The sequence below is a fragment of the Pleurodeles waltl genome, chromosome 10 (assembly GCF_031143425.1).
Source record: "Pleurodeles waltl isolate 20211129_DDA chromosome 10, aPleWal1.hap1.20221129, whole genome shotgun sequence".
Taxonomy (NCBI): Eukaryota; Metazoa; Chordata; class Amphibia; order Caudata; family Salamandridae; genus Pleurodeles; species Pleurodeles waltl.
The window spans coordinates 505,395,208-505,856,753 of NC_090449.1; the positions used below are offsets into that span (position 1 = coordinate 505,395,208).

General features: G+C 44.6%; 2 protein-coding genes and 1 pseudogene across 8 annotated transcripts; 2 read left to right on the forward strand and 1 right to left on the reverse strand.

Annotated features, from left to right (window-relative positions):
* Positions 1-11,735: 11,735 nt before the first annotated feature.
* ANAPC15 (anaphase promoting complex subunit 15) lies at positions 11,736-63,730 on the reverse strand. 2 transcript variants are annotated; one of them, XM_069210907.1, is made up of 5 exons: positions 63,583-63,730; positions 38,292-38,414; positions 19,955-20,014; positions 16,159-16,296; positions 11,736-12,220 (listed from the first exon to the last, which is right to left on the reverse strand). In XM_069210907.1, the coding sequence occupies exons 2-5, from the start codon at positions 38,409-38,411 to the stop codon at positions 12,173-12,175; spliced, it is 366 nt and encodes a 121-aa protein (XP_069067008.1). In that variant the 5' UTR covers positions 38,412-38,414; positions 63,583-63,730; the 3' UTR covers positions 11,736-12,172. The 2 variants fall into 2 exon arrangements, with proteins under 2 accessions (XP_069067008.1, XP_069067007.1); XM_069210906.1 differs by lacking the exon at positions 63,583-63,730 and adding an exon at positions 63,446-63,534.
* LOC138261670 (lysosomal cobalamin transport escort protein LMBD1-like) lies at positions 14,948-16,153 on the forward strand (annotated as a pseudogene).
* A 221-nt stretch (positions 63,731-63,951) lies between the features above and the next one.
* CCM2 (CCM2 scaffold protein) lies at positions 63,952-390,010 on the forward strand. Of its 6 annotated transcripts, none has more exons than XM_069210899.1 (12): positions 64,405-64,454; positions 65,670-65,715; positions 112,227-112,384; positions 235,649-235,825; positions 275,363-275,446; positions 283,496-283,679; positions 322,092-322,228; positions 359,447-359,582; positions 361,421-361,478; positions 371,334-371,472; positions 372,285-372,423; positions 387,638-390,010. In XM_069210899.1, exons 3-12 carry the CDS (start codon positions 112,355-112,357, stop codon positions 387,916-387,918), a joined length of 1,365 nt encoding a protein of 454 aa, XP_069067000.1. In that variant the 5' UTR covers positions 64,405-64,454; positions 65,670-65,715; positions 112,227-112,354; the 3' UTR covers positions 387,919-390,010. The 6 variants fall into 6 exon arrangements, with proteins under 6 accessions (XP_069067005.1, XP_069067001.1, XP_069067000.1 ...); XM_069210902.1 differs by having other exon boundaries at positions 64,434-64,473; XM_069210903.1 differs by lacking the exon at positions 64,405-64,454 and adding an exon at positions 64,575-64,790.
* The last annotated feature ends 71,536 nt before the right edge of the window (positions 390,011-461,546 follow it).

Genomic DNA, 461,546 nt, shown 5'->3' on the forward strand with positions numbered 1-461,546 from the left:
GCTCAAAATGGGCTCTGTGACGCAAGCTTTCCTCTTAAAGAAAGATGTATTTAAATTGGAGCTATTTTTGGACAAAACTGAGCCACACATAGCAAGAAAGCTTTTTCTTCAATTCAGGTATGGGACCCTCCCCCTTCACTCGAATACCACTAGGTGGGACCGGTTGGGAAAACCAACAAATAGTTACTGTCCATCTTGTAACATGTGGCGGGAAAACACTGAGCATGTTTTATTCTCTTGTCAAATGTACTATAGCCTAAGGATGAAGTGGATTGTTCTTTTATGTCGCAATCTTCGGTTGAAAGAACACAAAAAAAGCCTTGAGAATTTTCCAGTCAGACACCAGGCAAATTATTGTTTTCGCTGTTTTGAGTTACTTGATGTCAATCTGGAGGATTAGGATGAGAGTGACTGAATGACTTTCTTGGTCATTGTATCACATGGTCCATTTTTTAATTCAATATATATTGGTTTTTTTATAAAATATGTTGTTTATTTTTATGTGGTTTTATTACTTTTTTTGGTATGCATAATAATTTTCCTTCTTTCTTAAATTATATGATGTTTTATTTCTGTTTTATTTATTGTGTATGTACTTGTTTGATATTTTTGATTTTGATGGCGAGATTCGACGATTAAAGATAAAGAGAAAAAAAGTTTGTGGATTTATCAAACACAGTTAATGGCTAAAATAAAGTTTTGAAAAGTTACCTGTGGGTGAGTGACATGGTGACTAGGATACTGGGTGACATTACAGTTCTTGGGCGCATAAGTGAGTTAAGCGCATTGATGTTTATTCATTTTGGTACCAGGAATAGGGGTGTGGCTAGTGTGAGACTGGGAGCTAGATTATGTCACATGCTGCAGTAATGCACAGAGAGAGAGAGTGGTTAAATGTTGTAATGTCTGCAGGAACCAGTGTGTTACGGAAATCAGAATCTAGGACATGCAAGAGGAGAGGACAGGTCCGGATTGAGTTAATTGGTAACGTGGGAAGTGAAGGGCTTCAATGCTTACCCTACGATGCATAGAATACGTTCATTTATTTTTCCTCCAAAACCAAGTGTGTCTCCAGCAAAATAGTGATTACAGTGTTGCAGGGGAAACTCTTGGCCAAGGAGGAAATCGAAAAGGTGAGCAAGAAGTGTTTAGGGCAAATTTAGGCAGTGGCCCATTCTAGATGCAAAGGAAGGGTTTTGATTTGGGTAGCTGAAGACGTTTGATTTCAAGTGCATGAAGTTAAGTGGATCAACAGAAGATGCACACCGATCTATGGGTTGTACGCACCACATGTTGATGACAAGTAATATTTTTGAGAAATACTCCAGATCATATTTCATTATATATATATTTTTTTAAAACACTCATATAGGGGTTTTATATGTTTGGTAGTTATGTAGATTACAACGTGGAAACAGGACCAAGCCATCCTCTTGTAAAGGTATGTTTGACAGATGTATCCATGCTTGAGCAAAATGTGCTTGTGGGCTCACACACAGTGTCTATTGTGGATAACCCTAGGTAGAAAGAAATATTAAATAAAATGTGCATTCGCTGTGTTAAGGACAATCTTAGTTAAGAGCTGCTTTTCAACTCAATGATAACGATCCAGGGAGCCTGCTTACGACAACTCGTCAAGAGCTTTCATTAAATAGACTATAGAAGAAGAAAATACAATGAAAAGTGAGGTAAGATGGCAAGCGGACACAGGACGTAGCTTATGGAACTCCGATGCTCCAATGCTTAGCCTACCCTTGGAACACTGGACTGCAATAAACTGGGGTGGACAGCATTGACGCTATTCACAGGGTATGGGGTACCATGGTAGATGGGAATATTGTGAGGTTTGAGAGTCCAGTCTGCCTGATAGGATTAAAACAAGATGAGAACTAGTGGAATCCATAAGCAGAGCCTGATTAGATTGGATGCCAGGAGGAGACTGGACCTTTTATGGTGGTCTTCTCACAACTGTTTGAGTGATGCTGTTTGAGGGGGCGGTAAGGGGGGGGGGGTTGTGCAGGCCTGCTTTGGTTCATTCTGCCTCTGAGTGTCATTGAAGTCTTTGGATTCTATTCTTATTGCACCTTTTGCTGCTGCTCTTGTCGGTTTTGCTGCGTTTTGTGACTCTTTCGAATTATTCTGACATTAATGTAAACATTTAAATAAAAAACGGTTCAATTAGTCCCCGAGAGAAATTACTTATGTCATTGTTATTACTGTGTGATATGTAGGGGTGTGGACACTTGGGTTTGTGTACATTTCTCACAGAAGGTAGAAGGAGGAGGTACTCTGTACAACTTTGAGGTTTGTCTTCCCCATTGATTGGATTTAGAGAGTCTTGCACATTTCTTTGCCCACACCCAATAAATTATATCTATTCTTTCATTCCCTCCATGTGGCTTGGCCTCTGTTTAACCTCTAAGTCAAACCATTCCTGGCCCAACATTTCTAATACCTAGGCAAAAATGTTATATCTGATTTCCTCCCTGGGTTCATGTTTTTCATCATTGGGGACATTATTGAATATGCTTATGCAGTGATAATGTCAGACAGCTTCATGAAAAGCTCTTTCTGATGGATATCAAACACAGGATAAGAACCTGCAGTGAACAGCAGATGGCCAAGGAGGTGAGAGGGACAGCAAGAAGACATTGTGGTCAAAATAGGAATAGCAAAGTTCGTTATAGCCGCACTTTGGTTAGTTCAAAGAGAAAGTTATGAACTGGAAGCTCGGAAGATTCATTTGATTTTGTTGTTTTGCAACGCATATTAGCTGCCTAGTAAAGCTGTTATTCTGGACTTTTCGGGAGAATAAAGGCCTCCGTAGTTTTCACCCATAGGTGATGTAGATTGGGTCAAGATTGCCTAAGTAACACACTTCATTATGGGAGTTTTTTGATGGGGGAATTCATCCTTTCGTGCTGGTCATCCTAGAGTTGTGTATGTCTTTTGGGCCTTCACAAAACTTGCATTTCCTTATAGGACAGACACACTGAAACAGCTACAACACATCTGGTTTTAACTATCACTGAAACTCATGTATGGGTGAAGAAGGTATTGACTACCACTAGAACTTCATTGCAAACTGTCCCCACCACCACCAACTTGTCTATTGCTAATGGCACTGATAAACGTTCAGCTGTCTTGTGCTATATTTCCAGGTTGAGTATAGCTGTATTCAACAGCTACATTTTAGTTCTGGCATGCAAGCTGTCACTTGACTGTATTTGGTCGGCAGAAAAAGAACTTCAATAAACCTTACTGAGTGAGCAGCGTAGGCTCCAACATCTGCTTTTGATAATGTACAAGGTTTGGTAGCCCACATACTAAGTAGTTCCACTGTCTCTGTTATACCATTGGGAAACACTGCACACGCGTCGAAAATATGCGCAATAAAGAAGTGATTACACTGGCGCCTCCCATTGTTTCCTCCTTGGGCTGAGGTTCTCTCCCGCCGCCTGGGTCTCCGAGAGAGCAGGAGCACCTTGTGGAGTTTACGCACACAGTACTCTGTAACACGCTAAGAACAGAACCCACAAAGAAAAGCGGCCCCTGCTCCCGGTCACACTGCTGTTGTGAATGGGGCGGACAGAGCCATTTACCAGCCCCGCCTTCTGCGTGACAGGTTCCTCGCCTTCCCTGACTGGACTACATAGAGCAAGTGCCTCTGTCTGAAGACCACAGTCCCATGGGCAAGGGTTATTTGTGCATCGTTCACATGCTCCAGAGTGCTGCGGGTAGTGTTTGCTGGGATCTACACGCGTTTCCTACTGGAGCAGCTGGGTGCTGAGGGCTCCTTGGCTCGGCTATACAGTGCCATCTGAACACTGGCGCGCGTCTCATGGGAAGATTATGTAAATAATATAGTACTGGAAAGGAGCCTTACATTGCAGGGTGAACTGGAAAGAAAACGTGCAAACCCAGGCTGCTGCCTGTCTCTCCTTGCCTGGTGGGCCTTCAAGTCCCAGGCTCCACTGTGCTGCCACCTCTGGGCTCTAAGGTACGATATTGACCCCTCCCTGCCCTGTGATTGTTAAAGTGATATCTTGTGTGCTGAATACCTTTTTCAAACAGCCAAGCTGCTAGATCAGTCCGTGGTGGTGTCAGGTTTTTTACCAAGTGACTGAGGTTGGATAAGTTACATTATTCCCCTTATAAAAAATAAATAAAAAAAAATAAAAAAAATAAGGGGGGAAAAAGAAACAAGTGTGCTGGGCAATTTTCATTACTTCTGAATTTCGTGACTTGTTTACTGTCAGCACTTAGGAATGGGAAAACGTAAAGCTGTGGATGTACCAGCCCGCCAGAATGGCACTAAGAAAAAAATAAAAATAAAACTTACTAAAAACTCATTGAGCCCCACAACCAGTAAAGGAACTAATCCCTTGGATGAAATTGATTTGTTATTCAAGCAGGTTGACGAAATATTGAACAGCAATTCTTACCCACCCACAAAAAAGAGCGAAACCCTAGGGGCGGGGAAAATACCAGACATTTCTGCCAGGAAGAGCAAGACATTAACCACACATCCCTCACATTTGATTTCTCAAAGTGAGGCTTCTCTTGCCCCAAGGGCAAGTCTATGCATATGACAGTAGCAATTCCTTGCAGCACCCCTGATGTTCCACTCAGTCATTTGGATTCTCTTTCCATGGGTATCACGGCTACCTCCCTCCCCCCACTAAGCCCAGAGATCGTGGTGATTCCTAATATTCCGTGCACGAATTGATTTGGGCCATTGGTGGAAGAGGGAGGTTCGCCTGCCTGTGTAGTACATGTCCAGCATGGAGATGCCATTGAGAGTAACGTTCAACGAAATAATGATTACGTTTCTGATGGTGTGCAAATTCCTCATGAGAACGTTCATTTAGCCCTTGTTTTACAAAAGGTGGATGAAGTTAAGACCTTGGTTGTATCTTTAATGGGGTTGCTGAGAGAGAATCTGGTGCCAAAATATGATTGTAGCTGCCAGACAACAAATAAAAAGGTGGGAATGGGTGGGGGAACAACAGCTGTGCCCAAGCTAGGATCACAATCAGTTATTCCTCCCCCCAAAGGCTGTTATGAATCCCTTTCCACTTGATTCACTCTTGACCCATGTTGAGAGCAACCAGCCAGAAGTTGCTAGGTCACAGCAGAAGCACACTGGAGTTTCCAATATAAGGGGTGCTCGGGGGGGGGGTGGGAGTTCACATTGTGACACGACCTTGCTCCGTGGAAGGTATACTCGAGGGGGCCGCCACATCCCGAGGTTCTGGTGGAGCATCAGGCCCTCATGGGATCCCCATTGGAGTAGGTATGCTCCTGACTGACATTTCACGGCAGGCACAACAGACACGACACTCGGACCAAACAAGTAGAGATGGTACTGTTTTCATGATTAATGTTCCCAAATTGCCACCTGGCTCCCCCCGAGGATCATGAGTCTTTGACCAATAAGGTCATCCATTGGCTACGATTTAAATGCAATTGCCTCTCGGTTATCCGCTCTGATATCCTTGCGGTAGGTAGACAGTCAACTAGGGCTAAATCATGATTATATCTCTGTTTGTTTCATTAAAAAAAAGCTATGGCGGACCAATTTATGGGTTTTGTAATCCGAACTTGTGATTTGCGGGCTAAGAGAAGGGTTGGTATTAACCTCTCTACAAAACCACTGTGCACTTGTACAGAAAAGAATATTAGCGAGTCAGCCCCAGCACTGGGATGTGAACCCTCTGTGGATCATAACTCTTCTCACTCCCTGGATGCTATTGATTGACTAAATAGCAATCGGGAAGTGCGGCTTGGTGATACCACTGGGGACAATTGCCTGGAAGAGGGACTTAGCTCCGCTCACAGCAACAATATAGTTAACCCCGAGCTTTTAATTTTAACATGGAATGTAGCTGGACTTGGCAAGAAGCTGGGGGATTCGGAGTGGGCTACCTTCATTAATAATTTTCACATTTGTTTGTTTCAAGAGACCTGGGCTGTTGGGCAAATTTATATTGATGGTTTTTTTTTTCTTATAACATTCCCGCTTAGTTTTCAGAGAAGGGCCAAGGCTGTGCCAAAGGGGGTCTGTTAATGCTCATTAACAAGGATTTGCAATGTGAACATCTCTTGCTAAAAACAGATTCAGTGGATTTAATGGGAGTTCAATTTACTTTTCATTGGGAATTCAAAATTATTGTCATTAATGTATACGCTAGAACTGTTCAATGGTAGTGAGACTCAAATTTTGACGCAGCTGACAGAACTTCTTGACTGTTTATGTCCCCCGTTTTATTTAATAATAGCAGGAGATTTAAACTGTACCTTTGAACCCTCCCATATGATTACTGGATTAACAGATGAGGAAGATGAAATGTGGGGAATCCCACAGCTAATGAACAATCACCCATGTATCCGATCTCGCGTAGCCCTTCAGCTATCTTCGCTATGCTTAAGGCATGGACTTAGGGCTTTTAATGGACGCACACCTTCAGATTTAAATATGGCACCTACCTTTAAACGAGGGATGTCCTCAAGTGTAATAGATTATTTTCTACTTGATGTTAGATTGTGTCCTCTATTAAAGGACATGAAGGTAGAATCTCGATGCGAAAGTGACCACAACCCCTTGCTACTATCCATGGACAGGGATGTTTTAGGAGAACTCTGAATACACAACGTACAGTGGTTCCCTCCCCATTGTTGAATAACAATTACACTAGGGTCTCCTGGCCCAAGGTTCTGTCCAGTTTGTTTTCGATAACTGGGATCTATAAACTGTTTATGGATAAAGTTGGCAATCTATGAAGTTGATAACATCCCTATTTTGGATATTCACCAAGAAATGCTGAAGGGATTGCAGAGGTTCTTCTATAAAAAGTCTTGTGCTAAATTAGGTGTTGACCTTCCCAAGGGTGATAGAGGGTGGTTTAATGAGGACTGTAGTAGGGCCAAATCCGAATTAAAAGATGCTATTAAGACAGGCTCCCTAGCAGAGATTCGACCAGCTAGGCAATCATATAAGAAGGCTCAAATGTTAGCAAAAAAGTTATGGGAAGACTCGATATGGCAGGGCTTGATCCTTGCTACGGAAAACAATAATAATGTGATGTTTTGGGAATTATTGTCCAGGGGGCAGGAGGTTTATTAGGAATCATATTCAACCTGAGACTTGGGTAGACCATTTCACCCAACTCCATGCTGCCCCTCATAACCCCTCGGCTGGACATCTTCCAGCATATGATTCAACTACCCCATGGCTGGTTAGCCTGGGTGATTGTTTTGAACCACTTGTCTTCTCCATAGAGGAAACTAAAACTGCAATCAATTCCTTAAAATCAGGAAAAGCACCCGGGCCTGCTAAGATACCAGGCGATTTATATAAATCAGAATTACCTATTTGGTCTTGGTATATCAATTTGATTTCAAATAGAAAGGCCTCTGGTGGTGCAATCTCTAGTACCTGGAAGGGAGCAGAAATAATTTCCATCTTTAAAAAGGGCAACGCAAATTCCCCTGCCAACTACAGACCCATTAGTTTGATTGACAATCTGCAGAAATTTGTTGCCAAACAACTGCTAGAGATGTTAACTAGTTGGGTTCAAGACCATCGAGCCCTTTCTACGCTGCAAGCGGGCTTTCGTTCTAAAACTAGCACGATAGACCAGGTTTTTAGACTGACTCTTCTGTACTAGAAATATGTGGTTCTCGCCAAACAACCTTTATATGTTGTTTTTGTGGACCTCAGATCTGCTTTTGATCTGGTTTCCAGAGAAAAGCTTTGGGAAGCACTACTTCAGGTGGGCATTCCCATTAATCTAGTTTTTCTTCTACAGCGGTTACATGCTAATACGTATGCACAAGTGAGGTGGGGTGCCCAAGGAGAACTGACAGACAAAATCCCTATACGGAGGGGAGTTCACCGGGGTTGCGTCTTGGCTCCTAAACTATTCACTTTATTCATTAACAAAGTGGTACAAATTTTGTCCTCATGTTCTAATGACGCTCCCACTCTGAACGAGCAGAAGATCCCAATCCTATTGTTTGCTGATGACTCGCTTCTTATCTCCAAGACCCCTATGGGCCTTCAAATCCTTGTGGATAGATTCAAGTCTTTCTGTGATGATCATGGTTTGGAACTGAATGCTAATAGAATAAAACTGATGGTGTTTACCCCCGGGTTTTGTCGGAGATGCACCATCAACTTGGATGGGGCCCTATTAAGTAGAGTCAAGACCATAGACTACTTGGGAGTGCGGTTATCAAACAATTTGCATTGGGAGGAACAAATTAGTAAAAGCTTGGGGCTTAATCAGCACAGAGTGGCTGCTATCCTGCACTTTTATAAGAATTCCTTATCTAAAGCTGTAGCGCCAGCTATTAAAATCTACCTGGCAAAGGCGCAGAATGCCGCCGCCTACAGTGCTGAAATATGGGGGATATTCTGAGAGTAAAAGACTAACAGTAGGAGAAAACAACTCTGCTAGGGCTTTACTAGCATGCCCCCCTATGTTTTTGGACCTAGGCTTCAACCGCATAGCCGAATTGATAGCTTTAAGACCTCTGCTATACTGGGTAAGGATTTGGACTGTCTCAGAACTTATTGTATATAGAGATTCAGCACTTGATATACTAAGAATGCCGGAAGCGGCTACTATTCCATGGGTCAAGCACGTATCCAACTGGTTCCGTACTCTGGGACTACGAAGGTTTTGGGAAGAGCCACACAATCTGGAGAGATCAGATAAGACTCTTTTGAAGACAGTATATTGGTCCTATGTAAAAAGTAACCTGGTCCAGTGTACATCTTATGGCCTGTTGACCAATTCATTTATTGATTTTAAGTGGTATCCCCAGTATGAACAATATCTTGATCTGATTCCCGACTTATTGGGGAAGGGTCTCTATGCACGCTTCCGTTTTGGAAGCCTCCCATTGTTATCTTTAACCAAAAGCTGGGGTACCACTTCACCTATTGATCTCTGCCCAGCTTGTCTTGGTTGCACTGAAACTATTGAACATTTTATGTTTTTTGCCCCGCCTATACTGTCCCAAGATCAAAATGGATTTGTGCAAAGTGTCGAAATCTGGGCTTGAGCCAGTGTTCTATAGCTATTAGGATCTTAAAGAGTGATACTTCAAAATTTGTAATCCTCGCGGTTAGCAAGTTCCTTGTGACAGCTTGGCATATACGACATCGTTCACTGAAACAAATCTTTTAGTTTTTGTTATTAACTGCCTATTTGAAGGTATGAAGGCAAAGGGATGTATTTTTTTCTTGTTATATTTTAATCATTGTATATATAAAGATATTAAGCCAGTTTGTATTTTCTTATCTTATGTTTTTAATTCTGCTATGCATGTATTTTTCATGCTTTGATGGCCTTTTAGACATAATAAAGCTATTGCTACTACCATTGGGTGGTACGTCTCATCCTGCTGGGGCTCAAACAAGGGAGATCCCAGGACCATTCGTTATTGCAGCAGAGGCTAAAGCTAACAGCTGCACTAACCGATAACTGAGGATATTTTTCTGACTCAAGATGTCCACACCATGAAGTGTGACGAACAAGGCGCATCGGCTTATTGCTTTTCTTCCACCTTGCACAGGGTATATTGGGCTGCAACAGTGGCTGATATCTGGCATCCTAAGCCACAGAGCTATGAATCTGCATACCTTTCCTGGGCATCACAGGCAGCCTGAGCAAAAAATACTGTTGTGTGACTATTCCCTACCATAAACACAATTAAAGCAATATGTACTGTTGCAAGAATTTTTGAAACAATAGTATCGTACTTGAAGATGTGACAAAAGAAGCTCAGTTCAAGATATTTGGGGGTTACTTAACTATGCAAAATATCAATTCGGTCTCTGAGGGGGTGATCAGAAGCCACAGATATAAATTTGTCGACAAGTATCTGTTTGGGGCCAGCAAGGTCTGTATGGAATGCATCTGTACTGCCCAATAATAATGTTCTACTTCCAGTGGGATCACGTCTGCTTCCTCAAATCTGCAAATCAACTTTTTTCCCTCGAAATTAATGACGCCTTCTTTTGCCACAGGAAAGAACCCTTACTTGATTGAAACTTACAAACTCGAAGCTTGGAATATGCACGTGGTGAGACAAACAGACAACAGATTGGAGAGAATGATCATCTTTACATAATTGACCAAGGGATGGGCAGATTTTGGTTTAGATCTCATCATTTCTCAGTGTCTACATATTTACTCGTGTGTTTTTGTAAAAATACATTATTCAATTTTTCCAGGGATAATAACTTCAAGGTATTTCACTCGTTCTGATAGTTTAGTCTCTGATGGCACCGGGAGATTCCAAGTTCTTGTTTCAGTTTTGCACCACTAATTCCATATCCTTTTTTGAGTGTGTAATTTGCACTTGCGCATAAGCCTGATTGCAAGGATCAAGCAATTATTTATCTACTGTTTATTTTGTTATTCACTGATATGATTTGAAAAATACTTTTACCTCGATTGGCTCAAACAGAATACAGCCCAAGGTTTGCTAAAGTAACAATTCAAAATAAATAAAAAAAAACACAAGTGGGCATCTCTGCCCAGCTCTTCTCGTCATCGACATTTGGCTGGTTTGTTAATTGTTCAGATTATTGCATAAGAGTGATGATCAAATGCCTTTCCTCTTCAACCAGGAACGCTATGAGCATGTAAATGCAAAAACAAAACATTCTGCCTAATCCAAATTGTTCTTCTCCAGCAGTCTCACTGCTAAGAAATTCTGTTGACACACTTGTGTCAAGGTTGGCAACAACTTCTGTAAAACTGCTGTAAGATTTGAGAAAAAGTTTCCATTCAAATCCTCAGAGCCATCTTTCTGGTTGTGAATCAGCAAACAATCACACCATTTCAGAAGGCCCTTCACGGCACAAGCTCATCTATTCCCCACAATATACAGTACATTAGAATAAATACAAAGCAAAACACAACCCAACCCTGCCTTCTTTTGGCAGCTCTCTTGCACGCCTTTTATCATTGCATAAGGACCTTATCATTTATTCACAGGCATCAGAACAGATGCAGAAAAACAGGACAACCTTGCTGAGGCGGTTACTCTTCCTGTCCCACACAAGAGAATCTGGAGCCATTTAAGTCGTAGGCCAATCTAAACAGCCACTATTATTAACTGTGCTAAGAGACAAGTTAGAAATGTAACGACAATAGTTGTTTTGCATTTATAGTGCAAGGGCAGAGAGACCAGGGGATTCAATAGAGTTCAGTGTTGCAGTGGTCACGGAAGTAGGAAGATAGATGGGTCTGGTGGGCATTATCCAATTAGTGATTATTTAAATATAAATGAATGTATATACAATTGTTTCCTTAAAAACTAACAAATCGTCATTTGGATCAGTTTTACGAATGTGCTGTTTTTATCCATTACTTCTGCCTTCAACCTCTGCCTAGTAAATAATACCGTCTTTTCTGACAAACACATTGAACACATACAAAGTGAGACATCCGATGAGTGGAGGAAAAATAAAAAGTACATGATTTGCATCTGGCAATGGCATATATGTGGCCTAGTAGGCTCTCCTCAGCCTGGCCTAAAACGACCAATGAAATGTGGGAGCGCATATAAAGCCAGTGAAAATGTACAGTGTGCCATAGCTGGAAATAGAGTGGACTTTGTTGGTCTGGCAGGCCTTCTTAGTAAACTGTTCCAACTTTTTAAAGGCAGCGTCGTCTTTGCTTGGGATTACCCTGACAAGTTATAAGAATACTGGAAACAAAAAAAAGTAATTTTTATTGCAAAGAGTTTGCGTGAACGGAAAAATAAAAACAATTGGGGATAACAGCACTGTCTATTGCACCTGCACGGTTGCTGTCCATGAAATTTCATGCACTACAAAGGGCGCATTTTGAGTCCAACTTCTATGAAAAATGTTTGCTTTCAGGCTTTAAGCTCCCCACTGCAGCTACAAAATGCAAACAGGTTAAGAAACAACTAAAAATAACTGAGAATGGGAATCAGGAGCTCGACCCCACTCTCCTGTATGACACTAGATAATTCCTCCCTCCCCCCACCTCACCCACAAAAAATGGGTTATTCACTGTTAAAAAAAAAAAAATAATGGCATGTCAGCAAAACACCCTGCCTCCATAATACCACAACAGCAAAGTTTTGTAGCAATTCTTGATACTGAGGTGCTCTGAAATGTCCACTAGATCATCCACTGGTCCTGGTCTTGCTCTGCTCCCTCCATGTCAACCTGCAAAGAACAACATAGAAGCTTTAATTGCTGCATTAACAAGAAGTTTCTCCAGCAGTTTTTAATTTTGAAAGAAGAATACCTGAAGGGGCCTGAAATCCTTCTGAGGACTTGCTAAAGGCATTCCAAATACCAGGGTCTCTGCATACCAAGGCTCCCAAGTCTTGATTCCACCTCATGCCTTTTTCTTCCACTGCCCTATACTTCATTTATCTAGCTCCAGTAAGTTCTTTTACATCTCTGCTTTTGTTGTTACTGTTTTCTTCACATTTTCTTCCTCCTAATTCTCCCTTTCCTGCTTTCTCTCACGTGCTTGGGGGCAAAGTCATAGACTCCCAAAATGAGTGACAGTGCCCACCACTTGCAACCACTTACACTTAAGAACTGGGACCATGGAGGCTGTGAATCTCCTCCGTCTATATAAATGATTGTATTTTTCACTCGTGGTTTACATTTTGTGGATTACATTAATTAATGTCCAGCACCTAGGAACTTTGTGTCTGCCATTGCTGTGCTTCACAAATAAATTACCCAAACTCATGTTCCCTCCATGCGTGCAAAAAAATGATGTTTACTTCATGGAGAAATTGATTAAAGAGTGACAACAGGTAACAGATTTATTAACAAGCAAACGGGCCGCTGTTGCTTTAGCCACCGTCCATTAATAAATCTAGGAAAATCAAGGGCACATCAAGATGCACAGAGTCAGCATGCAGTCCTACTTAAGGGAGTAGGTATGTGAAGCCCATGGCTAGTGGACTGAACCACATACAAGTGCTCATCCAACGCCAAAGGGAGCACAACAATATGGCATGTAGGAGGGGGGCGTGGGAAACAGTATGAAGGATGGCTGCTCAAATTGGGGGGTGCGGAGGGGTGCTTTTAGTGCCTCGTTAGCCTTCATTTGAAAACAAATATGCTTTTTATTGCACTTTGTACCTAAATTCTGCAGTTTCTATGAGCTGTAACAGGCTGTACCCGTACCAATTTATTTTTACTTTATTTGTAATGGCCTTCCAAAAGGTGAAGGCAGAGTTGGCCTTGACAGGATTCAAACTTCCTATCAGTGCACTTGCCTGTGGCGAGCTTATAACTCACAGATATATACTGAAGGCTTTAAGTGGCCTTTCTCCCATTCAAAGGGGACGGGAAGGTTATGCCCTAGGGATGCACAAGCTCTTTCAAGACCCATCTCACAACAGTACCAACGATGAATGAGAGCCTTTGTAAAAAATTTGTTTTGGCAGACCTCAGCAACCATTGTGGCACAGAGCAATACATTATTTTTTTAAATATTCAGACTGTGATTTGCCATACAAAATCATCATGGTGCTTCAACCCTGTTGCATCCAGTACATCATGAATTCTTGTTACATTCAGTGATTTTCTCTATGCTTACTACTGTACGAATAAACATTTGTGCATCTTTCTGCTGACACTATTGGGTGAAAAATAATTAAATGGTATTTATAGCTATAAAACAGGAATGGTCAATGTAGATACAGGACTATCAAATCTGGGCCAGATTTGTAGGATAATTCGTACAATAAGTGGACATTCAAAGAAATTAAAAGAATTCATTTTACATAGTGCACTGTTTTGAACATTTGGCAGAGACCCTGCTCTTCTGTACGTACACCAAACACTCCTACTGTATGAGACTCGACCAAAACCATGGTTGCCTGCATTTCTACAATTAGACTCTAGAAGACTAAACATGACCACATCCAGGTGAACTAGATGAGTGGTTTCTGGATAATCTGTCGCTGTTTAGAAATATCACTGGTGTGATGCAAATACTAAGGAGATTGCTAGAAAGTTGTGACACAAATACACGACTCAGAAAACAGTGTCAATGCAGCTTGTAACAAGAGAGACTAACCCTTGAGGAAAATCACCCAGATTATTCTGCATAAATTGGAAAATGTTCTGAGAGTTACTGGTAGAAATCTGCAAGCAAACCGTTCCATATTTGAAGAGAGCCAACTCAGTTTTTCATCCTTGTGGTAGAAATGCGAGTACCACTAAGCTGGGTAGTAGTCATGTGCTGTTTATAGCGTTACAACACTGCAAGATGGTGAAAGAAAGACCACACTACTATTGTACTCTTGTCATGATTACTATACCTCCATGAAAAAGTCAAATCTCTTTAGGGACAAAACGTTTTGAAGATCAAATTATAACTATTGATACTGTGGAAGAAACAGAAACACAGCTAAAATATTTGATTAAAGATGTGTGCCTATAACACACATCAAAAATAATTTGCTGATATGAAGTGCAGTCAAACTATTATATGTACTGTTTAATCATGCTAGGCTATCCCTTGATAGTTGAATGTGGGGATGCTTAGGAACTGGTTTTGTTGCTTGGGATTTGCTGCAACACTTGCGCTTACTTATAATGGGAGAAGAATCTGGTTTGCTGGGTCACTACCATAGCTGCTGTTTCTAACTTGGTCATAGCCCTTTAGATCAAGTGTGCTCACCCACTGAGATACCTTGTCAGGAAGTGAGTGAAGATGGTGGCGGTGATAGAGGCGGGCATTGTGCCCTACACCCAAGTTGTGATCGGCTGGTTTATCTTTGGGCTGCTTTTGCTGGCTATGCTAGCTTTCTGTTGGGTATATATTCACAAGTAACAAAGTCGACAAGAAAGTGAAGTTGTTTCTGCTAATACATCAATTTCTGCTCTGGCAGTTGCACTCATCACCTTCCAGTAGACAGATTTCTAGTTTTGTTTATGAAAAACCAAAATGGCACATTTAAGAATTGGAAAGAAATTAAATCAAACTAAACCTTGGTGGAAAGTACATGGAAACAGGACTTTAACTCAACAATCATATTTTACCCATTGAGAGACAACACCTTGTCTATTAGTCCACTGACTAAGATGTGGTGTAGTGAGAAAGGACTAGGCTGAAAACAGTCTTACAAGAATTCACATTAAGAACACAGTTTTGTATAGCTATTACACGCTATATTCTATCATCTTATTTTGTGGATTCCTTTTGTCTAATTTTTCTATGAAAAGAAGGATGAGAATAATAGTAACAATTACTCTCAAATTGAAAATGCACTGAACTACAAATTTAGATTCATGGTGGTCTGTTCGGGTCTACTTGTGATATGTGCATTTGTGCTATTAGCTATTCCCAAAAATGTAAAAGCTACTGAATGGGACAAAGTGAAGTATGTATTTCAGGAACATTGACGTAGTCACGGTTTGGCAGCGTTGTCATTTTCCATTAGTTCGCTGGCCTTAATAGGAATGTTGAAAGCTATCACATACACGGCTTATGCCATGGCAGCAAGGCCTTCAAATCTATTTCAAAATACCAGGAGTGCAGCATATGAACGCTTGGAGAATACGGACGATATTGAGAAAGTGAATAGCAGATGGAAACAAGTAAGTCAAAGAGCGAACATGGCCGTCGGCTACCATCAAAAGAACGGCATTCTCTTCAGCATCTGGAAGAAAAGCTCAGGACGCTTCGAAGAAGAGAAAGGCACCTAGAACATTTGAAACAGAGTTGTTGGACATCATTAGGAAGTGTTATGAGAATCGTGAAAATGATTTGGGGCATATTTTTTTTATCCCCGTGGCACTACTTTCATAGTTTCTCTCTTCCTGTCAACCTTGATAAAGCCCTTCCTGCATCTGGCATAAATTCTGGCTTTCTGATTCTTGGAAATAATCTGACCAACCCACTGAACATGCCTTTACTAGTTCTTCAGGCAGTAACTGGTTTTTCGACTTGATATCTTCTCAGCGTGTTACTTTAAAGGTTCTGGCTTGCACTGTGCTAAAAGACCTTCCACTCAAATTGCACAATCAAGCTTTACATGAACCTTACATTCCTTGCTTTGACGAGTATAACAAACCCATCAAAGCTGGAATTATTAAGCACAGAAAAAAATAAGGTTTCCTGAAACTACCTCGTTAATTTCCCCATCATCTGGAGACTCGTTGTAGTCATTCATTTCATCTATGTCCTGCATGTCCTCATCATCCTCTGAGTCTTCCTCACTGTCTTCGTCATCCTCATCGTCCTCCTCCTCATCTTCGTCATAATGCTGCACAAAGGGAGGGAAAAAAAATGGAAAAGAAGTTGTTACTAGGCAATATCACGGAAAGGTTTTTAAATATGGTATGTAAGTGTCAGAATTACAAAAACATTGCATTAAACTGCTACATGAAGCCCATCAGTTTTCCACCTCATCTTCCTCACAGAGGTTACTGTAGCACAAGGGTGAGAAAGGACTGCTAAAGAACCTTAGATTGCGATAGATTAGGAAACCAAAGCCGAGAGATAGAAAAATGCTTTTTTTCTTCAAATATGAAAGGAGGACCACAAAAAACAAAAACACAAAAAAAACACAACCCAATGTGCGAAAGTGGGTTGACACTCATGCTGAATGAAGTGGATGGTTGTTATTTGCTGTTAAGTTTGATTTACATAAAGGAATTGCAGCATAAAGTTTTGAAGAAGTTGAAATTCTGCGAACTCAAATCACAGAAAAGCAGGCTTCATCCTTGGTGAAAGATGGAGAATTCCCATGCCAATAAAACAAATGCCACCACCATGGCAGTAATGGTGGAATCTATAACTGATGCACAAGATATCCTCTTCGTTCAGACTTCCTCATATGACTTAGAATGCCCTCAGCCTTGACACTCACTGCCACATTCTTGTAGCAAAACCAATATTACCTCAGATCTCATACTGTTATGCAGTTACTTTGTTAGTTCTCATCAATTAGGAAGTGGCTAACACTTGCCTCAACTTCTTGTAAAGGTCAAAGTGGCAGCAGGCGTCCCTACAGAACCTATTAGGGACAAATGCACTATGAAATCAAGTGCTGAAAACAATAAGAATGAATCACAGGAGGTGTGGCAAACCTTTGAGCTGACAGCACATTAAAAGCCCGAGCTCTGTTGAAAAGCATGGAATGAAATAGTTTGAATGGTGGAAGTTGGAGGGGATTCAAAGTATTTGGCAGCGGTGGAAACTGTGTATGGGGCCATCTGGCACTGCTATAGAAGGAGCATCACCCCAAAAATTCTGTGATCCAAGAGGACTTGTCCTTGTGTAGGGACTCCATCAAGGGCAAGATAAAAGAAACATGTCTCAAACACACTGCCTTAAAATGCGCTGGGAAGCCACCGTCGCTGCTGGATGGAATGGCAAAGAAAAATTAAGCAAACTACAGGCTCCCTAGACATGAAGCTGACCAAACTAAGCGACTACGGTGAGTCGTATGTGGAAGGCACACGCTCTGTGTGTGTCAAACAATGATGGGCAACTACAAAGTATAACTGAGGCTAAATATCTTCTGCAAATCAGTGACATGAGTGGGTGAAATTAAAGTAGAAAGCTTCAAAGGTATGTGTCCTGAGGACTCCTGAAGGATTTGAAAAAGACAACCTTGCTGCTTTTAATTAACAGAAAATCGGGATCTGACCCACGGGAACCAAATGTGAAAATATGTTTTTTTTTTATTAGAACTCGACGTTTCCAGGATGAAAACTCATGAGGTCATCACAAATCAGTCCAAGAGGAGCAGCTCAGTGCTAATCATTGTGATCTTTAAACAAGAAAGTATGTACTTCAGTACCAGAACAGAAATGTGCATCCCAGACTCATCGATCCATTATTTTATGATGTGTCCAGTGACAGAAACCAAGACGTGAAGAAATGCTTTCAGAAGTGAGGGTGAAATAATGAGGTCTATCCCGGCCACACTCCCAGGACTGTTTTTACTTAAACAGTACAATTTCTGCATTTGAGAAGACTTGAAGTAGCTATTGGAGTTACTGAATACCTTACAAATAGGTTGGTGAACAGAAATAAAGATTATAGAGCCTTGGGACCATTTAGCATAACCTATGAGACAGCGAGATACTCTGTACTGCTACTTGAATTGTCCACGGGAGAGAATCAAGCAGAAAGAGACAAATGACAATCCACCCCTCATCCTGAAGTTCCCTTTTTGGGTCACAATTCTTCCATTTCTGTATTCCCCATGCCTTCACTGGTTCTAAAACCTTTGATATCATGTTCCTGCACAACTTTTCCATTATCTTCTGCATCATCATACCCCCATTCACCTCGTATTGAGACCACCAATTGCACGACTAAACTTTACACATCCCCACATTCTCTTATCACTAGATCAAACACCATCCTATGTTTATCCGTTTCTGTTCCTTTCACTACCATTTACCGCCACCCTCACACATTATTTCTTAGCCTACACAAGGTAGGTGCCTCCCAATAGAGCGCCCACTGGACATCCATCTATTTTCTGCTTATTTTGCAGAACACTAATTCTCTGAGTGGGTAGTGTAGTAACGGCATATAATGCAAACTACTGAGCAGAGAATTTGTTTAAGGAAGAACTAAGTCACTATGAGAAAACGAAATTTATTGTTTTTAAAGATTTGTTGTGTGAAAAGCAAAGAAAAAATAATGCATCCCTATATCAAAACCATCAGAAAGCAAACCTGTGAACGTGAACTCAAAGATGCCTAACAAAGGGACATTTAATTGGCATTTGAAAGGTGACATTTTATTGCAAATAATTTGGAGTACATTCGTGCTATGTTCGTGTCATCTAGGAGTACTGGGAGCTGTTCAAACATTTTCAAAGAGATATATGAACACTGTTAATCTTAAAACAGGGTGGAAAACGCATAACGTGTTTACTACACGTGTATACATGTGAGCAATCCTATTAATATATTTTGTCTGTTAAAGGTGCTACCATGTAGACTATAAGGCATCTTAAAAATGTTCAATTTTGCTACCTTGGATAGGGTGCTGTAATAAATATTTGTTTTCGGGAAAGACATAGTTTAGTGGCTGTGAGACCAACAGCTGTGAGGTGAAGATGCCAGACCTCTAATCCTGGCTTTGGTAAGAGAACAATCTGAGGAAACCTGCATGACTTTGCCAATGTACATCAAACTATAGCAGTGGCACGAAGTCATGCTCCACAAGTCTACATTATTTTTATTACACATTTGGCCAGCTGCCTAGAAATGAAATATTATATGTGAAAAAATAATAAAATGTAACATTTTCTTTATCTAACTTTGACCAACATTTTGCAAAACAATGACCAGTCACTGAAAGAAATAGAAAAACATAATATGCAACGAAAGCAGAATGGCCTACCAGCTCAGGAAATGAAGTGGACTTTTAGGTAGTTATACACCTGCACATAAGCTAAATGCCTTCAGTCACAGTGAAGAGAGCTAATGACTTAAGGGGGTTAGACTTACTGCCCCATGCTGTGGTAGAAGAAGCAACATGTGATCGACACAACAACAGATACATGCATGAAGTGGGATGATCGAAAGCCCTCATATGTATGTGAACACACATGCACCCCAAGAAGATGTTATAATGTTTGGCTGATATGGTCAGATCTGGAGCATCAATCATGGCACAAGTAAGTGCTGTTCTATTACTGCTACCTGGTTTGAAGAGGTTATTCAGGAGAAAATACATTCAGAATGAATAGCTTAAAAAAGAAAATGTGACGTTTTTTTGCTTAAAATACCAAATTCCGAAATAAGAAATCTTTAACAAGGTGATTATCTTCCAGTATATAAAAGTAGGAGTTTCATTTCTGATTTTAGGTCCTTGGGCATAAGTCAAAAGTCATGTAAAATGCACATTCATGTTAACTGTGACTCACTAATGAGTGAAGGATTCTTGGAACTTACCTCGGAGGCAGGTTTACCTATCGGCACCAAAATATTGTCTTTTTCAGCTATACTCTGGAGCTGAAAAGGCAAGAAACCAAAACTATACGTTAAAAGAAACAACCACAGTATAACTGAGTATAAAACATCGAAATGATCAAATAAGAAACTAAATGACTTTGTGTCAGCATTCGCCTGAGAGATTCATGTCAAAATTGAAGTAAATTAATAGTTTCATTACACGTCCTAACTATGGACTGGTGGCAAAGTCAGTGACATGGGCAGGTGGAAAGACTATTTTCTAACGTCACAGTCATGCAATACGAATTCAGTGGTAAAGAACGAGTTACTGTTGCATGTGTTCTAGTGCTCCCAATTAAGAACGGCCACCACACTCCATAAAGGGGTATGAGGAGTGCTTCTGTTCCTTGTGACTAACTGCTTCGAGCGAAGAGGCTGCTCTAATACAACACTAGAGTTTCCAACTTCCTCAAAATTCACATATGATTCAGTGAGCACCGAAGATAAACTAGCAATGCACGGGCAAATCAGGTCATTGTTTCCGTTTCCTGTTTTCACTCTGATCTTATGACTTAAGCAATATTTTCTGTCAGTACCTAGCAACTGCTATACAACAGCTGTTTAGCTAACGTTCATTTAACCATTTCCTCTCTGGGGTGTGCCATCTGGCTGCCCTCGCAATGGCTAAAAGAAGATGGCGCACAAAGGTGTTCCTCAAATCCCCCCCCAGAGTATCATAGTACAGATCAGGCTTCTCTAACAAGTAGCTCATGAGCTACCAGTAGATCTCTAGCTACCCATAATTAGCTTTCCTGTGTGTAGCACAGCTTATTCAATCATATGCTTTTGATCAGTTGTGATTATATATATATATATATATATATATATATACACACATACATACATACACACACACACACACATTAAAAGGGATGGAGAAGGAAGAGAGAAAGATTGTTATTGCAATACATTCAAAGAGTCAGACTAGCAAGGTTTTTGGTAAGAATGTTATAGTTCGTTTGGATGCAGAGCAGAACAGTCACTTCTGGGCTAATGGTCAAGGTCTTGTGCAGTCACTCAGTAGGCTAAAGGTTCAAATCCTAGTATCGCTTGGTAGTGTGTTTATTTTCTAGTGTTTTCACTGTTAAACATTCCTCAAGATGGAACATTGATGCCGTTTCCCCCTCAAAATCAGTGGGTTGAATGTCATAGCTAAGTCTGGCCACTACATAGTAAGGAGTCATCTTTGGCCTAGTGGTTAAGGTCTCAGACATGCACACTAAAGGTAAAGGATTCTAGTCTAGGCAAGTCTCTAGTCAATTCTTGCTTTATTTTCTTCTCAACTGTAAATATTTAAATTACCTACTAAAAGGCGATCTCACTCTTTAATTGACAAAAACATTTCTTTTTAATTTGTCTGGAAGGATCTCATTCTAACTATATAATTAATCAAAGCCTAAATCCCTCTATCTCTCCCAGGATTGGGTGGTTGGCCACAGGGAGTGGCGGTGCGGCCAACCCCACCATGCACGGCTGGGTGGTTAGAGAAGGCAGGCCACAGGACCTGGCGGCAGGCCGTGCGTGGCAGTGGTTGGAATAATGTATAGTAATGAAAATTACTATAGGTTCAAAAAAACATAGAAATTCACTGAAAAAAAAAAAGGAAAAAAAAAAAAAGTTACAGGGATTTTATAGTTAGGAAATAGAATTTAAAAAAAAGAAATTTACTTAAAAAACGAAAGGTTACAGGGACGTTATAGTTAGGCTAACATTTTAAACATACAAACCCATAGAAATGAATCTGTTACAGAGTTATCTCAAGTAATTATAACTCGCTCCTTCGCCATGCACTGCTAACTGCCCCACAAATTACGGCACTGATTACATCTTTAATAACACCATTGATAATATCAATGAAATACTTACAGCAAAAAATTTCTAAAAAAACTGTGCTTGGCAGGGGTGTTAGTTATAGTTACCTTAGCACACAAGTTATAGTTACTCGACATAACTAACTATAACAGATGAATTTCTATGGTTTTGTATATTGAAAATGTAAGCCTAACTATCCTGTTCCTGTAACCTTTGTTTAAGGGAATTACTATGTTTTTAAAAAATTGCATTTTCTAACTATAATGTCCCTGTAACCTCTGTTTTTTATATATATGGAAAATGTCACTTACCCAGTGTACATCTGTTCGTGGCATTAGTCGCTGCAGATTCACATGCTGTGCACATCCCGCCATCTGGTGTTGGGCTCGGAGTGTTACAAGTTGTTTTTCTTCGAAGAAGTCTTTGAGTCACGAGACCGAGGGACTCCTCCCATTTCGACTCCATTGCGCATGGGCGTCGACTCCATCTTAGATTGTTTTGCCCGCAGAGGGTGAGGTAGGAGTTGTGTATGCTAGTAATAGTGCCCATGCAATGGAGTGAATGCGTATGTACATAATAAAGTTTTAAGTAATATATTTTCAAATGTACAAATGTTTAAGATTTACTTCTAAACGGCTACAGGCTCCCGGGCAGGCGGGTGGGCGCATGTGAATCTGCAGCGACTAATGCCACAAACAGATGTACATAGGTAAGTGACATTTTCCGTTCGATGGCATGTGTAGCTGCAGATACACATGCTGTGCATAGACTACAAAGCAGTTATCTCCCCAAAAAGCGGTGGATCAGCCTGTAGGAGTTGAAGTAGTTTGAAATAATGTTCTTAATACAGCCTGTCCTACTGTGGCTTGTTGTGTTGCTAACACGTCTACACAGTAATGTTTAGTGAATGTATGAGGCGTAGACCAGGTGGCTGCCTTACAAATTTCTGTCATTGGTATATTTCCAAGAAAAGCCATTGTGCCGCCTTTCTTTCTAGTGGCATGTGCCCTTGGTGTAATGGGTAATTCCATTCACTCATGTGCATATGACAGTGCCATGTGCTAAAGTGCAAATGCATTGGGCGTTCTTCAGCTACTCATTCCGATGGTTCAATTATTATTTCCAGCTGTTCAGCAACAGCATCATCCTCATTCTATCATACACTTGTGTATGTGTTAAAGTGACACGTGCTAAAGTGCAAATGCGTTATATTATTCCCAGCTGCTCATTCCAACAGTGCAAATGTTATTCCTAGCTACTTCAAGACATTATCGTATATATATATATATATATATATATATATATATATATATATATATATATATATTAATTAGTGTCATGTGCCAAAAGATGGTGCAGTTATTATTTCTAGCTACTCAGCAACGGCATCCTCCTCATAGTTTCAAAAACTCGTTCGTATATGTATTAAAATATTACATGCCAAAATACAAATATGTGGTGGTATTCCCAACTATTCATTCCAGCCATTCAAATGTTGATTCTAGCTACTCAGCCACATCTTCATCCCCTATAATCTCATACATTGCTACATATGTAAAGTGACACATACAAAAATGCAAATGCATTGCGTTGTTTCCAATTAAATCTTTCAGTGGTTCAATTGAAACAACATATACTTCAATTTAAAAACTTAAATTCATCCAACTACCGTGGTTCAATCCTCCACTGGAGCAATTGTGAATGATTCATACTAAAGTGCAATTACATTGTAATTTTTCAGTCACTCGTTTCTGCTACATGATACCATAATATTTTTTTTTTAAAGTACCTCTAAAGGATTAAATCTAATCCCTCAAGTCATCCAAATACACATCATTAGCCCAGTAAATCCTGTCACATTAGGGCTCGTATCCAATCATCTCATTGTTCTTTGTAAGACCCCGAAGTAGTGGTCGTTAATGTGCACATGTTGTATAAGTGTGAAGGGGGGTGTTCTTCTTTAAGCCATACAATTAGCTCTCATGCTCTACCTATCTATATATATATATATATATATATATATATGTTCAATGGCGTGTGTAGCTGCAGATACACATGCTGTGCACTGTTCCTGCCATCTAGTGTTGGGCTCGGAGTGTTACAAGTTGTTTTTCTTCGAAGAAGTCTTTTCGAGTCACAGGACCGAGTGACTCCTCCCTTTCGGCTCCATTGCGCATGGGAGTCGACTCCATCTTATATTGTCTTCCCCACAAAGGGTGGGGTAGGAGTTGTGAGTATACTAGAGGTGCCCATGCAATGGAGTAGTAATGTATGTACATAGTGTGTATTAAAATAATATTTATTTACATATTTACAATTTTCATGCAACTTAAAACGGCTACAGGCTCCCGGGGAGGTGGGAGGGCGCATGTGAATCTGCAGCGTCTCATGCCACAAACAGATGTACACTGGGTAAGTGACATTTTCCATTCGATGGCATGTGTAGCTGCAGATACACATGCTGTGCATAGACTACAAAGCAGTAATCTCCCCAAAAGCGGTGGTTAGCCTGTAGGAGTTGAAGTTGTCTGAAATAATGTTCTTAATACAGCCTGTCCTACTGTGGCTTGTTGTGTTGCTAACACGTCTACACAGTAATGCTTAGTAAATGTATGAGGCGTAGACCAGGTGGCTGCCTTACAAATTTCTTTCATTGGTATATTTCCAAGAAAAGCCATTGTGGCGCCTTTCTTTCTATTGGAATGTGCCCTTGGTGTAATGGGTAATTCTCTAATTAGCGTTAAGGTAACAGTTTTGAATGCATTTAACTATCCATCTGGCAAATGACTTGTTTGGATATAGGGTTACCTGCGTGAGGTTTCTGGAATGCTACGAACAATTGTTTTGTTTTACTAAATTGTTTTGTTCTGTCAATGCACTACATTAGTGCTCTTTTTGTGTCTAATGTATGCAAGGCCCTTTCAGCTACTGAGTCTGGTTGTGGAATGAAGACTGGGAGTTCCACAGTCTGGTTTAGATGGAATGGTGATATGACCTTTTGTAAGAATTTTGGATTCGTACGGTGAACCACTTTATGTTTATGTATTTGTATAAAGGGTTCTTGAATAGTAAATGCTTGTATTTCACTCACTCTTCTAAGTGATTGTGATGGCTATTAGAAAGGCTACTTTCCAGGTCAGAAATTGGATTTGACAAGAATGCATGGGTTCCAATGGTGGGCCCATGAGTCGTGTTAATATAATATTTAGGTTCCACGAAGGTACTGGTGGTGTCCTTGGGGGTATGATTCTTTTTAGTCCTTCCATAAATGCTTTAATAACTGGGATTCAAATAAGCGATGTTGTATGTGTAATCTGCAGATAGGCAGATATTGCAGTGAGATGGAAGAGAAAACTAGATTAGACTTTTGTAAGTGTAATAAATTACTTACAATGTCTTGTGTGGAGGCTTTTAGTGGCATAATTTGATTAGTGTGACAGTAGCAAACAAATCTTTTCCATCTGTTTGCGTAACAATGTCTTGTTGGTTTAATGACCTCCATACACTCTTGTGAAAGGTTTAAATGTCCGAATTCTAAGACTTCGGGAGCCAGATTGCTAGATTGAGTGATGCTGGATTCTGTTGTCTGATCTGTTTGTGTTGTGTTAACAGATCTGGTCTGTTTGGTAGTTTGATGTGGGGTACTACTGATAAGTCCAACAGTGCTGTGTACCACAGTTGGCGAGCCCAGGTTGGTGCAATGAGTATTAGTTTGAGTTTGTTTTGAATCAGTTTGTTGACCAGATAAGGAATGAGCGGGAAAGGGGGAAAAGCTTAAGCAAATATCCCTGACCAGCTGATCCACAGAGCATTGCCCTTGGACTGAGGGTGTGGGTACCTGGACGCAAAGTTTTGGCATTTTGCGTTTTCTTTTGTTGCAAATAGGTCTATGTTTGGTGTTCCCCAGCGGTGGAAGTGATCCTGTAGGATCTAGGGATGTATTTTCCATTCGTGAGTTTGCTGTTGATCTCGACTGAGATTGTCAGCTAACTGATTCTGAATGCCTGGTAAGTATTGTGCTATTAGGCGAATGTTGTTGTGAACTGCCCAATGCCAAATCCTTTGTGCTAAGAGACACAGTTGTGACGAGTGTGCCCCCCCCCTGTTTGCTGAGATAATACATTGTTGTCATATTGTCTGTCTTGACAAGAATGTGTTTGTGGGATATTAGTGGTTGAAACGCTTTTAATGCTAGAAATACCACTTTTATGTGAAGTATTTTTTGTTGTTTGTCCCATTGACCTTGTATGCTGTTATTGTTGAGGTGTGCTCCCCACCCAACCATGGAAGCATCTGTTGTGATAATAGCGTGAGGCACTGGGTCTTGGAATGGCCGCCCTTTGTTTAAATTTATAGGGTTCCACCATTGAAGCGAAGAGTGTGTTTGGCGGTCTGTCAACACTAGATCTTGTAGTTGACCCTGTGCTTGCGTCCATTGTTTTGCTAGGCACTGTTGTAAGGGCTGCATGTGTAGTCTTGCGTTTGGGACAATGGCTATGCATGAGGACATCATGCCTAGTAGTTTCATTACAAACTTTACCGTGTAGTGTTGGTTTGGTTGTATGCTTGATCTTTCATTTTGGAACGATTGGACTCTTTGTGGACTTGGAGTGGCAATTGCCTTTTGTGTGTTGAGTGTTGCTCCCAAGTATTGTTGTATTTGGGATGGTTGCCGATGTGATTTTTGGTAGTTTATAGAAAACTCTAGTTTGTGTGGAGTTTCTATGACTTATTGCGTGTGAAATTGAGATTGTTGTTGAGTGTTGGCTTTTATTAGCCAGTCGTCCAAATATGGGATTACTTGCATGTGCGGTCTCCTTATGTGAGCTGCTACTACTGCTAGGCATTTTGTAAATACTCTGGGGGCTGTTATTATCCGGAACTGTAGCACTTTGAATTGATAATGTTTGCTTTGAATTACAAACCGTAGGTATTTTCTGTGAGAAGGATGGATGGGTATGTGGAAATACGCATTCTTGAGATCCAGTCTTGTCATGTATTCCCCCTTTTTTAGTAAGGGAACTACGTCTTGAAGCGTTACCATGTGGAAATGATTTTATTTGATGGAGAGATTCAGTGTTCCGAGATCTAAGATAGGCCTTAACGTTTTGTCCTTTTTTGGGATGAGGAAATATAGTGAGTAAACGCCTGTTCCTCTTTGGTGATTGGGTACGAGCTCTATTGCTTGTTTTTGTAACAGTGCTTGGACCTCTATATGTAGTAGGTCTAAGTGTTGTTGAGACAGTCTGTGGGTTTTTGGTGGCACATCTGGAGGTAATGTTGTGAATTCTATGCAATAACCATGTTGGATAATTGATAGGACCCATGTGTCTGTGGTAATATGTGTCCAATTGTGGTAGTATTTGTCCCCCCCCTGGTCTGGTGACAAGTGTTGGGGTGTTGTGACAATTAAGTCACTGCTTGCTAGGGCTTGGTTTGGCGGGCTGGAATTTTCCCCTTCCTCTTTGGAATTGTCCTCTATAGGAACCACGAACCCCCCCCTCTGGTATTGTGATTGATAGGTGGGTTTTGTTTGGGAGGTGGAAGGTTCAGATGTTTGTTGCTGAACCCCCCCCCCCCTTAAATTGTGGTTTCCTAAAAGTGCCTCTGAATTGTGGGGAATAGAGTGCACCCATGGATTTGTCCGTGTCCGTGTCTTTTTTCAATGGCAGTATCGACTTCCGGCCCAAACAACTGTTGTTGGTTAAACGGCATATTTAATACTGCTTGTTGAATTTCTGGTTGGAATCCAGAACTCCGCAGCCATGCATGCCTGCGAATGGTTACAGCCGTGTTGACAGTCCGTGCTGCTGTATCTGCAGAGTCTAATAAGGACCTTATGTGATTGTTCGATATGGCCTATCCCTCTTCAACTACTTGCTGGGCACTTTTTTTGGTGTTCTTTGTGCAAGTGCTGTATGATGTCTTGCATCTCGTCCCAGTATGCCCTGTCGTAGCGTGCAAGTAGGGCTTGCGAATTTGCAATTTGCCATTGACAGGCTGCTTGTGATGCCACTCGCTTGCCTGCTGCGTCGAATTTTCGACTTTCTTTGTCAGGTGGTGGAGCATCCCCTGACGATTGAGAGTTCGCTCTTTTCCTTGCTGCCCCTACAACCACTGAGTCTGGTGCGAGCTGCTGCGTTATAAACACTGGGTCTGTTGGAGGTGGTTTGTATTTCTTTTCGACCCTAGGCGTGATATCTCTTCCCTTTACAAGCTCTTGGAAGACCTGCTGTGCGTGCTTGAGCATGCCTGGTAGCATTGTCAGGCTTTGATAGGATGCGTGGGTGGATGCCAGAGTGTTAAAAAGGAAGTCATCCCCCACTGGTTCAGTGTGCATCCCTACGTTGTGGAAAGTAGCTGCCCTGGCTAGTACCTGTGTACATGCTGTGCTGTCTTCGGGTGGTGACGGCTTGGTTGGATAACACTCTGGGCTGTTATCCGATATTGGTGGATCATATAAATCCCATGCATCAGCATCATCTTGGGTCATCCCAGTATGTGTGGGTGACTGCATTATTGGTTTTCCCACTGGTGACAACTGTGGTAAGTGCAGTGGGGATGGTTGTGGCGAGACCTGTGGTGTTGGTGACTTGTCTCTAACCACTTTGGCCTTTGGTTGCATTTCTGTTTCTTGAAATGCAAGTTTTCTTTTAGATTTGAGTGGAGGTAAAGTCTGAATTTTGCCAGTATCCTTTTGGATATGTAACCTCTGTTGTCTTTGGTCAGGTTCCTCTATATCCAACTCTTGCTCAAATCTATGTCTTTCCGTGAGTTACATGGAAAGCCCTTGCTCCTCAGTGTATTTGGTTCTTTTCGCTCAGAGGCCGCTTTTTTCTGTACCAAAGTTTCTGATGATATACACTTTTTCGGTTCAGATGAGCTTTTACGGAGTTTGCTCGATTCGCTCACTCGATGTCGAAATCTTTTGGTGCCGGAATCTCGACTGGAGTCGGAAGTCTTCTGCAACTCTTTGGCCTTTTTCGGTGCCGATGTCTGGTCACCTTCCTTTCGGTGGGTTAAGCCATGGCCTGCTGGCGGTGGCGTCCCCATGGCCTTACGGTTTTTGGTGTGACCCTGAGTTTGGGACAGGGCAGGTTTACTCATGGTTTGTTGCACCGTCGAGGGTCGTTCATTGTTGGATTCATCCAAGTCCATCTTTTGGATGGGGATTCTTTCCTCCTCCTCCACATCAAGCTGTTCTTTCGGTTTCAACGCCATTTTCATTCTTCTTGCGCGTCGATCTCTCAAGGTTTTCTTCTAAACGCTTGGCAAGCTTCACAAGTATCCTCTTTGTGTTCGGGTGACAAACACAGATTACAGACCCGGTGCTGGTCTGTATAAGGATACTTTGCGTGACACTTAGGACAGAAACGGAAGGGGGTCCGGTCCATTAGTCTCGGACGACTGGTGTGGTCGGGCCGACCAGGCCTTGGTGAAGAGTGGAAGCCCTGTAGGGCCGCCGAAGCGGTCTTGATGTCTGTGCCGATACCCTAACACTAAACCGGTACTGAACTATAAAAATACCGTCAAATTTGATACTTTAGCTAACTTTCCCGATTCGAAATACGGAGCGAAGAGGAACACGTCCGAACCCAATGGCGGAAAGAAAACAACCTAAGATGGAGTCGGCGCCCATGCGCAATGGAGCCGAAAGGGAGGAGTCACTCGGTCCCATGATCCGAAAAGACTTCTTCGAAGAAAAACAACTTGTAACACTCCGAGCCCAACACTAGATGGCAGGAACAGTGCACAGCATGTGTATCTGCAGCTACACGCCATCGAACATATATATATAGATAGGTAGAGCATGAGAGCTAATTGTATGGGTTAAAGAAGAACACCCCCCTTCACACTTATACAACATGTGCACATTAACGACCACTACTTCAGGGTCTTACAAAGAACAATGAGATGATTGGATACGAGCCCTAATGTGACAGGATTTACTGGGCTAATGATGTGTATTTGGATGACTTGAGGGATTAGATTTAATCCTCTAGAGGTACTTTAAAAAATATATTATGGTATCATGTAGCAGAAACGAGTGACTGAAAAATTACAATGTAATTGCACTTTAGTATGAATCAGTCACAATTGCTCCAGTGGAGGATTGAACCACGGTAGTTGGATGAATTTAAGTTTTTAAATTGAAGTATATGTTGTTTCAATTGAACCACTGAAAGATTTAATTGGAAACAACGCAATGCATTTTTGTATGTGTCACTTTACATAAGTAGCAATGTATGAGATTATAGGGGATGAAGATGTGGCTGAGTAGCTAGAATCAACATTTGAATGGCTGGAATGAATAGTTGGGAATACCACCACATATTTGCATTTTGGCATGTAATATTTTAATACATATACGAACGAGTGTGTGAAACTATGAGGAGGATGCCGTTGCTGAGTAGCTAGAAATAATAACTGCACCATCTTGTGGCACATGACACTAATATATATATATATATATATATATATATATATATATATATATATATATATATATATATATATATATGCAATAATGTCTTGAAGTAGCTAGGAATAACATTTGCACTGTTGGAATGAGCAGCTGGGAATAATATAACGCATTTGCACTTTAGCACGTGTCACTTTAACACATACACAAGTGTATGATAGAATGAGGATGATGCTGTTGCTGAACAGCTGGAAATAATAATTGAACCATCGGAATGAGTAGCTGAGGAACGCCCAATGCATTTGCACTTTAGCACATGGCACTTTCATATGCACATGAGTGAATGGAATTATATGAGATGACATTGTTGCTGAAAAGCTAGAAATAATGTCATGAATCTACATTTTGGCATTTCATTTTCATAGACTAGCAATGTATGAATTTATAGGATATTGTTTTGTTGGAACATTTGAATTAAATGGAAAAGTAACATGAATACGGAGCTGCCCATGCACCACAACATGTCTCATGTTAATTTGACATGAGAGGTACATATGCACGTAAGTATTTATGGTCAACGAGGGTGTGTGATATATGGAATGTAACAGTGATGATAGGACGTATGTTAAGGAGGTAAAGCATTAAGTGAATACCTTATGGAAAAAAATTAAACAATGTTAGTGAATGTATATGCATACACGGAACATGATACATATTTTTAAATCTTATAAGGCACAGCCACAACAAAAATGTTATGATTAGAGTTGAAGCAAAATTGCTATGATCCCCGTTTACAATGTGAAGAAAAACGACTGCACCAACAAGTAATGAAAATGTGAACTGTAATGGTGGGGAGATTAGGACACCGTGATATGGAGTTAACGGTGTCTGACTTGGTAATGAAATGGGGGGAAGGACAATAGGAATAAAGGCAAACATTGAATTACATAATGGTTGTTTGGCCCATTAGCCGCGACACGCTGAAATGCATCTGCCGCTAAAAATTACTTTTGTACCTGGGCACATTTCTTATATTGAGTTTTATTTGCTGCAATAAATTGATTTGACTGCACGAGCATGACAGCTCTGGATTTGTCCTTGGATGCCTGGTGCTGCTGCACATCGTAATTAAAAAGTAGCGATGCGTGGAAGCATGTATATCAACACTGAAAAGTGGAAAATGTCTATTTTCAGAATCCTAAGCTGATCTTTTCAAAGTTTATTTACAGCTGATATTTGAATCATGAGGCTTTAAAGAGGTGTATTACCAATATTCTTCAAACTCATTTTAACATTACTGCTGGCAATCGTGTTGGATGCACTAAAGTGATAACTGCATAAAGTGGTCACAAATGTAATGTGTGTGGTCTGGTCACTATTACAACACTTATACTATTAGTCAATCGGGATAATTTTCATTGAACATAAGTACCTCTTATCACATAAGTTTGGCGGCCCCTTTGGTACAAATAATGACAGAACATAGCAGAGAAATTAGCAAGAAGGTGCAGTAAAGCTGATCAATATTTGAAAGCAGTTCCTCAGGGCGAATATTACATGGCCTTAAAAAACTTCTCACCCATGCCAAATGCCTTGAGCCATTGCTAGCAAAAAACAAAACAAAAAAAAGAAGAAAAATAAAACTGAAAGAGGGGAACATAACCTAAATATGTGATTTGAATCAGGGTCAACCTCAGACCAATAACATCACGCTTTGCAGATTATGACTTCAGGGCTTTTTATGATAAATGTATAATTAGGTCCTTGACTCGCACTTTCATGCTCTATATGGGTATTGTAATTGCAATCCAGACAATGTAATGTTTGTGCACAAAATTCCTTGATTTTCTGATCCAATCAGAGTAAGCAGCACAAAATGTGATCTCAGAAATCTTTAATATATTTAAAAAATTCAGTCTTGAGTATTAAACAAAAATTCTCTCAAACTAAATTGCTCAAAAACTCAGCCTATTATTAGGGATGCAAAAACCTGAACAACCCCCTCCCTTGTTTTCTAAACTCGCTCCCTGTTTTCGTCCCTCAAGCAGAAAGTAAGAAACATTGGGGCAGTTCTAAAAGGCCATTATGATTTTAGACAGAGGAATCCAGCTCTAAATCCAGATTCCATTAAGGCAAATTTGTAGCTCAAGTAGAGATGTGGCTTAATGGCCATAACTGCCAACTTTGGAATGGGGAAAAGCAGGTTTGAGACCGGCACCGGCTCAACATCTTTTGATTCTGGGCAAATCACTTTTTTTTAAATATTTTTATTAAATTTTCAATACAAATCTAATTTCCAAAATTTTGCATTGGCAGGATTTGGTTGATCTGATATAAGATATACATTCAAACAAACAATAAAAACATAACTTAGGTCTTATTATAATGCTCAGAAAGTATTTGTCTGCTGTATCTGGGTGGTGGGTCTTGCAGTGTGGTGTTAGTTGCCATGCAATTAGCTGCCTGGTTATACTATTCCCTGCTGGTTCATGCTTTGTTTGTGGTGGTGGGGGGGTACCGGTCTGATGTCTATTTGTAGCGTATGGATCAGTAGTACTTATTGTTCATATTCTAATTGTTTACTCATCTCTTGTTAGCCGCTGTGGATAGCAGCGATTTGAGGGTGTGGGAGTGAGAGCACTCTCAACCAGTATGATATATCTCGCCCGGTTTGCTTGGTTATGTTAGAGGTGGTCGGGTGCAATCCAACTTATCTCCAGAGCTGTCACTTTGTCAGGTTCATGGCCGTCTCTCATCGTTCTTGGCCTCTAATCTGTTTAATAATGTTTCCCAGGCTTCACATCCTGTGTGTTGTTGGCCCTCCCTTGCTAATTTCCGTACCAGCGCAATGTCAGAATGTGCCAGGTTTTTACGTCTGGAGCTATGGACGCTTTCCAATTCATAGCTATCAATCTTTTGTACATCAAGTATGCTAGGTCTGCAAACTTATGTAGGTGCCTATGTTTCTTTTCTCTCATTCTCAACCCTAACAGACAGGATTTAGGATCAACTGCGAACACCAGACCCGTCAACTCTGAAACCACTTCTACCACTCCACTCCCTGTTCACCTGAGCACATTCCCATAACATATGATAGAAATGTGCCAGTGGGGCATTACATCTAGGGCAAGTTGGGTTCGATCCGGGGAACATGTGTTTAATCCTAGCTGGTGAAAGGTCCGTTTGGTGTGTGTAGTTAAATTGTGTGTAGTGAAATCTGGGATTTCTCACTACCCCAGTGTGTGGTATAAAATTCGGCCAGTCCTCTTGCGGTATCGGGTTTGGCAGAACTGTATTCCATCTATCCCTTACATTCTCCAAATTAGGTTCGGAGAATTTATTCAGGATTTTATATAAGTTCGACACTACTTTTATTTGATTGTCATATTGCAGCATGTGATGCAGTGTAGAGGAGATCACTGGTTCCAGCCTCCCATGCCTTCTTAATTAAGTGACTTTTGGCATAGTATGCTATAAATTGCCCTGGATTCACTGCTGTGAGGGCTTGTATGGATTCAAATGTCATCAGTTTCCCCTCTTTAAAGCAGTCTCCTATTGACAATATGCCAGTCTCCGTCCAGGTTGTGAGCAAGTGCGTCCTAGCCGCGTTGGTCCATCCAGGAATCAGTCCCAGTGGGATGAGCGGCGAACAGGGGAGCACTCTGTGACCGTTTTGTATATATCTCTTCCAACATGAATGTGCCACTAGCATTAACGGATTGTCAGACGCCTCTTTCGGTGTTTTATTTGTTAGCCATGTGATCAGAGGTTCTCCGTGTAGTCGCGCCAACACCCAAGTGGATTCTACCAGTGTGGGTCTGTGTATCCAATTCAGTATCCACTGTAACTGTGCAGCGGCGTAATAGAGTTCGAAGTTGGGGGCGCCCAGGCCACCCGCGCTTTTAATGGGCGCTGCAGTGTGGTGAGTGTGACGCGCGCTCTGCCCCCTCCCCATGTAAGCTGCGGCAGGATTGCATTCAAGTCTCGGAAGAAGCTCTTGGGGACCGTGAGTGGCAGTGCCGCGAAATAATATAACAGCCGGGGCAATAACAGCATGTTTGCTACCGCTACTCTGCCCAGAGGTGATAATGGCAGTTTACTCCAGAAACGCAGCGACCCCTTCATAGAAGCCAGTGCTCTCCCCAGGTTCCCATCTCTAAGATCCTCAGTTCTATGATATATGTGGACCCCCAAATATTTGAACGTGTCAAAACACCATTTCAGGTGTCCTGCTGGGGCCTTTTCTTTTCTCGACGGGGACCATATAGTTAGTGGGAACACACGATTTTTCCCAATTTACCACCAAGCCTGATATCTCCCCGTATTCAGTCAAGAGTGAGATTACTAAGGGTATCGTCTCACTTCCTTTCCGCACGTACATTACTGCGTCATCTGCATATAATGATATAACGTGGTGTAGCCCACTCCTGATTATTCCCCCTCTATCTTCCATGGCCCGTATCGAGTCGCTAGTAGTTCCATCGCTATAGCGAACAACAAGGGAGATAGGGGGCATCCTTGCCTGGTGCCTCTGGTGATCGGGAAGCTATCGGATATAACCCCTCCTGTTTTCACCCTAGCTTGTGGGTTGGCGTACAGTGTCTGTACCCACTGTATATAGTTAGGGCCGATTCCCATATTCCGCATAGTGGCAAATAAAAAGTCCCACCCTAGTGTATCGAATGCTTTCTCAATATCTAACGAAAGTACCATTTCATCATATGCATCTGAGGGGGGGCGTGGGGGGTGAGGGTGTCGGATGGCGCCCATTACACTCAGCAATCTATGGATATTTAAAAAGGTATTACGTTTTGGTATAAATCCATTTTGGTCATCGTGTATCAAAGTGTGTATGATGGGAGCTAACCTGTTAGCCTATATTTTGCCTAGGATTTTACAATCGAGATTTAGGAGTGAGAGTGGTCTATAGGATTTAACGTCTGTGGGATCGCGACCTTGCTTAGGAAGAACCACTATCATGGCCTCTCTGTGTGGGGGCAATATCTTACGGATCCATGCCTCCTCGAACACTTTCAGCAGGTGAGGCTTTAAGTGTTTCGAATACGTAGAGTAGTATTTTATTGGGCGGTCGTCTATGCCTGGCGCTTTGTTCCTGGGCATCTGTGCTAAAGCTAAGTCCAGTTCCTCCACTCTCAGAGGGGCCTCCAGCATCTCCCTATCTGCCTGCAACAGTTGTGCCAAGGGTGATCCTGCAAGAAAGGATTCAAGTTGTTCGGCTGTGCATACTGTGCGTTTGGTATAAAGGTTTGTGTAATATTCCCTAAACGCCCCATTGAGCTCTTCTTGCGTGGTGGTCATTTTACCTTCATCTAACTTTATAGTCCCAAAGGGAGACTGCTGACGGTTCTCGCGAAGGAGCCAAGCCAGCAGCCTTCCCGACCTATCTCCCTCCGTTTGTAGGCGCATTCGATGATATTTGTGGTCGTGTCGGCGGAGACGAGAATCTGCTTCATTATATTTTGTGCGCGGCTCTTTTAGCACTGTGTAAGGTGTCTCATTTTGTGCCACTGCTGTTTCCATTGTTCTCCGATCCTTTTCCAATTTACTAATCTCCGCGTGAAGGGCGCGTCTCACTCCCCAAGTGGACGAGATACAATGTCCTCTGACTACCGCCTTGTGTACCTCCCACTCTACTGCTCTTATGTCTGTGGAATCTTTATGAATTTCCCAGTACTGTCTCAGTGTTGTGTTCAGTCCCTCTGCGAACGCCTGGTCCTGGAGAGCTTCCACTTGTAATCGCCAAGTAGGGATTACCGAGCATCTCCTGCCCCAGTTTAGTGTCAATCTAAGCGGCAAATGATCCAACAGTGTCTTGGCCAGGTATTCTGTCCCGTTGATCAGTGCGCATATGTCCAGGGTCCCCCATATTATATCTATGCTAGTGTGCACTTTATGAGGTATTGAGTAAAATGAGTATTCCCTCTGTTTGGGATGTTTCCTGCGCCATTGGTCATAGAGTCTCATATCACCCGCCCATGTCAGCAAGGGGCACCTGGCATTTCTATTTATTGATGCTTTCAGGGGGTGTTTGATCTGTCTAACACTGCGTTCGGTGTGCTGTTGAAATTGCACCCCCTCCCCCCCAGAGATGGCCGGGGCTGCAGGGTTTACCAATAATGGGGTAAGCATGCCCAGGAATTCTGCTATCGCACTGTTTGGGGCATAGATCCCAATTATCGATTCTGGGCAAATCACTTAAACCTGTGATTAAAAAACAAAAACTGCTGACTATGTATAATGTAATCTTGTGCTCATGTAAAGCATTCTGGTGTCTGTGGGCCAGGTTTGTGAAATAAACCTTACCTTTGTCTGAAAAATACAGTGGTTGGGCACCTGCATGATAAAAAAGCCTATATATGCACTGTCCATATTTCCCTATGGTGATAGCATCTGTGGTCCTTTTTTATAATTTCTTTAAAAAAAAGCCACTCATTAAATGCATGTTGTCTTCTCCTTCCTACAGGGTCCTGTGATGTCTTGGCTGCAGTCCAGAAGACAGAAACTTCATTTGCACAGAAAACCAAATCATTTAAAAGATCATTACAAAAATAATAGAAAAGGCTTAAGAAGCCATAACAAGTTAGCTGACACTGCTACATGGGGAAACCCAGAGCTTCATAATTTGAATAATATGAAAGCTAGTTCTAAAGTGCTATCAAGGCCTCATCTCACTGGTAGCTGCATTAAGGTGGATCCTAAACTTAGGTCTTGAAGTAGCCATCGACTTGGATCTATCTTATTGCGTTGCATGGTCCTACCCAGAATCACTCCAAAGCCTACTCAAAAGTGCTGACAACACCTCCTTTATTCACTTGGACCTTATATTCTCAGCCAGTCACATCTAGCCGTGAGGTGTCTGAGTCCAGGAATGGCAAGGTTTCTACCAAGGTACTGAAAACACAAGGTTCAAAATTAGACAATCCAAGTTTTGGAGCCTGTTCCTCCTTGAGGCACTACCCTAATGAAACAATGCAGATCAAGACTTGTAGTTTCTGATTTATGGCACAAGTGGTGCCAGCAAAGTTAAGAGTGGAATGGCGAATTCCACCTTTGAACCATTAATCGTCTCTTAAGACCAGTGAAAGACCTGTTTCATTGTTTTGATCAATTTTCTGCATGTGCTTGCATATCAGGGGTAAGACATAAGGAGACTGACATAAGGAGACTAATATAAGGAGACTATTCTATCTCCTAAAAGCATAAAAATACCAAGACGCTTTCATTCATACAACAGCGTCAAGCAGTACCAATAGCCAGATGGCCATGGTCAGTGTACTGAAATTCTTCATCCGGTCTCCAGTGGACTGGACATGTGGCAAATTTCCCCTCATGCAAGAGTAACAACATGACTCCCCAAGATACTTCGGGCAGCGTTTCAAATATTTCTGTATCCTTATTTAGAATCCTTCTAGAGGTCCCCTCTGCAATGGCATCTCTTATAGGTTTCAATTAGTGTAGTGAAAATGAACTACATAAATCATCATCAATCATGTAGGAAGAGCTCAGCAACAACTCAATGTACACATATTTTGTTTTTAGCCCAAAATCAAAGCGACAAACTCCCTTTTACAACTCTTCATGTAATATGCTAATGAATTTGCTGACAGACAGGGGCCTAAAGACATACACAACCACTGAGAGATGTTGAAGATTCTCCGTTGGGGAACATGCATCTGTAGATTTACTATGGATGGTGCATCTTCTTCAATCCCAGTACTTATAGTCACTGATTAAGACAGCTCCCTCGCTTTCCTTCTGTTACGCGCAGGAGCTTGTCAGGACAGAGGAGTACTTAGAAGGAATCTGATTCTCAAATGTATACCACACAAACGCACCATCTTGATATAAAAACCATACTATTTCAAGAATGAGTTATTTTCATTAATTGCAATTTAAACGTTAACACTGTGCTATTCAGAAGACACTAACTAATACATAACATATATAATACTATGATAGTGACTTCATTGCACATACGTGGTCAGGGAAAACAAATGGGGCTTTTCCATAATTCATAGTTACCCAGGCCTGGTGCTGCTGTTCCTGCTGCTGAAGCTCATTCTCATCAACGCATGGTCGGTCAAGGTTAAACCAAAGGGACTCAGTAACTTGTGGAAAAAGTGAAGGGAACAGCGTAGACATCCTCTTTGTAGACAAAAAAAGAAAAGAAAAAAAATAATAATAAGAGGAAAACTAGTAAAAGCAACAAAAAAAGAAATACTTGAAAAAATCATTTGTATATTTTTGCTACAGTAAGAACTGACATTTCTAGGTTTCAATGGACTACGCATCCTGAAAGCAACAGCATGGCAGGGGCACCAATGACACTAGTACCAGGAAGAGACCTACAGCCTGGCTACTAACCAAACCTCAACGCTCTACTGTAAAGCTCACTTGACAGCCTTTCCAAACTTCTTCTCCTTTATTTTCTGAAGAGAGGTCATGAGTGCTCCAGAATGTTGCCCCAAAAAGAACAGAATTCGAGCCCTTAAGTGGTCATTTTATTTTCTAATTCGTTTTATTAAAGGGTGACCAGCATATATTGCACATTACAGGTGTTCTTGGCACAGACAAATATCAACAGGACACAATCTTAGCAACTATTACCATTCCCTTGAGACCCCTGCCCAACTCCCAGTCAGAAGTTTTCTTCTGTGGCACTCTGTCCATTCTAGGCAGGCGTGATGCATGATTGCGGGAGGGGTAGGGCACACAGTCCTCCCCTGTATTCATTACATTTCCCCTACACCTTCCCCTTTTCAATGGACATCCCCGACTTGTGTAGTTAGCCTTCTCTGTGGCCGTACACCAGTCCATGTCTCTCTTCCAATCTTGCAAATCTGGTGTTTCGCCACGCCCCATAGTCTGGGAATATTTCTCTTAGTGACCACCATGAGTAGCATTACCAGCAGTCTCTCTGACCTTCACAGATCTGTGGGACCCCCATATGTTCAGCAAGCATCTCTTCATTGATAAAGACAGCTCCTCTGCTAGGAGACAACCAGGGAACGCCAGCTCCAAGGACCAGTACTGTCTAATTTCTTGACATTTCCAAAGTATATGTATGAAGGACCCCTCTGTCCCGCTTCCCCTGGGACAGGCCGCCTGGGGTCCTGCTCATTCTGAATCTAAGTCTACATGATAAGTATGTTTGATGGAGTATTTTCAGATGAATCAGATGAACTCTGGAATGAATTCCCATCTCCCTTGGGGACACCAGTCCCTCCTCCCACTCCCCCTTTTCCAGCTCTCCCAGTTCCCGCTCCCACTGTTGCCTGAGGTGCTGAAGCATATCTTGTGAGTTGTTGAGTATGGTTTTGTAGGTGAGGGAGATAGCTTTTTTGCATAATAGTTCTACTAGCAACCTACGCTCTAAGAGAGAGGCTTTGGGGATTTCCGTCCCCTTAGGGATGGCTGAGTATATGTCAGGCCGTACCTATAGGTAATGAAAGTATTCTTCCTGCAGTTCACTGAAGGGCCAAATGGCATTGCGTGCCCAGAGGTCACTCGTTTTTGATATGCCAATAAGATCCCACTTAGCGAACGGGGTTGGGGGAGTGGGGGTGACACCCAAAGTGGACAGCACTGCAGAATCCCAGAGGGGCGGCTTGGGTTAATCTTCCTCCCCATCCCACTGCTTTGTGTGCGGCATGCCAATAGCTAATGGTCACTGACATGGGCCCAAGATTACTCGATAGTCAGGGGGAGGCGTACAGGGCCCTCAGGTAACGCCCAAGATGTATGAGCCGTCTATCCATCCGGAAGGTGGTCTTGTCGTGCAGTGCATGCATCCAGTGGTTGATCGATGTCAACTGCGCAGCCCAATGGTATTTCTGGATGCTGGGGAGAGAGATACCCCCATCGTACCACCGCCTAGTCAGCCTAAGCAAGGATATTCTGGCCTGGCTCCCGTACATAAAAAGGGCCCATAGTTCACAATCTACTGCTCTGTAGTAGTGTGGGGGAACCGTGTAAGGGGTATTATTGAGGACAATGTAGAAGCTTGGCAATGCCATCATTTTGAGGAGAGCAGGTGTTCCCAGCAGTGATGTTGGTAATGTTCTCCAGTGTTGTATATCCAGTTTGTCGCCCGAGCAGGGGGAGGGGCGGGGGCAAGTTGTGGGAGTAGGGAGGTTGGCGGGGACTCTAGTTACATAAATTCCCAAGTATTTAAAACTGTCGTGTTTTGTTTCCATGGGGCACCCCCGGGGTAGGCGCAGGCGTCCCTCCTCAGGATATAAAGGACCTAGCCCAGCTGATTGCGTACCCGGAGTATTTCCCGAACAGGGTTCTGATGTGTAGTATGCGATCCAGGGAGGCGGCGGGCTTCATGATGTACAGTAGAATACCGGCAGCGTATAACGATATTCCACCCTCCCACTGGTCAGCCAAGGTGCTCCCTGTAACTAGGGGGTCCATCCGCACCCACACCCCCAGCAGCTTAAGGACCAGTGCTAACAGCAAGGGTGAGAGCAGACACCCCTGCAGGGTGCCGCGGCATAAGGTGAACGCATTTTACCGCACTCCGTTCACCACTACTTGAGCCAGTGGGGAGAAATAGAGGAGCTGTACCCATGCCCTGAAGCGGGGGCCTAAGCCCATTCACTCCAGTATGTTGAATAGGTATGGCCATTCGAATGAGTCGAAGGCCATCTGGATGTCCAGAGAAAGAATCACAGCGTCCTCCCAAAGGTAGTCGGCCTGGGCAAGCACATCATGTACTCTCCTAAGATTTAACTTTGTATTCCATCATGTCATGAAGCCCGACTGATTGGGTTGGATCAGTGTGGATATGATCAGGACAAAGCAGGAGACCAGTATTTTGGCTAAGATCTTGACCTCAGCGTTAAGCTGAGAGATTGGACAGTACAAGTCGTAATCCTCCACCGGCTTCCCTTCCTTCCAGATGACAACTATTGAGGCCAGTCATTGGTCTGGGGGAAGTTCCCCTTTCGCCAAGCTCTCCTCATACTTTTGTTTGAGGTGGGGTGCAAGTGAAGTGGCTGTTACTTAATATAGCGCAATAGGGATCCTGCTGGGGCCCGTAGCCTTCCCGACCTCAAGTCACAGATGTCACCTATCTCCTCTGGCATAAGCTCACCATCTAAGAGCTCTCCGTCGTCTGGTGCACAGGTAGTAGGAGGAATATCCACTAGTAGGTTACGCGAGTCATCCTCTGTGGCAGACGTTCCCTGGGAATAGACCTCATCACAGTAACTCCCAAAGGCACTTGCAATTCCCTCGCTGTCATTAGCAAGGAGGCCGTATTTAGTACAAATAGTGCCCATCACGCGTCGTGCCATATATCGGCTGTCAAGCTAGACCAGCAGCTTTCTGGCCTTGTCTCTCACGTCGTATAGTCTCTGCTGGGTCACCTTGTATTGAGCTCTGGCTTCTTCATATGCTACGTCATGATACTCACCCTGATAAGCACTAGATTGTGGGCCGCGTCAGACTTTCATTGGTCAGGGGTAGTAAGTTCTAGTGCCAGGATCACCCTCTCCAGGACTTCTATCTGCGCCTATTTTTCTCTTTTTGTCCAGCCATCTCAGAAAGACCCACACGGTTAATCACTGCTTTATATGTTTCCCACACTGTTTGTTCAGTATTTTCTTCAAAGTAGTATTTAGTTGCTGTCAACAGGGCCGTCTTAACTTTTCGGCACCTTAAGGTATCATAGATGTATTACGATCTGTCTTCGGCTCTTAGACTGGCAAGGGCCATAGAGCATCCATAGGGGGGCGTGGTCTGATATGCCACACACTAGCTGGTAAATTTCATGCACTCGCGGCATGTTATGGGCTGGCATTAGTGGAAAGTCTATGCAGGAGAGATTGCTATGGACTGTAGAGTAGAATAAAAATTGTTGCTCATTTGGATGGTAAACACGCCACATGTCTATCAGGCCCTGTGTGGCTAGGAAGTCAACTGAGGGTTGCTTAGTGGGAGTTGTCTGTCTGGGGGATTGCCGGTTGGTGGCATCATTGAGGATAGCATTGAGGCCCCCTCCCAAAATGAGTATCCCTGGGGGGATCCCCAGTAAGAGTATTCTGCACTGTGGATGTGCCCTCGTGAACCCATGGTGGAATGTATACTGACAGCATGTTGATTACTGTACCCTACCAGGTCCCGGACAGTATACACCACATTTGAGACTACAAACCTTTGTTTCCGAAAAAGTCACCTTTGCACAGCCTTTCAATCACTTGTCAAAAAGGGTTCTCCTGATGGTATAGTTCACCCTCGGGTGGACAAACAAGAAACTAAGCTCAGTGCATGTGCTATACTAACAGAACACACTGAGCTTAATTTTGCTTATTAACTATACCATGCATAGGGCAGGAAACATCAGATTTGATCTTTGATGCCAGTAGCAGGATTGCAACTACTGTACCAACAATCAAATGAGCAAGTCATTTCCTCTCTTGTGATGGCCATCAATACCCAATCACTCCTCTTCAGCCTGCACTTCATTTTATCTAATGCTTTTAATGCGTTCCTGCAGCTGTGACATAAAAAGCCTGATTACAAAGTACTCAATTAATTGATCAACCTAAAACTAATCAACTGACAAATGATCAGTTAAAACGTAGAGCACCAGTAGAAAAGACTAAGCATTTGGGCTCTTCTGCATGATTGCTATGCAAGGCTACACCGAAGCAGTACAAAGGAAAAAATGAACTCTACATCACATCCCAAATCAGGGTGGCTTGCATCCAAAAGGAGAAATGTTTAATTTGTTGTATTCATATTTTTTAATATTGAAGTCCTCTTCCGTCCAGCAAAAGTCTGGTCACTACTGGACTACTGATTTCCAGTCACAGCTAAACCAGCAGTCCCCTTCCGGCGATAGCTCTCCTTCTGGGTGACCAAACTGCACTCCAACGACTCACTGGGTTCCAGCAAACTTTGGTGCATCTTTTGGGAGTCTGGACTTGGGCTTCTAGGCTACACTGCAGCAAGTGGCAGTGATCTGGGCAAACAACTCACCCAAGCAGTCTTCCTCAGCTTTTGTGGCCTTGTGCTGTGAGCAGGAAGTCAGCCAACTGACTTTCGGGTTCTCTGCTTCTAGCCAGGCTTGAGGGATGACTTCAACAGCAGGACACTACAGGCACAGTCCTCTCTCTGCTAGCCCAAGGATCAGCAGATGTTGCCCAGTGTCAGTGCAGCCTCTCTTTGCTGCGTCTTCGGTCAGTAGGACAGTCTTTCTTCAGTCCTTTTCTCCAAACCAGTAGAGACTGGCGTTCCAAAGGCCAGGGGTGCCCCTTTTATGCCACAAAGAGCACTTAGGTGAGGTCGCAGTCAAAGCCAATGGATTGGTCGCTTTGCTCTGGCCTGATGACAATGTCCTGTGAAATGTGGCATCTAGCTATCCCGGAGTGCTCTATTATGCCCACTCCCAAAATATCTGAACACTTTTCCTGGGGTATGGAGCTTGGTAACCCACCCTAGAGGTGTGGCTACCCGACAGCTACACGCCTACAGAAAAAACAGCTTGCCAGTGTATTCCCATCACTGTCCCCAAAGCTAACCTGTCTACACAGGCAAAAGAGTGGCCTCTCTTGTGGGATGTTCACCATTTGCCCTAAAAAGGCAACTTTCCTTTTGAAACTTGCCTTTAAAGCTGACATCCCATGCACCTTTTGCGCTGACAACCCATGTGGCTTCCTGTGAGGAGGTACCACAACCTACAGCAGCAGGCCTCTATCGTTACTGGTCCTGGGAGTAGGTCACATGTATCTGCAGATGGGCAGAGGGATGTCTCGTGGCCAGCATGTGCAAACTGCCATGAGGGCAAGAGTGGTGACTTTCAAAAAGTTTAATGTAGCAAAAAGCTACATTAAATTTGACTCTGGCTTAATGTAATGGAGTTGTTTGATACACTAAGTACCAATTTTAGTAGTCCCATTCAGACGTCAGCGGAGCTGCCAGTGTGTAACCTTATACTCACCAATTGGGCTACTAGGCTCTCACTGTAAACATGACAACTGCAAGTTTTTACTGTCAGAACATGTGTTTTATATGTACTACTTTTCAATAAGCTGCACACTGCCTTAGGCTTGACAGGCCTGCTGCAGGGCTGGCATATACTTTGCCATTTCTCTAAATGGCAAAGTCGAGTTAGCAGTTTTAAACTGCTCTACTAGGCTGCAGAGGTGGGCTGGGAGACATGTTTTCATTTGTCATACTCTGAGTGGCATAGAAAGGGATGCAGGTCCTGAGGGACACTAACTTACAGGTCCTGAATACTTTTAGTACCATATACTAAGGACCACTAAGTAAGTTAAGTTGTGCCAATGACGTATAATTAAGTTAAACGTATACTTTTAAAAGTCAGAGCACTGGCACCGAGGTCTGGTTAGCAGGCCTCAGTACACTATTAAGAGTTGAAAAACAAGCAGCATATGTTCAAAACTTTGGGGGTGGCCATGCAAAAAGAAGCATTTAACACTACGGATAAGCAATCTTTGGGTCTCAAAGACTGCATGTTCGATCAGAACCAACAATGGCCATTTATTTGAAAGTCCTGCTTCATTCCTCAAAGATTCCATCCACACCTTTACCCCAGATAACATAACTCCTTAATCTCTTTAATGATTTTACATGCAGCCTTTAGGATGTATGAGAATGCTTACTGGTAGAAATGCAGGTAGCAAGAAGTGTGGTAGTATAATCACAGGCGTCGCCGTCTTTGGGAGCAAGGAAATAATGCTCTTCATCAAGGGCAACAAGATTTTATGTTTACTTTGTCCTTGGGACAAGTAGACCCAACCCTCTGCAGCACAAACCCTTTGGCTGCCTGTTTACAGAGAGTGGAACTCTCTGCAGTTGAGGTAATGTGTTTCCAAGAGATAATGCTGTTCGAACTTGTATTTATGGTTCATTATTTGAAAACCTTCATTATTAGGGTGAGTGCTGTAAATAAATGTTTTAATGTCACACTTCACTACTGATGTTGGTTCCAGTACAAAAAAAAAAAAAACGTGTATACACATGTTTGAAAAGTTTAGGCTATGAGGCTAAGTATAATGCTCCCAGAATGCTCTCTGATTATATGCAAATGAAGTGTCATTTAGTAAAATGTTTTGATGCATGCTAGTATTTCACAAAAATATTTCTAATGGAAAATCAGTGTAACCATTTTCAACACGATTATGGGAAGCATGAAAATAAACAAACACTGACAAAGCCAACTGATCTGACATATTTTTATAAGTCTTTTAGTTTCATCAATGCGTGTCTTGTTTTGACATGGCTTTTGTAACACTTTATTGTTGTGAGAGCTACCAGGTCCTCAACATTGTAACAAACACTGGCAAAAAAAAAAAAAAACGTTTTTGAACTCTAAAAGCACATGTTGCCACCAGTGGCATAACAAAGGCCCCGCAGCCGCCCTCCAGGGGGCCCCTTCAGCACAGCACCTGCCCTGAGTGAGTCTGGAGAGGGGGCCCCTCCATGTTCTTTGCAAAGGGGCACCCTCCAGTTTCATTACGTCACTGATTGCCACTGTAGTTCCTGACACTGAACAAAACTACTTTGTGTGCCAATATGCTCCTTGTGGAAGAGAAGAATGCGATCACTCACAGTAAAGCCAGCCGAAAGAGAGAGAAATAGAAGTTTAATAAAAACTAAATGTCTTTGTTAGCACCAGACCTAATTACGGACCAAGACCCACATGTAGGTAGCTTTTTGCATGTCGCAAACAGCGACTTTCGCTGTTTGCGACGTGCAAAAAGCACATTGCGATGCACAAACCCAGTTTTGCGATTCGGTAACCAGACTCGCAATTAGGAAGGGGTGTTCCCTTCCTAATTGCGACTCGCAGTGCAATGTAGGATTGTTTTGCGAATGCGGGCGCAAACCAATCTCAGTTTGCACCCATTTCAAATGGGTGCTAACACTTTCACAAAAGGGAAGGGGTCCCTCTGGGACACCTTTCCCATTGTGAATGTCACTGTAAACATTTTTGCAGAGCAGGCAGTGGTCCTGCGGACCACTGCCTGCTCTGAAAAAATGAAACGAAAACGTTTCATTTTTCGTTTTTGTAATGCATCTCATTTTCCTTTAAGGAAAACGGGCTGCATTACAAAAAAAAAAAAAGCAGTCACAGACATGGTGGTCTGCTGTCTCCAGCAGGCCACCATCCCTGTGAGGCCGCCATTCGCAAGGGGGTCGCAAATTGCGACCCACCTCATGATTATTCATGAGGTGAGCATTTGCGAAGCCCTTGCGAATCCCAGATGGTGTCAGGGACACCATCCTACATTCGGATTTGCGACTCGCAATTTGCGGGTCACAAATCTGAACCTACCTACATGTGGCCCCAAATTCTTAAAGAAAGTCACAAAAGTGCACCCATGGTATATGTCGTACCCCTATAAAATATTTGTGAACTGTATTTTAGCATGGGTAAATACCCATGTGTAGATTTGCTCATGTGAAAATCTATTGAGCATTTGCAAGTTCATTTTCCCTCCAGCCACTTTCTTCCCAACCCTGGAAGAAGTTCTAATTCTGCCATTGTCAGGAGTAAATGTCCAACCTTTCTTATTATGGGAAAATATTAGAGAGAAGCTGGTGAAAATCTTTAAAACATGCAGATTAGTAGGTTTGGAGACTCAAAGGCATTCCAGCCCTGGAACTATTGCTTACTGCTTCCTCCAGCCCCAGTATGCAGATCTGCAGAAAGGTGGAAAAATAAGGAAATTGCTACAGTAGGGATTGAAACTGCTAGTATTCAAGCCCTACTATGGTAGTAGCCCTGGCATAATCAGAGAGGCTATTATCAGAGCTCTTACATAATGAGATTGCTGCTATAATTTGGCGCCACACTACATGGCACCAAAGGGACAAGTAGATCTTTTTACAGGACAAGTAGATTTGAGAAGCAACCTGTCCCGTGGACAAGTAGATATTTTAATAAATTCCACACCCCTGACATCATTTATGTCCTAAGGTGTACATTTTGCCTTTCTATCGATGTAAAAAGAACAACACTCTGCGACAAACACAAACAGAGCATATCAATACAAACATGCTGCCGCCTCTTCTGAAGAGCAAAAATAGAAGAAAATCGGAGTGCTGGTTCAGCTTCTAGAATGACAGCACCTTTTCAAAGAGGTCTTTCCTCATACATACATGTAATAGAGCCATCAAATAACCAAATAACATGCGAGACACCATGTGCCATGGCTGAGTTTTAGCAAACAGTACACAGTATAAGTGACGTGCAGTTTGCAATCAAAATATGGGCCCAAAAATTATATCATACAAATAGCTGGTGCCTAAAAATCCAGGACTGTATGAACGAGTCACATGATACAGAGGCTCTCGAAACTGATGTAACATGAGCCATTTCTAGGCTCATGAGGCACCTGACCCTTTGTTCAAAAACATTACTTTTTACCCGATAAGTGATAACATGGGCCACAGAAATTGTGCAAATCTGCAGTCAAAGCATTTTCCGCATAACATGGATTTTCCACACTTGCAACCTAATCCACGTTCGGCACCATAATTGTCAGATTCAAACCCCAAAATTCAACCGATTCTAGGTCAAATGAGCTACACATTTCTTTAAAAAAACAAAACATACTTGGAGTAGTGCAGTGGCAGACCCTTTATAAAGGTTAACAGAGGACCCTTCATTGTCTGACTGTTGTGTTAAACTGGCAATTATGAGCTGTCTTTTTTGACCAGGCAGCACTAAACAGAGCTTACAAGCTTCCCAGGTCCATGCCAGAGTAGCACATCCAGTACAGGATTTTTCTTTGCATTCTTTGACGTGGTATCCAGATTTAAAATGGAATAAACATTGAAAGTACAAGAATGTAAAGGGAACCTGGACTAGATTGATTATTTATGCATAGACATGGGAAACGTGAAGGTTCTGGGTAAAATGAGGAGCAAAATAACTCTGCCACAGACTTGTCACATTATTCCACACACTGGCACTCCTTGTGGTGCAGAACCTGCAGCACATGTTGCAAGTGTTGAATTGAGTGCACTTAGATGCAGCAAAAGAAGTAGACCACTCCTTAAACTGAACCTGGGCCCAGAAATATGGACGCCAGTACACTGTTTTTCGTTCCTTGTTTCTTCAGATATGCTAATTCTGCCTTCTTCGGGGGTGCTTCAATCGAATGACGACAGGAAAAGTGGGAGGTGTTATGTTTAAGTCCCTAACCCATGTGGATTCATTGTTCTGGGCAACAAAGTCTTTCTAGCATGTCAGCTTCTGTGGTTTTAGGTGAGTGTTAAAATGTCCTCATCAGAAGTCTGATGCCAACACCTGCAAAGGAAAGGCCATGTCTGCCCCTTTCACCCACAGGACCAATGAACCCTGAACTGATTCCATGGAAAAACAAGCATTTGCAATGCAACGGGTCTCGCGTTTGCTCATGTTAGAGCTGATAGCGTTGTAAACTCCTAACGCAACTTTTCACTGATCGGCAAAAGTGCATTTATGTACGTAACCCGAAAAAGTGCAATTAACTATGTAAAGCGCTCGACTTCTGCCAAGCGAAATCGTGCCAGTAAATTAGAGAAAAAGTAGTCCACGAGCCGGACAGAAAACAGCGAGCCTCGCATGTTTTCTGTACTTGGTCGAAGTGCTCGAGGAGGGCTAGCCACCGGAAAAGGCATGACGTATGCATGCCTTCGACTAATGAAAGCAAGCAGATTTTATTAGTCAAGCCCACGAACCAATGAAAAACACTGATGTGACGTCGACAAGGCTCCGAGCCCTTTTCGAAACCCTAAAGCATCGTGCTGCAATACTCATGCAACGCAGGCTCGACCCTAAAAAGAGAATCCCTAAATTATATTTTACTTTAAACAAGTCTGTAGAGTGGCTCAGTGACAAGTGATACCATTGGGTTTTTCAGTTTAAGCAAATTGATTTCTGTTTTTTTGTACTTTTGCTTTTAAACACGGTCTTTAGGAGCTCAAAAATCCCAAAATACAAAGTAATCGTAGGTAAAAAGCCAGTTCTTGATGAAAGTGAGTTATTTTCACATGCAAAGCCAAAAGTAAACACTGCTCACATAGGTTGAAGGTTCACTCTTCAAGCATTAAAACAAGCATCTGCAATGCCAATCATTTTGGTTTCTGTATGGTGAAAAAGTTAATTACAAGCTGCACTGAAGCACAACAAGGGTACAGCATGGACAGCAGCAGTACAACTTTCCCCAACAAAAACAATTGCACGAGAGGTGGGAAGCTGCAAGAGCAAAGAAGGTTCTTACTTACTCACACGTGCACACAACAGATTTAACACAGGTACCAACAGTTAAAGCTGTAGTTCCTTGCAGCAAAGGTACAACTCGGACCTCGACGGTGCAAACTTCGCTCAGACACATAACCTGAACAGATGCGGAAACATTCAGAGACAAGGCACATGCAGAGCCGCTTAAGGACAGCTCGGGTAGCAACAGGTCAAACTCCCTTCCATCACATGACAGGTACATCTTGGGCGGCAGCAGTGTTAGCTTTCCATCCTCACAAAACACCTAAAAAATGGCAAAGGCAAAAACAAACTTTCCTTCCTCACAGAGGCCAACTGCAGGGAAAGATAATTCCCTCCACACCAGACAGAGCACAGCAGCAGTAGTGCAAGCTAACAACGCTCACAACAAATGTATAGTTGAGTCATGAGTCGCATGAAAGTTATGCACCTTACCCCCAACACTGAGAAATCAAGTGGACTAGAACCAGTTCAAGAAATACCTTAAAACACTTCTGGCCAAAGAGTTAAAACTCTTCTGGTCAAAGAGGCTTGCAACTTAGCCACTATCTGAACTATGTCTCTTTTTCACATTAACCTCACCCCTTGGCTTCCTGGCCTAATCGGAAAGAAATGTGCCCTTATATTTCTCTATGCCATTTGATTTGCATCTTTTTTCATCCCACAGGCTCCTCTCGCCTGTTTTCATGTAACAGTTATCTTCACCATCTTTAGTGTTTTGAAGCAGCCATTTAGGCAATATGTGTAAGGAAATGCCTCCTTGGCATGGTTGCCCCCTGACTTTTTGCCTTTGCTGATGCTATGTTTACAATTGAAAGTGTGCTGAGGCCTGCTAACCAGGCCCCAGCACCAGTGTTCTTTCCCTAACCTGTACTTTTGTATCCACAATTGGCAGACCCTGGCATCCAGATAAGTCCCTTGTAACTGGTACTTCTAGTACCAAGGGCCCTGATGCCAAGGAAGGTCTCTAAGGGCTGCAGCATGTCTTATGCCACCCTGGAGACCCCTCACTCAGCACAGACACCCTGCTTGCCAGCTTGTGTGTGCTAGTGAGGACAAAACGAGTAAGTCGACATGGCACTCCCCTCAGGGTGCCATGCCAGCCTCTCACTGCCTATGCAGTATAGGTAAGACACCCCTCTAGCAGGCCTTACAGCCCTAAGGCAGGGTGCACTATACCATAGGTGAGGGTACCAGTGCATGAGCATGGTACCCCTACAGTGTCTAAACAAAACCTTAGACATTGTAAGTGCAGGGTAGCCATAAGAGTATATGGTCTGGGAGTCTGTCAAACACGAACTCCACAGCACCATAATGGCTACACTGAAAACTGGGAAGTTTGGTATCAAACTTCTCAGCACAATAAATGCACACTGATGCCAGTGTACATTTTATTGTAAAATACACCACAGAGGGCACCTTAGAGGTGCCCCCTGAAACTTAACCGACTATCTGTGTAGGCTGACTAGTTTTAGCAGCCTGCCACAAACCGAGACATGTTGCTGGCCCCATGGGGAGAGTGCCTTTGTCACTCTGAGGCCAGTAACAAAGCCTGCACTGGGTGGAGATGCTAACACCTCTCCCAGGCAGGAATTGTCACACCTGGCGGTGAGCCTCAAAGGCTCACCTCCTTTGTGCCAACCCAGCAGGACACTCCAGCTAGTGGAGTTGCCCGCCCCCTCCGGCCAGGCCCCACTTTTGGCGGCAAGGCCGGAGAAAATAATGAGAATAACAAGGAGGAGTCACTGGCCAGTCAGGACAGCCCCTAAGGTGTCCTGAGCTGAGGTGACTCTAACTTTTAGAAATCCTCCATCTTGCAGATGGAGGATTCCCCCAATAGGATTAGGGATGTGACCCCCTCCCCTTGGGAGGAGGCACAAAGAGGGTGTACCCACCCTCAGGGCTAGTAGCCATTGGCTACTAACCCCCCAGACCTAAACACGCCCTTAAATTTAGTATTTAAGGGCTACCCTGAACCCTAGAAAATTAGATTCCTGCAACTACAAGAAGAAGGACTGCCTAGCTGAAAAACCCCTGCAGAGGAAGACCAGAAGACGACAACTGCCTTGGCTCCAGAAACTCACCGGCCTGTCTCCTGCCTTCCAAAGATCCTGCTCCAGCGACGCCTTCCAAAGGGACCAGCGACCTCGACATCCTCTGAGGACTGCCCCTGCTTCGAAAAGACAAGAAACTCCCGAGGACAGCGGACCTGCTCCAAGAAAAGCTGCAACTTTGTTTCCAGCAGCTTTAAAGAACCCTGCAAGCTCCCCGCAAGAAGCGTGAGACTTGCAACACTGCACCCGGCGACCCCGACTCGGCTGGTGGCGATCCAACACCTCAGGAGGGACCCCAGGACTACTCTGATACGGTGAGTACCAAAACCTGTCCCCCCTGAGCCCCCACAGCGCCGCCTGCAGAGGGAATCCCGAGGCTTCCCCTGACCGCGACTCTTTGAACCTAAAGTCCCGACGCCTGGGAGAGACCCTGCACCCGCAGCCCCCAGGACCTGAAGGACCGGACTTTCACTGGAGAAGTGACCCCCAGGAGTCCCTCTCCCTTGCCCAAGTGGAGGTTTCCCCGAGGAATCCCCCCCTTGCCTGCCTGCAGCGCTGAAGAGATCCCGAGATCTCTCATAGACTAACATTGCGAACCCGACGCTTGTTTCTACACTGCACCCGGCCGCCCCCGCGCCGCTGAGGGTGAAATTTCTGTGTGGACTTGTGTCCCCCCCCGGTGCCCTACAAAACCCCCCTGGTCTGCCCTCCGAAGACGCGGGTACTTACCTGCAAGCAGACCGGAACCGGGGCACCCCCTTCTCTCCATTCTAGCCTATGTGTTTTGGGCACCACTTTGAACTCTGCACCTGACCGGCCCTGAGCTGCTGGTGTGGTGACTTTGGGGTTGCTCTGAACCCCCAACGGTGGGCTACCTTGGACCAAGAACTAAGCCCTGTAAGTGTCTTACTTACCTGGTTAACCTAACAAATACTTACCTCCCCTAGGAACTGTGAAAATTGCACTAAGTGTCCACTTTTAAAACAGCTATTTGTGAATAACTTGAAAAGTATACATGCAATTTTGATGATTTGAAGTTCCTAAAGTACTTACCTGCAATACCTTTCGAATGAGATATTACATGTAGAATTTGAACCTGTGGTTCTTAAAATAAACTAAGAAAAGATATTTTTCTATATAAAAACCTATTGGCTGGATTTGTCTCTGAGTGTGTGTACCTCATTTATTGTCTATGTGTATGTACAACAAATGCTTAACACTACTCCTTGGATAAGCCTACTGCTCGACCACACTACCACAAAATAGAGCATTAGTATTATCTATTTTTACCACTATTTTACCTCTAAGGGGAACCCTTGGACTCTGTGCATGCTATTCCTTACTTTGAAATAGCACATACAGAGCCAACTTCCTACAATATGTAAGCACTTTGGAAAACTTCTTAAATAAATAAATGTGTGGTCAGCATAAATCTTTGAAGCAGGTGCTTGGCACTGCGGTGAGTACGTAGATGGATGTGGAAGTAAATATGAGTGCTACCAACATTTTCACTTGGTGTAATTCTCCATCAGCATACTTGCTGTCACACATCCTGCTTTCTCTTGTGATGCAGTCAGTACATTTCTGCCATATTTTGAAAGTTCTGCGAAGTTCCATCTGACTCCTGATGTCATTGTAGTAACTTCTGTTGCTGCATTTTCCTGTGAATTTGGGATTGATAATTACTTTAAATACTTCTGCTCCCTTGCACAAAGTGGTGCCCAAAATGTATTTCTGCACAGTTCTCTTGCCAGTATCTCGTATGAAAACTTAACACAAGGGCCTACCTTGTCTTCTCAAGTCAAGCGATTTAATAGCAGAAGATTGGTATGGGTCAGAAAATGTCTTGAAATACATTTTCTTTTAACAAGTCTTGTATCCCAAAGGCAAGAAGTATACAAAAGCGTACACCAGCGAAATCTTGGTAAATTATACACAATTTCCGAAGGTGGAGGGGAAAATAGAACAACATCGCCCAGATATTCAATATACCTTACTACTCAGTCTCGAGTACTTGCTTCACCTAAACCAACATTCCCTATTCGTGGCGAGGAAAGGAGTGGAAGGGAGACCCCGAATTACAGTATGTCAGTATAAAAACAAAATGTGAAAAACAAAACAAAACGGAATACCTACGCTGCACTTTTGCTCTCCCTTCCCTATTTCCTCTGGTTTTCTATATTGACCCATCCCTCTATAGATAGTCCTCTCTTTTTCTCTTTATTCTACACCCCTATCCTTTCGCTGCCCTTTTCCTCTCACTCTGCCTCCTTTTGTCACGTTTATATCTTCAGGTTTCAGTACTATCGCTTCTCGTCTTCCTTTTGTTTCACTTTCATTCCTCTTTCTACCCTCACCTGCCTCTCAAACTCCTCTCCAAACCTACGCTTACACACGGTGTCACACTCATGTTCCCTAGTCTCTCTTACTTCCCCCTACGTATATGCTCTACTCCACCGCCTGGGGGCAGTACGACGAATTTTGCTACGCAGGTGAAGGCACATTTTTTTCTGCGCTACACACTCTAGTAAGGATACCACATGTCCTGTTTGTACTAGTAATATGACATACCCTACTTATGGCAGGCTTGGCATCGGCCTCATTTTGCCTTCCCCAGAAAGTTTGCCTCTCCTGTGTCTCAACACCCTCATCTCTTTCTCATGCTCCTCTGTTATGTTGCGAGGGTTTTCCCCCCTAGTGTTTTAGGTTTTGTCCCCTGCTCCAGACAGGGCCATGGTACGCTCCGGAAGTAAAGGGTGTGAATAAATGGCCCTCTGGTTTTGCGCCAAGGGGTTAATGCACCACACTGGGTCCTGTGTGTGCTTGATATCGCTGCGGTTATTGCTGTCGCCCTGGACATTACACACAAACTCTTTATCATTCCTCCTTCCCCTTTTCTTAAATGCGCTCACTGAAAAGTCCCATTTCCTACCTCACAAACCCTCGTCTCCGAGTACATCTCATGCTTTTCATTAGCATGCCTCGCCTTTCCTCTGGCACCCTTCTCTCGTTCCTCTAGTTTATCTCACACGCCCCATCTCTCTTCCCACCTTCATCTCCGGATCCCCTCCCGACTTCCCTTCTTCTGACATCCTTTCAGAGATATTCCTCTATCCCATTCTTGACAACCTCAAATACACCCTCTCACAAAAACACTCTCAACACTCACTCATTCATGCACACACACAGCCCGTCTTACATCTTGCTTTATCTCACAAACTCCTGTAACTTGACCTTCTGTCACTCTCCTTCTCAATCCACCCCCTTGCCTTACGCAACTTTACACTTTGGGCTGGATTTCAAGTGTCCCAGAAAATTCTGCCCCCCGTGCAAACCACTTTTGCAGAGCAGGTGGAATTAGGAATTGTTATTAACATACAGGTATTATTACCATGTGCAATACAGCACACAACCCTGTTACATTTTTGCAGTTCAAACCTGCTACAATTTTATGAGTGAAACGGGTTTGGTAATTACCAGGACGTGGGGACTTTGGTGCACTAAGAGAAATCTGCATGCTATTCGCCAATAATGGCAAACAGTACTCAGAATAGGTGATATGTATTGCGCCAGATAAGCTCCAAACCTAAGTGTGTCAGAGTCTACATTGGTCAATAAATACCAACAATCTCTAGTTAATCAGGCCATCTGCCTTCTCTCTTTCACGTTCCTCTCTTTCTCACCTTCTGTTTCTCATACACATGTATTACTCTCACACACAAGACACATGTGCCAAGGTGGCTGCATTTTTATGTCCCCTATCATCAGTGCAACTGTTGAATAATCATTTTTCAAAAATATACGGCTGAAAACAAAGTAGCATTCCACAGATAGGCAGTAAAAACTAAGAGGCCCTGCTGACAAGGTCTCTTAGGAAACTCCTCAGCAGAGTTAAAGCCCTAACTCAAGACAGTTATGATTTCAAGATGAATTATGGCTGTTTAGTAGTGGAACAGCATCGATATAAAGATATGGGCCATTTTAAAAACTAGCCAACTCTGACCAAATTTTTAATGATTTTACCGATATAAAAATCAGGCACTGGAATTATGCAGCTGGGGGAAAAAGAATTATGCAGCAGCATGGACCAAATTGTGCAGCAGCATCAACTAAATTATGCGACAAGAAGAGGCAAATGTGGCATAATAAGACATTTTTTGATAATATTACTTTCTAATGTTGTCATATTTATATAGGTTAACACTATCTTGTCAAATGCTTCACCTCATTAGTACCAGAGCAGCACCATAAAGGGAATCAGTCAACTTTCTGAAATGGTCTTCCACTGCGTGGCAACATATCATTGCGTCTTAGTAACTTTTGATCCGTCTGAGTACAAAAAACTTTTTTTTTTTTTTAATCTGCAGACTATTCAGTAAATGGAGGATTATGTGGCAAGGGCAGCAAATCCACAATTTTTGAGCCTCAGCATCTTCCCTGTGTCCTAATACAGCCCTAATACACAGAGTGAAACACTGACTCTCTGTGTTTCAGGCAGCTTGGCCTCTTTTAAAGTGGTGTTTTTTTTTAATTTGTTTTTGCTGTGACGGTGTGAATTGCCTTGATAGTTTGTGGCACACAACCCCCCCATTTTTTCCTTCTAAGTAAAAAGGCTACATACATCTTGCAGAGTGCGTTTTTAGGATACTGTTTTAATCTGTTTCTGTGATTTAAATTGTGTTTAGAAACTGTCTGCCCCCCAGTGTGTTTTGCCTTTAAAAAAGCCCGATTTCAGAGTGCGCGTCCAGCAGTATTCCAGTGTTTGTTTTTTTAAACAATCTCTCCCTTACCTGGAAAGTAGACTCTGCTAGCTTGGAAGTGTGAATTCAGTCTGTCTGTATCCAAGGAGCTTCTGAATAGAGCAGCAGCTGCCTCCTCCCAGCCCACAGGTACTGGTCTTCAGTTAACTTGCTCCTTATATAAGTTCCTATCGGTTGTTGCATATGTTGTTGTGATAGGTTGTTGGGAGCTGGTCTTTCCATTGGTTGCTGGCCCCAGGGCTGGGGTTATGATTTGTGGATAGTGCTGAGAATCTGATTGGATGTTGGTTCTAGGGCTGAGATTCTGATTGGCTGTTGGTTCTAGGGCTGAGATTGGTGGATAGGGCTGAGATTCTAATTGGCTGTTGGTTCTAGGGCTGTGATTGGTGGATAGGGCTGGGATTCTGATTGGCTGTTGGTTCTAGGGCTGTGATTGGTGGATAGGGCTGTGATTGGTGGATAGGGCTGGGATTCTGATTGGCTGCTGGTTTTAGGGCTGGGACTGTGATTGGTGGTCAGGAACCATTATTGGTTGAATCAGGGCTAGAAATTGGATTGGCTAGGGTTAGGGCCAGCTTCTTATTGGCCAGTAGGGCTACTTAAGCCTAGGACTCAGGGCGTCTCAGCCAAGGGCGGAGAGGACAATAGCAGTTGCCTGTTTGGGCCTGTTCAAGACAGGTTGGGACTAGTGCCAGAAAGGCTGCCCAATTCTCAATTGACCGGGAATGGTTTCAGCTCCTACACCTCCGTCAACATGCAAACACATATTCTGCAAAGACATCCAACTCATGCATCACAAACTGACCACAGACAGATTGCAATGTCCCATCACCCAACACAATACCCTTTATACAACACATATCCTCCACAACTACAACAGTCAAACACCTTCATTCTCACAGCAAACACCACTCTGTCCACTAACATAACCTGCCATCACCCACACAACACAAAACTACAGTATACATTCGTCTCAGCCTTCCAGATACACACTCTCTACTCATACTAACCAACAACACTATCCGCTGTTTGCTCCACACAGACCACCTGTCATCATAACAATGCTCAAACCCAGCCTTCAAACACACAATCTACAAACACTCTTCCCCCTCTCCACCAATTACACACAACTATACAATCCCCACATTTCACTCCACCACACATATTACCTCTTTCAGTCATTACAACTAACACTAACTCCCCTGACACACATCCATCACTTCGTCCATTTATCTCCAAAACACATCAACACCCCATCTAACACTCAAATTCCACTCACCAGCACTAACTCACATACAAATCCTTCACCAAAAACAACTAGACCAATATCCCCTCTCACTATTCCACAAAAACAATACAGACCACACACATCAGCACATCAAAGCAACACAAACTTACATTACACTTATCGTCATACCCACTCCCACCCTCAGGACTACACAAAGAATACAAATTCCATCCTATCTTCACCCCTACTTTCTCACTCTTCACAAACACCTACCACAAGCACCCAAACTCAGCAACTTCCATTCACTCGCCTCTCCTCCATTGCCCAATTTAGAGCCTTACATCATGATCCACATGCTTCTCCACCACCCCTAACCCATACTCCATCCACACTAAACAAACTCAAACAAAATAAAAAACATTCCACTCTTAGCAACCTCGCATCCCCTTGTCTATTACATAATACGACTACCCTACAAAAAACAGTACACTCTTCATGGCTCTCTCAGCCACCAAGTCCACCACCCACACAACCAGACACAGCAAAATGCCTCCTTAACCTGCTGGAAGAGGAACACTATATTGAAAAGCAAGACTATTGTGAGCCTCAAACAGTTATCATAACTAGCAACACTCCTGCTTCAAGCTCATATTATACTACTTACCCTTCTCCTAAACAAAACAACACTACCACTAACACACCTTTTCTAAACTGCCAGCTCATAAATGCTCGATCACTCTCAAGACCAGCACCACATCTACGACCTGCTCACAGACACACAACCTGACTCACTATTCATAACTGAATCCTGGTTGGGAGATGACATGGCCCCAGTGTTTCACAAAGCAGTTCCTCCGGGCTATTAAATCATCACACAAAACCGTATAGGCAAGACAGGAGGTGGACTAGCTATTATATTCAAACAGGCAATGAACCTCAGTAAAACAGAGAACATCTCCATAGAAGGTTGTTATGCCCTCCTTACCAGATGCCACCCTACTCCAACTTCCTCCTGTAACTTTCTCCTCCTTTACAGACCTCCACCTAACAACTCCACATCCCCAGATGCTTTTCTAGACACAGTCTCAAACCTTATTACACTATACTCCAACCTAGGCATTCTTGGGGATCTAAACATTTGGTTTGACAAAACCAATATGCCCCATCCAAAAGCTATCACCACTGGCCTAGTCGCATTGAACCTACATCAGATTGTACACAATCCCACACACATCTCTGGATACATCCTAGATTTAATTTTTGCTAAGCCTGAACTAGTTACCATTCATAGCATCACACCAATCACTTGGTCAGACCACCATTTAATAACTTTCCGACATACAACTCCACAAATCAACACACCCCACAACTACTTACATACATGCACCTATCTACCATGGAGCAAACTCAATTTGGATGACTTAGAAACACAACTAACAGCCAACACAGATCTAGATACAATTAATTCTGTGCCAAAACCTTACGAGTGGCTACAGGAAGCTTTTGATATCCTAATACCACTCAGAAAAACTAAACACGACAAAAGAAAACCAACACCTTGGAGAAACACAGAACTTAAAAAGATAAAGCAACAAATCAGTTGCAGCGAACCTGGCTCAAAACAAACAGCAGTCAAGACAAACTGCAGCTACACAAACTTAACAGAATATACAAATCATCAATTAAAAAAGCTAAAAAAAGGTACTACTCAGACAGAATTGAAAATGCTCAATCTACAACCAAGGAATTTTATAAAATTCTAAATGAATTTTGAAAACCTACATGCATGGAAGGAAGTCATCCCACTACTCAAGATTTCACAAACAAATTGGCAACTCACTACACAACCAAGGCAGACACATTGGACTCCTATTTAAAACAGAAGAAAACCATCAGCACCAACCCCTTTCCTAAAATACCCTCTAAGAATAAACCAACCCAACCTCTACAGTCCTTCCAACAAATATCCCAAGGTGAATTTGTGGATTTGGTCGAAGCAAGCAGACCTTCTGGTTGCCCTTCTGACCCTTGCCCACAACAAATCATCAAGAACATTCTTCTATCTACTTCTGCTGCCACACCTGTAAGAAGAATCATCAACAACTCTTTAACTACAGGAACTTTTCCTGTAGACCTGAAAAAGGCATACATACAACCGTTATTAAAGAAAACAAACCTAGACCCACAAGATCCCAACAACTACAGACCAATCACAAATGGACCTTTCCTGGGCAAATTGATAGAAAGAGCAGCATTCGCCCAGATGTCACAGTTCATTGCAGACAATTCGATACTTTCAGACTCCCAAAAGGGATTCCGCCCAGGAAGAAGCACTGAATCGGCACTCATAGCAATCTGGGATGATCTTAAAAACACAGTCGACCGCAATGGAGTTGCTGCACTACTTCTCTTGGACCTCTCGGCTGCCTTTGATACTGTTGACCCTGACACCTTAATTCAAAGACTCCACGAAGCCGGCATACAAGGGATTGCTCTCGACTGGATTACTTCCTATCTTCAAAAAAGATCTAATAGCATCCACTCGCCCCCCTTCTCGTCCGAACCCTACCTCACAAAAGCAGGGGAACCCCAAGGATCAATCATCTCACCTTTGCTTTTCAACATCTACATGATATCTTTACCAGAAGTGATCAATGATTTGCATCTCACATGCTACAACTATGCAGATGACACACAAATACTACTGAAATTAGAATGCCCCACAAACATTGAAAACTCACAAATCTTCAGTTGCCTCAGAGCCGTTGATCAGTGGGTGACCTGGAGCCATCTCAAACTAAATATCTCCAAAACAGAAATACTCATATGTGGTGACTGGAAACGTTATGACCCCCTCTACGTCTCACCTAACGACCTCGGACCACCTCCTCAATTCTCCAAGGAAGGTAAAAAAACTTGGAATCACCATGGATTCCAAGTTAACTATGAATGCCCAAGTGGACAAATAAGCACGAACAAGCTTCATCACCTTGAAGACTTTACGACGCATCTTCCCCCACCTCGGATTTCCACACAAGGTGCAAGCTACTATCTTGCTTGTACTATCCAAACTGGATTATGCCAATGGCCTCTACCATGGATCATCTCTATCTATTATGAAAAAACTACAACGTATCTAGAATTCTGCAGCCAGGCTACTATTACATATGAAGCCGCAAGCCCACATCTCCCCTGCCTTGAGAGCACTACACTGTTTACCCGTTGTCAGAAGATGCACTTTCAAGCTGCTTTGTATCACCCACAAAGCTATACATGGAACAGGACCACTTTTTATCAGAAACAAAATAACCAAAAACATCCAACAAAGAAACCTCCGCTCAAGATTGGCACCCCGCCTTAGAACACCACCATACAAGAAAAAGACTATAGGTGGTACATCCTTCTCCGTTCCAGCAGCCAAACTATGGAATTCATTACCCCCAACTATAAGAGCCACAGATAACTTTCTTGTCTTCAGAAAACTACTCAAGAGTTGGCTCTTTCCTTCATAACCACCATATTCAAACAACTATGCACTGCACTTGCCTATGTTGATAAATATTTTTTCTCATTGTGTCTATTTCTAGTTATGTATAGTTCTTTAGAAAATATGTATCGCTACTATGTCATAACAATAAAATACACACACACACTCTTTAAACCTGTTTGACTAAGTATATTTACCCATGGTTCTAATTATGTATTGTATGTACATATATGTGTGTGTATTCATGTGCGTTTGTATGTGTGTATGTGTGTGTACGCACACACACATATATATATATATACAAACTCCAAATACTCGAGGTAAACTCATGTGGCCCAAGAGGGGTGGTGCGAAAACCGGCACGAGCAAGCCATTACATTATATCTGGATTTTAATAACTGGTGGAATCTATACCAGTACACACAATTGTCAAATATATAAATAAATAAATATACAGATATATAATTATGCAACCATGTGACCATATAAAGTAAATATGTAAAGGGATAAAATGTCATAATGTAATGTTATATAAGGTTGTACTTTTGGGTTCTTATCTTGTACCTTGTATCTGTTGTTTGTCTTATTTTTAGGTCTATGAATTAATGGTATTTAGCAATGGTTGATTGGTGGTGAATATCACGTGACCAAGGCTGCTGTGTCAGCCGAAACGCGTTGTGCTTTGATTAAACATGGTTTTCACTTGCCCTGAATCCTGAGCGTGCGATTTTTACTTTTTTCTTTCTTGTTTTGGTGAATATATATATATATATATATATATATATATATATATACACACACACACATATATATATGTATGTATGTATGTATGTGTATATGTTTGTTTCTGTGCCTGGCATGTTCGTGGGTCATTGCATGGCTCATGGGTGAGTTGTTATACTAGATATCTATGAATCCCTGCTCTCATCTTATCACACTTATCTACCCATCATATGTCATGTCTCTATCAAACTATCCTCCATTCCCACTCTGACTCATCCCAATTCCTTTCTACTACTTTCATCTCCTAAATAACTCTGCCTAAGCTCTTCCCTCTGCTTCCACATCTAACTCACCAAACCAAACCTCACTCTACTACCATGACCTCCCACACAACCCTACTAAATTCTCCCTCATTTATCTCACCCTGCTACTATGATCTCCCTAACCCTTCCACAGACTCTTCCCTCCTCCATCCCCATTTACTTATCCCAAGCCTTTGGGTTGATTAAAGGAGGGATATACTCCCAATTAACACTTCTGGATTTCTTTCCTCCTCCACCCCTCCATTACTCCAGTCAATCTAACTAACAAACTCTCATATCTGCGGCTCAAATTAACTCATAATACTAAAACTGTACTTATATTTCCCGATACTAATCCATCACTAATTCTTGTTGGGTTCCAGATTAGCGTGCTACTCACCGAAAAGCACTTAGACGCCTCGTCAGGGGTAGTAAGCGCTATATAAATACTATTACCATACAATACAATTATGTGGAAAACGTTGCATATGCAAAATCATGCATTTGCAGTAGCCCCGTGTATAATCTATGAGGGCAGTGTTATATGCAGAAGCACAGCCACCATGAAAAAAACCTAAGCTCAAATCAAGTACACGTGACTCCCGGATTTGATTGTGCACACACCGCAGGTGCCTTCCAGCCCAAATGTCGCTGTGACACCTGCTCAGATTGTTGACAGCCGCCAAAATTGTACAGGATTTGGTCCACCATTTTCACAAAATTGAAGCACCCATAGTTGAAATCATCTGCTTGATTTATCGTTGGCATAATATCTGGTGGAATTACAATCAACATGTTACCGCTTTTGAACCTCCAGCTCGACCATTCGAATATTGCCGGATGCAGTTTGGTTTGGTCCGGGCAGCCTCCGTATTTCAACACATAACCCACCCCATGTTTAAAGATGTTAAAGGGGTTTCAGTCTTTCGAGACGATGCTCTGGTTTATATCTCTGAACTTGCCAAAAATAATAAGTCCTTGGAGAGAGTATTGTGCACATTACAAGGGAATCAAATTTTGCTATATAAGGAAAACCGTTAATTTCTGAAGCAGAAAGTGGAATGACCTACAAATGTAATTTCCGCACGTATTCACCTCGTTTGGTTCCAACTCTTGTTGGTGTAGCACAGCCAACGACAAGAGGGACTTTTGTCGGCTTGTGATAATGTTTTTCATTTGAATCAAAAATGTCAAGACATTTCAAAAGGTCAGAAATGTCAAGTCACATTTCAATGGGTCAAAGGCCAAAAAGTTCAGGCTAAAGCTGTCATCGAACTGTTGAAAGCTTATCTATTCTAACCCACTTAAAGAAAAAACGTTTGTCTATACGCAGTTTGTTTGGATTACGACAGCATACTGTAAGCAGTGCCACTCACCATGCATGTATCATTCCCTATACTCTCCTGTTCTCCAACACTGAGCTCAATATTTTAACCCCACTCAAGTCTTCTTGACTTCCCGTACACTACCCCTTGGAGTCTCTTCACAATAACGCCCCCCTCTTTTTACCTACCTTGACCCTATCCTTTGATAAAGACGGCCAAAGGCCGTCACTTCAGACCACAGCGATCCGTTCTGCAACTTGCCAGCCAGTTACCGGCGGCAAAATATCACTGACAATGAAGCAGGACTAACCAGTCAGTCTCCCATCAGCTGCGGCGGCCATCTTGAAGGGGAATCTTGAGGGGACTGCGTCTAGTTTACTAGGGATGGTGTCTGATTATGACCGTCAAGCAGATCCCCGTACCCACATGGTTGTACCGTTGGGAACAGCTGTTTGGTGATTTCCGGTACCAGCGTATTTATTACAAGCTGCAACCTCTTTGCCAGGAGCGGCTTTGCGGGTCTGTTGATATTATTGACTGGTGATAAGTTCTCCATTGAAAGATGGCCGTAGGCAAAAGCGTTGACTTTACAGCTTAGCGAGAATTCAATTTGCCCATGCATAACAGAAAATAGTTCCCTTGACGATGGAGATGAGACCACCTTGAATAGGTGGTATGCCGCCTTACTAAGATATGACAAAAATGTTTAATAAACGCCCGATTTAAAAGTCCTTTAGGAAATCTTCGAATATTGTTATATTTTTATAAGGTACCAATTTACAATTTTAGTAACATGCTTTTTCTTAAAATAGAAAGGTGATTTGTGTATTTTTGCAGTGCTTACATTATTTCACATTCTATATTTTTGCACTAAGGTGCTTTAATTCAGTTGAAGTACACCCGGCAATTGCTGAACACTTTTTCAAACCACTTTCTTGGGCTCTCTATCATACTCTTTGCTGCTCTATGACCATCTGCATGACGTAAGTCCTCCGGCTGCCTCGCACGGCACCCCTCCTCGCGCGGGGCATGCTGGGGGCGTTTACACCCAAGATGGAAGGTAGCCGCCCTAGTGACTGGTAACGGGCGCTGTTGGGCGGGGATCTTGGGTTCAGAAATTACGGGGCAAAAGTTGTCGCGGGCGGGGGGTGTAGAGGGGTCCACCTGATGATCAGTGGTTGAGAGATAAGCAGTTAGGGATGTTGTTGACACAGTTAGTAAAGTTATGCAGTGATGTCACAGGCGTGAAAGTGTAAAGTGACGCCATAATCGTTTGTGAGAGTGTCAGTTATATAGTGGTAATCTTGATTGGCTACCGTGGCAGGTCTGCTTAGAATTCATGCTATTTACCATACCAGTAATGCTTACTGGGCGGGAAGGTGTACGTTTTATTCCGGTAGGAGCTAGTACCACGTTACATACTTGACAGGCTTGTTTTGCCGATGGGTGCTTGGGTTTTGCCATGTCGTTAGCCTGAGTGGCTGGACTGACAGCGTTGCTAAATGTATACTTCTAAGTTTTTAGCGGAGACGTGGTGATGCCGTTGAATAATGTGGACTGGAGTACATTGACTCAGTTTCTGTTTATTCTCATTAAGTAGTGATGAGCATGAGTACTTTGGAATGTGACCTCATTTTTTAAGTTTCTTTGTGTCACATTTTCAATGCCCGAGTAACGTCTTCTATGTACATTGTATGTTCTTTCCCGGCATGCGTGTGCTTCCCCACTGCACTGTTTAGCTTGTAAATAAATGTGTCGATTTTTACATCTTGAATTTGTAAATTGTACATAGACTCCATTTGGTTTCTATTGTTATCTGTTGTTTATTGTTTCAATTTATAGTAGTGAATAATGTGGCGGCAGTGATTGAAGTCGTTTGGGACGGAGAATTTGTTTTGATTATAAGTTGTGGGCGGTTCGGAAATATTGAGAGCGAGCAAAGCAGTAACTTTTTTTTCCAATTGAGAGCAAGGGTTATTGTTGGGTTTCATTTACTTCAAAGTTCCACGTGCCACCTCTCAGTTTGAGTGATAATTGTGGCATTCGTATGTGTACTGTGGCGAGTGTGAAAGCGGCATTTAAATTGATTTTAAGTTGCGTTAGGTAGGTAACAGATAAATTATTGCTCTTCTTGGTGAGTCCTACAGCTATCCTGAATGAACATGCCACCTGTGCTGATGCATGCTTATCTTGACCCTATATGTTATGGTGGGTTACTGTGTATGTGTACAGCTGAACATTTAGAAATTACTTGACCTCTTTGATCTTTATGCAGACTACGGCCATCAGTTTGTGATTCATCCATCAGAGGTTGTCCACAGGTATGTAATCCCCGAGTTGCATTTGGTGTGGAGTTTCAGTTTGGAAGGCTTGGGTTATTCTCTAAGGGGCTTTAGATAATGCGGGTTATGTTTTGCAACTTAACCTGTGAATGTGGAGGATGAGAATAGATTGAGCTGTTTTGTTTGCTGGATTGCAGATGGCTTTCAGAAGCTGAGGCCATCGATGTAATCTGTGGCGGTGATTGCCTGATTTAAAATGGGCTCCGATGGATTGAAGATTATACTCCTTCAATGACCGTGTGGCAAGATCGAGAAACCGTATTATTGTGTTTGTTCAACAAGATCTTCTAGGTTAGGAAGTAAATTCCTGCTGTGGCGATTAGCTTCTAAGCATTCCAGGTGATTCTAGGAGAAAGGGTAGTGATGCTGACCATGCTTTCTAGCCCCTTCCTGTGGAGAGGAGGAGGAGGTTAGGTTCCAATCCAGCTCTGCCTGTTCCCAATGACATCCAGAGTTACGTCCTTTGGTACTTTGTCTACCCGTGGAGATGGAGTATGGATTCTTGACTGAAGTCCAGTTTTGTCACTGCAATGTGAACACATCTTTTAACTGGCAGCGCTATCAAGTAAATTCGTACATGTGTTGTACGGAGGCTTAAATGGACTGGAGGCACTGAAAATGAAGATAAAGATACAAATTGCAGTTTCTCCAGCATGTCCCCTTTCAACGGACGTCATTAAGGGAAGTCCATGGCCTGATTGGTACAGATTGAAATAACTTTACATGCAGTCTGCAGTTAATAGAAATTGATGACAGACTGGATCTTTGGATGTCTAATGGCAACATGTATCGAAGAAAAGAACTACTGGCAAAATGTATGGCCTGGCAGAATATGTCTTTTGAGTATTAATATCTCCCTTGCTGTGTTTGCAACGAACACCGTATCTGGTAGTCCAAGTTGGTTGCATCAAATGCACAATGCATAATGCATTGAATGTTTTAAGCTCAGTCTTTCAGCAATGGCAATTAATTACGGACTAGTTTGCAGGTTTGAGCTGTCAGCAACTTTTTTTTTTTTTTACATTGTGTTGATAGCATGGTGACTCTCTGAAGTTCTGTATTCAGGTATTGTTTGTACAAAAACAAGCTTCGGTTTATGAACTGTCAGTATGAATTTCCTTTGCTTGTATTATATCGAATCACTGGAAACTATCTATTAACTTGTGACATGTACATCGTTGCACAGGTAAGCACGATGTGTTGTATCATTCTGTTCCAGTTTTTTAGGTTGTAGTGTACCAAACTGTGCAGCTGTCTGGTTTGTTAGAGGCGTCTTGGGGGCATTCAGAAAACTGACCTAGGAATGCATTCTCCCCTTTGCTTGCCATTGGCTTTGTGGTTTTTAACTCACATTTTCCTGCTTTCCATTTGCTGGCTTTATTTTTTTTAGTCCGTCCAGCTTGAGTAGGTGCCATCCCTTGCTCAACCTTATTTACAAAACCTTGCAGTGTGCTCCCTTTCTACAAAAATACCAGTAAATCTTGTTCTTATCTTCTCACATTTGAGGTTCATTCAAAGACATAGGCCAAATGTGATGCACTGTCTTCCAAGGGCGCTTGTTTACTTATCTTTCAAAGTTATCTTGCTGGATGCTGGAGGGTAGGTAAAAGTTTTTTTTTTTTTTTTGTAGTACACAATATTTAAGTGCACTGTGTAAGTATTTCAGACTATATCTGAATTAGCAACACAAATGAAACACATTTTTTGTTATTTCTAAAGTGTGTTGGAAACAAATACTTTATTGTGATCAAAACAAATCATTACACTAGGTGATGACATTTTGAATTTTCTTCTGTACACTGTATAGTTTTATTAGTAAAACTGTATGTCTGTGCATATTTAATGGTTATTTCAATTGAAAATGTGTTGTCTGTAATTGCATTGTAGTACCACACCATGAATAGTCCACTCTACACCACTTCACTCTATTTTGTGCCACTCCACTTAACACCTCTCTGCACCACTGCACTCTACGCCACTTCACGCTACGCCTTTATATAATCTATCCTGTACAACTCTACTCCATGCCAATGCTCTCCTTGCCACGCTACACCACTGCACTCTTCGCCACTGCACTCTTTGCCACTGAATTCTACACTACTTCACTCAAAGCCACTGACCTCTACGCCGCTCTTTGCCAATGCACTCGACGCCAGTACACTCTACGCCAATGCACTTTATTCTGTAACACTCTGCTCTGTGCTCATCACTCCACTCTGACACTTGACTCTGAAACAATGTACTCCAAGCCACTGCACTCTGCCACTCTACTCCACTTTGCACCACTCCGCTGTATGCCACTCTACTTTCAACAACTGCACTCTATGCCAGTTCACTATACACAACTGCATTCTGTCATTGCTCTCTATGCCACTGCACTCTACTCTGCATCACTGCACTCTACACCACTGGTCCACTCTACACCACTCGGCCCGCATGTCTGAAAACACATTCAGGGGGGAACGTTATCCAACCAAATGTTCCAAATCTTGTGATATTTACTCCCACATCCTCCTGCCCAGGAGATGGAACGTTCCATTTGAGCACACCAATCCACCCCCCTCCTCCACTGCTGCAGTGATTGGAGGATTTGCAAATGACCAACTTCTGGCAATGTCCCTTTTGGCTATAAGCAGAGCAGTGCCCCCTAGTGTGGGGGTTGCCCGAGAGCTCCCCACTCCCTCTATCACCCCCAGGGGGGCCACTTTAGGAGAGGTGGCCAAGTCAAGACCCAATAGTGCGGACAGCTCACCAAGGACCCCCTCCCAGTACCGTTGGATCCTAGGACGCGACCAAACCATATGGAAAAAATCAGCTGGTGAATGGGAGCATCTACCACATCAGGGGTCAGGTCTGAGGCCAGCACGGAACAATCGGGCCGGTGTCAGATAAGCACAGTGCAAAAAATACATCTGAACCATTTGGAGCCTCGCGGATATTGCCAGAGTGCACAGTGCCATCAATGCATCCCCGCCAATCCTCCTCCTCCTCTAAGGTACCAGTCCTCCCAGCGGGCCCGCAGGGCCAGGAGGGACAAAGAGGCGTTCAGCACCAGGGAGCGGTAAATCTGTGACACACCACCCCACCCAGCGTTCCCATCATTGTCTTTGCCTCCATGGGACTAAAGTCTGGGATTGGGTGCCGTGTCTGATGTGGGCATGCCAAAGCTGTTGGAATTTATGGAATTGTCTGGTTCAGGGTTTGTGTCTCCTGGAGTCGCTGAAAGGACATCATGTTCGTACCCTCCCAGACATCTCCTACTACTGTGATGCCTATGTCGTCCTAAAGCCCTCAAGAGAAGCAACCTCTGGCATCCCCGCCAGAGCTGAGTGGGCCGGGTGACTCGACCCCACCATCCCGTCAACTTCTGGGCTGCGCGCCGCCCATATAGAACCTGGCTGGTAATTTCAGGTGTATCCCTGGGGATAGAGGAGCCATACAACAAATCCATAAGTCGTAGGAATCCCATCTTGGCCAGCTCTAATCGATAGGCTGGATCATCCCACCCCCCCAGTGAGCCATTCATTAATAGTGAGTATCTGTACAGCCAGGTAGTAAAGATATAAATTCGACATGGCCAGACCACCCTCGAAGACTCCACATTGACAGGAGTCCCAAGAGAGGTGGCACTGGCCTCCCCGCCACACAAAGGAACAGGCCACCGCCTCCATCTCCCGAAACCAGTGCCGGGGGATCTGGATGGGGAGATTATGGAGGATATATAGAAAACTGGGTAGGATCAACATTTTGTACAGTGCTATGTGTCCCATAACGTTAAGCGGCAGATGCTGCCAACGGCACAGATCCGCTTTCACTCTTCGCGAGAGCGGGTTGAGGTTAAAGGCCCAGGTCATGTCGGGATCAAGTGCGATTTGAATACCAATGTATGCACAGCTTAATTGCCGGATAGGGATGGTTGTCTGCCAATCTACTAATGCTAGAGATTCAGAAAGTGGACCTAGCAGAGACTTCTTAGCATTCATTTTGAGGCCAGACGCCTCACTGAAAATATGGATCAATTGAAGACACCGGGGGCCACCTATTTCCAGGTGCGACAAGTAGAGCATCCTGGCGTATCATCTGAGCGAGGGGTTCTATGGCTAGCGTGAAGAGGAGGGGGTGCAGGGGGCACCCCTGTCTACCCCTCTCGATCTGTATGACCTCCGACTGCCAACCGTTCACAAGGACCCGGGCCGATGGCGCCTGATATAATAAGTGAACCATTTGTCGAACAGGAGCTCCCAGTCCGCCCTCCGGAGAACCAGATCCAGGTAGCCCCAATCCACCATGTCAAATGCCTTCTCAAAATCAATTAGGAGGAGGGCCAGGGGGGCACGCAGTGTGTGCCTATGCGCTAGGGCTACATGAAGCCTTCGTAGGCAATGCCTAGTACTGCGGGTGGCCATGAAGCCACACTGATTCGAATGGATCAGGTGTCGCAGCACCGGCTGCAGGCGGCTGGCTAATATATTGGCGTAAATCTTGAGCTCTGTATTGATTAGGGATATTGGCTGATAGTCCGCGCAGCATCGAGAGGGTGGCCTAGGTTTAGGCAGCACAACAATGGTGGCCCGGTCCAGTTCAGCAGGGAAGGTGCCTCCCTCCAGTGCCTCCGTATAGAGGCCGTGGAGATCAGGCGCCAGGAGGTCGCGAAACCTGGAGTAATATTCTGCTGGATAGCCATCTGGGCCCAGGGTCCTTCCGGAGCGAAGATTCAAAACGGCCTCCCCTATTGCTCCTAGGGTTATGGGGTCATCGAGACCTCTGCTAACCGAGGCCGAGAGGGTTGGCAGGGTTATCTCATTTAATAGTGGCATCTGTTGTTCGACAAGAGGTCTAGGCACCGCTTTGTATAGTACAGCGTAATAGTGGGCGAAGATCTCCGCTATGTCCTGAGGGGTTGTATGTATCTGCCCAGACTCATCCTGTATCTCGGGGATCACTCGCCCCTTTTGGGGTCCAGTGGCCAGCCAATACAGGACCCTACTATTTTTATCCCCCAACCATAGACCAGAGCCTGTGTCACCCGCCAGATCTGTTTTGCCTCCTCCAAGGAGTGGGCTCAAATTTCTTGCCTCACCAGCTCCAGAGCCTGCCCCTGGTCCCCACCACCCCAGGGATCAAGTGCCTCACGCTCCAGAAGGAGCGCCCAGGCCTCGGGGGATGTGATATGGGCTTGTGTCTCCCTCTCTTTACCTCGCAGGAGGCCTTTCGCATGGCCGCGGATTGTGGCTTTACCCGCTACCCAGAGAGTGATTCGAGATGGGACCAAGCTGGTATTTTCGCTAAAGTAAAGTGTAATCTCTTTGTGGAGGTCCGCAGAGTAAGTCTCGTCTTGGAGAAACCAAGTGTTGAGACTCCTCCGGTGTTGCTCCGGGTGGTCAGTAACCATCAAGATTGGGGCATGATCAGAGAGGCTCGAGCGTGGATCTGGACCTGTTCGACCAGAGAAAGATCAGTGGCCCATGTAAAGACCATGTCTGTACGAGCCTGGGTATGGTGTGCCGCCGAAGTGTGTGTGCATTGCTGGTGACAGGGGTGCCACACTCGCCAGGCATCACCAAGTCCCGTTTTCATTATCGATTGGGCCAACTCGCGCCCACGACCGTGTCTCAGACAGGGGCCCCGTAATGTCCAGAGTTGGGTCCAGGACAGCGTTTGTCACCTCCCACTGTCGTTAACCCCACAGGCATTTGGGTGAAGAGGGCAGTGAGGGCGCCGGAGAACCCCTCAAGCCCAGCAGGCGGGGCATAGATGCTAAGTAAGTTTATAGTGCGGCCATCCAGCCTTCCCGTTAGGGCCACATATCTCCCCTGTGAGTCCCCCCATGTTTGCTGCACCGTCAAGGGGTAACCCCGGTGGAGTAGTATCGCCACGCCCCTTGCCTGTACCCCGAGTGGTATGCCTGGTCAAAGCCATAACGGGTCAAAAACGGGCACGTGGACCCCCAAAAATGTATCTCCTGTAAGAGAAGAACAGAAGTGCTGAGACGTAGCACAAACGTAGCGACAGGCACACACAGCATCAGGGCCCCCCAGCCCGCTCCACGGAAGCCAGCGATCTCTACGAACCAGCCTATGGGGTGCACCGTCCAGCTCCACTACAGTCCCATCTCAGGCCAGGGTGGCCAACCTGACCGGACTGGCCCTCCTCGTGTAGCGTGGGCCACTCTCCCCCTCGCAGATCCAGGCACGGCTCCAGAGCCCACAGCCACCGACTGCCCCCAAGGCACCCCCAGGAAGGATCAGGCACTGGGGGGGCCCAAACAGTCTCTCTCGCGGCCAGACAGCCACGGGGGGGCCCCGGCTAATTGCGTCTCCTGTGTCCCCTCACCAGCGCACTATCCTCCAGTGCTCAGCGACGTCCAGGGGTGCCATCTCTCCGCGGCCCGTCACTGCCCCACCAGTCAGCCAGGGCAACGCCACCTCATTTCTTCGCTGTCCCGCGCGGGCCACAAGCCGGCCACCGCCGTGGGCGCCCGTCTCCCAGGTGCCCGTGCCTCCTGTTCTGGGGCCACGGCCACCCGAATACTGCCGAGGCCCAAGGCGGCAGCTACAGCCGGCCAGCAACCCGGCCCCAGGCCGCACCACGTCGCGGCCCGTCTCACGGGCGATCTCGTCACCGCCGGTTTCACCGGGCACCAGTCTCCTGGGTGTCCCTCCAAATTATCTGGGGGCCCTTGGCAGCATGGGGTTGTCTCCACAAGTTGTGGCGCTCGGCGGGCCCGCCAACGCGCCAAGCTCAGCGGGATCCTCGCAGTCCCGCTCACCGGGTCGTCGGCGATCCGATGGCTCTGTTGCACTCCCAGAGTCAGCAGGCTTCAGCCAAGCCCCAGGGGCTCAAGAAACGGCCCTGGCACGGCGTGGATAGCGGCAGATGATGGAGGTGTCTGGAGCACTCTCAAGGAGAGGGACAGTCCACCCCTGGCCCTCTCAACCCTGACCCCCCTAGACAACACTACTCAACCACCACACCCCACTCCCTCAACCCAGGGCTGCTCCCCGTCTGCGCCCAAGCCCACACAGGGACCCTTCACCTGCTATGCTTGCCGGTTCTCCTGCACCCCCACAAACACCAGAACACCCCCACGCCAACCCCACACCACCACCACGCACCACATCAACCCCAAAAACTCCCACACAATCCTCACCAACCCCACCACACCATACTCCAACACCAACACGCCCGCAACCCTAGCACACTCTACAACAACACTACCACAACCCACAGCAACACCAACACTCCCCACAACAACTCCACCATGCACCAAAACACCAATCCCAAACACACCTACACAATCCTCACCAACCCCAACACGCCCGCAACGCTACCATGCTCTGCAGCAACACTAACACCCCCCACACCAACACCATCACGCACCACAACAACCCCCGCAACCACCTAAACTGTATACTCCTAAACACCCGCCCCGTACACAAGCATGCCATTGAACTCTGGGACTTTATCACATCACACTCACCGGATATTGCCTTCCTCACGGAAACTTGGCTGAATCCCTCGTCTGAGCCCGACATAGCCACAGCCATCCCAGAGGGCTACAAAATCCATCGTAGAGATCGTCTAAACAAACCAGGAGGTGGCATCGCCATTATACATAAAAACACCATAAAGGCCACCACCAACACACGACACCCTAGACAGAGCAGAACACATGCACTTCCTAATTCACATAAACGCCAACACCACCCTCAGAAGAACCCTCATTTACAGACCACCAGGACTTGCGCTGACTCACTCGCTCCTCTTAGAAGAAACATCACCACCCGCAACATCAAGAACGCCCCCTGGTTCACCACGGAACTCCAAGTTTCCAAGCGTGAATGCTGCAAAACAGAGAAAGCTTGGCGCCAGGAACCCTCAACCACCAACTTCTCCACCCTCAAAACCACCATACGCAAACATCACCATCTCATTCACACCACCATAAGGGCATACTACAAGGAACGCATAGACAGTAACTCACACAACAGCAAAGAACTCTTTACCATCATCAAAGAGCTCTCCAAACCCAAACCCAGCAACATCAACCCCACTCTCACACACAACCTCTGCGAATCCCTCACCAACCACTTCCACCACAAAATCTTAAACATACACAACAGCTTCACACCACCAGCACTCATCACCTCCACCACCGACACGACCAACAACAACTCACTCCCCCCCCCCCCTCCCCAACGTACTACACACCAGGGCCCCTACCATTGACGAAGAAACAGAAAAAACGATGAATCCCATCCACTCAGGCTCCCCCTCGGACCCCTGCCCCCACCACATTTTCAGCAAGGCCAGCCAAACCATTGCTCCCAAGCTTCGTGCTGTAATCAACAGGTCTTTCGACGACACCACCTTCCCAGACTCCTGGAAGCACGGACAAGTAACCGCACTCCTGAAAAAGCCCAAAGCAGACCCTGGTGACCTTACCAACTACCGCCCAATTTCTCTTCTCCCTTTGACCGCCAAGGTCACCGAGAAGTTAGTAAACACACGCCTGACTCACTTCCTAGAGGAAAACAACACATTCGACACCTCCCAGTCTGGATTCCGCAAGAACCACAGCACTGATACTGCCCTCATCGCCTGTACTGACGACATCAGAACCAGAGTCGACAAGGGCGAGACCGTCGCACTCATCCTCCTGGAACTCTCCGTAGCCATTGACACTGTCTGCCACCAGATACTCCGCACTCGCCTTTACGACACAGGAATTCGACACAAGGCCCTGGACTGGCCCACCTCCTTCCTCATCGAAAGAACCCAGAAAGTCCGCCTCCCTCCTTTCCACTCCCCAGCCACCAAGATCTGCGGAGTCTCCCCCAAGGGTCCTCCATCTGCCCCACCCTTTTCAACATTTACATGGCTCCGCCTGCCAACATCCTCCGGCCACACGGAATCACCATCCTATCCTACGCAGACGACACCCAGCTCGTCATCTCCCTCACCAGAAACCCTACCACCGCCAAAACCAACCTCCACGCCGGACTCCTTGATACCGCCAAATGGATGACAGCAAGCCACCTCAAACTAAACTCCAACAAAACTGAAATCATCATCTTCGGCCCCAACAAAACAATATGGGACGACACCTGGTGGCCCACCGCCTTAGGATTACCCCCTACACCCACCACCCATGCACGCAACCTCGGCATCATCTTAGATTCTTCTCACTCCATGACTCAGCAAATCAACGCCATCACCTCCTCCTGTTTCAACGCCCTCCGCATGCTGCAAAAAACCTTCAAATGGATTCCCAGAGATCAGAAAGACCGTCACCCATGCACTCATCAGCAGCAGGCTAGACTACAGAAACGCCCTCTACGCTGGCGCCACAGTCAAGCTTAAGCGAAAACTCCAGAGGATCCAGAACACAGCCGCCCACCTCATCCTGGACCTCCCTCACCATGAACACATCTCCTCCCACCTCAGATCCCTTCACTGGCTCCCGATCGACAAAAGGATCATCTTCAAAGTCCTCTTCCATGCACACAAATCCCTCTACAACACTGGACTAGCCTACCTCAACGAAAGAGTGAACTCCCACTCGCCACCTCCGCTCCGCCGCCCTCGCCACAGTCCTCCGCATCCAACGCGCCACCACCGGAGGCAGATCCTTCTCCTACCTCGCCCCCAAAACATGGAATTCCCTCCCCAGCAACCTCTGCAAGACTCAGGAGCTCCTGTCTTTCAGAAAACACCTCAACACATGGCTTTTCGAACAGTAATCGGCAACCCCCCACCTCCTTTTCTCCCCCACAGGGCTTCAGACCCTTACGGGTGAGTAGCATGCTCCTATAAAAAATTTTGGTTCGATTGATTGAAGGTGCTGCTGCTATCTTGGCGCCCAAGCCATGCCCCTCAAGCTCAGTGGAATTTAAAGCAAGTTTTAGGGGAGCTGTTTGCATGCAATGTGTGATGAAGTTCAGGTTGATATATATTTTAAACATGGCTTTCACTTACAAGCCGACATTATCTTAGAATGGGCGATTTGTGTGTGTTTATTTTTTTATTTAATTTTTTTACAGCAATAGACTATGTGATTGAGGGAGCTTATACTTCTTTACACTTCAAACATTTGTCTGGTCTGATGACACCAAACTTACTTTAACAGTTTTAGCTGGTGTTCAAGACACCTACTGGGGTGAGGACAACTTATATTAGGTTAATGATGAAATTGTTATTTTTGCTTGTGTTGTTGCAAATGGCTATCCAAGCCCTTTTAGTGGCATGGAGTTGTTCTTTCCATTTGGTGAGCCATTTGGGGGCTGTTATTGCTATATCAATTAATAATTTTGTTATTTTTGGATGCCAAGTACCCCAATCTATTTAGCTTTATAATAAGTAGGTTGGGTAAGTCAGGACTTGTCAGGCACTGAGTTTAGATATTTCTAGCTTTTAGCTGGAGGTATTTGTAGAATTCAGTATTGGAAAGTGTATGCATAGTTTGTAATACTGGTAAGCAGATGAGGTTGTGAACGTTTTATAAATCTTTAAACGGTGAAATACCCCTCTTTAACCGAACTTGCAAACAGATAGTTTTATTAGTGAACCTAATTTTTTTGTTATGCCAAAAAGCATGTTTGAATTAGAAATAGTTTTTTCTGCTTTTTAAGGTTGAACCTGTGAGAGCTTGCTCATGCGTCTTGTGTGCAAGACAGTATTGTTTACAAAAAGATTTTGAAGCCCGCCTATTGCTTACCATTTGTGTGATTCAGCGTCACTCTTCTTTGCAGCATCCCTAACTGGCTAGTCCAGTCGAAACATCACTTCTGATGTTTGCTGTGGAGCATGGACCAAGCACAGATTGAGTCAAATTAATCAGTGCCCATCCGCTGCTCCCAAGGTGATGGAGATATTTCTTCTCCCCTCCCTCACCTGCTGCCTTCTGCTCTCCCAATACGTTTTTTTTCTTGTTTTTTCTTGTCATCAGTTTCTCCTCATACTTTTTTTTTATTTTTTTTTATTAAGCATTTTACATTATAGTAAATACAACAAACAAACTTGCCAGTTATCATCGTTAGTGTGTACATATAATATGCAATTAGGTGTCCTATAAAAAGAAACATATTACCATAGTCAACATGTCATATCCATTGAGATTGTAAGCACCTAAACTGGGCACAGGGGCTCAAAAGGGTCATAACATTCTACTTTAGTGCCTAGAGAGGGCGGCTGCAAAATAAAACAGGGGTATCGGTTAGGGTCATGCTAGTGTTAAAGTCATTTCCTCCATTATGTGATAAGCGAGGAGTGTGATATAGCCCCATCGACACCCCCTTCCAGGGAACATTCGCTCATGGTATCTCCTTCTTATTCCCGACTCTGTTGTTCCCGGGCCCAGCTCACAAACGGATCCCAGATGTCGCGGGGTCTAGATGCAGCTGGCATTAACCCCAGAATGTGGTTAGCTGTGTATGCCCGTAAGTTACATCCGCCAGCCAATCCCTCACCGCGGGCACCCTCGGCCTACCCCAATGGATCGCCACCCGTCTCTTAGCAAACAGCAAAAGTAATGCATGCAGCCTGCGCATTTCTGGCGGAGTGTCTCTGACATATCCTAGTAGCCCAAGCAGAGGGGAAGGGACATCCGAGCGGCCCACTATCTGGTTTACCGATACAAAAACCTGAGACCAATAATCCTTCAACTTCGGGCAGGACCACGCTATATGTAAAAAAAGAGGCCAAGGCCGACCCACATCGCCAGCATTCGTCCGTCTCTCTAAGCCTCATTCTTTTCAGGCTGATGGGGGTGCTGTAGAACCTATGTAGGTATTTAAAATGTATTAAACGCAGCTTGTAATTTGGCGAAAGCTCAGCAAGCTGCCCACAGCAGAACTCCCACTGCTCCCCAGAAATCTCAGGCTGCAGCTCCTCGTTCCAATGCAGCATAGATTTAGGCGCTACCTCTGGTGTCATGTTTTGCATATGGCGATAAATTCGAGTTACTAGTTTACGGGGAGAAGGGGAACCCACCACCGCCTCCAAAGCTGTAAAGATCGGCTGCGAGTCAGGGAACCCCTCGCACAGTGTCCGGCACGCCATATGTAGTCTATGGTACAGGAATAATTCGGAAAAGGGCACCTCACCCCCCTCCTCCGGCGCAGGGGGGGGCATAAACTTGCCATTGGGAAAAAGGTTAGCAAAGGTGCGGAGATTCATCTTGTCAATCAGGTGGCCAGCTGTTCCATCAGCCCCGCAAGGCAGCATCGGGTTATGCAGCAGAGGCAGCGATGGAGCATACAACAGCGGGACTCCGGCCCTCCTTCGCAACTCCTCCCATACCCACTGCAGCATCCTAGCCGTATCTACATCTCCTCTAGGGCGCCTTGCTTTAGCGCATATCGCCACTCCAAGTGGAATGGGCGCCACCATATCACGCTCCACCGCCACGTGAGGCTGGACAGGGACAGGGACGGTCCAAAAATGTAGGAACTGAGCCTGAGCACAGAGAGCATACAGTTTTATATCTGGGGCCCCCAAACCTCCCTGCCGCAGTGGCAGCGCCAATGTGTCCCACGCTACCCTGGCCTGTCCACCCGCCCACACCAGCTCAAGCAGGCACGACCTCAGAGTGGCAAAGAAGTGTGCTGTAAGCGGTATAGGTATATTTACGAATAGATAAAGGAATTTGGGTAACACTACCATCTTTGTCAACGCGATTTGCCCAGTTAGTGATAGGGGCAGGGGGGCCCATGATTTCACTTTCTCGCTCAGCCACACCATAGCCCTGCCAAAGTTGAGGCCCCAAATCTCCTGAAGGTCCCGGCTTATCCAAATCCCCAGATATTTGACTTTTTCCGCCTCCCAGCGCAGGGGGTATTCAGTGCGCACCTCCGCAGTGCCATCCGTGAGGGGAAAGATTACCGATTTAGACCAGTTGATGGAGATGCCCGCGAACCCCTCAAAGCGAACAAATTCCCGCAGGATGGGATCCAAGTTGTCCGTAGGATTTGTAAGATAGAGGGTCACATCGTCCGCGTATAATGATAGAAGGTTTCTAGAGCTGAACCCTATACCTCTTGCAGTATGATGTTGCCTAATCCTCGCTGCCAGCGGCTCCATAGCTATGGCAAATAGCAGCGGGAGAGAGGACAACCCTGCCTAGTACCGCGCAAGACAGGGAACGGTGCAGATACCAGACCATTCACCCGCACTCTGGCTGTAGGCAAAGTGTAAAGCAGACAAATTTTTCTAAGCAGCAGCGCACTGAAACCCATCCTTTTTAGTATATGGAATAAATATGGCCATTCAATAGTGTCAAAGGCCTTAGTTGCATCTAAAAATACCGCGGCAGCTTTAACTTCGGGGTGCAGGTAATGTAATGTAGCGAAGATTGTTCGCAGGTTGTGGGAGGTCGCCCTTCCTGGTATAAAACTGGATTGGTCTGGGAGTGCGACCATCGACAGCATTGGCTGCACTCGATTCGCAAGTAGTTTGGCCAAGATTTTCACATCTACATTAATCAGAGATAAGGGCCTATATGAGTTTAGATCGTCAGCAGGTTTATCCGGCTTCAACAGTGTGATAATCATTGCTTCGCGCATAGTGGCAGGTAACACCCCTCTCTCCAGGGCCTCCTCGTACACAGCCAGCAACCGGGGAGACAGCTCATCTACGTACGCCTTATAAAAGGCTGTTGTAAGCCCATCAGGTCCCGGCGCCTTATCAGGCGGCAGGCTCCTGATAACTTGTGCCACATCGCCGGCGTCTATTGGAAGGTCCATATATTCTCTGTGGTTATTATTGAGCCATACCAATGCAATGGAATCTAGATAGGATATAAGCCCTTCCGGACATTCATCTTGAGTGTTAGTGTATAAACGAGAATAGAACTTGGAGAATGCTCCTACAATGTTCTCCTTGTCATGAAGCAGTTCGCCATCAGTTGTGCGCAGCTCATGAATATATGTCGCGTGACGCGGCGGTCTAACCATATTTGCTAGTACCCTCCCCGGTCTCCCTCCTTCGCCGTAGCGCCTCGCCTCAGCATATTTCCCCAGAAACTTGACCTCCCTCAATGCTTCCTCTTCATATTCCAGTAATTTAGCTTTCAACAGCCCCGCCGCCTCTGACTCCCCATCCTCCAAGAAAGTGCGTTCGAGTTGTTTTATATCGGCTTCAAGTTCTACCAGAGTACTCCGTATTGCCTTCAATACCCCCACCTGCCGGGCTATACATTGGCCTCTAATAACGACCTTGAAGGCCTCCCACAGAGTCGCCTCCGTGTCCACCGACCCCGCATTACGCTCAAAGTAGTCCGCAATGTCGGTCCGTATCTCCTCCCTGAATGCAACATCAAGTAGTGCCTGGGGTGGGAGTCGCCAAGAGAATGCCGGGGAAGGACCCCCAGGGAGCAGCAACCTCAACATACAGGGCGCATGGTCAGACAGTGTACGAGGCATGTGCTCTACCTGCGACGTCCACAGTGCAACATCTCGCGACACAAGCCAGAAGTCAAGACGGGACCACGCGCCTCTATAGGACGATATACAGGTGCCCTCCCTCAGGTCCTCGTGTCTACCTCGCCATACATCAACCAGCGCGCCATCCAGCATTATCTCTCGTAGGGCGGAACCCGCCAACGGATTCAATGTGCGAGCTGCCCCCTTTCTATCTACATTGTCATCAAGAACAGCATTGAAATCACCTCCCCATACAATTGTATCGCATCCAGTGGTTTTCACCTACCCCCAGAGCTTATGGAAGAACCATGGATTATTTGCGTTAGGCCCATACACAGCCACAAATACAACCGAAACACCGCACACAATACCCTGAACCCAAACATATCTCCCCTCTGGGTCACATTGAACTGCACCCTCACGCCAGTCCAACCCGCGTCTTATGAGTATCGCCACCCCTCGGGCATAGTTGGAGTAAATAGCCGAATAAACATGACCCCATCTAGTGTGACGCAGTCTTTGGGCAGGGGCGGTGTTCAAGTGTGTTTCCTGCAATAGGCAGACATCCACCTTATGCCGCACCAAATATGCATGTACCAACCTAGCCTTCCTGTGGTCGTTGAGCCCCCTAACATTCCAGGTGAGACAGTTCAGGGTTTTATCCGTTCTTGGCATTTCTCACAAACATCTTGTAACATTTAGTAAGACATGTTGACAATAACCAGGCTTTACGTTCAGGACACCGCACAGGTAGCATATAATAGATATTGGCAATAAACAACAAGCTAACAGCCCCAACCAGCCTCCCCCTCCCACTCCAACCCCCCAACCGGGTCGTAGATTAACTTTCCCATTCCTATCCCCAAAGAGACATTTTAATAAGCAAGGGAACATTCCCGAGGTGGTGTGGCAATGCCGGCTTCTCCCCCGTATGAAACGGGGTGGCCGGAAGATCTGCAGGGGATCCTCCCCGCACAAAACCTAGTAATCAAATCTATCTAGTATAGCAGATGACAAAATTAAACAACAAGCAACACAAGTGCGTCTCCATCTCTAGCGAGTAGAAGTCACTTTTAACTAGGAGCAGTTCCCCACAGGGGATATTAAGTAGGATCGACGTTTACTCATTGTCGCAGAGCCTGCTGTCCTCCAACCTCAGTGTCCCTGGAGCGTTGTGCGGATTTGCGCCCCACATGTTTAGCGAATTTCAACGCCTCTTTTGCATCAGTGAATATGTGGGCAGACCCCTCGAAGGACACTTTCAATTTAGCCGGGTAGAGGAGAGAGTACGGGACCTGCGCCTGCAGAAGAAGCCACTTTGCAGGCAGAAATTCTCGGCGGGCAGCCTGGACTGCTGGGGTATAGTCAGGGTAGAAGGAGATGTTATTTCCTTTGTGTGTGATGGATCCTCTCTCTCTTGCCATCTTAAGGATCAAATCCCGGTCTTGGTAGTTCAGGATTCTCGCAATTATGGGTCAGGGCGGCGCACCCACGGGGGGGCTTCTGACCCAATGATCTATGCGCCCTCTCCACCGCAAACACCGCCGAGAGGTTGGGGTCAAACAGTTCGCGTAGGAAACAGTGGTATATGTCTCCATTTTATTTATGGCAGTGGTCTCCGGAATTCCTGTGATGCGTAGATTGTTGCGCCGGGACCGTGCCTCCAAGTCCTCATTCTTTGCATGGATTATTCCTAATAATTTATCCATGTGCAGGAGCTGGTCCCTTGTTTCTACTTGGAACTCATGACAGTCTGACTGGTGGGTCTCAAGCGTGTCCAACCTCGTCTCGTGTGTGGCCACCTGGGTTTTTACATAGTCTAACTGACTGGCGAGATTGTCTAGTTTAGTATCTATATTACGGAGGCTGGAGCGCATCTCAAGCATCAACGTGTGCAAATCTTCGCCCTGGTCGTCTGCGGTTAAGTCGCGCTCCTCTGTCGCCTGGGGCCCCTGCACCAACTCTCCCTGGCGCGTGGAGCGCTTATGATCAAAGTTCAGCTTCGGCTGTTTAGCGTCGTGCTTTCCCATGGCAGCGAGGGATCCACCCAATACTGCCACTAGTTTTTAGCTGAGTCTCACAGCCACCTCCGTTCCCTCGCATCCACAGTCAGGCACTCCTGCCTCCTTGCCCGCGCTGACCGATTTTGTTTTAACAAGTCACTGTGTCGCCGCTTGTACCTCTGCTGGGTTCCTTTAAATTGACTCTCCGCAACTAACCCAAACTGTTGCCAGGGTGCAAGCCAATGTCCATTATGCCGTTCACTAGCGCAGGTCGATGGAGTGGGGACCCCACGTTCGCACCACCGCACACCCGAGGCAATCGGACAGGTCCTCGCAGCCCCTGTCTCTTCTAACAACTTTCCACTTTTGCCCAGTTGTGTCTGCTCACATGCCCCCAGGCGCCTCACCTCTGCATCTTCGGAGCGCTCTATTCATGGCTCAGGGTAGCTCAAACACTTCCACCTTTTCAAACGCTCCCAACTCCTCCACAGGGCGCCCTCGGCATTTACGGGATTCCGTGCCGGTGTTCAGCTCCTCTCCAGTCCCCGCGCCACCTCATTCTGTTTTCGGCACTTTGGGCCCCAAAATGGCGGTCGCCACCCCCAATGTCTGCCTCACCGATCCCCTCCGCAGGCCCAGCGTCTCCGCTCGTCGGGGCGCAGTCCAAATTTCACCCCTCTTGCCGCCGTCTGGGGTCCTTAATCTTGTAGGTGTCGTCTGCACTCTCTAGCTGCGTCCCGCGCCTAGAGCCATCGCCAGCAGCGCGGCTCCGCGAGCCTACCTCCCAGGCAGCCCGGGGCCGCTCCAGCTCCACAGCTCCGGCGAGATCCCCGGGCAGCCCGACAATGCCGGGACCTTCCGCGCCCCGGCTTCGCCACCGCTCTGGTCCCACCGCCGGCACACGCTCCCAGCTCAAGCCCAGGCTCCTCCACCAGAAGCTCCGTCAGACGATGCCGCCGGCTCCGCTTTCAGGCCGCACTATCCCCCAAGTCCACGCAGACAATAAAATAAAGCAATTCACATGTCGCCATCTGCAGCGCATCATCCTTCACACATTAATTCAGGTTTTGCCAGTTTGGGCTCGCCCCGATGTTAAGGATCATTAAAGGATTTCAATCCGGCCGGCGGAGCACACTCAAAGAGCGGCCATCTTGCTGCTCAGCAGGCCACGCCCCCAGTTTCTCCTCATACTTGCTTGCTCTTGTGCCCCTTGCTTGCACCCATCCCTCTCGCCTAGTATTTTTAAAGCTATAATTGAATTACTTGGATAGGAATTAAAGTGAAATGTGAGCTGGAGCCTAGAGGTGCGGCTGTGGCTGTCCCAGGCACACAGACTCATCACTTTCTGCACACATCCCTGTTTGTCCTGGACATCCATGTTTCTCTTCCCCACCCCTGCACACTTTCTGCCTTTGTTTACCCGTTTCCCTGCCTGAACACCACCTCTGTTACTCCTTTCTTTCCTATTTCTTTTCCTCTTAGTCTTCACACTTCCTGAACACCCCCGCCTGTTGTCGTTTTCTTCCTATTTCTCCCTAACTTCACCTCTTCCTACCTGTGCCTCCTTTGTATCTCTTTGCCACCCGAACATTGCTTGTGCCTTTCCCCCACAGTTCCCCCATTTCTGTACTCTTCTCTTCCTCCTTTCATAGAGCCTACAATCTAGCTCCTACTGCCCTTAATGCTCTGTGACCCTCCTGCCCCAGTCTGCCCACCACCACCTTTTCCCTTCCCTGTGTCTGCTCACTGATTGTGGCCATCGTACCCTTGACTGTCCTCTGCTTGTGCCTTCTCCCATCTCTTCTCCCTTTTTTATACATACTGGCTACCCCACAGCCTCTGTACATGGCCTGCTCCATGGCTCCCTCAAAACGTATGCTTTCGCTCTTTTTCCATACTGGCCTACTTCCAGCCACTCTGCTGTGCTTCCTGCCTTCCCTGCTGGCTGTGCCCACTCTCGTCCCGTCCTACCTGCTCTTCATGCTGTCAGTGCCCTCCCTCACTTTTTTTTGTCCTCTATGTCCCCCTCTTAGCCTCTGTTATCGCACCCTGCTTAGCTGTCCTCCTCTTATGCCTATCCTCTTGAATGCCCTCCATGCCTGGTGACCTTGCCTGTCCACTGCTTGACTGGCTCAGTGGATCACCATCCTCCATGCCAGCCTTTGTCCCTCCTGTTTTCCACAGCAGTCTTTGTCTGTGGCCTTTCTCAAAGCCTGGCATTTTTGTTTCTTGTCCCTCTGCAGTCGGCATTGTTCTTTTGCAGTTTGCTCTAGTTGGCATCTTTCTCAGAATGGAGTTTAAGCCTTTCTTCTTAGTACCTGTCTGGCAGACCAGTGCTTCCCCCTCCAGCTATAGTTGTGAAAGCCTCCCGCCTGCTTTATGCGGGAGTACTGCCCTTCGTCCTGCAAACACATGCCTCTCCTGCAGGGTTTAGCTTATATGCGCATTTTCCATGCTTGTGAATGCATACTTCCGTCTGGCATGCTACTGGTTTACAGGCATCCTTTCTGCATGCCATGCAAATGTGTATGTCTCTCCTGCACTGCATGCTATTGGTGTGCTGTGCTCCCTACAGGATGTGTGCAAACTTTCATCATATAGATGTGCAGTCTTCCCTTCTGCTTTCTATGCACGTGGAGCCCTCCTTTATGCAGGCCATAGGAGTGCAATTAAATAGTTTTAAATCCCTTTTTCTGCAAACACTACATGGCTTTTGTGCTGTGTTCACGTTTCCAAGTGGGAATTTCCCAGAACCTTCCTATTTATTCCCATATGGACTCTTAGGCGGTGTGGGCGTTGACAATACTTTGCAATAGTTCCTTATTTTATAAAAAAGCGCTTTGTTGCATTTGTTCTAACTACATAAAGACTTCTCATTAGTATGGACTGTCGCCCATCTCTAATTAGCTTTTTAAAGTTATTCCCACATTTGCTTCTCTCTGTGATAATGTGATTTTACAGAGCAGAGAGCAGTACACATTGCTTTACTACTGTCTCAGCAAGAGTAGGTTCCACCAATGCCTGCATCACACTGGAGCCCAGAGAAGTTCAGATTTGGCAACTGGTCTCAAGTGAACCTAGGCAACATTTATTACATAATTATTCAGAAGCGTTACATAGCTTTAGTATTTTGAATCTTAGTTTATTTTTTTTTAAAGCAATGTTTTAAAAAACAGTATTGGCAAAGTCAATAGCTTATCACTTACTTCATCAAAGGCGAGACTCATTGGTTTAGCCAGTGCTTGTTTGTCTATCAGGAGAAGGACAGAAGCAGTGCCAAGCAGAACGTGTCTAGCAGATCTTTAATTTTAGCCTGCGTCTTTTCCTGGTTATGTTTTGCATATTCAGATTGATCGCTAGCGAACCATTAACCTACTGTTTTAATTAATTTAGGTAGCCAGTGTGGACCAAACATTTTATTTGAATCAGAGAGACTTACTATGTTATTTCGTAAGGACTTCTGTTTTGTTGCCATGTTACACAGCAGCCTGAAGCTTCTCAATACTAGAGAGTTATGTATAAAAGAAGCAGGATGGATTTATCAGCATTGGCTTAGAAAACAAAAATATCAATGTAAATTACGGTAGTGATCACTAGGGCCTAAAATGTATTCCGATAATGCCAGGATGGTTAATGACCTACTGTTGGAGAGAATCTATAGACAGCAGAAGCAGTAGAGGTAAAAGAGGCAACACGGGTTTGTTCATTGGATTAGGTGGAATGTTTCAGAGATATGCCTTTAGTTGTAACTCTTGCTGCAGGACAATTACCAAATTCCTTTACTATTTTTATAAAGTGTCCCTCTAATGCTAAGCAGTGATGTGTAGTGATTAGATAAGGCTCATGGACCATTTCTGCATCTAACTAAATGGCCTATATTAGTGACAAGATTTCGTAAATGTCATCAGTTAGTTCTCTGGCCCTCGTTCTTTACCATATGGAATGGAAGAGATAGCTTTAAGTATTTTTTCCCCCTTTTTTTGCTTTCTTATTTAGCAAATCTAGGTCTTCCTCCTGGAGTTTGTTGGTCTTACGTTTTTTTGAGGAACTGATGGTTATTTTATTGTTTGTAGCAGATGTTGGCATAGTATTCTGTGATTATGCTTATTCTCTTTGATATTTGAGTGAAGGATGCCTGACATATGTTTAATTGCAAAGATTGAGAGGTACTTTTTAAAATGTTGAATAGGACACAAGCATTTCCACTTCTTTATTGAAATGGCACAATTTCTTCTTTTTCTGCTCTTAAATCAAGGTGTGAGTCCTATTAAATTCATACTTTAGATTCTTTAGTGAGTCAAGAAGGATCAACGTTGTGGATTGCTAGTGTTGGAACTCAAGTGTTTTTAATTTCTTCTGTATGGATTTTGTGTCTTTAGTTAATCACATTATTTTTAATGACTATACTTTTTATCATATTATATTGTAGTGTGACTTTTAAAAGGTTGCCGTAAGATCACTGGAGAGTTGCAAGAGTGCAAATTCTCCTTTAGGATTAGCTGAATGGTCTGTCCAGAATCTTTGATTCTTTTTTTTATGTAGCAGCTCTAGTTTCATTCTCAAGCTGTTGTTTTTCAGTGATTGAGAGTCATGACCGTTGAAATACCTACTGGGGGTGAAATAGTAATTGGCTGGATCTTTGGCTTAGAGATATTATGTCAGCATCAATGAGAAGATAACAGATATGTGAATAACTCAGATGTGGAAAGGAGAAAAATGTGAATTCCCTTTCAGTGGAATTACGGAGTCGCCAAACATCCTTTAATTTAGGAGCTTTACAAAGATTACTCATTTTCTATGGGATCTCGAGGGGCGTATATTACATGAGGAGTTTCTGTCAGTTTTCCTAGGTAATTTTGCTAGTTTTTTTGTTCAGAAAAAGCCCAAACTCTTGCAAATCTGAATTAGATCCATAGATATTTATTATGTAAATGTGTAAATGATTGTACTGATGTCTGTTAATTAACCATCTGCCCTAAATATTCACTTCAGACATAATCACTGAAGGGCCTGAACGTATAAAGTGATGACCTGTGTTTTTGTTTCTTATGGCTGCTGACCATGTACATTTGTACATTTATTCGTTTTATGATGCCAATTTTGGTTTTCTGTAAAAATATGACGCCACCTTTTAAGTTTTTGGCAATCAATTAATCAGTCATTTGTAAAGTGCGCTACATACCCGTGAGGGTCTCAAGGCACTGGGAGGGGGCTGCTACTGCTCGAAGAGCCAGTTCTTGAGGAGTCTTCTGAAGGAAAGAAGGTCCTGGGTCTGTCTTAGGTCAGACGGGAGGGTGTTCCAGGTCTTGGCGGCGAGGTACGAGAATGATCTGCCACCGGAGGATTTGCGCCGGATGTGGGGGATGAGGGCGAGGTTGGCGGAGCGGAGTTGCCAGGTGGGGGTGTAGAAGCTGAGTCTGTTGTTCAGGTATGTTGGTCCAGTGTTGTGGAGTGCTTTGTGTGTGTGGGTGAGGAGCTTGAAGGTGATCCTCTTGTTGACGGGGAACCAGTGAAGGTCTCTTTGGTGGGGGGTGATGTGGCTGTGGCGAGGGATGTTGAGGATGAGTCGGGCGGAGGCGTGTTGGAGGCGTTGTAGAAGTTTGGATGGGATACCAGCATAGAGGGCGTTGCCGTAGTCGAGTCTGCTGCTGGGGGCCTGGGTTACTGTTTTTCTTGTTTCTGGTGGGATCCATTTGTAGACTCTGCGGAGGTTGTTGTAGCAGGAGGAGGGGATGGCGCTGACCTGCTTTGACATGGAGAGTGAAGAGTCGAGGGTGAAGCCGAGGTTTCGTGCGCTGTTGGTGGGTGTCGGTGGGGGACCCAGTGTGGTCGGCCACCATGAGTTGTCCCAGGCGGAGGGGGTGGGCCCAAGGATGAGGACCTCTGTTTTGTCTAAGTTCAGTTTTAGCCGTCTGTCTCTCATCCAGTCGGCAATGGATTTTAGTCCCTCGTGGAGGTTGGTTTTGGCGGTGTGTGGGTCCTTGGTGAGGGAAAGGATGAGTTGGGTGTCGTCGGCGTAGAAGATGATGTTGAGGTTGTGCTGCCGGGCCACTTGTGCGAGGGGGGGACATGTAGATGTTGAAAAGCGCCGGGCTGAGGGATGAGCCCTGGGGTACGCCGCAGATGATGTTGAAGGCTTTGGATTGGTACGGGGGGAGGCGGACTCTTTGGGTTCTGCCGGCGAGGAAGGATGCGGTCCATTCGAGGGCCTGGTCCTGGATTCCTGCTGCGCGGAGGCGGTTTTTTTAGAGTGTGGTGACAGACGGTGTCAAAGGCGGCTGATAGGTCTAGGAGGATGAGGGCTGATGTTTCTCCATTGACGAGGTGGCTTCTGATGTCTGTGGCGGCGAGGAGGGCGGTTTCGTTGCTGTGGTTGCGTCTGATGCCGGACTGGGAGGGGTCGAGGATGTTGTTGTCTTCGAGGTACCGAGTGAGCTGAGTGTTGATGATTTTCCCAATGACATTTGCCGGGAAAGGGAGCAGGGAGATGGGACGGAAGATTTTTCAGGTCCTTGAGGTCCGCCTTTGGTTTCTTGAGAAGGGCGTTGATTTTGGCGTGCTTCCAGCTTCCCCGGAATCTTGCAGTTTCGAAGGAGATGTTGATGGCTTTCCGTGGGTGTGGTGCAATGGCTGTGTCTGCTTTGTTAAAGATGTGGTGTGGGCAGGGGTCTGATGGTGATCTGGAGTGGATGGAGTTCATGGTCTTGCGGGTTTAGTCGTCACTGATGCTGGTCCAGGAGGTCTGTCTGTCTGTTGGAGCAGGTGGAGTTTGTGGAGGATCCGAGGTATAAGGGGAGTTGAAGCTGTCGTGGATGTCCGTGATTTTTCAGTGGAAGGCGGTTGCTAGGGCGTCGTATAGTTCTTGGGAGGGGGCGATGTCGTTGACGGTGGCGCTTGGGTTGGAGAGTTCTTTTACGATGCTGAAAAGTTCTTTGCAGTCGTGGGCGTTGTTTTCTAGGCAGGTTTTGAAGGAGGATCTTTTTGCTAGCCTGATGAGTTGGTGGTGTTTGCATGTGCCGTGTGGTTGTTTGGAGTGCGTTCGAGTAGCCATATTTGCTTGAGTTTCCGGCATTGGCGTTTGGAGGCTTGGAGGTCGTCGGTGAACCAGGTGGCTTTTTTGTTGACGTGGTTGTTGGAGGGTTTTCTGAGTGGGGCAAGGTGGTCAGCGCAGTCGTTGATCAATAGCTTGAGGTTGTGCGCGGCCATGTCAGGGCCTGTGGGGTTGGTGGGCAGTTTCTGGGCTAGGGCGTTGGTTAGTTGATCTTCGGTGACTTTGCCCCATCGTCGGCGGGCTGGTTGTTCCAATACAGTTCGGTGGTACGGTTGAAGGTGATGTGGTTGCTTGTGGAGAAGATGGGGTCAAGAGTGTGACCGGCTGTGTGGGTGGGTGTGTTGACGAGCTGTGTGAAGCCGAGGTTGGCGAGGTTTTCGGTCAGGGTGGTGGAGTTGGTGTCATTGTTGTTTTCGAGATGAAAGTTCAGGTCCCCAAGGAGGATGTAGTCCGTGGAGGCGAGTGCGTGGGTGCGGGCCAGGTCGGCGATGGCGTTGCTGAACAGTGCCCTGGGTCCTGGGGGTCTAGAGATGAGTGTTCCTCTGAGCGTGGTGTTGGGGTCGGTGCAGACTTGGAAGTGAAGGAGTTTAGCAGCGCTGAAGGAGTCATCCAGGGTGGTCTTGACTTCGAGGGTGGCCTTGTGGACGATGGCTATACCTCCTCCGGTTCTGGTGGTGTGGTCTTGGCGAGAGACTTTGTATCCATTCGGGATGGCTATGGCGATGTCAAGTGCTGAGGAGTTGTTCCACCAGGTTTCGGTTAGAAAGGCCACGTCCGGGGCGGTGGAGTCGAGCAGGTTCCAGAGCTCGATGGCGTGCTTGCGTGCTGAGCGGGTGTTGAGGAGTATGCAACGGAGGTGGTTGGTCTTGGTCCTAAGAGGTTTGTGGGCTCTGGTGCAGGTGAAGCTGCAGTTGTGGCAGGAGAAAGGTCCGTGCGTGCTCTTTGGAAAGGCCTGGAAGCAGGTGGTACGTGGAATGCGGAACCAATCAAACATTCACCCCCAGTCACAGGTCTGGGTTTAATCCATCCATTATTTTGCTCACCATGCCACCCCAGTTTGAACCCAGCCATATGCAAATCAGTCTTGACCCTGTTCCTCATGGGAACAGTCCAGCCCGAACTGCCAGGCCAGGTTCTCCCCGGACCGGAAACAAGCATCCTGGGACCGGTTTCGGGGTTTCACCCCTCATCAGCCAGGCTAGCTTGAATCCAGTGGCACAGTGAGCCCGGGACCCACGTCTGGGCATACCCAGCGCACTTAGGGCGGCAAAAGCAAAGCAAAACACAACGCTGTGGGATAGCATAACTGGATGGACGGAATGCGGAACCAATCAAACATTCACGCCCAGTCACAGATCTGGGTTTAATCCATCCATAATTTTGCTCACCATGCCACCCCAGTTTGAACCCAGCCATATGCAAATCAGTCTTGACCCTGTTCCTCATGGGAACAGTCCAGCCCGAACTGCCAGGCCAGGTTCTCCCTGGACCGGAAACAAGCATCCTGGGACCGGTTTCGGGGTTTCACCCCTCATCAGCCAGGCTAGCTTGAATCCAGTGGCACAGTGAGCCCGGGACCCACGTCTGGGCATACCCGGCGCACTTAGGGCGGCAAAAGCAAAGCAAAACACAACGCAGTGGGATAGCGTAACTGGATGGACAGAATGCGGAACCAATCAAACATTCACCCCCAGTCACAGATCTGGGTTTAATCCATCCATTATTTTGCTCACCATGCCACCCCAGTTTGAACCCAGCCATATGCAAATCAGTCTTGACCCTGTTCCTCATGGGAACAGTCCAGCCCAGCCAGTGTCTCGGCTGGTGTTGAATGCGCGGAGGGTGTCGGCGTTGTAGCGAATGCTGATGGGGTGGCTGTTGCCGGGGTCAGGGGTTCTGGCGCTGGGTGCGGTCCAGGCACGGACGGGCGCAGACGGGCTTGCCTCTGGTGCGCCCGCCATTAAGACAGGTGGGGGGAGGGAGGAGCAGCTGGGAGGCGGGAGGAGTGGGCGAATGGGGGTGCGGGGGCAGGGGGAGCAGGGAAAAGGAGCGGGAAACGGCACAAGCAAGGAAATGGGAAAAAGGCAAAAGAGTGAAAAGAGTAGAAAGGTCGGAAAAGGCAGAAAAAGTGGCAAAAGGAGTCAAAGGCTTGAGAGGAAAGAGAGAGTCAAGGATGACTGAAGGAAAAAAAAGTGTAGGCTGAAGGGGCAGAGAGACACTCTAGTGGATCGGGTCCCGAGGGGCCTCAATCCCTAGACGCAGCGAGGGCGGGGAGGGGGAGACACGGGCACGGCTTGGTGGTGCTGTGCGCGTGGGGAGTGTGCTACCTGGCCAAATAGGTCAGTAGACACTTGTCCTAGCGCGCAGCGACTGTCCTTAAGAAGGGCGGGGGAGGGAGGAGCAGCTGGGAGGCGGGAGGAGTGCCCGAAAGGGGGAGCGGGGAAAGGAGCGGGAAACAGCACAAGCAAGGAAATGGGAAAAAGGCAAAAGAGTGAAAAGAGTAAAAAGGTCGGGAAAGGCAGAAAAAGTGGCAAAAGGAGTCAAAGGCTAGAGAGGAAAGAGAGAGAGTGTCAAGGATGACTGAAGAAAAAAGAGTGAAGGCTGAAGGGGCAGAGAGACACACTAGTGGATCGGGTCCCGAGGGGCCTCGATCCCTAGACGCAGCGAGGGCGGGGAGGTGGGGGGGCATGGTTTAGTGGTGCTGTGCGCGTGGGGAGTGTGTTACCTGGCCAAATAAGTCAGTAGACACTCCCACTGAGCACTTTCTTCCCTTTGACCGCATGCTTGAGTCATTTGGTGTTTAGTGATGGGATTTTAAAGTCTGAAATAGTGGAGATGATGGAATTGTCTTGAGTGGTTTAGGTACAGGAGCTTGTGGTAGATAGGGCTATTGGCAAATCATCTCATTGTCAGAGCAGTTAGTGAATAGGGATCTCTCAACAGATCTTTTGGCGAGAAGTTGGCACGCGAACCAGAAGCAGTAGACGCTTTGTCACAGAAATAAAAGGGACAAGAGGAGAGAACAAAAGAGACTCCGGATTGATACATAGAAAAACAAATCCCCCTCCCAGCACACCTTATTCACCCCAAATTGATCCCATTTTATAGTATTGTGAAATGGAGCACATAGAGGCTGTGCTGTGAGGGGTCCCCAACTCGAGCATTCTTGAACTTATAACTGTTAATAACAATATGCCAGAGCATTTGTAGCTCATTGTTAAGGTTGATATGGATATGCCTTTTGTTCTATATAATATATATGTGTGTGTGTGTGTGTTCTGTCATTATGCATAGTATTTGTGCAATATTTTGGGTTTAATGTTTTTTAACTTGCAAACATTTCTGATTGGTCTTGTCTTACATTCTGCCACATCTTGTTTCAACCTCATTAACCCAGATAGTCATGTCCTTGAATTCTTTCCTGGTGCCGTCAGTTCCTACTTACAGAACATCCATGATTGTTTTGGTACTTTGTGTAGTGTTGTGTACCTCATTTAAATTTTGAATATGCTGTCCAGTGTTGGGTTTTGTTCCACTTTAACTTTTATTAGCAAGTTTGGTATGTGTAAGGCCATATTTGGGTTCTTTTTCCCTAAGTTCTTTAATGTCAGCCATTCTGAACAATCTGAGAATTTAGTTTTCCAAGGTATGTGCAGTAGGTTGACTCTCTGATTTGAATGGCTACTGGTTTGATTGTCCCTCACCGCTTGAGTAATATGTCAAATGTGAATGTAAATTTCGCACTTGTATAGCGCACTACTAACCCGTTAGGGTCTCAAGGCGCCTTACGCATACCGCTGTGGAACCCCTCCTGGCCTTAGCGGAGTCCTTACTTAGCCTGCTTATTTACTAGAATGTCCCAGGGGTGTGGACTTTAATAAAATATCTGCTTGTCCATGAGACAGGTTGCTTCTTAAATCTACTTGCCCCTTTGGTGCCATGTAGTGCGGCGACAAATTATGGCAGCAATCTCATTATGTAAGAGCTCTGATAATAGCCTCTCAGATTATACCGGGGCTACTACTATTGGATACTTGCAATTTCAATCCCTACTAAAGCAATTTCCTTATTTTGCCACATTTGCGCAGATCTATATACGAGGTCTGGAGGAAGCAGCAAGCAATAGTTATAGGGATAGAATGCCCTTAAGTCTGCAAGCCTACTAACTTGCATGTTTTAAGGATTTTCACTAGCTCTTCCTTAATCTTTTCCCTTAATGAGAAAGGTTGGAAATTTACTTCTGACAAGGGCAGAAGTAGAAGTGCTTCCTGGGTTGGGGAAAAAAAGTGGTTGGAGGGAAAGTGAACTTGTAAATGCTCAACATATTTTCACATGAGCAATCTCTACACATGCATATTTGCTCATTCTAAAATAAAATGCACAAATATTTTCTAGGATTATGATTTCCTGATCTTCTTCTGTAAGTTATTGTGAATTAATGAAAATCACTAATTCAAAGACATATACCATGGGTGCACTTTAGTGACTTTCTTTAAGAATTGGGTCTCTAATTAAGTTTGGTGTTAACAAAGACATTTTGTTTTCATTGAACTTCTATTTCTCTCTCTACCTATCGGGTGGCTTTACTGTGAATGATTGCATTCTGCTATTCCACAAGGATCATATTGGCACACAAAGTAGTTTTGTTCAATGGCAGGAAGTAGTGTGGCATTCAGTGGCGTAACGAAACTGGAGGAGCCCCCCCTGCAAAGGACATTGGGGGGGGTACCCCCTCCTGACTCACTCAGGGTAGCTGCTGTGCTTAGGGCGCCCCCCTGGAGGGGGGCTGTGTGGACTTTGTTACGACACTAGTAGCAATGTGTGCTTTTTGAGATCAAAACCTTTTATTCTATTTGCCAGTGTTTGTTAGAATAGTGAGGGCCTGGCAGCTCCCACAGCAACAAAGTGTTACAAAAGTCATGTTGTCAGATCGGTGGGCTTTGCCAGTGCATGTCTGTTTTCATGCTTACCATAATCTTGTTGAAAATGGTTACACTGATTTTCCATTAGGAATATTTTTTGGGAAATTCTAACATGCATCAACACATTTCACTAAATGACTCTTTGAAGAAATAGCGCCTAGAGTTTCATAGTAGCAAAACCTTTTTTTCTTTGCATTTTTTTCTGAACATTTTATTTTGAAAGCAAGGAATCGCCACTCTTGCTTACAAGCGTCTGCACACATTTGCATCTAATCAGAGAGCATTCTGCGAGCATTATACTTAGTCTCATATTGGTAAACTTTTCAAACATGCACTTTTAAAATTTTTACTGGAACCACTGTCAGTAATGCAATGATTATTTATATTGCTCACCCTAATAATGAAGGCTTTTCAATAATGAACCATAAATACAAGTTCAAACAGCATTGACATATGGACACTCATATTACCTCAACTGCAAACAATTCCCTTCTCTGTAAACTTGAAGCCAAAGGGTTTGTGCTGCAGGGGGTTGGCCCTACTTGTCCCAAGGACAAAATAAACATGATAACGTGTTGCCCTTGACCCCCAAACAATATGTGCCGGGTGTCTGGCCATAGGAATTCCACATCCCTGTGTTCAACCGTTAGTGTTTTAATTGTTAGTGTTTTAATTGTTAGTGTTTTAATTGTTAGTGTTTTAATTGTTAGTGTTTTAATTGTTAGTGTTTTAATTGTAGGTAGGGTTGAGCAGCAGACGGTGATCACAAGGGCCCTATGTGTGACAACAGCATAATTGTTTGTGTGGCCTGCCACTAACTTTCGTCAAGGGACTATCTGTCGCGGGATCCTTTGTTGGTGTAGGGGGTAGAAGGAGGAAGGCCCCTTGTAATGCTATAGCACCATAAAACTCCATCTTACAATCATTGCTTGGCAAACATGGCGGACGCATCTGGGCAAATAAATACTAAATTTTGAAGGTATTGGGTATTTCCAGTTGCCCCAAGTGAACCTCTAAGCGCCCTTCTAAGTTAAAGGCGAAGAAAAAAAATTGCAAAAATTGAACTGACCTGAGCATAGTTGAAAGGAAATTGCACAGTTTACGCCACCATACCGATGAGCTAGCGGTATTATATATTTTGTGCATCATGAGACTAATGTCCCTGTAGCTAATCCTCAAAGAGCCATGATATCCACTGAGCTTTTTATTCAGACTGAAATAGATACTGAAGTAATCTATGAAAATAGATTTGCACCCTAATGGCCAGTGTGCCTCTTGATCATTTACATATTGTTAGAAATAAATGGGGTGTCTAGTTGTCAGTGGTTTGCACCCTGTCCAAGCAGGGGCCCTCATCCTAGCCAGGGTAAGGGAGTCGCACAGCTAAGATAACCCCTGCTCACCCCCTTGCTAGATTGACACAAGCAGTCAGGCTTACACACACTCTCTCCCCCCTTCTCTCTCTCTCTCTCTCCCCTCTCTCTCTCTCCCCTCTCTCTCTCTCTCCCCTCTCTCTCTCTCTCCCCTCTCTCTCAAATCAAATCAAATCATTAACATTTATAAAGCGCGCTACTCACCCGTGCGGGTCTCAAGGCGCTAGGGGGAGGGGGGGTTACTGCTGCTCGAAGAGCCAGGTCTTGAGGAGTCTCCAGAATATGGAGTGGTCCTGGGTGGTCCTGAGGCTGGTGGGGAGGGTGTTCCAAGTCTTGGCCGCCAGGTAGGAGAAGGACCTCCCACCCGCTGTGGAGCGGCGGATGCGCGGGACGGCGGCGAGAGCGAGGCTGGTGGACCGGAGGAGACGGGTGGGGGCGTAGAAGCTGACGCGTCGGTTGAGGTATTCTGGTCCCTTGTTGTGGGGGGCTTTGTGTGCGTGGGTGAGAAGTCGGAAGGTGATCCTTTTGCTGACTGGGAGCCAATGCAGGTGTCTCAGGTGGGCGGAGATGTGGCTGTTGCGGGGTATGTCGAGGATGAGGCGGGCGGAGGCGTTTTGAATACGTTGCAGACGTTTTTGGAGTTTTGCGGTGGTCCCAGCATAGAGGGTGTTGCCATAATCCAGGCGGCTAGTGACGAGGGCGTGGGTCACGGTTTTTCTGGTGTCGGCAGGGATGCAGTGGAAGATCTTGCAGAGCATGTGGAGGGTGAGGAAGCAGGAGGAGGACACGCGTTGACTTGTTTGGTCATGGTGAGAAGAGGGTCCAAGAAGAAGCCGAGGTTGCGGGCGTAGTCTAAGGGGGTCGGTGCGGTGCCAAGGGCCGTGGGCCACCAGGAGTCGTCCCATGCGGTCGGGGTGTTGCCGAGGATGAGGATTTCCGTTTTGTCTGAGTTCAGTTTCAGACGGCTGAGCCTCATCCAATCTGCGACGTCCTTCATACCATCTTGCAGGTTGGTCTTTGCGCTGGTGGGGTCCTTGGTGAGGGAGAGTATAAGTTGAGCGTCGTCGGCGTAGGAGGTGATGATGATGCTGTGCTTGCGTACGATGTTGGCGAGGGGGCTCATGTAGACATTGAAGAGTGTCGGGCTGAGCGAGGAGCCTTGAGGGACGCCGCAGATAATCTCGGTGAGGTCTGAGCGAAAAGGTGGGAGGTAGACTCTTTGAGAGCGGTTGGAGAGGAAGGAGGCGATCCAGTCCAGGGCCTGGCCTTGGATCCCGGTGGAGCAGAGGCGGGTTATTAGGGTGCAGTGACAGATGGTGTCGAAGGCAGCCGAGAGGTCGAGGAGGATGAGGGTGACTGTTTCACCGTTGTCCATCAGGGTTCTGATGTCGTCTGTGACTGAGATGAGGGCGGTTTCAGTGCTGTGGTTGGCTCGGAATCCAGATTGTGAGGGGTCGAGAAGGTTGTTGTCTTCAAGGAAGTTGGTAAGCTGTTTGTTGACGGTCTTCTCTATTACTTAGGCAGGGAAGGGGAGGAGCGAGATGGGGCGGAAGTTCTTCAGGTCGCTTGGGTCAGCCATAGGTTTCTTTAGTAGGGCGTTGACTTCGGCGTGTTTCCAGCTTTCGGGGAAGGTAGCAGATGAAAAAGAGGAGTTGATGATGGTCTGGAGGTGCGGGGCGATGATGTCGTCGGCTTTATTGAAGATGAAGTGTGTGCAGGGGTCCAAGGGGGCGCCGGAGTGGATAGAGTTCATGGTGGTTTTGGTCTCTTCAGTGTTGATGTGGGTCCAGGCGTTGAGGGTGATGGCTGGGGGTGTGGGTTCAGAATTGATCGGCAGGGTCTGGTGTCCGAAGCTGTCGTGGAGGTCGGTGATCTTGCGATGGAAGAAGGTGGCGAGGGAGTTGCACAGGTCTTGTGAGGGCGTGATGGGGTTGGAGAACTCTTTAACGATGCTGAAGAGTTCTCTGCTGTTGTGGCTGTTTTTGTCCAGTCTATCAGTGAAGAAATTCCTTTTGGCTGCGCGGATTAGGTGGTGGTGTTCGCGGGTAGCGTTCTTGAGGGCAGTCATGTTGTCAGCGGTGTGGTCCTTACGCCAGGCTTTCTCGAGGGCGCAACAGGTTTTCTTTGATTCCTTAAGGGTGTCAGAGAACCAGAGCGTTTTTTTTGGTGTTGGCCTGTCTTGGAGGGCGTCTGAGGGGAGCAAGGTTGTCTGCGCAGTTGGTGATCCAGTTCGTGAGGCTGAGGGCTGCGTCGTTGGGGTCGGTGGTGAAGGTAGGTTGGTTGTCGATGAGCGTGGAGAAGAGCTGTTATTCGGGGATTTTGTTCCACTGTCGACGAGGGATGGGTTGAGTGCGGAGGTGGCGGGTCTCGTGTCGGAAGTTGAAGTGGACACAGCTGTGGTCGGTCCAGTGTAGAGCGGAGGCGTGGCTGAAGGAAACGTGTTTGCTGGCGGAGAAGATGGGGTCAAGCGTGTGTCCGGCGATGGGGGTGTTCACCAGTTGCTTGAGGCCGAGGTTGGCGAGGTTGTCGAGCAGGGTGGTGGTGTTGGGGTCGTTGTTCTGTTCTAGATGGAAGTTGAGGTCGCCGAGGAGGATGTAGTCTGGCGAGGGCGTGCGGGGAGATGAAGTCGGTGATGGAGTCGCTGAAAAGGGTGCGCAGTCCGGGGGGGGCGGTAGATGAGTGATCCTCTGAGGGTGGTCCTGGGGTCGGTGCGAATCTGGAAGTGCAGGTGTTCTGCGGCGAGGGGGGTGTCTTCGGTGGAGGTGGTGACGCTGATGGAGTCTTTGAAGACGATGGCGATTCCTCCTCCTACTTGGTTGGTGCGGTCTTTCCTGGAAATCTTGTAGCCTTCGGCGATGGCTATGGCGATGTCTGGGGCCGAGGAGGCGTTCATCCAGGTCTCCGTGATGAAGGCGACGTCCGGTGCTGTGGAGTCCAGGAGGTCCCAGAGTTCAACGGCGTGCTTGTGGACGGATCGAGCGTTAACCAGGATGCATTTGAGGTGGTTGATGGCGCGTGGGCTGGTGGTCGTGGTAGTTTCGTGGTGGAAGATACGTTTGCAGGTGTGACATGCGAAAGGTCCATGGGTACGTTTCGGGTTAGCTTGGAAGCAGATGCTGGAGCGCCCTGGGTTGAGGGCGTGGAGGGTGGTGGGATCGTAGCGGAGCAGCGGGGTTTGGGAGCCCTAAAGGACCAGGGGTCGTGGCGCTGGGCGCGGGCCAGGCGCAGACAGGCTTGCCTTTGGCGCGCTCGCTGCGCAGTCTCTGTGTGTGTCTGTGTCTCTCTCTCTCTCTCTCTCTCTCTCTCTCTCTCTCTCTCTCTCTCTCTCTCTCTCTCTCTCTCTCTCTCTCCTCTCCTCTCTCTCTCTCTCTCTCTCTCTCTCTCTTCTCTCTCTCTCCTTCCTCTCTCTCTCTCTCTTCTCTCTCTCTCTCTCTCCTCTCTCTCTCTCTCCTCTCTCTCTCTCTCTCTCTCTCTCTCTCTCTCTCTCTCTCTCTCTCTCTCTCCTCTCTCTCTCTCTCTCTCTCTCCTCTCTCTCTCTCTCTCCCCCACTCTCTCTCCCCCTCCTCCCCTTCTCTCTCTTCCCTCTCTCCCCTCTCTTCAGGCCAAAATTACAAAAATCCACCATACACAATTAAAGATACACATTTTTAAAGATTAATTCTTAGTTAAGTGCTTAGAAACACAATAGCTCCAACTGGGGCTATCACAGCATGTTGGCGGAGTGGTTCTCGACAGTCTGATGCCACTCACAAGGGGGTGCGGGCCTGTCACGGAGTCACACAGACCCCAGGTACAGAACCTTGGAAAACGATGAGGAAACAAAGACGTTGCACGGAGTTGGGAAGGTGAGGCAACACTGGAGCTGGTGCAGCGTCTGTTCCTTACTGCTACTGGGGAGGTGAGGTGTAGCTTCCTTACTGCTAGGCAGGGGAGGTGAGGCATCAGTTCAGTGCAGGGGAGGTGGTGTTGCATTAGTTTCTTAAAACAAGGCGGGGTTGATGAATCCAGCAGGTCAAGATGCAAGGCATTGTCTTTGTGGTGTCGCGATCACACCACAGGGGGTGCAGCAGAGTCTGGTGTCTTGGACGTCAGTGACTTGGCACTCGGGACTCACGCTGTGGCTGGACTTTAGAGGCACTGCAGCGGCATTAGTGGGTGCGGTCGTTGCACTCAGTGGGGACCACGGCTCCAGGGCAGGCAGCAGTGCAGAGAGAGACAGCAGTGTGGTTTCTGAAATCGCTGTGGAGTCGATGTGCTTGGTTTCTTCTTGTTTACACCAGAGCTCACTTTCTAGGGTCTGAATTTGCCACCACTTGACAAGTCAGGGCGATAGCAAGAGAGCCCAGGCGTGCTGGCAGGTGAGGTCTTGGATGGCTCTGAGACTTTCAAACAAGAGGCAAGCTAGGTCAACTCCTTGGAGAACCCTGGGAAGCAGGATGTAGAAAGCAAAGTCCAGTCCTTTCACTCCCATACAGAAGCAACAAGCAGCAGGCCAGCACAACCAATCAACAGGCAGAGTGGCGCTACTTCCTACAGCATCCAGCTCTTCTTCCTGGCAGAATGTCTTCAGTCCATAAGTGTTCTAACTATGTGGTGTCAAAGGCCCATTATTTATACCAATTTCTGTCTTTGAAGTAGGCAAACTTCAAAGAGAAGTCTTTGTAGTGCACAAGACCCTGCCATTCCCTGTCCTAGTCCAAGTCATATTCCAGGGAGTTGGAGAGTTTTGTGTGAGGACAGGCACTACCCTATTCAGATGCAAGTGTCAGCTCTTCTTACCACCCTAGCCTAGGAAGACCCATCGGGAAGTGCAGGGCACACCTCATCTCCCTTTGTGTGACTGTCTAGAGTGAATTCACAGCCCAAGTGTCATCCTGACCCAGACGTGTATTTTACAGACAGACAGAGGCACAGAATGGTTAAGCAAGAAAATGCTAAAAGTGGCATTTTCAAACTTACAGTTCAAAAAAACAACTTTACACAAAAATGTATTATTAAATTGTGAGTTCAGAGACCCCAAACTCCATATCTCTATCTGCTCCCAATGGGATATTACACTTAAGATATTTCAAGGCAATCCCCATGTTACACTTTAGGAGAGATAGGCCTTTCAATAGTGAAAAACAAATTTAGCAGTATTTCACTACGAGGACATGTAAAAGTGACTAGTACATGTTCTACCTTTTACATACACTGCACCCTGTTCATGGGGCTTCCTTGGGCTCACCTTATGGGTGACTTACAGGTAATAAAAGGCCAGGTTTGAGCCTGACTAGTGGGTGCACATGCCAGGTTGAAATGGCAGTTTAAAAATGCACAGACAGGCACTGCAATGCCAGGCACGAGACATGTTTGCAGGGCTACTCGTGGGTAGCAGAGTCAGTGTTATATTTGATTTACAGGCCCTGGGCACACATAGTGCACTTTACTAGGATGATCAAGATGGGGAGCACTTTAGCACTGTTCAGCAGTGGTAATGTGCCCAAAGTCCTAAAACCATCAAAAACAGAATTCAGCACACAGTCAAAAACGGGACGTCAGAGACATAATGTTTGGGGATAACCCTGCAAAAAAAACAACAAAAAAAAAACATTTCCAACACATATGAATTATAATATGCCTGTCAATTATATTGTCACAGCATTTGCCAATCTCTACTGATGGTTGATGGCAGTAATAATCAGTTTGGTTTAATACATTCACTGCTGTGGAGTTCATCAATTAAAGGAAATAGTGCTGGCACTAATTATCAAAATTGATGACCTAATACAAGGAGGGGTTGCCAAGACGAGAGCTGTACTTGTGTAGGGAAGACTCTACACACAAGGCAGCAGAACGGGTGTGTGTATGCACAGGCTGACACTGTCAACCACCTTGTTACAAAGAGGAAAGTAAAATTGGGTCCGGTGTTGGATGATGGCGTAGAGTTAACAGATCACACAAGACACAAAACCTTGCTGATCACTGCTCAATTCATCCATATTCATTGGGCTTTAAGGTGAAATTCACACCAACTACCTTTAATGTTCCTAGTTACCCTCGACTGCATAATTATAAGAGCGGATGCATAAAGGGGAGCAGAGGAAGCAAATTGCAGATTAAGCTCTGTACCGCATAGAAATAAGCAGCTAAACATATGGTAGAGGCACCTAAATTGGCATCTAAAGCATAGAGGGTAATGCCTCATTGAAGAATAAAGCGATATTCTGTATAAATCAGAGTTGTCAACGTTTCTCCATAATATGCTCATACATCTTTTGTTTGGCACAATTCCCTCCATACTAAGCTACATGATTACTTCGCACTGGGCCTGACTTGTGATGAGCTAGAAAGTTTGGTGGTTCTCGATCAGCATACTACTCCCTCCAGTGGTTCTGTGATTTGGTTCAAGCTGAACACACTGCCTTGATCAAGTAGACCTCTTTTTTTTCCAGCTGATTCTATTAGAGATATTAGACCCTAGTCTGAATTCTGGTTTGACTGAGATAAATTGACATGATCGTATCCAATGTTCTACAGATGGCTGCTCACTTGTACTATGGGGAAACACCAGGCACCGTAGTGGTGTTCCCAAATGAAAATATCCCAGTAATTCCTAGTGCATGAGGTGTAGGGAAAGGTACTGTCCATTTGAGGTGTAAGCCACATGATGTCCCACTCTTCGGCTGTTATCATGGACTGTGGCAGGTTACAAAGCTAATCTTGATGATTCAACATGGGGTGTTTTTATTGTCAATTTTCATATGTGTCTTTTTCTATAAACCTGAGCATTATCACCAACCCATACATCAGAATATTTAAATTCTAGTATTGATGCAAGACCATCAGCCACTGGTTGTCTGTCCAGCAGATTAGCTGGATGGCTAAAATCATCCTTGGCTTGTAAAGTCCGTCTTCAGTTATAAGGACTCCTGATTTTATGGGGCTTCTTCTTTCCTCTGCCATTGCCTCTTACCTTAAAATAAGCAATGTTTTTAACCAAAGCTTCATACAAAATATAGAATCTCCTATTTTTTGTTTAGGGGATTATTATTTGGGAATGAGTGTTCAAAGTGTCCCCTTCCTTTGGCAGGCGATTATAATGCAACCTTTGAGCCCCTAAACATACCAGTTTTGCTTATGAGTGATTGGGGTGTGGCCAGAGGTATTTATGCTCTTCACCTAAAAATGTGGCCTGTTCCCGCGCTACAGAAAGCATCATTTACCTTGACGTATGCTTTGTGGTCTTGTAGTGGGCATTCTAACTAATATCAGGAAGTGGGAAGAACACTAGAAAACTAGATTAAATTCTACTAGATTTACAGCTTTGGTCTAGCTTTCATGCAATGGTAGTGGTGGATAGGAATGATAGTGATTACAATGTACTGATTCTCTTTATGAATAATTCTCCTTTCGCTGATCTATTTGCACCTACTAATGCACCCTTTGTTTCTGCTTTTTATGCATTTAATGGGAGATGTTTGAAATGCCTTTCAGTAGAAGCAAGACCAAAAGTGCTTGCCAGCATATATAACACTGTCTCTGACATCCTTGAAACCTATACAAAGTCTTTGACCAAGGATATTCCAATAATAGAAATTTATCATACTCTCTTTACAGCACTTGGATATTATTTTCTTAGGAGCACAACCCGCACCTCAAATCGAGAGTTACATTGTGCTTTGATTGTAGCTATAGGGAAGCAAAACCTTATTTACTATTGGCAATTAAAGGAGGCATTAGGGCTGAGATAATAGAACATAGGAAAAACTATAAGTCAGTTCTGATCCCAAGTAAAAACATAAATAGGTGGCTAGAGGTGTTCTGGTGAGCATTGGTCATGACCTTTAAAGCTAAGGAAACTAGATCCTTCTGGCATCTTTTACACATGGCAGTGCAAAAACTACTAGAGAGGTAGATTTTAATATCCAACCACAGACACCAATATTTCTCCGACTTTTATTCTTCCCTAATAGAACAAGCATTGGCAAAGCCAATAGGACTAGCCTATGCAAGAGCTATCGCTTTGCTAGTGTATTTTAGCCTCCTCGTACACCAGCATGGTTGAAAGTTAGTGGCGTGGGGTGATGTAGACTGGAATGGCAAATTGTGGCAGCAATCTCGTTATATATGCAATAAGTGATTTGACGCCTCATCAGGGGTAGTAAGCGCTATGTAAATACACTTACAATGCAATACAGTACAAGATAGGAGCTCTGATAATAGCCTCTCTAATTATGCCAGGCTAATACCATAGTATGACTTGAATGCTAGCAGCTTTCTTATTTAGCCACCTTTCCGCAGAGCAACATACACGGGACGAACCTAGTGGTAAGCAATAGTTCCAGTGTTGGAATGCTCTTTTGAGTCTGTTCAAACCTACTAGCTTGCATGTTTTAAGGGGTTTTCCCAGCTCTTCTCTAATTATTACCCATATTGAGAAAGGTTAGACATGTACTCCTGACAAGGGCCAGAAGTAAAACTTCTTCCAGGGTTGGGGAAAAAGTGGTTAAAGGGAAGGTAAACTTGTAAACACTCAACCGATTTTCGCATGAGCAAATCTATACCTGCAGATTTGCTTGTTCAAAAATATTTTCTAGGACAGGGTTTGAAAAATCTACTTGACCACTCACTATGGTGAGTCATATTTGATCCGGTTGAGCTATTTTTAGGACTTACTCGCCCCTTCTGGTGAGTTGACACTGAATAGGTGTTCTGTTCAGTCAGAAAGTGGAGGGGCCATAAAAGATGCCTTTAATTCTTGTATGTCACGTTTGCTCTGTAATCACAGACGGCCAAAAGTCAGTTTGTTTTAGAATTAATTTTCCTTCTGACTTGCTATTTAGAGTGAGAAATAGAAGGCTATAGGGTGTCAGGGTTTTCCTAGCACACAACATTTAAATGACTAAGTCATCCGTACAAACATTTCAAAATATATATCAGTAGCTGTGAAAGGCAATTTTTTGTATTTCTGTGTGTTGAAAAATATATTTTAATAGGATGAAAACAAATAAGAATACTTAACGTGTTGCTGTGCAAGGGATATGTTTTCTGAAACAGTTTTCACAGATTGTTAATATACTATATAGTTTTATCAGTAAAGCAAGTTAGTGGAAAGGTTTTTGGACATTTCTTGGAAATTTACTGTGTGTAGATGACAGTATGCTACCACATCATGGTTTAGTAATACATTTTTTTAAAGTGAGTGTTTAAACAAACTGAGAAACACTTCTGCCCTGATGATGATGCTATTGGTAAACTAAAAGCAAGTCATGGGTTATGTGCCTCTTTACATGTAGGCTTGATTCTTGTTGTACATGCAGCAAACTTTAGTGTTCTTAATTAAACAAAAGAGGTTTTTTTTGTACTGCAGAAATGCTGAACTAACATATTTAAAGGCCTGTTAATAGAAAGTGAGTTTGTGGAAGTACACGGTTTTGGCGACGGCAGGGACAAACCGAGCCAGGAGAGCCTAAAGCAAATAAAGCCAGCTAATGGAAAACCAAAAATGTGAGAGTTGCAAACCACAAAGCCAATGGTACATAACAAGGGGAAGGCATTCGTAGGTCAACTTTGTGAAAGTTCCTGAGATGTCTTTAGCAAACCAGACAGCTGCGCTGTTTGGTAGGCTGTGCCCTTAAAAATAAATTCTACTGTGGAACTTGGCAGTAAGAGTGTTGTTGAACTTGGGACTACACTATTTTTCCCATTAGATGAAACAGTTGTTGTGATTGAGGTCAGTTAAAGCTGATAAAGCACCAAGATAGGATCCCAGGGGACCTTTCTTGATCTGAACCTGCTGGTTGTGGACCATATTTGAATGTCCTCTCCAATGCAGTTTTAGCTGATCCGAGTATTCCTTTGTCCTGAGGAGGGACCAAGATTATTTTGGTCTATAAAAACAAAAATAGCGATAACACAGGGACCTATGGGCCAATTAGTTTAATTGATAATGTACAGGAAGCAATTAGTATTCAACTGTTGGTTGGCTTCTATCAATGAATTAATGAGTCCGGTTTTATTGCATCTCCAGGCGGGGTTTAGATTACATACTATCATCATCGATTGGGTATTTTGCGTTATTTTATTGCTTTAGAAAAGTGTTGAACCAGTTATTAATGTGCGGTATTTGCAGACCTAAGGGCAACTTTAGACTTGATATTGCAGTCCAACCTCTGGGTGGAATGTAGGAATTTGAGAATGCTAGAGAATCTATTAGAACCAATAATAAGTCTATGCACTGATAACTGTGCATGTGTCAAGTGGGGGAAGAAGGGAGTATTGACTGATTAGTTTAACATCTGGCCTCAAGTTCTCCAGGAATGTGTGTTGGCACAACCTTTTTAACATTATATATAGGGTTCCGGTTTTGTGGTATTTTTTTTTTTTTACCTTTCTGTCTGTATTTATCCATAATTATTTTTTTTAGCCATTGTATTTATATTTCTCCATAATTATTTTTTGTTTTGAATATAAATGTAGTTGTACAATGGTATGTTTCCTCATTTATTTAACTGATAAACATGCACTCCTACTTATCTACCTGTCACATTTTAGCAAATTAAGCAGTCACATATAACGAAACATTACGCCCACAAGTATATATCGGCTTTATCATACAAATATATGTGAACATGCCTGTACTTAGTGAAATCTCAACCTGTTTTTTGGGGTTTTTCACACCCCCCCCCCCAACTTCCCATGCTATCTGCTCAGATGTTGTCCTGGAAATCGCAAAAGACCGCTTGGAAAGTCACCCACAAGAAGCACGATTTTCCTTATTTTTCCACTTTTAAAAACAAATACAGACAGGAAACACATTGTTTTCTATCTGTATTTATCCGTAAAAACTGAAATCTGGGAGCCGTAATTATATATAAATGACATTATTGAAATTGCTCTAAGATTGTGAAAGGATTCCCCTAAATTATTTGATCAGAAAATACCAGCCTTACTCTTTGCAGAAGACACCCTACCTGTCTCTAAGGCCCTTATGGGCAATTAAATCCTGCTTAGTAGGTTTTCAAACTTTTGCTCACAGCATGGATTAGAAATTAACCCCAGAACAAATAATTTGTGGCATTCAATCTACATAGGTCCGTTAGAAGCAATATAAAATTGGGTGACACCTTTTTGGAAAGAGTAATGGATTTCAACTATTTAGGGGCATGTTTGGCCAATTCAATGTCATGACCACCACAGATTACAAAAAGCTACCTGGCCCTTCATCACAAAGTTGCCACTGTAATAGAACTACGTGAATCTACTATATATTACCAAATATCATCTGTTTTGGAAATATACCACGCCAAAAGCCTGGGCGATCCCTGTATGGTGCTAAATTATGGGGTAATTTCAATTGGAATAATCGTGTCTGTATGGAAAACAGATTTCTGAGTGTACTTTTTAATTTCCCTCAAAGTGTAATACAGATGCCTGTACACTTCGGTCAGTTTGGAGTTTAAAAGTGTAGTGGGTCTAGTTAATTTTAGACCTCTGTTGTACATTCTTAGATTGTGGTTCAATAAATCATTAGGAGTATACAAGGAAGCACTCGCAGAATTGAGAGATACGGACAAAGAATGTAAATTAGCATGCTTAGTTTGCACTAAGTTCTGGTTTTATAAGCTGGACCTACATTACATTTGGGATACTCCTCAGCCCACTTCCAGGGAAACAGCTGCTGTTGTTCGAACTAGATATTGGGTCTGTTTAAAGGAAAGTGGGTTATTTGAGTTATTTGACAGAGGTTTTTAGTCTTTAAAAACGTAATAATGTGTAAACAGTTTTTAGATCAAATAGAACCAACCTAAGTGCAAACGCTATTTATTAAATTTCAAGTTGAAATGCTATCAGTTAATTGTTTCCATATCAAATGGCAAGCAAATACTGATTGCTTGGAAATGTATTCTTCCTGTAAGATGTAGTCTGAATTTATTGTCTGCTTTCTTTTTTTTTGCTCACTATACCATAATATCAGAAGGAAATGGCCAATTTCCTTCTGCAGGGATATGGCTATAAGAGTTTGAAAAAGCTTTAAGGTTCCTAAGAACTGACAGTAATATGTGAATGGTTGCTGCTGTGTCTAAATATTTACATTCAGTTTGGTGCTTGAGATCCAGTTAGAGTACTTGTATATCTGTTTTTTTTATGGATTATATTGTATTAATGGATTTCTGATTTTAACTTTTTAATTACATTTTACTAACATATTAGAAGTAGGTTTTATCTCATGCAATAATGTTGTTTCCTGTAGTTGTTTATATATGCTTGATTTGGGTTTTCCCCGAAATAAGCATTACTATTACTAAAATGTCATAGGTAAAGGGTTCCGAAAAGCTTTAGATCCAGTCCCAAGTTTGTTCAAGTTCAGAATCTGGTCCTCAGAGCTGTAGTTCGATTTGGTATTGGCTCTCAGTTGTTGTTTAATTCAGAAACAGCCCGTCGACAGGCCTCGCCGTGAGCCCTATGTTAAGGCATAGTTGTAAGGCACAGTGGTCTCTCAAGGCTTGCCACCAGCCCGTGGTGTCACAGCACCAAGAGCCACCAAGCCAGTATGAACAAACCAAAGAGACACTGCGATCAGCTGCATTACTGATGAGGCTCCAGCTACGCTCTTTCCATCACCTTTGACCTTATTGATCTTTTTCTCACAGTTTCAGACTACCACTGGCAGTTGTATGTAAATAAGCAGCTTGGAAGGAAAGTGGTGCTGTCTCTCTTGATTAAAGTGATGAGGATGAGATGTTTCACCCTGCAAGTCGTGGCACAGTCTTCGGTTAATGCTTCCGATATTGGGATTGCCGTGAGGTGGTCCATCCCAACAGCCCTCTGGGTTGTCATGCTGGTTATAGAACAGCTAAATGGCACTTACTTGATGCATAAATTACCAGAATATGAGTTGGCAGTGCAGAAGCTCTAAAAGGGCTAAGGCCCCTGCCCCCCCCCCCCCCCCCCAATCCTGCGTCAGCCCTTAATATCCCAGGTACCCTTTTGATGCTTTTGTGGGCCCTTCTCGTCCCAGAGAGACCTGAATGCTTGGACCCTTTACAAACTTACATCAAATCTGGTTGTCTTACTGGAAGCCTAACGTCCTGATTTCGTAACCGTCTAAGACATATTTCTAGCCTTTGCAGTTTCAGTGATATAATCATTTTAAGTAGCATTTGGTCTCTAACCTTAATTCACACGTTCTAAGGGAAATTTGTGAAGTCTTTGGGCCATGTGGGTGGCTCTATCATTGGGAATGTGACAGCAGCTTGTATTTTCTAAAATAATGTCCCGTAAAGATAGGTATTCCTGTGGGTAGAGGCTTCATGACTCCAATACTACACCTGTCCCCATTGCAATGGTCTTTGAAAACCTTAAACTCTGTTGTGCCTGGATAAGTTATCATACCCTGGCATAATCAACTGGGATACAAGACTCTTAACAGCCTAAAAGCATTGGCGGTAAGGATTTTGCTATTCTTATGCTACCAGATCAGCAAATGGGGCTTTAGACCATTGACTGGACCATTGTTGAAGCCAAAGACAATTTTAAATCGAAGGCCAGACCTGCAGAGATTGGTGCACTGTCGTCTGTTTGTCTAGTCCTTTAACCTAATATCTTATACCTTGTTAGTCAACGTTTTGTGTAAAACCAAGATATCCTGAAGTAGCCCGACTTGAGGACTGCTTCATAAAATAAAACTGGTCATACGGTCCGTGTTTTAAAAAACCTAATGCGTAAAACCAATAAAACACGATTGGGGTCACATCATGGCCCTAAGAGGTTTTAGCACCATCTAGTTTTCGATGTATATCTTAACTGCGTGTATTACTTATCTGCAAATAAAAGGCCAATTAATTTTGTAAGCTAGATCAGTGGTAGGATATTATGTTGAGTATTGTTTTCTGTCATGCTTTATATGCGCATCTATCCCCATTGCTTCATAGTGTTATTCTTGCTTGCTTGTCTTCACTATCTCTGGAGAGTTAAGCGCCCAAAGGCAGTAACGTGGTTGTCCCATAAGTGCAGTAGCATTAGTGGCCCTGGTACCAGAGTAGTTGCTAGCAGATCTCAAACAGAATATTGCTTGATAATCACTTACCTACTATCCCAAGAAAATACATCACGTCGCATATGCCATGTATTTTTCTCTGAACAAGTTCCATTTATATCAGCGTTTGATGTCAATAAGGCACTGAACATGTGAGACTTCTCGTTAGTCCACAGTTCTACTTGTAGCAGAGTTTTGAATATACTACTGTTCTGATTCTGCTGTGGCCCCCGTTTTTACCCAAGATTCGGAGGAAGGGTCTTGTGACTTGTTCTGGCAGAGGGACATACTTACTGTAATACATTGTTCATTTTTCGAAACGATTCTGTGAGTAAACATATACTGCTTATAGTCCAGGGACTGAATTGGTAATCGAGGATCAAGGAAACAGACTACAGTTTGAGATTCTCTGCTTTGCCAAATGGTGTGATCTTAGCCAAATCTATTGTTTTCACCTGACATTCAGTTCCCTTGTTTGACCATACTAGGAGCTTTTATCAGTAACTGAACATTTACATTTTAAAGCGTCATTACGAAACTATTTTTAAAGTTGTGTTTAAAAAATACATGCTAGTTTAGTAAAAATGTCTTCGTCCATGTCAGGTTTGAGCATTTTTTTCCTGTGTCTGTTAAGTAGTGACAGCATGCCAACTTTAAAAACACTTTGCTAATTACACATGCAGCAGAAAACAGGCCTCAGATTTTATCGGTCTTTTGGCAAGATATCAAGGCACTTGCATTAAATGCAATATCCTGTTAACCTGGGTATTAAAGAACATATATTGCAGATAAAGAGCAGAACCCCAAATATACTACTTAGCAAGAACCGGCCCAGGCCCGAAATATTTCGGCACCTTCGAAAAGACGGTGTGAAGATTGGCCCTGATGGCGCTGCAAGGCCATACTAACAGCTGGATGTGTTTTGTGTAAATGCATTGAAAACCGATGACCAGAACAGGCCCCCTTTTGATCAGCGTATGGGCGCTGCTAGTTAGAGAGGCATGGTCAATAGGATTTTTTTAAGGTCTGAATTGGGAGGCAGGAGATTAGACTTGTATCACCAGAAGCAGGTAGTTACTTGTTTAATTCCGTATAATGAAGATATGTTAAGGGATTATTTGCTTTAGCCATATTATCCATAACAAGAGCCTCCTGGTTTGAGGTTAAATTTACTTCTGCATCTTGGAAAAGTTACATGAAAACTTGTTCTCTCTGACCACGAAAAAATGTGCTCTTTGCTTCAGGTTAAAGGAATTTCACAACCGCAGTGGCATATGCATACAGGTGTATTTAAGTATTTCCTAGGCAGAAGGGTGAAGTAACTAGAGGGGATAGAGTGCCATTAGTGCCCAAGGCTGGCAGACATTGGCCAAAAAAAACACAGTAATATTACTGGCTAGAGGAGATGACATTATATTGATTTAATGTATTTGGTGAAGAAGTAGATCTTATTAGCCTGACAATGTGCGTGAAGTTTGTCACATTAATTCCCAAGGTGTAATTGGCTAAGAGGAAAAGGGGGTGTTACTGCAGTGGCTAAGTAAATGGCAATGAAACCATTTGATTAAAAGTTTACAGCGCTCTGTCCATGTGGCGTATGCTTTAGGAAGCTATTTTGTCTGTAATGGGTCGCAGCATAATCAAAAGCAGTGCAATTGGTCTGAGGTTACAGCGACCTGCAGAAGGTATAAGAGTTCTGGGGATAGAAAGGTAACATGTTGGGATCTTCTCTGCTTCTAGTCATCACTGGGGGTGGGGCAACGGTTTTGAGATTAGAATTATAAAGTGGATGTCCTGGTGTTAAAATGACAAGGGAAGGTGGGGATTCTGGACATACTTAAACTCGTGAGTTCAGGACTTCAGTGACATTGACGTGGTTTATTTATGTCACTACAGTGATGTCACTGTCATAGGTAATGTTACTGAAATCATTTGAAAGACGAGTCGTGGTGTTACTAAAATCGTGGGTATGATTATTCTGGTGTTCCAATGATATGACTATGGTGAGGGTGCTGGGGTGACTTTTACCACTGATATGATAAAGATTATTGCAATTGAGGACAGGGTGAACATTTTGAGTTTTAAGTGCATTCATGGTCATGGCAAGTGTTCTGGGATCACACCGACATCAAAGGCAAGGATTTACTGCTAAGATGATCTACAACAAGGTTTCCGTATTAGAGTGCCACAACAGGCGGGGCAAGCATTTAGGGGTTTCTGTGAAGCTACGGATGTAATGCAGGTAATGGCAGTCGATTCTTGGTATAGGCATGCCAAGACTTCTGAGGTTGCCATCATGGACAGGCAAAGAGCCCCGGTGTTGCCGCAGCACTGTAGTTCAGATTAAAGCTCTGAGGTTACAATAATTCTCCATATAAATTGGTGTTCTTTACATATGGAGGATTCTGAGGTTGCTGCACCGTCTTTGTGAGGAGTGCCACGGTTGTATCGACCTTGATAGATCTGGGTTTTTGGTTGATAGCAATATAACAATCAGGGTGGTGTTTCAGTCACATCATTGATAAGACGGAGTTTCTAGACGGCATCATTTAGTAGAGGATTGACTTTACTGGAAAGTTTAATTGATTAGTCATTTAAAGATCAAGAATAGATGCAGGGTAAACAATGAATAGCACTAGCACTTGAGTGATGGGTTGCTGTGGTGTCATTCGTGACCAACTGCTATGGTGATTTTGTTTAGGTCTCGAGGAGTTGCAGTGATGTCATCAGAAGTGACACAGTGACAGCACAGTTGCAGGGATGTCCTCTGGAGTAGCGGAGGCGCCTGCTCTTTCAGAGATCCTGGGGAGGGGACGGCAGAGGTGAGACATGGAAGATGACTCAAAGAAAGCAAAAAAGGTGAGTTTAAGTGTTTATTCTGTAAAAAAAAAAAAAAAAAAGAAAAAAAAAAAAAGTTTGGGAAAAGTCCTTTGGTCTGAGAGGGGTTCTTGAAACAAAAAAATTAGAACATACAGCCAAACTTTGAAACTGCTGATTGCCGACATCTAGAATTTTACGTGAAAAGAGCTCTGCTAGTTTTGTGCTTTCTTGATGTGATTGATGTCTTTTTTTGGTGTGTTGCTAATGGATTGAAGATGGTGTGTTTACTATTACATAAGTGTATTATGTTTAAGCTGCAGTGGTCTGCCTGTTACCTGAATTCTGGAGACAATACTGTGCTGTTTGTAGAGTAAATTGCATTTTTTTTTTCCAGAAACTTTTTGTCCCTTGTACAAGTTAGTCAGTCGTCATACTCTATTTGCAGCATTTCAGCAGCATAAAAGCACATTAATAAATAAAACACAAGAATATAAATTTAAAAAAGTAAACGTAACATGCAAAAGATCTAATATTACAAAATAAATCAATTATGAAATACATATTATTATAAAATCAAGATTAACACCAGGAAGTCCACATATGTAGGTTATAATGTCATGGGATAAGTGCCACAGGACCAGGAGAGGTCAAATTAATCTGTACGCCACCTGACAACATTTTTTTCCAACATTGTGACACTCCAGGGGAGACTGTAGCTGTTGAAGAAATAGCAGTGCTGGTTTACATGGCTGAAAAGTCAGAGACTTAAGCAGTGGGCACAACAACTTTTTCTTCGCTGTACAGTAAAAGGGGCAAAAGAACATAATATGAATAGTGAACTGCACAGAATTACCCTCACATGAACAGGGATCTAGGTCTGCCTGGGAATTGCACTTGGATGGAAATCCCACCATTGAAGGGATGTAATTAAATCGAAATCTTGTGAGGATAAAAAGATGCTACCTATTCTAAATATCAGACAAATAAGATTGGACTACTTCCTGATGAGGTATTTGCTTGTACAGCCAGACAGATGATTTGTGCTGATTGGCCGCCACTCTGGTGGACCTCCTCGCCCCCCCAAGTACTTCTCTTTCAGCGTGCATTTAGAGAAGGAACTACATGTACTTGAACTAGAAAACAACTCTCTGAGCTCATTCTTCTCAAACATCAATTTAACATAGGCCAGCCAAGGGATACCTAAGGCCCCAACCATGGCTAAACAGTCATTTAATAACCAAGTGATTCAGTGGGGCAGATTCCCTTGCCCAAATGGCTCGCCACAGCAATAACAAAACAAGCTTTATTTTATCCTCAATATATGGCATGCCAAGCTCCTCGTGACACAAAAATGTAGAAAACCCACCCAGGACTGCTAGCATGCTCCTACGGAAGGTTTTCATCTTTTGAACCACACCTGTGTTCACAATACCCCAAATACCTGCCCCATAAGAATCCACAGACCCTGATTTAAATTCATATACAGACCAAAGCTCTATTACAGAGGTGATGCCCAATTTCTTGCTGAAGCCCTGCACCCTAGCACTGACTTTTCCAACAGAACCACTCTATTTCCCACCATCGGCTTCCATGTGAATTTACTATCAAATAATACCCCCAGATAAGAGAAAGTAAACGTCTCTTCAATTCTCGTATTCTTAATTTAAAAGTGTGGGGTTCTCTTAGGAAACTTCCCACACCTCCATTATAAATGTTTTCTTGGCATTAACCTGAAGATCAAAGTGTTTCATGAAGCTAACATAATCACCGATTAAGCCCTGTAGAACTTGCCCTGTCCTTGCAATTAAGACTGTGAAGTCCGTGTATAATAAAATCCGCAGATGGTGTGCCCCCACATGGGGAATATCTCGGGGCTGTGAGGTGAGGACTGCCTCAATTCTATTCTTATACAAAGAAAATAGAAAGGGAAAAAGTACGCACCCTTGCCTCACCACGCCGGATGCCAAATGTATCTGTACACTTCTTGTCTCTGCCATAACGCACAGATGCTTTGGTCCCTAAATACAAGTGCCTAATAAAGGTTGTGATCTATTTCCCTGTGCCCATCTCAGACATAAAGGACCAGAGCTTTGAGTGGGTAACACAGTCAAAGGCGTCTGATAGTTCCACAAAAGCCATGAACACTGTGCCTTTCTTAATCCGAGCATATTTAGAAATAGCCAAACTAAGATTCAGGCATTAGTCAATTGAGCCAATTCCCTTCTTAAAACCATATTAAGTGTCAACAAGAACGCTTTTGCTTGTGCCCACTCCTCTAACCTCTGCAGCAGGATATGGCCCATAATGTTTGCTGTAGAGTCCAAGAGGGATATGGGCCTATAGTTTACTGGAAAGGATCTATCCCTTTTTTTATTTACTTTTTTATTATAAACGGGGACAATAACAGTTTATGCCATGTCACAGGCAACCCAGCTTTAGCAAATGTATTAAAAACATTAGTTAGAAGTGTGGCCCACACCTCCTGACAATCTGGGAAGAGATCAACAGGGACTTCATCATGCCCAGGTGCTTTTTTCCTATAAGACCCCTCAGGGCAGTTTTTACTTCTTTCAGGTAAAAGGCCACAGACAAAGGCATGGGCGAGTTACAGAATCCTTCCGCACTCTTGTCACCCCCTTGCAAATCTGAGTACAGACAAGAAAAATGCTCCACCCACTGCATAGCCCGCACATGGACGTCTATAGAATAGTCAGGCCTCTCTTTGAAATAGGAAGAGTTCACTACCCTCCAAAATGTAGCACTGTCTCGTTTCACTTGCCCTCCTAAGATCTTCCCACACCTTCTCCCTAATCTCTCTGGCACAGACCTTCCTCGCTAACCGATATTCAACCCTGGTCTGGTTTATCAGAAATCAGTTTCTCGGCACAACATGCAAATCGGTGGGGAGTCTGGCAAGGGCTTTAGTACATACGGAATTTGACCGCCCCCAGCTTCGTCCCTCTTTATATTGGCGAGTCTCATGAGTGCTGTTCTAATAGCCTTTGTAATTTCCCGAAATGCTTCCTTAATCATGTCAGGATCCGCTTCTTCATCTAAACATATGGAAAATGCCTGGTGGCTGTCCCGAAAAAGAGAGGGCAGGAATTTGGCATTATCCACCCTTGCCCATTTAATGGTAAAGCATTTTTCTTCCCCCAAAGTGGGCTGATACCCGTTTCTGGTACAGGGCTTCATTGTCCCCAACCCCTTTAAACTACAAAACAGGAGAGCATGATCACTGAAGCCAGTAAAAATAGCCTGGAAATCCCCAGGAATTCCCCTACCAGTTCTGGGCTAAGCATATAATTAGTTGTAGTGGGTCGAATTCCTCCTAAAAAAGTTGGGATCCGAGCATTAACCATAAGCATTGTGCTTAAAGTGGGTAAGAGGATATTTTCTAGATTCAGTAAGCCCACAATTTGATGTCAAGGAGACTGTGCAGGAATGTACATTAAAATCCGTTACCCATACAATTTCCACCGGGTTCTGGAGGAAGCCCTTAAGGGGACTAACACTATTCTCCAGTGCTTCAATCACTGAATGGGCAGAGCCATCAAAGATGTTGGTATAGAAATTAACAAAAGCTCCCAGTCTAAATTTAAATCAAATAGTGTATATTGGAAGTGGGAAGAGTTGCTAAACTGCTTAATTTCCCCTACAAAGGTATTCGCTATAAATGTAGCCAGCTCTCTCTTAACCCTGCCTTGAGAAAACAGGCAGAAGTGAAGTATGACTGGTACCCATCAATATCAAATGTGTCAATTGCCCATGTCTCCTGAAGGAATAAAAGTTGGTAGCTTGAAACCATTTCCAACCATACGGGTTTGCTTATCTTCTTCCTCAGCCACGCAATGTTCCACTTTAAAATCTTCACCGCTTCAGCTGGGGGGGGGGAGGGGGATGAGCCATTATACTTGGCCCACCACGGGGCCGTACCCTACTCATAATGAGAGGGCAGGGCTCAATAGGAAGCCTAACATGAAGTCAGTTGCATCCCTCCAACCCCCACAGTGGCTGAAATCTGTTTGTTAGATGAAGCCCAGGAGGATAGCCAACAGTCCCCTTCTGACTAGTTTTACCCAGATTTCCTCTACTTCGACCTCCACACTGCATTAACAGGCATCAGGGTTTATAATCTAAGCCTAGTAAGAAGGCAGTAATCGTGGATGACCGATTACCTGGGGACAATAAAATCTTTAAGAAATTGACCACCTACCCTGGGGAACTAAAATTGACAAGTATTCAGTCCCCTTGAATCGACTTGGATGCTGCACCCACTCAGTCTACCCTCCTAGCCATCAAAATGTATGGTAATACGTCTTACCCCCGGGTGGTGTTCAGAGACAACCAGTGCACAGCCTTGGCGATCAGCTGCTCAGTAGTTTCATGCTTGAATGGCCTAATACATGAAACGTTTGCCAAAACAATCACATATGGGGTGGACGCTGGGGATAGCTGGAGTCTTGTCTGCTCATAGCCCTCCCTCTGAACTAGATCTTCAATAGACACATTAACCTTACACACAGAACAATATGACCTATTCCCCTGGCTGCCCTGCTCCTGTGAGACGCCCCTGCTTGCATAGGTGAGTGTGCCCTGAGGATTGGGGTGTGCAATAGTTACAGCTGGTGTCATGGTCTACAATGCCCTGATCTGCCGGGGCTCAGTTGCCTTCTTTGGAGCCACAGGCTTATCCCCTTTCTTTCTGAAATGGGGTACTAGGGATTGGAGTAAGCACATGTGCCCCTTACTGCCTGAATACTGGTATTGTCACCTCGTCATAGTTGATCCCCCTGAAAAGTCAGAGGAACGCCTCCCGTAGTGGTTAGCCACCATGGACGGTAGTTTGACCTCAATTTTGTCCATCCTGTCCTGCAAGGGTTTTAAAAGGAGTTTCATCATTAATTCGACCCTCGCGCAAAACGCATCAGTAATACTAGGATTCCGCCCCTGCCAATGCTGCGTTTCTCCCCCCATAGACCCTGAGGTTCTGTTACAGTAGCAGACCATTTCTGCAATGCCCCCCCCTTCCTTTTTTACTGGAGGTTCATTAGACAGCAGTGTATCCTGCTGTTGGCAACAAGTCCCGATGTTTTTTGGGGGAAATAGATGTCCCTGAGTCAAGGGACAGTCCCCCTGGGGCATGCCCACTGGTTACACACTTGTTGCAGGGGATGTCTGGGCCTAACTCCCATGAAAGATGCCGCTCAGTTAACTTGACCTCCTTAGACAAGACTCAAGCGGCTAGTATCAGACAGAAAGGAGTCTAAAGTTGTAATAGTCTCCCCCGCAAAAGCAACAGCCGCGGCCTTCCTTTTCCCCATTGTCTACCTACCCACTAACGGAACAGGGAGATGCCTTAATGGTTCTGTGTAAGCAGGGTCCGCGGGCCAAGAGGGGTGGCTCGGCCTTTGGCGGCTGTGGACAGGTGCCCCTCATGACACGGGGGCCTTGATGCGCTAGTAAGCGCCAACACAGTACTTGCCCCTCTTCTTCCTTGTCTGCAGCTGGGCTGCGATGAGATGGACCCTGCAGGATGAAGTCCCACCCCAGGGATCTGCCACTGCGGTGCTGGGATCGGTAACAGCAGCACAATGAAGCCTGCTTGAGCCTTGATGCGCTGTTAACTTTCAACACAGTCCTTGCCCCTCCTCCTCCTTGTCTGCAGTTGGGCTGAGGTGAGATGGACCCTGGGTGAGAAGTTCCACCCCAGGGATCTGCCGCTGCGGTGCTTGGATCAGTAAAAGCACCACAATGAAGCCCCAATTTAGTTTGTCAAAAATTGAAATAAAATTTGCTTTCCTTAAATTATGGCTAGATTGCTGACATCATGGTACTACAAGTCCAATATGAAGATCAGTTGTGAGACAAGGCTTCTAAGTATCCGTTTGGACCCTAGTGGTATGACCATTTGGAAATAGCTCAACATGTCACTTTACACCTGCATACACAGATTCTAAGGAGACTCTGTACTGCTCCCATCTTGTTCTCTTTGTTCTAACTTGGCTTGGGGCCGGGCCGTCAACTGCAGGTTTTGTTGCATCCTCTTTCTGTAACTCTGTTCTTGCCCCACTGAGTTGAAATTCTGTATTGTGTTATGCTTTGCTGAGACATGAAATAAATAAAAGGCCACTTTAGATGTACAAAAAGAGAAACGAATCTAAGGGGTTCTAAGGCCAGAATATATTTCTAACTTCATCTTGATATAATGGGGTGAGGCAAACGTTGAAAGCAACGATCTAGAGGTACAGCCAGAAAACCTCCCTAACTAAAATAAAATCAGTTGGGTAATGTAAACTTCTTACTGTTGATGAGCAGAGCACCATAGCGTTTGGAAATCGTCAGAAGACCCAACAAAACCCAACGGACATAATGAGATTAAAAGTGCATTGTATATATTATCCTACAATGCTTTGAATGATTAAGAAGATTCACTCTTGCTAGCCTATGTGTAATGATACAAAGTTGAAGGCATTATCCAAAAGTGAACATGCACCACAGTGAAAATTCCATGGCACCTTCTATCAGCAGGCGAGTAGATTCTGGAAATGTGGACCTGTGTGCTCCTTATTTTATTTATGTCCAATGCCTGTCTTATTGTCCAGGCAACCACATCTTGTCACCCAAAGGAATCCAGCACTTCACTCTCCTTGTAGCTAGAATGCGTTTTGCCCCAGATATGGTATGAAATGTAACTACTCCTCTTGTAACTTGTGCATGAGCTGTTTTGTTATAATGCTGCATTAGTTTCTGTTGTATGTAATTTTTCAGTACTGTATATTAAATAACTTCATTTTGCTGTCTATTAATTTGTCACTGAAAACTAAATTCGCCCTAGAAGTGAGATACCATATGCATGACTGTACTGCATTATATAAATGTGATGTGTAACATTTGTGATTGAAAGTGAAGCTTACCTCATTTACTTTGTCTCATGGACCGGGTAATTTTAATTTGTGGGAGTTGATTTAATCCCAAAACTCCCCAGAGCCAAACGTAATCCACCTGGAGCTACCCTTCATGTATAGTGATCTCACCAGGATTCAAGATGGGAGGGACGTTTTTTTACTCTTCCTTTATTAGGCATTTTTTAAAAGCAATCTGAGAGGACAAACATAGATCATTTGCAGCACTATGCTAGAACTTTAGAAGGGCAGATTCTGTGAAACCTTCATGGTGATCAAGGTCGATAAGAGTTTCTAATCGGATTCCCTCAAATCAGACACTGCACTTTTGCCAAAACCTGTGATTTTAGAATATTCTGATAAATTGGAACCTTCTTCTCGGGTAAGAGTTTTCTGCTTCCCAGATCCTGAACTGAGATTATTAGCAGTGGCTACTAATATGGGATGAGATATTTCATTTGTGCTGTTCTGATAAACTAAACTAGCAGATGATCTGTAACGTGTTTTTAAAAGCGACAGCTTTACGAGACACCTGTGTGTGCACAGAGGAACTTTCTATCTTGTTCCTAAATACGGACGATAAATTGCAGTTTTAATCCATGTTGTGCTTCCCACATGTTCATGCTTCAACAGTAATTGTTGCTGGTCCTTTGAAAGCAATTTACACTGGTTTCCAACCTGAAATATTTTTACACCTTCTGCATAGAATGTGTAAAGGCAGATTAATTTTCTTGCTGGTCATCCTCTCAGCAGTAGAATTGGGCTGCAGATAGACTATGCTTTCTTTTTCTTTACTCTAAGTGTGGATATTATCCAGATTCTTAATTTGTATGTTTTGAGTGTTTAAATTTCCACTGAAGTCTGTCTTTAAATTCTGTGCATGCGTTTGTTGAGACGGAACATGCTGGAACAGCTACAAGCTGCAGAGGGTCTGTAATGTTACCACAAAATGTTGAAGCAGGAATTTACTGCAAACTGTGTGTCAAAATGTTTTTGAGATTTGGGATCGAACTGAACACTGGAAGGAGCTAAGGAGCTGCACCCCATGTATCAGGAAGAACCTTCATCTCAGGTGGCTCGCGGGTAGCGTTTAAGTTATAGGAACATACCCAAGACATCTGATCTTAGTTCCTGGTAGGGTTCCCATGTTCCCTAACCGTTAATCAGATTTAGTTGGACCAAACCATTACATTAATGTGGCATGGTGAGGTGCGGGACCATGATCAGCAGCATCACTTGTGAGCCTCAAGGTTTTGAACTGAAGCAACATTAATTGGTAAAATGTGGCACAGTCTGTAAGATGAGGCAGCAGGTAGAACTCTATGAATGTGTGGGTCAATAGGTGTAACCTGTCTTTTTTTGTTGAACATGAAGCCCTTACTAGCTTCTGTTTAGAAATGATGGTTGGCCACCATTTCCTCAGTTGATCCTACTTGTGAAATTCTTCTACATACAAGCTACATGACTTTCATCTGACGCCTGTTTTGGGCCTTTATTTACAATCCCTTATCCAGCCACTAAGCAATCCATTAACAAATATTAAAAGGCACATCAGCAGAAGTGAGTCTTTCTTCTCAATTCTGACAATAGCATATCACAAAAGAGAGCAGCATAGGTGAATATTGTTTCTTCTCTTTATCAGTGAATCTTTGTGACTGTTCTCATCAGTAAGCATGAGATCGATCTATTTAAGAAGATAATTATAATAAAGCACACACAACCCTAAAAAAAGATCCCGTAGCCATATATAGATTGAACCTGGGGTCGTAATAATGAGCACTTCCCTGGATTTACTTGTCAGTCAACCAGCTGTTAATTAAGATTTTTCTGCAAGCTTATATCGTTAGACCTGCTCTTAGAGCTGCAGAGGTGGGAATGCCGAAGCCTGCAGCCTTGTATGCTAAATGACATACCACCTGCTTTCACGATTTCTGTGCCCTATTGTTCATGTATTTATGATAACAGTGACCTCTGTTTAACCCGATTCAGTACATGTTTTAGTACCTTTCCACTTTGCACCTGTGTGATAAATTGTCAGAAAGATGCAATGCGTGGATTTTTCACTGAAGTTCTAGGATGGTAGATAATTACTGGTTTGCATTCCTGGACACCTTACGTATGTCATTTCATAATGCATGTGTTGCAGTAATGGTTCTTTTATGTTGAGTATTTCAATTTGCTTAGGTATTTAACAGATTGTCGTTTAGTGCATAATTGGTTACATATCATATTCCAGAAAAATTATTCTAAAATCCACTTTTTATCAGAGTGTTTATAATGTCAGTTAAAGTACAATTTCAACCCTCTTCTGACTTCTCCCGCTTGTAGGAAACCTAGATCTTCACCTTTTACATTTTTTCTGGATGCCGTCTTGGGCTGTGAGTCTTGACAATGGACACATTCAAAGCTTTAGGGCAATTATGGCCATCCAGACCTAGGACCCATTTAGTTTTGAACATTTCCCTCCCCATCATTAATAGTGGAGATCTCACAAGATTTCCTCTGTGTCCCAACAGTGACCTTGCCATCCTTCCTAGTCTTCTCATTTTGGAAGAATGTAGTGCCCACAGAAAGACACTGGTTTGCCGCAAAATCCCTTCTACAGTTTGCAGGAGAAAGGTCTGAGAGAGGACAAAAAGGCTGATCCCTAAATAGAATATCAGTTAACTGGAAAGATCTCCTATCAGAGACCTAGAAGAAAAAAATCCCTGGAACGTTTTCTTCTAGTTCCTATGTGTTTATCCTTATGGATGAGACTACCTCTTTAAGCACCCTCAAACAGCATGGAATATTTTTAACTGCTTTTCTTTGTTATGAAGAAGCCTGGACATAAAAGGGACTGGAACTTTATCTGGAGAAGGGATAGAGGGAGGAGGATGAGATATAGTACAAGCAGGTGCTGAAGGAGCCAAAGTTATTGATTATACTCTATAGGCTAGTATTTAAATATGAACGGATTCTCTGAAAAACATACTCTAGTTGTGAAGCTGAAAGCAATATTATTGCACCTCTTTGTAACTGTTTCAAGCTACAGCTTTTGCAAGGTTATGTTGGGAGTGGACTGTGCAGCTGCTGCCTCTTCCAGAAAAGTGTCAGCAAAGTTTTTCAGTAAGGAAACTAACCATTGTCAAGCTACTAGAAGCTAAAAACAGGTACCTTAATCGAGCCATTAGTAAGATGTACAAAGATAGCCTCTCCTGCTATTTTTCAAGTCCTAAAATTTACAGCTTAATGGTTTAGCAAGGCTGATTCAACAGCTCATCTTTAGCATGACAGTAAAAGGAATCTTGTTGAGTTTGAATCCGCTGGTGCCTATCACTGAATAATGCAAAACAAAACGGTACATTTCCCCATGGTTTTCTTAGGAGCCCGCTGCCAGTTCTGCCAAATTTCAAGGCCGCCTAGTCTTAATTGTACTTCATGCCTATGTCTTCCACTACAAAACGCTTCCTGTCTCTATCTCACTTGTGAAAGTTCCTTTTCATCTTTCCTTTGTTGGGTTGCCAAAAACTTACTGTGTTTCTTCTCTATTTTCTGCTTTTCGGTCTCTTGTTTTGCCTCAATGATGAGGAAATAATAAATCCTGGTCCCAAAATTGAGTTTCAGTGCATACGACCTGCACTCATTCCCAGAGACAGTTGGGTATATAGGCTGTGCTAAAAGCAACCGAGATCAAACATACTTTCAGTGCTTTAAAGCTGCTCAAAAACAGCATGTGCGTTAGTCAAGCAACTAAGAAAATGTGTGTGTGTGTGTGTGTGTGTGTGTGTGTGTATACATACATAAATAAATATATTCACTGGGGGGAAAAAAAAAAAAGTTAAAATGAGCTTACAGTTAGCTTTGCTATTAATTCCTTAACATACGTTTTTAAAAAAAACCACGAAATTCACCTAAAAACAAAAAAACACAGTTAAAGTGCTAGTATGGTTATGTATTAAAGATGAAAAAACATTGATGTTCACAAGTTATGGTTAGGACCACAAACATGTCTCTTTAAGCGGCCATGCAAATCGTAGCTTATTTAGCAAATATGCTCATATGCCACATCTGTGAGCTCCCTGAACCCACTCCTCTGTGGGTGTCCAACCTCTGCTGCACAGGCAAGTGCAGCTGCAGGGAGTTGCCTACTCTTGCCAGGCACTCTGTGCTTCTGGTGAAGGTTATGTGAAGTGGGGTTGGCCAGAGAGTATGGCCTGCTCAACACTCTACAGATCAACCCACACTATGCAGAGCCTTCGCTGGGCCACGTCTTGTGCCATGCGCTGCTAATCCCACTATGGGCAGCCAACCCACTGATGCAGCAGAGGTTGGCCACGGGGTCTGGCTTCTGGCCATGCCCTCTGCTCAACCATTCACAGTCATCTTCCACATAGAGCCTGTGACCAACCCGTTATCGAGCCGCCCCCCACTTTTGCATGCCATGAGAAATGGGAGTTGGCAGCAGGTTGTGGTCTGTGGGCATATCCCACATTTTTTCCGAAGGCTTTTGTTGTTGATCCATGCAAGTGTCACCTGCCAGGCCCGGAACCACATCTCTGCTTCCAGATGCACCAATTAAAGCTTGCATGGGTTGTAACTCCAGCCAGTAAAGCTGCCCTTAGTCTACCAATCTTTTTTTGGGAAACTTAGACCCGGGGGAACTCGCTAATGTCTGCAGATACAGCCACTGTATTCTTGGATCCTGAGACCAAACAAAAAGATTTGTTTTTATATTTTAAACACAGATGTTCTTTGCTCTCACCCTGGGGTTTAAGGTATACTTACCCTGTCTTTCCTCACTTTTGTTTTTTCAGGACATGAAGACACAGCCCCTACAACTTCTGTAATGTCAGCTGAAGCATCAGCATTTTAGCCTGATGTTATGCTCAGGCAGTGTTGGAAATGGCCCTTTCTGCAGGGTTATCCCCAAACCTTTTGCCTTCCTCTTCCTATTTCTTTAACTTCTTTTTGTATTCTTAGGGACTCTGGGCAGTTTACCACTGCTAAATAGTGCTAGAGTTCATATGCTCGCTCCCCTAAAACTTTGTATGATTGGCGTACACCTATTCAGCATATTTAATTTAGCTGTAAGTCCTTGTAAAATGGTATACCACACACCCAGGGCCTGTAAATTAAATGCTACTAGCAGGCCTGCAGCGCTGATTGCGCCACCCACAGAAGTAGGCTTCCAAACCTTTCTCAGGTCTGCCACTGCAGGGCCTCATGCACAGTTTACTGTCACATTGACTTGGCATTTCAAAGCACTTGCTATGGCTAAACTCTCCTTTTAGTACCCCTAAGTCACCCCTAAGGTAGGCCCTAGGTAGCCCTATGGGCAGGGTGCTGTGCATGTAGAGGGTAGGACATATTTTACATGTCCTAGTAGGTACAAGCAGCCTAATTCGTTTTTCACTACTGTGATGGCTGCCCCTTTCATAGGTTAGCATTGGGAAATCCTGCTTACTGATGTAGTTGGATTTTACATTACTGTTCCATGAAATGACACTTTTAGAAAGTGGGCATTTCACTGTGCTAATAACTCTGTCTTAGATGTGGATTGGAATCAGGCTGCAAAGCACAGAGTGACAGCTACAATTTGTGCATACTTTCCAGACAGCCACAACATAGGAGGGGCTGGGTGCATCTGTATAATAATAGTGTTCCTGGGCTGGGAGAGGGAGGGGGGATCCTTTACATTTGTATAGGCTGTGTCCTGCCCTCACATAAAGGGCTCATATACCCCCCTACTTGGCTGGGTCAGAAAAGGGTCGTGTTACACTTGAAAGGGTCCCTTTGAAGTCACTCTTTGAACAAAGGCATTTTTGAGTAAAAGTACAGGGGCTCGGACTCAATGATTTTAGAGCAGAAGGACTTCTGCGCTGTCCCAAAGGACTCAATTGGACGTCTTCATTTCTTTTTTTTTTTTAAAGAAACTTTATTTGCATTTTTATTGCGTACCTTTATCATGGTACATCAGTAGATAGATCGAATAATGAGCATTGATTACTTATGACGTCCAATTTCAGAAGGAAAATGAAAAACGACGAATAAACATTACAGTAACGTGTTTCTTAATGAACTCTTGCAATTGTAAACGTTCCCACCTCCTCCCTCCCCCTTGTCATCTACTTGTCATTTTTGGAGTGTTTGTACGTGCATAGGCTATTTCTGGTATTGGTTTGAAATAGTATGGTGAGCTAATATGTGGGCCTCTCTTCTCTTTTGGATACACTTGTACTCCAATCTTGAGTCCAGTAATCTATTTCACCTGACGAGGAAAGGGGGTAGTGAGCGACACATAGAGAGGGTCGATGGGCAGAAGCCAGTTGGTGGGGTCGCCGAGCATGGTGCATGTTGGCATTATGGCCATTATGAACTGTTATCGCTCATCATCATCCTCAGATCTCACCTGAAACAACTACAGAAGGGCATCTCATTGCATTGAGATCGGTTGTTTACGTAACCTCCTATATTCTTCACGTTTGAGTGCAACGCTCTCTGCGAGGCCCCAGTGTGACACCTCTTTGTGCCATCCGATGACTGGGGGAAACTCATGGGGATTTTCAATGTCTGGTCAGTAATCGTTTAACTGGACTGCTCTTCTGTTTTTGACCTGCTACCTGCAGCTGCTTGGTGGCATAACAGACTCACTGGATCGGCTTTCTGTTTGTTGCCCGATTGCCAGCTGCTCCCTGACTGTGGTGTCCCTAGGTTCTGCTGGGCTGCCGGGAGGAACCACCATTTTGGAAAACTTGCTTTTTTGTGCAAACCTGCTGCTGGCTTAATTACTGGAGGGACTGTCACTCTGACAAGTGACTCTTATGTGCTGGCCTGCCAGCTGCCCCTGAGAACTTCCCAGTTGCTTTCTAGGGACTGGGTGGCTTGCTCTCTCCCTGTTTGGCTATCACTTTGCTTCCAGTGGGTTGCGTGGCAAGCCCTGTTAGCTGCTTCTTGGCTTTGCCTGCGATCTGTACGTGGAGTGCTTTTGCTTTTCACTTCCTGCCCCACAGTGCATTGGTGAGTGTGTCACCTTATGCCCTCAGGAACTGCGATTTAAATGTGTCCTGAAGTGACCTGTACCGAGCATCAGGAGAGATGAGCGTGACTCCTGAGCTGGTGTGCTCAGCACCATTGCACCCGCTCTTCAGTCCATGAGCCCCCATACCTCTCGGTCCTCTTAGAGCGTCCACTCTCCCCTGGAGAGAGCCTGGGCCCAGGGACATCGCAGGAAGAACCAGCCCGCTCCTGAGGCCCACCAACACTTTGCCAGCAGGCTCCCGCCCACCGCCGCATTTGGCAAGGATCGGCACCGCACCAGGCGAAGCCTCTGCTTTGCTGGAGCCAGAAGGTTACCTGGCAACAAGAGAGAACCACAGATGTCTGACCGGCCTGGCTATGCCCCTGGGAGATTTCAGAGCCTCAAGCCCCGCCAATGCAGAAGTGTCAGCCTGATTACTGAAATAATGAGTACCCCTGAATGAGCCGGGCTCCTGGGGAGGTTGTGGCCACCCCGCTCTCCATCTCATGGCCGGCCCAACGGAAGAAGGGAAATTGTACTGGTGCAAGCAGCAGAGCCACGCGTTGGCTGACAGCAGCATCTTTTTTGTTTGTTTTTTAAATAAATAAAAAATAGGCTTGTCCAGGGAAAAGTCGCAGAGTACGTGCCCCACCATGATTAAGGCCATACCTTAAATTCTTGCTTCACAGCCTATTGTCGAAGACCGGTGTCCCACAGAGAAAATGTTTGTGCTACCCTGCTTTCTGCATGTTAAGGCCCTGACCATTACTGCTGTCGTTTTGGGACGTCTTAAGCCCAAGACAGCAAGTAGTCTTGCAGTAGATATATAATGTGCACAGTACTTCTGGTTCTTAAGCACTAGTAGTGTCTGATGTGATGCTATCATATCTAATGTAGGGGTGTTCTTCTGCTTCAGAATACCAAGAACTAACTCAGTTTTGGTATATATGCATAACATTTCATAATGATGATGCCTCTGTCTGTTATAAGTACAAATATATATATATATATATATATATATATATATATATATATATATATATATATATATATATATTTTTTTTTTTTTTTCATGGTGCATTTACTGTGTCACTGGTGTGAGTGTATTGCGCAAACACTTAACACATGATCTCTGGGGTAAGCCTGACTGATCTGTGCAGAGCTACTAGGGGGTGAGCACAGGTTATCTTTGGTGTGTAACTTACTTGCCCTGACTAAAGTGGTGGGTTATGCCTGGCTAAGGTGCTAACCCTAGCCAACTAGAAACCGCAATTTCTAACAGGCAGTCAAATCCTTTGAGATCACCAGGCCTATGATGGCCAACGGGAGGAAAAGCTCCCTCTACCAATCAGTTAGAGTATTTCTTTTTAATTGTGGGGTTTGCTGAGATTCACTGATCTTGCCTCCTCACCAGTACATCTCTGCAGGCAGGGAAAGAGATGAAACCTCTTCTTCCATCAGGCAATATCACTTTGACAGCTCGCCCCTGCATACTATTGAATTTAAGCCCCAGGAAGGTGGTGGTTTCTGGGATAAACAAGCCCACGAGGTGGGGGAGGGCCTTTGTGCCCCACTCCTTTATTCATTTTTTTTGTATGTCCCCGGGACCTGCCCCACCTGGGGGCTTCACTAAAACAAGCACAAGAAGCTTTTTTTTTTTTTTTTTTAAAGTTTTGCCATAAATTTGTGAGATCGTTGCGAATTTGCAGCAACATGTTTCTTAAAAAGTGCTTGCTCTTTAGCCCTGGCAGTGTCCTTCTGGGACCCCAGCACGCGAGCTAAGGGGTCTGGGTGTCCCTAACCTGCCCCCTTTTTCTTTTCTTTATACATTTTTTATGGGGCTCAAATGCCTAGTCCCAAGACCGCTGTCACCACTTCCTGGTTGAAGTGTTGGCAGCCAATCAGATCTCTACACGAGATCAGGAGTATTTGCAAAGTCTTCGCGCCTCCACAGATCTATATTTAGCCTTCTTTTTAGTATTTAAAAACCTACTGAACCTATTTACACCAAATAACAAAAAGCCTCTTTCTGGACCAAGAGCTATGTTCCTGCCAAATTTGGTGTAATTCCATCTAGTTGATCGGGCTGTAGTTGTGTCTGACAACCCTTTGGGAATTAAAATGGAAAATGATTTTTTTTTTTTTTTACCCCTTTCTACACCCATTTTGTCTCGGCCCCCGCTTGAGAGATCACCCTGAAACTTTCCATTCACAACAAGAATTACAGGGCACACTTTTTTGGGAAAATTTTGTGAAGATCCGTCAAACAGTGGCAAAGATATAGGCGAGTCAAAAAACGCTTTTCCTATGGAAACATGGTCCTAACTATAACTACCTACTAGCGAACGCCAGTAGGTAATGTATATTTGTATGATAATATAGATTCTGGATAACAGGCTGATGAAATATCTAAAGCTGCGTTTCAGCCAGACCTAAAACGTTATCAATTGAAAGCAGAAGTAAATAAGGTTAAAATAGTTGTACTAAAGAATTGATGAGAGCCAAAAGGCGACTGAAAGCTGCTCGGTCTGTGCAATTTCCTGGTTGTTGATGTATCTAAAGTGTATCAGAATATCTCTTCATGAAGATGTTACTTGATTGTGTATAGTGGTTTTCTGTTATGGATGAGTGCAGCCTGGTGAGTTCCTGGGCTCTCTTTTGAAAGGGAGTGCCCCAACTCCCAGGCTGAATGACAACAGAACAACTAAGTCTATTAATAAATTAGCTGTAATTGTAGTTGTGCACCCAAGCTACTTCCTGTTGTTGTTGAACTTTAGATGGACTGTCTCACTGCTTAACTATAATTTCTCTAACCTCAAGGAAAGTGCAGGTCACAAGGGGAATGATCTGAGCACACTGAGAACCATCAGAGCACCCAGGAAGGTTTTTGTTGTTTCTGGTTGATGGAAGTCTCTTGTTCACATTTGTGTATGACCTGCTGCTCACACTTCTTGTGGAGTTCTGGCTTGCATTCAATCTGTGTTATGTATTATCTTTAGGTTTTGGTTCGAATCTAACAGTTTGAAAAAAATGCAAATGTATGTATGTTACAGGAGAAGGCATACCAGTTAAAGTTGCTTAGAACAGAACAGTTATTTGAAAGGTAACAGAATGGTATATCTTCCTGAAGAGTATGGCTACCTATTTGTTGGCATGCACATGCACACCCACACCTGTGCTATTTATTTTGGGGGTTTTCATGGTGCAACATAGCACCGAAAGTGCAGGGCTCCTTTTCATGGTGATAGCATGAGGGATAGAAACAAATGACAAGACAGACGCATCTAAGCAACCACATTTTTAGACTTTTCTTGAATAGCAGAAGGTCCTGCATGTTGCAACAGTATTACAGAAGCAAGTTCGACCAGACTGCGTCATAGATTCTTAATTTATGGCATCTAAACTTAAAATGGGGAGGATGAATTATCTTAAGCCGTTTCTGAATGTGTGAGACTCCGTTTTTCCTATTTTTGCCTTAATTGCCTTTAGATTAACCTAGTTTCTCACTCATAACATTTAATTGCTAATCTGGCCTTATGTAAAGTTCTCTATCACTCTCTGGGTTTTGTTTGGATTATAGAAAACTACTTATAAATGTATAAACCTCACACATTATTACAGCGGACAAGAAGCAAATTGTGTTGGCTGCCCTTCTTTGGACCATAGAAGCTGACAAAGAGCAGTTGATTGTCGACCCGAGGATCTGTCATCAGCAAAATTCTCAAGCTCAGTTTTGTCTTTGAATCAAGGCAGAGGAGCCTCTCTTCCTCCTTCCAGGTAAGTGATAGGCTGAAAAATGTAGGCATGGTGATTGATTGACCAACTTGAAAGGGTGTCACTACCTTAGGGAAACAATTCCCCAGGGTCCTTAAAACCCCAACTTCTCTGGGAAGATGATAATGAAAAGCGGCTGTACCACCAGCACCTGCAGGTCACTCACACAGCCGACCAATGTGATGGTAAAAAGAAAAACAGTGTTCGATGGCATCTGTCGCTGTAGATACACATGTTGTGCATAGCCCGCCATCTGGTGTTGGGTCGGAGTGTTACAAGTTGTTTTTCTTCGAAGAAGTCTTTCGAGTCACTGGACCGAGGGACTCCTCCTCTTTGTCTCCATTGCGCATGGGCGTCGACTCCATCTTCGATTGTTTTCTTTCCGCCATCGGGTTCGGACGTGTTCCTTTCGCTACGGGTTTCGGAACGGAAAGTTAGCTGAATATCGGAAAATTACGTCGGTATTGTTGTGTTCGGGATCGGCTTAGTTAGAATCAACACCGACTCGAAGAGTGAAGAGCTCCGGTACCCTTCGGGGTAGTTTTCGATCCCCCGTCGGGGCCTTGTCGGCCCGACCGCGTGTGAAACAACGCTGATGGAACGGACCCCGTTCCGTTTCTGTCCTAAATGCCACAACAAATACCCGTATACAGACCAACATTTGGTCTGTAACCTGTGCCTGTCGCCTGAGCACAGTGAAGAGACTTGCGAGGCCTGTCGTGCGTTCCGGTCCTGAAAAACACTCCGTGACCGTCGAGCCAGAAGACTGCAGATGGCGTCCACGCCGACAGCTCACCGAGAGTTCGAGGAACAAGAGGAAGAAGGAACCTTCTTGATCCATGACTCGGACTCCGAGGAATTCGACGAACAAAAAACTGTGAGTAAGACGTCGAAGCCAGCACACAAGAAAAGTGACAAGGCCCAGGGGACGCCACTGCCACCAGGCCATGGCTCGACCCATAAATTCGGTGACCGACCATCGGCACCGAAAAAGGCCGAAATGGTGCTGAGATCGTCCGACTCCGGTCGAGACACCGGCACGCAGCCTTCTCGGGACCGAGAAAGTGCTGCTGAAAAACGTCGACGCCGAGATAGCGGAGCCGAAACTGCTCGACGCAGAGACAGCGGCACCGAGGAAGATCGACGCCGAGAGGGTTCGACTCCGAAAAAGAAGGTCACCTCGGAGCCGAAAAAGAGTACAGACAGGGTTTCGGTGCCAAAACGACCCGCAACCGACCCAACTACCGGTTCCTATTCAGAGGAGCAATCACTGTCCTCTCAGCTGCGAAAGCATAGATTTGAGGAAGAGTTGCAATCCACCGAAGTGGACCACACTCAGAAACGTATTTTTATACAGGAAGGAACAGGGAAAATAAGCACCCTTCCCCCTATTAGGAGAAAAAGGAGACTGGAGTTTCAGTCAGACCAAGCACCACAAACAAAAATGGTGAAAAGGGTAACTCCGCCACCCTCTCCTCCACCTGTAACTAACGTTTCACCGGCACAAACTCCATCACATTCCCCGGCTCACACCACCATGAGCCAAGGTGACCAGGACCAAGACGCTTGGGACTTATACGACGCCCCAGTGTCGGACAACAGTCCAGAGGCGTATCCTACAAAGCCCTCACCACCGGAAGATAGCACAGCATACTCACAAGTGGTGGCTAGAGCAGCAGAGTTCCACAACGTGTCCCTACACTCGGAACCAGTCGAGGATGATTTCTTATTCAACACCCTCTCCTCCACCCATAGCTCCTACCAAAGCCTGCCTATGCTCCCAGGAATGCTTCGGCACGCAAAGGAAATCTTCAAGGAGCCGGTCAAGAGTAGAGCAATAACACCAAGAGTGGATAAGAAATATAAAGCACCTCCCACAGACCCTGTTTTCATCACCTCACAGCTGCCACCAGATTCCGTTGTAGTAGGAGCAGCTCGCAAGAGAGCCAACTCCCACACATCTGGGGATGCACCACTCCCAGATAAAGAGAGCCGCAAGTTCGATGCAGCCGGAAAGAGAGTCGCAGTACAAGCTGCAAACCAGTGGCGCATCGCTAACTCTCAAGCACTACTTGCGCGCTATGACAGCGCCCATTGGGACGAGATGCAACACCTCATTGAGCATCTACCCAAAGAGCTACAAAAAAGGGCGAAACAAGTGGTTGAGGAAGGACAGAACATATCTAATAATCAGATACGCTCCTCTATGGATGCAGCGGACACAGCTGCAAGAACAATTAACACATCTGTGACTATAAGAAGGCACGCATGGCTACGAACGTCTGGTTTTAAACCGGAGATACAGCAGGCAGTGCTCAATATGCCATTCAATGAGAAACAACTGTTCGGACCAGAAGTGGACACGGCAATTGAGAAACTCAAAAAGGACACTGACACTGCTAAAGCCATGGGCGCACTCTACTCCCCGCAGAGCAGAGGCACTTACAGCACCTTCCTCAAAACAACCTTTAGAGGGGGGTTTCGGGGTCAGGCCACACAAGCCAGCACCTCACAGGCAACACCGTCCAGCTACCAGGGACAGTACCAAAGGGGAGGCTTTCAGGGTCAATACAGAGGACAATTCCCTAGGAATAGGGGAAAATTTCAAAGCCCCAAAACCCCTACAACCAAACAGTGACTCACATGTCACTCATCCCTTCCACACAACACCAGTGGGGGGAAGAATAGGTCAGTATTACCAAGCATGGGAAGAAATAACTACAGACGCTTGGGTCTTAGCAATTATCCAACATGGTTATTGCATAGAATTTCTACAAATCCCTCCAAACATACCACCAAAAGCACAGAATTTATCAAAACAACATTCAGGCCTTCTGGAAATAGAAGTTCAAGCATTATTGCAAAAGAACGCAATAGAACTAGTACCAAAGACACAAATAAACACAGGAGTTTATTCACTGTACTTCCTAATACCAAAAAAGGACAAAACACTGAGACCAATCCTAGACCTCAGAACACTAAACACCTACATCAAATCAGAACACTTTCACATGGTCACGCTACAAGAAGTGTTACCATTGCTAAAGCAACAGGACTACATGACAACCTTAGATCTCAAAGACGCGTATTTCCACATACCAATACAACCGTCGCACAGGAAATACCTAAGGTTCGTATTCAAAGGAATACATTACCAATTCAAAGTATTGCCCTTCGGTTTAACAACTGCACCAAGAGTCTTCACAAAGTGCCTAGCAGTAGTGGCTGCACACATCAGAAGGCAGCAAATACACGTATTCCCGTATCTAGACGACTGGCTAATCAAGACCGACTCACTGACAAGGTGCTCACACCACACAGATCAGGTCATACAAACCCTCTACAAACTCGGTTTCACCATCAACTATGCAAAATCACACATTGTGCCGTGCAAGGTACAACAATACCTAGGAGCCACAATAGATACAACAAAGGGAATAGCCACTCCAAGTCCACAAAGGGTTCAAAATTTCCAAAAGATTATACAACGCATGTATCCAACACAAAAAATACATGCGAAGATGATATTACAACTACTAGGCATGATGTCCTCATGCATAGCCATTGTCCCACACGCACGGTTGCACATGCGGCCCTTACAACAGTGCCTAGCATCACAATGGTCTCAAGCACAGGGTCAGCTTCTAGATCTGGTGTTGATAGACCGCCTAACATACCTCTCGCTTCTATGGTGGAACAACATAAATTTAAACAAAGGGCGGCCTTTCCAAGACCCAGTGCCACAATACGTGATAACAGATGCTTCCATGACAGGGTGGGGAGCACACCTCAATCACCACAGCATACAAGGACAATGGGAAGTACATCAAAGAAAGCTGCATATAAATCACCTCGAACTACTAGCAGTTTTCCAAGCATTAAAAGCATTTCAACCAATCATAACTCACAAATACATTCTCGTCAAAACAGACAACATGACAACAATGTATTATCTAAACAAACAGGGGGGACACACTCGACACAGCTGTGCCTGCTGGCACAAAAAATATGGCAATGGGCAATTCACAACCACATTCGCCTAATAGCACAGTTTATTCCAGGGATCCAGAATCAACTTGCAGACAATCTCTCTCGAGATCACCAACAGGTCCACGAATGGGAAATTCACCCCCAAATTCTAAACACTTACTTCAAACGTTGGGGAACACCTCAAATAGACTTATTTGCAACAAAGGAGAACGCAAAATGCCAAAACTTCGCATCCAGATACCCACACAGGCAGTCTCAAGGCAATGCCCTATGGATGAACTGGTCAGGGATATTTGCGTACGCTTTTCCCCCTCTCCCTCTCCTTCCATATCTAGTAAACAAATTGAGTTAAAACAAACTCAAACTCATACTGATAGCACCAACGTGGGCAAGGCAACCATGGTACACAACACTGCTAGACCTATCAGTAGTACCCCACGTCAAGTTGCCCAACAGGCCAGATCTGTTAACGCAACACAAACAGATCAGGCATCCAAACCCAGCATCGCTGAATCTAGCAATCTGGCTCCTGAAATCCTAGAATTCGGACACTTAAACCTCACACAAGAATGTATGGAAGTCATAAAGCAAGCCAGAAGACCATCCACTAGACACTGCTAAGCAAGCAAATGGAAAAGATTTGTTTGCTACTGCCATCATAATCAAATTCAACCGTTACACGCATCTCCAAAAGATGTGGTGGGTTACTTACTACACTTACAAAAATCGAACCTGGCCTTCTCTTCCATTAAGATACACCTAGCAGCAATATCTGCATACCTGCAGATTACCCATTCAACTTCACTATTTAGGATACCTGTCATTAAAGCGTTTATGGAAGGCCTCAAAAGAATTATACCACCAAGGACACCACCCGTTCCTTCATGGAACCTCAACATCGTCTTAACAAGACTCATGGGTCCACCCTTTGAACCTATGCACTCTTGCGCAATACAATTCCTAACATGGAAAGTTGCATTTCTCATCGCCATCACATCTCTAAGAAGAGTAAGTGAAATTCAGGCGTTTACAATACAAGAACCTTTTATCCAACTACACAAAAATAAAGTAGTCCTAAGGACCAATCCTAAATTTTTGCCAAAGGTTATTTCACCGTTCCACCTAAATCAAACGGTAGAGCTACCAGTGTTCTTCCCACAGCCAGATTCCATAGCTGAAAGGGCACTACATACATTAGACGTCAAAAGAGCACTAATGTACTACATCGACAGAACTAAAAACATCAGGAAAACTAAACAACTGTTTATTGCATTTCAAAAACCTCACGCAGGAAACCCAATATCGAAACAGGGTATAGCCAGATGGATAGTTAAGTGCATCCAAATCTGCTACCTTAAAGCAAAAAGACAACTGCCCATTACACCAAGGGCACACTCAACCAGAAAGAAAGGCGCTACCATGGCCTTCCTAGGGAATATTCCAATGCACGAAATATGTAAGGCAGCCACATGGTCTACGCCTCACACATTTACCAAGCACTACTGTGTAGACGTGCTATCAGCACAACAAGCCACAGTAGGTCAGGCCGTACTAAGAACCTTATTTCAGACTACTTCCACTCCTACAGGCTGAGCCACCGCTTTTGGGGAGATAACTGCTTACTAGTCTATGCACAACATGTGTATCTACAGCGACAGATGCCATCGAACTGAAAATGTCACTTACCCAGTGTACATCTGTTCGTGGCATCAGTCGCTGAAGATTCACATGTGCCCACCCACCTCCCCGGGAGCCTGTAGCCGTTTGGAAGTTAGCTTCAACTTTGTACATTTGTAAATATATAAAATCTTAGATACGTACATACTTATTCACTCCATTGCATGGGCACTATTACTAACAAACAACTCCTACCTCACCCTCTGCGGGGAAAACAATCGAAGATGGAGTCGACGCCCATGCGCAATGGAGACAAAGAGGAGGAGTCCCCCGTTCCCGTGACTCGAAAGACTTCTTCGAAGAAAAACAACTTGTAACACTCCGACCCAACACCAGATGGCGGGCTATGCACAACATGTGAATCTTCAGCGACTGATGCCACGAACAGATGTACACTGGGTAAGTGACATTTTCATTTCAAGGTCAAAAGTCTTAGGGAGCAGCTCCACAAAGGTTTGAAAGGCATGCTTATAAGGATTGTCAAAACCAGGTTAATGTCCTTAAAGGGCATCACAGATTGTTTAGGGGGAACAAGGATGTTTGGTCAAGTGAACAAAGAAAAGCTGAAAGGGTTGATGGGTAACCTTTCACTATGGCCACTGCAAGGCCTTGCTGGATGAAGGACAGATCAAACTAGTCAACACTGGAAGTTTGGCTTGTAAGAGGATGATTTCCCAGGCAACACATTTGTCTCATCACCCATCATAGATGGACCTCCAGCAGCAGCAAGGATAGCATCTACCACCTCAGTCGGCAATTTGGATGCATTGAACTGCTGCCATTTAATCTTCAACATGGATATATAAGTGGAGGAGATTCTGACAGGATCCTGCTGTGCTGCGGAGACAGGTCTTATCGCAGCAGAAGCCTGATTGGAGGGCAAATACTCAGGCTCAGAAGCTGTAGGCACCAGACTGTCCTGGCCCATTCCGGGTCAATAAAGATGACTTTGGTAGTAGAATTCTTGATAACCTGAGGCAGGAAGGTATTGGTGGGGAAAGGTGTACAGGAGTCCCTTGCCTCATTCCACTTGTAACAAACGCCTTGGAGCAAAGTGTTCTCTGTACATGTTTCCAGCAGTTGCAACTTTGTATAGTTAGGGTGTTCGCTGCTGATCAGACACCCTTCATCACCTTGGGATACAAGTACCCCTTGTGATCTGCCAGACGTGTGCCTAGCTCCTCTGCTCTGACATTCAAAAACCCTTACTGGTGGTTGGCGACCAGGATGGTGATCTGTTGGGCCAACTACCCCCAGAGAACTCTGAACTCCACTCTGCTCTGCTTGTTGCAGTATCAAAAGTCAATAATTATCGAGAACCTGCACTTGGTTCCTCTGATGGACAGCAGGAAGGTTTTGAAGGCCAAGTGGATCGCCCGTGACTACAGTAGAGTGATGTGGAGAGGGCTCTCCACCACTAACTAGAGGTCTCCAATTTCCACTTCCGTAAATAGTCTCACATTCCCAGACCCAGCAGTAATGTCTGTCACATCCAGGAGCTGTGGCTTAGGAGGGGACAGCAGCTTGCCACTGCAGATCCGTAACCATCTCCCTTGAGAACTGGATGATGTCGGAATGGTATCCTCAGTGCTGGGCATACTGGGATTTGAGGTTCCTTTGTAGGGATGATGTACCACCTGGCATTGTGAATGAGGAAGAGGATGCACAAGACCAAGAGGCCTTGGAGCCATCCTCATGGAGAACCAGGACAGTTCTGAAACATTGGTATCATGCCATGAACATCCAGGATTCATTGCAGTAGAGGAAAGACCTTGAATGCCGCTGTTCCCAGAATCTCCTCAATGAATGTAAGTCTCTTTGTGTGACTTAAATGGAACTTTGACACATTGATGTCGAAAACGAGTTAAGTCAAGAGTTTAGCTGTCATCAGAAGGTGGTCCTTAAACGATTGTGGTGAGTCCACCCTCTGCAGCCAGTAATCAAGGTATGGGAATACATGTACTCCTGACCACTGAAAATGGGCTGTGACCACTGCCATCACTTTCGCGAACACCTCGGGCTCAGTTAAGGCCAAAGGAGAGCACAGTGAATTGAAAATGTTCCTGGCCCACCTTTAATGATAGGCAACACCTGTAGGGCTGCAGGACGGGTATATGGAAATACATATCCTGCAAGTCCAGGGACACCATCCAGCCTCCTGTGTCGAGGGTGAAATAATACATCCAATCTGAGCCAGTGTAAGCATTTTGAATTTGCCCTGTCTCAGAAAGGAATTCACCAGGCAAAAGTCCAGGATAGATCAGAAACCCCTGTACTTTTTTGGGACAAGAAAGTAGTATGACTAGCATCCTTGGCCTTTCTCAGAGTATGATACATGGCTGATGGGGGAAGAATTGTTGAATCATGTCTCACTGGCCTGACATGAGCTGTATTGGACAAACACTTTGTGTCTGTTGCAGCAGGGAAGAGAAATTGGAGGACTGACTCTGCTGCTGTATGCTGTGCCTACCGATGTCACAGCCTTTGCCCTGAAAGGAATGGACTGTCTTGTTTCAACAGTTGAGAAGGCTGGTGTTGCCTGTAGGCTAGCCTGTGAACTAGCTGCTTAATTTATTAAATTAGTGGATGTATAGATTTGTTGCTATTAGAAGGCTTAGAGAGCATGCAGTGGCTCAGTTATCTTTAAATCCCTCTACTGCCAAGTCTGCTTCCCCCCAAAGAATCAACCCATTCAAGGGTTTATCCGTTAGAGATACTTACATAACGCCAGAAGATCCAGTCAACGTCATCCATGTGTGCCTTTTAAGAAGAAGACTGCTGTCAAAAGCCCTGGGAAAACAATCAGTGGTAGTATTCAGGCCTTCACGGATTATGTTCTTTCCTGCTTCCTGTTCATCTTGTATAGTCTGAGCTAGAGAAGCTCTGTGGTCCACCAAGACTGCTGGCAAGATCTCAGTGACCATTTCTCACAGAAGATTTGTGTTCCTGCCTGTAGGAAGCTGGCTTGCTGTGTGGTGGGTACCTATGGTTCTTGCACATTATACCAGGTTCAGGGTTCCCTATTAGTGTAGTGCAGGCAGTGTCTAGAAGCCAGGCTCTCTAAAGGTAGCTATGGATTAGGTGCCAAGGCTTATCTAGGAGACATGCAAAGATCAACCAATACCACTGTAGTCACACAAGCACTTACACACATAAAAGAAAACAGTTTTACAAAAATAAAGGCGCTTTTATTTTAGTGACCTAATTATCAAAAATACTAGATAGGCAGTTACCCCAACAGGAGGTAAGTAAACACACTAAATATGTACAACAGTGATCAGAAATAGGCATAAATAGCAATAGAAAACAGTGCAATAGAAAAAGGCAATAGTGACCCTAGGGAAGCCCAAAACCATGTACTAAAAAAATGGACTGCGAATTTAGGACCCCCACCTATGTAAGTGGAATCTGTAGAGGGGAGCTGGGGGGACTAGGAAACCCCCGAGGTAAGTACCACAGTGCCCCCCAGTGACCAGGAAGAAGGGAGTAAGTTACTGGGTTTTCCCAAAACCCCCAGAAGGACTAAAAAAAGGATAATGGAACACCCAGACAAGACTGCAAGAAACAAGCGGTGGATTCCTGAAGACGAAGACCTGAAAAAGAAGGGGACCAAGTGCAGAAGTTGCAGAAGTGTCCGGTGGTGGCAGGAGGCACTACCTACCCGTCTGTGGTTGCAGGAGTTGATGAACGGTAGGACGAAGGTGGTCGGCAGTGCAGCCCTTGAGTTGGTAAAGAATTCCTGGCGGATGCAGTCGACGTCTCATGCCGGATGAAAGTTTGCAGTCTGTCTGTGGCGTGGAAAAGCCACCAACAAGCCTTTGGAAAGGCAAGAGTCCCAGTAAAAGAAAAGTGGAGCTGCTGGGGACCCGTAAGGTCCAGGTGGAGTCAACCCAAGCGGGGTAGGGAGGGTCTCAGGGGACCCTAAGCAAGGCTGAGTATCCACAGAAGAAAAGGCAGCCCCCACAGGAGACCCACTGGAAGATGACCCAGGATTCTCAGATGAGCCCACGCAGCACAACTGAAGAAGGGTCCCACACTGCAGGAGAAGCACACACAGGGCTGTGCATCGTAGGGACAAGTGCTGAGGGCTGTGGCTACACGGACCTGAATATCCCTTGGAGAAGATACCAGCAAACCTTGGTAGTTGCAAGAGATGCTGTGCACAGAGGCACTGTCCTGTGTGGGATGGCAAGGGCTTACCTCCACCAAAGTTGGACAGCTGGCAGGGAGGACCACTCCAGGCCACTACCCGTGATGCAGGCTCCACGCAGCTCAGGATGAGAGGAGATCTTTGCAGCCGGTCGTCGTTGCAGTTGGTGCCTGCAGATGCAGGAGAGTGACTCCTTCACTCCAAGGGAGATTCCTTCTTGTGTAGACTGGAGACTTGCTGCCCTGAGAGGATGCACAGCTGGGGAAATGTTGCAGAAGCTGGAAGGAGCCGTGGAAACATTGTTGTAAGCAGAGTCTTCGTCGTGGATACAGATTGGTGGTTCCTGGAGTCCAGTTGTAGTTCCAGTGGCCAGAAGTCGAAATAGAGGCTGCAGAGGAGGCCTTCTGGATTCTTGCATGCCGAATCTGAGGACCCACCCAAGAGAGAGACCCTGAAAAGCCCTGGAAGGGGAATTCGTCACCTAGCGAGGTGACCACCTATCAGGAGGGGGCTCTGATGTAACCTGCCTGACCTGGCCACTCAGATGCTCCCAGAGGCCTCTGTCCACCTTGGATTCAAGATGGCAGAATCAAGGTACCCTCTAGAGGTGCTCTGGGCACCACCCCTGGGGTGGCGATGGACAGGGGAGTGGCCACTCCCCTTTGCATTGTCCAGTTTCGCTCCAGAGAAGGGACTGGAGATCCGTTAACCAGTGCAGACTGGTTTTATGCATGGAGGGCACCAAATGTGCTCTTAAAGCATCCTAGTGGCTTGGGGAGGCTACCACTCCCAAGCCATGTAACATCTATTTCCAAAGGGTGAGGGTGTTATCCCCCTGTCTCAAAGGAATTCCTTTGTTCTGCCATCCTGAGCTTGAGCTGATCAAACCGCAGGAGGGCAGAAACCTGTCTGAGATATGACAGCAGCTTGGGCTGCCCAGAAAACCCCAGAAAGCTGTTAGGAGCAGTACTTGGGGTCTAAGGAGCTCCAACAGGGCAAGGAATCATACTTCCAATACTGGCAACAGTATTTGGGTATGATTCTGACATGTTTGATACCAAACATGCCTAGATTCGGATTTACCATTATGTAGCTTGATATAGGTAGTGACCTTTATCCAGTACATGCGTAAAATGGCATCCCCACACTCATGAACTCCATGAAAATGGAGCTGGAGTTCATTGGGGCACCTTTGCTCATGCAGGGGTGTCCTCACACACAGGTACCCGCATCCTGCCCTCTGGGTTAGGAAGGTCTACCATAGGGGTGACTTACAGTAACCTGGTGCAGTGACCTGTAGTGAAAAGGGTGCATGCACCCTTTCACGCAGGCTGCAATGGCAAGCCTGCAGATACACTTTGCATGGTCTCCCTATGGGTGACATACTACATGCTGCCCATGGGGGGACCCTTTATGCTTCAATGCCCTGGGTACCATATACTAAGGACTTAAAAGGGGGCACCAGTATGGCAACTGTGGGTTGTGTGTGGTCCAAGCAACCAGATTTAAAGGGAGAGAGCATAGTCACTGGAGTCCTGGTTAGCAGGATCCCAGTGAACACAGTCAAAGCATACTGACAAAAGGCAAAAAGTGAGGTTAACCAGGCTAAAAAAAAAAAAAGATGCTACTTTCCTACACTGCTTAGTAAACAAACAGAATTTATGGACTTAAGGGTCCGATTTGCAGAAGAAAATAGTCCCTTACCAAAAGTGTCAATCTTTTTCAATTCCCTATTTGGAGGAGTTGTCAGGAAGGAATTAGAAATGACCTTGCTAGTTGAGGTCTCATAACAAAGCTCTTGGGTGGCAGGTGCCTAGTTAGGAAGTCAGGATTACAGGGCACAGGTCCGTCACCGGGCTGTTGGCCAGCTGACTTGCCGGCAAGAATAAGGCTTTGATGATCTAGCCATCAAAGCATCAGTGAGCATCACTAAGTGATGGCAAGAGCTCCCGTGACGACAGCCTTGGTTCAAAATGTGTTTTCGAAATTATGTCTCAATAGAGGGCAACTGCTGATCTTGTACTTTAGGTACTCCCTCGACCACCGCCGCAAACAAATCACTTTCTTCCATTGGTGGCCCATGTTGTGCGTCAAGTTCAGTTTCAGGGAAGGATTCTAGCCCGCTAGCATTTTGTAAATCCAAGAATAATGCATTATCAGTATAGTGAGGAGAGAGCCAGCCATCAGCCTCCGATTCATCATTCGTGTTCAGAGGGACCCTTTGTGCCTTTTGTATAGGGTCTGAGTCAAAGCCAGAAAGAGAATGGAGCCTCTGCTGAGTGAGAGTGAACGGATGGTGTCAAGTTGCACTCTGTTTTTTGTGTTTCCATTTGGACTTTAACTTCCCCCCTCAAAGGCTTCAGGTAAGTCAGTTGTTTGTGGGAACTGACACATGACTGGAACCAAGACTGGTCCTTCAACTTCAAGCGAGATCTGAGATCAACAGTGGTCTCTTGTGTTTAGCGATGTAAAGTTTTGTATTCAGGTCCCAGATCACATTTGGGCGCATGAATGCCACATTAATTGGTCTGTGACTGACTTCGGCTTACTACACTCTCAGCACAGTTTGAATCCTGAAGTTTCTGGAGGGGAAATAATTCCATTGCACGCTTGTCAAACCGTTTGGACCTTGTTTTAGCAATGACAAAAGCTGGGACTAGAGCTTCGAAGTGGCGTCTGAAGGTGCAGAATGAAAGGAACTGAAGTCAGCGTGCAGCAGGGGCACTTACATGCGACTCTACTCAGTCACTTCTGAGGCAGTATGGAGACAACGTGGAGCGACAAAACACCACCTGCTGACACTCTGGAGCACTGCTTGTTGATGTTCTCTGGATCCACTCTGGCACCTGGGGATACTCTAAAAGTGAAGAATTTGCAGTTAGAAGTATCCACCAGAATGTAATACTGAATTTGAGCTACTGGAACGCTGATAAGCCAGCTGCTACCCATGTTTCGAGCTCTGTCCTCTTTAGAGCAACCAAACTTCAATGAAACGGAACAGATTATTCTGTTTCTAGCTGAGCAGGTTTCTGGCTGCAAATTTCATATAAAAAGCAGAGTTTGCTGAGAGGGGATGGTAAAGAAATGCTAGATGCCAACATGCACTTTGATTCCACAAAATGGCAGGGAGAATAGAAGCAACGTGAAACATCCTTTGACCTCAGTGACATCACCAGTAATGACTTGAGCTTTGGCCCCGTATCTTCCCAGGAAGTGACTTTAACCCAGATGACATTATTTGACATGGCTCAAGTTTAATAATAACTATATGATTAATAATATGACAACATAAATCAGTGTATTTTCAATAGTACCTATATTCCCATATCTGTGCAGTAGGAATTGATTAAAAACTTGGAAATTATGTAATGTACCAAGGAATCTCCATAGAAAACTTTGCCAGCACGACTGTCCATGCAGATTCCAATCAGAATTTGTGAATTACAAAAAGTAGTGAAAATACATTTGTACTTTGATTTAAAAAATCTGTATAGTTTAAATACTTTTTTGTGAATTGGCCACCACAAAGTTAATATGAACTATACTATTGACTTAAAGTATACCTTTATTGCTAATCCATTTTGATTTAGGATATTTTTTTAGCACACTAGTGAGAAGCACAGAAGGGAAGATTGTGTTCAGGCATATCACTTTGTATGCACTGGGGACAAATTATTCACAAAGAAATTTCTTTTTTTACTTGTTTCTTTTTTCTTTGTTTTAACTGGGTCTCACCTACCTGGCAGTGGAAGCTGTCTGGCTACAAAAGATCTATTGTGAAATTAGAGTGGGCTTGCAGGTCTGCCTATTTCTTAATATTAGTTGACTGTTACTCTCATTTGCTCACATGTTCTTCAGTGGAATGCCTTCCACTTCTTGTTTCTGCCCCCCTTCTCTCCCCCTTGGAACTTATCCTCTATACTGTTCTTTTGATTAGCTCACTTATATCCGTCCACTGCTTACTTTTGGGCAACTACTTTTTTCTTTTGGTTAAGCACTCCATGAGCGTGCATATGTTTCCAGCTGTCTCCCTCATCTGCCTCTCTGCCACATACCCAACTCCCATTATCTGTGTATCTCTGTCCCTCATGAGGTTTCCCTCCCCCTATGTTGCTGTCTACCTCTGGTGCTGCTTGCTGACTCTATTTTGTAGTTCTCTTCATAAAACTACCAATCCCTCCTGTATTCTCTCCTTTGTATGTGTATCTCGCTGCCTCCCGTGTAGTACCCTCCTTCCTGTGCTCCTTATCTCCTCAACCTGGTCCTCTTTTGACTCATTCCCCCATCCCCGCCACCCCCCCACCGCCACTCCAATGGTCATATTTTAATTTTATTTTGTGTTTTGATGCTAAAAGAAAAGAAAAGTACTTATCCTAATGCTGTTCACCATCTTAATATGTAAATTAAAAAAAGACAAAATGGTGCTTGCTTATTCTGTAGGAACGCTCATTCGTGGAGATGTATGTGTGCTGCTACAGAATGACATGACCTGCAATAGTAAGTTTGCCATCATGCCTTTTTTTGGCAGATGCTGCACAGCCCTATTGGTTTTAACAATGTTTGTTTAATTGGAAGCATTGCTTTGCTCTCTTGAATTGATATATTTTACCCAACTGCAAGTGTATTTTCCCAGCAGGTTCTGCTGAAAGTAAACCATGCTTATCAGAACACTGTATTTTGATCTTGGCACTGCTTTTGGTTGCTCTGAGGCCATTGTTTGCAAAGGCAATGCCAGGGTTGGCAAGGTGCAAGCCAGGAATGGCTGCTGCAAATACAAGTGACTTCTGGCCATAAGCTCCGACCACTTTCTTGAGGATATGACTTTCAAATGGGCACGACTCTCCAGGAAGGAGGATGCCCGTGCACACACTTCAAGATCTACTAGAAAACTAATGACTGTTCATGGCGAGGACCCACACCCCTGCCCAGGAATCCATAACATTCCTTTGCCTTCGTGACTGGGATGCTTCAACCCACTCTTGTAATACAGAACGTTTTGTGGTCTTCGATTGAGCTTGCTTGCTGGTGTTATTCTTTTACTCTGAAGGTGAACTCTCTCTCTTCTAAGCACGGTGTTATGTTCACATGATATGGTACTGCATTATCCCCTAACCTTTATTTTGTTGTTTCCTTTCCCCCTTTTTGTTTTCTTCCCTATGGTTTTTCCAGTCTTGTGCGTAGAATGCGAGGTGGCCTCAAATTCTAAAGATTACAGTTAAGGATCTTTCTGTGGAGTTAAGTTGTATTATGGTTGTATAAAGTGTTCTTGCCTGCATAATACCTGTTTGGAGTCATTTGTTCCCCCATACAACATTGTGTTCGGCGACAAGGAGGAGATGCACTACATATGCCTGTCATACCAGTGTACCTGCGGCGGTGCTGTATGAAAGTTGAAGGTATGGAGTAATTGTCTATTTCATTTTGTCACAGCACAGCTCCATGCTGCTCTCACTGCTGCTGCTGGAGTGTGCATGATCGAAGCTTTGCTTCACCGTACATGGGTGATTTGATCGTCTGGAGCCTCTACCTGCAAGGTACGCCTTCATGAGTGGAGTCCTGGGGTGGAAAGGCTTATATAGGCACTAAAGATTTTCCGGTGGTGCAAGCCTCGTTTTGAAGTTGCCACCGCTTTGCCCTGTTGCCATCCATGCAAATTTTGGCGTTCCAGCTGATATAAGCAGGCATTTTTTGTGAATTAGTTCAGAGCATATGTTCGATGATTGTGGAACCAAGAATTTGAACTCTTACTCTTAAGAAGTACATGTGATTACAAATATTACTCCACAGTTGGTAATCTCAAACAGTGATATTTACTTTTAATTACCCAAGGAGTTTGTGATAGTAGTCATACAACAACATGCAACTAGATCCACCATTCATTTTTACCTACGAAAGGAGAGCCACCCATTCCTTACGGGAAATAGAAAGAGAAGTTTTGCACTTATTTGAAGGCAGTTTCTGCTGATAAAATGCCTTCAGAAAGAAGGAAGTGTATTTTATTACATTTTCTCAGCTCAAAAGTGCCAGATGTTTTTAAGGCCTTGCCGTACACTGAAGTCACAGAAGGTGAAGATGAACTTGATGAATTCCATAAGGCAATTTTGAGATTGGATGTCATGTTTAAACTACTGTTAGTACCACTTTAGAGAGGTATCATTTTTATATGTGGAGATAAAAGAGGAGGAAACATTTGATGAATTCCACACAACCCTCAAATCCTTGTCTAATACATCTAGTTTTCATAATACAACCAAGAAATTATATGTGACCAATAATGGTGAACACAAAAACACTTAAAGGAAAGGTTATGGATAATGGGGGATCCTACATTGAATGGAGTGGTCACCTCAACTAAAGCAATTGAACGGTCCATGAATTGGGCAAAGGAAGAAAATGAGTCGCTCACTGGTAAAAATCAAGAAAGTGAAGTATGTTAATTTAAGAGCAGACTTAATAAGGTTGATTCCTCAATAAACAGGCACAAGGAGAGTAAAATACTTTTGTGTGGTGATCTTTCGGATTTGGCATCCTGCAGTAAGTAAGGAGTGCAATATGTGTGGCGAAAAAGGACATTTTGCTAAAATGTGCTGGGAGGCTAAGAAACAACTCAAGCCCTGTGTTTCTCAAGTAGTAGAAGAACCATCCATGGATGATGGTGATTTAGTGGTGGAAGATAGTATGAAGAAAAATATGGTACTGATTTTTAAAGAAGATGGAAGGTAAAATTCTGGTGAAGTTGTTAAACCCCTGATGTCTTCTATGCATGTACACAATAGTATCCTGGTCTTAATGGCTGATCCAGTTGATCCCTTCACAATAATCACAAAATCTTATTTTGAGAAACAACTTGGTAGCATTATAAAGCAACTGTTTCCACCAGATATTCAAGCTGTCAAGTTTGATGATCATCGCATCCAGTTCCAAGGGCACTTGAGTGCTGTTGTAAAATTAAAGGATAGATCAGCTCATTTAAAAGTTTGTGGCATAAAAAGGTGCCATAGTCCTAGGACTGAAGGATCAGAAAAGATTTTTAAAAAATCAAGGTAAATCCTAGTGCTGATGATCCTGTGTTGTTAGTAAAGGTACTAAAGGAAATAGCTATGAAGAGACAAATCATATCAGCCTTACTTAAAGTTTTCTGCCAAAGACAGGGAAAATTACAAGGTTTTGAAAAGGAAATAAAACTACGACAAATGCTGAGCCAGTTAGACAAAAAGTGAGAAGAGTGCCATTTAGCATGAGGAAGGTGGTGCAGGAACTTTTAGATCATGGTTACTCATAAACAATTTCCCATGAGCCAAAAAGTTTGCTCTGTGGTGTGGCCGAGGACTGCACTGATGCTAGCAGTTGGTGGCGGGGAAAGGGAAGGTGAAGAGGGCATAGGGTAAGGGGCACATGTACTAGTGGCTGAATTGCACTATGTGGAATCTCGAAATACATGGCTTCAGAATGTGGGCTGTACAAAATCTTCTCAAAGGTTTGAGTTAATAAACTAGAATTTATACATGTATAATAGCAACCCTGGCCAGCCAGAAGGTGCACATAACAGCTGACGGGTCTCTTAGTTCACTAATGGCATCCCTATCGTGGTAGGGGGAGGCATGAATGTTTCTGCATGAATGTTTCTACATTCATGTTAGGAAACTTTAAAAAAAAATCTCAATGCACTAATGTAATGAAGGTGAAACGCTTCTGCGTATTAATGAACTACACTTTTTGAATTTTGAAGAGCCTTTATATTTTTATATATTTGTTTCAAGAGGTCTATAAAACTGACCATTCTTAAAATTAACAGTGGTGCTTGTAGTTTATTCAGCATCTTTATGAATGTTAGTTCTCTGTAAAGCAAGCAGCAGACCAGTGCTGCTATTCACCATGGGCTACATGGAAAGTTCAGTAGGGCCGGAAGCAGCCCCTGGGCCGAAATGTGACTATCACGGCTTTAGATCAATTGATAAGTAATGTAATTGAAGAAACAGAAGCATCTGAGCAAATTTCTTTTGTGGTCCTAGCAAATACAGGGGGGGGATCCGCCGGCTTTGTGTTGCTTGAGGGTCCTCAATCATAACATAGTTGTGGACTAGCTGCCCTTATTCAAAATGAATGATCTCCTTGCAATTGTAAATGGTATTTCCATTTTCACCGTGCTAGACCTGCATAATGCTTGCCATCAGGTGAAGTTTTCCACAGTTTCCAGACCTTTAACAGTTGTTATCATGCCATGTACTGTTTCAGTTCAAAGGGATGTTCTTTGGTGTAGTGTCTGCTTCTGCAGTGTACCTGAAGCTAATGTTCCACATATTCAGAGATATAGAAGAGCACGTAAGACACTTACAGGACAACATACTGGTATTTTCCAAAAATGAATGGGCTCAACATGAGATCTTAATAGAGGTGTGCAGAAGACTGCCCAAAAAGTGATTCTTTTTGAGTGAAGAAAAGTAAAAGCTGTTTGAATCCCAAGTCAACTATTTAGATCATACAATATCTACAAAGGGGGTAATGCCAAAGGAAGGTCTGGCTGATCCCATCAAGAGTGCACCAGTGCCTGATGACAAGAATAAACTCATGTCATGCATTGGTTTGTGTGACTGTTATGGAAGCTTTGTTGCAAAACTTTGCATCAGTTATGCAACCATTGAGGAAATTACTACAAACAGGAGATGGATTTGTCTGGGAACCCGAACACTAGCAAGCCTTTAAATTCATTGAAGCACAAATCATAATCACTCCTGCCTAGCATCCAGTTGTCAATGGAAGGAAATGTGTCATTTCTATCAATCCATGTGCTTTGTGTCATTTCTGTAGATGCAAGTGCCTATCATTTTGGAGCAGTGTTAACTCAAAAGTCTTGGCATTCCGAATGGGGGGTGACCTTTGTATCTAAGACTTTAAATTAAACTCAGCATTGATCTTACTCCATTATTAAACAGGAACCTTTAGCTCATGTTTGGGCCACTGATCATTTCTGACACTTTATGTGGGGTAGCAGAATTTGTCATTCAAATGGATCATAAGCCATGGATTCCTATTTTATCTTTGAGAGTTGGGAGGAATGCAACCCCTTGCATTGCAAGATTAAGTCCTAAACTTCAAGAGCAAAATTTTGACATTACGTTTGTTCCTGGTTGCAGAAACCAAACTGCTGATTCTCTTTCTATGTTACCTTGCCACAAGGAAGGAGAAGGTGGATTTGGGAAATGTGTGGTAAATGGTGATGGATTTGATAAAGGTCTGTGGATGTCCTAATATTGGAAGAATAACTAATTGAAGGTCTCAAAAAAATATCTAATTGAAGGATGGCCTCAAAGTAAATGTTTGGAGGGTTCCCTTCATTCCTTTGCACAAATAGCATCTGTTAATGGGAAATTTCTATTTCGCAATGACAAGTGCGTGCCACCTGTAGGACCATGCAGTCAACTGCTTGAGCTATGTCATGAAGGGCACATGGGTATTTCTGTCTTAAAGAATCTGATAAGCCTATTTTTGTGGCATGGAATGGATGCTGAAGTGGATCCCTTGGTTTGCATGTGTGATGTATCTGCAACTGCTGAGAAGAAGTACAGAACACACATTCTCCCCCATGCAATTCACACAATGACCTAAATGTGGATGGCAAAAAGTGGGTTTCAATATAGCGGGCTATTTTAGTTCTTACTTTGCAATCTACAGTTTTCCAAAGTGGCCAGAAGTGAGTTTTGCAGAACGTGACAATGAGTGTAGTGCTTAAACTTCCCATGAAGGTTTAAAGTAGAGAAGGATTTCAGGGACAGTTGGTCACGGATAATAGTGTTCTGTTTTGTTAGAAATGGGATCTCAGGTTGGCAGTGGGTTTGCACCTGTCCAAGTAGGGACCATCACTCTAGCCAGGACAAGGGAGATACCCGCTCAGGTAACCACTGCTCACCCCCTTGGTAGCTTGGCATGAGCAGTCAGGCTTATCTCAGAAGCAATGTGTAAAGCATTTGCACATAACACACAGTAATAAATGAAAACACTACCAAAGAACACCACACCAGTTTTAGAAAAATAGCCAATATTTATCTTTTCAAAACAAGACCAAAACGATAAAAATCCAACATACAGTGTTAAAGATATGAATTTTGCAAGATTTACTCAAAATACAGTTCCTTGAAGTCGATAGCTCCACCTGGGGCTATCACAGCGTCGTGATCAACAAAACCAACAGTTCAGGCCAGCCGTGGCGTTGCGGGCCAGCTGCGGTGTCGGGACGACCCGCATACAGTCCCTAGGATTTGCAGGGTGCCGTGATCCTCACGGTGAGCTCCGGAGAGCTGTGTTGCGGTGTCGGTTCTGGAGTCTGTGCAGGAGTCGTCGGGCCCTTGAGGCCACACGAGTTGCGGATCGAACTCCGGGCTGATGAAGTCAGGAGCACTGGCATCAGGGCTGCGGTGCAAAGCGAGACAATGCGATGTGCAGTGCCCGCAGGAAGCGGTGCAGCCAGCGGCTCGTGACGGCGTCCAGCGGCCTCGGTGAGATCAGGGCTGCGGTGCCACGTGCAATATCTACAGATCATGGTGCAGGCAGCGGCGTCATCGTTGCTGAAGCGCCGTCGTTGGTAGACCCAAGAAAGCGGTGGGGAATGGGACGGTACTTCTTGACCCTCACAAGCAGTGTCCACAGGCCACGGTGCAGGGAGGGATGCCTGGTGACGACACTGGAGTTGATGGTGCTGGCGTCGGAGGACAGGGGCTGCGGTGCGGGACCGGAAGGTGCTTCGTGTACCTCACGAGCGGAGTCCACAGGCCACAGTGCAGGCAGCGGCGCCGGTGTCAGCTGGAGCGTTGTCGTCTGGGAGGCCCAGGCTGTGGTGTGAGCAGGCGATGCCGGAGTGTAGGGTCCACAGGTCGCAGTGCAAGCAGCGGCTCGGTGAAGTTGTCCTATGACTGCATCGTTGAGACCAGGGTTGCGGTGCGAAGCGGGGCAATGCGACTCCGCGGCATTGGCAAGACGGTGTCGTTGGCGGCGTCACAGTGGTTTCTCCTCTTGAGCAGCACAAATCACACAGTTCCCAGTGCTGGAGGTCGAGGAAACTGAATTCTTCGGTGTCCCTGAGACTTCCATCAGGAGGCAAGCTCTACTCCAAGCCCTTGGAAAACTTTCTCAAGTAGGACACGCAGCAAAGTTCACCCTTTGCACTCTTTTAAGGCAGAAGCAGCAACTGCAGGCCAGTCCAGCAAAGCAACACAGCAAAGGGACAGTACTCCTCCTCCTCCGCTCTTCAGCTCTTCTCCTCGGCAGAGGTTCCCCCTTGATTCCAGAAAGATTCTAAAGTCTGGGGTTTTGAGTCTTCTTCTTACACCGTTTTGCCTTTGAAGTTGGCAAACTTCAAAACAAAGTCATAACTGTTTGCAAGATCCTTTCTTGGCCTGGCCAGGCCCCACATACACACAAGGGTGTCGGAGACTGCATTGTGTGAGGACAGACAGTCCTTTCAGGTGTTAACGACCACTCCTCCCTTCCCTCTAGCTCAGATGGCTCATCAGGATATGGAGGCTACACCCCGCCCCCTTCTTTGTCACTGTCTAGAGAGGTTCAAAACAGCCCAACTTTCAAACTGACCCAGACCGACAATCCACAAACAGGCAGTCTCAGAATGGTTTAAGAAAGAAAATGCCTACTTTCTAAAAGTGGCATTTAAAGAAAGAAAATTTAAAAACTAACTCCACTAAAAGATGTATTTTTAAATTGTGAGTTCGGAGATCCTAAATCCACATTTTTATCTGCTCTCAAAGGGAATCTGCGCTTTAAGGATATTAAAAGGCAGCCCGCATGTTAACCTATGAGAGAGATAGGCCTTGCACAGTGAAAACCGAATTTAGCAGTATTTCACTGTTAAGACATATAAAACGCACTGGTATATGTCCTATCTTAGACATACACTGCACCCTGCCCCTGGGGTTACCTACGGCCTACCTTAGGGGTGCCTGACATATAGTAAAATGGAAGGTTTAGGCCTGGCAAGTGGGTACACTTGCTAAGTCGAATTAGCAGTTTAAAACTGCACACACAGACACTGCCGTGGCAGGTCTGAGACATGTTTACAGGGCTACTAATGTGGGTGACACAACCAGTGCTGCAGGCCCACTAGTAGCTTTTGATTTACAGGCCCTTGGCACCTCTGGTGCACTTTACCATGGACTTACCAGTAAATCAAATATGCCAATCATGGACAAACCAATTAACAGTACAGTTTACACAGAGAGCATATCCACTTTAGTACTGTTTAGCTGTGGTAAAGTGCCAGAGTCCTAAAGCCAACAGAAACTGGTCCGAAAAATTAGGAGGAAGGAGGCAAAAAGATTGGGGATGACCCTGCAAAAAGGGCCAGGTGCACCAAGTTTCCGTGATGATAATCACAAATGTCCCACGGGAAACTTTCTTCTTTGGTGGTACCTACACAAAATAAGGTTATCTTGACTGGAGCAATCTAATCAATCTTAGTAACTAATACAGTATTCATTCCTTTACTGTAGAGATGCAATACTTTTGTATATATTTTTATGTTACATGTTGTAGACAAAAACATACATAAATTGTGTAATGTTACAAAGTCCAGACAACATAATGAAGGTGAGATCAATCAGGGGGATTTGTAAGGCGCACTACTCGCCCGTGAGGGTCTCAAGGCACTGAGGAGAGGAGGGGGAGAAGGTGGAGGGGGGAGGTGCTGCTGCTGCTCGAACAGCGAGGTCTTGAGAAGATTCCTAAGGTAAAGAGGTCTTTGGTCTGGCGCAGGTGGGTGGGAAGAGTGTTCCACGTTTTGGTGGCGAGGTGTGAAAATGATCTACCGCCGGTTGTAGTTCTGCAGACGCGTGGGACGGATGCACATGTGATTATATACAGTTAAAAAGCAACATTAAACAGTTGGTCCCCTGGTCGTCTTTATATACAAATACCACCCTGTTTCCAATCACCGTTCTTTTAGATACAAATCTCATAGATTTCAGACACTCGGATCCATTGCTGACATTTCAACCCTTGGGCTATTTGAAAGGTATCGCTACGACCAGTCGTCTTGGGAACGTGCAGCCTATGGGAGAGAACATAGGGGCCAGTCAAAATAATGTGTATTCTGCACTTTATATTTGTAAGTGTAGGAAGTTGGCTCTGTATGCACTATTTCAAAGTAAGGAATAGTATGCACAGAGTCCAAGGGTTCCCCTTAGAGGTAAGATAGTGGCAAAAAGAGATAATACTAATGCTCTATTTTGTGCTAGTGTGGTCGAGCAGTAGGCTTATCAAAGGAGTAGTGTAAAGCATTTGTTGTACACACACAGGCAATAAATGAGGAACACACACTCAAAGACAATTCCAGGCCAATAGGTTTTTGTATAGAAAAATATATTTTCTTAGTTTATATTAAGAACCACAGGTTCAAATTGTACATGTAATACTTCAAATGAAAGGTATTGCAGGTAGGTACTTTAGGAACTTTGAATTATCAAAATAGCATATACACTTTTCACATAAATCACATATAGCTATTTTAAAACTAGACAGTGCAGTTTTCAACAGTTTCTGGGGGAGGTAAGTGTTTGTTAGTTTTTGCAGGTAAGTAAACCACCTACGGGGTTCAAGTTTGGGTCCAAGGTAGCCCACCGTTGGGGGTTCAGAGCAACCCCAAAGTTACCACACCAGCAGCTCAGGGCCGGTCAGGTGAAGAGTTCAAAGTGGTGCCCAAAACGCGTAGGCTTCAATGGAGAAGGGGGTGCCCCGGTTCCAGTCTGCCAGCAGGTAAGTACCCGCGTCTTCGGAGGGCAGACCAGGGGGGTTTTGTAGGGCACCGGGGGGGACACAAGTTAGCACAGAAAGTACACCCTCAGCAGCACGGGGCGGCTGGGTGCAGTGTGCAAACGCACGTCGGGTTTCCAATGGAAATCAATGGGAGACCAAGGGGTCTCTTCAGTGATGCGGGGGGGGGCTCCTCGGGGTAGCCACCACCTGGGCAAGGGAGAGGGCCTCCTGGGGGTCACTCCTGCACTGGAGTTCTGATCTTTCAGGTCCTGGGGGTTGTGGGTGCAGAGTCTTTACCTGGCGTCGGGATCTGGGAGTCAGGCAGTCGCGGTCAGGGGGAGCCTCGGGATTCCCTCTGCAGGCGTCGCTGTGGACGCTCAGGGGGGACAACTCTGGCTACTCACGGTCTCGCAGTCGCCGGGTAGTCCTCCCTGAAGTGTTGTTTCTCCACAAGTCGAGCCGGGGGTGTCGGATGCAGAGTAGCAAGTCTCACGCTTCCGGCGGGAAACACAGTTGTTTTAAAGTTGCTCCTTTGGAAACAAAGTTGCAGTCTTGGGTGAACAGGGCCGCTGTCCTCGGGAGTTTCTTGGTCCTTCTAGAGCAGGGCAGTCCTCTGAGGATTCAGAGGTCACTGGTCCCTGGGGAAAGCGTCACTGGAGCAGTGTCTTTAGAAGGGAGGGAGACAGGCCAGTAGAGCTGGGGCCAAAGCAGTTGGTGTCTCAGTCTTCTCTGCAGGGTTTTTCAGCTTAGCAGTCCTCTTCTTCTTAGGTTGCAGGAATCTGAGTTCCTATGTTCAGGGGAGCCCCTAAATACAGAATTTAGGGGGGTGTTTAGGTCTGGGAGGGCAGTAGCCAATGGCTACTAGCCCTGAGGGTGGCTACACCTTCTTTGTGGCACCTCCCAAGGGGAGGGGGTCACATTCCTATCCCTATTGGGGGAATCCTCCATCCGCAAGATGGAGGATTTCTAAAAGTCAGAGTCACTTCAGCTCAGGTTGCCTTATGGGCTGTCCTGACTGACCAGTGACTCCTCCTTGTTTTTCTCATTATCTCCTCCGGCCTTGCCGCTAAAAGTGGGGCCGTGGCCGGAGGGGGCGGGCAACTCCACTAGCTGGAATGCCCTGGGGTGCTGTAACAAAGGGGGTGAGCCTTTGAGGCTCACCGCCAGGTGTTACAGTTCCTGGAAGGGGGAGGTGATAAGCATCTCCACCCAGTACAGGCTTTGTTACTAGCCACAGAGTGACAAAGGCACTCTCCCCATGTGGCCAGCAACATGTCTCGAGTGTGGCAGGCTGCTAAAACCAGTCAGCCTACACGGGTAGTTGGTTAAGGTTTCAGGGGGCACCTCTAAGGTGCCCTCTGGGGTGTATGTTACAATAAAATGTACACTGGCATCAGTGTGCATTTATTGTGCTGAGAAGTTTGATACCAAACTTCCCAGTTTTCAGTGTAGCCATTATGGTGCTGTGGAGTTCGTGTTTGACAGACTCCCAGACCATATACTCTTATGGCTACCCTGCACTTACAATGTCTAAGGTTTGGCTTAGACACTGTAGGGGCACAGTGCTCATGCACTGGTGCCCTCACCTATGGTATAGTGCACCCTGCCTTAGGGCTGTAAGGCCTGCTAGAGCGGTGACTTATCTATACTGCATAGGCAGTGTGAGGTTGGCATGGCACCCTGAGGGGAGTGCCATGTCGACTTACTAGTTTTGTCCTCACCAGCACACACAAGCTGGCAAGTAGTGTGTCTGTGATGAGTGAGGGGTCCCCAGGGTGGCATAAGATATGCTGCAGCCCTTAGAGACCTTCCCTGGCATCAAGGCCCTTGGTACCAAGGGTACCAGTTACAAGGGACTTACCTGGATGCCAGGGTGTGCCAATTGTGGAAACAAAAGTACAGGTTAGGGAAAGAACACTGGTGCTGGGGCCTGGTTAGCAGGCCTCAGCACACTTTCAAATCAAAACTTAGCATCAGCAAAGGCAAAAAGTCAGGGGGTAACCATGCCAAGGAGGCATTTCCTTACAGTAAGTAATTGAAAAATACACTCATAATTGGTCTTGATGAGCCCCTTTTTAGGTCAAGCTTAAGCATACAGCCTCTTGTATACCACAAGAAGTATTACAAATGCTTGTTTAGTGTAGGTACCACTATAGAAAAAGAGACCCATGGGACAGTTTTCATTATCATCATAGTTGTACCTTGATTCTTGTGGGCTTATAGGGTTAGTCACAGTGACTGTATCAGTTTAATTTCTATCAGCAGGTATGACTGGATGTTTGCAAACACACAATATAAAAAAGCATAACAACAGCCTTAAACGATCCCTAATGCAGTGGGTTAGTGTGAGGATTGATTCAACAGGTATTTGAAAGAAAACAACCTTATGGCTTTTTGTTTGTTGTGGCTGTAAGAAAAAGATTGTGGTAATACAGGATTACTCCACACACCTTTTTGGGGTTTCGCCTAATTCTCTGATGAAAATGCGACAGCCCCCATTATTGATATTTCCCTGGTGATTTAAAGTAAAATTCATGGTTGACCATGCTGTGAATGGAATGGATTTAGAAGCAGTCCTAACCAGAGCCTCAACTGATCAGGAAAATACCTAAAAACAAGAATATTATGTATATAGGGTGCCTCCTTGTGAGGTGTCTGTGCTCGGTCTGGTCAGAATGTCTTTGGGCATGCATGTGGTGAAGTGTATAAGCAAATTCTTTAAATCTATCAGAGGGGTCAAAGTAAACATAGGTAGTTTCATCAACAGTGGTAAATGTTGGAGTTTTAGAATAATATCTAAATGTAATGTTGATATAGAGAATGGTAAATCCTTATGAGCCGAAAGTGATATCTACCAGTATCACACTGATGTAAGTGCTTATTCACCCTTTGATGGATTAATTGAAAGACAGGCTGACATGAGGTGGAACTTAACTGAGGTTTACAATGATCATGCTAATGTCAAGTATGCACCAAGATCTAGGATACCTTCTACAAAAGTTTTCTTTGATCAATGTTATAATGTTGCTATAAAATAATAGAGATGTCCTGTTTTCATTCAGTGGTATTGCATTATCCTCTTTTCCTTATTTTGTTCCCCCTTGCCTCCCACACTTCACTTGTTTTTTCTTCCTTCACCTATGGTTGTGCCAGTCTTAAAATATGAGGAGGTTAGAGAGTCTAAAGATGACGGTTTAGGATCTTTCTGTGGAGTTGAGTTAAAATTTGGTTTCATAAGTGTTCCTGTGCGTAATACCGGTTTTGAGTCATCTGTTCCCCTCTACAGCAGAAGGCTTTTCTGTGTCATGCTGTCCTCATTCTCTCCCTTCCACATTCAGGTAAACAGGGTTCATGTAGAATCGTACTGCAGCTTTGCCATTGCACGTTCCTTCATCTTGTTGAGTTCTTAAAGCTCTTTCCAGACCATCAGGTCAATAGTGATAACTTCTGAAGTGCATGAATGAGAAAAGGTGTTGTTGAGATGTTTATCGGTGATGAGGGTTGGTGTGATGCCTGAGGCCGAAAGAGTTTGCTCCAGTCTTGATTCTGTGCTGTTTGAGTGCTTCTTATGTATGTAGTGCAACACGATAAAAGTGTAAGAGAATGTTCGACAGCTGCATATACAATCCAGAGTAGTGTCCCTAAGGCCACGGAATTTTGGGAAAGTAAGGATTTATTTTCTTAATTCTCAGCTGTTTTTAGATGCGCTTATTTTGTGTATGTGTATTGCATCGCTTGTACATCTGTCCTGAGAAGTAGCGACTTCCCATGAAGTTTTGTTAGCCATTCTAGACGCAAGGTATATCCTGTTGATTGTGTTGAATTAGTATGGCCTTAAACAATGTAAACTTGTTCGTAGTATAACAGCATGACGAATCACCGAGGTAAGGAAGTACAGTGCCATTCTCCTAACCTTATACTTGGTCCGCTAACTGTACATGAAGTCACACTTAGCCTTCAAATACCTCCGCCATATTCACAGAGTGGCAGAGAAAACAGCCTTTATAAAAGAAAGATAAATCCACCATACTGGAGCAAGAATTGTTGCCTAAATCAGAAAGAAATGTATTCGTAACAGCCATCCTTTACAATATCTATTGCCAAATTATGTATTTACAAAATTTGCCAAGTAGTCCACCATCTGCTGCAAAATTTGTAGATTTCAGCAAAAAAAGACTTCTACCTTCAGTGTATCAAGAGTTACTAAAAGTGCCATACATTGTTGTAATCGGGTAAAAATGTTTTCTAAACTGTATTAATGCATCCTAAGATGACAAAATAGTGAAATACTACCACAGAGCATGCATTAAGATGCGGCATAATTTTCCTTTTCTTGCCTTCGTCATCATTAAGTTCTCCACTGTCCCATTATTCCATTGGCTATGAATATAAAACCACACACTATCGGTCTCCACGTCAAAGCTCAAAGCACCTTCTTTTGGCGCCGAGGTGTGGGGAATGTGCTGGCTCGCAGCAATTAGCTACTGCAGAAACTAATTTTGTAAGGTCACTTCTCTTAGTCCCTGCCAGTACCCCTTATTCCTCTTTTTTTTTTAGTGTTGAGATCACAAATCGGTGTGTCCCTGGTGTAATCTCTCTATGGGCTTTTAGCTGTGCCCATGTCATGCCCACCACTGTGGTTGGTTCGTGGGCCTGCCTTTTAAAATGCGCTTGATTTCATTAGTGAAGGCATGCACACGTCATGCCTTTTCTGGGTTTTAGCCCTCTTCAAGCGCACCGGCCAACTACTGAAAACATACGAGGCTCGATGTTTTCCGTATGGTTTCTGGACTACTTTTTCTTTTTATTTCGTAGGCAGCGCGATCTGTCTGGGTGGTAATCGAGCACTTTGCATGACATCGACCCCGTTACATGATAATTGCACTTTTGCTGGTTACATGGATAATTGCACTTTTGCCAATACATTTCACTGCGAAAAAACTTCTGTTTCCTTTTGTGTGTCTGCTTCCCGCTCATGGCGGTCGTCAGCTCGCTTATGTGAAACTGTTTTTCTTTTAGGTTAATGTGGCAAGAAAAGTCTGGTTAGGAGTTTAAAACGCTAATGGCTCTAACTCGAGCAAATGCGAGACCCGTTGCATTACAAGTGCTTGTTTTATATTGGCATTAAAAGAATCTCAGATATGGTTGCTTCAAATCCCTTGGTATATTGGGCAAGCCTTTGGTGTACACCGGAGCCAAGTTGAATACAGGCATTCCCTTAGAGAAGTAATGAATTTGAGTAATGCCGTGCAGGTTTCCTGGCCCAAGTTTCTATTCAATTGGCTCCTAAAGCTAGGACTGCAGAAACTGTGGTAGGACCCCAGAATTATTTGTAAAGCAGAGATTAATGGACTTAAGTCTCACCATTGGGCCTTTGAACAGTACATTGTGAATGGCTCAAGTGGGTACTTGACTAACTTGTTTCTCGAACTCAAGCGCTCACCATACTTTGAACCGTTTTTGGATATTATTACACCACCACTGACCAAGAGCTTGTATGTACGCTTCCAGGTAGGTACTTTACCACGGAAATCTGTTACAAGCAGGTAGAAGAATGATCTGGACTCTAATTTGTGTTCTGCCTGTGGTCTGGTACCTAAAACAGAGGAACATGTCTTGTTCTCCTGCCCAGAATCTTGGTTCCCGACAGAAATGGATTTGGCCAGGGTGTTTGAACATGGGGATGCCTCGTTATTTAACTGCCCTCAGGATCCTGAAAAGTGACACCTCTGCTTCTGTTGTGCTTGCTGTGAGCCACTACCTGACCAATGTATGGTACAAGCATACATACTTCTTATCCCATCCAGCTTTCTGATTAATGAAACTGTCTATAACCTTGTAAACTATGGACTGTTTATGATCTGGAACTGGTTACCTCATTGATAGGTGATATTAGGTTTGTTTTGCAATTTTTTGCTATTACAAGGATTGTCTTTGCACTTAGATTATCTTGCATAATAGCCAACTGGATGAATTATGATGATTGCACTCCCTGGCATTGCATCTAGTGCTCTTTATATGTACTTTACATTGATGTTTTTGCACTTAACTTCTTTGGTCTAGTGAGACTGATTCATAATGCAATGCAAAACTTTTATTTGTCTGTCCTATATGAAGGAGAGTTGTCCTTCAACTTGTTTTTATTGTTTTAAGTTTTTTTTTATTTTTTATTCTATTACGTGATCATTTATAATGTGATATACATGTTTTTATTTTTGTGTGCTTTGTTGGTTATGACAACCGAATATAGTACTTTGAAATTGACACAACACACTGCTCTCTTACACATCTTGTGGAACTGGCCGACACCATCACTCCTTGGAATAGTGAATTATTCTAACATGAAAAAAATAAATCATCTTGATTTTGTGTATTTTCAGGACTGTACCTCATCAACGTCTGACATTTTAGTAGGGAGGCCTTATCACAGTTCAGCACGGCTGTTGTACATATTATCAGTCATTAGATTTGTGGAGCGCTCCTCGTCACCCGTGAGGGTATCCAGGTGCCGGAATGGTCCAGTTGATTAGCTGAATGGCCTGGACTTCAGGGACTTTAGGAACTCTGGAAGAAACATGGAGGTCCGGTGATGAAAGGGTAGCTCCTTCCATGTCTTCGCTGCTAGGTAGGAGGAGCGACCTATGCATCTGCTATGCCGGATGTGAGGGGTGAACGTTGAAGAAAGTGAAGCTGTGGATTCAAATAGATGGGTCCACAGTTGTGTAGGACCTTGTATGCATGGGTCACGAGCTTGAACCAGCATCTTTTCTGTTCAGGGACCCAGTGGAGTTCGCTCCGGTAGGGGTTGATGTGTGTTCATCAAGGGAGATCCAGGATGAGACTGGCTACAGCCTTCTGTATGGTCTGTAGTTGTCGGAGGTGAGCTCTGTTTCCATAGTCCAGTCGACTGAAAATGAGGGCCTGTGTAATGGTGCGTCTTGAGCTTTGAATATCTTACGAAGCATGCAGAGGCTGAAGAAGCAGGAGGAGGAGATGGATTTGACCAGAGTCATTATGGTTAGCTTTGTGTCCAGAATGATGCCTATCTTCCTAGCGTGGTCAGTAGGGGAAGGTCTGAGTTCTAATGGTCACCAGGATGCGCCCGTGTGAATTTTTGTTTCCGAAGATCAGTACCTCTGTCGTGTCAGTGTTGAGCTTCAAACAGTTGTCCTTCGTCCAGTTGGCGACATCTATCATTCAGTTGTGAAGTTGGTCTTGGTGTGGCAGTGTCTTCTGAGAGGGAGAGGGTGGGTTGTGTGTCGCCAGTGTGGGATATTGTTGGAAATGGCCCTTTTTGCAGGGTCTTCCCCCCCGTATTTTTGCCTCGTTCCTCCTATTTATTCTGACCTGTTTTTGATGGCTTTAGGACTCGGGCACTTTACAACTGCTAACCAGTGCTAAAGTGCATATGCTCTCTGTGTAAAGTGTACTGTTGATTGGTTTATCCATGATTGGCATATTTGATTTACTGGTAAGTTGCTAGTAAAGTGCACTAGAGGTGCCCATGGCCTGCAAATCAAATACCAATAGTGGGCCTGCAGCACTGGTTGTGCCACCCACATTATTAGCTCTGTAAAAATGGTTCAGATCTGCCACTGCAGTGTCTGTGTGTGCAGTTTTAAACTGCCAATTCAACTTGGCAAGTGTACCCACTTGCCAGTCCCTTCTACTACATGTCCGGCACCCCTAAGGTAGGCCCTAGGTAGCCCCAGGGGCAGGGTGCAGTGTATGTTTAAGGTAGGACATTACTAGTGTGTTTTGTGTGTCTTAACAGTGAAATACTGCCAAATTCGGTTTTCACTGTGCAAGGCGTATCTCTCTCATAGGTTAACATAGGGGCCGCCTTTTAATATCCGCAGCGCAGATTCCCTTTGAGAGCAGATAAAAATGTGGAGTTTAGGGTCTCTGCTCTCACAATTTAAAAATACATCTTTTAGTGAAGTTTGGTTTTTAGATATTTTGAAAATGCCACTCTTGCAGAAAATAGGCATTTTCTTGCTTAACCCATTCTGTGACTCTGCCTGTTTGTGGATTCCCCGTCTGGATCAGTTTGACAGTTGGGCTGTTCACACCTCTCCTCTAGACAGTGGCACAAAGGGGGCTGGGGTTTAGCCTGCACATCTTGATTAGCCATCTGTGCTGAAGGGGAGGGGGGGGAATGGTCACTCACACCTGAAAGGACTGTGCCTGCCCTCACACAATGCCGTCTCCTAACCCCCTGGTGAGTGTCTAGGGCCTGGCCTGGACAAGGAAGGATCTTGCAAACACTTGAGACTTTGCTTTGAAGTTTGCCAACTTCAAAGGCAGTACAGGATATAAGAAGACCCAAAACCCCATACTTTTAGAATCTTTCTGGAATCAAGTGGAACCTCTGCCCAGGAGAAGAGTTGAAGGAGGAATACTGTCCCTTTGCTGTGTTGCTTTGCTGGACTGCAGTTGCTGCTTCTGCCTTAAAAGAGCACAAAGGGTGAACTTTGCTGTGTGTCCTTCTTGAGAAAATTCTACAAGGGTTTGGAGTAGAGCTTGCCTCCTGTTGAAAGTCTCAGGGACACCAAAGACTTCAGTTTTCTCGACCTGCAGCACTGGGAACTGTGTGTTTTGTGCTGTTCAAGAGAAGAAACTACTGCGACGCCGCCAACAATGCCGCTGGCCTGCACCGTGACCTGCTGAAGCCACACGGAGTCGCATTGTCCCGCTTCGCACCACGACCCTGGTCTCCCCGACGCGGTGATTGGACTAATTCACCGAGCCGCTGCTTGCACTGCGACCTGTGGGCCCCGCACTCCGACATCGCCTGCTCACACCGCAACCTGGGCATCCCCGACAACGACGCTCCTGCTGACACCGGCGCCCCTGCCTGCACCATGGCCTGTGGACACCACTCGTGAGGTACACAAAGCACCGTCCCGTCCCACACCGCAGCCCTGGTCTACCAACGCCAGCACCATCGACTCCTGTGTCTTCATCAGGCATCCTGCCTGCACCGTGGCCTGTGGACACAGCCCGTGAGGGTCACAAAGCACCGCTCGCATCGCTGGCTTGGGCCTACCAACGACAGCGCTTCAGCAACGGCCACGAAGCTGCCTGCACCGTGACCTGTGGACACCGCACCACCCACTTCACACTGCAGCCCTGGCCTCACCGATGCCGCTCGACTCCTTTACTGAGCCGCTGCCTGCAGCGTGACATGTGGGCACCGTACGTCGCATCGTCCTACTTCGCACCGCAGCCCCAACGCCATCCACGCTGGTGCACCTGACTTCATCAGCCAGGAGTTCGATCCGCAACGCGTGTGAACTGCAAGGGCCCAACAACTCCAGCACCAACTCTGGAACCGACACCGTGACGTCAGCGACGCTGCTCTCCGGAGCTCACTGCAAGGATCACAACGCCCTGCAAATCCAAGGTACTTTTTGCGGGTCTTCCTGACACTGTAGCTGGCCCGCGACACTGCGGCCAGCCTGAACTGTTGGTTTGTTACTCACGACGCTGTGATAGCCCCAGGTGGAACTACTGACTTCAAGGAACTGTATTTTTGAGTAAATCTTGTAGAATTCATATTTTTGTTACTGTATGTGCGTTTTTATCGTATTTGGTCTTGTTCTTAATAGATAAATATTGGCTATTTTTCTAAAACTGGTGTGGTGTCCTTTTGTAGTGTTTTCACTGTTACTGTGTGTTATGTGCAAATGCTTTACACATTGCTTAGGAGATAAGCCTGACTGCTCGTGCCAAGCTACCAAGAGGGTGAGCAGGGGTCATCCGAGCAGGTATCTCACTTATCCTGACTAGAGTGAGGTCCCTACTTGGACCGACTGCCAACTAGAGACTATAAAGATATGCTATTGAGTCCTTTGGTCTTGGCGATGCGGGCCAGAGTTGTCATATAAGTGTTGAAGAGGGTGGGGCTGAGCGAGGATCTTTGGGGTACTCAACAGATGATATCTCTGGGTTCAGAGGTGAAGACAGACTATTTGTGTTCTTCTGATGAGGAAAGAGGCTATTCAAATATAAAGTGGTACACTGTTCCGGATGAGAGAAAAGAAAAGGAGTCCTGAATTTCAGGAGCAATGGTCCTCACACACCTTAGTTGGTGTCATGCTTCATCATCGGACAGCTCCTCGTCAGACCGGCGCTGCAATGTCTGACGGGCACCCCCCGAAGGGGGGCTCTTTGCCGGAGATCTTTTTGTATATTTGATGATGCCGTGGAACCTAATATGGATCCGAGAAAGGACAAATCCACAAGAGAGAGACAGATCAAGATAAAATTGGCTCAGATCCCTCACTCAATGATTTATTGCTTGCTATTGGGAAATGGTCAAGATTAAAAGAATGTAGGGAGTGGAATCAGAGGTAATGCTCGGACACTCACACAAAACATTTACAAAGAGAGGATGGTGGAGATAATCCACTCCTCATTAGTATGCGGTCAACATGTTTCGCGTCTATGATGGTCCCACAGGATCCAGTGACGCTTCTTCAGGACCTACTAAATCAAAAAATCACTCTCAAAATATCAATATACCTATACTCCTGCTGACTACCGTTCACAGTCAAGGTGTCATCAGTCACTTACTGAGGTCAAACCGGACTGGCTTCTCTTTCCTACTAGTCACCCTAAACCAGGGGAAAAAAGGCTCAAATTAGCACTGTAAAAATTCACTCCATCAATACTAGAGAGTGATAGATTTGTGATGAAGAAAGCAATCGTGACAAACTGTGCAACACTCAGTGATCAGGTGGGTGCGAAGCAAGCCATGCTAATAACACATCGGAAATGGAAATGCACCCGGGACTGGCTGGTTCTTATCATCAATACTTCTAGACGATTAGCGGAATCCTTAGCCATACAGATTACCCTTATGGAAAACACACTCAAAACCACCATCTCCATAACAGCATTCAAAAGCCGATTAGCAGAAATTACCGCTGATCTTAACGATACCAAAGAGTTCCTAACACAACAGAAGATCACTAAGCTACAGAAAGACATTAATAGATTCAATAGAGAGAAGGTCTACCCCTATATCAAAGAAGATTACACGGGTGATATACCTTCCGTTTCATCAGATGATTCCTCTACATCTGGTCGAAAACCTCGCAAATATAGCCATAGCTCATCCTCTGATGGATGGAGCACGGAAGACGAGAGACCCCAACCTTATTACAACTTCCCACAATACCACCAGGGTCCCCCGATGGCATGGCAACAGCCCTTCCCTTTTTACCAACCCCGACCAATGCCACCTTTTGCGCCTTTTTTAGGCCAAGGCAGGGGCAGATGAAGAGGCAGAAGACGAGGAAGAGGAAGACGAGTCCATTGGTCACAGGAGGAACCACAGATGGTCACACGGAGCCAGGGCAAAACCCCTCCAGCAAAGATCTAGTGGTAAATCTGTCCTCTAGGCCTCTGTCCTCCGATGAAACTAAGGTACTGAACAAAGGATTGGGATATGTTCCCACTCCGAAGGAGGATCCTTTTCGCTTACAATGCGAACTTTCTCGGTTCTTTAGAAAAATACGCTTGCAATTCTTCTTTAAAGACAGACCTACCATTGATTCCCCTGAGGACTCCGGCCTTAGAAAACCTTCCAAGTTCATACCCCCACATACATCAATGACTTGCGAGGTCCTGGCTTTCGAGAAAGCAGTCACCTCCGACATATTAAATATACGTCCACAACGTAGATTTACTAACCTGTCTAAAATTGAGAATGAGGCACTCCGAACTCTGGCAGCTGAAACCAATATCACTATTAAACCAGCAGACAAGGGAGGTGCCATAGTTGTTTTGAACACAGAGGAGTACAGACAAGAGTGCCTTCGCCTCCTTGACGACGCCACCTATTATGCCCAAATTGATCAGGACCCTACGGCCTGTTTGCAAACTGAGATACGGGGCATGTCAGAAGAAGCTGTCAACAATACTTGGATATCACAAAAAGAAGCGGATTTTTTGAATACGGAAGATTCCCGCATTCCTTATTTTTATTGTCTTCCCAAAATTCACAAGGGTATTCTACCTCCACCAGGACGCCCGATAGTTTCTGGTATTGGCTCTGTTCTTGAACCACTTTCTGTATTTTGTGACCACTTTTTACGACCTCTTGTACAACGGTCCTCTACTTACCTTAGAGACACTAAAGACGTCCTCAATCTGATAACAACCATAAACTCATCAGTGTTTGTTGATGCCCTGATCACCCTTGATGTTGAGGCTTTATACACCAACATCCCGCAAGCAGCCACACTGGACGTAGTTGAGTCAGCTCTTACATCTACTAGCCTAGAATCAACGACACCTGTTCACTTTATCATGCACTGTGCCAGTTTGGCCCTGACTAGGAATTTTTTCCAGTTCGAAGATAAACTCTTCCACCAGATTCATGGCACCTCGATGGGCAGTACATTCGCCCCTAGCCTAGCATGTCTGTACATGTACGATTTTTAAAAACGCTTTATTTTGCTAGAGTCTAATCCATTCTTCACAAATATTAAGCTATGGCGTCGCTACATAGACGACATCCTTGTCATCTGGCACGGGCCTTTAGCTTTGGTAGACTCTTTCTCTACATGGATAAATAATTTGGATCCTTTCCTCAAATTTACCTCCTCTGTCTCTACCACTGAGGTTCCTTTCTTAGATTTGCTAATCAGCATTGAGGAAGGTCAATTAGAGACCCGCACTTTTCAAAAAGCTACAGATCGGAATAGCCTACTATTATATGATAGTCACCATCCTAAGGCACTTAGACAAAACTTACCATTTGGACAATTCCTACGCCTTCGACGGAACTGCAGCAATTTACGACTATACAATACCCAAGCTGCTGATCTACAGATCAAACTACATGACCCTCATTATCCAGAGAGAATTATCAATACAGCTTATAAACGAGCTAAGTACAGTGATAGAGAGTCATTGTTACAACTAACTCCAAAATCCACAGACCACAAACTCACCTGTGTATCAACGTTCACTCCCTTCTCAAATACGGTGAAGAAGATAATCAATAAGAGATGGTCAGTCCTCTGCAGTGGTGGTGAAAATATTCCTAAACTGGTGTTTGCGTTCAAGAGGACTACCAACATAAAAGACATGTTGGTACATACCCGACCCAAACCTACCATCACCCCTTCTAGACAGTGGACTTTATGGGACCTTCCCCCAGTCATGGGCCATTTTCCGTGTGGAAATTGCAACATCTGTTCACTCACCAAACGTACAGACACCTTACACCTTGAACCCTTCCTTACTTGGCAATTGAGGAAACACACTAATTGCAATACTCGGAATTGTGTGTATTTGATTACTTGCCCTTGTGAGCTACGATACGTAGGGATGACTACACGACCTGTGAAAATCAGGATAAATGAACACCGGAGTAATATCCGATGTGGACGTGCCACTACCAAACTCAGCATCCATTTCACCGAACTCAAACATACACCAGATGACATGTGGTGGGTAGTGCTACAGACTTGTGACTCGACAGGCACACATTCACTTTTTGAATTGGAACAACGTTGGGTGTATCGTTTGAATACCCACCGTCAGGGACTCAATGATGACATCCCTTGGTTCCACCTATCAAAATAGGCAGTAGTATGTTTATTCTGACCATGTAATCCCCATATAAATACCCATTTGTTTTGGATAAATTCCCTATGACGACACCTTTCATGTCAGTCTCCAACACTGTTACCCCCTTTTTTTCACCATACAATGTACAAAGTGACCAGACTGTGTCATTTTAGAAATACCAAGATCCATATCATTGGCATTACTAATGATCTGTCCCAGGTCTGGTCAATCACTTCATACGAGGCTCATTATTGACTCTTTTTGGCCATTCACCATTTTAAGATGGCCGACACGGACGAGGGGTTCCCACCACCTCGTTTTTATAGTCCATCGTTTGTTTCCATATATGGTTGCAACTCACGAGGGGGTTGCTAGGATACCGATCCCCAAATTAAGACATACGCGCCTAGTACGCGTTATATTTAAACCCGCCGGTCCCTGGGCTACGATCACATCCGGGACCGCGGACCCCAGGGTAGGTGCTACGGAGGACCTCGGCTACTTGAAAAGTAAGTGCCCCGACTCAGCCTCTCTTGATAGATTCTTTCCAGTGTCTTTGAAGACGTACTCAATCCTGATAGACGGTGCCTGTATCCACCAGTCTATGGGACGTTTTCTTTTTAGGCGAGTGATATAAAAAAGAGCAACTTGTTTCCCTCGTACCCGGATCTGTTGTGTATTCTATTTTTGGCCGAGTGAGACTCCTTACTTTCAAGAGGGGACATTCAGAATGGTTATACCATTATTGGATATATCATTGTTGGAACTTCCTTCTCCTCGCATTTGCGAATTACTTTTGCGAATTACTTTTGATGTGTGCCACACCGCATAACTTATTAGAGCAAACGATCATTTTGATCTACCTAAATGTGGTTGTACTGAACACCCTACTTCATATTCGATTCCGAGGGTGACGTACCAATACTAAACTGTGCACTATCTTCTTTGCTTTGTGGATTATGTTATTGGTGTGTGTTTATGAGATACCTACACAGCTGTGAAGTATTACTTTTTGTTTTTCGTTTTTCGTTTCCACGCCATGGTTTACTGATATCCAGCTACTCTGCTGAATATCCCATAGACTAATGTTGGACTATAACATGTGGTCCTCCTCTTGGTATATGTTTTCTTACCAACCAGATTTTTCGGTGAGCCAGGCAAGAGGCCAACGTGATCCCATGGAGCCTGTTCTTTTAGTAAAGAGGGTAAGCCTTCCGATGTGTTATTAGCATGGCTTGCTTCGCACCCACCTGATCACTGAGTGTTGCACAGTTTGTCACGATTGCTTTCTTAATCACAAATCTATCACTCTCTAGTATTGATGGAGTGAATTTTTACAGTGCTAATTTGAGCCTTTTTTCCCCTGGTTTAGGGTGACTAGTAGGAAAGAGAAGTCAGTCCGGTTTGACCTCAGTAAGTGACTGATGACGCCTTGACTGTGAACGGTAGTCAGCAGGAGTATAGGTATATTGATATTTTGAGAGTGATTATTTGATTTAGTAGGTCCTGAAGAAGTGTCACTGGATCCTGTGGGACCATCATAGACGCGAAACATGTCGACCGCATACTAATGAGGAGTGGATTATCTCCACCATCCTCTCTTTGTAAATGTTTTGTGTGAGTGTCCGAGCATTACCTCTGATTCCACTCCCTACATTCTTTTAATCTTGACCATTTCCCAATAGCAAGCAATAAATCATTGAGTGAGGGATCGGAGCCAATTTTATCTTGATCTTTCTCTCTTGTGGATTTGTCCTTTCTCGGATCCATATTAGGTTCCACGGCATCATCAAATATACAAAAAGATCTCCGGCAAAGAGCCCCCCTTCGGGGGGTGCCCGTCAGACATTGCAGCGCCGGTCTGACGAGGAGCTGTCCGATGAAGCATGACACCAACTAAGGTGTGTGAGGACCATTGCTCCTGAAATTCAGGACTCCTTTTCTTTTCTCTCATCCGGAACAGTGTACCACTTTATATTTGCATATTATTGGGAGAACGTACACTGGACCGCCCAATTCTCCCTTTTTCCCCCCCTTGTGTTCTGAAAGAGGCTATTCACCTGAATGCAGCTCCTTGGGTGCCTACTTTGTAAAGCCTTGTGATGAGTGTGTAGTGCAATACCATATTGAATGCTGCCAAGAGGGCTAGGAGGATCAGAGTGGCAGTCTCTCTTCGGCCGAGTAGGGCTCTGATGTCATCAGTAGCCTCAGTGAGCGCTGTCTTATTGCTGTGGTTGCTGCGTTATCTGGATGTGGTTGCTGCGGAATCTGGATGTGGTTGCTGCGGATAGGAGGAGAGTTGTTGTTTGATGTCTTTTTCTAATACTTGGAATGGAATGGGAGTAGGGAGGTCAGTCAATAGTAGTTGAGTTTCCTGCGGTCTACAGTAGTTTCTTTAGTAGGGCGTGGACTCCTGTGTTTTTCCAGTCCTCAGGGAAAGTGGCTGTGGTAATTGAGGTGTTGAACAAGATGGTGAGTACAGGGCTGATTCTGTCTTCAGCTAGATTGAAGATGTGGTAAGGGTAGGAGCATGGGTCTGTGGGGCCCCTAAGTGCCCCCAGTTCATGATGGAGCGGTATCCTGTGGGGCAAGCTGGCTCCATTCAGTTAGTAGGATGTCCGTGATGGTAGTGGGGGATCCTTGTTTTGCCTGAAGAAGTCAGCAGACTTGGGCAGGGGTTAGAAGTTTTTGTAGATGTTGACGATCTTGTTGTGGAAGAAGTTTGCAAGGTTGTGCAGAGTTCCTTTGAGGGGATACTGTTTGTTGCTGCTGAAGGGTAGGAGAATTCATTGACCATATTATAGAGTTTGTTGCTGTTATTGGCAGCTGGGATATGCCTGGCATAGATTCTAACCGAATTTCACAGAATAGAGTTTGATTTCCCTGTCGGCCGTGCTTCCAAAAATGGCCATGATTCATGCAGGGAGAGAGGACTTCCTCTCTGAGTCATATGACCTCTGAGTGCCAGGTGTTGGTCGAAGCTGCACTTAGCTGCAGCTCTGCAGCTCTGCAGATACATTGGTGCCGGTGATGTCCACATTGTTTCCAGCCAATTCAGAGAGGTCAGCACACGCTCCCAGCCAAGTTTTTGCAGCTGTGTATTCTATCCCAGAGATATTGAAGTTACAAAGGCCTTAAAAGCTCGAAACTTCTGTGCGTAGTTGCGTATATGTAGCCCCTGCCACATGGTTATCAAGTCATATGAGACAGTAAGTAAGCACTGCAATGCTATACACTGACCAGAAAACTTATGTTTATGTGGAGAAATGTAATACAAAGTTTCGATTTGATATTTATCATGGAGAAGGCATTGTAAATCCTGGTCTTAAAAACAAGTTTTGATGTAGAGCAGGGTTTGGTTTGGGGAACCACTGGAGGTCCGTGACAGTTTAGAAAGTTAAATATTAACAGATTAAGAAAGCGTATACAACTAAAGAAGCAAAATATAAAAATGCAACAAAGTTCTGAAAATGTAAACAAATTTGAAATTGGAGGCTAAAAATGAAGTGTCCTCTGATTTCTGGGAGCAGTGCAAGTGCATCAAACGGAATATAGTATGGACTCAAGGTCACCTCAATTAAATTTGACAAACTCCAACCTTCCCATTAATTTTGTGTTTTTTTTTTTTTATATATATTTGTGAATGTTTCTTCCTTTGTGTAATTTTTTTGATGAATGCTTGTTTCTGTATTTTTAGTGTAGGGGTGTGGAATTCCTATAGTCCAAAGCCAAGGACGTATTGTTTGGGGTCAAGGACAATAAGTTTTCTTATTTATTTTGTTCTTTGGGACAAGTAGGCCCAACCCCCTGCAGCACAAACCCTTAGGCTGCCATTTCACAGGAAAGGGAACTCTGCAGTTGAGGTAATATTTGTGTCCATATGTTAATACAGTTCGGACTTGTATTCATGGTTCATTAATGTGAAGCCTTTATTATTAGGGTGAGCACTCTAAACATACATTGTAAGGTCACACTGCACTACTGGCAAGACTGGCAGTGGAAGTTAAAAAAAAAAAAAGTACACACTTGTTTGAAAAGTTTAACAATATAATACTATTTATAATGCTCCCAGAATGCTTTCTGATTAGATGCAAATGTTTGCAGAAGCTTGTAAGCGATTTTGATGATTCTTTGCTTTCAAAATAAAATGCAAAAAAAAAAAAAATGCAAATAGGAAAAAAATGTTTTGCTAAAATACTGTGAAGTTTTAGGCACTATTTCTTTGAAGCATCATTTAGTAAAATGTGCTGATGCATGCTAGTATTTCCACAAAATATTCGTAGTGGAAAATCAGTGTAACTATTTTCAACCAGATTATGGGAAACATGAAAATAAACTAGCACTGGCAAAGCCAACTGATGCAACATTGGTTGTCAGTCTTTTATCAGTGTGTGTCTTGTTTTGAAATGGCTTTTGTAACACTTTATTGTTGTGGGAGCTGGCAGGCCCTCACCATTGTAACAAACATTGGCAAAAACAAAAAAGCTTTTTGGTCACGAAAAGCACACATTGCCACAGGAGGTCTCCGCACTGAACAAAACTACTTTGTGTGCCAGTATGGTTCTTGTGGAAGAACAGAATGCTATCACTTATAGTAACGCCAGCTGAAAGATAGAGAAATAGAATTTCAATAAAAATAAAATGTCTTGGTTAACACTAGACATAATTGGGGGCCTGATTATTAAAGTCACAAAAGTGAACCTATAGTATATGGCTTTGCATTAGTAACTTTCATGAATTTACAAGTGTTTACAGAAGGAGACCAGGAGATATTTGTGAACTGTATTTTAGCACAAGCAAATATGCATGTGTAAATTTGCTAATCCCAACCTTGGAAGAACTTCTACTTCTGCCATTGTCAGGAATAAATGTCCAACCTTTTTCAGTATGGAAAAATATTAAAGAAAAGCTGTTGACAATCCTTAAAACATGCAAGTTAGTAGGTTTGCACAGACTCAAAGGCATTCCAGCCCTGGCACTATTGCTTACTTCTTCCTCCAGCCCCCCATACCTAGACTTGTAGGTCTGTGGAAAGGTGGCAAAATAAGGAAATTGCTGTATTGGGCTTGAAATTGCCAGTAGTCGAGCCCTACTGTAGTACTAGCCCTGGCATAATCAGAGAGGCTTTTATTAGAGCTCTTACATAGTGAGTTTGCTGCCATATTTTGTTGCCGCATTACATGGCACCAAAGGGACAAGTATATTTAAGAAGTCCCATGGTCAAGTAGATTTTTTATATTAAATTCCACACCCCTGTTAGTATATTGTTTTACAATTCAAATCATCGAAAATGCATAGATCTGGGCCCCTGGCTTTCAGTAAGACTCACTGGTGGTCCCTGGATTCCATCGGTGAGTCAGTGGGGTCCCCGGCCTTCAGTAATGATTAAGTGGGGGGTTCACAGAAGTAAAAAGGTTAAGAGCCACTGACATAGAGAATATAGTAACAATGACATCATAGGATAGCATTTTGAAGTGGAACAATCAACACGTCAGAAGTTTGGGAATTAAAGCAAGTTTTTTCTTTTTCCTATATTGGGGAGTTTAAAATAACTAGTAATTCTGATGGGGTTATTATTCTATAAAACATTTTAATTTGAAAACAAACATGGGAATTTTATGTTTTATGTCTTGGAACTCCTTGGGTCAGTTAATAAAATACTGCACACACCTTTGTGACACCTGGTAGGAATGGCAGTAATTGAGACATTCCTTAATTCTTTTGTTGGCATATTGTTATTCCCCTGTTTTTGTTTGGGGTATGGTGATACCCTACTTATGTGGAGAACTGTTATCAACTCTAGATTTTAATTTTAAAATCTTGTTATTAAGGTTTTCAAACATAAGAAAAAACAAACAAGACAATAACGAAACGAAGCAGGCCCTCTTCATGGAATAGTAGGTAGTGCAGCCTTTTATAAGGTTACTTTGGGGCTGTCGGTAAAGAATGCTCAAGGGGCTGCATCCCAACATCAAAGGGGCCCTGAAGACAGGTGTGGGGGTTTTGGGCAGGTCAAGGTCGGCGGCCCAACAGTGGCCACATCATTTGAATTTTTGCGGGTTTCGTGTGCGCGGCAACTATTGGTTGCATTGGTGGGGGGGGGGGCGGGGTCACCTGGGCAGTCAACAGTGGTGGCAGTACAGGTTAAAAAGGGGCAAACTTTCCCATCAGACAAATTGCTGCCTGTCTGCCCCAGAGGACTGCCAACACACCTGGCCTCTGATTTCTAAAGAGTTTATTTTGCCCACCTGCCCTTCCCTTTAGCTGGAATAGTGTTGGTGTTGCGGCTAAAGAGTCATGTTTGACAACAAAACCTGTTGACGGTGTTGGGCATCAAAGATCTAAGTGCAGATGAATTCAAGCTGCAATTGGTTCTTTAAATATTTTGAATTAACCTAGGGCACCTCTGCACAGTCAGTAGAGAAGGGATGGTGACATCCGCTACTGGGATTGTCCATAGCCCTATAGGGTAGTACTCCATATATGCCCCTAAGGATATGGGACGATGGTGGCTGCACCAGGGGACCAAGGTATGGCCCAGTTTCCCAGGCTCGTCCCCTGTTTAGATGGCAAGGCGTATCCCTTTATTGGGTTGCTCTGGCATGGTTCTTTTGTTGGGGGGTGGGGGCTGGGGGGAGGGCAGCTGCTATGTTGGCCCCAGCTCCCTCTATTCTGAGTAAGTGGAGAGTGTGCCTTGTAAGCTACACTTTGTTGAGGGATCCAAAAACAATTACCCAAGTCATTTCTGGCCCAAGGCAATTTAATTAAGCGATGCCACAAGGACCTGAGCGGTGGTCTGTTAGAATGTGAAAATATGTTGGTAGGAGATTTTTTGTATTAGTCAAAAAAATGAACACATTAATTTTTGTACATACTGTAAAAATTACTTTTGATTAAGTTATGTTGTGTTTATGAAGTGTAATAAATACGATCGGAGAATTTGAACATTCTCTAATGCAAGAATGGTGGCTGTTACTGCATCATTTAGTGGAATACTACTTCGCTTTTGGTTTTTGGAGTACAGTGTTTGTTCCCAGCCGACCGGTCTCACTACGGTTCCTCACCTGTGAAGTGACACTCCATGCAGTATGGTAGCTGTAAGGCTGAAACCCCAGACCCAAGCCGACTTTGTAATATTTTTGTAGACAACACTCAGCAGCAAATTAGATTTAAGTCACTTCGCTCAGTTATTGCTATCAGCCTCCGTAATAGGCGCCACAGATCCGGGGCAGGCATCTGTCTCTTTTTCCAGCCATGTAATCTGCCAACTATAGATAAGACTATTATAAACACAGCCACTGGCTTTATGCAGCAATGAAGTACTAGATTATGCGGCAGGGGTGACTAAATTATGCAGCAAAGGCAATTTGTGCAGCACAATGCAGCCCATTCCGTAGCTATATTATAGGTGTATTTGTCATGTAAGCACACATTAGTATTGCCTGGACAAAGGTTTTCAGAGCAAGCAACAACTAAAAGTTGACCAATTAAACTTTGCCAAGTATCTGCCACTGTATGATACCAAATGCAGTGTTTTTTTTTCTATGTAACGTTTCATCCGTATGAGACAGATTTTTTTTTTCATTGCAATATTAATATTATGGACCATATGGTGAATTTTTGGCATGTGTGTTAAATCCTTAATTGTGTGGAAAATAACACATCTACAGAATCATATAATCCCAGTGGCCCATATAATAAGTGACTGACGAAAGAGGAAGATGTAGAGCTCTAAAAAAAGAATGTGTTTAAAAATGCTCCTGGTGGAGTACATTAGTTTGTACAACAGCACAATGATCACGTTATTCTGCTTTTTAAGGAAGGATAAAGTGCCTCCAAGTTAGGGTAAACATTGCCTGGCTTAAGGGCTGTGTTTTGTTTTGGACAGTCTAGTTAGGTACAAATTGATACATACCCAGGTTTCTTTTATTCAGATTCTAGAATTGTTCATTTATAATCCAGTGGGCCGACAGAACAGCACTGCACATGTTGGCAGTCAGTTCGATTTTATGAGCTGCATAGCGACATGGTGGGAAATTGTGGTGAGAAACTGGGAATCGGAATTAGATTTGAAGACGCCTGAAAGTCTTTTGTTTTTCATTCTACTTATAAGAGCGACATATTGAATTGGCACACCCGCTGTATGACATGCAAATAACTGGTGATAAAACTAGAAATGATGGGTTTTTTGGTAGTCGTTAGTTTGTGTGTGCATAATGTAACAGTTGGTTTTAAAGTGGTGAAACATTATACTATTGATCCTTTATGTACGTACACCACACACAGAATTATCTTTTGGGGTTGAGCTAGGAAGAATGAAAAGCTGAGTTGTCTCTGCTGGAAGTGAACCCTCTGACCAGCAGGCGCCTGGTGCTGTTTCATTTTGCCTTTCCCTAAGGCCTCGTTTCGTCTGGAATGTCTGCCAAGTGCAGGCTTTCTACATCCTGTCTGCTTGCTCTGTCAGACCGTACCCTACCTCATTCCCAGGAGGGGAAGGTCCACAAAGCTAGGATGTAACGAACAGTAAAGTTCATCTGGTCCTTTTTGTAAGGGGTCCTCTACAGTTCGCTGGTGCTTGCTGATCCAAGTAAGACCAGCAGGCCGAACCGGCATAAATGCTTAGACCTTGACAGTGAAAAGCGAAAACGTTTTGTTTCTTTAAAAAACAAAAAAATAGCAAGTGACTTTTGTTCCAGCTACGGTATTTACCAGAGGCTCCGACTGATTAGAAGCGAATCTTTCCTACTCCCTAAACACATTTCCTTCCTTCTTTCCTCTCTAACCATAGTCTGAAATTTGTGAGAATAGAGACATTAAAGGCAACAGTTCAAAAGTGAATAACAACATGAAATTATTTATTTTTCTGTTTGTTTTATTGACTGCTTAAAAAAGCATGCATTTATGGCAGTTGCTTTCAATACCAAGCGTCATAATTGTACAGATAATAGATGTTGTAATATTACAGAAACAAAGTTTAGTTCTGTATGATTTTATACATTAGGTTTTCATCAACTTTTAGTATGGCTGTATGGTTCATGTGTAATTTTCCCATAAAGGCATTTGGGTTTGTGCCTCACTTCTAACGATGGTGAAACGTTGCCACCTCTGAGGTCCGTTTCTATTTCGTGATATATAATTAATTATGGTTAACAAAAAATGTATTAGGTGGCTGCAAAGGCTACCAGATATTACAGTCCAGAAATAATTTCTAGAATAAAGCTAGGTGCCCTCTTTTCAGGCTGTTTATACTTTTTCCGGCGCATAGAAGGGTTACCTGCCCAGTAGTGGGCACGCAGCGGGAGTTCAGAATAATCCAGTCAGCCCCTAGTCCCTTTTATCTTGCAGTGTACAAATGGCTTATTTGTTCTTGGCAGGTGTCCAGCAGTATTTCAGAAAAAATGATGAAAATGTGAGGTATTCTAAAATGCATACACTGGACTCTAATTTGAATTAGCGTAAAGATACCATGTCAATTATTTTTATATTGATAGCCGCAATACCTGTGTGTTCAGGGCACAGTCGTGAATTTAATAGAGGAAACTTTCAAAAATTAGTTTTCAATCCTTAGAGAAGATTGTGCTTACTGGCTGCCCTCTCCAAGTTGAGGTAGCTATACTTGTTTTAGGAGTGCATCGTGGCTGGAAAATGTGAAATTCGCATGGCTGTATTTTCGTTTTTTCTGCTGCAAAATCTTTAAATGCATGCAATGCCTAACACAACTGGCCTGCTGCACCAGCGGTCTGTTGCTGTTCTTCATTTCACCTGCCATAGGCTGCGTGAGTTGTACGGCTAACGTTACCCGGAATAGTAGCTTCAATGTATATGGTGGCTGCAGTGTGTGTTTTTCTCGAGGATTTGAAGTACAGTTCTATTTCAGCCCTTTATATCACACTCTCCTCTCATATTCTTGAAGATCACCCGGATAGTGGTTTTAATGTTAGCAAATAATTCATTTGTTTATTGATCGAAAAGGGGGAAATAAAGTTTCCCAGTCTGTACAGAGCGACTGATTGTATTGTAACCTCAAAAATATCAAGCGTGAAATCTCGCAATATTATGAACCAGAGTCTCTTAAAAAAAAATTGAGACCTTCACCAGCTGGTTTCTACCAGTGGTATATTTTTTCCACTGGTGTACTAGTAGCCGATAGCTTCATCTTAGCGACATTCCTCCACCAGGAGGACAACTCGTCTCAGGTTGTGGAGACATGGTGGGATCTGTAAAACGTGCAGTGAAAGTTAAATAAAATTACCTCTTATTGTAGGTAAGTGCTGTTTATTGAAACCGGGATAAGGTAACATTAAAAACAGTGTCATGAGAACAATCGCATCAAATGATCGACCTGTTTCAGTCTACTTGCGCCTGGTCAGGACATTGGTTTTCCTCAGGACTTCTGTAATCCGGATCCCAACTCTTCCAAGTGGGGCACTACCCACTGGAACCTCTTTTGTGCAAATGCATTGATTTACTGAATCTTGAAAGTTAGGTGCTATTCTTTCCAGTAGCTACTCTTCCTGGTGGAAGAAAGATTACTGGTATAAACTAGCCGGTGAGGGTTTCAAATTTAGTTTGAGACTGATTCGTAATATGGTGAGGTTTCACTGTACTTGATAGTTTTGGTACAACTACTGGAAGCATAGCGAACCCCTATCTTTTCTTCCTTGCATCTTACTACTCCCTGTTGATTATTTGAGTCTTTTGTAACATCCTCTTGCAAACCTGCATTTGCCCCAGTCTGCAACCCAAGGGGATGGGTGGAAGGAACATAGCACTATCCTGTTGTTGTGGAGGCATAGGTATCTGACTGACAACCTTGTTTTCGCTCTTGATTTCTTTTTTCCGTTGGCCTTCCCTCTTCCTCGTCCACACTCCATTGCAGACATATCTTCCTCGATTCTGTAATTTTGGAGCCATTTATTTCCACCCTTTTTCGGAATAGCTTCCCCTAGTCTCTTAGCATCTCTTTCCAGGGGCATAACAGAGGCTCCCGCAGCCCCACCGTGTGGAAGGGGGTGCCAAGCCTACCAATACTTGAGGGGCCCCCTATGTGCTTACCGATAGGAGTTTGGGGGCCCCTTCAGCATATCTTGCTGCCCCCCCCCCTCACGTTTTGTTACACCACTGTCTCTTTCCATCTCTTGTTTTGGACATCTTGTCCTCTCTTCTGCCCAAGGTCCCTCTTCCCATCTCTTGTGGCAGGCATAAGTGTTCTTCTCTGGTCAGGGTCACTTCTTGCCATCTTTGTTTTTAAACGTAGAGGTAAAGTAATGTGCAAATCTGAACATATTAGCAGTGCACCGTGTTTTCCCTGAGGATGCTGTTTAGACCAAGGCAATGATCCCTTGGAATCCACTCTCCATGTTGGGATCTGAGAGGTTTGTTAAATGAGAGGGTCTTGAGCCTTCTTTTAAATTATTAATGCTTATAGGTAACTAGGCAGTGCATGGTAAAGACCGCTCCTGATTTGATTCTCTACCTTTCCTCCAGATGGGGATTATTAAATCAAAGTCGGCAATCTGATAACCGTAAATGAGGTCTGTATCTTTTGAGTGCCGACAATGTACTGCACTCTTAGTCATAATCAGTGTTTTAAACTCCACCTGCATTCGGCCCACAAACAAAGTAGTTTTGCAATTTATGTGGAAAGGTGAACTCTTCTCTTTGGTTTTCTTGAGTTCTAGGTTATGTTCTAAACCGCCATAACCTAGGGAGTTTTAATACTGGAAAACCAGAGTACACTACATTGAAAATGTCTAACCTAGGGAATATCATTGCCTATTGGTTGCCAGTTTCTCATAAAATCCCAAAAAGTAAGGTGTTCTCTGGAGGTATTCAGTTGGAAATTGCAGCTCATGACAACCTCTGAGGCTTGGGTCTCCATAATCCAGATCCAAATGGATCTCTAGGTTTTTGTAAATTTGGTCAGTGGGCCGAGCTTTGCTTCTTGACAAGAATAAGGTGCAGAGGCGGTTACTGAGGGTGCTAACTGCAACACCCTATTTTGGAGTCATTAAGGGCCAAATCACTGCTGTCGTGCACCTTTTGATCCCAGTTAGGCAGTTGTAAATGCAGCCCCTTCATATGTTCCATTAACTAATTTTCACAGGTGCACATCTATGAATTCGGCATACATGCCTTCACCTAACTTTTATAGGGCTGTTCTTCAAGGAGGGCACCATAATTCGGGGATCTTGATAGAAAGAAAAGTGGCCACAATTTGACTTGTTCTTTCTGTTCCATTGGAACAGGAAGGATGCCAATCAGGCTTTTGTTTTACCTCACACCCTCATCTCTTGGTCCATCCTCTGAGAATATTTGATTTTTATTTTCCTCTAAAAGGACAGCTGAGATGTTCAAAAGTACCAGCACGGGTGTCTCCCTATGCTCATTAGCCACAACATCTTCTCACTAATACGGAGCAGTGCTGTATTACTGGAATACCCATAATTGAAGCCAGGTGGGGCGTCATCAATTAGAAACGGTTCTGTTCATGACTTTTTTCAGCCTCCCTTGAATTAACCCCTGTATTAGTGTGGGGAACAAGTGGCAAGTTTAAAATTGGTCTAAGACTAGCTAGGACTCTGAGACAATGCTTGTCTTCCTAAGGAGAGTGAGAGAGGGAACTAGAGACGGAGAGAGGCTCCGAGTGAGAGAAAAACAGACCTTCATCTCTACTGTTGATGTTGGTATGATGCAGTGACATTCTTTTGGATTAAGAGCAAGAGAAGTTGAATAACTGACCCTCAATCTAGAGTATCTAACACCATTTTAAGTACACTTTGACAGCACAGCTATTCTTGAAAACATCTTTGCAATATGCATAGAGTGGGTGTTTGCTTCGTTCAGAGGAGTATCTTTCCTTTACCTTACTCTATTGGCTGTTTGGTGTATCATTCTACCTTGTAGGAAGAGCTTCCTTTGGAATGCACAAGGGACTGTTTTAAATCTGCAAAGTGCAGTTATCAAATGTTTTCTAACATTTCACTATTTCTTATATGAATTCCATACAGAAGGTATTTTTTTTATTGTTACTATTTTAAGCACTAAACCAGTAGGCTGGCTTTGACGTGATGGAAAGCATTTGTGCATGCAAACCTCATAAGAGCATTTGTGAATCGTTGTGTTTACATGCATTGGCACAGTAACAGCAGGTCTGTTGGCTTTGCCATTGCTTATTTCTATTTGCTCGTATGTATATACGCAGAAACTGACACAATTGTTCTGCAAATAATTCCCCTATTTTAGGGGCAAGCAAGGGCTCCTGGCCTTCTGCTTAAGGCACATCACCTTCTACATTATTCATTCATTATTAAAACCCTGTCTTCTGCCAAGTCTCTGCTATACACAAAATCTTTTTTTCCCCAGACCTGGCAACAGCTGGGCAGAGGTCCGCTTTGAACTCCTTCCTAGACTGATTTAAGGCCCTCTCAACCTTCTTTGTGAGCTAACTTTTGCATACTCATTCACCTCACTGATCATTCTGTCAGGCCTGCCCCTGTCCTTCTCTTCAAGCAAACCTGACATAAGCCTGAGGTTAGCAGTCTGTGAAATCACTAACAAGAACTTTATTACTGTCCTGCTCTACGGGACAGTCCCTACTGCAACATTGGCTTCAAAGTTTTTTCCATTTTATTAATTCTGTATCTAGAAAGTTTGCAACAAATAATTGCTGTTCAAGCTGTCCTCCCGTATTCAGAGTAACACAGCTTCACCAGACTGGTGTCTGGTGGATAACACCAAGACATTATGGAGTAAAGTGTATAGTGTAGTGGATCTTTTTTGGTTTTATTGGGAATCTGGAGATAGCCTAGCCTTCTGGCTTGCAGGCCTGTGCCCCCGTCACCTAGTGACTTTTAACCTACTTGGCCTGCTCTGTTTTAGTGCATTTAATTATTTCTTCCAAGATGGCTGCTATGTTTATAGTTAGGAAGATGTTTTGATTTCATGTTATCAGTGCCACTCTGTGAAGGTGTCATTATCGGTGTCAAAGACAAGTGATATATGTAGGTATTTACATTGTTCTTCCACATTTACGTGTGACAGGAATATAATGTACCTTTGGAGGGAATTGTTTATGTAATTGCTGCCCCAAGCACGCCTTCTTATCTAATGTTTGGAAGCATACCTGGTCAGGGGTGCTACAAGATCTGTATAAATACATCTCACGCAGACAAGGTTATCAGATGGATTCCTACCAGATGCCATCAACGGTGGCACCTTGATGCAGACCCAGCCTTCGTGTCCCCAGAGAGACTCCACTAGAGACCTCATTCCAAGGTAACAAGGGTTGGAGGGCTCTTCTCATGGACGTGGTACAGGCAAATTAGGTTTAACGCACTTAGCTCCCTTTAGGTTGGAGATTAGGTTCATCATGCTAGGGTATTATGGCCTATTTCACATCTCCTGTTATTGCAAGATGGTGGGTGTGTTTATTTTCATGACTGTCGTTTTTACAATTCTGTTTCTTACATTGTTCATTATCTTAATCATTGCAGCCTATGCAATTTACATTCGATTGCAATCTTGTTATTAAAACCTATTGAAAACTTTACTGCATCTCCTTCATTACCTGTGTGTGACTGAGACTTGTTGCTCATGTGAGAAAAGGGTAATCTCCGTTTAACCACGACTCCCCTGAGATGTCCCACTCTTGAGTCCATGCGTAAAGGCTGCCACAAACCACCTTTTACTAATTGGGTTTTGGTGAGGTACTGCTTGTGTGCCCAGAGGGTTGGGCCGACAATTGCAACTTGCTGTAGGATTGGCATAGTCCCCTACAAACAAAAGTGCCGTCATCCCTAAACCAGCAGTCTTGCCTACAGCAAGAGTCCAATTGCGACAATAGTGCCAGCAGGACAGGGCGAGGGAATTATTCTCTGCAATATTTTAGTTTGTGCATTTTTTGTTCCAAAGAAATACGAATATTTTCTTCACTAAAGACTTTGTGTGTGTTAGTGTCTTGTTTGTTTGTTAGTTGTGGTTCCAAAGGCAGCAGAGTGCTGGATAGAGTTGATGTAGAGATTCAACCAGCAAATCTAGGCAGGGAGTGCACAATGGCAGACAGAGTAGATGAACTGATTCCCCCTGTTGCCAAATCATCTCTCTCTTCTGCAGTAACTAATACATACTCCTGTTGCTGTGCCCTTACCATAACACTGTATCAAAAGCAATCATGCCTGCTTTTTGAACCATACAAAATTAAACTGTTCATGCATGTGTGAACCTTGTTAGGGAAACTACCTTATACTTTTTTCCCCCACCATTTTTAGATGTACACATTTTAGGTCTGGACTTTGAGACCGCTTTCTCAGTGGGACTATCGTTTTTCAAACAAAATCATACAGCTTAACAACCCAGTGGATGAAGCCCACGGAGCACAAGCCCCTATATCCGATTAACACTTTGCTTCTACCTGCTACGGTATGCTGCATGGGGCAGTGAGCCAGCTGACTATAGCCACCGGCTCTCTTCACTTTGCTTGACTGCTCTAAGACTGTTCACAAAGAATAATTAAATGCATGACCCAACTGAAGTACTTGTTATTTAAATAACATCACTAGTAAATGAGCCACATCAATGAATGTTTTTCATGTTGATTTATTTTTTCCTTTTATTCGGATCATATGATAGCCACACTTATCTGGCTATATGTTTTTTCATTTTATTTTATGGCATACGCTTATTTTTAAACAAAAAATAAAAATAACCTTCGCGCCATCAGAGGCCAGACGTATTGGCTTTGACAATATTTGTTTTAGAGTGTTTGTTCCTTTCAGAAAAACCTTTTCTATGTGGTGGTGATAATTGTGTGAGCCTAATGTTTGGCAGCTGGGCATGAGGCACCTAACTGCTCTTCCGGTTAATTGTAAAGCTGTCTGTCTTCTGGTCACTCACAAGGAGCACCTTTTGATTTGATAATACACCTGTGGACACATGTGTCTTGACGCCCACACACCCTCCCTGGTGCGGGTCACGACCAGTGGCCGACACCAGGAAGGGTATTAATAAATCCTCGGGTGCGTCGCACCCGAGGATTTTATATATTTTTTTTTAATCTTCCCCCGGGAGACACGGAACCTTCCGTGTCTCCTCCCCGCCCCCCACCCGTCGCGGCGCGCTGACGTTTCAAAGGTGTTTTCCCCATCAAAGCAGGAAGCAGCCTTGCGGCCACTTCCTGCTTTGATGGGGAAAACGGCCTTTCCCACGTTCGGGAAGGCCTCGTAAGAAAGGGGAGAGTCTCCCCTTTCTTACGAGGCCTTCCTGAAAGTGTTTCCTGGCCCCCGATCGCAGCACAGCTGCGATCGGGGGGCCAGGGAACACTTTGAAAAGTTCCCCCCCAAAAAATTACAAAAATAAAATGACAGGGGGTCACCCGTGGGCAGGGTGACCCCCTGTGGGGGCAATATTTTTTTTTAGATGTTGTAGGGTTTCCCTGGGGGCCATTTTGGCCCCCAAGGAAACCATACAACAACTAAAAAAAAAACAGATGTATATATAGATCTATATATATCTATGTAGATAGATATATCTATGTACATGGCTATATCTATAGATATATCTATGTAGATAGATATATATATATATAGAGGTAGATCTATATCAATCAAAGAGATTTATAAAGCGCGCTACTCACCCGTGAGGGTCTCAAGGCGCTGGGGGGGGGGGGGGACGGGGGGAGGGAAAGGGGCTGGGAGGTTCACTGTTCGAAAAGCCAGGTTTTGAGGCCCTTCCTGAAAAGAAGTAGGTTTTGGGTCTTGCGAAGGTGGGTTGTGAGGGCGTTCCAGGTTTTGGGTGCAAGGTAGGAGAAGGATCTGCCCCCGGTGGTGGTGTGTTTGATGCGGGGGACAGAGGCGAGAGAGAGGTCAGCTGAGCGGACGTTTCGTGTGGGGGTGTGGAAGGTGACTCTCGTTGAGGTAGGCAGGGCCTGTGTTGTGGAGTGATTTGTGTGCGAGGATGAGGATCTTGAAGGTGATCCTTTTGTCAATGGGGAGCCAGTGGAAGGATTTGAGGTGTGGAGAGATGTGTTCGTGTCGGCGGAGGTCGAGGATGAGTCGTGCTGCTGAGTTCTGGATGCGTGTAGGTTGCGCTTGAGTTTTAGAGTGGTGCCGGCGTAGAGGGCGTTTCCGTAATCAAGCCTGCTGCTGACGAGTGCGTGAGTGACAGTTTTTCTGGTCTCTGTGGGGATCCATTTGAATGTTTTTCAGTATACGGAGTGTGTTGAAGCATGAGGAGGTGAGAGCGTTGATTTGTTGGGTCATCGAGAGGGAGGAGTCTAGGATGATGCTGAGGTTGCGTGCGTGGTTGGCGGGGGTGGGTGCAGGGCCTAGCGTGGTGGGCCACCATGAGGGGTCCCAGGTGTTTTTGTGTGGGCCAAAGAGGATTATTTTGGTTTTGCTTGAGTTGAGTTTCAGGTGGTTGGCTGTCATATATATATATCACTTTTGTCAATATGTGTGTGGTTTCCCTGGGGGGGAAAAGGGTCCGACTTGTCTAGTGGCAGTTTTAGTGCCATAAAGAAGCGCAGAAGGTTTATATGCCTACTGCAAAGAGCAAATCTGTATTTTATGTAAATAGCTGAGTACATTAGTAAAGTCAGCCATTACCTGCGCTATAATACCAATGAAATGTATGTGCGGGGTGGAGGGCGGCTATGGAGAGATGAAGGGCACTTTTGCTGGGTGGTAATGAGGGAATCCGAGGAGGAGGGAGTGGGAGCACCAATAATGATTGTTGGACTGGGCGCAGGAGGTGCTAAAGACTGTGACGAATGGTATGTGACAAGGTGTTTTTTTGAGTGTCTTGAAAGTACGTGCTGATTGAGGGAAGAAGCGCAGGTAAGGTGGCCTCTACTGTTGCACGTATCTCACACACACCTTCGATTTTGTGACTGTCTACGTAGGCTAGTGTTTTAGAGCAACAGTTTAGCCAATAGCAGAGATGGCATCTTGATGGATGACTGCTGCCTGCACTCGGGTTGTAGAGGACCGCTCTGACATAGGATCAGAGACTGAGACATCAGATACTGAGACTGCATCTGAGGGATAGGACAATGGCGCAGACTCTGGGAGTGATTTTTCAGTCAGAGGAGTCCCATTCGATAACTCCTCTTCCAGTACATTATGAGGGAGGTGATGAGGACAGTCCTGCTGTCCCTTCGCAAGCTGTTCGTGCAACTGGGTAATAGTGGGTTAGGCCAACCCAGAGAGCAGGTGAATGCGGCGGCAAGCAGAGAGAGAGTGCCCTCTTGGGAGCTCCCCAATTTAGTTCAGCCCCAAATTCCACCACCCAAATCATATTGTGGAGACATCAAAATTATCTATGGCAAAACAAACTGGTTTTGTAAGGCAGGCACCTGTGTTTTTGGTCCTGGATTTGGCGACCATATAGAGAAACACACTAAACCCAAACATTTCTGGAAACTAGACATTCGGGGGAGTCCACAGAGGTGTGACTTGTGTGGATTCCCCAAAGTTTTCTTACCCAGAATACCCTGCCAATCTGAAATGTTGAAAAAAAACTCAATTTTTCTCGTATTTCTGTCACACAAACTACAGGAATATGCTGGGATCCACAACATTCCTACCACCCAGTGACTCCTCACCTGTCCTGATAAAAACACTACCCCACTTGAGTGCCTACACCTAGTGCCTGTGTCAGGAATGGATCACCCCAGGGTCAACAGCTGCCTCACGTAAGGACCAACATTGACCGTTGTGTGATCTATTCCTGTCGCAGGCACCAGGCCTAACCATACAAGTGAGGTATCATATTTATCGGGAGACTTGGGGGAATGCTGGGTTAAGGAAATTTGTGGCTCCTCTCAGATTCCAGAACTTTCTGTCACCGAAACGTGAGGAAAACTTGTTTTTTTAGCCACTTTTTGAGGTTTGCAAAGGATTCTGGGTAACAGAACCTGGTCTGAGCCCCGCAAGTCACCTCATCTTGGATTCCTCTGGGTTTCTAGTTTTCAAAAATGTGCTGGTTTGCTAGGTTTCCCCAGGTGCCGGCTGAGCTAGAGGCCAAAATCCACAGGTAGGCACTGTTTTCTATGAAAAAATGTGATGTGTCCACGTTGTGTTTTGGGCATTTCCTGTCGCGGGCGCTAGGCCTACCCACACAAGTGGGGTATCATTTTTATCGGGAGACTTGGGGGAACGCTGGGTGGAAGGAAATTTGTGGCTCCTCTCAGATTCCAGAACTTTCTGTCACCGAAATGTGAGGAAAACTTGTTTTTTTTAGCCACTTTTTGAGGTTTGCAAAGGATTCTGGGTAACAGAACCTGGTCCGAGTCCCGCAAGTCACCCCTCCTTGGATTCCCCTAGGTCTCTAGTTTTCAGAAATGCACAGGTTTGGTAGGTTTCCCTAGGTGCCGGCTGAGCTAGAGGCCAAAATCTACAGGTAGGCACTTCGCAAAAAACACCTCTGTTATCTTCCAAAAATGTCGATGTGTCCACGTTGCGCTTTGGGGCGTTTCCTGTCGCGGGCGCTAGGCCTACCCACACAAGTGAGGTATCATTTTTATCGGGAGACTTGGGGGAACGCTGGGTGGAAGGAAATTTGTGGCTCCTCTCAGATTCCAGAACTTTCTGTCACCGAAACGTGAGGAAAACTTGTTTTTTTAGCCACTTTTTGAGGTTTGCATAGGATTCTGGGTAACAGAACCTGGTCTGAGCCCCGCAAGTCGCCTCATCTTGGATTCCTCTGGGTTTCTAGTTTTCAAAAATGTGCTGGTTTGCTAGGTTTCCCCAGGTGCCGGCTGAGCTAGCGGCCAAAATCTACAGGTAGGCACTTTGGGAAAAAACAGCTGTTTTTTCTATCAAAAAATAGGATGTGTCTATGTTGTGTTTTGGGGCATTTCCTGTCGCGGGCACTAGGCCTACCCACACATGTGAGGTATCATTTTTATCGGGAGACTTGGGGGAACATAGAATAGCAAAACAAGTGTTATTGCCCCTTATCTTTCTCTACATTTTTTCCTTCCAAATATAAGAGAGTGTGTAAAAAAGACGTCTATTTGAGAAATGCCCTGCAATTCACATGCTAGTATGGGCACCTCGGAATTCAGCGATGTGCAAATAACCACTGCTCTTCAAAACCTTATCTTGATCCCATTTTGGAAATGCAAAGGTTTTCTTGATACTTCTTTTTCACTCTTCATATTTCAGCAAATGAATTGCTGTATACCCAGTATAGAATGAAAACCAACTGCAGGGTGCAGCTCATTTATTGGCTCTGGGTACCTAGGGTTCTTGATGAACCTACAAGCCCTTTATATCCCCGCAACCAGAAGAGTCCAGCAGACAAAACGGTATATTGCTTTCAGAAATCTGACATCGCAGGAAAAAGTTAGAGTAAAACATAAAGAAAAATGGCTGTTGTTTTCAGCTCAATTTCAATATTTTTTTATTTCAGCTGTTATTTTCTGTAGGAAAACCTTGTAGGATCTACACAAATGACCCCTTGCTGAATTCAGAATTTTGTCTAGTTTTCAGAAATGTTTAGCATTCCGGGATCCAGTATTGGTTTCATACCCATTCCTGTCACTAACTGGAAGGAGGCTGAAAGCACCAAATCTAGTAAAAATGGGGTATGTCCCAGTAAAATGCAAAATTTGTGTTGAAAAATGTGGTTTTCTGATTCAAGTCTGCCCGTTCCTGAAAGGTGAGAAGATAGTGATTTCAGCACCAGAAACCCTTTGTTGATGGCATTTTCAGGGAAAAAACCACAAGCCTTCTTCGGCAGCCCTTTTTTCCCATTTTTTTGGGGAAAAAACTAAATTTTCACTGTATTTTGGCTATTTTCTTGGTCTCCTCCAGGGGAAACCACAAACTCTGGGTACCATTAGAATCCCTAGGATGTTGGAAAAAAAGGACGCAAATTTGGCGTGGTTAGCTTATGTGGACAAAAAGTTATGAAGCCCTAAGCGCGAACTACCCCAAATAGCCAAAAAAGGGCTCAGCACTGGGGGGAAAAGGCCCAGCAGCTAAGGGGTTAAGGGCTGGCTTGGTGTACACACACCTACAATGATAGACTAAGGGTGCATACCACTTTTCGAGCCTGTGCCTGTGACATGAAACTTCAATATGAATTTAAAAAAATAAAAAATCAAACTTACAAGGTTCTGTCCTTAGATAAGTCTGATTTATAAAAAGAAAAACTACTGCTTCCTTGGTTTCAACTCTGTTTGTAAATGACTCCGTGCATATTTATTAGTAAGAAAAAAATGTAAATTTATATTTTCACTTCTCATTTATGCGTGTAATGAAATATAAATACTGTTGTGTAAACAGTATTTAATTTGTTTAAAAATAAAAAGAAGTTGGACCCAAAGCTTTTATTCGGAGAGCGCCAGTACTGGTACAAAATACCAGTTATGCTCTTGATTCCACTTTATGCCCCTTTCATCCCCCACCCAACATTTTCTTTTTCTCTATTAGACAGATTCTCTCACACTAGGGGTGGGCGTAACTTGCGTAATTCAGTGTTGCGTTGGTACTTGGAGTAATTCTGCAAGATTACTCATAATTGCGTGGCAATCATAATGCTGCGTTTAGCGCTGTTGATTAGCACAAAAATGTCCGCTTGCATCTATAATGAGCATGAGAATTCATTTTGTGCTAAGAAATAGCACTAAATTTGCACTTGGGGGTAGGGTTCTCCCCCCCTCCCCAATTTACTCGCAGCATTTAGCATTATTTCCTTAGCTCAAAATGCATTCTTGCCTCCAAAATGGATGCAAGAATGTATTTTGTGCCAAGAAAAAAGCACTAAATGAGGTAAAAGTAATGGCGAGCAGCTATTCAGCCTTGCTGAATGTCCTCTTGGTATAGAATCCCCCACCCAAATTACTTTTCATTATGGAAGCCGGGTAATCTCGTAATTATCAGTAATTCCACATCGAAGAGTAATGTGGAAGTACCACAATTACTTTGGTTTAATCCAGTACAACTGGAATTGAACCCGGGTCTAAGTCACTGTTTTCCTTTTCTTTCGCTCTTTTCTGCAAGTGCATTTCTCTATCATTTTCTCTGTCAACGTCTAATCATGAACAAGCATTTTCAATGCAATCAGTCTCGCATTTGCTCAAGTTAGAAGTATTGGCGTTGTAAATTCCTAACTGGACTTTTCTTGCCACATAAATTGAAAATGAAAAGTAAAACATTAGTTGACAAAGCGAGCCGATTCAAAGCGCCCGGACACCATGAGCAAGAAAGGACACAAAAGGAAAAAGAAGTTCGCTCACAGTCAGACGTATCAGCAAGTGTGCAATTATCCATGTAACAGGGTCGGTGTCCAAGGCGGTAACAAAACCGCCCCAAAGAGGGACAAACGTAAAGCATTCACCAATTAGCCCTGGTCGCTAAGTTCTGTTCTAGGGCTTTCCACCGGCAACCTACAAATTAAAGACTGCTTATTAAAGGTGGAGGTCGGATACTTTGTGCTCTTAGACCGTGTTTGCGTCACATTCTTGTGACCAGGATGGTCCTGTTTGGAGAAAGCCGCAGGCACCCTTTCCTCTCCTACTCTGTGAAAGGAATGCCTTGTGTACGTCACGTGCAGCGTATCTTGGATGAGTGTAAACCGGTGATAAACCCTCACTACGTGGGTTGGCGAGAATTACTCAGCTTTCCAGAGTGGTGGTTGATGTTTCTCACTTCACAGTAGTTTCTGTTTTTTTTTCTGCCTCTCTGTTGATCGTATCTTTCAGGCTGGACTTACATCCTTCTTTCCTTTCTCGTTGTCAGGGTGGAGTTGGGAAAGTGCGTTTTTTTTTCCCTTTTCCGCCCTGAATACGCGGAGATTTGAGTGGTAATTTGTACTTCTAAAATAGAACAAACAGTTATCGGGAGCGGCTTACATTTTTGATTGTATATACTTTTCCTCCTCTGACAAGGAATGGGGTCAGAACATGTTCTCGGCTGCCGGGGTTTCTGTCCAGAGCTTTGCGTGTTGGTCCCAGCAGGTTTGCCGCCGTGAGTTATGACAGACCGCCTACAGAACTGGTGTATCCTGGTTTGTTGAGCCTTCCTGCCTGTAACTTCTCGTTGTTGACATAAGCCTTTTAGCATTTCAGGCACTTGAAGTTCTGTTTCTGAGTGATGGTTCGAGATCTCTTCTTTGCGCTTTCTGCAAACAAAGCAGGCTCTCCAGAGCTAAGTAAAAACGAAAGTGGCCTTCTAAACCAGCAGAGCACTCCCTGTTACCCCAGGCCGATATGTCCAGGTGCTGGGATACTAGCCGAAAGGTATGGTAAGACTTTACATAATATACCTCCGTTTCTTTTGCACAGGAAACTGTCACAGTTTTGTGACGCCTTAAAGTTTGAAAATGTGAGCACATACTTAGTTTCCTTTGTGTTAACATGTTAGCAATAAACCATTGATACGCCATGCCTGAGGAGGGGGTTCTCTTGAACGACACCTGCGCTTAATACTTGCCGTTTGACCTCATTACTCCCCCATAAGTTGCCACTACGAAGATCCAAAATAAGACATAATGAAGCCCTCAGTGTTATATTTTTTCTTAATATTTGTTCCAAAATGATTTAAGTGTTTTTAATATTGCTCATTTAAGTTTCACAGCTTCTCTGTTGCTTTTTCACGGCATTTGCACAGTAAATAGACTCACTGCGAGGGATACATCTTATTATTCCACAATCCGTCAGTGTAAACTGCATCTGAAGCTGTGGATAGTGCACAGTAGCTTTCACACGTTTTATTCCGTGTCTCTGAAGTCATCTTTAGGGGTTGGATTATGCTGATGCCCAGTATGGATGATGTTCTTTTTGTGCTCTAGTACAGTGGAGGTGTTTGTAGTCTGGCCTTTAATGTTTTGCTTTATGTGTCCACCTAGGTATGTTTTCTGATTAAGGCTATCAGTATCCCTTAATACCAGATCCAGAAGTCACATGCAATGTATTGTGTACAATATCTAAACTTAGTGGGCACTCATGCATGTTACTTGAATACCTGCCAAACCCTCTGTTATGGGCAGTTACTACCGACATTAGTTCTCTAACATGCACATGTACGTTGCTAGCATCAATCATACTATATGGGAATTGAATACTGGCATTCTTAATTGATGTGCTGGAGAGCATGGTCTCAAGTTCTTGGTTTATTTAACTTAATTTTCGTTCTTATATGCCTTGCTTAAAACCATATCCTTTATACTCTTTTCACTCTTGCTAATTGTTTTAATTATACTAGTCACATAAATACTTCTTTGTACAGGAATGCCTCCTTATATTTGTGCTTTTTGGTGGGTGTTTATAGCACTGCAGTTTCACTTTGAATTGTTCTCAATGCTGTAATACTTACGTTTTTACAGAAGTAATTCTGTAAAGTGCATGAACTTGAACATAAGCGTCTGGAACAAACATAAAATGTATAGGTAGATGTTCCCCGCCCTGTGAAGAGATTCATTGTGTTGCTGACGTAGTAACTGACCATAGGATAAGTGGTGCTGGCTTGTCCGGACACTTGCTTCTTGGAATCATGTGACAATTAAGATACAACTCTTGCAGCAAAGTTGATTAAATTATGCTTCAAAAATAGGCATTTTATGTGGCACATTTGTTGGCAGTATTACTTCGCTATTATGCCATTTAAACACAAATCCTGTCTGGGAATAAGCTTCACCTCATTAGGAACAGTTTGACGCTTGTATGGGAGGTAGTATTCTGGTTAGTTGTACGATCTCAGCAGCCTCATTTGGATGCTTGGTAATAGGAAGTGTGTAACTAGTGCACGCTTTTATTGAAGTTGTGAGTATTTTTCTAAAGGTTTCCTGACGCATACATTTCCCTTCACGCAATCCTTGTATCTGAAGAAGCCTTTCTAGGAGTAAGTCCAACACTCACTCTGCTTGTGACGAGAGAGCCATCAACTCTTAGTACTGTTACTTATTGCGTATGCATTGGAAAAGGTCAAATGGCGCATACAGTTTTGGAGCTCACTGACCCCGCTTTTTCTTTTTAAATTAAAGAACAGACACCGGTCCTCACACCAGTGTTTTAGAAACTTAGTTTAAAAGGAAGGTTAAAGAAGGGCTGCGTCCTTGTTTTGTGTAGGGACCATGATTCATACTGTAAATCGTCTTTTCATTACACCTGTAACGGATGACGGGGATCTGCGCTTAGGGAACCAGGACATGGACATGTAATGTGGGTAGGCTGGTATGAGGAAACTGGAACATGGGCCAGTAATGTGGTGAGCTTGGTAGGTGGGTAATCTCAAAAGGACAGGCAGTGTGCGGACCCTGGGGCACATGGACCTACTATGAGGAGAGTGGAACCTGTGCACAGAGTCTTCAGATAGCGAGAGGAGAGAGTGAGGCATTTGGAGAGCCAGTGTGGGGATCTTCAGATGTGCTTAGTGTGGATATTTAAGCATTCAGGACTCTTAACTGGCCCCTTTTAAGAGTCGTGAAGTGCCTGGAGCCAGTTGCAATCCATGGACGCTCTTTGCTATTGCCCCCATGGCCGCTCTGCCGCCTGTCAGCTCCATTCCATCATCGCATTATGAAGATGCTGCACTCTTGTATCCTCGTTGTGAACCCTGGTTTGTGTTTATTCATTGCAGTTGCTATATAGTCCTTCATCATCCCAAACGTCTAGTTGGCACTGTGCCATGCACTCATATAGAAATAGATGTATTTCATACCCAACCATAAAGGCCTTATTAATTCCCATCTTTCATGCTGCATTTTCCTCTTAAGGGTTCGTTAAAAGAGAAATGGTTAAGAATGTGCTCAATGAGTTTTCTGCCATTAAATGGTTAAAAAAAGAGGCAAAGCATATTATGATCATGAAGAAAAACATTTTCAGGTAGTGTATTCCAATCGTCAGACCTCGTTTTTGGTACTAGAATTGTTTTTTCCTCATCTATTTCTGTTTCTTAGAACTGCTAAGCTAGAGGACACATTAAATTTGAAACAGTTCACTCGAGATGTTAGTGAATGCAATCCCTCATTAAATGTGCCTGTTATCACCAGGGTCCTTATTAACGAGCTTGTCAATACAATTCAACTGTTGACTGGACTCTCCTGTCCTCATCTGAGCAGTGACCAGTCCAGCGGCTCTTATGTCCAACTTTCTTCCATTTTCTTGCGTTCTGTACAGTGGTGACGCACACTACATGCTGTATTAATTCTTCCATACTTTCCAAACCACTTAACTAGCCACTTAACCGGATTCCTTTAAAATAATACCTAAATAGTCCAGCTGATGCAATTACTTGCCTTCCCCATGGCTTGCTGAGAAGATACCTGCAATGGTGAAACACTGTAGCCCTGATTCCAAGCAAACAGCTAAATTCTGATGCCTGCCCAAATGTGTATCTAAGAGAGATTGGAATTAGCTTTATGTGATAGTTATTGCTTCCCCCTGTTATCAAGTGACCGGGTTTGGCAGGGCAGCATACTGACATTTATTGGGTGAGGTTGGAGGGCAAGCACAGATGAAAAAGCAAAACATGCAGAGTTGGATACGTTAAATTACGAGTTTAAAGTTTATGCCTTTTTTTCGAGTCAAAATTTAGAATGGGATATTCATCCTGGGCTAATGGTATTAACTGTAAATAACCGATTTCCCCTTACAGTGATTAAATTCTGCTGCAAAAATAGACAAATTATGTGGCACATTTCGTGGCGCGATTACTTTGCTACATTATCATTTAGACACAAATATTGTCTGTGAATAAGCTTCACCTTATTAGTTACAGCTTGACACTTGTATGACAGCAACAATTGATGACCAATAAACATTGTTTGTTAGACTAATTAGAATCTCTTTGAGCATCTCCCCTTTCATAAACTGACTGCTTCCTGTGGGCATTGCTCCCCAGCTGCCATTCCAGGCCTACAAGGTCTGGTTGGAAGATTCTGCTTGGACTCTGGTGATTACGCGGTCTCCAGAAGAGCCAGCCCTTTTGTCTTCACTGTTCATTTGTCATAAGCCTTTATAATGAAATAGATGCGGGGACCGGGGGTGAACTGCAAATTGTAATGTTTCCTGATGAATACACAGGAGCAAGCTTATTTTTAAGCCTGGCTTAGAGACAACTTTGGCTGTGTCATCAGCCTCAACTTTTCCTCCAAGTTAATACTGATCGAATTTGACTGATTGCATATACAGCGGCCTAAGAAGGAGTACCTTCCGGGGCCTGTGATGGGGTGCAGGATTACTTTATTTTTACATTTTAAAAAAATGTATATTTGCCTAGTTTTTCTTGTTGCATATGTTTGCAAAATAAATATAGAAAAAATGCATGCTTGCCAAAGATAGAACTGCTGTCGTTTCCAGTGTCTCTTCTCTTTGGATTTTATCTTCTCGATTTTATGACTTTTTGTTTAATAAGCTTTCATGTTAAAGCAGTGGGATGACGATGTTAGATGTGTGTACCATTTTATTTTTGGGCTGTCCTCCTTCATTACAAAGCTCTGAAGATAAATGTTTGACAATGATGCACAGAGGAAAGAGCAAGCAGAGAATAGAAGTTAAACTAAAAAGGACTTTTTCTTTGAGAAAGACAAAAAAGCCACACTTTTGAATGCTAGTTTCTCCCTGTCCGTTTCTAGTTTGTTTCTGCTACCATAATATATTGGGCGTATATTACATCCTCTCTTTGGTGATACCAGTCCAATTATAATACGGGAGTCCAGCACAAAATTACTGTAATTAGGCACTTTCGTGAAGAAAAGAAAAATAACCTCTAATTGGATCAGATAAAAAGTAAAAGAAACGTTGGACTTCCATTTATGTAAGAAATGGACATTTTCCCTTAACAATATGCAAAATGTCTGTTTTGCTGTATCCCAGTAAGTGTGTCAAGTTGACAGTATTTGGCGACAAAGACTGCCTGTTTGTGCGAAAGGAAGAAGGTGATGTCAATTTGTGATTAAGTAATGATTTTGTGCAAGGAAACCTCTAAAGTGATTTGGGTTAAAAAAAAAAAAAAAAAAAAGTGAACTTTGCCCTTTTACCATTCTCGTCCGTTATTGGTACAAAGCAGAGGAAGTAGCAAAACCAAGGCACGGTGTTGCCTAAGACGTTTCTAAGCACTTCAAATGCCAGAACCGTCTCTAGGACTTTTCTAGGCACTTCAAATGCTTCTCTTTATGACTTTTAAGGGGACTAGAGACACACTGCACGAGGCTTCAGAGTCTCTTGCATGGTTCATCATTGCAGCATTTAATTTCAAGGTAGTTCGCCTTTAAACAAGCCACACAAATACCAAAGAGTCACAAGATTTTAGTATGAGCCATACAGCGTATGGTAAATCATGAAGAGAAAGTTCAGTTCCAAGACCCAATACATATCACAGGTGCGATGCAGCAAACATATCCCTGCGAATGCTGCATGTTTTCTGTATTGAATGATTTTTGTTAGGGAAATTACCTGGTTCTTCTCTTAACTGATGTTCTTCTAAGTTGTTTTGGGATCTTTTGCTGTCGCTCAGTGCAGGAGTTTCTATTTGTTCCAGAAGAATGCAGCATTGATTCTTTTTCCGAAATAATGCACATTATCAATTTATGATTGCAGAAGAAGGGTCACTTGTTTGTTTTCACACAATGTTTTCCACATTTCATCAATTACAGAATTTGACAGCGCTCTGCAGAATTGTTGTGAAATTATTTCAAAATATCTTGCAAGTTTCTTTAGAATGAGGGTGTAAGGATTCTTGAAAATGTGTTGTACATTTAATTGCCAGATTGTGTCAATGTTTAGGGTCGGCATTAGTCAAGACCTTTTGATTTTAATAAATGTATGTACTTGATTGTAGTAGGTTTCAGCCAGTCCTTTTCATGCATTGGTCTGTTTCTGTCATTCACTTGTTTCTTCTACCCACCACAGCATGCACTTTGGGGAAATGGGTTAGCCCACTTCATCCATTGGCCAACTACACTGTGAGTGACTGCACTCTGCTGTTTCACAAAAAGAACATCCTGGGAGTAGTTCCCTCAACGTCAGCCACTACTATGACAGTGTGTGCTTTTTCATCCCAAAAAACATATTTTTGCTTTTACCATTTGTTTTGTATTTTGCCAATGGCCGGACATCTTTCTTTACAATAATGTTTTACAAAAACGATGACAAAAAATAAGCATTGGTGAAACCAAAAGACTGGCAGAGTCAGCTTTGTGAAGGCTGTTCTTGTCCTTACAGGTTGGCCATCATTTTACTTATTAAGTAGCAGCAGTTTGTGTCACACTTGAATGCTGTGTACTGGAGGTCCACCTTGTCTTGTACTTGCTTAGCACTAACGACTGGCTATGTGTTCTACTTGAATGGTGTGTGCTTTGCCTTTTATACAAGTGCTGGAGGTCAGCCATATTTTGTATTTTTTTTTAAATAACTTTTATAACTGGCAGTATGATTTTGTACCAGTTTACACAGCAAAGAAGAAAACAACCTTGTATGTGTGCTAAGCATTCTAATATAATCGGAACAGAGCATATCACTTAGGGGGCTCCCATTTAATTCACTACCATTTTGTCCTTAACCTTCTTTCACATATTTTTGTCATCTCTTTTCTGTAGTCCAAGAAATAATAAACTCAAGCACTGCCAATCTAAGCCCATCTTTCCTAAATATTGTTAATCAAGAAGTCAGCCTAATTGTGGTGCACCGTAGTTACACACAGAACAATCTCATTTCAGAAAAGCTATCACATTGTATATCAATGAAAGAAGCATTTTTAGATCACTTGTGGTTATCCTTCTATAACCCTGCAACCAAGTTGTATTTAGAAGTATCATACAGCAGTTGAGCATAAGTCCCTCTAAATCACATTGTAACCATTATGTGTCATTAATGAGCCATCCTTCATGGGGTCCCTATCATCTGTCTTGGCCTCTGTTGTCACCAATATTGTGTCCCAGTCCGTATGAGTAACACCCCTTCCCGGTGCTCTTTGATGTGCTGTAATGGCTGTTATCTCGTCTCTCAACCATTTCTTGACATCCACCAGCTTGGTTTGAACACTTGCCTCAACTCTATCCTTCAGTCCATAGCTATATTCCTTTTGGTGAGTTCCAAACCTAAAACCTTACGCATCTGCCTTACAGTTTTAGGTTTATACCTCTGTCCCAGTATGTAGATTAACAAATCATATTCCATCCATTTAACTGTCGAATCTATTGCGTGGGACACAATGACTTCCCAAAATATCTCAATAATCTCCCAGTCCAAAACCATGTGATAAGTCTACCTAGAGCACAAGACATCGTGGGCAATGATTACCTTTACCTGGATACCTTTTCTGTATCTTATTGGGAGTGAAATAATCTTCACACCAATAATTAAATTGGATAAATTGAAATTGGGAATTTCTAGTGCCTTTCATTGTATTCTCCAGAATGTCTCTACTCTGTTTCTGTAAATATGCATCCCAGCTTTCCTTCCATGTAGACTTACTTTATCTACATCAAGATAAAACGTGGCAAAGTGTTGTAAAGAACAGTCCTTGCATATTTACCAGTTGAATGTGTCAGTAACATTGCCAGTGCTTTAGTCTTAATTATTTCATTATTTCTTCTCCACAGGTTGTTCTGACTGGTCTAAGCAACTCACTTTGTGAAACAAATTGGCCTGCACCAATTTCCTAGGTTTTCCTTAGAGAATCATTCAAATTGGAACATAAGTTACAAACCATCAGAATTCCTGCCTCCCTTTATGGTTTTCTGTTGTGGGATTGCACTAACTCCTTAAATATATAAGACACCACAAAGGAATCTCTCGCAAATACGCTATCAAAGCACCTAAATGTCTAAGGAATCGTTCACAACAATTCTTTGCTTTTTTTAAGGGACCTCAAAAGATGTTTAGCCATTGCAATTAATTAGCCAAGTAGTAGACTTACAGATATGGAGCCCTCCCTCCTCATTGGGGACACAGCTTTGCCAGTAGCCACTCATCTTCTTGACTTCTGCCTCATTAGTTCAGTTAATAGGGAATTCGGTTCTCTAAAGCAATTTATGGGGAGCAAAACTGGTAGTACAGCAAATTGATACTAAAGTCTAGGTAGAAGCACCATTTTCCAAAATGCTACACAACCCACTGGAGATAATGGAAGTCCGCACATAGGACTTTCTAGCACTGACTGTGATTCAACCAGCATTGCCTTAAACTGGACATGAACCCCCAAAATATTTGAATATTTTGGTTTCTCATTTTAAAAAGGCATTTCTACTCCTTGGACACTGGGCTACAGGTCTCTGAGGGGAAAAAGGATTACTTCAATTAACATGTAGTCCAGATATTCCCTGGTGACCACAGACCAATCAGGATTCATGCCATACAGGATGACGAAACATAATCTAAGATTCCCGTTTGACTGCCTAGCTCGCAGCGATAAGATCTGGAAACTGGCTGTACTCCTGTCCTTCGACCCCCATGCACTGCTAATTACCCCATGTATTACATCAGTCATGACATCTTTTGTGACATCAGTGATAATATCACTGCAGCATTTGCAATAAAATTATTGATGAGGAAGCTGTGCATGGCGGGGGATGCAAGTTATAGTTACCTTAGAGCACAAATTATAGTGTCTTGAGATAAATATAACTATAACTGTTGAATTTCTGTGGTTTTGTGTGTGTAAAGTCTAAACCTAACTATAAGGTCCCTCTAACTTTTTTTTTTTTTTATAGTGAATTTCTAAGGTTTAAAAATAAATCCATTTCCTAATTAGAACGACCTTGTAAACTTTGTTTTTTCAGTTAATTATATAGTACCAACTGGCGGTCGCCAGTAGGTAGTTATAGTTAGGACAGTGTTTTCATAGAAAAAGTGTTTGTTTTTTGGCTTACCTATATCTTTGGCACCGTTCAAGGAATCTATACGAAATGTTAAAAAAAAAAGTGGCCTGGTGATTCTTGTTGCTCATGGAAAGTTTTAGGGTGATCCTCCAAGCGGGGGCCGAGAGAAAGGGGGTGGGGGTAAAAAAACATTGTGTTTTCCATGTTAATTCACATAGGACCTTTAGACACGACTACAGCCACTGAAAAAAAGAAAGGTTACAGGGACGTTATAGTTCGGTTCTGAATTTACTCTTACAAAACCATAGAAATTCAACATTTATAGTTAGAGTTCCTTTCAAGTAGCTATAACTCGCGCCCTAAGGTAACTATAACTCGCACCTTCGCCATGCACAGCTAAAAACATTCCACATATTAATAAGCAAACTGTGCATGGCAAGGGTGTGAGTTATAGTTACTTGAAAGAATGTTGCCACTTGGTAGTTATAGTTAGGTCTGTTGTTCCATAGGAAAGCGCATTGTGTTTCTAATAACTTTGACCGTTTCACACAAAATCCCCACACATTTTCCATAAACATCTTTAAAAAGGGTTGCAGCAAAAACTGCTGAACGGGGTTACACCAAATTTGGCAAGAAGCTAGATCTTGGTATGCAGATTGTGCTTTTTTTGTGATTTGGGGGAAATCGGTTCAGTAGTATTTGAGAAATTGTCAAAAAATATAGATATCTGGACGGTTGGGTCTGCGAGAGTCTCAAGACTCTCACTGGAGTGCCATTTAAAATAGGCCATCTCGCTTCTGCTGGAGCTGTCCTGAACTTGTAAAAAAAGGAACATGATAGAAGGGGGCAGGGTAGAGATATCCTATGCCCCATGGGGGGGAACAGGACATATAGGAACCCCCTGTGGCCAAAAAGAAAAATTAAATGGACAAAAATTGCAGAGATCTGGTGATAGAACTTCAACAGTGATGTAATATGCTTGGCAGTTGGGTGGTGGTTACCATCTGATGTCCCTTCCAGTATCATTTATCTGTCTTATTCATCTAGGTGTGTGTGACACACAGCAGAGAGAATACTGGGCACTATCCATTCCAATATATATACCCTTTGATAAAAGCAGAGTTTGTGGTGTCAAACAATTGCCTTTCCCACTTTTTTCAGTTTACATAACTCATGTGCGATCAAAAGTGTTTCCTGTAAATAGGCAGTTTGTGTATTACTTCTTTGAGGAAGGTGTGGTCTTTCAGTACGATTTCCTAGTCTCCACTCATTCTATGATATGCAGTTATAATTATTCTATCTATGTAGATATCGGCATGTAGCCATTTGTTCCACCCAGGGATATGTTCTCATCTATCTAAATGGCTCTGTATATCCATAGAGCATTCATGTTTTGAACAAGGGGTCAGCAGACATTTGATCCAAACTGCCCATACAGACATGACTCAGTGTTGTCATTACAATCTATGGGCTCAATATAACTCCCCAACCCAGCCAAGACTGCGTAACTTGTTTGGAAAAATGAAATTTTAGGTTGAGCAGTGATTTGTCCATCTGGAAAGATGGCGTATGTAATACATTATGGGTGGTTTCAACCTAGGCAATTGCATCCAGGAATACAATGAACCACGCCTCTATTTGACAAAGAAAGTGACACCATCAATCTCTTCTCCCCTTTTGATAATCATAGCCTCTCTCATATGGAGTGTCATAACAAGTCAGTGGAAGTGCACCTCCTTTAGGAGTTTCAGATGTACAGGATTAAAAAAGATCTTCTACCCTATTAGGATGATCTTTGGTTCATAGCACAGGGCATCATCTTCAATTACCTGTCACGTAATCCCCTTCGCTGGTAGATCCTAATCTCCTGGCCATACAGGGTCACAATGCTTGTTCCCTGGTTGGTCTGCCCCGAGGATGGAGTTTCCTGATGTACTACTTTTCTCCTGCTCCTGCGCTTTCTCCTGTTGCTGGCTCGCAATGGCCTTTTATCTGTTAGGAACACATTTGATATCAGCCAGTTCAACACGTCCTCTGGTGTGTTGAAGAACTAAGTGACGTATGTTACTAAACGTAAGTTAGCAGGAAATAGTGGAGCATGTGGTAATTCTAATTGTCGTAGCTTCTGTTTCATTGACTTCCATACTATAATCTGGAAAATGTGTATTTCTTTCCCTTCAAACTTCCACTGACCATGTTTCTGCCGTAGTCTGTAAGATATGGTCTCTGTCTCATTGAGCATATGTGCGACGATAGTTCTTGGGATAGACAGCCTGGGACCCTGTGAGCCATTTCCATTGGGCATCCCAGGACCCTTTGGGCTTACTGCACTTGGAGAACCTTAGTGGGATTTCCATTGTAGATGTTAGTCCTCAGCTTCTCTTCCAGAAAAGCTTCAGACATGGTCCCTCCCCTTCTTCTGCAGGTCCTACACATGGATACTGTTGCTCTGCGAGCAACCTGTGCATCTACTGCTTGTTCCTGGAGCAGCAGGAGCGTCTTCTGCTGTTCCACCACTGTGTTTGTAGATCCACTAGTGCCAAAGCTATTTCTGTTAATGCAGTTTCATTTTCCACCACCATTGCCATCAGCTTTCGGTGGTTCCTTTTCAGCAGATTCACATCAACACTTACCTTGTTAACTTGTTTCTTGTGTGCCTTTCCTTTCCAGTAATGCCTGTGGAATTATGTCATTTTTTGCAGAATGCTCTCCTAACTTGGACTCCACCTGTCTCAGTGGACCTAAGGCAGGATCTGCTTTAGCAAGCAAGGTAATTTTGGCGTCTTCATCAATATAAGATTTCAAGACTTTGGTCTTCACCAACGCACAAGATCAGATTGCAGTGTGTACAGGCAGTGCAATGTATGTACAGCACTGCTAAAAATCAGGCTCTACGGCACTGTGAACGCAATGGATATTCACTCTGGGTAGCAAAGTACAAGACGCTGACAAGTGAGTGTGCTGATAGCTAGCAGTTGTTCAATAATAGCATTTCAGTGGACATACCACATGGGTGAAATCTAGATTCCCACAGTGTCCGTACCAATAAGTGGTCTGTCATTGCCACATTTAGTTACATGCTTGCACAGCACCACAGAAGGGGAAAGTCCTGTTTCCTTGTGCTGATCACTGCTCCCATAAAAAAGCCGGCAGTATCAGGCATAAACCCGAGCCTGTGGAAACCGACTTGTCTGTCGCCATCAGTTGGAGGTGCTATTACAGGCGCAACCATTTGTATCTAAACTCAGTTCATCACAGGTGTCAAATGTCTGACTTTGCTAGTTTGCCTCCTCTTCTGAGGTGAATGGCAGGATGCCAGACACTGGTCGAGATTCAGTCTCCTCTCCAGCAATTATATGCTGCTAGTAATCGGGTCATGCACAGGGTGGGCATAATGACCATGCCAACACCTTCACACAAGGTGTCGTTCACAAACGGTCCAGGGAAAAGACCATTAAAAGAGGGAGCCCGTCTGATTCCTGCCTCTAAGTCTGCTCTCGGAGAATGCTGATTGGAGCTCCTCCTAGTCCTCTTTCCTTATGTCAGGGTCAGTTTGTGAGACACTTTCTATTTATTTTAAGGCAGATCAAAGCCTCTCTCACGGGCTGAATCACTGGGGCAGACGTCTGGTTCTCTGCATCACCTCAAAGGCTGCTCTGTGTCTGGGCGTACCTGGCGAGCACCATCTTGGATTGTCCTCGGGAATCCTGAGGGACGACGAAATTAGCCCCAATCCGGTGATGAATGTCGTTCAGTTAGGCTCCGCTGGGACTCTACCGCTATATGTGGTCTAAGCCATTTTCTTTACATAATGCTTGATGGAGGTGGGCAGAAGAGTTCACTTTGGACCACTTTGCTGAGATCCCTATGTATTGGTTGATCACGTTTGGTTTCCTTTTTTCTTTTGGTGGGGTGGTGTTCTTGTCATTTAACTTTATTGTAGACGTTAATTAACAAGTTAAAAACAAAGATTTATATTATTTTGATCATCGTTCTGATAAATTTCAAGTTACTTTTTTGAAGATTTCTTTCAAAAGAGGACATCAGGTAGAAGATAGACCCTGATCATGAAGTGAGAGTTGGGAGGCTAGGAGCATATTTATATTGTAACAAAGTTTTTTTACTCCATTTTTTTCAAGGCAGGAATAGTTTCTGTTTTTTACCTTCTGTTTACTCTGTCATAACAAACAGGTTTATTCTCTCCCCTCATCATTTATATCTCCACTCTTGGCTCACCAGTTAATTTCACTTTTCGTCTGACATTCAGAGGCGGCTCCTCCGCGTTGGCAGAAGGGCCTCACCCCCCTGGCTAGGAGCCAGCCGATGAAAAATAAAACAATTGCTTACTATTGTTTTATTTTTCATCTGCTGGCTCACCCAGCGTGCGAAGAGAGCGGTGGGGCTGGGCCAAAGAAAGTGGGAGCGGGGAGGAGGAGAGGGTGCACATAAGTGCGCATGTGTTTGGCCGGCTGTCTTTAGGCTGGTCAAACACGCATGCGCACTTAGGTTTCTCCAACCCGGCTGTGTTGAACAGCCAGGCTGGAGAAACTGCAGAGACCCCAGGGTTGCCTGAACGATAGTCCAAGCCGCTCAGACCGGTCCTTCCGCTGCTCTCATGCTCGGTTTAGCATGAAAGCAGTGCCAGGATTGCTGGGGAGCCTGTGCTGGTGTCCCACTGAATGGGACACCAGAAGAGGAGTGAGGTGGCAGCTTTAGCAGGAGGCAGCGACAACAGGAACAGTAAGTGTTTTTTTTGTCTGTTTTTTGTTCCCCATCCCCTCCCTCACTCTTGACATTTGCGGCGGCCGCCGCAGCTGACATTGACATTGCCTGCATGCTCTCTTAGTGATCTAATTCAGATCTAGGCTTGGAGCCAAATCTGAAAAGGCTGCAGGAACTTGCTAGTAAGTGTACACATCTGCAAGGCACTGTTTACATCTAGAGGATGGAGATGTTACTTTATCTAAAAGGTGCATGTCTTTGTTATGCTTGCCCTCTGTAAGTAAGAATCACTGGGTGGGGAGAAGCGTTCACGCTTTAGTGACGATTATTCGGGTACAGATAGCAAGAAGGCCAACTCACTGGCACTAGTGGGAGAAAATATCCCTCATAATTCTCTTATATAGATTCTACTAGATTTCACTCATTTTTTCATGTTACTCTTTCCTATTCAAAGCACGTATTAATACAGCCGACTATTATGCATTTCAAGAGTAGAATAAGAATAAAGTGTAACGTTTAACATTCTGTTGATCTAACTTAATGCAGAATGTGGCTGAAAGTTCTTTGTGAGAACACAGACCATTCCTGGGTAGACATAAATATTTTCAGGGATAGGCATTATTGTTTCCCCCAGGACACACTCCCCAGCCCCATATGTGTATAAATCCCTATGAGCTCTACTGTGGGTTGGGCTATACTTACATTTCAGAAGTACATTATCAGTGCAATCCTGTTACTTCAGTGCCCGGTTGTTGCCAAAATAATTAAAAAGATATGTGAAAGGCAGAAACTCCTGCTTACTGTTAAATTCTGGACTATCTCAAAGGCAGCATTTGAAATTTGTGCTTCTTGTACTGTTCCAACTCTTCGTTTTAACTCCAGTTTCATACTTGACAAGGCTTTGTAGTAGATTAACCTTTATGAGGAAAAGCAAGAACAAATATAAACAGTTCTGATTTACTCCTTGTGTCGTTCTTGGTCTTTTGATAAGGCAGTAGTGAAGCACTCTGCCACAGTGTTATCCAGAGAGCCCAAGGTGTGAAACGAACCTTGTAGACTGAATGCCCAGCTCGACCAGTCGGGCTTCAAGAAGCAACCACTGGAAGTGACAGCAAGTGTTTAAGAAAATATTTTTTATATGAGAGCATTTTGCACTTCAAGTAGAAATATTTTAGCCTCGCAGTGTTGCAGGGAGAGCATGAACCTTATAGGTCGTAGTGGTAGCAGGAATAGCTCGACCTTAGCAAACCTTTTGTTGAACCTGAAAAACCGCTGCTGCTCTGTTGAACAGAGCCAATTCGCTTTTGTCATTGTGGTCGTGCTAACCATTGTTAGCAAAACAAAAAATCAAAAGAATGAATTTGCTTAGCATTGCTCCTGAAAAACTGTTCCAGGCACAGTCTTCAAGGTGTGTGTCTGGGAATGTCATGTAACGTCTCCCAAAGACTCCTATCCACAATGTGTGGAATTTTCCATAGTGGACAATTTGTCAAAGGAGAATGGAGACTGAGCCTCTTATGCAAATGTACATTTATTTTTCTCTATGGGGAGAACGTATTTTTCCAGTGGATAAAGCCATGTCCCCTGCACCTCCACCATGATCTGTCCCCCTTTCCACCCTGGAAGGAAAGTACCCCAGCCCTTGAATGGACTAAGTCTGATCATTTCCAGGGTGGAACGCTGCAGAACAATAGTTCCCAACTTGTGGTCTGGAAACACCTGGGGGAAAAGCCTTCTAAGGGCGTTTGTGACTGCTTAAAAATTAACTAATATTAACCGATTAATAAAGTATATATAAATAATTTGGCTAAATGTAGAATTGAAAATTTTAAAACTTACCCTAAATGTCAAGGCATTTGGAGGCTAAAAATCTAATTGGTATCCTCAGATTGATTCATGGGAACACTGCAGGTACATCAAACAGAATAAATATACAATTTACTTGCAAATAAATAAAATGTGTTATTTGTGTATGCATGCTTGTTTCTGTATTTTTTTTTTGCGGTTCAAATCATCAACAATGTTTATGCTGGGGTCCCCGGCTTCCAGTAGTGACTCGGTGGGGGGTCCCCAGGTTCCAGTAATGATAAAGAGGGGGTCCATATAAGTCAAAAGAACCACTGCTGTAGAGGATGAGTTTGAGAATGCCCCAAAAATTCCCAAACGTTAAAGGCAAAAAGTACCTTTGTAAATCCTTCCCACATCTTCAGTGGGATTTTCTTGTACAGGTTTTCCTCCAATGGTGGAGGTATCCAAAATAACAATAAATAAATTTACACCCACCGAGAATTCCTTTGTGAATTCCTCGCAGGCTTAATAAAGGTACATTTGGCAGTAAACTTGTGACCAAATTGACCTTTGTGAATATGTTCCCCGACTTTGGTAACCAGTGTGTTCCTGATGCTCTCAACATAAGTATTTTTTTACATGTAACGTATCCTTAGGATTGAAGGGCACTGGATTGTCTATTAACCAGCAGTTGAGTGCTCTTTATTGGTACATATACAGACTAATATTGCAAAGAAAGGAAAAGGATGAATAAATTCCTTAAGTACAAAAAACAAAGTGTGTGTGTGTGTGTGTGTGTGTGTGTATGTATGTATGTATGTATGTATATATGTATATATATATATATATATATATATATATATATATATATATATATATATATTTCTGATGGATACACCTACCTGTGGATTCCTCACCTAAAGAATTCTCCCCTCGCGCCAGCCTCGACGGAAATTTCTTCTAGCTCTGCACGTTGACGATGACATCACAATCGCCCGACTCCACGCGACATCATCCAGGCAATAAGAAGCCCTCGTCGACGTGCAGACGTCAGTTCCTTTTTTTCCGTTCCCGAGTAACGGTTAATTCTTCGAGGCTCACAGGGAGCTACTGTTTCCAACGACGGTTACGATGTCGCAGCCTAGAAAATCCGGCTTCAAACCTTGTAGCCAGTGCGGGGGTCGGATGTCTGTTACCGACCCCCACGAAAACTGCCTCTGGTGCATGAGGTCAAGTCATGCGGTTCATGTCATCGCATGAACCCTAAGGCACTTAAGGAGAGGGAGGCGAAATTGTTCTTGGCTCGCTCCAAGAAAAAGGAGAGGCGTCATAGGAGGGAGTCTTCGTCGAGATCCTCGAAGTCTCTTCATCATCATAGTGACTGTCGGCGCCGTCATGGATCTCGGCGCCGATCGAGCAAGGGACGGTCCAGATCAAGATAGGCTTCTCCATCGGCTCGGTGTCGTCCGAGGTGGGAGATAAGCCCGACCGTCACCCCTCCGCCTCAGACGACCCTGACGTCACCCGGGTCGGTCTTCGAGGTCGAGCCTCCCCAGAGGCCCGAAGGTTCTCCTGGCCAGGAGTTACCTGGACCCTCCTCTGCAGCTATGCCGTTGCTGCAGCAGCAGCAGTACCCGGCTTTCCCGACTCCGGGATCGGACCCTGCAGCGTTTTTAAACGCAATGTATAACATTTTTGCTTCCATGACGCCAGGTGGAAGTCATGCAGGTCCGTCTGGCCCTTTGGCCTATGATTTGGGGGTTCCGGCGTCTTACAGATCGGCGCCCTTTACCCCATTTTTATCTGCTGCACCTGAAGCGGCGCCAATGCCTATGACGTCGCCCAGGATGACTACACCTGCTACGGCGCCGTCGGATTCGCCTCGGATCCGATCGGCGTCTTAAGAACCCTTTGGAGCCGGAGCCTCCGGCTTCGGACGGATCCGGGGATCGGCGCCGACGAAGTTCTTCGGCGTCGGCCGACGCCTTGTCGACTCCAAGCTTGGAGTCAAGACTTAAGTCAAGACGTCTGGCTCTTCGACTCTTGGAGGAAGAAGAGTACGCGAGGCAACACCTGGAGGAAGGTGAGGTAGTAGAGCCCTCAGGTGACTTCCAGGGACTGGATTCAGCTAGTGGCCTGGACACTACCCCGGAATGGGATCTAGCTTCCCCTGGAAAGGTCACTGAGGAAGCTGCTTCTTTCCACGCATTCATTCGTAAGGCTGCAGACTTTTTGGATCTTCCCCTTCCTACTGCGGAGGTCAAGAGAAATTTATTGACAGAGGTTCTGCACCCTGCGTCTGCTTCTGCTGAGCCTCTTTTGCCATTCAATGAGGCTTTGCTGGACCCCATTAAGGATATCTGGCTGAAACCTCTGTCCACCGCGGCGGTCAACAGAGCGGTGGCTCGTCTGTACAGGACGGCGCCTGGGGATCCGGTGTTTCTGTCCAGACAACCAACTCCGGAGAGTCTAGTGGTGCAAGCCTCTTGTTCATCTAGATCCTCTCCTGGCTCGTTTCCTGGGACCCCTGCGGACAGGGAGTCAAAAAAGATGGACCATACTGCAAAAAAGGCCTTTTCATCTTGCAGTATGGCCCTAAAATCTTCCAATGCAACTTGCATACTGGGGCGTTACATCCATGCCCTTATGGAAGAGGCGAAGGGCCACCCTAATTTGTCCCAGGAGATGTTGCAGCTGTTAGCGGATGCTCAGGCGGCTGCAACTCAGATGATCCAGTCTGGGTTGGATACTTCGGACTCGGTGGCTAGGGCTATGGGCACGACCATAGTTTCTAGAAGGCAGTCTTGGCTACGGTCATCTGGCTTCTCGTCGGACGTGCAGGCCGCGCTTCTTCATCTTCCGTTTGATGGGGAGAAGCTCTTCGGCACAAAGGCTGACTCTGCCCTGGAACGTTTTAAAGAAAGCAGAGCGACTGCTAGATCTTTGGGACTCCAGTCGTCGGCCTCATCCTCCTTTATAGGCTTTCGGAGGTTTAAAGGATTTGGACGTGGTTCCTTTCGTGGAAGATTGCAAGGACCACAACAATCTGCTTCTACCCTGCTGTACAGATCCTTCAGGGACAGGGGCAGAGTCCGTACGAGAGGAGCCACCTTTCAGCACTCTGCCTCTTCCTCGGGAGGGCTGCAGCAAGGAAAGCAGCCGTAGTCCTCCTCCACTCCCTGTCCACTTGTCTCCGGTAGGGGGGAGACTTGCCCATTTTCTTACAATGTGGGAGGTTATAACATCGGACTCCTGGGTCATCGACATTGTGAAGAAGGGGTACGCTCTTCCCTTTCGGGAATTCCCTCCTACCTTCCCTTCCCGCCCATCCTTCTGTTCGGAAGACCATCTTCTCCTATTACAGCAGGAGGTATTATCCCTATTGTCAAAAGGTGCGATAGAGTTGGTTCCCGAGCAAGAGAGGGGTCAGGGTTGTTATTCAAGATACTTCCTGATTCCCAAAAAGGATGGTCGGCTGAGACCGATTTTGGACTTGAGGATTTTGAATTGGTTCCTCCGACAGGAAAAATTCAAAATGCTGACCCTCTCACAGGTTCTTTTGGCGTTGAACGAAGGAGACTGGATGGTGTCAGTCGATTTGCAGGACGCGTATTTCCATATTCCGATCCTCAAATCGCACAGGATCCGATTTGTGGTGGGATCGCAGCATTATCAGTTTGCGGTCCTCCCGTTTGGTCTTACTTCAGCACCTCGAGTCTTCACAAAGGTGATGGCGGTGGTAGCGGCAGAGCTTAGAAGAAGGGGGATAGCTGTGTTTCCCTATCTGGACGATTGGTTAATCAAAGCCAGAACTCCAGAGCTCGTGCTGTGCCATCTCCAGTCGACTACTCAATTGTTGTACGACCTGGGTTTTTCAGTCAATGTACCCAAATCTCACCTGGAGCCCTCTCAACGCCTCCTGTTCATAGGGGCAGTATTGGACAAGACATTGAATCGGGCCTTTCCTCCACCCCAGCGGGTCCAGGACATTCAGGCGTTGATTCCAATGTTTCAAAATGGAGCGATAGTTCCAATCCTCAAGGTCCTTCGACTGCTCGGTCTGTTCGCTTCTTGCATACTGTTGGTCACTCATGCACGCTGGCACATGAGGGCTCTTCAGTGGTGCGTCCGCAGGCAGTGGTTTCAGCACAAAGGGGATCTCGAGGATTCGATAAAGATCTCCAGAGACACTGCAGTGGATCTTTGATGGTGGGCAGCGGTCGACAACCTGTCTCAAGGAAGGCCGTTCTCGCTGCCACCTCCAGTGGCCACGGTGGTAACAGATGCTTCCACTCTAGGGTGGGGAGCTCATCTGGGGGACCTGGAGATCAATGGCCTTTGGTCTCCAGGGGAACAGAGGTTACACATTAATCTGTTAGAGTTGCGGGCAGTACGTCTGGCTCTCAAGGCCCTCCTCCCTTCCATTCGCGGTCAGTCAATCCAAGTTATGACGGACAACACGACCGCGATGTGGTATATAAACAAACAGGGAGGAGTGGGGTTGTATCTTCTCTGCAGAGAAGCTCTTCGTCTCTGGTCCTAGCTTCAAGACCACAAGATCTGCTTGATTGCACATCCTTTGGCCGGGGTTCTGAACGTGCGTGCAGACATTCTCAGTCGACGCAGCTCGGTCGACCACGAGTGGCGTCTTCATCATCCAGATCTAGTTCTGGGTATCTTCAGGATGTGGGGATACCCGCAAATAGATCTGTTTGCCACTCAAGAGAATGCGCAGTGCCCGCTATTTGCAGCCTCCAGTATCCGGTGCAAGGAGCTTTGGGGGACGCGTTTCAGATGACCTGGAAGGGTCAGTTACTTTCCGCGTTCCCCCCCCATACCCTTGATTCCTCGAGTTCTCAGGAAGATCCGCCAAGACCGAGCACAAGTCATCCTAATAGCTCCGGATTGGCCGAGAAGGGTGTGGTTTTCGGACCTACTCCAACTCTCTCGATTACTCTCTTCCTTTTACCCTCCACCTCACCCATCCAAGGAGGAAGAGAGGCTCCACCGGCTGGATCCGCAAAGAGCTCTGAGCTTCTACGTCGCCAGGACGAAAGAGTTCAGACAGGATGAACAGCTCTTCGTTGGATACGTGGGGAAGAGGAAAGGTAGAGCGGTCCACAAGAGAACGCTATCCAGGTGGGTCATTCTATGTATTAAGATCTGCTATTCTTTGGCGAAGAGGGATCCACCTGTGGGGCTTCGTGCCCATTCCACCAGAGCAAAAGCAGCTTCATCAGCTTTGGCTAGAGGTGCTCCTGTGGCTGACATCTGCAGGGCAGCGACTTGGGCGTCCCTCCCTACTTTTGCCAAGCATTACTGTTTGGGCTCTGAGGTTAGGAGGGATGGCCATTTTGCTCGCTCAGTGCTGCAAGATTTCTTGGTTTGACCATTCGGGCACCCGCCACCGGAGGTTATATTGCTTTGGGACTCTATTCCTTAGGTGAGGAATCCACAGGTAGGTGTATCCATCAGAAGAATAAGTTACTTACCTTCGGTAACGCTTTTTCTGGTGGATACAGTAACTACCTGTGGATTCCTCACAGTCCCACCCGCCTCCCCGTTGCCTGACTGGTCAAACCAGGATCTCTTTGGGTGCGCATCCTTGATTCTGTATATATATATGTATATAGCTGTTTCATGCATATAGTTGTATTCATTGTTTATACTTTTCCTTTACAAATTATGTTAGTGAAAAGGACATTTTGGACTGGAATTATACACATATATATATATATATATATATATATATATATATATTTCTATCTTGAATTAAACATTCATAGCTGTGATATATATATTGAATTCTACATTAAATGTTTTATTTTCATCTATTCTGGATGAATGTGTACTCTTTAGGTTTAACCTGTTCGCCTCTATGGCACGTAAAAAATGGTGATAACTGACGTCTGCATGTCGACGAGGGCTTCTTATTGCCTGGATGACGTCATGTGGCGTCGCGTGGAGTCGGGCGATTGTGACGTCATCGTCGACGTGCAGAGCTAGAAGAAATTTCCGTTGAGGCTGGCGCGAGGGGAGAATTCTTTAGGTGAGGAATCCACAGGTAGTTACTGTATCCACCAGAAAAAGCGTTACCGAAGGTAAGTAACTTATTCACTAGGATCTACTGAACAGTACTTAACACCCTGCTATAGGAGTAAGATCTTGTAGGGGGAAATACCTTTCCATCTAGACGTTTCCTCCTAATTTAACATTTCGTAGTACCAAGCATTGGCAAAGGCAATAAGTCTGGCCTACGTGAGTTATTGGCTTTGAGAAAGTTTTTTTTAGTCATGTTTCACAGAGGCATGGCTGCTGTGCAGCATGGCTGAAAGTTAAAAAGCACTTTTTTAAAAATATTTTATTGCTGGCCGAGTGGGGTGTGAGGCAACGCAAGAAGAAGGGAGGCAGCATGGCGGGTGGGCGGGGGAGCTCTATGATGGAATCAACATGGCCATCGTAAACACGGAGGATGAGGGCAATCCAAACTGGACCACGGGAAAGAGGGTAGAGGCAAGGCTACACTGACAACGGAATTGAGGGTTGTGGCAAGCCACAAGCGGACAGGACAGGGATGGAGTATGGAGTCGGGGGGGGGGGGGGGGGGGGAAGAAGAATACGAGGGATCCAGTTGAAAAAGATGCAGTGTAGGGGAAGGGACAAACACACCAAGAGGAAGGAAACTTACAGCAGCTGGCCAATAAGAAGCAAGCAAAGGAGAGTGACAGTGATCCGACCAGTGATAAGCAATGGTTGGTCTCCGAGCCCATTGATAGAAATAAAAAAGGACAGATAGTGCATGCAATGTCTAGATGAGACCTAAAAATGAGGCGTGATGTGCAGTAACATGTTGTAACATGGGTGCTTTTGCACATTTTTATAGCATTAATGAGCCACATTTTGGCGGTAAAAATATGTCACAGAATTTGCTTGTCACTATGCAGTTTTATTTTGATGGAGTAAAGAAACTAAATGGGGGAGGTGGTGGGGGGAGCACAGCTTGTTATAATGCAAGTGCCAGATGGTGATATAAACAGAAAATTAGGTCTCTACATATGTTCGTATTTGCGTGGCATGCTTAAAAAATACCTTTAAAGTCGGGTGTAAGGTGAATAAAACTGTGACTGGCACAATTGGTGAACCTAACGTGTCAACTAAAAGCAGCCTGGGCGTTTTCCTGCACAGCGTCGCTTCTCTGTTGCCCTTGGCAAAGGCCGTGCACAGCTGGGTGATCCCAGGGAACTTTTCAAGGATTTGGACAGGAATGCAAACAAACCCCAACAGCCATTCTTGGCAGAGCATTTCCTCAACGCTTGATTTTTTTTATTTTATTACAAAATAGAAAGGATTTGCTGATTACACAGTTCTTACTGTTTACTCTATACAGTTACTGCTCCTTCAACATAGTTCAAATCACTGCTTTAAAGAATATTGGCATTTTCGGTTTTTATCTAGCGCTCAAACGGCGGGCATCTAAACACAGAGTGATGGCGACAGAGACGTTTCAGGCAAAACGGACATAAAGAAGATGAGATGAATGTGAGCGAGGGATCAGACCTGTCGCACTGAGAGAGAAATCCTATGGTTAACTTCTGTTTGGATGTGACACTTATACACCTTTTATATAGATGATCAGAGATGTTTACAAAGGCAACTAGTGTTTTTAATATAGTTTCTTCAAACTTATATAGAACGTATGTTTAGGTTGGTAACTTCTTTGACTTTCTTATTTAGCACTGCAGAAAACTCCTGAAAGCGGATCTTTTCAGATTCGCTTTCTAAATAGACCGCCCAGATTATTGTGCAGAGATCACAAAAGAGCTACTGACACCTAACCCTAATTGATTGCACACGGTATCACCCTTCATCGCCGCCTTCAGATTTGACACTGCTCCTATCGTCTTTACATTCAGAAGCATCTTTAAGGCTACACCTAGGTCATTAAATTCCTACATACATTAATAAATACATACTGTGGGTTCTCTTCCTGCAGTGTGAGCATATTATGCTCACCTTTCTCCATTTGCTTCTTGCTCTGGTGTTGAGCTGAAACGGAATCTCTCTGTAAGGCACAGAGCCTCCCATGTGGTGCGGTTCCTATTGCTACATCTTTACCCTCTTTTAGGGATTTAGATGAGGCTTTCTTTTTAGTGCAAATTTAAGAATGTTGTGATCAGCTGTGGCTCCCCATAGGTGGACAGAGTGCCTCCGCTTTTGCCTTTCGTCCACTTAGTTGTCACTGGGTGCAGTGCTTAATTTGAGCCAGTGGCTATAAGGGGCGGGAGGGGTGGGGGTTGAACTCATTTTTGGGGACCAGCACTTATTTTTCTTCATCAGATATTGATCGCGAGCAGGAGGCTTGCATTTAAATGACGGACACCTAACAAAGTATGGTCGCATTTAAAAATGTTTGCAAAAATGTTTTAAAAATGTTACTATCTGATACTTTTTGTTGCTGCTCTAGATTATGCCACCATACATGTCCAAAGAAGACTATCAGTTGTAATTGCCACCTATAAGTATGTGGCACTCTTCCCTTCTCTACTGTACGCTGTGCCAGTGCACACTGCATCACTCTACTCTGTACCACTGCGCTCTGCACCACTCGACTCTATACCACTGCACTCTTCGCCAGTGCACCCTACACCCCTCCAATCTAGGTCATTCCACTCTACCCTCCACCACTCCTCTCTACAAAGCTGCAGTCTATGCCACTAAACTCTACACCAATGCACTCTACTCTGTACCACTCCACTGCACACCAGTGCACTTTACTCCAGTACACTCTACGGCACTCTAGTCTAGCCTGCACCACTGCTCTCTGACCAGACATGGGTCCCTTGCTTGCTATGCCATTGGACTCAAGCTAGCCTGGCTGATGAAGGGTGATACCCTGAAACCGGTCCCAGGATGCTTGAATCCTGTCCAGGGAGGACCTGACTTGGCAGTTCAGGCTGGACTGCTCCCATTGGGAGCAGGGTCATGATTGATGTGCATATAGCTGGGTCCAAACTGGGGTGACGTGGCATGCAAAATAACAATGGATTAAACTCAGATCTGTAACTGTGGGTGAGTGTTTGAAAAGTTTCAGCACTCCGTCCATCATTTTATTTTGTGATATTGACTTTACTCTGCACAACTGCAGTCTGTCAGTGCACTCTACAGCAATCTGCTCTGCACAACCGCACTCTAGACCGCTCTAGTCTACTCTGGGCTACTTTAATCTATGCCACTCTACACCACATCACTCTGCGCCAGTGCGCTCTATGCCACTCTGCAGCACTGCACTGTACTCTGTGCCACTCTAATCTGCTCTGCATTACTGCACTTTACAACATTGCACTCTACTTTCTACACTACACCACTGTACTCTACGTCATTCTACTCTGCCACTGCACTCTATGCCACTCTACTCTACCCTGCACCACTGCACTCTGTGCCCCTTCACTCTACTCTGAAACAATCAACTCTATGCCACTTTACTCTTGGCCTCTCTATGCCACTGTATGCCACACCACTCTACACTCGTCAGTGTACTCTACCTTGCATTACTCTACACCACTGCACTCTGCAAAACTCTGCCACATGTACTCTTTACCGTTCTTTGCTGCACTGTACAAAACTACACTCTACAACTCCTTCCTCACCGCACCCTACGCCATGCTACACCACTGCACTCCACGACCTTCTACACCACTGCGCTCCACGACCTTCTACACAACTGGACTCTACGACCCTCTACTCAGCAACACTGCACTTGGTGCTGCTACACCCTGCACCACTCTACTCAGCTTCACTCTGCATCACTGCACTCTACGGCAGTGCACTCTACACTGTACCACTCCACTTAATGCCAGTGTACTTTACGCCAATCAGCTCTACACCATTCTAATCTACACTGCACCACTGCGCTCTGACACTGTACTCTGCCACTCAACTGTCACTAAACTCTGTCACTGCACTCCATCTGAATCTGCGCCACTTGACTATGCCAGTCTGCACCAGTATAATCTTACACTCTACGCTGCAACAGAGCACTCTGTGCCACTGAACTTTACTCCACTGCACTTTACTATGCACCACTCAACTCTGCCACTCTGCTGCACTCTGCAACTACACTACACTCTGCATCACTCCACATCACTGTGCATCACTCCATATCACTCCACACCACTACACACTACTCAATCCAGTCCACTCCACTCTACCCTGAGTCACTGCGATCTGCGCCACTGCAGTCAACGTTGTGCTTCTCCACGTTGCCCCTTCCGCCCTTCACCACTGTGCGCCACTGCATTAAACAAGTGGATTCTGAACCAGTGTACTTTACACCACTTTACTCAAAACCAGTGCTCTACACCTTTGTACTCTGCGCCACTTTACTCTTGGTGACTCTATCGCACTCCACAATACTCCAGTATTCCAACACTCTAATCCATTAAACTCTACTTCACTCTGACAGTCAGCTCTGCTCTTTTTGTGCGAAATTCTATGCAAATCTTTCTATGCCACTTTACTCCACTCTGGCACACTACTCCACAACCCTATGCCACTCTGAAACTCTACGCCACTGTACACAACTCCACTCTACATCACTCTGTTCCACTCTATTACACTACTGCACTCTTTGCCACTCCACTTTGCCAGTGTACGCCACTACAGTACGCCACTACACCACTTTCCGACACTCTACACAACACCCTCTATACCACTCCACTCTACGCCTCTCCACTCTGCGCCACTTCACTCTGCGCCCTTCCACTCTACGACACTATACCCTCCACACCAATGATCCTCTACCCCACTCTGCACCACGCCACTCTCCTTTACACCATCAACTTTTAGTCATGCTGAACAGCAGCCACAATGGTGTACAGCATGACTAAAACAGATTGGCAAAACCAATAGCTGGTGCATAGGTGAAGCCCATTGGCTTTGCCAATGCTTGTTTGAAGTTTGTACCGTGCAAATGTGTGAGATCTCCATCATCAGCATTGGAACCTTTTATGCTTCATCTTGCTAGCTGTCTGTAATGTTGGTGAAGATGCAGCCTGACTACACCTGTTTTTGTGATAGAGAGAGATAAAGCGATTTTACCATGATATTTTAAGGTGGTCAAATGGGAATGCTAGGAGTAGAAATTTTGTGGAAGTCTCATGGAAACTTGGCCAACACTTTAACTACTAAATAAAACTCCTGAGACGATGTGGTGTTATAGCTTTTATTATCCCCAGGTTTATTAGTTCTCAGTATTTCTGGGGGTGAAGTTAGGGACTGATTGGGTACTAAAAACCCTATTGTGGGAACTTCCCCTATTGTACTGCAGTAGTATCAGCAGTGCAAGCGTCACTCATTCAAACCAAATAGGAATGTGTGGGCATCAGTGTTGAAAGCTGCTGTAGCAGACAGAAAACAGTTATAACGAAGATAGCTTCTTGTCTGTCTTCCATCACAAAGCTCACATGTGCACATACAGCAGCAGTGGAGGTTTCATATTCTCAGAAAATGCATGGCATGAGCAACAGCATTTCAAACAGAGAAAATAATGCCACAGGCAGAAGTTGTGCAAAATCCACCTTACATACAAAAAAAATGATAGCACTGGAAGCCACCGTGGGAGCTTCCCTCATGCAAAACTGGTCCATATTACTCACTTGTGCGCTTGGTCTCCCCTCAAAGGCAGCATTAATGCTTGTTGTCTCTTTTGACACGGGAGAGTCACAAACGTAGGGGCCCATGCTCTCGTTAGAGTCACTCATACTGGTCTTGGGTCGTGGCAGGAGACCTTGGTGGAGACACTGGTACAAGCTTCCACCAACAGCGCGGGCTGGAGGTGAAGGTGCTGCTGTCAGCTCCTGTGATGGCATAGGCCTGATGTGGTGAACTGTAATAACCTCTCCTGCATGGTGTAGTTGCAAAGGCTGAGGCTGGAGCCCCGGGAGGACTCTGGGCATTGGCACAGGTCAAAGATGAGTATTTGTATAGGCAAGAGTGGACCAGGCTTGGGCCAAGATGTAGGTATTTGGGCAGTGGAAGGGAGATCTCAGAGGCGATGTTTTGCACACAATCTTGATATTCATTTGGAAAGGAAAATCCATGTGTGTTTTGTTGCACTCAGTATTCCTTTTGCCTCCATTTCTGAGCAGTAGCGTGCTAGACAGATGGTGAAGACGTAGATGTTTCGAGTGATCAGCAAAGTGTTGGTGGGGTCTGGTTCATCAACAGGGAGAGGGATCGTGGACCCAGTCGACTATATGGTGCAGTATGTGTCCGCAATGCTCTACCTTCAGAGAATAAAAGTGCTTATATGTTTTTGAAGCTGTCAGCACAAACTCTTGAAAAACGAAAAGAGTTTTCTAATATCTTTAGGCTCTTTGATAAAATAAAAAGTAAACGGGGACCTGAGGCCTGATGGGCTTCAGCACTCCAGCATCCTTGTGATAAATTATTTTCCATTGAGGATAGAGATTGTTCGTTCAAACTAGGAGATATTGAAAAAATATTGTAAAACCAGGGAGAGGTATAGGGGGATGATATTCGCCTCAATGTCTTAAATAAGAATCCAAACCTTCTGTCACAATAGTGTGGGAGATATCTATTCTGTTACAGGACCGGAAGGCTCAGCTATGACAAGTTTGAAGCTTTGCCAGTACATTACAAGTAACACGTTGCATTGGCTTGTAGCAAAAAGTTTTAAAAGTAGACGCATTTGACCAATCCGCTGCTTTGTGTGTCCTCAAGACGTCCCAGGGAAATATAAGCCTTGAATGCCTCAGCCCTTCCTGCGGAGTGGGCACCGAAAAGAGATATATCCTCTACCATAATCCATCTGTCCCATCAAACTAAAGTACAAGGCAAAACTGGATTGAACAGTTTTTAGAAGAAATTAGAAGTTGTGAGTTTGACAGAGAATTAAAAGCAGAAGGTTGGGGTTCATATAGGTGCAGACATGTAACAGTACACAACGTTTTCCATTCTGCAAAAGCAGGCTAAAAATAGAAGTACACAAAGTTTTAGTGTGTTTAATAATAATAAAAATAACTCCCTGTGGCGAGAACGATTTTTCACATCGAGCTTTCACATATGAAACTCTTCTGAATGAGATCAGACAAAGCAACGTAATAATTTTTTCTGATAATGGCTTCAAAGAAATAAACTTGTCTTGCTAAGACTAATTAAGTGCAATGCAACTTTAACGTCCCATAAGGAAGAATACTTTGGTTTAGGAAAGTCTTGTAATGGATTGACATTAGGGAACTACAGACCAGGAAATGTTTTCCCTATTACTTTTCTTTCACCTGAATGTAACTGGCAAAAATTGACGACCTGTAAGTTTTCCCAGCCACAGAAAGGGATTCCATAATATTTGTTACCTATGCTGGAGGGGCATATATATGATTTATTTTTTGTTACATACACCAGCCAACTCCAGCATACCTGTAGCTGGATTGAGTGGAAGGAGCCCAGGAATCATTAATAAGTGTCAATGCTTCCTGTGAAGGACCCTGCATATGCCAGGGTGACCTGAAATCAAGTTTTGAGGACAAAGTTGAGGACCATGGAGGAGAAGAGGAAAAACTGGAAAAGGCTCTGAAACTCCCATTGAGAGCTCTAGACGTTAAGGGGAACGCACTTTGGTTCAAAAAAGAAGTCACTAACTAAAGTTGCTGGTTCTCTCCTGACATGCATCAGTGTCCTGAGGACCCTAGCAAAGGGAGGTAGTGCATAACCCAGACGAGACCCCCACTGCTGAAATAACACATTCAATGCTTCTGTCTCTGGGTTTGGTCTCCAGCTAAAGAACCATACTAACTTTCGATTCTATCAATTGGCAGAAACTTCCTTCTGAATTAGATCTCAAAGATTTTAAATTCCCTAAAAAACGTTAACTCTAACGGACCAGTCGCTTCTGTCCTAAAACTACATGGATCCCCAATCCACTACTTAATTGGAGAGACCTGAAAAATATTCTGCCTGAGTCGTGAGTCCTTTTTCCAGACAAAAATGCCAAAATTCTCTACCTGTCTTCTGGACCCTTCACCTCCAAGCTTGTTTATATAATGAACAGCAGATACATTATCCATCCATAGAGGAGTACAACAAATTACGTTATTTGAAGCTAAACTCTTTACTGCAAATGAGCCTGCACGCAGCTCAGAAAGTTATGATATTGTCCATCTGAGAGACAATTTTTTTCCTGTACTGTTTTTCTCAACCAAGCTTCCCAGCTGGTTTTCCTGGTGTCTGACACTAACATAATATCTGAGCATAGCCAAAAATGGATCTTCTGATCCAGTCTTCCAACTGAGAGAGCCACCATTCCAAGTCTTCCCTTGCCTCTGGAGAAAGTAAATGTGATGCTAAAGAAGAAAGGCCCTTATGGGAAAGTAACTCTTTTAGACGTTGAATGCTCGATAACGTAAGGAGCCTGGAAAAATTGCCTGACTTAATACAAATAAAGATTCTCAATCCTGAGAGAAAACATGTCTATTTTGAAAATTTATTGTAACTCTTTCTTGATTAAATTGTCCTTCCTCTACTTGAAGAATAGATGTTTTGACAGACTTTATTATGAAGCCTAGAAACTAAATCATTTGAAATGGGATTAAAATGGACTTCTTTTGGTTTATTACAAACCCCAACAGTCTTAGAAGAGATGCTACCCAAGATACGTGAATGTATTGCGTCTGTTTGTAACTGGCCTTCAGTAGCATGCCATCTAGATATAGGAGGGTTCTGACTCTCTGATAACGAAGCAGTCCTGTCACAGATTTTAATACTTTTTTTAAACGCTGCAGACAACCCGAAAGGAAGAGATTTGAATTGGTACATTGAAAATTGTACACCACAACTGTCCCTATGACTGAATCTAAACCAACAGATGAGCATCTTTCAGATCCATCCTGGCTAACCAAATCCCCTTTTTGGAAGCGATCCCTTAGTCAGGTCACTCCTTTCATCTTGAAGTGTCTGTATATTACAAAGTGTTTCAACAATTTGGGCTTATTACTGGGCCAAAACCTCTTCTCATTTCCAAATCAATTGCAGATTGCGGAGAGGACCCTCCAGATAAACAAGCACACTCAGGTCCTCTTTTTTTCAACAACTCGTGCACTTCTTGTGCTATCAGCTCTCTCTGTAGAAGATTAAACACCATGACACAAAAAGGGGGACTGTTGAACTGAACGAGAATCAAACTACTTTGTTGCCCTCAATTGTTTGTAACACTCATTGATATGTTGTATTGAAACCCCAGTTGTGATGCAAGAGGGCGGGTCTGCCACCCAACTTTCTTCTCGAAAAAAGATTTAAAGATGCAAGACCTACCAACATTGGAACAGGTGCGTCCTCTTCCACTTTGAAATCTGCCTGTGTAGTGACCTTATTTTTCTGGAGTGAAAGGGATAAAATTCCAATAACGCTGAACCCAGGATTGTGTGTGCCCCTCTATTTCTGTAAGAGGTTGATTTGTGGGAGCCTTGTTGTATATTGCCTGAAGAGCAAGCTCTGCCTTGGTCAGCTTTAAAAAACACGAAAGAGGAAAAGCCTTCTTTGGAATATGAAGGTTTGTAACTAAGCTGAGTGGTCACTGAACTACCATTGGCGTTGTGACCTAGCTCCATATCTGCTATATTTGCCAGCTTTGGGTCTATTCTATTCTGTTATGAAGGTTTTTCTTCTCTCTGTTGCTGTGGCTGCATTTCCATTTCCTAACATGGAAACTGCTTGCTGGCTCCATCCCCTAAGGACTGCCAAATCCATTTGAGCTCCATAAGCGTTGCATCTTCAGTATTTTCCATAAATTGAATCAGTGGTCCTAAAATGTCTGTCCTGAGAGATGCAAAGAGATTTATCAGCGCCCTTTTTATGACAAAAAGGCCACTGTAGCCAGATCAAATTCAGGTGCAAATGTGGGGTATAACAGATCTTGGGCATTCTACTCTTGAGTTTATTCCTATTAGATTTGTCCACTGTGCTCCTCATTATGTGAGCTGCAGACTTTGATGTGAAGGAACCCATTCTCCAGGTCTGGAAAGAGTATTTACCTCAGGATCAAAATATGGGGCTCACAAGTCATCAAGAATGCCACCACTTCACCCTACTACTGGACCCTGAGTATTTAGTGGGATGATAGTGTTCTCAAGTTCCTCGTCATCAGAGCCATTCTGCAACCCAAAGGGGAAGGAAATTGACTCCAACTCACTAAAATACAAAGGCAAAATAGTTTTATTTGGTTGGGTTCTTAAACTTGGTTCCCCAACAAAAGAGTCGTTCCTAGACCTTTTAGCCATAATATAAGGGACTTCTGTTCCTTAGTGCAAGTAGGGATGGCAGTCTCCTCCCTAGGCTGAAGCATCTCAGCACTTCTTTTCCTTCAATAAACACACATTGTTAATAAGACTCACGACCTGGTAACTCGTAAGTTGATTTTCTCTGCTGGAGGACATGGGGGCAAATGCTCAACTTACTAAAGGCTGCTGCATTAGAGCTATTGATGGCATCGACTGAAGTGATGCAGTCACCACTGACTGAATCACTTTGCGGACCAATATTTGCATCGTATCAATCGACTCCTGTCCAAACTGGCCTTCATCGCCGTCCTCGTCTACCAAGGACTCAGGTTGAACATGGTCTGAACTCAAAGGAGGTTTGTTAATGACAGGTTCCCTTAACCTGCTTTTATCAGAACACTCCATAGCGCTTAAGCAAATAACTCCTAATAAAAGGCGAGCAGCCTTAAAGAGCAAAAACCGAAATGAAATAAATAAGAGTATTCTTTTTTATATAAATGTTTTTTTTCTTCTTTTTAATGCTAATGACCTTTAACTAATGTTATTATAGATCAGAAACCTTTCAAGGAAAGGATAAACTTAAAGCCTCAGCAGTTATAACTTAAAACTGTACAGACATACAACAGAGTAAAAAAAAAATGAAGTCTCAAACCACTGTGTTTAGAGGATGCAAAGGCTGCAAACTGGCCTTGGTAGAGAAACGTGTGAGGAAATATTAGTGCCTTCGCTACAAAGTTGTGCTGTTCGGTTTCTGCAGAAGAGCGAAGAAAGCTCATGTGCATCACTCAGAACAGAGCAAGAGGTGTGCGATCAACTTCGTATGAAAGAAAAAGACAAAAAAGCACTATTGTCTTTCCAAAGGAAACAAATAACGCACAATTGTTAATCCCTTAAATTCAAATAGAACATAAAATGCCATAAATGAAGTTATCTTCATTAAATGAATTTACAGTGAGAAAAATGAATTGTACTTCTCAATTCCAGAACAACAAAGAGGAGGCCCATAACTTAAACTGCTGGTTGGCAGAGCGAGGTAGGCTAATTACAATTTCCCATCGTCTAGTCGCTGTTTGAGAGCAACAACTATTTAAAAGAATGGCCTGCCATTGATCCTTGCTAAAAGGCTGCCTGGGAGTTGAGTAATGATAGAAGCACATGGTGTACATTTTCGTTGGGAATGTTATGATAAACATTTCCATGAAGGGACTACACATCTGACAGATTTACAAGAGATGCGCAGAAAGTGAGGCCTTGCTTCACTTGTAGAAACTATGCACACTGCTTGTATGCATCAGCATTTACTTTTGCAGGCTTGGCGAGAGTAGCCATCAGGATTCCCATTCTTAGTTAGTTCTGACTGGCTGGTAGTGAAGGCACTCCAAAAGGAGAATGTTCCCTTCGTCTAAACGTTACAGCCTGTTCTCACTGGCTGTGAGTCCCGGCTTAATTGCATTTGGCAGGTGTCGGCCTCTTTTTACTTAAATTCCCCTACCTGACTAATAAAACGCCTATGTAGACTTTAAAGGGGTCACCTGCATTTCAGATCTATACCACCTTCCAAAAAAAGTGTTCATTCTCCTTTCATCTTGTTGAAATGACCCTCTTAAACTTCTGGCTCCATCCGCATTTTTCACTCAAGGCATTGACAGGTATGACGTTGATGCCTCCTTTAGCTGCAAGGCCACCTCGACTGAAGTGGTTAGTACGATAGAACTGAACTTTGCCCTTTCTTTCTCACTCTCATAGAAATTTGATCTTTTTAGTTGCATGTTACACTGACTTACAACGCCTGTTTTTAGAGAAGGAAGATGTGGTTTCTAATTCCGGCTCAATTACTCGAGAATTTTGACTGACTTTTATCCATGCCTCTTCAAAGTAGCAGTGGGGACAAAGCGTGCTGTCTGTCCTCAGGTGAAGTCAGTATGTCAGCTGGAGACTACGCACACGCGATAGAACTGAGCCTGTGACGCCTTCTCCGGCCATCTTGGGAGTTGAGATGGATGGTGAGGTAAGTATCAAGAGTCTGTCATGGGTTCCGATATTTTTACAATCGGTTTATTGACTTTGGACAATATAAGATGGTGAAGGGAGAAGGGCAGGCCCTACCATGAAGCTTTTAAACGTATTCTCAAAAACGTGTTTTCTACATTTGTGTTTTTTTATTTTATTTTATCAAATGCCTTTCAGATGTACTTCTGCTTATTTTACTGTGATGCTATGGGTCGGCTGCAGAGAGTTAATATGGCGAGGCGCTCTGCCTCGGGTGTACGTGTTTTGGAAAAAGAAAAGTCTACATTCGGTGCCTTTGTGTTTATCTTGCTGATCCCTTCACAGTCCCAAAACAGGAAGGAAAAACAGAAAACTTTCCCTGGCAGAGCTCTGCGCCGGCGCTAGGCATCGCGAGCATTCCCTCGGTCCGCCCAGATGTGTGAGACCAGAAAGGACGACCCAGCATCTGCTTCCAATAGCGTCAGGGCGCGGTCCAGGCGGAGGCCATTCATTTCCACAAATAGAGCAGCCTCGCGGGATAGCTTCCCGCAGGGTCATTGAAAGAACGGTTTGTGAAAGGAGTGATGTCATCTTCGCCGAGTTCAGTTTGTGCTTTTCATATGGCTGTATTAGCTCTAATTTCCTTCTTGGAGAGCGAGTTCTTGGACTCTGTCGTCCCTTTTCCAGCGGGCCCCTTCAGCCATTGATGCTGTGAAAGACCTGTGTGATGGTATCGTTGTGCATGGAACCGGCTTGTCACCAGCAGCATCGGGCGGGTGACCTAAACAAAGGCCACAGCAGCTGTGGGACAAAAAAGAATAACGCCTTTGTTGGTGGTCCTTTCAACTGTATACCACATGCTTTCTTACATAGTGGACCTCTGCTACTGCCAGTGAAGGGAAAGTGTCCCACGCATACTGAGACAGGCATTGCTTTCTGCTGCTACGCCCCGACTGCTTAATAGGTGTTGTGAACGGGATGTGTTAACCCAGGAAAAGAGACATCGTGCGTCACCCGCCTAGCCCAATAGTGTGTTAGCAGGATAATAGTTAAAACCTGTCTACAAGCAGTTTTGAATGGGCAGAAGACAATGGGCCTACACAATGCCTTCATTATACTTAGAGGGTTGCTTTAAAAGGGATATATTTTGTCAGCCCATGGAGCCCACCTTCTGCACCCCCGCAGGCCCTCGGCTGGCATCTTTGTGGGATGAATGCCATTTCGCCAAATAAAAGCACAACTCCTCAGCGTCAGTTAACGGATTTACATAATTTCATGTTGAATGAAATCTTTATTGCCAATTAATAAAAACCATTGCAATGTAAACTAGTCTTACTATAGTTCTTAAAATAAAATCCAATATTTATTAAAACCCAAATGAGTGGGTAGCATCAAGACGATAAGATTAGGTTAAAATTAGATACAAAATACTCGTTGCAAATGCTCATGTTAGCTCATGGTAGGTCAAGGCTGGAACCTGCTAAAATGTTTTGCAGTTTCAGGTGGATATAATTTCAGTTGTGACAAAAATATGAGATGCCTGAAGGCACCTCCCATACCAGTCTGGATGGTAGAAGTAACCACGTCCAAAAGGACTATTAGCAAAAAATGGATTAGCTGCAGAAATTGAAATTTTCTAGCAGCAGTTGCTAATTTTGAATGGCTGTAAAGGGCGGACACGTTTTAACTCGGATTACTCGAGTTGCTACTTGAATATTAAGGCTCAAACAAACATGTATCGTCTTGTAACATATGGGTTGTTCACATTGGTAAAATAAGATTTAGAACTGTTTCAGTGTTTTCTTATGTTGAGATAGATGTGTCTACTCCAACTCGGTAAGATTTTAATTCCATTTGAAAACCCCCTGGGTGACAGTTTTCTTGGCCCATAGAACATTAAATTCTTGCGTTTGTGTTTTTAGTATTATATTTTAAAAAAAGTATTCCTTCACTTTCACCTTTTTAGTTTTAGCTCAGACATAGATGTATGTGTGAATGTAACAAAAAATATTGGATGCTGGAAATAATCTGATCCGCTGGTAATTACTCTGGGGTGCATTCCTGTCCATCGTTTATTGGCCCACTCGGCTCATCCAGAAACAGAGAAATAATATGCAAGTCTGCCTTGGCTCTGCTTCAGTAGCAGCAGTCGAGCCCGACCTGCCGGGCCACGCTCTCTGAATGAGAACACAAGTTGGCCTAGACCACTTTCAGTTTTGTTGGTCCTCCCCAGGAACGTGTAGCAGCTTGGATGCCATGGCACAAGTGAGCCCGGGATCCACGTAGCCATACCCGCTGCACTTAGAGCATCACACTAAGAGAAAAATAATGGATGGAATGATTGAATTGATCTCAACCATTGTTAATTATTATGGGGCTCGAACGATTACTTGTTGCTTAGATCTTTGCAAGATTTCCACCAGTCATTCACTTTTGTGTTAGTTTTAGTTATTACAAGGTATCTTAGTGTCGCTAGTAGCAACTACTTCGGGTGCGGCACCAGAAAAATTGCATGTGCAAAAGGGGTAAAACTGGCTGATGTCTGAAGGTGATGATGCGTGCAGTAGGTTGCCCACAGAGAAGCTGTAGCAGCAGTACTTCCCTGCCAACAGCAATATGGATCCGTGAGCAAGTAAGTACCAGTTCCAGCCCTCACTTTGCTGGAGTATCAGTTGCACTTTGTTGCGGTAGCTGTTTACATAAAGGCGTAGAATGTTGCATACATGCAGAGAGGAGTCCAGGCAATCCTTCCCTAACCCTAGGTGGCAGAGCATGGGACATTTCTGTCCCTAGATGATCCGTTTGTTTTTGTGCTCCAGACCCCAAAAAGGGTTGGATGTGAATTCTTTCGTACATCACAGAGATTCCACCTCTGTCCAAGGAGAAAATGATGCCACAGAAGCCCCTAGACAATATTTAGGCCCCTATTTAGTAAGTGAGCTCCCACCTGTCCGGGGCAGGAACGTATCTGCCTCCAGTTCAGAGTGCATGCTAAACTATCGGAGAAGGGAAAACTATAACTTTATCAGGAACCCCCAAATCCTAAAATGGCATGGGGAGCTTACTGGAGCCCTCAGAATGAGCCCTAGTGCTTTATGAACACCACAGATGTAAAGGAGACTTCAAAGGTTCTGTAGTCGATCGAAGCCTGTACTGTTCGTTTTCACTCTTGGCAAAATTATGTATTAGGCTCAGAAGGACTGGCTCCCAAAGACCAGTGCATGAGATGCGCTCCTTCCCCTAACATGGAAGGGCCTTCAAGTAGTTAGGAGGTAGACTCATCACTTTGGAAAAACTTTTTGAACAAAATAAATACTTAAATGAATGCCTCTTCTTCCAGTTTGACCTGTGTGAACTTGCATGCTAAAGTACTCCACCATCTTTATGTTGATTTTATTAATCTACTAAAAGTTATCACGATTACTGAATTATTTCTTGGACAACAGTTAATAACTATTTGATTAAGAGGTAGAATGTAAGTTTGATTTTCTTTCTATCCCTTTGCGTCGGGGTATTTGTGTTAATCCCTCATCTTATCCTGTTTTTTAATGCATCCTTGGCTCACAATCTCTTCACTCCTTGACGAGAAAATAGTCATGTCTTCACCAGGAATTGTTCTTAGATGGACAACTGCTGCAACAGATCAGAGTAGGAGTGGTTGTGCAAACAGGTTTCTGCATTAATTCTACTGCTGTTGTTTCGACTCCTTGGGCCGTGCTGAAAAGGAGGGACAAACCCACGAAGAGGAAGTGAAGCTGGCATGTGCTGACCAAAGAGAAGGAAGGAAATAAGAGTGATCAATGGCAAGGAATGTGAGGGGGGTATAAGCACCCTGTAAACTAACAAAATGGCTCGCAAGCAACAGCACCTGCGCTGTTTTAGGTGAGACCTAAAAAGCAATCTGTGTAGGCTGATAATTGCTAATCTCTGCTCTGGGTGTATGTCTGTTTGGAGATAAATGCAGCTGCATCATCAGGTCTTATACCTCTTATTGGTTGCTTTGTGTTTATAAATAAGAAACCTAACTGTAGAATTTCTGCACATGGTCATTATATGTTCGTTCTGCATCTTTTCATTTCACCAGCTTTAAGGTGTTCTGCATGATGTAGGGTCTTGAGATATGGTAGCACTTCAGTCCATTATTCAAAAGATTAATTCATTTCCTATCTTAATTCAGAGCTAATATTTCATAGTCTGTTTTTCTGAGGCTTAACACCAACTACTCCTTACACCCTCTACACAGCGTAATATTCACATGGGTATGTATGCTTCAAAAACATTACACGCTAATGTTTCTTCCAACTTACACTTTGCCTTATGAACTTTGCCTTACTATCAACGTGTCATTCTATTGCAGGCCTGGGTTATTCTGTCGTAGATAAGTCCAATTAGAGATATGAATGCAAATCACACCGATGTCTGCATTTGCTAGAAAGCCAAAGTAACCTAATGGGCTGTACTACATTCCTTATGAAAGCATTTTGATGTTGCCCTGCGCAGATATTTTGTAAGGGTTCTCTGGGCGTGTGCTGTCTACGATTCATAAATTAACTCCTGTTAATAATTTGTTGCCTATTGTGCCAGTAGGGCCGAAAAGAAAGACCTCTTCCACCCACAGTGCCAAAAAAGAAACCATTGAGGTTGAACACAAAAACAAAGGCTCGAGGCAGAAATGGCACTCTTCTTCAGAGAAAAAAGGTGTTTGACTCCTTGAATGACTTTCATATTCCGACAAACGTAAACTTCGCACTTGTATAGCGCACTACTCGCCTGTTAGGGTCTCAAGGCGCTGTACGCATACCGCTGTGGAACCCCTCCTGGCTTTTCCCTGTGAGGTGCCCACTCCTGGGCAACCCCCAGGGTGAAGCCAGGCATCCAAGCGCTGTCAGGGCTGTTGTGGAGATTAAGCAAGCTATTGCCCAGAGTTACAGAGTGGGACCAATTAATTAGGTTAGGCACCAAGGCGAGAATGATCTGGTCCAAGGGAATTGAGCCCGAGACACACTGAGGCGGGAATTGAACCCTGGTCCCGGGCCAGATCTCTGTATCAGGGTCTGCCGCTCTAACCATTGTGCCACACTTTTCCACCTGCCACACTTCAGGAACTACAGAGTATAATCAGGCAGACACAGAGGTGCCCTTGACCCTGTAGCTGCACTAGGAATAACAGGATAAAGCAGTAATTACTAGACAACATATTCAGACACTGAGTCACTCCAAGCAAAGCACTTTTCACAAGTCCAGAAAATGCAAAATGCCAAAACTTCACACCCACTTCCCATACCGGCAATCTGAGTGGAGTGCCCTCTTGGTAGATGGGTCAGGGAGATTTGCATACGCCTTTCCACAGATTCTTCTAAACCTAAGGGTACTGGACAAGGTCAGATAACTGACATGTTATTTGGACCCACTAGAAATTTCCAGAGGACAGGCCATCCCAATCAAACCAACACAGGACCTGTTAGCTATGCAAAATGGTAGGGTGTGCCAACCTGAGCCAGCTACACTCAATCTAGCAGCTTGGCTCCTGAATACCTAGTGTTGAGACACCTACAACTGCCCTCCAGGACAATGGAAATCCTGAAGGAAGCTAGGAAGCCAAGCACTAGAAAGTGCTACACAGATATGTGCTACAAAAAAAAATGGAGACAAGGACAGAGCATGGTACTGGACAACGGCCTGACCTATGCATCATTAAAGGTCCATTTGGCTGCCATAGTCCTATACACAAGAGGAACAACAGGGAACAGCCTCTTCATACTTCCGGTAGTGAAAAGGTGTTCCTGAAGAGATCAAAATGAGTGGCTCCATCAAGAACAGCACTGACACAATTGTGGAACCTAAACACAGTACTCAGACAGCTGATGACAGAGCATTTGAGCCAATGCAGAAAATGAAGCTGAAGTTTTTTTTTTTTTACTGTAAATGCAGCATTCCTAGTAGCGATCACGTCACTTCAGTGTCAGTGAGCTATGAGCAATACAATGCAAGAACCATACCTTCAAATCCACAAGGACAAAAGTCCTGCTAACAAACCCACAGTTTCTACCAAAGGTGGTATCGCAAATCCACACTTGCTAAAACATCTCAACTGCCAGTTTTTTTCTTGGATGCAAGGTTGCAAGCCGAAAGTGCACTGCACACATTGGAGGTGCAAAAAGCACCTACAGGAGACAAAGACGCTTCGGAAAGGGAGCCAATTCTTCATCTTCTTTGCCAGGCAAAGCAAGGACACACCAGTAACAAAGGGGACAATTGCAAGACGAATAGTGGAAGCTATCCAAACCTGCTTCATAAGGGCAGGAAAACCCTTACCCACATGGGCCAGGGCACAATCGAGTCAGGAAAATGGAGACACTCTTAGCATTCCTAACAAACATTACCCATTGGTGATGTCTGTATGGCCTCAACTTGGTCATCCACACACTGTCACAAAACACTACTGTGTGAACATTCAGATAAACTAGAAGCACAGGTGGGACGGAGAGTGGTATATCACCTGTTGTCCAGCGTACCCATATTTCAACTCAGCTTGCCAAAGGAACATAACATTCCTTTGTAAACCGATGCACACTGTAAAGAAATGCCTCCTTGGCATGGTTACCCCCTGACTTTTTGCCTTTGCTGAGGCTAAGTTATGACTTGAAAGTGTGCTGCGTCCCTGCTAACCAGGCCGCAACACCAGTGTTCTTTCCCTAAACTGTACCTTTGTCAGGCACAACCCTGACACCCAGGTAAGTCCCTTATAACTGGTACCCCTGGTATCAAGAGCCCTGATGCCAGGGAAGGTCTCTAAGGACGGCAGCATGTCTTATGCCACCCTGGAGACCCCTCACTCAGCACATGCACACTGCTTCACAACTTGTGTGTGCTGGTGGGGAGAAAATGACTAAATCGACATGGCACTCCCCTCAGAGTGCCATGCCAGCCTCACACTGCCTGTGGCATAGGTAAGTCACCCCTCTAGCTGGCCTTACAGCCCTAAGGCAGGTCGCACTATACCACAGGTGAGGGCATATGTGCATGAGCACTATGCCCCTACAGTGTCTAAGCAAAACCTTAGACATTGTAAGTGCAGGGTAGTCATAAGAGTATATGGTCTGGGAGTTTGTCATGCACAAACTCCACAGCACCATAATGGCTACACTGAAAACTGGGAAGTTTGGTATCAAACGTCTCAGCACAATAAATGCACACTGATGCCAGTGTGCAATTTATTGTAAAATACACCCAGAGGGCATCTTAGAGATGCCCCCTGAAAACATACCCGACTTCCAGTTTAAGCTGACTAGTTTTTGCCAGCCTGCCACACACCAAACATGTTGCTGGCCACATAGGGAGAGTGCCTTTGTCACTCTGTGGCCAGGAACAAATCTTGTACTGGGTGGAGGCGCTTCTCATCTCCCCCTGCAAGAACACGTAACACCTGGCGGTGAGCCTCAAAGGCTCACCCCCTTTGTTACAGCACCACAGGGCATCCCAGCTAGTGGAGATGCCCGCCCCTCCGGCCACTGCCCCCACTTTTGGCAGCAAGGCTGGAGGAGATAATTAGGAAAACAAGGAGGAGTCACCCACCAGTCAGGACAGTCCCTAAGGTGTCCTGAGCTGAGGTGACTCTTACTTTTAGAAATCCTCCATCTTGTGGATGGAGGATTCCCCCAATAGAATTAGGGATGTGCCCTCTCCCCACAGGGAGGAGGCACAAAGAGGGTGTAGCCACCCTCAAGGACAGTAGCCATTGGCTACTGCTCTCCCAGACCTAAACATACCCCTAAATTCAGTATTTAGGGGCCCCCAGAACCTAGGAAACGAGATTCCTGCAACCTTAACAAGAAGAAGGACGGCTGACCTGAAGCCCTGCAGTGAAGACGGAGACGACAACTGCTTTGGCCCCAGCCCTACCGGCCTGTCTCCCAACTTCAAAGAAAACTGCAACAGAGACGCATCCAACTGGAACCAGCGACCTCTGAAGCCTCAGAGGACTGCCCTGCAACCAAGGACCAAGAAACTCCAGTGAACAGCAGCCGTGTTAAACAATCTGCAACTTTCTTGCGACAAAGAAACAACCGGGGCACCCCTGTTCTCCATTGAAGCCTATGTGTTTTGGGCACCACTTTGACCTCTGCACCTGACCGGCCCTGAGCTGCTGGTGTGGTAACTTTGGGGTTGCCTTGAACCCCCAACGGTGGGCTACCTTGGACCCAACTTTGAACCCTGTAAGTGTTTTACTTACCTGTGAGCTTAACAATTACTTACCTCCCCCAGGAACTGTTGATTTTTGCAGTGTCCACTTTTAAAATAGCTTATTGCCATTTTTGTCAAAACTGTACATGATATTGTGATTATTCAACGTTCCTAGAATACCTGACTGGAATACCTTTCATTTGAAGTATTACTTGTAAATCTTGAACATGTGGTTCTTAAAATAAACTAAGAAAATATATTTTTGTATATAAAAACCAATTGGCCTGGAATAAAGTCTTTGAGTGTGTGTTCCTCATTTATTGCCTGTGTGTGTACAACAAATGCTTAACACTACCCTCTGATAAGCCTACTGCTCGACCACACTACCACAAAATAGAGCATTATAATTCTCTTTTTGCCACTATCTTACCTCTAAGGGGGACCCTGTGCACACTATTTCTCACTTTGAAATAGTGCATACAGAGCCAACTTCCTACACACACCATGTGAACACAGAAAAAGATTCATGCTGCAGAGGAGAAGTAGTTGTGCAGCCTGAATAGTTTTCTGTATTCCCATGTGACCCATCTGCTCCCATGGAAATGGAGGTAAAAGCAAACAGGCATGCTGAGCAATACTTCATAACAAAGGAAGTTTCAAATAGGTCAGACTCCAGGAGAAAAAAAAGATTCTGAAGATGGTGACCTTGCACAGGAACTTCAAGGGCGCTGTCTGGCGTCACACAGGGGATGGACTTACTTCCAAATAGTGGTTGACAATGACCACACTCAAGGAAAAAAAAAATATATAAGAGAAGGACAAAACTCACTAGGACTCACTAGGACAAAAACCACTAGATGGCGGAAGAGATGCCCAGCATTGAATCCAGAAAGCTCTTCAGGCTTCAGAACTATTTCTTCTGGCAGCCTTCATGGACCCGAGGACTGCATTTGAAGTGGTCCCTGTGAGGGGTTTGGAGGATTATTGTATTCCAGGAGACCTCCTGAGAATGCTGAGGGTTTTGCACCTTGAAACATATGAACAAGTCAGGTGGGATGTAGAGTGGGGTGACCTTACACAAAGATAAAGGTAACTTGTGAAGTAAGGCAAGGGTGTGTCCTTGCCCCCACATTGTTTAACCTGTATAATAATGGAGTGGTCGATTGGCAGAGTGATTGTAGGCATAATGCGCTCAAATCTGCAAACAAAAGTACCCCGATCCTGAGTTTGTAGACAATACACTGCTCGTTTCTTGGACCTTTATGAGACTTCAGTCACTCCTGGATCGTTTTGCCTTTTGGGACTAGAAATAAATCCACTAAATATAAATTTATCTCATTGAATACTCACCACTATTTTAGAAGCAGAGTTGAGGTGGAGGTGGTGCCACTGGAGCAAGTGGTCCATTTTGATTGATTGATCGTTAGATTAGTTGGCAATTTGTCCTGGGCCCGCCAAATAGCAAACAGCAAAGCTGTATTACATCAAAGGGCATCTGCTGTAGTAAGGAAGCATAAGACCACTCACAGCGGTGCTAGAAGTTTATAGGGCTATTGCCGTGGTGGGGACCATATATGGATCAGAGATTTGGGGCTGTGCCAGCCTGACTCCCTTAATCCAAACTAAAAATAAGGTTGTTTGATCACTGCTCTGCCTGCCTTCAAGAACCCCTTTGCTACTTTTAGGCATCGATCTGGCAGTGAACAAGGTGAACTTGTTGACCCTCCTGAAATCACTCTTCTGCTGGGTACGGCTCTGGACTACATCAGAGTTTGTACCCTGTAGGGATACCTTATCCCAAATAATTGTGCTGGATAAAAACCTATGGCTTAAAAAGATCAAACAGTCATGTGTAGCCATCAAAATGGAGGACGTATGGCTCTGGGAAACTTTATTGGTTAGCTCTTGGAATAATGTAAAAGAGGTGAGCATTGCAGACAATTTCCTGCATTTTAAATGCTCACCTATGTTTGAGTCCTACTTGGACAGGATCAAATCCTGGCAGGCTAAGAGTTTGTATGTTAAGTTAAGGATAAGACCCTCCTCTAAAGTCATCAACGGGCAGATGGGATACAAGCACCCTGTCAACTCATAACTACCCCGTCTGTCCATTGTCTTCCAAGTCCGCAGAGCGCTTTCTATTCTTCTGCCCAGGATATGCCCAGCCATAGACAAGGTGGATCAAACCAGTGTGTAAAAATATGGGTATAGCACACTATTGGGAGGCCTACAGGTTGCTAAGATGTGACACAGAGTAGCAGATTGTATTTGCCACCTCAGGGTCCCACCACTGTGCTTGGAGGCTCAGAGCAAATAGGATAGCCCTAGAGGGCTGAATGCCCGGTGAGGTTTGATCGTCTTCCCCCAAACCAAGGCTCTGCCTCTCACGTATCCTTAAGTCCCTTTGTAGATTTTGCTGTTATTCTCGTTGTTATTCCAAAGAGGAGTGTATTTAATGATATTTTTAAATTGAAAATGCTTTTAGATTGATAGATTCTAAATGTTGACCCAACTTGATGATTTTATTGAATTAAGTGACAAAGCATTGAACTGTTGATGAATTAGCCGAGCCAAGGGACAATGATCATTAGCCTGGGTCATCTGAGACCATTCCTTTGGCTCTTTTTACCATATTTTAGCTCACTGACCAAAATATATTCAAACTGTGCTTTTGCATTGTACTCAACTGTATTTTATTTTTCACTCTTCAGTAATCGATTTTTCTTTTGTATGATCATAGCAACAGCAATCACTGGAAGCCACTTCTACTTATTTTTAAATTGCTACTGGTAGCGACATAGTGACTTTTCAGAAAATGAATTGTTTTTCTATACCAATTCATCATGGTAATCTATGGTCTGAAGAATACGCATAGATATTATCGTAGGTCATGGTGAACTCACATAGGTTTTTGACCATGGTCGTCTTTTGCTTTTCAATACAGAATCATGCAATGTTCGAGAATGATTGTATAGGATTCTTCCTGGAAATGTACACCACTTTTAATATGCTGTATATTTATAATGATAACAAAATATTGGATGCCTGTTACAAAAGTAGCTTTTATGGCCTTATGGCTGAAATAAAGTTTATTTATACACACACCTACAGGTAAGTAACCATTTTGTTATTGTTTATCAGCACATTTCCCAATAGTCACAGAATGAGTAGAACCCCTTCATACTTCAGGCCTTTGTTGCGCTGACTATTCATGAGTGGTAATTTAGCTTGCTTGACGAGTGTCATGACTACACAGTAACAAGTGTACACCTCTGTACGGGAATGGCTCTTAAAAATATCTGTTTGTGGTCCCCCACAACCGGTCAGCAATTCCTAGTGGTAGGTGAGAGGATGGCCTGTTGGTTCATGATTTAGCATTCATATATCTGTTGGGGAAATAAGTGTGAATCTATTTAATATTCCTGATAGGCTTCTGTGAAAAAGGTATGTCTATTCCAAACCTTGCTTTGTGTTCTTACCTGAATGTGCCAGCGTAGTAGAAGAAAATGTTTACAATTGGAGGTCAGTTGGGATCTGTGATGGTGGAATGTACCTCTTTAAATTGTGAACAGCACTACATTGTAAAGCACAATGCTGACTGAAAAGGCTTCACACCAGTGCCTTGATTTTATCAGCATGTTGGCAAGAATATTATAAAATGTGTTTTTTGCGCCAGTCTTAAAAATTACACTTTCACTTAGTGCTTCATATCCTTCCCCGCAGCCTGGGATAGTGTCTCCATTCAAAAGAGTCTTCCTGAAAGGAGAGAAGGGTCGTGACAAGAAAGCGCAGGAGAAGGTGACAGAACGACGGGCCCTCCATACAGTGTCCCTCTCACAGACAGAGCATCGTGTGGAACCGGATATCCTGCTGAATGACTACATTGAGAAAGAAGTCAAGGTGAGCGTACTATTCTATGCCCTTGTTTTCCCTCTCTCGCTGTGTGTATATATATATATGTGTGTGTGTGTGTGTGTGTATATATATATATATATATATATTCGATTGCATGTGTAGCTGCAGATTCACATGCTATGCATAGCTCTTCTGACATCTGGTGTTGGGCTTGGAGTGTTACAAGTTGTTTTTCTTCGAAGACACGGGATCGAGTGACTCCTCCTCTCGGTTACAGTGCGCATGGGCATTGACTCCATTGTGAGAGTGTTTTCTTTCCTCTGTCTGGTTCGGACGTGTTTCCTCTCATTCTGAGATTTCGAATCGGAAAACCTTAGAAAACCTATGTTCGATGGCATCTGTCGCTGTAGATACGCATGTTCTGCAATAGCTCGCCATCTGGTGTTGGGCCGGAGTGTTACAAGTTGTTTTTCTTCGAAGAAGTCTTTCGAGTCACGGGACCGAGTGACTCCTCCTTTTGTCTCCATTGCGCATGGGCGTCGACTCTATCCTCGATTGTTTTTTTTCCGCCATCGGGTTCGGACGTGTTCCTGTCGCTCCGAGTTTCGGAACGGAAAATTAGCTAATTTCGGAAGATTTTCGTCGGTATTGTTGCGTTCGGGATCGGCGTACTTACATTCAACACCGCATCGAAGATCGAAGAGCTCCGGTGCCCTTCGGGGTAGTTTTTCGATCCTCCGTCGGGGCCTGGTCGGCCCGACCGCGTGCTGAAGAACGCCGATGGAACGGACCCCGTTTCGTTTCTGCCCCAAATGCCACAATAAATACCCCTACACAGACCAACACTTGGTCTGCAACCTGTGCCTGTCACCTGAGCACAGCGAAGACACCTGCGAGGCCTGTCGTGCGTTCCGGTCCCGAAAAACACTCCGAGACCGTCGAGCCAGAAGACTTCAGATGGCGTCCGCACCGACAGCCCAACGGGAGTTCGAGGAACAGGAAGAGGAAGGTACCTTCTCGATCCAAGACTCAGACTCCGAAGGATTCGACGATACACAAACCGTGAGTAAGACGTCGAAAACCACACAGAGAAACATTTACAAGGCCCAGGGGACGCCACTGCCACCAGGCCATGGCTCGACCCATAAATTCGGTGACCGACCGTCGGCACCGAAAAAGGCCCAAACAGTGCCGAGATCGTCCGACTCCGGTCGAGACACCGGCACGCAGCCTTCTCGGGACCGAGAAAGTGCTGGAGACAATCCTCGACACCGTGATGCCGGTGCGGACACGGCTCGACGCCGAGACAGCGGCACCGAAACAGATCGACGCCGAGAGGTTTCGGCCCCGAAAAGGAAAAAAGTCACCTCGGAACCGAAAAAACACGCAGACAAAGTTTCGATGCCGAAACAAACTGCAAGCGACCCAGCTTCAGGCTCTTATACAGAAGAGCACTCGCTAACCTCCCAAATGCAGAAGCATAGGTTTGAGGAAGAGCTACAAGCAACTGATGTGGACCATACGCAAAAGCGTATCTTCATTCAGCAGGGGACAGGAAAAATAAGCACCCTTCCCCCCATTAGGAGAAAGAGGAGGTTGGAGTTCCAGACGGAACAAACACCACAACCAAAAGTGGTGAAAAGAGTTACACCACCACCCTCTCCTCCGCCCGTGATTGACGTTTCACCAGCACAAACTCCATCACACTCCCCAGCTCACACCACCATGAGCCAGGGTGACCAAGATCAGGACGCATGGGACCTATACGACGCCCCAGTGTCAGATAACAGTCCGGAGGCATACCCTACGAAGCCATCTCCACCAGAAGACAGCACCGCGTACTCTCAGGTGGTGGCTAGAGCAGCACAATTTCACCACGTAAGCCTCCACTCAGAACAGGTCGAGGATGATTTCTTATTCAACACACTCTCCTCCACCCACAGCTCATACCAAAGCCTGCCTATGCTCCCTGGTATGCTCCGGCACGCAAAAGACATCTTTAAGGAGCCGGTTAAAAGTAGGGCAATCACACCAAGGGTAGAAAAAAAGTATAAGCCGCCTCCTACGGACCCGGTTTTCATCACTACACAGCTGCCACCAGACTCTGTCGTTGTAGGAGCAGCTAGGAAAAGGGCCAACTCTCACACATCTGGAGATGCACCACCCCCAGATAAAGAAAGCCGCAAGTTTGATGCAGCTGGTAAAAGAGTCGCAGCACAAGCTGCAAACCAGTGGCGCATCGCGAACTCCCAGGCACTACTTGCGCGCTATGACAGAGCCCACTGGGACGAGATGCAACATCTCATTGAACATCTGCCCAAGGACTTACAAAATAGGGTAAAACAAGTGGTTGAGGAGGGACAGGCCATCTCCAACAACCAGATCCGCTCCTCCATGGACGCTGCAGATACAGCTGCACGGACAATTAATACATCTGTAACTATCAGAAGGCATGCATGGCTCCGAACGTCTGGATTTAAACCAGAGATTCAACAAGCAGTTCTCAATATGCCTTTTAATGAAAAAGAACTGTTCGGTCCAGAAGTGGACACAGCGATTGAGAAACTCAAAAAAGATACGGACACTGCCAAAGCCATGGGCGCACTCTACTCCCCGCAGAGCAGAGGGAATTACAGCACATTCCGTAAAACGCCCTTTCGAGGGGGGTTTCGGGGTCAAAGCACACAAGCCAGCACCTCACAAGCCACACCGTCCAGTTACCAGGGACAGTATAGAGGAGGTTTTCGGGGACAATATAGAGGAGGGCAATTCCCTAGAAATAGAGGAAGATTCCAAAGCCCCAAAACCCCTACTACTAAACAGTGACTCACATGTCACTCACCCCCTCCACACAACACCAGTGGGGGGACGAATAGGTCATTATTACAAAGCATGGGAGAAAATCACTACAGACACTTGGGTTCTAGCAATTATCCAACATGGTTATTGCATAGAATTTCTACACTTCCCTCCAAACATACCACCAAAAGCACAAAATTTAACAACACACCATTCCAATCTCCTGGAGATAGAAGTGCAGGCACTATTGCAAAAGAATGCAATCGAATTCGTGCCAAACACACAAATAAACACAGGAGTTTACTCACTGTACTTTCTGATACCAAAGAAGGACAAAACACTGAGACCAATCCTAGACCTCAGAGTAGTGAACACTTTCATCAAATCAGACCACTTCCACATGGTCACACTACAAGAAGTATTGCCATTGCTAAAGCTGCACGACTACATGGCAACTTTAGACCTCAAGGATGCTTATTTCCATATACCAATACACCCATCGCACAGGAAATACCTAAGGTTTGTATTCAAAGGAATACATTACCAATTCAAGGTACTGCCTTTCGGATTAACAACCGCACCAAGAGTCTTTACCAAATGTCTAGCGGTAGTCGCAGCACACATAAGAAGGCAGCAGATACATGTGTTCCCATATCTAGACGACTGGCTAATCAAGGCCCATTCGTTAATAGAGTGCTCAAATCACACAAATCATATTATACAAACCCTCTTCAAACTAGGGTTCACCGTCAATTTCACAAAATCCAAAATTCTGCCACGCAAGGTACAACAATACCGGGGAGCCATAATAGACACATCAAAAGGAGTAGCCACTCCAAGTCCACAAAGAATTCAAAATTTCAACACCATCATACAACGCATGTATCCAACACAAAAGATACAAGCAAAGATGGTATTACAACTCCTAGGCATGATGTCATCATGCATAGCCATTGTCCCAAACGCAAGACTGCACATGAGGCCCTTACAACAATGCCTAGCATCACAGTGGTCTCAAGCACAGGGTCACCTTCTAGATCTGGTGTTAATAGACCGCCAAACTTACCTCTCGCTTCTGTGGTGGAACAACATAAATTTAAACAAGGGGCGGCCTTTCCAAGACCCAGTGCCACAATACGTAATAACAACAGATGCTTCCATGACAGGGTGGGGAGCACACCTCGATCAACACAGCATACAAGGACAATGGAACGTACATCAAACAAAACTGCATATCAATCACCTAGAACTTCTAGCAGTTTTTCAAGCACTAAAAGCTTTCCAACCAATAATAGTTCACAAATACATTCTCGTCAAAACAGACAACATGACAACAATGTATTATCTAAACAAGCAGGGGGGGACGCACTCCACGCAGTTAAGCCTGCTAGCACAAAAAATTTGGCATTGGGCAATTCACAACCAAATTCGCCTAATTGCACAGTTTATACCAGGGATACAAAATCAACTCGCAGACAATCTCTCTCGAGATCACCAACAGGTCCACGAATGGGAAATTCACCCCCAAATTCTGAACACTTATTTCAAACTCTGGGGAACACCTCAGATAGACTTGTTTGCGACAAGGGAGAACGCAAAATGCCAAAACTTCGCATCCAGATACCCACACAAACAATCCCAAGGCAATGCCCTATGGATGAACTGGTCAGGGATATTTGCTTACGCTTTTCCTCCTCTCCCTCTCCTTCCTTACCTGGTAAACAAACTCGGTCAAAGCAAACTCAAACTCATATTGATAGCACCAACTTGGGCAAGGCAACCCTGGTACACAACGCTGCTAGACCTATCAGTGGTACCCTGCATCAAATTGCCCAACAGGCCAGATCTGTTGACACAGCACAACCAAAAGATCAGACACCCAGATCCAGCATCGCTGAATCTAGCAATCTGGCTCCTGAAATCCTAGAATTCGGGCACTTACAACTTACCCAAGAATGTATGGAAGTCATAAAACAAGCAAGAAGGCCATCCACCAGGCACTGCTATGCAAGTAAATGGAAGAGGTTTGTTTGCTACTGCCATATTAATCAAATACAACCATTACACACAACTCCAGAACAGGTAGTGGGTTACTTGCTTCACTTACAAAAATCTAACCTAGCTTTCTCTTCCATTAAGATTCACCTTGCAGCAATATCTGCATACCTGCAAACTACCTATTCAACTTCCCTATATAAAATACCAGTCATTAAAGCATTCATGGAGGGCCTTAGGAGAATTATACCACCAAGAACACTACCTGTTCCTTCATGGAACCTAAATGTTGTCCTAACTAGACTTATGGGTCCACCTTTTGAACCCATGCACTCCTGCGACATACAGTTCCTAACCTGGAAGGTGGCATTTCTCATCGCCATTACTTCCCTAAGAAGAGTAAGCGAGATTCAGGCGTTTACTATACAGGAACCTTTTATACAACTACACAAAAATAAAGTCGTCCTAAGGACCAATCCTAAATTTTTGCCAAAGGTTATTTCACCGTTCCATCTAAATCAAACAGTGGAACTTCCAGTGTTCTTTCCACAGCCAGATACCGTAGCTGAAAGGGCACTACATACATTAGATGTCAAAAGAGCATTAATGTATTACATTGACAGAACAAAAAACATCAGAAAGACTAAACAACTCTTTATTGCATTTCAAAAACCTCACGCAGGAAACCCAATTTCAAAACAAGGTATAGCCAGATGGATAGTTAAATGCATCCAAATCTGCTACCTTAAAGCTAAACGACAGCTGCCCATTACACCAAGGGCACACTCAACCAGAAAGAAAGGTGCTACCATGGCCTTTCTAGGAAACATCCCAATGCAAGAAATATGTAAGGCAGCCACATGGTCTACGCCTCACACATTCACCAAGCACTACTGTGTAGACGTGTTATCCGCACAACAAGCCACAGTAAGTCAAGCCGTATTAAGGACATTATTTCAGACTACTTCCACTCCTACAGGCTGATCCACCGCTTTTGGGGAAATAACTGCTTACTAGTCTATGCAGAACATGCGTATCTACAGCGACAGATGCCATCGAACTGAAAATGTCACTTACCCAGTGTACATCTGTTCGTGGCATCAGTCGCAGTAGATTCGCATGTGCCCACCCGCCTCCCCGGGAGCCTGTAGCAGTTTGGAAGTTACCTTCAATTATTTATATATGTATCATCTCAACCTTAAATAGGTGCATACTTAGTCACTCCATTGCATGGGCACTATTACTACAATTCAACTCCTACCTCACCCTCTGCGGGGAAAAACAATCGAGGATAGAGTCGACGCCCATGCGCAATGGAGACAAAAGGAGGAGTCACTCGGTCCCGTGACTCGAAAGACTTCTTCGAAGAAAAACAACTTGTAACACTCCGGCCCAACACCAGATGGCGAGCTATTGCAGAACATGCGAATCTACTGCGACTGATGCCACAAACAGATGTACACTGGGTAAGTGACATTTTCATTAATCGTTGGTATTGTTTTGATCGCGTTTCGCATCTAGCATCGAACCAGTAGTACCGTTGGAATCTTCATTTCGCCCTTTGGGGTGCGTGCGCCCAACTCGGGCCCACCGTGTGGGAAGCTTGATGGATCGGACTCCATTTAGATTTTGCCCTCTGTGACACGCGAAGTACCCATATACAGACCAACATCTGGTTTGTAATTTGTGCCTTTCTCCGGACCATCAAGAGGAAGATTGCGAAGCCTGTTGATAGTTTCGATCGAAGAAGACCTTGAGAGATCGCAGGGCCCGAAGACTAAAAATGGCGCCGAAAAGCACTGAACATCTCGACGTCCTGGAGGAAGAGCAGGCGCAGACACCGACTCTGAGCAAGAATCGGAAGATGATAGACCCATCTTGGCTGGTCAGCACATGAGTACGTCTGACCCTACGCCCACATATAAAAAAACAAACAAAGGCCTTGGTTACACCACTGCCGGAAGGCCATGGTTTGACCCGAAGAAAGACTGTTGGCGACCGACCTTCCGTATCAGTGCCAAAAAAGGCCACTTCAGAGTCAAGCAAGTCGGTTAAAACTTCCACCTCGGACTCCAGTAAGCGACCTCACTCTTCGGAGTCGAGATTTTGACACCCAGCTTCGGAGTTGAAACAACCGACTTCATTTACGGGACCGAAAAAGATCCAAACTTCGGAGCCGAAAAAGTCCTCGTACACAGAGGAACAAGAACTTTCGAGTAAACTAAGGCAAATCTCGAAGCCCATGCAAAAATCTCACAAAGCTTCCGAAGAAGAGACTGAGATTGAGCCAATATTGGTAGTTATGGATGAAAGGCAATCAAGAATCCATATACATAAAGAGACTGGTTGAATCATCTCTGCACCACCTTTAAAAACTAAAAGAAAGCTGGCCTTTCAAGAGGAGTTCGACTCTGCTCAACCACCAGCAAAAGTGCAGAAACAAAAGCTGAAACCAGCACCTCTCCCTACTTCTCCTCACCACTCTCCACAGCTTTCTTTTTCACCTCACAATAGTCCACCACCATTGCCTCCTCCAACACACTCATTATACTCGCATGGACATACAGTGGACTCATGGGATCTCTATGACCCTGATCCCATTCAAGATAATGATCATGCTCTATACCCCTCCAAACCTTCTCCACCAGAAGACACTACTGCCTGCACTCAGTTACTGCAAAGGCAATGGGCGCGTTATATACCACACCATATAGAGGCTCCTTACGCAGACCACAGTTTAGAGGAGGATTTAAGCCACAATCCTCTGACGCTTCTACCTCCTAAACAAAGCAGGGGCAACAAACTCAATATCAAAGACGGGGATTTAGAGGGTCCTAGAGAGGACAATATTTCAGGAACAGAGGCAAGCTCCAAGCCTCAAAACCTACACCATCCAAGCAGTGACGTCCTTCCCACCCCACCCCTCCACTCCACACATATCCTGTGGGGGGAAGACTGCAGCAATTCCACTCTCATTGGCAAAATATCACCACAGACAATTGGGTATTATCAATTATCCGCAATGGCTGTTGCCTAGAATTAATCTCCACCCCTCCAAACATTCCACCACGTTACCACAAATTGTCCCCAGAACACAACGTTCTGCTGCAACAAGAGGTACATTCTCTACTATTAAAACAAGCAATAGAATTGGTTCCACATTCTCAAGAGGAAACCGGAGTATACTCACTATACTTCCTAATTCCCAAAAAGATGGCACCCTCAGGCCCATCTTGGACCTCGGGCCTCCCGATCTATGCATCCTGTCAGAACATTTTCCCATGGTAACTCTCCAAGATGTCATTCCACTACTACAAAACCTAGATTACATGACTGCTTTAGACCTCAAAGATGAGTATTTCCATATACCTATCCATCCAGCTCAGAGAAAATACCTTAGGTTCGTCATAGCAGGAAAACATTACCAGTTCAAAGTTTTGCCATTCGGCATAACCGCTCCAAGAGTGTTCACAAAATGTCTAGCAGTAGTATCAGCCTTAAGAAGACAACTCATTCACGTCTTTCCATATCTAGACGATTGGCTAATAAAATCAAGACATTTTAGACAATGCCAACAACACACTCAATATGTGATAGAAACCCTGCATACACTAGGGCTCACTCTCAATTACCAAAAATCACACCTTCACCCAGCACAAATAAAACCTTATCTAGGTGCTGTTCTAAATACTCAAAAAGCCCTAGCATATCCAAATACACAAAGGATACAAGCTTTCCAAAATCTCATCCCACACATACAGCCAAATCAACAATATACTGTAAGATTTATCATGAAAATTCTAGGGATGATGGCATCTGGCACAGCCATAGTTCCACATGCAAGACTAAACATTAGTCCCTTATAACAGTGCCTCTCACAACAATGGTCTCGGGCACATGGTCAACGTCAAGATCTAGTGTTGATGGACCAGCAAACACATATGTCCCTTCAGTGGTGGAATCTCAGCAATCTAATGAAGGGACGGTCATTTCAAGACCTTGTGCCTCAGACCATATTTACTGCAGACACATCGATGATAGGTTGGGGAGCTCATCTCAACAATCATACCATTCAAGGGGAATGGGATGCCAAAAGAAAAAGCTTCACATAAATCATCTAGAATTATTAGCTGTATTTCTTGCCCTAAAAGCATTTCAACCTCTTCTCAAACAGAAGACCGTTCTAATAAAAACAGACAACATGACAACCACATATTCCCTCAACAAACAAGGCGGGACACATTCATCTCAACTATCCCTGCTAGCCCAAGCAACATGGAAATGGGCATTTCACAATCACATTAATCTATTAGCACAATACATTCCCGGTATGGACAATCAGCAGGCAGATCTCCTAAGCAGGAATCACCAACAAACTCACGAATGGGAGATTCACTCCCAAGTACTTCAAAAGTACTTTCAAAAGTGGGGGACACAGAAATAGACCTATCCGCAACAAGCGAAAACACAAAATGCCAAAACTTCGCATCCAGACACCCACATCCCCTATCCAAGGGCAACGCTCTATGGATCAGTTGGTCAAGGATATTTGCTTACGCTTTTCCCCCCTCTCCCACTCCTTCCCTTTCTCGTCAGCAAACTACGTCAAATATCACTCACCATGATGCTCATAGCCCCAATCTGGGCACATCAGCATTGGTACACAACACTCCTAGATCTGTCTGTTGTACCTCATTTCAAACTCCCAAACAGACCATGTTTTCTTAACACAGAACAAAGGTCAAATCAGGCACCCAAACCCCACTGCTCTCAATCTAGCGATTTGGCTCCTGAAGTCATAGAATTTGGTTACCTAAAGCTTCCATCAGAATATATGGAAGTAATTAAACAAGCACGCAAACCTAATACTAGACAATGTTACACCAACAAGTGGAAAAGATTTGTCTACTAATGTCAATCTAAAAACACTGATCCACTTACAGCATCTATACAAGATATTGTATGCTATTTACTTCATTTACAGAAATCAAATGTTCGATGGCATCTGTCGCTGTAGATACGCATGTTCTGCAATAGCTCGCCATCTGGTGTTGGGCCGGAGTGTTACAAGTTGTTTTTCTTCGAAGAAGTCTTTCGAGTCACGGGACCGAGTGACTCCTCCTCTTGTCTCCATTGCGCATGGGCGTCGACTCCATCCTCGATTGTTTTTTTTCCGCCATCGGGTTCGGACGTGTTCCTGTCGCTCCGAGTTTCGGAACAGAAAAAATAGTTAATTTCGGAAGATTTTCGTCGGTATTGTTGCGTTCGGGATCGGCATACTTAGATTCAACACCGCATCGAAGATCGAAGAGCTCCGGTGCCCTTCGGGGTAGTTTTTCGATCCTCCGTCGGGGCCTGGTCGGCCCGACCGCGTGCTGAAGAACGCCGATGGAACGGACCCCGTTCCGTTTCTGCCCCAAATGCCACAATAAATACCCCTACACAGACCAACACTTGGTCTGCAACCTGTGCCTGTCACCTGAGCACAGCGAAGACACCTGCGAGGCCTGTCGTGCGTTCCGGTCCCGAAAAACACTCCGAGACCGTCGAGCCAGAAGACTTCAAATGGCGTCCGCACCGACAGCCCGACGGGAGTTCGAGGAACAGGAAGAGGAAGGTACCTTCTCGATCCAAGACTCAGACTCCGAAGGATTCGACGATACACAAACCGTGAGTAAGACGTCGAAAACCACACAAAGAAACATTTACAAGGCCCAGGGGACGCCACTGCCACCAGGCCATGGCTCAACCCATAAAATCGGTGACCGACCGTCGGCACCGAAAAAGGCCCAAACAGTGCCGAGATCGTCCGACTCCGGTCGAGACACCGGCACGCAGCCTTCTCGGGACCGAGAAAGTGCTGGAGACAAGCCTCGACACCGAGATGCCGGTGTGGACACGGCTCGACGCCGAGACAGCGGCACCGAAACAGATCGACGCCGAGAGGTTTCGGCCCCGAAAAGGAAAAAAGTCACCTCGGAGCCGAAAAAACACGCAGACAAAGTTTCGATGCCGAAACAAACTGCAAGCGACCCAGCTTCAGGCTCTTATACAGAAGAGCACTCGCTAACCTCCCAAATGCAGAAGCATAGGTTTGAGGAAGAGCTACAAGCAACTGATGCGGACCATACGCAAAAACGTATTTTCATTCAGCAGGGGACAGGAAAAATAAGCACCCTTCCCCCCATTAGGAGAAAGAGAAGGTTGGAGTTCCAGACGGAACAAGCACCACAACCAAAAGTGGTGAAAAGAGTTACACCACCACCCTCTCCTCCGCCCGTGATTAACGTTTCACCAGCACAAACGCCATCACACTCCCCAGCTCACACCACCATGAGCCAGGGTGACCAAGACCAGGACGCATGGGACCTATACGACGCCCCAGTGTCAGATAACAGCCCAGAGGCATACCCTACAAAACCATCTCCACCAGAAGACAGCACCGCGTACTCTCAGGTGGTGGCTAGAGCAGCACAATTTCACAACGTAAGCCTCCACTCAGAACAGGTCGAGGATGATTTCTTGTTCAACACACTCTCCTCCACCCACAGCTCCTACCAAAGCCTGCCTATGCTCCCTGGTATGCTCCGGCACGCAAAAGACATATTTAAGGACCCGGTCAAAAGTAGGGCAATCACACCAAGGGTGGAAAAAAAGTACAAGGCGCCTCCTACGGACCCAGCTTTCATCACAACACAGCTGCCACCAGACTCTGTTGTTGTAGGAGCAGCTAGGAAAAGGGCCAACTCTCACACATCTGGAGATGCACCACCCCCAGATAAAGAAAGCCGCAAGTTTGATGCAGCTGGTAAGAGAGTCGCAGCACAAGCTGCAAACCAGTGGCGCATCGCGAACTCCCAGGCACTACTTGCGCGCTATGACAGAGCCCACTGGGACGAGATGCAACATCTCATCGAACATCTGCCCAAAGACTTCCAAAATAGGGCAAAACAAGTGGTTGAGGAGGGACAAGCCATCTCCAACAACCAGATCCGCTCCTCCATGGACGCTGCAGATACAGCTGCACGGACAATTAATACATCTGTAACTATCAGAAGGCATGCATGGCTCCGAACGTCTGGATTTAAACCAGAGATTCAACAAGCAGTTCTCAATATGCCTTTTAATGAAAAAGAACTGTTCGGTCCAGAAGTGGACACAGCGATTGAGAAACTCAAAAAAGATACGGACACTGCCAAAGCCATGGGCGCACTCTACTCCCCGCAGAGCAGAGGGAATTACAGCTCATTCCGTAAAACGCCCTTTCGAGGGGGGTTTCGTGGTCAAAGCACACAAGCCAGCACCTCACAAGCCACACCGTCCAGTTACCAAGGACAGTATAGAGGAGGTTTTCGGGGACAATATAGAGGAGGGCAATTCCCTAGAAATAGAGGAAGATTCCAAAGCCCCAAAACCCCTACTACTAAACAGTGACTCACATGTCACTCACCCCCTCCACACAACACCAGTGGGGGGACGAATAGGTCATTATTACAGAGCATGGGAGAAAATCACTACAGACACTTGGGTTCTAGCAATTATCCAACATGGTTACTGCATAGAATTTCTACAGTTCCCTCCAAACATACCACCAAAAGCACAAAATTTAACAACACACCATTCCAATCTCCTAGAGATAGAAGTGCAGGCACTATTGCAAAAGAATGCAATCGAATTAGTGCCAAACACACAAATAAACACAGGAGTTTACTCACTGTACTTTCTGATACCAAAGAAGGACAAAACACTGAGACCAATCCTAGACCTCAGAGTAGTCAACACTTTCATCAAATCAGACCACTTCCACATGGTCACACTACAAGAAGTATTGCCATTGCTAAAGCTGCACGACTACATGGCAACTTTAGACCTCAAGGATGCTTATTTCCATATACCAATTCACCCATCGCACAGGAAATACCTAAGGTTTGTATTCAAAGGAATACATTACCAATTCAAGGTACTGCCTTTCGGATTAACAACCGCACCAAGAGTCTTTACCAAATGTCTAGCGGTAGTCGCTGCACACATCAGAAGGCAGCAAATACATGTGTTCCCATATCTAGACGACTGGCTAATCAAGGCCCATTCGTTAATAGAGTGCTCAAATCACACAAATCATATCATACAAACCCTCTTCAAACTAGGGTTCACCGTCAATTTCACAAAATCCAAAATTCGGCCACGCAAGGTACAACAATACCTGGGAGCCATAATAGACACATCAAAAGGAGTAGCCACTCCAAGTCCACAAAGAATTCAAAATTTCAACACCATCATACAACGCATGTATCCAACACAAAAGATACAAGCAAAGATGGTATTACAACTCCTAGGCATGATGTCATCATGCATAGCCATTGTCCCAAACGCAAGACTGCACATGAGGCCCTTACAACAATGCCTAGCATCACAGTGGTCTCAAGCACAGGGTCACCTTCTAGATCTGGTGTTAATAGACCGCCAAACTTACCTCTCGCTTCTGTGGTGGAACAACATAAATTTAAACAAGGGGCGGCCTTTCCAAGACCCAGTGCCACAATACGTAATAACAACAGATGCTTCCATGACAGGGTGGGGAGCACACCTCGATCAACACAGCATACAAGGACAATGGAACGTACATCAAACAAAACTGCATATCAATCACCTAGAACTTCTTGCAGTTTTTCAAGCACTAAAAGCTTTCCAACCAATAATAGTTCACAAATACATTCTCGTCAAAACAGACAACATGACAACAATGTATTATCTAAACAAGCAGGGAGGGACGCACTCCACGCAGTTAAGCCTGTTAGCACAAAAAATTTGGCATTGGGCAATTCACAACCAAATTCGCCTAATTGCACAGTTTATACCAGGGATACAAAATCAACTCGCAGACAATCTCTCTCGAGATCACCAACAGGTCCACGAATGGGAAATTCACCCCCAAATACTGAACACTTATTTCAAACTCTGGGGAACACCTCAGATAGACTTGTTTGCGACAAGGGAGAACGCAAAATGCCAAAACTTCGCATCCAGATACCCACACAAGCAATCCCAAGGCAATGCCCTATGGATGAACTGGTCAGGGATATTTGCTTACGCTTTTCCTCCTCTCCCTCTCCTTCCTTACCTGGTAAACAAACTCAGTCAAAGCAAACTCAAACTCATATTGATAGCACCAACTTGGGCAAGGCAACCCTGGTACACAACGCTGCTAGACCTATCAGTGGTACCCTGCATCAAATTGCCCAACAGGCCAGATCTGTTGACACAGCACAACCAAAAGATCAGACACCCAGATCCAGCATCGCTGAATCTAGCAATCTGGCTCCTGAAATCCTAGAATTCGGGCACTTACAACTTACCCAAGAATGTATGGAAGTCATAAAACAAGCAAGAAGGCCATCCACCAGGCACTGCTATGCAAGTAAATGGAAGAGGTTTGTTTGCTACTGCCATATTAATCAAATACAACCATTACACACAACTCCAGAACATGTAGTGGGTTACTTGCTTCACTTACAAAAATCTAACCTAGCTTTCTCTTCCATTAAGATTCACCTTGCAGCAATATCTGCATACCTGCAGACTACCTATTCAACTTCCCTATATAAAATACCAGTCATTAAAGCATTCATGGAGGGCCTTAGGAGAATTATACCACCAAGAACACTACCTGTTCCTTCATGGAACCTAAATGTTGTCCTAACTAGACTTATGGGTCCACCTTTTGAACCCATGCACTCCTGCGACATACAGTTCCTAACCTGGAAGGTGGCATTTCTCATCGCCATTACTTCCCTGAGAAGAGTAAGCGAGATTCAGGCGTTTACTATACAGGAACCTTTTATACAACTACACAAAAATAAAGTCGTCCTAAGGACCAATCCTAAATTTTTGCCAAAGGTTATTTCACCGTTCCATCTAAATCAAACAGTGGAACTTCCGGTGTTCTTTCCACAGCCAGATACCGTAGCTGAAAGGGCACTACATACATTAGATGTCAAAAGAGCATTAATGTATTACATCGACAGAACAAAGAACATCAGAAAGACTAAACAACTCTTTATTGCATTTCAAAAACCTCATGCAGGAAACCCAATTTCAAAACAAGGTATAGCCAGATGGATAGTTAAATGCATCCAAATCTGCTACCTTAAAGCTAAACGACAGCTGCCCATTACACCAAGGGCACACTCAACCAGAAAGAAAGGTGCTACCATGGCCTTTCTAGGAAACATCCCAATGCAAGAAATATGTAAGGCAGCCACATGGTCTACGCCTCACACATTCACCAAGCACTACTGTGTAGACGTGTTATCCGCACAACAAGCCACAGTAGGTCAAGCTGTATTAAGGACATTATTTCAGACTACTTCCACTCCTACAGGCTGATCCACCGCTTTTGGGGAAATAACTGCTTACTAGTCTATTGCAGAACATGCGTATCTACAGCGACAGATGCCATCGAACTGAAAATGTCACTTACCCAGTGTACATCTGTTCGTGGCATCAGTCGCAGTAGATTCGCATGTGCCCACCCGCCTCCCCGGGAGCCTGTAGCAGTTTGGAAGTTACCTTCAATTATTTATATATGTATCATCTCAACCTTAAATAAGTGCATACTTAGTCACTCCATTGCATGGGCACTATTACTACAATTCAACTCCTACCTCACCCTCTGCGGGGAAAAACAATCGAGGATGGAGTCGACGCCCATGCGCAATGGAGACAAGAGGAGGAGTCACTCGGTCCCGTGACTCGAAAGACTTCTTCGAAGAAAAACAACTTGTAACACTCCGGCCCAACACCAGATGGCGAGCTATTGCAGAACATGCGAATCTACTGCGACTGATGCCACGAACAGATGTACACTGGGTAAGTGACATTTTCATTATCTTTCTCGTCAATCAAAATCCACTTACTACAATAGCTGCTTACTTACGAACTATTCAACACACTTCTCTATTCAGAGTTCCTGTTATTAAAGCCTCCATGGAATGATTAAAACGTATTATTCCACCCAGAACACCGCCTGTTCCTTCTTGGAATTTAAATATCGTACTTACCAGACTCTTGGGCCCACCTTTTGAAACCATGCACTCTTGTCAAATTCAATTTTCAACTTGGAAGGTTGCCTTCCTTGTAGCTATTACTTCTTTAAGAAGAGTTAGTGAAATATAAGCGTTGACTCTTGAAGAACCATTTTTCCAAGTACACAAACGTAAAGTTGTACTTACAACAAATCCAAAATTTCGACCGAAAGTAGTATCTCCTTTTCACATCAACCAAACAGTGGAATTGCCAGTCTTCTTTCCACAGCCAGGCTTTGTGGCAGAAAGAGCTCTTCATACTCTAGATCTCAAAAGAGCTCTTATGTACTATATAGACAGAACTAAAGGTTTTAGAAAAACAAAACAACTTTTAGTTGCTTTTCAACAACCACATAAAGGCAATCCTACATCAAAACAAGGATTAGCAAGATGGATTGTTAGATGCATACAAACATGCTATATCAAAGCGAAAAGACAACTTTTAATCACTCCTAAAGCACATTCTACAAGAAAGAAAGGTGTGTCAATGGCATTTTTAGGAAACATACCAATGGCAGATATATGTAAAGCAGACACATGGTCAACTCCTCATACATTTACAAAGCACTACTGTGTTGATGATCTTTCACAACAAGCAACTGTAGGTCAAACTGTCTTAAGAACACTACTTCAAACAACTTCAACTTCTACAGGCTAGCCACCGCTCTTTTTTGGGAGGACTAACTACTTTGTAGTCTATGCATAGCATGTGTATCTGCAGCTTCACATGCCATTGAACGGAAAACGTCTCTTACCCAGTGTACATCTGTTCATGGCATGTAGTGCTGAAGATTCACATGCACCCTCCCTCCTCCCCGGAAGCCTGTAGTCGTTCAAGTTTAACATTTGAACATATGTAGATACATTTAAATTTGCATGGACATCTCTTTACAGTCATATACTCTATCATTCCTTCCTTCACCCTTTTCGGAACAACAATCTAACAATGGAGTTGATGCCCATGCGCACTGTAACGGAGAGGAGGAGTCCCTTGATCCCGTGACTCAGAAAAGACTTCTTCAAAGAAAAAAAAACTTGTAACACTCTGAGCCCAAAACTAGATGTCGGAAGAGCTATGCATAGCATGTGTATCTGCAGTACTAAATGCCACGAACAGATGCACACTGAGTAAGTGATATATATATATATATATATATATATATATATATATATATATATATATATATATATATATATATATATATATATATATATATATATATATTCTATGGCATGTGTAGCTGCAGATACACATGCTGTGCACATCCCGCCATCTAGTGTTGGGCTCGGAGTGTTACAAGTTGTTTTTCTTCGAATAAGTCTTTTTTCGAGTCACGAGATCGAGGTACTCCTCCCCTTTCGGCTCCATTGCGCATGGGCGTCGACTCCATCTTAGATTGTTTTTTCCGCCATCGGGTTCGGACGTGTTCCTTTTCGCTCCGTGTTTCGGTTCGGAAAGATAGTTAGAATCTCGGAAAATTCGACGGTATTGTTTGCGTTCGGTATCGGGTTAGTTACAACAGATCGACACCGACTTTTGAAGAGCTCCGGTGGCCCTTCGGGGTTTTTTCGATCCCCCGTCGGGGCCTGGTCGGCCCGACCACGTGTCTCTTCAAAGCTGATGGAACGGACCCCATTCCGCTTCTTCCCCAAATGCCACAACAAGTGTCCTTATACAGATCGGCACCTGGTCTGTAACTTGTGTTTGTCTCCAGAACACAAAGAAGATACTTGTGAAGCCTGTCGAGCGTTTCGGTCGAGGAAGACACTAAGAGACCGAAGAGCAAGAAGACGGCAAATGGCGTCGGCGCCGACAGGACAAACACGCTTGGAGGAGGAAGAAGAAACCTTCTCCATCCAGGACTCTGACTCGGAAGAGCTCGATCCCGAAGAGACGCCTAAAACCGTGAGTAAGACGTCGTCACACAAAACTCACGAGAAGACCACAAAAGCCCAGGGGACGCCACCGCCAGCAGGCCATGGCTTAACCCGAAAAATAGGTGACCGACCATCGGCACCGAAAAAGGGCACGCATGTGTCGCAGTCATCCGACTCCGGTCGAGATACCGGCACACAGCAAACTCGAGCCCGAGACAGCGGGTCCGAGCAAGTTCAGCACAGAGAGAGCGGCACCGAAACAAGTCTTCACCAAGAGACCGGGATGCCGAAAATAAAGGTGTCGTCGGAGCCAAAAAAGGCTACCTAAAAGGTTTCTATTCCGAAACATCCAGCCTCGGAACCGAAATCAGGTTCCTACACAGAGGAACAGGGACTGTCCTCCCAAATGCAAGGACATAAGTTCGGACAAGAACTACAGTCAATGGAGCCAGACTACACTCAGAGAAGGCTCCACATCCAAAAGGGCACAGGGAAGATAAGTACTCTAACCCCAATTAGGATGAAAAGAAGACTTGCCTTTCAAGAAAAGGACAAACAACCACAGGCAAAGATGGCAAAACAAACAACACCGCCACCATCCCCACCACCATCAACGCACACATCACCGGTAGCCACTCCACCACTGATGCAATCCCCAACTCATACTGGAATGAGTCAGGATGATCCCGACGCATGGGATCTTTATGATGCGCCAGTGTCCGATAACAGCCCAGACTGTTACCCAGCGAGGCCGTCGCCACCGGAGGACAGTACAGCTTATACACAGGTGGTGTCAAGAGCAGCTGCATTTCATAACGTCACCTTGCACGCTGAACCTATTGAGGATGACTTTTTGTTTAATACACTATCCTCCACTCATAGCCCATATCAAAGCTTACCTATGCTACCCGGAATGCTAAAACACTCCAAACAGGTGTTTCAGGAGCCTGTGAAGGGCAGGGACATAACTCCAAGAGTAGAAAAAAAGTACAAGCCACCGCCAACAGACCCTGTATATATCACGCAGCAATTAACATCAGACTCTGTGGTAGTAGGGGCAGCTCGCAAGAGAGCAAACTCTCACACCTCAGGAGACGCACCACCTCCAGACAAGGAGAGTCGCAAGTTCGACGCTGCGGGGAAAAGGGTTGCAGCACAAGCTGCCAACCAATGGCATATTGCCAACTCACAGGCACTGCTGGCAAGATATGATAAGGCTCATTGGGACGAAATGCAACATTTCATTGAACACTTACCCAAAGAGTTCCAGAAGAGGGCACAAAAAGTGGTGGAAGAAGGACAAAGTATCTCAAATAATCAGATACGGTCAGCAATGGATGCAGTAGATACAGCTGCTAGGACAGTAAATACAGCAGTAACCATAAGGAGACACGCATGGTTGCGTACGTCAGGATTCAAGCCGGAAATACAACAAGCCGTGCTTAATATGTCTTTTAACGGACAGCAGTTGTTTGGGCCGGAGGTGGACACTGCTATCGAAAAACTCAAAAAAGACACTGATACGGCCAAAGCCATGGGCGCACTCTACTCCCCACAGAGCAGAGGCACATTTTGCAAAACGCAGTTTAGAGGGGGGTTTCGAGGACAAGCTACAGAACCCACAACCTCACAAACAAGGCCCACTTATCAGAGCCAATATCGGCGGGGAAGTTTTCGGGGACAATATAGAGGGGGACAATTCCAAAAGAGTAGAGGGAAGTTCCAAAGTCCCAAAACTCCTCAAAACAAGCAGTGACTTCCAAGTCACAAATCCCCAACACCTAACACCTGTAGGGGGAAGGCTAACCAAGTTTTACAAACATTGGGAGGAAATAACTACAGACACTTGGGTCCTAGCAACTATCCAGCATGGTTATTGCATAGAATTTCACAAATTCCCTCCAAACGTCCCACCGAAAACACACAATATGTCAAAACAACACATGGATCTTCTAGGACTAGAGGTCCAAGCGTTGCTACAAAAAGGAGCAATAGAATTAGTACCAATTCAACAGAAAAGAACAGGAGTTTACTCCCTGTACTTTCTCATACCCAAAAAGGACAAGACTCTAAGACCCGTATTAGATCTCCGAACATTAAATAGTAACATCAAATCAGATCACTTTCACATGGTGACATTACAGGACGTAATCCCACTGCTCAAACAACAAGACTACATGACAACACTAGACCTTAAGGATGCATACTTCCATATACTGATACATCCTTCACACAGAAAGTACTTAAGGTTTGTATTCCAAGGGGTACATTACCAATTCAAAGTGTTGCCATTTGGGATAACAACTGCGCCAAGAGTTTTTACAAAATGCCTGGCAGTAGTAGCTGCTCATATCAGAAGGCAGCAAATACATGTGTTCCCGTACCTAGACGATTGGTTAATCAAAACCAACACGCAAGAACGGTGTTCACAACACACAAAGTATGTCATAGAAACCCTCCACAAACTAGGTTTCTCACTCAACTACACAGTCACACCTTCAGCCGTGTCAAACACAGCAATACTTAGGGGCGACAATCAACACAACAAAAGGGATTGCCACTCCAAGTCCGCAAAGGGTACAGGCATTTCACAATGTAATACAGGTCATGTATCCAAAACAAAAGATACAAGTCAAGATGGTCATGAAACTACTAGGCATGATGTCCTCATGCATAGCCATTGTCCCAAACGCAAGATTGCACATGCGGCCCTTACAACAGTGCCTAGCATCACAATGGTCACGGGCACAGGGTCAACTTCTAGATCTAGTGTGGATAGACCGCCAAAAATACACCTCGCTTCAATGGTGGAACAATATAAATTTAAACCGAGGGCGGCCTTCCAAGACCCAGTGCCTCAATACGTAATAACGACAGATGGCTCCATGATAGGGTGGGGAGCACACCTCAACCAACACAGCATCCAAGGACAATGGGACACTCAGCAGAGACAGTTTCACATAAATCACTTAGAACTACTGGCAGTGTTTCTAGCGTTAAAAGCATTTCAACCTATAATAAGACACAAACACATTCTTGTCAAAACAGACAACATGACAACGATGTATTATCTGAACAAACAAGGAGGAACACACTCAACACAGTTGTGTCTCCTGGCACAAAAAATATGGCATTGGGCGATTCACAACCGCATTCGCCTAATAGCACAGTATATTCCAGGGATTCAGAATCAGTTAGCAGACAATCTCTCTCGGGATCACCAGCAGATCCACGAATGGGAGATTCACCCCCAAATACTAAACACCTACTTCCAAAGATGGGGAACACCACAAATAGACCTATTTGCAACAAAAGAAAACGCAAAATGCCAAAACTTCGCATCCAGATACCCACAGGATCAGTCTCAAGGCAATGCGTTATGGATGAATTGGTCAGGGATATTTGCATACGCTTTTCCCCCTCTCCCACTCCTTCCATATCTGGTAAACAAATTGAGTCAAAACAAACTCAAACTCATACTAGTAGCACCAACTTGGGCAAGACAACCCTGGTATACAACACTACTAGACCTCTCAGTAGTGCCTCATGTCAAACTACCAAACAGACCAGATCTGTTAACCCAACACAAACAACAGATCAGACACCCAAATCCAGCATCGCTGGATCTAGCAATTTGGCTCCTGAAGTCTTAGAATTCGGACATCTAGACCTCACACGAATGTATGGAGGTCATAAAACAAGCTAGGAAACCAACCACAAGACATTGCTATGCAAATAAGTGGAAAAGATTTGTTTATTACTGCCATAATAATCAAATTCAACCATTACACGCATCTGCTAAAGACATCGTCAGCTACCTACTGCACTTACAAAAGTCAAAGTTAGCTTTTTCATCCATTAAAATACATCTCACCGCAATTTCAGCTTATCTGCAAATTACGCACTCAACTTCATTATTCAGGGTCCCAGTCATAAAAGCATTTATGGAGGGTCTGAAAAGCATTATCCCACCAAGAACACCACCAGTTCCTTCGTGGAATCTCAACATTCTCTTAACACGACTTATGGGTCCACCTTTTGAACCCATGCACTCATGTGACATACAGTACTTAACATGGAAGGTAGCTTTTCTGATAGCTATAACATCTCTCAGAAGAGTAAGTGAAATACAAGCATTTACTATACAAGAACCCTTTATTCAGATACATAAACATAAAGTAGTTCTACAAACAAATCCTAAATTCTTACCTAAAGTCATATCACCGTTCCACTTAAATCAAACAGTGGAACTCCCAGTATTCTTTCCAGAACCAGATTCGGTAGCTGAGAGAGCATTACATACATTAGACATTAAAAGGGCACTAATGTACTACATAGATAGAACGAAACAAATTTGCAAAACAAAACAATTGTTTGTTGCATTCCAAAAACCTCATACAGGAAACCCAATATCCAAACAAGGCATTGCCAGATGGATAGTTAAATGTATTCAAACCTGTTATATAAAAGCAAAAAGAGAACTGCCTATTACACCAAAGGCACACTCAACTAGAAAGAAAGGTGCTACCATGGCCTTTCTCGGAAACATACCAATGACTGAAATATGTAAGGCAGCCACATGGTCTACGCCTCATACATTTAGCAAATATTACTGCGTGGATGTGTTAACAACACAGCAAGCCACAGTAGGACAAGCAGTATTACGAACTTTATTTCAAACAACTTCAACTCCTACAGGCTGAACCACCGCTTTTGGGGAGATAACTGCTTACTAGTCTATGCACAGCATGTGTATCTGCAGCTACACATGCCATCGAACGGAAAATGTCACTTACCCAGTGTACATCTGTTCGTGGCATGAGACGCTGCGGATTCACATGCGCCCTCCCAACTCCCCGGGAGCCTGTAGCCGTTTTAAGTTGAGAAAAAAATCAAACTTGTAAATTTGTAAATATTTTACTTTTAAACACATTATGTACATACATATTTACTCCATTGCATGGGCACTATTACTAGATACACAACTCCTACCTCACCCTCTGCGGGGAAAACAATCTAAGATGGAGTCGACGCCCATTCGCAATGGAGCCGAAAGGAGAGGAGTCCCTCGATCTCGTGACTCGAAAAAAGACTTCTTCGAAGAAAAACAACTTGTAACACTCCGAGCCCAACACTAGATGGCGGGATGTGCACAGCATGTGTACACTGGGTAAGTTACATTTTCCATATATATATATATATATATATATATATATATATGTATATATATATATATGTATATATATATATATATATATATATATATATATATACACACATGTTCAATGGCATATGTGGCTGTAGATACACATGCTCTGCATACTTCTGCCATCTAGCGTTGTGTGCAAGTTGTTTTTCTTCGAAGAAGTCTCTTGAGGCATGAGGCAAAGTGACAACCTCTCTTGGTGATAATGCACATGGGCATCAACTCCATTGTTAGATTGTTTTCTTTCCACAGTCTGGTTCGGACTATTCTTCAGCACTCCGGTTTGGGACCATTTTCGGGCTCCCTTCAGTCCGTTGTTGACCTCTATATCTATTGGTATTGTTTTTGTTCGCATTCCACTGTGGTCTTTAAAAAAAAAAAAAAAAAATCACACATCGATTCAACGTTTTCCAGACGCGGCCCCTCGAGCCACGCCAGTTGTGGTGTTTTCTCATCTCATCGGATTCGACCAATGATGCACTGCTAAGGGCATGGACTCCATTTCAGCTCTGTCCCAGCTGCCACGCGAAATAACCGCACACCAACCTACATCAGGTTTTCAACCTGTGTCTGTCTCCTGAAAATAACAAAGATGACGGTGAGGCCTGCGATTAAAGAAAACATTGCACAACCGTTGAGCGTGTTGGAAACAAATGCAGCATAAAGACATTAAAGAGACACCCAACATTTTTGGTCAACACTGTCGAACAGGCAGAGGAAGAATTGCACGAGGCCTCGACAGCTGAGAAAGAGGCCCTTTCTATCCAGTACTCCAGTTCCGACTGCGATGTCGAGTTTGGCCTACAGATGCAGGACTTTCCTTCAGGACAGCACTCATCAAGAGACACATTGTTAGGACCAAAACCACGGCTCACGGGCCACCACTGCCAACAGGCCATGGGAAGCACGGACCATCTGCTAAGGATGTCCCGCCCTCAGGGTTGGCACTGAAAGCAAAGCCTAAACCTGCTGCACAGAGCCAACCCACCTTGGTGCCAAGCCGACCATCTGCCTCATTGGGTCCAATCACCCCGGCCCAGGCTGCTTTGGCTCCTACACCTGGACGCAGAAACCAAGATGAAGTTAGTCATCGAAACCCTCCATTTCAATATCTGCTCCATAACCGATTTTCCAAACCATGCAGGAGAGTCTCGATCCAAAACAGAAAAAACAACATATACAGCCTCTTACTGATTGGATTTTGGCAAAGCAATGCAGCCAGCGCCAATACCATCAAGCCCCAGCTATCATTTAAAGAGGCAGTTGACTTACCTGTGCCTCCTAAGAGGGAGGAGGACATTGAAACCAGTCCTCGACAGCCTCCTCTGTCTGCTTCTCCTCCTCCTTCACCCCCACCGCCCCCTTCACCACATCACTCACATAGTGATATAGGCAACATTACACTACAGGGCTTCCCACAGTCCTACAGTGTTTCAGGGAGGGGGAAATGATGCAGATCAACAGCCCACAGATCCGTGAGGCAGTTATGACATTGACACACACCCCCTTTCCCACCCTCCCCCGGGAAACTGACCCTGACCTCTAACCAGCTAGGCAATCTCCTCTGGATGATGCATTATCCTTCCAGAACTGAGCGTTAGGGCACCAGCATATCACCAGAACCCTTTGCACAAGGATCCCATTGAAGATGATTTTCTCTTCGAGACACTTTCCGGCACCACGAGGGATGTTAATATCTGCCCATGTTAAAGGGGATGCTCCGCCACTCGGATGAGATTTGGTGTGGGCCGGCATTATAACCCAGAGAGTGGCTAAATATAAAGCTGCACCCTCAGACCCACCTTCAATCAAGGGCCAACAACCCCCAGACTCACTGTTGGTGTCTAATGACTGCAAGAGAGCCAATTCCCAGACAGCGGATGCTCCTCCTCTCGATACGGAGTTTAAACTTGACAATGCTTCAAGGAAGAGAGTGGCAGCACAAGCCACACACTATTGGCGAATAGCCAGCACCGACGGGTTGTTGGCAAGGTACGACTGGGCCCATTGGGACGAGATGGAGGAACTACTCCCAACATCTCCCAAAGGAGTAAAACAAAAGGGATCACAAAATTGTTCAAGAGGGCAAACTAATATAAAATAATTCAATCAGGTGTGCCCTGGACTCAGTGGACACAGCCGCCAGGGGCATCAATACCAACATACTGTAGACCCACGTGGCTACTCATATCTGGCTTCAAGCCAGAGGTGCAGCAGACGCTCCTTAATTTCCCTTTCAACAAGCAACACCTGTTTGGTCCCCAGGTAGACCAAACATTAGAAAAGATGAAAAAGGAAACAGAGGTTGCTAAATTGATGGGGGCGCTACAAACCCCCACTCTTCGCAGTTCCTTTCGATGTCCCACATACAAACAGGGCACCAAAGCTGCGCCATCATATGTCTCTACCTCCTCCTACAGGCAACAGCATCAGACCTCCCCTTCAAGGGGATGTTACAGAAGCGCGTATAGGGGAAACAATTCAAAGGGTTGTTGAAAGGGTGCCTCCCCTCGCACCACACCCTCCACCTCCAAACAGTATCTTTCCTCATTCCACCCCCTCCCCCCCCCCCCAAACATTTAACACCTGTCAAGGAATGACTACAACATTTCTTTCCCACCTGGAAAATCATAACAGATTAGTGGGTGTTAGATATTATCCAACATGGTGGTTGTTTGGAGCTCATCAAAACATCGCCAAACATCCCACCTTGCAAACACAAACTCTTCCTAGAACATCCTTACTCAAAGAGGAAGTACAGGCTCTCTTGCATTAAGGAGCTATAGAGCCTGTCCCTCTTCAACAGCATGGCTCAGGACTTTACTCCCTATACTTTTTAATTCCCAATAAACACTGATTACCTCGACGTCTGGTAGACCTCAGGCTGTTAAATCGTTACATCTTATCAGAACATTTCCATATGGTAACTCTTCAGGACGTAATCCCTCAGTTAAAACAATACGACTTTGTCTGCACTACACTTAAAAGATGCCTTCTTTCACACCCCAGTCCATCCAGCTCACTGCAAATACCTCAAGTTTCTTGCAGTGGTGAGCAAGACCATAGTCACTTTGTCAAGAAAAGTCACGCTCCTAGTGGGATCGTCATTTAGTTGTGTAGAGGTGAGTGTAATAGTTAAGTAATTCGGTCTGTACGACCATGGTGTCTGTAACGTGAGTGCCATCTAATCGTTGTAATTGTGAGATATAGAACGCTTCCCTGGATGGCCGTAACACCCTCGCTGGTGTTTTCACTGGTCTCTCCTCTTCGCTGTAGCGGCGTGCTCTTGTGTATTTCCCCAGGCAGTGGGCTTCTCGCTCCGCAAGATCTTGGAACTCTGCTAGTAGAGTAGCTTGGTGATCGGAGTTGGCCTCAGTGGGTTGGTAGGCTGCTGTTCGATCGAGGTCTGCTAGAGCTTTCTCGGTGTGGGACAGGCTCTTGCGTATATCACACAGCACCTTCCCACAGTGTAGCCTGGGATTGTACAGAGTCTTTGAGCTCAAAATATTTGATAATGACAGCACGGGGTTGTGTGTGAAACATTTCAACATGAAGAACCATGTTGGGGAAAAGCCTATGGCGTTTGAGACCTCTCTGCAACAGGAATGCGCAAAGACATTACCACTGCGGCATGGTCGGAGAGTGTCTGCAGGAGGTGTGTGAAGGAGTGAAGCCACAGCGTAAGCATGACCGATATCAGCCATTAGTCAATTCATGACCATGTGTTGTGGGGCGCTGAGTGAAAGGTATAGGCAGGTGTGTTAGCGTGTCACAGACACCAGGGATCTTTGAGCAGATATGTGTTACAGATATCATGAAGTATACGCAAGGAGCAATGTTTCCCTGCAGGGTTCTGAGCCATGGTGCCTAATAAGGGATCTAGAAGCATATTGAAATCCTCCCACAATAAAATGTGGTCTATATCCATGTTGTCGATTTGGGCTTGTAGGGATTGATAGGATTCCGGGTCATCAATGTTAGGACGTACATGTTAGGTTATAATACATGTGCACTGCTAAGTGACCTACTACCATCCCATATCTGCCTTCCTCACCAGAATGAGCGGCATAAGGCTGAAAGATGTTTTTATGAAACAAAATGCATTCCTCCGTGAATAAGAACTGTAGCTGGAGAAGAATCGGTGTGTGCCCCAGACATTTGCAAACCTGTGAGAAGGCCTAGGTGATAGGTGGGTCTCCTGCAGGAAAGCAATATCAATGTTGTGGCAATGCAGAGATTACAGTACTTGTTTGCCCTTAATTGGATTGTTGAGGCCTTGGATGTTCCAGGGCAGAAAGGTGACGTCTACAAACGGATGTACAACATAACCTGTAGACATGCACAAAAATCGTAAATGGACTGAGGCGCACCATGTATGGCATATAGGCTTTGTGGTGTGTTAATGCAAACAAACAATAGCAATTAAACAAACAACCAAATGAAAAGCATCCCTCCTTCCCCCTGACACACACCTGGCAGAGTCATAACAAGTAAATCTCAATAGACTCCGAAAACAATTAAACATTTTCCCTAGTTCAACTGTGGTTTAAAACCTCATGGTAGTGGCAAAGAAATTCTGCACATTAATGGGATCATAGATCAGTCAATGCAGTCGTGTTTGTTAGAAGCATCTTTTGTATAGCTACAAGAGAAACATGCGGCACAGGGGCTCTTGGAGTGCCAGGACCCTAGTTAGTCTTGCAGCTAGCTTGCACAGCAGCTACGTAGTTCAGACTGGCAGGAATAGTTCCATGGAAGCAGAGAGTAGTGAGTTTGGAGGAGAGCTATTGGTGGAGCTTGCCCAGGAGATGTGCAGCTCTGCACTCGTTGCTTACAGAACGCCAAGGCATCAGCTGGGGTGATAAAGAATCTGGCTCTTCCATCAACATCCACACGTAGCTGGGCAGGGTACATCATTCTGTAACAAAGTCCCAGTTTGGGAAACGCAGCCTTGGCCTAGTTGAAATTACATTGAGCCTCCTGAGCTGCAGTTGTAAAATCGGGAAACAAGGTGATCACGTCTCCCTGATATTGTAGCGGGTACAGTTCACGTGCCTGTAGAGTAGCCACATTTCGGTCTCTGAAGTTGAGGAGCATAGCGATGATTGATCGTGACGTGCCCCGGGCACAATACAGGGGCCAAGGGAGCAATGTGCATGTTCTATGACAAATGTAAAGTGTAAAGTTTTGGCATCTCAGTAGATCAGAGAGCAACTTATTGACAAATAGGTCAAGACCACCAGTGTCAGTCAATTCCATGACCCCAGAATATGGATATTATTGCAGTGCCCTCTGGCCTCAAAGTCTTCGTTGTTTATTGCCACTGCCCTGAACCAGGTCTCCAGTCTCTCTAATCCCTCAACTGCAGCGGCATTGCCGTCCTTCAGGCCAGAGATGTGTTCCTCAGCTCCCAGTATGCATGTGTACTGCCTATCTAAGTGCTCCTCCATTTGGTCCAGGTGATTCGCCGAAGTATCAAAGCGAGCGTCAGTAGCCCTAGGTTAAGTCATGAAGGCATCCGTGTCAGCCGACTGCTCAGTCACAGGGCCTCTGGTCATGCCACCCTCCATATCTGATGAAGTTACCGTCTCTTCAGTGGGCTTGGATTTTTCAAAAGGCAGTTTGCATTGTTTTGGACCGCTGTGCACCATCTCAGCAGCAAGTGCGATTGTGTCTTGCCCTATGCAAACAAAAGCAGCTTGTGTAAATGAGTTCCAGAGGGGTGGTAGTGAATAGTCTGTCACTATTCCCCCAACCAGCAGGCCCACGGTGTCATTAGGGGTAAGTGCCTAGCACTTTCAGGTATATAGGAAGGTGTTATACAGCCCAACTGGGCGAAATATCCCCTACATAAGAGTACATAGACCAGTGCACTACAGGCCTGTGAGGACGCTCAGTGTTGCAGTGCAGTCACATTTGTGCAGCAGGAGCCCCGCTATTAAGGACACCAATGGCATGGGGTATGGCTTGGCCGTCTCGTAAGATGGCCGCCACTAAGTGAGGCTCTGCGGGCGGGGGACTCCTGCTGTGTCTTTTTCCTCCTTTCAGGCCGTCCGCCTCCTAGTCCTCTCCAGGAGACGAAGGGGAGGACTCGGTGAACGCTGTGGGCCATCTTCCGGCGCTGGTCCCGGTCCGGAGGCTGCGTTTGATTGCTCCGGCCTGTCGGGCCTGCTTCTGCTGCACAGGCTCTGCCGGCGCTAGAGGTTCGGCCACCAGAAGCAGAGCTGGTCAGAGATACGGGGAGTGGCCCCTTAATCCCTTGTTTACCTACATCTCGCACCCCTGTGAGACTTTGGCTTCAATTCCTGCCGGTGGTGCTGGCTGCAGCGCTGCTGGCCGCTCCTGTGGGGTCTGATCGGCAGCACGGTCGGGCCGCGGGGGTGCTCACTGACCGGTGCAGGGCTGGGCGCTCTTGATTCCATCTCCCATTGTCCTTTGCTGGATTTAGCGGGGTTGGGGGTGCGCCTGGCCTGCGGGCACCCTTTTTTGGGGTGCTGGGGGTGTGGACCCCTCTCCCCACTCCCCCGCCCCTTTTTTTTTTTTTTTTTTTGGTGCCTGGAGGAACAGCCGCTGGAGACCGGGCTGGTTGGAGATACGGGGAGTGGTCTCTTATTCCCTTGCTTACCCAGCCAGGGGTGGGAGGCTTTCGCCACTGTTCGTGCCGGTGGAACTAGCTACAGCGCTGCTGGCTGCTCCTTTGGGGCCTGATCTGCGACAGTCGAGTCGTGTGGCAGCTGCCGCGGGGGTGCTCGCCGACCGGCTGGTGCGGGGACTGGTCTCCTGATTGCATCTCTCCGTGCTTCGGTGGATTTGGGGGTTGGGGGTGCGCCTGGCCTGCTAGTGGCCTTTTTTGGGCGCTGGGTGGTGTGGAACCTCCGGCCCCCACACTGCACCGCACCCCACCCCACCCCTCCTCCTTGGTGTCTTGCGGGGCTTGAGTCACGGGGCCTCGCTGGCGAATGTGTTGATACTGGGGACTGCTACATGCAGTATTTTTGGTGATATCGACCTGCTGTGTGGGGGATACCAGTGACTGGGCCTGGGGCTTGATCCCCACCCCTGCTGAGGCATATGTGACTGGCTGGAGTGGGTGCCCTGGTGAAGCCTCTGGTCGCGGGGATACTATCTGGCTGTAGACTACTATTGTGCGGAGTGGGGGTACCTTCTCTCGACCCTGGTCTGGTTGGCGACGCAGAGCATGGGGAAGGCTGACCAGAAACAGTCAAAGCTAGTTTTTGAAAGTGGGAAAAAGAAAAGTGGCCCGGCTGGCCGGTTGGCGGATGATCTGCCGCTTGAGGAGGAGGCTGCCGCTTCTTCCGTGAAGGCCATGTTGTTGGACCTCAAGCATAGCCTGGCTAACGTTGACGCCAAGCTTGACCTGGCTGAGCAAATGGGCCATCTAAAGGAGCGGGTTGATGGGCACGACACAAGACTTGTACAGTTGGAGGCACGCACTTCGGACTCTGAGGACAATCGACGTGGTGACTGCGAACAGTTGCTGCGCATGGAGCATGTGCTGGAGGTTATCCGGAATAAAAACTAGGACCTTGAAGCCTGCTCCTGCTGTAACAATGTACGTATTTTGGGCCTTCCGGAGTCGACAGCCATGGGACGCATGGAGAACTAGGTCGAGACCATGCGGTCTGCGCTGTTCGCTGGCGAACTTTCCCAAGTACTGGTGGTGGAGAGGGCCCTGAGATTGCTGGGGCTGCAGCCTCTGCAGGGTGCACCGGCCTGTCCTATTATTGTACGTCTACTAAACTATAGGGACAGAGACACTATTCTTCGACTGGCTAGAGAGCGTCGACCTGTGATCTACAATAATACTGAACTGAATTTATTTCCCGACTACACTCTTGGGGTGCAGGCGGCCTGTAAGGCCTTCCTGCCGGCCAAGCGCACTCTGAGCCAGACTGATGCCAAATACTCCCTCATTTATCCAGCTAAATTGCGAGTGCAGCATAAGGGCAAGCTGCACTTTTTCACTGACCCAAAATTGGCAAATAAATATGCTAAATCTGTTCCCAAAAAGGCGCTGTCTGGGGGGCCGCGGGTTGGCGGTAGAGAGAGATATGCTGTTAGTGACAATGACTGAAGTCTCTGGATTGTTTGTGGCCCTGCGGTTGACCTGCCCGGTGCCTAGTTGTCCGTGCATTTGTTGCTAATTACCATGTTGGGATGGTCGGTTCTGTTATTTAGCTCACAATGGGAGTCCCCTTGCCTCCCATCCCATTTGGGATGGTTACCGGATGGCCTCGCTGACTCCCCATAGGATGGGTCCATTGAAGTTGTTTAATGTCAAGTTGTGAGGAATCTATTTGGGACTGGGTGGGCTTGTAGTACTGACCCGATTGGGGGGTTGGCATGGGTGGTGGTTTGCAATGTTTCGCATTGGGGTTTGCTTCTTTGCTTTCCGTTCTTTCCTCCTGTTTTCTCCTCTTCATGTAGCCAGTGCCCTTTTTGTGCTGGTCTGGGGAGTGATGTGTATTGATAGATTGCTGGGATGGTACTGCAGAGTGTGATGTCTGTACGCTGCCTCACTTGGAATATCCGTGGGCTGAATGATGGGCGTAAGATGCAGTTGATCTCCGCCTACATGCAGTGACATGCAATAGATATTTGTATGCTGCAGGAGACTCATTTAGTGGAAGCTACAAAACACTGAGTGAAAGCTGGTTGAATTAGTGAGTGGCATGCTGCAAGGTATTTGAGAGATGCACAGAGCGTGGCGATCTTGATCCGGAAGGGTCTGCAATGGCGTACTGATCCAGATGGTCGCTATGTCATGATGAGAGGCACGCTGTTGGATAAACCTTGTAGGCTTGTGTCGATTTATGAACCAAACACCGATGGCCCTGAGTTCTTTGGGGAAGTTTGCTGGCTGATCTGCTTGCTGGGCTTTGGATCCCTGCTGTTGGGGGGGGGGAGAGAGGGGGGGGGGGATTTCAACGTGGTGCTGGACTTTGTGGCGGACTGTGAGTCGGGCTAGACCATAGGATGTGGCTGCGGCTAAGACCCTGTCTCTTGTAATGGCTGAAGGTGCTTTAGTTGGAGAGCTGAGCATGGGGCTGACTGGGAAGGTACTTGCGTTAACTATGTGCAACCGCTTGGGGTCGACACTGTTGACGTGCACGGCGAGGGCCTGGACTGCGGTGCGCCAATGTGCAAGCGCCATTTGTGCCCTTGGTGCCATTGTGTGATATTGCTACTGCGACATTGGCAGAGGATGCCTGAGTCTGTGAGTTTCTTTGAGAGTCTAATTTAACAATCTTAGGATCTTGGTTCCCGGATGGAAGGTTTATTTCCCTGGAGTCTGCCCTTGTTGATGTGCGAGACTCAGCGCTGCACAGATTATTCTCTCTCAGAATTCGAGCCCTGCTCTGCGCCCGTTTTCCCTGCTTTCCTGATGCGCCCCCGATGTACCGAGCTTTGGAACTGCTATACCAAACGAGAACTCTGCGCAGGCTTATCACTAGCCTATATGTATGCATGCAGAATGCGGGTCTGCTGCTGGGACTAAGGCAAAGGCCCAGTGGGAGGCAGAAATCGACGAGCCCATCCAGGACGAGGTGTGGCGACAATGCTTTGCGCATATGCGAGAACTGTCGCCCAATTACAGACTGCGTCTTATCAATTTTAAGTTCTTACACCGCTTGTACTACATGCCCTGTAGACTGAAACTTATGGTTCTTAGAGTTGATGCGAGTTGTGAGAGGTGTTGGTCTCCTGAGGCTGGCTTTTTGCACCTTGTGTGGAGCTGCACAGCACTGCGGAAATACTGGACACCGGTGCTGCAGGCGACTGAGGAAATGACAGGGCTCCTGCTGCCGCACACCCCTCTGCTCGCCCTGCTGGGCCATGTCGAGGAGATCCCCCCTGCACACCGGAGACTGGTGGGGCTATTGTTGGTGCTTGCCAAGCATAGGGTTGCGATTTGCTGGGAGCGACGGCGCACCTCACGCTGCTGTGACTGATTACAGGACGCTGCATACTGCCAAGAACAATTAATGATATAATGGGAGCTCATGCCTAAAGGATCCTGGCCGAGAGATATATGGGCCCCTTGCGATCCTACTTGGAGTCCCGGGCTTTGAATAACATGCGAGTGACCGGTACTCATCGCTCATAATGCAATGGATGCGCTCCGCCTCCACGCCATTATATCACCGCTTATAATCCTGTTAGCGGTTTGACGGCTACTGTGCTTTGACTCCCCCCTCTTTCTCGCCCCTTTTTCCCTTCTCTTCCTTTGACTTCTCTCTCTTTTTAGTATTCACTTTCTCTCTGCTCTCCTGCCTTATCACTTTCACTCCTTCTCAGAATTTATGCCTGGACGTTTTCATGATGCGGCTCTGTTCAGTCATCGCTGTGCGTTTTTATGTTGCATTCTCCTGGATATATACTCCTGTTTGGTTTCTATGACACTAGTTGTTAATTGTACTATTTGTTAGCTATCAGCTGTGTGGCGGGCTCTAGAGTATTGTCAATTTTGAGTTTATTTATAATTGCAAAAATAAAAATATATTTTTAAAAAAAAGACACCAATGGCAAATGACAGAACTCTGTTGCAGGTAAAGTTCATTGGGCTTGTAGATCAATTGATGCAATTACTGGTGTCAGAGCACGATGTCAATGGAGGTGCTCGTATTTTAATCAGTTTCCTGTGGCCCCCTACCATGTGTAGTTGGTTCGCCAATATACCCCGAACAGGGCCTTCGTCGAAGCTTCACTACGCTGTGGAGCTGTGCTTCAATTTTCAGCCGACCAGGCCTGGTGCGACACTGCAAGGAGGCTGCACGGGGCTGCAGCAGCAGCTGGCAGAAGGAAACACCTCTCCTGTCGACTTCCCCCTCACCATCAGGGCAGAATGGATTGCCTTTTTTTGGCAGAGGCTGCCCAGCCCATCCGCCCTGTGTCGCAGGCTCACCCGAGGCCCCTGTCGTCTTAGGGCCTGCGAGGCGCTCAAAGTTGCCTAATGCGATTCTGCTTCCCGGCTCGTTTGGAGGTTTGGCAGAATACAGCCACAAAATGATAAAAGGGCTTTGTGGCCCATTAAAGACCCCTAAGAGTTTTCAGGCCCCCAACTGCCAAAAGCTTCAATGCTGTGCAGCGATCTCGGTTGCTGGCATGGCCACGCCCCCGTATTGGCAAAGTTAAAGCTCTGCAGTGTGGTCTAGAAATTATTATGATGTTGAAACCCATTTTTCACTGGGAACCATGATATATTTGCCATAATTTACAGTTCCCTGTAAATTATAGGTTTTTAGAACACTGAAGTTTATACGGTAGAAGTACCCACATATTCTTGCTAGGGTTGAAGCAATAGGTAGCAAAAGAGGAGTATATAACGCCCCTCTCTTCTATTCACTGCAAGAAATTGAAGGATTGTGAGGTAAGATGAGTGGCCAAGAGATGTAATCACTGTTCCCAACTGCTTCCCATCCCTTCTCTTCTCCTGATCCTCCATGTCCTCGGTAAGAGTTTTCTCTTCTCGGGTCCTCTGGCAAGTGAGATGGCCCTCAGTTTCTCTTTTAACCAGCCCTCACTCTGGCTATTACTAAAGCATAGAGTATGAGATATTGGATGTTGATCTGGTTCCCTGCCATGTGCAACTGCTGTAAATAAATGTATCCGAACTTGAAGTAAACACTTAGACACTGCTTAGGAAGTATCAGGGTGCGGGACTTTGTATCCTTCCACTCTGTCACTGGACACTAGTGATTCTTTGCCAGCTGGGAACTGGCAGCAATGTTTTGTTACTGGCAATTATGAATTTGCTAATTGACAATAAGTGCTCATGGGAGAGAAAGTGCTGTGTGTGCCTACTGGGAACTGGTAATTTTGGGTGTATATTTGAAACTAGTGTGGATGTTTTATAATAAAAAAAAGTTTTAAAAGGTGGTAATGATGTAAGGTTACTGATGGGATGGGAGAGGAAGTGGAAATTATATGGATGTCAAGCACAGAAAGCAGTGACTTTAGAATAGTTTTTGGCCAGAATCTTGGTGGACAGTGAGGAATATTAAATATTTGAATATTTAGATGACTCAAATAGCTCAGATGTATGAAAGCACCTGAATAATTGGCTTGCCTATGTGGTAAGGATGCAAAGAGAAATATTCTCTTCTAAAAAGTGTTGTCAAAAGAAGAATTTGGCATTTCTCTTCTCCCACTCTACACATTAACATATCAGGGAAAGGAAGGCAGCAATGTCTCAATCCCTGGTGTATAGGAATTCCTGATATGATTATGTATGTCTTGGTGTGCCTGTGCAAGCACATGCATGGGTGCTGGTCTCCTTCACCAAATAAAAACTTTTTTTTTTTTTTCTAATACTTATTTAGCTAAATTGTATATGCGCGTAGAATACTTTTTAATTTAGAAAAACAACCTGGTAAAGGTGACACTATATGTTCTGACTTTGCCCATTGTACTTAATGTAATAGTGGGCTGTGGGCTTTGTTCTTCTAGTTTCACTGTGCAGGACCACCTAAAAGAATTCAGTCCTCAAATCCTTTTGTGAAGTCTAGAGATGATTGTGCTGTGGCACATCTCTCTTTCAAGATTGAAGGGCAAGTAACAAACATAAGAAGCAGAGGTAAGTGAGGAGGATGCAGGGAACAAAGGGAGCTATAAAATAGACTAACTTCAAAAATAATTGAGGAAGGGAAGATGGCGTAATCGAATGACCAATGTTGGGGTCTTAATAAGGATGATGGAGAAGAGATGGAAAGTAGCAATAGGTCTGATTCAGCAAATCATGGCCATGGATAAATAAAACAAGTTGTGAAGGTGTTCCCAGAGAGGGAAATGGGCAAGCAAGAAAATTATGTGAAGAACTAGGAAGAGAGCAAATCATCCAAGGACAGTAAGAGTTAAGGTCAATGCAAATCTCAGAAAAGCGGAAGCCAAAGGACATCAGAGAAAAGAAATCAGAAGAAAAAGGAATTGTTATTTGGTGGCTGTGCAGTGATTGTATTCTTAGCATTTGAGTCTGTGGAAGGAAACAGTGTAAAGCTTAACCCAAGAGATCACCATGGTCAAAAGGGGCTCAAAAACGCTGAAAAAGTCATACCAGGAGGTAGCTGAAGCTCCCCTCCTGCATACAGTAATCTAATTATTAAAACTGTCTTAAAGTGAACGAGGAAATTAATACTACTGCAAATGTAGAGGCACATGAGATTGCAAAATCCTCGTGCAACTGTCTAAATCCTCGAGTCCCACAGTACCCTGCATTCTTTCAATTGTCTGTGAGCAAAAAAAAAATCTGTCACTAGTAGTTCAAGCAAAACACTTGCATAGATCCTGCTGAATTCATGGTCCAAGGCTTATAAATCCTTTCTACCCCACTATATGGGCACAGTCAAGCTACCTGATGTTGAGTCTTGTTGAACAAACCGTACAAGCAAGCCCCACTTTGTAGTTGAAACTATGGGATGCACCAATCATTAACATCTAGAGGGGAAACCAATCTCAACTCCGCTAGACTGCAAGTACTGTTGGGCACTAAAGCAAAGTTTGGGACTGCATGATGCTCAAGTGGTGCATGGCTGTTAAAGAAAAAATGACCTGACATGATCAGGCTGTAAATGCTGTTGACCTATATCATGACTTTTACTTCTATGTCATCATCATTGATATATGGGTCTTCCCGTAGTAATAGTCTCTGTTCAACCAAATTACTATCCAGCAGCCTAATTCGCACTTTTGTTTTTAAAAGATCTGTATATAAGTTTATCTGAAAGAAATTACTGTGATGGCGACATCTTGGAGCTTTATGATGCAAAATAAACACAAGTATTGAACATAGAGCTGTAACAGATAGTGTGTCGTGGGAATTAACGTTCCATGCCCTATCAAATGGTCAATTAATATGCCCCCACAGTGTCGTAAGTCCATTCTTAGACATTGCAAGTGCAGTGTGACCATATTGAATATATGGGCTGGAAGTTTGTCATTACAAACTCCACAGCTCCATAATGGTTTCCCTGCATACTGGGAAAATTGGTATCAAACTTCTCAGCTCAATAAACCCACACTGATGCTAGTGTTGGTTGTAATGTAAAATGCACACAGAGGACATCTTAGAGATGTCTCCTGTATTTCACCTAGCCTTCTAATGTGAGGCTGACTTGTCTGTGCCAGCCTGCCACTAACAGGCAAGTCTCTGACCCCATTGGGTGAAAGCCTTGGTGCTCTCTGGAATTAGGGACAAAGCATTCTATGGGTGGAGGTGCTTCACACCTCCACCTGCAGGAACTGCAACATTTGGCTGTGAGCCTCAAAGGCTCCTGCTTTTTGTAACACTGCCCCAGGGCACTTCAGCTAGCGGAGATACCTGCCCCCTGGCCCAAGCCCCACTTTCTGATGCAGGTCCGGCATGAAAATTGGTAAACATAAGGAGGAATGACCACCTCAGCTGGGACCACCCCTAGGTTGCCCAGAGAGCGCTGAGGTGACCCCCCTCCTTGCAGAATCCTCCATCTTGTTCTGGAGGAGGATAGGCAATAGGTTAGGAATGCATCCCCCTCCCCAAAGAGAGTGGGCATAGGAAGGGTGTAGCCACCATCAGGCCAGTAGCCATTGGCTACTGCCCTCTGACCCCTGTAACACCCCTAAATCTAGTATTTAGGAGCACCCCTGAACTTTGCTCTTGAGATTCCTGGCAACCTGAAAAGAAAAAAGACGTAAGAGCTACACCAGCAGAGAAGGTATTCCAGAGGACAACTGACTTGGCCGCTGCCATACCGGACTGTCTGTAGTTTCAAGACTCCTGCAACAAAAAAAACTATGCATCTTGCAGGACCAACAACCTCTTCAAACCCCCAGAGGAAGGACTGCCTGCCTACCCAAGGGCCAAGATCTCCCGAGGACAGCGGCCCTGTCCACAAAGAAACCTTCAAAAAGGACTTGAGAACTGCCCCGGATCCGCGAGTCCTGCCCACTCTGCACCTGATGCGCACAACCCATGTCCAGGTGGCCCACCGGTCCTGAGAAGGTTCCCAGACGATTCCAACCTTGAGTCCATCCTGGGTTGATCCCCCCCTGGCCAGCATGACTACACTTGCAGCCTAAATCCACAGGATTGCTGAGGGTGTGTGTTTGATGCTGACCTGTGGCCCCTCCGGTGCTGATCAAAACCCCCCAGGTCTGTGCCCTGAAAACACAGGTACTTACCTGCAAGCTGTTTCTTTCTGAGTGCCCCACAGTCTCCACAGGATTCCATTGGGCACCTGACACCATCTTTGACCTCTGCACCCAGCTGGCCCATGTTGCTGGTGGTACACCTTTGGTGTCTTCCTAAACTGTGCCCTGTGGACACCTTAACCCCGAAAGACTAGGATCGTAATTAGAGTACTTACCTGCAAATTGTGTTACTTTTCCTCCCCTAGGAGTACATTGCTTTCTATGAGAAATTGCAGTATCTACTTTTCACATTGAAAAGTATTACTTACCGGAAAACTGTTTTACTTGTGAATTCTAAACAAAGTGCATTTGATACTTGAAAGTGATACATTCTTGAAACTGTACTTACCTGCAAGAAAGATTATTTTGGCTCTTGAAATAAAGTAACAAAGTATATATTTGATAGTGAAACCATTGGCCTAGAGTTAGTAATTAAGTGTGTGCCTCATTTCTTGACTGTGTGTACAACAAATGCTTACCACTACCCTCTGATAAGCCTAACTGCTCGACCACACTACCACAGAAGAGAGCATTAGTATTATCTACTTTATCCTCTGGTGATCCACTGGATTCTGTGCACACTATACCTCACTTTGGTATAGTATATACAGAGCCAGCTTCCTAGACTTTCCACTTAGGGTGTTACATCAGACACAAAAGTTGATGAGAGGAATTATTGCACTAAATCCAACCATTGGCATTCACTGAGGTTAGCATCCCAACCCATTGTTCTTTTGCTCAATGTACCACCTCAGTTTCGACGCACCCAGACGTGGGTCTTGTACTCACTGCCACTGGGACAAAGCTGCAAGCAACTGACAAGCACCAATCAGGACGAAACTGGTCTTGAGCTGGCTGTGTTCCAGTTCAGGGAGGACCTGACATGGCAGTTCGTGCTCCTATTGGAGCAGGGTCAAGACTGATTTGCATATGGTTGGGCCCAAACTGAGGTTGCATGGTGGGCAAAAGAACAATTGGTTGGAATGCTACCCCCAGCGATTGTCAGTGGTTAGATTTATTCCAAACACACCATTTGTGTGTTGGCTATGTTGGATAGTCATGTTTTAGTGAAAGGTGGGCAGCCGTAGTAATAGTCCAGGGTTCGAGGAAGTGTTAACCTTAAGCAAACAGCAGTATATATTCTCAATTTATTATGAGGTGGGACTAGTTAGTAAGATTGTAGCTTTTTCGGCAGTATAATGTTTGTGTTGGATGAAAGCTCTGCAGACGTTATTTGGATGCTGATGTTTTGCAGGAGACTAATAGTTTTCTTGAGCGCTTAAGAGATCTTGGGTGAGTATAACAAAGTTTCTAAATGCACGCTGATCGGCAAGTATGACATAGTATGAGTGCCAAATTCATACATCTCCCAGTTGAGATGCCATTATTTGATCAAGCATTCTTTTGTTCTTATTTGTGACATTTGTTTTCCAGTATTTAGGCCAACTGACCTCCATTCCTGGATACCTGAATCCTTCCAGTCGCACTGAGATTTTACATCTGATCGATAATGCAAAGGTGAGTCCTGCATATTGTGGCCCCTCACAAATAACTGGTGTTCATTTGTTTATGCTTGTGTACTTTTTATACCTGCAGCATCATGCTTTTCATACACTTTAAAAGTCTCTGGGGCTCTGGAAATATAAAGAAACGCATAAAATACTATACAGGAGTCCAGCATGGTGTTCATCTTGACTCATTAGTATTATTAAGGCTGTGACCATACAATATACATCATAGTGTACTTGGTAGTACTATATATAACCAAAGCAAAAAACCATCAACCAGAATTAACCCTCCCTACGATGAAGCAAAAATAGTACAATTACTGTAGGAGAATTTTGTTATGTAAAAATTGCCAATATTATTTAAAGTTCTGGTGTTTTGTGTGTTATTTCCTTTCTAATTGACTTCTTTCTTAAAGGGTGCTGAGCTTTTGACCATCCATTGTTAACATGATTCATAAGTGGGTCTTCTGCTTGCTATTGTACAGTGTAATAGGCATGAGATGATTTCTCTGAGATAATTAAGGAGATCAGTAAGTGAGGGCTGTGATGTGAAATTGTTTTTTAACATCTAAAATGATGTAGGAGGAAAAGGAGCATAAACTGTCAATCCCCACAGCAAACCCACCCCCCCCCCCCCAATCCCCACATTCCTAAAGTTGCATGACAAATGATTTCACGCTTGGAGAGGAGAAACTACAGTGGTGCTGAAAGATTTGAAAACACATGGAGAATTGAGTTTGTGCATCTTGTATGGACCTTTTTCTTCTGATGGACATGACTAATCATAGATTGCTCACTTGTAATATTGCCACCTTCAGGCTGCATCTGGAGTTTTTCATAGCAGCTGCTCTTACATGCTGGTAGGTAGGGCTATTGGACTCCATGACCACCTGGCACTGTCCCCGAATACGAGAGTGCAGAGCTACAGATAGCTATGGCCCCTAAGCACTGATGTCAGTTCATTTCTTTTGCACCTTTCAACATGGATCCATAGCTCCGCTTCTTACTTTGTCAGATTGTACCCATGGCAAAATCTCATTTTAGACAGATAGTGTGCCATGGAAACTGTTTTGACAGAAACAGCAGGCTTCGAACTGTATTGCGGCTGTGTATGACTGTCACTGAGCCATCCGATGTGTGCCTGTGGTGTCTAGGATCTAGGCACCACTTGCGTTGTGCAACAAATGCTCCTTGATGCACCCAAAGGCCACCAAGGAGCGGGAGGCAAAACTATGAGCAGAGCACAAAAATTGATAAAGGTAGCAGTTCTAGATTTGCATGGTCCCTCTCCAGATGCTGGTTCTGCCCCATATCTCTGTATTCGGCAAGTTGAAAACGAAAGTCCATCGATAAATCGCTCCAAGAGTTCAGGAAGTACATCTGGGGCACACATTGTGCTGTCACCACACCAAAGCTCCAACTTTCAGCCCATTTGGAGGCTGGTCCCAGGGATGCCCAGTTTCTTAGGCCATTGCCACCCTGCAAGAGATAGAGGCCTTCAGGGATGTCCTGCAGTAACTGTTTCCAACTCGATCTGGAGTGCTTTGGGGCCACAGGAAGCCGCTGGTGCTCCCTAGTTGGACTTCTACCAACAGGATACATTCTGGCTTCTTCCTGGCCTTCTCCTGACTCCGGAGGCCTCGTAAAAGTCAGTAGTCCTGGTGTTGACTGGGATTCCAACAGTTACTCTCTCCTCTCACTATACTGATGGTGGTTTTAGCTAGATCAACAGAATGCCAGTGGAGTTGACACTTTCACTGAGGCAGAGCTAGACTCCATAAAATGTCCACCTGCGGAGGAGATTGGTTGTAGTCTGCAGAGCAGCAAAAATATTAAATTTACAACTACCCACAATAGAAACCAAGCAAGCCTTCTGACAAATTTCTAGGTGGGGCCTGGAACCTCAAGGGCCCTTGCTGTCCTTCAGTGAGAGCTTGGCTGAAACTTTGATGACGATATGGTCTAAGCCATGCTTGGACATGCCTGTAAGTTTCCCTGTAGGTAGGTGCCCTAGACCAACCCCTGCCAATCAAGTGTTCCCCAAACAGCAGCCTCCTACAGAGAACTTCATTGTTCAGGTCTCATTAGGTTGAACGCAAATCCATTCCCTACTGTGCCCTCAAATAGGGAGTCAAAACGCATCCCCACTTTAAAAAAAAAAAAAAGTATTTTGTTTGGCCAGCATGGTTTTATGATCCCTGAACTTGGATTGCTTGCTGGAATCATACACATATGCCCCATGACACCTGGGCAGGAAGTTATCGCTGTTGAAACCTAATATATTTTGAGACACATTTGCTCAGGTGATCCAAGTTGTACAGGATGCAGCCAGGTAGGTTATGAGAACTGTTCTAGTCAAGACTGGTTGTGTCTGTTGTGCATTGGGCACCATTCTGATGATATAGTGCCTTGCTTGAATGTGTGCCAAAGAATTCGATGGGGATTAGCAGGCATCCTTGATGGACATGCCTTTTGATGGCTTCAGACATTTCTGTGAAAGGCTAATTGTGCATTGGAACAATTCAAGGACCACTGAGGTACAGTGCGCTCTTTAGGTCTAGCCTCTCCTCGTCCGTTCCACATTCAGTACCTGAAGTTTGGATGATACTCATGGGCTGTTGCCTACCGCAAGAGGCCGAACGGGAACCTGTGCAGCAACCAGTGCAGCCCTTTTGCAACTCAAGAGGATCCAGTGGTGACGGAGAACAGAAATTTTAGTCTTCCTTCTCACCTGCCGCAACAGCAGCCAGGCCCCATTGATTTCCTTTTCCCATGGTCATGTTCGCCCAGTAAGTGGAAGAATTATTTTTTTCCAACCCGACTGCATTAGATAAGTAGAATTGCAGATGACTTAAAGAGATTAATCCTTTTGAACCCCTTCCTTCAGACAGACAAATTCAAGATCTTTTGACCCTAATCTGTTTCTCTTTACATTTGGGTGATTGATTGGTGCCCTTGGACTTGCATGGTGTGTTCTTTCATGTGCCCATCCTGCATTTTTAGACACTCTGGTTTATGGTAGGGTCAGAACATTTCCGATTTGCTATTCTACCATTTATCCCCACCTGTAACCCCTCAGATGTAAGGAATATGTGGATAAAGTCTTCACCAGAAAGATAATTACAGAAGGTAAGTAAGTTCGTTAAGCACCCAGAGATGACTTTTACCTATCCCTATTGCCATGTTTGAAGGCTGCCCCAACAATTAGTGATGAAACTTCTGGATGTTTATCTTACCTAGACGAGCTCTTTGCCAAGGGTTCACTAGGAGGGAAGCAATTTTGTCAACAAGCTCAGAAAATAGAAGCGAAAGTGTGAGGACAAATTGGATATGATTATCTCTGAAAACAGTGTTTGTTATTTAGATGAGGGTGGCTAGCACATCTGTATGTGTATAATATAAAGAGCATGCCTCTAATATTTGATGTGCTGGTGTGTTACACTTGAACAATTGAAAGCAAGAAAGCAGTGCAAGGATCTGTTGTGCTTGTACCTGTGTGTCCAAACATTGTGAAAAAATATTGATAGTGATCCAAATAGTAAAAGGTCTGTCCCTTACATGGGATCCTTTTCATACTTGTGCTTAGCTGCAGATGTGATGAAGGCAAATTCCTGCTGCTATTGCTCATGAATCAATTAGTTACATTTGAGAATCACTGTGAGACTAGCTTTATCGTAACAATGGAAGGGACCAAAGATCCTATGTTGAATTAAGATAAGACACTTGAATAGTGGAAAAATTAGCAGCATTAGTCCATAATATATTAATAAAATGTGAAAAAATATGAAACCCATTGAAGACTTTCGTCCGTGGCAAATTATGCAAAGACGACCTATCAGAGTGGTTAGGAAGAGCGAAAAAGGATGACTCTGATTCCACAGAAGAGCATTCATTTTATGTTAGTAGCTATTGATATTGCTGCTTCAGCGTTCTCTGTTGATTCCCCATCATTGAAATAAATCCGCTATCGCACCTTTTTGATCAGATACGTTTTCCTTTTTTTTCTTCCCTTTCTCTTCTCTCCATTTCTTAGTAAATAAGAGAAAAATGACCAAAACAAGGCTTTGACCTTCCTTCCACTGCAAATAGTAAAAATGTGGTACCTTGGTTCTTGGAGAGTTCAGTCGACGAGTTTGATGCTGGGTCATCTTGCACATTGCTGGTGCTGCAGGCCTGTTTGAGATTGCTACTGCTGCAGTGGGCTCTTCATATGCAGTAGAATCGCTGTTATAGCCATGAGTGCAGTAAAGAGCCTTGTCTCCTTATACATTTTCTATAGATTAAAAAAGCGAGGTTAGCCTTTTGAGCAGTCCTTCTGCAGGTACAAGGTAATCTGGTTCAGATTGAAAAGGACTAGACAATGATGATGTTACATCAGGAAAGCAGAAGATGTAAAATCAAGACCTCTATATGAAGAGGCTTTGAAATGTTTTATCCTCCGCAGAAGCAGCTGCAGCAGGCTCCTTCAGCACAAGAGCAGATCTTCGTAGATAAATATCAATCTTTCATACTTGTGGTCTTCAGTTAGACCTTTTCACTTCAGGACTGAATAGGAAATGCCATGCTTATTGCTTGATAGAGTTTCCCCAAAGGAGTAGTTTGTCTGGGTTTGTACGAATATTGTGCCCTTACAATTTACATTATAATTTCTCAAAAATTTAATTGATTCAAAAGGTAGGGCAAAAGACTCAACAGAGTGACCATATCACCTACACAACTTTGGATTGGGCCAGATGTCCCTCCTATTCAAACATCTTGGAATTCTTTCATGTTCTTCCATGGCCTCTTCTTGTGCAGTACTATTGACGTTCAGTAGACGCATCCAGTGCTACATCGGAAAGTTCCGATCTCAAATGTACATGCCTGGATTAGGAAAGGTTAATATTTTTGTTTGGGAGGTAATTGGTGTTCTTTTTGAGGTTTACAAAGCCCTCAAAAAAGTATGATCTTTCTCTTAGAAAATATAATTTTGAGACGTGCCATTAAAGGTATTTAGATTGTTTACAAGTAAACACAGTGGGTGAACTTTCCAGTTGGACTGGCAAAAAAGGCACTCTGTATTGGCAATGGATATTTGCAACCACGGGGTATTGTTTAATTTGTCTGTGATGTTAAGGTTTTTGTAAACAGTTACAGAATTGGTTCCCTTCATCCTGTCCGTTCCCATTTTGCAATTGAATTTCATCCCTTTTCTCATGAAGCATCCATTCAAGTATCTTCATTCTTACCATATGAAGTATTTTGTTATTTTTATTGGCTATGCGTTTGCCAGGAATGTAAGTGAGTTTCAATTTTCGGTAGCTTCTGCTCTTTTGACACTATTGGCTAAGGATACATTTATATTAGTTGTACTATCCTCCTCATGTGTTGAAATGTAAAGAAATAGTACATGTGCTCAACTCTAGAAGAACTGTTAATTTATTTTATTTGTTTATTTAAAGTATAGCTCGGGCATAGCCACAAGACATTAATCATTATCTTGTAGCAGCTAAGCATTTCAGAGTTGATGTAGAAAGTTGTGCAGAGCTGTCAGAAAAGAAAACCATTTTGCTACAGATGTCCTTATTTGTTATTTTTTTTTAATAAACTTACAGATAAAGACCAGTTATTGGTTTTTAGAGACTACTTAGTTGCATGCAAGCTTGTTACTTTGACAAACACCACCGTTTTGATGTGTTTTTTTTTTAGAAATTAATCTGTTTATTTTGGCTGTCTTTCTGAGCTTTTTTGTGTGAGTTAATACTTTTACACAGCCCTCCTTTTCAGCACTGCTTTGAGAGTGGGTCACATGAGTTTGCACAAATCAGTATCCATAAGAACAAGATACGTACACTTTACAGAGTTTGGTATGATTAATATGCATCTTCCCCCAGATTCCTTATCTTCCTCCCTTCTATTTAAGTGATTCAGAATTTTCTCTGTACTGATATCAGTGCTCACAGTTTCCATATTGGATCCTTGAGGTTTTGTGGATCAGCTGTTGCTGTCCATCAGTGTCACCAGGTGCAGGTGATACTGCTTCAAAATTATATATTACAGTCTGGCGCCTTGGAATGGCTTTCATAAGTATTCTGCTTGAAGATACGTATCTATCATAAAGAACATTTCCCTGGTGAAGTAATTTGTTTTATGGAGGTAATTAAACCCGGTGTTGATAAATATGATCATATAGTCTCCAAATCAAATCTGATATAGTCACTCTGGGGCCAAACTGGGATCCAACAGGACCAATGACTTTCTACGCACTTCCATATCCGCAACACACCATATACAGTAGGAGTGTGTGAAATAGTAGTAGACCTGGGGGTAGGGTAGTGGAATATGACATTAACGGAATCACTGACTATCAGCACTCTGACTCATCACTCTGATTCGCACTGATGTCTTCTGAGTCGTTGTGGTTTTCTAAAGATAAGATTATTAACACAAGCATCTAATCGCTGTATTTCAATACATGCTCTTATAATTGAAATACCTGCTGAAGGTGGGATGGCGTTGTTCTTTCTTTCTTCTCTGGATAATATCCCCCACAATGCCAACCAAAGAATACCCATTGAAGCTAGACCTCTCTCTCATACAGAGAACTGTATCCTGCTGTAACTTATGCCGATAAACTAAGTCTTCAAGGTTTTGATCAGGTCTACCAAAAAGATTCTGGCTACAGCAAAAGTATTGTGATTGCTTAGCAAAGACAGTCTAGGCTACGGGTGAGTGTAACTTCCGTAGTTTGCTATTTACTTAGCACAAAACTCTTGCGTCCAAAATAGACAAAAGAGGATGCATTTTTCACTAAGAAAATATTGCTAAATACAACAGAACATGAACAGCAGCAGCCACTTACTCTCGCTAAGTTCTTTGTTCCTGTGCTTCTTTGGTAGGATTTTTGTGTTGGATTACTCATAAGTATGTTAATATGTGTAATTGCGTAATTTTCGATAATTTTGTGTCAGAGTAATGAGAAATTACCAAAATTACTTCAGTGTAATTAAAATTGACCATGCTTACTCTGAACCATAAGAAACTTGTATTCCATAACTTAAAAAAAGACCCTGCCTTTTCCAAACATTGAGAGTTCTGTGGTCTCATTTGAAATTAGTTTCCTGAATTGCATGTAGGCGACTACATGTAGCACATCATCCAAAGACATTAAGCCTTGCGAGGCCTTCAAATGTAGTGCTAGTCTTTCCTACCCCGAACGCACTGAACACTTGTGAGTTTGGGGTCTTGTACTTGCAAACACACCGATCACAGGAAGTTAAATTTCTTCAACAGATCATGACCGGAAGTCCTTGAAAGCCATGGAACCGCACAAAAAGTGAGACAATTTAAAGTTAAGGTTTAAACCTAAAGAAGTCTCATCCCTCATCTGATTTCTACAGCAGACTCCCTCCCTCTTTCTGCATCAATGTCAGGAGCTTGTTTTAAGTTTAAGGTTCTAGGGAGGAATTCCCCATTCGTAAATTAAAGATTAAGCACAGCCCTTTTTTTTTGTCGGCCACACTATGTCCTAGGCGATGTCCGCTTTGATGGTGAAAGCCAACTCATGAGAGCAAGGATCAGTTAGAGTAGAATGCTTTGACTGGTTTTACATCATCAGAAGGTAATTGTCATGCACACAGATGTTGGTTGTTGAGAAATGTATCCTTGGGACCATTATTTGTGTTTGAAAAGGTAAACGTTTGAAATTGATGATTTGGAAGATAATATGTTTTGTTTCATCTTGATGGGAGCCTCCCTTCAAATATGTGAACACCATTTGCATTGTTTGATCAAAGAGTATTACAAAATATAGACCAGATGTGCTCACCAAGACAAAACCTAGGTGTAATGCCATGCCAATGTCAAGGATAATTGTTTGGTTGCTAATGTGAATTGGATGATACACACTGTTTTGTAAAACTAGACCTAATTTTATGAATTTTATGAATTTTATGCCTTCTTTAAAACCATCATAACTTTAGTAATTTTCACGTGCCCTGGAAATGGTATAATACTCATCAAAAGATGAAGTCTCCGAGTATTGAAATATTATAGTAAGAAATAATGTGTTTTTTTCCAGAGGGCACACCAGCTCCCTGGACAGTTGACCCAAGAGCACGATGCAGTGATCAGTCTTTCTGCATACAACGTCAAACTGGTGTGGCGAGAAGGGGAAGATATCATTCTCAGGGTTCCCATCCATGACATTGCAGCAGTGTCCTACATCCGAGATGACGCCTCACACTTGGTTGTGCTTAAAACTGGTAAACAAAGACAGGAATGAATGTACTTTCATGCAAGGATAATGTTTGCTGCCTGCATGGCTTTTGAATGTGTAGACACCTCACTATGGCAGCATTGTGGACTGTCTGCAACTTGTTCACCCCCTCAAGTTCTGTAGTTGTGCCACAAAGTATTATTTGGTGATGCCAAAATATGTTGAATGTCCACGCTGGTGAATTGATTTTACTTTCAAAGTCTAGTTGTATAAATAGTTGCATAGACAGTTTAAGTTACTTTATGAAGTCTTCTAATGTGACTATTCTTCTTTCGATCCTCCTAATCCATCCTCTTCTCCTCTTCCTGATGGTTTTCTGATCCTCTTCTGTCTTCTTTTTTACTCCTCCTCCTCCAGACACAGTAGTTCAATTTCTAATTAAACACCTACCTAGCGTAAATGACCTTTGTGTGGATGACTCACTGTTGGAGGCTGGCCTGGTTTGTTGTTCCCTAGGTACTTGCACCTTATACCAGGTCCAGTTATCTCTTATTAGTGAAATGTAGTCATGTTCTAGCAGCTTAGGCTGTCTAGAGGTAGCTATAGCAGAGCAGCTTAGGCTGAACTAGGAGACATGCAAAGCTCCTGCAATACCACTATAGTTACACAGTACTTATACACAATAAAAGACAATACTCAGTGTTCCCCAAAAAAGGTACTTTTATTTTAGTGACACAAGGCCAAAAATATCTTAGAGGCAATACTCCTTCTGGAGGTAAGTACAATACACTATATATACACTAGAGACCAAAATCAGGTAAGTAAATAGTCACAGAATAGTGCAAACAGTAGAAAATACGATATAATGTAATAGCCCAGGGGCAACACAAACCATATACTAAGAAAGTGGAATGTGCATCACCAGTTCCCTCCCTCTTATCAAGTGTAGTGTGTGGAGGGGCACTGGGAGTGTAAGAAAACCACAAAGGTGAGTAAAATACCCCACCCCAGAGCCCAGGATAGTAGGAGTAAAGTACTGCAAGTTTCCTCAGGACACACTACAAGTCTTGCTAAGAGTTATTGCAAGAACCAAGCAAGACTGCAAGCAACAAATGGTGGATTTCTTTACCTGAGGACCTGTGAAGAGAGGAGATCAAGTCCAGAAGTCGCAGAAGATTCCAGGCAGGACAGGAGCCCGTGCCAACCTAGAAGATAGTGCAAAAGAGGATTCTCCGGTTAGAAGTCTGCAGAAGAGCACCAAAGAAGGTGGCAGCATGATCCCAAAAGTCTTCTGTAAGAGAAGCTTAAAATGTTTAGGAGCTTCCTATGTGTGAGTCTCCCTCCCTACATATGTTTCATATCTATATGTGTGTGTGTTTATGTTTTTATATATATATGCAAAAAAGAATAGAGAACTCTGGGTAGTTCCCAAGTTTAGGTGGAGAGCAGCTCTAGTAAGGAGCACCCTGCAACACCAGCAACACTCTAGATTTGCTCACCTCAAATGTCTGTTTATCTAGCAAAGTTTTTAAGCATTGGATCAGCACAGTGCTATCCACGCCGAGCTAGATAGTGACAAAGTCTTTTGCCATTTACACAGCAAAGTCTTTAAGCATAGGTTTGACACAGTGTCAACCTTGCCGAGCTGTAAAATGACAAAAGCCATTTACCACTCCAGGCACAGTATTACAGCTTTGGACTGGTAAAATACCATCCAAGCCAACCTGGAATGAGTAAAAGCAACCCCTGACACGTGTTTCGCTCTCATTAGAGCTCATCAGAGAGGTTTAGCTTTGTCCAGACACAAGGGAGCACCCAGTATAAGTCAAAACAAATCCCTTTCAGGGTTAGAGTGCCGCATAAATTATGCAAAAAAGAATAGAGAACTCTGGGTAGTTCCCAAGTTTAGGTGGAGAGCAGCTCTAGTAAGGAGCACCCTGCAACACCAGCAACACTCTAGATTTGCTCACCTCAAATGTCTGTTTATCTAGCAAAGTTTTTAAGCATTGGATCAGCACAGTGCTATCCACGCCGAGCTAGATAGTGACAAAGTCTTTTGCCATTTACACAGCAAAGTCTTTAAGCATAGGTTTGACACAGTGTCAACCTTGCCGAGCTGTAAAATGACAAAAGCCATTTACCACTCCAGGCACAGTATTACAGCTTTGGACTGGTAAAATATCATCCAAGCCAACCTGGAATGAGTAAAAGCAACCCCTGACACGTGTTTCGCTCTCATTAGAGCTCATCAGAGAGGTTTAGCTTTGTCCAGACACAAGGGAGCACCCAGTATAAGTCAAAACAAATCCCTTTCAGGGTTAGAGTGCCGCATAAATTATGCAAAAAAGAATAGAGAACTCTGGGTAGTTCCCAAGTTTAGGTGGAGAGCAGCTCTAGTAAGGAGCACCCTGCAACACCAGCGACACTCTAGATTTGCTCACCTCAAATGTCTGTTTATCTAGCAAAGTTTTTAAGCATTGGATCAGCACAGTGCTATCCACGCCGAGCTAGATAGTGACAAAGTCTTTTGCCATTTACACAGCAAAGTCTTTAAGCATAGGTTTGACACAGTGTCAACCTTGCCGAGCTGTAAAATGACAAAAGCCATTTACCACTCCAGGCACAGTATTACAGCGTTGGACTGGTAAAATACCATCCAAGCCAACCTGGAATGAGTAAAAGCAACCCCTGACACGTGTTTCGCTCTCATTAGAGCTCATCAGAGAGGTTTAGCTTTGTCCAGACACAAGGGAGCACCCAGTATAAGTCATATATATATAAAATTTGATCAAACACCAAAAGGCTGCACAATATCCAAACGAGCTCGTGGAATGTAGAGAGTGAAATTGAAAAAGTTAAAAATCACTCATATACACTATTGTCAGTTCCAATTTATTGAGTAAGTTCATATAGATATCGGTTACATCAACTGAAAAAAATATTATATTAAGACACAAACGGGGATTCTGTCAGTATGAAAATGTAAGGGGAGAAACCTATTAGATCCAACAACAGGGACATACATATGAAAACCGCTGAAAATTCCCTCAAAAGTGCTATTAAAGTGCAAAACTGATAAATAAGTGTAAAAACCATATAAGAGAATTAATAATATAATATATATATTAACTGGAAAAACTTAATCCTAGTCCGGAAATATTATTATCATTACAAGATCCCATGGAAAATCCTCAATACAGTATCAATTGTTATTTAATGCAAGAGGAATTTCATTATTTCTAGTCCAAAGATATAGAGGTGTGAAGCTTCACAAATGTACATGAAGTTCTGCATCCAAATTGTGGCCCCAAGGGTTGTCTGTGCCTAATAGTAGAATCATTTTTGATTCAATTTGTCTTAGATGGGCAGTTCTATTGCCTCCCCGGGGATGGGCAGCGATGGTTTTGATACCATAAAATGTTAGGGAGCTGCAATTGCCTTCATGTACATCCCAAAAATGTTTAGCTAAAGGATAAGATGGATCATGGTTCTTAATAGCTCTGAGATGTTGTAAAAACCTCACTTTCAATTTATGGATGGTACTACCTACATATTTCTTATGGCAGCCACATTGGATGACATATACAACATATTCAGTTTCACAGGTGATTCGGTCAGTTATTTAACAGATTTTCCCTTCAAATGTATATGTGTGGGTGTTTTGTGCGTATAAACAACATTTACAATGACCACATTTCCAAAAGCCAAGGCTTTTCTTAGCTAACCAAGATGAATTATCTTTGGAGCTAAATAGACTTCTAGTGAGGTGATCACCCAATGACCGAGTCTTGCGATATGTTATCTGAGGATGGGGACCTATGTTATCCTTTATCGAAGAATCATGTCTAAGAACATGCAAATTTTTTTGTATGATGTTGTTTAGTTGGGAATGTTGGGAGTTAAATTCGAGAAAAAGTCTAGGCGGAGATCTGCCATCTTGATCCTGATTATTGGTGCCTCCAAATTTAAAAATAAGTTTTTCCCTAGACATGTTCAACACCCTCAAATGTGCACCTTTAAGAATCTTTAAGGGATAACCTCTTTCTAGAAATCTGTGTCATGGTAAAAATTTCCGTGTTAAAGCATTCATCATTAGAACAAATTCTTCGGGCCCGTAGAAATTGACTGTATGGAATGCTCCATTTCAAAGCTTTAGGGTGACCGCTATTACCATGCAGAATTGAATTGCAGGCTGTAGGTTTACGAAATATAGTTGTCTGTAAGCTATCTTTTTGTAAAGAAACCTGAACATCAAGAAATTCTATGGTCTGTGCACTGTATTTTAGATCTAAGTGGATATTCAACTAATTGTTATTCAGTATGTTAACATATTGAGCAAGAGAATCTTCATCACCATCCGAGATAAGAAAAAGATCATCAATGTATCTGACCCATAGTATCACTTGTTCCATGTATTTACTATTAGAGTCAGACCAGGCTATCTCCTTCTCCCACCAGCCCATGTATAGGTTTGCATAAGTGGGAGCAAATGAAGCTCAATATATATCAGAACACATGAAATGAGGTTCACCTCACCAGTTGTTTCCGGTTTTTGTTGCATGTGATCTTCGGTTCCACAGCTATATTAGTGTCTCCGACATTTAAGGAACATTCTATCAAAAGCAGTAAAGGATGTCAAGACATGTTTAAAATGTTTTTACTCTTGTCTTGGCTCATTCCAATTCTCCAATTATGCTGTATGCTGTCACCGAAAGGTGGTATTGGGATCCACTTCTACAGCTGTTAATTTCAAAGCTTTGTGCACTACTACCATGAAAGCTTCTTGCTTGGCATGTGCACTTTATTAATTTTATTTTCTGTGGCATGGTCTGTTTCTGAACGTAATTTGTTTGCAGTCATAGGAATCTGCCCAGTGCGCCTTGACTTTATTTAATCTGTTTTTGTTTCCTCCATCATCTTCCTCCATATCAGCTAACTTATGCTGCACCATTTTGGCATTTACCCATGCCCTTCATGTCACTGTTTGCAACAACTGACCCACTTAACCTGTCCTTCTCCTGCTGTGAATCAATCATCTGATGTATCCCCGCACTCTTTGTGCTGTCCTGGGAATGAGATTCCCTCTGAACAGCTTGGCTTGAATGCAGTGTAAGAGTGCCCCAATTCTGTAGGATACCCTGCATTAACAAATTAGGTTAAAAGGTAAGCATAAGTCATCGGGCTTGGTCTTGAGTACCCTTTCCACCAAGGAGATCACATGGCAATAAATCTCCATGCAATCTCATATGTAGTCATCCTTACCAAGCCTATGCAAAAGTGTTGAAAATATCCCCAAGAGAAAGAGAATGTATCTCAAGACCATTTTTCGCGAACACCAGATAACTTAATTCTTATGTCACCAGTGGTGTGATACATCGTGACAAAGAGGCCAGGTGTCTGGACACAAAACTGCAACGAGTGTACTAATCCAGTGACTTGTTTCAGAGAATAACTATTCCCAGTGCCAACAGGGCCACTACAGACTGTAGGTGTGGCAAAAAAGTATAGCTCCTTTTTTTTTTTTTTTTTTAAACTAGTCCCAAGGGAAATATGTCGTACTGACACCCTTTCCTGCAAATTCTTCACTTTAGGAATAGCCTCCAGATGCTACACTAGCTCCGGAAGCTCCCTTCCCAGCAACAGCTCTCCACTGTCATCAGGTTGTGCTAAACAGCTTCATCTGCAGCTCTGTGTGCCAGATGTGACTACCTCGAGTATATTAGGTTTCAACCAGCATGCTGGCAACAATTCTTGTTCTGTTCCACAGCATTTTGGCAGTGATGAGGTCAAATGTCTTCTCCAGATAACTTTAATCCTTGTTGCAGATGCTGCAAAGAAAATGTCCTTGTCAGACCATGACATACGCATATACGGTTTAGACGGAGAACACAGTGCGATAGCCTTTCATTATTGTTCACTGATGCACGACCTGGTAAGATAGCCATCTAGCAGCGCCTTCCCAGAGCTCCCACCCGATCTTCATAATCCTGCATATCTCCCTGATCCAGGGGGCCCTCTGCAATGAGCCCTTTTGATACTACAGCTTAAATTTATAGCAGCACTTTTTGTATTATCTGCCCCTGCACGGTGACCCTCCAGTCTAACAAAGTTTTGTATCCTGAGGCTATATTCCATAGTGGAGACACCCAACACTCCTATTGATTTGGTATCTTGCCCCTGGGGGTGCTGCAGCGACTGAAGCGGGGGAGGGGGGATGCATAAATGGTCCACTTGGTTTCTTTTGCCCTGGGTAGAGCCCACCTTTGAGCTGCAGATTGCCCGGGATGCTTCCCCAACTGTAAGACATTCTCATACTGCGATAAAGGGCTCATCTAGACTGGACACACTAGGGGAGCCCAGTGGTACCAGGGGTCTATTAAATAAGACGTCTTTTAGCTACCTGTGGGGCAAGGAAAAACCTACAAAAGGGGCTTAAGAGTCACAAACACTAAAGGTGAACTTGCAACCCTATGTGCTACAGTCCGCGAGCTGCAGACATTGGTCGTGGATCTCAGGGACGGTGCCACTCAGATGCCCGAACGCTTGGAAGGTGCAGTGGGACGCTCACGCTGTACCAATCTCAGGCTGCTGGGATTCCCAGAGAGCCGAGTGCCCCTCAGCCAAACTCTTCCTGGACGAATGGATCACACCAGAGCTACAACCTATTAGCCCCTCAAAGTTATTTACGGTTGACAGGGCCCACAAAGGCACTGGGTCCCGGTGCCCCTGCCTGGGGCCCCCCCTCGAGCAATAATCACCAGACTGTTTAATTACAGAGACATCCTTCAATATGTTAGGTCTCATGGTTGCTGTGACACTGATGGACAGCAACAGCTGAGGGAACAGGACATGCTTCATACACAGTGGAGAAGTGTGGCTCAGTGGAGAAGTGTGGCTCAATGGTTAGAGTGGCAGACCCTGAAGCAGAGATCTGGCTCAAGACCAGGGTTCAAGTCCCGCTTCGGCAGGTCTTGGGCTCAATTCCCCTTGACCAGATAATTCTCGCCTCAGTGCCTAATCTAATTCATGGGTCCCACTCTGCAACTCTGGGCAATAGCTTGCTTAATCTCCACAACGGCCCCAACAGCGCTTGGATGCCTGGCTTCACCCTGGGGGTGCTCAGGAGTGGGTGCCTCACAGGGAAAAGCCAGGAGGGGTTCCATAGCGGTATGAGTACAGCGCCTTGAGACCCTAACGGGTGAGTAGTGCGCTATACAAGTGCTAATTTACATTTACATTTACACAGAACCGATATAGTCCACTCAGCCAACTGTGGGACTCCCAAGCTGAAAACTCACCAATGGACTGAAAGTCAGCGGCTGGAGCCCTGGGAAGAGGATGAGTAGCGGCACGCAAGTACTTGTGGCCTCATAGAGGCACAAAAAGGTCTAAGTCGGGTGACAGGGAATATGGTTACTGAAGCAGAATTTATACAGAGGGCCCCCTGGAAACCATTGTTTGCCGAAGGAGCTTTCCGGGGACTACATGATCGGGTTGTTACTATCTGGGACATGGGTGACGCAGATTCACAGAACTCTCAATCGGGCTTCTGACAAGAGGTGACCTGGATCTCGGTCAGATTCTACACACACCTTAGAATTGTACTGTTTATTATAAGTTTAGTTTTTTTAATTTTTCCAGTAAGGGGGATCTTTGGGGCAGGGTTAACAGCCCTCTTCATAGTGGGTTGAGCAGAAGGGATCGGAAACTATGCCTGTGGGAGGGGGTAATTAGGATTATAGGGTATATGATTAACCAGGGATTTTGAAATGTTGCGATTAGGTGTATATGTTCTTATTTCCTCAGCTGATAAACTATACCACGTAAACTACAGAAGGTTTTGCTTGAGAGGGGGCATGCAGGGAAACCGAATAAACCCAAATCTTACCACCTAAAGATAAATATATCTATTGTGCCAACCACCAATGACAGCTACAGGAACCAAGTACAAAATACTCACCTGGAAGGCAAGATTGAATAATCTGCTGAAAAGAAACAGAGTACATGCATATCTCAGACAGTATGGGATAGCACTGGGCCTCTTGCGGGAAACATTTCTGTGGCAAGACTGTATTAGCCATCTCCAGCGGAGAAGGCAGGGCCAAATATTTGCAACATCTTACTCAGATTCTGTGAGAGGGTTCTTGATATGGGTCACCCCGGTGGTCACTTCCGACCAACAAGAGTGACTAGATGAAATGGGATGGTTTGTTGTCCTTGAAGGGGACCTTGGATGCTCATGATCTGTGCATTATAAATGTCTGCAGTCCGACTATTGATGATGGTGGTTTCATAGGATCAATATTGCAGTTAGCCCGGATTCCACCTTTCACAGAGGTTATTATGGCGGGTAACTTTAATTGCACCTTAAATTGCCAAATGAATAGGAACCCACCAATGGCCGAAACTAAGCCTTGAACTACAGCCGCTTTGCATCAGGTGTTACATAGTCTAGAACTTACAGATGCATGGAGACATCTTCTGTATACCCTCACCTATTCCTGTTACAACACCCACCATGAGCACCCTTAGCAGATTAGATTACATTTTCATATCCGCAACAGCAGTCCATAGTATAGACTGCATTCAATACCTGGCCCGGTATCTCTCTGATCACTTCCATTTGTTAGCTACATACTCCATACGTAGGTAACTCCCGTGGGGTCTCCCTGTGGAGACTCCCAGACGATACTTTGACTGATCCAGTATTCCACGATACCGTACTAAGGTCTTTAACACAGCACTTCACAGAAAACTGGAAGATGACTTGGAGCAGAGTGGTCGAATGGGACGCCATGAAGGTATTGCTTCGGGCGTCTGTATATCTGCGGCAACAGGGGTGCGGAGTCTATTAGAAAACAAATTGACATCATGTGAAACAGACTTAAACAGGGTGAGGAAGATGCTCCCCATAGACCCTCCGGCCTGGATGGCTTGGGACCGACTAAAAAGACAGCTAGATGATGCCTAGGTCAGGCTAGAGCAACAGAAGACAGCTGGTAGGAGACTGGTATTTAGGGGGGAAACAAGACCGGCAGATTATTGGGTCGACTAATCAGGTTGGAAAAAAGCCCCACTCCGGGCATCACGATTCGTGACCGAGAGCAGACCAGCTGCAAACGGTCTACGCACACCCTCCCAGGCATGAGTACATGACGGCGCTAGGTAACTGCCTTAATGAACTACCTCTGGCGGCCGTCTCTACTGAGGTTAAGAAACAATTGGGGGCTCAGAATACTAAATCAGAATTGACAGATGAAATAAACAATCTTAAAACCTTCCAAGGTACCTGGAGGCGACTTCTTATCCACCAAGTTTTATAAGGCTTTTTCTACTGTTTTGATAGACAGACTTTTTGAGGTCTTTGGGTAGGCATATGAGACCCAATAACTGCCACATTCTTTGACAGAGGCACTAATTGCATTAATTAAAAAAACGGGCAAAGACCACCTCGAGGCTAGTTCGTACAGGCCCAGTTCAATGTTAAATATAGATGTCAAACTTCTTAGCGGTGTTCTGGCTACCCGTTTGCTTCCAAACTTACCAGGACTGATCGATGATGATCAGTCTGGCTTTATTCCACATAGGAACACCCTGCACAGCGTTTGCCAATTGGCAACTGTGTTACATGTCTCGACGTTAAAGAAAGGCCAGTACGCCCTGGCCTTCCTAGATATAGAACAAGCCTTCAACTCCCTTGATTAGGAATATGTCTGGGCGGTACTGGACAGGATGGGAATAGGACCCCTCTTTGTTTGATGGGTTAAACTACTTTATACCCGGCCCATGACTCGAGTGCGTATGGGATATTATGTATCAGCAGGAATTGATCTGCAGAGGGGAACCCGGCAGGGGTGCCCCTTGTCCCCATTAACCTTTGCATTGCCATGGAGACTCTGACTTGTAGAATACGTCAGGTTATAAGGGGATGGGGCATTCAGGTGGTGCGAGGGAACACATAGTATCTCTATACGCTGATGATGCCCTGGTATACTTACGATGCCCCAATATATTGATCCCAATTCTTTTGAAGCTGTTGGAGGAGTTCTGTGAATTTTCTAGTCTGTGGGTTAACCTGCTGAAATCAATTCTGTTTCCATAGGGACATTTGCAGGGCAGGCCAAAGGAGATGTTGCCTGGGGTGGGGCTACCATGGACGGTGAACAAGGTTAAATATCTAGGTATCTATATCACACCAAATGAAAAACAGTTCTGTAGTTACAATATAGTATGAGTGATGGTGGGACTAAAGTTCTCTGTCAGGTCTTGGAACACTTTGAAGTTACCCTGATGGGCAAATCCGGTCTTAAAAAATGGTGTTGGTACTGCACTGCTTATATGTCATGTAGGGCAACACTACGAGCTCCTCAAGGAAGTGTTCTGAGACCTGGATAATCTTCTGGTTGAATTCCGGTGGCAGGGCAGGAGATGCTGGGTTAGCGTCGACCCACTTAAGTGAGAATGGGATAAGGGCGGCTTAGAGGTCCCTGATTTACAACTGTATTATTATGCTGCCCAACTACAACATGCAGTCCATTGGCTTGATGGGGAATCGAACTGGGAGAGAGACCTGTTGGTGGGTTCACATGAAGGCCATGCACTGAGTGAGCTTCTGATGAGGGGCACACAGCTGCCCCAGGAGCTTCCACAATTAATCCTTCTGGTGGGCGGCATTTCAGAGAGAGCAGTAACCAGAGCCCTAAAGAGAGCACCCTATGCACCTGATTAAGGCATCTGATCGGTTCACCCCCTCCATCACATGGCATATGGGGTCAATGGGGGTCACAAAATGACAGGACGGTGGATGTTTAATGTTATCAGACCTTTACCCGGAGGGGTGCTTTATTACCCTACAGGAAGCCCAAGATACTTTTTAACTGGGCACTGACCAATTTTTATAATATGCCAAACTGGCAACCACAGCACCACAGCTCTGGCCGTCATTTGCAAGAGCATGTGCCTACACAGACCATTAAAACCCTGTTGGCAATGGCGGCGGGTGTTGACTTATCATACACTTACACAGAGCGCTCCGTCCTGATAAACCACTTAAACCCCTGCGAACCGAGGAGGCGTGGCAACACCATAGTGATGAACCTATTACCTCAGGGAGTCCGAAAGACAGCCATCTGTGCAAGATTTAAACAAGTTCAGTCGATATCATACATAGAACGTACCTCTGACCACAACGCTTTCACTCCTTAAACCCTACTAGACTGAAACACTGTCCTAAATGCCAGGCACCAGAGGCAGATTTGTTACACATGGTGTGGGCACTGTCCAGGTGTGAGGGCATTCTGGAGGGCAATTCGGGATACGTCGGAGGGGTTGATGGGTTGGGATGTCCTGTATACGATCAAGAGTTGCTTGTTAGGGCTACTTCAGAGTGTTTAAAAAAAAAAAAAAAACTTAGTGTTGGAGGCTGGCCTGGTTTGTAGTGGGTACCTTGGATACTTACACCAGGTCCGGTTATCCCTTGTTAGTGAATGTAGTAGTGTTCTAGCAGCTTAGGCTGATCGAGGTAGCTATAGCAGAGCAGCTTAGGCTGAACTAGGAGACATGCGAACCTCATGCAATACCACTTATAGTTACACAAGTAAAGTCAATACTCCGTGTTACCAAAAATAAAGGTATTTATTTGGGGTGACAGAGTATCAAAAATATCTTAGAGACAATACTCCTTCTGGGGGTAAGTATTATACACAATATATACACTAGACACCAAACTTAGACAAGTAAATAGTCATAGAACAATGCAAACAGTAGAAAATCCTATAGAATGCAATGGGCGAATATAGGTCTAGGGGCAACACAATCCATATACTGAAAAAGTGGAATGTGAATCACGAATCCCCCCCCCCCCTAGACAAGTGTAGTGTGTGCAGAATCGCTGGGAGAGTAAGAATACAGTAAAGGTAAGTAAATTACCCTATCCCAGAGCCCAGAAGAGCAGTAAGTTTCCTTAGGACACACTACACCTCGTATTTAGGCTTTTGCAGCAGCCAACCAAGTCTGCAAAGAACAACTTCTGGATTATTGGACCTGAATACCTGCAAAGGAAGGGGACCAAGTCCAGAAGTCGAAAGAAGTTACAGGAAGGACAGGAGCCCCTACCAACCCAGAAGAAGGTGCAAAAGAAGAGTCCCCGGTTAGTTGAAGACTGCAAAAATGCACCCTAGGAAGATGCCAGCGGGTTCCTGCATGATGCAAAAGATTTCCCACGGCGTGAATATCATTGCAGATGAGATTTCGTGTTGGAAGGCGCCAACAAGTCTTGGCTACGACAAAAGTGCGTTTTTCATCAAAATGGCGCTGGATGGACCCAGGAGGGACCTGGGGGCCTCAACTCTGCTCCATGTGAGGAGGAAGAGGGGGCTCTCAGTGGAGTGCTGGGGACCTGGGCCAGGTTGTGCACAAAGGATTTTTGCAAAGAGTGCACAGAGGCCTCAGGAGGCGAAGAAGACCCAGTACACAGGGGTATCGTCGTTCTCTGGGAAGGCAAGGTCTTACCTCCTCCAAATTGCGTCAGCAGGACCTCAGGTCAGTATATGTTGATGATGTCCACCCTCTGTGTCATTAGGAGCACACTCGTCGTTGTGAGTGGAGTCCCAGGGTACCGTTCGTCGTCTTGGAAGGTGCCTGCTTGGAGCAGGGGAGTGACCTAGTCACTCCACAGGAGATTTCTTCGGTCCTTCTGGTGCAGGATGAAGATAGGGAGTCCCCAGAGCGTGCACACCGTGAAAACTGTTGCAGTTGCTGACTTGGAGCTGTGGTTGCTGAAGAAAAGTGTCTCTTGTAGACACTTTGTTGCAGTTACAGCATTTTTTGGAGCAGGCTGCAGTTGATCCGAGGTCAGAAGAGTCTGAAGTTGTTTTTAGAGGATTCCTGAAGGAAACTTGCAAGCAGAATGTGAAGAGAACCCAGAGGAGAGACCCTAAATAACCCTGAGAGGGGGATTGGCTACCTTATCAGGTATGGACGTACCAGGAGGGATCTCTGACGTCACCTGCTGGCACTGGCCACTCAGAGCCCTCCAGAGTGCCCCCATACCTTGCAAAGCAAGATGGCTGAAGTCTGGGACACACTGGAGGAGCTCTGGGCACCACCCCTGGGGTGGCGATGGACAAGGGAGTGGTCACTCCCCTTTCCTTGATCCAGTGTCCTGCCAGAGCAGGGGAGAAGGGGTCTCTGAACCAGTGTAGACTGGTTTATGCAAGGAGTGCACCATCTGTGCCTTTCAAAGCATTTCCAGAATCTGAGGGAGGCTACCTCTCCCCAGCATGTAACACCTATTTCCAAAGGGAGAAGGTGTAACACCCTGCTCTCAGAGGAAATGCTTTGTTCTGCCTTCCTGGGACTGGGCTGCCAAGACCCCAGGAGGGCAGATCCCTGTCTGTGAGGTGGCAGCAGCTGTAGCTGCAGTGCAAGCCTCAGAGAGCTGGTTTGGCAGTACTGGGGTCCATGGTGGAGCCCCCAGGATGCATGGAATTGGCTCCCCAATACCAAATTTGGAATGGGGGGACAATTCCATGATCTTAGACATGTTACATGGCCATTTTCGGAGTTACTATTGTGAAGCTACATATAGGTATTAACCTATATGTAGTGCACACGTGTAATGGCGTCCTTTCACTCACGAAGTCAGGGGAAATGGCCCTGAACTATGTGAGGGCACCTTTGCTAGTGTAAGGGTGCCCTCACACTTAGTAACTTTTTACCTAATCTTTAGCAAGTGAAGATTAGACATATAGGTGACTTATAAGTGCAATAAAAATGGCTGTGAAATAGGGTGTGCACTATTTCACGCAGGCTGCAGTGGCAGTCCTTTGTAAGGGTTTGTCTAAGCTCCCTGTGGGTGACAAAAGAAATGCTGCAGCCCATATGGATCTCCTGGAACCCCAATACAGTGGGTACCTAGGTACCATATACTAGGGACTTATAAGGGAGGTCCAGTATGCCAGTTGAAATTGGTAAATAGTCACTGGCCTACAGTGACAAATTTAAAAGCAGAGAGAGCATAAGCACTGAGGTTCTGGTTAGCAGAGCCTCAGTGACACAGTTAGGCACTACACAGGAATACACATTAGGCCATAAATTATATAAATTATGAGCACTGGGGTCCGGTCCAGCAGGATCCCAGTGAGACGGGCAAAATCATACTGACATACATGTGAAAAATGGGGGTAACATGCCAAGGAAGATGGTACTTTCCTACACTTAGTAGGAAGTATACAATCTTAGGCCTGTATAGTGTCTAAAAGGTGTATAGCTATACACTGGATGGATCCTCGAGTACCAACTGAACAACTGTGGAGGAGGGACTTAATAGAGTGGGCCAGAGTAGAAGAATCATATATAAATCAAGACAATATGACAAAGCACAATAGGCCATGACACAAGCCTTAATAGGGGGTGCGTCCCCCAGCCAGAATTGTAATTCTCCCAACCCGACTGGATCAGGACAACACAGCTCATCACTTATGCCCACACCCTTCCTCCGGATTGTTGTTAAATGTCAACTTGATGTGTTATAGGTCTAGAATGATGGGTCCTCAATATGATATAGCATAGCTGTATATTCTTGCGCCTTGCAAAGTGAATGGTGAGGAAATGAACATGCTAGTCTACAGGAATAAATAAGTGCCTTAATTATATGTATGAATTTCTCTTTCTCTGTTGTGTGCTTACTACTAGATTACTACCTGATGAGGTAAATTCAAACAATGCTACTGATGTGTGATTTATGGACTGTATTGTTATAGTAAATGTTAATAAAAATAACTAACAAAATTGTTCACATATGCATCAAAGGCTATCTGAGAACTGTAGAACAATCTATTTTTTTGCCAGGGCCCACAAGGACATGCCAAAGCCTTTGTCCTCACCTCCAGGCAGTGCCCTGATTAGTAACAATCTACCAAAAGATCTTTGCACAAAAAACTCAAAAAGTACCCCAGTAAAAGTTCACTTCTTCCTTAAGGAAATCGTTCCATTTCCAGTGCTTCCATAAGTCTCAGCACCTTTGCCAGACACCAGATTTCTCATCTGAGAAAATTCTGTCATAAAAAAAGATGATTGTGTTCTTACCTCTTATCAGCTGACCATGCCCAAGTTAAGGCCTCCCAGTTGGCTTTGCTGGATTTCTTTTTGGGACTGCTGCAGTACTCTGCAGGCTGCCTCCTGCAGGAAACGTTGGTGTTAACTTTGAGGTAACTTTGGCCTCTGAGGAGGCAAAATATATAATTTTGAGGCAAATCACGTGGACCACTTGCTTCCCTCCAAAGAGGTCCCTCTAGAAGCTGTCCTAGCTGCATAAAACATTTTTTGGAACTAAGCAGCTCGCAATCAATAATCAGATGGCATTCATCTTCCCCATGATTGTGGACATAGTTGTGGACACCTCATTTCAGGCCTGAGCAACTGTCTAAGCAACATAAGAAAATATAATGATGGACAGAATGTTTAAACTTTTCAAACGCTTACCCCAGTCACAGATCTGGGTTTAATCCATAGTTATTTTGCTCGCCACGACACCCTAGTTTGGACCCAGCCTTATGCAAATCAGTCTCCACCTTGATCCCCATGGGAACAGCCCAGCCCAAACTGAAAATCCATGTCCTCCCTGGACCGGAAACAAGCATCCTGGGACCAATTTCGGGGTATCACCCCACACCAGCCAGTTCGGGCTTGATGGTTCCCAGGGGCAGCAGGGACAAGACAGATTTGCATATGGCTGTGTCCAAACTGGGGTGGCACGGTGAGCAAACAAACAATGGATTTAACCCAGATCTGTGCCTGTGGGTGAATGTCTGACAATGTTCAGCATTCTGTCCATCATCTTTTTGTGTTCCAACTGTCTAAGCAAAATGAAAGGGTGGGGGTCCTTGGTCGACGTCAGAGCAGCGTAAGTGTTCTGGAGGTGCAGGTCAAGGCATTTTGGGCCAGATGTAGGAAGCAGTTTGCACGTTGCAAACAGCGAATTTCGCTGTTTGGGATGTGCAAAATGCACTTTGCAATGCACAAAACCTGTTTTGTGATTTGGTAACCTGGTTACCGAATCGCAAAACGGGTTTGCGAGTCGCAATTAGGAAGGGGTGTCCCCTTCCTAATTGCGAGTCGCAGTGCAATGCAGGATTGCTTTGTGATCGCGAACGTAGTCGCAAACCAATCGCAGTTTGCACCCTTTTGAAATGGGTGCTAACCCATTCGCAAAAGGGAAGGGGTCTCCTTTAAGGGAAACGGGCTGCATTACAACAAAAAAATAATAATACTTATACACTTCTAAAGCCCCCAGGACCTCCGGGGAAGCACTTGGAAACTTTCAGGGTGGCAGGCAGAGGCCAACAGCAGGGTTTAGTCTAGGCCCAATTGTGACTTGTCAGGTGGACAGTTGCAGGCAAGGCATCTTTAGCATGATGCATCCCTATAGCTTGAACAGGAGGTCATCCCTATGACTTTCAGAATCCAATTATTTGTCCTGGGTATAAGAGGGAGCAGGTTGAGTGTTTCATGAATACCCTCAGGCCACAGAGAGCAGGTTGAGTCCTCATCTGTTCTTCCTCAGGTCTAGGAGTGTTCCAAAGTGGGTGCCAGGAGATGCCACGTTTATGACTGGGACAATTTAGTGGATGGATTGTCACTCCTGGGCATGCCCTAACAAATACGATAAAAGTTTCCTTGGCCAACCCTACCACGTTAGACATATTCAAGATGGCACATGTCTTAAGCCATACTAAGTGTGGACTCTAAAGGCTGTGAGTATGTGAATGAAGTATACTTTGGTAACAGTAGTGTGCTCCCACATCTAACAGTAAAATCCAGTTTGAATCAGCCACTGTACCCATACTAATTGCAGTCACACAAGTTGGGTAGAACACAAACAGGATTCTTCAGCAACCAAACAGTGGATCCACAAGAATCTTGTCTTATCCTGTCACATTTCTTTTCTGTTCAAGAACAGAAATCAAATGTCAATGTGTCTTTTTACTAAGTGCTGCATGTCTTATCCTGAAATATGGTGTTTACTTTTTTTTTTCTCTTACTGCAGTTAGGCGATTTTGTAAAGTGAGCTTCCTAACAATCATTTTGAAACATAATGTCAGGTTTTTTTTTATAACACACATTTAACCCCTTCGCTGCCAGGCCCTTTCCCCCTCAGGTGCCATGCCTTTTTTTGACTGTTTGGGGCCGTTTGCGCTTAGGCCCTCATAACTTTTCATCCACATAATCTACCCACGACAAATTTGCGTTCTTTTTTTCCAACATCCTAGGGATTCTAGAGGTACCCAGACTTTGTGGGTTCCCCTGAAGGAGACCAAGAAATAAGCCAAAATACAGCGAAAAGTTTTCTTTTTTTTTTCTTTTTTTTTAAATGGGAAAAAGGGCTGCAGAAGAAGTTCTGTGTTTTGTTTTTCCTCTGAAAATGGCACCAACAAAGGGTTTGCAGTGCTAAAATCACCATCTTCCCAGCTTTCAGGAACAGGCACACTTGAATCAGAAAACCCATTTATTCAACTCAGTTTTGGCATTTTACTGGGACATATACCCCATTTTTACTATTTTTTGTGCTTTCAGCCTCCTTCCAGTTAGTAATAGAAATGGATGTGAGACCAATGCTGGATCCCAGAAAGCTAAACATTTCTGAAAAGTAGGCACGATTCCGAATTCAGCAAGGGGTAATTTGTGTAGATCCTACAAGGGTTTCCTACAGAAAATAACAGCTGAAATAAAACAATATTGAAATTGAGGTGAAAAAACAGCCATTTTTCTCCATGTTTTACTCTGTAACTTTTTCCTGCAATGCCAGGTATTTGAAAGCAATATACTGTTACGTATGCTGGACTCTTCTGGTTGCGGGGATACATAGGGCTTGTAGGTTCATCAAGAACCCTAGGTACCCAGAGCCAATAAATGAGCTGCACCTTGCAATGGGTTTTCATTCTATACCGGGTATACAGCAATTCACTTGCTGAAATATAAAGAGTGAAAAATAGGTATCAAGAAAACCTTTGTATTTCCAAAATGGGAACAAGATAAGGTGTTGAGAAGCAGTGGTTATTTGCACATCTCTGAATTCCGGGGTGCCCATACTAGCATGTGAATTACAGGGCATTTCTCACATAGATGTCTTTTTTATACACAATCTTACATTTGGAAGAAAACAATATAGAGAAAGACAAGGCGCAATAGCTCTTGTTTTGCTATTCTATGCTCCCCCAAGTCTCCCGATAAAAATGGTACCTCACTTGCGTGGGTAGGCCTAATGCTTGCAGCAGGAAACGCAACATGGACACATCACATTTTTACATTGAAATCTGACATGCCTGGCTGTAGATTTTGGCCTCTAGCTCAGCCGGCACCTAGGGAAACCTACCAGACCTGGTCATTTTTTAAAACTAGACACGTAGGGGAATCCAAGATGGGGGGACTTGTGGGGCTTTCACCAGGTTCTGTTTCCCAGAATCTTTTGCAAACCTCAAAATGTGGCCAAAAAACACTTTTTCCTCTCATTTCGGTGACAGAAAGTTCTGTAATCTGAGAGGAGCCACACATTTCCTTCCACCCAGCGTTCCCCCAAGTCTCCCGATAAAAATGGTACCTCACTTGTGTGGGTAGGCCTAGCGCCTGTGACAGGAAATGCCCCAAAACACAACCTGGACACATCACATTTTCCCAAAGAAAACAGAGCTGTTTTTTGCAAAGTGCCTAGCTGTGGATTTGGGCCTCTAGCTCAGCCGGCACTTAGGGAAACCTACCAAACCTGTGCATTTTTTAAAACTAGACAGCTAGGGGAATCCTAGATGGGGTGACTTGTAGGGCTCTCACCAGGTTCTGTTACCCAGAATTCTTTGCAAACCTCAAAATTAGGCCTAAAAAACATGGTTTCCTCACATTTCGGTGACAGAAAGTTCTGAAATCTGAGTAGCAGCGACCCAGCGTTCCTCCAAGTACCCTGATTAAAATGGTACCTCACTTGTGTGGGTAGGCCTAGTGCCGGCAAAAGGAAATGCCCCAAAACACTATCTGTACACATCAAAATTATCAAATACAAAACTACCCGTTTTTTTTGGGGGGGGGGGGGGGGGCACACCTGCGTTTTTGGTCCTGGGCTCAGCAGCCATCTAGGCAAACCTACTAAACCCAGACATTTCTGAAAACTAGACACCCAAGGGAGTCCAGGGAGGTGTGACTTGCGTGGATTCCCCAATGTTTTCTTACCCAGAATCCTCCGCAAACCTCAAATTTAGCTAAAAAAAAAAATCACTTTTTTTCCCACATTTCTGTGTGGGATCACCGCACCGGGACAATTTTCCTACCATCCAACGTTACCCTCAGTCTCCCGGTAAAAATGATACCTCACTTGTGTAGGTGGGCCAAGTGCCTGTGACAGGGAAGAGCTAAAAACATGTCGAAATTGAGAGGGAACCAAAGCGGGTCCAAAAGGGCAGTTTGAAAAAAAAAAACATTTTTAGGCTGACAAGTGCAGCAGAATTGTTATCGGTATAGATGAGACAATGCTGGGTGGTAGAAAGTTTTTAGATTACTGGAGATTCCGGAAGGTTCCATCACATAAATGTGGGAAAATTGGGTGATTTCCAGCAAAGTTGGAGGTTTGCAGGGCATTGTGGGTAAGAAAATGGTGAGGGTGCATGTGATGCACACCACCCTGGAATCAACCAGATGTTTAGTTTTCAGATGTGTCTAGGTCTTGTGGATTTTTCTCCATGGCAGCAACCCAAAGTCCAAAAAGTGCAGCTGCTCACCATTCCAAGTGGGATGATTTTGAGTGTTAGCCAAGCTCTCATGGCCCAAATGTAAAACCAAATCCCAAAATAATCTAATGTCCTCTTACTTGCCGTGGGATAACATGTTTTAGAGTGCTGGGAGAGAGCTGAAAGACTGTTACCCCCTTCATTTGGGGGTGGGGACATAAGCAGGCCCATTCTGGTTGGTAGCCAACACCCCACTATTTTATTTTAATTTTATTTTTATTCCCTGGCATTTAATAGACTTTCTGTCCCCCCGGGGTGTGTATCGAGGGTAATGGCCCAATCTGCCCACTGGTGGGCAGAAAAACTTTGGTCCCATTTATTTGGGGGTGGGGGTATGGCTATACCCCACCCTCTTATTTTGAAAAAAAAAATTCTCTGGTGGACTTTCTTCCCCCCTTGTGGGCAGATGGGCCTTCCAAAAATAGGCCGTTCTGCCTCCAGGGGGGGGGGGAAGCATATATGGCCAACAGTAATGTGCCCCCATGGGGAGCCACTTTTGCCCAAGGGGCTGCCCCCCAAACAAAACACACACTCACACACCAATCTCTGGTGGTTTCTACCCCCTTGGGGACAGATTGGCCTAACATAAATAGGCCGATCTGCCCCCCAAGGGGGCATAAATTGCCTAAATATTTTTCACCCCAGGGAAGCGACCCTTGCCTAAGGGGTCGCTCCCCATACATAAAAACATAAAGTAAATATATATCATATATATATATACTTGGTGTCTAAAATAAACCCAAAAAAATGTATCCCTTGAGTCTAGGGGTTTTCAGCCCAAAAATCCTGCCACAGGGGGTGGGGGCAGAAATGGCCTAAAAATAATTTGCCTCCCCCGGGGAGCAACCCTTGCCTAAGGGGTCTCTCCCCACAAATAAAAAACAAAAAAATCAACAAAAAATTATCCCTCGTGTCTAGGGGTTTTCTGCTCCCGGGTGGGGTGGGAGGGCAGAAATGGCCTAAGAATAATTTGGCCCCCTTGGGGAGCAGCCCTTTCCTCTCCTTTCATGCCTTCCTCTGCCCCTCTGGTGATCGGAAGAAAAATGCAAAAGCACTTCTCTTCCAATCCGCAACGGGCAGGCCTCTGATGAGGTCAGCGCACGATCGCACACTGACGTCATCAGACGCCGCGGGGTGGGGGGGGGTGCCGATGGAAGGGGAAGCAATTCCCCTTCCATCCCTGCAGTGGTTGTGCTGAGGCGAGGCGCATGCCCCCATGAGCCAGTACCAGGACGTAACGGTTACGTCCTTGGGGCCTCAGCACTTGATGCAAAGGGGTCAAATAGCTTGTAAATAAATAGTGCAAATATTTTAAAATCTATCAGGAATTGCAAAGGCACTTTGTTGTAATTCATAAGTGTGATGCAAAGAGTTAAATAGCAGCAAAACAAATCAGAACACTTTACTTGGTGATGTCCAAATGACATATATTTGCAGAAACTCGATTTTCAAACATATGATTTTTTTAAAACCACATGTCCCTTGGAAATTTTGTGGTTATTTCAATGTAAAATTAGCTGATTGGAAATGAAAGTACGCTACTTCTTCAGCTTTATTTACATATTCTTTAAAAGTGGTAGTCTTGAGCCATGGTTAGAGAAAGTCTTGCCCTGCCCCAACGATAATGCTCTTAATGAACTAAGAGCAGGGCCACTGGAATTATGCAGTAGTAGAGCTCTAAATTATGTGGCAATGATGAGTAAATTATGTCACAAGAAAAGGCAAATTATGCGGCATAATCAAAAGCATTTCGCAACAATATTTGTGATTTTGTAATTTTTAAACTTAGTAACACAGCTGGGCATTGCGTGCACCTCATTAGTCCCAATTTAACACCCAAATATAGCAATAAGTAACAGAAAGGTGACCATTTGAACTTTGCGAAAGGCTATTCACTGCACAGATAAACGTCGTCACATATTCAGTAATTTTTTGATCTGTTTGAACTAGAAACATTTTTTTTAAATCTGTAGATTGTGCAGCAGATAATTATGTGGCAAAAGCGGCAAATCTATAATTATGCGAAAATCGCTGCTGCCGCACAATCGCATCATTCCAGTGGCCCTAAGAGGTGAGGCAAATCAAGGCTCAAGTATATTCTGTATGCAGCTAGATTTGTATTATAGATGGAACAAACATTTAGTCTATTACACCAGAGTTTTGTGTACAAGAGACATGCTGCACTAAAATATTTAAGTGCTATCATATGTGATAATGAAGAAAATAGTGGTTCCGTGAATTTAAATATTTGCCCAGATTATACATAATTTGAAACCAGTTCATGGTTCAAGAGCATTACAGTTAGGTCAAGTACTTACTTGTCTATTTTATTAGTTAATTAAAACCATAAAAGTAATCCTTCTACATAAAACGTAATCAAAGTCGTGCTCATACATTAAAACATATAAATTGCATAAAATTTTAAATAACTGAGAGGAGGTATATTTCACAAGGAAGAAGAATCCCTACTTGACTCTGGGTTCTAATACAGTACTTCATAGTGGTCTGGCCGTATGCCGAATATTACCAACATACCTTTCTATCTTTAGCGTTTTTACTCAAAGTGGGTGGACTATGTCTCTATTTGCGCCCTCCCTATCCCAGGCTTCTTCCAACAGACGCTATTTTACCGGAGTATATTTCCATAAATTGAACCAATCTAATATTCAATATGGTGTTTTGTGGGTTGATTGCTTCGATTAGTGCTTGTCTGCAGGATCTAATTCCTAGGCCGTTGATTTCTTTTTTCAATAACCGTTTTCTATCTTCAGCCAGGGCCGGGCAAATGCAGACCACATGCATCAGGTATTCTACCGCCCGATGACAAAGGCGGCACTCCTGTGTGCCCATTTGTGGCCCTTTCTTCCAAATTGGGAGTAGGTCTGGCATTGGGACATCACCCAGCCTAAGCCTTAAAAAGCATTGCTTATTTAAATCACTAGACCTGCAAGTCTAGTAAGATTTTTATGATTTTTCAAGTTCTGTCCCATCCTTAAAACACCCCCCTCTCCGTCTGTGCTTATGAGCTATCTCAAAGAATAGGGTGGTTTGGACTTAATAGTCCCTTACCAGTACACACTCTCAAAATATTGAGTTTTATTCTCCAGTTAGTCTAACTGAAGACCCGGTGGGAGCACCTCCCTTTAGTCACAAATTCTTCAAGGGATCGGTGTCTTCTAAACTCGCCACTTACGGTTCCATGTGTACTGGTAAGGGACTATTAAGTACAAACCATCCTGTTCTTTGAGATGGTTCATAAGCACAGTGAGAGAGGTGGAACCTAATGTCCTGAGGAAGGTCACCTAACCCAATGGGAAAAAGTTGATGGGCCGAAACTTGTTGACACAGCAGCAGATAATGAAGGGTGATTGGGCAGTTATTCCCCATCATCACCAACAGTAGTTTAGTTTTTAATCCCATCCTGGGGCTCAGGAATAAAATTGGATGTGGAGACCTATGAGGTAGTTTTAATTGTTTTGTGTTCTGCACAGTTGGTCCGTGTGTGTGTGTGTGTGTGTGTGTGTGTGTATTGCCACATTTCCCCTTCCCTATTGCTTCATCCCTGTAGTTGGCTATTAAGGGGGATGTTGTAGCAAAGCCCGATGATGAAGCATGCCACAAGAGGTGGGTGAGGGCAGTTTTTGAACGAACCCAGCTTTGTTTTATGTTTAGGTAGAGCCTAAATGGGGGTGATATCTATTCTACCTGTGTTCCTTGCCCCATTTAGTGACATGTGTCTATTACTTTGGGAGGACGGACAAGGATTTTGTCCTCTCTCCCCTCTTTAGTGTTTTTTTCATTTCCTACATTGCCCATATTTTCTCTCCGACGCAGTGTCTGCTTTTACTTGAGTCAGTCTATTACTTTTTTTTTTTCCTGCTTCTCTTCCTACCAGAAGAGAAGCTACATAGGCAGAATCCTAGGCATGTAGGATCTTAAAACAATACCCATGGGCACACTAATTAAAGTAGTCCAATATATTTATATCAAATGTCCATCTTTGGGGTGTGGCCAGCGTGAGCATGGAGTGAGATGCATCTCGAGGGAGCTCAGACTCTCGGGGAAAACATTCCAGCGTCATCCAATGCACAGATATTGGAATGAGACCTGAGGCTACCTGGCAACATCATTTCTAACTTGAGCATCGCCTGCCAGTCAGGGCACCACTCTGATATCTTGAAAACGAAGGTGTCTCACAACTGCGGCCCGGACCGGCCAGAGACGCCACCTTATATGCTCATGCAGTTGCCTCTAAGTGATGAGGGACTGGACTCCTCACGGGGGCTACACCAGCTGGTGGACACCAACCCGAGCATGAGACCATGCCCCTTATTGCCTGCGGACTGTTGCCGCATAGCTGAGGGCGCTGGGGAGAATTTACTGGGGTCCATCACAGTCCAGAAGACAGCACCGGCTACAAGAGAGGAGCGCAGTGGAGCTATTATGATGGTGAGCGGGGGCATGGGGAACAAACAGCGAGACTGGAGTGGCTGCTGTTGTAGCCCTGCTATGACACCACCAGAGTTGCGGTGATCCGCTGCTGTGGCCTGGCCTGCTTGGAGCTGTCGACCCCTGATGGTCTTCAAAGCCCCCCCTCCCCACCCCCAGTAGCAGACCTTCTTGCAATGTGAACCCGGAAGGCCACGGGGTCATGCCTGAGTTCTACCACAGATACCACCTTCCCCCACAGACTTCTATAAAGCAGCACTAGGCCTTGAGGGGATGTTGCTGAGGCCTGCCATGGCTGGGAGGAGAGTGACGGCTCCCTGAGCAGAACGTGGCAGCGCTGGAAAATGGGGCCTAGGGCAGGGGGAACAAGACGTATATGAGGCCTATATTGGCACAGATACCTCACATGCACTAATGGGAGAAAGCTCCCCCAGCCCCACTCTGGATGGACTCTATCTGGATTCCTTCTGCAGCTTACAGAGCAACCAGGCAAGACTTTGAAGTTTTCTTGAGCCCACCCCTGGCTTTAGTGGACCTCCTGAAGTCACATACAGCCCCAGGGGCACCAGCACTCTGCTCTACCCTCTCTCTCATCAGTCACCGCCCCCCCCCCCCCCCACCACCACCACCACCACCACCATCGCTCTCCTCACAAGCACGCACAGACCATCTGAGAGGGGGCCTAGCTGCGGGGGACTCCCACCGAGAGATCTCAGAACTGCCCTCGGTTCACTAATTAAGCCATTCCACGCAATAAACACACCAAGGAGACCACTGTCACCTCACTGTGGGCCAAATCTCCTGGTAAGGCAATGGATTAGAATGACCAACACCAGCTGGCGGCTGCAAGTCCCCCTCTGCTATTACGCAGGACTACATGATCCACTTCCTGCAGGAAATACGCACCAAAACTATCTCCCTCAAAACAGACCTTAAGACCTGCATCCGGGACATCCAGGGGGAAGTGAATGAAATTGGTGAGCAGGTAGACGACCTAGGACGCACTTTCGATGCAAGGTCAGAGGATCTGGAAATGTTATAGAGACAAATGACTACTTTAGAAGAAAAACATATTGACCTCCCAATCAAGCAGGAAGACCTTGAAAACCGGACCTGGCGAAATAACATTTGCATACCTGGGGTCCCCAGCGGGCTGAAATTAATAATATTGTAGCCTTTACTGCCACCCTCTTACAATCTGTCAGAGGGGATCTGAACCAACAGCTGCCAGCCATTGTTAGGGAACATAGAGTAGCAACAGCCCCTGGCCTCCCCATTGCAGCCCCAGACATCTTAACTCGCATCCACTTCTTTACGGAAAAGGAAGCTATTCTCCAAGCGGCGCAACTGAAGCCCGACATAGTCTTCCAGGGCCATAAGATTTAATTACACCAATATCTTTCAGCTGCCACTCTGAGGCAAAGACGGGAATTCAAACCAATAACAGATAAACTGCGTACAATGAACATTTGATACCAATGGGGGCACCCATTTGCCTTGATATTTGAATTGGAGGGCAGCCAGCACTCCCTAAGCTCTCTGACATAGGCAAAACAGCTGCTGGGGCTCCCTGCATCTGACAATTCCAAAACTAGCCCCCTGCGTGAGAACCGCCGAGGACATTCTGAAGCCTGTCTGCACCACAGTCAGATGCACCCACCACAGTCAGACGCACCCACCTTGGCTGCAACCTCATCCAACATCTCTGTAACATGGATAAGCCCACCTTGCTGGCCCCATCCACCACTGGCTCCACTTGCAATGGCTGACACACTAGCCCTTACAAACTTGTTGGCCTTAATTCTGTGATTTAATTGGATGGGGCTTACCTTGGCAGTGGTGCCGAGCCCTCAGGGGTTACTGGGGCTCCCCTGGACCTATTAGAAGATGCAACAACGATCATACCCACAACTACTGACCTGGCCCCACGCTGTCCGGGAGGGTGACTCCTCTACTGAGAAGCAGGTGCCACGACACCGCTCTGTGAAGACTGTGAACACACAAGTTTGGCCCTGTTGGCCTGTGACTGTCTATGATTATGACTTAACCTGGTTTCTTTTCAGGTCCACCTTGGGTGATACGGGTTATGAGGGCTGCAAACAGAGACTCGCACCACAATTAATATTTGTACACTGGGAAGGGCTGCCCTTTATCTTGCTACAAATAGGCTATTGCACTAGGTACCTGCTCTCCTACACATACACTAATGAGCCTACAGGGAGGGCTGAAACTACTCTGTCTCAATGTTGGAGGCCTTAGCTCCTCAAATATACAAAAATAGGTTTGGGGGTGCATTATGAACCATAACCCTGATATCATCATCTTCCAAGGAACCTATTTATACGGGGTAGACAGACACAGGATGGCCCATCCACAGTACCCATAAGACACTGGGCATAAACTGACTCTTAAGACAGTAGGGGTGGGAATATTATGCAAGCCGCTCTTTGGCTTGCATATCTCCAAAGTGGTTGGGGATGGTGAGGGGTGTGCTTGGCACTCCACCTGCAGGGTGGAAGGTGCTGTCTCACACTGCTTTATCTTTATGTCCCCACCACCGCACAGGATGCATTCCTCCACCACATACTCAAGGACCAGCTAGATGGAACTGAGGTAGACATCATAGTGTGCCGTGACCTGAATTTGATGTGGGACCCTGCCTTCGATAGACACACTGACACATAGCAGAGTGCAGGGGCCATGTCAGCACAACTAAAGCAAGATATACCAGACTTAAGCCTCATTGATGCGTGGCGTTATCAGCACCTGTGGCTATTCTTTCTACTCTCACGTCCAAGCCACATACTCTTGAATTGATTACATCTTTGTATCACTCACCCTCCTCCATACCCTCAACACCACTGAGATATTAGACATCTCTATCTCTGATCACGCTCATGTCGAGGCGACATGGCTCCCCACCAACAGGGTATTAGGTGATACTCCAGATGGCGGCTAGCCCCTAGGCTGCTTCGTGGCCCAGTAAATTTGATGGAAGTCTGTAAAGGCATCAGACTATTTAGTTCTCAATGCGGAACAGGGTGTACCTCTGCACACTCTGTGGGGTGGCTTTAAGGCCACCATCCGTGGAGTGATCTCCATGATCGCTATTGCAAGGAGTCGAGAAGCACGGATAGTAGATCTCAGTCTGATGTCTGAAATTAAAGCATTTGGGCAACAAGACAAGGCGAATCCCAAAAGTCATAACAAAAGGCAACCGGATACTCGGATACTCTGCGGGGACAGTTATGAGCCCACAGGACAAATGGACCCTAGCGTGCCCTCCTAGCCCTCATTGTTATTACGGGGGCGGGGGGGCAAAGTAAGCATGCTGCTGGCTCATAGACTGTGACCGCACACACAGCTAAGCTCCTGAGATCGGATGGGTCCTGGGCGAATGCAGAAAGTGCCAAGCAGGATGATTTCCGTGCCTACTATCAAACGCTTTATAGCTGCAAAGAAATGTTGCTTGCAGAAGTTGATGCATACCTGCGCACCTGTTACTGGGCTCCGCTATTGCCTTTTTGACAGGGAAGAATTAGTCTCTCCCATCTCTTTCGACGAGATCAGTCTATCAATTTGCACACTCCCACTAGGCAAGACACCCGGACCGGATGGCCTTCTGTTTCTATGAGTTGTTTCTCCCCAAGTTGGGACAACACTTACTCAAACTATATAACTTTTTCACCGATGTTACGGGCCTCTCTCCATCAATGACGAAAGCTGAACTCTCCCTCATCCCCAAGCCGGGTAAGGACCCAGCCCTCTGCTCCTCCTGTCACCCAGTCGCCTTGTTAAACACAGACATCAAGATCCGTAACTGACAAGCCTTCATTTAGAACAGCAAAAAGCCTGGTCTCTCCAACACTGTCTTAATGCAGCCCTGAGACCTCGCCACGCTGACTAAGACGGTACTAGGTATATGGTACAGACTGGCCTCATCCAAGGGCTTAACTACCTTCCCTTCGCTAAATACTTTGCTTTTCCACCAGCACTGTCTTCCCTTGCCATTAGCGACTGGACGAACACAGATTGTAGGACACTGCAAGATCTCTTTCAGGGGAATAGTATGAAGACCTTTGACAACTGCAAAAAGAATATCACTTACTTGACACAGCCTGCCTACAATACCTCCAGCTACGCCACTGGGCCCTGCAGCCCTCCGTATATCCAGAAGTGATCCACCCGTGCACTCCCTTTGAGTCACTTGTCATGGCCTATGATGGCTCATGGGACTTATCTCAAATACATATCACACCCTTCAGTATTCTACACCCCCTTACACTCACTCATACCAGCAAGGTTGGGAGACTACACCTGCAGGTGATATAACACCTAACCAATGGAAGAAGCAATGGCAAGACATACCGAAAACCTATTGCAGTCTTTCCCTCAGGGAAACTGCATACAAGCTCATGTATCATTGGTACTATACGCCCTCTCGCCTGCATGCTATATACCCTGGTGCCACAGAACTCCTGTGGCATGGAGAGCAGGGACTTCTCATTATATTTGGTAGTCCTGTACATTAATTCCCACATTTTGGAAAGAAGTCTTAAGACATAGTGGGATACTCACTCCCAGCCACATATCATATGCAATTCTTGGGCTACGACCCGTACACTTGAACGCTATGACTGATGGTGAATGGACCCTTATCAGCTACATGATACATCCAGCCAGGCAGTTAATAGCACTACTGTGGAAACCAAAATCTACACCATCCATGGCCCAGTGGTTTACTCGCCTGTGGCACAATTTGACCTTCACCGGTGCTAAATTTCAGGTATTCTGGCAACTATTAATACATTATCCCTCTAGCCTAGAATTTGCCTGCTTAAACCTACCAAAACTGCGAGCACTACAACACTTCCTTTGACTCCCTGACAAGAAATCTCCTGCCCCTATCATGACCCGACCCTGTGCTTACCAACAATACATGACCATCCCTGTACTAGTGCATCACAAACTTAATTGGTAGCAGCCCCATTTCCTCATTTCTGGACCTGATTAGTGAATTATTAAGGTTGTCTACTTGCAGTTGCTGCTACCCCCCACTTTGAATTCCCTTCCACTTCCTCACAACCCCTTCCCATTCCTAATCTCCCTATGAAGGCACATGCTGACATATTGACTGTTTGATGATATATGGAGTGCTCTTGTAATTGTCTATGGCCATGTGAATTGATTTAATCTATGTCCAAACTAGTGGGCACCCGCAGTATGGTGCTGATTGTCCTCAGCGTTTAACTTTGCTTTTAGCTGTTCGAACTAATAAGGAGATTACGAACAAAGGTCCACCTTTAATATGATCTCCATTTTTCCAGTTTCCAGTACAATGTTCTTCTCATTTGTTTAATTCAATTAACACGTTAAGAACCTTTATCCAACACACGTTTTGTTGAGATAGCGTTTCGCTCATAACTTTCTCAGTGCTCAATGTTCACAAATATCCCAGTGGTACTATCAAAATTATTCTTTCAAGCATAAAATGAGTCCTTATCCCACTGCATCATCGGCGAGTACTCCTTATCCACATGTATGTTGGCGTCATACACTCAGAAGTGCATTCATGCTCACTCCACCAAAGCCAGGCCAGCTTCAATTTACCTGGCACCCTTATTGTCATCCTTGCATACTTCTGAAATGCATTGTTTTTTGATAAACAACTTTTATTGCTTTTTCCACAAGAAGGCACTTTGCAGGCATTGCAAAATAGAATGGAGAAATTATGAGAAACCGCTTTTGCGTACTTCTCACACCATTCATCATCAATACTTTCTTCCCACATTTCAGCTCCCACCTTTCAGACATCTCTATATATACATAAGGCATCTTACAATTAGACATCCAGTCCAGAGTATTCCCACCATTTACCCCAGGTTTTCATGAATTTTTAGAGCAGCCCGGGTTTTATAAATTGGTGGTTCTTGTTTGGCGCACCAGTCTATCCCAGCACGCCATTGGGCTGTCTGCTGTGAAATCTGGGGTTTTCCACCCCCAGGCAATGTCTCTCTTGGCCAGTAAAGTTGCAAAGCCCACCAAGGTTCTATACCACCAAAAACCACCTATATCCTCAAGCACACCCAACAGCAACAGTTTGGGAGTCTGCTGCACCGGGGTTTCCAAAACAGCCAAAAGCGTTCGCTCAATTGCAGACCAATATCTGGTTATAATGGGACCTTGCCATACCATGTGAGAAAAATCAGCTTGCGGGCCCATACCTCCTACAGTTAGAATAGGGGAGATTAAACTCTGGTACGTCCTGGGGTTGTGACATGTAGCAACCCAAGGGATGTCGTGCCTGAAGGTATTTGTGGAATTGTGTGTGAAGGAGGGAAAATTGGGCCTGCAGGTCTGCAAATGAGTATATGGTCGAACCTTGTCACAGATCAGCCAGTGTGATACGTAATAGGTCCCGCGTGTGCAAGCCCTCCAGCCTCAATACCTGCATGACACGACAGCCGTGCCAGAGAGAACTCTGGCCCGCCAGATGGCCCACCCAGCCCATTAGACAGAGGGCCAAACTCCATATTAAGAAAAAAAAAAAGTACCTTGGTAATCTCTGGAAGCACCGGATGTGTTAAATGACTGTGCAGATGGTCAAGTACACCGTCCAGCCCAAGACTGTCAAGTTCCAGGCGGCATGTGGGGTCACTCCAACCTCCTGTCAGCCAGTCGTTTTCAACCAGGTGATGAGACACTCAGTAATATAGCTGAATGTATACAGCAGCCACCCCACCAACATACAGCAGTCGCTGACATTTGGCATGGGCAATCTTGGGGGAAGTCCTCTCCAGAGAAAAGAATGCATCAGCGCTGTCACTTCGTGGAACCAACCTCAGGGATATAGTATGGGTAATTCTGGAGTGTGTATAAAAACATTGAGACAGTACCATCATCTTGATCAGGGCCATCCTGCCTAGCTAATTAAGGGGTAGTAAATTAGTAGATTGTGCCAGGCTGCCGAACTCTGTTTGGTGTTCTGTATAAGGGCCGTGAAATTTAGGACATTAGCCTGTTCGGTCATCGTGGGTGTTGTGGACAATTATGTATTTGAAGTTAAGACTGCATATGGGGGTATTTAATCACTATCTGCAAGAGGCACTGTCTCTTCATAATGGGACCTGGGATGATTTTTCTGCATTTAAATTATGTCCAAGTCTTGCACCTGGAGAATATTCATAAGATGAGGATTGTTCAGGAAGATTGTGTCCCCCAGAATTATTGTTACCAAAGCTATCTTTTTTCATGATCAACTTGGGAATAGAAGCTTTGAAACAAAAACTGCTGGTGTTCAGATACTTTGATACTGGTATCACAGGACTATGAAGACCCGCCTGTCCATCTGCTGGTAAAAGTACATTAATTTCTCTAATCTGAAAGCTTAGGCCCTAGAGCAAATCAACAACCTCCCCTTTGATATGAAGAACGTGTTTAAACCCTTGCCTGATGGAGTCTTTCATCAATACAAGACTGGTACAACCCTGACAAACTTTTTGACTTGGGTACTGCCAGCCCTCTACCAGCCAGTAAGCTCCTTCCAGTCCTCCAAGGCCATGGATGGTTTGTGCTCCAAGCTCGCTGACTGGAACCTTGTCTAATCCAGGACAGTTACAGTTTAAGAGTATGTGCTTCATATGGAAGAACCATCTCTCTCCCTAAACCTCAGCCAAGGTCCAAGATTTCCAGTGACTCCTTTTGAACCAGCTACCCTTCTCAGCAGTATCTCAGGAAGCCCACTCCATGGATGAAAAGGCTTTGTTTTGGCTTCTTCCCACAACCAGAGTTTTGTAGCAGAAAGGTTCTTTCACACTCTAGATGTCAAGGGAGTGCTTATATACTACACTGATGGAACTAAAGCAGTAGAAACTCCACTCAGATTTTGGTATCCTTTGCCAACCCCCCCCCCATCTCGAAAGCTGACTTTGCCAGGTGGATAGTATCAAACTAAGTATATCAAGCCTAAGTGCACACTTACTGTGCCCCTTAGAGTGCACCACACTAAAAAAAAAAAAACGTTTTGTGACTCTGCACTCAAAAAAAGCTTTTTAGGATAGCATTCCCTCAACATAAATCTGCAAGGCTGGTACTTGGTCAACACTACATACCTTCACAAAGCATTATTGTCATAATGTTTGCACATCAACATGCTTTAGTTGGCCAAGCTCTCTTAAGAACACTTAACAGCTGCATCATCTGCCAGCTATGCACCTCTTTGTAGAAAGACTGGTTAAAAGTCTATGCAGAGCATGTATCTATAGCCACATACTATGAACAGAAAATGTTGCCATTCAACCATCTGTTTATGTGTAGTACTATGTAGTATAGTTAGAGATATGTAGATAGGTAATATAGGTGTATGTATAGACAGTCTTATGTATGTCTACTATTCCTGGGGTATATCCCATCAACAAGGACTCTCCAGCCAACTTGGTCTTGGACTTTTTTTTTTAATCTGACTCCAGGGTAGCTCATTTCCTTGCAGTCAGCCTTGAGGTCTCAGTGCCAGGTGTTTCTTGGCCTTCCTCTTTTTCTTTTCCCTTGAGGTTTACAGGTCAGGGCTTGCTTGGTGGTGTTCGACATGGACTTACAAAGGGTGTGTCCTATGCAGACCCATTATTTTTTTTTTCATGGTTTCTTCATGGACAGGGAGTTGAGAAGTCTGCTACCATAGGTTATTTTTGCTGGTGGTGTTTGGCCAGCGGATTTGAAGAATTTTCCTCAGACAGGTGTTGATGAAGGTTTGGAGTTTGTTGGTGTTGTCTTCCAAGTTTCACCTTCATTGTAATGTCGTTCCTTATGTATGGGGCAGAAACTTGGAGGACTGAGACACTGAACTTAACAGATAATTAATTGTGTCTGAGCCCTACGCTGTAACTATCCTACTCCGGCCCTAATGCCAGCTCAGAGAAGGTGACTCAACATATGACTAACCAGACATTTGTACTACTTTTCTTTCTGGTGCCTTCACCTGTATATCACACCCAAATGCCCCTAACATGGAGGACACGCAGGCAAACCTAGAATACAACAGACTCTTCCCCAGCCTTACTAGCTTTCCAGGAAAACTGACTCCATGTGACTGACTACACTCCAGCCCTATAGGCATTCTGTGTTGCAGAGAGGCTTGCATCACAACTTTTTTTAAGTTTAAGTAATTTTTAAGGGTTTTTTAATGTAAAGTAAGATATAATTATAGTTCCTAACTATAATGTCACTTTAACCTTTCTAGGGTATTTATAGCATAAAGTACTTTATTTTTTTATCGCCATGCATAAATTTAACTCCCTATCATGCATGGCCTTTGGCTGTGCTTGGCCAAATGGCCAGGCATGTGGACAGGCCCTGCAGCCAACACCTCGCAGTTAATTAATCCCCCACCCTGATGGCTCTGGACTGCATGGGGATGGCCGCAGGTAGCCAGTCCCCTGCTGGGGAAGAGGGGGGACCGTCATGTGACCCCCCCGAAGGAATTATTGGCCCAGGGATACCTTCCCCCTGAGTCTGTTCTTTTTAAAAAGGGGAGGGGGAGCGGGTGACCACCCTCCCCAAGCATTCCATTCCACTGGGCCTGGGCCTTCTTTTTTATTAAAAGAATGGTGGGGGGGCGTGCATTGCACCCCCCCCTTTAAGCCATAAATGAGGCCCCAAGGACCTCATCCCCTAGACCAAATACATTGTTATTAAGAGAGGTGTGGGGTGCGGGCTCCTCTCCCGAAGCCCAAAAAAAGAGATGGGTGTGTCCCCTCTCCCCCCCTGCCTCCCCCATCCCCCACCAAGTCTTAATCTGCTCCAGGGACCCCATCTCTCAGGGCCAATGTACTTACTAAAAGGGAGAGGGGTGGACACACGGCCCTCATCTTGAGCTTTCATAGGTCCCAGAGACCCTGTCCTGCAGGGCCTCTTTCCTTTCTGGGTCAGTGCTCCGATGTCCACCCAGAGCACTCATCAAGCAATATGTTTGGGGCACAAGGGGAGCCGGAAGTTCAGGAGTGCAGGCATGGAAATAAAAATCTTGCCACCCGGCTGGAGCATTTTTAGAGCTCCTGCAGAGTGAGAGCAGATGTGCCTTACCTGCTCGTGCTCCTACAGGCAGAGGAAGCATGTCTGCGCCCACCTGGTGGGAGATTTAAAAATGGTAGTGCCTGGTGGGAGCAAACATATGTTTCCCTGCCCACGCTGATGCTGGCTGGAAAACTACTGTGGTGGGCTCCGGGAGAGGTGCAACGTGGTTCCTCACCCTTTTTATGTATTTTGGGCCAGGCCTATTAAGGCTTGGTAAGGAGGGCTGCTGGGACACAGTTGTGAGTCAGCACCGGGGGATGGGGTCCTGGGTCCATGGTTGGCTCAAGAACGTGCTGCATTTCTGCCCATAATTACTATACCTGGCACTGGGGGTTGGCCTACAAAGGCTTGAGGGGAGGGAGGGTGAGTGCCCTCCACTTCCACTTTTTTTCCTTTGAAGTTGGGGACTCTGGGGCCAAAACATCAGCTCTGAGAGGAGGGAGGGTGCACCCCTCCCCTATCCCCCCTTCACTCCTCCCCCCCAATTGTGCGGGCAGGGAAAGAGAGGAAACCTCTGCTTCCAGCAAGCGTGAGCGGTTTGATAGCAGTGTGTTTGCTCTGACTTGGCAGGAGCTGTCAAAGCTTCCGCCAAGACATAGCAAACAGCTATGTCATGGGGGTGGGTACCCTGAGACATAGCAAGAGCTGGCCCTGATCCATTATTTCACAAGGGGAGCCGCGCAGTCTCCCTCCAACCTTAAACTTTGCCCCGGGGAGGTGAAGATCCCTGGGGGTCCGCAATGGACCCCCTTCATTATCTTTTTTTCAGCCCCAGGGAGTTGGCGTTCCCTGGAGCTGCAGGGCTTTTTCATCATTAGCACCCCTTGCATTTATTGATTGTTTAGCCCTGGGGAAGTCTTGGGCACCCCGGGGGGGTGCGGGCCCTTCCCATATTAATTTAATCTTTTCCCCGAGAGAGGTGATAGTCCCTGGGTTGCAGGGGGAGCGTGCCTCCCCCACATATTTATTCAATAAAGCCCCAAGAGAGCCTGAGGGGGTGGCATGCACCCCCTTTGTTTGTTAAATAATGCCCAGAGGACCTGGCCTACCAGGGTTTTTTTTTCCCCAAAACATATGCAGGAGCTTGCACTTTTTTGTTTTTTAATTTTCTGCAAATTTGTTGCAAATTCACTGCACAAGTTATTTGACAGAGTGCTTTTTTCCCCTGCCAGGTCCCTCTGTGACCCCAGCACCAGAGCTAAGGGGTCGGGTGTCCGAACTGTACCAACCTACTGGAGACCACTAGTAGGTAATTCACTTAAAAAATCAAAGGTTACAGGGACGTTATAGTTAAGTTGATGTTTTACCCGTACAAAACAGTAGAAATTCAGCAGTTATAGTTATACTTATGTTCAGAAACTATCACTCATTGTATAAAGTTAATTTCTGGCATGAGTTAGTGCCTTCAGATAAGTATTTCTGTACATATAACGATAACTGCTGAATTTCCATGGTTTTGTACAGGTGAAAGGTCAGCTTAACTATAATGTTCCTGAAACATTTGTTTTTTTTCAGTTAATTTCTATGGTTTTACTAACACACATGTTAATGTAACCAGCGCCTTTGCCACGACCTTTGGCTATGCACAGCATGGAGTTGGATGCAGTGGGTGTTTTTTTTTTTTTTTTTCTTCAATTTTTCGCTGGATCCACTAATCCACTAATCTTACACAGGTGGCCACGCTGAGCCCCACGGAAGATCCACGGATCGGACAAAAAGAATTGAGCAATTTTTTGCCCATTACGGCTCCCTAAGGGACCCTTTTATGTATTCTATGGTGTCAGGATACCGGTATCCTGAGCCCGTATGTGTTTTTGTACTGTTTTTTCCAAGCCGATGTGACAAATAAAATGGCAGTTGCAACTTTTGTGTCCGGTTGCAGCCAGCCAATCTCGGTGTTGTTTTCCCCCACTGATCTGCATCCCTATAGATCTATATTTATTAACCTTAAATAACTTGAATCTACTGAACCGATTTACACCAAATCACAAAAACACAATGACATGCTCTGTCTATGGGGGAAAAAAACACGTTTCGATCGTTGCCATCTTCACTCTTCCTCTTACTCTCTCTCCCTGTCCCTCTCTCTCCCACACACCCTCTCACATCCTCTCACACACACACACTCTCTCGCACACGCACACTCTCACACGAGAGAGAGAGAGAGAGAGAGATTGTCATTACAATGGTCTGCCCATGCAATGACTTCAGAGTCAGACTAGCAAAATATTTGGCACGAAAGTTATAGTTCCATTTGGATGCAGAACAGTCTCACTTCTGGCCTAATGGTCTAGGTCTTGTGCTGTCAGTAGGCTGAAGGTTCAAATCCTAGTATCGCTTGACAGTGTGTTTATTTAGTAGTGTTTTTACTTTTAAACCTTCCTTGTGATGGAACATTCAGGTTTCTTTCCAATCACATGCATAGGTTGACTGTCATAGAGTATGTCTGGAAGCATCACAATGAGGAGTCACTTAAGGTCTAAAGGTTGAGGTCACAGACCCTCACACAGAAAGTTGAGGGTTCTACTCCAGGTATGCCCATTATTGTTTCCTTCTTTAATTTCTTTTAAACTTCAAAAGTAATTTATTTTAAACTTCAGAAGTTTAAGGTTCATACTGAAAGGTGACCTCACTTTTTTAATTGACAAATAAATTTCTTTTCAGTTTGTCCTAAATATCTCATTCTAAGTAGATCATCAATCAAAGCCTAAAAAACTCACTATCACTCTCTCTTTCTCTCTTTTTCAATCTTTCTCCCACTCACACATCCACTTAGACCCTTACAGACCCACTCAGACCTTTGTGCACCCACTCACAGCCCAACTCAGACCCTCACACACCCATTCACAGACCCACTGAAACCCTCATGCACCCACTAAGACACTGACACACTCACACCCCGACAGACACTCTCTAAGCCACTCACATCCAGATACACCCTGTCACACCTATTCTCACACCCAGAGAGACAGGCTACGACTAACTCCTGTGCACATTTAAAGGCCATGCGCAGTGTGGGATTCGGTGGTTAGGGAGGTTGGCTGCAGCGCTGGCCACAGGCCAGGCCCTGCGGCCGAACCCCCGCTGTAGATGGGCGAAGGCTGTGCGCAGCACGGGGTTGGGTGATTATAGGGGTTGACCGCAGTATATGGCTGCAGGCCAGGTTCGGCCATGCGCTGCAGTGGTTCGATTAACGTATAGAAGTGAAAATTACTTATGTTAAACATATAAATTCACTGAAAACAAAGCAAAGGTTACAGGGTTGTTCTAGTTAGGCTCACAATTTAAACGTACAAAATCTTAGAAATTCACCTATTATAGTTAGTTATCTCAAGTAATTATCGCTACTGGCCTAAGGTAACTATAACTTGCGTCCTCTCCATTCAGTGCTAATTACCCCACAAATTACGGCACTCATGACAACTTTCATAACATTATTGATAATATCAATGTAATATTTGAAGTAAACTGTTTGACGACAAACTGTGCATGGCGGTGGCACGAGTTATTGCTACTTGACTCTAACAGGTGAATTTCTATGATTTTGTACATTTAAAATATGAGCCTAACTATAATGTCCCTGTAACCTTTGGTTTTTAAATGAATCTCTGTTTTTTTAAATTCTATTTCCTAACTATTAAGTCCCTGTAACCTTTGTTTTTTTCCAGTGAATATACAAATGTGTGTGTGTGTTAATGAAAATGTAGTAATAACCTCCTATACATTATGTAGTTAGCGTGTTTTGGCTTTCATCTGTGGGATGTCTTTTGTCTTTGTTGCAGTTTCACGGTTATCACCTATTCTTACCTACAAATTTAGATTTTTGATTTCAGTAAACTATTTGATGTGACAACTTTGATGTACAGGGTATGCTTCACTAAGGAATTCCCCTTTGTAACATTTTCTCCTTCTTGCATTAGAAATCTAGCTCATGTTTCCTACAGATCCATCTTTTTTCCTTTTTGGTGTACAACAAATGAGATTTATAACTTCAGGTGTTAATTTTGCTAGGCCAAAGGTAATGCGTAGTTGTTTAATGTATGTCTTTGTTTCACTTGTAAATAATCTTGGTAGCCAGAAATAATTTTGAGCCTGTCCGGCTGTATTTATAAGTTCAACCTTGCTCCCGACTCCTGCCTCAGTTATGCTCCTTTATATTTTTTTATCAGCTCAGGATCCTGGAATCTCTCCAAACCAGTCTCTTTCTGCTGAAAGCGCCAAAGCCTTGACTTCTGGTACCCTGTTAGAGTGTGGGACCGCACCTGTGGAAGCTTGTTGTCTTGTGATCTTGGCGACAGAGAACAAAGTAAGATTGCTTATTATTTTGCAATTTGTTTCCTTACGAAAATGCCCTTCAACTTGCTTCAGCATAAACGTTTAAAAGCATTTATTATTTTCCTAAATGGAAGTGAGGTCTGGATCAGAATCTCTAAACATTAGACTTCGTCTTTTAATGAATTTCCCTTCATAAAATTATATTTGAAGGTCTTTTCAATAAGCCTAACCCTGTCCTCCTGCTGGCCATTGCTGCCACAAACCTCTTCCCGTGGCCCAGTGATAACCATGTCCTTCCTGCTACTCCATCACTTTTCACCAGGTAGTGTAAATGGAGGCAAATGAAGTAGTGCTTGATTCAGAACAAAAACATATTCATGGATATTGTTTCAGTAAATTGAGACTAAGGTTCACTATCATCGCTACAGTTCCAAATTCCTCTCAAAAATCAACTGCCTGATTTGCCTTCAGTAACTGTTCTTTGTTTCAGTTGTTTACTATTTCACTAAATGTATTTTGACTCCATTTTCGTGCATGTGAAACACATCAGCTTCACCAGTGGAGCAAATGTTAAATAGGACATTGTTGAAGGAGAAGCTGTTTTAGATTGTTCATTTTTCAGAATGAAAATTTTGGTGCATGTTTGGGGCTGTACTGCCACTAACCATAACTTCAGCCACAAGAAAATCTAACCATGCAGCTTTAAACAAGCACTATTTCTTTTAAGTAGCATGTAGAATGTGCCTTGAACTAAGAATGTTATTGTTTTGGGTGGGGAGCTGAGCTGCCAGCTGGAAAGCGTAGGTTTGCAGAAGAGTTCCTTGCTCAGGCTGACCAAAGAATAGCACAGACTTGCACTTGTTTAGTATTTAAGAATATTCAACTTTTCATGGTACAAAATTTAACTAATGCTGTTCATCTGTCTTTGTTTTGGCCTTACATTTCAAACAGTGTGTTTGAAATTTAAAATACTTATTCTGTACATTATAGTCTAAAGCACTTGTGGAAACCAGTGACCAAATAAATGCTCACTGACCGAAGGACACCAGAGCTTCATCTTTTCATCTTGGTTTTTCCAGCTCATTCATGTGGCCTCTTTATTTTATTTTAACACATCTCTGCTGGCTAGGATCACTGTTTTTCAGAGAATGCCTAAGACTTACAAGAAAAACAAGAGGTGTTGGAGGTAGAGGAAATCTGCACTGATGAGAAGGGTGAGTACAAGGGAGACATCTTGACTGGTAGCCCACACTACTTAGCATCCAGAGACTGACGTCGACATCAGAGCCACCATTGAAGAGGGGCAGCCGCCAGCCTTCTTTTGACAAAGTCCTGACTTCTTGCTGGAGATATTCATGGGCCTCAAGACCACGGCAACAGATAAAGGTGACTGCAGGTCTTGTTGGCGCCACGCCCTGGAGCAGATCAGACCAGCAGTGCAGTCAAAGACACAAGTATTGGTGCTTTCTGATCTGGTGCTTCTGGTTGACACCAGGAAAGGACGAGAGGCGTCTCAATCGTAATCAGGCACCTAGCCACAACCATGGCGCAGAAGCACCGAAATCTAAGAGCTTTGCTCACCACACCTCCCTGACAACTTTGGCGCCAAAAGTTATGGCGTCCAAGACTGCGGTGTCGGACGCATCGGCTTCCATGAAACAGTGTCTGAAGAGACACTCAGAAAGCTCTCAGAAGGACATTTCGGCATCACGGCCCAATTCGACCTGAGGAAGAGGTTGACCTTTGATTCATGCCAGATCTACAATCTTGCAAACTGCCCAGAAAATGAAGAAACTAGATTTTGAGGAACCTTTCTTACATCCACCACCAAAGAGGCCTATTGTCTTCTAAGGCACCATCCCACTACTACCACCATTACTTTCTGGTGGAGACTTTATAAAGAACAGAAAAGTATTTCCACTATCTACCAATAATAGTCTATGCTAAAACTGTCCATTGATATTTTCAAGGAACCCATTACAAGGGTACTAACCTCTTAGGTGGAAAGATAGTATAAAGCCTCCCCTTCAGACCCACTCTTCTTCAGTGGCATCCATCCCCATATTCCCTAATAATGGCTACTTCATGTACATGCACTTCTTCCTCACAAGGAGAGTAAGAGGATAGAGGCTGCAGGGAAGAGGGTGGCAGTAGGTAATGACAACCTTTGGCGTATCAACAGTTTTGTAGGCCTCCTCTCCAGATACATCCAGACTCTCCATCACCTCTCTGATGAATACTGAAAGAAAGGGGAAGACTTAGTCGCCGAAGGAAAACATCTATCTTATGCGACCATTAGCAGCGCATTGGATGCGGGTGACAAGTCAGCATGGGGTATCAATTCTGCCATCCTACTATGGAGACATGCATGCCTGTGTTTTTCAGGATTTAGGCCTGAGTTGCAACAACACCTGTTGAATGTGGCTTTTGAGGGAAATATATCTCAAGCCATAAGCTCAGTGAAATGTTAGAAAAGATTAAAAAAGCACAGACACAGCAAAAGCGATTGGTGCGCTGCAAACAGCCACCAAACGTCAGTCCTTTCAACAGCACCAGGGAAGGGGTGGAGGCTAAAGCATTTACTACAGATCAGGGGCAATCCTACCACCAACAGCAACAGACTTACCACCAACAGGGAGGAAAAAGGAATTGGAAGAGGTTCATAAAGAGGTAATGGAATCAGGGGAATGATGGAGGTGCACCCAATAAATGGCGCTGCCTCTCCCACCAAGCAGTGACTCCCCTTTTCACAGACTGTCTGATGGTAGTAGGAGCTCAACAGCGAAGACAGGGTAACAGGTTATTTATGTCTTCCCTTATCTAGATGATTGGTTGACAAAGAGTGCAGACGGTCAGAGTCAGGATATACAAGCTACAAAATCCATGTTCCATGGATTAAGTTTCACCATGAATGGGATGAAGTCACATCTGGGAGCACCTCATATCTAACCCTTCTTGGGGGCAATTCTAAACCCTGTGACTGCCAAAGCCTACCCTAATCCTAAAACAGTTCTCAGTTTCCAGAATTAACTGGCTCTTTTTAAGCCACATTGTCGTCTGCCAGTCAGGATGGTAATGCGTCTTCTAGGCACGATGACCTCTGACGTATCCATTGTACCCAATGCAAGACTGCACATGTGCCCCTTATTGGAATGCTTAGTGTCACAGTGTTTACAAGTGGAGAGCACTCTTGAGGATCTAGCATTGATTCAGCCCACAGTTCCTCATTCCCTGCAATGGTGGAACAGCAACGATCTTCTACAGGAAAAGGATTTGAAGGACCCAGCTCTGCAAGTGACCATTACCACAGACACAAGCTGGAGCACACGTGGAAAATTACAGTAAACGGTATATAGACTACTTAAAGAGTTCATCACATCTGTTTTCTAGAGCTCCTTGCAATACAACTAGCACTGAATGCCTTTCTATTGTGCATCCGCCGCAAGCTAGTCCTTAGAAAAACAGACAGTACAACAGCAGTGTATTACATTCAAAGACAAGTAGGCACTGTTCTGTACTGCTGTTGCAGTGCGGAGCATATAGAGATGGGCATTAAAACACCACATTTAATTTATGGCAGAATATTTCCCAGGAGTGAAAAAATACTTTGCTGACCTTCTAAGAAGGAAGCAGCAGCAAGTCCGTATGTGTGAACTCCACCCACAAGTCCTTCACTGGTAATTTCAAATGTTGGGGAACAGCAAAGCTAGATGTCCATAGTAGTGGAAAACTGAAAATGCCAACACTTCGCATCCAGGTATCATCACCCACAGTCACTAGGCAATGCACTGTGAGTGAATGGATCGTGGATATTGGCAAACGCTTGTGTAGAAAAAGCTGATCTAAAAACTTTATTCCAAGCATCTGCAACACCCAGTGAAAAGCCACTGTGTAAACTGAACTGCTTAACAGTCTACGCACTGCATGTGTAAGTACAGCCACTCATGCTATGAATGGATTATGTTACTTACCTTGTATGCATCTATTAAACTCATGTAGTGCTGTAGATTCACATGCACCCACCCACCTCCCCGGAAGTCATTGGTTGTTCCAGATAATGTCCACATTTTGTTTTTAGAAATTCTCTTTACTTACACTCATTCTGCACAGATAGCATTCTGAACACTATGCAGCATCACTTCACCTGCACATGGTGAATGAAAAATGATCTGACAATGGAACTGATGAACATGCATGTTGTCTCAAAGTCGTCACTGTATTTTGTGACTCAAAAGACATCTATGAAGAAAAACTAGTTGTAAACTTCAGAGCCCAACACTAAATGGCAGGTGTGTACATATCACAGCATGTGAATCTAGAGCACTACATGCGACGAATAGATTCTTACATGGTAAGAAACATAATCTGTTTACATCTAGAATTGACTCAAACACAAAACATTTTAAAGATGAACACATTTAAAACATACGCTGTTGACTGATACTAAGTAAATAAGGCATGCCGCTTGCACGTTTTACATTTTTTATAGGTCATGGTTTAATATTAATGCTCATGTGAGAGTGATTGATGACTTTGGTTCTCACCCATATATAGATCTCAATTGTATCCTCTAGCTTTGAAAAGCACCCAATTTAACACCTTTAAATGTTATTTAGAAATGGGCACCAAGGCAGTAGTGCACCGAGGCTCAAGTGAAAGGGTTGCCTGTGCTGAAAACGTTTTGCTGACCATTAGCACCTGCTGGCATATGCAAATATCTGAGTGCGTATGTTTTAAAGAATGCCTCAGCTCCTTGATATCTAACACACAAAAGGCTATGGAAGAAATTCTTGCAATTTGTTTTGCATTGACAACCGCTTAGTGTAGCATTCTAAGTCATTGTTCCTTTGCCTACCACACCGTCTCAGATTAAACCCAGCTTTATGCATATTTAGCCTTGGTTCTATTCTAATAGGAACAGTCCTGCACCAGTCACTGGGTCAGGTCTTCTGTTAACTGGAACACAAGCAACCAAAGACTGGTTTCAGCCTGGATAGTCTTTTTCAGTCAGTGCAGCTTGGTTCCAATGGCACAGTGAGGAAGGGACCCACGTCTGGGCATAAGGTGGGCTTTGTCTAGCGTGAAAATAGTGGGCCAAAGACATTGTGTTGGAATGCTACCCCTAGAACTTACAGCACCTACTTCAGAATAATTTTTGGTGTTTCAGGAAACTGTTCACAAGCCAAGAAACCCGTACAGGAAAAAACAAGGCACCACTTTTATTCTATAGAATACAAATTGTTCAACATAACCTCTATATAAAAATATAAACAATGGTATTTTGTCATGCCACCAAACTAATTTTGCTTTGTGGCAGTAAAATTGGTGGAGCTTTAATGTAAAGGGCTGCACAATACAAAGCATATAAATTATGTACTACCACAAAAAGGCACATGACAAAATGATAGGTGAGATAGAAAGAAGCTATACATTAAATCACATTAATAGCAGTCAATGGCGAGGGTAGTAAATATATATCAATAAGAGACCTCATTATCCATGTGAGAGCAGAAAGCCCCCTGGTGATTTGAGCAAGCAGCAATTAATACAATCATAGCAACACATCTTTTTTGTGAACTTCACCTTGTATTCAAGTGCTGGTGGTATCTCTGTCCGCTCCAATCTCTGCTAGTAAGGAAAGTTAAGTAATCAGCGTTTAAGACAGGGGGTGGGTGTTGGCCCCAGTGACTGCACAGAGTTGCCATGGCCAGGAGCAGCAGCATTGCAATCAAGCGACTAACTCTGGGAGGAGCATCTTTAACATAATCTAAGAGGGCCACCACTAGGCTTCTCTGGGGGTAATGGTCTGTGATAATGGTGATGGTGTTAAAGATGCCAGAGCAGAATTGGGCTACTGTGAGAAAATCTCACACAAGATGTTAGAAGGAGGCTTTGTCAGTCGCCATCTGCAACATCATCCACCCTCTGAGAGCCCCATCTTCTTGTAACTGAATGAGTATTCGGTACATTCTGTGTGTACATTCAATATGCAAGAAACTGAGTATAATCAGGCAAGAGAACACTGATATGGACACTGTTATGGAGTTTTCGGAGGTGGGTAGAGAGATTTAATTCTGCTTCCCAAGTGAGATGAGTCCTCTCTGTGCCTATAGGAGATTTCTCCTGCATAGTGACGTGTAGGTCAGTTATTAATTTATGAGACAGATTTGTTAGCAAGATATCTAGTGCATGCAAAGTGGGCAGGGGTTCTGGAAAGGTGCCATAGGGGGATCGGAAGCAGCTCAGAATCCATGGAATGAGCAGACATCAAGTAAGTTATGATGTGGGTATGATGTGAATATATCTTGTGCTGTGAGGAATAGCCCCTTTGGGTAGAGGTCACCAAATGTGTGGAATTCTAGTTGTATTAACTAATGGCAGGCACCCCCAGCGGGCTCAGCAGGCACTTGGGTGTCTAACCAGTGCTATGTTTGACAAATAGAAACAGTCATTTCATATCTATAGACATAGTCAATCCCAGGCGCACACCTTGTGGGCCACAGTTGTACAGAACAGTGCTCAAGCGGAGGGGGCTACGCTATCTGATTCGACATCTATGTGTGGCTGGAATGGGGAAGGGTACAGCTGTAAGTGTGGAAACTGCTTGGGCGCAATGGTAGTACAGGTCCATATCAGGGGAGCAGAGTATGCTGTGTTCGAAAGGTAGGGTAAACATTTCTCACATAACTCTAGGCCGCTTGCAAGCCTTGGCCAGCGCTAGGATGTTAGTCGGGAGTCCTCTAAGGCAGTGGTTCCCAACCTTTTGATTTCTGTGGACCCCCACTTTAACATTAATGGAACCCAGGGACCCCCACTGAATCATCATTGGAATCCGGGGACCCCCGCCTGAGTCATTACCGGAAGCTGGGGGCCCAATTTGTCAATATTTGTTCATATTTTTTAATTTTCTAAGCTCCCTCGGACCCCCTGAGAAGGCTTCACGGACCCCCAGGGGTCCCCGGACCACAGGTTGGGAACCACTGCTCTAAGGAATTGTACTGTAACAGGAATGGGAATATTAATAAACAAATATAGAAATATGGGAAGGACTCTCATTCTAGCAATTGCCATCCTCCCAACAATTGACAGTGGCAGTCTGGACCAGCCCGCAATTTGCTTCTCTAGCCAGGTCATTAGCCTACTGTAGTTTGCCCTCCAGACTTCATTTATATCTCTGGTTATTTATATACCAAGATAGCAAACTGGTTCAGTTTCCCATTGTAAGGGATAGTCTGAGTCAAAGTTGTCAGTCACTGTAGTGAGCGGGAAGGTCACAGATTTAGACCAGTTAATATGAATAGCTGCATGACCTCCGAACCTGATAATCTCATAGATCATAGTAGAAACGTTATCCTTAGGGTCCTGAACGTAGTGTGTGATATCTGCTTACATGGAGACCAGTATCCCTCTGGCCATGAAGGCTAGTCCTGTGTGAAAGTGATCTGCAGCAACCACTCCACCAAGGATTCCATTACAATGGCAGAAAGGGTGGGTGATAAGTGGCATCACTGTCTAGTCCCCCTAGAGATGGCAAAAGGAGGGGTAGTCTCCCCCTTGTTATGCAGCCTAGCATGTAGAGTAGTTTGATCCAGCTGAGGAAGCAGGCTCTGAACCCTGTACTTGTCAACAGATGAAAGAAATAGGGCCACTTTAGAGAATCAAAGACCATGGGGACATCAAGTAAAATCGTGGCCACACTAAGCTGAGTGTCTCTGGAGTGAATAAATGTGAACATTATGTGCTTTCTGTGCCCAGAAATAAATCTGGACTGGTCAGGATGAATGATGCCCGTAGGAGTGGCAGTAAAGGGGTCACAGTCAGTTTTGCAAGAATTCTGTTGTCTACGTTATTCATCGAAAGTGGGTGAAAAAGAGTCCTCGATCTTCCGGTTTTCCAGGTTGCAGGATGGTAACAGTTACTGCTTTGCATAGGGGGGTTTAACTTGTTGATTTGAAACACTTCTTCATATACTGCTAACCGTTTAGGGGCTATAATCTGAGCGTATTATTTATAGAAGAATGTGGTCAGTCCGTCTAAGCCGGGCGCTTTATCTACAGTCATACTCTGAATAAACTACACTATGTCCTGTTTAATGAAGGCGGCATCTGAGTTTTGTCAGTGGAGATCTTCCAGCCAAAGAAGTTGAATGAAGTCAAAGAATTTGTTTAGGTGCTCAGGGTCATGCAGCGCCATTGAGCGGTATAAAGTAGCAGAGAAAGTAGTCATAGTGTGCGTAACACCGTTGGGATCAGTATGAATGCTTTGTTTGTTGAGATAAGTTCCAGAAATTAATTGCGGGCCCAGGTTTTGCAGAGGAGACTGGTAAGAGTTTTGTCAGCTCTGTCTCCCTCTCTCTAGCTGCTGCCACATCATATTCAACAAGTTTGTCTAATGGAAACAAGTATGCCTTCGTTCTAGTCTCGAACAAGTGTACGAATATCTGTTTCCAGTCGGGCAAGCTACTCTCATCACCCCAGCCTGTTTGAATGTTCAAGCTCTGTGCGTAACTGCCTTGAACACCTCCAAAGTGTGGAGACTAACTCTACTGAATGAGCATTGGTGAAATAATAATTCGGGATTTCTGATTTAATTTCTTTGTATGAGGCAGGGCCTTTGAGGACATTAGAGGAAAATCTCCACAAGAAGACCCTGCTGCGGGAAGAGTAATTTTTTTAAGGACTAGGGCATGGTCTGGAAGTGTTCTGTGGAAGTGCTCAACCTTAGTGGTACCGGGAACTACGTCTTTCCTGATGAGCCAATAGTCAATCCTAGACCAAATGTGTATGGGAGCGCCCTCCTTACATTGAGAGTTTTAGTTTTTTTATTTGCCATATGTCTGAGATCACTCTCTCGCATGGCAATTTGTAACTGGGCTGCAGCCCTGGGTTGCGTACGTCTGGTATCACTGGATCTATCCACTAGATGATCAAGAATAGCACTGAAGTCTCCATCCCAGAGTACTGTCCTGGGGACATCAAGGATGAAATGCCACACCTCCAGAAAGAACTTAGAGCTGTTTACATTGGGCCCATATACGTAGGCTAGGGGACTGGACTGCCCGAGAGTGTGCCATAACATACCTGCCTTGTTTTCCACTTAAGTTTGTGTGTGTATGCCACATTTCCGGATAAGAATAGCTACTCCATGAGCATTATTTGGCCATGTGAGTTTCTGCAAACCAGGACATAGATGGGGCTGGCTAGCATCAGTCAGGTGAAGTTCCTATAAGAAGCAATTATCAGTGTTGTGCCTGCGAAGATAGGCAAAGATATGTCAAGCCTTATGCTGATCGATCAACCCACAGACATGCCAGGTCAAGCGCCTAAAAGTAGCTGCAGATAATATAGGGGATGTGCTCTAAAGATAGGGTCCAGATGATGATGTGTCCTGACCCTGCGCATTGAAACCATTACACATGCATTTAGTTGTGTACATTAGAATAGTCTGTAGAGAAACAAAAAAAAAGTAAAACAACAAATACCTGTCTCCCCTCACCCACTCCCAACATCCCAGTTCCCTATAAACATGTAGGAATACACCCTTGGGCCACAAGTAGACCAAGTGAACAACCCAGTGATCACAAAACTGGGTGGCCGAGGATAAGGCATAGAAGTATCAGAAGGCTAAAGTATCATGAATTGAAAAAAAGCCCTAAAATGGCTTGTGGACCGGCATTTACAAACAAGGGTATGCCAGGTCTGCCAGCAGCAGACTATACAGACTGGGCATACCCTTGTGTGCTCAAATTGATTTGGAGGCGCACTCCAGTGTCATGAGATGGGCGCAACCTTGGCATCAAACTTTCTTGTCCCCCCCCCCCCAACTATAGGTCTCATGCCACGTGTTCAGGGCATCCCTCAGTCATTATCAATAAGATGTCCACCAGCATTTCTGGTGAGACTGTGCTATTCACCTCAGGGCCTGCCAGTTTGCACAAGTATTTCACAGCAGCTCTAGGGTTCGTAAAGTAGTTTATCCTACCATTGACAGTAACCCGCAGCATAACTTGAGTAGATAATGGAGTAGGTGGCACCATTCTTCTGGATGAGACGCTTGGCTGCCAGGAACTCTCAGCGGGTGAATTGGACCGCAGGCTTAAAATTAGGGAACAGGAAGATAGAATTGCCCTGATACTGAGTATCACGTTGTGCCCTAGCGAGCCTGAGAATGGTGTCCCTGTCCTTGTTGTTAAGCAAGAGTGCCATTAGTGGTCACACAGGTGCATCAGGTGAAGGCCTGGGACGTAGAGCACATGTGTGACGATATATGATAGGGCATCGCGTGTTCCGGGTCTTCATTTCCAGTTTACAACTTGGTGATATCTTGGACTGATTATTGTGTTTACACATGGTGAGGTATGGGTGAATGTGCCACTCAACAGAAACCAAAAGGTTGGATGTAGGTAGGCAGTGCGACTGGCTTTGATTGATAATCTATGTATGTTGTGCCCTGGTCCAGCACTACAGGTAGTTCATGAGGCACAAACATATCCATGTCCCTGAGTGTCAGTCAGACCACTTATGAGCGTTCGCCCTCACCGCCCTATACTCAGCGGCTGTCCCTACTCCTGTGTACTACAGTCTCTGAGTTCAGTTGGGCAGCCAGACAAACCTCTGTCGATTTCCCCCGGGGCCTTTAGGTTATGAACTGTTGCTCAGGGAAGGCTGGAGCTCTTCCCAGGTCATGAGCCCCAAAACAATAATGCTTGATGCTTTGATAAGCTTAGCTGTTCTGTTGTTCCTGTTGGGGGCCCGACGAGGGCCTCAGGTGTCCACGCCAGATACAGCTGGAGACAGAGCACCCATGCTGTTTCCAGCTGCATCTCACCAGCCTGGCCAGCCCACTGCAAGCCATCATCATTTGACCCAATGACAGGTGCCAGAAGTGTTCCCCATGCTGCAGAGGGAAGGTAGGAGCTCTGGCTCCTGTCTGATATCCTGATATTCTGGGCCCAAACCAAGCCGCAACTCAGTTCCAAAGGAGCCACACAGAATTTCTTGCGTGCGCTGTTCCTTGCAGAGATTAACGGACCAGGCAGCTTGGGGATATAATTGTCTAGTCGGGTGATGGGCAGGGTGGATGTCTCGAGCCCTCCAAGGGTGGATAAATGACAAATTGATACCTGAGCTGCCAGAGCCTCTCTAGGCTGCGGCCATCTTGCTGCTTGACTCTCAGGCTTCCTCAAGATGGAACTTCTACCTAACTTCCACGCGGCATGGCATGCTATCTTTAAAACAGATGCCCTGAGCAGTGTGTTGTTATGGAAGCCACCAGTAGGAATTCAGTGAGGTCCTGGAGCTTTCAGAGGTCTTTGACCCAGTATTACTTCTTAGACTTCTTTGTCTGTGAACTCAAAAGTACACTCTGAGATGTCCTCGCGTATTGGAAACTTGACTGTCACTGTAGTGAAGTGGTCATGTATGCCATGCTTTTCCAAGATGCTCCCCTCTGATAGGCCGCAGTGGATGCTTTCTTGAACATTGAAGAAAAATATTTAATCCAATCTTCTGAATTGATTTCTATCTCCAAATTAGTTGGGGAACCCTCCATCTCCCTCAGAACAATATCCAAAATTACTTTGGATCTTTATCCTTGGTTGCCAATTGAAACACCGCCAGGCTTTATATTTTAGCTGCCCCTTTTTAATACTTGATTGAACATTTATAAGCTTGTAATAAGGGTTTGATAAGATATTTGCGCCCTCAGGATTGCTCTGTGTGAGCCTGAGAACATTTGTTAGTACAGCTTCTGTTTTAAGCATTTGTCATCAAACCATTCAAGAAGTGTTGCCCACTACCTGGCTGGTTTGGTCATGGCACCTGCTTTGAAAAGGTTAATTGAAACTGAATTTAGTAAAATCTCTAGGCCACAAATGGCACCTTTTTCAAACAATGCCTCCATTGTTCTTATAAACCTTGACATTTTTTATTCCAAATCTCACTAACTTCATTGCCAAGTTAGGCATGGAGCTTGCATTCATAGAGGAGTTGCTTCCGATTCGACTTAAGGGCTAGGTTGTCAGTCTCTAATTAAAACTGTACTTTGGGCAAACACAATTGACCATCGAACAGAAACAATTTTGAGGTTAGCGGTCGTTGTCACTTTAGACCCTTCTATCTGTATTCAAGTTGAAGACAAGGTGCCATAAGCTCTAAGCTTAATAGAATGTAATATATATTAGACTTGCGCATCTGGGAGAACTGAAGCCATTCTTGGGCAGTGTATCAGATGGTGTACTGCGATTAAGCATAAATAGGGCACTGGCTGCCATTAGTCTACCCAGTGTTTGGCCTGGATTTGTTTTCCTGAAATCAATTGCTGAAATAGTTTGTGACCAATAGTCATTTGTATCCGTCTTTCCTTATATTACGTGTCTATATAACAGAATATAAACTTTGACGATGTCAAACAACAAAGTCTCCCTGGATGTTTTATGTTATTGATTTTTGTGCCTAACTATGATTTAAGTAAAAGGTGTGTCACAATCCAGATAGTTAATCCTCCCTCTGGTCTTCCCTTGTTCTGTTTAATCTCTAGAATGCTGTATGCATAATATCTGTCCAAATCTACTTCTTCCTTCACCCAGGCTTCTTAAAAGAAACAAATGTAATGACATTTTATGAAAGTAACCCAATCTTTGTCATCATTTTAAACTTTGAGCCCAGCAATATATGAACCTAATACTTTGCGTAGCTCATGACCAGGTTGGATAGAAGGATTGTCCTGTGACTGTCGATTTGAATGTCTGCTTAGTGTTGCTGATAGCCAGATGTTCTGAAAGGTAAGGATTCCCTCCTCCTCGTGCTTTGGTAAATTAGAATTTTCTGATTTTGCAGATCTCCATATTATAAATAATTAATAGTTGGACCACATGCTGAACTGTAGGCAATTTGAGTATTGTGTGGTTCATGGCTAGGTTAGCATCCTCCAAGACTTCTAAGATCCTCGGATAAGGCTCATCTGTTCCTCGATGGAGATTCATTCCCCTATCTCCTATAGTATTTATTTGGCTCACAATTAAGTATGCCAAAATATGGTTTAACAACTGTTTCATTTTGCTCTCAGACTTCACTAAGTTAAGGAATCTCATAAATACTAAATCTTTGAATGAGGCTTGCTTCCGCCCTGGTAGGGATTTAATTGTTTTTAGTATGTTCCCACTGATTGAGAGGGTCCCCTCAATCGAAACCTTGGTATAAAGAGTAAGGTATTGGGTTGCCTCTTCTGTGGGCTGAGATGAAACAGCATCATCTTTGAGAGTTTTAACATGGTGAATCTTCTCTGTCAATCAACACCCCGAGCCTGATCCATGCTTATATCTTTTTTCCTTGAATTGTTGGATAGTCAATTTTCCTACGTGTCAGGTTATTGTCCAAGAACTGAGGGTCCATTGACTGAACTTCATTTGCTAATTAAATTCAGTTTGCTGGGATTGAGCTTTCCGATATCGTTAACATATTGCCTGAGTTCATAGAGGTCTGTGATGTGTAGGTGTTAATATTATAAGGTTGCGTTAGAATTATATTTGAAGATGGACTATGAAGAGGGATACTATTATTAATAGTTTTTGTGGAAAAAGCAAATGGTACTGGATAATTTCAGATGGAAGAGCCAGTGAAACACTGAACTTCGTTCTTGCTTTGTCAGGCCCTTGGATACTTTCTGCTATATGTTGGCCTCAACCTGTCTTTGGGTCTTCACCAGTGAGAGCTCCTTAGCTGAGTTTTTGTAGTAGATCGAAGCGAATACATTTTGAGATAGATCAAGCAGTTTTTTACCCTTAGTATCTCTTAAACCAGTTGGGTTTCTGTGCACATAGGTATGTTTATTACAGGACTTACCACATAATAGTTTGGGTTTCTTATTCAGAAATCTTTGATTTCCTGGGTAGCCATGCAGCCTGACTGGGAATTATCATCTCCATCAAGTTTAGTGGGAGAACCACCCTTGAATTCGATCTTCCCATGGATTTGTTTTAATATCTTTAGTGCAGTTGTTGCTTATTTGTTTTTTTGGCAATTTTTTGTCTAACTTGGCGATGATCATTGGTTCCCTGGTCGTTTTTTTTTTTTAAATCTTTACTGGCAGCTAATTTACATGGATAAGAATTTTCAGTTGTGATGCTCTCCCCTTACATTCTGTTAATTTTGATTGTTTAGCCCGTTGGACTTCCCCTATTTTATCTAGGATTTGCTGAACAGTTACAATGTTCATAGAAAGAGGGCATTTTTATTTATTTATTGCACTGGCTCCTCCATCGCCTTCATTCTTTTTTCAGTTACAGCAATGTGTGTTGATATTTTCAGCATGATCTCTATTTGGACATCACACTTTGCTGTATGTGTGATTAAGACCCCTACAATTATATTCAAGGTCCTGCACATTGTTTTTATTACTGAAATTATTGGTTGAGTCTGCAAAGTTCCTGGAGTCACAAGGAAGTGTTTTCTGGAGTCCGGGCCCACTTGTGTTGGACATGTGTTAGTGGGACAAATTAGAGTACTATCGAAGATGCCAGTGGTGTAATAATCTATGAAGGCAGGTATTTGTGAGAACTAGACCTTTCTCTACCATTTGGATTGGGTCTTCTACTTCAGTTAGACTCTCTGCCTTTTTATGTCCTGGTGAGAATATACTGGCTATATTGTAACTCACATTGTCCCCTTTTATGGCAGGATGGGGACTGCACATGAGGGAAGCGAGCAATTTATTAGCTTCAGAAAGTGCCCTATGTATTTCTACATGCACTGTGTTTTAATAATTGCATGGGTAGAGGGACTATTCAAAGTACCCACGAAATGATTTAGAGAAGGTGCCATTGGTATTTGTGTTAATTTGACGTTAGGCCTACAAGGTTCACCCTTAGAGAATGTTTTAGGATTTTAAACTACTAAAGCTGTATCCATTTTTTTTTTAACCCATCTTGAATGTGTGTGCATTGCTTAGCTCTGCCATCCTGCCTTGCTATAAAGCATTTTTAAAATAAGGTGTTATTTTGTTGAAATGTATCTTTGGTTTAGAAGGCAGGTCTGCAGGTGATTGGATAGTGATTGATGTAAATTTCTTCTTGTAAGTGAGATGGGGAGGGTGAGATTATGTTGCTAATTAAGAAAAGAAGATCCACTTATCCTTTGCTCCCATTTTAGCTCTCTATTGCTGTAGTTTGACCATAGCATACAGCAACCTCGTCCTTGTAGCAGCACAGTTTGACCAGAATTCTCAATTTGGATCATGTAGATCTTGTGATCAGTTTTCTACCCAATAAGTCTGAGTTCTTAAGTTTGAAATGAATGGCCGATTAATTTGGTGTTCATATTTGCTCGTCTTTTGCAGTTTCTAGTACCTAATAATAATCTTGTAAGTGACGTCTACTCACCAGAATCCACCCTTGCTTTAATGTTAAAATTAGTGGTTGTAACAGCTTGCATGCCAAACCCTGGTTTTGAGCTATGGGGCTAGTTAATCTGGCCCTTCATTCCTTTCTGCAAGACAAAGTCCTGCACAGTGGTAGATGGAACGTGAACTGGAGGAAGATGGAAGATGAAATAGTGGGGACGTTGTAAGGAAATGCCTCCTTGGCATGGTTGCCCCCTGACTTTTTGCCTTTGCTGATGCTATGTTTACAATTGAAAGTGTGCTGAGGCCTGCTAACCAGGCCCCAGCACCAGTGTTCTTTCCCTAACCTGTACTTTTGTATCCACAATTGGCAGACCCTGGCATCCAGATAAGTCCCTTGTAACTGGTACTCCTAGTACCAAGGGCCCTGATGCCAAGGAAGGTCTCTAAGGGCTGCAGCATGTCTTATGCCACCCTGGAGACCCCTCACTCAGCACAGACACACTGCTTGCCAGCTTGTGTGTGCTAGTGAGGACAAATGAGTAAGTCGACATGGCACCCCCCTCAGGGTGCCATGCCAGCCTCTCACTGCCTATGCAGTATAGGTAAGACACCCCTCTAGCAGGCCTTAGAGCCCTAAGGCAGGGTGCACTATACCATAGGTGAGGGTACCAGTGCATGAGCATGGTACCCCTACAGTGTCTAAACAAAACCTTAGACATTGTAAGTGCAGGGTAGCCATAAGAGTATATGGTCTGGGAGTCTGTCAAACACGAACTCCACAGCACCATAATGGCTACACTGAAAACTGGGAAGTTTGGTATCAAACTTCTCAGCACAATAAATGCACACTGATGCCAGTGTACATTTTATTGCAAAATACACCCCAGAGGGCACCTTAGAGGTGCCCCCTGAAACTTAACCGACTGTCTGTGTAGGCTGACTAGTTCCAGCAGCCTGCCACACTAGAGACATGTTGCTGGCCCCATGGGGAGAGTGCCTTTGTCACTCTGAGGCCAGTAACAAAGCCTGCACTGGGTGGAGATGCTAACACCTCCCCCAGGCAGGAGCTGTAACACCTGGCGGTGAGCCTCAAAGGCTCACCCCTTTGTCACAGCCCAGCAGGGCACTCCAGCTTAGTGGAGTTGCCCGCCCCCTCCGGCCACGGCCCCCACTTTTGGCGGCAAGGCTGGAGGGAACAAAGAAAGCAACAAGGAGGAGTCACTGGCCAGTCAGGACAGCCCCTAAGGTGTCCTGAGCTGAGGTGACTCTAACTTTTAGAAATCCTCCATCTTGCAGATGGAAGATTCCCCCAATAGGGTTAGGATTGTGACCCCCTCCCCTTGGGAGGAGGCACAAAGAGGGTGTACCCACTCTCAGGGCTAGTAGCCATTGGCTACTAACCCCCCCGACCTAAACACGCCCTTAAATTTAGTATTTAAGGGCTACCCTGAACCCTAGAAAATTAGATTCCTGCAAACTACAAGAAGAAGGACTGCCTAGCTGAAAACCCCTGCAGAGGAAGACCAGAAGACGACAACTGCCTTGGCTCCAGAAACTTACCGGCCTGTCTCCTGCCTTCCAAAGAACTCTGCTCCAGCGACGCCTTCCAAGGGACCAGCGACCTCTGAATCCTCTGAGGACTGCCCTGCTTCGAAAAAGACAAGAAACTCCCGAGGACAGCGGACCTGCTCCAAAAAGACTGCAACTTCGTTTCAAGGAGCAGCTTTAAAGACCCCTGCAACTCCCCGCAAGAAGCGTGAGACTTGCAACACTGCACTCGGCTGGTGGAGAACCAACACCTCAGGGAGGACCCCCGGACTACTCTACGACTGTGAGTACCAAAACCTGTCCCCCCTGAGCCCCCACAGCGCCGCCTGCAGAGGGAATCCCAAGGCTTCCCCTGACCGCGACTCTCTGAAACCTAAGTCCCGACGCCTGGAAAAGACCCTGCACCCGCAGCCCCCAGGACCTGAAGGACCGGACTTTCACTGGAGAAGTGACCCCCAGGAGTCCCTCTCCCTTGCCCAAGTGGAGGTTTCCCCGAGGAACCCCCCCCTTGCCTGCCTGCAGCGCTGAAGAGATCCCTTGATCTCTCATAGACTAACATTGCAAACCCGACGCTTGTTTCTACACTGCACCCGGCCGCCCCCGCGCTGCTGAGGGTGAAATTTCTGTGTGGGCTTGTGTCCCCCCCGGTGCCCTACAAAACCCCCCTGGTCTGCCCTCCGAAGACGCGGGTACTTACCTGCAAGCAGACCGGAACCGGGGCACCCCCTTCTCTCCATTCTAGCCTATGCGTTTTGGGCACCACTTTGAACTCTACACCTGACCGGCCCTGAGCTGCTGGTGTGGTGACTTTGGGGTTGCTCTGAACCCCCAACGGTGGGCTACCTTGGACCAAGAACTGAACCCTGTAAGTGTTTTACTTACCTGGTAAAACTAACAAAAACTTACCTCCCCCAGGAACTGTGAAAATTGCACTAAGTGTCCACTTTTGAAATAGCTATTTGTCAATAACTTGAAAAGTATACATGCAATTGAAATGATTCAAAGTTCCTAATGTACTTACCTGCAATACCTTTCAAACAAGATATTACATGTTAAATTTGAACCTGTGGTTCTTAAAATAAACTAAGAAAATATATTTTTCTATAACAAAACCTATTGGCTGGATTTGTCTCTGAGTGTGTGTACCTCATTTATTGTCTATGTGTATGTACAACAAATGCTTAACACTACTCCTTGGATAAGCCTACTGCTCGACCACACTACCACAAAATAGAGCATTAGTATTATCTATTTTTACCACTATTTTACCTCTAAGGGGAACCCTTGGACTCTGTGCATGCTATTCCTTACTTTGAAATAGCACATACAGAGCCAACTTCCTACAGACGTGAAAGGTAGAAATCAAGCAAAAATGTAGAAAGGAAGTTGGTGTTGCCTTCCCCCGCCTCTTCAACGAATAGGCCAAAATACCTTAAGACTCCCTTTAGTTGTCTTGGCTCCCTTTCACAGCGCCCTTGCCAGGCAGGAATCAAGTGTGGCAATAGCTCTGCAGTAACCCAGCAAAACAGCAGAGTAGTGCCAAACGAAGTGCACCTGAATCCTGCAGTTTTCATGGACACGCATCTGGGGTTCACAACACCTAGTTCCCCTATTCCCCTGTGCTCCTTGGACCCAGCCCAGATATCCAGGACTTCTAGGCTTAATCGTCTTTGAAAGCAGCTGGCCAGCAAGCCCCATGTGGACCAGAAGAAGCTCTAGGGCTGTTTTCTTGCCTTGGAGAGGGAGTGTGCTGTAGCCCTTGCCAAGCCATAAGGTCTACTCACCCAGTCAGCGAAGTCCAGCCTCTTACCCCCATCATCACGATAGAGCCACTGGCTATGAGTCCTCCTAGGTTATGAGCCAGGACCCCAAATTTAGACCATTGGTACCACTTGGGGGATGGATGCTAACATTATTTTTTTGCAAGGTATGGATGCCTAGAGATGGAAAATATGTGATAGCAAGTAATCACTCTGCTTTTTGTCTGATATTATTCGATTAGCAACCATAGCTGAAAGAAATAATGGTTTTCATATTTTTGATAAACAGCATACACATTCATCATCATAATATGTGGAAAAAATAAATCTAGTTTCACCAGATTGGTTTAATTCAATATAATTAAAAAATAAGTATGATTATTAATTGTAATAATAATATAGTCCTTACAATAATAAATCTTCATTTTATTCCTCATATATTGATATAGATAATATACATAATTTTCACTTACAATTTCAAATAATAGTCGTCACATATTACATTCAATGTATGTCACGAGTGAATATAATCACATTTTTATCATTCAAGTTTGTTTTCATCTTCTGATGAATAGGTGTCAGCCTTCTCTACGTCTGTTTGATTTTCACAGGGGGTAAGTCTGCACATGTCAGTGCACTTGAGGTCATTTGGACAGCAGACACATGTTGGCAGTTTGCAGTACCTAATGCAGGTGCAATCTAGTAGATCTAACACAGCCTAAGGTGCTGGATGTCGCTCCATCCATCCGAGTACCAGTTGCTCCGCTCCCTCGTGTTTTTCCAACTTCCACTTTAACCATTTGGACTAGGCGTCATTGGATCATTCAGAATACATCTCTTGCTTATAGCGGCTTGATGATTCGCACCTTTGCATGTTTCTTCAGACAGTCACTGCGATGTGGAAGTTGATGACTGTCTATCTCACCATTTTTTGTGCAGAATAGGTGATATCTCAAGTAATTCACGTGATGAACCTAAAATTTGGGTGCATACAGCAAGCATGAGAATTGCTCAAATTTGTCCATTAGTTCTTCAGAGAGATCCCATTTGTCTCCAAGCTGCAAAAATGTTTCCTGTGTATGCCTCTTGGGAGACAGAATTTTGAATGCACTTACTTGTGTCACATCTGGTAAACGTATGAAGACCTATGATAGCTCGACAAACATTTTTACCAAGAATTGAAGCTGTTTTCCTAATGTCAGGGACTCACATGCATATTTTAGTACCACATTTCAGAAACAATTTAGCCATGATTCTGTCATAGAATCCCAGACACATAATAAACACATCAGTGCCATCTGAGCTTATCATTACTGCCTCATAACCCTCATTAACAGCATGTGCAGCATGCAGCAACAAACGGCATCTGCTTCTTCGTGGGTGCTGTTGAGATCGGGCCCTTCAGATGTGATTTGTAGGATTTATCTTCACAGTTCAGAAACAATGTTTTATTCTCAAGTTTTACAAAATACTCTGGTTTCCTCTATTTGTTAACATGAAATGCGATGAGTGGTTTTATACCTTGCATGGCTTAGGAATTTTCTCCACTGTCTGACAGTCTGGGAAGGTGAGATGTTATGTAACTGGTGCTTGAGTTCTTCCTCTGCAGTTGTCCTTTTGCTGTTCTTAATAGACCTCTCATTGTACATATCAAACAAAACATTTATTCTTTGACTCCTATTTCCTTCCCGCAAAGCCATGGACAAGACAGACGTAGCCAAAGTTTGATTCCTCTCCTTTTACTCTTAGAACAAGAACTATACCATCAATCAGCGTGGCTGAATTTCCAGGTATTTCCTCAGTAGGGGTAATGTTTTTGTGCAAGTATGCTGCTAAAACAGCTTTGTTTGTCTTTCGCAACAGACCTCCTAGAGTTGCTAAAGCCCATGCTAAGGGTCTGAAGAGATGAGAGAGTACATCTGCCATATGAAGGTTCTGATTCTGTGCTGTCACAATGATTCAACCAAATAGTGCTTTGTTTGCTTTCATGATGATTGTCCTGCCTTTTCTGTACACTGCCTTCTTCTTGGACACGTTAGTGAAGGTTTTTAGTGTGTTAATTTTCATTGGGTAATGAAACTTCTTAATAGGTGGATTATTCTCAAGTCGCTCAAGTTTGAAGTCTGCATAGCAGTGTTCACCTATTTTATGCGCCTTCATTATGTCAGATAATTTGTCTTGAGATGCCTTATTTTGCCGTAAAGAGACTAATGAGATCATGTGGCCCAACAAACGGCTTTATCCAGCTTTGAAGAAGACTAACAGCTCTGGTAACAGTATCTTCGTTGTTTTCAATTTGTGACTTATGTAGGTCTGTGTGAGTAAAATCTGATCTGTTGTTACAAACCATTTCCCTTATCTGACCCAAGAAGGCACTTTTGTTTTCAGCCTTCAAATATTATCTTTTCACAGTACCCACCTTGGGTTTGAACCATGTCGTACCACCCGGAGTCTGTGTCTCTTTGTTGACTGTTACCTCTATTGCTTAATCAACTGGAATTTGTCCAAACGGATTAACAGTTGAACTGAAAAGCATCCGTTGATGAAGTTGTGGTTAATCTCTGGATGTTTCCCTGCAAGTAATGTCATTTTGGCATAGTAAAAAGGAATATATCTAGGGTAGTTCATCCTGTCGGAGGCAAAACACCACAGTATGATGGAGCGTATGGTGGTAAGATGTAAATGCCAATTTCCTTCTCGAGCAGCAGGAAGCAGAGCCAGCAAGACCTTTTCAACAATATCCACATATGACATCCAAAATGCAGAGAGATCTCCTTTGTCATGACCCGATGTTCTGAGAATTCAACCTAAAGCTGTTTTACTTTGGCAAAGGCAGCATTCTGCAAGAGGTCATCTAATCTCTGTTGGCATAGGTCTTTTGCCAAGTCATTAACATCCTCAATGAAGGAGTAGACTACTTGAATGTTTTTCTTTGTAATTCTCCTCCACCGAGGGAATAAATTCCAACCAAGCCAGTCTCCACATAGCTTCATACATGCACTTGTGTACTCAAACTGCACGATTGTACATACAACCTTCTAGTACTGATGATATTGATCCTTCTGATATCATGTTTGCTCCACTGCAAAGGTTGCATTGGCCAGTGTTTTGAAAGCGTTTTCCTAGATTGGACATGACATTGCAAATAGTGTGAAAGGAGTCCATTTGAAGAATGATTCTCTCATATGATGCTTTGTGCTTCTACATGGTCTCGGTTCCTTTTACATAGAGTTTGATCCAGGACCACTACAATTTTCACCAAATGCAGTGATTCCCTAATGCGCTCTGACTGTTTCAAAATTTCAGGAACAGTCGTCAACTCAGTTGTAGGGGCATTAATGGTGGACAAGGACCCAGTGGGTTCCTGTGATACACTAACTAGGTCTATAGTACTGGTGGTAAATCTAGTCTAACTTGACATTACCTGTGCAAGGCTCCCTTCTTGCCTTGTATCAACACATATTATGTTCTTATTTTGTGCAAGCTTCAATTGGGCAACACAATCCGTCATGACTTTGGTACTGATTATCAATACTTGAGGCCCAACTCGTTCACCATGAGCATACATGAACAATTCTTCAGTATTTGTGGTGGTCAGTGTGCTTTGCTTTTGTTTCACAGTGCTTAGGAAAGGAGCTTTAAAAGGTTGTGGTCCAAACAATTTGGGCTGCACAACTATATCGTTGACTCTGAGTTGTCCCCTTACCAGTAAGACTCTCTTTCAGCCTGTCTGTTATCCCATGCAAAGTTAATGAAAACATGAGGCTGAATGTTGGCTTGAAGGCCAGTTTGCTTTTTTAAGGTAGCAGCAAGTTTCAGAAGACACAAGGCGGTATCATCATCTTCCAGTTGTGAGTATGAAATCCCATGACCAAGTTTGTTAAGAGTGCGAATGATTTCAACATTGCCTGTTAGTGTTTTTACGGCTTATGGGAGTAACAGTTGCTTGGGGGGTTTCTGCTTGCTATTTGTGACTGGGTATAAAATGCCCTGACTGAATGATTACATCAATCAATCAAATACATTTCTTAAGCGCACAACACACCCGGTAGGGTCCTAAGGTGCTGTTGGGGGAGGGGGGGGGGGATTACTGCTCGAAAAGACATGTTTTGAGGTGCTTTCTGAAGGTTAGGAGGTGTCCTGGGTCTTGCCTAGGTTGGTGGGGAGGGAGTTCCAGGGTTTTGGTGGCGATGTGGGAGAAGGATCTGCCACCTTAGATGGTGCGTTGGATGCGGGGGACTGTAGCGAGGTCGGTGGAGCAGAGCTGTCGAGTTGGTATGTTGAAGTTGATTCATTCGTTGAGGTAGGCCAGTCCAGTGTCGCAAAGGGCTTTGTGAGCGTGGACAAGGATTTTGAAAATGATCCTTTTGTTGATGGGCAGCCAGTGTAGGGATCTGAGGTGGGTGGAGATGTGTTAGTGGCGAGCGAGGGAGGTTGAGGGTGAGACGTGCGGCTGCGTTCTGGATTCGCTGGAGTATTACATAAGTAAGACAACCCTTTTGGACGGCTTTGTGTTTTCTGAATCTCCAGCCAGAAGTCCTAATAGGAACCGTTTAAGGTAATTTGGCACTGTAAATGAATCTTTATCAACATCTGATGAATGATATGGCTATGATGTTATGTTTGTTTCATTCATTGTTCTTATGTGAGGTGATGTTTGATCAATGATCTTGTTCATGTCTGTTGCCTTAAAACTGATAATTCTCTTTTCAAACTCTAGTTTTCGCTTACAACATCTTGCAGCATGACACTGTCCGGTTGGGTCAATAATTTTCCTTGGTTGTCTGGGAATATGTGGCGGCTGTCACTGAACTCTGAGTCCAATTTTCTTCTAGTATGCTTCTTGGTTGATTCATCTATTCCTTGTGTTCTTCTGCGAATCATGAGGTTTCAAGCCTTTCAGTGAGAGTTGTCGCATGCGTTACCTCTTTGTTCACCATATACTTCATCTCTCATATTTTTGTAGTGATCATCGGTTTGAATGCTATATGCATGATCTTCCTCCTTTGCTTTGACCCTTGTATAGTTTCTGTAACAAGATGCATGATAATGGGCATTTTCAGCGAATGTCCCTACTACAAACTGCTAAGATCTTTTTAATGGTTGCACACCGTTGTTGCGTTTTGTCAACTCTAAGGTCTGCGGCCTTGATAAATTTCTCATGCATTGATATTCCCTTGTAGCATTTTATCTTTCTACAAAATAAACATTCTTCAGCAGACAGTGTTGACTTTAATGATGATCTTCTGTTTAAGCGTTTACTTGTGCACCAGTTCCAGCATCATCACTGACACTGGTTTCAGCTTTTCGCTTAATAGTCTGTAAATCTCTCTTCATAGTAAACAGACTCCTGCACTTCCTGTAGTAAAATACTTGGGGAACTGTGTAGCTTTCTACATTTCGCACAGTGTCTAACATGGGGATGTGATTCTTTACTTGAGCTGCCTCTAACAAAGTTTTCCATGATGAGTAGTCCTGCAGGTTTGTCAGCGTAACTCCATGTTGGACATTTGACCATAAATTAGTTATACACTGGGGATCAGAGGGACAGCATGTGCTTGTTCCAGTCTTCCTCATGAGGCTCCATGGTCATTCACCACCAGCTCAGGAAATAGTAATTAATTAAAAAATGTATACATTGTACTTGATATATTCATAATTACTATTATAATTATCCATTTATATACTCACATTAACTGTAATTGTAATTTTTAATAAAACTCACAATATTACAAATTATGAAAACATTTCCATTTACATCAAGGTGTCTTGGGAGTGGAGTGGTTACTTACAAAAGGCAAAGAGTTATGACTTGCTATTACATATTTTCCATCTCTACACGTCCATACCTCGCCAAGAAGATCATAATAGAATCCATCCCCAATGTGGTACAGATAACCTGGTTGGCTCAAGGCCTATACAGTTGGTAGCAGCTGTCTGCTAGCTGCGGCAGGATGGAGTTCTTGGGAGTCGACACTGGGACTAGAGTGGGCAGCAGCATTGAGGCACAATGGCAGCGGGCTGATGGAAAAGAAACGCCATAGCACTCAGCAGTTTTTTCTGCAAGGACACAAGCACCCCTTGCTACTTCCTCAGTCAGTGATGGTGGGCAGTGCCTGCGACGTCAATGGCTGTTCATGTCAAATGCACGCAATCAACACTAGTTGTTAGTGGGCTTGTGCTAAGCAGTCCAAGCAACAGTCTTGGTGATTAAATGTTTCCTGTGCCTGGAGAGACATGCAGGCAACTTTTGATTTTCATACAAGGACCATCCAACTTGTCTCCCCGTTCCTTTCTCCCATTGCTGCTTCGTATTCAGTTTGATTCTCCCATCTTCCATCCATCTTTTGCCAACAGTTACTGTTTCCCATTTTTTAGTTCATTGTAGGAATATCTGCGGGCCTTTAGCATTCCCTGAGAAGTCAATACCATATAGTCCTTAGCAAAAAGTTCAACACCGACCCCCATATCTTCTTAAAGCATTGTCCTGCCCTATGTGTTTAATAGATTTTCTCCATGCCAGATATATTCCTTCTTTCCCATACCATTTGTTCAGCGTGAGCGTCAATGCTGTTTCCCATTAAAATTGTTCTTAACCTGGGGGTTCTGTGCAACCATGGAAATTCACAATGCCAATTCAGAGGATTTGTAACTGTGTATAAAATTAAATAAAATGACTATCTTAATAAAATATATTTACAGAAAAAGCTTTATTTTAAAATTCTCTGTAAATATGAAGAAATATGAAATTGAAGGCTGAAAATTTAGTTTGTATCTCTCATTTGTTTGTGGGAGCAGCGTAAGTGCAGCAAATGGAATCTATTGTATACGAATGGTGGCCTCAATTGAAGCACTGGATTGGGCGGACAAAAAGAGCGTTCAATAGGAGCAAAATCGACAAAGTGATATGGTACAGTGTAGCATATTGCTTTGCCTTTTAGAAATAAAACTACATTTTGGAAACTCTAGCATTAATCTCAGGCCAAGATCCGTTGTTCCAAGCTAAAAGAACTTGATTTTACAATAAAAGATGAATGGGAGTTTGTGTTTTATAACATTCTGTCCACCTGATGTCATAATAACACAGGGTCAACCCCTGATGTTCAAGTGATGTTATCTGTGTTCTGGCTGTTAACAAGAACCACTGCCAAATGGGTTAAATTTCAGAGCAACCTTGAAAAATGTTGCAGGCTTACAGCATGTACTTGAGAGGAGATGGTGGAATGACTGAATTGAAAGAAAGGAGTTGGCAGGGCCAGTAGGTCTGGCTTATGAATGAAAGGGCCTTTTATGTCGCTGATGAATGTAGACATTCAATTCTCCATAAGTGCACTCTGTCACTCATCTTTGCACCTATGCATCCATTCATAAACAAAACTGACTCATCCTTCCGTTTACTCTCTGACTCGACCGAAATAAAGCATACTAACTCAACAACATATGCAAGATAAATTCAAGAATACAAGTTTAAAAAAAGAAGAAAACATGCTGCTTTCTGAACACAATGGGATATGTTTGCTGTAAAAAACTAAACATAGCAGCGGCTGTCCGTCGTGAATGCTTGCAGCGACATTGTAAATAGTCTCACATTGTTTTAAAGTTCAAGCACGGCCACCACATTTATAAGGAACATGTTGACTAACTTGGCATGGTAAAATAGTGATACACCATGGACAACAGTATTCCATAATCATCTCCTGATTTAGAGGAAGTGTCCACGTATAATGCTGTGCACTGCAAATGAAATGAGTGGCAAGCAAGCAACCTGTTAGCACTGCCTCGAGAGCTGATGTATCCTATTAAGAAATATCAAAATAAAAGAAGGGGGAGCAAGGAAATAAAAGGAGAACTATAAAAGTGTACTAAAGTGTCCTCACTTTAAGGTGGATATGTATATGTGATCAGTAAATACAATCATTTGCAGGGAAAAAGAGACCGTGTCTGATGCAGACCGAAAACGTACCCAGTTGTGGATAGAAAGAAAGTGTGAATGTCACCTAGACAGCCAAATGACAGAACAGACTTGACCTAAAGGGGTGTAGCTGTTCTTAATGACTTATCACAATAACCAACTGGTCTCCCATGTACTGGCTATAAGCATTCCGACACGGCAACTATCAGTCATACGTTCACAAAATTACATAGTATACAAAATGACTGATGGCAAAGCAAAATGCTATCTCTTCTAAGGGAGCCTAACAAGAATTCTGGCAAGAAAAATATGATATACCCAGTTTGTCAGAGGAAGTAACCAGCATCAAATTCTTGCCTATTAGGGCAATCTGTGAGGTTCCATATAACAAAATGCTTATCTATAGGCTGTAGTACAGAATAGCAAAAGGCCCCTAAATGCCTATTGGCTTAAACATTTGCTTTTCTGAATCAAAATGTCAGGTATAGTGCCTTTATCATAACTTTTCTTTATAAACAATGAAGCCTTTAACCTTTATCATTCATTGTCACCATAATAACCCAGACGTACAGTGTTGATTCATAAGCCTTCCCACAAGGTAGCCATCAGGTATCCCGTAATAAAATTACAAATATGTACAAAATACAGTTGTCAGAATAACACAAAATCCCTAGCAATAGATCCAATTAAGGATTATCATAGTTCAAATTGCCTATCCCTATGGTTTGTTGAGTTGGGTCACCAGCACCAAAACCCTTGCCTACAACAGTAATCTTCGAGATTCTGCGTAACAAAATACCTCCCTACAGGCTTTAGCACAGCGTAAGAATAATCCACACTTTAAAGCTCTTTGCTTTTCACACATACCTTTTCACAAAAAGTAAGTCCTACTTGCTTTGTCATAGCTTTTCATTATAAATAGGTTACACTAAAGGAATCGGACATATGTTTTCCCAGTGAACTGCTATGGCCTGTACTCTTTTCTGATGGCTCGACACCATCGTGCATGCCAGTAGACCCTATTCAGACAAGAAACTTGTGATATTTTTGTAAAACAAAATGCAAAAAATAGCTTTTTTTCAGCTGTCTCCCACCTAAAATTGCCTCCGCTTCAAAGTAAACCAGTGGGTAAAATATATTCCCCCTGACTATTTTTTCATAATAATCTCACTTTCCTGCTCTAAAATGTTGGCGTGTATGCACTATGTGCATTCCAGACCTACAGAAGAGAGCAGAAGTTGGCAAAGAAGTGCACAGAAGCTGGCAACCATCAAGCATACATTTATAAAAATACAGATATGTACAAACTTTAGTTAGAAAAGCCGAATTCTGCCCCTCTTTGTAGAGCCTAACAAGAATCATCACAGTGAAACTCTACTCCTTGGGTTTGTCAGAGTGGGTGACTAACACCATAAACCATGCCTACCTACCATGGTAATGGGTGAGACTGCATGTAGACAAATACTTTTCTATGGCCTGTAATGTAATTTGTCAATAATTCACTGTGTAGTGTGACAGTAATCTACTGTTGAAGACCTGCTGACTTTACCATATGATTTCCACACGAAATATGCCAGGCATACTGCCTTTATAAACACTTTTCATAATAAACAGGCCACACCTGTGGAATCAGATATTACATTTCCCTGAACACCAATCAAGCCTAGAACTCGTATCCTTGTAGGCTAATGACTGCCCTTGTCTCATTTGTGCTTCTGCCAGAGAAAAACACCATGTATTGTTTAGTTATGGAAATTCTTTAATAGAATTAGAATGTTGTATGTGTGCCCTTGAACGTTCAAGCTTAGGAATCTGGATAAATTAACAAAATGATCACAAGTGTGGGAGGCTAGCACTTTTTTATGGGAGAACACCGCTTCTGCCCAGCTGAGGAAATAAATGGGCCCCATGGCTGATGTTTGAACCCTGATTATTGCTTTATTTCACAGTTGCAGAGTGGCCCTCTGGCTTCTGGGCCCTGGTAGCACTGCATCTGCTGGAAGTTACACCCCTGAATACTTGGGAGGATGAGTGCACAGCAGGGTGTGTGGTAAGGGATGGTAATTAGATGAAAGGGTAAAACAAAGAAGAGTGAGGTTGGAGGCATGGGTATAGAGAGCCTAGGTGTAAACAGCAGAGAGAGGAAGGTGCAGGCGGGGGGAAGAGCCTGGCGTATAAAGTCATGTGGGTCAATACAAGGACAGGCGCTGCCATGCCTGTGGGGTGCAGATGTGGTTATCAAAGGCATGCCTAGTTGAGACCGAGGCTGGAACCGGTTCTAAAGTCCTGCCTAGAGGCAGATCTGGGCATACACAGAGCTAGCTAGGGTGAAACTGTCAGCAGATTGGCTGGTGTTAGAGTTGGTCTACATGAGAGACCGGGTGTACTGCTAAGGGTTGTTGGGTGTCTGGTGTACAACTGGTCTGTATGAGAAGCAGGGTGCAAAAGTGAGCTAGGTGAAATGTAGTTTGCTGGTGTGCCTAGTGGCTGCGTGCACAGCTGATTTGGCTTGTGTCGGATTTAGAGCAGATATCTTTGAGAGAGAGGGTGAGCAGTGGGGCTGGGTAGGTGCCTAGAGTTGAGCTTGCTGGCATGAGAGGCTGTGAATATAGCTGCGTGTTGGGAGTATGGATGGGTGGCTCGTAAACAAAGACCATCTGAATACATGTGCAGCAGTTAGATGTAGATCTGTTTTATTCTAAGTGCCGGGCATACAGCTTAGATGATTTGGCTTTTTGGTGTAGGAAAGGTCTTTATGAGGGGATGGCTGCCAACTGTGGCTATAGAGCTCGTGAGGAGCTTAGTGCATCTGTGCTAGCTTCATGTAGGCATGATACTGGCATGAATGAGGCCTTGGCGGGAAGCAAGGGTGCGTAGGGGCCTGGTTTAGAGCTTAGTTGCCTAAGCGGCTTGGTGCATCTCGGAGAATGCAGATCTGAACTCTGCTATAGATTGGTCCTAGAGTCTGAATACACAGTTCAGTCCGTGGAGTGAGTTTTGAAGATAGGTGGTTTATGGTGCTGGGTATAGACATGCGTCTGTCCAAGTGCAGCTGGTCTCTGTGAAGAACTGGGGCCAGTGGTGTACCCAGTGTTCATGGGCCCTAGTGCAAGGAAGGAAATTCTGTGACACTCTACTCCAACAAATTCGGTCTAGGACACTCCGATCCCCCCACTCCCCCACTCCACTGAAGGACACTTCTCTCCCCAAACTTTTAGCCATACTGAACAGCAGGCACACTGGTGCACAACATGTCAAAAAAAAAATGCCAAAGCCAGTAGCTCTCGTATATGTGAGACCTTATTGGCTTTGCCAATGCTTGTTGTAAAATAGGGCTCACACAAGTGAAATAGAGTGCACCTACCACAAATCTGGTTGTGTGTTCTAGACCACTTGTCATTTATGGGGTGCAAATCGGGGTAGATCCAAATAAAGAAAATTAACTGAGTCCAGGTGAGAACCAATTGAATTGGTTATGAGCTTATGCTTACCATTAGAATAGATCTAAGGGGGAATGTTTCTAAGGATTTTGATATAAAGGTAGATGAGGGTCAACTGCAGAAATATAGACTGATATAGCTGGCTAACTATTTTTTACCCTAAGTCTCTTCATGCATGTAAATGGTGAAGGTACGTTCCCAATCTACAAGGACGCTAAGTGTTGAGCCCCAAGCCGCCTCGGCCATTTATAATAAGGGCTTGCACCTTTTTTATCTTTCAACTTACATTTGTTGTTGCCCATCAACTGCTATAGAAAGCACATACTTCAGTGTGGGAGATTGGGTTATCATCAAGGCGGAGTAGAAGCTCGGTGTCGTCAGCATACACGTATGATCTAACGCCTTCCTCCAAAATCGCTTTTGCTCGTGGCACAACATATGTAGTGAACACATTTGATATTGGCAAAGGACTTTGGGTAGTCCCACAAGTTTTTGATACCTTTTTGAGATTAAGTACCCAGCTTTACTTCAGAAAAACGGCCCAACCAGAAGGATTTGATCCATTGACTTACTCTCCCAATAATGCCTAGTGCTCTGATACAGTCTAACGGGATGGAAAGGTTGACTGTTGAGAGCAGCAGATTGATACAGCAAGATCAAGGCGTTCGTCTAACCTGAATAAAGCGTACATTTTAGATCATCAAGAATGGACAAAAGTAGTGTTTCAATGCTGTGGTCTGGGCAAAAGCTCCTAGTTTGTCGACTAAACGCTTACTAGCTTGTACTGTTGTTTTGCATACCAGTGTCTTTAGTATATTTTTCTGGAGGTCGATTTTTTTTTTTACTGATTTAGAATTCTTACAACTATTTGAAGAAACATATCGAAATAGTACAACTGTGAGACATTGTAAATGGTGGGTTAAAAATAATGTTTAGGCAAAAGTGAACAATGTGCACAGACTTTGTGCAGTCACTCAAAGTGAATAGAGCCAATGTTTGAAGTGGGCTGGCCCATTGCCCTATGCTTTATGTTGTGATGACCAGAAGCAATTTGTGATTGACACAGACCATTGACCATTAACTACCCTGATATTTGTTTTATGTTGATCCATGTAGTCTCTCCTCTCAGTGATGCCTTGATTCAAGGTAACAAATGTGTTCCTCTTTAACTAGGGCTACCCTAGGGAAATCTCTGTCATATTAGGTGACATGCTTGTGCCTCTGTGACCCACAGTTCTAGAAAATAATCCTGATGGGCTGTGAAACAACTCCTCTTCACAAACATTACCCTGTGGTCCTCAATCTACTTTAACTTTGCCCCAGCAATTGTTGTGAACCTTTGTGAATTTGGCCTCATCTGGTTCTATGAGCAGATCTTATTTAGAAAAACATACTGTGAATGTTGTCTAGGACCCTTTGAGAGTCAACAAAAGTCCTTCCTGAGCTGCTTCCAACTAGCTCAGGTACAGATATTGATTAGGTACAGACAGCAGGTCAGTGTTTTCTTAATACAGATCAGGCAGGAGTGAACTGGAGCGTATTCTGGCTGGTGAAGTGCAGACGAACTCGAGAGGAAGTAATCTTACACCCCATCCACTGGACAGCGTAACTATCTATAACAGAGAACTAAGGAAAGGAATGGAAAGATGGAGGCTTCTAAGTCAGCAGAGATCTAATTAGACTTGCACAGTCCTTCAACCATCTTAAATTGCTTTACACAGAAAGGGAAACTAAAATAGTTTACCTTGCACACTTTATTCAGCCTCATACACACATTGCACATAATCTTTCCATACTAAATCATACAGATGGAGGTGAAATGTCCTGTTAAGTGGGACTGACTTTTGGAACCTTTAGACAGGAGAAGTCAGTAATTATCTCCATAAAGAAGATGGATAAAAAGTCAGGGCCCTTCACTACAAATTACACTGTTGCCACCACCAGTCCCGCAATAACCCTGGTAGAGAAGGCAGTAGCTATTCTCTCAATCTATTTCAGAGCACCCCCTGGCCCCTCCAGTCCCTGTAACAGGAGGCTGCAGAATTGTTGGACTCGCTGTTGGAAAAGTAAAAAAACAGCAACTGTGCAAACTAGGAAAATGGCATAGGCCATTAGAGCACGCTGTCCAGAGTCATGCAGGGAATTTTTCTGTCCCCAAAGGCTCATTGTAGGAAAGTGCGCATCTTGTCATGGTACCAACGGTCCTGTGACCAGGGAAGGTTGCTAAGGGCTGCAGCATGTATTATGCCACCTGGGGGTGGGGGAGTTTGGAGGAACACCTCACAAAACACATGCACACACTGCCTTTGCAGGTTGTGTGCGCTGGTGAGGAGAAAAAGTCGACATGGCACACCTCCCAGGGTGCCATGCCCACAAAACACTGCCTCTGGCTTAGGTAAGTCACCCCTCTAGCAGGCCTCACAGGCAGGGTGCATTATACCACAGATGAGGGCATAGCTGCATGAGCAATATACCCCTACAGTGTCTTAGTCCATTCTTAGACATTGTAAGTGCAGTGTGGCCATATTGAATATATGGGCTGGGAGTTTCATTACAAACTCCACAGCTCCATAATGGCTTCACTGAATACTGGGAAGTTTGGTATCAAACTTCTCAGCACAATAACCCCACACTGATGCCAGTGTTGGATGTATTGAAAAATGCACACAGAGGGCATCTTATTGATGTTGGCCAAACTAGTAGTGCAGGACTGACTGGTCTGTGCCAGACTAACACTTCCAGATGAGTTTCTGATCACATGGGTTGAGAACTATTGTGCTCCCTGTGGCCAGAAACAAAGCCTGCACTGGGTGGAGGTGCTTCACACCTTCCCCTTGCAGGAACTTTAACACTTGGCGTTGAGCCTCAAAGGCTCAGGCCTTTTGTTACAGTGCCCCCAGGGCACTCCAGCTAGTGGAGATGCCCGCCCTCTGGACAAAGCCCCACTTTTGGCAGCAAGTCTGGTGGAAAAATTAGGAAAAACAGGGAGGACTGGCCACCCATAAGGTGACCAGAGCCGAGGTGCCCCCCCCTTGCAAAATCCACCATCTTTGTTTGGAGGACAGGGACCAATAGGATTAGGTCTGTGTCCCCTGCCCCCAAGGGAGTGGACACAGGAAGTGTGTAGCCAACCTCAGGGACGGTAGCCATTGGCCCTGTAATGCCCCATAATCCAGGATTTAAGGGCTCCCCTGAACCTAGCTCGTCAGATTCCTGGCGACCTCACAAGAAGAAAGGAGGACTGCTAAGCTGACCCCCCAGCAGGGAAGATGGAAGATGCAAACTGACATGGCCCCAGCCCTACCAGCCTGTCTCCAGCTTCAAAACCCCTGCAAAAAAGAAGGCAACGCATCCTGCAGGACCAGCAACCTCTGAAAAGCCTCCAGTGGATGGCCTGCACCCCAGGGGACCAGGAATTCCAGTGACATCGGCCCTGTCCAAGAAGAAACTCCATCCAATGACTCCAGAGCCTCCTAGGATGCACGACTCCTGTCTACTCGCACCAGATGCCCACGGACTGGGCCCAGGTGGCCCAACTGACTAGAGCTAGTCCCCAGTCGATTCTGAGCAAGTGGCCACCCTGGTTTGACCCCTCCTGTCCACCACGACGACGCCTGTAGCCTGAATCTGGAGGGCCTTCCTGACCGCGACAGAACTGGATGAACATTCCCGAAGCCAAAAGGTTCCCCCAGCACCTGCAGCCATCTGGCCTTGGGGATACCGACCTTCGGTGCAGCAACGTCTAGCAGGCAGCCCCCTTCTTGCCCAGCTTTGGTTTCCCAGAACCGACCCCCTAGACTTCACCTGCAGCATCTTTGTTGCCCCCGGGTCCCCCTATAGGAAAGCATTGGGAGCCCGACACTGTTTGCACCCTGCGCCTGGCTGCCCCACGCCACTTAGGCTGTGTGGTTGGTGCTGACCTGTGGCCTCCCTGGTGCTTCTCTAAACCCCCAGGTCTGCCTTCCAAAGACGCGGGTACTTACCTGCAAGCAGGCCTGATTCAGAGTGCCCCCAGTCTCTATAGGAGCCCATGTTAAATGGATCTCAACTTTAATCTCTGCACCTGGCCGGCCCGTGTTGCTGGTGGTGGGTGTTTGGGGTTAACTTGAACCCCAACATGTGGACATCCTAACCTATGGAGACTGGTACTGTAAGTCTTGTACTTAACTGGAAACCATACTAACTTTTCTTCCCCCCAGAACTGTTTCTGTAAATTGCACAGTCCACTTTTAAAACAGATTGTTGCTATTTACTCAAAAACCATATAACTTACTAAATTGAAACAAAGTGGTATTGATACATATGTTGGATACTTACTTGCTAATATACTTACCTACAACTTGAATCTTGTGGTTCTAGAAGTAAAGTAACCAAACATATTTTTGCTTTATAAAAACCATTGGCCTGGAGTTACTCATTGAGTGTGTGCTTCACTTTATTGCCTATGTGTGGTACAACAATACCATCTAAGCCTAGCTGCTCAACCAAACTACCACAAAAGAGAGCATTTGTATTATCAGCTTTAGCCTCTGTTAAGCCTCTGCAGAACCCCTGGACCGTAAGCACACCATATATCATTTTGATGTAGTATATACAGAGCCAGCTTCCTACACTCGTGTATTCCATTAAACACAGATTGAAAATTCTTCCTTATTTACAAAAAAAAAAGAAGTTAAATAAATTAGATAGCAACCTAAGCTCCATTCTGGTAGCATAACATTGTCTGCAGGCCAAATGTGAATTTTAATTGTGATGTCGAACCACGCTGTTTGGTGTAGTATCTGGCCAAGGACATGCCTTGACCATATTTCTTTGTTGTTCCTATATGTCCTTACCACACATTTCTAATATGTTAATGAAGACCTCTGTTCTTTTTAAGGCCAGGGACCCTAACTAGTTTTAAGCTAATATTCTTATTACTGCTCAAAACCATACTCTAGACATTCAGGAACTGAACAACTACTGCCCTATCACTAGCCTCAGTTGCTGTGGCAAGATCACTGAGTATTGTGTTGCCTCCCAGCCGTTGCAACATTGACTCTCAAAATTCCAGTTATGTGCCACCAGGCAACAATAATCTTATTCTGGTATTTAATGGTAAACTCTATGCTTGATAGTGGTTATTCATGCGTGTTCGCCCTCCTGGACTTATTGGTAGCCACTAACTCAAATGACCTTTGTATGTCTGTCCTCTCTTCTCATGGGCATCTGAAACAAAGTTCTTAATTCATTCTCACCAATCTTATCTGTTATGCAAAGAGTTCATGGTATTCCTGCAGCACCACTCGAAGGAAGACTTGTTGAAGCAGTTGCTGGGAGGGAAGAAGTAATATGAACCCAGACAGAAAGAGCCAACAGAGAGCTGAGAGTGGGTTATGCACAGGTTGGTCATGCATGCTGACCCACAACTGACCTCTGAGCACATTAATTACAGATGAGCACAGCCAGCAAAAGAGCACCCAGAAGGTGGCCTGTAAAATTGGTGCAGGAATAAGAAACTATTTTGGCATGGGGAGGAAAAACAGATTCTCAGGCGCAGAATGGGCAACAAAGGAAACTTCATGTCCAGTGTACAGGGGAAATGCCACTATGAAGTGTCCATTCTGAATTTCCCTAGAGCTTTTTTTATCTAGTCATACACAATTTGTCTATTCAGTCTACAATTTCATTAGAGTTCAATCCTGTCACGATATTTAGCGTGGTACTAAGGACCCTTTGAATACAACTGTCCATGTGCATCAATACACTGGTTAAACTTAACTTTGCCATATGTGAGTGATATTAGAACATCCTTGATGACCACCACACGTTGATGATCTACACCCTTAAGTTTAACTCTTCGAAGACTGAGTTCTCAATTATTCTCACTCCTTATCTCCTTGTGTACAGCTACCTCGAAATCCTGCCTGAAAATGATCCGCTTGCTGCAGTTTCCTCCTCCACCAAATCCCCTGTCGTCACTCTTTCCTTTTGTCTTAAGTTTCAGGAGACACATTGAGAAGACCCATAACCTTGTATTTTCCAGTGACTACTCCCAAGTAAATATGAGGTCTCTTATCTCAGCATCTGACTTCTGCTCTATAGCCCAAGCCATGATCAACTCCAAACTAAGGACGGAAGTAAATTATGACAAATGTTTCTAGTGTTTCCTCGTTTAACCTTCAAAGCTGTAAGGTTTTAAACACCATGCCTGTAGATTTCTAAATTCGTCATTCTAGGTACCGTTTTGCAGGCCAGCAGCTAAAATACTCTGGTTTTCCGTACATTTTATTGCAGGCTTTCTATTTTGTGGCCTCTTCAAACTGGAAACCTGGACTTCATACTTCTCTTGGGAATCTTTTCATTCAGACACCTCTTCTGGAATCCCCTTTTCATACCTTTACCTATGTTATCTTTTCTCATTTGATAAATTAAGCTAGTAAAATAGTTTTCATACACCTTCCTATCACATGGGGATTCCTTTTCCTCTTGCGGTTTATTGTTGTTGATTGGTAAGTGCTTCTGTTCACAAGGGTCTGGCAGGGCTTTAAAAAAATAAATCGCAGATTTCACTGTTGAAATCAAGTTATTTTTTATTTATTTCAGATTTTTAAATGCTATAATAAAACAAGTAAACGTGTGAACTACGTTGATACTGAATGTGTAAGATTATTACACTTAGCAAAAGTAAAGTTAAAAGTACTGATTTACAGAAGAAGCAATTGCCTTTACAGTATTTGAAACTACACTGTGAATTTTTTTTGCATTGCTTGACAAATTTAATTGTTATTAGCTAATGAAATTAAGTGTAGAAAGAAGAATCACACCTTCCTCCTGGGTTGAAATATGCAGAAAAGGGAAGCTAAGGAAAACCAAGAAAGAAGGGGAAGAAAATCAGAGGCTAATTGAATCTAAGTAAATATAATAGAAGTAGAATGCCAGCACTATCACCTCGATGCTGGGATGCCTCACTAACAGAGGTTTTGCCACCATAGCAGTACTATGGTATAACTATCAGGGAGGCTGAGCACATATGATACATTCACTCAACTCATTGGATAGGAGTGTGGAGCTATTAATAAGGTCTTTGTTCCCTAAAGTAGTTTTGTCAAATTGTCTCAAGTAAGTAACCCAGGCCTACAGTTTATCAATTGGAAGTTTGTGTATTTTCTTCCAGTTTTATCTGTTCACTTTTTATTCCACTGCAAGCATCAAATCAATAAGCAATTGTGACTGCAGTTGGTAATTTCCGCTTCATTCTTCCCTTCCAGGCAGCTGCAGAGGAACTCTGCCTTCTTCTTGGCGAGGTCTTCCAGATTGTTTACACTGAGTCCACCATTGACTTCTTAAATCGTGCGATATTCGATGGGGCCTCCACGCCAACCCGCCACACCTCTGTGCATAGTGGTAAGTGTAAGGCACATCTCTGGGGGCAGGCGGTTCTTATCTTTTGTTTCAAAACTAAGTATATGGAAGAGTAAATCTTGAAGTTTTGGTCACTTTGAAAATAACGATTTGGTATCTAAATGCGGTGTCTCGCCACCTGAGGTAACCTGAAATCTAAAGTGTTTCAGGCAACTGTCGAACTGGGGAGAAAATTTTAGGTGGAGGTAAAGGAAGGTGAGATGGTGATGAGTATGTACACAGGTTCATAATGGTTAATTTCAGAGTCATATTCATGGCCTGTGATCTGTTCCATCTGATTTCTGCATGTATGATTATTGTGCAAGTTCCTAACTTTGATCGGACGTGACTAGTTTCATAGCTTTGAGATACATCTTTGCTGCTAGTTCCCCTTTCTCTATTTGAAATCAGTGGTGGGTCAAATTAAGTCTGGCCAAGTAGAGAATGAAGCTTATTTTCTGTCTGATAATAGTGCTAGCCTTTTGAAAGATTGAAAAACTGGGAAGGGGTTATACGTGTGCAGTGGAATTACTATGGTCAAAGTGATATTTATTTTTGTTTCCGTATTCCTGGGCTACTTGTTCATAGAATTCTTCATCAATCCTTTCATATTCTTCAGAGACAATTAATACATTGCAACCAAGAGTACTCAAAAAGACTGAGCGGTCTGTGTGCCAAGGCTGACATACTCAACGCAGTTTTAAAATCAGAATGCCGATCGTTTAAGTGTTTGTAGAGTTAAAAAGGTTTTTAACAAAGTTAGGTAATTTAGAAAATAGGTAGTGCAATGGCAGCTTCTTGTGAGCTTCTGAAACACAAACATCGGGTGTAAGGGAGATGGCAACAGCAGTAATGTATTGTTCCCTCAGAAACAAAAAAGCAGGCATGATGTATGCATCAGCCAACAAGGAGACACTGTCCTGCAGCAGATATGGATAGGAACCTACAGAATCGGGGGTTAAAAGCTTTGTAACTGAATTTGGTGGCCCAAGAGCACTACTGTAAATAGTGAGTATAGCAGGTCTGTACACAGTCGAAAATGTCCGTTGTGTAACCTTTTTAAAAGTAGGACCATGTTAGTGTTAACTATAGACTGAGTTCGGAGCGTTGCCAGATAGCAGCAGCACACAGATATTTATGGGTGTCAAAGAAAGCTGCATTCATAATTGTTCTCAGTATCCTATCGCAAGCAGATGTGCAAAAAAGAAATGTGTAATTACTTTTTGCAAAATATAGCAAGTCTTTGGTGCATGGCAGTTCCATCAATACATTTAAGAATTATCTCTTTTTGCCACCTAAAGCTGGGTGTTCCGCTTTCACATTTTACAATGTTCTCACAGCACTCTGAAGTTATATTTAAAAAAATATGATACATAGATTACATGTGAAATAAAGGCTCTGCTGTTGAATGTGGACCCAGGATTTTGGTATTTCAGCCCTTGTGTCCCATTGTGACCAAACTGTGGGATCTTGGGTCACTTAAGTCCTCTTATTTGCCATAATTGTGAGTACCCATTTGTGTATGCTATATATCTTAGTGCTGTTCACCTCTAGAATGTACATCCTCCTGTTTTGGAAGAAAAAACATGTTCGACGTGTGGGCTCAAAAAGCCCTCTTTTGAACTTGATTAAAGTACTTGAAATGATGAATGCTTTGTTGGTCCATATTGGGTAAAGTTGTTCAGGTTCAATTTCTGGAGTGTGGTTCTGCCTGACACCCAAATGGCTCGTTCACCTAGGATAGATACATGAAGAGAAACCATGTATCTCTATTAGTTTTAGTAAACACTGCTTAGTGTAAGAAATGGCAGATTCACCAGATTTCTCCCTCTCTTTTGCAGATGATTCGTCCTCTAAAGTGGATGTTAAAGAAGCCTATGAATTGGAAGCAAACCCATTGTACGTGTACTTTACTCATATAAAAAGGGTGCCATTTCCATTTTTTTCCAGTTTATCACTTGGGTATTCCACATTATGCATGGACTTGTATGGCATGAGTGTGTGCGCTTCTATGGGGAGGGAAAAGCATTCATGTATCTCTTGTGCGCCAGTGTGAAAACTGTTTCTTTAAGCACTTCTACAGAACGCCTTTGTGAGTGGGCTTTGACATGTGTTGACGTGCTACAGGTTCACATTTGGTATGCTCACAATATAGTTTTGTATCCTAGTAGCCAAAGTCATGGGTAGCCTGTAGGTGCAAAGGGCTTACAAAAGCAGCCAATATTGTAACAGCACTATGAGAATTTACAAAAGCAGAACATTTTTTTTGTTGAATGCATGGCAAGGCCGTTTGTTTACTCCAAGCTCAAAATGTTTCATTTGCATTCCATATGGATACGTTGCCTTAACGAGCAACAGATAACAAAAATTATATTGCCACATGTAACATGAATATTTCATTCTCTACTATCCCAAGAAAGACAACCTTCCGCTAATGCACCCATCTTCAATCTCCAACCCTTTACAAGTTCGAACATTAGATATTACACATCGTTCATCAATTCCTGTAAGCCTAACCACTATTTCCTATTACAGGATTGAGTTCAAAGCCTGCTGTAATTTAGGAACAAGAGCCACCTTATCTCTAATAAGCCTTGAGCCAACCATATTTATTGGCAAGGTATGGACGCCTAGAGATGGAAAATATGTGATAGCAAGTCATAACTCTTTGCCTTTTGTGAGTTACCACTCCACTCCCAAGATATCTTGATGTAAAGGAATTTTTTTTCATAATGTTTATTATTGTGAATTTTATTATACAAAATTAAAATTACAGTAAATGTGGGAATATACATTGATCATTATAATAGCAATTATGGTTATATTAAGTACACCAAGTAAACTTAATTAATTTCTTTTTCCAGAGCTGGTAGTGAATGACAGTGTAGCATCATGAAGAAGATTGAACCAAGCACATCCTGTCCCTCTGATCCCCAGTGTATAATTCATTAATGGTAAAATGTCCAATATGGAGCCACGCTGACAAGCCAGTAGGACTGCTTATCATGGAAAACTTTGTTAAAGGCAGGTCAAGTTAGGAATCACATTCCACTGTTAGACACTGTGAGAAATGTGGAAAGCTACACAGTTTCCCAAGTATTTTACCACAGGAAGTGCACGAGCCTTTTTACTATGAAGAGAGATTTACAGACTATTAAGTGAAAAACTGAAGCAAGTGTTGGTAATGATGCTGGAACGAGTGAGTGCACAAGTAAATGCACAAGTAAATGCTTAAACAGAAGAACATCATTAAAGTCAAACGTGTATGCTGAAGAATGTATATTTCGTGGAAATGATAAAATGCTGCAAGAGAACAGTAATGCGTGAGAAATTAATCAAGGCCACAAAGCTTAGAGTTGACAAAAGGCATCGAGATTGTGCAACCATTAATTGTGATTCAAAGATATTAGCAGTTTGTAGTAGGGACATAGGGGGCTACAGAAGCCTATTATCATGCAACTTGTTATAGGAACTGTACAAGGGTCAAAGCGAAGGAGGAAGATCATGAATCTAGCATTCAAACTGATGATCACTACAAAAATATGAGAGATTAAGCAAATTATGAACTATCTCAATACATTAGAACTGTGATTAGTCATAGCAAAGAGGTAATACATGTGACAACTCACTGAAAGGCTTGAAAGCCTCATGATATGCATAGGACTACAGGGAGTAGATGAATCAACCAAGAAGCATATTCGAAGAAAATTGGACTCAAGTTTGGTGACAGCCTCTGCATATTCCCAGACTACAGAGGAAAATGTTTGGCCCAACCTGATAATGTCATGCTACAGGATGTTGTAAGAGAAAAACAGAGTATGAAAAGAGAAATAGCAGTTTTAAAGGTTAAGGCAACAGACATGAACATGATAATTGATCAAACATTACAACACACAAAAACAATGATTAGAATGAACTTGACTTCAACATCATGGCCATATCATCCATCAGGCATTGATAAAGATTCATTTACAGTGCCTGATTACCTTAAATGGTTCCTATTAGGACTTCTGACTGAAGATCCAGAAAAAACAGACATCCAAAAGGGTTTCCTTACTTATGTAATCATTCAGTCAGGGCATTGTATACGCAGTCACAAATAACCAGCAGAAACCCTCCAAGCAATTGTTGCTTCCATACCCCATAATAAAAATGCTGACAGGCAATGTTGAAATCAATAACACTCTAAACAGACTTGGTCATGGGATTTTATACTCACAACTGGAAGAAAATGATACCACCTTGTGTCAGTCAACAGTATAGCTGTGCAGCCCAAGTTGTTTGGACTACAGCCTTTTAAAGCTCCTCTCCCAAGCATTGAGAAACAAAAGCAAAGAACATTGACCACCACAAATACTGAAGAATTGTTCATGTATGTTTCTGGTGAATGAGTTGGGCCTCAGCCACTGAAGGCAAGTACTGAAGCCATGCCGGAATGTGTTGCCAAGTTAAAGCCTGCACAAAATAAGAACATAATGTGGGCTGTTACAACAGAAGAAGGTAGCCTTGCACAGATAATGCCAAGTTGGACAGGATTTAACATCAGTACTAGAGCTCTAGATGTGGTATCACAGGATTCCATTGGATACTTGCCCACCACGAATGCCCCTCCAACTGAGTTGACGACTGTTTCTGAAATTTTCAAATAGTCAAAGCTGATAAGGGAAACACTACATTTAGTGAAAATTGTAGTGGTCATGGATCACGCTCTCTGCACAAAAGCAACTGAGATCGTGTGGAAGCATAAAGCAACGTATGACAGCATCATTTTGAAAATAGGACCCTTTCACACCATTTACAGTGTAATGTCCATTCTTGGAAAATGCTTTCACGACGCTGGCCTCTGCTTTGAAGCAGACATGATAGCAGAAGGATCAATATCATCAATACTAGAATAGCATATGGACAATCGTGCAGTTAAGAGTACACAAGTGGGTGTATGAAGCTATGTTAAGACTGGCTTGATTGGAGTTTATCCCCTGGTTGGAGAAGAGTTACGAAGAGAACATTCAGGTAGTCTACTCCTTCATTGAGGATGTAAAGGACTTTGCAAAAGACCTATACCAGCAGAGATTAAACAACATTATTGCCGAATGCTGCCTTTGCTGAAATAACACAGCTGTGGGGTGTATTCCTGGAACATCTTTGTCATGACAATGGAGATCTCGCTCCGTTTTGTATGTCGTATGTTGATATTGTTGAAAATGTCTTGCTGGCTCTCCTGCGTGCTGCTCGAGAAGGAAATTGGGATTTACAACTTACGGCCATACGCTGTATGATCCCATGGTGTTTTGCATTTGACAGGATGAACTACGCTAGATATCTTCCTGTATACTATGCCGAAATGACATTACTTGGAGTGAAACATCCAGAGATACACTGCAACTTCATCAGCAGATACTTTTCAGTTCAACTGTCAGATGTAAATCCTTTAGGACTAATTCTGGTCAATCAAGCGATGGAGCTAACAGTCAACAAAGACACACAGACTCCGTGTGGTTCGGCAAGGGTCAACCTCAGGGTGGGTGCTGTGAAAAGATATATGAGGGCTGAACACAGAAGCGCCTTTTTAGGTCAGAAAGGGGAAATGGTTCATAACAACTGATCAGATCTTACTCATGTAGACCTACATAAGTCATGAATTGAAAAAGACGAAGATATTGTTATGAGAGCTCTTAGTCTGGTTCACAGCTGTTAGGCCACATGATCTTATTAGTCTCTCCATAGCAAAAAAAAGCTATCTCAAGACATAGTATGCAATCTAATGAAGGCGCATAAAATAGGTCAACAGTGCTATGCAGACTTCAAATTTGAGCGACTTGAAAATAAACCACCTAGTAAGAAGCTTCATGACCCAATGAAAATGAACAAGCTAAAAAGCTTCACTAACGTCCCAGAAGAAGGCAGTGAACATCCGTGGCAGGCCAATCATCATGAAAGCAGGAAAAGCACTATTTGGTTGAATAATTGTGACCGCACAGAATCAGAACCTTCAAATGGCAGATGTACTCCCTCATCCCTTAGGACCCTTACCATGGGCTTTAGCAACTCTAGAAGGTCTGTTGTGAAAGTCAAACAAAGCTGTTTAAGCATCATACTTGCAGAAAAACGTTACCCCTGCTGAGGAAATACTTGGAAATTCAGCCATATTGATTGATGGTATGATTCTTGTCAAGAGAGTTAAAGGAGAGGAATCAAACTTTGGTGAGGTGGCTATATTTGTCTTGTCTATGGCTATAAAGGAAGGAAATGGGAATCAAAGAATTAAATGTTTCATATGCACAATGAGGCGTCTATTAAGAACAGGGAAAGGACAATCAGAGGGAAAGGACTTGGCTTAGGAATTTCCCCCACTGTCTGACAATTTGGGAAGGGGAGATGCTCCGTAACTGTTGCCATGTAAGGCATAAAACAACTCATCGCATTTCTTGTTAATGAATGGAGGAAACCAGAGTATTTTGTAAAACTTGATAATAAAACACTGTTAGCGAACTGTGGAGATAAATGCTACAAAATCACACCTGAAGGGAGCCCAAAAGGGCCCGATTTCAACAGTGCACGAAAAGAAGCAGATAGTCATTTGTTGCTGCATGCTGCACACGCTGCTAATGCGGGAATAGTGATAAGCTCAGACGACATCGATGTGTTTGTTATATGTTTGGGATTCTATGACAGCATGATGGCTAAATGGTTTTTGAAATGTGGTACTAAAATATGCACGTAAGTCCTTGACATTGGGAAAATAGCTTCAACTCTTGGTGAAAATGTTTGTCGAACTATGGTAGGTCTCCATACGTTTACCGAATGTGACACAGTAACAGAGTTAGCGGGATAAGAAAAGTAAGTGCATTCAGAATCCTGTCTGCCAACAGACATACACTGGAAACATTTTCGCTGCTTGGAGACAAATGGGATCTCTCTGAAGAACTAATGGACAAATTGGAGCAATTTTTGTGCTTGCTGTATGCACCAAATTCTTTGGTTCATCATGTGAATGACTTGAGATATCACCTATCTGCACAAAGAAGGGTGAGATAGACAGTCATCAACTTCCACCTTGCAGGGGCTGTCTGAAGAAACATGCCGAACATGCAGATTATTAAGCCTCTGTAAGCAAGAGATGTCTTCTGAATGATCCACAGACACCTAGTCCAATTGGGAGAGGGTGGAAGTTGGAAAAACACGAGGGACCAGAGCAACTGGTAGTGTACTGGATCGAGGGGCAGCCAGCACCTCAGGCTGTGTTATATCTACTAGCTTGCACCTGTATTAGGAACCGCAAACTGCCAACATGTTTCTGCTGTCCAAATGACCTTAAGTGCACCGACGTGCAGACTTTCCCACCTGTGAAAATCAGATGCAGAGAATGACACCTATTCAGATGATGATGATGCCGAAAGTGAATGATAAAATTGTGTTTCTGTTCACTTATGACATACTTTATGTATATAATCTATATGAATATGAGGAATACACTTGTTTTATTGTTATTATTTTAAGGACTGTATTGTTATTATTACAATTAATAATCATAATTATTTTTCAATTATATTGAATTTAATCAATCTGGTGGAATTAGATTTTTTTCACATATTATGATGAATTTGTATGCTATTTATAAAAAATATGAAAAAAATCATTTCGGCTATGGTTGCTAATCCAATAATATCAGTCAAAAGGCAAGGAGTGATGACTTGCTGTGACTTATTTTCCATTTGTAGACATCCGTACCTTGCAAAAAAATCATGTTTGAACCCATCAGCCCCCGAGTGGTACCAACGGCCTGAATTTGGGGTCCTGGCTCATGGCCTACAAGTGTGTTGCCGGGTGGACATAAACGTTTTGTGCTAATTATGCAGGGAGGACAAGATTAGTTCTATTGTAATATGTACCAGATCTGTTGCAACATACATAGTTGCAGACTACCTAAACCGCCCCTTTACCTGAAATAGTAAGATGTGCTAACAGTCTCTGGTTCTTAAGTCATACCTACTGGGAACAGTCTTAGACCGAGATAATTACCCTCTAGTTCTGAATAGACTAGAGAGATGTCTTTAATGGTGCTTAGCTCCTACAGCCATTAATGTAAGATACCCACTGTGGATAATGTACTGTAGTCCTCTGTAACTGACACAGCATGTGAAAGCTTTAGTAAGGAAAAGCTGTTATAACTTAATTGTTGTTTAATGCCATTTATCCATGATTTTATTATATATACGTATTTTGAACACATTGTGTCCTCTTTACCGTTATAACCCGTACATCATTTCTGCGTCGTATCCTTTACTGCAATAGAGCCCTCTTAAGTAAGATTCCCACCTGTTGATAAAAGGCCCACCGAGTGTCTTCATTGCACTGTTTAGGAACTGTTTTAGCTACTATTTAGCTTCTTGAGTTACCACCTGCGATAAGTAACTTCTTGTGCCATTTATGTCAATGTGGCATAATTTTCTCAGCAAACGTTATCATCTCTCACGTTTGTGTCTTATGGAATCTTCCACCAGCCCTCAGTTTAAGCTCTGCAATGACCAAATGTTTTAAATGCCCAGCTAGTAAATATCTAAGATTGGCAGACAACGATTGTGTCTCCATTTGTATAAAAATGAATAAATATGAGTGAAAGGGGAAGGACATGTAAAACCTTGATGTGTCTGTGCTGCTTTGTTTCTTTAGATGTGCTAATGTATGCTACTTTTTACTTTGTGCTCTTGATCCATGGGACGGTTCTCAAAGCTTCCCCACCACTCACTGATTCATGTTTGCCCAGAATTTCTCCTTTCCAGTTCACACAAAGGCCTAAAGTGTGTAGGCTGGTAACGTAGAAATATGTTCAACAGATTTCCTCATTCCCTTTTCTTCCATTTGGCTTCTTATAAAGCTTTTATGGATTTTTCTCGTTCCATACATATATTTTCCAAGTATGTGTTGGAAAAAATATCCAAGGGGCGAGTAGCGTTTTAGAAATATGTGATGGGCTTCACATTAATCCTCATTAAACCTCCGTGCGGAAGAAGAAAATGCATAAGTAGACCTATATATTTTGTTCTGGTTTAATATTTATGAGCTGGGTGGATATAGCTGACCAGTTGCAGATTCACTGGACTCTTGTCTGGGTTCTAGTTGTGTAGTAAAATGACAATAAATGGGTGATGTAGACTTTTAAGTCTAGTAGTCTGCTTTCTTAAGAAATAAATGTTGCTAAAGAGAGACTATGTAGAAAATCTTGGTTAGGTCACCCATTTTTTTATGTTAAAACTGCACAAGCATCATGGTAAGGCAGGCCAAATATGAGAACTTCCTGGACAAACGTGTCTGAGGATCATTGCATTCTGAGGAACTTTGCATGATAGTTTCTCACACATACAAACTAACAATTGCCATTGTGCAGCTGAAAATACCATGCATAACATCTAATGGGTTACTTTTGTAGTAAGTTATAGTTCCATTCGGTAACAGCAGAGTAGGCATGTTCCATATCAGTTCAGATTGCCGAATCCTGTTTAACACATTGTCTTAGAGTTTACAGCATAACTCAGTTTCTTTGGGTAGATCAGAATGATTAATATCTAGCAATAATGTGTTGGTTGTCGACTCTGGGTAAATTTTCCAAACTCCACTAAGCAGCACAACCTATTTAACGTTTTTTTCTAATTGTGTTTTCTGTCATCAGTTTTAGAAGTACATGTCCATACACGATCGAAACATGTCAGAAAAGTTTCAAAGATGACTATGAATCAGGTGTTACTACGACTTCATAGATTACGGGAGCTCAAAGTCTGTAAATCTGGGTGCTGAAGAATTTTGGCTTTATGGAAGTCTCTAAATAATAAAAGATCATGGACCCCAATTAAAAACCCAAGCCTCCAGTATTCCACAAAGTTAGCCTACTGAGGTACACAAGTCAAAACTTACGAGAAACCCCCCCAAGGGTGGCATATTGATGCTGTTATCTGGGCAAACTGAGGATTGTGGAGACTTTGTTGTCTCAAGAATCACGAATGTGTTATCAAAAAAGTGATCAAAGAAAAGAAAATACCAGCGAGCCAACTTTGAAGAAAGATAATCAACCTTAGGCCTCTATATCAAAATGATTTTGGCACCCAAGATATATGGTCCGCATTGCAGAAGCATGTAAATCATCTGACTCCCAAAAACATTGGTGACCAAGATGGGTCAAATAAGCCCTAGACTCGTATGTGATTCCATGACTGGGGAATTCTCTCTTCATTAGTCTGTCAGAGAAGGAGGAGAATATGAGTATGTTTAAGATTAAGATGGAAACCTTGCTTTTCTAAGCTTGCTCTGCACAAGCGTTACTGATCACTATTGCTTAAAGGCTGTTTCAGTAAAAGGGCACTTCATAAATGGTAAATATCCTTTTCTTAAAACTGGAAGCACTTGCTGGTCTTTTCAAATGCCAGTCCATGTACATTATCTAGTGTTACTGAAATGCCTAGAACTACTATTGCATACCCCACCCACCAACGTTTAACTTAAAGACGATAGTGACCCTCCTACTGCAACCTGTTTCAGCCACCACATGCACTTCACTTAAACAGCTTGAGTGAAGGTCTATTTTAATTTCATGTACATATCTGCTAGAATTATTGAAATCTAGGCACTCGGTGTACCCACCATATAAAAAAAAATATATAGTCTGAGTAGACAAACACGTTTGCTCAAAGTTTATTCTTAAAGTACTGTTTATTTCGTCATCAGTCAAACCTGTGGGTTACAGTCCTTTTTCATGTAAGCCACAGTCAGCAGCAGTAAGGGCTTAAAAGACTTTGCATTACAGACCAGTCATATTGACAAGACAAAACCTCTAAGTATGCCCCACCACCTGTTACTATCCCGTGCTCCACAAACTCTAGGGAAATCAGTGATGAAAAAACAGTTTTACCTTGGATCGTGCAGTGCATTCAGTTAGTTACTTCATAGATGAGAGAACAATTTCACAAGAAAGAAAGTTGCTTCATTGGCTTCTTTTGACTGTTAATTGCCGATTATTTCTTGGTGATCCATTCACACATTTACTGGGCATTTACTGAAAAGCTCAGTCATGCAAAGAAGCTACTGTAGGGAAAACAATACTAAAGAATTTTAATTTACCACTTTTGTTATGCCTGTGCCATATGGTGGAAGCACTGATTTGCAACCGATGCACAGCTTGTGAATCTATAATAGGTTCAAGCATTAAAGGAAAATGCTACTTACTTGTAGCAAACGTTTTGCAGCTTAAGACTAGTTGAGATTCTCATGACGCCACCCCGTCTCCTAATACGCTGTCAGTGAAAATATATTCTGAGCATGGCAATGTTGTTTAGCACTGTAAGCGTCTGGTCCTCATCATCAAAGCCATACTAACTCTGCTTTTGGATGATGCACAAACATTTATTCAGAAAACAAGACACTTTTCCAAGCCCACCCTTTGGATGGTGGTGGGATGCAGAGCATGTGGATCTTCAGTAGCCTCAAGTGAACCACTGTTGAAACTGGTAAGTAATCTCGCCCCCCCCACCCCCCTTTAAGATGCCATACCCTGACCAAATCCAAGACATTTACACATTTGCTGTTTTATGTGGGTAAGTACATCTGAAACTGCAATGCTGTGTGTTCCATTGTTTGCTGTGAATGTCTTGTTATATTCCACAAGTGTTTCACTGCCATGTCTGCCCAAGTGAGAAAATATATTGTGGGCTTTTTTTATTGCTCTGGTTAATAAAGCTCCTTTGCCAATTGTTTTTTCCTTAGTTCCTTTCGGGGTTCGTTGGGCACTGGTGGCAACTCCCCCTCATCATTCTCTAATCAACATTCTCCTCATATCAAGACAGTCAGCGAGAGCGAACTCAGCACTACAGCTGCAGAACTTCTCCAGGACTATATGACAACGGTAGGCTTTGAAAAATACTGCAAACCTTTGTGCCTGCGTAGTTCAGTTTATGATTAGTGTATTCCAGAGTGTGTATGTCAGGTGGCTGGCATGAGACAGACTAATTGGCAGCAAATTAATCAATTCGTTTCTCAATAGTTGTGAAAACTGGGGAGGCGGTATGAATGAAGTTCGTATGCTACTTGTTTGAACAGTCTGAGTTCTTGTTTAGTGCCCTCTGATAGAGCAACAAACCAACTGGTTACTTTTTGTTATCCTATTTCAGTGTCCTTATAACCGTTCCAAATTGTTAAGGAATGTAAAGATTTCAGAAGAGGCTCATTTCAATAAATCTACTCTGTTCCACCAGATCTCAGAGATCTGGAGTTTCCTTTACTTGTTAAGACCAGTTCCAAGTGAGCTGTGAAAGAATCCCTCAAATTGTTTCACTAGCAGCTCTTGAAAAGCTTTGAAAACAAATGCAACATGAATTAAGACCCAAACGTGGGCTATGCTAAAATTGTTTTTCTAAGCGCAGATTCTAGTTTGGCTAGCTACTTGGGAATATAAAAAGAGTAAGGACTATCGGCTTCAAATGTGCGGATCCCAAATAATTGAAATTTGAATGCTTTGCAAATTTAACTTTGCTGTGCGGGCATTTTTTTTTTTTAATCAACTAGTGGTTCACCTGTGCTAAATAAATTTAGAAAAATACAACTTAAATCCCTGTTATGGTTGTATCACACCATTGCCCATCAGTTACTTATATTATCTAAATGTTGTGGTGAATGTGTTACATCCTGCATTTTAACTTGTATTCTTTGCGTCCATAGTTACGGACTAAGCTTTCATCTCAAGAGATCCAGCAGTTTGCAACACTTCTTCATGAGTACCGAAATGGGGCCTCCATTCATGAGTTCTGCATAAATCTGAAGCAGCTCTACGGTGACAGCAGAAAGTTCCTATTGTTAGGTGAGCCTGAAGCTGCCATGGTATTCATAAACGGAGTGGTATAGCTTCACATATCTAGAGCATTTGTGCCACTGTATTTTAGACTCCTCTGCTCCTGAAGTACATTACAACTGTGCATGATAGGAGCTACTGGCATTTATTGCTGGAAACCATCCCTTTGAGTTTGAACCATGTTGTTTTAACCACTCCATGTGTTAACTTCCTCAATGTGCCAAAGTCTTAAAGTAAAAGGAAACTAGTTTCTGCACTGTGGGATAATCTTTGATATTGATAAACTTGAAAATATCTCTGCAGGACCATGAATACATCTGTACTTGTAGAAGAACAAGACCATAGGAGCCCTCAGTAATGCTGATAAAGTCCTGAGAAACCATGCAGCAACTACTTGTCGCTCCGTCTTCACTGCTCAACTCCCCATTTGGAGGGAACTTTTCAAACCATTTTCTAGTATGGTACATTATAACAAAAGGCATGCTACTACCAGATATTTATACAGCATTAAACCAGAGACTAAAAGGCCTTTCCTCGTGCACTGTCTGGTGCAGGCTGCCTGTCCTTTAAACCAAGAACACACACTGGACACTATTAGGCGCTCAATGGAAACAAAATGTGTGATCAAGCTATGTACTATTGAAGAACACAGGTTAAAAATAGGAGTTTTATCCCTGATTACATCTTAGGACCGCAGACAGATTGCTAAAGGATATACTTAAATTACAACTATAGACTTACATGACATATATTTTTACATTATGACCATCAGACGTGCCAAAAGTTTATCGGTTTCAAAATCAGCAACTTGCATTAGGAATACAGAATTCTGTTTTCAGCGTGAAGTTTGCATGTACATCTTCTCTAAATTCTTAACATTAGTGGCGCCCTTTCAGATCTGTCAACATATATTTGCTTACCATTGCTTAGACAACTGGTTTCTAAAGATGGCTATCCTTTTACAAATAACAGTGCAAAGTCAGCAGCAACACCACCTCAAGTAATCCATTATTTAAATGCAGTTCTGGACAGTTGACAAAATTCTTTCTGTCAGAAAATGGACTGTCTTACACAGTAAAACATTATCTGATAGAGACTTCTAGAAGTATATTCCTTACCTTTGAATTTCTCCAGGTGTCAGACTGGGTCCGAAAGATTTTTCGTGAGCAGTACCTCTGTAGGTGGCGTTGATCTGCTCCACGTATCATCTGTGTCATCGTCCATGCTAGAAGTGACATCCCCGTCACCTATATAGGTGCTGCCTCGGCGCACTGTCAGTTCTTTTCTTTCCGTGTCAGCGCTGACCTGGAGAAGAGCTACCCCTCTGTTTTTTGACAGGATTTCTTTTTTCTTTTTTTTCTTTTTTATTAAACATTTTGTAGACTTTTTTTTTTTTTTTTTTTTTTTTGTGGAGGTTTTTCCTGCTGGTGTGTTGAGGATGTGTTTAAGGAGGACAAGTTTAAAACCGTGTGGCACCTGTCACTGCACCATGTTGGATACGGACCCACACCTGGTGTAACTGTGGTGTCTGGAGCACGACCAGGACTCCAAATCATGCTCAGACTTATGAGCCTTGGCGCCGAGGGCTTTGAGGGAGTGGTCCCTAAAGCTGCTAGCAGCCCAGTAGGTGAATCCGTATTGGTCTCAGTCTCAGGACCGCTCCAGGATCCCCAGGTCCTCTTCGTCCCACTCAAAATCTTCCGGGCAGAAGAATTAAAAGAACTGGAAGCGTGCTTTGACTCGTCCGTCGGCTGAAGCGACAAAGTAACACCTATGTTCAAGGCATGGCTCTGCAGAGCTTACGCCTGAGTTGACTTCGTGCCTCTTTGCTTTTCCTGGAACTAGAGTGACCCCTTCTCAACTTAAACAATTTCATGAGGCCAGCCCCTCTGAGCACCTTCGGGCTCCCTCGAGTCGAAGAGGGCCCCATCTGGTTCCACGCCAGAGGCTTTGACCTGGAGTCCAATGAGCCCCCATGGATCCAATCAACGATCTGGTCTGCTTGTGCCAATACGACCTTCCCTGACGCCTGTCTTGACGCTAATGCCGCCAGGAACCCACCAGCATCACTAGCCCCATTTAGATCCCCAGATCCGACACTGAGCAGAGTTGACCGACCATGACTCTGGAGCTGACACAACCCATGTGTCCTAGGTTGGTGTCCCAGCCTTATGTGAAAGGACTAGGCCTCTTGGAAGAATGAGTGGTCAATGGACCCTTTTGAATACTTAAGGGACGTTCAGCCCAATCGCAGCCACTGTCCCGTGCACGCATACCAGCCTGTGCGCGGGCGAGGGGGTGGTATTTCCTGACCCAGTGGGTCAGGTAGAAAGCTGTCTCTTACAACCACCACCCCCGGCAGATGCAGCCTCTAAGTACTCCTAATCTTGCCCTTCCATATCATGGGCGTACAGTTGATGGCAGAATCCGCCATCATCTCCACCACTGACAGTCCATAACATCGACAGGTTGGTCTTACAGATCATTAAAAGGGGCTACTCCCTCCCATTTGAATCTGCTCCTCCCTTCATACCTCCATCTTACAACCTTCTGATGGAGGATCATCTGTCTTTGCTCAGTGAGGAAGTCAAGGCTCTCTTGGCCAAGGGAGCCATAGAGAACGTAGCAGGGCCAGAAGTAGGTTGTGGCTGCTACTCCAGCTACTTTCTGGTCCCCAAGAAGGACAAGGGTCTTTGCCCTGTCCTAGATCTCCAAACCTTCAACTTCTTCCTCAGAAAGGAGAAATTCAAGATGTTTGCATTGCCTCAGGTCTTGTCTGCCCTGAATCCCAAAGACTGAATGGTAGCGTTGGTCATGCAGGATGTCTATTTTCACATCCCTGTCCTGCCTGGCCACAGACGTTACATGCGGTTCACAGTAGGCCACAAGCACCTTCAGCTCACCATGCTTCACTTTGGCCCTACCAGTGCCTCTCGAGTGTTAACCAAGGTGATGGCGGTGGTCTTAGTTCATCTGCGTAGATCAAGGGTGCCAGTCTTCTCCTATCTCGATGACTGGCAGAGAAGGCGGGCTTGCCCCAGACTGTTGTCTCCCACCTCAAGACTAAGGCGGACCTCCTGTATTCACATGGGTGCCCTATAAACGTTCTGAAGTCACCCCGGACTCCCTCTCAGACACTCCCCTTCATTGGAGCTGTTCTGGACACAATGCAGTTTCAGGTTTATTCTCCTGAGCAGTGAGTCCAGGATATTTGGGCTATGATTCAGATTTTTCAGCCTCTATCCTGGGTTTCAGTGAGACTGACTCTGAGGCTGCTTGGCCTCTTGGCCTCCAGCATCCTGCTAGTGGCGTATGCCAGATTGCATATGTAGGCTCTGCAGTGGGACCTGAAGTTTTAGTAGGCGCAGCATCAGCGGAATCTTTCCAACATGGTCCACATCTCGGAGGGTCTGCAGTGGTGACTAACGAACCGCGGTTGGGGCAGAGGCAAACCCCTCTCTCTTCCCCAACTAAATCTCACAGTAGTGACAGATGTCACTCCTGGGATGAGGCAGGGTGGGGTAGTGGACCCTCTTGTCAAGAGGCTCTGCGTCTCAGGCCATGGTTGGAACAGAAGGGCATATCCCTCATAGTTCAACATCTGGCAGGTTACCTGAACGCCAGAGCGGGCAAACTCAGCTGTCAATGCCTAGTGAATCATGTCTCCACCCTGAGGTGGTGCAAGGTCTCTTCCAGCAGTGGGTAGAGGCTTGCTTAGATCTGTTCGCCTTCACCGAAAACGCGCAATGTCCGCATTTTTGCGTACAATAGTTTCCAAGGTGGCTTATCCTTGGAAACGCTTTTTGTATCAAACGGAGCTCAGGCCTCCTTTCCGCCCATACCACTCCTGCCCAGAGTTCTCTAGAAGATCAGGAATGACCATGCCCATGTCACCCTTGTGGCTCCCGACTGGGCACGGATAATGTGGTATTCCAAACTTCTGAACATGAGCGTCGATCCTCCGATCAGACTGTCCCTTCGGGAGGCTCTTCTGTTGAAGGTCCTCCACCCGAACCTGTCAACTCTTCCTTCTTTCGTGGAGCTTTAGAGGCAACAGTTAATTGCTTTTGACCTTTCTCCCAAAGTCTACAATGTTATTCTGGAAACAAGGCATCCATCCACCAAAATGATATGTGCCTGCCGATGGGGGGGAAAAAAATTATTTTATTATACAGAAATGTTTATTGACCCTCTTTCTGCTTCTCTCTCTGAAGTCCTTTTTATTCTTACTCTTGCCAGCAGGGGTCTGCTTTGGGTACTCTGAAGTGTTATCTTTCTGCTCTGTCTGCCTACTTGCGGCTGCCTTGACCAATCTTTATTTAAATCCCCCATTGTAAATAGATTTCGGAAGTGTCTTTTACATATGTTTCTCAATTCTCCTTTTATTATGCCCAAGTTGGACCTTAATTTGGTCCTCTTTTTCTTGATGTGGTGCTAATTTCGAGCCTCTTCATAATTGTCCCCTGCAGCTGCACACGAGCAAAGCAGCATTCCTGTGGCAATTACATCTGCCCAGTGGGTAAGTGATCTGCAGGCTTTATTACCCAAGCCTCCTTACTTCTCCGTTGTTTTCAGACAAACGAGTGCCTCACACTAGGGCCTCTTTCCTGCCGAAAGTGGTGACACCATTTCATGTGGGCCAATCTGTCACCTAAACCACCTTTTACACTCCTCCAGATCCCTCGAAAAAAAAGAGGAGTGACTCCACCATCTGGACCCAAAAAGAGTAGTGTTCTGCTTTGATCGCACAAAAGAGTTTTGGGTGGACGACCAACTCTTCTTGGGGTATATTGGTGTGAAGACAGGTTGGGCTGTGCAGAAATGGACCATCTCCTGATGGGACGTTCTCTGTATCAAAATCTGCTACGCATTTGGCAAGAAGAAACCCCCTGAGAGCTTGCGGGATCATTCCACCAGAGCCAAAGCTGGGACCACTTCGTTCGCATGTGGCATCCCAGTCCTGGACATCTGTCAGGCAGCAACATGGGATTCCTTCTGCACGTCTACCAAACATTACTACCTTAACAGTCTGGGAAAGAATGGTGCCAGAGAGAAGAAAATTGAGAGCAGACACTTCCCCTATAATCAATTATGACGGATGCATCAGTGTGAGGTTGGGGTGCCTGAAGGATATGGCTTGACTACGCATGAGAAGTGGCCAAACAAGGGGTAGGTATACCAAATAAATATGTTTGAGCCAAGAGCAGTCCATCTGGCTCTGAATTCATCCCACACTCATAAGCAGCAGGCTCAGTTACAAGTCTGACATAATAGTACTACAAGATGGTATTGTAACAAGCAGGGTACAATGAAATCCAGACCTTTCTCGATGGAATCAGAAAGATTTGCACAGCTTCCGGTTTTAGACCTGCACATCACTGTAGTACAGCTTCTGTGCCTTCAAAACACCATGATTGATTATTTTACAAACTACATTTTCTATAAACACCCATGACTTCTAAACTTTCTAATGGGGACACCAGGACTGCCACTGCACAAATCCTAAAATGCTGAGGCATACACTTCTGATAAATGGTCAGTAATATATCTTTATGACATTCCACCAGTTACTGTCTACCAAAAGTGTTGAGTAATCAAAAACAACACAAATCGAAGATGATCTTCATCGCTCCGGCTTAAGGATATGAGTCGTGGTATGCAGATCTCCCCTTCTGGTAAAAAAAAAAAAAAAGAAAACACAACAGTAACTGTGCGGCATGATTCTTAAATGCAGGATGCAGACCAAGGTGCCTCACCCCTGTCTCTGATTGCGGAGTGTGGCCACCTTGTTCATCCAAATCTTTCCTTTGACTTCTGATACCTATCTGAAAGAACCAAATTAATCTTCCTTGATAGTATTGCATGCTATTAATTGGAACATATTTTGCATTTGGTTTCTGAAGAAATAGAATAAGAGACATTCCAAGAAGCAACATTACCCTATCCTCTGTTTCTGATGGAGACTTTTGACTGTATCTGGAAACTGTTTAGCAGTACCTCTGCACACTGGTATGTGGCCCCACGCAGCTCTGCACCAACTCTGTTCTGCTCTGGAAAGGACGTGCACGTCCCATATAGGAACCACTCCCACGGGCAGACATAAGTGTCTTTCTGTCTGCGTCCCCAGATGTGGATTTGGAGTTTTATGGCCCAAATTTCAGTTTGCAAAGGAAATGCCACCTCCCAAAATGACAGGATTCAAATTCTTTGAGAACTGTCACAAGCAAATGTCTGTGACAGATCCTTATTTCCTTGGGGCACTCACCCTAATAATGGGGCTGGAGGTGATGTCCTTGCGCCGAGATGCCCTTGGGCAGTTGTGCGCTTTTTAAATATCAAAATAAAATAATAATGACTTTGCATTAATGAACCATAAATACAAGTTCAACAAGCATTATCTTATGGTCAAAAATATTACCTTAACTGCAGACAATACCTTTCCTGATCCATAATGTAGTAAGTACTTTTAACTGGCAGCCAAAGAGTTTGTGCTGCAAGGGGTTGGGCCTACTTGCCCCAAGGACAAAATAAACATGAAAACCTGTTGCTCTTGACCTCAAACAATGTGTTCTGGGAGTCGGGCTATAGGAATGCCACACCCCTGCTTTGGTAATGCTTTGGTTAGGTAGAAACTCTATCTAACCAGAATATTCCCTAGGTGTCAGACTGAAACCATAACCTTTTGAATTGTACCTCTGGGCGCCAATAGTTGGCACACCACAATGACTTTCGGGTTCATATGGGTACTAATCCCACGCACCATCAGCTGCGATACTACTCCCATGCACCATCAGTTGCTTTTGAGTCTGCCCGCATCTCCATACTCCAAGCCCCAACAGCAAATTGACTTTGACAAGTGTGCAGATTCCTAGACTTAGGATCTTATTACTAAATAGAGTTTAACTCACAGAATAGGGAGGATGGGAGGGTTGGAGAGGAATATGTAGTAAGTTTGGGTCTCTACCAGAAATATATTATAGTTTTGAATGTGACATGTTACTGCCTATTATATTTTCTTTGAACCCTTTTAGAAATGAAACCTTCATGTATGAAAACATGTTTCTCTGTATAAGCTTATATTCTCTAAAGTAATGCTAACTAATTCATAAAAGAAAACCATGATAATAGTGCTACCAGTGTGCCCTCATGCACCTGAAGATGATGCAGGAATGGGAGGCTAAGTTCTAAAAAGGCAGTCGCTCACACAAACGATCCACTTAACTCGCTAAGTCTTAGCATAAGGCGAAGTCTGTGTAAAAAATACAAAAAGTCAAAGGAGGACTCAACCCATCCTGCCACTAGCTCAAAAGAGAAGATGTAGGGGTGTCAAGATAAACCTTGCACCCCTTCGAAATCTGTTTCCAGAATAGATTCCTCAGCTGTTCCGAGTGCTCCACACATTTCCCAGGCTGTGGAGGCTATGCTGGCTATTTTTTGTGTAATTCCAGCTCCCTCTGATACACCTTTAGGTCCCATGGAGCCTTAGGGACCTCAAGTCAGAATAATGCAGCAAGCTCTGCTTCATGCCATCTGTTCCAGTCGGACCCATTTCCAGGCCACTACTAACTCTGGAGCAGTCTTCCACTGTGGCTCAAAGATCCACCTCTGATTCCACTGCACCAAAGCTGTTACTGACTCCACCTGTGCCAATGGAATACCTGGTACTAACGCCAGTGTCTGATTTTGGCCCAAGAAAGAAATGGCAGGTTGGCGGAGAGGGGACTGATCTTGGATATCAGGCGACAATCCTGCCCTACCAGCTCTGGTTTTTAGGTCTCTGGCCTGCAGCAGACCAGTGTGGCCCATGGCCAAGACGGCAGACTGAATAAGGACTGAGCCAAGAAAGAGCTGGTGGTGAACAATCTTCATGAGGAGTGGCTCCGACTCCTAGTATGAAACGTATGGTGTGGTGGCAGAGACTTTATCCACCTCCCCTCCTCTCTCTCCCAAGTTGAATATTGGAACGGAGATGGCCAGGGCACTGGCAGGCGAGCCTCGGCCTGAGCGGCAGAGAAGGGGCTTTCTGAACTACACCTCCGAGGAAGGCATAAAGGCAGATAGAGGCACAGCGAAGTGGACCCATGGGACCACACTCAACCTAAACTATCTAAGAGTGGGTGTCCAGAAAGGAAGATAGAAGTGCCATTGGGGCAAAGCAGTGTGTGGGCATAGCTAGCATTGCTGTGAGCCTCCGGATGGTCCTTTGTGTACGCCTGGGGCCTGACCTGAGGATGGATCACTGACGCAGCCTCTGGGCTAGGATTTTGCAATAAGGCATCACCAGCAAGGGATGAGACACACAATTCCTGGTGATGCCTGGATTGACAAGAATGTATGAGCTCCTCTCCTCAGTGCGTCTCGTCGAAATGCAGAATAATCTACCTAACTCACAGTTTACATTATATTTGTTGTTAAGGGAGCACTCCTATAGGGTGAGCAGAAGAGATTGGGTGCTTACTGCTTAATTTGTATACAGTTTGTGGGTTGTTTCAGTTGGTCGACAGATGCTTCTCGTTAGAGTGTATTGGGTGTGAGTTGTGTTGAGAATAGTTTGCCTGAGGCAGCAGTGGAGATCATAACCGGTCCATTGCCAAGTGAATACATAATTGATGCAAACATTGAGCAGTGCCCAAGGAAATTATAGAGTAGTCACTTGGAATGTCAGTGGTCTCCTAGACAAGATCAAACAAGGGACGGTCATGTTGTATACCATCAGTGGAGATGTGACTCTGTGGACTACAACATGGATCACATGGACGCTTGGGGGGGGCAAAAAATTAAGTATTTATTGACTGTCTTTGTGACTCGATCAGGGAATATTTTGAGATTAATTCCCTCCTCTGTGTTGTCCTCATCCACCATTTGGGAGGCCTTTATGAGACTAAACGGGGGTAGGGCTTTCTCTCACATAAGGAGCAGAGAGACAGACAGCGAGCAGGATATTGCAGTTCTCGAAGAAACAGAGTTCTGCAATGCCAGAGAAGAAAGATAGCGATTGGAGCTACTCCGCCTAGCTCTAAAGCAGAGGTTCATGGACACTGCCAAAATTACATGGACAGCCTCCCAGTATAGAATAGCAGGTAACTAAACTTGCTTGCTTTATGAATTGCCATTGGCCTGCTGGCGTGAAGCCTTGAAGCATATTAAATTATTAGATAAGCTGACTAATCAGACCCCACTTTGGGCCTTTTCCAAGCTAGTGCAAGTGTCACAGTTGCCCGGCTTCAGACCATTGGATCTTATTGAGATTTCATGTTTGGGGTACGGTTCGGTACAGAACCACACTATATTCTTTGAACAGCTAGCAAACAAGTTGAAGCTGCATACACCTCACAGATTCTTAGATACCTGTAACTGTTATACGTTGGCCATGTACAAGAAGGAATTAAGGGAGGACCTTGCCTTTAATCTGCTGGAAGCTAAGCTGGTGTTCGAGCCTTTGGGCCATAAGGAAATATCTAGTCTGTAGAGATGCTTAATCCTTAACATTCTGCACTTGCTTACAGCAACACATGCAGGCTGGGGGCAGGACATGGGAGAATTAGAGGACAATGAGCAGAAGTAAGCTAAAATGGCCACATAGGAACTGGAAGTCCCATCCAATAGCAGATAGATTCAGTGTAATTACTTTCATAACACCTGATATAGCTCAGAAAGGATTTGAAAGATGATACAAGTGAGTAGCCCTATATGTATGCAATGTGGTGAGGAGATAAGCACCTTTTATCATGTGATGTGGGACTTTTCATCCATTCAGAGATGTTGGAAAATAATACTTGATTCACTAGTGTGGGTTTTGTGCACTCCTATTAACCCAGACCCCAAGGCAGCAACATTACTGGAGGGTTGGGTGGACTCGAGAGGACACAGAGAACATTGTTGGGGGTTTGGTTTTCTGGTGGCAAAGAGGAATAATGTGCTCTGTTGGCGAAGTGCAGAACCTCCCATTATAAGAGACTGGTATAGAGAGGGGATGCACCAATAAATATAAACGAATAGGAGGTCTGCGGATATCCAGCTATCCCGAATTTTAATGGTGCTTTGACTATTTCGAGGAATATGCTACTTCCTAGAGTCACTGAGGCAGTATGGTATTGATTTGTTGTGAGTTCCCTAGTTAGCTCCCATTTTTTTATGTTGTATTATGGTGATATAAACTCAAAAAAATCTATGAACAATTAAAGACAGTCGAACCATTGCAAGCTGTTTTCTAGGTTACATTTTAATAGCAGACAATGCACATGTATTGTCAGATATAAGTAAACAAAAGTAGAAGGGAGTATTGCGAGTATTAAGATCACGTACATGTCACAATTTAAATATTCAGTTCGACAGACCAAGCAGTGAGGGAGAACCTCTTGTGAACAGCAACACTCGCAGAATTCATACAAATAAAGTTAGATTACTAGTATATCTTTATGAATGTCACTGCTTGTCGTAGCTGTAATTTTGAGTCAGCAGTAAAACGACTTAACAGCTTTTTAACTCGATCGGTAAAGGGCAAATGATGAGGTTCTGGCAACTGCCCATGATGTGGAATGACTGTAGTACCTCATGCGTTGGCGACTCTGCAGCCACTGTGTGTCAATTGTGGCGCAAGGTATATCAATTTGTAGTACGTCAGAAAGTGACCCTGAGGCACGCTGCAAGTTAATTGAAGAGAAGCAGGATGCCTTCATTGAAAAGATCACCTAGAGTCTCCACGCCTACGGCTAGCCATTGTTTAAGATTAGCGAATGTGTTACCAGTATACAAGAAGCTCAGAAGTGGTGTGACTAGGGTGTAGGGGAGGACCTGCTCTGTAAGGTGCGATGCCCTGCAGTAACGTGTGGACAACCCATACAAGATGAGGAAAGGGTTGTGTCAAGCGACCTACTAGGTAAAGCCCTGAATCACCTCAGCTACCATCCACGGTGCTTGCGTAATTAGAGTGTCTTTGAGGCAGGTGCCCACAGTCCATCCACTAAGCCATTCAAGTTGGGAAGCAGTGTAGTAATTCTTAAAGTTAGGTCCACTAAGGCCACTCTGGTTGAGCGGGTGTCGGAGTTTGGCCAGTGCAGCCCTTTGCCTGCCTTTGCTTTATGTCAGCCTTGTGACTAAAGTTTCAAGGGAGAGGAAGAGTTTTGCAGTTAGGTTGAGCTGTAAGGTGACACAGTAATAAAGTGGGGGCATAGTCATCTTTTAGAAGGCGATCCTGCCCATGACTTACATTCCCATTGAGTGGGTCTTGGTCGGTCTGATATAATTGTATGCCTAAATATCTGAAGGAATGTTGCTGTCGACGGAGAGTGGCGCCCACCCGCCTTCCCCATATCTAGCTGAACAGCAGAAGCCACAGGATTGGTGGGCAGTAGAAAATATATCTTTTAGTTGACCTGCAGGTCAGACACTGCATGATATTTGCAGAGGGCCAGCGTAATGTTGAGACTGCCCGATGCAACATTCCTAAGGTACAGCGGAATGTCGTCCGCATACAGGGAGACTGCATTCGTTCTATCTCCCAGTGGGATACCCCACTGAAACTCCTGCAGCACAAGCAGTTGGCGACAGACTCCATTGCCAAGGCAAAAGGGGATTGGGACAACCCTGCCTTGTGCCCTATGTATTAGGACAAGCTCTGATATGTAGTGTATGATGTGAACTCGTACTGTAGGATGCATATAATGTCATTTTATAAGCTTCACTATGCGCCTTTCTAGCCTGTGTTGCCGGAGCAGCTGAAAAAGATAATTCCCTTCAAGGGAATCAGATGCTTTTTCCAGATGTAGCACAAGGCATGCTGATTGAGAAAAAAACTCTGGGTGAACTCCATGTTACAAAACATCTCTCGTATATTCAGGGATATGCTACATCGCAGGAACAAAGCTGTTTTGGTCAGGGTGGACCAGCTTGTAGTAGCTGGTCTGCCAGGATCTTGTAATCTCTTGTTGATCTCAACACTGCCCAGTCCCAGGCAGCTCCTCATTCCTCTGTCAGGCTGTAGGTTTGCACCACTGCCACCACAGCACCAGGGGAAGAATCACAGCTCGACCAGTGCAACTCTGATCAGTGCTGCATGCCCCTCATTGTCCCAGTCCTGAAAAGAAGGGCTGCCCTAAGGGGAATACAGGAGGCCTATCTGCAAGCCGGTATAGCCTGTCTCAATCCTTTAAGGAGGGCCGGCGAAGCAGTTTAGGCTAATCTTGTCCAAGCTCCGATGTACTTCAGTCGAGGCAGTCCACCAGGGACCGCCCGTCCCCAGGGAGCTCCATGCCATACGACTAGGCCGCATATCAGCCCCGCCTCCACACCATTAGAAGAGTCAAAGCAGGACAGGTATGGCCTACTCAGCTCTGTGGTTTCTTCCCCAGCAGTCCAGGATGGCAAGACTCCTGCTGCGAGCCTGGGAAGTCAATAGGGTATCTGCAAGAGTGGAAATGCAGTGCAGTTCAGGCTGGTGGGAATGCCCGATGAGGCATCCTGAGCCCGCTGGGCCACAGGATTGCCTTGCACGCTTTTGGGCCTCTGGTATGCCAATTTATACTCCTGCAAGGTATCTCAGTAGTACAGCAGCCATGGGCAATGCAGAAGAGGATTGTTAAAAAGAGAATGGCATGGATTCATGGTGGTTATCGGGCTTGCAAAGCGCTGCACTTATGCTTCCGCTGTCTTTGCTTTCCAAGCCACTGCACAGCCTTCGGGGTTCTCAATGCTAGGGAGGCAATTTCCCCATCAATTCAGAAAATTCAGGGACATTCCAAGGGGTTGGCCTAAAGGCAATGTCAGCCTTCTCAACCATTGGTATCGTAGACAGTCTAGTGTTTTTTGGGCTTTCAACATGGAACTGACAGACATCACTCAGGGCAGCAGGGTCAACAGTCTGCTCACCCTCCCCTGCTGCAGTGGCTGCCAAGCCCCTTTAGTTTGCCCTTGATGGCCTGTGTGAGGGTAGTGGGAGGTAGGATTCACCATTTCCTTCCTGGCTGGTGATCCTTTACAAATGGTCTTCCAGATCATTCAAGGGGGCTACACCCTGCCTCTCCATTCCCACCTTCTCCCACCTCCCCACCCTACACCAGAACATATTTTAGAGGAGCTCTTGACAGCCCTGATGAAGGAGGTAAATCTTTTACTCTACAGGGGTACCACTGAACAAGTACTGACTGATGCAGAGAGAGGCAATGGAGGCTATTCACACTACTTCCTCATGAAAAAGAATAGCGGCCTCAAGACTGTTATGAACACTTGTTCATTAATTTCTGTCTGTGGAAGGATGCATTAAAAATGCTCATGCTGGCTCAGATCTACACGCTGGAAACTGGATGTTGTCCCTTGAATTGAACGACATGTATTTCCAAATACCCATCCTGCAGTCCCACAGTCATGCCATGTGGTTCAAAGAGAACCAGGAACACTTTCAGTTTGCCACACTCCCCTTTGGACTTAGCCTGTCATGTAAAGTGATGATAGTAGTCATGACCCATCTAGGGAGGTCTGTGATATATGTATTCCCGTACCTAGACTGCTGGCTCCTGAAAGCTGACTCACTGCAGTCCATCGTGGACCACCTCTTGATATCATTGGGTTTCACCATTAACAAGTAGATTGCCAACTGAGCTATACATGTAGGGGCAGTTCCATACACAATGTATTCATGGGCTTGCCTTCACAGCAGGCAGTCCAGGTCATTCAGAACATGATTCCAGTGTTCTGATCTTGGTGATGGTGGCTCTGAGGCTTCTCTGCATTGTGCATCCTTATCACCGACAACACCAGGTGACACATACAAGCCCTGCAATTGAACCTCAGATCTCAGTGGTTATGACATCAGGGTTACCTCTCTGACTCCATACAAGTCTCAAATGAGATGACCTGAAGTGCTAGTTGTCTGAAGCTAATCTGGCCAGCAACATGACTCTTTCCCTTCCTCTCCCAGATCTTACAGTTGTGATAGACATGTCACTGCTTTGGTGTAGGGGATGAAGAGGACTCACCTAGGGGAGATGAAATTCAGAGGACTCTGCTGGAGAGCAGTCTCCACATAAACCTGCTGTCCATCCAAAGAAAACTGGTGCAGGTTCTCGTGGACAAATCTACTGCATGTGGTACTAGAATAGGCCAGGTGGGTGGGGCACTCGGCCCTGTATGAGGAAGCTCTGTGCCTCTGGAGGTAGCTGGAACAACAGGACAGCATCCTGGTTGCCAACCACTTGGCTGAATCTCTGAATGCCAAAGCAGGTGAAATGAGCAGAGATCATCTGATAGATCACAAGTCTCATCTCTGTCTTGAAGTGGCCCAGGATGTCTTCAAGCTCTTGGTGGAGCCCTGGCTAGATCTATTCTCCATTGTTGGGAAGGCACTGTCAGCAATGTTAATAACTGGACTTTCCTCCAGCTTATTCTTTAGGAGACTCCTTCCAGCTGGAATAGAGTGAGGGACTCATGAAAGTATTCTGCCTTGGGTTCTGAAGGTCTGGAAAGGCCAGTCCCAAGTCATCTTGATTGCCCCGGTCTGGGCCAGGTGAGTGTGGGAGTGTGAGCACTCTCCCGCAGATCCGTCATCCCCATCAGGAGGTCCTCCCAGTTCAGGGCAGGGTCTTGCATCCGAATCTCCAGTATCAACATCTCCACACAAGGGAATTGGACAATGGCAGTTTAATGCATTTGAATTGCCTACTGAGCTGGTAGATGCTATCCTGTGCGCTGGGACAAAGTTGTTGCCTAGTATGGTGTCCAGTACACTGACCTCTTACAGGCCATACTTTCTGATGCTTTACTGTTTGTCCTCTCCTTAGCACAGCAAAGTATTATTCAGTTAATTGGTCTCTCTAACATCTAAAGATGTTTTAAGTTGGACATTGGCACGTTGTCACCCACAATTATTGTATGCTCTGCAACTGAGGGCAGTGTGGGAAAAAGAAAAGACGCTAATGCCAGTTTACAGGGGTGGCATGTATAAGCAGAACCCAATGCTGCCACCTGCTGGCATGCAGGAGCACTGCCTTTAATGTTCTCCAGATCATCCTAGCACCTGGGAAAATTCTAAAAGTGAGGTATCTGTTGTTAGATTGTCTTCATCGAAAAGAGTGTTACCAAAGTAAAGTAATCTCTTCTTTTTGCTCATGCATGTTACTGTTGCTTTCTGTGCTTACGTTGGCAAGAGTATATATTGCTTGTTTGCTTTTAAATGTAATGTGATTTGAAGTGACCATTTCCCCTCTACTGTTTTTACTTTGCCACTCAGGCCTCCGACCGTTCATTCCAGAAAAAGATAGTCAACACTTTGAAAACTTCTTGGAAACCATTGGAGTGAAGGATGGCCGGGGCATCATCACAGACAGTTTTGGGCGCTACAGGCGGACGATGAGCACAGCTTCCAACTCCACAACTAATGGAAACGGGGCAGCTGCTGGCTCAGATGACCAGTCTGTTCCTTCAGAGGGTGATGAATGGGACCGAATGATCACAGACATCAGCAATGACATTGAAGCTCTTGGGTGCAGCATGGATCAGGATTCATCTTGAGGGCCAATGGGGGAGGGGTCTATCTGTCATTTGTATCCACCCTCCCCCCTCAACACCTCTCTGATGTCTCTCACTGGATTGCAGCTGCTGCTATTGTCTAGTCCGTTTGCGTGTTCAAGGGAAGAAGCCAGTCAGCGAGATCCACTCCTCTCTAGGCACATGCTCCTCAACGACTTCGACTCTTGGTCATCTGTGCTTGTTTCCTTTTACTGTGAAGGAGGATGAGTATGTGTGTTCCAGGTCAGGGGTTTCCTCACACAATGGCATCAGATGGCATGTGAAAAGCCAACTGACATTTGATCTTTTAGCGGACGTCTTTACAGGACTTATTGTTTTTTCTTTTTCATGGGTGTGATGAAGAACGATTCCTCCATAGCAGTGTCTTAAGGTAGGGCAAGTCGTGCAATGGAAGACTTTGTAATGCAGAGCGCAGGCCGCACCCGACAAGAGGGATCACTAGACTCCAACCATGAGTTCACAGTTTTGCACATCAGGGTTACTCTGAGACTTTTTTTTAAGAAAATGAAAAGGCAAAAAAATGAAGTTTTATCACAATGTGAATAATTTAAACCTATTGCGTACATTGTTACACATTTGCGAACTTGAAGGATGGCAGTGCTATCACAAGTCTTCACCATGGCATGTATTTTTTTCTTTTTTACTTTGTTTCGGCTTGCGTGAGGAAGTGAGAATTATGTATTTACATTATTGTTTTTCTGTCATGTTGTGCCTTGAAACCTACAGCAAGTGTCAAGGTATTGCTCATCGGGATGACCTGGAAAATAGTGAATGCAATTATACTTACACTCTGCTGACAGTTTTGTAGTTTTATCCTTGTCACTTGGCCAATTCTTATGCTGTGCTCTCTATTGGCACCTCATTACTCTTTCTCATCACAGTCCTGGTTGTGTTGATAAAACTGTGATGAGAAAGAATAGGACTTTGTTTCATAAAGGTAACCTGTAAGTCATCTACAAAAAAAACTGTAAAGCAAATGGTAATAGAGAAGATACTGCTAAAACGTTTAAACTGGCTATGACTAGTGACCTGCAACAAGATGTCAAACGTTTAACCAATTTTGCTAGAAAATATGGTGGAAATTAAGGTTAAATTTGCTTTTATAATGCAGGTTTGAAGGGAAGAAACTGACCTCTAGGAAGACTCAAGTGTTTGCCTTGCAATCCAAGCTAGATGTCGGGGGGATGGGGGGTGAGTAAAGAAATGGCTTTGAAACTTTTGTCTTTTTGCAGCAGGTAATGACTTTCTGTAACATTACCGTCTCTATTGATTTTCCATATGGAGTGAACGACCTTTCACAGGAAGCTGATAATTTCATGTTTACCATTTTCCTCCACCAAGTTTCATGTTTGGACATTAATACTGACCAGTGTGAATCAAGCCCTTGTGCTGCATGTAGGTGGGCTTCAGTCTTTTGCATAAGGACATAGGTGTACAGGGCATTTCCAGTGGTTCCACATGCATTGTGTGTGCCAGCAGTTGACTTGGGACCAGTATTGAAAAGACCTTATGGCACTGCTCCCCAAGCAGATGCAGAAGGTGGTGAGCAAGATAATATTTAAAGTATTGCCTACTTGTCATGACCTTTCTTAGAAATATGGTTTACCTCCCATTTTTATTTTCTTGCGTAGGGGATAAAGTTGCCTTTATGCTCTTCGGTAAGCTCTAACCCAGGAGTCCTTTTGAAATCCTGCGATGAAAAAAATCTTAAAAAGGGGTTCAATTAAAAAATAAAGGATGGTAAAGTCATGGTAAACAAATGTGTGAGTATGATGTACAGACATTTCTATTTGTGCATGTATGTAGATATTCATTCTGTACATATATAAATGAATGGCTTGTTGGTGAGATTAAATACCCCCACTAAATTTGTATTTGAGGCTAAGCAGTCTGATAACTGTATTATTTACTGTTCAAAGCAATGTGGCATAAACAAAAGAAGTTTCAGTTCACAGTGTAGTATCTCACTTATTTCACAGTTCTCTGAGGTGGCTACATGACTCGACCGGTTTGCTTCTCTGATTAATGTGCCCTTACCATTCTGTTACTGTGCGGTAAAAGTAATGTCCTATCACATTGTCTCTGGATCTATATGTTTTTTTGCATATTTATATTTCTCTATGTGCATGTACATGCATTTTCGACACTAGTATAACGTGTAGTTATGGTTTGGTCTGATTTTTTCCATTGAAAATGCATTTTGTTTGGTTTGCTTATAACCTTGGTGCAATTTGACCAATCTGCTCAAAGCTTTGCCATGAAATAGCAAACGTGGCTAGGCTGTAGTATGAGGAGCTTGAGTTGGCCACCTAAGGAGTGATGGATCCCTGCAGAGGGTTTATGGCAGAGTCTGCTATAAAAACATGTTCTGCAACCAGCTTTGTGATTGCACCATAATTTGCACACCAGCGATGCAAAAGATAACTCACCAATTGTCTGATTTGTGGCTTGCATGGCTGATGTATAACTTATGGTTTGCTGACCCTACTATTACAGAGAATTTCAGGGCAATGTTTTTACTTTAAAATGATTTTCAGAGTAATTTCAAGCATACCTTTACGATTTTCTGGCCAAAGTGCATCATAACCTCACCTTAACTGTGTTTAAGTGAATTTGGGTGTGTCTGTGTGCGTGTATATATATATATACACACGTATGTATATGTATGTGTACATAGTTTTAGTTAGGGCTATGTTTCCATAGAAAAAGCGTTTTTTGACTTGTCTATATCTTTGGTGCTGTTTGACGAATCGTCACAATTGTTTCTTAAAAAGTGCCCCAGTGATTGATGTTGCACACAGAAAGTTTTGGGGTGATCCATCAAGCACGTTAATTCCTGTAGGAACTTTAGATGCAAGTACAGCCTGAACCTCTGGACGGCATTACACCAAATTTGGCAGAAAGCTAGCTTTTGATACACAGGTGGTGCTTTCGTTTATTTGTTGTAAATCCGTTCAGTAGTTTTGGTGATATTAAAGGGGAAATAAATTTAGATATCTCTGGCCACGAGGACTTCATGATTACTTCAAGAATATTTCACAGAAACGTACGAATTTTCGCAAATGAGCATGCAAAAAGAAGCTCTGTAATTGGCTGACCACAACCTAACTAGATAGTTGCGGCCTCCTTTTTATTTCACAAAACACAGTCCCCGGGGGTGGAAATCCTAATTAAAAAGTGGTATAAGGGGACAGGGTGAAGGTACTCAGCCCCCAGGGGTGTGATATAGGTGTGTTTTAGGGACAAATTATGGGTTTAATATAGTTTTGCGTCACCGTGCATGGTATTCATGAATTTTCGCAAAATATTTGCAAATGTGAAAAACATTTGAAAGAAAAACCACACACTCATTCATACACTAATTCATTCACGCATACATGCACTCAGAGGCTCATGTGCCCACTCACACACTCATACACCTACTCAGACCCATTCACTCCTGCCTTCCCCATGCACAGCTAATTACTCCACATAATATATCATTAATGAGATCTTGTACGGCATCTTTGATATTATCACTGCAACATTTGCAATAAAAGTATTGATAAGAAAACTGTGCATGGCAAGGCCGTGAGTTATAGTTAACTTAGGACGTGAGTTGTAGTTACTTGAAAGAACTCTTAACTGCTGAATTTCCATGGTTTGTACGAGTAAATTCAGAACCTAACTATAACGTCTCTTTAACCTTTGTTTTTTCAGTATATGTGTATATATATATATATATATCATAGCATGTGTGGCTGTAGATACACATGCTCTGCACACGCCTACCATCTAGTGTTGGGCCCAGACGGTTGCAGCCTATTTTTCATCAGAGACTTTTGAGTCATAAAACATGTTGTGACTCCATACTTTGTCCACAATTCAACAGCATACTGGCTCCACTTCACATTGTTTTCCTCTGCCATCTGATTCAGCCATTCAAGAATGCTGCTCTGAATTCAACATGTTTAAATGCTCCAGGTTTTGACTTTTTTGATCCTTTTCAGGTACAGCATCTCCCTTCTTCTCCCTGGCTCGAAAACAACGGATTGCGTTGAGGGAGGCATGTGTTCACATAGGTCTGAGGAATGGACCCCAATTCCCCAGGTACCTCCACACATCACAGCCTCAAACCCTCATTGCCTTCCAACTGTTATAAAGAACTCTGGAGAATGCACCTAGTCTCACTGGTATGAAACCGACTCCTTTTCACTTCTGTCCTACGTATATCTCAAAATACTCCTAGACCAACAGACAGGAGGTATGCCACCTCTGCCTCTCGCCAGACGACGCCCGACATCCTGCAATGCCGGACTCCCCTTCCTCTGTAGCAAAACTCTTGTCATAGGTAGAGAAGGTGGGCACACCACTCCATGCAGAGGCAATGTCTGATATTTTTGGATTCCCTGGATATGCCAGGCATCTAAGCGGAAGAGGGAGCCCCCTCCCGCATCCTTTCACACCAAGCACAAGAAGATACAGAGGTTTCTCTCGTAGGGGATTTCCATGTATAGTCATAAGCGTAGAAAAGTTCTGCCCGCCTGCGGGGACCCCGGAGCACTTTTTCCAATATAACTTCTTAAGTGTTAATGTTTTCCTTACTTCAAGAAGGCCTGCAAACTCACTTAAGAATGTCACATGCAGCCTAAAGGAAAGGCTACAGTGTCCGAAATTCTTCATCTTGTTTGCTTTAAAAAGGACAAATAACTAAGGCACATGAATTCAAATGCATGAATAAGTTGAAAGTTTAGGAGTAAAAAACCATCACAAACCTTTTTGTAATGCAAAATAAGGATGGAGTGTAGGGCAGTGTAGCCCATAGGCTGCCATTATAAATGAAGAAAAAGGAGACTGTGTCTTTGAGAGCAGCTAGTCCTCCAATATATCATCATGCCTAGAGAGGCAGTTACATAAGTTCTTTTTTCCGGCTCCTGCTGACAGGGTCCTGGAGCATTGACCTCAACCTTTTTAGTTTTGTTTTCTTCAACAATTAAGTGAAAATCTCAGTGACCACCATCTCTCTTCTGCCGGCTGTGACACCTCCTCAGCCTCCACCTTAAGGTCTGTCTCCGGTGCTGCCGGGTTCTCCAGTTCTCCCGACACCTGTACCGCCACCTTTTCCGGTGCCGGAATTACGTAGCACTTGATTTGTGTCTTTCTGACAGAAATTGATCATTTTTCCCAGAAAAAATGCCTTCTCTGTTTGACAAATGCCCACGATGTGGCAGTAAAAAAAAAGGCCAAAACAGACTCTCATGATGTCTGTATCATCTGCCTGCCGACTTCACACCTTACTGCAGGTGAAGAAGATTTTTAGGGAGAAGGGAGAAGATTTGCCTTCTAGGGAGAGCAGAGAGATGACGCCAGCAAGAAGCCAGTGAGACCTCTGAGCGAGAGGAAGGTCGGTTTTCCACCAGAGCTATTCCCTCAGTGTGAGAAAACAGGGCTGATTGCAGAGGCCCCATAACTTTTTGCCCCCATTTTCCTCTTTTTGCTGGTGTTTTCCTGACTTTGATGGTGCCCTGGGTACTGCTAACCAGTCCCAGGGCCTGTGCTCTGTGTAAAATGGATATGCAAATTAGGCTAATTATAATTGGCTAAGTTAACCTATCTATAAGTCCCTAGTATATGGTAGGGCATGTAGGTTTAGGGACCACAGCATAGGTGGTGCACACCTAGGTGCACTGCTGAGGTGCCCAGTGTCATTTTAAAGGCAGGCCTGCCTTGCTGGCTGCTTTTAAATTAAAATTATATGCAAATTCGACTTTGGAATTAAAGGTACTTCCAAAGTCTTAAACTACCTTATTTTTACATATAAGTCACCCCTAAGGTGTGCCCTATGTGCCCCTAGGGCTGGGTGCCATGTAACTATAAGCAGGGACTTTATAAAAATAGATTTATAAGCCCTGGTGAGGTAAAAACAGCCAAATTCGTTTTTCCCTCATTGAAGTAAATGGCCTTCATAGGCTAGAATGGGCAGACTTTATTTTAAATTTTAAAGTCTCCTTAAATGTTGCATACCAAGAATTTGGTATCAAATTAATTGTTGTAATAAATCCTACAACTTCCAGTTGTTGGATTTAATATAACTTGTTCAGGTAAAAAGTTTAGACTTTACCTAAAAAGTTGCCAATTTCAGCTCTGCATTGTTTTTGCTGCTGTGCTCTGATTGGACAGCCTGCAGCAGCTTCTGCCAGGCTGCCTTGATGAGGTGTGAAGTGGCCAGGCTTCACACAAAGGAATGTGCTTGGGGGAGAGAATCTCCCCTCAGCAGATGGTGAGGCAGGAAGGGGGAGGGCGGCCAAACTGGTCTTCAAAGGCAGAGAAGAACATCTGGAGCACCCAGCAACACCCCCACATCCTGCAACCCCAGACAGCTAGGTGCCCCCTTGATTAGATTAGGAGAGGGCAGGAGAGGGGTGTGTTTATGATTTTTAGCCACACCAGTGGGTGGGCTCAGCCAGATGTAACCTCCAAAAATCAGATTCATCCATGTTGGATTTTTAGAGACTGTTGCCTTCTGGGATGGATTTTTGCCACACTTCCCAGGAAGTGGTCATCACAGGGGGACGACCCTGTCCCTGATTGGAGAACTAGGAGCCCCCTGCTTTTCACCCAGGAGCAAGGATAAAACTGGCAGACCTGCACCCACACCTCAGATCCCCTCCAGAATTCAACAAGAAAGGAACTAAAGAAGAAGAAGGACTGCCCTGCTGGACCCCTGGCCTGCACCTGGACCCTGCACTCAGAAGGACTGCACCAGCTGCACACTTGGGCTTCACCACAAGAAGGACTTTGCCTGGCTTCAACTGGTTCAAGGAGGGACTCCCTGTTTGCTACAGGTGAAAAATTGCTAAACCAGAGTCCCCTGCACCAACTCCTGAAGAAAGCGACCAGCTGACCACTGTCCAGTGGCCAAAAAGGAGTTTGCACCAGGTGCATTCTGGGAGTTGAAGTCCGCACCCCCCAGGGACCATCACAGAACTTCTGGACCCTTGGGGTGAGCTGTGGACCCCAAAAGAACCTTAAAAGAACATCTGGGTGAAGCCCCAGAAGTTTGGAAAAGATTTGAGAATTTTTGGAAAAAAGCTCCAGAGAGGGACCGACCCGCCGCGGAAATTCTAGCCGGCTTGCCTCAACCGCGACCCGGCCTGACTTCGTGGTTCGTCCCGGTAAAGAAAAACATCCAAAAAAGAGACTAAGTCCGAACATAAAAAGTTGACCGGGACCTCCCAGCCATCGTATCCGAGAAGGGCTCCATGGACGTCGGATCAAGATCCAGGTTTACCCCGGTCGAAGGATTTTCATCTCGAAAAAACGACTAAGTCCGAAGGTAAAAGTCTCCACCGAGGAAACCCACATCGCGTATCCAGACAAGGGCTCCAGGAGGTCGGATTCAACTGGCCGGTTCGTCCAGGTGAAGAAAAAATTCAAAAGAAAGACTAAGTCAGAAGGTAACTTTTTAACCGAGGCCTCCCGCGACCTGTAGCCGAGCAGGGCTCCATCGCGGTCGGCCTGAAAGTTTGACTTTGCCCCGGTCGAGGTGCAACCAGATGACCCGATTGGCGCTTTTTGTTTCTAAGCGCTAGAAAAGTAATAATTCTTTAAAAATTCATATCTCCGGTTCCCCTGAACCGATTTTAATCGTTTTTGTGTCATTTTAAGGATAAAAATATAAACTATTTTTATAAATTGGTTTTGGATTTTTAATCTGTTTCCTGTGTTTTATTTAATTACTGTTTTGTGATATTTGAATGCTTTACACTTTGTCTCCTAAGTTAAGCCTTGACGCTCGTTGCCAAGCTACCAAGGGTTGAGCTGGGATTAATTTACTGAGACCTAACTGTACCTATGTGGAGGTTGGTGGCTTGTTGCTAGGTGTAGGTACCTACCTGCCCTACCAATAACCCATTTTCCAACACTCAGCCTCCAGTAGATGTTGAAGGTCTGAGAGTGTTTTTCAGGAAGAAAGCGCTTTCAGTCCCAGGTCGATGTCAAGGAGATCGACGTCGAGAGGAGGTACGGCACCAACATGTTCACCGTCAAAGACTGGCTTTTCGTCGCACAAACGTCGCCGCTCAACGTCAAGACTCAACACAGCGTTGAGGACTCCAGCTAACCAGCACACAATGTCGAGGAGTATATAGACGTCAGAGTCACCGGCGAAGGACGTACCATCATCACAGTTCGACATCGAAGTCCCGCTCAATGTCGATACCTAGACATCGGAGCGAGAGATCGACATCATGCATCTGGCTGGTCATCAACAAGGTCAAGACACTCCCATCACAGATCACAACAGAGATCAAGATTGTGTTCCTACTGACTCTACCACGGATATTCCTCATCATCCACTTGAGGATATTCATCTACACTTTCGGACTCGTCTCAACCTCGTACCTTACCGTGGACAATATCAACACCTTGCAGGAAGTTCTAGTTCAAGGTGCAGCAAAACTAAACATTCCTATTGCTGTTCCAACTCCAACCACTCCAGTCATATTCAAAACACTCCAGCACCATACAGCCTCCAGACCTTTGCTACCTCTAGGACCGGGTCTTCTGGAACCCTCCATGGAAGTCTTCCTTATGCCGGCCACAACTAAGTCTGCACCTTCCAGGCTACTAAAAAGGTATTGTCCTCCAGAGCAAGACCCTTTGTTTCTGCGTTCCCATCCGCCACCTGATTCGGTTGTGATCCTGGTTCCCTGCAAATCTCACACCACATCTCCGTCTGCTACCTCTCTTCCTGACAAAGAGAGTAGAAAGGTGGATTTGACAGGCCGCAAAGTCTGTAGGTCGGCGGCAACATCCATGAAGGAAGAAAGTGCATACAGCTTACTTAGGCAGAAATGGTAGGGCCCTGTGCCCTCCCTAGTCCATTTTGCAAACTATCTTCCTAAGGATCTGAAGGACGATTTTTGGGAGATTGTCCAAGAAAGTGTCATGGCCTCTAACCAGATAATTAGTGCAGCGGCGGACTCATCCTTGCTCTCGGCACATGCATACTGCCGTGGGGTAACCTTAAGGAGGCATGCCTGTCTGCGTCTAAAGTCCCTGAAACTGGACGCTCAGCAACGCATTCAGAACTTGTTATTTTCAGGATTCGCGCTGTTCAGCTCTCATGTCGACGATGAAATGGCAAGGATGAAGGCGGAAGTAGACCCATTGAAAGCAGTAATCCTTGAAAAATCTAAAGAGGAATGAAAATCCTTCCATCCTTCCTGGCATCGCTATCCTTCACAGAAGGTTCAAACCCCTCAGTGGATGCCTGAAAATCTCAGCAATATTTCCAAAGGTCCTACCGGCCTCAGCGAAGAACAACAAAGAGGATGGGACCACACCAGCCCAATAAGGATACTCGACAACAGCAGGCCTCAAAGCTCTGAAAACTTTTCCCTGAGTCTGTTAACCACTCCATTGGGGGGGAAGCGTCATCAATTACCTGGCAGAGTGGCAACTAATTACAACAGACGCTTGGATCTTAAACATTGTGCAGAATGGTTATTGTCTCAGATTTTCCACCCCACCACAGAGTATTCCGCCACGGTCAACCACTTCTCATCTCGACCTTCTAAATGGGGAAGTCTCCATCTTGCTGGAAAAGAAAGCGGTAGAGCCTCTTCCCCCTCAACCAATGGGGAAAAGGCATTTACTCAAGATACTTCCTCGTCCCAAAAAAGCCCCAAAAAAGACCTCAAAGGTTGCCAACAAATGGATCAGAAAGGAAACGTTCAGGATGCTGGCCTTACACAAAATATATTCCCAGATTCACCAAAGGGACTGGCTTTGCCCAGTCGACCTACACGATGCCTACTTTCATATCCCCATCGCAAAAAAGCATCTTAAGGTCCTGAGATTTGTTGTGAGACAACAACACTACTGTATGAAAGTACCCTCTTTCTTGGCATGGTTACCCCCATTTTCTGCCTGGTGTCAGTATGTTTGACTGTGTTTACTGAGTTCCTGCTAACCAGGATCCCAGTGGTGTTGCTCTCTCCTCCAAATTGTACCCTTTTCTCCCCACAATTGGCATACTGGTCCCCCCATGTAAGTCTCTAGTATATTGTACCTAGTTATCAAGGGCATTGGGGTTCCGGGGGATCCCTATGGGCTGCAGAAGTTATTCTGCCACCCATAGGGAGCCCCTCCTAAGGGTTCAGCAGGCCTGCCATAGCAGTCTGCTTGAACCGGGTACATGCACACGGATTCACTACAAGTCACCCCTATCGTAGGCCCTCTCAGCCCAAAGGGTAGGGTGCAGGTACCTGTGTGTGAGGGCATCCCTGCACTAGCAAAGATTCTCCCATGAACTCCAGCACCATTTTACTGGACTTCTTGAGTACAGGGATGCCATTTTAAATATCTACTGGACATAGGTCACTACCTAAGTCCAGCTACATAATGGTAACTCTGAACCTTGGCATGTTTGGTATCAAACATGTCGGAATCGTACCCCAATACTATTGCAAGTATTGGAAGTATGATTCCATGTACTCTGGGGGGCTCCTTAGAGGACCCACAGTTTTGCTACCACCAGCCATTTCTCGGGCAGCCCAGCTGCTGCCACCCCTCAGACAGGCATCTACCCTCCTGCTGCTTGATCTGATCAAGCTCAGAAATGCAGAACAAAGGATTTCCATTGGGAGAGGGAGGTAACACCCTCTCTCTCCCTTTGGAATTGAATGTGACTGGCTTGGGAGGGCTAGCCTCCCCAAGCCACTGGTTTTGCTTTGAAGGGCACATTTGGTGCCCTCCTTGCATAAACCAGTCCACACCAGTTCAGGGACCCCCAGTCCCTACTCTGGTGCGAAACTGGACAATGGAAAGGGGCGTGACCACTCCCCTGTCCATTACCACCCCAGGGGTGGTGCCCAGAGCTCCTCCAGAGGGTCCCTGGGTTCTCCCATCTTGTTGCCAAGGTTGGCAGGGAACTCTGGGAGCACCTGAGTGGCCAGGTCAGGCAGGTGACGTCAGAGCGCCCTCCTGATAGGTGCTTACCTGGTTATGTGACCAAACCCCCCTTCCAGGGTTATTTGGGGTTTCTCTCTTGGGTGGGTCCTCAGATTTGGCTTGCAAGATTCCAGCATGACTCCTCTGCAACCTTTACTTTGACTTCTGGCCTCCGGAACCGTGGCTGGACCCTCCAGCAACCTATAAGTTGCAGATCCACGATAAAGACTCTAATGCAACATTGTATCCGGAACTCCTACCAGCTTTGCAACAGTTTTCCCGACTGTGCATCCTAAAAAGACCACAACTCTTCATCCTGCACAAGAAGAAGGAATCTCCCTTGGAGTGAAGGAGTCACTTCCCAGCAACCGCAGGCATCCACAACAAGCGATGACTTGCTGTGTGGATCACCTCTCCTGCAGAGCTGCGTGGATCCTGCATCACGGGTGGTGGTCTGGAGTAGCCCTCTTGGTCCTCTCTGCCAGCTGTCCAACTTTGATGGAGTTAAGCCTTTTCTTGTTGGTGGAAATCCTGCACCGATACCCGTCTGCAATCTTCCTTCTGGCGTGGGACATCTTCTGCATCCATCTGCAACTCTTCACCGGCTGCAGTGCTGACCTGTTCTTCAGAACCGTCGACCAACTCCTGCATCCACACCTCGGTGGGTAGTACCTCCTGGACTCCACTGTGACTCTTGGACTTGGTCTCCTCTCTCCACAAGTCCTGATTCTTCAGGAATCCACCACTGGTTTTCTTGCAGTCTTCTCTCGGTGTCTTCTTTTTCTTCTTTTCCTCCTTTTGGATGGTTTGGAGAAAATCCAGTGTTTTACTCCTGCATTCCTGGTCGCTGGGGGGCACTGTGGTACTCACCTCTGTGGTTTTCTAATACCCCCCAGCTCCCCTTTACACATTTTACTTACCTAGGTGGGGGTACCTTGTTCTCATTCCATTTTTTGTAGTATATGGTTTGTGCTCCCCCTAGGGTCACTATTGGTTATTACTGTTTTTACTGTTTTTTTAACCTTTCCTATGCCTATTTCTGATTGCTAGTGTATATATTTAGTGTATTACTTACCTCCGAAGGATGGGTCACCTGTCTAGTGATTTGTGATAATCTGTGCCAAAAATAAAGAACCTTTATTTTTGTACAACTGAGTGTTTTCTTTCTTGTGTGTAAATGCTGTGTGACTCCAGTGGTATTGCATGAGCTTTGCATGTCTCCTAGATTAGCTTTTGGCTGCTCATCCACAGCTACCTCTAGAGAGCTTGGCTTCTAGATACTGCTCACACTTCACTAAGAGGGGATCCCTGGACCCGGTAAAAGGTGTCAGTACCTGCGGTACCCACCACACACCAGGCCAGCTTCCTACAACTATCAATACATCGTCCTACCATTTGTTCTCAAGTCAGCACCCAGAACTTTCTCCAAGTGCATGGCTGTGGTGGCAGTACATCTTCAGAGGCACCAAATCTTTCTCTACCCATATCTGGACGATTGACTAAGGCATCCTCCTTTCCAAAAGCCCAGCTGCACTTCAAATGGACATGCGATCTCCTTCATCGCCTAGGGCTCCATGTCAACTTTCTCAAGTCCACGACAACACCAGTCCAGAGGCTGCATTACTTAGAAGCTACCATAGGCACATTACAGGGAATAGTGTGTCCTTCGGAGGAACAACGCTTCTCTATTCTCCTGAAGTGTTGTGCACTCTGAACTATGCATTGCCCAACAGTGCGCTTAGTCTCCTCACTTCTAGGCTCCATGACCTCTTGCATCTTTTTGACTCCCAACGCCCCCACATCCACATGCGGTCTCTCCAGGAGTGCCTGGAGGACCAATGGAATCAACTGTCGGAAAACTGGGAAGACAGGATCATTCTATCCACCCATGCAATCGGATCACATACAAATATAAGGTCTCTGGTCTCCAAAGGAGACATAATACCATCAATCTCCTTGAGCTCCATGCGGTGCACCTAGCTCTTAAAGCATTTCTCCCATCATTCAACACTGCGACCCTGCTTGTCCAGATGGACAATACAACCACCATTTACTACCTGAACGAGCAGGGTGGAACCAAATCCAGACTCTTGTCTCAAGAAGCCCAGACGATATGGCACTGGCTCCTTCCCAGGAATTTGAAGTTAGTAGCAATTCACCTTCCAGGCGTTCAGAATGTCCAAGCGAATGCCCTCAGCAGGGTTCCAGACGAGAACCACAAGTGGGTACTGAACAAAGATGTCATTCAAGATATCTTCTGTTTGTGGGGCATACCTTCTATCAACCTCTTCGCCAAAGCGGGCAACAGAAAATGTTGTGGGGATTTGCCACTAGGTTTTACCATCCAGAATCGTGGGGGAATGCTCTGTGGAAAGACTAGTCCAACAAATTTCTATATGCCTTTCCACCAATTCCCCTGATCCCAGCAGTCCTAATCAAACTCTCAGGATTTTATGGAGATTCAAAAAAAGGTAAAACGATCATTCACTTGAGCTGCATATGCCTTCAAATGGAAGAGATTTTGCATCTGATGTTCCTCCAAGAAGATAGACCCTACATCTTGCCAGGGGGATGTCATTTCGCCATATTTGTTACACCTAGCTAAATCTGCAATTCACTTCTGTTAAAGTCCATCTGGCAGCTCTGACTACATACAGAAAAGGTCCTTCGCAAACCTCTTTCTTTAGGATGCCAGTCAAATGATTTCTGGGAGGGGCTAGAGAAGGTTTTTCCTCCAGTTAGGCTCCGGTCTCCACCATGGGAAGCTTAATATGGTCTTTTCACGCCTCAAGCAACATCCATTTGAGCCCATACATAAGGCATCTCTCCAACACCTCTCTTGGAAAACTGCTTTCCTTGTGGCAATTACATCAACACACAGGGGTAGCGAGATTCACGCTCTCTGCGCTCACGAACCTTACACTGTATTCCACTACTCCAAAGTAGTGATGTGAACACATCCTAAATTCCTGCCTGAGGTTATCTGACTTTCATGTCAACCAGTCGATTACCTTGCCAACTTTCTTTCAAAACCCATCTACTCCAGCTGAGAGGGCCCTCCACTCTCTAGACATTAAGGGGGGGTTTAAAATTCTACTTGGATAAATCCAAATCTATTCGAAAATCTCAAAAATTGGTTGTTAATTATGGACCGGTTTGCACCGGTCTGGCTACCTCTAAACAATCAGTCTCTAGGTGGATTGTCTCCTGTATTCTGTTTTGCTACCAACTAGCTTACAAAACCCTAGCTGGCAGACCAAGAGCACACACTACCAGAGGAAAGACTGCCACAACTACCTTGATGAGAAATATTCCCTTAGCAGATATCTGCAGAGCTGCGACCTGGAGGTCTGTCCAAACGTTCACTAAACTTTACTGTCTTGACTTTGATGCAAGGACAGATGTTCAAGTAGGACAGGCTTCTCTCAGGAACCTCTTTGCTTGATAGCGCACTTCATTATTGTTCTGTCTACTCCCCTGCTGTCTATGGGGTGGGTTGCTATTCTATTCTACACTTATGACTATACATGGAAATCCCCTACGAGAGAAGGAATAGTTTCTTACCTGTAACTCCAGTTCTCTCTCTGCCCAAAACAAGGTTCACATCCGCATGATCAGATCGCTCCTACAGGTCGGTCGTACATCTCTAGATGCTTAGTGGCCAAGGCAAAGCACCACTCCTATGTGATTCTGGGATCAAGCCTGGAGCCAAGCTGAAAACATCACAAGCCTTCTGGTCCTGCAGCTCCAGCTGGGGCTACTCGAACTTGAGAGCTAGTGTTGGTGAACACCGGTGCCCTTGGGTGGAGCTTTGGTAGGCACCAAGTGTCCCACCCTCTTGGCACTGGACAACAGCACTCTTTGTTAAAATAAGGTGGCAAGAAACCACCTTTGGAGCCGAAGCAGAGTGCAAGGTTTCACCTTCTACTCCATGAAGCCCTAAAAGGGTTTCAGACACTGCTACAACCCTGTAAAACTACCATGCACAACCCCCACAACCATCATTCCCACTGCACCCTCCACCTGAACTGACTCCTATCTGTTCAGTGCTTATTAACATTGGGGGCTCCTATGAGGAACAATTCAGGTCACTGCTGGAGAAGACCCATTGGAGAATTATGTGGTGGACCTGCAGAATAACCCTGACTTGCAACTGTGCCCGTCACACCTACCAGGCGATACTTCTGCATATCATGCAGTGATTCAAAAGCAAGTGCGGCTTGACCATGTGAAGATACATACGGTGGAGGATGGAGGCAACTTTCTAGTCAAGACCTCATCCTGAATTGAGCAAACAGTACACTACTTGCTCTTGCTTAAGGGCATGCTTAAATTGAGCAATAATATTTTTAGGTGCCGATAAAGGCTAGAGTGGTAATCCCATGTGTAGAAAAAAAATAAAACTTAATCCAGATGGCCCTGATTTATATTAGGTGGCAGATAGCCCCAGACCCTCTGGTAATTCATATTGCCCATAAGAGAGCCTCTGCTTTTGCCACAGGTGGCACTCTGCCTCTTGACGAGGAGTCTAAAAATACGTGCTGGATGAGAAGCAAAAGTAGATATTCACCCACCCAGACACCGGGCAAAATTCTTGTAAGACCACCAACACAGGACTCGGCTGCATCCCAAAGGAAAGCTGCCTCGCTTTCAAAGCGAAGCCACATGTTCTGTCTTCTATGCCTAGAAGCGCCAAAAGGGTATGAGAGACTTCTACAACCCTACATCTCCCCCCGCTCGTATCCATTACCCCACCACTATTTTCACTGCACACACCTTCACCGAAACTGCACATTTCATACTCCTATTCAGGCAGTCCTTAGTACCCTCTGGACTTGTATGAGAAACGATTCAGGCCACACTAGGGGAAGATCCATGGGAGAGTTAGGTACCCGTCAAACCACCTCCACCTAAGGACAGTTCTGCATATCATGCAGTGGTTCAGAAGGCAGTGTAGCTTCACCAAATGAAGATGCATACGGTGGAGTTTAAGGATGGCTTTCTAGTATAGATCGTATCCAAAACTGAGCACACAGTACACTACATGCCCTGCTTAATAACTTGCTTAAATGCTTCAATGGGGCAATAACATTTCAATGTGCCGCTAAAGGCCAGACTGGTAACCAGGCAAATTGAAAACCACTACTCCTGGTGACCCAACTTGTATTCGGGGGAAGATAGTTTCATTCTCCCCGGTAGATCACACTGCTCAGAAAAGGGCCTCTGCCCAGACCACGGGGGAAGCTTTCCCTCCTGATATGTAACCTAAGAAGGTTGAGTCGGCAGGCAAGAAAGTAGCACCAAAAAATGGGACAAGAATTTGTTGAATTGGGCAAAACTATCAGGAAAGCCAGTATTGTGTGCCCTCGATGCAGCACAATGTGGAGAGAGGCATCAATACCATTGTCCTTCCTTGCAGACATGCCTGGCTTAGTGTGTCAGCATTTAGTCCTGAGGCGCAACAGCACCTATTAAACGTACTTCTTAAACTTTGACAGCAAGCATCTGTTTGGCCCTCAGGTCGCGCAGGTGCTTGACAAAATAAAGAAGGATACAGATATAGCCAAATCCAGTCTCGGGCATCAGCAGGTTAGGGGAGGTGCCAAACAAGGGTACTCAAATCAGGGACTACTTTACCAGCTTCCCAGTACTCTTTTCAGGACCCTCAGGAGTCCAAGTCCTTCCACAAAGGTGCAGTAGAGTGAGTGCCACAAGGGGCTCATCTGCTGCAGAGCTGCGCCTAATGATCATCTGACACTGCAAGGCTGAGCCCCATGTGCTGAGTTCAGGCAACCTTCACCTTACGCCAGCTCGGACCTGTGCCCCCTACAGGAATACCTTTCAAGGCAGTAGGCGCAAGTCGAAAGGCATTGGGAGGATCTACTGTTGGTACCTTCCATGGCTTTGCATTCTATGCTTAGGTGGAACAAAAAGGCTTGTTTGACAGACCATTTCTATACCCCATCTCCCTCCCTTCTACAAATAACTGTTATCACTGATGCCTTTTTCATGTGGTTGGGGAGCTCACATTTAGGACTTGATGCGTCAGGGCTTCTGAACCGCTCAGCACCAGCAGTGAACATAAACTACCTGGAGCTCTAAACCTCCATCAGACTTCCTCAATTGTTCCTCCCTCTCATACGGGGGAAGACTACTGAAGACAGACAACAGCCATGTTCTACAATCAGACACAGGATGGCACAAACTTTCCCCAGCTTTCTGTACTATTGCAGCACATTTAGCATTGGGCATTCCTCAGCAATATTCTCTTGTGGTGGAAAATTTGCTGGGAGTGGAGCGCAACTTGGCAATTTGCTCAGCAGAATGCATCAACAAGTCCGCAATTGGGAACTCCACCCAAAAGACCTTCACAAGTAATTCTAGTAGTGGGGGGCTCCATCAGTTGACCTGTTTGCCACTCCTGAAAATGCAAAATGCCAAATCTTCCTTATACTCACACCGTGGTCCGTGGACGGTGCTCTCTGTATGAACTGGACAGGGATATTTGCCTACATTTTTCTGCCTCTCGCCATCATCCTAGAAGTAGGGAGAATGTTGAGGTGGGTATCCATGAGCCTTATCCTAGTGTTGCCAACTTGTCAAGGTAGCCCTGATATTCCATTCTCCTGGAAATGTCAGACAATCCGCATGAGAAGCTCCTACATACACACAACCATCTCACTCAGAACCAGGGCCTTCTCGAGCACCTAGTTCTCAAACAACTTAACCTTGTGATTTGGCACCTGAGGTCTTAGAGTGTGGCTACCTCAACCTTCTAGAGGAAGTTGTGGCTATCTTGAGGGAAGCATACAGACCTACTACCTGCTTTGCCACAAAGTGTAAAAGATTTATGCATTACTGCACTTCTAGGCATTACTGCACTTCTAAACAGTTACATCCTCCTAACGTTTTGTCACCGGACATTGTTTCCTATTTCCTCCTCTTGTACAAAGCAGACTTTGCCTACACATCTAAACTCTTGCATTTTGAGAGCAGTTGCATTGCACCTCCAAAACATACAAAACTCTTCTTGGTTTAGAATACCAGTCATGAAAGCCTTTATGGAGGGCCAAAGAGGGTAATGCCTCAAAAAATACCTCCAGCATCTACTTGTAACCTTAGTATGGTTCTCACTCGACTCATGAGGACATCCCTTTGAGTTTGTGCACTCATAACAACTACAGTTCTTGTCTTCGAAGGTTCCTTCCTTAATAGCAATAGGTCTTGTAGATTTTTCTACATAGCAGCGTCCAAAAAGTGCAGCCCTCACCATTCCAAGTGGGACGATTTTGAGATTAGACAAGCTTTCATGGCCCCAAATTAACCAAAACAATCAAATGTCCTCTTGCTTGCCGTTGGGATAGGATCAGGGGTAATTGCACCAACAACTTTGTCCCCATTTAATTGGGGTGGGGGTATGGCCATACCCACACCCTCTTTTAAAACAAAAAAAGAAATCTTCCCTAGTCTCTTCTGGGCTTTCTGCCCTCCCCTTGGGGGCAGATGGGACTTCCAAAAATAAGCCAATCTGCCCCCAACGGGGGTAGAATTGGCCAACAGTAATGTGCTCCCATGGGGAGCAACCCTTCCCAAGGGGCTGTGCCCCCCCCAACAACACATATACACCAATCCCTGGTGCCTAAGTGGTTTCTGCCCCACTTGGGTGCAGACCGGCCTAATTAAAATAGGCCAATCTACCCTGAGGGGGGAGGGTGGGAAAGAAATGGCATAAATTTAGTTTGCCCCTCAGGGGAGCGACCCTTGCCTAAGGAGTCGCTCTCCTTGTGTGAAATTGGTGCAAAAAAAAAAATCCCTGGTGTCTAGTGGTTTCTGCCCCCCTTGGGGCTGCAGAAATGCTCAAAGAGACATGAAAGGAAAGGCCTTTCCTTTCATGCCTCTGCCTACCCCCACCCTCCAATCAGAAGAGAAATGCTTTGCATTTCTCTTCCGGTCGCGCAATGGGAGGCTACCTCTCACGAGTTCAGCGCACGATAGTGCATTTACATCATCAGACGTCACTGGGGGGAGGCGGGGGAGGAAGGGAAGGCGATTTCCCCTTCCATCCCTGGCGGGGGGTGTGGGCCGGGTGCAGGACGAGCCGGTCTTGTCCTCGGCAACCGTGGCCTAGGATGAGACCAGCTCGCCCCAGGCACCCGGGGGAGTAAGTATTAGTGTGTTGACGTCCTTCAACATCAACAAGCTTTGGTTGGCCAGGCTGTCTTTAAAACACTTTTTCAAACATCTGCATCATCTTTTCACTAGCAACCGCTTTGGGGAGGGACTGCTTTATTGTCTATGCATGACGTGTATTTACAGCTACACATCCTATGAATGGAAAATTTTACTTGCGCTTTCACCATATGTTTGTAGCAAGTAGTGCTGTTGATTCATTTGCACTCCCTAGAAGTCAGCAGTGTTTACAGATGTTCTCCATGTACTTTAACTTACTTTAGTTTGCACACCACACTGTCTTTGACACTGCACTCCATGCATTCCACTCAGCCTTGCAGCAGGAAAACAATCTGAAGTGGAGCCAGTGTGCTGTTACATTGTGGACAAATGGTGGAATCACGAAGGTCTTGCAACTCAAACTTCTTTGATGAAAAGTAAATTGCAGACATCTGGGTCCAACACTTGATGGGAGGAATATGCAAAGCATGTGAATCTACAGCACTACACAGTGCAAACAGATGGTTACAGGGTAAAAGCCTCTCTCTCAAAAAGTAAACGTTACAGGGATGTTATGGTCACGTTCTGAATTTACTCGCACTAAACCACAGAATTTCAATAGTTGCCGTTATTTCAAGTAACTATATCTCATGCCCTAAGGTAACTATAACTTGCATCCCCACAATTTTTCTTCAATAATTTGAATGCTATTGTTTAATTGATATTTTTATTGACGTTATAAAAGATGTAATGAGTGCTGTAATATCTGGGATAATTGGCAGTATGTAGTGAGGGTGGCAGAGTTTTAGTTACCTTGGGGTGCGAGTGATATCCTGAACATAAGCATTGGTCTTCTGATCAGGCTGCCCCTTTGGGAGGATCTTCTGTTGCAGGGCAGGGTGCTGACCTGGGCCTGGGCATGGTCCGCCTTGGTGAATGAAGACTAAGTCACAACAGTTTACAGCTTTTGCCTGCCGCAAATGTTCTTCTGGCAGCCAGGCGTCACTTCACTAAGATTATATACACCTGCCATTGGGACAAATTTGTGAAACGGTGTGCCTGCAACAATGTTGACTTTCTCTCTGTATTCTTATCCCAAGTTTTGTTTTTTAATCTCTTTCTAGCATCAGCCAGGCTCTTCTGGACATCTGTAAAAGGTTAACTATCAGCCATTTAGGCTTTCTTGTGGTTGCCAGACGAACCTTCTTTGTTCAGGTTACCTGTTGTGACTTGTTTCCTAAAGGGACTGCAACACCTCTTTCCTCCAAAACCTCATTCATTATGCCTCAGTGGGACCTCCGTTTGGTCTTGACCTTTTTAATGTGTGCACCCTTGAGCCACCAAACAATTATCAACTCTTTTTACTCACCCTCTGATCAGCTTTTCTGGTAGCCACAACATAGGCCAGAAAAGTCAGCAAATTGAAAGCACTCTGTGCACCCTCCCTACATGACATTCTTCCCAGCCAAACTGGTTCTGAGAACTCGTGCCTCCTTTCTCCAAAAAATGGTGACCCTTTTTCATGTAGGTCAGTAGATCACCCAAACTTCTTCTCTCTGCCTCACCCTTCTAAAAAACATAAAATTTAAAAAAAGAGGAGAAACTCCACACCTGGAACCAAACAGAGTGTTGTAGTTCTACATTGATTAACTAAAGAGTTCTGGGTGGACAATCACCTCTTCTTTGGGTACGTCAGGGCAAAGGAATGAAAAGATATGCAGAAGAGGATCATCTCACAATGGATAGTTCTGTACATAAAAATATGCTACACATTGGCCAAAAATCAACCCCTGAGGGCTTGCACCCTCATTCCATTAGAGGTAAGGCTGCAACCATTGCGTTAGCTTGCACAGTCCCTGTCCTGGACATCTGTTAGATAACTACATAGGTATCTCTGCACCCGTTTCCTAAGGATTACTTACTACCTGGACAGTCAGTCCATTGTGACAAGCTGTTTGCCCATTCGAATACTTCAAGACTTCTTGGTCTAATCTGTTTGCAGACCCACCTCAGTTGAGGTATTGCTGGTGTATCTATCCCAAGGAAAGAAACCTGCGACTAAAAGTCTCTATCAGATGAACAAGTTACTTACCTTTGGTAATGCTCTATCCGATAGCGAGTCTTTCTAGCTGTGTATCCTTTACTGACCCTCCCATCTTTCCCATTCTGTGAACAGATTCCTGCATAGCGTCACCCTTTTGAGGACCTTAGTGCTACATCCCAGTACATCAGCATCCTTTGTAGTTCCGCATTTCTGTCGTGGAAAGGTCACGAAAAACAGATCTCTTCATACCAGGGTTGCGCCCTGCATATCACTTCGCACGGACAATGCAGGCTGTGCTGACACACAGCTGAATAATGCTACCTACCAGGGCATAGGGGAACTGCTCAAGGATTTCCAGATCCCGTCTGACAACTGAAGATAATTTAAGGTAAGGAAGTTGCGGCTAGATAGACTTTCTACCAGATATAGCGTTAACTTGTTCTTTTCTGTATCAAAGTGCAAACTTTACTATGGGAATTAACATGGGAAATTACACTTATGTGACCCTCCCCCACCCTCTTTTTTTGCTTGCCACCGCTTGTAGGATCAGTGCAAATCTTTCCATAAAGGAACCAAAGTAGATGTAGTTTTGTTTTGGGAAAGATTCGTACACATTCGTCAAATGGCATCAACGTTGTTAAAGAGACAAAAAATGCTGTTCCTGTGGAAACTGTGACCAAACTATAACTATACAGTGGTAATACTATACTGTGTAAAAGAAATTTATATTTATTTATATATATATATATATATATATATATATATATATACACACACACACATAGATAAATATAATATAATCTAGTGTCGGAATTATTAAATAATAGAGTAGCAGCACTTCTTGTGGTGCATCTCCCTCTGTGCCAGTGGAATTGAGGGAACGAGGTAGTTGATCAAAATATAAATCAGGGCCACTCAAATTATGTGATTCTGTAGCTATTTCTGTATAATTATAGATTTATCGTATTTGTCACTTAATCCCTCATCTTCTGCATAATTTTCAGATGTAACCAAAACATTGTTGCCAGATCAAATGTTACTAAAACCGCTGCAACACGTGTTGCCTTGGAAGACCCTTCACCTCTCAATTCCCAGTTGTTGCATTTGAATGTTAAACTGTTAGTAATGAGGTTGAACTTTTTCCAGACCGTGTTAACGTGTAAAAAAGACAATGCTGAAATACTGCTACAAAAAGTGTTGCATCATGCTGCTTATTTTTTCTTTTCTTGATGCTTAATTAAGTCATCCTGCACAACTTAAATTGGTGCTCCGAGATTGCTTCAGTCCTCACAAAGTCCTAACAATAGACAAATCTACCCTTGTGCCACATAACATACACATTTCATGTTGTCATTAGTAGACGAAAATGTCCTCCAACATTCAGCATCCTGTTGTGAAATAATCAGTGCACCCTATGATTCGCGTGGAATCCAGTTTAACAGCAATAACCCGAAGTAAACATTTTTGTAAAGGTTTATCAGTCTGTCCTATTACCTGGAAGGATTTCTGGCCCACGTCCCGTCGCAGACCTGCTTCAGCTCAGTGATGAATGACGGGATTTGTTTATGCCCAGCTCTTTTTATGTCCCTCCAATGCCTCTCGTTTGGGTTGTGGCCAGGGCTTAGACTTGACCGTTTGTAAATGCTGATTTCTTTCCTTTCTCGGCCTTTCAGTCATAGTCCGACTGGTGTGTTTTTCATCATTGTTCTGTTCTATCGTGTGTTTGGCTGAGCTTTCGATCTTGGTCCGGCTGCATAGTTTCCTTTAGAATGTGCTGGTATACACAGGCATTCATGGTGGACTCAAAGGTCGTAAGATATTTTGGTCTTGCGGCTGCCAAGCATCACCCAAACCCACCCTTGCTGGTTTTTGGTGTAAGATGCAGTGTTCTGATTTTGCCAAATATGTTGTTTTACTTACTGCCAGACAACTCCTCTCTCATCTCAGCATCGCAGAAGTTATTTTGCCTGGACCGTCACAAATATATTTTAAAACCGGCATGACTTGTTAATACAAACCTGAATGCTCCACAATAAACTGTCAAAGTTTCTGATTTTCTATAAATGTGGGTAGCGCCTCCTGCTGTGCTGGCCGAGTAGCCACGTGCACGTCTTTAGCAGCACCTGCTTCCAGTTGTCGTCTTCATAGAGGTAGAAGTAGTGAAAGTTAACTCACTTTTTCACACACGCCGTCTGAATGCTGATTTACATGTTTTGTTTAATAAATTATGATAAAGTGAAATTTGTATGTTATTTATCACACCAGATTTTATAAACCTGGACTTGATTGGGCCTAGAATATCGTCAGATATGTTAATATACAAAACCATTAATATAGAAAATAGGTGTGTAACAAACTATACCCACACGTGCTGAAGGAATGATTGATGTTTTAGGCATCATATCTTTTTTTATTTTGAGGTTTCATGCCACCTAGTTAAAATCCATATAAACAAGCTTAGCTCAGCATGATGTTCATTTAACTTGAAGGTCATCAAGAAAATCCTCTTGATTATTCCATCACATCATCAAAATCGTTGTTTTGGCCACTGTCTCCTCGCTTGAATTACAGTATCTCCCTCTTATCAAAAACTACCTCAAGGTCATGCACATTGGTGCAGCCTGGCTCATTCTCAGACTGAACAGGCACATACGTATGTCGATTCATCTGGCCTGTCTTCATGGGCCGGCTTCTGCTAAGTGTGCCATCTAGAGTTGCCTCTACTACTGCCAGCGGCTAACTCGTGGCAGGTCCCTTTATTTTCCAGTTTGTGACATAATCTTCAGGGCACAGCCTCTGCTTGTTACCTTCCCAGCAGCAACCCATCCCCATGGTCAGACGTGCGTGACTAGGGGGCTGAGCCTTTTCCATGCTTTTGGCTTAGATTTGAAACCCCTTCCTCTGTTTTTCCTTTCCATCCAAAGTAATTTGCTCTGTTCGCTGCTCCCGTGAAATAGAATTTACCGTCTGTCCTTCAGCCTTGTACTAAAGCGTACATTGTTTAGTGACCAGTGAAGGGTTATGTGGTAAAGGAAACGAGTATGGAAAGAGTTCACAACTGTGGTTAAATAACCACTTGTCCGGGAACTTGAACATTTGTTATGTTGATCTGGGCCATTGGCAACAGTTAGATTATTGGAGTTGAGATGAACTCATTGGAAAATAGCATAGTAGTGTGAGACATGCAGCCCCTTAAAGTGATCCAGGCAGCTGTTCAGGAGGGACAGAAAGTAAATGGGAAGAATTCTTCCATGCCTAAACCATGGGGTGAAGGTCCTCCTAATGTAAGGCCATACTAGTGGCAGAGTGCACACTATTAGAATATTTTTTTACTGCTTTTTAAAATTGTCTATGAAATGCACAGAAAAAGAGGAAAATACATTCTTCCAGTACCCTTATACTAGTAGCTACAACTATGGTGTTTAGAGGTTTTCCAGATTACTAATAACATAACATGCGTCAAATAAATCTCTTGACTGCACATAAACAGTGGGAAGACCAGCTTTTTTCAGTTTAAGAAGATGTGGGCTACAGCCAGCTATAATTTCATTGATGTCCTTTTACTAGCAAGAGCCAAGGAATGTCCTTTGTAGGAAGCATATTATAAGGTCAAGCATTAACAGTTGAACTAAGCATGGTGCCATATCAGGAGAACATTTCAATAGGTAACAACCAGAGCAGAGAGTTAACAAAGGACCTTTATTGAACGGAAGTGAAATGGTATCCGTTTTTAGGACGAGTATATGAGGGGTTAGTTTCATACTGTTTTTCGTAGTGATGAATCGTGATTAATGCTAATTTTGAAATAATGTGTTTTTGATGTGTGTCGATTATCTAACTTTGTAATATTTGAGGGGAGCTACCTGTAAATGATGGATCCGGCCTCGCTTCTTGAATACCCAGTTTCAATAATTGAATAATTGCAACACAAGCTTTTGGTGGTATTGGTATTAGCCTTCTTGGACTGCATTCATCTATCCGGCGTGGGACATCTTCTGCACCAACCAGGAACCCACATCTATCTATCTTTGGTGCAATACTGACTGTGTCTTCTCACTGGTGGTTCTCCTTTTGCACCTTCATCTGGGTTAGCAGGGGCTCCTGTTCTCCCTGGACTCTTCAGTGCTTCTTTGAATTGGTCCCCTTCTTCCACATGTCTTCATGTCCAGGAATCCACTGTTGGTGTCTTGCAGTCTCTTCTGGTTCTTGCACTATCTTCTACCACAACGTCTAGTGTGTATTAGGAAACTTGCTGTGTTTTACTCCAGGTTTCCTGGGCTCTGAGCTGGAGTATTTTACTTACCTTTGGTGTTGTCTTACACTCCCAGCGCCCCTCTACACACTACACTTGCCTAGGTGGGAAACCGACTTTCACATTCCACTATTTTAGTATATGGTTTGTGTTCACCCTAGGCCCATTGCAATCTGTTGTAATTTTCACTATTTGCACTATTTTCTGACTGTTTACTTACCTATTTTTGGTTACTAGTGTATATATTGTGTGATTTACTTACCTCCTAAGGGAGTATAGTCTCCAAAGTATTTTTGGCCTTGTGTCACTAAAATAAAGTACCTTTATTTTTGGTAACACTGAGTATTGTCTTTCTTGTGTGTAAGTACTGTGTGACTACAGTGGTATTGCAAGAGTTGCATGTTTCCTAGTTCAGCCTTGGCTGCTCTGCCTACAGCTACGTCTAGACAGCCTGGCTTCTAGACACTGACTACATTTCACTAATAAGGGATAACCTGACCTGGTATAAGGTGTAAGTACCATAGGTACCCACTACAATCCAGGCCAGCCTCCTACATTGGTGGTGCAATGGTGGGATAAGTACTTGCAATTGCCTTCTCACTCTGTCACTGGTGCTTTTCACAAAAAAAGTATACTCTGCACTTAGAGCTATACGTAAGTATACCTAGCAGTCTCACTTTCACTTTAAAGCTTCTAAAAAATTAGATAAAGTAGGTGTTCTTCCTTTCTTAACTTTATTCTAACTTTTTCTATCACTGTGTCTTCCTTTGAGGCCACCACCAGGGTTGTCCAAACTACCTATGAGAACCTTAACTTTAAACGTTTAAGGGGGCTTTGCTTAGAGAGAAGTTTATGGATTAGGAAGAACCCTAACAAAGATTTCCTTTTGAACAGTCTGGTCACCAGGTAGAAGAGGAGGTGGAGGGAGATTCTAGCCAGGTAGATTAAGGAGAGGGTCCTGAAGATCCAGGGGAGGGTCCAGTAATGATATGTGAGTTTTGACCACTGACTCCATTATGCACTTAGCCTAGCAGCACACCGTCACATTAATGAACACCAACTTCATTTTGCCTATTGACTTTATTTTAGCATTAGCCACTGCCAGGTTAAAAGCTGCAAGTGGTTTTCCACATTGTACAATATGCACAAGATAAAAGGCTATCAGATCTATTTTTACATTGCGTTGTGGTTTTCATTTTTTTTTGTTTTAAGACGTTTCTGAAGTTTAAAAACCTGTAATTGACATGAATTTTGGTATCGCCTTCGACAGTGACTTTTTAAGCCACTTAGCGGAAGGTTGCACCTGGTGTCTTGGGACCTTAGCCTCTATTTAAAAAAAGAAAAAATAGCTCTAAGTTTTGATGAATCTTTCATCCAAAATAAACAGGTGCCTAAAAGCCAATCTTGATGTCTGTGCGTCTGCGTGTACCCCCCTCTCCGAGCCTCTGCGTGTACACCCCACCCCTCTACTATGGCAGAAAGAGAAGGCGCTCCAGTCACCCTTTGCAGTACATTTACTGATAACTGGCTGTTGCCTGGGATGAGATTCCCCTTAAAGTTTTAAACAGTATGGAAACTGCGTAAATATTTCTTCAAATGTGGCCTCTTTTTAAAGTGTGCTTTAGGTGTATGTATGCATCCGTGTATTGAAAATGCTGCAGAAGTGATCTTTCAAGTGTGCAATGCTTACTTTGTAAAAAGAAAACAAAAAAAAAGAGATAAATAAGAGTTAGGGCCCTTGTCAGGAGGCAATTCAGACTATTGCAACCCCCCAGAGTTATAACAATGCCCTGGGCGGCAGTTGTCATTTTTTAATCTATATTGAATGAATGAAGAACTGTTGTTGTCCTCATCTCTAAATTAGCGCCGCCATCTGGAAGACTGTCCTAAGTACGGGGTTAACAATTAAATGCCGGTGCCGAGCACCTGAAACCACCGGCTCAAATTAAGCACTGATAGAGTGAACATGGTCAGGGGCGGGATTCAAGTTGCATGTTCAGTAAAATATGTTTTTCTCCATGAGAGACCAGCCCAATAATGAGGTTAGTGGAAATAAACATTTTCTAAAGAGTACCTTAAGATAAGGTTGTCGTCCTCGTTTAGCCAACATTTTTTAAAGGGTAACTTTGGATCAGGTTGTCTTCCCACTTTGGCTGTAAAACAGTCACTTACTCTCGTCGTTGATAAACGTGGATGTTTGTGCATGTGTACAGTGTGTTCAGTTTATCATTTGAAGAAAAAAGTTGATAACTTATGACAGGTTAATTGAACAGTGTTGACCTTAACTTATTTTTGCACAGGCTTGTTGCAGGTTGGCACAGCGTACGATATTGTGGCCAGCAACTGCTTATGTAGCTTTGCTGCTGCGCCAAGACCAGTTTGCTACCATTTCTGACAACTGTGTCAAATGGAGTTTCAGCATTTCTGTATATGTGAACATTTAGAATCTAATAGTGCACGTTGGGGTATGTGTGTGACGTAGCAAACATGCTTTGATAAAAGTGACAACTTTGTTAAAGGTAAATTACAGTTACCTTCGCTTTTAAGACACATATTTCTTTTGAAAAACATCTGAAATTCACTGGAAAAAACACTTAAAAATGTACTCAGTTACAATTTCCAGTTAGGACAAAATGGCCACAGCACACAGAGAGTAATGTCCAACAGTAAAGCAAGAAAAGATATTCCTGGTGTAGTTCTGTAGGTTGGGAGAAGTATGAAGTTGAAACGAGTCTCAAATCCTGTTTGCAGATGGTGTCTTTATTTGTAGGTGTTTAGAAAACATCGAGTCATCGTGAAAATACAGCCAACACGTGTTTCGTCACACAGGTGACTTCATCAAGGCTGGGGCAGCTGGCCTAAGTAAGTAAGTGGTGGTGTTTAGTAGCGAGGTTGCTCTGTGATCAGTTGAGTGGGCTGAGTAAAGTGTTAAAGAACTGTAATTAGTATGACTGTGCCAGGCAGCTACAGGTACGTAGGTAAAAGGCTCGAGTGATCATGCAGATTGAGGAGGCCCTGATAAGCCTGTAATCGTGACCAGGAAGAAGCGTAGCGGTGAGCTATCAGGTAGTCGCGAGAACGTGTAATGGTCTACAATTTCCAGTTAGTACAACCATTGCAGTTCACCAGTTATAGTTAGCTCTGCAAAAAACAGCTTGCACCCCTGTCATGCGGTGCTTATGGCCACCCATGGCTAAACTAATGACATTATAGTTGAGATTACTGCAAGAGCAAATGCTGTTATATGAAGCAGGGTCGAAAAGGGATCATAATTAGGCCCGGACACTCCCAAATAAGTGGTCTCATTCCCTGATCGTCCCTTTCATGGATCAGCATCTCGTTATTCTCACTGGAATCGGACCAGTTTTTTTTTTGTAGTTTTATAGAGTGTGAACTCAGCTCAAAGGCACTGGAGCAATTTGCATGAGCACCAGTTACATTACACACAATAAAATTCATTTTGATGAGGTGATTTTATTTTAGGGGATATTAAGTGATTTGCCCCGTTCCACAGGATGTTGAACTGATGCTAGGACTCGACCCTAGTTCCAGCGTCTGTAGCTCTCACTATGGCACTACGTCCAATTTTGTGCACACACCCTCCCCAACCTCCCACGAAAAGAAAGACACTGGGGCTGATGTGACAACACGTGGCTGCCCACAATAGCCTCAGGCAATAACCTGGCAATTGAGTTGTCAGGGGAGTGACGAGATACTGGTGCCACATTAAAGAGGCCTTGCAGGGACTGTGGAATAAAGTAAGTCTCTTGGGCCAGTTTACAGAGGCCCTAAAAACCGGCCCACAGGTGACTCTGAGGCACTGGCCCAATGTCTCAATGCCCGCCGTCCCAATCTGGCGCTGATAGGAAGTGTGTGCATGACAAGAAAATTGCTTTGAGATTAAATGGTTTATTCAAGCATGCAAATATGATCCTATGCTCGCTATAGTTAATGCGTGGGATAGGTGAAGCAGGCCCAGACAACCCGTTTTTCCTATCAGGCATTTCCCTGGTGCGCTGGAGCCTTTGAGTCCAGATTTTGGGGTAGTGGGGGCAGCTGGTATGTCTTTCACTTTCTCCAGCTTCTCCAGGTAATTACAGCAGGCAGGGGAGTGTGCTTCAGGAAAGAGAGAGGGAAGGTGCGAGTGGCAAGACAGGAGGAAGGGAGCAGAACTGGTTGATTTTTTTTTTTTTGCCAGAACTAGTTTTGGTTCTAAATTTGCTTTGCTATGGAGAGAGACTTTGATGTGTGGTTTAAGGATCTTCTGCTTGGTCAGCATGTATTAGCACAGATAGTACGTCCTAGGGCCCCTAGTATTCAGGATAAAAGAGAGCACAGCTCAACTGGAAGGAAGGAGTGAGACTGAGTGCGATTGAAGGGATACTGCTTGAATACATTATTATGCCAAAAGGTTCTCTGAATGAGCAAGGTGCAGGTAAACAGTCAACATGATTAAGGTTTGTTTGAAAAGGATATGTAGTCATGGGTATTTGCATAGCACAAACCTATCCAAAAGTCAAAGGGCTGTACAGTATCGCGAGCAAGGATACTGAATGAGTGAATGGAAGAGTGGCTGCGACTCTAAAAACAGACGTGCACTATTACTGGGATGTGATGCAGTGTCCTATAAGTAGGTGTGTTTTCCTCATCAGGTGATTTTGTTTTCTCCACGAACGTCGGATTGTTAAAGACTGTGTATAATGTGGTCCAGTGGTTGTCTTTTATCGTTTAACTACTATGTGTATTTATTTCATTTGTTCAGATCTTAATGAGACAATAGGGTGTGATTTCAGGTCAGCGTGTAATACTACAGGCAAAAGAAGTATAATGTTCAATGGTGAATGATTTCCTAAGCATTCTCTCTCTGTCTCTCTCTCTAGTAGAAGCTGGTAAAGTGTATATAGAGTGTGACCTGAGGGATAAGTAGAGAGCGTAGTACATAGTGTGACTTAAGTCTCAGTCAGCTTGGTATTTAGGTTCTTAGAATGAATGTAAGTTCTTGTCAAATATTTTAAGCATATTCCAGCCAAATTATCTGTATGTGAACCCATTTCATTCGTATGCCATTGCTTGCGGAGGGTTTGGAAGTATATAAGCTCTCATAAAATGCATTAAAAAAAAATCATTTGAAATGTCCTTATATCTACATTTGGTGATATCCTAAGGGTTCAGGCACATAACTACTAGACACCGTTACTGGTAATGTTATATGTGATCTAATTTGAGACTTCATCAGTGTTGTCATTCGAGATGTTATCCGTGATGTCATGTGAGCTCATGAGCACTGCATAGTGGTGTCATGAGTTATGGATTTTGTAGCTAACCGTAATGGGCACATTTCTGTTGTTTTGCAACTGAAAATCATAACCATAATGAACCTTTAATTGTGATATTTTATTTTATTTATTTAGTTTTTTATAAAGTAAAGTTAGTTCTTTGAGCAAAGCTACGTATGGATTACCCTTTACAAGTATTCTAATTTTTATTTCTCGCCTAAGACAGGAGACATATTGGTAACTTACAGTGGGCTTAGAGCCTGCCCTTTGCTTACCATTGTTTGATGCCATTGTCACTGTCATTTGCTTACTTCATATTCGTTAGCTATGTGGGCTTTCCTTCCTCTTGTTTGTCCCTCTCCTGGAGCACGGACACATTACCATGTCTTTACACTGCTCGTGTTTTCACGTGCTGGTTTTCTTTTTTGCTTCAGCACTCTGAGAATGCACATTTTGCCTATGTCACCCATGTGTGCTTCGCCCCCCATGTGCTGTGTTCCCCCCACTCAACTCTCCCCCACTGCCTCACATTGTCTTCTCACCCGTGTGCTTTTCTCTCACCCAGCTTCACCTCTTTTGCCTGTTTTGTTCTCCCACCTGCGCCCTCATGTTGCTTTATCTACACTAGCTCCACATGTTGCTACCGCCCCACCCTCTCGTGTTGCTTCCCCGCTTTAAAGAAAAAAAACACTTTCCCCTCCTTTTTTTTTATTTTCTGTTTAGTTACCGATCCTATTGGGGATGCTGTGTCCATGGCTAAAAAACCAGCAAAGCTAATAGGTCCCAAAGGCAAGATCTGTTGGCTTTGCCAATGCATTTTATCATCTGCTGCATGCATCTTTGCTGCAGGTGTAAAGCACTGTACATCTGCTTTCGCCGTAGTCCTCAGAGGTTGGACACAAACGTGTGCCCAACACCTATGCTCCCATTATGCAAGGCCTTTGCCTGTGTGAGGCTGGCTCTAGTCTTATGATCTGGCCTATGGCCAGTCCTCTGTCTAGCCCACATTTTATACAAATCATCTGCACTCGAAGTTTGGCTGTGCAAAGTGGGTTCTGCACTCATGGCTTGCCCTATAGCCAAGCCTTGCTCCATGCACAACCATAGCAAGTATGATTTTCTTTCAGCCCATGAGTCTTGGGTGCTCCCTCTGCATTGCCTTGGTCATCAGCAGTTCCACTGTTGAATTATTTGCTTGTCCAGGATTTTAAATTCAGCAGTAAAAACATTTCTGGCTTTGGATCTGTGATTCGGCAAATCCAACGGAAAATGCCTGGTCGAGGAATCAAGTCCATGGGCATATCTCTTTTTATACATGATAAAAATCGAGCCTTTTAAAAAAAAAAAAAAAAAAAAAAGTGATCTGGATATGGACATCTAGGGGTTTTACTTCCCACTTATTAACCTCCTCCCTCCTCCCCCCTTCACCCGCAGAACTTTATGAATCATGAGATGCCTTTTTATGTCCTATTTCAGCACTTCTGTTTTTTTTTTTTTTTTTTTCTAGGACACAGGCTTCGTACCTGGATAGTCGGGGCAGTCAGCTGGTACGTTAGTTGCATTATAATCATTTTTAGGTCAAGCATAGCAGCCGGCAAGGGCTGTTCTCGACATGTAATCTATTCTATGGGCTTTAAGCACCCCTATCTCACCTCCATCACTTTCATTGGTTCTTGGGCTTGCTATACAAAAATTCCTTGATGTCGTTGGTAAATGCTTTATGTTTGTCCCGCCTTGAGGCTGGTTTGTTGCTGCATTGGAGACTGGCCCAGTTACATGGATTATTGCACGATCAACCATGTAACTTAGTGTGGCGCACTATTTTTCTCTTTTGCTTTATGGTCGTATGTTTCTTCCTCTTCCTTGTTTTTGGGCATCTTGCTGTTTCTTTGCGATGTCTGCTGGGTCTTTTTTATTTATCTATTTTGAAGTTTTATGTTGTGTGAACGTGACACAAAGATATTGAAGCGCTTTATTTATTTTTTGCAGTTTTATGTAGCGCAAACCCAACAGGGAGGTATTATAGTGCTTTATTTAGTTTTTTTGCAGTTTTATATAGCGTGAACTCGATACAAAGGTATTACAGCACCTTACATGTACACTGGTTACATCACACAAGGACACATTCATTTTTGGTAGCAAGGAAAGATTAAGTGATTTTCCCAGAATCACAGGATTTTGAGCTGACACCGAGACTCGAACCGTGTTCCCCAGCTCCAAAGTCATCAGCTCTGGACCTTACGCAACACCCTCACCCTTAGGGTTCTTTGTCTGGTGCGTGTTGGGGCAGTCTAGGAATAAGTTTTTTTTATTTTTTAAATATAGTGCTTGGTAATACAGGTTCTGCCATTTCATAGCGCTGCAAAGCAGTTGGCTTTCTTAAGAAAATCGCTATAATTAGTTTGCAGATTAAGTGAAAAAGCTATTTCAGGATTGTAATCTGTGACATTCTTGAGTAGAGCTTAACACTAAGCGATAGCACATGCTCTTGATAATCTCTGGAGGGTCACCAACAAAGCACATAGGTTAGTTCTAGGCAAGAAGATGGCAGAAGGTGTTGTCTCCAAAATGGTGGAAAGGGAGTTGTGACTCCAGACCCAAGCACTTCACGCCCTCAAGCTTGATTGAAAAACAATCTAGCCTTTGGATGTAATTTGGGCCTCGTCAAATAGAGTTCATTTAGTAGAGGCAGCCATTTTCCTAACCTGTAGCTCAAAGAGGCTAACACAAGGGTGCCACAGTGAGAGGAGCAGCGTATCATAGGGCACAAATGTGGGTCAAACTCTATCACTTCCTCCTCTCAGAATTCACTGGTGTCATGGCTTTGACAGTCCCCTCACAGCTACTGCGACCTTCCAGACACCACATCCGGAAGCTCTGTCTAAAACAGCACTCGACTAGCACTGCTTCCTGTTTGAAGAGGCCCCACCTCGAATACCCCCTCTGTCACAGGCACAGATCGCTTCTCATCACCCTCTGGACTCCTGTGTATATCATCACAGCCAGTCTGTAGGAATGAGGCAAAAACACTCCCAAAATGATAGCCTTGCAGAGACATGCCTGGGAGGGTTGCTTTGGCATCTGGCATACATCCACTACATTCCAAATCATACACATATGTAAAAGACATTGTCATTTACAATGCCAATAGCTCTAACTCTCAAAAATGCGAGACCTATTACATTGCAAATGCTTGTTCATTTGTGGGATGGTTATATGACACTATGTTGCTGATGGTTGGCCCTATAGCGCCTTGATGCCCTCAGGTAACTGCTGTGCTCTATAAATGTCAATCAAATCTTGTAATTGCCGCCTCAAAAATATGTTTCAGCTACCTAGCAAGATTGCCGCCATGAAGCCAACATTGGAAGACGGGAAAAATGTTCCATCTCCCAGTTGGATTTTGTTATTCTAATTCTCAGATGAATCGCAAATGAAGGACGTTATCTCTGTAATTAAACACTGCCCAGGACCTTTTTGTAATGCAGATAAAACCGCTAAACAGACTACACCAAACTGCAAAAAGTCCTTTTTTGATTAAAGTTCTACTTTCCTGCTAAGGTATGTGTAATGCCGTTTGTTCATTGTTTTTTATTCTGTAGTAAAGAGCAAATCAATCTGCCTTAACTCCATATGCAGGATTTGTAAACGTCACCTGGGTTTTTAAGAAAACCAAACAACACATTTTCATTTTAAAAAAATAGTCTCAGCATTAACTACAGTCGTTATGGCTCCGTGTGTTGTGTGTGATCCCTTCTAGTTACTCCAGTATTGGAACTTTCATAGATTCACATGCTTAAATCATTCCACATTGTTGCTATGGGAGTCCCCGGTACCTTTATATAAAGTAGTGTCAATATGGACCTAATCATAGAGGCCTTAGACCCATTAGTTCAGTATTCTATCAGTCATTTTTTTAAAGGACTGGAGCTGTGAATCCTCCAACCAAGGAACACCTCCCTGAGAGAACACTCCTGAGAGTCCCTCAGATTTTCTACTGCACATCGTGCTATGGAGTCTCCACTGAGCTCTGCTCAGCTTTTTCACTATTTGGATATTTCAGAAGACTTGAATCTCATTTCTCCACTGCTCTGAAGGTTCAACTTTTATTGTTTACAGGTTTAACACATCAGAAGACTGACATCATGTCTGATAAGGAGAAGAAAAGTCACTTCACACCCTGTAAGACTTGCAGCAAAAGAGGTTACATTCTGAGGACCCAAATCAGAATTGCATTTATTGCCTCTACCCAGATCACTCTGTAAAAGACTGCAAGGTATGTCATACGTTTTCCACCAAGACTTTAAAGGACAGAGAAGGAAGGCTGCTTATCTGGGTACAAAAACTTAAAATGAGAAAAAACCCTGTTCCAGAATCTGATAGTGAGGACTGCTCTGTGTTTTCCAGGAGATCCCACAAAAGAAAGAGATCACCCCATACTAGATCCTCTTCAGAACAGCCCTAAAAAACCTCCAAAAAGAACACCTCAGGGTCTTACAAAGGCTAGAGCCCTTCTAAATCTCATAGATTCAGATCTCATTCATCTATAAAGGAGGTAAAAAGAACACACTGCCTCATCTGAAAGGGCTAAATAAAATCCATCTCTGAGCCGCCTACAACACCTATCAAGGTTTCACACACACCTTTAAAAAACCTTCTTCAGCTTCAGCTGTCGAAAGACTGTTGATGATAACCTCACTGTCAACAAGAGTGCAGACAAGCAGCCCACCGTCAACGAGAGCATCATAGTCAACAACTCCGTCGACCAAGATGTATACGACGCCATCATCAACAAAGCTGACGGTGACCATTTCTTCACTGCCTATGTCGGCCTCCTTTTCAACGACGACTGCGTCAGTCACTAAGCCGATCAAGATCCACCCTTCCTTTTCATCAACGACACAAACTACATCTCTGCCATCAATGTCTGCACCTACAACAGGTGCATCACACATCTGTTGAAGACCCCATCTACCACCTCGTCGATGGACTCGTTGTTGGTTTTGTCGACTACCTCGTCGTTGACTCCGTCCACCACCTTAGTGACGACCCCGTCAACAAGTGAAAAGAAAGCTCTGAAAGTAGGAACTGATGCTGTTGACCCCTGAGCACACTTCTCCAAGTAAGGTGACTCCCCTCATACCAACTCACCTGCTGGAGAGGGAAGACAGCACAGATGACGAAGGACCCTATGGGACAGCACATAGTACCTCCCACCTAAATATTAAATGTCAGGAAGAAGACAAAGAATATTATGAGGAAAATGATCCACAGTTCTTTACTTCTCAGTAACAGCCATATCAAGAGGAGATGGTGTTTATGCTATGTCTGATCTACAACTTATGTTTGTCTGATTACAGAAAGATTTCCATCCACTGGAGATAGGGTGTCTCAGCCATCTATGCCTGCTAGATCCCCAGCACCTCGATCAGCCATACTTCTCCAGAGGCCTACATCTTTGCCTCTCACAGCTCTGCTTCATGATCCAGATACCTCAGATGAGGAAGGTGAACTCCATGAGGTTCACACAGAATGGGATGACTTCATTCTTCCCACCCCATCATCTCCTGTACCCATGAAAGTTGACTCGCCTCCTGAAGACATCAGGGGGTTTCACAATTTACTTCAAAGAGCCACCAAAAGATTCAGAATACCATGCCAGCCAAGCAGATGGACTGCTTTTTGTATGGCTTTAAAGAGCCTTTACAGAAAAGCGTACGCTCCATGCCTATGGTCAGTTACATCTGGGAAGAAGGGTTAAAGGTGATGCAAAACCTGGTGAGAGTCACCTCAGTTCTACCGCACTTAGATAAAAAAAATAAAAAGCCCAGAAGAGATGCGCCAGCCTGCCTAATTGGCCACCCACGCCCAGACTCAAGTTATTGCCCAAGCTGCTCAGAAGCGATCCAAGAACCCCTCCACCACAATTTCAGTGCCTCCTGATAAGGAGGAAAGACGATTAGACAATTTTGGCAAATGTTTTTCATCAATGTCAAGTCTTGCGGTGAGGGCTGCTAACTCTTTGATGGTGCTCGGCAGATATGACAGACAGTTAACTGTGTCCAGATTCCACCTCACAAGCCTTCTCAAAAATCCATTCCCAAACACCTGAATCAGCTCAAATTTGAAGTCAACATCATGCTTCAGAAAGGAGCGATAAGGGAGGTCCCCATTCACAACGGGGAAAAGGATTCTTCTCCTGCTTCCTCATTCGCAAAAAGTGGAAGGAATGGTGGCCTATCCTCGACCTCAGATATTTGAACATCTATCTGAAGAAACAATCATTTGGCACAATACCGCTGCAGGATATCCTCCACCGCTTAAACCATGGGGATTACCTGTCCACCCTACATTTGCAGGACGCCTACTTTCATATCCCGATCCACCCTTCTCACAGACAATTCCTAAGGTTCACAGTAGCTAGAAGCCATTACCAGTTTCGTGTTCCACCGTTCAGTCTGAAATCTGCCCCCAGGATATTTACAAAGTGCCTAGCACCTGTGACCGCATTTTTGAGAAAACAAAAGCACCAAGTCTTCCTGTACTTGGACGATTGTCCTGCCAAGTCATTTTGAGCAGCACAAAAATCGACAAGAGTATGTATTGCACTATTCAACGACTTGGGCCTCACTCTCAATTTGAAAAAATCCAACCCTCATCCTTCGATAGCTGCAATCTTTTTGGGAGCAAATGTGGACACCAAATCGAACATTGTACCACAGTAGAAAGGCAACAGAAACTCAGTATTATGGCAAAAGCCATTCAAAAAAAAAAATGCATTTCAGTAGTTTTTTCAAGTCGTTATTGGGGATGATATATTCCTGTATCCCACTAATACCATTCTGCAGAGTTAGGATGAGTCCCCTCCAAGAGGAGCTCAACCTCCAATGGATTCAAGCCACAGGCAGCTTTGACGATCCAATCACGATCACTCTGGTGATCATCAGGGCCCTAACTTGGTGAATGTAGAAAAACACCCATCAATCAGCTGTTCTTCTTCCCTCAACCATCTCTGTGAGTCATCACCACCAATGCCTCACTAGAAGAATGGGGAGCATTTCTACAAGACCTAGAGATCAGCCGCAAGTGGCAAACACCTCTTCGGAGTTCGCACATCAACCTGCAAGAGCTGAAAACAGTTCACCTGCCCTTGCAAGCTTTCCTTCGCAGGATTGCCAATTCATAGGTGCTCATAAAGGCGGACAATACCACCACAATGCACTAACTAAACAGACAGGGTGGTTCAAGATCTGTTCCCTCCTGAGCAGCACAGGAAATTTGGAACTGGGCCATCACACATGGAGTGCATCTGCCAGCAGAACACGTCCCTGGGAAGCAAAACCAGATAGTGGACACTTAGCAGGTTGAAATCAGCTTGGCACGAGTGGGAAATAGATCAGCAGACAGTCGATCGCATATTTTCCCAGCGGGGAACATCCAATCTCTACCTCTTCGCCAGCCCATCAAACACCAAATGCTGATACTTCCCAAGCTGGCATCACCATCAGGGATCATGAGGGGGGAATACATTTTCGTTGGTATGGTACGGAATCTTTGCTTTCGCCTTTCTGTCCATTCCCCTGATTCCAAAGAATCCCACCAAAATGAAGATCAAACCCTGCACATTAATCTTAATAGCTCCAACGTGGCCTCGCCAACACTGGTTCACAGAGCTTCTCCTGTTGTCAGTGAGACCTTGCATACCTCTAAAGGGCTCCCCTTATCTCTTGACCATAAACAACAGCCAAGTCTTGGACCCGAACCTAGAATCCCTTAATTTATTCGCAGGGCTTCTGAGCACAATGAGTTAGCCCATTTAAACATCTCTCTGTAGTGCAGCGACATACTTGCCAGAGCTACCAGCACTAAGAAAACTTACGCCTTTCAGTGGAAGAGGTTCTGTTTATGATGTCAGCAGCAACAGATAATCCATTGTCTTCCTCACCAGAGCAGATATTACCCTACCTATTGCATTTGGCACGTTCAGACCTAGCTCATGCCTCCATTAGGGTTCATCTAGATGCCATTTCTCATTTTAGATATTCACACAGAACACCCTCCTTATGGTCCTCCAGACTCATCAAACAATTCCTGAAAGGGCTCTTCAGGGTATTTCCACCATTCAGGCCTCCTCCTCCTTCATGGCAGCTGAACACAGTCCTTGCACATCTCAAGAAACAGCTATTTGAGCCGATTCACAGATCCACTTTGAATGTTCTATCCTGGAAGGTAGTCTTCCTGGTAGCTCTCACATCAGCCAGACGGGTCAGTGAGATACAAGCTTTGATGATTCAAGAACCTTTCTTACAGATTAGAGATGACAGGATAATCCTATGGACAAACCTACAATTCATACCACAGGTCACTTCGGACTTTCTTATCAATGAGACACTAATACTGAAGACCTTTTTCCCCAAACTCTATAACATCAGCGGAATGGGCTCTTCATTCTTTGGATGTGAAAAGGTGCATCAAGTTATACCTTGAAAAGACCAAGGGCCAGATGTACAAACCTTTTTGCACGTCGCGATGCCCCATCCCCATTTGCGAGTCAGTAACCTGGTTACCGACTCGTAAAATGGGACTGCAAGTCGCAATTAGGTAGGAGTGTTGCCCTTCCTAATTGCGAGGCACAGCACAATGCTGTATTGTTTTGTGACCGCGAATGCGGTCGCAAAGCAATCGCAGTTACCACCAGTATCACACTGGTGGTAACTCATTTGCAAAAGGGAAGGGGGTCCCCATGGGACCCCTTCCCCTTTGTGAATGGCATGAAAAACATTTTTTCTCTGAAAAAATGAAACGGAAACGTTTCATTTTTTAGTTTTGTAATGCATCTCGTTTTCCTTTAAGGAAAACGGGCTGCATTACCAAAAAAAAACTGCTTTCTTTAAAAGCAGTCACAGACATGGTGGTCTGCTGTCTCCAGCAGGCCACCATCCCTGTGAGTGCCGCCATTCGCAAGGGGGTTGCAAATTGCGACCCACCTCATAAATATTAATGAGGTGGGCCTTTGCGACCCCATTGGGAGTCGCAGATGGTGTCAGGGACATCATCCTACATTCTGGATTGCGAGTCGCAATTTGCGAGTCGCAATCCAGATTTTTGCTACATCTGGCCCCAAATCCTTCCGTAAGACTAACTAGTTGTTTGTTGCTTACAGTACACCAAGAAAGGGACAACCCCTTTCCAAGCAAGGCATTGTTAGATGGATATTGGCTGTGATCCATTTTTGCCACAAAGCAGCAGGCAAACCATTACATACTGTTGTCTGTGCTCACTCTATGAGAGCTGTGTCAATATCTAAAGCACTATTTGTGGGTATGCCGCTCCAGGACATTTGCAGAGCAGCAACCTGGGAGAACCGTCACACCTTCACACAACATTACTGTCTCGATTCCACTCCTCAAGGGTGAGACAGGTGGTCCTAAGACATCTTTTCCAATAAAGGTAGCTATGTCTATCTTCCCACAAATCCTTCGGTGGGCTCTGCACATTGGTAGGTTAAAATATATCAATCAGAGAGTGTTTATATATTATACAGTTTCTGGTAACAGATGTAAGCAATTGTATGTTGCTTTATATTATGCCAAATATGTTATTACAGCTCTTGTGAATAGTCTTTTGAGGTACTCTCAAATGACACTACAGTGTGCCTCACTACTGCTGTCTACTCTGATTCAGGCATGTAAATCTACAAAAGTTCCTATAGTGGAGAAAGAAAATAAACTACTTACCTGTAACTGTAGTTCTCAAGTATTGGAATCTTTCATAGATTCACATGCGACCCACCCACCTCCCCGATGAAGCTCACCTTTACTTCTCTCAGATCTGTCTGACTGGTAAGCACTAGTGGCGAGAAAATCTGAGGGTCTGGAGCCTCTCTCAGGAGTATTCTAAAGGGTGGTGTATCCTGATTGGTGGACTCTCAGCTCTAGTCCTGTTTAAAAAATGACTCTGATAGAATACTAAACTAATTGACCTAATACCTCTATGTTTAGGTCTGTATTGACACTACTTTATAACGGTACCAGGCACTCCCATCTCGACAACGGGGAATGCTTCAAGCATGTGAATCTATGAAAGATTCAAATACTGGAGAACTATAGATACTGGTAAGTAACTTATTTTCTATTTGAACACACTTTTAAGTGCTCCTTTCCAGAGCCCAGCTTCTTACATGTTTGCTGACAGGACACATATAATCTCTTATTCTTGCACTAGACTGGGCCCCAAGTGGTGCCTTCATTGTGATGCATTGGCGGCAAAGAGCCGATTTAATGCAATGAGAGTGTATTGATCCCTTTTTTGTAAAGGGCTTTCAACTTCTTACACTGGTTGCTGGGCAAGCAGCTAATGACATTGAAATACGGGCATTGGATTTTCATGAACTGATGCAACATAAAAGTCCCGTATGGACAGTGGAGTACTGTTACATGTCTGTTTCTTCTCCCCAACCCTGTTTGACTGGGTTTTGTTCAGTCCTGTGCTCTGCCCCTCGCTGCACTCTCTATGTTTTGGGGAGCATCAACAAGAAACTGGCTGGTAGACTCAGCATAAAATTTCTCACATTCCAAACACACATCCGTACATGTCAAAGAAGTGTTCCCATTTCATTGCATCAATTCAGTGCAATGGTGGGTATTGATCCATTTCGTACAAGTGACTTTTGCTGGACCTGCACCTAACAGTGGAAATAGGGGTGCTGCTTGCGAAAAGTGATACTAAGGGTTGTGCCTACATTAAACTTAGACAGCAACACACTGTGTAGGTTTGACTGAAGATTGCAAGTTCCATACCCACAGCCCTCTGCTGTTTGACTATGTCCCATGCTGTCCTGTATCCTGCCCATCTCCACTACCCTGCTGCCTGAGCCCTAAGTCTTCCTTCCTCCCTGTCTCGTACACAGTCTAGTCTTTACTTGTAGTAGCATGAAGAGTACCCACAACCCTGCAATGCTCTTCTCCCTTTCACAGCCTTCTGCTTTTTGTGCTCCTTATGCTTCTCCCTAGTTAGCACTTAAAAAAAAAATGTAAAGCAACCAAACAGCCCACATGAGATACATGTTCATACATCATAAGATAATACATCTTACACCACTGCGGGTATCTTGCTTCACATTATTTTGGTTCAGTGTTGAAATGGCTGTCCACCTCCCTCCCTCCATCTGACCAGAGCCACGTACAGCTTATTGATAGTCGGGACATCGCCCCCATATAGCAGATGATGCAGATTACCATGCCCCCTGTCCTATTCTTCTGAGGCATAAGCCAGATTGTCAAATCCGGCAAACCACTAGTCATTCAGTATGAGGAGGTGAGCCACTCAATAATATAGGAGCCTGTTTGGCATAGCCAGATCTCTGGCAAACATAGGCAACAATTTCCCAGGGATACCCATGCCCCAGTCAATAGAAGGGATAATAGAAGGGATGGTATAAGGATGTTGACTTTCACGAAGAAGGAACTGCCGATCGGGTAAGCTAAGTTTTGAAGCTGGTACAGGAGTTTTGAGAGGGCCACCATCTTAAAGATGGTGGAACAACCCAATAGGGAAAGAGGTAAGGAATTTCACATCCCTCACAAGTGTCTGGACAGCAAGGCCCAGATTGCCTTCATAGGCATTGGGCACATCCATTGTGATGAAGACTCCCATGTAGTTAAGGCCGTTCAGGAGTTCTATAACCCCCTGGGCCCAGGGCGCCGAGCTGGGGCATCCCTCTGTTGGATAAACAGTCAACATGGCCTTGTTCATGGGCAGGCTGGAGAAAGTCCCAAATGTCTGCAGAATCTGGAGAGCTTGTGACCCCAACTCCTCTGGATTGTCCGTAAACAGCAGGACATCATCCACCTACAGAGAAATGCTGTCAGCCACCCACTCAGACCCCTGAAAGCCCTGGAACCGGACGTCTACCCGCACCCAGGCTGCCATTGGCCCAATTGCCAGTGCAAGCAGGAGTGGTAATAAGGGGCAGCCCTTACGGGTTCCTCGCTACACATTGAACCAGGTGGAAACAGTCCCTCCGATCAGCACCCGTACCCTCAGGTGAGTGTATTGAAGGCAGACGCATCATTTAAAGCGCGTGCTGAACCTGTAGTGATGCAATAAGGCAAATAGATAGTCCCAACCAACCGTATCCAAAGATTTTTTGATGTCAACCATCAGGAGTGTCTGGTGGCCCGTCGGTTCCCTGCTCAGGTCCAGGGTGTTATAAACCCTCTGTATATTGTGTCTAGTAGCTCTTTGGGACATCAAACCAGATTGGTCTGGGTGGTTAGGTGGTGAATCACCTTCACCAGTCTGCCACCTAATAACTTGGCTCACACCTTTACTTCTGTATTCAACAGGGAGATCAGTCCGTACTCCTCACATTTGGTACTTTGGAAGCCAGATTTTGGTATGACGACTGTCTCAGCTGTTCGTAAGTCATGGGGCAATTTCCGACAGTCTAAGACCTCGGTGAACATATTCAACATCAATGGACGTGAGGTGGGCCAAGTCAGATGTCATAATTTGGCAGGGAACACGTTAGGCCCAGGCACTTTACCCTGATTGAGCTGGCCTACTGCTGCTGTCAACTCCATGTTGGTTATCTCTGCCTCTAGGGATTCACGCATCTCCGGTGACAGGTGTGGCAGTGGCTACAAACTGCATCAGGTCGTCACAAGGGCCTCCCGGCTCAGCCTCATAAAGTTTACCATAGTGTGCCATGAATTCGGCCTCCATTTCCCCACTGCTGGTAACACAAGTGCCATTGTCCCACTCAACGAATGACACCGGGAATCGGGGCTGATGGGGTGTGCAAAGCCAATGTAGAGTTTTGCTCATTTACCCCCTCCTTGATAAATACAGCTTCTAGTGGCCATTCATACCTTTCTGGCCTCCTGGGTAAGCTCCTGTTTAAGGACAAGTTGGGTGTGCAGGGAGACTCTGAGGAGTGCCTCCTGTAGTGAGTCGAGATACTGTTTCTGCAGGGTGAGCACCTAGGTCTAGAGGTCCTAGACACTTTGATGGAGTCGGTGCCGTTGGCCCTTGCAATAAATTATATCTTCCCCCCCTATCCCAAAGGGTAGCCTTTTGAGCATCTCACAGGACCCCGGGGGAGTCAACAGGTCCCAGGTTCTCATCAGAAAACTGCTGGCTCTTCTGTATGCATTTCTCCCTGAATGCGTCCCCTCTGAGATATCACCCGTTGAGTCACCACCCCCTCAACGTATGCAGAGAACCCCTATTCCATCTCCACTGTCAGCAGGGAGTGGTCTGAAAGACCTCTCGCAAGCAGGTCCCCGCATCTCACCCGATTTGTGAAGTAGTCCATCCTAGAGAAGCAGCGGTGGGCCCCTGAGTAGAAAGTGTATCCCCCACTCCTGGTGGTGATGTGCCCTCCAGATGTCAAATGCCATCCTGTTTACCCAGAAATCCTGTGAGTAGGGTGGGACTGCCCCCTTGTGGCTCACCAGAATGATTAATTCCGGTGGTCACAAACCTCGTTGAACTCTCCCATATCATCCACGGCCCCTCAGGTAACTCCCGAAGGAGAGCCCCTAAGACCGTCAGAAATGTTGCAGTCAGAGGTGGAGGGGCGTAGACTAAAATACTGGATATTGGGGCGCCTCCCAGTGTACCGGAGATCACCATATGCCTACCCCACTTATCGTGCCATTTCTGTGACACCATTACGGTAACCTTCCTGTGTACCAGGATGCACCCCCTACTGGTCGAGCCCCAGTGGAACTCAGCATGGTAGACCCGGGAATAGCCCATTCGGGACAGAAAGGGACACTTTCTGCCCTTAAGGGTTGTTTCCTGAAGCAGGAGGAAATCTGCACCATGATGCTGAGCTGGCGTAAGCACTGAACCCCAATTGAGCCAATTGAGTTTATCCAGCATGCCATTCACATTCCACAAGAGGAACATTAGTGTCTGTGGGGCCCCTGTATTAGTATGTTCCCCCCTGCAGAGCAGTACAGCAGTTGGTGGAGTGAAATATAGTCCGCCCCCACCCCACCTGGATCCCTCTTCATACTTCTCGAGCTAGAAGTGCCTGTTGTGTGCCTACCGGATAAATCCAACCTAACTTCTCTGAACATCCCAGAGGCTAACTCCCTTCCCTCCAACTTATAACTGAACCCTATAAAAATAACATAAAACAAAAGAAAGCTTATCTAAGTGGAAATTCTAGGGAAAGGTGTTGTCTAGAGAAGCCAAGAATTTGTTCATGCCATGTTTGCAAATGTAGTAGTGCCGTGGGGCAACATTTCCAGTACTTAAGTGTGTGCTGGAGAGTTATCAGTTGGTATAGTGGACGGATCTAATGAGGGTGTGCCCTCTGTGGCAGTGGATGTGTCCTGTCTCCCCAGACCATCATCAGGGCCAAGGGAGTGGGCCCTTCTGTTTCTTCGTCTTGGGTGTTTCTTGATAACTATGTGTCAACCACTTGTGTGGTAGGGGAGGGGGCACACCACCCTCTTTCCCAGCCCCTATCTATCCCACCAGTCCCATGCTGCTTATCGTTTTTCGAAGAACAGAGTTTTGTCCTGAAATAGAACCTTGAGCCTGGTCAGGAATAGCAGCATGTATTTCATGCTCAAGCCCCTGAGTTTCTATTTCACCTCTTGAAAGGAGCATCGTTGTTGTTGGACTCTCTGTGTGTAATCTGGGAAGATCATCACAGCGGGGTAATGGCAGGTCAGGGATCCCACTGGTGCCACTCGGATGATTGCATCACGGTCCACAAAGTTGAGCACTCGAGCAATAAATGGCCTCGGCAGAGCCCCCACCAGCGGTTTGGCCATCAGAAAGCAATGGGCCTGCTCAACCACAAAGCAGTTTGACAGATCAGCCAGGGGTACCCGGCCTCTGAGCCAGTCTGTGATAAAGGATGTAGGTGAGGTCCCCTCAAGCCCCTCAGGGATACCCACAATACAGAGGTTATTGCAGTGGGATCTGCCCTCTGCCTCCTCCATTCGTGTCTGTAGTTGGTTGACTTGTCGTTGTAGGTTCCAAGGAGGGTCTCATGAGATTTGACAGGGTCCTCTGTCTCAGAAAGCCTAGTTTCAACCTCCGTGACTCTGTGCCTCGGGTTGCGTAAGTCATGGCCAATTAGGGTGATGGCGACTTTGAGTTCCCCCATTTTCCCTTCCAAAGTGCCCTTTATCGCCTGCAGAAATACGGTATTCTGCGAGCCTCCCTTTTACGCTCCCCCTCGCCCCGTGCTAGCCTCCTTGAGTTGTGGGGCCTGTTTGGCAAACTTGTTGATTTTAGTCTGTGACGTTGCACCTGTGTCTGGCCATGGTGCCAGCGTAGGTCGGGGTGTCTGGTTCGCTGCTGGTGAGGCACAACTTCCTGGCTTGCAGCTCTATCGATTGGCCCAACAAGTCATGCTCCTGCAGGGTGTACCATCAAGGGGCACCTCTGGCATGGGTCCGGACTGACTGTCCCGCCCGGCTGCGAACACAGGCATCAGGGGGGTGGCGTCGGTGATCGGTCCGCCTCCCCGCACTCTCCTCCCGGCAGGTGAGGTGGGTAGTCGGGCCCCCTCACTGCACAACGCAAGGATAATTCCTGAATTCAATGCCAGTCTGCCACACAGGGAGCAGATGCTCATGTGGACTACCCCCCTGCTTCCTAGGACCTCACTGTAGTGGCCCAGGGAGGATCCTGCACCAGCTCTCGGCCACAGTACCACTCCTTTCCTCACCTAACACTGGATAATGGTCTCCTTACCAGGCTTGCCTGTAAGGATCATCATGGGGTGTGCTGGTTCTGGCTTCTCTGTACTTCACCGTAAACCTGAGGGGCTCGTGAAGGCCTCAGGCGATAGTCTGGTCCCCAGCCAATCCTCAATGTCCTCTACTACTGCACTCACAGGAGCAGTCTTATTGCCTCCATCCACTCAGTCTGCAGGGCCCCTTTGTCTTGCCGGGGCTGATTGCTGACTACCTTTGTCTCCTCGTTGCGGCTGCACACATTCTCTGGGGTATCATGCTGTAAATCTGACCCCCCTGGAGCAGGGCCTGTTGTACCTGCGGAGGCCTTGTCCAGGCGGGACTGCCCCCGGCCGGCTCACTGTTCACCACTGCGCGGCCAGTGGGCCCCTACTTCCCGACTTGGATGTCAGGAGTTACGCCGCACCATACCCTCCAGGGCTGCCCTTCCGGGAAAGTAACTCCAGACACATCCAGTCGTTCAGACTGGAGTCTCTCCACACAGCACTTGGACTGCGCTGCCTCTGTGCTCTCTACGCCGGCAGATTACTCAGGATCACATCGCTGCCGGTGGATCTCGCTCAGAGCCTATCCGCCATGTTTGGCTCCATTGCCATCCTGATAGTTGCTCTTGATTAACTTGCATACTGTAATGGTCGAATTGTGACAGGGAAAGATAATGTACTGTTGGGCTTGCTGAATTTTTCCTATACCTTAAGACATAAGGAACTAAAGGCCCAGTATAGGAAGGTCTTCTGCATTTGCATTTCACAAAATCACAGGCTTTACCAAAAGCCAAATTTGCAATTAAATAAATGTGCTTTGTAAGTGAAAAAATCCTTTCCCACTTGCGAATTGCCTTTTGCAACTCATTCCACATCGGAGTGGGGAGGGTGTGTAGTACATGTGACCATCATAGCAATTTCCAATCGTATGTATCTGTGCTTTGCGACTGCAGTTGCAAGCCATTGGCATCCCATTTCGACCGATAACCCATCTGCACATTTTTTCCTCCTTAACATTGTTGGAATACTCGGGCTTCCAGAGCCGAGCCCCCAAAGAAGCTTGATAGGTCACTGATCAATTCTTGCTCACCGGTGGTTGTGCACACCTACCTTCACGGTCCTGCTACCGAAGATAAGAAAACACATTGTCCTGACACTGATTTCGAGATCAAAACTAATTTCACCACCAGTAGCGTCTTTGTGTCTATTGGGGCAACTTCAGACAACACTTCAAACTCAATATTTCATCAAAACTATGTTATTGACGTTTTTATTGCAGACCCTAGTACAGTGCGAGCCAGTAATCCTCCGATGAAGAATTTGATAATCTCACATTTGTTGGTCCAGTTCGATCAGCTGTTCTGGACTCTTAGAACCTAACTTGAACCTTCAGTAATTCAGTTCTTTCCTGAATAAAGAAGATTCTCATGTTTTGGGTACTGTCCTTTATTACTGGACAGGGTCCTCATCCTTCCACATGTGGTGAGTTACCTTCTGTCTTCATCATAAACCTTCAAGCATTCAGGCCAGTGTTCCTTAACATTGACCAAAACTTCATTAAAACTGGTTCACCAGTTCTCTTCTGTACATCTGCACAAAAGGGAAGTGTTGCTGCATCTCCAATGTCTTCCTCAGCCGAATGCACTAGTCTAATTTTGCTGTTTCAGCATTAGGACACCATTTTTGGCCATGCATCTGATGATTGTGTAAAGGAGGAGAATCCTTAATGTATTCTTCTTTCTAATTATTCTGCTACTTAGGTGTACCCAGTAGCGAGGCCCCTACTTTAGGTGGTGGAGACAAAGAACAAGACACCAAAGAATGTGCCTTTTGTGGTAGTGGGTAGTCTTCCTCAATAATTTACTTCAAACTTTATCAAAGAAAAAAGATCAGGCTCCTTTGTCATATATTTTACCAGCAGCAGCTCCACCTACCTGTAGATTTTGGCCTCTAGCTCAGCCGCCACCTAGGGAAACCTACCAAACCTGTGCATTTCTGAAAACTAGAGACATAGGGGAATCCAAGATGGGGTGACTTGTGTGGCTCGGACCAGGTTCTGTTACCCAGAATCCATTGCAAACCTCATAATTTGGCTAAAAAAACACATGTTCCGCACATTTCTGTGGCAGAAAGTTCTGTAATCTGAGAGGAGCCACAAATTTCCTTCCACCCAGCGTTCCCCCACGTCTCCCGATAAAAATGATACCTCACTTGTGTGGGTAGGCCTAGCGCCCGCGACAGGAAACGCCCCAAAGCGCAACGTGGACACAGCCAAATTTTTGAAGGAAAACAGAGGTGTTTTTTGCAAAGTGCCTACCTGTAGAGTTTGGCCTGTAGCTCAGCCGCCACGTAGGGAAACCTACCAAACCTGTGCATTTCTGAAAACTAGAGACCTAGGGGAATCCAAGATGGGGTGACTTGTGTGGCTCGGACCAGGTTCTGTTACCCAGAATCCTTTGCAAACCTCAAGATTTGGCTAAAAAAACACATGTTCCTCACATTTCTGTGGCAGAAAGTTCTGGAATCTGAGAGGAGCCACAAATTTCCTTCCACCCAGCGTTCCCCCACGTCTCCCGATAAAAAATGATACCTCACTTGTGTGGGTAGGCCTAGCGCCCGCGACAGGAAATGCCCCAAAGCGCAACGTGGACACAGCCAAATTTTTGAAGGAAAACAGAGGTGTTTTTTGCAAAGTGCCTACCTGTAGATTTTGGCCTGTAGCTCAGCCGCCACCTAGGGAAACCTACCAAACCTGTGCATTTCTGAAAACTAGAGACCTAGGGGAATCCAAGATGAGGTGACTTGTGTGGCTCGGACCAGGTTCTGTTACCCAGAATCCTTTGCAAACCTCAAAATGTGGCTAAAAAAACACATGTTCCTCACATTTCTGTGGCAGAAAGTTCTGGAATCTGAGAGGAGCCACAAATTTCCTTCCACCCAGCGTTCCCCCACGTCTCCCGATAAAAATGATAACTTACTTGTGTGTAGGCCTAGCGCCCGCGACAGGAAACAGCGCAAAACACAACGTGGACACATCACATTTTTTCATAGAAAACAGTGCCTACCTGTAGCAAACCAGCACATTTTTGAAAACTAGAGACCTAGGGGAATCCAAGATGGGGTGATTTGCGGGGCTCTGACCAGGTTCTGTTACCCAGAATCCTTTGCAAACATCAAAATTTGGCCAAAAAACACTTTTTCCTCTCATTTCGGTGACAGAAAGTTCTGGAATCTGAGAGGAGCCACAAATTTCCTTCTACCCAGCGTTCCCCTAAGTCTCTCCATAAAAATGGTACCTCATTTGTGTGGGTAGGCCTAGCGCCCATGAAAGGAAATGGCCCAAAACACAACGTGGACACAACATATTTTTTCACAGAAAACAGAGGTGTTTTTTGCAAAGTGCCTACCTGTGGATTTTGGCCTCTATCTCAGCCGGCCCCAGGGGGGGGGGGGGAATGCCCTAAAATAAATTTGACCCCCCACCCCGCCAAACCCCCCCTGCCCAGCAGCGACCCTTGCCTACGGGGTCGCTCCCCCTGCGTGACATTGGCGCCAAAAAACAAATCCCTGGTGCCTAGTGGTTTCTGCCCCCTTGGGGCAGATTGACCTAAAATCGACCAATCTGCCCCCAAGGGGGACAGAAATGGTCTAAATACAGTTTTCCCCCCAGGGGAGAGACCCTTGCCTGATGGGTCGCTCCCCATCTCTAAAAAAAACAAACATAAAAAAAAAAAAACACACAAAAAAAAATTGCCCTGGCGCCTAGAGGTTTCTGCCCCCCCCTGGTGGCAGATCGGCCTAATAATAGGCCGATCTGCCCCCAGGGGGGGCAGAAATGGCCTAAAATAAATTTGCATCCCCGACCCCCACCCCCCCCCCACCAGGAGCGACCCTTGCCTACGGGGTCGCTCCCCCTGCGTGAAATTGGCGCCAAACAACAAATCCCCGGTGCCTAGTGGTTTCTGCCCCCTTGGGGGCAGATTGCCCTAAAATCGACCAATCTGCCCAAATGGTCTAAATACAGTCTGCCCCCCAGGGGAGCGACCCTTGTCTGATGGGTCGCTCCCCATCTCTAAAAAAACAAACAAACAAAAAAAAAAAAAAAACACAAAAAAAAATTGCCCTGGCGCCTAGAGGTTTCTGCCCCCCCCGGTGGCAGATCGGCCTAATAATAGGCCGATCTACAAACAGGGGGGGCAGAAATGGCCTAAAATAAATTTGCATCCCCAACCCCCCACCAAGAGCGACCCTTGCCTACGGGGTCGCTCCCCCTGCGTGACATTGGCGCCAAAAAACAAATCCCCGGTGCCTAGTGGTTTCTGCCCCCTTGGAGGCAGATTGACCTAAAATCGACCAATCTGCCCCCAAGGGGGGCAGAAATGGTCTAAATACAGTTTGCCCCCCAGGGGAGCGACCCTTGTCTGATGGGTCGCTCCCCATCTCTAAAAAAACAAACAAACAAAAAAAAAACACAAAAAAACAAATTTGCCCTGGCGCCTACAGGTTTCTGCCCCCAGGGGGGGGCAGAAATGGCCTAAAATAAATTTGCCCCCCTAACCCGCCCCCCCTCCCCCCCTCGGAGCGACCCTTTTCTACGGGGTCGCTCCCCCTGCATGACATTGGCGCCAAAAAACAAATCCCCGGTGCCTAGTGGTTTCTGCCCCCTTGGGGGCAGATTGACCTAAAATCGACCAATCTGCCCCCAAGGGGGGCAGAAATGGTCTAAATACAGTTTGCCCCCCAGGGAAGCGACCCTTGTCTGATGGGTCGCTCCCCATCTCTAAAAACACAAACAAACAAAAAAAAAAAAACACACAAAAAAAATTTGCCCTGGCGCCTAGAGGTTTCTGCCCCCCCCCTGGTGGCAGATCGGCCTAATAATAGGCCGATCTGCCCCAGGGGGGGCAGAAATGGCCTAAAATAAATTTGCATCCCCACCCCCCCACCAGGAGCGACCCTTGCCTACGGGGTCGCTCCACCTGCGTGACATTGGCGCCAAAAAACAAATCCCCGGTGCCTAGTGGTTTCTGCCCCCTTGGGGGCAGATTGACCTAAAATCGACCAATCTGCCCCCAAGGGGGGCAGAAGTGGTCTAAATACAGTTTGCCCCCCAGGGAAGCGACCCTTGTCTGATGGGTCGCTCCCCATCTCTAAAAACACAAACAAACAAAAAAAAAAAACACACAAAAAAAATTTGCCCTGGCGCCTAGAGGTTTCTGCCCCCCCCCTGGTGGCAGATCGGCCTAATAATAGGCCGATCTGCCCCAGGGGGGGCAGAAATGGCCTAAAATAAATTTGCATCCCCACCCCCCCACCAGGAGCGACCCTTGCCTACGGGGTCGCTCCCCCTGCGTGACATTGGCGCCAAAAAACAAATCCCCGGTGCCTAGTGGTTTCTGCCCCCTTGGGGGCAGATTGACCTAAAATCGACCAATCTGCCCCCAAGGGGGGCAGAAATGGTCTAAATACAGGTTGCCTACCAGGGGAGCGACCCTTGTCTGATGGGTCGCTCCCCATCTCTAAAAAACAAACAAACAAAAAAAAAACCACAAAAAAAAAATTTGCCCCGGCGCCTACAGGTTTCTGCCCCCCCCTGGGGGCAGATCGGCCTAATAATAGGCCGATCTGCCCCCAGGGGGGGGGCAGAAATTGCCTAAAATAAATTTGCCCCCCCAACCCGCACCCCCACCCCTCGGAGCGACCCTTGCCTACGGGGTCGCTCCCCCTGCGTGACATTGGCGCCAAAAAACAATCCCCGGTGCCTAGTGGTTTCTGCCCCCTTGGGGGCAGATTGACCTAAAATCGACCAATCTGCCCCCAAGGGGGGCAGAAATGGTCTAAACACAGTTTGCCCCCCAGGGGAGCGACCCTTGTCTGATGGGTCGCTCCCCATCTCTAAAAAAACAAACAAACAAACAAAAAAAACACCAAAAATAAATTTGCACTGGCGCCTACAGGTTTCTGCCCCCAGGGGGGGCAGAGATGGCCTAAAATAATTTTGCCCCCCATACCCCCACCCCACCCCCGGGAGTGACCCTTGCCTACGGGGTCGCTCCCCCTGCGTGACATTGGCGCCAAAAAACAAATCCCCGGTGCCTAGTGGTTTCTGCCCCCTTGGGGCAAATTGACCTGAAATCGGCCGATCTGCCCCCAAAGCGGGCAGAAATGGCCTAAATACATTTTGCCCCTCCAGAGGAGCGATCCTTGTCCAAGGGGTCGCTCCCCATCTGTAAAACAAAAAAACAAAAAAATCCCTGGTGCCTAGTGGTTTCTGCCCCCCTTGGGGGCAGATCAGCCGAATCAAAATAGGCTGATCTACCCCCCAGGGGGGCAGAAATGGCCTAAAATAATCCCCCCCCCCCCCCCCAGGGAGCGACCCTTGCCTAAGGGGTCGCTCCCCTTGCGTGAAATTCACGCAAAACAAAAACTCCCTGGTGTCTAATGGTTTCTGCCCCCCTGGGGGGCAGATTGGCCTCATCAAAATAGGCAGAAATGGCCTAAATATAATTTGCCCCCTAGGGGAGCGACCCTTGCCTAAGGGGTCGCTCCCCACCTAAAAAAAAAAGAAAACATAACAAAAAGAAAAGAAAAAAAGAAATGATCCCTGGTGCCTAGCCTAGAGGTGGGGGCAGAAAAGGCCTTCCCAAAAAAATGCCCCCCCTGGGAGCGACCCTTGCCCAAGGGGTCGCTCCCGTTGCGTGAAATTTGCACAAAAAAAACCACTCCCTGGTGTCTAATGGTTTCTGCCCCCCTTGGGGGCAGATTGGCCTCATCAAAATAGGCCAATCTGCCCCCAAGGGGGGCAGAAATGGCCTAAATATATATTGCCCCGTAGGGGAGCGACCCTTGCCTAAGGGATCACTCCCCACCTAACCGTTGCGTGAAATTTGCGCAAAAAAAAACACTCCCTGGTGCCTAGAGTTTTCTGCCCCCCCTGGGGGCAGATCGGCCTAATAATAGGCCAATCTGTCCCCAGGGGGGGCAGAAAAGGCCTTCCTAAAAAAATGCCCCCCCTGGGAGCGACCCTTGCCCAAGGGGTCGCTCCCTTTTGACAGTTTCATTGGCAAAAAAAAAATCCATGGTGTCTAGTGGGGTTTCAAAAGCCGGATTGCAAGCAATCCTGCTTTTGAAACCCTGTGAGAGACTTCAAAGGGAAGGAAATACATTTCCTTCCCTTTGAAGCCTCTCGGGGCCTCCCCCATGGGATTGAAAGAGAAATGCAAAGCATTTCTCTTTCAATCGCGCTGGAAGCTCTGCTTCCAGCGCGATGGGGGAGACCCTGTGACTAATCAGCGCGCGCTCGCGCGCTGACATCACAGGGGGAAGTTGGGGGGGTCGGGGGTGGGAGGGGAAGGGCTTCCCCTTCCATCCCTGACTTGGGGGGGTGGGGGGAACCGCACAGAGGGAGCGCTAGCGCTCCCTCTGGGCTCTGTGCACAGGACGTAATGGTTACGTCCTGGGCACAGCAGCACTGTGCCTCAGGACGTAACCATTACATCCTGGGCACAGAAGGGGTTAACGATGGTTGTTATTGTTTTTATTTTTTAAGAGGCGGTGCCATGGGAGATGACAGGGACAGAGGGGGGATGTTGTGCACTCCCCTCAGTGCACAAATGTGTTTGGCCTGCCGTCTCAGGACAGCCAAACACACATGCACACTTAGATCTCTCCAACCCGGCACTGAGTAGAGAGCGCAGGCACAAGCTCCCAGTCTGCCTGGGAGCCAAAGCCCAGGGCACTCAGGCCAATCCTAACGCTGCTGTCATGCTGTCAGCAGCTTGAGAGCAGAGTTAGGATTGGCCACAGGGCACCCTGGGAGCCTGTTTCTGCAGTGAGTGGAGACAGAGGAGTGGTGCGGCTGGTCAGGTACTTTTTTTATTTTTTATTTGTAATTTGTTATTTCTAAAGGGCAGTAACAAGCATTAAACAAGTAGCACAGGTTTTGATCGAAGCCACATGCTTCTTCATCTGCAGCGTCTTGAGACTCCTCCGAGAAGTCATGCTGATTTATCTTCAGAGATGCCAGAAACTCCTTAAACCACTGGTTCCCAACCTGTGGTCCAGGGACCCCTCAGGGTCTGTGATGCCTCGGGGCGGGATGGGGAGGGGGGCGTGACTGCTTAGTAAATTAAATATTATTAACAGATTAACAAAGTATATACATAAAATGCTAAATGCACAATTGAAAAAAAATAAATGTACTGTAAATGTCAAGGAATATGAAATTGGAGGCAAAAAAGAAAATTAGTAGCCTCATATTGATTCATGAGAGCAGTGCAGGGACATCAAACAGAACATAGTATGGATGATGTATGGCTTTACTTACATTTTAAAAAACTCCAACCTTTCTATTATTATTTTTTTTAATTTGTTAACACATTTAATTTGCAATCATTTGTGTATGTGTTTGATGAATGCGTGTTTCAGTTTTTTTTTTTTTTTATGTATTGTTTGGTGATTCAAATCATTGACGGTGTTTAGGCTGTGGTCCCCAGATTCCAGTAATGACTCCGTGGGGGCTCGGAGGATTCCAATAATGAATCATTGGCGGTCCCCAGGTTCCAATAATGTTAAAGTGAGGGTCCATTGAAGTAAAAAGTTTGAGAACTACTGCCTTAAACAATCCTGGGGCATGCATTCCTTGGATGAGGACTGTTGTCCATGTATAATTAGTGAGGACTCATATCCTAGAACCAATTCAGTGTTGTCAAGGACGGCTGGCCCTTGATCCGTTTCTGCTTGTATCCTCCAAGATTGCTAATGTTTCAGAAGAAATTGTAAAATATACGTCTAGAGGCAATTAAGTTCGCTCTGTAGGCCAAAAAGTCCTTCTTATCTTTGCCAAATATGGTTCACTTACATCCTCCGCCTCTTGCAAAATAATTTTATTTTGCTCCCTCGGGTTCCAGATCATCTCATTTAATAGGAAGGGTTCGTCCTTCATTTTTTCCCCTACCACTGCTTCACCTATTGGCCTGTTGGCTGAAAATTGTTTTAGCCATAGGGGAGAAAATCCTAGGTGCCATGTTTGCAGCTAGAACGGATTTAGCCAGGATGTGGTAATGTGTGTGGTAAGGTTGATTTCTGTATGCTTTATTTTTTCCAGCCAGAACTGTATAGTTAACTACCTTTTATAAAGTTTACTGCATGAAGAATTAGGTGGTGAGATGGTTGTATCCACTTTATCCTCATAGTTAGGATTGTACCCGTGAGTGGCACTTGTATGGGTTTGACTTTGACCTCCTATGTCATAGCCATACTGACTATGAAGAGAGACTTCTTGATGCCTGGTGGATGACCACTCTCCAAATTCTTTCATCCAGAGTCCTCCGCAAAGAAAGGGTTACCCTTTGGTTGTTTTCTTTTTTCATATCGAAGGTGCTAGCAGAATTTATTTTCAGTTAAAAAATTCTCTTACATTTTTAGCATAAAGCCCATGCTTTACATAATGAAGAAACTCCTAACAGTCCACATTTTGCAGGATGAACCTCTTCTAGGTTGACATGCTGTGCATAGTCCACGGGTCTGTGATTGTAACTTGTTTTTCACAGTTTTTTCTTTGGGCGGCGGCGCCCATTGGCAGTCATGATGACTCGCTATGAAATCCACCGTCAATCCACAATGCCTCAAAATGTAACCATTATTTTGATTACTTTTTTCTGCTGATACGTACGGAAGAGCACAGAGGAGCTCTGAAGTTTTCACTGAAAAGATTAAAAATGTATTGATGAAAATACACTGCATCAAAGATTGACTTAGAAATTAGAAAGTAACGTCGACGATTCATGCTTTTTTGCTGGATTCTTCAAATGAACAGGAGAAGGACTATTTGGGGGTTGGTATCTTTGTGTCTCTGCTGCACCTTTTCGAGAGTAAAATACTCCATTCAGATTTTTCCCTACTAGTGAGAAATTTGCCACAAACGACGGGTATCCAGTGGCTATGCTTATCATCACAAGAGTATGACTCAGAAAATGACTTTGCTTGTACATGTTTTAAGTCAAAAACACCTAAAATAGAGAAAAGCTCTAAGGTGAAAGAGATTTACACATAAAATAAAGAGACCATGGGCCCAATTCCAGAAAAAATAAAACTCTAAACTACTGTTGGTCTGAGTTCCTCAAGATGATCATCTTGGGAGTAAAAAACGACAACAAAAGTTAAAGAAGGGCTCTTAAAATTGAAGAAATCGCCTGGCGGGAAGCCAGTGGGTCGTGGCATTATGAAACCGACAGGGAGAAGCTACAAGATACTGACCCAACTTCATAGCACAACCAGATTTGAAATCCCGCTGTGGAGCATAGGACTCTAAAAGTAAACATTTTGACGGTTGTCCAGCCTGAGAAAACACCAATGGCCATAGAACTGATAAAAAGGTTTGAAGGGTGTTAGAAGTGTAGATACATCTAAACTTATGGACGTTGGATAGAAGAGACCATCTCTTGAAACAGTGACAGCCAAGCATAGGCTGACTTCAATTGGAAGCACAGCAAGGGAAAGGTTGAGTAATGCCTCGTAGGGACCAACGCATGATGATAAAGACAGCAGAAGGCTAAAAGGAGTAGGGAGAAAGATGAAGCGAGCAGCAGTAATGCAATGGTGTCAGACGACCCTAATGCTCTTCTTAACAGATATGCAGATCAGTAGTGGGAGGAAATAGATAAAGTTCTACAAAACCTATCTAAAGAATATAAAAATATAGCTGAAGCAGTGATAGAGGAAGGTGCAATTATAGCAAGCACCTGTTTAAAATATTCCTTAAACTCAGAGACTGTGATTATATGTTTATCTACCAGTACTGTTCTGTGCAGATATTCTTGGCTTAGAATTTCTAGTTTCAAACCAGATGTTCAATCAAATGTAAACTTCTTGTTGTTCCATTAGTGTATGAAACTTTAAAACGAATTAAGAAAAAGCCAGGAGAGTGCCCGGGCAATGGGACACTTCAGGCAAGCAGTAACTTTCGAGGAGGTTTCCCTGCTAATAGAAGGGATCAGATTAGCTAATTCTTTAGTAACACAAACATCTCAGCAGCCATCTTTTCGATTTTCAGTCAACAAGAGAGTGGCAACAAAATATCACACCAAGGCAGCCTTTTAGTGTCAAAGACAAAGGGTGGGGAAGTAAAAGAAGAGCGCCATCAGCTCCAACCAAATGATTGCTTCACTCCATCCCCTACAACGTGCTCCACCTGTGGGGGGCAGGAGAAAGGACTACCTTCAAAAATGGCAGTTCATTAGTTACGGACAACTGGGTGTTGGATTTATTAAAACATAATCTATTGTAAAGAGTTCATAAAGACTCCTCCAAATGTAAGTAGAACCACAAAAAAAAAACATAATTACTCTTCTTCAAGAGGTGAAGGAAGTATTGGTAAAGGAACTAATAGAAGAAGTGTCCAACAAAGGCAAGGTGGTATAATCGGTGTATTTTCTGAGCCCCGAACTGGACTTAACTCTAAGACTAACACGTACCCAAGATTAGTAAAAAAAGAAAAAAGTTTATCAAGGCTGAAAAAGATCAAATAGCTTTGAAAGAAGTCATACCTCTGAGAAAAAATACAACTTTCTATCGACCTGAGGGGTGTGCTTCCACAAATTGATGTATCCAGCACATAGCAAGTACCTACGGTTTGTAGTACTAGACGTTCATTACCAATTCAAAGTACTACTGTTTGGAATATAGTGAGCACCAAGAGTGTGACAAAATGTCAGGCAGTAGTCAGCAGCGGATCCTCCACCATGCCGGAGGAGCGCACCCGCCCCCTCTCCCAGCAGCAGCAGCTGCAAAACTTGAAAAATAAAACAATAATAAACCCCCAAACCATGTTTACTTTTGTTTTATTATTCAAGAGGGTGGGGCCATGGGGCATGACAGGCAGGGAGGATGAGTTGGTGGCACTGCAGTCAGTGCACATGTGGGTTTGGCCAGCCATCTCAGGATGTCCAAACTGCCATGAGCACTGAGCTGTCTCCAACCCGAGCTTTGTTTCCGGGTTGGAGAAAGCAGACACAGGCTCCCAGTCTGCCTGGGAGTGAGAATCGAGGGCCCTCTGGCCAATCATGACTCTGCTCCCATGCTGTCAACCACCTGAGAGCAGTTAGGATTAGCTGCAGGGCAGGCTGGAAGCCTGTGCCTGCAGTGAAGCCTGAAGAGTGGCAATATGGCTGGTAAAAAAAAATTCTGTCGTTTTTGTGTGTTTTGTGTCCCCTGCCATCCCGGTCCAGCCCCCCCCCCCCTCCCCCTCTGCACCAACACTAGCTGCGACTGGCAGTAGTGGCAACATATCTAAGACACAAAGCTATTCACATGTAAACATAGACAATTGGCTGATAAAAGGGATTCACTATATTTAAACAATGCAAAGACAGTATTCCAAAAGTCATAGACTTTATTTACCAGCAGGGGATCACAGTCTAAAGAGTTCATTGCCTACCACAAACTAGATGAAAATCAAAAGCATTATAAAATCAAATTCAACTGAACCAGACATCACAGTCTCGTACAGTGAGAACAGTGATTAAATTGTTGGGAATGATTTTGCAAATGCTAAAAGTTCACTTCTAGAGATTGTCCACCCACATTCACTTGGGAATGCATTGTTGGTAACCTGGGATATTATCTTTGCATACACTCACTTCTCCCCCCATCCTTATACCACTAATATCAATGTTGTCAGTATGTTTCAAAGGTTCAACACGAACATGATATTATTTGCACTCCAAGACAAACATGGTTTTCCCTCCTAAAAAGGGAAGGTAGTAACATTTCCAGCAAGCACAGACATGCTAACAAGAAAGGGAAAGGTTTACCACCTAAATCTAAAACCTTTGTGTTTACTAACAAGGTCCCAGAGGTCCTAGAACTTCACTGTATACAGTAATCCAAAAACTGGATAGTTGGATTAAGTGGCAAGGAAACCATCAACTAGAAAACCACACAGTACTATGTAGATGTTTAGTCACAGAAGGAGCCTTAAGTGGGTGAGATTGTATTAAGATGTTTGTCACTATTCGCTCTTCAGACCCTCCTTGGGAGGGAATACAATGGCTATATAAGCTATGCTCAGCATGTAAATCTAGAAGAGGTTCATACTGCATAAGAAACAGGTTACTTACCTGTAAAAGATAGTTTTGCAGTTTGATTCTCTTCTACATTCACAAGTAACTTTCTCACTTCCCCAGGCAAGAGGGGTCAAAGTACTAAAAAGGAAAATTATCGAAAATTATTGTCACTTACTGAGGCATTTGGTTGCTTACTGGGGCATTCATTTCTGTCAAAGTGATGCGTCATGACTCGACTTACAGTCAATGCTCAAAGTAAACATTTTGCAAAATAGGATGCAGTACCAGACCCAACCACTAGATGATGGATTAGTCACAGTAGCCAGTAGAAGAGTGTCAAACTTTATAACTATTGCTAAATAAAAGTAAGTAATTTCTCTAGAACCTTAGAATCTTCCTTTAAAAGGACAAAACACTTTAGAATCTGTGACCCACTATTTGTCATAAATGGTGACTATCTCTTCAGGCACGAAAGCAACACAGGTACGGTTGTTTGATAGAACCATGCATACAATTACCACGCAAGCCTTTCCAATGTAGTAATTATAATGCATGTGTCATTACCACACAAGCACTTACCGCAAAAGTTTTTTTACCACGCAAATTCCTTTACCAGACATGCCTTTACTACAGAAATTTCATTGTAAAGGCATGGTTGGTAAAAACATATGCGTGGTAAAATGTAAAGTGGGAAGTATAACCCGTATAGATCTACATACGTAAATATATATATATATATATATATATATATATATATATATATGGAAAATGTCACTTACCAAGTGTACATCTTTTCGTGGCATGAGACGCTGCAGATTCACATGATGTGCATTATCCTGCCATCTAGTGTTGGGCTCGGAGTGTTACAAGTTGTTTTTCTTCTAAGAAGTCTTTTCGAGTCACGAGACCGAGGGACTCCTCCCTTTCGGCTCCTTTGAGCATGGGTATCGACTCCATCTTAGATTGTTTTCCCCGCAGAGGGTTAGGTAGGAGTTGTGTATATAGTAAAGGTGCCCATGCAATGGAGTAAGTATGTATGTACATAATGTGTATAAAACTAGTAAGTATTTAAAAAATTTACAGGTTTTAATCAACTTAAACGGCTACAGGCTCCTGGGGAGGCGGGAGGGCGCATGTGAATCTGCAGCGTCTCATGCCACGAACAGATGTACACTGGGTAAGTGACATTTTCCGTTCAATGGCATGTGTAGCTGCAGACACACATGCTGTGCATAGACTAGTAAGCAGTTATCTCCCTAAAAGCGGTGGCTTAGCCTGTAGGAGTTGAAGTTGTCTGAAATAATGTTCGTAATACAGCCTGTCCTACTTTCGCTTGTTGTGTTGTTAACACATCTACACAGTAATGTTTTGTGAATGTATGAGGCGTAGACCATGTGGCTGCCCTACAGATTTCTGTCATAGGTATATTTCCTAGAAAGGCCATTGTGGCGCCTTTTTCCTAGTGGAGTGTGCCTTTGGCGTAATAGGTAGATCTCTTTTTGCTTTAATATAGCAGGTCTGAATACATTTCACTATCCATCTGGCAATGCCTTGTTTGGATATTGGATTTCCTGCATGAGGTTTTTGGAAGGCTACAAACAATTGTTTTGTTTTGCGAAACAGTTTTGTTCTATCAATGAAATACATTAGTGCTCTTTTAATGTCTAACGTATGTAAGGCTCTTTCGGCTACTGAGTCTGGTTGTATAAAAAAGACTGGGAGTCCTACTGTTTGATTTAGGTGGAACAGTGATATAACTTTTGGTAAGAATTTTGGATTTGTACGGAGAACCACTTTATGTTTATGTATTTGTATAAAGGGTTCTTGTATAGTAAATGCCTGTATTTCACTTACTCTTCTAAAATATGTGATAGCTATTAGGAAGGCTACTTTCCAGGTTAAGTATTGCATCTCACAGGAGTACATGGGTTCAAATGGTGGACCCATGAGTCGTGTCAATACAATATTGAGGTTCCACGAGGGGAGTGGTGGCGTTCTCGGGGGTATGATTCTTTTCAAACCCTCCGTAATTGCTTTGATGACTGGGATTCTAAAAAGTGATGTTGAATGTGTAATCTGCAGATAGGCAGATATTGCTGTGAGATGTATTTTAATAGAAGAAAATGCTAGTTTAGATTTTTGTAAGTGTAATAAGTAGCTTACAATGTTTTTGGGGGAAGCATGGAGTGGTTGAATGTGATTATTATGGCAGCAATAAACAAATCTTTTCCATTTGTTTGCGTGACAATGTCTTGTAGTAGGTTTTCTAGTTTGTTTAATGACCACCATACATTCTTGTGTAAGGTCTAAATGTCCAAATTATAAGACTTCAGGAGCCAGATTGCTAGATTGAGCGATGCTGGATTCGGGTGTCTGGTCTGTTGTTTGTGTTGGGTTAACAGATCTGGTCTGTTTGGTAGTTTGATATGAGGTACTACTGACAGGTCTAGTAGTGTTGTATACCACGGTTGGCGAGCCCAGGTTGGTGCCATTAGTATTAGTTTGAGTTTGCTTTGACTCAATTTGTTTACCAGATAAGGAAGGAGTGGGAGAGGGGGAAAAGCGTAAGCAAATATCCCTGACCAACTGATCCATAACGCATTGCCCTTGGACTGAGGGTGTGGATACCTGGACGCAAAGTCTTGGCATTTTGCGTTTTCTTTTGTTGCGAATAGGTCCATTTCTGGTGTTCCCCAGCGTAGAAAGTAAGTTTGTAGTATCTGGGGATGAATTTCCCATTTGTGTGTTTGTTGGTGATCTCGACTGAGATTGTCGGCCAACTGGTTCTGAATCCCTGGGATGTACTGTGCTCTTAGGCGAATGTGATTGTGATTCGCCCAATGCCAAATCTTTTGTGCTAAGAGACACAGTTGTGATGAGTGTGTCCCCCCCTTGTTTGTTTAGGTAATACATTGTTGTAATGTTGTCTATTTTGACAAGAATGTGTTTGTGGGCTACTAGTGGTTGAAATGCTTTCAATGCTAGAAACACTGCTAACAGTTCTAAATGATTTATATGCAGTTTTTGATGAATGTCCCATTGTCCCTGTATACTGTGCTGGTTGAGGTGTGCTCCCCACCCCATCATGGAAGCATCTGTTGTGATCACGTATTGAGGCACTGGGTCTTGGAATGGCCGCCCTTGGTTTGAATTTAAAGGATTCCACCATTGAAGCGAGAAGTGTGTCTGGCGGTCTATCAACACTAGATCTTGAAGTTGACCCTGTGCTTGTGTCCATTGTGTTGCTAGGCACTGTTGTAAGGGCCGCATGTGTAGTCTTGCGTTTGGGACAATGGCTATGCATGAAGACATCATGCCTAGAAGTTTCATTGCAAACCTCACTTGATAGTGCTGGTTTGGGTACATGTTTAATATTATATTTTGGAAGGCTTGTGCCCTTTGTGGACTTGGAGTGGCAATCCCTTTTTGTGTGTTGATTGCTGCTCCTAAGTATTGTTGTAGTTGGCACGGTTGTAGATGTGATTTTTGGTAGTTTAGAGAGAACCCTAGTTTGTGTAGGGTTTCTATGACATATTGGGTGTGTAGAAGACACTGTTGCTGAGTGCTGGTTTTTATTAACCAATCGTCCAAGTAAGGGAATACGTGCATATGCTGTCTCCCTATGTGAGCGGCTACTACTGCAAGGCATTTTGTGAATACCCTTGTGTAAGGAAATGCCTCCTTGGCATGGTTACCCCCTGACTTTTTGCCTTTGCTGATGCTAAGTTTTGATTTGAAAGTGTGCTGAGGCCTGCTAATCAGGCCCCAGCACCAGTGTTCTTTCCCTAACCTGTACTTTTGTTTCCACAATTGGCAACCCTGGCATCCAGATAAGTCCCTTGTAACTGGTACCCCTGGTACCAAGGGCCCTGATGCCAGGGAAGGTCTCTAAGGGCTGCAGCATGTCTTATGCCACCATGGGGCCCCCTCACTCAGCACAGACACACTGCTTGCCAGCTTGTGTGTGCTAGTGAGGATAAAAAGACTAAGTCGACATGGCACTCCCCTCAGGGTGCCATGCCAACCTCACACTGCCTACAGGTATAGATAAGTCACCCCTTTAGCAGGCCTTACAGCCCTAAGGCAGGGTGCACTATAACATAGGTGAGGGCATAAGTGCATGAGCACTATGCCCCTACAGTGTCTAAGCAAAACCTTAGATATTGTAAGTGCAGGGTAGCCATAAGAGTATATGGTCTGGGAGTCTGTCATGCACGAACTCCACAACACCATAATGGCTACACTGAAAACTGTGAAGTTTGGTATTAAACTTCTCAGCACAATAAATGCACACTGATGCCAGTGTACATTTTATTGTAACATACACCCCAGAGGGCACCTTAGAGGTGCCCCATGAAACCTTAACCAACTACCCGTGTAGGCTGACTGGTTTTAGCAACCTGCCACACACCAGACATGTTGCTGGCCACATGGGGAGAGTGCCTTTGTCACTCTGTGGCTAGTAACAAAGCCTGTACTGGGTTGAGATGCTTCTCACCTCCCCCTGCAGGAACTGTAACACCTGGCGGTGAGCCTCAAAGGCTCACCCCCTTTGTTACAGCACCCCAGGGCACTCCAGCTAGTGGAGTTGCCCGCCCCCTCCGGCCACGGCCCCCCTTTTGGCAGCAAAGCCGGAGGAGATAATGAGAAAAACAAGGAGGAGTCACTGGCCAGTTAGGACTGCCCCTAAGGTGTCTTGAGCTGAGGTGACTCTGACTTTTAGAAATCCTCCATGATTCCCCCAATAGGGATAGGAATGTGCCCCCCTCCCCTGAAGGAGGAGGCACAAAGAGGGTGTAGCCACCCTCAGGGCTAGTAGCCATTGGCTACTATCCCACCAGACCTAAACACACCCCTAAATTCAGTATTTAGGGGCTCCCCAGAACCTAGTAACTCAGATTCCTGCAACCTAAGAAGAGGACTGCTGAACTGAAAAACCTGCAGAGAAGACGGAGACACCAACTGCTTTGGCCCCAGCTCTACCGGCCTCTCTCCCCCCTTCTAAAAGACACTGCTCCAGTGACGCGTTCCCAGGGTCCAGCAACCTCTGAAGCCTCAGAGGACTACCCTGCATCTAGAAGGACCAAGAACTCCAGGGGACAGCGGCTCTGTTCACCAAAGACTGCAACTTTGCAACAAAGAAGCAACTTTGAAACAACACACGTTTCCCACCGGAAGCGTGAGACTTTGCACTCTGCACCCGATGCCCCCGGCTCGACTTGTGGAGAACAAACACCACAGGGAGGACTCCCTGGTGACTACGAGACCGTGAGTAGCCAGAGTTGACCCCCCTGAGCCCCCATAGCGACGCCTGCAGAGTGAATCCCGAGGCTCCCCCTGACCACGACTGCCTGCTTCAAAGACCAGACGCCTGGTAAAGACTCTGCACCCGCAGCCCCCAGGACCTGAAGGATCCGACCTCCAGTGCAGGAGTGACCCCCAAGTGGCCCACTCCCTTGCCCAGGTGGTGGCTACCCCGAGGAGCCCCCCCCCCCCTTGCCTGCCTGCATCGCTGAAGAGACCCCTTGGTCTCCCATTGATTTCTATTGAGAACCCGACGCTTGTTTGCACACTGCACCAGGCCGCCCCCGTGCCGCTGAGGGTGTACTTTCTGTTTGGACTTGTGTCCCCCCCCGGTGCCCTACAAAACCCCCCTGGTCTGCCCTCCGAAGACGCGGGTACTTACCTGCTGACAGACTGGAACCGGGGCACTCCCTTCTCCATTGAAGCCTAAGCGTTTTGGGCACCACTTTGACCTCTGCACCTGACCGGCCCTGAGCTGCTGGTGTGGTACTTTGGGGTTGCCCTGAACCCCCAACGGTGGGCTACCTTGGACCCAATTTTGAACCCCGTAGGTGGTTTACTTACCTGCAAAAACTAACAAACACTTACCTCCCCCAGGAACTGTTGAAAATTACACTGTCTAGTTTTAAAATAGCTATATGTCGTTTATGTGAAGACTGTATATGCTATTTTGCTAATTCAAAGTTCCTAAAGTTCCTAAGTGAAATACCTTTCATTTGAAGTATTACTTGTAAATCTTGAACCTGTGGTTCTTAAAATAAACAAAGAAAATATATTTTTCTATACAAAAACCTATTGGCCTGGAATTGTCTCTGAGTGTGTGTTCCTCATTTATTGCCTGTGGGTGTACAACAAATGCTTAACACTACTCCTCTGATAAGCCTACTGCTCGACCACACTACCACAAAATAGAGCATTAGAATTATCTCTTTTTGCCACTATCTTACCTCTAAGTGGAACCCTTGGACTCTGTGCATACTATTCCTTACTTTGAAATAGTGCATACAGAGCCAACTTCCTACATTGGTGGATCAGCGGTGGGGTACAAGACTTTGCATTTGCTGGACTACTCAGCCAATACCTGATCACACGACTAAATTCCAAAAATTATCATTAGAAACTGATTTTTGAAATTTGAGCTATTTTTCTAAATTTTTAAAATGTCCCGCTAGTGCCTTGTGTTAGTCCCTGTTAGCATTTCTTTTAGAGTTTAAAAGTTTTGTAAAAGTTTGAATTAAGTTCTATAGATAGCTTTAGATTCTTAAAAAGTATTCCAACTTTTAGAAACATAGGGGGTCATTCTGACCCTGGCGGTCATGGACCGCCAGGGCCAACGACCGCGGGAGCACCGCCAACAGGCTGGCGGTGCTCCCATGGGCATTCTGACCGCGGCGGTGTCCCGCCGGTTTCCCGCTGCCCTGGGGAATCCTCCATGGCGGCGCTGCAGGCAGCGCCGCCATGGGGATTCCGACCCCCTTACCGCCAGCCTGGCTCTGGCGGTTTTGACCGCCAGAACCTGGCTGGCGGTAACGGGTGTCGCGGGGCCCCCTAACAGGGCCCCACCAAGATTTTCAGTGTCTGCCAAGCAGACACTGAAAATCGCGACGGGTGCAACTGCACCCGTCACACCCCTTCCACTCCGCCGGCTCCATTCGGAGCCGGCATCCTCATGGAAGGGGGTTTCCCGCTGGGCTGGCGGGCGGCCTTCTGGCGGTCGCCCGCCAGCCCAGCGGGAAACTCAGAATTACCGCGGCAGTCTTCTGACCGCGCAGCGGTATTCTGACGGCGGGACTTTGGCGGGCGGCCTCCGCCGCCCGCCAAAGTCAGAATGACCGCCATAATGTCTAATGCAGAAGAGAATGTGATGGAACTCAACATCACCTCTTACCTACATCTTAGGATGAGAGAGTTAAGGTCTCTCTGCAAATTAAAAAATATTAAAACTGGTTCAAACCCTACCAAATTACAGCTCCAGGAGCTTTTGGCAGAGTTTGCCAAAAACAACCCCTCTGAGGATGACCTGCCAGAGGAAGAAACTAGTGATGTGGAGGAAGTCCCACCTCCAGTTCTAGTTAGGGAAATCAGGGCTCCTCAAACCCTGATTCCAAATGTGATAGTCAGAGATACTGGTTCTCTCACAGGAGAGTCCAGCAACTCTGGAATCATTGAGGACAGCCTCAATGAAGAGGACCTCCTGTTAGCCAGGATGGCCAAAAGATTGGCTTTAGAGAGACAGCTCCTAGCCATAGAAAGGGAAAGACAAGAGATGGGTTTTGGTCCCATCCATGGTGGCAGCAACATAAATAGGGTCAGAGATTCTCCTGACATGTTGAAAATCCCTAAAGGGATTGTAACTAAATATGAAGATGGTGATGACATCACCAAATGGTTCACAGCTTTTGAGAGGGCCTGTGCAATCAGAAAAGTAAACAGATCTCACTGGGGTGCTCTCCTTTGGGAAATGTTCACTGGAAAGTGTAGGGATAGACTCCTCACACTCTCTGTAAAAGATGCAGAATCCTATGACCTCATGAAGGCTACCCTGATTGAGGGCTTTGGATTCTCCACTGAGGAGTATAGAATTAGGTTCAGGGGGGCTCAAAAATCCTCGAGCCAGACCTGGGTTGATTTTGTTGACTACTCAGTGAAAACACTGGATTGTTGGATTCAAGGCAGTGGTATAAATTATTATGATGGGCTGTACAATTTATTTGTGAAAGAACACCTGTTAAGTAATTGTTTCAATGATAAACTGCATCAGCATCTGGTAGACCTAGGACCAATTTCTCCCCATGAATTGGGAAAGAAGGCGGACCATTGGGTCAAGACTAGGGTGACCAAGACTTCCACAGGGGGTGACCAAAAGAAAGGGGTCACAAAGCCTCCCCAGGGGAAGAGTGTTGAGACATCCAAAGGGAAAAATAGTAAAGTGTCTTCTACAGGGCCCCAAAAACCTTCTCAGGAGGGTGGGCCCAGAGCCTCTTCACAATCCAATTTTGGGTACAAGGTTAAAAACTTTGATCCCAAAAAGGCCTGGTGTCGTAGCTGTAATCAGCCTGGACACCAAACTGGAGACAAGGCCTGTCCCAAGAAAAGTTCTACTTCTAACTCTACTCCAGCTAACACTGGAATGGCCAGTCTCCAAGTGGGATCAACAGTGTGCCCAGAGCAAATCAGGGGTCACACTGAAGCTACACTAGTCTCTGAGGGTGGGGTGGATTTAGCCACACTGGCTGCCTGGCCCCCTAATATGCAAAAATACAGGCAGCAACTCTTAATTAATGGGCAAAGTGTAGAAGGCATGAGGGATACAGGTGCCAGTGTCACCATGGTGACAGAGAAACTGGTTTCTCCTGGTCAATACCTGGCTGGACAAACTTATCCAGTCACCAACGCTGACAATCAGACTAAAGTACATCCCATGGCTATGGTAACTTTAGAGCGGGGAGGGGTCAATGGCCTGAAACAGGTGGTGGTCTCCTCAAATATCCCTGTAGACTGTTTGCTTGGAAATGACCTGGAGTCCTCAGCATGGGCTGAGGTAGAACTGAAAACCCATGCAGCCATGCTGGGTATCCCTGAACTGGTGTGTGTCAAGACAAGGGCACAGTGCAAGGCTCAGGGTGAAAAAGTGGTGTTGGAGCCTGGAAAAAGGGCCCAACCCACCAAGAGAAAAGGAAAGAAGACTGGGGAACCAGCTTCTACACAACAAGAAAAAGAGAACCTCTCTTCCCAGGAAGAAGTTCTGCCCTCTGAGAGAACTGAGCCCCTGGAGTTAGAACCTTATCAGGTCGAGCTCCTAGACCCAGGGGGACCCTCAAGGGAACAGTTGTGTAAGGGGCAAGAAACCTGTCCCTCTCTTGAAGGCCTTAGGCAGCAAGCTGCTGAAGAGTCCAATGGAAAAATAACAGGAACACATAGAGTCTATTGGGAAGATGGACTCCTTTACACTGAGGCAGGAGATCCCAAACCTGGTGCCACTAGGAGAGTGGTAGTGCCTCAGGAGTTTAGGGAGTTCATTCTAACCTTAGCTCATGATATTCCTCTTGCTGGGCATTTGGGACAGACCAAGACGTGGGAGAGACTAGTCAACCACTTTTATTGGGCCAACATGTCCCAGAAGGTCAAGGAGTTTTGTGTCTCCTGTACCACCTGTCAAGACAGTGGTAAGACAGGTGGACACCCAAAGGCCCCCCTCATTCCACTTCCAGTGGTGGGGGTCCCCTTTGAAAGAGTGGGTCCACTTGAACCTCCCACAGCCTCAGGGAACCAATACATACTAGTAGTAGTGGATCATGCTACTAGATACCCTGAAGCAATTCCCCTTAGGTCGACTACTGCCCCTGCAGTAGCCAAAGCACTCATTGGTATTTTTACCAGAGTGGGATTTCCTAAGGAGGTGGTGTCTGACAGAGGTACCAACTTTATGTCAGCATACCTGAAACATATGTGGAATGAGTGTGGGGTGACTTACAAATTCACCACACCATACCATCCACAAACCAATGGTCTTGTTGAAAGATTTAACAAGACATTGAAAGGCATGATCATTGGGCTCCCTGAAAAACTCAAAAGGAGATGGGATGTCCTCTTGCCATGTCTGCTTTTCGCTTACAGAGAGGTGTCTTAGAAGGGAGTAGGGTTTTCCCCCATTGAACTTCTTTTTGGCCATCCTGTAAGGGGACCACTAGCTCTTGTGAAAGAAGGCTGGGAGAGACCTCTTCATGAGCCTAAGGAAGATATAGTGGACTATGTACTAGGCCTACGTTCAAGGATGGCAGAGTATATGGAAAAGGCAAGCAAAAACCTTGAGGCCAGCCAACAGCTCCAGAAGTTTTGGTATGACCAAAAGGCTGCTATGGTTGAATTTCAGCCAGGGCACAAAGTCTGGGTTCTGGAGCCTGTGGCTCCCAGGGCACTTCAGGACAGGTGGAGTGGCCCTTACCCAGTGCTAGAAAAGAAGAGTCAGGTCACCTACCTGGTAGACCTAGGCACTAGCAGGACCCCCAAGAGGGTGATCCATGTGAACCGCCTCAAGCTCTTCCATGACAGGGCAGATGTGAATCTGTTGATGGTAACAGATGAGGACCAGGAAGCTGAGAGCGAACCTCTCCCTGATCTCCTCTCCACAGACCCTAAAGATGGCTCAGTTGATGGAGTGATCTACTCAGACACCCTCTCTGGCCAACAGCAATCTGACTGTAGGAAGGTCCTGCAATAGTTTGCTGAGCTCTTTTCCCTAACCCCTGGTCAGACACACCTGTGTACCCATGATATGGACACAGGAGACAGCATGCCTGTCAATTTTTTTTTTTTCAGACAGTCTGACCAAGTTAAGGAAAGCATCAAGGTGGAAGTCCACAAGATGCTGGAATTGGGAGTCATTGAGCACTCTGACAGCCCCTGGGCTAGCCCAGTGGTCTTAGTCCCCAAACCTCACACCAAGGATGGGAAGAGAGAGATGAGGATTTGTGTGGACTACAGAGGACTTCATTCTGTCACCAAGACAGATGCCCATCCCATTCCAAGAGCTGATGAACCCATTGACAAACTAGGTGCTGCCAAATTCTTAAGTACCTTTGACTTAACAGCAGGGTACTGGCAAATCAAAATGGCACCAGGAGCAAAAGAAAAGACAGCATTCTCCACACCTGATGGGCATTATCAGTTTACTGTTATGCCCTTTGGTTTAAAGAATTCCCCTGCCACCTTCCAAAGGTTGGTGAATCAAGTCCTTGCTGGCTTGGAGTCCTTCAGTGCAGCTTATCTTGACGATATTGCTGTCTTTAGTTCCAGCCGGCAGGATCACCTGGTCCACCTGATGAAGGTTTTGAAGGCTCTGCAAGCAGCAGGCCTCTCTATCAAGGCATCCAAATGCCAGATAGGGCAGGGAACTGTGGTTTACTTGGGTCACCTTGTAGGTGGAGGCCAAGTTCAGCCACTCCAGCCTAAGATCCAGACTATTCTGGACTGGGCAGCTCCAAAAACCCAGACTCAAGTCAGGGCATTCCTTTGCTTGACTGGGTACTACAGGAGGTTTGTGAAGGGATATGGATCCATAGTGACAGCCCTCACAGAACTTACCTCCAAGAAAATGCCCAAGAAGGTAAACTGGACTGTAGAATGCCAACAGGCCTTTCACACCCTGAAACAAGCAATGTGCACAGCACCAGTTCTCAAAGCTCCAGATTACTCCAAGCAGTTCATTGTGCAGACAGATGCCTCTGAACATGGGATAGGGGCAGTTTTGTCCCAAACAAATGATGATGGCCTTGACCAGCCTGTTGCTTTCATTAGCAGGAGGTTACTCCCCAGGGAGCAGCGTTGGAGTGCCATTGAGAGGGAGGCCTTTGCTCTGGTTTGGTCCCTGAAGAAGCTGAGACCATACCTCTTTGGTACTCACTTTGTAGTTCAGACTGACCACAGACCTCTCAGATGGCTGATGCAAATGAAAGGTGAAAATCCAAAACTGTTGAGGTGGTCCATCACCCTACAGGGAATGGACTTTATAGTGGAACACAGACTTGGGACTGCCCATGCCAATGCAGATGGCCTTTCCAGGTTCTTCCACTTAGAAAATGAAGACTCTCTTGGGAAAGGTTAGTCTCATCCTCTTTCGTTTGGGGGGTGGGGGTTGTGTAAGGAAATGCCTCCTTGGCATGGTTACCCCCTGACTTTTTGCCTTTGCTGATGCTAAGTTTTGATTTGAAAGTGTGCTGAGGCCTGCTAATCAGGCCCCAGCACCAGTGTTCTTTCCCTAACCTGTACTTTTTCTCCCACAATTGGCGCACACTGGCATCCAGATAAGTCCCTTGTAACTGGTACCCCTGGCACCAAGGGCCCTGATGCCAGGGAAGGTCTCTAGGGCTGCAGCATGTCTTATGCCACCCTGGGGACCCCTCACTCAGCACAGACACACTGCTTGCCAGCTTGTGTGTGCTAGTGGGGATAAAAAGACTAAGTCGACATGGCACTCCCCTCAGGGTGCCATGCCAACCTCACACTGCCTACAGGTATAGATAAGTCACCCCTCTAGCAGGCCTTACAGCCCTAAGGCAGGGTGCACTATACCATAGGTGAGGGATAAGTGCATGAGCACTATGCCCCTACAGTGTCTAAGCAAAACCTTAGACATTGTAAGTGCAGGGTAGCCATAAGAGTATATGGTCTGGGAGTCTGTCATGCACGAACTCCACAACACCATAATGGCTACACTGAAAACTGTGAAGTTTGGTATCAAACTTCTCAGCACAATAAATGCACACTGATGCCAGTGTACATTTTATTGTAACATACACCCCAGAGGGCACCTTAGAGGTGCCCCCTGAAACCTTAACCAACTACCTGTGTAGGCTGACTGGTTTTAGCAGCCTGCCACACACCAGACATGTTGCTGGCCACATGGGGAGAGTGCCTTTGTCACTCTGTGGCTAGTAACAAAGCCTGTACTGGGTGGAGATGCTTCTCACCTCCCTCTGCAGGAAATGTAACACCTGGCGGTGAGCCTCAAAGGCTCACCCCCTTTGTTACAGCACCCCAGGGCACTCCAGCTAGTGGAGTTGCCCGCCCCCTCCGTCCACGGCCCCACTTTTGGCGGCAAAGCCGGAGGAGATAATGAGAAAAACAAGGAGGAGTCACTGGCCAGTCAGGACAGCCCCTAAGGTGTCCTGAGCTGAAGTGACTCTGACTTTTAGAAATCCTCCATCTTGCAGATGGAGGATTCCCCCAATAGGGATAGGAATGTGCCCCCCTCCCCTCAGGGAGGAGGCACAAAGAGGGTGTAGCCACCCTCAGGGCTAGTAGCCATTGGCTACTATCCCCCCAGACCTAAACACCCCCCTAAATTCAGTATTTAGGGGCTCCCCAGAACCTAGGAACTCAGATTCCTGCAACCTAAGAAGAAGAGGACTGCTGAACTGAAAAACCTGCAGAGAAGACGGAGACACCAACTGCTTTGGCCCCAGCTCTACCGGCCTGTCTCCCCCCTTCTAAAAGATACTGCTCCAGCGACGCGTTCCCAGGATCCAGCAACCTCTGAAGCATCAGAGGACTACCCTGCATCTAGAAGGACCAAGAACTCCAGAGGACAGCGGCTCTGTTCACCAAAGGCTGCAACTTTGCAACAAAGAAGCAACTTTGAAACAACACACGTTTCCCGCTGGAAGCGTGAGACTTTGCACTCTGCACTCGACGCCCCCGGCTCGACTTGTGGAGAACAAACACCACAGGGAGGACTCCCCGGCGACTACGAGACCGTGAGTAGCCAGAGTTGACCCACCTGAGCCCCCACAGCAACGCATGCAGAGGGAATCCCGAGGCTCCCCCTGACCACGACTGCCTACTTGAAAGACCTGACGCCTGGTAAAGACTCTGCACCCGCAGCCCCCAGGATCTGAAGGATCCGACCTCCAGTACAGGAGTGACCCCCAGGTGGCCCTCTCCCTTGCCCAGGTGGTGGCTACCCCGAGGAGCCCCCCCCTTGCCTGCCTGCATCGCTGATGAGACCCCTTGGTCTCCCATTGCTTTCTATTGAGAACCCGACGCTTGTTTGCACACTGCACCCGGCCGCCCCCGTGCCGCTGAGGGTGTACTTTCTGTGTGGACTTGTGTCCCCCCCGGTGCCCTACAAAACCCCCCTGGTCTGCCCTCCAAAGACGCAGGTACTTACCTGCTGGCAGACTGGAACCGGGGCACCCCCTTCTCCATTGAAGCCTATGCGTTTTGGGCACCACTTTGACCTCTGCACCTGACCGGCCCTGAGCTGCTGGTGTGGTAACTTTGGGGTTGCCCTGAACCCCCAACGGTGGGCTACCTTGGACCCAATTTTGAACCCCGTAGGTGGTTTACTTACCTG

Coding starts and splice junctions, on each gene's coding strand:
- ANAPC15 (XM_069210906.1), bottom strand. Junction 20,015..38,291: donor AACAGCAGCACCAGGCCTGG/GTAACTATGAAT, acceptor TTGCCTTTTCAG/CTCCAGAGTATAGCTGAAAA. Junction 12,221..16,158: donor ATGATGGGGAAATTAACGAG/GTAGTTTCAGGA, acceptor TGTTCTTTGCAG/GTTGACATGGAGGGAGCAGA.
- CCM2 (XM_069210904.1), top strand. CDS start 112,355: ATGGAAGATGACTCAAAGAAAGCAAAAAAG. Junction 359,583..361,420: donor CCACACCTCTGTGCATAGTG/GTAAGTGTAAGG, acceptor TCTCTTTTGCAG/ATGATTCGTCCTCTAAAGTG. Junction 361,479..371,333: donor GAATTGGAAGCAAACCCATT/GTACGTGTACTT, acceptor TTTTTTCCTTAG/TTCCTTTCGGGGTTCGTTGG.